Source organism: Excalfactoria chinensis, chromosome 4 (genome assembly GCF_039878825.1).
Source record: "Excalfactoria chinensis isolate bCotChi1 chromosome 4, bCotChi1.hap2, whole genome shotgun sequence".
NCBI classification, from domain to species: domain Eukaryota; kingdom Metazoa; phylum Chordata; class Aves; order Galliformes; family Phasianidae; genus Excalfactoria; species Excalfactoria chinensis.
In genome coordinates, this window is record NC_092828.1 from 31,571,906 (window position 1) to 32,148,621 (window position 576,716).

General features: G+C 41.3%; 12 protein-coding genes and 1 long non-coding RNA gene across 28 annotated transcripts; 7 read left to right on the plus strand and 6 right to left on the minus strand.

Moving 5' to 3' along the window:
- Positions 1–509: 509 nt before the first annotated feature.
- Positions 510–113,704, minus strand: PDLIM5 (PDZ and LIM domain 5). Of its 6 annotated transcripts, none has more exons than XM_072336088.1 (14): positions 113,571–113,704; positions 111,189–111,324; positions 77,372–77,523; positions 52,631–52,673; positions 51,156–51,571; positions 47,153–47,170; positions 46,698–46,870; positions 45,130–45,166; positions 27,097–27,284; positions 15,414–15,594; positions 9,409–9,589; positions 8,273–8,393; positions 4,359–4,474; positions 510–3,722 (listed from the first exon to the last, which is right to left on the minus strand). In XM_072336088.1, exons 2-14 carry the CDS (start codon positions 111,282–111,284, stop codon positions 3,633–3,635), a joined length of 1,812 nt encoding a protein of 603 aa, XP_072192189.1. In that variant the 5' UTR covers positions 111,285–111,324; positions 113,571–113,704; the 3' UTR covers positions 510–3,632. The 6 variants fall into 6 exon arrangements, with proteins under 6 accessions (XP_072192189.1, XP_072192193.1, XP_072192190.1 ...); XM_072336090.1 differs by having other exon boundaries at positions 521–3,722; positions 51,156–51,271; XM_072336092.1 differs by lacking the exon at positions 47,153–47,170 and having other exon boundaries at positions 51,156–51,271.
- A 15,717-nt stretch (positions 113,705–129,421) lies between these two features.
- Positions 129,422–157,042, plus strand: MCUB (mitochondrial calcium uniporter dominant negative subunit beta). Of its 2 annotated transcripts, none has more exons than XM_072335787.1 (8): positions 129,422–129,613; positions 148,712–148,787; positions 149,370–149,540; positions 153,305–153,409; positions 153,645–153,805; positions 154,661–154,864; positions 156,092–156,208; positions 156,847–157,042. In XM_072335787.1, the coding sequence occupies exons 1-8, from the start codon at positions 129,488–129,490 to the stop codon at positions 156,922–156,924; spliced, it is 1,038 nt and encodes a 345-aa protein (XP_072191888.1). In that variant the 5' UTR covers positions 129,422–129,487; the 3' UTR covers positions 156,925–157,042. The 2 variants fall into 2 exon arrangements, with proteins under 2 accessions (XP_072191888.1, XP_072191889.1); XM_072335788.1 differs by lacking the exon at positions 129,422–129,613 and adding an exon at positions 142,580–142,591 and having other exon boundaries at positions 156,847–157,028.
- Positions 157,043–157,229: 187 nt separating this feature from the next.
- CASP6 (caspase 6) lies at positions 157,230–167,054 on the minus strand. Its single transcript, XM_072334133.1, has 8 exons — positions 166,796–167,054; positions 165,955–165,996; positions 164,656–164,698; positions 162,709–162,855; positions 162,184–162,260; positions 161,568–161,743; positions 159,771–159,927; positions 157,230–158,940 (listed from the first exon to the last, which is right to left on the minus strand). Exons 1-8 carry the CDS (start codon positions 166,947–166,949, stop codon positions 158,702–158,704), a joined length of 1,035 nt encoding a protein of 344 aa, XP_072190234.1. The 5' UTR covers positions 166,950–167,054; the 3' UTR covers positions 157,230–158,701.
- Positions 167,055–169,376: 2,322 nt separating this feature from the next.
- PLA2G12A (phospholipase A2 group XIIA) lies at positions 169,377–176,113 on the minus strand. The gene is made up of 4 exons (XM_072334139.1): positions 175,773–176,113; positions 174,516–174,592; positions 173,426–173,591; positions 169,377–172,151 (listed from the first exon to the last, which is right to left on the minus strand). The coding sequence occupies exons 1-4, from the start codon at positions 175,990–175,992 to the stop codon at positions 172,033–172,035; spliced, it is 582 nt and encodes a 193-aa protein (XP_072190240.1). The 5' UTR covers positions 175,993–176,113; the 3' UTR covers positions 169,377–172,032.
- Positions 176,107–190,116, plus strand: LOC140250978 (uncharacterized). Its single transcript, XR_011903343.1, has 3 exons — positions 176,107–176,242; positions 179,669–179,786; positions 188,459–190,116. It is a non-coding gene; the product is annotated as an uncharacterized lncRNA (long non-coding RNA).
- Positions 176,968–190,637, minus strand: CFI (complement factor I). 2 transcript variants are annotated; one of them, XM_072334131.1, is made up of 12 exons: positions 190,110–190,609; positions 187,898–188,237; positions 187,353–187,494; positions 185,981–186,147; positions 185,171–185,281; positions 184,395–184,511; positions 183,017–183,076; positions 182,429–182,532; positions 181,698–181,813; positions 180,797–181,071; positions 179,265–179,366; positions 176,968–177,423 (listed from the first exon to the last, which is right to left on the minus strand). In XM_072334131.1, the coding sequence occupies exons 1-12, from the start codon at positions 190,167–190,169 to the stop codon at positions 177,206–177,208; spliced, it is 1,812 nt and encodes a 603-aa protein (XP_072190232.1). In that variant the 5' UTR covers positions 190,170–190,609; the 3' UTR covers positions 176,968–177,205. The 2 variants fall into 2 exon arrangements, with proteins under 2 accessions (XP_072190232.1, XP_072190233.1); XM_072334132.1 differs by lacking the exons at positions 185,981–186,147; positions 187,353–187,494 and having other exon boundaries at positions 190,110–190,637.
- Positions 190,638–190,678: 41 nt separating this feature from the next.
- On the plus strand, positions 190,679–195,460 carry GAR1 (GAR1 ribonucleoprotein). Of its 3 annotated transcripts, none has more exons than XM_072334136.1 (7): positions 190,679–190,743; positions 191,322–191,530; positions 191,611–191,765; positions 192,726–192,785; positions 193,186–193,318; positions 194,094–194,213; positions 194,774–195,459. In XM_072334136.1, exons 2-7 carry the CDS (start codon positions 191,335–191,337, stop codon positions 194,785–194,787), a joined length of 678 nt encoding a protein of 225 aa, XP_072190237.1. In that variant the 5' UTR covers positions 190,679–190,743; positions 191,322–191,334; the 3' UTR covers positions 194,788–195,459. The 3 variants fall into 3 exon arrangements, with proteins under 3 accessions (XP_072190237.1, XP_072190239.1, XP_072190238.1); XM_072334138.1 differs by having other exon boundaries at positions 194,175–194,213; positions 194,774–194,937; XM_072334137.1 differs by having other exon boundaries at positions 190,733–190,980; positions 194,774–195,460.
- Positions 195,461–199,335: 3,875 nt separating this feature from the next.
- Positions 199,336–212,312, plus strand: RRH (retinal pigment epithelium-derived rhodopsin homolog). 2 transcript variants are annotated; one of them, XM_072334135.1, is made up of 7 exons: positions 199,336–199,521; positions 204,407–204,597; positions 206,158–206,257; positions 206,959–207,112; positions 207,469–207,637; positions 209,998–210,176; positions 211,058–211,295. In XM_072334135.1, the coding sequence occupies exons 1-7, from the start codon at positions 199,416–199,418 to the stop codon at positions 211,161–211,163; spliced, it is 1,005 nt and encodes a 334-aa protein (XP_072190236.1). In that variant the 5' UTR covers positions 199,336–199,415; the 3' UTR covers positions 211,164–211,295. The 2 variants fall into 2 exon arrangements, with proteins under 2 accessions (XP_072190236.1, XP_072190235.1); XM_072334134.1 differs by lacking the exon at positions 199,336–199,521 and adding an exon at positions 203,673–204,225 and having other exon boundaries at positions 211,058–212,312.
- A 282-nt stretch (positions 212,313–212,594) lies between these two features.
- Positions 212,595–223,382, plus strand: LRIT3 (leucine rich repeat, Ig-like and transmembrane domains 3). The gene is given in 5 exon segments (XM_072336508.1): positions 212,595–212,658; positions 212,661–212,802; positions 213,986–214,464; positions 221,306–221,611; positions 222,277–223,382. Coding segments are annotated over 5 exon segments (2,097 nt in total).
- A 14,158-nt stretch (positions 223,383–237,540) lies between these two features.
- Positions 237,541–292,632, plus strand: EGF (epidermal growth factor). Of its 2 annotated transcripts, XM_072336225.1 has the most exons (25): positions 237,541–238,164; positions 245,883–246,014; positions 248,539–248,738; positions 249,699–249,880; positions 252,622–252,852; positions 253,831–254,033; positions 257,243–257,368; positions 258,322–258,444; positions 260,135–260,257; positions 261,429–261,554; positions 262,378–262,514; positions 263,683–263,831; positions 266,018–266,122; positions 267,698–267,921; positions 270,941–271,108; positions 271,810–271,959; positions 272,732–272,881; positions 273,203–273,319; positions 274,084–274,209; positions 275,683–275,802; positions 277,598–277,748; positions 279,209–279,367; positions 282,159–282,261; positions 285,542–285,644; positions 290,103–292,632. In XM_072336225.1, the coding sequence occupies exons 1-25, from the start codon at positions 238,038–238,040 to the stop codon at positions 290,303–290,305; spliced, it is 3,738 nt and encodes a 1,245-aa protein (XP_072192326.1). In that variant the 5' UTR covers positions 237,541–238,037; the 3' UTR covers positions 290,306–292,632. The 2 variants fall into 2 exon arrangements, with proteins under 2 accessions (XP_072192326.1, XP_072192327.1); XM_072336226.1 differs by lacking the exons at positions 237,541–238,164; positions 245,883–246,014; positions 248,539–248,738 and having other exon boundaries at positions 249,765–249,894.
- Positions 292,633–319,923: 27,291 nt separating this feature from the next.
- On the minus strand, positions 319,924–384,701 carry ELOVL6 (ELOVL fatty acid elongase 6). Of its 2 annotated transcripts, none has more exons than XM_072335437.1 (4): positions 384,405–384,701; positions 342,321–342,452; positions 325,085–325,236; positions 319,924–322,334 (listed from the first exon to the last, which is right to left on the minus strand). In XM_072335437.1, the coding sequence occupies exons 1-4, from the start codon at positions 384,491–384,493 to the stop codon at positions 321,910–321,912; spliced, it is 798 nt and encodes a 265-aa protein (XP_072191538.1). In that variant the 5' UTR covers positions 384,494–384,701; the 3' UTR covers positions 319,924–321,909. The 2 variants fall into 2 exon arrangements, with proteins under 2 accessions (XP_072191538.1, XP_072191539.1); XM_072335438.1 differs by lacking the exon at positions 384,405–384,701 and adding an exon at positions 345,735–345,827.
- Positions 384,702–450,236: 65,535 nt separating this feature from the next.
- Positions 450,237–482,602, plus strand: ENPEP (glutamyl aminopeptidase). 2 transcript variants are annotated; one of them, XM_072335951.1, is made up of 20 exons: positions 450,237–450,853; positions 455,250–455,391; positions 457,843–457,974; positions 461,276–461,396; positions 463,431–463,585; positions 464,220–464,333; positions 465,432–465,566; positions 468,847–468,912; positions 470,754–470,819; positions 471,956–472,107; positions 475,694–475,773; positions 476,109–476,236; positions 476,382–476,437; positions 477,256–477,406; positions 478,185–478,258; positions 478,361–478,462; positions 478,564–478,734; positions 480,519–480,659; positions 482,053–482,131; positions 482,371–482,602. In XM_072335951.1, the coding sequence occupies exons 1-20, from the start codon at positions 450,237–450,239 to the stop codon at positions 482,518–482,520; spliced, it is 2,832 nt and encodes a 943-aa protein (XP_072192052.1). In that variant the 3' UTR covers positions 482,521–482,602. The 2 variants fall into 2 exon arrangements, with proteins under 2 accessions (XP_072192052.1, XP_072192053.1); XM_072335952.1 differs by lacking the exons at positions 477,256–477,406; positions 478,185–478,258 and having other exon boundaries at positions 450,246–450,853.
- Positions 482,603–509,460: 26,858 nt separating this feature from the next.
- Positions 509,461–523,420, minus strand: PITX2 (paired like homeodomain 2). 3 transcript variants are annotated; one of them, XM_072335533.1, is made up of 4 exons: positions 523,353–523,420; positions 518,395–518,450; positions 512,095–512,300; positions 509,461–510,736 (listed from the first exon to the last, which is right to left on the minus strand). In XM_072335533.1, the coding sequence occupies exons 2-4, from the start codon at positions 518,438–518,440 to the stop codon at positions 510,173–510,175; spliced, it is 816 nt and encodes a 271-aa protein (XP_072191634.1). In that variant the 5' UTR covers positions 518,441–518,450; positions 523,353–523,420; the 3' UTR covers positions 509,461–510,172. The 3 variants fall into 3 exon arrangements, with proteins under 3 accessions (XP_072191634.1, XP_072191633.1, XP_072191636.1); XM_072335532.1 differs by lacking the exon at positions 523,353–523,420 and adding an exon at positions 520,480–520,583; XM_072335535.1 differs by lacking the exons at positions 518,395–518,450; positions 523,353–523,420 and adding an exon at positions 513,318–513,667.
- Between the last annotated feature and the right edge of the window lie 53,296 nt (positions 523,421–576,716).

The following is a 576,716-nucleotide window of genomic DNA, read 5'->3' on the forward strand; positions in this document are numbered from 1 at the left end:
CACAAGGACACTGCACTGGCTTCATGGTCAACTTGCTGTCCACCAGAAACACTAAGCTCTTTTTTGTGCAAAGAGAAACTTCAATCTTACTTGAAGAATAAGCATCTCAAACGATATTTATTCAAGTGTACAGTCGTGACTTTCTTTTACTGACTGAATTGGAAAAATAAAAGCCCAGCAACTGCAAAAAACAGCCACAGCCAGATAGCAAGTTCTGGTTTTTATGCTTTTTGTTTGTTTGTGGCTTTTAAAAAATGTATTATTAAATTTTCAAATGTGAATAGCCAAAAAAGTGATGCTCAAACCTTTCAAAGACAAACAAGCAAATTGCCAGGAAACAACAGCAGATTGTTCACAGTAAAACAATTAAAAAAATAATAATAATAGAAAGGAAATGCAAGAAATTAATCTGTGAATGGATGTATTTCCCCTTCGTACTCATTTGCAAGTCGCTCCATAAGGAGACAGGTGTGCAGCTGAACAGACACACACATAATGAGCCATTACTTAACTTTTGTTTATAAGTTTATTGCATTGTTATATTACGCATTTATTATATTTACACATAACTCTGAATTATTTAGCTACAATTTACCGAAACACTCGTCATGATTCAATTATTTAGTTATAAAGACCTTGTAACTTCAAACAGAATTAAATCCAATTCTCTTGACACAGTTTTGGAAGAAAATGGAATTACTGGCTGAAAATGCATGCCAAAGCCTACAGTAGTTAGGTTATTAACAGGAGTTTCCTGACTTTCTAACTTTTCCTCAAAACATGAATGCTGAAGATCTATTTTATGAAGCTGGGAATCTTAAAAGCAAGCAAGCAAAATCAAATGATAATGAAACTGCTCTGATTTTTGCTATGTCAAGTCTTCAATCAAATATACGTACTCTTACGTGCACTAATATGTATGTCTCAGTGTACACACATGTGCATACCTAGGTAAGTATACATAAATACACGCACATCGACACGCCAAAAGATTCCAGAGGTAAATATGCAGGCTGACAAATAAAACAACCAGTACGAAATAGTCCTAAATAACAAAAAAGTAATAAATATTCAGTGAGATATACGCCATTATAATAAAGTGCTCTACTACGATCTCACTTATTAAAATAACAATAAACAATATGTTCCTTTTTGTCTTAGTTGATTTAGATAATTTGAGAGAGCCATTAAATATTCATTATATATCAGTGATTCTATGCTTCCTTTTTAAATTTTAAACAAATAAACATAGCAGAAACTAAAACACAAAGCAGCTAAGTGAAGCAATCCTACTGGAGCCTTTCAGGCGCTTGTCCTCAAATTCACTAACAACTGTGAAAGTTCAAACCCTAGAGCATATGGATTAAGAAATACAAATCCAATACAAATTATAAACCTAAAATAGTTATAAAGTACAATAAAAAAGGGGAAAAAAAATCAAAATTGACTTTAAGGACGTTGACAAACTTTGTGCCCATTGAAGAGCTTCTATCATACTTCGAAATATCAAGGTTTTAACTGCAGAAAATACCACCTTACCCTGTGTATTCCTATCCTCTTCCCTCAAACATGTGCAATTTATCTCTACGGACACCTACCTCTTAGGTCTCATTTCCCCACATTCCACTTATTTCAAATGTAAGCTGGCTCACATTGCTGCTATCTCATCCATTCTGCTTCCATCCTTTTGATTTTCAGACACTCACAGAAGGGTACATCTATAATAGTATAAACATCTTAAACAGCCTTGTGACATTTCTTCCATACCACCAGAAGTTAAAAAAGAAACTACAGTATTGAAGAAAAACAACCTCAGGAAATAAAGTGAAATAGCCCATCGTGTGAATTCGTTTAACTGAATTAAAAAGAAATACCTTTCCATCTCTCAGTATGGCAATTTTGGTGCATTTTTCCCCCTCCCTTGTTGACATTTCTTCTTACCCAACCACAGTAATTTTTTTGTATTTTTTTCCCCATATCTTTATGTCTAAACATCTCCTTTTTTTTCATTTAAAACAAACAAACAACAACAACAATCCAAATGAAAAAAGAAATCAGAAGAAAACAAACAAAAAAGAACTGCCCAGTAAATGGTCAAACGGTCATTTTGAAAGTGTATTGGAAAGAGCATTGAAGCCTAACACAATTCAGCTCTAAAATCCCAGCTGAATTTAATAGCACATAAATGCATTTTGCATCAGGAATCTAATCTAGCCCCAAGAGGGCCTCCTCTGTTGTGAAACACTGCTGAAGTAAATTCACCCAGTGCAGAGGGTCATCACCCTTCCCCTGTGAGCTTACTATTACTCCATACCACTTGAGCCCTTATTTGAAGACAAGTGGGACTTAGCTGGTGCACAGGTCTCATGCTGACTCTCTTTTTGGAAGTGAAATTCATACAAATTCATACAAAGCCATAGGACTGGCAAAATCACCTTGCTTGCAATAAATGCATAATGGCAGTATTGTCTCCTTTCCCCTGCAAGAACCGAGAAATACTGAACTGCCTAAATCAATGTTACATTATTTAACAATATATTCCTTGCATCTGCTGGAAAAGAAAGAAAATAGCAAAACTAATAAAAATCATTAACAGCTGAGCAAGAAAATAAGTTTTCAGTACACTACCTGGCACGCCACCAATATACATATTTATGAGCTACATCATAAAGAATGTACTGAGAGAAAAACAATGTCCTCAGTTGCACTTCAGATGTTTCCCTCATTAAACACGAAAGCATCACATTCAAGTTATAAACACTGTTATATGTAGATTCAATGTGATTTCCTTTCCGAGGCACTGAAAACTTCCTAAAAATTCAGGTGTGAACAGAAGAGTATAACTCCCACTTTGCTATACTGAAGATCTGATCTGACATTTCTGTCTTGTCAAATGAACCTCAACTAGCACTTTCTTTTGGCCAGTGTTCTGATAGTACATGCCATGACGTAAGGAATGCTTTCTTTCACGTGGCATCTTCTAAGCCACTTCTGTTTGCTAGTGTAGCCACCTATGCTTAATTGCTTTGTAAAAACCTCTGTACTCTGCAGAGATTTCACTGCTAAAGACACAGATATGTATAACTGTGCAGGAGGATTCATAAATCAGAGCATCAGATGAAATTAACAGCTGCTGAACTGCATACCATGTAAGCCTATTTCTGCTTTGAGTTCCTTTTTAATGGACTTTAGCTTCAGTATTTCTAGATACACTTTTAAGGACCATCAACACAATAAAGTGATCTGGATCACTGAAGCTGATCTCCTCTTATTTGTTGAACAGCAGCAAAACCAACACATTAGTATCAGGTATTTGTTTTTATAGAAGTTTCCCTTCTCATATGTAAGTATATACAAATGTGGTCATAAAATTATGAACTCAATTATATGTCAAGTACAGATGTAAAGGCACTCTAATAGTTTGACTTGGGTGCGATTTCCAATTCCCATCTTTTTAGGAAGCCCCTAACTGATAAACACTCTAAAAATAGCATACAAACCCCTAAACTTTCCACAATTCTCTTCCATTTTTAACATAGCATCTATAAATAATTTTAACCAATTGTTGAACGTGGACATTTTGACCTTTCCTTCTGCTCAGTACATTTGCTAAACAAGATGAGGTCCAAGAATCAGATGTTGATAGAATGAGCATGTTTCTTGCAGAGTGGCTTGTCCTTCTTGGAGAAGAAAGTCTGACCCTCCAAACTGTCATTACATACCTGAAATGGGATCAGAAAGAAAAACACCCAGTTCAGATGGATGACTTGCACCACACATTAGTCAGAATGCCTACTCATGGCACTGTACTGTGCAAAAGTATATTCAAAGCCTAACAATTATTACCTTTTTTCACAGTGCTATTCTTTTTGATGCAAAGTTAACAGTCAATGCAAGCATGCCCTTCCTCTTTCAGTCAGTAGGTTCTTAACTTGGAGCAGCATTCACAAAAATGTATCCCACCAACAGGATTTGGGTGTGTGTGTGTGTGTGTGTGCGCGCACATGTGTATGCCACAGAATATTAGAAGGTCATACTTTTGCTACAGTGTCTTTATGTCACAACCACTCTTAATACCTGAGAAATGCAGCCTGCTCCTTTATGGCCTTCAACATTTGTCTTAGGGAAGCAAATGTCAAGGGTTAAATGCTAGGACACAGGGCTGCAACTCAGGCCAAAGCATCTGGACTTGTGCCAATAGCTCACAATAGCAACATACCTTCCAAATAACTGTGAAAGTGCTTTTTGTTTGGGTTCTGAGGACTGAAAGGCATTTTAGCTGTAACTCCCATATCAGTCAGGTTAGCACAAGTACTGCCGCCATGGGTTTGTTTAAAAAGTAGAACAGCTTCACTTACCGAACATACAAAGCAAGTGTCATGCCAAGTGTGGCCCAGGGCTTCAAGGAACCTGTCCCCAGCTTCAATGGGGAATTCACAGCCATGGCACATAGTACCAAAGAGGGCATAGTAATCTGCATCAAACACAAATTATAAAGATGAAGTATGCACAGAAAAGCAAGACTGACCCTTTGAAATCTTTGTGTTTTTCTTCCAGTGGCAGTGGGTTTGCACGTGTTGAGTTTTGTAATATTAGGTACACTGAATAAAGAAGACCTAGACTGAAAGAAAGGGACATCCTCCTTTCCTTGGTAATTCAGTTCTCTTCCCCTTCTTATTCTTTCAACTGAGCAAACTGAGCACTGCTTCCACCTCCTTGGTGTACCATTTCCTTGAGAACAATGGTGTGCTCAGCAGGAGGGGGAATGCACTCCCTGCAGGGCACCAGTGCAGACCCTGCCTGCTACTTATGTTCTCTCTGACTGTGCTTTGAAAGCGTGCCCTGGTTTCACGCTGCCTGCTTACACAACAAACCTCCTTGGTTGCGTTCTGGCAAACATTTGTCTTTGATTGTTTTACACAAAATAATACAATATTTAGTCCGCTATCCTAAACAAAATCTAGCAATTTAGATCAAGTCAGAGGAGTCTTCTAGTCACTAGATCTTACTTCATGGGTCTTTAAAACACAACCCAGAGTCTTTAGAGAGTGTATTTATTTCATTTAACCACTATGTACCACATAGTACCACTATGGCATCAGGATGGTTATTAGCAACTGGTGTTGTTGGAAAGTATTCATTCCATTATTTTTAAGGCAGTGGAGAGCCTGAAAAGGAGAGAGCAGGGCAAGAAATATGTAGGAAGTTTGGTGGGAGGCACATATAACCTTCCCCATCCCCACACTCCCTCTGAGTGGGAAAGTTGCTTCTCTGTGCACAGACCCATACCACGGGACATGAGACACTGCAGCCCTCCACTGCCCACCCGTGCAGACCTAAATTTCACTCCAAGTTGTCTGGTCTTTCCTGTTTATGTCTACTTTCAATGTTTTTTCCTGCACAGAACATAATAGCACTATGGCTCTAACATGAAAAAAATTGGGATCAGTAAGATGCCATGCCAAATGTATAATATCACATAATACTACTTCTTCATAAAATGGATTATAAAGTGATGTATATATTTATATACATATATATATTTCACCTATGAACACAACCCTAATGAAGCTTTTGACTGCATCTGTTATAGTAACACTCCAGCCCTGCCAGGGAAATCAGATATTGAGGCCCTTCATCAGGAAGCCTAAAAAGGAGCAGCAAGGAGGCTAGAAGGAGATTCTGTTCCTTTGCTAGATTATTGAGAGATATATGCCATAGTGTTAATTGCTGCAGAGGCTTATCATGTGTGCCCAGCACAGGGACAGTCCTTTTTCAGTTCAGTAAAACAGTGTTTTCTATGGTGACCTCAAAGAGCAACATCACATAAGCCATTTATGCAGGACAGGGAACACAAGTGCTCTGGGCAAGAAAAGCTACCAGCAGCAAGAAACACCCTTCCCAATCTCCTTTCTTAATCCATGCAGCTGGAATGATTTTGGAAATGTCTAAGAAGAAGACTGACAGTGAAAATATCAAGTGGTAGAACACCTCCATCCTAAACCTCTGAAGGGCAAGGTCTCATGACCATGCTGTCTCAGCTCTTTACATTCACGTTCACATAATCTTCTACTGATATTTTCCTGGTGCCAGCCATTACAACATTTTGTAACACGCACTACATTTTGTGTTGATAACTTTACTGGCTTTTCTTCTGAAGAAAGAGCCATAAGATAAGGCAGAATGAAGGGCATCAGCTTTCTTTGGCTTTCACATGCTTAAACTGCGGTACCACAGAAGTCTTCCAACACACGCTTCTCATATATACAGTGCTTCCTTCATGCAGCATTTTCAAAACTAGGCTACTAACTGCACTGGGATATTTTAAAGTTGTAGACATCTGCAGATTTAATTTCATTTTAGCACTCAAATTTAAACAAATAAAAATAAAAACTTGAACATTTTGCAGATTAAAGCTCTCTCATGCTAATAACTGTCAGTGTGACAATTTCAAATACAAACTTAAAATTAGAACCCTTCATTGCATCAGGAAGAAGGAAATTTGGCAATGACATTTACTCCCTATTCCTTTAAAATTAGTTACAGGCCCTTAACTCCAGCTGGACTGGAAGTCTTTGAAGAATGAATACATCTCAAATTAACATCTAGTTAAGAGAGCCAGAGCCATCACAGCACATCACTGTCAACAGCATCTCACAGAATGTGTCTGCCTTAACTTGCACTAGGACCTTTTATCACAGAAATAAAATTCACAAAAAAATAGAATATTCTTGACCTTTTATCCACATTTCCTGCTCGGAGCATAGAAAAGCATGTATTTTGTGCAAGGAAGCTGTAACAGTAGCGCAAATCAATGCACTGCACAACACATGGGTCACTTGATGGCAGGAACAAGAATTCAGTGTTAGCAGAACAAACCCAGTCGTGAGCTTTCCACCCAAAGGGGTGTAATCGATCCCTCCAGTACTATTTTTGAATCATCAAATAGCTCCAAGATCAGGGGTTTCAGACAGCTTCAGGATGAAATTTCACCATGCTGTCACACTGGAGGATGAGGCTTGTATATCCATTTCCTCTGCCGCTCCACAAATCCAATAGGAGCAACATGTTACCCTACTTGTGTAACTGAATTAGCAGTAACCTACTTTGTCCTTTCACATCCGCCAACACCTCATCAAACCTGCTCCAATAGAAAATATGGATAAATTTTGCCTCCCTTCTTCAGCCATTTAGTGTCAACTGTTCTTCATAGCACCCACTCTGAACAGCTGTGGGATCAACTCGAAAGGAAATCTCAGCTTCAAATAAATGACTGGGATTTCAAACTAGGTCTCTTCCCAATCAAACTACTACTACCACTTCCTAAAAATACAGCGCTCCTTACAGTAAAGGAAAAGCATGGAAAAAGTTAGTCCAATGATTCTGACACAGATGTAAATAATACACAGTGCAAAAATAGACATTTTTAATATATTCTTTTTCTTCTACATGGAATTGTTTTACAAATGATATCTACTCCTCTCCTAGCACAAAATAGCACAAGGCAAGTTTTAAGAAAACTAAGAAATTGATATAAATTTTAAAAAAAAGAAAAAATACATAAAAGTTCATGTTGATCGTATAAAAAGATACAATTAGCTGGAAGTGCTAACAATAAATAAATAAATAAATAAATAAATAAATTTTCCTGAATTTCTTCACCACATTTTTTCATACATTACTGCCCAACAGGCTTTCATATGTTATACCCTTATCACTGTATTATTTTTTGCCCAGTGTCCTTATTTATTTGTTTATTTTTATCCTAAGCTTATGTTTGACAGATGTTATCCCTGAATCTGCAAATGCTTCCTGGACAGACTGCTTGCTCTTTGAGGTAGCCTCCCCTCTGTGAATAAGGCTATTCAAAGAAAAGCACATTGCTCTACTGATATTTGCTCATTTAGTAAATAAGCAGATCAACATAAACTATTATAAAACCAACCAGAAAATCAACTTAATGTGCTTTGCTGTATCACTGATACCGACAGCTGAGAGCTTAACAGAAATTACGAGTAAAACCAGTGGCAAGAAGCCTGCTCCTACTGAAACCAATGAATATTCTCTGCAAAAGAAACCCACTGCAAACTTCAAGTGTCTCCTACATTTATTGTTAGCTTGAAGTGAAATTTCAAAGTTATAGGAATTTGCTGGGACACTTATATACCAATGTGAAGCTTGAGAAAAAAGGAATTAATATTATTGTTTTAAACCTTATTAAGCTCTGTTTCTCTGCACAGCTGTGCTAATCTCTGCTTGTGTTACTTCTTACCCGTCTCACAGTAGGGATCACCATCTTCTAAGTGGAAGACATTATTGCGGATGGGGTTATGACAGGCCACACACACGAAGCAGGAAACATGCCAAGTTTGTTTCAAAGCATTTATTACTTCCTGTGGGGATTAGAAAAAGAGTTATTAACACATTATTTTGATGTGACAACTAGATTGTGGTGACAGTGCTTCCACACTTGGTTCATTTCAAGAATACTTTGCTTCCTACTGCTGCTTTGAAAATGAGTTGTGCATACAGTTTCTGCTGATGTTAAACTCTATGTAATGATTTATTTATGGTACATTTCCTTATTTGTCAGAAACAATTCTATATGAACCTCCCCAAAAAAATGAGGAGACAGACATGATTTAACAACTCATTTGTTCCCCTTCTTCATTTTACTTAGGATCTTATCCACAGTAGTCCCCTGAAGTATGAAAAGCAGTGTCTTTGACATCTCCTGAAGTCTGCGAGTAGTTAATCATAAATTATCATGTTGAAAATTATTTCTGCTCTGTGTTGTTTTGGAAGATGATGTAATGCCAAATATGACTTGAGAACCGTTTTGCCAAAGCCCTGCATGACCCCAGTTGCATAAGAGTACAGACCTGCCATTTTCTGCAGTTAAGGAGCAAGCAATGAGCTGGCGGGCTCAAATTAGGAATATTAGTGCCGAGTAGGATAATACATCTTTCTATCGGCATTTCCATAGGGAATATTTCACTATTTCAAGTCTGGCCAACCAGTGGGTTTCCCAGTGTTCAGTTTGGTTAAGGAGGATTATTTATTTTCCTTTCTTTTTTTTCCTCCAATTCTGCAAAGAGCTGCCAATTAAAAGCATTTTGCTCAAGAAAACCTAGTAATAGCAAACAGATACAGAACAGATTAATGAAAACAGGAGTTTAACTTGAAAGATCAAATGGGACTACATCAACATCAGAATGTTAAGAGATTGAAAGGGCTCAATATTAGAATATATATATATATACATACATACTCCATATGTGATAGGAACATAAGAGGTATGCCAGGGTACATTTGGAGGAATGAGAACTAAGAATTTCATTACTGAGATACAGTGGACACAACAGTTAATACTCCCACTAAAGTCTGGATTAGCCTCTGATCACTTACTCCAAGGATCTTCCTCTGGCACTTGGAACACTCAGGTGCGAAGAACTTCTCATAGCAGACCTCACAATACAGAGCCCCTTTCTCTTCCACAAATCCAATGTAAGCCATGGAAGTTTTGCAGTGAGCACAGTTAAACTCCTCTGGGTGCCATGACTTCCCCAAGGCCACCAAGAAAGGTCCTCTGGTTAGGAAGAAAATATTAGTTAGCAAATGCCATTGAAGTGGTTCCTGCTGAAGTTTTTAATTTACCTCTGCAACACCATGGCTCTGTTCACAATATGGTATTGCTTCACGCCTCTTCCCTTGGATGGGACTGTAAGAAAGTGACAAGTGTCAACTAGTGCTATTCGCACGGAGCTACCTCCCAGAGACCTGTGAGCCCAGTAATGACTAATTCTTTTCACTTCCTGGCATTTCAAAAATCCTGTTTTAGTATTGCGTTGAATAAAATGCTGAAATGGCTACTAAGGAAAGGGAAAAAAAGAAAAGAAAAAATTAAAATGTTCCACATTCCCAACTATCTACTGCAAAGAGATTCAGTGATACCGTTAGCTCTCTTCCAGCATGTAATTGTATCAAGGCCACAAATGTCAAAGTACGGTTGACTCCACTGACGGCCAATTACAACATTTTCTTGTAAAACAAAAATTCTGCAGCTGTCTTTATCCAACAAGTTTGTTGCAAGATAGACCTTTCAGTTGTTTTTTGCACGTTTGCTTGTTTTCCCCAGAAGCTAATTAATAATGAACCATTTTCTCCAAGGACAGAAGCTCTTCCCCCTCGTCCCCCCAAGTCATTTGTCTGGTAAATGCAATATGGTTAATGCACAAAATGAAATCTGCCATTTCTATGCAAACAAACATCTTAGATTTTAAGTTGTAAATCTCTGGCATATACCACTGCATCAGCATTCAATTGAAAACATAATCAGCATGCTTAATTTCTTTAACAAATATATTTACCTTAATGAGGTACCTCCTGAGTCCCACCAACACTCAATCTTTAAGAATTTAGGTCTTAAGTGAACATTATGGCTCAAGCTCATTTCCCTCACCAAATTTCACACTTCTGTGTTACCACCAATAAAAACACCATTCTTACAGTAATGCACCAGGATTTTTTTCTGATCATACTTCACTGAAGAAGAAGTACAAAGTATTAGCTAGTGTCACCACCCTATTTGCTAAAGGATTTTGGAAACTGAATGAGAAACAAAGACGTTTTTGTATAACATTCTATGAGCAGAGAAATAACAACAGAAACAAAAACCTTGAAATTTGTTTCCAGAGTTATGCTGATTGTTAGATAAGAAAATAAACGAGGGTGATGTCCCTGAGAGGAACAGATAATTCTTTTTGTTTCTTTTCTATGTTTTCCCTGGAGTTGTTATATATTTTCAACAAGAGGAGAAGTCAAAGACAGAAAGACTAAAGCAGATTTAGGATTTGTGTGTACGCTGCAGTGAAGATGATACTGAAGCAGTTTCTTCCATTCACCTCTGATTATCATAAAGAAAGCAGTGAAACACAGCTCCTGGAGTAGCTCCCAGCCCTCAAGGAGTGAGACTGGGGATCCCAGTGGATGCCTGAGCAATGCAAACACTGACCTAACCTGATACCCTCCCGCTGCCATACAAGCACCTTTCTACATCAGTGCCCTTTCAGTTATGTACCGATCAAACAATACAAGTCCTTGTGTACAACAAAAGCACACTCCTGGTGCAGTGTCAGCACAGGCTAATTTAACAGATTCATTAAGACGGGACTGATACTGAAAAGGCTCTCTCTGCTACAGGCAGGATTGAGTTTCTGGCCATCTGCACTGCAATGATAGGCCTGGTTAGTTATGAAATGGAAAGAAAGCATGCTAGCAACCAAAGGGGAAGGAATTTTTATAACATCTGCAACATTTAGCACTCCACAGTTTACAATTCTGACATATTGAGGTTAGCCATTCAAGACAGTGGGTAGGACCCCAGATGGATGGGAAAGTGTGCAAGAGTGCATCTACAGAGTTTCATTCCCAGAAGTCCCCAGGAAGCCGTGGCTCTTCCCTGCACAATGTTTCCTAGGTGTTCCATTAGCAGGCTTGCTCCCTGTGCACATGTGTCCAGAGGAGCACTTTCTAAATGTGATTTCACTTTTAATCAGGCCGTAGTTTAAACATGTCAAGCTGACATTGCAGCTTAATGATGCCAGTGACTTAAAAGCTGCCCCAAAGCATGTGGGAAAAAGAAAAAATAAAAAGAAAAAAGAAAAAAAGAAAAAAAGGAAAGAAATAAACACCTGCCATGTAAAAAACTAAAACATGATATTCAGAACTTGGAGGTGTTCCTAGTCTCTACATACTTTCATGATCAAAACAATAATTTCCAGTTATCAAAGGTATTTATTTCCCTGCTTTCAATCAAAAAGGAGTTAGAATGCCTAATTTGGAGTAGGGGGGCCCACGGCCATGCATCCTGATGGGAAGTAGCCAGGGCAGGAAATGCTAGGAAGATAGCTAAAAAAGACTTCATCCTTTCAAGTACATTAATGAAACAACAACAACAACCCCTTTCTGTCAACTAATTTTTAGTAAACAAGTCAAATTTTAGAGGTGGAGCTCAAAAAACATCTTATTTCCAGCCAATGATAAGGAATGGTAACAACTACCAACAGTTGGCTATGAACCCACTTTCATTCCAAGATACCTTCAAATGCTAAGTCAACTGCTGACATTACCATCTAAGACTACATGAACCAAACCCACAGATGGAGGCAACTTTATTATTATTATTATTATTATTATTATTATTATTATTATTATTATTATTATTATTACTATTATTATTATTATTATTATTATTATTATTATTTAAGAGATTCCGGTGTATTTACATAAGTAGTTACATACCGTTACATCCCAAAGGATCACTAGGTACATATATTTAGTAGTCATGTGTAACATCTGGGCCCCATATGTAGCAACAAAACAGGGTCAAATTGGAATAAAAAGTAAGTAATGTATGAGGAATGTAAGGATAATTTCAGTATTTTTCCATTTGTAACTATATATAACTTTATCAATATGTTCATGATGTATTAGTATGGCAATAATCTAGCTTCTCATGTGTCTTTGATTATGATAGAAATCCAGAACTGAAATTTGGTGGTAGAAAGATCAAAAGGACTTCCACATCTGGTGAATAGGCCAATTGTTTTGTAGTTAACTAATCTTTTTCTCCTCATTTGAAAATGTCATGATATATAATGACTGTATGGGAGATGCTGAAGTGAAGCACCATTTGTACTTTTTCCCTCGTACCTTTAAGATAATTAAGATCCATGAAAAGATGACAAAAGCAAATCATCATTCAGAGGCAGACACACTAAAGAAATGTTCTCAGACGAGATACAGGGAAAACACATTTGGATTTAAAAGGCAGAGTGAACTCTGCACTGAAGCACTCAGTGAGACTGCCTGATAACTAGAAGTCCTCATCAGAAAATGTCAGAAGTTCATCAGACTGACAGAGCAAGCAGATGAAGAGGAATTTAGTTTGCCTCCAGCTTTGATATTACAGACACGGAAACAAAAGCTTACATATTGAAGCTGTGGAAAAACTTGAAATCTTCATACAAGCACTATATCAATAATTAAAGATATATTAAAAAGTTATTAGATGCCTTTGGTTTTGGCTTAACCAGACACGGTTATTCTATGCCTTAGTGTAAAGTAACCAACTCCACAACACATTCTGGCTTCAAAACAGATGCACAGTGCGATGTCACTTAATCCTCCTCCTACCTTTTCATAGGTAACGTGACCACTAAGGGCATGAACTATAATTATGATAAAACTTGAAACCTAAATGCCTTTGCAATCTTTCAAATCCACCTTAGACTGCGAACGTTTGGGATAATTGACATTGATTAAGATGAAAACTAATCCACAAATTAAACAATGCTTGCCTTTAATAATTGAGATGGCATTTAACATATGAAGAAGTATTAAGATTTAAACACTGACAACAATTTAGGGAAAGACATGAGTATCAGTTACTATTCATAAAGAGGTGTCACTTTCAGCAGGTGACAATGGTTTAAGTACTGTCAAGTAGGGCTCAGCCTTTCTCCATATGTGGTCACTAAGGAACAAAGGTAGCTCCTAGACCACTACACTCCCCTACTCACAGGGCTGAAGCTCATCCCCTTTTCAATGATGATTCAAGGAGGGAATAGCAGCCTGTGTTTTAAGGACTGAGAAGAGTACTCAGGAGAGATAGGTGGACTGTGCTGTGAGAGCCTAGGGCACAGAGCAAAAGCAAACCCTGCTAAACTACAGATCTGTAAAAGGCACTGAAGTTTCTGCATGAAAGATGCAGCATATTATATAAGTGCTGTGTTTCTATTACTTTTAAATGGAAATGATAATAACAAAAATGAAAGTATACATTTCCTTACCCTAACCCTTCATTACTAGATGAATTCAAAGCTCTTTATCACTCAGAGAATATAGAAGTCAGAATGCTAAAAGCAGATATGGTAATTATCAGATGAATCTCTTCCAAAAAGTGCAAAGGCCTTTTTGATACTGGTCTGTCATTTTGCAGTGAAACATCAGATCAGGATTAGAGATCACATACATTTACATTCAAAATTAATGCATTTGTTTTTTTTTTTCTATTACTTCAAAGAGATTGAAATCATATATTTTTATTACCTTGACATATAGAATTAAAATAAGAAAATCTTCTCCAGACTCCACAGGAGAGTTACCAAATAATCCCCTAAATTAACTTCATGTTAATGGAGCTAGTAGTGAACTATCAAAACAAACATCTAATGGAAGTCAACAAGTTGGACTTGATTCAGCCCTAGAAAGAAGTGATTGGTCAGATGAATTTTCTGATGCAGAGTTCAAGCAAAGGTTTAAGAAATCTTAAAAATCCATTGTAGAAAGCTTGATTTTCTATTATCCTGAGTGAAATCTATATGTCTTATTTTCTAATCAAACAAGTTTCTTTCTATAACCATGATGAAATATAGTGCATGCTCTCCTACATTATTCACTGAAAACATGAGACACAGGTGAATAAAAAGAAATACTACAGTACATTACTTTGCTCTTGCAGTTCAACAGCACAGATAACTGAATAACCAATAAGACAATATCTTAAGAGCACACTTTTCATCTAATAAGCCCTCCAAAATCCCAGTCAGACAAAAATCAAGGAGGATTTGCACACTGACATGAAAAGTAGTAAGACAATCAAGTCTAATTTTCAGATCTCACTGAATGAACAATGCAACCCAGAGTCATTTCTTCCTCCGTATGAAATTCTGACTAAATTTAGAATATCTTGTAGATTGTGTAAAATTTATTTTATCAATTAGCACACTTAGTTTTGTGTACTCAATTAATTCCATTGATATTATACAAGTCAAAGGCACTCACTACCCAAATGCCATAGAGAGTGCAAAGGACCGTGAAACTTAATGCAGTAGGAAATGATTACTAAACCAGTCCTAGCAATTGTTAAAGCAGTATCCCTTACTTATCTCATATAGGTGGAGCCTGCTACCCTTCCTCCTCTCATTTACAAATTCTGGTTAATAAATTGGCATTTGTGATGTTAGTCTGCAGTTGGTTTCCCTGTACTCTCATTTGTTTCCAGCTTGCTCATTTTCCAGTTCTACTGGCATGGGTGTGCAAGTGAGATTTAGCTACCTTACTCTTCTTTTGCTTTTATTTTTGCCTTACTCCACCCAGATTCCTAAACCCTGTAAAATGGGTGGCAAGGATGTGACTGTTGCAAAGTTTTCAGTGTTTTCCAACATCTGAAATATTGTCCCTTCACAGTTTTCTCCCATTCTCAGGTTTTCTAGATAAACCATAAATGAAACGTGTGCTCTATGTTACTGAAGTGGAGCCATACAACATTTGTAACTAAGAAATCAGAATCAGTGAAAGCAAAGTAAAGCTCTGATATCAGAGAGCCTGTAGGATGAGTAGATACGAACCTAATGACTTGATTGCACTGTGCACACATTGGAGTACGCTTTCCTGCTGGAATATGCTCTGCCCTCTGAACCAACGTGTCCTGCTCCGTTAGCTCAGAGGCTGTGGCAAACTTTTGACTTGGAGCAGTTGTTCCAGATGTTCCAGATTTAATACTGTTTGACGTCCATCCACTGGCAGGAGCTGTGAAAAGAGTGCCAAAAGTATTTAGAAACCATCTTTCAGTACCAAGTAAATGATTTTGAAATAAAAGCAACAGGTAGAACTTGACCAACATCTTTGTCCAGCTTGGTGTATGCCTGCCTACTTACAGCAACAAAATAAAGCTGGTATTTTTCCTTCCTCCTCCACCAGTAAGACTGTACTTACAAAACACCCATGAAATAACACAGCACGGTTTTAGATAACTTGTAAAAGCAGCAGACAAATTTCAACATGTGAAAGAATGTACAATCTGTGAAGGCATTATTTTGCTTTAAATACAAAAGCTGAGGCCAAGAATATCAGTGCATGAACAAAAACAAGAGAATAATACATAGCTACTCAAAACATTTTACATTAAGTTGAAAAGATCATCCATCATTGCCAAAAGAATAAATAAGAATATACATTCAATATAACATATATAGGAACTTAAAATACAGTACTGTATAAGGAAAACATATTTCTAAATCAAATTTAAACCCTAGGCTAGCTCACTAAACACTGCCAATCTGAAGCACTACGACAACCGTGTTCACATCACTTTAGAAAAGTCATGTCTCTGACATAAAATCCAGACATTTCCAGAAGTGTATGCATCCATAGACTTGAATTTGCATTCTGGTTTTTAAGGTCATAGACATAAGCTTTTATGGAGTTTGAAAAATGCATTTACAAAAATGAAATGCACAGACACCTGTTGCCAAGGGTGATGAAGAAACAAACACTTCTCTGCTTTACTTTCTCCTTCACAGATATGTCTACTTTGGTAATATACAGCAGAAGGTTTGGGAATAGTTACTTCTGTTAAGTGGATAATTCTTTTTTTTTTCAAAGCCAAAGAAAACCACCACCACCATTAGACGCTAAATAACCCCATGAACTCACAAGCATGCGGTCTTGAACAAGTCACTCAGCTACTGTAGTTCATTATAGATATATAGCTGCCAATCTGAAAACTTAGGAAGGTGTAAAAATGGAAAAGGTAGAAAAATGGCTCTGAAGATTAATCGCACTTTCCTATTTCACACATTGCCTTCTAATTTTCACAAGAAGACAAAAAATACTCATTAGAACAAAACCTGTTTGAAGATTGTTTTCTTCATAAATCAAATTGCAATGTAACTTCCAGCATATTGCTAACATGGATTTATCTGCCGAATCCCAAAACATCAGCTAGCTCTTGTTTGCACCATGTAGTTAATAACAGCAACAGCAGAATCATCATCATCAACAGCAGCTACCCTTCTGCTTGCTTAAAGGAAGAATAAGTATAACCACCACAATCGTTTCCTTTTCTTTGGTCTCATTACAGCTTCTATTAATGTTGTATTCATGAATGATGTTTCTTGGAATGCTGCCCAACTTTAAAATCTGATCAGGATTTATCTGTATAAACTCTCCTAAGAGTTGTTAGACAAATCACCTGTGATTCCTGAATTACTTAAAGCACTACTAGAGGAGATGACTATCCATCAGTTTGAGAGACAATGTTGGTTTACCAATGACCTTATGATAAAATAAAATTCTCTTTAGCATGAACCATGATATAAAATACTCAACTTAGTGCTGTGTTAGGTAAGAGCTGCGGCCTAAACAGTAACACACTGGGCACAGAGGACTAGTGAAGGAGGTAAGAGCTGCGGCCTAAACAGTAACACATTGGGCACAGAGGACTAGTGAAGGCAGGTGTACCCACTGTATTTTGATTGAAGTGGATGAACTCAAGTTCAATGCCCAAACCAGAAAATATACCAGTAAAGTATACTAATATCTATTTCAGAACATACATTATACTTGTTTCTTTGTAAAACTACTACAGTTGTTCTACAAGACTTTTTTTTTCCATCGTGTATCGTTCTCTCTTTCTCACTGTTTGATTTGCCTCAGTCTTTTATCTTCATGATTACCATCTGAACACCAGCCTGCGGACAGATTTTATTGACCACTTGCATCTTTCTGTAGGCCAGAAGCATGCCATTAACACTCCAGTAATTCTAGCAAAGGCACATTGCTCTCACTGCAACACAAGGAACACTTCTGGTTGGTAGCGGTGAGAGGGTTTTTTGTTGTTGTTGTTTGTTTATAACACTAATAGTTGCCTGCTTATAGCCTATACGAATTGTCAATGTTTTTTTTTTAAGCACTGTTCAACTAGGTGTTACAGAATTTCAAGTATTAGGCATATTTTCTCTTTCAGAGTGAGCACTGATTTTTTTCTGACTAGACCTCCTTGTTTAAAAGCTAGTCAATCCTTCTATCAGGAAACATATCATGGATTAAAGGGAGGAAGAGAACACTTAGAGTTCCTGCATTTTTTTCTCAGTTTCATTCCCTATTCCCTTTGAAACCTCTCAGGCTGAATTTTGTTTAAGCTTTGTTTTACTGTGGGAGAAGCTTAACTTGTTTATTTACTTAGTAACTTTTGGTTACTTTAACAGATCCTCTAGCTTTCAAACACAAAGGCATCATTTAAAGGAAAACATCAGCCCCTGAAAACTTCCACAGGTTTTCCCTTGCAAACAGAGCTTTTACTGCGGCACACAAGTAATAGCAAGGTGGGTACAAATTCTCACACTCAGCCTAAGCCTCTCACCCTTCTCATCTCTGGCCATCAGTCTGAGCCCTCCTGTGGTTTGTGCTTTATACTTTGCTTTTTACTTTCTCCCTTTGGTGTCAAAGCTTGGTGATGGGTTGCTGCTAAATGATGCTTTCCTTTGGAAATACTGTGGACTGCAGATTTGTTGTAGGGAAAAGAGGCTGCAGAAAGGAGGCAGTTATGCTTCCAAATCCCTTTGAAAATAAATAGATGGGTTCAACAATGAAAAGATGAAAAGACCAAGCACACATGAAAGGAGAAATACATGCTGTTGGATCTATCAGCAGCTCTGTTCTCACAAAGCTGGTACCCAAGTTCTGACTAAGTGCTTGCAGGCATGTGATTTCAAAAGATGACCTATAGGGAGGGGACTGGGAGCAACACCAGCTGCCCCACAGCATCTCACTGCAGATTTTCTGGCCCTTGTGCATGCAGTAGGATAGAGTGCAGCAACGTGCAGGGGGGCTCAAGTATTAGAGCTGTAAATAATAATAATAAAAAAATGCTATAATCAATAAATGACAATTCATAGGAATTACATATGCTGTCAGGACTAATTCCACCCTGAGTGTCAGAGAGGCTCACGTTCTCTTCAAGTCACGGAAAAGATCTCTGTGGCTAAATTCTGGAGTTCTGCAAGCCTGCACCTTCACTCTCTCTTTAGTTAAGCCTTTCAAAGCACCGTTGATTTCACTTGTGCATTGTCATAGCTGCCTTTTCTAAAAGACAAAACACTCTGTACCTGACTATTAACGTTCTACTTTATTAGGTTTAAGTTTAGCAAACCTTCAGTGTTTGCTTTTACTGAACTCCTCGGTATGGCCAGTTTAATATTTAACAAAGTTTTAGGCAAGGTAGAGAACTGGCTTTTTCTTTCTAAAAATCCTAGTGTGACTTTGCCCTTGTTTCACTAACAATAGGCTGTTCCATTGCTGAACACATGGATAACTACAAACACAAGCGAAAGATTTTTAAGACAAAGGGAGAAAGGCGGATACGCAGTGGTGCCAAAGTCACTTTGACAGAGGTTCTCCGGTGCATAGCAACAATACAACAGCCTGAACTGTTTAACGCTCACTTAAACATAACATCAGGCTTCATGTAATATCTATAAATAACAGTGCTACTTTAACTGGTGGGAGTGCCAGGACTTCATTTTAAAGTGTTCTAACTCGGTGATTTATACACTGCTATCAAACTACTGTATTATTAATGGAAAATATAAAGGTTCATATGTCCAATTTTCTGACTTCTCTTAATATATCTGTACAGCAAGAAATCTTCCAGCTCTTTCCTCCAACCCAAACAGATGGCCGGATGAAGCAACGCGTCTGAAAAGCTCGGCTGTCAGCTCGTTACATTAACCATATATAACACCCTATCCTTTGCAGGGCCCGCGTGAAATTGTACAAGTTAAATGGAGAAAACGACAGGACCAGTAAGAAGGAGAAAAAAGCAAAAAAAAAAAAAGGGGGGGGGGGGGGAAGGAATGCCATGTTCAGCAGTTCTCCCTTTGCTTGCTGCACGATCTTGGAAGCATAGACAAAGCTAAAAGCCCACCGCTGATTAAAGGCAGAACAGGAAGGATTAAACCATTATCATTTCTTTAAATGCTGGTGAAGGCTGGTATGTGCTCCGTGGAAAATCACAACAGGTGCGACTGCGGCCCAATTTCAACAACCTCTGCAGCTCCAGGGGCCAGTTCCTGTGTAAGCGACCAGCCTTTCAACTGCAAAGGTTCCGACTAAATTAGCTGTAAAGGATCTTTAATTAAAATGAGTATGGTGGTTTTGGCTTGCTCAGCGTGTCTCCTTGTGATTTGTTACATCACATACCGTCACAAATTTGGCACAACTGGCAGAGCTGTTACCGAAAACGTGTCTCAAGGAAAAGAAAATGAAGCCCTCCTCACTTCCCTGTACAATAGGTTTTTATTTCTCCACAGTGAGAGCTCAGAAATCTCTTCTGTAGCTTTCTGCAGATAACATTTTGCTTCTCTCATTCTGAGCTGCTGTTTTGACCTTGATAGCTTGACTGTGCCTGAGCAGAGCAGAACTGGCCGGTCTCACTGCACACACTTTATCTGACATTTTCATAGAGCTGATGTTTAAGCTTTCACAGAGATAAGACCGTATTTGGCAGAGAAATACTGACTTTTCATTTGTTGTACAAATACTAAGGATAACTTTCAGATGATCTACACTGATAGAGCTCACTGATAGAGTTGGCACCAGCAGTGGTACAGGCTGCAAATTAAGGAGAAGCTATCAGATGAATTGGTCTGTGACAACAGACCAGTTATTTTTAAGAAATCAAAGGCAATGAGTATCTAATCTTTAAGGCTGGTGAATGTTCTCACTCAACGGGTGTGAAATAATCAAGAGACAGATAGTCTCCCGACCTAAAGAAAAGAGCATGAATCTGTCTGATTTGCGCCTACAGTTATTTTAAGTGTACAAAACTTTGGTGCAATAGCACATGAAATTAGCAATGCTGGACCACAGAAAAACTTTAAACTATCAACTTGTTACACAAAGGTGAGTTTCTGTTCAGCAGATCCAGTATTGTGTGGTAGGCCATTCTGCCTCCAGTAAGCACAAAGTACACACTCCTATCGTTACGAAGACCCACTCCTTCTTAAATATCAACATTCGAGTTTTAAAAATATATTCTAGTTTTCACCATGTCTGCAGGAGTTACAATTTCACCTTGCCATCAAATTAAGGTTGACATGTATAAATTACTCTGGTTTCACAATGGGTTTTGCTTGGCTAAGTCCAAGTTCACATTACTTAGCTTGTAAGAATAAATTCCTGTACTTTGCTGTCATATGGCAATATAATCATTTAGATAAGATGAAAAATTAATAAGAAAAACAGTCCATACACCAGAATCAGGAAGCTTTTGTGTTTTGACCTGTCAATATATCGCTTTTGGGGACAAGGCTTTATTTTTTTATGAAAAGCAACTGCATAGCAGAGGGGCAAACTTTAAAAGTCTTTTTCAGTGAAAAATACTGGAACTGTCTATTATTTTTGGACTACTTATAGCTCAGCAACAATATAAGAATTTGCCTTAACTTGAAATATTATTCCAGTTTCTCCCCCAAATTCACGCCACTGTCCTCAATGGGCAAGTAGTTCTTTAAACCCCCAGTAATTAGTCCTATCTTTATTTTCCTGTTCAGCGAAGGAAACAAAGTGGGACAGGATGACAATACAGAAAGCACAGGACTTATGAACAAGGTGACATTGCCTTTGTCATGCAAAGGTGACAGGCCACAGATTTCACTCACCCTGCCAGGGTGGCCTGTAATACATGGGCACGGAGAGCTGAAGCACAGAAATACTGAAGCACAGAAAAATGAAGTTAAAGTGCCACAGTAAACTCCTTTATGGACCTTCAGTAAGTAATTACTGGAAGTACAAGCAGTTTGCTACAGCACAGTAAATCTCAGCACCCCCATCCCTCTTCTCCTCAGCTCAGTGCCATTTGATCCCGAGGCTGATACCATCTCAATTCTGACACGTTTACCTTAGCAGACTTTTGCAGACTAAGTCACAAAGAAAACACAAAGACCCAAACTGGTGGTACATGCAGGACAGAATGTCAAGTCACACCTAGGAGCAGGTTTGTATTTTATTCTGCTACGTTCCAGTATTATCAAGGGATTGGGAAGCCAGAAAAAATAAAATGCAGCAAGACAGCACACTAAGGATAACTCCAGAGATGGTAAAGGCAAGTCTACCACACTCATGAAAACAACTGCAAGGAAATAGCAGAATTTTTCAAACAAAGTTGCCTGGGGAGCAGTTTTTCTATGCTTCCAAGTGTGTTCCCCCTGCTGAAAGGAGCATGTGTTTAACACATGTGCTGGCTCAGGATTAGGCAACTGACAGTTGTGGGTATTGCAGAATATGCTGACATGTCTGACCAGCCCTACTGGAAGAGGATTACGTATCCCAGAGGTATTGGGCTGAGAGAAACCCTGAGAATAAGGAAGTTGGTAAAAACAGCTAACTGGTCACCTAACACTGCAAGCTTCAGATGCTTCTATCACAAACCCTTCCTACCCCATCCTCATGCTCAGGAGGAAGGTCAGTACTTATGGCAAACCCTTCTCTCTAGGAGGCTATTGCAGCTTGCTGACTTTTGTGGCATCCAGCTACACTGACTGCAGGCTGTGGTCCTGCTGGAGCCCACCAGCAAAGCAGGACTCTGCCCACACAGGTCAGCACCATGCCAGCAGCTTGACATCTGACAACAGCATCTGGAGATGCTGGGCAGAAGAAGGTGATCTTACATAAGAAATGTGGTCCTACGGTCCCAACTTCTGACCAAAGATCCTGCTGCCCATTCTGAGAGACAAATCTGTCGCCTGGCCAAATTCCAGTTTGTGTAACTTATTGAATAATTGTACTTTCTTAAATTGTCCCAACAGTTTCAATTTGACAGGGTGCTATTCACTTCCTTTCAAGATGCTGTGGGGTGTTACAGTGTACTAACAAGTGACTGCCATGTTTCACCAAAGAAGTGCCTGCATGGTGGGCAAAAGCAGTGCCTGTGCGTGCATCACATGCTTGCAAATGGTATCAAAACTGCAAATTCTTTGGGGTTCCTTGGGGGGGGGGGGGGGGGGTGCATAAGTTACAAAAGTTAGCTATGAAATAGTAAAATAATTCTCTATATCTAGGCTATGGGTGGGCTGTGATGGAGCTAGGCCACTGGAGAGCATTTTGTTGCTGTTGATTGAATATAATAATCTTGTCAAAAGCTTCTCTCTCTCTGGTGAGTGAACAGAACATCACAGTTTGAAAGGAACATCGTAACGTGAAAAAGACAAACTGAGGGCTGTTATAAATTCTAGCCAATAAACTTGACACAGTAGCCACCACAATTTGACTTATTCCTATAAATGAGACAATCAACAATATGGACACAAGAGGTCCATGACAAGAGTGTTCTTTTCAAACTGCTGTCCAGGTGGGTATCACCACTTCATCATGTACATGTCCCACTTGCTCTGGATGTTGAGCTCCTTATACATCCAGTACACCAAAGATCAGACTTGATTTGACAAGTCAGGCTTTTATCCAGCTTCTGTGAGCATACAAGGAAAAGCGGGGCAGCTATCCACCACTTCCTTTACCAATGCACTAAAGAATCCTGCAACATTAGGATTTAATTCCAGAAAGGGACATCATATTGTGTTACTTTCACACTGGGTAACTAGCATTGTGATTTGCTGGAAGTTGAAAAATAATAATAGCGGAACAATTATGCCTAAATGAACATCTTTTCCAGATGCTCTCCAAACAAACAAAAAAACACCATTAATCCATAATAACATCCCACAGAAAATTTTCTACAGGCAACAATACAGAGCTGGTTTTAACCTTAAAAAGTTATGCCATTCATTTCAGCAAGCTGGGAACGTACCATGAGATCTAGCCTCTTACCATTCTCAGTGTTCACTACCACTCATAGTGTTCCAAGTTGTTTCACAGAAAAAAAAAAAATAAAAAAGGAAAGTGAAATCTTGCTCTTTAAGGAGGTCACAGAAGATTTTAAGGAGGAAGCTTGAGAAGGGCACACTGATTCACAGACAACTGAAACAATTTTCATGCTACTGCCCAGGAGAATAAACCGAATGCTCCTCTGGGGAGGGCAGGAGTTTGCCATCAGGGAGCAGATGGTAGTCTCATGTTCAGCACGAGTGTTCACAGATACCCTGCAACCTCCCTCCTACAAGGACAATTAAGCTCTGTGGATGCTCTCACTGCAAGATCATACGGATCAAGATTGGCTTCTGTACTGAGAAATCCTATGTCTGGGGCATCTCCAAGCCCTCTATGTGAGCCACACATTTTAGACAGTTTTTGCACTTTCAAACCTCTCAGCATAATTTTAAAACAAAACAAAAAACTGAAGCCAAAACCAAATACAAGAAGCCCCACAACTACAACAAATACTAAGGGTATTCACTGATGGCCTATCCAAGAAACGGAGATGTCAGCTAAAGGCTTAAGGATGCCTTCTGACCAAATGACTAACGCATGTAGTTGGACACCTTGATTAATAAAATCACTGGTAATATTTATGCCATAAAACAGCAGACTACATCTTCCCCAGACACAAACAAAATCCTGTAACACGTCTGCTTAGCAATGGAAACAACTTACTGCTATGTGCAATATTCATTGGAAGAGCGACTACGACTAGAGCTACAAAACTGTACTCCAAAGAAATTTCTATTATTAATAGCATACTGATACACATTTGCATAAGACTATGCCTTCATTCCTATTTCCCACGCTAAACTACAACTATGAAATCAATTAGACTCAAAGGGAAAGGTTTCTATTTGTTTAAAATGTTGTCAGTTCCACAACCTGCAAGGCCAAATTTTGCTTGGCCTGTGAAGCGCTGGCAATTGTACTTGAAAAGAAACGTCAAGCTCACAGACTGCAAACAAACAGCAGAATTAGTGACTGAAATCCAAATATGCCCTGAAACAGTTCTAGTCTTCAACATTTGACTAATTTTACCAAAACACTCAGCTACTTGAAAGGTTTTATTTGTCAGACTGCTGGTTTCAGCCTTACTAAGCAAGCTTAGACACAGTGAAACTGTGGGAATTTTTGTTTTTATGAAATACATGCCTGAGAAAGACAGCAATCAATCTCTGCTGTAACACTGCTGTAACCACGCTTAGGTCTCTTCTCCCTGCTAGTTTTGCATTACTGACCTTGTGAAAAACTGGGGCAGAACATGGCAGAAAAAGCCAAGGGTGACCTTATGACAGGTCCATGGGCCCAGCTTGCAGTGAAACTTTTATAACCTCCAGGCAAGTTTCAGATGCCTGGGCAGCTGTCACAATTTCAGTGAAATCTTTTTCCTTTTCTTTTTTCTTTTCTTTTCTTTTAACCTAAGAAGCTTGGCTAGTGAGTGGCTAGGTACATCACTTCCTCACACATGTGCAGATGGATGTACCTCCAGATGGATGAAGTCAAACAATTTGGGGGGGGGGCAGAGGAAGAAGGAAGAAAAAATTTTGACATTTCAAAATTGTCCAATTTTTGTCCACATTTCAGAAAGAAGCTCCGCGAATAGGGAATGAGCACAGACTGGCTGTCCATTTTAGGAAGCATTAGGTTTTCGATCTCTCTCTCTACTACACGTTTTATTTCTGAAGCAGGTGATGACTTTGCTTCTTTGGCAATGAACTCGAGGCAAGCTTTTCTCAGGTTTTCTAGCACAAAACATACAGCAAGTCAACACAGTTCTCATACTCTCAGCACCACTTTTTCTATCATTGCACATCACGCTGAATAGGGATGCAAGGAATGCCGTATTTCTCTACCTCTGTTTGTCCAAAAAGGTATTTGTTACCCAATGCCATGTCTTGTCATCTTCTCCCCTTGTGTCTGCTGTTGTGGGGAACAGCACTGATCACAACTGGATCACATCTGGGGTTCAACTGACCTGGTTGCGTGTCCTAGTGTTGCAGGCTCATACTCATTTTGGACTTCCAGATCTTAACACAGACACCTTGCAAGATGTCTTATATAAACTGTGAACACTTAAATTAGACTCCTCATTCAGTATGTATACATGTAAAACCTGCAAATGCCTGAAAGTGATGAAAAAAAGAAGAGCAGGACACAAGTCCTAGTAACTAACTGTGGCAATGTGGACACACTTGATGTTGGACAGGGCTGTACAGAAATGACAGCATATTGCCATCTCGAGGCTCCATAGCAGTACTGCATGTTCAAAACGTCTTATTTGTTACCAGGCACAACAGTAATTTCAAGCCATATGTGCCAAAGGCTCCAATATAAACATACACCATTAACACCATATGTTTTATCTTTATTTTTATGCCATGGCCTCTGCAGTTCCCTTTCTGGGCTGGGTATGCTTCAAAGAAGGGAAATCCTTGAGTAAAACTCAAAAGAAAAAAAAAGCAATTTTAGCATTACAGCTTTTTTTTTTTTCATAAGGAGAATCGATAGTATTCATCTCATTATTACCAGAAAATCTGCAGTTTAAATGTAATTAGTAATACAGATTTCCTGGTTCCTTTGAAATTAATACTAAAGTTTAGCTCAGCACCAAAGACAGATTCAATTTAAGAGACAAGTTACATTAAGAGATTATCTAAAATAACTGCATGTAATACTATGAAAATATATATATATATACAGAATTACACATATTGTATTCTTTGATACATATATAGTAATAAGACAGGAACTTCCATAAAGAAAATAGCATGCTTTCCAGACATTTTAGTGCTGGTATAAACTGCATGCAAAGGCAACAGCCAAGTTAGTGATCATTATAAGAACCCAGCTGTAAATAAACCTTTATGTCATAAGTTGTATAACACTGGCATCCTCCATGTATAAAGTCTGCAAATGCCAAATACGAAGCTGCTTTCATGTTTTAGCCTTTTTTTTTTTTCCTTTTTTTTATTCTTTTAACATCGACTTCAAAGGAGATCACTTGGGAAACACGTGTCTCTGTTGATACGCTCCTTGAAATCACAGAGAATATGTTCTGCTGAATGTACAGTCATATGGGGAATACCAAGTTAAAATTGTATTTGTACATATGTGATTGTTATACGTGATTCTGACAGAAGGTCAGAGATATTGGATTTTGCTTGTTTGTGAAACCAATTACATCTATACGGCTACTTTCACAAAGCTACTCGTTCACCAGAGCTCTTGTGCTGTTTTTCTCCTCTTTGCTAAACAAACTTGCTTCTACTCAGAATACACTGGCAGTCTTTTGAAGGCTGCTGTTCTTACACCTCTGGTCAAGCACATCTTACTGAGGGTCTTTAACCAAACAAGAAATGCCTCACTGCAAGTTACCTGCTTGGCTTGGAGGCTGCCAGCCTGAGTACTTGGCACTGCTTGATGGTCCTGTTGGCTTGGGCACTGAAGGAGATATGGCATTATTGATGGAGGTAGGTTTAGGATCTGGACTTTCATGGCTGGCAGACACATTCCTCACTGAACTGGCCGTATAAGCAGCAGGAGGGGTAGGCTCCATGGAATCACTGTTCAGAAATGAGGGAGAAATAAATAAGATGTATGGCCAAGTAGTGCATTGACCAAACAACATGCAAGCACTCAGACACATTATGAGGCCAAAACATAAATTACCAACCTTGATTTTTGTCTCTAGATTTACAGGGTTAACAAGTTTCACAATTCAAAGAGTATATCTGACTGTTCAGATATACTCTGTGAGTAATAGCAACTGCAATTAAAGCCTTTTGCTAATAGAGGTAGCTGTCACTGATGCTCCAGTTGATTTGCTATATGCAGTGCTTACAAGTAGAGTGAAGCACAAAGTGCATTCTGTTACATTCAAACATTAAAAGATATTCAGACATCTGTACAGTGCAAATGGAAGCATTTAAAGGGTACATTAGACTCCTTAAAAGCTTAGTATACAAGTCTTTTTAACTACACATTCTGAGGCAGTAGAGATACTGAATAAAAACGCCTTTGCAGACTGAAAGAAAAAGAATAGGAAGACATTATCTGCCATTAAGCAGCATCTCAATGTTACTGACAAGGTAGTTTAGGACCAGCTTCCAGAAAAAACTGTAACTTCATTGTCACAAAAGTGTCATTCTATGTTGTTGAGTTCATTTGACACATAACTCATCAAATCAATGGACCACTTGCTGGATAAGAAGTTGGCTGGATAGTCGCTCTCAGAGAACTGTGGCCAGTGGCTCAGTGTGCAAGTGATGATGTCATTCCTCAGGGATTGCTGCTGGGACTGGGGCTTTTTAATGTCTTTGTAGGCAACATGGACGGTGGGATCAAGTGCAAACTCAGTAAATTCACAAATGACACTAAGCTGAGTAGTGGAGTTAACACGCTAGAGGGAAGGGATGCCATCCAGAGGGACCTGGACAGGCTCAAGAGGCAGACCCATGACAAACTCATGAAGTTCAGCAAGGCCATGTGCAAGTTCCTGCATCTGGGTTGGGGCAATCTCAAGCATCAATACAGACTGAGTTGAGAATGGCTTGAAAGCAGCACTTAGGAGAATTAGGGGGTGTCGGCAACATGTACTTGCAGCCCAGAAAACCAACTGCATCCTGGGTTGCATCAAGAGAAGAGTGACCAGCAGGGTGAGAGAGGTGATTCTGCCCCTCTGCTCTTGTGAAACTCCATCTGGAATACTGCATCCATTTCTGGAGCCCCCAAGACAAGGAGATTGAGCTGTTGGAGTGGGTCCAGAGGAGGGCAACGAAGATGATCAGAGGGCTGGAGAACCTCCCCTATGAGGACAGGCTGAGAGAGCTGGACCTCTACAGCCCAGGGAAGAGAAGATTCCAGGGGGATTTTATAGAAGCTTTCCAGTATTCTGAAAGAGTTCTACAGGAAAGCTGGGGAAGGACTTTTTACAAGGGCATGTAGCAACAGGACAAGGCGAAATGGTTTTAAACTGGAAAAGGGCATATTTAGACTAGATATTAGAAAGAAATTATTGACTCTGGGGGTGGTGAGACACTGGAACAGGTTGCCCAGTTAGGTTGTGGGTGCCCCTTCCATGGAAGCACTCAAGGCCAGGCTTGATGGGACTTTGAACAACCTGGGTCTAGTGGGAGGTGTCCCTGCCTGTAGCAGGGAGGTTGGAACTACATGATGTTTAAGGTCCCTTCTGTGATTCATGAAACCCACTTCAGGCTGGAACCCCATTACAACTTCAAGATTACCTCAAAACACTGTCGGTCTTTTTCTATTGAAGCATAAATAAGAAAGCTTGCTTCTGCATCCAAAAGATTCATTGCTACTGGTCAGATCACTTTTTGAGTCCAGCTTCTATTTTACTGCCTTTGTCCAAAAACATAAAAAAGAAAATCCTGCCAAGCACAGCTGCTTTTATGCAGAAGATGTTACTTAATGAGTAAGACATGCAAAACTCTCTCATAAGGTCAGTAATCTCCATCCACTAGATTTCATATCTATATAAGGCTGTTGTGGATCTGGCTCAAAAACAGGTCAGCTTTCCAAACACAGTCACCAAAGGCTGCAACTTCACCTTTGTGCAACACATTTCCTGAAGGACATCACATAGAAAACAACTGAGGTGTGCAGCTGGCAAAATGCTGCCTTCGAGGCTTCTCACATACAATAATTTTGGAGGAAAGAAAGGGAAAGTTCAAGATGGAAATTCTGCTTCATGTCTACATTTTCCAAACAGCAGTATTACAGGTGTAGGTGAGGGAGCAAACACTGACTAGTGCCCAGAAAGCTAGGTGAAATGCCAACTTCTACCTTCACCATCACTAGCTCCAAGGTTGAATTCTCAAGGCTGTGAATGACATGGCACCTAATTAATACATAAAGCAAGAAAAAAGTCCACACTGAAAGTTAATATATGTTATCACTGCAAATGTTATTCTAAATTTAGGGTAGAAGAACACTTGATCTCCCCAGAATACAAATGACACATGTCCCTAGAAGTAACCAGAAGAGTTATATTCATTATAAGAAAGATGGTACGAGGTAATGAGAGCTTAGTAGATGCAGTAGAGGGATGATGAGTAGGCAGAATGTGTGGAAGGAAGCAGGTCTAGCTCACACATGAAACGAGGATCAGTTTCTCAGAGATCGCTCCTGGATATCTACAGCCATGCTTCCTTTTATAAATCAGGTGCTGAGAACACTTCAGAAGTATTCTAGGAAATTAGCACTGGAAAATCCTCCTGCATATTCAGACATTTTGATACTCTCCCTTCTCTCCCTTCAAAAAGCAAAGAAAAGAAAAACAGATGGTAATGGGTTATAGATGCCTAAATCTCCATCCATCCTTAAATGGAAACTCTTGTACAGAGCTGTGTAGCAGAAATACATGCTTTAAAGAAAATAACGATGTCTCATGCTGTTATTAGCCAAAGGAAGAGCTGTGCTCCTAGCAGAAAATTACATACAGGTCATCATCATATAACTTTTAGCACTGCTGAAATGGTAACAAGAGACAGATCTCAGACTTTCCTGAGCAAACTTTTTCTAATGCAAGTCCAAGATAGCAGGGTATCCATCTGTAAACATCATCAACCAAGCCCCAGCATGTATTAGCAACTCAGTCTGGTACATCAGTATTTTCCAAATAGTTCTCTGGGTTACAAATGATATTTTCACTCCCACTTGTTGCCCAGAAAGACTGTGTGAATTGGGAACAAATCCCATGGGGTCTGAAGCAGCTTGCTGACAAGAAAGGTCACATAATATCTAAGAGTCTGTAAGAGCTTTCTTCATATGGCCAGGAATTCTGTGAGGTTATTTTCCCTTATGAACACTAAATCTTTTAAGACAAAAACAAGACAAAGAAAAAAAAAAGAAAGAAAGAAAAAAGATGCGAGCAAATCATTCTTGGTTTTTGGCACAAGCAAGTGGAATGTGATAGCCTTGATTCTGCTTTAAGGAGTCTATAATGATATATATATAACTGTATATATTTTATATATATATATATATATATATACAAAACTAGAAAAAGTTCCTTTGTATTAAACATTACTGCCTGTCATTCATCTGTTCGTCCCAAGCAGGCATAGAGTACATACTACAGGAACTTAAGTAACTCCTAAGATGTATGCACAGTGCTTGATACAGCTATAAAGCAGCCCCCAGTGGCGCAGTGGTTTAAGCTGCTGCCTGCGGCACTGGAGGGCCCGGGTTCGAATCCCCCCCCTGTGGCGCAGGGGTAGAAGTGCCGCTTCGCTACACAGGGGGCTCGAAACCCGGGAGTTGGACTCGATGATCTCTAAGGTCCCTTCCAACTCGCATGATACTATGATAAAGAAATGAGAAACTTTTAATATGGGATTTTTGAGGCATTTATAAACTTTGAAAAGTAGCAGTTAGGAAAGAATGAGTTCTCTGCCCTAGGGCCAAGTAAACTGCTGCACAGATGCCTCTCCAAAGAGTTACATACAGCAGGATATCAGCACAACTGACATAAAAATTGATCCTAAAATCTCCCCTTCTTGCTTTTGGTTACATTAAGTTGTACATAACTCGTGACATATCTTATACACATTACCTGCAGATACACGCAGAATATCAGATATCAGAAAAAAAGCCAGGCATCAGAATTGTAAAACCCCACAAACAAGGGCAGACAGTTGTCTTATGCTCTTGCATAGAAATACTAAGTGCTGAACTTGTTCCTACTGCTATTGCAAACCCACGCTCTCATTCAACTTCTAAGAAGGGCATTTACATTTTGTATTAGCCTAACAGAGCTCCAGTAACTTGCAAGAAAGGGAGAAAAAAAAAAAGGCAAAACAAAATAAAAAAGAGAGCAGAGGAAGCCATGTGGGCAGAAATATTTCCAAATCAACGTACAGTAAGGACATACGTTACCCTTCTGTATGCAGCGGTCTGCACGGAAAGAATACAAAACTTCATTCAGAATAAATATTCTCCCACAGGGTCAGACTATCCTCTTTTCAAGTAATTGTACACAGTATTGGGTCAGGTACCTAAAGCAAAAGCCACATCTGTATCTATTCTTACTAACATTTCCAAATACTTCAGGGTTGATTTTTTATTTTTATTTATTTATTTTTTTTTGCCACGTGGTTTAATTTCAGGGTAAACTTTCAGTTCTTGGAGAGTCGAGATATCAAAGATATCGGTTCCTTTACAACCATCTTGACTTTTTCCCTGAAGACAATGCAAACATTAGCTACCTCAGTAAAATAGATTCATTACCCTTTTGAGAAAAGTATTTAACATACAGCTAGAAAACGCAAAACTTGAAGTTGTTGAAGCTTATTTACCTTGGCTGTCTTGGTTGTGCCCATTGATTTTTGAATAAGTCAGTGTATTATATGATGCCTTACCCTCATCTCTTTATGGACATAAGATTTTAGCTCTACTCACACACCAGCTATTGCAGTGTGGCATTAAGTGAGTTGTTGTTCAAAATAACTTTTCAGCACTGTATTTGTGCAGACATTACAAAATGTCATTAGACTGATGGTAATGCAAAGGCATTTTAATATCCATCTTGCACATTTATTCATTTCTTCACAATCTGTGATGTTTTCCTTCTCCTGATGTAATTGTTTTTACTTGCTCTGTGTTGAACTTATGGGATAATACATACATACATTAAATTGTAAGCATAATTTGTCTTTTACCTCCACTTTTGCTACATGTATTTCAGTCTATACAGTGAGACTGCGCTCTTTCTCTAGTTATGATGAGGCATCACAGAGCCTCATTTCTATGGCTCCATCTAGTGGCAACCTCTTCTTCCTTAAGTGGCGCTGACAGCTCAAGATGACAAGGAAATCAGACATTGTTACCCGAGTAAGCTGTGCACAAGCTTTATATCAACACCGGTTATTTATGCACTTACATCTCCAAAAGTACATTTCCTAAATCAGGAGAGTTTCTACTTGTATTGTGAGCAAAAAGTGGATAAACAAAGCCAGGTTCACAGTCAACAACTCAAATGCTTACATTCTTCTAAGAAGCTAACTTGCAGTTTATGCCACAAACACAGAACATCAGTGAGCAAAGTAAAGTCAGAGAATTAATTTTTACCACCATTATTTGCTCTGCTAAATTATCAGCAAATAACACAGATGAAGAATAAAGTCTTGCTGGCAGCACATCTTGGACTTCATCTGTGTTGCGCAGACACCAGAATTGCTACAGAGAATTTTTCTTTGGGAGCTGGCAAGAAAGGAAAATTTTGATACAGCTTAACATTATCTTTGTGTGTCAAATATCACCACTTTCCTCCCAAAAGTCAGGGCTGCTTTAGCCTTTTTCAGTGACTCAAGTCACCCTGGAAGCTATGAAAGAAGCGAATGACTAATACATAATGCATTTCTTTTATATCAAGCTCTATCTTTAATTGGGCCTGAAGTTACTCCTGTGAAAACACAAGTAAGCACGTGAAAATCCACAGATTACGTCTCCCTCAGAACAGCTTAATACGTACTGTCCTTTAAAATATCCAACAAAAATTTTCCTCTCTGAGGCTGAAGTCGATTACAAAGCATCAGCTTTTCACAGGAGCTGGTGTTAACATAGCTGTGGTCAGGAAACAAGAACAAAATGTCCTGTGCACTGAACAGAATCAGAGTTGGAACAAAGAGCCTCGACAGCAAATAATTTTTAAAGGACTTATTTGCTGCACCACATGCCAGTTATTTGATTTCATACGTTAAAAACAAGCTTTGAAAAATAGCAGTGCTCCAGGAGCACTCTTAGCCTAACATACTGCTTGCTTGCCCAAGAAAACATTGCAAATAATTCATCTGGATAGGGCTTTCGAGCCAGTGTGCCATTTCTTTTCTAGTCAGCTATTTAGTGACAGTGCCTACCACCACAACACAAACAGCACCATGCCTTTCATAAGTGCACCAGATGCCCACCTGAACTTAGTATGGTAGATTTACACAAATAGCATTGGCAGGACCAGGGTGCAGATTAGTTCTGCAAACAGGTGAAACCAACAAGATTTGGGGTTGGGGACATTGTGCCAAAGACCACAACAGGCAGACTGCTGAAAACGTGCAGACAACAGAAACAGGCTTTGAGGGTGAAGCCAGGTCTTCACAAGTCCTCAGTGTCAACTATGTGCAACACCAGGACAATACCTCTTATTCTTTGTCAGCTCCAGAGCACTTGTTGACTTCCTGGAGGGCCTGCTGGCTTGCAGAGGAGGTTTAGCGACAGGGGTGATGAGCAGGGCATCCAAGAGCAAGCGGTAGGCACTAGGATCAGAGAGCCTAACAAGCATTTGAAAAGACCATGTAAAGAAATTAGTTGACTGAACAGCATTCAGGTTGGCTAGGATTAGCTGAAAAGCCAAGTAAACTTCTACAAGTTCTACAGAAGTATGGACAAACTGAACTGAGAAATGCTATTTAAATAGGTGGTCTCCAAAGTGGTGCGTACACACTCCAGTGTGCAAGAAAACACACCACAGTGTGAGAAATATATTTGTCTTTTATTTTTTATCTTTAATAAAATATCATGGATGTCCATGAAGATACGAGCATCGAGATTCAGAGCAGTAGTTTGGAGCTAAAATAAAAGGACACGGGCTGTGGAAATACTGACAACTTGCCTACCACAGTATTGTGAAAGAGCTTAGACATTCTTAAAGCAAACTATGAAAGATTCCCTTTAGAGCTGATCTCTACCTGGCATGGACAGCAATGGCAGCAGACACGGCAGCAGCAGCCATACTCTTAATTTTTGATCTCTGCTTGAAAGGAGAAAAATCAGAAACAGGAGCAGTTCCAAGCTTGGCTGGACTTCCTGAAGTACTTCCCAGAAATACTGTTCTAGCACACAAGCTTTGAACCAACAGAGAAAACAAAGAAAGCAGAAAAGATTGACAGAGAAACAGTACAATACTGTACAGCATTAACTACTGGGAAATGATGCTACCATAGGTTACCAGCTCTCAAAGATTTCAGGGCAACGTATTAGCAACTTGAACACTAACACAGAAAACAGCAATTCTGATCTTACCTACAAATGAGTTTCCACTCATCAAGACAGAGATCAGCACCTACCAGCCTTCCAGTTGTCCACCCTAGACTACACCTCACCCTCGGCTTGTTCCCACTGAACCCTCTGCCCATGACTGATTCTCTATGGTGTCAATGATAAAAGTCCTAAAAGTCAGTTAGTTCGCTCCATGTTTTTAGAATAAATAAACACTAAAAACGTTGATAGAACTGCAGCATGCTTCTCCCACCCCTTAGCATTTCCCCTAACTATTATCTCATTGGAAGGAGCATGAAGAGGCAAAAAATATGCTGATCCTGAATGGCGATACATAATTCAAGCTCTCTTTTGGCCATAGAATTTCTGTGTATTTTTTAAATCACTTCAAAAATTAACAAAGATTCCAAAAACCCAATTTATACAACCACATGTTACAGTGCTTCTTGGATTTACACGCAGAAATCTCTGCCTGAAAATAATGCATACACCCAAGGAGTCTGCCATAGCTATGCCTTGAAAGATTTACCTTGTGTGACTTATGGATGATTTAGACTGACAGCTTGAGATATTACCAAAAGCATTTGATTCAGAAGTAGGCACAGATGCATCATGCCTGCCCAAAAGCAGTAGGAGAAAAAACAAAATCATTAATCAGATACTTATTATACTTCTGGAGATGTTAGCTAAAGCTCAAGAGAAGCTCATTTAAGGATTTCTACAAGCACTCCTGAGCCAATAAAATACATGTATGATTTAATATCCTTGATTATCAAGTACTAGCGTGCTAATCTGTATGTTAGAAAGGTAGAACAAATTGTTCATTGAAATTGAATAAACCCACATACACATATCCCCCTTCCTAGGGCCCACTCCAATAAAGTCTTATTTTTTAATTCTACCCTCCCTCTTTTCAGAAGGAGTAGGGGTGAATGTGAGGGAAGCTATCTTTCACTATTGGTAATTAGTGTGAGTAATTAACACTCTGCCACTTCACAAGTCAGTGCTTGTACTTTGCTCCAGAACTTTCCGGTTACTGGACAATTCAGAAATGTACATTTTATAACACAGATAACAAAACTTTGAAAGGCAGGTGAATAATTTCATCAACTTCCTAAAACAGTCACCTTCCTATCAAATCTCCAATCTATAACTTTAATTTATCTTCCCCCATCTAAAGGTCACTCCAATTTCTGATTTACTTTTTCAGTTTTTGCTTAATAGCTATTCCAGTTGCTAGTTGCTGTATTCATTTACAGAGCAGCATGAAGGTCATGAGATGGCTGTGAACTGCTCCAGCTTGACAGCATTAATATAAAATGTAAAAATAATAATAATAAAAAGAATTTAAATATATATATATATATATTAAAATAGGGCTTTGACTGTGACTTTTAACAGTGGGTATCCTTGTACCTGGCAGGATGAGGAGGCACAACAGGGGTCGCTTCCACAGATGGGGCTGCAGAAGGTGGCTGCATGGCCGTAGTGGTTGGCAGAGGTGGCTCTGAGGTCTGTGTAGCCACACTGCATTTTGCAGGGAGAGGAGTCTCTGTGCCAGCTGTGCTTGGCAAAAGGACTGATGCATCGGGAGAGGGCAACTCCGCAGTTATTTCCCTAGTTGATGTCAATTTGATAAAAGGTAATTGTAATGAAAATATACGTGCATAATTTCTCATAAATTTTTTAAATACTAAACATCAACAGACAACTCCTTCTAGATGGTATTCCTGCATCCTCTGTTATAAGAATGAGCAAGTAGCTCTAGAGGGTTTCTTTTTCTTCCCCAGGAACAAAATATTAATCCTTTGGAAATTAGACTATGCTGAAATGCATTTTTTGGAGCATTTTTAATAGATGAAGTTTGAGACCTTAAGACTAGTCTTGCTTAACCATGGAGAGTTGAGCAGAGAGCATGCTGGTGAGGTTCTACAAGATCAAGCAGAGTCCTACACCTGGGGAGGAATAACCACATGCATCAGTACAGGTTAGCAGTTAAGCTGCTGGAAAGAAGCCCTGCAGAGGATAACGTAGTTGTCCTCATGACCAACAGGTTGGCTGTGAGCCAGCACTGTGCCTTTGTGGCCAAGAAAGCCAATGCTGTCCTGAGATGCATTAAAAGATGAGTGGCCTGAAGCAGTATTAGGGAGGCGATCCTCCCCCTCTGCTGTGCCCTGATGCGTTCATATCTGGAGTACCATGTGCAGTTCTGAGTTCCTCAGAAAGGGAACTTCTAGAGAGAGTCCAGCAGAGAATTGCAAAGATGGTGAGGGGCCTGGAATATTTCCCTTATGAGGAAAGGCTGAGAGAACTGGGACTCTTCAGCCTGGAGGAAGAAAAGACTGAGAGGAGGTCTGATCGGTGCTTATAAATATCTAAAGGGAAGGAGTGAGGGCAGGCTCTTTTCAGTGGTGCCCAGCAACATAGGGCAATAGGCACAGATTGGAACAAGGAAGTTCCATACAAATATGAGAAAAATCTTTACTTTGAGAGTGACAAAGTGGTGGAACAACTAGACCTGAAAGATTATGGAATCTCCTTCTCTGGAGATATTCAAAACCCACTTGGATGCTTTCCTGTGTATCCTACACAGGGTAACCTGCTTTAGCAGGGAGATTGGACTAGTTGATCTCCAGAAGTCCCTTCTGACCCCCATGATTCTGTGAAAACAAACTCTTAGGGTAGTTCTAAGTAATTACTCAAAAATATACTTGAACAAGAGCACAATCTGCATATTAGAAACTCTACCTAGTATAAGGAGGTGTCACTTTAGACACTGTGGCCACTTGTCTGCTGGTGTTTAAAACCTGATCAGTTGTAAGGGGATGAAATAAGGCCTCCAAAGGATTCTCAAACAAAAGTCTTCTGAAGTAAAATAAAGCAAAAGGACAAGTAGTGTTCACTGAAGGAAAGCAGCATTTTCCCCCATATTTTATGTCCTCCTGCTTGTAGTTTCACAAAATGACCATAAAAGATATGGCAGTTTTGGTTCCGGTAGCCTGGGACATTTCCTTACCCCCAGCCTGACACTCACTTCCCAACTAAATAAGCAGTTCCTGTCTTTGCAAGGTTCCTTTTTCACATGATGACTACAGATGGGGCAATTAGTTTAGGAAAATCAATGTAGAAATGTCAGACCTGACAAAAGGGTCATCTGTTGGACTTTAGGGAGGTACAGAAGCAGTTAAAACAATTCACAGCAAACACAGAGCACGCAGATTCTGGCCTTTTCAGTAATTGCCCTCAAGTACTGCATAACTTCATAAAACATCTTCATAGAGCTCTGTAAGTCATAAAAAGGAGCTTGAAATATGAAAGGAGAAGAGAAATGAATCACAACGGGTATACGTTCCAAAAGGAGAGCAGGCAGACTCCAAATCTTATGCAGACGTACATACTCATTGTATTTTCATTTCTCACTTGCTTTGGCAGCAGTTAGAAAAGGAGTAAGGAATGACTTCTGGAGTTTCCACAGAGAATATTCTTGGCTCTGCACTAATCAGAATACATACAACAAAAATCTGGATTAATACTTTCTACTTAATGCTAACTCTGACTATCAGGAATAATTTCATTAATGAAAGGATAAAGTAGGTGTGTAAGCCTATAAAAAGTATTTACATAATACAGTAATCTGAAGACTTGATGGCACTGCTTCTGCTTTATATTAGTTTTATTTCTCAGGAAGTGCCAGATTCTGTGGTTTACAGAGTCTGAAGTTGCCAGGATGACCATTTAAGGTGATTTTTTGAAACTTCCTGGAAAGGCTCCTAAATATTTCATTGCTGTTAAGCTTATAGGAGGATATTGCATATATGAAATTGAGTAATAATATGCTATAAATTATAGTAATTGGCTATATTGTCATATGTCTACTTTAAGCTTTCGTTAAAGACATAAAACTACAATTAAAAAAAGCATTATGCTTAATACAATGGAGTCTGCTTTATAAGCAGCGAACCTAGCTTTAATCCAGTAATCACATCCAGACCCTTCTTACATTTCACAGCAAGATCTTTCTCCTTCTTGGTGGTTAGGCCGTGGGTGGTACAAATCGCACAGCTTCAGCCAAGAAAAGACAGAGCCCATTAGGAAAATAAATATCTATGCTAGTCACTGAAAGTAAATGGAGGGCTTTCGAGGCAAAAACAAGTCTACTGACCTTTGGATAGACTGCATCTCCATTACTAAAAATCTGATAATGACACCTGGCAATTACTCCATATGGATTTCCGATAGCTGCTGCTTTAAAAAAATACAGGATTTCTGGAGATCAGTTTTGGGTGTATTCTCTATCCTAAACAGCACTGCAGTAGCAACACTGGCTCAGCAACAAAATGTAAACACCAAATAAAATTGCTATACAAATTATCTCAACTTGAGAAAAGAAACAAAACGGTATAGTTTTGTCAAGTAATTTACATTCTCCTTCCCACATTCAATTCTAATTCTTCTGTCTCCAGTAAATTCCAAGCAAGAAATACTAATCTAATTTTTTACTGCTTGCATAAGTGCTTCAGCTCTCACCCTCAACCATGTTTTCAGATTAAATACGGTTACAATAACTTTGCCTCAAATTAATATGCTAACCACTGCACCTGTTTATCAGTATATAAATTTCCCTCTTAAATGCTGCATGTGATATTTGAAATGAATTAATACTAGGAGGGAAGGAAGAGAAAAATCTATCTCAATATGTTGAAGTGTAGCTGCACACACTCTGGTGAGGAACAAGTTGCTTATTACCTAATGCATCAGTAGGCAGCTGCTAACAGGGGTTGCCAAACATTGCTGTAACTAAATTAAAGAACAAACAAACAAAATCTGAAATTTGAAACACTAGACTCTGTAGTAATTTCTGTAGCAAAGCAGCACTTACACAGTACACATTCGGAAATGTTAATTGTACTGCCTTGAACAGAGGTAATCTAAACTTCTGCTCTAAGGATAGCAAGGATCGGCACAAAATAGTGTGCCCCCGCAGTTGTAAGACCTCATCTCAGAATGCCTTCCAAAAAGGATTAACAGCCATTATGCATTTTGTAAAAAGCTGCCACCCTTGTTTCTCTCAAAAGACAGAAACAACTGTCTGAATGCGTATCCCATCATCTCCTCCAAGTGATTTCTTTCTCCCAAAGCACAGTAACTGAGTACAAATGTTGACAAGAATCCGTTCAAAGTGTTAAGGAGGGAGACAAAACAGAAGGAAAAGAAAGACATTGACAATTTGCTTAGAACTGCAATACACAATCCATCAGAAAATACTATGGACCTCCAATAGTAGCATTAAAAAACTCCAATTACTGTCACAAGACTTACACCCAAAGATGATCTCTGAAATATCAAGAATAGTGTCAATGAAGCTACCCAAGACCAAGGACAGAAAAACTGCCAATCTGAGGTGCTAAGCAATTCAGGGAACAAAAGCAGCCCCACTGACAGTACATCTATATGCAATAAGCGTTTTTCCATATTTTAACAAATATCCACAAAATTGTTCACGAATCTGCTTAACATTTTTTCATTTCTCTTCTCCATTCCTCTCCTACCATTTCCAGGAATGTCACTAATGAACGACAGATTAAAAAGACAAGTTTAAGTGAATGACAGACAGCTCTCCATCCCACAAGATAATGAAATCTGAAAGATTTACCTCCCAGGAACTGTTGCATCAGTGTGTTCAGTGAGTCTGGGAGATGGGGCACTGCCAGGGGAGGACTCTGCTATCGGCAGAAAAGCGGCTGCAGACTCTGGCCTAGCACCATTTTGACTCCATTCACAGTAACAAAACATACAAAGATTTTTAATCCATACTGAAATAGTGTGCCGGACAGGATATGCAGTGCTTAGAAACATTAGTGAATTGTAAAAAGAAAAGAAGTTCATAGTGAAATAGAAATGGGAGATAAAATGAAGCACAATACTCCTAAGAGGTGTCACGCTTTTAGTGAAGGGTGAGAAGCATCCTGCTGCTTATCAACTCAGAAAGCTAAGCAATATTTTCCATTAATAAACATGGAACACACATGTTTATTAATGGAAAAAAGTTTTTAGGAAATACTGGAAAAGAAACAGCTAAAAGTGCTGGTGGTACTCACTCCCTGAGTTCTATTTACTATTTGATGCGACTTCTTAGGATGTTAGTTTTGTGAAGATTACAGTGTTCATTTCTTCCTACACCTTATCCCCTCTCCCCCCCCTTTTTTTTCAGACAAGAACAAATAGAGTTTGTTTTATTTATTTGAATTAGCATGAAGAAATAAGAATCTTATTAATGCAGGGACCCATACTAAGTGCTGAAAATTAAATAGGTAACGTAGGGATGACCAAGTAGCAGACCTCATTGGAATTAAAGATGTAGATGGTTCAGGTGGTATCTCTAAATCCTGGGTGGCCATGGAGTTTTTACACAGATTAGTAGAGGTATCCTGGGCTTCTGCTCTGTTATGCAGATCGGCAGGTATTCTTTACAGGTATTTGTGACAAGGAGAGAAATAAAAGAATCACACGATTTATTTCGTTACTGATAAACTGAGGGACAAATATTTTCCAGCAGCTACACATTAGCTAAACTATAAATCTGTAAAAATCCAGACATGTCTTCACTCTGGACAGTGAATTGATTCTACATTTCTACATTTAAGGGAAAGAAAAAAGAAAAATCTGGATCCAGTGGTTGAAAATTATATAGTTAAAAGTCAACACTGCATACTGAGAAATAGAATACAGTGGAGTTAGAACTGAGCAGTTCCTAATATGTGTAAATCAACTAGATTTTCCCTTTCTAAATTTCAAGTAACTGTCTTAAGAGCTGCGATCTACACATTTTACTGATGACTCTCTATTTCAATTTCCTATATATATATATATATATCTGTTTTATCCACATACATATCCCTAGGAGCTGCAGTTTAGCGAGAGAATATTACTAACAGCTCACATGGCATTTGTCTTGGACAGCATCCACAAAGTTGTAATATTAAGTTGTGACATTTGTCAGTAGATAGTACTGATGGAAGACAAGTTTCTATGCCATTGCTTGTCATATTCTCTCTTTTAGGTGATGATTTAGACTTAAGCCTATTCATTTATATCAAAAACAACTTCAGAACATTTTTCTGATGCATACTGGGAGTCCAACATGATCTAAGGCATGTCATCCACATCCAAATGGAAAAGCTATCAATTATTTTGGAAACAGTAACAAAGCCCAAAATCTAACGTCAAGGAGTGTTGTGTAATGGGGATACTAGGAGAAGAGATGGCAACTTCATAGTAGTAAATGAAATATGTTTTACATGTTCGTATAACGTTTTTGGGAACTAGTTTTTTGTTAATATGAATTCACAAAAATACAAAACTTTAGGTAGCCTTACTCAAACTATACTCATACTCAAAACAGACAGACTGTGACTGCCTATGTTTAGTTTTAATTTAAACAGGGAGTTCTATGCTTTAGATTATCTAGAGAGGCTTTTTCTCTCGTGTCTCTCTAAAGTAACTCTTCAAAAGAAGGAAAGCTCATTAAATCTCATTCAGGAACATCTTCCAAACATAGAAATACTCAAAGGCCAAAACCATTCTATGCTTGTAAAGAATATTTCACAGAGAAACTAAGATATAATCTCTCACGGTTTTCATTGTACTGATAGCCCCAGAAACTCCTGTCTTCCTTTCCATTCATAAGACATTTTTTAAACCAAGCATAACAATTTTCACACCCAGTTTCACATTCCTAATTCAATACACAAAATTCTGTCAACTGATTACACTGCAGCATATGTGCTCTTCAGTAACTTAGTTTTAGTAATATAGTACTTGGACAACTGAGTTGTGTGGTAGAGAAAAAACAAGCTGATTGGCACTTCTCATCAAAACAGCCTTCAGTGAAATTATTGAAGTACTTTCCCCAATTCCCCTTAAGGAGTTAAAACAAAAGGTGTGTAATAAGTGAGATGCCTTAGTCCGTCATCACTGGTGCAAATTTAATACTCTATGCTGTGCAGTGTTATCCATCCATATCAGTGATTGTTAGAATTAGATAACTTGGCTTTTACCTGAGCTCTCCATTCTCTGTTATTTTTTTCCTAAAGATAAAGTGACAAATACAGTAAGGTAGTGTACTGCATATCGGTATAAAACATCTGGAAAGTAAATATAGGTGTAAAATGTCTTCATTAAAGGTGTCAATCCCTTTCAATTTTCCAACTTGTGCAATTAAAACAAAACCAAACAAGCAAAAAAAGTCCCCCAAATCCCCACCACCTATTTCTATATGAAATATAGAAACATCCATCAGTTTACAAGACCAATTTCATAAGAACAACTTTTAGAAACGCTTCAGAAACTACCAGCCAATTGCAACAATTCTCATGAAACATTTATAAGCAACTGGGCTTGTATATGTGTCTCACAGTTCCCAGATGAGGGTTGAAGATTCTGTGATTCAAAAAACGTAGATAGGTGATGGTGAATTTTACTTAATTGAATTCTTACTTCTGCTGTCACACTAAAGGTCAATCATTTTATCAGTTTCTGTAAGTCTTGTGGCAATTTTGAAAACACAAAAAAATATAATGCATTTTGAACATGATTATAAGCTCTGTTGTTTTGATAATTTCATACAGTTCAGAGAGTTTCTAACATGCAGCATGAATCTGATCATTCCTCTTGCTACAGTCTGTGAAGGTGTAATGAATTTACAGCTCTTTGCATGAGTTGACTACTCAAGGAGTCCAAGAGACTCAAAAGAAAAGAGACATCACTACGTTAAAAGCAACTTTTATTAAAATACTCTTCAAGCTTCAAGAAAGCATAAATTAATGAAAGTGTAGCTACTATAATACATTATTTTACAGGAGAACCACAGAGCCATGAAGCTTTTATAAACACTAGAAATCCTAAGAGCTTCACTCTGAAATAAATAAATACTACCATCTTGTCTTGCTCTTGTTAGAAGCTACGTGTTGAAGCTCTTACAGGTAAGGTACACAGCAACATTCTGCTTGTTTTCTTCTAGCTTTTCTATAATATGAACAGTTCACTATAAGCTGCAGAATCTTTATATTTAGCTTGCACTTGGAGCAGTAACTGGCAATTGTTTGTTATTATTACTACTTTCATTCGATTAAAAGCAGTTTGTCTTCTTGTTCTACTTTGTAAAACATTTACAACCACTCTAAATTTGACTTGCTGAAAATCTAGTGAAATCCAAGACAATTATCATGGTAAGTACCACAGTCTGAAGTAAATGCATTCAGCCCTCTTCATCCTCTTCCCCTACCCCTAAATCAAAGTAACACCATTTCTTATTCTCTCATTCGCTGTTTTTTGCTTTCTAACAACCTACAGTAACTCAAACTTAGCAATGCAAATGACTCTTTTAAGGCAAAAAGAACTGCAATAGCCATCTTCCCCCCCTTATTGGGACACCCAAGTTGTTCTGTGATAAGTACGTGGTTTCTTTTGTTAACTAGTGACTAGCACAAAAACATTTTCATCTCAGTTTTTATACATCAGTAGGAAAGTGTTAGAAAAGTATAGAAAAGGCTAGAATTTCTCTCTCAGTGAGGCTAATGAAATACATTTTCTATTTCATTTTATTTTTGCAAAGCTGATGGAAAAGAAGAAAGGAAGTGTTTGTATTTTGCTTTTGCAACTTGGGTAAAATCACTGGACATTAAGAACACGTGCTGAGACTTCGTGGTGCCAGTCACGTAATTTTGTATATTTGGGGCTAAAGACGTGGATGGGGAGCTTTTCCCTGTGGAAAGAAGTGACAGAAGAAAAATAAGAAAAAGAAAGAAAGAACAAAAGAAATTTTGTCTCAAGCCGTTGCACAAGTGGGCATGCAATCTCCATGCACTACTTATATCCATACATCTCCTTCCTGTCTTGCAAACTGTTGGCTCCAGTGTTAGATAATGTCAATAGGAAGAGTTCCAACTACACAAACAGTAAGATTTAGTCACTACATTGTCCTCATACCAAACAGCACTTATCCCAAAGCAAGGAGACAGATGACCCTCATTCAGTCTAGAACAGTAATATTTTCCAGCTACATCTTGAAATCTGATACACACTTGCAAATCAAAAATGCCTGGTTAGATTTAGAAAAAGAAAACATGTTGACAAGCTGACCTTGCACAGAAAAGCAAAACAGTCCAATTTTTGGGAAAAGCTCAAACTCCTGCACGAACATTAACACTGGGCTGTTCAAACAGGGATTTTAAAAGGTTGGTCTACACAGAAAGATCTTGATTTTTACATGCTGAATTACATGGCAAAAGAAGCAACCTTTTAAAAACACTCAAACTTCACACATATGCAAAAGTAACACTATCAGTTATGAAGACATGCATATATTTAAAGTAATAATGTAAAACTTGGACTCACTTAGACTTCTTTGCACCTTCATGTTCCGGTTCTTTCACTGCAAGAAAACAGAAAATTTTGACTTCGTAATGCACAAAAACAGAACTGCCAAACACTGAGATTCTTCCCTGTGCCAAAGTATTTACCCCAGCAGGAAATTACAAGCAGTCGTGTTTGGATTGCTTGATTCTAAATATGCCCCATGGGAAACAAGATACGTCTATAAACTTGAAGAGCCTCTTTGCCCACGCAATCGCTGTAAGGTGGTTCTGCTGGTCTCTGTCACATATCTTGGCCCTCTATCCATGAGAAAGTAGAGAGAAAGGGAGTTGAAAAGGAGTGGAATTTTGGAGGCACTTGTTTTGGACAAAAACAGGGTTTGAGTGGGGTGATAATTCAAGCACCTGCCTGTATGGCTATGACTTATCAAGGTGCTAGAGGACCACAGGCAGAATAACATAAAATCTCAGCCTGGTTTTAATTTTGGTGAATATAGTTGCAATCACACTTTTGTCGTATTTATCAAAATTAGATTAGAATACAGATGTATTGTTTGATATCAAGGTCTCTTTCTCACAGGGAGAGAATTCAAAGAAAGATAATGATGCGATACTAGACTAGTACAACACAAGACTACCAAGCAAAATATTAACTGTCTGAATTCAGAATGATGGATCACACAAAGACACTAATCCTCACTCAGTGAGATATTATCACTGGTAACTAGAGTAATTCTACCAGAGAACTGATAGTTGACTTAATCAAATCTGCCCCCAGGGAGGGAGTCCACTTTACTCACTGCCTTTATTATATTATTATTAAAATATTCACTTATCATAGCACTAGCTGTAAAAAGCAGAAAAAAAACCAAAAGTGTCTGAACATAACAGACATCAAACACTCTGATGCTATTTCTGGTAACTTCTATATAGTTTTACAGATAATAACCAATAAATCACAACCGAGAGCATAAAGTGAAATTCAAGATCCACCATAAAATTATATGACTGGAAAAGATCTTTTCTGCATTTTCAGTTTCAATCTATGGTAAATGCAGACATTATATCATAAGCAGAGGATGGAAACATGCCCTGGGAATAAACTGGGGAGCTATGAAATTGTGCTTCTGATACACTAAATCATTACAGATTGCATTCCTTTATATAATCATCAAAAATTTTCTACATGCCTGAAAAAAGCTTTAGTTTTTCCTTCTGAAGTACTGCAGTTGAACAGAAGCATTGCTATTCTGGTCATGCAGAAGGGGAAAGAATAGCAAATACGTATTTGTCGACTATTTTAGGAGCAGAAATGATAACTTTAGAATCTATCTAGAATGTACAGATTCTCAGATCAATAAGAAATAATGTCTACTAATGCACATATCTTAAGTTTGAGGAATTTGAAGAGTTCTGTAAATAATCACCCCTCTATAGTCTTCTGAAACTGTCTTCTGCCTCCTTGGCATATTATCCAAGAGGAGAAAAGTGATAAATGTGACTGAATCACTTTATTATTTTCCCCCAACAGCTTTAAAAAACACCTATCTCCCCACAGCCTTTATCTTATTTCCTTACAAAGCTACTCACTATGATCAGTTCCAGTGATCTGGGCAAGGATGCGAAAAGAGCGTGACTGGGTGGTGCCTGTCCGGGGATGCCAGTCTTCAGTGTCTTCAATCAGCCGCTTCTTGCTGGCATCGCTGTGAGTAGGGGTGTGGTAGAACTCCGTATAGGTATCCACAATGTGCTTTCGTGGGGGGCTGTGTTGAAGAGAGAAGAGAACAGTGAGCTAAAACCTTCTTCACAGACCATCTAGGTTAGGGTAATTACAAAGACATGGGCAAGAACTGTGGCTTTTCACAGCATTTAAAGTTAGCTTCTGAGTTTGAATATAGCATCTGAACAGAGACTCAGTTCTCTGAACAAAAATACAATTTGATAATAACTCTATTCCAAATAAAACATTTTCCTTTGTTTCATTACTGGAACATTTGAAACTGTAAATGACAGTATTATCAGGATGTACATATTTAAACATTTACCGTTTGGGTGGGATTTTCCTTGGAGATGACAGAATAACACAGCAAGAAAAAGTTTTCCCAGTGTAAACAGGAAGAAGAGAGAAAAGAAAACAAGAAATAAAGTAAGAAGTTTGAAACAAACAAAAAAAATGCAGCTAATCATTCTACTGAATTAGTTTTGGGGGGAAAGTGTATTGAAAGGTGTTGAAATAACAGGTGAATATGCTTGTTGTAAAGAAGTACAGTAGTCTATTCACTTATGATCAAGTATTCTGGACAAACTCTTCCCATCATTCACAGGAGGCAAAAAACTAACTGCGCACAAGGCCACCCAGTACGCACAAAGTCTTTTGCAATTGGTATGACCTGGATCATAGCTGGATAAAAGTATAGGTAGCCACGCTTTAATGCACAATGGGAAACTACTGAGTCTTGATACCCTCTCCAAAAGTTGAAAAAAAAAAAAAAAAAGAAAGAAAAAAAGAAAGAAAACCAACAAAAAATGGGGTAATGATTTTTATCTGAAATGTTTCTCCTCCAGAACTTATGTATTATTATATTACCGACCCCTGAACTGTGGACCTAGGAGAACGCAGGATTCTGAAGTCTTACTTTAAGTAACTGACCTAAAGAAAACGTAATGATTCTGATTAGTTTAAGAGTAGGTAACAGAAGATTCCTACTGCGTATATAATTCCTAAATTAAAGAATTATAATTCTTTAAAGAATTAATCTCTCATAAGCTACACCTGCATATTTTTTAATTATTCTTTTTTTTCCAAAATTTACAGGAGATGACCTGTGCCAAACTATCACTTAAGAAATTATAATTCTATTAAAAATATATATATATATAAAATAAAAAGAACCCAACTCCTTAAAAGCTACTTTTATTTTTTGCTATTACTTACTGCATTTTTAATGTCCGAAGTGTTTTTTTGGTAAAGATTGAAAATGTGAATGAGAATGTTGTACATTATTACTTGCCATCAGGAAAGAATTAGATCCATTCAGTGGAATGCATTAACAAATACTTAAGCTTAAAAGAATGGTCAGAATTTGAATGATAGGAAATCTATCATTCAAAATTACAGCAGAAGATTGAATTTACCAACACACAGCATTAGTGAAGTAAATGTATCTTGCCAGGTTACTACAGAGGGAGGGGTATAGGAACAAGGACAGTGGCATTTACAGGATGGAGTAAAATATATCCAAAGAAAGTGAAGTAAAGCAATAAAACAGTTAATAGTGAGAATCAAGTCTGAAAACTAAAGCAGTAATTAAAGGTATAGTGTTAAATGGAATGTAATTATTTACATGCTGTAATAGCATTACAATTATATCATTGACTGCATTATAGCAACTATCACAGTGAATTAACCCTCTCACATTCTATGACAGTGGTATAATAAAATATCCTGCTGATTTCTCTCCTTTTTCTTTCTTCCTTATGGCTTAATGGTAATGAGCCACTGAGACACGAGGTGGTGCCAGAGACGAAGGAATATTCAATGAAATGAACTCAGCCTTGACTCATTCTTGAGGCAAGAGCAGAAAAGGCAAGCCAATAAAATCACAATAAGTCATAATTATCATCCCATGTCACTCTTAATTTTGTGGTACGAATTCAACATCTGGCCTTTCATTCCATACTCCTCAGATTATTTTCCCTTTTACACTGTATTTCATCATTCACCGGTGGCATTACTGACACCAATTAGCTATAGGTGCATCAAGAATCTATCAATGCACACAAACACTGCACAAATGCTTTGTGGAATAATATTTTTTTAAAAATACTACAAAGTTTGACACAGTGAAAGGCAATATCACATTATGTCCAATGCAGACAAATCATTTACTACACTAAGTAGTTATAAGGAAGCTGAAGCTGTTTTGCCAAAATCTTAAATATAAAACTCTTGCAGAGTTTTATATAATATTGTTTTGTATGCAAAACAATAATACATGCTGGTTATTCCAATAACAGCAAAAAAACAACGACCATAATTCAACTCCAGTGCTGTTGATACTAACTTTGTCATTGTTGTTATCTGCAAGGGAAAAAAGGTATTTGACTTGTTAATACATTCTCTGCTTCATGAAATATTACAGGATCTTCCAAATCCAAGTTCTGGTAGTATACAGAGCCAAAACTTAAACCATCAAGAGAACCTATAAAGGAAAAAATTAGCCCACCTGAACTTAAATTGAGTGAAGTCTATGAACATCTTACCTTTTTTAAAGCAGCAGGCACATTTTCATGTGAGAGTTGGCAAGAAAGTCACAACAAAATTTAATTGCATGCATCCTAGTAAGGACAAATGCTCTCCTTTTACGCCAGGAGTAAACAATAAAAAACAAAACTTCCTGGCCCATCCTGAAGTGAAGGCAAATAGTTTATATACCAAACATTATTTGAGGGAAGTGAGGAGGAAGAAAAGAAAAACAAAAAATTCTGAGTATTAAGCTACGTCTGAAGAATTCTATTTGCTCAGCAGTGCTATCTATGAGCAAGATTCAACTATGCAAGAAGTAAAACGGAATTTATTTCAGACTGATCAATAATTTAAAGCCTTCACTGTTATAAGTGTCAGATTCCACTTTAAATGGGGTTGTGGTTTTACATAGCGAACTTAACATTTCTACAGTGATGCTTAACTAAACAAAACTAAGTCAGTCATGTAGCTGCAGATGACCATAATCACTTTAGGGTTTCTTTGTTTACTTGTTTTCTACTTTAGGATTGTAAGACTAGTATTTAATTCTTATTTAAATCGAGTTGCAGCCCTAAAACACTCTTGTAGGGAAGATATAATACAGTTTAGCTGATTTTTTGTTTGCTTGTTCCTTTTCCGCTGCAAATGTTTTCAAGATTACCCAAACTAGATAAACAAGGCTGGCAGCAAGACAGGAATTTCCCAGCCTACCAGCCATGAAACTCCTCAGTCAGTATTATTCACTCATCTCCAAACATAAGGCAAGGGAGGTACCAGTGTGCACTCATTCACTCCATCTTGATTGTTAAGTGCTTACAACTCCAGCACTTCCTTCCAGAAAACTTAATTTTGTTGCTATTGTTCATCTTTTTCAGTACTAATTGCTACTTTTGAATGCTCCTTACACACCATTTACTAAAGCAACATTCCTGGAAAGACAAAGACTGTTTGGCAATGTGTATTCAAAAAGCAAGACCTTGGGATCTCCTGCTCTCATCCCATCACTAAGCACTATGGATTCTTTCCATCATCTGTTAAAGATTGGCCTTGAAGTCACCATGACAACAGAGTCATATAAAATCCATATGGGCAGCATTATATAAATATGCATATGGAAAATATTTGTACTGCAATTTTAGGGGAATAGGTGCCTAATTTTTTCTTTCCAGGAGATGATTACTTGAAACTGTGATCTTTTATTTTAGTTGATGTGAATGTCTACTTTTCTGTAGATTTCCTCATTTACTCAGGCTGAGAGGAGATCAGATGAGATGGGCACTAGGCCTTGCCCCGTTCCTTTGAGGAATGGGAAATACTAATCATAAATTTTAGGTTTCAAGTTCTTGAGATTGAAGATAAGTCAAGAAAACTCAAAAAACAAGATGGTCATCTTGATCAACTCTGAAGGTCACCAATCCTTCTTGCCAGGCGGCTCTACACCTCCAAGTGCCTGCTGCTTTCAACCTCTGCATTGGGACCCAACGTAAACAGTGAAACACAGGCATCCAAATGAATGCTGGGCTTGTTGCATTGTCTGAAAACACATCATGATACAACCCATTTTGGTGTGGTCCGCTGCAATTTAGGTGCTACACTACAAACTGGCATATTTTCAGTATTAATTAAATCGTCACAGACTCAACCCTTCAAAGCACCCCTTTCTTAAGGCACCGTGATTCCTCAGAGATTTGCTTCAGGTAATTGGACAGCACACCAGAGATGTGTTTTACTTGGCACTTGAACAAGCCCAGCTTTTTTCCTGCGAGGAAGAGACCCTCACAGCAAAAAAAAATCCCACCTACCCATTTTGCTGTTTATTGTCACCCTGGTTCTCTCTGAATCCTCGTCGCAGCCCCTCCGCTAGCTCCTGGGTGCCGTCGCCGACATGGCCGCCTGGGGCGGCATTGTGCGTGCCAGGCTGCCGTGGGACATTAACGGCAGGTTTAGCAGTGCTTGGCGTTGGCAGCCGCCCATCAGCATTAGGCTTGGCGTTAACATGCAGTCCTGGTGCAGCAAATGGGGCCGGGGTGGGGAGCATGGGTGCCGCCTGGGCTGGGGTGAAGGCAGAGGACGGTGATGGGATGGAGGTGACTTTTGTGGAGGCCACAGCTCCGAATGGCCTCGGGGTCTTATTGTAAGCCACACTGGCCATGGCAGTGACTTTGGGTGCAGCAGCAGAGGCAACGGGCACAGGCTTAACTACTTCTTTAGGTTCTCCCTATGCAAGATAAAAAAAAAAAAAAAAAGAAACACACAAAACCACACCAACCACATGCACATTCCTCAGCAGGTATTTTCAGTGCTGCTGAGGGAGATAATCTGCCTAACATGAGGCAAAGAAGAGGTATGAGCATCACAGAAGCAAGTGAGAGTGCAGTCAAGGAATCTGTGGAAAAAGTAAGCCATGCATTTATGAAAGGGAATGATCTGAGCGTGCATAGTCAAAAATCAAAGACCACAATGCTAACTTTTCCTACTGCATCCAAAACAGACACTACACAAATCAAATTCAAGACAAACTTAAGCACTCCACTGCAAAACCCAATGGATAATTCATGTGGAAAATATTAGTGTTTTTAGAAATCCACATTCCACCTCCAAACCCAGTTTGAGATACGCACATTCCTCATAAGCATGTGCGTGCATATGAACACACGATATACATTGATCTGTTGATAGGGGCCTGAAGGGAGGAACCAGGACCCTGGATCTCATCGATCAGAGGCCAGTGCTTCAGGACCACACTGGCTTTTCCAATTGCATTCCACTGACTACAAGGACAAAAGTTTCTCATGCCAAACTTCAGATCCACTCCTGTCCTTACTTAAGACCCTGGGACCAGGTGCCACTTGGGTGGCTGGGTCACAAACACATAACCCAAGATCAAGATAGGTTATAGCTTCCAGATGGGAAAAGTATAAGACTGATACCATCTGACATACTAAGCCATGTGGGAAAAGAAAACTGTGGTTATCCCAGGGTCAGGGATGCAAGAGAGCAAGTTTGCTCTTTTTTTCCCACTCTTTGGACCATTGCTGTTAAGAGTAATGGGAGATGAAAACAAGAGTTTCTCTCTTCAGGATATAGACAAAAATTCAGCTTTATCTTTCAAAAAGTTCTAAAAGGTGGAAGGTAACATTTATTTATTTATTTATTTCCCCTCTTCTGTGGATGCTCATTTGCCAGATTTCTCAATTCTTTTTGGATTTTGGATCTTTTACTTAACCGACAGGTTAGTGCTACATGCTGCATTTCTTGGTTGTGATGATGAACATACCTTTGGTACATGAATAAGATCAGGTTTTGTTGCAGAAGCCACTCTGGAAAAGGAAAAAAGATACATACAATTACAAAAGCAAAGGCCTCAGTGTTGAAATATTTTCCTTTCCCCACTCACCACATCTGCCCACAGATTTATAAATTGAACCATTTTATTTCTTTTAAGGGAAAGAAGAGGTATTCAAGTTGTATATCTGCTAAATACAGGGCAGAAGAAAAAACAAACTGGATGAACTAATTCAGATGCAAAATTAGGAACTCCAGTGTGCATCACCAAGTACTATTTCGCTTGGAAATTCATAACATCGTATCACCAGAAAGGACACATTGGCTGAAATTTGCTTGTTCTTTTCCTTCCTTTCATTAGAAAATACATCATGTAACTCAAAACTTCTGGTCAGAAAAATTGCATTGTCAAGTGCATAACCCTTATCTAGGCTTAAAACAGAAAGCTTCCTTTTAAAACAACAACAATCCTTCTGAATGACATAAATTAAAAAAAAAAAAAAATAGAGGGTGCCACCTTTGGCACAGTATTTGGTCTTCAAAGGTAAGGTTAATGTCACTTGAACTCCACAGCAGATAGCAAAAAATAAATGCCTTCCAAACAATTAGTGCACTGAAACTACCACTGGGTGGTAGGAAGCAAAGGAAATATTGTAACGGAAAGGATGAAGATAAAGAAATGACAAGTTCTGAACTGGCAACATAGGACAGTAAAAGAATCTCATTTGATTTTTTTTTATTATTGTTATATTTTTATTTTTTTTTAGATTTGCAAGTACTTGTGTGCAAAATCACACAAATACTCTACAATTTCACAAAGGCAATCAAATCAAGAAAGAGTTCAACCCACTGACATTTTGTCTGGCAACATTACTGCTGATGTACTTCAGCTTTCTGTTGATGTTTTGGTAGAAAAGTGGCTTCCTGACACATTTCAGAACATTTCTGGCCATATTTGGTAGTTACTCAAAAAAGCTGACACCTTGAATGACTGAAGAAGAGTCATCATATCCTGCGTACAAATCACACAACTTTGACTTCCTAAGAACTTTCTAAGCAGGTGTTTGCAGAACTGAAGCTGGATTAACATTTCTGAAAGATACTTTGCGGCTGAGGCAAAAAAAAAGGTTTGTTTATTTGGAGATCAGCAGAGAATGCATTATCATTAAACACCTCTATAGCATAAGGTGGGTTTGAAGTAAGCACACCCATGCTGCTTAACTGAAGGCTTCTCAACTCTTAACAAATGTCTTTTTTCTTCTTTCTTAATAATTGTTTAAAATGTTTACTCCTTCCCTCTAAGCCATTTAGTCCTCAGAACTCATCCAATTTCAACAACAGCCTTCCGGCCATTCAGATTCAGGAACTCAATTATTACAAAAAGGAGATGCATATAAACCACATCCTACATTGGCAAACAAACTGAAAAAGCAATAAAACAATAACAAGCAGGGGGGGAAAAAAAGCACAACTACAGAGCGCAAGAAGATCATCTTCTGCACTTTGCCTTCATCATTTGTGCATCACAGCTGATAAACACCATGTCCACATCAACAATAATCCTCAGAGAGAGGGATTTCCCCACTCTGAAAGAAGGGGTCTGTTCTCCAGTTTCCCACAGTGTTTCCAGCCTATGAGAATACTGACCTCCAGCCCTCCAAAGCATCAGGGTGCATCATTAATCACTCTTAATTGCAGAGTTGTCAATTTGCAGCAACAAAAGCAGCATGGAAAAAAAAAAAAAAAAAGAAAAAAAAAGGAAGAAAAAAAAAAGCCAACACATTTGGAAGCCTTTTCTTTTTAAAGACTATATTTAGAAGGAAAAATGCATCTTGTTCTATGTTTTAGGTATGCGTTTGTTAATAAAACTTGGAACTTTTAAAATACAGATTAAACTAATCTAACAGTTAGGAGTAGTAAGATATTCACTACTCAGATCAACTCCCATACTTCAGAGTTGAGAAGAAAAGCTTCCCCTTGCTAATGCTCAATCTTGCAGTTCTGATCTATAAGAGAAATGCATCTTTTCTTTGTGTTACAAAATAATAAATTCCAGTTTGCAGCACAAGTTTGCTCTGAATTCATCACAGCACTTAGCAACATTTCAATCCCTCCTCCTATTCCTCAAAATCCATTCACCAAAATGAAAAAAAAAAAAAAAGCATTAAAAAAAAGAAAGTCATGATAACACTGTTCCCAATGTTCTTTTACTATCAAAGTTGGACAGCAGACAGCACAACACTACTTTATTTCCCCCAAACATACTTGAAACAAGGACATAAATCCATGTCCCAGACATACTTCAAACAGTTTAACTTGGCCATGTCAGATTCAGACCGCAGTCAGCCTAAAATCTTTGATTTATCCAGTACCACATAAAGAAAATGCTCATCCAGCAAACCGAGCCACCAGGCTCTGAATGTGAAAAATGTGTAGTGGTAAGACAAGACAGCACACGAGGAAATGCAGAGTTCAAACTGAACAGCAAAACACGTCCAACACATTTAAGAAACTACCTGCTTTGGGGCTTACGTCTCAAATGCTGTCCTTGCAAATAAAGATAGATATTAAGAAATCTGTAGAGTAAGATGAAATATTTTCACTGCGGATTCTTGATCATTTTCTTAGCTGTTAACACCTGGCTTTCCACCTAGCAATTGAAGATTTAGTGCTATTTTGATTAAACAGAGTGCTTTAATACCTGACGATGCCATTCTTGACTTGTTATACTCATTAGAAAAGTAGAACAGCAGGGTGTTTTCTGAATGACTTAAAGCTGGCAATTCAGCACATTAGTTTATGTAAAATTCTGGTTATGTACAAACAAAACAGACATAAAAGCTCAGTAATAAATGCTTATTATAAACAGTGCACACAAAAGACCATCACTAATGGCTGTTGGATTGAGTTCCAGGCTGCATTTTTAAGCTTCTTACAAATTATTTTGGACAATGGAAATACAGGCAACATTCATCCATTAGTGACAGCTGGGATACTGAAAATGAAAGTGCACATTTTTGCATGCACTTCTCCATCAAAGTTGTTTGTCCTTTCAATAAAAGGGCTATACTTGGTCTGCATAAACAGTTCATTTCAACCAGAAAAACATGTTCAAATTTACTTTCCCAACATCCCACAAGCTGTTCCTCTCCGATGAATACTTTTGTGACATTTAATGTGATTCCAACATTCCAACTTCCAGCACAGCCTTATTAGGAAAATGAACTAGTCTGCTCATCACTGTAAGTAGCGTGCCCAGCAAAAAAACATTCATTCTTTAAATTCTCCTTTTATTAATTCACTCTTCCAAGTATTTCACCCATTGAGAAGACATAATACAACCAAATCCTTTCAAAATTACTAATACCCGGAAACCTTCAAGTGAAGGTACAGCTTGTACGAGCTGTACAAGTTGGAATAACATCTCTAAAAATCAGTTATCAACATAAACACTGTAATCTCACTGATGGGTGTTAAAGAATTAAATTCAAGACAAAACAGAATTCTTCAGAGGCCCCAAAACCCAGTTGGTAAAACTGGTAAACCAAGACACATTTCAGAGTCTTCCCCCTCAATCCCACTAAGATCCATCCACTCCTTTAAAGTAAACCTCAAGGAGGTAACTGCACACAATACCTGCATTCATACAGGTATTGCATTTTGGGCCTTTTTTTTTTTCAATCTCTGAAATTTAAGAGATTGCTTGTAAACTCCAGTCTCAGATACAGCAACAAGAAGTTGCAAAACTTTAATTAGTAAAATATAGTCAAGGCTGGAAGACTTTCTGCAAAATTGGATTTGTTGGTCTAAACTGAAGAATTCTAATAGGAAGAAGGAAGAAAGGATAGATCTTTTTCCCCTCTCATTTTGAAAATGAACTCCTTTTCCCTAGCTGTACAATCAGGATATGGTTTCTGGCAGCAGATACAATATCCCTGAGAAGTCACTGCTCAGGTCTTCTTGCTGAAAACTTCAGCTTTTAATGGTTTTGCCATTGTAGTCTGCAGTTCTGTTTTGTAGATGTTTTTTGATTCATATATTTGTAGATAGCAGTTGACAGAGCAAAAAGCTAAATGCAATTGCTTTTCATAAATTAGCTGGCCTGCATGAAAACAAGAAAATGACAAGCAGAAAATACTAAGCATCATAAATAATAAGTAATGACTTTTACTAGGGGTTATCTGAACAAAAACAAATGCAAATGTAATTTAAAGCACAGAAAAAGAACCATCCAAATATATTTTTTCCCTTAGTGCAAAGCCCTTTCCCTATTGCAGGCAATTCAGTGCTTACCATCTCTGCATTGCAAGAACAGAAGAGCATTGTCAAGCTTGCTTCGTGTTGCAGTATATTCAGAATATATAAGAAATAGTTTCCTTAAGTTAATAACTTGAGTCATCTGCCAGGAAGTAAAATAACATGCAATTGCACTGTGCCAGGTAACACAAGCTGGAGTGCTGGCATTTCAGAGACCTTGCTGGGACAAATACTTGCAGCCCAGGAACTGCAACCCTGTGCACATCCCCATACGTGGGGAAGAAGAGGCAGCAAAATTATCATTACGCAGAGCTAGATAAGAACTGGAAAGCACTGCAGTGACTGTGAAAATGAGATGACGTTTTTACTCCTCTTCAAGAAACACTGCAATGTTTTCAAACCTATACTTTGGGCATAGTGCCTGGTAGCACACCAACAGGCTGCTGTGATGGCTATCATTTTCTCTCTCCCCTAAGCCATTCTTTTTTTCTAGTTCAGTATGTTGGTTTTCATTTAGTTGAACATGTCAAATTACAACAGTTACAGAAGGATGAAGATTGGATGCCCATCTGCTTTTTACAAAAATAGTGACAATTCAGATACCATATATAGTAAGTCTTAGTGCTAACGTCTCATTCTGACATTACAAGCTAATTCTTACATTAAAAATGTGTATTTCTTCTCTTGCCCTATAAAATCATCCAGTAAATCTTGTTTTCAGGATCTTTCAAACTTAAATGTTTAAACACAAACTCCAGTGTGTTTCTACTGAAAAGAGTTTCTGTGGATTCTCAGTTTGCATCTGAAATGCCAGAAAAGGAGCTGTTTAGTCAGATGGGTGATTTTGTTTTTCTTAAAAACAGCTAGCATCTTTAAACCCAACTTTGAAAGAGTTATCATTTAGAGCTTAAGGCATTCACACTCCTTGCTGAGGTATATTCAGTGGAATATGTTGAGAAGACTGGCATTTATGTCTTCAGGTTAGCGTGTCAAGATAATATTTGTCATCTCTGAAACAGTACTTTCTTACACGTAGCCTAGGAACATTAGCTTATAAGTCATTCAAGACATATTCCGTTTTCATTAAGTTTAAAGGGGGAGATTTAATATAATGTGCACGTCAGCATTTTGTATCTGGCATATACTATGTAATACCTTTATATTCACACACTGTGTGCCCTCCCAGCACTTCAGATGAAGATAAAATGAAGTCAGGTAAAAGAAAGAAAAAATATGTCCTTGCTTTACTGCTAATTTGATAGTTGGCCAAGTCAAATGTAGGTCCTTGAAATTTAAATAAGGTTTGGGATTTCATTATTATGTGTTAAAATAAACAGTGTTGACATTTTAGGAGAGGAAGAAATTGCCGTTTGCTTTGGTATTCCTGCCCACAAAGGATTAGTTGTTTTCAAGACCTCCCAAAGGCAACCACTGCTCATAGTCTCATTCCTGTGGTCTGTGGCAACCCTACTGAATACATTTGTAAAGAAAATTTAAGTGCAGTCAGATAATATTTTATTTTATTAAGACAAAGCCAAAACCAAACTAAAAGCCATGGAAGAAATGCTGTGAAATACATCTCACTTGCCTTCTGACTGACAAAGACTTACAAATTCTTTTTAGAAATAGAAGTTTATAAACCTGCAGATACCATGCATACAACCAGGACTGGACCAGGAGGAGTATATCTGTCCGTACCTACTTATAATTCCATGGCCAGAACTGAGACAGGAAAAGTTTCTCTAGTACTGACTACGGCCTTTGTGTTACATCTGCATACAACTCAGGGTGTCCAAGGCCTTCCAGGTGGCCAGGACTTGTCCTTCAGGTGGCAAGAATCCCTCACGCCACTGCTTTGCTACTCACAAGCAATAGGAAAAATAATATCTTTTCTATAAGACTTGCTTGTGCATTCCCTTCAGCAATGGTGATTATTTCTACCCATTACATCTTGTTGTAACTAATTTTATTATTTAGCATTTCTAAAGATGTCTGGTCAAGTAACATTATCCACGTGACAAGTAAGTACAAATATCAAGATGGAATAAAAAGCCTTCAAGCAACTGGACCTCAACTTCTAGTTTTCTTAAGAAGAACTTAATAGGTATTAATTCTAACACATCAAGCTACCTCTCAAAAATAGCCAGCTTAATGAAAAGCATAGGTCCAGACAACTCACAGATCTTGCTTTTCCTCCAAAGCCCACAAAAATAATAACAAAAAAAAGCTGCTCAACTTCATGCTGACTTCAGTCTGTCATCAAATCTAGCTTATAATTTCGGATATTTGACACCACAAAATAATTTCTTCTTTTTTTCCAGTGCCTTCTACACTTTGGTGACTAATGTTTGAATTACCTCCTTTGTACAAAATGCAGTTTAAATAAGCTTGAAAGAGGCTTTTTGTTTTTTAAACTAGAAAAAATCATGACAAACAGCTGTTCAATCCCCAATATGACATTATTTGGGTGTGTTTTTTTCCATCTTTTTTTTCACTATAAGTGTATGTTTGGGAAGGAACTTTTATTTCAAGTTTGATCTCTTAACCGAAGAATCTGGCAACTTAGAGAGCCATTAGACAATTTTGTCCTACAAAAGTTAAATGCTACTCTAAAAAGCAGGTCACCCATTAGATTTGCACCAAACTTGGGAGTGAAATGTTATGGAAGCACAGTTAATAGGATGAAAACTCAGTGTCTGAGATGTCAGGCAACTGTAACAAAGAAGAGCCATGTCCTCTACCGTGTCACCAGCACAGGAAGTGGTATCACTCACACAGTCCCCAGCAATTTCTCCCAGATGTCTTCAACCTACACTCCTGTCTCCTGTTTCTTATTGACTCAGTGATCATGCTGGAATGCTTCCAGAAACCTGACAGCTTCTGAATTTGAGTCAGTTTAGCTCTGCACTAAAATCTCTATTTTACCATCAGCGATAGCGTGGTGTTTGGAACTGCGTATCATCTCAATCATGTGGATATACAAAGAGCTTTCTGCAACTGTATGTTTGGCAGCATGCTACTGAGCCTGGGGTTGGTCCAGAAAAGACAGATACAGCAGAAATCACCCATAAACACACACAAGACATCCAGACTGTCCCCAAAAGGAGCACTACCCAGCTTCCCCTCTCCTGTGTCTCCACACCACACACCTGGAGTGAGTGGGAGGTGTCAGCTGCAGAGAAAGCAGAACCAAAGCCCTACAAACTACCCTGTAGATTTATTGCAGGAGCAGTTTAATGAGCGTGCAGTTGTCAGAAGTTGATTTCTCCACCTTACATCTACCCTCCATCTTTGCTTTTCTTGGCTTTTATCACTTCCATGTATTGTTCATTTATTAAATATATTTACCATCACTGGTTATGTAGGTTTAACGTGTTGAGAAAAGCTGTGTCCCACTCTGACTAACATGGCTTCAGATTACTGAAAGGTTTAATGTAAAAGAAGTCCTATAAGAAAACCTTTAAGTATCATGTCTACATGCTATAGTATGGAAGGCCTCAGCTTGGCCTTGGCCCATCATTCAAACCACACCTATCTCCAAGGAAAAGTGAAGCCAAAGAGAATCAGCGAGAGCAAGGTCTGCAGCTAGAAACTGTCTACTGTAAAAGCTAAGCAAAAACGATCAACTATTTGAGATGGATGACTACTGCTCTTTAAGTCCCATGGTCAACACACCAAGGAACTAATTATAATGGAAACTCTCCTGCTGTTTAAGTAAAGGTGCATAAAGCACATGGTTATAACTCTTCTGTCAATTGCAGCAACTGGGAAAGAAAAGAAAAATGAACAATCCCAGCTGACTCAGGCTCAGGAAAGAGTTCTCCCTTCTCACAGCCTAGCTTTAGAAAAATAGCTCTCGCTGCTCAAAATACTTAGGGGATACCATTCAAAGCACTTATGCAACATATGAGGCAATTAATTGTTTTGTGAGCAACTAATCACTGCTGCAAACATTGACAGTAACAAAACTTGCAGAGATTTTTTCACAGTGCTGAAATCATGAATTATGTTCTAAGGCAAGACAGAATTAAGCAACTCGTGACAGGCACAATAAATGTTCTTATTACCTCGTGGGGTTTTGTGGTTCTCGAGGGGGGTGGGGGGGGGGGGGGGTGGGCAGGTGGGAAGCCACCTGAGGAGTTTGGCTGCACTGGAAAAAAAATATTTTCTTTTATTATTATTTTGCCCCCCCTTGCAGGTGAATAACAGACTAAAGCAAATGAACTGAAAATAGATCTGGAAATCTTCCTTGTTTCCTTATGTCCTACAGTTCTGCATCACTGCAACTGCCTGTCCTCCCTATTAAAATCTTGTATCTTGACTGCAGCGACCACTTATCTTTCTGTTAAATGGTTCAAGTGATGCCTCTCTAGTAAAACTTTCAGTGGTTGCTCAACAACATGCATTTATCACCATTTCAGAGCCTTAGAAAAGCACATATACCTGAAAACCCACCAGCTGTTCCCAGCATTACCACATTATCTTTCTTATGCTGTTGTACTTGCGAGATATTACCAGTATCTTTCAAACAAACATCCAATCCTAATTTGTTCTCATTACACTACCAGAATGAAGTACAAAGCCCTGTTGATGAGTCAGGGCACTACAATTTTGATTCTCAACAGCTGAGAGATGATCTTGCATGGCACAGGACTGGTTTTATTTAAACAGTGTCTCATTTTTTCCTGTGGACAGATGCTTAGGAACTGCCATCAATCAGTTCACATATTTACCCTCCTTTTCTCCCCCTAGCTTTTACACCATACATTCAAAAAAACACAAAAGCTACTATCTTAAATTAAGAAACAAAGCATTTACTTGTTATAACTAATTGTTAGCACTATCTCTCTCTTTCAGCCAACTTGTACTATTTTCAGCATATAGAGGGCAGAGCCCATTTTTAAACCATTAAAGCTCCTTTTAATCCATTTAGAGACAACTGTCCCTTGACAGATCATCACATAGCCTTTTATAATTAAAGAATGCCTGCAAATTAGCATCATAAACTTTGCAGGTAGGAGAAATGTGCTTTTCAGTGATAAATAACAGCCATTGGACAAATGCTTTATTTGAGAAACAAAAGTGCAATAGAAACAAGCAACATCATTTATGACACCTAAACAATGAGCTAATTCTTGTTTACCAAAGAAAAAGTGATGAGAAGATCAAGGTAGGTTAGATTTGGGCATCCTTGGGTCAGACAAGCTGCCTGTACAAAACCAGATTCTGAGCTGCAAGGCACCCATAATGGAGAGAACACAAGGAAATTATTTTTCTCCTGCTCTTAATATTCAGATAACAGGAACAAGATGAAGTTGATTTTCAAAAGAAGTGAAATAAAAGCCATTAAGTATATCACACAATCAAGATATTGTACGAAGTACAAATCTTCACATTTTCTCAGACAAGATGACAAAGTTCCACTCCCAAATGTACTCGTATACTATTCAAACTCACAGGTGAAAAGGATCGCATTCTAAGAAATGTTTCCATTTTCCAAAATGTAAGCTTTTCCATTTCTCTAGCCTTGGCCAGGAACACAGGAAGCACCACTGTTCACGCATGGCTGCCAAATGACTGCCAAATCCCAAGGCTACTTCAGGTTCTGGGAAGGAAACCAACAGTGCTTCAAAACTTTTTGATCAGAAAACTTTTGGACTTGGGTCAAGCAGCCATTATTTAAACCTGCTGTCTTTCTGGCAGTCTCATGAAGCTGTTGAATTCAATGGGCGTTTGAGTAACACCAGCACTGGAGAATCAAAAGTAGCAGCAACAAGAAAGCTTTGCCTAACATTTGCATAAAGCTGTTGCTTCCTTGACTTTCTGATGTGTTGTTATTAACACACGGAATTACTAGGGAGGGAGAGGGAGAAATATTGCTCAATGTCCCAAAGCAGTACAGGTAGTATATTCATGTTAGTCTTGAGATGCTTGTGATCAGGTTGCTTGCAAATCGGTTACATAGGCAAAATGAGATCTGCACTACTGTGTTCACGTAGAGCACATACAATTTCCAAAGTGAAATTTCTCAGAGGCGCAGCCTTCCCCTGTATCTCTTGGTTAAAGGCACTGATATTTTTGCTATTGTCCTTCTTTCTGTGAATAAAAAATTGGCAGTTGAACCGAGGGCTATTAAAGCTTTCCTCCAAGAACAACTCCAATGTAAAATATGGCAAAGACAAACATGATCATGATCAATTTTTGTGGAGACAGTATTATGTGTAAGAGCTGTCTCCCCTCAAACCCAGATTCAGTTACTGTGAAGAGATCTTTGAGTGCTTCATAGCCTCACACCATGCAAAATCCAGTCCAGTTGCTGGGTTAAGTTGCTGGTATGTACAGCTTAAAGGGTTTTGCTTTTTCAGTTCATTGAATACGGTGACTCTCTCCACAGAGATCAGACTTGCTTTAACTCAATAGCCATGTTTGGCATAAACACAGGGAGGAGCAATTTGCAAAACGAACACAACAATTCTTCCATATCTTTCTAATACTTTGCAGAGCTCAGATTATCAGTTCCACAGAAAAGGGCACACATGGACACAAACAGCTTATCTTGACAGATCCAAGTTTCTTGTCTTTCAATATTTTTACTTACTCCCATGCAAACTGGCTCAAGATTTGGTCTGGCACTTTTTGGGCTTCTGACTAACAAGGCAGAACATACAAACACCACCGATGAAGGTGAAATAGAAGAACGCATGTATCTTTAGCCATACTGTGCATTTTGCAGATATAGGAGGAGGTTGTGCTGCAGCATACTGGACAACACTCACATAACCACTGGATAATTTCACTACAGTGACGCTTATTTCCAGACACCAAAGTAAAGATCTCCAGGGCAAGATGCTATTTATTTGCTGTAGGAGAAGGGCTTTGGATTACTTTTTCAGTCTCTGTGAGTCTCCTTATGCCTAACACTCCCTTAAAATATAACCAAGGACTGATTTCCTCAAACGAACGCATCCCAAGTAATTCTCCGCATCCTGAAGAAAAGCATACCAATACACCCATGAGTGATCTTTGGACCAGACAAATACATGTATTCTGGGGCGTGGAGGAGTTTTAACAGCTGCATTGTTCTAATGCAGCTGTTACCAATTACTGGCATACGTTGTGAGGCCAGCCTGATTACAGCTTGTTTCATCTATATATAAACGGAGTATTTTGCTCCTCAAAAGTTTGGCATTCAGATGGTAACTGCAAGGCTTCAAAACTGAAGTCTATCTGTGATGTCCCAGCTGGCTATTTTAAAGTGTGCCAACAGAATTAAAATGTCACTAAAGATCATGCCACTCTCTGAGGTATCTGTGTTATTTTAAGACTTGAAGATAAACTGTGGCCAACTTCACATTGTTTCCTTAAATTTTTCACTCAATAGCTAAGAATGAAGCTTAAAATAAATCAATGATACCATAATGTGCATGCTAACTGACAAGTCTCTGACATTCAAAAAGGAACCGGATGGGTTGCACAGGTCAAATTAGGAGTGGAAAGAAGGGTTTCATCCATAACTGCAAGCGACAAATCACACTGCAGACCAGTTATATAGATAATCCTACGTCCTTTTTCAACAGCACTAGCAAGAAAATCTGATGAGAATGGTGTTAAGGAAACATTTACATTCTTTACTTGAAGTACAGGAGTTCTGGAAGCATTGGACCAGATTAAACAAAATGTTCCTTAAAAAAAAGTTTCATGCCAATTTGATTCTGCAAATTATTACATACTCTTTCGTAGTAAAAAATACTGATTTGGTGAGCCACCAGAACTGCTTTACTTGGGTCTACTGTTATGTGCAAGAGAAGACATGGTATGTCACACCTATGGAGAGCTCCCACGAGGGCTGGTCCTTAGGGCTAAAGCCCTTCTTAAGGGTTTTCTGCAACTCTAGAACTGACCAATTACTGTAAGCACCTGGGTTCCCTTACTCCCACAATGAAACACTTCCACATCTACTACTTCAGATGAGGAAGTGAAGGAATACCACAAACTTGGGCCATGGAGCCTTTTTCTTCTTTTTCCTTTTGCTTCCTTGTATGATCATAAGCAAACCACAGTAACCTATAGCAGGGACTGGACCACTACTAGCATATACTGTATCTTCTGTTCCACATTTCCACCTAAATGGGTAGCAGTCAAGTCTAATAGATCTCATTCAAGAAGGCCAATAATAAGCAAAAAAACAAAAGCAATCACAGATAGGCAGGCATATAGATTTAAAAGAAAAAAAAAAAAAAAAAAAAAAAGGAAAAAAGCCCCAAAAATTCCAAAAAAGCAACAATGATTTGGTGACTCATGATGAAATAAGTTGTCTGTGGTACTTAAGAAAAAAACACAGAAGCTTAAAGTGGTGACTTAGTGTGTCATAGGAAGAACCAGACAAATTCTCAGCATTTTTTAAGAATAGAGTCATTTGGGTGAATTACCCCATGAGCAGGGCAGGGAAGAGTAAATACGTAATGTTTGCAATTGCCGAATTGCTGCAGCTCAGCCCCATACTTCCTTTAGGCCTCACACGCAATGAGCAGCTACTCATGGTATCACATTCTAACAAGAAGACATTCACTAATGGTAAAGTATTATGGGGGGAGAGGAAAAAAAACACAACTAAGCCAAGAAAAATATTCGTGATCAAAATTAAAGGTATAGGCTTAAAGTAAAAATCTTTGAAATTCTATCTTCAGGCAAAGTCTTACAGACAACTATGACCTTCTCCATCTCTCTATCAAAAAGACAAGAAAAAAAACAACAAACAAAATCTTCACAGTGTCCTTTACTCATATCTTGATCAAAGATGGCCTGAGTCAGCCAAATACTGGCTTATATGGCAGAAACAGTTCGGGTGCAGCCCTATAAGGTATTATGTTTCTCCAGGAAGTCTGCTATGTGCCTCAGGCTCCATTATCTTTAACATCAAATGAAGTCCTCTTCATTAAACAAGGAGCTTTTTTCCACCTCAGGAGAAATTCAAAACTTAATAACTGTATTTTATTTCAAAGTGCTTTTGTTATTTCAAGTATGAAAATAAACATAGCTAAGATAGGAAACCATCCTCCCTACTAAGATAAATCCATCAGCTTAGTACCCACTTAGGAGTACATTAAATGCATTTCTGATTTCTCCAAGTTCTTTTTTTAAATGACCAACAACAGCACTGAGTTGATATAATACTGGTTTTACCACTGATATTCCACCTCCTCTCACTTGTGTGGTTGCATAACAATCTATTTTGTTTGTTTGTTTCTGCTCCAAAAAAGCTCTTTTAAATCTCTTCAAGAAAAGTAATTGGTATGAAAATACTACAAACATACTCTCTGTGTATAGTTACATTATACACTTTGCTCATTTTTTAATACCAGGAGAAGGTATGATAAAAATCACACTTCTCCTGGCATTCATTTCACTGTCACCTTAATGAGGTGGTACTTTATGGATTAACAAGCCTTAATGGAAAACAAATAACTTTCTGAGCTCTTACCTTCCATTCAAAACATGGAAAGGAGATAGCTGGTAACACTTTTGGCCACGGGACTTTAAGAACAGTATCAACAGCAGGAACATTTCCGAATTTCAATAATTGAAAGGCTTTGAATGGAAAGTATTACGTGTACTTAGCACAGTACATGTATTTAGTGGCTCCATGTGCCACTGAAACTTAGCCTGCTCTTGTGGAATAGCTTTGTATGTAAAGGAAAAATAATCTGTTAGTAATTGAGAAGCATTAGCTATCTCTGAAGTCACTGTGTTCATTAAAACTCTCTAAACTCTATAATACATTTCAAGAATGCATTCTATGTTCTGTTTTTCACATCAAGTTTTAGTAGTTATAATTGATACTATGTAGACAATAAACTGCTTTGGACTGTTTTTCCACCAAAAGTGAGCATTTAAAGTTCCCTTTCCTGAAGCTCACACATCTTCCACAGTTTCTTCCTTTCAGCTGAAGTGTTCTTTATACAGCAGTGGTCATAGCTTAAGCACAGGTAACAGATGAGTCAGAAAAAGCAAGTCCCTCAAAAAAACAAAAAAAAAACAAAAAAAACTGCTTTTCAGGTAACCCATTTAATTGCCAACTTAATTATCCAGAAATTAACATCAAAGATAGGCTTGGAAACTGTCACCTGCTGACAAATTCTCTCTGAACTCTGTGAAATTCTCTCATCTCAAGGCAACGGCTTCTAAAGTCATTAGTTTTATTTTGGAGGGCTTTCTGCTCAGATATATCCACACAACACTAGCTCCTCAAGCCTTTATTTTTTCCCAGCCCAGTGGTATTTTAATAGTATATTGGTAAAAATTAACTAAGTAAAGTTATCAAAGCTTGCCAAAGTAGTGGGAGAAAAATACTAAGCTGCCATTATAAGCTAAGAAGTTAGTTTCAGGACATCAAGATGAACATTTAAGATCCAAAATATGGAAGTATATAAATCTATTGTGAATTTAAATGTGACAGATTGAAATCATTTGCAAATTGAGTTTTAAGGACAAAGTATACTCAGTTTACACAAGAATGCTGGTAAAAAGCTCAGACCTAAACATGTGCCAATGTTTTCTAAAGCACGCACCAAACAACTTGTTCACATCAAGCTCAGTTGAACTTATCTGAAAAAATAAACAATAATTATTTATTCACTTTATAATAGAAGCAGATGTCACCAAATCAAAATAAAAGAAAATCCAATTTCCATTCAGGTTCATGGGGGCACAACTCCACCACCACAGATAGATGGTTGGTAGTGCTGTTTTCAGCATCTAAAGCAAGTGAAAATATTTGGCCCATCTTTTTCAGTTGGCAAATTACTACCTTCTTCCTCATCACAATAAGAAAGAAACACTTTTCTTTCCAAGCACTTTCCAAGCAGGGTTCTGTTCCACTCAGGAAGAAAAGTTCAAAAGTAGGGGGTTGCTGCATCTACATAAGTGATAATGTGCTAAGTTAAATCAAAGATACACTGTGCACGAGCTAGAGGAAAAAACAATTAAAGAAGAAAAAAAAATGTGAGCACATACTTTCCATTTTCACACAGCACAAATACCTTGATGCTGTCAGCCTGCCCAGGGTGAGAGTAACGTTGATAGATATAGGAACCAACATCCACAGGATCCCAATTTAATTGCTAGTTACAAGCATGTATGATAATCAAACCCCAATCTCTTGTGCAAGCAGCTAGATTTTCACCACACAGGGGTTACACAAAGCTGTTCTCAGCATGGCTTACTTTCACCTCCCTTTTCCACTGAATCATCAGGTATCAAGCTAGGATGAGTCTGGCCACCAGACTAACAGGTTCGTAGATTCAATGTGCTCCCCTTTCAGAGGAAACCATCTCTGCCATTTTCACATTCTATTATTGTTCAAGCTTAGCATTCATACCAGAACATGTCCACCAAAACAAATCTACTCAACAGTGTCAGGCCAAAACATGCCTTATTGGAAAATGTGAGGTAGTGGGGGATGCAAAACCAATGTATAGCTATGTCATTCAAGCCACCGGCAAAGCTCAGTTTTACTTCTAATACTGAAGTAGCAGCAGCCTTAACAGATACAACTCATAGGACTATTTTACAGGGCAATTAAACTTTGTACGGTATTTTGCACCAGATCTTCCAAGAGCACAGCTTTTTCCTCATCGTACTTTCTCATAGGAAACTTCTCTTTGGGAAGTGAAATATGTGCACCAAATACTATTTATCAGTTCAAAGTAGAATTATGTTATTATTGAATTGTACAAATAAACATAATAAACAGTATTTCCCTTGGGAGTTCTTGACAACAAGAGGGAGAACAAGCACTTAAATTAGTCAAAAATGACTGGTAATGCCCATCCTTAATTGAATGGTCATCAAGGTAACTTATCTAGTATCATCCACTGAAGTCCTTGAAGCCTCAGTAGTTACCAAGCAAGGTCAGATTTTACAGTGTGAACAGTAGGAAGACTTTACTTGCATAAGAAGAAGAAACTTCTATAGTTTAAGAAAATAAAATGCTAAACATTCTAAAAAAAAAAAAAGTTGTAAATAGTTGTGAAGTTGTAATTGGGTGCTTTGCACAGCAGATAATATTACTAAAGAAACAAAAATGTTGCAGTTCTTATGCAGCATGTGTCACTACCGCTCTGCAAGCTGTAGAAGTTTATTACAAGATGCAGAAATTATTAATTTATTAATGCAGTTACAGTCCATAACTAATTAATAAACAAACCCCTCATAGATTTCACACAGAGGATTAATTCTAAGTGGGAGGAAACATACATCACCCCAAAACACAGATGTGAATCTTCTCTGCATACAAACGAAAAAGCAGGACCAAACAGGAAGCTACATCATGTTGTTGCATATTTGCAGACAAAACCAGAAGCATTCTATGACTTGATTTCTGCATTTATCCTAAAACGCATATATCCAATGATTGAAAAGACATGCAGTTTACCAATTAGAAGCACCCATGCTATAAAAGACTGCTTGAAAAGTGAAGTTGCACTGCATTAAATTGATCTGAACATCTTCAAACTAAGGATGTTCAAACATCAATTGCAAGATCTGGTTCCACATTTCCATAGCAATGAGAAGGCTCTTCAGCACCGGGAATATAAATCAATTTAACAGACAAGCAAAACTGTCTCGAGGAATTTGCAATCTGGAAATTTTTATTAGGCAGTAGTCAGACTCCCAGTAATGACAGTTACCACTGCAACCTTCCTAGACACATTTGAGTATTAAATTTCAGCTTGCAAACATTAGTTCTTGCTGTACACACTAAAACATTAGTTTAACCATGTGGAGTACATTAGAGAATTCCCTGCTGCCCACAGAAATAATTCCTCAATTTTGCTTCTTCAGATTCTGGAAGAACGCACACACTGGCATCAAGAGATTTGCTCTAATTTTCAGGTATTTCAAACTAATTACATTGTTTTGGGTAAAATATGTTTGAATAAAATATCACTGTTCGTTCATGTCTTCAGAGATGTAAATTAATCATCATGTTTCAGCTAAAGTGCTGTTGAAAGAAACATCTAAGGTGCTCATTAAATTACAATCTACCCATAGTACCTGGCATTGTCCTCTATATATTCATTATGGAATTTATGATCCTTTCTTACCAAAATACATTTGCATATTTTCATCCTTGCAGCTCTACAGATCCCCAACAAGGCCCTGTGGCAGACAACATGTGGAAGGCTACTCCTTTGTTAGCCCTCACTCCCGCCCACCTGGCAGATGTGTAGGTATGACCCCAACAAAAATAAAATGGATCACTGAACACTATTTCTACCCTGAAACCTTGCATTTTCACCCCAGCAACTTCCTTTTGAACTTCAAGGCAAGTCTTTAGTCTGTTCAGTTTGTTTATCTGCAGCATATTTTGTGGTTCATCTAATTGCTAGTTGACATGCAGCAAAATGCTGTGCACAACAAAAGGTTTTGAATTCCAGCTGGAAGCAAGAGCTGTACCCTTTCCATTTATTTAGTTTGCAGGCAGACTTCCCAAATGCATGGCTTAGCCAGCAAAACCTGTTCAGCTGCTACATGAGGAGCAAAAACTTTCTATCCTGGCTCCAATTGAAAAGAAAATATCGCAGACACCAAGAACACAAGAGCACTTCTGCATGAGAAGGAGGAACCAGAGTATCTCCATTAACTTTGAATTCTGTGGACAACCTCCTGCCCAGCACTGTTGAATTTCAAAATGAGTCACAAGGGTCACTCAGTTGCTTGCACTGCAATATGCTTTGTTTCTTCTGCAGGTCAAGCTACTGCCAAACCCAAAGGGCACGCTGACCAAAGTACTAGGTGATTTTCCTGCCAGGAATCACACAGCCTTGGATCACCTTTTCCTCATACCAAATATCTGCACTGATGCGGGAGGTCAGGTGAGTCCCAGCTTGGCACTGCCATTTCTCCTCAGCCCTGCTGAGCAACACAATGTCATGAAGCAAACATGAAGGTCTAACAGACTAACCCTCCATTACAGCACTGTTGGCACACTTCTTCTCCCACTTCATCAAAGCTTCAGATTTACAAAAATACAGAATAAAGTAGCTCTTGGAGTATATTGGGTTGAACCATCTGGTGACTGTCATATTTTGCTTTGCATTACTGCTTTTCTTGTCTGATCATGCAGGCATTCAGTGTAGACATCCTTGAAAGAAGAGCTATACAAGTATTAATGTTACAGAAAAAAAGAACTCAAGAAAAAAAATATACGAAGCTTAGAAAAACGTGACTCAAGTTGAGATCCTTTAAACCAATTTAGTCCCTACATTCAACCAGCAAAGGAAACAAAGCCATCTTTTATATGCTAAAAAAGCAAATCACTGAAGAAAAAAATCTAAAACAAAAATGCCTATGTAAGGGAAACAATGATGACTAGTAAACCAAAGTGGGAGAAAAATAAGACTTCCTAATGCATTCCTGCCATAGCTTTCTTAAAAGTTTATCCTTATATGGTTTATGGAAACAAAATATCCACCCCAAGCAATCCATGACTCATAAACCATGAAGTACAAGTCTTAACTATTACCCAAAGTGAAACTCGTATTATTAATAGTCTGAAATCCTTTCTGCTCTTGTAGTTCTTCTAGTGGTTCCTTTCTTTAATGATTATTTTTATTATATCACTACTTCTGTCATTTTATTTAACAGTTATACCATTTTCTCCCTTCTCTCTGGAAGCTATTTGAACTTTTAACCTTTAGGAATTCCATTTTCTGTACTGATGACTAAGGCCAGATCTTGGGATCCACAGTACTATTTCCAGTACCTGTGATATTTATTTTTTTTAATCAAAATCGTTTACAGACAGTCTATACTTAAGAAGCAAAGCAAGAAAAAAGAAGCCTCTTATAAGCTCACTTCCCAAATCCAGAAGAGAAACAAGATCATATCCTTTGCCAACACAGTTTGTCAGAATACGCATACCTTACAGCAAAAAGCTCTTCCTCCTGTGCCCTTGCAGATAAGCGTTCTTTATACAATAAATGATAACAACATTTAGTTATTTTTAGTTATTTTGTATTAAAAATAATATTGGGAACAGTAAAAATAGTGAATAAAATGCATACTGATCTACTCTTACTGCAGACAACCCTTTCTGAAATGGATAAGTTGAAAAATTACCTTACAAAATAGAGATCAAATGATCCATAACATTTTTCCTTATTACCCCACCTCAAATCATGAGAATTTCAGCTGTTCTTAAGCTGGAAGTCTAGACTTTGTATTTCCTGAAGAAAAATCTGAGATGAGGAAGAATGCTGTAATAAAGATTTCATACTCAGGAAAGCAGATAAAGTAAGTGTCACTGGTGTTGATGCTTGGTTTACTAACTGCAGAACCCAGTCTTAAGGCTTTTCTGAATTTTGCTTCCAAATCTCCCCTGCTAATATGGACATCAAAACTGCCCAGCTGGTTCTAGCCTCACCTCAAACTTCTGGATAGCCCTGTGGTTGTAAAAGTTCAGAAAAACAAAACCAAAGATCCCATAGGCATCTCTGAAATCCATTGACTGCGTTGCAATTCCTACATTCATTTGTAAAAGTCTGTGAACTCAACTACTGCAGAAATGGAAGCAGCATTAGAGAAACCACTATATGCTGACATACAGCACCCAAAAGATTTCTGAAGCACTGCTGTAAGGTGATAGAGAAGTAAATAAAATCAAACAACCTCAAAAGTGTTTCCCAAATGAAGTGGCCCCGTAAACTTCTGCTCCTGTTCTCAGGAAGAGATGAAAAAAAAACTTCTTCAAAAGTAGCACAGTTTTCTCACCATAAAGATCTGTTTTATGAATTAGAGGGGTAAATAAGTTCCATATTATAAAAGTCAAAAAAAACAACCAGTGCCTTCCAGGATTTTTTCTACTGCTTCTTCTCAATCCTTGTGTTGCTCATTGCCACTTTTTCCAGAAGTTTCATGGGAATCATGGTATCATGTAACAGTAGAAATACATGATCTTTATCTTTCTCAACTCCAAAGAATAATTAAGGTATGAGTCTGGAGAAATAGTCCCCAAAAACAATATTTAAAATAGGAGGTGACTCTTAGCTGTTCAGTAACTTACAGATTTATTTATGGAAGCCTATGCTAAGTTACTAAAGTCGATATCCAAAAAGCAAGCATCTGGTTTCCATCTGTCCTCATGGGAACCATGAAAGGGCTTCAACAGAAAAATAAAATATTGGGGTGCAAAAGAGCAAGGTCTCTTGGAGGAAGAGATAAATATCATAACAAAATAATTCCTAACTATAAAATGCATTTAATGCTTCTTAAAAAAAGAATACGAAGAAAGCGAACATTAAAGGGAAGATAAAATTGTGTTATAAAAGGAGAAGAAAATAAAAAAGTTCCCAGTTTTTTTTAGACATATCTAATAGAAAAAAAAAAAAAAAAAAAAAAAAAGATCCACAAGTTGTATTTTAGAAATTGTGAGATTAAATAGCTTTCATACTAACAAACAAAACTTGTGTCCAGAGCTAATCAGTTTTAAAGACATCACCTGAACACGCTTCCCAGCACATGGAAAAGCTGGGAACGTCCTGCTGTGCACAGCTGGCAACCACAGTTTTATCTCTTTGTATTTAAGCAATCTCCAAACAAAGCGGACATTTAATTATGGCAGCTATAATACCAGTTCCTTCAGTAACAGAGGAGTGAATATTTTAAAAACAGCATGTGACATAGTCTTATACATGAAGAAAGGAAGGATTTATTCTCCCCTCTTCAAATATTACACTAACATTCATTTACAAAACAGCTGAATTTGTTTTCCAATCAAGATAAGCGCAAACTTCCTCCATAAACATACTCCTTTAAGATGTAAAGTTTCAGAAGGCATTGCATTAAATATGCCTTCCAGGCTAGCTACTTCTTTTGCCTTAATTTCCTTCTCTTCCTTTTATTTTTTCCGCTTTGCACAAAAAAATAGGGAGAGTCAAATAAAAACCTCACAGAGTTGAACCAAATTAAAATATCTATGATAAGGAAGTTGATCATAAAGGCTTCTCTCTTGCCTTTGATGTGGTACTCTCACAAAGTTATATACGTAGATATAAAAGCTGTAGCTATGTAAGTTTTACTTTCAAATAACAATTGCTCTGATCATTTTATTTAGTCTCTCACAAGCAAACTACATAGAAAACTCCATTGTGAGGCTGATAGTGTACCCAGTATTTTATTCCCACTGTATTAACATCTCACTAAAGTCTCCATGACCATGTTTACTTCCACATATTCAAAATTACATTAAACTGTATCAAATTCTAGCCAATCAAGGGTAGAGCAGGCATCCATAGATGAAAGTACAGTACTTCCTACCACTTCTCACAAACAAAGGTTTTTAAGTATTACCACAAAAAAAAAAAAGTACCAAACAGAAATATACTCAGGTTCCTATGACTGTCTTCACCCAACGTGGACACTGCAAAAGCCATTAGCTCAAGTTGTAACACTCTCTCCTTTTGCCTGGCCCTCACTGATTGATCATCGTTACCCTTTAAAATGTCAGAAAACGGAGGCATTATCTAGATATTTATGTACGCTTTTAGGACTAACTTCAGCGTTCCCACACTGCAGCTATCAGTGAGTGGAAGTATAAAAAAAAAAAAAATTTCAAGTGTTTAAGTTTTCCTATCCTATCTGTGGTATTAATGCATAATTTAAAGACCAATGCTGTTTCACATCGACAGCTTCTCTTTAATCTTGGAGGGGAGCAATAATGCCTCAGAATATTTATTTAGTTTTGAGAGAAGAGGTAGGAACAAAAGAATGCAATTATGGAAATCCCTCAGTATTAAAATCGCTCATCTCACCACCCCATTTATAGCCTCAAGCCATTCTTCCCATGGGCAAGCAGCATCTGCAGCTAGCATGAGTCCATCCAACTTTGCAAAGCACTTTTTTCCAGACTAAAAAGAATAAACAAACCAACAAAGCAAATCCCTCACAGGCAGGAGAGCTGGGAGTGCACTGCCCATGGCTTTGGTTTCATGAGATCCAGGCAGAATTAGAAACAGCTGAGCCCGTGGGACTGTAGAGAAGCACCACATCAAGATAGGACATCTGTCCCACTCCCACATGCTGTGGCTGTGGCTATTTCTTTGATCTCTGATTGTCTGATCCCAACCCAGCCTTCAGCTGTCAGGTACCAGACAAACCCATGAGTCAGTTCCTGGGCAAGGTAGGAAGGGTGAGAACAGGAGAGGACTGGGTTAACTCATGATTAATTCAATTTTCAAACCACACGGCAGTCATCTCTATGCCCAACCAGGCAAGTTACTGCCTGAATGGGACACACCTGCTGTTCCTTTCTGATATCTGATATTAAACCTGCCAATTGATTTAAAATGACAGGCAAAAGTGGGTCAAAGCCCTACTCAAGGTTGTCTGCCAGGGTGACTCAGTGGACTCCTGGAAAGCGAGGCATTTCCAAATGACCCGCTTGCCTTGTTAAAACCCAAAAAGTGAACGACACATTAAGTACAGTGTATGATTCCACTGGTGGGTTGTTTCACCAAGAAACTCTTACTGCCAGCTTTACAAGTTTCACTGGAGAAAATGCCCCAGGCATGAGCCACACCACAAGATAATCCTTCCTTCAGAGGCTGAGCAAATGGAATCGCTTATTAAGAACAGTTAAAGACCAAAGCACAGCAGGACAACAGACAAAACAAGAATCAGCAAGCAGGACTGAAACTGTACCCTCTCAGAAAAGAGAGCATTCACACAAGAATTCAACTACATGTCATGTAACATTGAATAATGTCACCACCACCCTAGAGAGCGTGACGTTTCTCAGACCTACTGCCATGTCCTTTTTATTTTTGCACTCTTCAACAGGGATGTTCCTTTCCTTATTGAAAGGAAGGATAATTGTTTAGAAAGATAGCAGTAACTGGTGAGGCTATATTGATATGGGGCTCAACCAACACTCACTAAAGAACTGCACTGCTGAAGGAGGGCACAACAGTAATCAGCACGGTACAATGGTGGTTATTTTCTTTGATAACAAAAAAAGATAGTTCCCATTATGCATTGGCTTCAGTGACCAGTTTTTCTGCAAGATACTCACTCATATAATTAAATAAAAATAGCAGTCTTCTAAGAAAGGTCAATTTTAAGCCTTGGGAGACTTTCGAGAGTCTGCAGGAATTTCTTGCTTAGTGCTGCCACTCTTCCTGCTTCAGTTCCAACAATGAGCATGTGAGCATTCATTCTGCTCCCTTTTTCCAGCCTCTTCCAGAAAGTAGCCCCATGCTAAGAGCAGTATGCTGAAATTGAAGAAATTTTAGGGACAGAAAGATTGGCCCAATCTGCAACTTCTATAGTGGAAACTGCAGCTCCCAAAGGGAAGCTGCAGTTTTGTACAACAGCAGTACCACTTTGGGAACCACCTCTCTCTGACACCAAGCTACAGTATTTTCAGCCATGTAACTCAACATCATTCAGCAGTAGAGAGATTTTGCTGCAGGTAATGGGAAATAACTAAAATAGCCATGTGCCAAAGTCAACTATTTACCAAACTGACAGAATTCCAGGAACAAGACAGCATTGTATTTCACTTTAATCTGCAGTAAAGCCAAACAACCTTCCCCTCAACCAAAATCCAAGACACAGTTCAGCTTTATGGAATAGTAGGTATTTTACCTTGCTCTATTTTACCGCTTCTTATACCTTAACTTTGCTCATTTTCTAACAATTTACTCACAGCATCAATTTATTAACCAAAAACAGGTTCAGATCTTCTACTAATATATGCCTCCTAAGATTCCCCCAAGTAGGTTCTAAACTTAGGTTCTAAAATACTTTAAAAAAGGAAACAAACAAACAAACAAAAAAAGAGTTCTTTTAAATAAGTGCTAGCAGATAGTTGCCCTTGGAAGTAATGCAGTCTCATTGCAGTTTTTTCAAGCAACTTTCATCACAATACACTTCAACCTGGCCTCTGAAAGGCCTGTTCTGCCAAGTTAGCTGCTACTGACTCCTTCCACAGTGTCATTCATCTTATTTTCTGAACTTCCAGCAATATGTAATGGAATAAGGGGAGGTTTAGAAATTAAAATAACATAGGACCTAGCACAAAAAGAGTTGCCCTCACTCAACCAGAAGAGAGAGAAAAAAGGCTGGTCCAATCTGTTTTTAATTAAAAACTGTTAACAAAACCAAAGTTCAAGGAGGAACTAGACTTCATACAATGCGGAAGAGGTGACAGAAGGTCAACAAAGATCTCTGCCTACTCAAGTAATTAACAACTAACATATTTTCTGAAATGCAATAAATCAAGACATTTCAGGTTATAGTAGTATATCTTCAAATGAAGGCCGCTTAACTCCAAGCACTTTGCCAAACTACTTACATGGTTTTAGTCTCCAAACAACTGCTATGATAATGATTAATTCTTCTTTAAAAAAAAAAAAAAAGAAAAAGAAAAAAAGAAAAGAAAAAAAAAAAAGAAAAAAAAAAAAAGCTTCCTTACCTTTGCAAAGTCATGTTCAGATTGCCTGTACACGCCTTGATCTTGTTTTGTGCTTCTAGATGAGTCATCCCGTCTGTACTTATCCCATCAATGGTGAGAACCACGTCACCAATCCCCACCTGTGCTCGGGCTGCCTTTCCACCGTCGTTAAGCTGAAATGCCACAAAAAAGAGCAATTGAGAGACTCAAATACCTTATGCTTATATTCTCTGAACAAAGAAAAACAATAACTTGTACAATGCTTTCCTCACAGAAATGGAAAAAGGTTGAGTTTCTTCTTTATGAGCATGTTTTTGTGGATGTTGCAGTGTATCTACCATCTTTCCGTTGAAGCATTATTTACAAATTCTTGTTTTTATTTCATATTAATGACAGGAAAACCATTGCAAGGCATTATCTATTTTTCAAAACCAGACTCCTCATTGACTGGCTGACAGCTGTGCACATTCACCAAGAGATGCAAGCAGGGATAGGCACATAAAATTTCCTGGATGCAAGTTTCAGTCTCTTATCTCTCCACATCTTTCACAGGTGAAAGAAAGGCTAAAAGTCATGTTTTTCCAATTCTAGATTTTCAATCTAATCCATCTCCTTGGTGTTTATGTATTTGTCAATAGTTGGTTATCGGTATGGAAGTCTTTATTAACAGTGAAGCTACCTATTCCCCCAGCTGCAACCATGAGAAAGTCAAAAGTTCAACATTACAGACAGGCCAGTTACAGAATTTTGTTTTGTCTCGCTCTTAGATTATAGCTCCAGTGACCCGCACTATACTCAGAATGGAATAAGAAAGGCTTCTCAAAAAGTCTGACTCTATGATCAAGGTCACTGCTGAAGTTCAGCTCAGCTGCCTTTGGTCCACTTTAATGAAGCACTCTAACAACAAAAACTTTTGTAAAGATCACGTTATTGACTCTGACTGAACAATAAATTAATCTTTTCATCTGATGCCACCAGCTTTATTTCCAGGGACGGACACAGACACGAACACACACAACACAAAAAGCCATCCATGCTAAGATTTACATACTGATTTATGCTCATGGTCCTCAGTCTGTTGAGCACTTCATAGCTAGCTATTGAGAACAGTCCTATATGGTGCAAAGTCCCTCTTTGTATTCAAATATATTTCCTCTCTTATGGCAGACAAGCTGTTACTGCTTGGCTGTGTATGTAAAACCCCACATCTATTTTGCATGCAAGCATGGTTTCTTGAAGAAATCACTACTTTTAGGGAGGTACTGCAAGCAACACAATTACATTGTCTTCATTTCCAAAAGGAGAACTCTAATTGCTGGCAGTCAAGGGATAGTAGAATGAAGGCCTTCATCTGAGTTGCCTGCAGCCTCTCCTTTACTGCATCCAGCAGCTTCCGGGAAGTTACCCCTTTCAACAATGAGAAATCACTAATCTATCCCTCATTTACTTTTGCAAGGCTAGCTCTAAAAAGCAGTCTATGGCAAGGGGTTACAAACACACTGAATATGAGAGACTCGCTTTTTGTATTTGTAAAGGAACAGTGACATAAGGAAGAATGTCATCTCTCAGTAAACCTGTGGGAAGTACCCTATCAGCCTATCAGATGTGGTTATGGCTTTCCTGAAATCTCAGGGATGATGGACCACAACTCGGATGTTTACCTGACAGCATCTGAAGACAAACACTTTCGCATAACACTACAAGGCAAAGACACACGTAACACCCCAAAACCATTTAATTCAACAACATTTACTGAGAGCAGAAGCTTTTACACTTGGCTGGGTCACAGCTCACACTTTCCCACATCAGTCTCTATCACACAGACATGTGAAATAGCAATCATCAGCAACTCAAAAGATTAGCCAAAAACTCAAATAAAACCTGATAAATCTTCCAGTTCAGTGTTAACTGCATTTTATGAAATATGTTATCTTCGTGAAAGGTGAAGCAGGAGAAGGAGGAAGACTCTTAAGGTTCAAAAGAGTAGTTAGTCCCTCACCATGACAGGTCAACATGATTATTTTACCCAGAGATCAAACTGAAGGGTGCTAACAAGTGGAAGGCAGCAGAGCAAGTTTCATGCAAACAAGACAAGGAAAAAAAACAGGAAAAAGATGATGCTTTAAGTTTTGAAAGATTCTGGACTTGCTTAATTCATCAGAATTACAATATTTCCACAAAAGACTTCAACAACAAAGTCAGAATTTCTCAAAAAAAACTGGTGCTCAGACCCAGCTTTCAGTGAAGAAACCCAATTATGATAAACCCAATTCAGGAACCCTATTAGCATGCAGAAAGCTATGACCAGCTTAGCTATTTATAGAGAAGATCCTTAAATCTTGGCTGGGGGAAAACCACAGTAAACAGTTCTCTAAATCGCTACATTACAGCAGGCTGACATTTGTCAGCAATGTCTGTGAAAGGGAATGGAACGTCAGGGCATTAAAAGCTAAAGGTCAGAAGGATCACCATGCCTTGTAGCTGGACTGCTGAAGTTAATAAAATCCAGCTTTCTCAGAATATACGCAAATGGGCACAATCCACATATGATGTAATTGGTGACAAAAAAAAGCAACCTAAAAACACTTAAGCAGCGAGACATCAAAAAGCAGGCTACAAAATGAATATTTTCATTGGGGAGAGGTGCTTATGTTCTGGAGAAGTGTAAAATAAAACAAAAAGAACACTTTGTTTGTTTGTTTGTTTAATTACAGTGCCAACACACAACAAACCAGAGTCAGAGTGACATTTGAAGAGGTCGCTCTTAAATATTTGCCTTCTGGTATCAAAGCTCTCTGTATGCATTAATGAAAGGGAGCTGCAAAATTATTTTTCAGCAAGAGAGCCCTGGAAAAATTAATTAAGAATATGATTGGGAAGTGCATCTTGGGTAGAAAGCCACATGTCCTATAAAGCAAGGTGAGCTTCTGTCTGTGTCCACAAGACCTGCTGTGAAGGCGAGGAGTCAAATCTGCCTTAGAGATGAAGGGATCACAGACACAGCTGAATTAACAAATTACTGGACTGTTAATGGCCGAACCGTGCATGCAGAGGGATGCAAGTGCACTAATCTCCTTATCTAGATAGAGCGGATAAAACTTCTGAGTAGCACCTACTGAGTTGGAATCAGAGATCTGACTAACGAGAGAGGTTGGTACTTCTAGGAAATCTCAGCTCAGCATGACTGCCCTGGCAGGGTCTGCCAGCATCCCTGGTTCATCAAGCATCTGTTCATCTCATACTGAAGCTACAGAGTGAGCTTTGCCACAGATACTGAAAAGAGCAATATATTCAGAGCGTACAGAGCATCAACAGATACACAAATAAAAATAAACATCTACACTGAATACACCAGTAGGAATCCAAACATTGAAAGTATTATTGACTGCAGATGTATTTTTACTTCCAGGAACCTCCATTTTAACATCTTTTTGTTTCTCTAACAGCATATTATCATTACAAATGAGTTCAAATACCTATCGAACATTGTGCACACATTAATGTGTAAGTATTTGAACCAAAAATAAATCAGAGATCCCCAACATATTCCTCACCACTAACTCCAATTATTTCTGTTTTTAAGCTCAGAACTTGAAAAAACAAAAAACAAAAACCAACCCATACTGAAGTTCTACAAAAAATAAAAGAGAAACATAGGTTCCAATGTGTAAGAAAACCTGTAGCATTATTCATAAATCATATCTACTTTTATACAGCATTCGTCTTGTATGAGTGGTTTGGTCCTATACTACACATTTAACTTTAGATATTTAGTTAGTAAGATGAGCCTGCATCAGTCAGAGCTGAACTACAGTGCTACATATGCTTAAAGACCAAAATACCAATAGACTGATGGGCAACAAGCCAAAAACTAACACAGAAATCCTAGTATGGGGAAAGGGTATCATTACAATTACTTGTTTAAATGTGCCTAAACAACAAATGGAAGCAATGCAACAAGGTGTATGTACAGAAGAGTATAGCATTAAAATTATAAGGCATGCTATCTGTAAGTCAAACTAATTTCTAAGCAGCACAATCATTCTTGCAATCCTTTATGGATCTGTTTTTAATTCAGCATTTACAACGTGAGTTTTTAAAACTTTTAAAATCAAGTATGAACTAGGGATAAAAAGAAACTTTGGTTTTGTTTTTGATGTGACATAGAAGACTTCTAAAACCATGAAACTGCCAATATTTGCTCCTACTGAGCTCCACCTCCATATTCTTTGGAAAGCTCATTTTGAGGTAGGCAGGCAAGCAGGAGAGACATTTCATGACCAGGCACCTGCCAAGGCCAATCATTCCCACAGCCCCTGCAGCAAACCTCCTCTCGGCTGCTCACAGCAGCCCCCAGCTCTGTGGCTGAAAGCCAAAACCCAGTCTACCCCATCCACACTCAGGACACTTTCTAATAAACACTTATAAAATCATCTATCTAATATTAGACTTCAGCTTTGTTTGACCTCCAAGTTCTTTTTGTTGCTGTTGTTTTTAAACAGCAGAATTTCCAAGCTGCTAACATTGTTCTAAGCTACGTTCCAAGCTAAGATAAAACAAAAGTAAACTAGTTTTTGATCCAGGATGAACTTCAAAGGCAATGTAAAGTAATCCCAGCACAGTTCCAACCCTCCAGTTTCTAAAAGCAAACAGACCAAATCACACTGCAATAAAAGCACTTTGTTAAGTTTTAACTCATCTTTTATCATTTGTTTTTTAATAAGCAGCTTAAAAAATAATAATAATAAAAAAGAGGGAAAAAATAAAAGTACCTTTTTTACTTTCCAGAGGAATTTTAAGATATTTGTCCATGGAAATTGTACATGCACATATACATGCACACCTATCACCAAATCAATGCAATTTGTAGCTTAACTCATTCCTAACTAGCTTATAACCATTTCTTTTCCCTCACATGACTACAAAGAAAACTTGACAAACATCTCTTGTTTGGGCCATGCTGGCCATACTGTTACATAGCTTTTATGCAGTAGCAAGTGAAATATTTTGACTGCAGTTACCCATAAGACAAAGGACTATCTACAGAGATGGATGCTGCCTTTTGTCTTTGCTACACTGCTTGCCCTGAATCAAGGGTAGCTACCAGCAGTTTGCCTGGTGCTGCATCACAACCATTTTGCCGGTGACTATTTTGTAGTCCAATAGCAAATAATGCTTTCCCCCATGACGCAAAAACTTCCCCTCTCCTAGAACAGAATCGCTTACTCTGAATTTAAAACTGTACGAGTTCTCCAAAATCCCTCCAGTTTGATTTTTACCCTTCCAGTACTTCTGATGCACTTTTGCCTCTAGCAATTCAAGTGAAAGAAATGCATAAACAGAAGTCAACTAGACAACGACCTTTAATCATCACCGTTCCTGCTTCCCTTTCAGCCTACACCCTTACTTATGTTAGGATATTGAAACAAAAACACATACATACAAAACAAGAAGCCTACACACTTGCAGAAATAATGTTACAGGAGAACTTTGACCATTTGATTTGTTTGTGGCTTTGCAATCTTTCCATCAAATACCATCCTGCTTTTGCACGTAGCAGCCACAGGAGCTCTCTCTCTGCTGTAACACACATAAATGATACCATTTACACTGCGACCTGCTATTCTGTTGTTGATTGCTGACCTTGCTTCACCTGAGCAAAGCACGATGTTGCAGAAGCATTGTAACAGCATGCTCTCACATGCACACAGAGCTCCAAGCATGCTCCGAAGCAACCCTTTGGTGGTTTACTGCAAGCTCGGGGAATAAACCCCTGCCCCACACAAAGAGACCCAAAGACAGCAGCGCATCGCCCTGGGGTCTGACCCACAAACCTTTGAGCACAAACAGCTCAATGCCATGCTCCAGCCAGCCCTACCTAGTGCAGCAGCTCGCCCAAGCTGTTTCTCCCCTGAAAATCAAAAGCAAAAAGCCCACCTAAACTCAGGCCCTTCAACTAGAAGGCTTTAGAATCTACATTACCACTTCTTCATGAAAAAAAACAGTTTCTGAAAGAGTTGTGGGAGCACCTGCTCTTTGTGGCAAATGAGCTTCTTCGACTCTCACTGGATACTGAGAGCTGGATCGTATTCCTCGCAGCCTTTACTACTGCAGTATTATTCACATAGCCAACAGATTAGCCAGACAGCCTTCGTACTTGCTTCCAAATCAAGAACGTACATGCCGGTTTTAAAGTCCAGATCAAATTTATACAGCTGAGGAATAAGAGCTCTAATACAGGGTTTGCAGTGGAAACCGCTGACACGACTGACTATAAAAGGGGTTATGAGGTAGCCCTAGAACTATGCTGAAGACTTTCCCCAAACCAACTAGAGAGCTTAGGTTAAAAAGAAAAAAAAAAAACAAATAACTTCAATTCCCAGAGCATTTTGCTGCATCCCATTACTTGCATTACCAGGAAGCCCTGCCCTCACCTTTCCCTCTGCCCTGTGCTCTCAGCATTTGTGTTCTTCTCCCTGCAGCCCCAAGAGTGCTCCCAGACTAATGCTGCAGTCTGAGGTGAACACATCATGCCAACCATCACTGAAGACAATACATAAGCATAAAGCAAAGTGTCAACTGTACTTCTCAGCCTCATTTTGCACCCCTCCATCAGCTACCACCCCAGCAAGAGGACTACTCTGCATCCCAGCCTGTTCTCACAGGGCACCCTGCTCTTCTTCAGCCCTTTTCCTTGGCTGCAGCACAGTAGCAGTTTGGCTGAAGTTTACCCAAGTCAGCCCTTCAACTCATTGCATCCCACAAAGAGAGGATGGAGGGAACCCACAGGCATTCAAGCATTTTGCTTGGGAGCAACCCACAAAACCACTCCTTGCATTTTATTCTCAGTTCCGCCATTTATCTTCAGAAGAACACAAGGAGATGGCTGCTGAAAAAAAAGAAGAGGCACCACACAGCATAAATTACTTTTACACAAATTGGGTTGATGCCAAATAGGTAAATATATATATATATTAATTTAATTAAGAGTTTAGGGAATAGAATGTCTGCACAATGTATACGTCTTTTGGATAGGCTGTATTCTGTTTTTTATCATCTGATACTAAACAGATCCACTTGAATGCCAGGGGATGAAACAGAAGAACAAGCCCAGAGCTTCCTTTGCTTGCTCCAGAACAGGTTGCTAATAAGCAGGCATGGTTTCCACGTGCTGCTGCCAGAAGGGTTATTAGCTGGTGCCATTCCTCATTTGTCATGGCTTGGCTGATGGTGGTTTCCTTACAGCCCTGCTCTTCCACAAGTAGGCTCTATCCATGCAACCTCTCTCTCTTATGACAGCCCAACTGCTGCAGCATGGCAGCTTCCAAGACAATGCCTTCAGCTTTAACTTCTCCAGGAAAAAGGAAGTAATTAACCAAACAAACAGCAATAAATTCTAATGTAAATAACGTGTTTATTTATGTAGCCTAAAGATGTTATTCAGGTGCTGAAATATAAGCTAAAATCTAGAAATATCCACTGGAATTCAAAGAATTACCAGCATGAGTCAAAACTTCCACCTTCCACGCACTTCACAAAAGGAATACTGAAACTTCTATGGATGTTTATCTCTACTGGCAAGACTAAACATCTGTTGTTGCTTTTCTGAGCCACCAAGAGCACTGAAGAAAGCAAATTGGTCATCACTGAAATGGGACAGGCAATATACCTGTAGGCTTCCTGAATAACAGGATCCAAATAATGTTCTGATTTGGGGAAGAAAAAAGGATTCAGTGTCAAAAATCAAGTTGTCAAAAGGGTAAAGGCAAAATAATTCAGATACTGCAGCTACAGCTGGATTTGAAAGAAGGTGGGCAATTCCTCCAAATACTTCAGTGACAGAAAATGATTTACAGCTAAGTGCTAGAATGTCTGCAGATATTTTGGAGTATAAATTAGGAGATTTTGCAAAGCTGTCTCAAAAGGCTCTGTTCCCATACTGTCAGTGTGCCCGAGAGCCCTTTTTATTTTAACTGGCTGGCTACTCTCTGAAGATTATTCTTCTGCTTATAGAGTTTACAGAACTAATCCAGGCTTCTCCCTAAGAGAATATATGCCAGTGGGTAAAATTATTGCCTACTTAATTTCTCAGAGAGACAGAAAGAGGAAACGGAATGAAAACATAGTTAGCAATGCTATGTAAACTTTATATGACTGCTGTAGCTCTTGCAAGCTTTATGTCAATGGAAACTCTCTTCCAAAGATTTGTGTATGCCCAACACAAATTAATTTACAACTGAAGCACACAATTGCTTGGGACTGTTGAAGAGACATCACCTGAGGAGCCACGTGGTTTACATCAAAACAGAAGTTCCCAGCACCACTTTTTACAGCAGTGAGAAGCGCTGCTGATTCCGACATCCTCCCAGAAGCAGCAGGCCTTGCCCATTAAGGAGAGCAGACAGCATCCATTCCCACAGTACAAAGGCCATATACATGAAGATCCCTGCACTGTATCCAGCAATGTAACTCATCCTTTCCCAAACAGTTATTATTATTCATTTACAGATGATGAAATTAATTCAATTGATTGAACATCATCTTGATTCTATATGGTTTTCAGGCCTATTATTAAGTCCTAAACAATGAGACATGCCTTTCATACATCAAATGTAACATCGTTGTCCTGCATCTTCCAGGATGTCCTCCTCTACAGGAAAGCAAACAGATTAACATTTTATTCTGTGATTCCTTCCTGTGGGAAGCTGACCTGAGCGATGCAGAGGAGTCTTGCATGCTGCAGCAGTATGGAGGAAATGCTATTCATGAAACAATCCCACATGCGAAAGCAAAAGCAAACAGAAAAAGTAAGTGGGGAAGCACGAACTGAAACCTGACCTGAAAGAAACTAATAGCCCTTCACCAGTGGCAAGAAAACACTACTACAAACTGAATGTCTCATGATAGCCCATCTGCTGCTTCACTTTCACAGACATGCACAAACACATAAACTCTTGCTTCAAAGACCATATAATTTTGATAATGATAAGCTGTACCACATAAGAAGAAAATGGAGACAAGTTCAAGCATTGTCAGTCTATTTTATGAGTAAAATCTGCACAGGGAGCACAGCTCACCTGAACATTATTATCCCAAACCAAAATTCTGCTGGAGTTTCTACAGAAATCCACATTCATAACCTATATACAGTAATGGAAGTCATCACATCAGCCTCACAAAATGAAACATTTTGGAGTCACATACATGGGGGGAAAAAAAAATGCTGAATTTATTCACAGTTAGTGACATAAGTCCTGACCAGGAGTGGCACAGTAGATGTGAGAGATAAAAATGGGAGTGGAAGATCAATACAATTTTATTAAAAGATGGAAAGATCACTTTAGAATCTGAAGGGAAAGGGTGAATCAATTCAACAGACAATGAAGGAAGTCTTGTGGCAACCATATGAGACAGGACTTGGGGAACAGCCAGGATCAAAAAGGAGGAAGTTGTGTTAGCAAGAAAAAACAAGGAAGGGACTGGCCAGCAGGTTTTGCGTCAGGTCAGAGAATCCAAGTCCAGTCCTGCAAACATCGCAAATGAAAAGGCAGCAACTTCTCAACACAGCTTGAAAGATCATATACTGCATCACCACCACACAGCTGATTTTTTATTTTATTATTATTCCCTACCCCAGATCAACAAAAAGATTCCTATGCAAATGTGCTTTCACTTAAAGCAATGGACAGAGAACTTCCAGGATTTGTCAAACAAAACTTCTAGCACAAAGAAATAAAAGAGAAATAGGAGACATTAGGAAATCCTAGTGGATATCTAGCTTTTTAATATGTCATGGGAATATTAGGGCAGACATTTACTTTAAGGCAGAGACTTATTGACTGAAAACCCAAAGTACAAAATATTGCAGAAAGAAGTCCAATAAAATCCTAGGAAAACAAGAACCACATTTTAAAAGAGTTGTGTATTGTTTAATACAATTCATACCAGCTGTTTAAAGCTAAGACACAAAAGTCCTTATCACAAGCTAAAAAGCTCATGAGGACATACAACAATTTCATATTTAACTTTGCATTTGTAGATAGCACACCTATACACACAAACAACATGGTCCCAGTTCACTTGATCTTAAACATGACTTTTATACAACTTCAGTTTACACAGATCCAGGTGCACAGAGTTGTTTTTAAAACACTGGATATATTACTATATATAAGTGTTACACACACACACACACACCCCTTTTCTTTGTTTGTTTCATTGTATTTTTATTGCTGTTATTTTGTTTTTATAAACATAGCCACGTGTGTAAATTTAAGGGCATTCTTCCTCTCCACTGGGGACCTGTATGAAATGGCCACATGAAGACGATCAGCTCTTCTTTTTAGGCACTGCTTGACAAAAAGCACTTCTCCGAAGAAACTGGAAGCTATTCAGGACAAATACTCTGACAGCAAAATGAAACCCTCATTCTGGGTATAATTTCCTTATATTTTCCTTTACATGCCACGATCTTTGGACTCTATCCCACAAGTCAAGACACTTGAAATTCAGTTCTGGAAAAAAAATATCCTCCCCTAAATTTTCATTGTAAAGTCTACATTGTGATAACATCTCTGGAGGATAACTATTTAAGTATTTCTACTCTTGAATTTTGGGACTAAAGACCACTTTAGCATTCTGAATAAATAAATAGATAAATCACTACAGGTTATAGACAAAGACAGGCAACAAGTCCAGCAACAACACATCAAAACCCAATATTGACTCATGTCTCCAACCTGATCCAAGAAAGATGATACAGAATCTTTGCAGGTTTTAGCATTTTTCCCCCCTCTTTCTTTTCCTATTAAATGCAAATGACTAAAAAATTGTAATGATTTGCATAGGAGTCACTGAGCAAGACTGCTCATATGAAGGCAGAAATAAGAATTTATTCACTGCACTCTCAAACAAGTGAAAAACAGATGTTTTCAAATGAATCTGGTATTTAGAATAAATGTTCAAGAAAATCTAGGTAACAGCCTCTCAAAAGAGAAGTCCAATAAACACCTTGGAAAGCAGAGGAAGAATGCCGCCCTAGCAGAGCTTTGCCAGCTTCATGCTCATTCCCATCTAGAGGCTTACCCAAGCTGGACCTGCTACCCAGTTCAGCAGGAGATACAGATGCCCACTACCTGAAGTTGGAAAAGATGGCCACTCCCATATACTGTGGTGAGATGGGAAATAGAATTTCCAAAATTGCTGAGGTTCCACTGTCAGTTTGAGAATGAAGTAAAATACAAAGTAGAAATATTTCAGTCCTTCCCCTTCTTCCCCTGTCAAACTGCCACTAGCCAGGATATGATGCACTGCTCAAAGGCTACCAAGGAGTGGTCACCAAAAGAGCATGATAGATCTAACGGCTCCCCACTTAAGACCATCATAAAACAGCAATGGCATGCCTGCTCTTGTGGGCGGAAGGCAAGAATAAGCACATGTACGGGGGCAGAAAGTGAGATAGAACACGCAGCCAATGACCTTTGGCAAGCTATGTCTAACTGCCACGTGAGCTGGTGATATCAAGGATCACACCATTCCGATCCTAAATTGCATTGTTTGCATACTTGCAAATCGGTTTAACAAACCAATTTTAGGAGCAGGCTTTTTTTCCTCATCTATGTGACATTCTTATGCAGTCACTTTCTAAATGGGTTCAGCAGGGCAATTAAAAAAAAATTAAAAATGATACAGCATGTTGTGATCTCTTCACACAGCCATTCATCATGTCTTCCTCAAAATTAACAGCTTCATACATTCCTCTCCGGCCACCTATTAGAAGGCATCAGATAACTTCTAATTACGCAAGCCACCTGCCTGGCCACCGCAGAGGTTGAGCGGTCTGGAAGTGTTTAATACCTCTCCCAGTGTTCAGTTACAACCTGCACATCAAGCCCATGGGCGGGCTGGCTTTCCCAGGCAGCTCAGAAATGGCTTCTCTGTCTCCTGAGCTGCTAGATTTAAATGGCAGCATAGCACAGTTACAGCATACCTAAACATAGTTTCGATGCTGACAACATAAGATTTTCCATGCATTAACAGGAACATGTTGTGATAAGATTTTTGAAGAAATAGAATCATATGGTACATAACTACGTAAATACATAAGCACTGAAATGGCTACCAAAATATTAATTCCTTACTGAAATTGTTTTTAATATGTATAAGTTTTGTCTCAACAAGAAAATAATTCAAGCTAACCTGGAACAACTACACGTAATCTAAGCTCATACAAATATCAGCATAAGACTTGCGACTGGTTACAACTAGCTGTGAATCCTGAACAAGAGCAGCAGTAATACCGACAGAAGTGCTTTTCTGCCATCGTCCAGCTTTAGGGGCAATAACACTACCCCTAAATCACTCTGGGCAGTAACTGGAGAAGAACGCAATGCTCCTTTATACTTATGTTCTCATCTCTGGGAACAGTGCTACAAGCCACCAATGGACAGCCACATGGCCACAGGAAATGAAGGGAATGAGCATCTCAACTAGAAACGAAGAACATGCTACTAAAATAACTATTTAGTTCAACACAGTTGAGATGTCACAGTAGATAAAATACAATTCATGTCTCAGAAGAAGCTCACTATCCCATCTCCCTTGCAAACTACTCTGCCTTCTGAGTGCAGAGATGAACAGAAGCAAACTGCACAGAGAACAAGCAAAACTGATGTGAGATGAAGACAGAAAACAAATAAAGCTGGACACCTTGCAAATAAAACATCTCTGAAGCATCCCTTCATTCCCACTCATAGACAAGGTGAGATAATACTAGGCTTGTGTGGTTTCAGACAAGTTTCTTTTTTTTCCTCCTTCAGATAGAAGGATCTTGTGACTCAGCAGAGTAATTTAGCTGAATTAATACACTGATCAATCATCCATCTTGCAATGTGCAGATTACTTGGAGTGTGAATAGAGATGGAATTTACAACTAACCTGGAGTCCAATCCCTTACTACAAGAAAACTTATGTAACTGTTGGTACCTGTTACAGGGCCTGGACAGAAAGCTTGGTCACTGAAGTGACAAAAATCCTCATAGATCTGGTATCGACTGATTAACTTCACACTTATCCACCCAGTCCAATAACCCCTAGACCCCTCCCTACCTAAACCACAGTCTTGCGACTACACACAAAAATAAGAGAAAGCCTTCCTACAGGACTGGTCCCTGTTCATCCTGGGCAGCAAAGAGCTGAATTGCTCCTGTTGCTTTCAGGCACTTTACTGCCCTTGAGAACACAGAGAGCTTCAGCCTCCCATTTATAGGAATTTCTTACTACCATGAAGTTTATTAAGTGTTTAATTACCCCCTGAAGGACCTCTCTCGTTAACTAAACATGCCAAGGAAAAGAACAGTACTGGCAGCATAGTATTCTGTTGCTGCGTCTAACGTTAATGAGCATGAGACCTCTATGCTAACATAGCAGAGGCACTTACATCACAAGCTCTTCAGATGCATAAGCAAACCAAGTACACCTCTTTAACCTGCAGTACTTAATTGCAGCAATGAAGCCCAAGCTTTGAGAACTGAGAGCAGATAAAGTGCAGATATAATGACAGGAGCACAAGAGGTGTACCAAGGGAGCATGTTTCCTCTACATTCCAATTAAATTGAGAGGAAGGAGAATATCTTCTCTGAATAAACAAAGCTTAAAGCAGAACATGATCTTTTCTTTTTTCTTCCAGAGTAGACAAAGCTACTAATGCAATCAAAATAAAAGAAGTAGCAAGCAGACACATGAAAATTCTGGTGCAAGTGAAAGCTTGAATACATGCATCAGAAGGCACGGTGGTTAACCTGTCCAAGGCTTCACCAGACTTCCCTCAGCTCGGTTCCTGTCACCAGCACTTACTGAACATGGGGTACAGCACTCACTGAACATAAAATGTCTGTCACTCCTCTCACTGTAGCAAAAAATCCAGGTAGGCTGGTGTTCATCAGCCTGAAGTCAGGACTGACACAGAACCTCAGCAGCCTGAGTTGCAGTTGGGGCAGCACTGACAAGTACAACCTGTTGGAAAGCAAAGCAGCTCAACACATCCATAGGAGCCTGGGAGAAGACAGAGACGTATGTGTGGGTGACCCAGACCACTGCATGCATAGAGGTGTACAGGAAAATTAAGAACACTTTCATAGGAAATAAATATTTGTTAATGAAGCATCACAAAGCTGCACTGCAGAGCATCTCCCTTTAAAACTCTGAAGCTAACCCAAGCCAGGAAGAAGGGAAAGCTGATTTCCCAGCAGAGGTGCAGAAATTCACATCCCTGGGATTAGATTAGGCAAACATCATCAAAACAAAACAATGTGCTAACATCCAGTTTACAAAATTAACATTGAGATTTTAATAGCAAAAAGCCCTGCAGTTACAAATTATTCACCCAGAAGCCTAATTCTGTGGGTACTAGTAGTAAAGCTGTCAGTCTCACACAGCTGTAGCAAAGTATGGCTTTCTGCAGTTTTAGCACATCACGCAAACAGATGAGCAGGGGCATATGGGCTGGGAAGAACACAGGGTCAGGGCATGGCAGGGCTGTGGCAGTACAGACAGACTGCAGACCGCCCTCCTACACAGGGTTATTATTAGAGATGTGTTGTAGAGCTCTCTAAACCATACAGGCCCACTAATGATACTTGCAACCACAGAGGAAGCTCCCCACCCCCTAAACTGGAAGAAAGTTTGGGGTAACACTGAGAAAAATGCAAACACCAATCCCTACAAAAGCATTCCTAGGCAAGCTCTGAGTTTCTGAGAGACACAGTTAGAAGAAACTAGTATTAGCCTTACAGCCAAACAGATCTGTTCCCTGAAGGAAAATACTACTAGGTATTTTTCCATTCATTTAACGTCCTTTTTGGTTGGTGGAATGAAACTTTACTAGCATAAGCATCCTCTGACTTAAACTCTGCACAATTATATATTTTTAAGTACTGTTTTCTAATTTGAGGACTTTTTAGTATGGCCACCTAAAAAAATTGACTTCAGTCAAATGCTGTTTTACTTACATGGAACATCTGCAAATAAAAATAAACAGCCTCTATCCTAATGTAGAGATATCCTGGGGGTAAAGCAACAAGAACATCACTTATCTGCAGGCACATACAGCATAGAAAATGCACTCTCCTCTAGAGGTGTCACTCTGCTTCAGTTCTAAAAACCAACAAAAGGTCTAACCCAAAAAAACATGGGAAAGCAGTAGGAAACCAGACCTAGCAGGGAGCCCCCGGGACAGACATGCGTGCCCCTGGAGCTACGTGTTGGACAGTGAGCTCCAACTTTGGTATGGGCTGCTCAGCAAGGGGCTAAACTTTCCTCGCATACTCTGGGGAGATGAATGCAAGTTATTTAAAACCCCAGCACATCGAGCTGGCACGTCATTTCAATACACTGCCTGGGGATTACGTTACAGTTCTGCTTCACATTGAACCTTTAGGTCTGTTTCCAGCCCTCTGGTGAAACAGAGCAGGCTGCCAGGCACCATTTCTGAGAATGACAGCTTTTAGTTTACTCTTCTGCCAAATATGAATGCGCAGATCCAGATACATCCCAAAGAAGTGGAAAATTCGAGAGGTGTTTGTTAAGAGTCTTGGGTTCAACACAACGTTTACAATGGAGAAATGAAATTCAGTTGCGAACTCACTATATTTATACAGTGTTCCACATTGTTCCTCATTTTAGATCTGTCTATAAACATCTTGTAAAATGTGCCCCTTCCTCTCCCAGTTTACACACACAGACTCATAGCTTGGGCCTTCACAGCTTTCCAGCACTCAGCAAAACCTTGTTTTAAGCAGAATTAAGGAAAGCGTCGATTGCTTCAGCAGTACAGGAAAGTGTGGGTGGGAGGCAGGGAGTGCCAACATGGATGCCAGAAGCATGCACATCACATGCTGTGCATAAGGCTGGGTGAGGCAGGACAGCAGGACACATTCAAGGCAATAGACAGCCTGTCCCATAACAGTGGAATCACCAGTGACACTATAGGCAGATGTGGGAAAAGCAAAATATTGAAGCATTTCAAATCACTGTTGCTTCACACGTTAAGAAAACACTGTCATTTCACATAAAAAAAAAATATTTAAAAAGCCATAAGCAAAAATAACTCATATGAAACAAACCAGTATCCTGCACAATATCGCTGGTCAATAGTTCCTCTTAAAGACTACTCAGATATTGCAAAGAACTTGGCAGCAGGAGGGAAAAGAAAAAGATCAAGTATACCAAAAACACTGTTATATTTTAAAAGAATATAGAAATTAAAAAAGAGAGAGAAAAGAGACCTTTGTCATTCATTTTTCAGTGGCATTTAGTTTGGCTCATCACTGTTCCTTTGAGTGCACAGTAAGGAAAAAATAAAAACAAGGAAGTGTATTGAAAACAAACAAACTAACAAAAAAACAGTTTGGCAACTGTTAAATAAGCTGGTTTTCACAGGAAATTTGAGCATAATTAAACCACCATTTTTGGCCATGCTGTCATGTGGAAGGTTGAGGCCATAGTAAACTGCTTTTGCATGAATGAAGTTGCCCTGTGGGATGCAGGCTGAGCCACATTCTCCCACTTCCCATGGGATTGCCAAAGAATATATTTCTTTTTCTCATGAGCAAGTTTTTGGTCTTGGACCAAGGGTTGCAGTGGGTGCTTTCCAAGATAGAATCTGCCTTGCGATAACTTAAAAATTGATTAAGAACTCCCAGATATTCTTACAAAAGAAAATAATGGCCTAAACAAAATCTCAGAATTCATTCACAGCTCAGAACATTTAAGGAGAAGCAAAGTAAACTGTTCAGTAAACCGTCTCTCAGAAGACATAACATCTCATCCTCCCTCAAGGGTGTGGTCATCACTGTTATTTTTAGCCTAACTCAACTAACGTAAGATTTTCTTTTTTCCGTGTGAAATATTTGAGGTCTGAGGATAGGTCCAAGCCTTAGAAGAATTGGAGAACAGACAAGACAACACAGCTCCAGCAGTGTTTAAGGCCAGCAGTGAAATGAAATGGCAAGGCATGCTTGCAAGACTAAAACCATCTTCCTATTTCAGCTTGCTGCAAAGCAAAAGCGCAACAAAGGAAAGAGGAGAGTTCAGAAAGAAAAAGCATCTTTAGTAGATAAACATTTACTGACTAAAAAGCCAAAGAAATTGGAGTTCTGGGCTTAGCATAACATCTTTTTAATAAATAAACCACTTCAGCAGTTTAGCCAAGGAAAGCTGTTAGACAGGACCCTCAAACTGCTCTCAGGAAAGTTGTGCATGGTTTTCCTCCAGGCATTATCATCACTATGGCATTTCTACGCCAAAGGTGGAACCTCTGAGCTGCCTTTCATTACTTCTCACTGCTCCAGCCCAAAAAAGCCCTCTGTCCTATAGCAAGGCTGTGTGCCTAGAATTTGTGTCTGCAGAGTTAGTATTTAAGAGCACAAGCAGAGAAAAAAGAAGGTAAAACCATTTTGGTGATTACTTACAGGAAAATATCCCTCCAGACCGTGCATATGGATCCCAATACTCGGGTGTCCAAGGGCTCAAAGTTCACCATCTGCTTGGGTGTTAAAGCACTACAGCAGAGCTGGCTAGAATCAGATATTTGCCCACAAACAAGATTCTTCACATAGTCCATAGAAACATAAAATATTCATTCAACTGCCAAATTAGTTCTATGCCATGATCCTCACTACTCTGCTGGTTTCTGAAGCCAAAATACTTAAACAGTAAGCGAGTATAATTTTGCTGAAAACAAAAGTCCTATTCATCTCAAAAAATATTCACTTACTAGCATCAAAATACATTTTAACATGGAAAACTTGGAGCTGTCTCAACTCTTCTTTTTTGGGAAAGTAGCCAGTGAAATCACAAGAGCGACAACTTTTCTATTAAAGTCTTTCTAGGCTGAACTGCAGTTCGACCAAAAAATTCCTGAAACTTTCAGCAGATTTGTTTGCAAATACATGTGGGAAACATCATCAACAGCACTGCAACAAATACAGAAAGTGAAGCGAAGTTCCCAGTTTCACATATTTATTTTATTTATTTTGGATGATGGATAACTTCCATTGCAGAAGTCTTCCAGAGCACTGTCCCACTCAGCCATACGGTGCAAATGTGAGACTGCCCTACCCCAACACTAGGGTAGAAGCCCGGTAATGCTGCAGCATCTCGGTGCAGCTCTGCATTGCAACAAGGACAGAAAGCTCCACACCAACAGACAACATGCAGGAAATGCTATAGCAAATTACTGTCTGGGTGAGCCGAAGGAGGAAAGTTCAGTCGATAATAACATTTTTCCATCTGATAAAAAACAGACTACAAAAGGTATGAGAAACAGATTTGTCACTTTATAGCTTTCCACGTCCATCCAGCTGCCAGAAATGTTAAACTGCATGCTTCAAAAGGGGGGCATAATGCCAACTGTCATATTCCTCTATATAGAATAGTGCACCAAATGAAGAAAGGAAAAGATATTAAGGGTAGTGTTGCTCTTTAAGGGAATGTATTAATCCAATTTTTCCTACAATCAGTTGGTGTTAAAAATATTCAAGAGAACTTAAACTGTACAATATAAACCCCCCTCTGACACTGAAGTTCAGTTTTCAAAATAAATGCATAGCATGTAACAGCCAAAATTATGTCTGAGTGATAACCGTGGTGTGCTAGGCTCACCTACTTGTTACACTCTACTATTAGTCACCTCATTTTAAACAAAAGCATATAGAGACATAAGGTACATACCATAAATATCTCTCTTTCTTCTCTGAAGACATTGAAATTGTTAATTTTCTTGCACTGAAATCTTGTATAGTTTATAGTGACTGGGCCCAGACACAAACTGAATTCAGGTATTACCTTTTAAAGCATTACAAATTTGATTGAGTAATGTATTTCCCAGATAACTCAAACAAGAATAACCTAAACTTCTCTTTGTGTATCTACTTCTCCCAACATTTGTTCAGCATATTGCCTGCAACACTCCTTATTCCAAGGATTTCCCACTCATGGACGCATGCTTGTGAAAAAACAGCAAACAAGCAAGTAAATTTTCCAGGATCAATACTTGTTTTCTCTGGATAAAGACTTGTCCTTACCAGATCAGAGAAACAAGTGAAGGTGGCCCAGGAACTCCTGCAAGTCTTAGGGCTTATACTACCTGCGCACACAGCACCTTGGTTTCATCCTGAGTTTTTCCACACACAACCACACTTGTGATGAGCAAATTAGAGAAGTAAGCATATGCTCACTTTTATTTGCCTTATATATGCTGCTGCCACAGGCAGGAGTCACCATACTGAGCAGACACTGCCCTACTTATTTTCCTAACAGGTTCAAATTCTACTGCACATGCTGTAGTCTGTTTATTTCTGAATAACTCCACCAAGCCAGCTGCTGTGCAGTTCACTTCAATGCACACTGAACCACAACCTGATAAAGCAATTTTCAGACAACCAGCAACATTTCATTCACTATGTAATTGATTTAAATACCTAGATTTGATACACCGTTCTCAGAAATAGATATTATGTTCTGCTTGTTTAATTACACACAATCAGGTTATGAACGAGCTGCTGTAATTTGTTTTGGGAATTAGGAAGAAAATAAAATGAACACTAGAAAAATATTTGGCAAAGATCTATGCCCAAAAGTCCTGAAACATTTATAATGCTACACAACCACAGGAGCTAGCATTGCCACCCTCATGCATTCAGAAACCATGAGTCAGGCCCTAGAAATAAGAAGTGTTTTCTAATCTCACGATTTTCATGCCAAGATACACTCTGAGGTTTCCTTGGGTTTTTAAGCTTCATTTTCTTGAATTCTCCATGTAACACTAAGGGATTATTTAGACGATGTAAATTGCATCCAGAGTTTGATACAAGCATGGCAACGCAAAGCACTTTGGGCTTAGCAGCCTCCTCTGCTCGCCTCCCAGAATTTCACTGTGAAATCAAAGGAAGGCACCAGTAAGAGCAACTCTGGGTTTCTCTACTGTCTGGACCTAGAGCAGTCTTCTCCCCTTGCAAGGGCTGCTGTTAGAGCATCATTCAAGTATACAGGAAGACAGCAAGAGTGCTCAAAAACGGCTGGGGTGGTGAGCAATGTCTACCTGGGGTTACTGATGAGGAGCTCCCCACCCTTCCTCCTCCTTACTGCCCTATTCACAGCCACAGCACTACCAATTGGTGAAACAAACTTGGCTCTGTTACACTGCCACATAAAAAGGGATGGCCATAAAGATATCTTTTGGGAGATTTCAACCAACGCTTCACTTCTGGACTGCATAAATTGGTTCCTGAAAGAGCAGTTTGTTTCTCTTTGCTGAAGCATTTAACGCAACTATACTAGTTGCAAACCTGTCTGCTTTTTTGGCTAGCAAAAACCCAGGGCTGGGCACAGTAAAGCCAGGATGGGCCACAACACAGGGCAGCCTGGCAAGGGGAGGGAAAACTGGAAGGAAAAGGGTGGATACAGTCTCAGAACGCAGAATGTATAAAACTCAAAACAGAAGCAAGAACTTCTAAAAGATCCATCCCTGTAAATACTTATGGCATCTAGTACACACGGCTCAAAGCTTTTCCCATTTGTTATTCAGAACTTTCTGACAAATATCCTGTGTATATTTTAACAGGGTTTTAGTTTGTTTTGGTTTTGTTTGATTGTTTTAAATACCTAGCTCTTATTAATCCCTTAATTCCAATCCCATCATATGCTTTTCTGAACCCTAAACCCTGCTAAGCACCACAATTAATACCAGCTTCTGAATGGAAATTCTCTTAAAGACAAACTAAGAGTAAAAACATCTGACAGACTTGTTTCAAGAGTAAAACAAGCACCCACAGGCTAAGAAAGGCAAAGGCGAAAACAAAACAAAAAAACACCACAAAATAAACTGAAGGTGATATAGATTGTATTCTTAAAAAACTACCTGCCACTTCAATCAACTTGCAATCAAAAGAAGCAGGTGACAAGTTGGAAGAATCTAATCTGTTTGGCAGAATGTCAAAAAATAAGCCACTAGAAATAGGTTTGAAAGAGTTTGAGCAGTTTGTGATTTTAAATGCCATGAGGAGTACTTCCTAGCTTGTAGTACCCATTGTTGTGCATTGCATTTCCCAGAACTGTTGCTAATATTACGTAACAGTCATTGCACTTTTATCTGAATTATTTGCATGCCACTCTTCTCAAGCCTATGCTATCCCTGAAATGCAGAAGTTACTAATACCACAAAGCTTGTCTTTATCCCCTTATTCCAGGAATTTTTCCCCATGAAAAGATCACCTCTTGTAAGTCTCAGTTCTCCCTTCTAAACTCTCGGCCCCTCAGATTATCCAAGAGTTTCTTCCAAGGGAACAGATCTGTGCTGTAGGATAAAGGGGGGCTTGTATTGGAATTTTGACCTGCTGACTACCCAAAACCTCATTTGACAGGCTGGGGATAGCAGAGTGCCAGCACAGACCAGTTTGCCTAAATCCTTGCTTTGACTGTTGTAATCAGAGCTTCCTGTGAGCAATTTCCAGTTATTTATTCCCACGCCATCCAGGGCAGAGCCATAAGCTGATCTGGGCTGTCTACTGCAACAGCAGTAGTTTTCATCAGGTCACATATCCAAACAAATTAATACCATATAAATTTCCAATAATCATCAGTTCCCACTTTTTAAAGTTCAAATATAGATGTGCCAATGAAAGAAGTACCCTCAACATAGAAGTTACTTGGACAACCAGAGAGTATGAAATGCCTTCTAATATAAGGGGGCCAGTGAGGCTTGTCTCTGCAACAATACGGTCAGAACTCCAGCCTAGAGGATTTAAGCACACATCCCAAGGGAAATATCACTAGTTTTTCACATTGAAAGTAGACTGTATTTCTATACACACACAAAAAGTATTCTTTCAACCAAAAAATGCTATTCATCTGTACACTGTTCTTAAGCTCAGTCATTGTAGTGAATAGTTCAGAAAAGGCAGCTTTACAAAATTACCCAAAAAGGACCGGCTTGAAGGTTATAATTTCTCACTTGACAAGGTGCTAAAGCATCTGTACAGGGATTCCAGCATGTAAGATACCACCATCACATCTGGTTTGTGAAAGCTTCTCCCCAGATGCTCTAGTACCCCTTCATTTAGCATTATAGTTTCAGTGATGGAGACTGACTGGCTCAAAGGTGTGTCTGTAATTAGCTCTCCAGACATCATACCAATCTCTCCGCTAGCCAGTTCTCTTGTAGCTAACACACATCAACTAATATGGATTTGAGAGAAAGCAGAAAGTTGGCTGGGAAGAGTTAATTTTCTCCTCCAAGCTAGCCACTGACTCCTTCCGGTAATAGCAAACTGAAGAGCCAGTATAGCAGGGTGCTGAGCAGCCCCTAACACCAGGATCAGCTGAGTTTTATAGTAAAAAAAAAAAGTCACCTCACGAAAACAACCTACACATCTAAAATCATACTGATGCTCAAATGTTATTGTGGCACCAAGGCCTGGGCTCTTGGCATTTACAGGTTTATGCTCAAGAGCAAAAAAACTTTTATAAATTGAATATATTCTCAAAAGGGATTCACAAAAGCCTCTGCTACAATGAGTTTTGCTTATACCCAGTTGCCAAAGTATGACAGCTGGAAAGTAGAGAGTTGACTGCATCTGTAACTGACAAAAGCTGTAATTTAATAAGCACTTGGGGGCAGTTTTCACAGCTTAGTACACCAACAGACATGTCCTAGCAAGCCTGGCCTCGGCACTTTCAGACTGCTCTGTCCCCAGACACCTGCCCTGGTTGGGATAATAATATCCCAGTGCCACCTATTACACCTGCTTAAGGCGCTGATGGAAATGCAGGCACAGGTCCTCTTCTATCAGCTCTCTCCAGCTAACTACCACTGGCATAGAGGTGGGGGGCAGTTCACATGTAGGTGATGTGTTTGGTATTACATGAGCTCTGAAGCAAGCCGCTGATGTCCAGGAGCTGGACTCAATCATCCTTATGGGTTCCTTCTAACTCAAGATATTCATTGATTCTCTTTGTTTTGTTCCTCCCCCCCCCCCCCCCCCCCCTTCCTCCTATCTGTGCAAAGAGAATTTATTCAACTTTGACACAAATTTAAAAGAACTTGGCTGCCAAATAAGAAACAATGTTGACTGCTCCCCAGCCACTACTGCTCCTTTTGTCTAATTGCTGGTATCCCTAGACCAGTGTCTGTGTTACCATTAATCTGCTTAAGTCCCTCAGAAAGGACAAGAGCCCTGACAACTGAGGGTTGAATATACTCTGCTTGCCAAAACATGTATTTTTTGAGAAGTATTTTCATTTCTGAAATAATTGCTACTCAGCCACATTAAGCATCGTGTAGAGAATCCTATTAAGAAGTACAGATGCAGAACGTTTGAGATTGGATGAGGAGCTACAGAGCACCAAAAGGAAGCAGTATTATTTACTCTACCAACATATATGTTATGTATAAAGGTTTACAAGCCTTCAATTTCCCTTTCCTTAAAATAGATGCAAGTCCAGCTCAACTCCATAAACACTCTGATTTGCAGAGCTTCACTGGTGGTCTTTCTAAAATAAATACATAAAAAGGCATTGAGTAAAAATGTAGAGCACTACAGGAAAAACTGCCTAGATGCATCAACAAGTTGCAGAAACAAACATTACGCCCTCATAAATAAATAAATTGGATGGTGGCCTCCTGCTTTACAAGACAGAAAAAAAAGAAAGCTTAACTTACTAGTTGCACTGGACACTGAACTACACCTGACTTGTCACACGTAAGTTGTACATTAGGAAAAAGAATTACTAGTAACAGACGTATTAAAGGTCTCGTTTGTAGGTTCCAGCCATGCTGTCTGGCAAAGAGATTGCTCACCCAGAAATGCTGTTTCTTCTTTCTAACGTTTCTCAATGTAAACGTTTTACAGCTGGAGTTTCCAGCAAAGTACAGCCATTTTTTTAATAACAAAAATGCATTTGTAATTATGTCTGCAGCCTTCACATTAAGCATTTTGTCTTTATCCTACCATACTCTCTTTAAAAATCCCAAATGCTATTGCTATCAGTACAATAGCACACTTAACAGAGGCACTTGGATCATTTCCTGCTCAGATTCAATAAATGTCAGGGATACATACAGGTGATTCCATTAGTTAAATGCAGAAACTTGGCAGGGAATTTTACTCTCCTGAAACTGATACAGCCAACACTAACCCAGGCTTTGCACCTCAATCACTATTCAAGAGCCTTCAAAATAACCGTGAAATAACACAAAATAAATTTCTATTGTCTTCCCGTTCTAAGTACTTGACATTGTTCAACTACTTGCTAAAGAACTAAATGTCACATTAGGTCATCCCTTAATATAGACCAGGATAAGCCAAACTTCTTTCATGTCCAGTTAACAGACAAATCTTTTGACCTTTCCAACAGGACTACTGAAGACCTGGCAAGATGTGCCTTTTAGTCTGTGGCACTTCACACAAGGTATTGCATTTCATTTCATTTCAGAGCTTTGTTACAGGCAGAGCTGACAGCAGTCCCTACAGCTCCCACTTTTTAATACTTTCAGCTATGAGATATTGTTTAGTCTTGATTTTACTTCTGCTAAAGTGTTTGAGTAGAACATCCTAAGGTACAAGTTTAATTCTGAATGAGATGGAAACTGTAATAATAATATTCTACTGTGAAAAAATATGGATTATTCTACTCGGAAATTTCTGGCTTACTTTAAAGGAAAAACAAAAACCACTCTCTGAAAGGAATGCATACTACCTGCCTATTTTGAGTGGGAAAACAGTGTTGAATTAAAAAGCTTGACAGGGAAGAAAGGTAGGCAGAACAGTCATCCAAGTGTCACATATAATCATCAGCTTCACTCCAACTTTTCTGGATTATAAAACTCCGAAGGCTATCATTTTCATTATTTAGTAAAAACGGGGCACTAACAGCAAAAGTTTCTGCACTCTCTGTCTGCTGGCCTTACTTTACACCAAAACTACTGAGTGTATTGCCTTGGTGCAGCACTTTCTCATCTGCTTTGAAGATAACTGAAGAGACGTGTCAAGATACGGTCTTCAGTTTATAACATGCTATTTTTCCCTTCACACTACCTTCCTGCTTACATTAACATGCATAAGAGACTATGTGGTGGGACTGCACTGGTGTCTCTGAGTGTCAGATGACAAAAAGCTACTTTGTGAAGGATCCCATCCCACTTATCTGACAGCACTGAAAGGTGAGTGACTGATGAAGCAGAAACATGGAAAAACAGAGTGAGAATATCCCTTGTGTAGAGTTCAGCAAATCATTTAAATTAGATTTGTGACATTAAAGAGTGGTCATTGCTACTCAACTAGAAACCATAATGTCTGTGCAGCATGCAGCTGGCTGATGCCTACCCTCCCCACTCATACCTGGACCAAACCTAAAGGCAGCAGTGCTTGTTCTCTCTCTTTATCTGAGCTTCATTCCCACATGTATCTAGTTTTAAGTACATTGCTGGAAAGACCAGTGTCTGTGTTTATACTGAACAATCACATTCCAACTGAAGAGGAGTGGACAATTTCCAAAGCATGGCATTACCAGCATGACCACACTGCTGAAGGAAATAACTTCAGCAAGGGCACCTTGAAATGAATGCAATTGCAAATCTGATTTATTAGGTTATCTTAACCAAGAAGACCATTGTAATCCTAATCTAGACCAGTATATTTTACAGCCATCTACTTACATATCCATTGTCATAGCTTCTCAGCTTTTAAACCAGACTAGCAGAGTTTGTGATACCAAATCTTCTACCTAGCAGTTCCACCTTCAGTATCACACAAGGGAATACCTGGATTATTAAGTCTTCTACACAAGCAAGGCTTTAAGGCCAGATGGTAGCAGAAGCTACTGACACAGAGTCCTTTGCTGAGCTGCAGGTGTTCACAGCCTTTATCTTTTACCCATTCCAGCTTGTGTAAGAACACACAGTAACTCACCCCACAAATTCAGCTTGTGGATCCCTTACAGTAAGGCACCCTAAGCAAATATTTTAGTGACATTTTCTCTACTTTTACTTCCCTGGAGCATTATGTCATTCACAGACTCAGACAATGCCAGCCCCAGGAGTTGTTTCCCTTTCCAATGCCTCTATTCTTAGAACAGTCACCTATACTTCCATTTCTCATATTAATTCAGATAATTTCCAATCCCATTTCCAACCCTTTCTTGAACACTGCCAGGAAGAATATTAACCTACTTATATTTTGCACTGTTTCAAGCACAGAATAGACAGTTTTCTCTCACACTTTCCCTTAGATTGATAACATATGAGGTCTATTCTTAAAATGTCAAAACAAATGCAAAAAAACAACAATGTTATCTGCTGGCTCCATACCAAAACCAAACAAACAAATCTTTCACCACCATGTCTCTTCTCACAATGCCTTCTGATAGCCATCGGCCAATGAATAATGAGAAAAACAGTCACACTAAAAATAGCAGCTCAAAATGGTGGGGAAGTCGACAGAAGTTGTCAAGCCTCCCGGGTCAGATACTCACAAAGAAAATACTCCTTTTTTTTTTCTTCTCTTTTTAATTTATTTTTCCCTCCAGTTTCTATTTAACGAGTGACCTTACTCTTTAGCCTCCAGACAGCCTGCCAATTTTGTATCTACTTTGGGCATCTACTTAAGAGTTTATTTTTTCCACTACATCTGTCTTTCAGAAGCGGACGCTGTAAACAAACTTCAGTTTTTCCATCATAAAACATTCCGCTTGTAATCCTTGTACTGTAACTACAACAATCACTTACAAATTATAAAAAGTTACCAGCATCCTTAAATGAAAAAAAAAAAAAAAAACATGTTGAACATGGAGTCAGATATCCATTAGCCACAAACTGGTAGGCTCCTTTTCTTCCCTGATACAACAGTTACATTCACTTGGAATGATAACAGTACAGAAACTATTTAGATTAAGTTTTCTACCTACTAGATCTGAGGAGGCTGCCAACTAAGACCAAGGATAGATGAGATGCAGACAGGTTCCTCCTGTTTCTTACCACACAGCCTCACTTCTGCCTTCCCTTCTCCTTTCAGGGATGCTCTTGCTTTAAACTGCACAGCAAGGGAAGGAGAATAAATGGCTTGGGAAAACACAAACCTTTTCCCAACTTTCAACACAAAGTTTGAACAGTGCTGAAAAGGGAGGCAACCAGTAAATTACAGCAGTACGAAGTGCTCTCTCCTCCAGTCTTCAAGGAGAAATTATTTCAAGGATGACACTGCTTGCAGGCAGTTCTGCAAACCCTGAAGCACTACACTGTGCTCTTAGGACCTTCAGAAAACTTGCTAATTTTATGAGGGCTGCTCTAAAAGTAATGCCTCCTATTTTATTATGTGCTCTTTGTATCTGTTGTAGCTTCTATGGAAATAAGAGACTTTACTTTTGGAGTGACCTACATACATCACTTGTGAAGCAAGGAACATTATTATTGTCCATATTCCACATAGTTACAAAAGGAAACCCCCTACCCCCACCCCAGTTCCTTCAGGACTCTGCACAGAGAGGATGCAAACCGTGTCACTCATAGCTCGTTTGTTAGTAAGCTACACCTAAACAAAATTAAATACAACCAAGTAATGCTTCTTGCTTTATTGGTTGCTGAATGTTATCCATTCTATAAAATCCCATAAAACAAAGCATTCGACCCAGGAGAAGGAAGAGCAGGTAACTACTGTGACCTCCACAGATTTCCCCTCAACCTCTACCATGTGCCAGGAAATATCCCTGCTGGTAACCACAGCCTACATTTAGTCAAATCCAGATCTCATTTCTGAGGAGAGAAGAAATTGAACAGGATAATTTTTAGGAAGTTCACTTAAAATAAAAAAATTAAAAAAATTAAAAAAAGACAAGTGAAGATTAAATACAACTTTATATAGACTATGAAAAGAAGAAAGACTCCTGATGTTAGCATTCATCTTTCTTGAATCTTGAAGGAAGATTGTATAAGTAGATATTTTTGGTTCCTAGCAAGTTTTCAGTTTTATAACCTTCCTAATCTGGTGCTACGCTAAAAAGGCTGAAAGCCTCAATACTAACAGTTTTCTTTCAAGTCTAATCTCTGGAAGTCATGCTATTATCCCTATTTCCAAAGTGATTGGTACAATCCAGTATTCATTGTTGCTAAGAAATTTTAGACCATAAAATTAGGAGAAAGAAGACAAAGAGACTTGAAACAAGATGAAGAGATTCTTCCCTCCCCCCCCCCCCCCCCCCCCCAATCTCATTTTGTAAATAACATCAAAAATACTTTTGGACCTATCATACTTCAGTATTTTCTTTTTAATAATTTCCCCAATAAAACTGGAGTTTAAAAAGAAGTTGACAGAAGTCCCATTTCATTACCAGACGCTGACACTACCCATTACTACTCATGAACTTATCTTACAGTTCCCAAAAAGTATCTTTGATGATCAGATATCCTCCAGGAATTTTAAGATACAGACTGACTACTTACACCTTTTCACCTACTTCGTGGCTTGAGATGCTTTCCAGAGATGAGCAACACTTTTTCTACAGCTCACGGTTTCACAGGACACATTTAAGAAATTTCACATTTCAAAATGACACATTGTATAAAGTCTACCAGAAAACCAGAGCAATGCAAGTTACAGAAATGGAAAACATCTGAAGCCATGTTTTGTGGAAACCATCACCACTCAGGAGCAACTCCCAGCAGCACAGCAATGCCAGCAGCTGCCAGTTAGGGCTTAGTTAGTAGCTTGCAGGAGCTTCCAGGATAGAGCATAAAGTTACCGACACAATTATCACTGGCCAGGCTGGCAGTTGTTCTAGTGATTCTCTCCTATTTCACATGCCTGCTTGAAAGACCATTTCCCTAGTTCCCCACTGTAATAGTTTATTTTATACCAACAAAATAAATAAGTAAATAAGTAAAAAACAACTTTATTTTACTGGAAAAAACACACAGAGTTTAAAATAATAATAATAATAATAATAATAAAAATTTTTCACAGATGTTAATGATAACCAAATAGTTTGCTTCCTAACATTAGGAAGACCAAAGGCCAAGCTTCTGCATAAACAAATATTATACAAACACCATACACGTGCTCCATCCCCATGGATAACATTCTAGATAACCATATGGATACCTGGGTAGGAAGGATGGAAAAAATCAGAATGCAGAGGAGGTAGTTCCTCTGATGATGATCATCTGACACCAGCATGAAGAATTTCAGCATGCTCCCATGGGACGCAGATTGAGCAGCTGATGTGCTGCATGGGTGTTCATTAGCCACTTCATCCCAAGGTGAGCTGCTTCTCTACTCCTTCTCTAGGCGTGCTGCATGCTGACAAATTCATTATCATGAGCCTTTCACCAGCTATGAGCTTGCCACAGAAACACAAGGAAAAACGCACTTGAAATGCGAATAAATGCAAAAATACAGGGCTGAGGGGATTTCTGATGGGGGAGGGTGGGTTCTATTTTTTTCCTACATGTAGCAATTCAGTTCCACACCTTTGCTTCAAGTGTACTTCCATGTCAGAGGTCATTTTTTCAGACTGCCCCTCAGCTGCTGTCTTTCACACAGCAACAATACATAGGAGAATATATTTCAGTGTCTTGGTGGAAAGATTCAGCCTCTACCGCCATACCACCAACATCCACCTCGGACATTGTGGGTCAACATAATAAAGTAGGAGGCATTGCTTTCCATGCAGCTCTCATAGACTTCTATAGATCCACTTGTATTTCCTTGTTTCTGGCAGCAATTATTGTCATAAAACTGAGATAAGAATTGTTTACAGACTTCGCTACAAGACTTGTGTCCCTATTTTGGTATGTTACAAATGCTTCAAGAATGCATTTCTAACAAATACCTAAACCTGTCAGGTCATTACAACATTAATGAATAATCCTTCAGTACCAAGGGCTATTCATTTCATTCTGCAGAAGGCGGCAGTTTTGGCAATTATAATCCTACAGTTACATTTATGAAGTTCATTCTAGTTATGTTTACTGAGCACTGAGTACTAACTAAGTTTTTCTCAAAGTAATACAGATATAATATTAATGCAAAGTCTAAAGAAATTAGTATGTCCAACTGGACATATCAGAAGCACCATTGGGATTTATCCAGGATCTCAGACGTGCATAGATATAAGCCATGGCAATTCATTCAGTGTTGGCAAACTAAAAATGAAATAACACCATTTCAAATATTTTGACCAACTTCTTTTGGCCCAGCTGGTGTTTAGCAGTGTGGAAATAAATTTTACATGGAAATAGGTAAGAGATAATTAGGGTCTTAGAGATGCAATTCTTACAACGTAGGTCAATACCAAAGCATGTCTTAGATGCAATTCTAACAATGTAGGTCAGTACCAAAGAATGAAGACACTTCCTCATGTCCTAAGTGCCTACTAGTAACTGGTAACTGAAGCTTGAGATGGAGGTGCCAAATAAGCAGCTGCCTGTTAAGTGGCCTGCACTGATTCAGATGTGATCGATTCATTTACAGGAAGACAAGTTGCATGATGGCAAATGTCATTTCACTTGACTGCATGTATTAGAAAGATGGATAAGTATTAAGCTTTTACTTCCATAGGGAAAGTCAGACATTTCCTACAATAGCTAGAAATAAAATTTGCATCCCAAACTAATTAGTTATTCCTTGCTGAGGGGTTTCCATTTTCTGGTCTTCTACATTCACTGGTCTTCTACAAATGTTTTTCTTGCTCCTTCAATTAATGTAAAACACCAAAAGGAACAAGTGAGGACAGCATCTCAGTAATGTTAGTTTGCACATGTCAGCTCCTGCAATTTCTACTTTCTTCAGCATGAGTTAACTGGCCACAGCTTGCAATCTCCCATTATACAAGTGCCACTTCAGAATTAAATACCTGGAAGCATCACAGTACAGCGGCATGTGGTGGCTTGAGCCACTTGAATGGTTTATTGTTAGTAGAAGATGGAGGTCTACAACCTCAGCCCGCCCTTCACTCCTGCTCCAAGGGCAAAGATCAAATTTATTTTTATTTCTTTAAACTCATAGAGCAATTTCCTCTCCAGTGAAGACTCTCTTGTGAGAGCAACACCTCTGTTCTCACACTGCTACACAAACCTACTCAAACCTATTCCAACCACTCCCAACACACCACCTCCTGCTACAGGTCTATATCTGACCCATGTAATGGTACTGGATAGAGCTTCTTTCCAAGGAACAACCTAGTTAAGTCCATTCATATACAGCTCCAAGCATCGCACACATTGATTTATGCTATTACTGCTATTACCCACAAGGACATGTCCAACACAGGGGGGAAGGGAGGGGGGGGGGTGGCAAGAAATATAAAAAAGAGCACAACAAAGATTGGCTTTACCAGGTAAAGGCAACTACTACTCCCACTGAAATGGCATACCACTGCTAGCCAAATGACTTACTGAAAACTCTCTCCAGGAAGCCTATAATATGTTGATTTGTTCCCATTATCAGTAATAAGACATTAGCTTTTTGGATAAACAGCATTCAAAAACAAAGTATTTTCCATGCTTCATAAACTGTACTTTATTTGAACTTAACTTCAAGTAGCCAAAACTAAACTAAAGCAGGAAATTAGCCCTCAGTGAAACAGCCAGATTCATCCTCAGCCCTAAGAGGACAAATATATGGGGAAAAAAAATAAAAATAAAAAGGTCCTCCTTGCCAAAAACCGTAATTCTGCTGCCTTACTACTGCTTTGCTATAATAATTTAATTAGCAGTCTTCAGATGCAGGAAGGCGTTTATGCTTTGTCAGGAAAAGAAGGGGTGGGGGTGAATGGTACAAGCTGTTCCAGCATACCAGGAACAAAGCACCTAATTCTTCCAGCTATCAGACCAAAGTTGGACTGACATACCAGGACTAAGTGCTTTTTTTGATTGAAAAGTGTTGTTATTGTTATTGCACTAGGGCAGTGTAAAATCTAGATGGTCTTAATTCCAAATAAAAAGAAATGACTCAGTCAGAGAGCAGAGCTGAGGTCCAACATGTGAATGGGGTATTGCACTTCCCCTCTCCATGCACGTTTAAAACCTTAAAACCACCTCAGAACCCATCTTTCACTATGGTCTGCTGACATGGGCACTGACACTTGTCATTAGAGAATCCCATAACTCAGGCTTTTAAACACAGCTGTTTATGCTGATTCCTTCCTGCTACTCCATGCAAACAGCACACTCAATTCATGTGATAAAATACTCATCTAGACTAATTTCAGCACATTTGTTTCCTCTACAGACATTTTCAGATGGAAGACATGCTTACTAGCCATGTCACACTCTGGCTCTCCAGAAAGGCAGAGCCCCTTACAAAAAAAACAAGTGTTACTGTCACTACAATTGGCTGTTCATTGTGTCTTCCTGCCTACAGCCCTGGGCTGCTCATCAGTACTGCCTGCAAATAACCCCACATGGCAACAGCCTATACTTCTATACTCTCCTTGCCACAGTAGTCCTTTGGCCATCTCACTGGAAGAACATCCCCAGTTCAAACATCTTATCGCTGCAGGAGTAACCAGATGCTGAACAACAGAGAGAGTTACAGCTTAGCTTGAAAATTCCCAGAATTTGGAAATAAACTGTAGTTCAGCCCCTTTTGGTTCAGATATAATCTGTATGCAGGTATTTTCACAGCTCTCCATTTTACCCCAGCCATAAAAATAATAATAATTTATCCTTCATAATCCACAGGTGACTAAGATTAGCCAAGTCTAAATGAACTGGCAGGCTGCGAATCTCTAGTTGAGATTAGCTAAAAATATTGCCATGATGCATAAACCCAAATAGAAACCTGCTCCCTCTCCCAGGAATTCTGCAGTCCCAACAGGTGTAAAAAATAATTCATCTTTGTCACTAAACTGCCTAAATACACAGGAGGGGGAGGCAGGCTGCTGGCAGAGAAGGTGTCATTTATACATGAATGCTTCCATGGTGCAAAGCACAGTTTAAAGGTGCTGGAGTCCAGAGCCACAACTGTTCACCCAGAGAGTCCTCACATAAATTCAATAGTACAAATTTAGTCCTCATGTGATGTAAATGAAGTGTTTTAGGTGTCTGAGGAAGGATTTGAAACTCAGCCCACACAGAAAGAAAATTCATCACTAAAAATAAGTAAATAAATGAAAGCAATTTCAAAAGCAGGGAACTGGTAGATAGCGCCTGGGTACAAAGATCACATTTGTTTTGACTTAGTTCCTCAAATCCTTTCAGTATCAGTTAAGAGCACACACTCTATAAAACACTCCTGTGAACATCAGTTAAGAGCACTTGCTGAAAACAAAACAAAACAAAAACAACTGAGAAAGCAGCATTTTCACCAAGGCACATATCCCCAAATTGCTGTTTATAACTCCCAGCTTTTAAGCGCATCTTATTACAAATAGTGGGATTTGAAAGAACAGGCACCAAAAGATCCTCCAACTGTTAAGAGCTGCTGAATAAACAATGGGAACATGAGTGATTCTCCTCTGCAGCCTCCCATGTGAACTGCACAGGCAGAAAATTGCCCATTTCCTGCCAGCCTCCTTCCTCATGTCACAACTTTCTGAGGGTGAGCAGGGAGGGGAATTCAAGGGTGCTTTCTGCCTGATTTGCTGCACAGATAAAACAGCGATTTTAGATGAAGATTTATGTTTCATTGGCACCTTCAGACAACAAAGATGTATTCTCCTAGCCCCCCAAGCCATGGGGGCAAGTCGAGCCCATCACCCACACCTCAAGGCTTTGTAGTCTGATGAAGGCAGCAGGCTGACTGCAGCACGATGGATACCCACATGCAAGCAGAGGGAAAAACACACTCACCCGTGAGATGGACAGGGGCATGTTGAAATCCTTGCCACCTTGAAGCCTGAAACCCCAAGGAGCCGGGCCGACCAAAGACACACTGTAGTTGCTCATGGTGTTCAGTATTCAAGGATCCAAGCCAAGGACTTGATGCCTGCAGAAGAAGAGGATTACACTTTTAAATTAAAGAAGTCTAAAAAACAAAAAAAAAGAAAGAAAACACTGCCCACCACTTCCCCGTAGTATAAGGACAGCCAAAAATCTACACGATGTCTGTCGTTACTTATACTTTCGTTCCCCATGCTTTGCTGTGCTAGATTGATTAGGAAGAAACATAGGGAGCTGGTAACATGCTCTTATTACTTGCAAGATTTCTGGTGTTGAGACATTTGCATCTCAAGAGAAGCACACGGTAAGAAGTACTTGTCAAACTTCTGACAGGATACTGTGGGGAAAAAAAGAAAACAACAAACAAACCTCAATGCTGAGACAAGCATGAATTGATAGCATCCCTTAAATCCAAGTATGGAAGAAGTTAGCGCCACTGGCACATTTGTCTCTGATAAAATGAGTATCACATGCTGCCATGTCATCAGCTCAGAACTTGTTTCTCAACACATTATGGTTTGACAGTTTCAGAACAACGTCAAAATGTCACAACTTTGAAGTTAACCAGAAGAAAATAGAAACCCTATGGCTTTTAGTTTTACAGCCTAACATCACATTGACAGAACAATGCTACAGACAAGACAGATCTTAACACCAAGCCTCAAATGAAAGCTGCAAATTAAATTAAAATACCGACAGCCACATCGTAACACTGAGGAGAAAGAAGAAGAAGGAAAAAAAAAAAAAAGCAGAGTAAAACTCCAGCATCTCCCTCCCCTTCACACCAATGCAAGCAACAAATTACCTTTAAAAGGCAACCTCCGCACTTAATTGCTGCCCAAAGCCAGAGATAAGGGCTTCAGTTTCACCTCAGATAAGTAACATTACAATGACATCTTAGGTAGTGGATCCCGACTATTTTGGTATGGTTGAAGTAAGGCAAAGAAGACAGCAGAGCAGGGTGTAAGCCTACACCGCGGCACGGCCGGATTCCAGCTCCTGTGCTGACATTTAAGGTGGCACCACTGGCACACTGCAGCGAGTGGGCTGCACGCCACCGTACACTGCAAGGGGATTTTAGGTTTCGAGGCAGGAAGGTTTGCAAAGGCACCCATTCCAGTGGGCCGCCCGAGGTGTGGAAACCAGAGCGACCTTGGCAGCTCCCAGGGCAGTTCTAGCCCCAGCACTGGCTCAACGGGCCCCAAAATCTTCAGCATGGTAAATGCCACCGCCCTCCCCCTCCACCCCCATCCTTCCTGCTACTGGAGAGGATGAGAAGAAGAAAAACCTCTAAGCAAGTTTGAGCTCTCAGGGGTCTTGCTCACCACTGAAGCGAGAAGTACAACTTCGCTAATTCCTTCTGAAAGGGGATTTTAATTAGTCACAGATTTCCTCCCTTATGAAAGGGAGAATTCTTCTCATTCCCACTAAATGAAAGGCACCACAGCAACAGGTCACCATACCCTGGGGACGTCAGGAAAGCACACCGTGTACAGCGAGCAACACACGTGCGGTTCACGGGCACCGGCAGGCGGCTTTACCTCTGAGAAGGACTCAAGGGTCTCACAACCAAGTTTAGAGGAACAAAAAAGTAACAACTAGTTGCAACAACAGCTTCAGGAAAAGATGAAATTACGTTCAAAAAGCATGGTTTTCCCCGCCCCGTTTGAAGCAGCTACAAACGGGGAGAAAGAAGCTGCTTGGTGAAATGCCTCCCGTGGCTCCCAGCACAGCTCCTCTCTCCTTTCTAACCCCAGCGACTCTGCACCTCCAGCCTCCCGGACGGAGCAGGAAGGAGGCGATCAATCGGAAACTCACTGCACTTCTCGAAGTGCGAGTGCAGCACCTAAGCCTCACAAGCCCACTTGGTGCAGGGGGCACTGAGCAACCACGGAGGAATTGCGCAATTGCCATCGGTTTTCACCAAACGTTCGCTGGGTCGCTTTCTGGAAGGGGGAATTTCAAAACCTTGGCAGAAACGCCCATCGCCACGCGTGGGGACGCGGAACAGCGGGGATCCGCGGAGGAGGCAGTCCTCGGGGCAGTGACAGCACCGAACCACCAGCCCCACCGCACCACCCCGGAGGAGCACGGATCGAAGATCCAGCCCCAAGGCAGCGACCTGAGTCCGGCACCCTGCGGGGAGCTCCCCAGGCAGCCCAGCGGCACCCCGACACGGAGTTAAATAACAACAAAATCAACTTACAGGTTACGAGAAGCAGCACGAAGTTCGAGCCCCACCCCAACCTTCCGGCTTCCCCGCTCCCTCCCCGCCTAACCCCGCTCACTCACCCAGCCCGGCGCTGCGGGGCGCGGAGCGACGAAGACACCCGCGGCGCGTCTGCCAGGCAGCAGCTCCGTCCCTCGCTCTTGTTTTCACTTCCGTCTCCCGCCGCTCCTCCCCCGGCACGGCCCGGCCCGGCACCGCGCGGTGGGGACGGGGCAAGGGCGGAGCGCGATGCCCGCTGTCCGGCTGCTGGAAACGCTCTAACGCACCGCTCTGGGGAGGACCTGAATTCTATAGTTATTTTTCAGTCCCGATTCGCTATTTTTTAACAGGGAAATGCATTTCTTTTTCTTTTTTGTACTTTACCCTGCTAAAGGTGCACCTGTGAAACGCAAAGGAGAGTGACGAGGGAGAGGAAGCTGAGTGTCTACACGTCTCCCCTCTATCCTCAGCCTGAAGAAAGGAGCTGCTATGCAAACTGGTGCAAAGGGGCAGCCTATGCTTACAGCGCAGCCCATGTAGGCTGCCATAGCTATCCTACAGGTAACTTCTATACAAAGAATAAAACTTTGCTTTATTTACCACGGAGCACCAGGAGGAGTGATGAGGATATGATTACCTCCCCAAACACATCAATGTGGTCAACAGCAGCAAGGCAGAAGAGATGTTTAAGCTACAAAACAATGCACAAGAACAAATGGGTATAAGGTGACTGTGAATAAATGTAACTTAAAAATCAGCCATTAAGGGAGGTTTGTGCAGTAGCAGGTCCAGAGGCAGGACTGCTGACTGGGTAGTGTGCTGCCATGCTCTGCTGACCTGTGGCACAACTGGGGCCTGGCAGCTGAGAAAAGTGTGGAGAGCAGCGGCACTGCCTTGGAGGTTTTAGCTGTGTCACAGCTGGGAGAGGCCTGGGTTTCCCTTCTATTCTTTGTGTTCATTAGAAGTGATCTCAAGTAAAAGTGGTTGTGAAAGAGACACACCTCATTAGCAGAGCATGTGGCACTGCAATCATGGTAATTTCAGTTTGGTCTTCAAGCACGGATTTGCTACGGAAAAAGAGTGCAAAAGAAAGCTATAAATCCTTTGCTAAATCCGCAGCAAATACAACACAGTCCTTTATCATCATCCTGCCTAGCCCTTCTGTCCTTGCTTGGAAGCAGGGTAGCACTGTCCCTTGTCTTCCCAGTCCTAGCTGTGTGAGCTTTAATGGAGCTATTTAATGTCACCCCACTGAGCTGGCCATTTTCTTGGCTGTGCTGACCGAACCGAGTGAATCTCGCATCACATCTCAGCAACAAAAGCATCCAAGACCCTGCCAGTTTAGTTCCACTCTTCTGGAAATCTGTCTTCCTTACCCTGCTCTTTTCCTATTAAGTGTCTCTAATCAGGCAAAACTGAAAAAAACCAAACCCATTACACACATAGACTCTCACATGGTTTTAATTTGCAGATGTAAAAATTTCCCATCCCAGGAATTCTTCACAGTGTCACAAGGGCCTTTGGTCATTCTCACAGTGTTACACTTAATCAGAGAAGAAAGAACCCCAGGACCCCACAGCACAGCAGAGCCCATGTGACACCCCTAAGGCCAATGTGGTCCTGTGCCATCTGGCTGAGCTGCAGCCAGTCACCACTCACTGAGCCTGGGCTATCTAGGTGCATTCAAGAAAAACATCTCTTTCCACTTCTCCAAAAGCCACTAGTTTTTCTTTACAGATGAATTGTTTGCCCAGTCAGCCGAACATGTAATCACAGAACTAATCCCCCAGGACTGAAGGGGACAGGCTAGTAGGCATCACCAGTGCCATTGTGCACAGCCAGGCCACGGCTAGGCCTATGCTGCTCCCAGCTGTCAGCCTGTCATCCCAGCTTGGTGACAAATGAGTCCCAAGAGATGAGAGCTTGCCATCCCTGGTGACTTTTCAAATTCTCCTTCTTGAGAAAGCCTTTCATTAGGGCTGAATGGTGAAAAGAGAGATAGTGAGCAGAGGACAAACCTTGGCAGCAAGCAGAACTATGGCCAGCCTGTTCTTCCCACCGCTGCTGGATTTCAGACAGAACTTGCATTTTTCCCTTTGAACGAGGAAAGAAGAAGTCTGGAAGTTAATTAAATGCAGTAGACAGTGAACCACGCAAATGCAGCCCTATCTCAAAATTACTCAGGCACTTAAGCCTCGTTTAAATGTTAATGAAACGCCCCAGGTGTCAGTAATAAGGAACTTGATGGAGAATATCACCTGCGGACCTGAAGTACAAAAAGGCACTCACAACAGCAAAGAGTCATAAATTATGAACAGATTAACAGTGCATGGTGAATAATTTCTCAATTAAACAGTAGTTAATCTAACATTCTCTTTCTGTGTGCTGAGACACAGACCTGAAAGCTGTGCTTGCATCACTACTTTTGCTTTTACTTTTCTTCCAGAGGTGGCATTACTGCAAGTATATACAGTTAGTGCACAGCTGGAATTCAGGCTGAAGTAACCTTCTCTTCAGGGGTTAATTCACATTAACTGTCTATGTGATTTAATTCACTCTTAACATAAATGAAGAGGTTAAGGTGAATATCATCCATAGCCTAACAGCTTATTACAAACACCAAAGTAACTCTCTGCCCAGGAGTGAAATAAAATAGATATATTCTAAGTGTTTCGATGCTGTCAGCTTTAGGACAGGACAAGCTTTTATGCTTGAGTCATAGTGAATCCTAAACTACCTTCAACTTGTATCACAGAAGCACTTCTATATTTCCTTTTATTTTTTGTTTTCTTTCTTTTCTTTATTTATTTTTCCCCATTCCTCGTTTGAAAAGATACCCGGCACTGAATTATATCCTATCACACGCATCCTATCAAGCACTGTATCTCCAGCTAGCTTGAAGCCTTCCTCGGGTGGGAAAAAGCACTACACAGCTGTGCGTATGAAATTTGCTTTGAGTCAGCTTTGTTAGTAAAATAAATAAACAAACATAGTCAAGTCTATTAGCTCTCCTCACATTTCTCACATATTTTATTTGCTCTTCTCAGAACCCTGCTCTTCCTACAGGTGTGCTATCCGCTCCCGCTTCTTGTCAACCTGTTTTTCCACTGGACACATATTCCTGTAGTACAACTTGAATCTGTATAGCTGTTTCACTCACAGTGGTGCTGGGTAGTCCAGCTTTTAAGCCTGAGGTTTTCATTAGATTAAAACATTAACATAACAGAGCATAAACAGCTTTATAAGTGGATTTCTGGTCTTTTTGCATCCTGATTTTTTCTTTATTTTAGCTTATCAATATTTTGATTATTTCTTTTATAGCATTTTTAACGTGATTGTTACTAATAAAATAAGTATTTTTTATTATGTCCCCCTGAAGTTATGTAAACCATGTAAATAAAGGAAATAAGTGCTTGTTATTACTGGACTCCTTTGCAGTAAGTGAGCAGACACAGTTGAATCTTGATCATTCATCCTGAAACTATGAGCTACTTCAATCTTCTTCATTGCCTCTATCGGATAAAGGAAGGACCACCTATGTGCAGGCCACAGCCAGCACTGCAAGCTCAACATTTCTTCCACGCCAGCCTGAATCAATGCAACACCAACCCAAAGTTTTCACTTGAGGGAACATGAGGGGCCTTTTGAGGAAATCTAGGTTACCTCCTTATCATCTTTGTCGTGGATTGTTTTAGTGGCTGAAATCTATTTGAAGCTTCCCAGCACTTTGCAGTCTGGACAGCTTCATGCTCAGCCCCGCTGTGAAGCATTAGCTGCCGTTTGCAGCTGGTGACCAGAGGTAATAAACATTTATACGTGCTAGGAATCAGATGTCAGACAAAGAATTGAAACCAGTTTTTCCAAATTCCTGCACAGCTCCTGACTACTGTATTACCCTACCCTGGGCTGACATATCACTTAAACCACACTGATGAATGGAAAAACCTCGTAGTTCATATTTCCCATTCTTAACAGAGCCCAGCTTGTTACAGGAGTAGCTGCTTCAATCATTCACCCTATTTACTCTTTAGATCTATTTTTCCTCAACAACAGGGAAGTGTTTGCACAGGAATCTCTGGCTTGGCGTGGTCTAATTGCCATCCATCAGCTGTGCAGGAAGAGCTTGCTGAGTGAAGCCTTAAAGCTGGGTTTGACATCCACCGCCATCACCAATTATGTAGGGCTTGGCATGTAAACATCCAAACCTTCAGAGTGATCCTTACAGTTATTTATATTAATTAATGCCATGGGAGAAGAGGTGCAGCTCAGTCTATAATCTCTTGTAAAGTATTGCAAGGGAGGGGACGGGTACAAGCCAGAGCATGATGAGCACTTTACCTGGCAGATGAGGATCAGCCCAGCATAGCTCCACCATGGCACCACTCCCGCATTCTTCCCACCATTACCTCTAATTCAGTCACACAGCTCCACACAGCCTTTTCTCAAGAGCCATTTGCAGTTCAAGCAGAGGCATTCAGGTGATGCCCTCTGGGGCTTGGCCACTGCGTTCCTGTGTCACCTTCAGTAAGTCAGTCCCCTGCACCCAACCCTGTGAAGTTTTTGCATGCTGATACAAAAATCAAGGTAGTGTAAACTGGTGAAATTGCATCAATAGGCATAGCAATGCACTTACAAATATCTGGAAATAAAAGAAAAAGCAAAACAAAACAAAACATAGTTTGCCTATTTCGCCGACGGAACTGCTAAATCCATACAAAGAAATAGCATTTAGAGAAGCCTCTCTAGGCCTTTGCAACAGCCTTTAAACTTCTATTTCTCTGAGAGGGGGGGGGGAAGAAAGGGAAAAAAAGAGAAAGAAAAAAAGATTAATCTATGAGAGCAGCAAGACCTGGGAACATGTCAAGGAGACCTTATTTTAGCTGCTGCCTCCCCACCCCCCCACCCCCCCCCCACATACACATATAAAAGTATTAAAGCAACTAATAGCTATTCCCACAGTAAATAAAAGTCATCTAATCTTTACTGACAAGGGGGATGGAGAGAAAAAGAAACAGTAAAGTTAATATTTATACATTTTAAGAATTTGTACCAAACTTACACACACCAGCACATATTTATATATCAGTACAAAAATGATTTATAGCCCTGTTGCAGCTTGTGAAAACTCTGGCTACTTGTTGGTTTTGTGAGCTTAGCTGCCACACAGATCTGAGGGTCAGAGGCAGAAAAATGCAACCTGCACTGTGACAATTTTACTGAAACACAACATAGAAATCAGGAATAACATAAGTGACCAAATGACGGTGAACACCTCAGAGTACCCTGCATCTCCAGCTGCCCATCAGAGGCTGTCACCTCCCTGTACACAACCTGGGTGGACACGGGAATCAGTGCATCACTGAGCCTCTATCTCCCCTTCCTGAGGTGCTACAGAGTTTCTTCCCAACTGAATTTACATTTTAAGTGTTGTTTTGTTGCTTTTTTTTTCTTTCCCCTCGGTTGTCCCCATCAGAAGGCCGCCCTTACCTCTGTTTGTCTCAATGGCCCATAACCTGCATCTTATTTCCAGACTATGTTTAGTCACAGACAAATTTAAATAGCTCTTCTCCCTCTCTGCAGTTTCACTCCGGTGTATTTTTAGATGGAAATTGTATCCCCTGTCAACCTCCCATTTTCCTAGGCTAAGCAGTGGCGTTTGCCTCGCCTCTGTTTGCAAGGAAAGATTGTGGCACTCCTGGCCATCTCAGTCGCCTTTCTTTCCACCTGTTCAGATTTGTATTCTCCCTGAACATGAGACATGGCACCCTGGGGACACCTTAATGATGTTGCCTTCTGTAATGGAATTAGTGTCTCAACTGGAAACATTTTGTTCAATGTATCCAGGGATGATATTTCCCCATTCTCCTGAAGAAAAACATACCAGCGCTTCACCAGTACCATGGAGTCACCTGATTTATTTTATTCCTACTTTTCTCCCATTTTCAGTTTTACGCATATGGGTTGATGAAATTAATTCCATTTAATTTCTTTTCTTACCATATGATTGATTCTTGCCATACTTGTGTCTCAAAGTCTTCTTATGAAATATATAACACACATAAGTACTACATGTGTAAAGGAAATGTAAAGAAAGTGCATGAAATTGTTAAGTGTTCAATGATGAGTTATTTCAGTCTCAAGTTGACAACTAAAGCAGCCTTGTGCTGTTAGGAGTTGTTGTGCTGTGCTTTACTAGGAGAGTGGTTAGGTCCTGGAACAGGCTGCCCAGGGAGGTTGTGGATGCCCCGTCCTTGGAGGTGTTCAAGACCAGGTTGGACAGGGCTCTGGGCAACCTGATCTAGTAAAGGCGATGTTTGGTGGCCCTGCTAGGCAGGGGGGTTGGAACTACATGATCCTTGAGGTCCCTTCCAACCCGGGTCATTCTGTGATTCTGTGATTCTGTTAGTCTTTTTTTTCACCGTAACACAACTTCTCACTCTATTTCATTATTTTAGGTGATTTTTTAAAGACAGATTTACCTGACATACCTGCTGCATCTTTCTGAAACCTTGTTCTTGCCAATGTTAATTAACGGTGGGTTTTCAATTAGATTTAGCCCAGATTTTAAAATATGGTTTTCAAATTAGGATGGTTTGGTATCAGGATTTTCATTTATGTATTTATTTATTGATTTATTTAGAGGCATATTAGAAATAATTCACAAAACATGGCCACTCATACATAGTAGTAGGCATATATATATACATAGATATAGGCTGTTTGTCATATGATGTGATTGTTTCTTGCCTGCAAAACTGCAATAGCCTTTCGATGTTGTGAATAGTTATGGATGTAGCATTACAGACCAGAAAGCATGTTGCAAGGCTGCTCTGTCTTAGCAAGAGACCTTCCGCAAATGAAACACAGCAATGAAAAGGCGCAGGTAGGCTTAATCAAACCTGAAAAGAAGCCTCCATTCAAGGCCAAATTGCCTCACTCCAGAAGTATACTGGGATACAACAGGCAGACATCACAGTACTCCCCTTTATCCTCTTTATTTTCCAACAGCCCAGTATATATCAATCATTAAAAGACAGGTTGCTGAACGTATCTCTATCCAAGGAAGAGCAGATGTTTAGAAAGAACGGCCGAGTGCTGAGTGAGCAAATGTTAGGATTTGGGTACCTTTACATTCTAACAGGCATTCTCTCACTGAGCATGAGTCAAAGTTCGCCTAGAGGGCGAGCGAGGAACGCTGGTGGGCAAAGGCAAAGGCCGAGGCTGGGCTGTCATGGTGCTAAAAGGACGCCAGGCGGCAGAAGAGACCAGGGAATAAAAGAGTGGAATAACTCCTTGAGATAGGCGTGTGAATGTTAACCACCTGGCAGGAAAGTGAATATGTACGGCCCGTGGAAATCTAATAGGATTCCGAATCACGTCATCTTACGGTGGAAATACCCCCAGCGCTTCCCAGCACCGCTAATAAAGAATGCCTGACTTAACAGCAAAGCTACGCTACCGTTAAGTTTCTCAGCTTCATTTCTTCAGCTCAGTAAAACGTGACTAAAATGGTGGTTGGCGGCCCACGTCAGCTGCTTCGGAACCCCCGGCCACAACCGCACTAACAGACGCTGAGCTACAGGGCGGCCCCAGGAACTTCCTTTTGCTGGGGGAACACCGATAATACGAAGGGGCCCGGCTGTTCTCGCGAGAGTGGCTGACGTGACGTGAGCGTTGCCAGGGCAACGGAACAGCAACTACGCGGGCCTGCCCAAGAATGTGGCTGTTGAGGTCTCCGGCTGCAGGGATTGCCTGAATCTTCTGCTGCCTGAAGAGGGCGGCAGGAACTCCAGCTGTGTGAGGTGTGAGCAGCTGGAAGATCTGCTCAGCCTGGTGGAAGAGCTTAAAGAGGAGGTGAAGAGGTTAAGGGCCATCACGGAGTGGAAGCAAGAGACTGACTGGTGGAGTAACTCCCTGGTATACTAGAGAGAAAGGTGCAAAGGAGATAGCCCCCAAAAAGTGATGGACCTCCTGCTCTGTTGCTGTCAGTCAGAGGGTGCAGACCTGAGAGTTGGAAGACATTCCTGGCTTGGTGTTGTAGGCAAACCCCTTCCCTACTTACCTTGCTTCCCCACGTGTCCCTAAGTAATAGGTTTGAGGCACTGGGTATTGAAAGGCAGGTGAGTGAGGAGGGTAGGGAAGATTTGCCTAAGATGTTGCCAAGGGCAAGGTGGTCAGCTCTGTATGTGGAGACTGCTCCTGCCAGGAAATACAGGAGGGTTACTATTGTAAGCTATTCCCTTCTCAGGGGAATGGAGGGCACCCCATAGGCACACTGGACCTGACCTATAGGGAAGTGTGCATCCTCCCTGGGGCCTGGGTCGAGGAGGTAACCAGAAAACTCCAAAATCTGGTTCACTCCTCTGATTACTACTCATTACTGGTAGTTCAGGCAGGCAGTGATGAAGTCATTCAGAAAAGTTCATGAACTACTAGAAAAGATTTCAGGATTTTAAGGCGGTTGGCTGAGAGAGCAGGAGTACAAGTGATATTTTCTTGTATCCCCTATGTGTGGTGAGGGATACAAAGTGAGCTAGGAAAACCCAGGTAATGAATAAGTGGCTGAGAGGCTGATGCTGCCACAATAACTTGGGGATTTTCAACCACGCCTAGGCTGCTATGACCATGTCTAGGTGTTTTAGTTTGTGATGTTGAGGAATGTGGGCCTGGCAAAGATTGGGGTCAGGACCCTGAACTTTGGGAAAGTGAACTTTACACTGTTTAAGGATTGTTGGATGAGATCTCCTGGGAAGCTATCCTTAGAGACAAAGGAGTGGAGGAAAGCTGGCTACTCATTAAGGATGCCTTTCTGAGAGTACAAGAGCTCTCTGTCTCTCTGAATAAGAAAGCAGGCGGAGGAAGCAGAAAACCTGAATGGCTTGGTAAGGACCTGCTGGTTAGACTGAGGGAAAAGAAGAGATTGTACCAGCTGTGAAAACAAGTATGCATCTCCTGGGGGAAAACACAGGGATGCTGTCTGGACTTGCAGGAGGGGGATTAGGAAAGCCAAGGCACAGATGAAACTGAACTTGACAAGGGATGTTAAAAACAACAAGAAGGGATTCTATAGATACATTGGCCAAAAGAGGTAGGCCAAAGAGTGCATATCTCCTTTGGTACATGAGAAAGGAGAACTGGCTACAACAGATATGGAGAAGGCTGAGGTACTTAATGAGTTTTTTGCCTTGGTCTTCACAGGAAGCCAGGGTTCTTGTAGTTCTCACTTCCTTGAAGCTTGCATCCCTGAGCCTTTAGGCGGGAACTGTGTGAGTAAAGCATCCTCTGCTGTAAGGGGCAGAGCGTATATGAGACTGCTTCATGAGACTGAATGTATACAGGTCTATGGGGCCAGATGACGTGCATCCTAGGGTTCTAAAGGAGCTGGCTGATGTGGTTGCTGAGCCACTCTCCATTGTATTTGAGAAGTTGTGGCTGTCAGGCAAAGTCCTGGGGACAGGAAAAAAGGAAACATCACTCCCATTTACAAGAAGGAGAGGAAGGAAGACCCAGGGAACTACAGGACGGTGAGCCTCACCTTTCTGCCTGGGAAGATCGTGGAACTGATCCTCCTAGAAGACATGTTAAAGCACATGAGTGATGAGCAGGAGACCCAAGACAGCCAGTGTGGCTTTACCAAGGGAATGTCCAGAGGGACCTCAACAAACTCAAAAGGTGGGCCCATGTGAACCTAATGAGGTTTTACATAGGAAAGTTTGGTGGCCCTGCCAGGCAAAGGGGTTGGAACTTCATGATCCTTGAGGTCCCTTCCAACCCAGGTCACTCTGTGATTCTGTGAAAGTGTAGGGTTTTGCACTCAGGTTGGAGCAATCCTGGATGTGTATACAGACTGAGAGAAGAACTCTTTGAGAGTAGCCCTGTGGAGAAAGCAGTGTGCAGCTCATGAAAGCCAATGTTATCCTGGTCTCCATCAGAAGAGGGTTTGCCGGAAGGGATGGGGGTGATTTTGTCCCTCTCTACTCTGCCCTCATGAGGCCCCATCTGGAGTTCTGTGTCCAGGTCTGGGGCCTCCAATTTAGGGAAGATGCAGGGCCATTGGAGGGGGTCCAGAGGAGAGCCACGAAGATGATCAGAGGGCTGGAGCACCTATCCTGCCAAGAAAGGCTGAGTGAACTGGCTTTGTCCAGCTTGGAGAAGAGAAGACTGTGAGGAGACCTCGTTACAGCCTTCCAGTATTTAAATTGGGATTATAAATGAGGGGAATCAACTTTTTACTAGGGTAAACAGTGATAGAACAAGGGGGAATAGTTTTAAGCTTAAGGATGGAAGGTTTAGATTGGATACTGGGGAAGTTCTTGACAGAGAGAGTGATGAGGTTGTGGTTTCCCTGTCCCTGGAGGTATTCAAGTCCAGGTTGTGCAGGGCCCTGGGCAACCTGCTCTAGTACCAGACCTGGAGATTGGTGGTCCTGCCTGTGGCAAGGGAATTGGAACTTGATGATCCTTGGAGTCCCTTCGAACCAAAGCCATTCTATGAAAATGAAATACTTAAGTACCAAAAGGTAAATGATAATTGGAATGATTACATTCTACTTTAAAGTAGTCATTAAAATATTAACATGTTGCATAACAACAATATCCCCTGAAAACTGAACTTGAATAGTCAAGACTATTCAAATGTACTAGTTACACATAATGGAAATGCTGTCATGGCTTGAAAAAGTGATTGGGTGCCTGGTAGGAAGTCAGGGGCAACCCAGGGGAGCTCAGGTGCGTTTCATGAACAGAAGAGATGGAGCTAGGATCCACTCCTTTCCAGACCGCTTTTAAGGGTTGGTAGTGGAGGCAAAGGCATCTCTCTGAAGATCCCTACATACCTAAGGCCTTCCAAAGGTAAACTGTTTTGTTTATTTCTGTGCCTTCTGCTATTATATCTTAGCAGACCCTCCCTCTCTGTTGTTTAAGACCTTACTACCCTGCAATTTTGTTACACTTGCCATTGTGTTTAAACAATGGCTTGCAAACACTTTAAAAGCTACCCTAGTTAAATTGTTCAAGTGTTATTCTGTAGGTTAGCACCAAGTCAATGGGGGAAACATAATTTGTGTTGTCTTTAACTAAATGTGTTGCCCAAAGGTTACAAGAGAAAACTATTCAATTTAGTAAACTATCATGTAATAAATGTGTGAGGCAATGCTGAATGTTGTTTTGAAATCAGGATTTCAGTACTTATGTGCTTGTTCATAGACGACTTTGCAGTAACGAAGGCAGAGCATCTCAAAAATATTGTAATTGCAAAGATGACAAGAGTATATTTCAATTTAAATGCACCATGATATCTGCTTCTGATTTGTGTATGTAATCACTTCTGTGGAATCACAAAGGTACATTTCCAACTGGAAGAGGGTAATATAAAGACTATTGGACCCATGTGAGACTGTGACATATGTGTTTAGGTACAGTTGTATTGAGAATTGTAAATGTATGAAGGGAGGGAGGCTACAATGATTTACTGATACATCTTTACCTGCCTTTTTCCTAGAAGAAAAAACAGCAGCCTTTAAATAAGTTGAAGTTTTAGTTAAACTGATGTTACGTTTATAATGAAATGCAGGAGTCTGGGAGGTTACTATGACTACTATAAGTAACCGGAATTAGAAGTCTCTTAATAGTATCTTCTGTTTGCTTGCAAGCTTCTGTTGATTTGTTTTCACAAAAGTCCAAAGGTTGGGTGTAACAAGTGAATTCTTACATGATTAGTACTGCACACAAGAGATTATTACAGAGCAGTGAAAATACAAATAACGCCATTGTGAGATTCTTCAGTTTTTGCTCTGCTCCTCTACTTTAGATGATTATTGATGTTCACTTGCAGGGTCTTTGTTGTCCTTCCTTTACAACTTTGATAACTAGAAAATTAAATACTTATTTTTTTCCTGATTTTCCTTTTGAAGGTTTTAGCAAAAGTGATACCTTTCTTTGCAGGTGCCTAATTAGAAATATCAATCATGCACAAGGAGCTGCATGTTTCTACAGAAGAGGAGATGGCAGAACAACTGGGAACATTACAGAACTTGAAACAATCATTTGGAAAAGTTAATTAAGTTATGAATACTATTTTTCTTGCACTAGTTTACCTTCATGATTTGTTCTTTTTCCTCTTAAAGATACATATGTGGTTTGTAGCATCGAGTATTTAATCTTTCAGATGTTAAAAGACCGCTACCTCAGAGACACCAGCAAGTACAGATTTCAAATTCCACCCTTAATCATGTTACCATTAAAAGAAAGTGACAATTATGTAAAAGAAAAAGAAAAGTTGACAGTTCTTCCTGTTGGAAAGGAATAGGTTCTTTGTTTTAGCTCTGCAGCATGAGTAGAAAGTCTCCGCTTGAGAGATGCTCAGACTTCATAAGATTCCTGAACGAAGGGTTTACTGACAAAAATCCTCAAGCACAAGGAAGAGTTGGTGGTTATTTACCATCTCAGTAATCTGCTAACCATAGAAAATGTTATTCTTTATCATCATTATTTGTAAAGATCCTTAAAAGAAAAGCTTGCATTTATGTATTAGAAAATATTGAGGTGTGTGTGTGTGGGGAATTTACTGTGTTTTAATCATCTTCTGCAAAGCATTTTTCTCTGCACTTATTTGCGTCTGAATGTGCTGCCGCTGTTGTCCAAATTGCCATTCCCAATTACCAAGTATGTTTTTTTTGTTTGTTTGTTTGTTTTTTTAATGCAACAGGGTAATTCATTCTTAGAAAGCAAGCATTAAATTTTTCAGCCTCCAAAATACGTATTTTGAAAGCTCTAGAAAGGAGTGGAAAATGGCTCTGCAAACATGACTGACATCCCAAGCAGCCTGGATGGATTAGTTCTGGTTCTGCAAAAAGAATGTGACTGTTGAGAAGAGCAGCGATAGAGGGGTCCATCAGCCACTTAAGTGTTGAACAGCACCTCGACCATTTAGTGGCAGTAGAGATCAACCTGCACCAGGATCTTGTCCTGTCTGAGAGTGACAGGTATCAAATGGTCTGGTGTGCAATGTGAGAAACTTGTAATGTGCAGGTTAACCTGACCTGACTTTCCTCTGTATCTTGCATGTTTAGAGATTAGCTTAAACCTTGACAAATGAAACACCCTGTCAGCATTTTTGCTAATTAGTTTAACAGCATTGTTGACCTTAGATTTAATCATTTCTTGTAATGAACAGTTTTGCAACCTAATTACTTGTGAGCAAATTATAGTAAACTCTTTTATTTCTGAAAAGTTGTGTATGTTCTGTAGCTTCCTTGAATGTGCTGTCAGCTGGGGTGAGCAGGAGGAGCTCTCTGTCTTAGCTGTGCTGGTAACTTGCTTTCTCTGGCTTTCACTTTCTCCGTTTAAATTTTTGATGGCGTTCATCTGTCTTCTTGCAGTACTAAGACAGTAGTTGAAATAGGGTGCCTGGTACTATGCAATGCATTTCAGCCTGTGGCGCATGAAGTGACTTACACCAGTCTTTCCCCTGTTCTGTTATTTTTCATCTTGTTACAGTCAATTTTACTGGTGCTTTCACTAAATCGCTAAATGTATGTTATAAAAAATCAAGTTTTGTTACATTGCTTCTGGGAGAAGCCAGAATGTACTGAGAGCCTTGAGCATTGCATGGGGCCTTTGCCAAGGCTGCCTGCATACAAGGATGGTGGTGTGGTATGGTCCCAACAAATGCCAATTTCAGTCCCACTCTGACATTACATGTACTTTGCCTCACATTTTAAGCCATAAGGCATTCAGAGGACTAGAGCAGGTTATTACTACTGTCAAAGTGAGGAAAACTGTATGTTAATAAAGATTTTTCTAAGCTTGTGTTAATAGTGCAGTCAAGGAGCTGAAGTGCTTGAGACTGGCTGAGGCTCTTGGTGCAGGTGCTGCAGCAAGGGCACAGCTAAACTCTTCCATTGTCACACTGATGGCTGGTTCCTGCTGCAGCTGGGCCTCAAATGGCCCTGGAACTATGACGATACAAGCTTCTTTACAATCGTAATTCAAGTATCTGCTAACTTAAGAAATACTCCAGTGCAATCTAGGCAGCTTGGCAACTGTACTAAAGAGTGCAATTTATGATCCTCCCTCCATCCAATCTAGGCATTTCCCATTCCTTGAGTCAGAATTTATTTCTATAATCAAAGTCTGGGTCTTTTCCCATGTGGTGCTGTGTCTTCTAGCAGTCTGGTTAGGAAATCTTACTTGAATGATCCACTGCTCCATAGAAAATGCAGAGCTCTTGTCTGTCCTGTGTAAGTCGGGAATGGTTCTCATCTTACTCTTTGCACACACACACCCAACCCCCCTTCAGCAGGAGGATTAGCAAGCTAATATTTACTACTCCTGCATTCTGAAGACAGATCTTTGTTTTCTGTCCATGGAGGGAACATAGTTCTCTCTAGTGGAAAAAGTTGGTCTGTCTTTACAGCAAATAGCCTTGGTATTGTTACCCCATCTGAAAGAATCAGAAGAATTTTATTTACTACCATCTTTGTGGAAATGTAGGAGTCTGGGTTTCATCTGTGTGACTGTTTGGAAAGCTCTGGCTATTTATTAATGACTTAGGGATGAGTAGTGAGACTTGCCTGAAATGAGGGTTCAGCTTTCTAGGTTGGTTTTGGGATTCATTGGTGCTCTGCTTAGATGACAGCCTGACACCTGTGGGACACCATTTCTTGTCCTTATGGGATGTCAGAACTATCCACTGGGACTTGGGAGCACCTGGGCTTCTATGTCAGTGCCCTTCATTCATTCTGGTTGTTGCTTGAACTGGGAGTTCAGATGGGGTCCCTGTGAGCAGGGGCAAGAGTTTTCTCAGTTTTACTAACATTCCTATTCATTCCCTAGTAAACCTTTGTATTGCTAAATGTTTAAACAGATTCTCTTTGTCAAGTGTTAGTTATGTATGGTGCTAGTTTAGAACTGTTTTGCAGATAGCTTTGAGGTATGAGATTAAAAAATTACAGCAAACAGTTAAGAAATGAGAAGGCAGAGCTACCTTATGATGTAATCTGAGAGGTGTGAAATATAAACGTAGGGCAGGTTTTTCAAAGAGGTAAGGTCATTGTTTTAATGTGTCAGTGAAGTAAATGTGCTGTTTTAACATAGCTGCAATGCAAGGCCTAGTGGGTAAAATGTCCTGCCTGTTCTCTTGGCCTGTAGAAACAACAAACCACTTTGATTCCCAGTTTTTGGACAGGGATGCCTGCGTCCCCCTTCCCCAGCTGGAAGCTGAGGGAGTGTGGGGTCTTAGTCCCCTGGAGCCATCTAGGTTCAAGGCATGGTGGAGTTCTGCCATGACAGCAATGCTCTTCCAGATCTGCAGTTTTGAAGCGCTTTCCATCACTACGGGGTACAGCTGTGTCTTGTAGTATGCAGTGCTGCTGTGGATGAACATTACAAACAGCAGAGAAAACCATGAATCTTCTCTATTTCCTTGCTGTAACACCATGGGTCCCATTTGCTCCATTGCTCTGCACTGAGCACAAAACCTGTTTGTGGTCGTGAAGGTTTGGTGGGATATGCTAATGTGCAGTAGATGGCAATTGCGGTTTGCTCTGCAAATTATTCCACTGCTGTGAACTGACTGCTCTTGAAAATACTGAACTTCGGGATGGTTGTCTTTTGTGTTCAGCTCTTTTGTTTCTGTGCTATCACGGTGTTTATTCTGCTGAAGCACAGGTTGATAATGATCGGGTTCCTTCACGCCGGGCAATTTGGCTAGTAAATCACCTAGTGCGAGACAAAGGGTTATGATTTATCAGCTGTATAAGCAGCAGGCGTTCAGGTATGAGAAAACCAGGATTTTTCTTCACTCTGTTTATTAAAGGCAGCTATTGAAATCCGTTTTCAGTGCCGAGCAGCCGGCGGACGGCGCCCCGAGGATCGCACCGCCAGGCGGACGGCGGGCGGGAAAGAACAGCCCCGCACACACTGCCGGAGGAAACGCCCTCCGTTCTGGCTCGCCCACGCCCGCCCCGAGCCGAGCCCGGAGGAGGAGGAGGTCTGGGGCGATGCTGGCGGGACTGGGGCGGGCGGTGCGGAGTCTGTCGCCGGGCGACGGGCGGCTCCGGCTGCTGGTGGGCGGCCGGGCGGAGCGGGGCAGACGGGATGGTCGCCCGCCCCTCTTGGAGCCTCAGGTGAGTGCGGCGGGGCGCCTCTCGGGGAAGTTCAGCCGCCGGCGGAGGACGGCGGGGCGGCAGCCCCGGGAAGGACCGAGCGAGCCGCTGGTGGGGCCTCCCGGGAGCGCCCGCGTCGGTGTCAGGCAGCGGCTGCTCCGCCACGACCGCCGCGGCTGTCGCCTTCGCCCGCTGGCCCAGCAGCGGGTTCTTCAGGCACGGGGCGTGGTAGGGGAGTGACGGCACTCTGATAGGAAACAGAAGTGGAAGCAAAAAAGAAAACAACTGAAACTTTTCCTCAAGTATCGCTGCGGAACTTCGTTGTATGCAGCGTTTGGGGCTTGCGTTGTGCTTGGCCCGTGCTGCAGCTGGAGCTGCAGCTTGAGGGATGCTCCCAGGTCGCCGGGCAGGGCACTAGCAGGCCCTGTGGTTGCCTACTGGGAAAGGGCGCGCCGCAGTCCCTGATGACCATTTTTTAACAGCAGAAATGCCATGTGCTCTTGGTAGTGTTTCTGTGATGCTGTCCTCTGCCCGAAGGAATACCTGGGCTGGGAGGTGACAGGCAGAAGGAAGCGCTGAGCAGAGCTGTGTGGCCTGCATGGGTGTCATGGCCACTCAGAGACACCCAGCACCACCATGTGTGTGACTTGACAAGGATTGCTGCACACAGTGCGCTCAGAGAGCCACCTGCAGAATCTGCTAGTATTAGTTTGGCCCTACTCTGTTAATCTGAGAAGCTTTCTCAGCTTTGTCACGGCTGTGTTAGAAGGACACAAGAAGGGAATTAAAATAAATATTGGCTTAGCCACCTTCATCTCTTAAGGTTTAAATGTGGAGTGCTAAGAATACGTTGCCTCTTGCAGTGAGCATTTACACTGCCATTCAGCACGCTCTAATGCTGCGTGTTCAGTTTATCACTTCTGACTTCTGCAGGGTGCAGCTTTGCAGGCAAGCTTTGAGCTTTTTTATGGGTCTGAAATGAGACTGAAAACTGATGAAGGTTCTGGAAGATGCTGCAAAAAGAAGAGGAGGAGGAGAAGAAGAAATGAGCAGGAGAACGATCTGCTCTGTCACCCAGTGGGAAGGAAAATGACGGTGACAAATTTCAGGAGTGAAATTCTTACACTTTCTAGTTTAAGAAGAGGGATTCTTTTGAGGACAAAGTGGAAGTGTTTGGAGTAAGTTAACGGGAAGAGCTTTTTATATGTGCAGTTAAGAGTTCTAACTTTTTTACAGAGCCATTAGCATGACAACATGAGGCTTGCTTTCTGATTTTCCTCTTCCAGCGTTCATCTTTGGACACCTTTCAGATTTGTAAATGTGCCTCTGTGAGCAGCTCAGGCAGTTAACATGTTTGTTATTGTAAAAGTGAAGTTAATGGCCTGTCGGTGTAATTTCAAGTAGTGAAACATATTACTGTAGCTGTTCAGCTCTTTAGATTTCAGAGTTGAGCAAAGCATCAGATTATGTTCATCTCACAAGTTAAATACTGGCATGGCTCTCTGATGGTGTTTCCCCCTTTATTTGAAGGTTTTGGGTAGTTCTGTTTGCTGCTGTGTGCTGCTGGCTACTCTGTTGTGGTCACAGGCATGGAAGGAGTTTTGTTGCAGCTAAGGAAAGGAAGGATGGAGTGCTCATGGGCAGTTCATTAGGGCAGAGCTCATCACTGATCACACTTACCCTTGTTGAGTACTGGTGCCGCGTTCTCCAGCTTGCTTTCATGCTGCAAGCTGTGATAGAGATCAGCGTGCCCCACACGCCTTCTGTGGCACTGACCGTGGGCTTCCACTGGCAAAGCTGGAGGTGATGTTTTGGCTGCTACGTCGGGTTGTCACATACTATGGAGGTGCCTGGGCACTGTGTGTGTGAGGAGATGTGTAAGCACAGCATCTATTCATATGCTGTGCTTTCTACCAATAAATAAACTAACCCAAAGTAAAACAGCCACCTTGGAATGCGTAGTTTTTGATGGAATTTTTCTGTGAAAGCAGCGATTGCAGCAATGAATGGCAGGATCCTCAACTGTCAGCTTTTCAGCTCAGTTGTTAGACAAACTCCTCACCTTCTTTGATGGCTCTGATTAAGGCCACTCTGCTTTCAGCATAATGTTTATAGAAATCATTTATTAGCTTGGCTTTTTAGTTATAGGAGTTGATTGATATAACATGACTTCTTTGTTCTGAGAAGTGTTCAGCATTTACTTAAACACACAGTTTTCAGGCGAAATGAAGCATGTTGTGTTTTTTTGGGCAGGCCTTACTATTGCTGCCCAGAATTTTATTCCCAGAAGGATATGGTTCACTTTGCTGGAGTCCCAGATTTGTAATGCCACAGCTATTTGGTTTGTGCTGAAACTTCAGGGCTGCCAGCTATTTCATTTCCTCTTGCCTTGTACGTCTTAACTCTGTGCTCAGAGAAATGTTCTGCTTCTGCTGCTCTTTGTGAGGAAGAGTTCCTCTTCCTGTATTGTGATGGACAACAGATGTGTTAACAAACAATTGAGCTGAAAACTGCCGTTTTTTTCCTTGGCTGTTCAGAAACAGTCTGAGTTAGAAAACACTTATAGGGTTGATTTATTTATATATATATATCTATGTATTTTAGTCTGGTTAAATACCAGGTTTGGCACTGCGTAGAAACTGAAATGGATTTGCTTTTTACAGCCATTCATATACATGAGATTCCCAGTTTAGTTTGTGCAGCGGAGATCTGCAAGAGGCTGCCTGCAGCACTAGAGATTGCAGCTGCTGTTGGAATCAAACCCTGAGTTACGCTGTTTCTTGTAGCTCTTTAAAACCAGGTTCCCTTGCAGTTGCACAGTCCCCTTTAGCAAAACTAACTGTGTGCTGTGTGGAGTTGCTGGTGTGATGACAGTGTCTCCTGCAAGGGGTCTGGCTTGTATTGAGAGAGTAAAGAAGGAACTGAAAGGGAAAACTGTTTTTTACAAAGCATTAGTTCTGTTCAACATCATTAATTCAGACAGTGTCCCACTTCTATTTGTGGGATTCTCTTAAATTGAGTATCTACACAATAAAGGTTGTGTGTAAGCTGCAAGATGGGTTTGCAAATATGCCTGGCAAAGTGTTTTTGTTTTCTTTCCGTTTCAGGAAATGATGTATGCTTGTTGCTGAGGAAAGGAATTTTCCTGGTTGCAAATTGCAGCCAGTTGGGGAACCGCTGGGTTTGGTTACCAGCAGAAAGCAGGGCAGTGAGTATTTTTGGTTTTGTCCTTCCCCATGTCATCCATATCTGTCAAAAATGTTTCTTTTAATGCTCTCAGCTGACAAGCTGATGGCTACACCATGCTTCAGGCTGCCCCTAACTTTTTGTCCTTGTTAATGACGTCTAGTTACTCTTGTTTTCTTCCAGAGTTCCGTACTGCTTTTACTTATTTCCAGTTTATCCTTTGGTTTTAGACATTCTAGGGATTATCAAGCTAGATGTGTCCGGATAGCCACAGGATCATTTAAAATGTTGTTTTTTTCCCTGTTATGTTTTAACTTTTGCCCCCTTCCAAGATACTCTACCAAAGTAGCAACTGCAGGACATCACAGCAGCTACAGAAGTGGGTTATCACTGAGTGTCTTGGGCTGCTGAGTATTCCACTTAAACATGCTTTGTCCCTGCTCTGTATTTGCAGCCTACGTGGGTCCTTTGAGGTATAATTGAAGTTGAGAGCTGGAAATAATTTGTGAATGCTGGGTGAGCTTCCCCCTCTTCTTCTGTTTCTTACAACAGGAGTTTGCTTAATGATCCAAACCTTGTTTTCTAATTCAGAAAACTTGTATTTTTACTGGAGGATGTCAGCAACACCATGCATACCCCTGTGGAAGTGCTATTCACTCTTAAGTATATTAACTTACAAATGTCTTCAGCAGGTCATTGAAAACATTCTTGTCATCTACTGCAGGAAGTATGCCTATTTCAGCAAGTTCATTTCATTGCCTTTGGATACTGCATCTATAGCAGACAAACAGAATGGTACTGGGGATGGCTGCTGGATGCTTTCTGCTCTTATTCTTTGCATGTCTAGCAGCTGGGAGATAGCTACATTTGCTCTGATAAATGTGATTTTTGGAGAGAAATGTGGGATATAGATATATAGGAGGTATGTACTGGAGATAGGTGTCTGTATCATGGAAATTCATCATCCTTAGCACTTCTATGCATGCTCTAGCTGTTCAGTATTTTACCATGAGTTGTGAAGCATGTCCTCACATGATAGCAAAGTAATAGGATGTGCTTCTGAAAAGGGAAGTTCATATGTAGGTACTTAACTGTTGGTAACCCTTCTGACAGTGTTTGTTATTATGTTTTGGGTGGGTTGTTATTTTAAGTTTAAAATGGGGATAGGAGGAGTCATGCCATGAGGTGGTACCTGTACGAGGCTTGCTGTCATTACAGGAGGTAACAGGAAAAGATGCTGCAATTTCATTTTGAGTGTTGCTGTGATAATCCAACAGTGCTGTAAGTGTGAGTACATTCTTATGCCTCATGGGATGAGGAACATCCCAGTCAGGCTCTGTGCCTTCCAATGCTCTGAACCTGTAAAAAGAATGATTAATACTAAACCTCTAGAGAATGTCTGAGAAAATTGCTCTGCAAATGCCTCGGATGCTCTGAAGATTTACCACAAATCACTGCTTGAGCACTAATACTTAGTACTATTTACAAACGTAGTGTGTGTTAGTCTCTTCTAATAATGCTTATTTTTCTTCTTTTGGTGTTCTTTTTATGTGTTATAATCTTGTTTTGAAGCTTAAAGGTAAAACATTTAAACCCATAATAACTTATGTCTGAAGAGGCGGGAGAAGAATGCAAAGGATTGATGTTTCTTTTGTTTGGTTGTTTTGGTTTATGTTTTTGTGGTAAAGATTTCACCTGCTGAAGTCCTTCCTGTAAGACTTTTGGCACTGGAGAGAAAGCAAGCAGTATGCCTGTTCTCATCATCTAATTAAACATTAAAATCCTGATTTATTTTTTCTTACCACCACCTTCCTCCTCATGAAGGGGAATGAGCTAAAGGAAAATTAATGGATTTGCAAGAGTCGGAGTTGATTTCTCCAGGGTCTTTTCCACCCTGGAAGCAGGCTTGCAAGTTGGCAGCAAAGATGAATTTCTCATTGGCGTTGCTGGTTGGCAGCGCAGTTACTGCAGCCAGGTGAGAAGACAGTAAGTTCTTCTGAGCTCGGAGGTGTTCTGCAGCCACTTCTGGGCCTTGCTGCAATTCAGTGTTGACTATGAGGTGCTTCTGTTACAGATGCATCTAACACCAGCTGTCATGTTAGGTGACATCTGGGCTGATGTTTCCTTTTTCTTTTTCTGAAAGATGAAATGAAGAGACAGGCTCTCTCCCAAGCTCAGTGTCCTAAGCTAAAGCGATGAGCCCAGCAAACAATTAAGCCGTTTGTTCTCTGAACTGGAACAGGGAGGCTGAGCAGAGGGCAGCTCCCAGGCCTGCCAGTTACTTGTTATGACTTTTTCCATCCTTGTCTGACTCACGCGCCCTGGATCATCTTGACGCTGCACCTGAAGGTGCAGGTATTTTGCATGTCATCCACATAGTGTTTTGTGTCTGCCAGAATGGCTGCTCCTTAACTCCTGCAGTGTGGGGGAATCGACTTGCTCTTTAAATGTGCTAATGTGTGCCATTTGTGGCTGATTGAGTAGATGAGGAAGCTGTGGTCTGCTCACTGTGAGGATAGCTGGCTCACAGGGAATGCATGACATGATGTCCACGATCCTCAAGAGTTGGGGAAGTGTGGATTTAGACTCTGAAGGTCGAGTTCATCACTTGTAAAGTAAATCTCTTATATTAGAGTGGCTTTATCTGCTATAACACAGTAGCTGAAAAAGAGAATAGAAATAAAAAATGAACATCGATTGACCACTTGCCTGTTAATATTGTATCTTTTCTTTTTGGTCCGTAAACCAATTCTTCATCCACGCCTGGCTGACTGGGAGTGATTTCATGCTATGCACAGCCATGTCAGGTGTCAGCAGGCAGCATGTGGGTAAACAGTGAGCTTTGTGCTGGTGTGGTGGTGCACAACCTCCCGCTGCTGGGGAGGGAATGTATAGTGCTCCCTCAGATGAAAAAAGAAATGTTCATTGCGAAAGCAGGAAACTTGCACTTTAGAAGCTGCACTTATCACAGTGAGCAGACGGTGCATCTTCAAAAGGACGGAAAAATTGAATACATTATACACAGACAAGTTTTTAACTTCCTTTTTTTTCTCAGTTTCGGGTAAGCAGTTTTGAAGCAATTATCTTGTCACGTGCGCTCTGGTCGTTTTAGATCAAAATTACTTCAGCCTTCACATTCTAGTTGGATGGAGAGGAGGTATTATGTCTTGTATGAAATGTTTCATTGCTCTGCAATGCAGGTAACAGTTTCATCTTCCTGCTTTCTCTCTGTTATTGCTTAACTGTAGAGAAAGAGACTATGAGGTTGATTTAGAGATCACAAAAGCGTTTTTAAGTGTCTAATGTATTTGCCTGAGCAGAGGAGAGATTACATTGCTCTTCTTTGCAAATCAAATATAATACATCATGAGGAAATCGGTTTGGGCAGCGCTCTGCTTTGCAAAAGACAAATGTTCTCCATGGAGGGTGCAGTCACCTGTTGGGCTGACATCCTTATGCTGTAGCATTCACAGGACAATGTTGTTGTGGCTTTGTTCAAGTTTTCTATATTAGTTTTTTTTTCCTAGGGGCTGTCTCATTCTCCTACCTTCTCTTGCAGACTATCTCTTGATGGTTCTTTACTTGCTTTTTAAACCAGCCCCTCAGCAGAGCAATGCCATATTCCATAGTGCAATCTGTGGAAAGACAGACTTCTGTTTACTTCTTTATTTAGTAAAACCTTCCCCTCGCCTTTACCAATAGGTTTAAATAGCCCCTGAGCACCTCCTAGGGCCCTCTGTGGCCCCCATGCTCCACATTCTGCCTCTCCCACAGTTGGGATAAACCTGTCCTTGCAGCAGGGGTGTCTCTGAGGGCTGCAGTGTCTCTGAGGGCTGCAGCTATGGGGCAGAGGGGGAGTTGGTTGTGTCCTTTTGTTGCAGGGGTGGGCCACAGGCTGCATGCTGAAGTGATTCTTTGGGAGTAAGGCAGAGGTTTGGGCTAGCCTGCACTGTGCAGGTGAATAGCAAACAGACAAGTCTTAAATTAATCACAGTATAAGAAGATGCATTAGAGTATCTAAAAATGTTTGAGAAGATGGCAAACGTGATTTTAACTATGGGGTAGCTCATTTTCCTTTTCTGCAGGTCCTATCTCTGCCATGCCTTTGAGAACAAAAGAAGTTGAAAGAGGAGTTTGCAGACAGTAAAATGAAAGCAATTAGAAAAATAGAAGCCTGGTGGAAGAAACACACCTGTCATAAAAAATGCAATGTCAATAATAGTGGGTTCTTAGAGCAACGTTGTGCTAATATTGGTAATGAAAAGCAGGAAATCATCTGGGTCTGAGTTGGGAGGGGATTGAGGCACAGCAACTTGTGATCTTGAGCCATCTGTTTTCTTCTGATACCAGAGGGGAGGGTGAAGAGCCTCTCTTCTGGCTGCCGCTGGTTTCACTTCACTACGTGTTCAAACAGGAAAAACAGTAAAGAATAGGAGCTCTTTTGTGAGGAAATTCATGTGCGGTAACCAAACCCTGTTAAATCCTACATGGAACCTGTGCTTTATAGGAGTTTTGTTTTAGTTCACACATTCTTGTTTAACTGTGTATGCTGCCGGCTGTATCCTGGATTCTTCTTCATGCTTTCTCAAAGGCTGCTTTCAAAATGACTTGCAAACTATTCAGCTGTCACGATGCTTATGCTCGTGGCATACATTTTGGCAGTGTAATTCTTGTTGATTTGGAAAACTCTTGGAAGCTGTAGTGTTCTCACTTCAGTATCTCAAAGCATAAAGCTCACTAAACGTGCAGCACAAGGAACTGGAGAGGTTCAGAATGGCTGGATCCTGGGGGGCTTTGATTTGGGAGATGTGGTACTCAGGGATATGATTTAGCAGAGGGTTTTTAGAGATAGGGTACTGGTTAGGCTGCGGTTGGATTTGATGATCTTCAGGGTCTTTTCCAACCTGGGTAATTCTATGATTCTATGATTCTATGGCCTGCTGCAGAATGATTCACAGCTTCACTTATACTTCTCAAAACCAAGAGCAGTCTAATAAGAATCTCAAAGGATTCCTGCCAGGCATTGGTACCACGGCAGCATCTTTTTCTTGCAGTCAATCCAGCTGGTACAGTTTCTTAGCTAGCTGCAATGGCCTTCAAGCAAAAGCAGTTTATTGTGAAGCAGGTGTTGTCTTTTTCTTCCTTTTCCTCCAAAGCTGGAGCTAGCCTCACTTTAATATGCAGACACTTAAGATTTTTGCAATGAGATTCGCATCACTTTTTTCTCATTGTAATCTCTTAGTTGTGAGAGTATGCTCTGATGTTCTTTATTGTCATGTAAAACAAGAGCAGTCTGTATCTGAAGCCATAAAGTCTGACATGCTGTAAGATATGAAAGTGTATTTCATATTTAGGTCTGCAATCTTTAGCCAGAAGCCAAGGGCACATGCTCAGCATTTGTAATCAGTCTTTCTGGTGTAATAAAACTGGGTGTGTTTGAAGCACTGTGGCCCAGGACTCTGCAGTTTCAGGTTCAGTCTTGTAGTGCCGTAAGCGACTGTAGAAAGGTAAGTGACTGACCTGGATCAATTAAAAGAGCCTGGGCCTCGTGAAAGTGAATTGCAGCTGTTGTGCCATGTGTGCTCTTGAGAGTACTGACCCCAAGCTACCCTTATGACAGAGAAAGCATAAAGCGAGAATAATCTGTTATAGACCACATTCTGATAGGACTTTGGTCTGGGCAAGCCATTACAGTAGTGCCATTCTTCAGCACTTCTTAAAGCTCCCTTGTGTGGCGGTTGCCTTGCCTTCTGCAATGGCAGTCACTCCTCTGGTGAGCAGGGATGCAACTGTCTTCAGGGACTCCCTGCACCAGCTGGTGAAAAATGTGGTTTTGTTGCCTTTCAAATACAAATACATTTGGGGCTTGTTGGAGGGCTGATCTTACAAGCCTGCACTTCACCACAAACCATTACAGAACGTCTGGTCTCCCTTGGCATTAGCCATCAGTAGTTCGTAGCTCTCTTTATGTGTTAAAAAAGCTTTTGTGCAAGTTATGAATATTCCTAACTGTAATGCTGCAGGTAGCTGCATGCAATAACATAATAAGATAGATGCTATCAGAAGTTATGAACAATCTTGAATAAAAAGACTGACGTTGATCATTCATGTGCTAATAATTTTGGATGCTGTGCAGCATTTGGAATTCATGCCCTTAGGTACTGATGTTGGCCTTTGTGGTTTTCCTAGTAGTTCCTGGGTTTTGGAGGAAGCTCTGTGGTGGTGAGGGGGACCTCTGTGTCATCCCTTGACTCAAGGACTTGAGCTTTAAGGGAAATACAGAGCACCTTTTCCAGTCTTCAGAGGGTCAGGGTCAGCTGTCAGAACAGCACACTGTTCCAGGGGAAGCCAGTAGGAAAATCTCATGTGTGAGTTCTAGAAACTATGGTTGAGCCTCAGCAGCACGTGTGCAGAGAAAGGGAAATGTTGAACAGAGGTGCTTATTCAAAGGAAATGGTGGAAACAGAGCTGCTGGACTTTGGTGTTTATCTCAAACTATCAATATTTAGTGAGTAGTTTGTGTTGTTACTGGCTCGGTGCACTTTGCTCAATGTGACATGTACTCTGTGGCCTTTTTATCTCCTTACAAATGCAGAGATGTTCAGGATATCCCATTTAGATTAAATAATTGTTTTGTAGCATTAATTAATGCCTCCGCTTAAATATGAGCATTTGGCAGATTGATTCAGAGACTTCAGATGCAACATGTAGATGTGGGAGAAGGCAGATTCTTAACTGAACTTAAATAGTGTTATTTTCATTTCATGCAGAATACAGACATGGAGAAAACAAGCACAGAGACTGGTGGATCTCTTTGTGCCTTTCATGCCCACAGAGCAAGTAAGCAAAGAGATTTTCAGTGCATTCATTAACTCATATCAGATCCTCCCTTGTGGAACTGGCAGACAGCAAAAACACATTGCAGCAAAATATGCTGGTGTCAGAGTCTGCAAATGTTCTTTCCCCTGTATTTTCTTCCAGAATGACACTTTGCAAACATGACTCTTTTGTTGCTAATTAGAAACATTTTTGCTCGTTTGCTAGACTGTTGGTAAGCCATCCTTGAAAAAGTCAGATGATCTTTTGCACTCCAGGAAAGCTCTCCTGAGTTATAAAAGTATTAACAAGAATTCTCATGCTACGAGTTTGTGAGGAAGGTTGTTCCCCTCTAGTGCTGGTCTTCATCACAGCAGGGCAGCAGGTGGTGTGAGTCGGTCCCAGTTGCTCCGTTCCTGTAAGAAGTGTGGCATGTTGCTGGTGACCTGCATTTCCTATGGCAGCGATTTTCCAGTCAAAGCCCTAGAGTTGGTGAAGTCCAAGCAGCTGGTATTAGTACTGCTTTTGAGCTTTGAAGGAAAAAGAAATGGAGCATCACCTGCTGCCACATGCAACGCAATGGCCTGTTTTGCTACCAGTGCTGGAGTAAATTTATTCATGCTAATAAGGTGCCTGGAGAGTGAATCTCATGCCATCCAAGGAATACAGTGCTTGAACAGCTGTTGCAGTGAGGAGATCCGCAGCTTGCTGTGAACCTGGAGGTGTCTGCTGTGGGGCCATCCTGGCATTGCTCTGATGAAATAGCAGATTGTGAAATTCTCATTTAAAAAACAAAACCAAAGCAATTATTCTGATAGAAGCAGTGTAACTATGGGGTCTTGCTGCACATTAGCAACAGGGGAGAGAAGGCCACTCTCTGGAGCAAGCAGCACCAGGGTTGGGAGGTACCAGTATTCAGGGCTGCCTTCTGCTGACCTTTGCCCATAGCCACAGGGACCTGATTTGGCCAACAGCTTGTCTATAACCAACCAGAGAACACTTAATCCATAGCTGGAAATGGACCCCTTTTGTCTTCTCCAAATAGTTTTAAAGAATGTAGTCTGCTAGTAGGAGCTGTTTGCTTCCAGCCTGCACTAGTGGGTATGTTGTGCTACCAAATTCAGACATCAAAGTGTTGTGCTGAAGCATAGGAGAGGAGAAGCAAGCTGGGAATTAAGTTGGCATTGTTCTGATAGTTAATTATTTACCCACAGCAGGCTGTGTCTCATTTTTCTTCACCCCTCAGTATCCTGAGGTAATAAACCATGTAGGGATCGTGTTTCTCTGGGATATGGCTGCAAAGGGACCTGCTTCTTGAGCAGAGACAGTTAGGGTCCAGTTCCTGGTACAGAACACTCTGAACATTTGGTGAGAGCTACTGGAAAAGCAGGTTACTGGTGTTTGAGCTGCGGTGTTAGTGTAGTGTAGTGAGAGAAGTGATGTGTTTGTCTTCAGGCTTCCTATTACTTCAAATTGAAGTACTGATTATTGAAGAGAACTCACAAGCAGGATCAGTGGTTAAAAGCAGTAGAGATTAATTTATTAGGGAAAAAATGTAAGGGTTAAATACACGTAACTGGGCCTAGGCAGTAACGACAGAGGTTCATAAATCAACAACCGTGAGAAGTAAGAGCATAAAAGGAACTGTGCATGTGGTTGGGGTAAGGGGGAAGTGAGGAGACTTTGGATATCCCATGTGTGACTCCTCGATAGTAAAATGCTCTTGGCTATTAAACACTTTTCCCAAGGAGAGGGTGGGATTTCATTACTGGGTGGACATGGAGCTATGCTAGACAGCAATCCAATAAATATTTAGAATGAAAAGTCCTTTTAGGGTGACCACATCAATGTATTGAGTCTGGCTTCATCTTGTGACATTAGTCACAGTCAGCGTTATTCAAATCTGTTGTGAAAGACTTGCAGCACGCAGTGCTGGGTGCCTGAAGGCAAATGTGCATTTACAAGCCTGGCAATATCCCCACCCTCTGCTCACCTTGATGGCAGTGTCACAGTCAGCTTGGTTCTAGAGTTTACTGGACAGCCTGCTCTTTTAGCTGTACTTCATCAACTCACTGGGAAGGAAAACCCAGTGTCAGGCAAAGGAATGGGCCTCGTCTGTGCAGCCACAGGAGGGGAGCTGGGTGCTGAGCTAACTCCCTGTGCTCTGCTCATCACTTCCTCTTGCTGCAGCTCTTTTCTGCCTTTTATAAATTAACTGAAGGCTGTGAAAGTGGATCTTCGAAAGATAAATTGCTGAGTATCTTTGGTACATATGATTATTGCAGTGACAGTTGTGAGACAAAACAGAACTACTGCGTGACAAAGACATCAAGCTGCCAGACTTTGCAAAGCCCACATTAAATGTCCTGGCGTAGTGTGTATTCAAAGATACAAAGAATGATGAAGAGCTATTTCTAGCAGAGGAGAACTGTCATTTGACTTCTGTGCAATAACGTATGGCAGTATTTCACCTTACTGCAAAAGCTGAGAGATTTGCAGTGGGATATGTACACTGTGCACCCTCTGTCAGAAAGGTGCTGCTCCAAGGAGCTGTCTTGAGCCCAAGCATGTGATTCTGGGCCATTTGAGAAGGCTTCACACTGGTTGCTGGTGGCCTGGGAAGGGAGGAAGAGCTGTGTTCCTATGCATATGCACCTCACTGGCTCCCTGCTGGCTGGGCAGAGGCAACGCTGAGCATTTAAATCCATCTGCTCCTGCCTTCCTTCTGGTGGCTGTTTACAGGGAGGGAAACTTTTGTTGTTTAATTTATGAAATAAGGAAAGCCTTATTAGCCATTATTCCTGTTTTTTAATCTCATAGACAGCAAGAAAGACTGTCTATTTTACTCATTGCAACAGCATGCTGGAGAAACAGAGCAGATGGCAAGCAGAAATCTTTGTGATTCTGCGCTGAGCTCATTTTCTTCTGCTTGCCAGATTGTTTGTTACTGGCTGACCACGCTGGCCAGGTGGGCTTGGGTGGGCACTGGGATACATGGTAGGTCTCTCCCCCAATGTGAATGTCTTCTTGTCTGGTATGAATGAACATTTTTGTTTTTGGGTATCTCATGTTATCTCTTAATAGTGCTTATTATGATTCTCAACTAATAAACTCCTGTGTAAAGCTACTGGAAATCTAGCAGGAAGGAGCAAGGAGTAACACTGGGGCTTCCTACTGGGATTCAGCCTCTGCCTGACTGGCATAGACTGGCAGCTCCATAGCTTCAGCTTGGCACCTGAGGCAACACAAAGTCCTCTTCTTGCTGTGGGTTGCTGGAATGCATCCTGGGGCTGATTGCAAGGCTGACAAATGAACAGTGTTAGTAAAACAGAAGTAGATTAACCCAAAATGATGTTCCTGTTCCTAACCAGAAGAAAGTTTTGCAGTGAATTAGGAATTGGACAGTGTTAGGAGCACAGTCTACAGTTGGGTAGAGTTAGGAGCACACTCCACATAGCTTTCAGGGCTGTCTAGTTTAGGCCAAGGGAAGGTAAGGCATTTGATGTTGCCTGTCTTTCCATGGAAGAAATAGACTCTGAGTCCTTGAAAGGCAGCAAATGGTTTTCTTGGAAACTTCTGACTCCACTTTGCCTACACATGAGTGTTACATGTATGGCAGTATGAATGCCCTAATTACAAAACAAAAAGCAAGCAATGTTTTTAAAATGCTGCTTACTGATTGCCTGGAATCTGCCTGCAGCTGACAGCTTAGGATTTCAAAACAGAAAGGAAAGAAATTCAGCCATCACCATTTGACAAAGGCTGGAGTCTGCCTGGTAGGCAGTTTTGTGAGGAAGCAGGTAATCATGCACAATAAAATGAAGGTAGGAAATGACAGGGTAGCTTGACCAAGAGGAGAAGAAAATAGGCAGTTTCTTCTGATCATGGATTATGCCTGTGCTGTATGAAACCTTTTGCTATTATCTCTACTGCATTTCATCTGTGATTTATCTTCTTGGAGCAAATTCTTCTTGTAAAACTCACTTGAAAATTTGTCTTCTTTTTAAAAAGGAGTCCATGCAAAAGACAGCATAGTCCATTTTAAATCTTAATGATTCACAAACCCAGGAGAGGAGTCAGTTAGGGCCTAATGGAGCTACCATTATAATGGTTAGTAATACTTACTAAATTATACGTGTCTTATTCATAAATAAGATGTCAGAGAAGTGATGGTACAAAATTAACTGTGAATTCAGTGATGCCATGTGATGTAGGAGGCTGTGTAAGATACTCCTACCCACTGTTGTTTGAGCATCATAAGCCTGTAGAGCAAAATACAATTACTGGTAAAATGTAGAGGTGTAATCTCTACATCTCAGGAATATGGTAGTGTCACTTGAATATGTTCAAAAATCGTAATTATTATAGGTCAAGAAAAACAAGGTGATCCATCTGGGAGCAAAGGATGCAAATGTCCTGTGAGGCACAGGGAGCATGGAAATATGTGGTGGCCACATCTAAATCCTATTTAAAGAAGCTGCAAGGACTCTTGAGAGAATGAAAAAAAATATTCACAGAATCCGATCACCTCCCTTGACTTGCTGGCCACACTTCTTTTGATGCAGTCCAGAATATGATTGGTTTTCTGGGCTGTGAGAGCACATTGCTGGCTCATGTCCAGCTCACTGCCTACCATTACCCCCAGGTCTTTATCAGAAGGGTGGTGCCCAATCCTTTCATCCCCCAGCTTGTATTGGTAGTGAGGGTTGCCTTGACCCAAGAGCAAGATCTTGCATTTGGATTTGTTGAACCTCATGAAGTTCACCTGGGCGCACTGCTCAAGCCTCTCTAGATCCCTCTGGAAGGCATCCCATCCCTCTGGTGTGTTGACTGCACCCCACGGCTTGGTATCATCACCAGACTTGCTGAGGGTGCACTCAACCCCACTGTCAGTGTCACTGATGAAGATTTCCATGAGTGTCAGCCCCAGCACTGATTGCTTTCCTAAAGATTAGCTTCCTTATTTTATTCTCCTATCTCCTATCTCTCCAAAGTGTAAACAAACTCAACCTACTGGAGGAAGCCTTCTCCTCACCTGAGCCAAATGCAGAAGCCATGCTCCATGGCATTGCTTTCTTGCCCCCTTATTTTAGGATTCTTTTCAGTAATATTTCCATAGTTCCAGTAGTTCCAGTCACTGTTAGAGCATTTGACGATAATCTTCTGCCAGAGAAGCTGTATCTGTTCTGTAGCAGTACTTCCGTGGGCCCAAGGAGACAGATGTGGACATCAGGTAAAGTACCTACTCTGTAGGCAGGAACTGGTTGTGTCACAGTGGAGATGAGATGAACACTTGCTGGAGAGGTGGTGAAGCAGGAACAGTGATGCTGTTTAGCTGTCAGCTTTCCTTTCTTTCTCAGCAGCTATTTCTCTCCCATGGCATGCTTGGCAGAGCTGATTGGCAGTGCATTACCTGCAAGCAAACTTCATGAAAATCAGGTGTGAGCCATTCCTGGGAGCTCCTCTGTTGCTGGTGGTTCTCACTGACCTTCTTACCTCTGCCAGGTACTAATTTTAAGCCTGGCGTCAATCTGATTTCCCAAGACCTTTACTCTTGCTCAGCCAAGCTTCAACTGCCTTAAGGCATCATTAAAATAAAGAAAAACCTCAGAAAACAATACTCATACACGTTGTGAAGTGCCTCTTTTAGGTTTATTAAGATACCCCTGCTTTTTATGGTCTGGGACATGGGTCTGGCTAGTCATATTCTAAGTAGAGGAGTGTGTTTTAAATGGAAGTGCTGACGAGCAGTTCTGTTTTCTGCATAATGCCTTTCTTTCCCACAAGCTGCAACCTGCCCAATGCTTTCAATCTGAGAAGTGCTTTAAGAAGAAAACAGGACTTGGCTAAAACTGTGGTAAAGCTGCAAGTGTATTAATCTGACTTTGCATCCCCCCGTTATTTATCTTCTGTTATCTCTGCACTATAAACAAGATTTTTCCTGACTGGCAATTTGAAGAATTACTATTTCCCCTGGAGATGAATAGAAACATGTTTTTGAGAGATATGAAAGCAGCTGTACGCATTAAGATGTGCACTTTCTTGGACCTTTGTAGGAAAAGATTCAGCTAGTCCATTTTCTTATCTAATGGGATGTATTATAAGTGTATTTTTTTAAAACAAAATCTCTCTTGTTATCCTTAAAGTTAAATACTGCAGCATTTCCTGGGCTGGGATTTCTATCAAGAAAAATGCAGGACAAGAACAAGATGTGTTTAGTTGGAGAACTGAAAAGTCCCGTCTGTGCTGACAGACCGTTCTTTTCACTGCGTGTTGTTAGGGAGCAGATGGCACTGCTCTCAGGGTAGGCTTGCTTTTGCTTTTGATAAAACACAAGCACATTCTCCATGCTATAATCCCTCTATCCAAATCTTAGCTTTCTTGGGTTTGCAAGCTTACTTCTAGGTGTTGTATCCTTTCTTCCATTCCGAAGAGGGGGTAGATTGGGAAGGACAGCGCCGTTTGAACTGCTAGACTTGACTGAACCTGGATGAAGATGGAAGATTTCTGATACCTTGGATGCAAAAAGACTTCTAGATCTTCTTCCTTGGTAGAAAGGGAAGAAGATTTGCTAAAATAATAAGAGGAAACACTGGGTGTTTCTTTGTTTCCCTTAGTTTTCAGCCTTTCTGAAATGTCTGGGGATAGTTGACTCTCACACTGCAGCTCATTATTCTGTAATTAGTTGATTGCTGGGTTTGCTTTTCTTAGAGAATCAGACTGAAGTGGACATCATCCACATGCAGAGGACTGGCTGTGTTTATTGCAGATTCAAGGCAAAAAAAACAATGCAAAACAACACAAAACCCAAGCAAACAAACAAAAACAACCAAAAATCATACTAGTTTAAAAATGGTACACGTCAGTGGTTTTCTGCAGTATGCCTGTTGGAAAGCTTGCTGCAAGATGCCTTTTAGTTACCATGTTTTACTGTGGCGTATTTAAAATAAGGGCAAAAAGCTGATGCTTAGTGGCATATTGCATTACAGTGTGTTTTTCTATTTCAGTTTGTTACTGTTACAAGGAAATGAGGATATGGGAGACTGCAGCATTGTACTATTTTGTAAAGGCCACTCCTGAGTTTATCTTTACTGACGTTGTGTGACACTAGAAGGACAGATGAGCTTTGCTGAGGTGCTGCTGGGACCACAAGGGCACAGCAAGCCCTGCACCGGGGAGTGCAGCTGAGTGGGCAGCTGTGGGAGCAGCATGCTATCTTTGCTGTTAAACAAAAAGATGGTGCCGGCTTTCGTATCAAACTGATCGCACGTAAATTTGAGCTTCAGTTTGCAGCAGCAATCAGACAACACCCTAAAAGATTGCTTGTCAGAACAGATGCTGCTAGAAAATGCTATGTAGGTAGGTGGTGTGTTTTTGTTTTCCTTAGAGTTTATTTATTTATCTTAAAACATGAAGCTGATATTGCTATTCTGGTCTTTCCATGCCCTGCTCAAGCCTTCCTTTCCAGCTGTGGTGGTAGCTGCCTTCATTTCTGTGCCAGTGGCAGGGCAGCAGCAGTGCCAGACTGCTTGAGAAGGGGTGGTTTTGCTCTAGGGGACAAAGTCAGGGCTTAATGGCTTCACTGAAACATGAGGTTCAAACCTGGACATGCGCAGGGATGGATCAGTCAGATCCTCACACTTCCCAGTTATTCTTGCATAGGAAGAGCTTGTTACTGGGAACTCACTTATACTATATTGCACTGTGTTTTTTTAAAATACCTATTAGAACAAACAAGTAACAAGTATTTACAGTTGTAAGGGAGACTGTTAAGATCACTCATGGGCAGTTCTGTGTGTTTCAGGACATTCATCACATTTTGAATGTTGTTTCCTCCAGCATGTTTCTAAGTGTGTGTGTGTGTGTGTGTGTGTGTGTGTGTGTGTAATTGCCTCCTGTAGGTGGGGTCTGGTAGGTGTGTACAAATGTGCTCTGTTACAGGGAAAGCCTTTTGCTCAGGTGAGGTCATGAGCAAGTCACAGTGTGTGCTGTTGGCTTTTTGTCTTTCTGGGAGTGCTCCCACTTGTGTATTTAATCATGCTGTCATGTTTAGGTGTTCTGCTGTTTGTGTAGGTTTCTGACTGCCTCTGGTGCCTGAAGTTTATGATGTACAAATTTCTCAGTGTTGGATGTTCCCAGTTTGATTTATTTTTATCTTTAAATCCTGAGCACTGCTTGTTTCAGGCAGAAGCCCAGGGAGGAGTCGGTGCCTTTGAATCACACAGTACATACATACAATAGATTTATTTCTTACAGATAAATTCTGTGTTCATCTTGAGATATTCCTGTTGAAATAGTAGAGCCTGAGATTCTTTACAAACTAATAAATCCCATGAGGATGATGGGCAGGTGAGGGTGGAGGCCTCCTTCCTTTGCACCTTGCCTTCCCTGCTTTCTCACAGTGCTTTGGCTTGCAGGTTCCAAAATGCTTTGGCCTTCAGGATGCTGTGCTGTGTTACATCCAAACCTTTTCTGGAAAACAACCAGTCCTGGTCACCTCTCCCCGGTGTGCTGGCAGCTGTTGGAGAGGGGATGCTTTGTGTCTGGCAAGCTTTGCCAAGCTGCCTTGTTAGTGTTGTTTTTTAATGCCCTGAATGCCAGTGCTTAATCTGTGGTTAGCAGCATGTGATGAAGCAAAGAGTGCCATCAGGCTGCACTGGCTCTTGTTTTATTTGGTACAACTGAGTATGTTCTGTTTGTGATTCAGCAGTGAGACTGCAGTGAAGCAATGCATGTACTTTTGGGGCTCGTTTCAAGCTGTGTGTTGCAGAGCTCCTGTGCCTTCAGGCACCACAATGTGGAGAGAGATTTGCATGAAGCACTTCAGGAACTCTGCTTTATTTTTTCCCCTTTCTTTCCTTCCCTTTTTTCTCTGAGTTATTTAAACCTGCTGTACAAAAAGTTTAATTATAGGTCCCTTATACCGTTGACAGCATTTATGCTTTCCAGAAAGATGGTTCTGCCTTTTAGATAAGAGCTGGTAAGGAAGGTGCTTTTTCAGAAGCATCTCTTGCCTGTCATATGGTACAGAAATAGATCCCCATAGCTGGTGCTGACTATGACAGTCTGTCTTGTATCCTCACCTTGCTGAAATGATCTCCCATGTCTGTGCTGCAGGTACAGCTCTGGAGGCACAATGGGACCTGGGCACGCCGGGAAGGAGCCTCCTACAGCACGCTGGTGCCCTCTGACGGTAAGGCTGCCTGCTGTTGTCTCTGTGAGCAGGAGGCATGTTGCTGTCAGCTGAGAGCAGGCTGGCCAGCACCTAACTCAGCTGAGTGATGCAGCTTCTGCTGCGAGATCAAGTTCGTTTGTGTGTCACATGCATAGAATCAAAAGCATGAAATACCCTGAGTTGGAAGAGACCCACAGAGATTGTTGAGTCCAGTTCTGGCTCCACACCTAGCCACCCAAAAGTCAAACCCTTTGACTGGGAGCATTGTCCAAATGCTTCTTGAACTCTTGGCAGCCTGGTGCCATGACCACTGTACTAGGCAGCCCTTACCTTCCCCTGACAAAGCTCCATGCTGTTCCCTCGGGCCCTGTCATTGTCACCAGAGAGCAGAGCTCAGCACTGCCCCTCCACTCCTTGTGAGGAGCTTTAGGCTGCCATTAGGCAGCGTGTCCCAGAAGATATAGCGCTGTATTCATTAAAGATATGTACCATGAGTTGATCTTTATTTATCCTGTGCTTTAAAAAACACCTTTAATTTAAGCTGCAACTTACACTACGGCTTTTCAACTCTCAATTTTTTTGTTGTTGTTCTTTTTCCAGAAGTAACTATTAATTACAAACATGGTCTTCCCGTAATAACTCTGACATTGCCTACAAGAAGAGAACGCTGCCAGTTTGCTGTTAAGCCAGTGGTAGCCACAGTGGGAGCGTTTCTGCAAGATGTACAGAGAGAAGATAAAGGAATTATGAGAGCAGAAGTCTTTGCAACAGGTATCTTACATTTCTGTCTGTCTTCAGAATGAATTAATTCCTGTTCAGACCGTCTGTAATTTCCCTCTGAAGCATGATTTAAAATCTGCATTAGATTTTGCTTTGTTCCTGTTGAGATTAATGCTTCTGAGGTTTATTGGTGTTTCTCGTTCAGTATCTGTGTCCTTTTGAGCTGATGTAAAGCGCAGATTTGGACATACTGTTGTAACTTTTCCAGTAGATTCCTCTGTTATCTCTTTCAAATAGCTTCTCTTTGTAATGCTGTTTTTGAATAAATATCTCTCTTCTGGTTTTCTTCATCTCTTTGCATCCTTGTCCTCTCTGAGCATTCTGAGAAGCAACCAGTCTGGTTCTGGAATGTGATGTCTGCCAGTTGTTCTGTGTTCTCTGAAGCTGGAAGAATGCTTGCCTTAATGCAAATATGAATTCATGTGGAAAACATATTGGGAGCTAAGCAGATAGAAAAAGCATGCAGTGATAAAGGGCAGCTTTCTGAAATTCTGGAGAGGTTTCATTAATCAGCTTTGGGTTGAAAGGAAAATGTATTAGCACTGATGTGGTCTTTTTCCTTGTAGTGTGTTGGTTATCCCACTGTCCTGATCATTCAGGTGATTTTAAGACAGTCTGGTTTGTATTTTGTCAAAGCTTTGTAGCTTCTTAAACAGCAGTTCTGAAAAGTCTTGTGAGCCCTGCCCTGCTACAACAAGAACTTGATCACAAACATAGAATTGGGTTGTAGCACCCTTGTCTGAAATGGGCAAAATGGATACTTGAATGAGGGTTTCCGTCATTCTTGGTGAATGCAAATGGTTCTTCTGTTGTAGGTGTGCAATCCTTTAACTTAAAAGCATCTGTTTCCTCACACCCGCTCCCAACATGACACTTAAACAAAAAACCCAAACATAGAAGATATATTCCTATAAAAAGATCTATTTTTGTTCAAGTAACGCATAGAAGAACATATGAAGTTTGGTAATGTTGGTCCAAAGGTTTATAACTAAATGCATTCATTATGTTCCCTCTCTTCATGGATGATACTAAGGGGAGCTGCAGGAACTTTTAAAGAATCTAGAAACAGATTAATGCTTCTAGAAGGCTGGGAAGCCAGAGTTCCTGGCGAAACTGCCTTGGTTGTCTATGAGAATGCATGTAGCACAACAGGGAACCATCATGTGAAGCAGTGTATTTATGTTCTCTAGAGTGATGAAGACATGATCTTTGTGGGTCACAATATGCATGAGCTTCCTGTATGCAAGAAATTGTGTGAGTTGATTTTCCTGGATGGTTGGTCTTGTGCTATTCTTTTTGAATACTGTGCCTACTGGACAGCGAAAGTAGAAGCATCTCTAGAAAAGACAATTTTGTAGGATTCTCCTATATTTTCAGATAGCACTGTGGCAAATGATCATTGCTAGTAGCTTTCCTTTAACATGGAAGTTCACAGTAAGAATGGTTCCTTCATGGGATTGATAAGGCTAATCAAGAACGTTCTCAGTATTGCCATCTCTGCAAAAGCACTCATGAATTAAGTATCTGTGAGTGACTGCTGAGCCCCATTCTTCCATGTTAGGTCTGCAAAAGCTTTAAGTACTCATTCTGCTTCAGGGCAAACTTTTGTAGACTTTTGTGAAGCACAAGATGATTACTGTGAGAAACCTAGAATCTAGCATTTTCAGTGTAGGTGAACACCAGGTTTCGAGCTGTAAAGAAATCTGGGCTCTTTTCACCTAGTGTCATCTCTTTAAAATGCCAACTTTGGAATTAAAATGTTGTCTGTTCGGATTAAAATCATCTCAGTTCTCTACTCTGCATTCTCAAGTGCCTGGCAATTGTAAGGATAGAGAACAGCTTAGATGATTAATTTATTAGGAAACTGATACTGTAAAAAGAAACTTTTGGTCATGTATTGTGAGTTGAATTTAAGCATGTATTATTAATGAAAAATGATGAAGGTTTCATTTAATGCGGATACTTTTCAGTGTCATTTAGCCATTAAATGAAACACAGCCTTAATTGAAAGTGTTAGTGCTCTATTTGATGACTCACTTTCATTTTCAGTAGATTTAGTCTGTCAAAATGCCTATAGACAAAAAGCGGTCCTTTGTTCACCTTTGAGTATCTGTGCTTAAGCATAGGAGGAAAAGTAAACCTTTTCTGAAAGCCTGCATGGAATTTTCTAAAACAAAACAACTTTCCAACTTTTCAGCTAATGAAAGGTTTGAACAGGTCAATAAATCTGCAGTGCATCAGATCCAGAACAAAGAACCCATCTGGCACTTCTTTTTGAAGCACTTTTTGCTTAAATGTCATTTTATGAATGTCACCTCGATTGACATGCAAATAACGCTTGATGTTCTATTACACTACTTTATACAAAGAGAAAAGGGAAGAAACTGGTGGATGGGCACGTTAACATTTCAAATTCTGAATTGAAATCCTTTCAGCTTTACTTGCCTACCTACGTGAGGTGAGTAGTCCGATCAGTTCTGCTCAAGAATGAAGCTTCTGTTTCCTGCTACTGCGCATCCCTTTGCAGAGGCAGGCAAAGACACCCTCTGTATGTGCAGGGAATGAAGCCCAGATCAAACAGCTATTGTGGAGTGGCTTCTTGCTGGCTCTTGGACCCTTCATGTCCCTGCAGTGTTTCCTCTTGGCACGCAGGAAGGGACCTCTGCAACAGAAAATGGTAGAGAGGGAATGAAGGGAAGAAGTATAAAAGCAAGAAGAAAACTTTGCAACAGCTTTCTTTATAGGAGATTTCAGTTGTTTCCTTGTCTGCAGTTTTAAGTCACTGCAAATAGGTGTGAACAATATATTTTTTCTTGGCTTGTTCTCTTTGGTGCTGGTAGGGTCATGTTCCTGCTATTATGGCCTTTTTAATGCAGGACTTTTTTCTTCTACCCTCCACTTACAATTGGTCAACTCTAGTCACAGTCATAACAAGAAAATGCAAGCCTGCTTGTAGTGGAGACAATATCATTATACTTCTAACTGATTTTGTATTCACAGGCCTGATTTTATATCCACAGAAACTCTTAAAAATAAGCCCCCAAGCCTGGTTTTCTGAAGGCTTACTCAGATACACCTTCCTTTTGATTCATAGGAACATTCTCATGAGCAGGGATTTAGGAAGTCTCTTTTGAGAAATGCCTGCAATCTCTTTCTTTATGATCAACTGTATGAACTTTAATTATTGTCAGAGTGAGAGATGCTTGGGGGAATAAAATACTTCCAAATTCACGTGCACGCTCTAAGGCCGTGATTGTGTGTGTGAATTGTTAAGATTTTCAGTCATATTGTCCTTTATCCAAGTAATGCAAATGGAGATGCTGATACTGAAGAGCATGGTGAAATTAAGTTTGAGAAATGTATGCAACACAGAGGGGCAGTCTGCTAAGCTTGTATAGAGCCAGATCCTGTGCGGCTGAGCTCTTTTAATGCTATTTCTCCCTTGAAATGCAAGTCTGTCCAAAGCAGGCCAATTTCCAAGTTAAGCTAATCATTGGAGAAAAGCACTGGAGACTACATAGTGAAATAGTAGTAAAAGTAATAGTAAAGCCTAATGAAACTGAAAGGATTACCCAAATGATGCTGATAGAGAAAGCATTCAAGTGTACACTCTGCACTGATTTTAATGTTTAGCATCAGGATTTACTAAAAGTACACTTCCAAAGTTCTCTTCTAAACATTAATAAAGATCAGCTAATGTTTAAGATTCTTTATGATTAGAATGACCTGTCTAGATGTTAAATCTTGTTCTGCAGATGGTAGCAAGGTCTCTGATGCAACCTTGATGGAGATCTTACTGATGAACGACTTTAAACTTGTTATCAACGACACAACATACAGTGTGTCAACCCCTGTAAAAGGTAAGAGCCGTGCTTTAATAGCTCTGAGTGTCTGGCTTAATCTAGTGAAAGGCATGAGAAGTCTCAGGTGATTGGAACCTCTCTGAAGAAAAAAATCTCTCTTATTTAATTAACTATTTCTCCAATAATTTTGTACTATTGGGTGGTCTTGCTTTCTGGGGTTGTAGGTCAGGGGAGAGGAGGATGAGGGGTAGAGTCTTGAAATGCTTTATAATGATAAACACTTTATCTTCAGATAGGCTGACTAGTGAGCACGCTACTGAAATGGAAGACATCAAATCCTTGGTTCACAGACTGTTTGTGGCTCTGCATTTAGAAGATCACCAGATCAAGAAAGAGAGAGAATTGCTACAGAAACTGGACCACCTGAAAGAACAGCTGATGCCTCTTGAACAGGTTGGAAGGGAGGAAGGTTTTTTTGTTGTTGTTTGTCTTTCAGTGCAAAAGTATTTCCTCATATCAGGATTAAGTCCTATGATAGAAAAAGATCAGCGTGGATTCATAGAGTGTCTGCTTTGTCATGCAAAGAAAGTAAATTCAAATACAGTTCAGATAACTTTTAGTTCAATTCTTCTTCTCTCCTGCGGTGCACGTTTCCTGGTTAGAAGCCACAACATCTGGAGAAGGCTGTCAGGAACAAGCTTTAGCATGGCTGGTATTGGGGCTGAGCACCCACTTAATCACCTGTTGCTGTATGAGTTCTGAATACCTATTACAGGGAAAAGAAATAAAAAAAGAAAGAAAACTACTGTGTGCTTAAAAATCATGTGTGGCTTAGGCTACAGTTTCCTGTGTCACCAAGTCAACAAGGCAGATTGTATGGACAAAAGGTTGCAGTAGTCTAAGAAAGGAAGTTAGAAATGTTGACCTGGGGCAGGTTAAGGTAACTCAGCCTGAAGGAAGGAATCAAGAGTCTGATGGGGTGAGTGAACTTCTTGGCTTTAGATCTGCTATGTGTGAGGAGCAGCCTCAGTATTAACAATACCTGCCATTAATGATTAATAGAAATCCATCGGATGTAAATCTCAAGCAGTGATAAGGGAAAATTAACAGTGGCATCTGTTGGTGCTCGGTAGCCAGGAGGTCTGGTTGCCCTTGGATTTCAGTCCTTTTCTTTCTTCACAAGGTAAGTGTGTAAGAGAAGAGCGTTGAGAAAGGATCCAGCCCAGCAGGTGTGAACACAGTGCAACTGATGAGCTCCTCAACTAATGTTTGTTTGAACAAGTTCCTCTGTTTATTTCTTTGCTCTAGATGAAAGCCAGAATTATGGACAGTGCTGATGCAAAGACCTCCAGGCTTCTATGGGTTGGTTTAGCTTTGATGTCAACACAAGGTGGAGCATTGGCATGGCTCACATGGTGGGTCTATTCGTGGGACATCATGGAACCGGTCACGTACTTCATCACCTATGGGAGTGCCATGGCTTTCTATGCCTACTTTGTTCTTACTAAACAGGTGATTTCCCCCTCTTGTAAGTGTCTGGAGTATTGTAAAGGAGGAGTACAGAAACCGAAAATCCTAGTGCTTGAACTCTGATTAAAATGTAATTTGTTAAGTATCCTTGCCATCAGATCGAGGGAGTTGAGACTGATTTCTGATGGGATTAGATAAAAATGCCTTACGTTATCAGGCCAGGTATTGTTACACCTGCACTACAGACCAGCTTCTAAGCAGAACTACTACCTGTAAAACTCCATCAGCCAGGATATTAGAAGTGATGAATGAAATCTGTCACAGTATTTACATTCTTGTAGGTCATCTTGAATAGTAAATTGCACTTGGCTCATTGCTGTCAATGGAGAGCAACTAGTAGTTCTGTAGCAGTTCATGAGCACTGCCTTACAGGTGGCCAGGAAGCAAATCACTGAACAATAACGTTAAAAAATAAGTGCAATTAAAAAATGCAGCCAGATGCTAAGTGAGCTGCACAATACTGACTAGTCCTGAAATCCTATGAGGTTTTGAAGAATGCTGCTTTGTTGTATGTTAGTTCTGTACTTTACTCCCGAAGGCCTGGACTCTCAAGGTCCAGCTTTTCTAGTGAAAACCTCTTTGTTTACTGAGCAGTTACATGGAAGAGGAGTGGCCACTGCTCCCTTCCATAATACAGGTGGATCCATAGACCTCATGAGATATCAGGTTCTATTTGCGAAGAGGGCAGACAGTTCTGTTTTTATGAGCGATTGGCTCTGAATGTGAATTTATTCCTTCCTGCTGATTCTTAAGAAATGCTGACGTATTCCTACTGTATGTTACCAGATACACGTAAATCTCTTTATACAGATCACTGCTTGTCTTTTCAGAGCAGCTGTGTTGCCCTGAGTGCTTGAGACCTTCAAGTAACTCTTTGAATAAACAGTAATTGAGCTTTCTCTGACTCCTTGGGAAGTCATGTCCATTTACTCAGGTGGCTTCGGTCATGAGGCTCAAGCTGTGTCTTTATTATTATAGAAAATCACTTTAGACACATGCTAGAAATCATTTTTATAGTGTCTAAAAGGACCCTTATGACAGGTAAGAACATGCTTGTGTGTGTAGACTCTTAACAGCATGTGTATGTGTTTGTGCTCGTGTGTGTGTGTGTGCCTGTGGGACTAAATAATTGTGAAACAGGCTGAATTTCTCTGACTTGGACTCTTTTTTCTTACTAACCTCAAATATGCGCCTTTCTTTCTTCACTAGGACTACATTTACCCTGATGCTAAAGACAGGCAGCTCCTCCACTACTTCTACCAGAAATCCAAAGCCCAGCATTTTAATGTGGAACAATATAACAAGCTAAAAGAAGAACTCGCAGAGGTACTTAAACACAGTCCTGAAATAAGGTGGTCTCCTCTGGGTTGACTTGTTCAATAAACTCTCAGCTATTGGAAAACTGACCTCAGGGTTTGGTACTTAGTTTCAGAATGGCATATTGCTTGTTAACCTGAAATAACCATGCGGCGTTTGCCTTTAACGTGTAGACTACTTCAGTAGTTAATCACAAAAGGAGACCTTTGTGAGTCAAATTTCAAACACATAAGTTAGGTTTTGAGCCCTACAGTGCTTACCCCCACACACATAGCACTGCACCCTCCCCGTGTCCTGGTTTCAGCCCATACAGCGCTGATAGCACACACTGAGGTTGTTGGTGCTTAGTGATGGGTGCATAACTCTGGGGCTGGGCTGGGCAGAGCATGGTAATTTCAAGGAAGTAATGCTTTGGATTGTGTGTTGGGGAGGGTGTGGGAAAGTGGTGTAGTAGCATGAGATACACACACTGCTCTCTGGAAACTGAATAGCCTGAGTAGGCCTGTAAAGTTGAGCATCCTCTATTTGGTGAGTCTGGTTTCTTGAATACGACCAATGTCTTCTGAGAAAGGAGGAATACTGTATGTGTGAAAGAGGGGGAAAATGGAGGGCTGCAGGAGATGAACTCTCTCTCTCTCTCACTGCAGGCTGAAGAATCTCTGAAGCGTTTGCGCCAGGCTCTGCACCTCAAACTTCCAATCCAGGAAGTTACTAACAAGGACTGACTTTGTTTTGGTGTGTGTTAGAATTGCCTTTTCCAAGTTGATAGGAACGTTTAATTACTCTACAGAAACTGGATATTTTTTGACCACTATGATCTCCAAAGTTACAATAAATATTTATAAAAATGACTTCGATTACTTGATGGCTTCACGTTTGTTTTTTGCTTTCGTAAAAGCAAAGTTCTTCAGATATCTGTCAAGTCACGGTAGTAAAAATGGAGGCACGTTCTCCAAAGTGAGGGCTGTTGTTTTCAGTTAGCAAGGAATTTAGTCAACGTTGCTGGAAAAATAACACATCAAACTCATTTACTGTAAAATTATTTGTTTTAATGTTGCATTTTACTGAAAGAACTTACAAAACATTCACATATACATGATTTACTCAAAGCTTCAAAGTAGCCATACTAAGACTTAATAGCTGTGACTCAGAACACAGTATAGAAAAGAAGTTAACTAAAGTAGAGCCAGTAAGTCAATTTCTTTTACCCAGAAAAGTGAATTAACTTCCCTTAGCGTGAGTTCTCCATTGTTCACCAAAGTTAAGCATTATGTACCAATAATGTAAAAACTCTTTTTTTTTTCCGATTGCTTCTATTAAGCATTGCAATTACTAATGCTGCATTAGTAGCAACCTGAAACATCCTATGATCACAGAATCACCAAGGTTGGAAAAGACCTAAAAGATCACCCAGCCAACCATTCACCTAATTACCAATAGCTCCCACTAAACCATGTCCCTCAACACCACATCTAATTGCTCCTTGACCAGGGTTGGTGACTCCAGCACCTCCCTGGGCAGTCCATTCCAGTGCCTGACCACCCTTTCTGAGAAGTAATATTTCCTAATGTCCAGCCTGAATCTCTCCTGCTGCAGCTTGAAACCATTCCCTCTGGTCCACGATGACATGTGTACTGTCAGTTCTGTATACAAAATGACAACGTACAGCTCATCTCCTGCAGCCCAGAGGAGGCACAGTCTGGTCCAACACCAAGATGTGAAGTACTAAGGTTTGCTTATGTTATATATTGCAGGGCTGCCTAAAGATAAGTAAAAGAGTGGCAAGTGAGCCTAAACCATATAAATCGTTTTAGTGTACCAGATGAGCTTACCCCTGCCAAGGAGTGTGTTTGTACCCCAAATCATGCTATTCCAAAGCAAGTTATCTGCTGCCTTATTTCACTACTGCTTTCTTTCCCCCTGAGGATGCAAAGCACCAAGGAGCTTTAATTGCGCCACCAATGAAACTTATGTGCCAAGAGAAGAAGCCCTTTATGTGCATTAGAACTACAAATGCACTCAAGGAATGAAGTACGTTTTCAGTGTTGAGAGGAAAAAAGAAAATCCACCTTAATAAATGCATAAAAATAAGACGGTGGATGCTGCTGTACACAGATAGATACACTTGTAAGGCATCTTTTTGTTTTTCCTATAAGCGGCACTCTTGGAGCAAGAGAAGCTAACCTAAGTGTTTAAAAAGATTTGGAAACAGTAAAAAATGTGCCATAATTAAACAGATAAACTGAGCAAAAATCTTTCTTTGTCCTTAAAAGTTAATTTCACTAAAATCTGAGCACCTCTTATTAATCCAGCACCAGTAAACTTTGTCCAGATTCCCTGAGATGAACAGAGCTGCACTATTCGCTTTAAATTTGCCTTTTGGAACCTGTTGCATATACAAACTGGATGGTTTGATCCCAGTGTTTCTGCCATCTCCTGATCTAAGATGGTAGTTTTCTCACTTCTGCGGCGAGCATTAAAGAATGCCATGTAAGTAGCAACCTACTTCGATTTTAGATGAAAATACAGTTTTTTCGTCAACATCGAAGCGAAACAAGGAATCTGTTTCTTCCCTATGGCGTTTATATCTCTGCACATATCCACTCTGCGATGAGAAACTTTTCTGTTGACGACGGTAAGAAGTTCTGTGAACTCCAAGGACGAGCCGTGCTTCCTGAGAGCTTCACACAAGTCTTGAATGTACCAGGAGCCATTTATGGTTTCACGGTGAGAAAAGTAACCTATTGCAGAACAGGAAAATATGATTATATTTAGTTGTAAGTAGCCACTGCCACTGAAAAACATTCACGAGGGTTGCTCCTTGCTAGCTTCACCTAACGGAATTACTACTGGATGTATCATCATAGTATCATAGTATCATAGTATTGTGCGAGTTGGAAGGGACCTTAGAGATCATCAAGTCCAACCCCCGGGATTCGAGCCCTCTGTGTAGCAGAGCGGCACTTCTACCCCTTGTGCCACAGGGGGGATTCGAACCCGGGCCCTCTGGTGTTGCAAGCGGCAATTCTATCGCTGTGCCACCGAGGCACACCGGTGTAAATCTTACCATGTCAAGTTATGCAGTTTCACTAGAAACAGCAGAAGGAAACGGTTTTGATATCACTTACTTTGTCTAGCCAAGAGGAATACAGTTTAGGAACTGGTAGCTTACTGTCCACAGGGCTGTGTCTGCAATTTGCATGGCAGCAGATGGGACTGAGGACAAGACAGATGATGGACTGGGAAGTACAGCCGCGCAGTATGGGGGAACAGATAAGCCTCTCGAATACCACAGAGAGGCTTGGAGAAAAGGGGAATGACTGCTGTCAGCAGACAGCTCAGCAACAAGATTATGAAGAGAATGATTCTGTTTGGCAAATTAACTGCAATTTTGAACGTTTGTTTTTACTTTTTCCCTAACATATGGGGCTCCTTCCCAGATGTCACTTAACAGGGAGCAAAACAGATGACATAGAACTGTACTCATTATTTTGACTGCAAAATGGGGAAGCGTTCAAGCTTGTTCTAATGAAATATCAGACAGACAGACAGACATAAAATAGAACTCTACCTTGTGCCACAGAATAGCACATAATGAAGTCTGCACCAGCTGGCAGGGTATAGACGCCAGCTGCATCCACTTCAGTCTGGTTAACAGTGGTTTCATCTTTGCCGTCTACTGAATCCTGAACTAGAACTGGATCATCATGTTTATCACCTCGACATGCCTGTTGGGGAGAGAAGGATGGTTATACATTCACCTCTGTGAAGCTGATCTGCGTTACCACAATGCTTTTAAACAAAGAGGACTCCTGTTACGTTCTACATTAACTATACGTGTAGAATTATAAAAGACCCATCTCTATCAATTAAAATACTGGTAATGAAATCCAATAAAAACTCAGGGTCAGCTAAAACAGGTTGTTCAGGACTATGTCCAGTTGGCTTCTGACTGTCTTCAAGGTTGCATGATAACTTTCAGTGTTTGCTCACCTACCCAATAAAAAAGTGTTCTCTTGTGTTGAGATGTTCTGTGTGTTTAGTTTGTGCCCACTGTGCACGACTGAAGAGATCCTGGCTTCCTCTTCATTCCCACTCCTGCTATCAGGTATTCATGTATATTGATAAGATTCCCCTTAAGCCTTCTCTTCTTTAGGTTGAGCAATCCTAGTTTCTCCTGATATGAAAGATGCTCCAGTTCCTTAATCATTTTCACAGCCCCGCACTAAACTCATTTCAGTAAGTCTGTATCTTGTGTACTGGGGAGCTCAGAACTGGACACAAGACTCTGAATGCAGTCTCACCAGCTGGGGAAAGAGAAAGGATCACCTCCCTAAACCTGACAATGCATCAAGGAATAAATGCTCTGAAGCACAGCCATTGCAATATGCTGTGTTATATTATGTTGCTGATTTATTTATTTAACGAGAAGCCATTAAATAAGCCAAGGATTGCCTGTGTTGCAGAAAGAGTGTACATGGAGAGAAAGAAAGAGTATACTTAAAGGGTACAAAGCAGGCAACAGGCGTTACTTAAGAGCTATCATGAAAGAGAAATAGGAGTTTCCTTTCTTTTGGCATGATGAAGTTCTGTCCTTGCTGTTCACTCTGTGATTTCCAAAGGTAAGTGTTATACTGATTGTTCTCTCTGCTGTAAAAGATCTCCGTGAACTGAACTAATGCCATTTGCTTCTTTGATAAGTATCATAAATATTTCCACATATACCTTGTATTTAACAGTATGCTGAAGTTTGTAGCAGCCTTGTGCCTAAGTCACCTTTCACTGGAAAAAAGGTAGTTCTTAGAATTACCCTATAACTACTAGAATCACAGTCTACTAAAGGTCAAGTTCTTGTCTGAGTTTACTAATTCTAACATTAAAAATTGGGATTGCCCCCGTATCCAACTGCTTTGAACAAGAAGCTGGACCACAGACCTCCGGAATCCTTTCTAGCTTGCATTATGCTTCGAACCAAGGAGTAATATAGGAAGTTATTGTATGGGTTTTGTTTGACCGCTTAGCACCAGCAGTAGTTTTGTGACAATAAAGCCTTCATAAGTTACTTCAGTTTTTCTAGAGAAGTGAATTACAACAGATGGATCTTAAAGGTCTTTTCCAACCATAACAATTCTATGATGAGTATCAGTCATGGAAATAAATAAAAACAACAAATAATCTTCAATGATCAAGTGAAGGAACTTACCAGGGGGAAAGCACTGAATGTAAGGAAGTTAGATAACGTTTTTCAGCCTAACCTATGGACGAGAGGTGTCAACGGGAGGAACTGAGCTGAGGCCGTACACAGCTTTCTCCAAACACTGATGCTACTTTCTTCTCTGCCATTAAATGTACACTGACAGCATCTCACCTGAATTATAAATATCTTCGGCTTTCCTACCAGACTCTGGCACTTGTCTCCTCTGAACATGTTTGTGATCGTCTCAATTTTGATTTGGGCATCATATGCGTAGACGTGATCGTTCTCACCGTGACTCAAGAACACGCAAACAAAGCAGTCAGCGTTGCTGTAGTCATCCCGAGAGGCTGAAATATCAAGTGTGCTTTAGTTAACTAAGCAGCGATTTTCACTTTCAAAAAAACAGGGCACATTTGGATTATATAATTTCATCTCGAATCAGACATTTCTCAAGTGAACCGTATTTTCAGATAGCATAAGACTGCGGAGATCTGCAGGTACAGTGATGAAGCATGGCTCAAGATAAGGCCATTGAAAATACAAAAGAATGTTGTTAACTTCTCCCAGCTGAAAGCTAACATCTTTCAGCAGCTTCATTAGCTCTCAGCAGAGATTTGCTTACACTGCAATAAAAAAACCCCTGAAGTTTAACCCTTAAACCCTTTTAATGTTAAATACCATGCACGAAAATGAAAGATTTTAAGTCAAATGAGCACGGAGAACAGAAAATGCATGTCTAGAAATTCTGCTATCAATAGTTAGACATAACTAATATACGGTCTCCTACCTTCATACACTTTCTGCAGCACATCTTCTGCTTTCAGATCGTCAAAAATTCTGACTTCGAATCCAAGGTCTGTCAAACTATTGTTAAAGCACATACGTGTTAGTAAAAACATTTTCTCATATTATAGATCGATTCCTACCAACTCAACTGCTTTCACTATGAGACAGTGAATATTCATGTTTACGCATTAATTGTGAAAACAACAACTGAAAATTATTTTGGACTCAAACTGCTGTCCAGTGCATATCTAGTATCTACTTCAAGTTACTCTGAAGACTTTGGCCTACGAGAGTTCTGGACTCGCTGCAGTCATGTGACTTGTGCCAGCAGTTTCTGTGACGTACAGGAATGTCCCCTGAAGTCGTCTTAATTATGTCTTTCTTTGTCAAGATTGCACAGACTCTCATGTTTGCAAAATATTTTCTTCTGCACTTAAATGTAAGATCTGGGGAGCTGCTTATTTCATCTCAAGTTCTGAAGTTCACGTTTCTTTTAAGCTTTGGGGGAGAAACCCGAGTTTCTTACCTGCGTTGCAGATTGTTTCTATCTGCCAAAGTCCCACGTCTGTCTGGCAGCCTTAAATGCCAAAAAAAGTGCTCGTGATTGAAGATTAACGCAACTCCTCTTCTCTGATGGTTCATTTTGTATTGCTCCGCAGGGTCAAATGTTTGTCTGTTGCCAGAGACAGAAAACTTTCTTGATGAGTTAGTTAGCTGCTAATTGACTTCCTTTCCTGTATTCCTGCTAGCTGAGACTGTCTACAGTTAAACTGACTACAGACATTGAGAATCCAATTTCAGAAGACAAGACTTTAAAACGTGTGATATTTCAGAAAGAACCTAAATCATTAAGTGTTGCTGAAAAGCTTGGGCATGTTAAACAGGTCAGTAAAAACACGATTAGGCTGGGGACAAGGATCTGTCAGGTAGAGTTGAACTGAGCCAAGTGTTACATCCTAAACAGCAGCCTATGTACTGTATACTGATTGACGAGGTAGCATAAATACTGTTTGTGAAAAGTGAACAAGTTTGTATTATTTACAGATCCAAATGAAAGCTATGATGGTACAACTGTTGACTGGTGTTTAGCAACCAACCAACAGAGCCCTACAACTGAGGGACTATTGGCAAGAGCTCAAATGACCAACCCGGCTTATAAGTAGAGAAATTTTAATTATCAAGGCAACAAATGTGTTGTACTTGCACGTTTGGAGTAGCATTCTGTTTCTTTTATTGTGTTATGAGCAAACACAACACAGAGGTCTGCATTAACTTGCTATGATCTTTAAACTTGAACCCAAAGGGTCCTTTCTAGGCTTTGGCATGGTTGTATTTAGAGCAACAAATCGTGCTGCTTCTGTTGATAAAGGCAGCAATGCAGGCAAGAGAGGGTAAAATACTTCTGACGACAGCTCCTCACAACAGAAAAGGCACGTGCTGTAGGTGTGCAGAATGACAGTCCAGGTCATGCTGCCCTAGAGCTGTTGTATTTGGCATGTTACTGTTTTGGTTCTTTTTTTTTTCCTGCTGCAGAATGTTCAGTCTTGGTGCAATCCCTACAAAAAGTTCTGAATATTCACCTGGAGAAGTTACTTAAAGATTACACTTTACTCCAAAATGCCTTCATTTCACTACGAAGCAACTAAAATGTTTCATTAAGTATTTCTGCTTCTCCACTTTACTATGAGCAGCTCCTTAAAACATCTGCTCATAATGCCTGCAGAAGAATTCAAACAAGGAGCAGGAATTCTGGATAACTGCTCCCCAACTGGGGATTTCTAAAGCGTTAGTTGGAAAACTGGTCAGAAAAATAAGTGGGATGCTTTATCACGCTCTCCCTGATTAGAGCACTTAACGTGATAAAATGTTCAACTTTAGCTCTGTAATTATGATATTTCACTTGTGCCAGTGCCAGAGCTTGTTCAGATCCTGGTAATTTTTGTTCCTTAGGATTTAGCAAGATACGTGGCTTATGGACTGTTATGTCCTCGGATCCATCAAAGAACCATTAGAAAATAGTTCCCTGTGAAACTCTTCCTCTGCTCAGCTGTATTCATTGTGTGAGCAAGGCAAAGGAAGCTACCAGACAGGTAGTTTACCTTTTCCAGAGCTAGACAGCGTTGCATGATGGAGCAGGAAAAAATCATGGATCCACTACCTCACTGTTTCTACACACTCTCTATAGAGGACTGTATTCTTGTGTTACACACTATTGCTTCACCCAGTTGTCCATAGACTGTGATGGCCACTGTCTCTGCACATTGCTTAACATAAGAATCCACTCCTAAGAATCCCTTCTGCATGCCTTCATCATAAGAAGGGTAGTTGTACAGCTGATGCTGCTAAAACTAACAACATGTTGTGTAAATGGGTGAGGTTGTGTGAGTAATCCAGCTGCATTCCTAATGAAAGCCAGGAAAACTTCAACTGACCTCAGTAGGCCATCTCTCCATCACTGCCGTCAGAACTGTACCTTATATCAAATGCATCCACTTCTGTGATGTTCTGATTTCCATCTGTTAGAAAGAAAAAAGTGATTTAGCCACCAAATCTTTAAAGGAAAAGGTTTGAACTTGTGCATCCAGCCGTAAAGTTTAGCTATTAAGTGTGAAAGATGAACCAAAAGCTCATTCACATATCAGCTACGTAGGCAAGCAGTTTAACGGCTTCATTAGCATTTGTACCCCAAACTTTTGGGGGATGTTGTTAAAATTTGACTCTAATATACGAATTTTAGGTGGTCATGATGTACACATTTTTTATTTAGCCAGCTATCTGTATCCACTTAAATACATAAGTCATGACCTCGGAATACATAAGTGGTTAGAAGTCTATATTTAAACACTCTCTTTGGCTCAATAATTAGGAGTTTACATTATCTAAAAATACACTTTTTTTTTAACTTCAGTAGTGCCCCTATTGCAAAACTAAGCATTCTCTGAGGTTGGGAGCAGCTTATGAATCACAGAATCACCAAGGTTGGAAAAGATCTCCAAGATCATCCAGTCCAACTGTCCACTTGCTGCCAATATTTCCCTACTAAACCATGTCCCCTTAGTACCACATCTACATGTTTCTTGGACACCTCCAGGGACAGTGATTCAATGACTTCCCTGGGCAGCCTGTTCCAGCATCTGAACGCTCTTTTGGAGAAGAAAGTTTTCCTAATATCCAACCTGAACCTCCCCTGGTGTAACTTGAGGCCATTCCCTCTTGTCCCAGTTATGCAGGAGAAGAAGCTGACCCCTGCCTCATCACAATATCTTTTCAGTTTTAGAGAGTGATGTGGTCTCCCCTGAGCTTCCTCTTCTCCACACTGAGCAATCCCAGTTCTCCCAGCTGCTCCCCAAAAGACTTGTGCTCTCACTGCTTCACTGCCCTTCTCTGGACACACTTCACAACCTCAATGTCCTTCTTGTAGGGAGGAGCCCAATAGTGAATGTAATACTCAAGGTGCAGCCTCAGCATTGCTGAGAAGGTAGTATAACCATATGTGTTAGCAACAACAATTGAGAACATGCAAGATTTATACCTTTTCTTCTGCTAAATTAAGTATCTCCAGTAACAGAATGCATATGAAGGTAACATTGTGGAAATAACTGGGAATCTGCATACCTTGGAAGGGTGCAAAACTGAAGGCTAGGCAGATGGCCAGGCCAAAATACTTCAATATTTGTTCTTTAACATCTCATTAGGCTCTTCTTATCATAGTTTCAACTACTGTCACTAGAGACTAACAACCACATTATGAAAACTGTATGCTGTATTGTACCTGTGTTGGTTGGTGTAGGTTTGCTGTCCAACTGCACACGGCCTGCAATCAAAGCAGAAGGCATGGTCACATAGACCTGTATTTTAAAAACTATTCTGTACACATCATTTTCCTCGTTTTGGTCCCTGTTTTTCACATCTGACTGAAGCCTTCAGCGAAAACAACTGACATACAAACATACTGACTGAGATGTTCATAAAGGCACTAGACTAAGCTTGGAGCTAATGACAGAAGTGTTGAAAATGAGTGCAGACAGAATGTAGCAGCATCGCTTGTGCCTGTGATTTTGTTTATAATACAAGTCAGAGATCTGTATTTTTAAATTTACACTTTCTTTGCTTGAGCACCTGAAATCTGATACTTTTGCCTCAACTTAAAGGAGAGGGGAAGGAAGGAAACACTTCCAAAACCCTCAACAGGCTTTTAAAAGGTTAAAGTCAAACTTTAGGACAGAACACGCTGTCACGTAGATACAAAGACTATGGAATGCCTACCAGCTTTACAGTAAGAACATCGATCACAGCGGTGCAGCCCTATAGCCACGTCTCCCGCTCTCCCTCCCGCCCCCACACTGATACAGCGCACTTATCTCCAGCAGTAACCTGACTTCCAGTACTTTCGTTCCGGGTCCCCATGCAAATCGTTGTTTCCGCTTCGTCCTCCTCCCTCCCCGCTTTGTTTCACAGACGGAAAAGGCCGAGCTCCCCCCACTCAGAACACAGCAGCAGCCCCGCAGCTCCGCTCCCCGGGTCCGACCCGGGGCTCCGTCTCTCCGTTTCCTTCATCCCGCAGGTCCCCGCGGAGCAGAGAGCGCTCCGGCCGCTAACATCCTCCCGCCTACCTGCCGCCCGCCGCCGCTCCGCGCCCGACATGTCGAGAGCCCGACTCCGCGCCCGCCGTCTGCCGGCCCGGCCCGCCTCCTCCGCGCTGCCTCCGGAGGAAACGGGGCGGGAGCAAGGCAGGCCGCGAGCCGTCCCTCGGCGCCCCGAGGGCATTCGGAGAATCGCTTTCGCTTGGCCGAGCGCCTTCTGGGAAGGGGAGCGCCTTGTGAGGCGCTGTGGTGCTGCTGGGCCGAGGCTCCTCAGGGCTCTGCCAGAGGGCACAGGTATGCACGGTTTGCTGTAAGGCTTCTGATAGCCACATTCGCGTGTATGGAGCCCTGAAGGATTGGGAAGCTGGCAGATTTGCAGCCTCGGTCTGTTACTGCAGAGTACCCTTTGGTGAGCCTGACTGTGGTGAGATCTCAGGTGCTGGGGAGAGCACCTGGCGAATGGCCCTGTGCATGGGAAGCCTCTATCATTTCATGGTCAACTAGGGAGGTCCCAGAGGACTGGAGGCTTGCCAGCATGATTCCTAGCTACAGGAAGGAGATCTGGGGAATGACAGGCCTGCCAGCCTGACTGGGAGCAAGTGTCAATCTGCCTGTGGGTAAGAAGGCCCTACAGAGTCTGGATAGCTGGGCTGATGCCAGTGGGATGAAGTTTAACAAGACCAAGTGTCAGGTCCTGCACTTCAGTTGCAGCAGCTCCAGGCAATGCTACAGGTGTGAGGCAGAGTGGCTGGAAAGCTGTGGAAGAAATGCACTTGGGGGTGTTGATCAGTGCTCAACACAGCATGAGCCAGTAGTGTGCCCAGGTGACCAAGAAGGCCAGTGGCATCCTGGCTTGTATTAGAAATAGTGTTGCCAGTAGGAGCATGGATGCAATCATCCTTCTCCATTCAGCACCAGTGAGGCTGCACCTCCAGGACTGCATTCAGTTTTGGACCCCTCAATATAAGATATTGAGGTCACGGAGGGTATCCAGAGAAGGGCAATGAAGCTGTGGGGTCTGGAGCACAAGTCTTATGAGAAGCAGCTGAAGGAACTGGGGTTGTTCATTCTGGAGGAGGCTCAGGGGAGACCTTATCACGTTCTACAGCTATCTGAAAAGAGATTGCAGTGAAGAGGGGATCAGCCTCTTCTTCTGTGTAACTAGGAATAGGATGGGAGGGAATGCACTCAAGTTGTGCCAGGGAAGATTCAGGTTGAATGTTAAGAAAAATTTCTTTCATGAAGAAGTGGTTAGGTGCTGGAATGGACTGCCAAGGGAGGTGGTTGAATCACTGTCCCTGGAGGCGTTCATGAACCATGTAGATGTGGTACTGAGGGACACGGTTCAGAAGGGAAGTATTGGTGGTAGGTGGATGGTTGGACTGGATGATCTTGGAGGTCTTTTCCAACCTTGGGGATTCTGTGATTCTATAATTATGGAGCTAGTGCCCAAACCCTTCCTTCTCTACCTGGGATCTGTAGGTTTGTAATGAGGACAGGTCTGAATTGTGTATCTGGCAGCTCTCAGTGAGCAGCACTGCTACATGCACAAGAGGAGGTGGCTCTGGATGGGGATTTTAGGTGTTTGATCCAGCCTGACTTGTTTTACATGTTTGTTGTACAAATAAGGAACTTTGGACAAGGTGGCTTCCTTGTGGTTGAGGGAGCAACGGGTATTTCTCTCTGCCTTCACTTGTTTTTACCATGTTTTGACTTGCTATCCTCAACCAACTAGCAGTCAGTGAGATCAAGATGAAATTGATTAAATTCCTTTTGTTTATTCAGTCAAAACAGGATACTATTATCAGACTTCTGCCCCTTTCTTATGCTGTAAAACAGATTCTTAATACACAGATATATATATTTGTCCCCAAACTGCATATCCCAGTTCTTTCAGCTCCTACCTGAGCTGCCCCTTACTGCAGTAATTCTGTATGAAGGAGCAACTGCAGAGCCCAGCCTGGGGCTCTGTAGCAGCAATCTGTTCTGTAGCCCTAAGCTGGTCTCATTGTGTTAAATGACACTGCTAATCCAGAGTGCAATAGCCATGATTCATTTTAGGATCATAGCTTAGGATTTAGCATTGTAAGATGCATTTGGTATAATCTGCAGGGAGCTATAAGGAAGAATTCCTGCTACAGGCAAAACTTAGGCAAAGGCTCTCTGAAAGAAGATAAATGGTTCCTGTGATTTACTAGCATAACTATTGAAGTGTCATTTGTTATATAGCAGCATTAAGGCTAGTTTTAGTATAAAAAATGGTTTGAGGGAAACTGAAATGCTTTCATGGTACATTTACAGGTAAATACATTAAGGAACAAAACCCAGTGCTTTCCAACAGTGAACATTTTTCTTCTATGTCCATTTAAGCCTATAGTTAAAGCTCACTTTTATTCCATTTACCTACCTGAATTATGACATTGCGTTGGACTCACTGCATCAATGTTTTAACGTTAAACAATCAGGGTAATACAGAATCGCTTCATTTCTGTGACAAAATAAATCTCCCCGAGCACTACAAGTTCTACACACACAGCTTTGTAAAACTTGGCAGCAGCGGCTCCTGCCGTGTTATTTCATACCCACAAATAGGAAAATAAAAGCAGAAAGTGTGGCTAAGGAACTTTGGCAGGACTTTTATTTTATGTGACACTTGTATTGTGTCACTGTAAGCTTCAGTGAAAAACAAAACAAAAATACCACCAAAAAAAGTAGTAAAGCAAAAACATATAAAAAAATACTTCCAGAAAAGAAATCACATCGCAATCCGTGAGTTAAGTGAACTTTAGACTTTCTGCATAGTTTGTTCTCCCTGTTCATGGATGTTGTATTTTGATTTTCAATCACATTTCTGTGGATTTCTAAGGCAAATCAGGACAGCAGGATGGGACTAAATGCAAAAGTTAACTGAGGTCTGACAACCGGAGATCAGCAACACAAGATCAGTACAGAGGGCAAACCCCAAATAATTCAGACATCATGATGATTTCAGCTACGGCAGTCATGGAAGAGATGACAGAAATAGAGGCTCAGATATCTGTCAGCCTCACAGAGGTCATGGGGAAAGGTGACAGAAATAAAGGCTCAAATTTCTGTCAGCATCACAGTGGGCATTTTAAATAAGGTTTGTTGGGCGTGCTGACCCAACCTGTGCAATCTTTCAGTTTTCAATCAGAACGGACTACATGAAAGCAGTGATGAAGACAGTAGCTAAGTGGTGCCATGAGACAAATATAAATCAACCTCTGTGAACAATATATCCTTTCTACACATATAATACACAATGCAATGTTTTATTTGAAAAATAAACACTTGAATCCTTTCTAAACTTATGTAACATTACAACCACGTTCCAGCATTTTGTCAAATCAAAAGTATACCCTTAGGTCACCAACTGTTCACTTTAGGAGTCAGTCCTTAAAAGGATCAACGTACTGATCTGAAGAGTGCCAAGGAAGTAAGGTCCTTACTGGATCAGGTAGAAATATGTAGTGCAGATATACACCTTCCTTAGGGCGCTTTTCTTTGTTTTAAAACAAACCCACACAGGACAGAGTACATCAGAGAGATCTAAAGGTATCTAATTCAAAGTGAAGGCCTATTCAAGGTGCCACTTTAACTCCATAGAACTCTCCTTCCTATTGTTATCTATCAGATACATCAGCTGCTTGCAAACCTAACACTTGGCCTATATTAAAAGTAAACTGAGATTCAACTCTTCTGCACCTCTGACTTCCCACTATGCTGTTTCCTTTATTTTAATTGAAAATAGCATTTGTGTTTTACAACAGCATACCCCAAATGTACATACACCAAAGGAGTCTAGTATCAGTTTCCAAACTTGTAGTATAAAGAAGGAAGACTTAACACTTTATTTTTTAAACACGAGGCAGAATAGCGTAGTGACTTTCAAACCAATACATTCATCTTAGTGTTTAATATAAGTCATTAAGGTTGGAAAAGACATCCAAGATCGTCTGGTCCAACCATCACCACCTTGCCCACAAAGCCATGTCCCTAAGTGTCGCATTTACACATATCCTGAAAACCTCCAGACCCCCAACTGCCACTGCAGGGATGGTACTCATGTGATGGTGTGCTCCCTCCACCCCTTCTTTCTTTCTCTTAACTTCCTCCTTCAGCCTAGAGGCCTTGCATAGGAAGACAATGAGGAACGGTACTGGTAACACTCTCTAAGACAGCTTAACAATCACAAATTTGTTTCAAAATGGGAGGCTGAAAATGGATAGGAGACACCTGGTTTAAGAAGACACCTGGTTCAAAAGCTGAATGCCAATTGTGCATGAGCCTAAAAACAAAGTATGAGTCATTAATCTTACCCCATAACTGGTGAGCAGCACAAACAGCTTCTCAAGCTCTCCCACATGGCACTGGGATGCAGGGACATGACCTCCCGTCAAGCAGGGGCACCTCTCAAGGTTATGCTGTGAAGGCTGGTGCACTTGAGGCAATGATGCTGCTGGTATATGACATCTTGTTCTTGGTACTTGCCAGCTGCTTCTTCACACTCCTGCTTCCTCTACAGGAAGATGCTGGAGCCTCTCAGAGCAGCCAAAGCTGAAGGTGGCCTCATATACCCCAGGCAGCTAGACGGCCCCAGAGCCAGATCTGACATCAGTGCTAGCTGCCTCAGCTCTCACCTGGAGCCCAGCACTATGCTACCACAGCAGCAAGAACCCCATCTGGATCCCACTTCCAGCAATGAGATGTGTCACCTCCTCAATGCCACCTTCCTCTTTCTATTCACAGAGCTTAGGGACATGGCCCTAGTCAGGAACTTGGTGATGAATAAGATTAGGGCAGAGTTTGAGAAACTGCTCCAGACCAAGTTGACAGGAAAGGTGCTGGAGTAGCTCAGCTTCAGGGACATCTATCTGAGCAATATCCTGCCCATCTTCAAAGCCATCAGACTCATCTGGCCAGTGGTCTGCAACGAGGACAGCTGTCCCAAAGAGCTGAGCTTCGAGGTGGACCTGGAATACAGTGGCAACTTCCATCTGGCTGTTGACTCTGATCTGGTCTTTGGTAAGCCAGCCTACTCCTTAATCAAGATCTCCTGGGTGATGGGGCTGAACGTGGTCGTCACGTGCCTACCCTTCATGCATTGGTTCATCTCCTTTATGGATGACTCCGTGATAGTCTCTTTTAAAAAACAACAACCATTTGTGTCAGGCATGAGAAGTGTAAAATATTTGCTTCATTCCAGTTGTTTTACTTCATTCCAAACTGCAGGACATCCATGCCTTTCAGAGATCTGTCTTATCCTCATAGCGACACATACATGAAGCTCTCTGGCTGTCAAGGTACGGCTTACATCCTAAGTGTATAACTGCATCAAACAAGAGCTGAACAATTGATTCACAAGCTGCAAGCAAAGAGGCATTCAGTTAGAAGTACTCTTTAGATAGAATAAAAAACTAATAGGAATGTCTGGGGCAAACTGAGAAGGATTTTAAAAAGCAATCTTCTCTGAGCATAGCAAACAGACTGTCAAAGAAAGACTGATACAGAATCAGCTAAATTGTGATTAAGGATTTTTCACATACCAACCAAAACACACAAGGTGATTCACTGGCTATGGAATGTTATCAGTGTTAAAAACATCACTCAGTCTTGCAAAGACAAAAGAACTGTTCCACCTTTTGCTTTCCCAATTTATCACAGATTGCCTGTGTTGAAAAGGACCACAATGATCACCTAGTTCCAACCCCCCTGCTACGTGCAGAGTTGCCAACCAGTAGAGCAGGCTGCCCAGAGCCACATCCAGCCTGGCCTTGAATGCCTCCAGGGATGTGGCATCTACAACCTCCTTGGGCAATCTGTTCCAGTGTGTTACCACGCTCTGTGTATAAAACTTCCTCCTGATATCTAACCTAAACCTCCCGTGTCTCAGTTTAAGACCATTCCCCCTTGTCCTTTCACTATCTACCGTTGTAAACAGCTGTATTTATGCAAAGGTTGCTACCTTTAATAGCAGCTCAACAGAAATGAGTAAACATTCGCCAGTTCTGACAAAGCAGGAACATGATGACCTCTTTGCAGTTACAGGAATTTGAGAAGTTCAAACACAGGCTTGTTCTAAAAACTGATTGTTTTCAGTGGGTTCTGGAAAAGAACCATTGTCTAAATTAAGTGTGGTTATGTCATGCTCCGATCAGATGTGGGCCAACAATCAGAAGGAATCCAATCACAAGATTATAGGCTGCTTGGGAAAAACCTAAAATGTATGCACTAAGGGATAGTATTAACTTCTACTATAATAACGTGTTATTCTACTACCTTATTTCACAAAAGGAAGCAATTCAGTATTTTCCTACTGCTTAAATGTAGTAGACATTTAGAAATCAGTCAGCAAAACAGTGAATATTGAGCAAACGTGACAATTAAAGTGTGTTTTGATAATCCTAGAAGGGAAGCTTTGTGTTTTCAGCTCAAGGTTAGTTTTAACTCTGAACATTTTCCTACGCTGTGTAATTGCTCAGCTGCATGAGAGTCATACAGAAGGACAGAACAAGGCATCTTTCAGCAACAGCATCAGTTTATGGGAATGTAGCATTACTGTGCCTCAAAATGATTGTTTGCCAGACAAGCTCAGTAAAACTGGGGGGCAAAATAAAAACAGGCATTTATCACACTTACCCTGGACGTTTTCTGATATTCCAAGTGTTTTCTGCACATCTCTGCAAATTTTGGAGAGGCAGGTCTGAAATTGCTCATCGCAGTCATTTTTTTTATTGCCACAAGTGTCATAACATCTATCGTGGTGATTGCAGCACTTTGTCATCAGAGGGATACCGATGTCAAACTGTAGGGAAAACCCCACATGCGCCATTAGTAATGTATGAGACAGAAAAGAAAGAGTCTATGAACATGAGAAGAGTATAAAAGTTACAAAACAAAACTAATGCAAGCAGCAGCTGTCATTCATTTATCATTGTAGTTTGCTGTTCACCTCCAGTAAGCTGTGCTGGTTTGACCCCAGCTAGCAGCCAAATACCCGCACAGTTGCCTGCTTAACCCCTGTCCCCTCACAGGTCAGGGGAAACTACAGGCAGGTCAGAAACAAGAAAATGCATAGTTCTAGATAGAAGTTTAATAAGTGAGCAGAAAAGGGAAAAACCACTCAAAATAAGCTACACAAAAGCAGTCACTCAGGAACCCCTCGGAGAAGCCTCGTGCCCAGCCTGTCCCTCAGAAACCAGCCCCTCTCTATCCAGTTCAATTGTACTGCCAAGCATGATGTTACACAGGTAGGGAACATCCCTTTGGCTTCTCTGAGTCAGCTGTCCCAGCTGTGTCCCCTCCCAGCTCCTTGCCCAGCCTCAGCCTACTCGATGGGCACAATGACAAAACAAGAGCAAGTCTTAGTGCTGTGCTAAGCACTGCTCAGCAGCAGACATGAGCGATGTGTTATCAGTGCTGGTTTAGCCCCAAATCACAAGCATGGTGCGGGCTGCTAGGAAGCCAGTTAACTCCATCAATATCAGACCCAGTACAGCAGTTAGTTGCTATAAATGTAGACAGTGAAAATGTTTATGCTGTGTTTACCTCTAATACTAACATTTTCCATGTGTTGTTGCCAAAGCATGTGCTGGAGCTAATAAAAGCAGGGACATAGCACACAGGTGCTGTCTCATCCTTAGAAAGTGGGAGGAGAAACATCACCCACCTCAAGGAAAGTTGGCATATGAAAAAGCACACACCCACAGAAACCCCGGAGTGGACTTACATGAACTCCAAATAGAGGTGATCCACAACCACTTGGTGGCGAAGGTTTATATCCATAGCGAGGAAAGGGCTTGGATCCTAAAAAAGATCATTTCTAGTGCTTTAAAAAGGTTTTTTTCCAGATTTTTCCACACTGTCAAAACTCAGCCCAGGAGTTCTGCTGGGCCTCAGACAGCACCAGCTGCACACCTGATGTAAGCACCTGAATTAATTCCTACCAAACCATGAGAACTCAGCACTTCATAAATAATAACGAAGTACTAAAAGAAGGCACCTGAGCAAATATTCACTTCAGGTCTCACACTTAAAAAAGAAAACAAAAAAGCCTCGTGTGACTAAAACTGATACATCCCACAGAGGATTACATTAATAAAACCCAGAGGTTCTTTGGAGAATTCACGAACTTACTCTAAGGTACTTCATATGCATTCAAGAACATTCCTGGGCTCCATCAGGAGAGGGGTGGTCAGCAGGGATAGGGAGGTGATTGTCCCTCTCTACTCTGCTCTTGTGAGGCCCCATCTGGAGTACTGTGTCCAGGTGTGGAGCCCTCAGTACAAAAAAGATATGGTGATTTTGGAAAGGGTCCAGAGGAGGGCCACGAAGCTGATCAGGGGGCTGGAGCACCTCCCCTATGAGGACAGGCTGAGGGAGTTGGGTTTGTTCAGCCCGGAGAAGAGAAGGTTGTGGGGTGACCTCATTGCAGCCTTTCAATACCTGAAGGGAACTTACTCCCAGGAGGGGAGCAAACTCTTCGAAAGGGCTGATAATAGCAGGACTAGGGGAAATGGTTTTAAGTTAAAAGAGGGAAGATTTAGGTTGGATGTTAGGGGGAAGTTCTTTACTAGGAGAGTGGTTAGGTCCTGGAACAGGCTGCCCAGGGAGGTTGTGGATGCCCCGTCCTTGGAGGTGTTCAAGACCAGGTTGGACAGGGCTCTGGGCAACCTGATCTAGTAAAGGCGATGTTTGGTGGCCCTGCTAGGCAGGGGGGTTGGAACTACATGATCCTTGAGGTCCCTTCCAACCCGGGTCATTCTGTAATTTCTGTAAGAACGCTACTCCGATGTTTTCAGCTTAAACTTTACAACCCTCTGGCAGGAAGAACAGCGCTGCCCGAGCTCAGCCTGCCGGCCCACAGGGTCACCGCTGGAGGCGAGTAAGGCCGCCGCTCCCGGAGCGGGGCAGGACGGCACACTGAAGCCCGTTCCTGGAGCTACAGACGGCTACCCGAAGGGTCCCGCACACCCGCCCGCCTCACCGTCGCTGCATTTGTACTGGCAGAGGCCGTCCTCGCCGCCCAGGAGGTCGAGCGCCGCGTTGAGGTACACGTCGATCTTGTGCACGCCGTTCCGGATGGTTTTCAGCGTCATTCTCCAATCTGGGGTCTGTGGCGCCTCCTGGCTCCGGGCCGCCGGCTGCCGCGGGCCCACCCAGGCACCCGCCATCAGCAGCGGCAGGAGCAGCAGGGTGCGGGCCATGCCCGCCGCGCCGCGCCCCGCCAGGCGCTCGCTAAGCCCCCGCCGTGCGGCCGCAGCGCTCCGCACGCACGGCCCGGCCCGCCGCCATCGGCCCCGCTGACACCGCCCCGACGGCTGGGCGGGACTGCGGACAGGGCGCGGCCTACCGGGGAGCTCAGCTGGCGGCTGCTCGTGGCCCGGCGTTGCTGTGTGAGGGGCTGGGAGAGGAGTTGCTCTGAGGCCTTTCCACGTGCGAGCGATTCGCTTTCAGGTAACGGCACTAAGTGTGTGCCGTGCGGCCGGTGTGGGAGGACCTCTGTTCAGCACGACGTTGGGGGTGCTGAGAGTGGCACACCGTGAGCCCTTTGCTCTAACACCGCCTTCTTGCGCTTCTTAGGTGAGGCAGGGTGGAACCACACGGGAATCGTTTTAATATCTGCTACGAAAGCCTTGTTTTGTGACGTGTGGAAATCCTCAAAATACAGCCATGGTGGAATTGTAGGGCGCAGGTAACTGCAGAGGACGGGAAATACAAAGAGCACGGAAAGGCTTCTGGATCTACAGGAGGGCGCAAAAGTAGCTGGTAAATGCTGCTGCGTGTTTGGGCTTCTGTTTGTTTTTCCTCTTCAGTCTTTTACGTTCGTTATTATTAACTGGAGACATAGGAAAAACTGTTAGCAGATGTTGTCAGACAGAAGAGGGAGCTCTTGCCGCACCTATACTGGAAAGTGCCCGTCCCTGTGGTTGCTGTACCGAAGCCCTCCTTCGGCGGAGCAGTTCCAAAGGAGGGGTGTGAGCATACGCTTTCCTGAACGAGAAGTCTTGGTAGGGGCGGGTAAGGAAAGCAGTCTGTACTCTTACTTTACTTGGAGGTGACCGACAGGGCCTTACTTGCCAAATTCAAGCTGATGCGGCTCTTCTTATTTTTACAAGTCAGTGGAGGATGAAGTCAGTGAAAAGAGAGAAAAAGAACTAACAACAAAAGGACAGATACTTGAATTTCCCTGCAGTAAATGTGGTTTTATTAGGTAATTTTGCTCTGGACTTATATGAATGTAAAACTCTTTTGTACAGACTTCTGTAAAACTGTAGTAATTGTAGAGAACTGAACGTTTTCAAGCTACATTATTTCAAGATTTGTACAAATAGTTGCTTAGGTACATGGCTGCTATTGTTTAAAAGGACTGGTGTTCAATTCTGTGTGGATAATAACACGTGTTTAGTTTCCTGAGCTTTAGATATTATACCGTGAAATGAGACTTCTCGTCACATGGTGGCTAATCCAGTCGTAATAGCTGGCTACTTGTGTGTAGACACCAGGGTGACCGGCCTCCCCGCAGTTTTCACCCCAACTCACAACTCCCCAGACATACGCCACATTTTCTGCATCAAAGCAGACCAAGGGACCTCCCGAATCACCTTTGCAACTGTCAATGGAGCCATCATAAGTACCTGCAGCAAAAGGGATGGGGGAGGAAGGGGGGAAACATCAGCAACTCCAAAGTAAGTCAATGTGCAAACTAGCACACAAAGTAGAGCTCAGGAGGCTTTTTAGATCCATGTCACTTCCTGACACATGTGCCTAACAGTCACTACTACTGGAAGTTCCCAACCTCTTTGGTCTGCTACTTTTTAATTATTTTGAAGTGCGGGCCACCTCATGATAATTTTGGCTGGCCCCAAATCTTGCGTGTGAGGAATGTGATTCTTGTTGTACTCTCTGTAACAGAGAAGAATTCAGAGGTATATTATATCATTAGAAGTAGCTTATAAAAAGGGGACAGAAAGTAGAAGAAAAGGGTAAGAAGGTTATTAGACCGATCCCTCTGGAAATTAAGCTATCATAATATGCATGTTCCTCTACATCTGCTATTGATGTCCTCTCTACCCAGTAATACATTGGCCAATTTCATCTGAGCTATGCAGAAGCTGAAACCTTAAAATTAATTTCTCTACAAGCTCTATGGCAAAAGGTGGGCAGGTCCAAGGATAGTACATGAAAGATGGGATACAAGAGAGTGCATCTGTCTTTAACTGAGCCCTTGCAGATACAGCACTTGAAGTGTGGACCCTCTGGAGTACCAGGTGACAGCTCTGAGACACAACATACTCACTACAAGTGGTGCTCTCTACAAGTTTCTGGGGTTTTGAAGCTACTTGTTTCCAATATAGCAAATGTAGTGGTTGTGAAAATAAATAAATAAAAATAAATGAAGAGGAAAGAATAGGATATTGGCAAAAACTTGCTAGAGAGTTGGAATACAATTTATGCTTTGTCCCATAGATTCAGTAGAAGTGTGTAGAGACGTCTTTAGCTCCTTTTTTCTACTTGGTTGATTGGCCTAGTATGAAGGAACCCATACAAAGCAAGACTCCCCATGTTTTTAAACTTGTAACCTCTTTTTTGAGTCTCTACATCACTGAGAAAGAGTTTTGTGAATGTTTCAGGATTGGAAAGACTAATCCCATGTAGCTAGACTTTGTTGTCCTTACTTAGTTGAATTAATGTTACCTTGTATCAGCAACTCCAGCAGATACCAGTCCTTAATTCCAGAATTTGCACCTGCATTCTTATTGTACTCACAATTGTATTCACAAATGGTTAAGCTTTTATATCCAGTTTTGATTTGCCTTGTTATTTATGTAGTTTGTTTAAATACTGCCTTTACTTCAGAGTTAAAGAATGGTTGAAACTATCTGTCCTGTAAGTTGAAAACTCATTGCTCTTTAAGACGTGTGTTTGGCAATACCTTTTGTTACTTGAAAAGCAAAAATGTGTACTCAAAATGCTTATTTTAGTATTAGGAATGACAACCAGTTTCCTGGTCAGACTAATCTTTGTTTGAAAAGTTTATAGTATTTTTCCTGGGGTGTGGTTTAGTGGTAGAAAATATCTCAGCAGATGAATAGTCACATGCTAGTCAATAGCACTGTGAATGTGCTCCAAAAAAGGCATTTGCTTTAATATGTTCCTGAACCAGAATAAAATAGAGGTAGGAGGAAGTTCAGTGGGCTGTAAAGTGCTTGTGTGTTTAGAAAACATGACTCCAACTGTGTGCTGAAATTTGCCCATAATCACTGAAACTTGGCTTACTGTCACCATAACTGTTTATAATTAGATAGATAGCAACAGGTTACTGTAGGCTCCAGTGGCTAGTGCTTCGCTAATGACGGTGTCCTTGCATTTGGTTTATTGCATTTTCCAAGTCTAAAAGATTCTCGGCCATTATGTCAGACCTTAAAAGCTGTGTGCACAATGGTAAAGAATTTATAGTAAGAAAATTCATACTTGCCTGCACATGCCATTTTTTGTAAAAACCGTCCTGGATACAATTCAGAACAATTCTGAAATAAATTGACGTTTCCCCATTTGAGCACATATTGTTTGGTATAACCTAGAAAAGAAAATAATACACCTTATAAAGCTGATAAATGTGTATGAAATACTTTTAATATCATAAATTGAAAGTTATAGGTTTGCTTATCTATTGAATGTAATCTTAAATATTATGAACCAGGTACCTTAAACCGCTGCTAACATTCACCCTACATCCATTGCCACCCATTGCCTGTATATTTCAAAATAAAAGCAGAGTGTTTAAATTGCAGTATTAAATGCAGTAGTTTCTTTTTGGTGATTTTTTTACTCCTTCCCTTTGTTATTTTCTAAATTTTTTTCCCATGTTTTTCATACCAGGGTTTCCAGACGCTGGGAGATCAGTATATTGCTCTCTGTGAAATGGGGAAATGCCTTTGATCATCCTTGTTACCTCTCTTTCTCAGAAAGATGTGAGGACTGGGACTTGCAGATACAGGTGAGCTATGTAGTACAAGGTTAAGGAGAGGCCCTGTTTTGTTCGCTGTTTGCTGGTAATTCATCATATCATAGTATCATAGTATCGTGCGAGTTGGAAGGGACCTTAGAGATCATCGAGTCCAACTCCCAGGTTTCGAGCCCCCTGTGTAGCGAAGCAGCACTTCTACCCCCTGCGCCACAGGGGGGATTCGAACCCGGGCCCTCCAGTGCCGCAAGCAGCTTATACCACTGCGCCACTGGGGGCACACTTCTTAACACATTCTTAACTTTGCATTCGGTTTATGGACTGCTAGTGCTTTTATGCAGTAATTCTGATACAAAACAAGTGCTTCCCAAGGCTTTGAAAGCGTGACTGCATTGGGCCTGTCCTTCTCTGGGTTGAACCCATTCGTGGCTGAAATGTGCTGAGCTTTGTAACTGCTGGTTGCATCTCAGATCCATTTGGGCAGCGCACAGATGTCTGGCTGTGACCATGAGCCATGTGTTAAATACTGGTACCAGGTTTGCACAGCTAAGATAAATATGAGACTGGTAATTACAGCTACTTCTTCTGGATGTCTCAGAGGTACTAAACGGCTCTGGTCCCCTTTGAGAAGCATGTACAGGAGCAGTATAACAAATAACTTTCTTGCTTATGCACGTGTTGTTTGAATGCAGCTGTCTCACTCTTGTCATCTCCTTCCTGCTCCCTTGCTGCACTGTGCTGACACAAGTGTGCTGCAGTGGAGTCAGGCTGCAGATAAAGCTGCAAACCAACGTTGCCTTTTATCAGGTTAGTTCTCAAACAGAGGTGTCCTTCGAACTAACTTATTGGAACAAAAGAGGAAGCAAGCAGTATAAAAAAGAGAATTGACAGCCAAATGCCAACAGCCTGTGTTTGCTGTGCTCAGCCTCTTGCAAGTGCTTTGCGTGCACCACTCTTCAGCCTTTTCAGTATGGGAGCTGATCACTGTTTGAAACACACAGATAAAAATTATACATTCTGGTAGTAAGCACTGAATCAAATACCTTTCTCTAGTCCCCATCCAGAAACCTTGCATTTATCGCCAGCCTTGAACATATGCTCTGACCAGGGGATGCAGGCAGGTATGCTGTATTTCAGGGAGCACTCTCCTTTTCCATGACCTTTCAGCTCCAGCAGAGCGATGTCATTTTCATACGTTGCAGCATTGTATTTCTCATGGATTATCAGTTGATTTAGTCTGTAAGTGTCTGTCTCTGTGTCATACTGTATTGTATCCAACAGCCCAATCCAGACACGGTATAGATGAACCCGAGTTGCGCTGGAAAAAAAAACAATGGAATAAAATATGTTTTGGTACCTCATGCAAGCACTGTATGTTTCAATTAATCATAGTATTTTGTTTTTGTAGAATAAAAATTCATATTACATACATATAGTTTCTTTCTGGACTTGTATGTCCAGGTTGTTCTGAAGCAAGTAGAAGGCTGGTGACACTTAGTGCTGAGTCCTGAAGTTAATAGAGAAAGACAGTACTAAAGACCAGTGTGTTTAGTGCCCTCACAAAGAGAAAGCAAGGCTTATGCCTCTGATATCAGGTGAAAGAGAAGAATGAACGAATTCACATGTAATGCTGGGCTCAGCAGGTCTTTCCTGCCCACTCCTGCTGACTGTGGGGAATAAGTGGCACAAGGGATATTCTTGGGGAGCAGGTGCTGGGCCTCCCCAGTGCTGAGAGGAGGTAACTCAGAATTACTTTTTTGCTCACTGACAAAATACTTTGTCTCTGAATCCCTCTCATTGTTAATGTGAGCAAGTCAGTGATTTTAATTGTTTTATTGAATGGGCAAGGAGGAATTAGCAATCAAGTAGCTGAGAAGAGCAATAATACACAGATTCATCTTTTCTGCTTTACAAAGAAATACTTTCTCAGGTTGTTGCTTTTACCTGACGCAGTGTGCAGCAGTCAGAACCCAACAGCCACCAATGTAAACCCCTCCACAGTACACTGTTGTACCTTCAGTACCACTGTCTTTAATTGCCACTTGCCAAGGGAATTCACCCTATTAAAATAACAGAAACCCAAATAATATGAAATCATCATTGTGCAATTTTTTTGTGCATAAAGGGAAACACCATATCACTTCATCTTCTTGACTAAATCTGCTATTAAGAAATTGTCTGTAATTTGGGCTCTGATATAAAGGCTCTGTATTCTAAACTACAGTAACTTTGTTGTCTCCTGACATTATGACATTTTGCAGTGTCTCCCTCCTCCCCAACTTTCTGTCAAGAAGCTCCTGAAAAAAAACACAGATGGAGGATTTGACCTGGTATAATCAAGCATTACGTTTATGATTGTAATTATACATAGCTATAGTATTAAGTATTTTGCTGAATCATTTTCAATGCGTACTTGCACGGTAATGCTGTATTTTGTAGCTTGGTGTTTTATCTTATGAGCTGTGCTTCTATTTATATTCTTCCAGTGTGTTGCCGCTACTAATGTAAAACATGAAATTAATGATGCAACATCTTTTGTTATTTCTGTACATTTTAACAGAAAGACAATAACAACCATTTAAATTGTTACTGAATGAACACATGAGCCTATATTTGTAAGGTTTGGTTGTGTGGGGAGGTGGGGGGGGGAAGGGAAGGCTATTATTACTTTTTACCTTTCTTGCAGTTTGTCCACCTATGATTCTTTTCCGTCGGGTTAATGTGTGATTTACAACACCGCAGTTTATTTGGGGAAGGAACGTCTTTGCCAGTTTTCTTTCTTTAACAAAAAGGAAGAATGTGTCTCAGAATTCAAGCATTCATTCACTCTACTTGGAGACAGTCTTATCTTTACCTTGAAATCATGAGTGCTGTGAGTATGCAAGTAGCTGAAGTTGCAGGAAGGCAGAAGACCCAGAATGTTACATCTGTTTTTGCTTTGAAAGTTACCTTAGCATCACGTTATTTTTCTTTATTTTCCATTGCTGACAGCATTCAGGTAAATAATCTCAAAGCAGTTGCCATAGACTTGCTTAGAGTTTATCTCTATCCATTGCTAATATGTACAGATGCGGATCCTGAGGCAGGATGAATTATTATTGTTGTTGAGATTAGTGGAAAGCTAGTCAAATAGTTAAGCCCCAGATTGTTTACTACTAAGCCACAAAGTCCATGTATCTGAGTGTTGCATGTCTGTCCAACTGGCTGGTAGCTAGAAGCCACTAAAAAGAGGGTATGCAGTGGTTTGTTGGGAGGTTACTTACCTGCATCCATACTGTGATTTTCATCATTTTTTTTCATGATTTTCATCAGTTTTGATTTGCCTGTAGAGAAATAATAGAATACTAAGAACAGTTACTAACATTTATATTGTTCTGTTACTTGAATGTTTGGTTGTGTACCAGAATCATGGTACGTTTTTAGCTGGATAGGTGCATACCATTTCACATGGACAGAAATACTCTGTAAGCATGGTGCCTGCTGTTTCCTTTCTTCTCTACTTTTCTACTCTGCTGCCACAGCTTACAAATTACCTGCATCCAGCAAACACTCATTTATAACTACATGATATCTAGTCTTCTTTACTTGTCCAGAGGACCATTCTGCAAAGAAACCCTGTGAATTGGCCTCCTTTTATTTTATTTTATTTTATTTTATTTTTTATTTTATTTTATTTTATTTTATTTTATTTTATTTTATTTTATTTTATTTTATTTTATTTTATTTTATTTTATTTTATTTTATTTTATTTTATTTTATTTTAATTATTTCTAATGCAATAGACTGCTCTCCTCTACCAGGAAACACCAGAAATTCTTCCTCCTGCCCCATCAATCTTTTGGAGCTTTCTAAAGCCCGGAGGAGCATTAGGTAAAAAGGTAAAAGGATATATATTTTTAAATTTCCAATTTAGATGCTGCTGCTCTGTACTCTGTGCCTCCGTTAACAGGGTAAGGGATGGTGTTCAACACAAGAGGTAAACTAAATGCTTCCTGAATCTGGTTTGTCAGCTTTTATTCAAACAAAATACCCATTGAATTCACTTCCTAAATGGAGGCTGAGGATTGGCTCTGTTCTCATATTACTGACAGTAATGTTTACTTTTAGGGTTCAGTTTACCTTTACCAATTACCATGTACCGAAAATGTTTACTTTTTGGCTTTAGACTTTGTCTCTTATCTAAAATATTCTAAGTTCAAAACAAAACAAGGTATTTTCAATGGTAAGGAGAAGAGTACAGATGAACTATTATATTAACAAACTAGTTAAATTAATTCCTTATACACAAGGAAGATATTCTTGCTTGCTCCATCTACATCTTCTTCCCCAAAACAGGATACCAGTTTGATAGATGTCCATGTATGCAAAAGTCATAATCTGCTTTAAGCCTCCTAAAACATAATCTGCTTCTTCTGTCCTTTAGTTTTCTTGCCATTTATTTCTAGTAGGAAGGGAAGGAAAAGCACGTAACCTTTTCTTAGTTTCCTAGTATGTGTAACATAACATCAGAAAGACTAATTCTTGCGTGCATTTTGGTTTTGCTAATCTGATAAATGACTTAATAACACACATTCTGTAGTCTGCAGGTTTAATTCAGTACAACAAAAGGAAAAGAAAGAAAAACACATCTTAAAAGGAAACCTGAACAGAGAGCTTGAGCTTCATCCTCTCCTGTTAGGCAGTCAACTTCTTTGTTACACACATCCTTATTTGGAATACAGATATTTGATCGACAGTGGAAGCTGTTGTTTCTGCATTCTGTAATATAGAAGAACTAAAATGGTAAAGCACAGGACTGTATGATTCAGTGACCTCACATAATTAGAGAGCTTCTTAAAATACAAACCCGATCAAATATCCATGTTATGGGGGACTTTGCTATTTATAAATAGATCCTGAAAGTAGGGTCTGTAAGTGTAAAATGAAGTGAATACTTGACTCCGCTCATTTTACTGTCTTGGTGTTATAAAATGTATGAGTTTAAGAAAGATCTTATTTTAGTTTAAGATAGTTCATTGGAAAAAAACAAACAACCAGCAACATGGTTTTGTTTGATTACAGTCAGTTTTGCCCTATTGAAAATGCATTTAATTCTGTCTAATACAGTTAGGTTTTGTTTCTTTGTTTTTGTTTGTATCAACAGCCTCCTAAATCTCATTATTTTTTTATTATCAGAAAGAATCCAGATCCTCAGAGATCAGTTGCTTGCTTTGGAAAATTGAATTATTCATATTATTATAATTATCTAACTATAGAATCATAGAATTTTTTTGTACTTTCCCATACAGAAACTATGGTTTTCTTACCTTGACATAGTGATGCAATAGAGATTTTAATGTTACAGCACTGTAAGAATTAATTCTTTGGGGATGGTTTTTTGCTGAAATATTTGTTAAACAACTGAGAAAACAAATTACCTTTGCAGCAGAGTTCATCACTTAAGTCTCCACAGTCATTTATACCATCACAGGCTTTAGTCACAGAAATGCACTTGTCATTTGCACAATGGAACTCACCAGCTGAACATTCTGTGCAGAGATGAAAATGAAGTTAGTATAGAAATGACTATAGGTTCACAACTGCCCGAGGTAATATTCAGCATACACGTTTTATTCATTCAACAGTTTGGCCTGTCAAAAGTAGGTGTCTCAAAACCTAGTTAAGTAAATAGGATTTATTTTTTTTTAATTGATTTTATTGCCTCCTCTTCAGACTTTCAATGTGAGTATGTATTGTCTTCCTCCAACTTTCAGTAACCTGGCAAAAGGGAACTTTGTTTCTTCCACACGTAGAATAAAGCAGAAGTGTTAGCTTCAGTTGATCTCCCAAAGCAAGAACAAAGGAAGAAGGATGAGGTTGTCACCTGTGTCCTCGTCCTCATCAGCTAACCTAGGACAGACAAGAGTTGTGGGATATAATATGCTTTGGAAGGGATGCGGGAACAGCCAGAACCATGCGTGAAATTTGTCCACGTTTGGGTAGTATCTGTCATGATCTTCTAGGAGCAATGGTGCATTATTTTCCAAGGTCATAAATTCAAGATTGCCTCGGTTGTCTTGAATGTTTGCAAAAGGATTCTTTAGAAAAAAAGATAAAAATTAAAAGATTTCATTGCAGATTTGCGATGGATGAGATTTGAGCAGAATAGATCTTCAATACATATATTTCAGATGAACTTAACGTGAAAAGCTTTAAGTAGATTTAAAGCAAAATAAAACCCTGCTAACCTCGGAGAGCTTTCTGGCATTGGAGGCTAACAAATCCCTCATTACTAGCTCTTAATTTCTTCTCTATGTAACATTCAGCAAGACTTGTCTCTAGGCCTCTGCAAGTTATTTGGAAGCAGTGTGATGGTTCTGTGATGTTGTAGACAGTGTGGTAATATTCAGCACCTCTGTAAAGATAAAAATGATAATAACAAATTCAGTACTTTTGAAATGGATTGTCCTCTGCTTTTATTGTTCAGAATTTCTATGATTTTCCCCAGTGTTAAAGAACTTTGGTCATGGCTAAGGTAATGAACAAAAACAGATTTCCCATGGAGTGCTATAAGGGTAAGGAGGAAAGTAGGAGATATTTACTTTGGAAGAAAACATAAAACAAAGTGCCAGTTTTTGCCAATTGCATCATAGAACTGGCTCTGAATCTGTGACACACTCGTCTCAGTTACTGTGTATGGTGATAGATATAAATCATCTTGCATGAGGCTGAGTACCAGTGGTGTCATCAAAACCAATGCATATTGAGGAAGCTCAGGGCACTGCAAGGTTGGCATTCATTAATCACCTGAATGTGATCCTCTAACAGTGTATCTCTTTTTCTCTTAAGAAAATAAGGAATGAGTAAATAAATAACTGGAGTGACTTGCAGTGGGAGTCAAGGGCTGGATGCTGTGTCCAGAACCTCTCTCTATGCTATCTGAAGAGGTATGAATCAGGACTGGGAAATATTTAATTCTCATCTACAGGGGACAAATTTAGGCACTGTGATAGCATTCTTAGTCTCTAGGGTTGGAGAGGCAGTCCTATGTGGCTCAGTTACACTATTGTTTTTAATGATTATGTACAGGATAGATAGATCATGATGACCTCAGCGTGTCACCCATTTCATTGGTGTGGTCTCAGGAAGAAAAAGTGTGGCCTCAGCTATTTCTGGTGGGCAAAGCAAGCAATAGTGGCAGGTCAAAGGATGAAGAAAAAAACCTGTGTTCTGGTTCTTGTTAGTCTGGCTGCTGCAAGTAGCAAAACACAGCTGTACCATTTGGCCAGCCAGTTTAAGAAACTTTTCTCTATACGCAGTTCATTGATCAGAGCCATCTGATCGTCCATCTATGCACTTTCCCTTACACAGACCTGAGAGAAAACTCATCTATCAGATTTAAACCTTATTTTAAAAATAAAATACTAATCCTTTGAACAGTTGTTATTTGTAAGAAAATGAAGAAATCTATTTTGGCATTTGCTTTCAAGAGGCTTTACTGTAGCCGATATATTGTTCATGAAAATTTTCCCTTAATAGTTGGCTGACTGACTGACCCTTATATAAGCATCACTATTCGTTCACATCCATTGCAGTCACAGAGAAATTCCCCAAACTTACAATGGAAAGCCAAGGTGTCTGCAGGCCACATTTGCTTCATTCATAGTCCACGTACTGTCACATACAAAAAGGTCCTCATTGTTCACAGGTTTTACTTGAAGCAAATGCGAATCCTTGTAGCCCAAGGAGATTTTAAATGTTTCTAAAAAAATAAAATAAAATAAAATAAAATAAAAATTTTTAAAAAAATCCCCTATAAAATTGTATTCTATGGATGTATCAAGTGGAAAGACAGCGCAGGAAGAAACCAGACCTAGAGTATGTTGTTGGTATCCAGAGCTCATATGGAATGAACAGTAGGTTGGGAATCAGAAGCCTGAAGTTATTACTGCAGATTTTTCTGAGGGCTGATGTTATGAGTCTGTTGCTTTTTCAACATCTACCAGCTTCAGAACAAATGAAGATAACAGTTCCTGTTCTGTAAGCATACTTGGAGGTCTTCTGAGGAAAGGATGCGTTTCAGTGTAAGACTTCTGATAGAGGACTTTCAGTGATCGAACAAATGACTGATACATTTTGAAAGAAAAAAAAAGAGATATGAATACCTGTGGACGTGCATTTCCCCTTGTTCAGAAACTTTGCTTCAGGACGTTGACACTCATAGCTCTTGAGGTGGCAGTAAGTATGGAAGTGCCTTCCAGTGGTCGAACAAACTGAAGTGCCGTTCCTTGGACACTGGTAGGGAAGCTTACAGAGGCATTTTCCCTCCACGCATCGTTCCCATGGGTGACAAAAAACTTTCTTACAGGACTTGTGTGTGTATTTGTTGCTTAAACATTCTTCTATGAGGTAAGTGTCTTGCTCAGCTGGCTGACTGTCTGGCTCAACTGGCTGAGCAGGCTCAATGTATGAAAAATGTTCTTCTGTATCGTTAGATGCTGCATTCTGTAAGGCACAAATTAAAAAATAAACCAAAACCAAATAGAGAACAGGACTAGAGGTTGCACCAGCAGCTCTGCAGATCCCTTGCATACCTCAGCAAAGTGACTGCGAGCCTTTTCCCTATCTTGTAAGAATGGAAGTGCTAAATATCATCTGTAATGTATATCCCTTTGTCTTTGAGATACTCACCTTTCTGTTTTCCTGGATTTTTTGTTCTTTTTCAGATCATTCTCCTGGTTTGCTTTTCACTGTCACTGATCACCCACAAACTATACTCTCAAAAAATCAGCTGAAGTATGCAACAGAAGATGATAAACATTTCAAGCTTGTGGTTTATAGCAGGCCACAACAATGGAACCGTAAGCAAATTAAATACAAGGGGACTTCATAGAATCACACAGAATGTCCTGGGTTGAAAAGGGACTCATGAATCTCCAACCACCTCTCCCTCCCGCCCAGCTGGCAGAGCCACCAACCTCCACATTTAATACTAGACCAAGCTGCCCAGAGCCCCATCCAACCTGGCCTTATACACCCCCAGGGATGGGGCATCCACAGCCTCTCTGGGCAGCCTGTTCCAGCACCTCACCACTCGTAATAACAAACTTCCCCCTGACATCCAACCTAAATCTTCCATCCTTTAACTTAAAACCATTTCCCCTTGTCCTGCTATTATCTACCCTTTCAAAGAATTGACTTCCCTAAGTTGGCTTAAACACCAGAAAAATAAAATAAGAGTAGCAACTTGATTTTTTTCAAGACCTTTTTATTGTCCCCATTGACTTAGCTAATAACTGTAACTTAGTTAACTATACCAATAACTACGTAGAAACAAATCTAAAATTAACGATTTGTTTAATTGCTACTAACAAGTATCTTCAACAAATGTGAAAATTAAATGCCCCTCCCAGTCCGTTTTGTTCCCATATCTTGAATGGCAGTGGGTTTGCAGTGTGGTTTCTGGTTGTTATGGGCTGCAAGGAGTGTTCCTGATCTCTCCACCTGAGTGTCTGTCTCTAGGTGAGTGATAACACCTATCCTTGCAGCTCTCTGGTTATGCCACTACTGGCTGAGTCCTTTTGCTCACTAAGAGCTCTGGGTAGGGGGAATGTCGAAATGTGAAAAATATGTAACTAGACTTTGCATAGAGATGAATAAGAAATGTCAGTTGTCAGATGGGATTTATCGGATTTGAGTGCATCCACTGAATCAACAGACCCAAAGTTTAAAGTTCTCATGAAGAAATCCTGGCCTAAGTAAAGGCAGTGGGAATGTTGCTGAGGCAGAATTTAATCCGAGCCCCTCCCACCCTTTTAAGGGCTGTATAATCTTAATAAATTCTTCCTGTTCTTCTCAGGTCACTAGAATCCTATGCATTATCTTTAAATTTACATACCAAACTCTGAGCCAGGCCCGGCTTGGCATAACTCCCATATTGCACTAGATGTTTCTCCTTAGTTCTGACTGAATAGCAACAGAAGGTGCTGATCTTTATCTAGGGGCTTTTCTGGAAAGCTCAGGCTATGCTGAACATGGAGCCCATCAGGATTTCCTGAGAGGCTTTTGCCAGAAGAGATTTCACAACAGAAGCTTTCTGAGCTGAGCCACACTTGCAAGTCAGGTTTAGCGTAGGATCCTGATTGAAAGATATTCCAGAAGCCTGTTAATGTAAACCTCAGGCTGAACCAATACATGAAAGAGATTCACATTTTCAAACTGGACTAAAACAAATGGACGAAATACAAATACTACTGCAGGAAATTAAATATATGTATATATATATAATCTTTTTATAATAATCAACTTTTCTGTTGGCTGGGTTCTTGTTGGTTTATTTCTAAAATAGGAGGGTTCCACAAGAAAAGAAGTTCTTACCTGTGCTCGACAGAAAGAAAAGAGAGAGAAGGAAACCAAGAAAACCGCAACCACTCTCATGATGAACTTTTATCTCTTTGTAGAGAAATTCCCCTGGCCGGGATTTGTCCCGATCGCCAGTTATTGGGTTTGTGTTTAATTTTTAACCATTGGTAAAACAGTTTGAAGTGGACTCACAAACGACTACGGCAGCCTTAGATGTTAAGGGATGAGTGGGACCCCATCCCATTTAAGCTGTTTTGCTGTGAATAGAGAACCAAAGGAAAGCCATTGAAGTCAGCGATTACAGGGGAGCGCTCAGCGGGCTCTCTCGCTCCCCGCCCGTGGCAGCGTGCTGTCATGGGAGATGCTTTCTTAGCTGAGATACGCATATGTCTCCGTGCAGGCAGGCAGACGGAAGGGAACAACGCTACTGTCTCCGTGCGAACGTGTAACCAGCTGAGCTTTGCTCAGACAGCCATTGCGGCAGCGGCCAATCCCGCTGCATGCCTCCTAAGGGCGCTTTCCGGGAGAACCGCGGCCTCTTTTGCGACAGTGCCGCTGAGCACCTGTTTCTCCTTTACGGCAGGCCGGCGCCTTTCCGGCGCGTGATGATGACATCGCCAGGCGGCGACGGCGCTCGCATGGTAGCTGGGTAGGCACGTGTGAGGGGTTGGGGCTGGTGGTGCGGATTGGGGTGCGTGTAGACTGTCGTTAGGGCCATTGGAGCTGTTGGTCTCCTTCAGGGCCCGGCGCCGCATCCAGGGAGGCCGCCTCGTGGGAAGCTGGCCGCCCGGCGCCGCTCCGCGGGGCTGGGGCTGTGGAGCGTGATGCTCAACCCTGATATGGCCGGTCCCTCCTGATGGATGGGCATTGCCGCAGAATCGCTAAGGTTAGAAGAGCGTTCTGAGATCATCTGGTCCCACCGTGCCCGTAGCCATGTCCCTCAGTACCGCCTCCACGCGGTTCTTCAACACTGCCGGGTCTTGTTGGCTTCTTCAATGGGTGCTTCCTGGGCGGCCCGTGCCACTGCCCGACCGCTCTGACGGAGAATAAACTGCCTAATATAGGTGGTGTTTAATGGGGAAACTTGATTCTGGCTTGCCTGCACGTTTTCAGTCACAGCTGAGGTGGGTGACCATTAAACAGGACCATCAGGAGACGTTGGTTTGGACAGCGTGTTAAACAACAAATAAGTACTCCCTAAATAACTGATTTTTGTCTCCGCTGTAGGAGGCAGTAGAGAATGTCGTTCCGTGGAAGAGGAGGTGGTGGAGGGCGAGGAGGTGGCGGAAGAGGTGGAGGCGGCTTTAATCGTGGAGGAAGCGGCGGTGACAGAGGTGGCTTTAATCGTGGTGGACGAGGTGGCTTTGGACGGGGAGGTGGACGAGGAGGCTTCAACAGAGGCGGATTTGACCAGGGCCCTCCAGAGAGGGTAGTTTGTAAGTTATATGCGGAGGCTGCATTTATTTAACTTGCAGTGAGTGTTGAAGATCTTCAGCTTGTTTGCTCTTTATTTCAGTACTGGGAGAGTTCATGCATCCCTGTGAAGACGATCTTGTTTGTAAATGTAAAACAGAAGAAAACAAAGTGCCTTATTTCAATGCACCGGTGTACTTGGATAATAAGGAACAGATTGGCAAAGTGGATGAAATTTTTGGGCAGCTACGAGACTTTGTATCCTTCACAAATCTTATTGGCTTCTTCAATGGGTTTGCTCCAAAATTAGAAAAGAATTTCCTTCTCCTACTTTATTTGCTTAAAACAGGTTCAGAACGCCCTTCTGATCTGAATGTATTAATTTGCAGATTTGCTTTTTGTACCAGAATTACTTGAAGTTCAGAAACTTTTTTTCTTATAATAACATACCAAAAAGTGTACAGGGAGCTCAGCTGTAGTTTGCAGTTCCTTAGCTCCCCGTTTAATCTTGAATGCTATTGAACAGCAGCTAACAAACAACCATTCTTGCACATTTGAGAACCACAGGATCCATAGTAGTTTGTCTGTGGAGTTACAGAGAGCATCCACCATGTCACTATAGGATGAAACAGAGGTTGTGGTTGGGCTGAGCAGCCCCTGCCAGCTCATCTCTTTCCTCATCCAGGCAGCTGTACAAGCCAGGACAGTCATAGCAAAGCCACTGCAGCATCCTCGTTGTTCTGGATAGGTCTGAGAGACAGACACTAAACAAACAAGTTTGTTTCTTTATGCTTACATTTTTGTGTATTCTTTTCTGCTGGTATGTTCCTTATACCTTCATCCACGGGAAGGAGAAAGTAATGCTTCTACAAAAGGCTGTCTGTGTAACTGTGATTACACAGTTACAATTCCTATATGATTATATTACAATTCCTATATGATTATATTACAATTCCTATATGATTATATTCCTATATGATTATATTATTATATTATATACAATTCCTATATGATTATATTAGGAATCATAATTCCTAATGATTAGGAACAGTTATTCCTAATCATTAAGTTGTAATTTTGATGTAGCGATGCTGTTTAGCTTCATTTATAACATATGAATTTAGAAAGTGTCTGAAGCATCTCAATTCTGCTATGCAGTAATCAAAAGTGCTACTTCTAACCTTTTATTCCTGGTGTGTTCCTTAAAGAAGCTAACAGTACTTTTCAGTGAAGCTGTCTGAGAACATGAGAGCCTCTTCATTCAAAAAAATGCAAAAGGTAAATTGATCTCAGTAACAGAATTCTGTTGTGTGACGTCAGGTAGATACATCATCAAATAGATAAAAGCTTTAGTAAGAGATTTGATTGACTTTAAAAGCTAGCTGACCTTTGAAAATGTGTTTGCTTACTCATCCTTTTCACTTTTACATCTGCCATGCTCTTCCCTCTCCTAAAGAACAAAAAAAGGAAGTGAGGTGTAATGAATGAAACAATAAATACGCATATCACCTGTAATTTAATAACTTCATAACACTGATTTGTTTTGCATATTATTTGTTTACCTGTTTTTTTTTTCATAAAAGGCAGTTTGACATGATGAGTTAAGACCAAATAGTGACTCTTTGTGAAGGATTTAACCTGTGTTTTCTCAAAGCCTAATGGAACTCTCTTCCTGCAGTTTTACATTGATCCAGCAAAGCTGCTGCCCCTTCAGAGATTTTTACCAAGGCCTCCTGGAGAAAAAGGTGCTCCTCGAGGAGGTGGTAGAGGAGGACGTGGTGGAGGACGTGGAGGAAGAGGTGGTGGTAGAGGTAAGATCCCAAGAATGAAAGCTGCAGAAAGGTTATTTCATTCGTGTGTGTTTGGTGAACTTACCATTATGTAATTGAATAAACTCTTCTATTACAAAGAAAAATGATAGGCACTTTCCAGTTTGATAGCTCAGTGGAAGAGACAGTGACCTCTTTCCAAGACAAGAACTAGTTTCTGTAAGGCAGAAAAGGGAGTACACTGATGTATAACCAAGACAGAAAGCATAACTATTAACCAACTTGTGGTAAAAGGTAAGGGATAATACCCATTCAAAACAAGGAAAGCTGTATTTATATTATGTTCTAAAATGTAGCTTGGACAAAATACTTGAAATGCAATGTTTGAGAGATGGAGTAAATGATCTGGTCGATCTCATCCTTTACTTTTTAAGCACAGTTTATGATGTATCCAGTTAAAGTTGAGTTCTCACCACTCTGCCACCTTGTGTGCGATGAAGCACAAGTATTTCAAAGGTTTTTGCTTTAACATTTTGTAGATTTCATATATAATAACTGTAGTTAATTTTTTTCATGACAGCTAAAAATTATCTTGGAGCTTTATTAATGCATTAGCGTCTTAGACATTGGATACTGGATATTCAGCAACACCTAAAATGCTGCAGGTGGTCCCCAGAAGAGGGAAGGTACTAGGATGAAGCAGTTGGCCATTTCTGATTTGCTTTGGTTTCTCTTTTGGAAACTGTCAATGAAAGTTGTCATTATGTATAACAAAATCTACATGCTCCAGAAAGTCTAACTTCTTTCCTACATTCAGGAGGATTCGGAGGAGGAAGAGGTGGAGGAAGAGGAGGAGGAGGAGGATTTAGAGGAGGCGGAGGAAGAGGCGGGGGAGGAGGAGGATTCAGAGGAGGAAGAGGTGGTGGAGGTTTTAGAGGTGAGTGTGCAGTTGTTATATTTCCATTTTTGTGTGCCTCTGGTGGCGCAGTGGTATAAGTTGCTGCTTGCAGCACCAGAGGCCCAGGGTTTGAATCCCCCCTGTGGCATAAGTGGCAGAAATGCTGCTCTGCTACACAGAGGGCTCGAATCCCAGGAGTTGGACTTGATCTCTAAAGTCCCTTCCAACTCGCACGATACTGTGATACTGTGATACTGTGATAATAAGAATGTCTCTCAGATTCTAAACTTTTAAGTATTAAACAGAATGCTGTATTTTCTTTTCCTCTTGTATGGCTGTTCATAGTTTTGTGTAAAAACTTGACATGCTTCTCAGTAACTTGTTTAAACCAAAGGTCAGTTACTCTCTGGTTTTTTATGCTTTGTAAAGATGGTGCTGGTTTCTACATGAAAAGGGACTACAAGAACAGATAACAATGATAAATTATTTTATCAATTCATGCAGTTTTATATATAAAATTTATTTACTTTAACAGCTTGTAAGATCATCTGAATTAAGTATCTATGATAATGAATTGTCTTTTTTCCCCCTTAAAATAGGGAGAGGACATTAAAAATGGAGCAGTGAGAATCTTCCTGCTGATTTAACCACGTTATCTGCAGAAGTGAAGAGCAAGGAAAAAAAATATATAAAAGACCACGAAAAAGTTGTCTGTAAAGAACTGGAAGCTACGAAATGACAGCTAATGGCTGCTTGTCAACACATGAACAGAGTTCTTGGCAAAGAATGGAAGTCTGCTCAGGACATGCTTGAAGTTTTTGTTAACTAAGACAAGGTTCGGTGTTGTTCATAAATTGTTTCTTAGTCAGTGCTTGACTTCATGTTGGAGTCTGGGTTCACTGCATGCACGTTTGTCGGTATGAACTTGCTACCCATGTGTGACTTGGGTAAGATCCCTTGTTCTCGTTGTTTTATATGGAATCTTTTGGGTCACCCTAAAAAGGACATGCTGTTTAAATAACCTTTACAGACCATTTTTTACAAACTAAACTTCAGATTTTTTTTTGTCGTTAGAACTTTTTTTAATGCATAATAATAAATATGAGGAAAGGAAGATCGCAAAGTTTATTTTGTAGATTCTTTTCTCTGAATCTTAATGAAAGCCAAAGGCATTAAGACACATTCTTAGAAGATATTATCTGATGAGGAATACAGAGTTAATTCTGTTGTTTAGGTCACCTCACTGTATCTAATTTCACTGATAATAAAATTGCTAAGAATTTTTAACTGCTCTCCTCTTCCTCTTATCCAGTTTCTCTTGAGGTTTTGATGTCCTGGCACATCACCTCTGATGTACTCTGAGCTTGTGGAGGGTTAAAATGAAATAGCCCATTGTAGTGGAAATGCTAAGTCACAGCTTGAACCGGTGATTGAGCACATGGTGGGAAGGCAGGGCCAACCCAGTGGAGCTCAGGTGCATGCAGTGTGTCTGGGTGACCAGAAGGAATGGAGCCAAGATACTCCCCAGACCTCATTTAAGGGTTGGCAGGGGAGGTGTGGGTATCTTGCTGGAGATGCCTGCCTACCTGAGGCCTTCCAAAGGTAAGCGGCTTTCTAACTTAGTTTTTTTGTCCATGGCTGCTGCATTTGGGCTTGTCCTCATTTTCTGTAGCTAACAACTTTGCCACCCTGTTATTATTGCTGTACTTTCCATCACATTATAGCATTACACCCATCATAAGGCTCCCCTGCATGTGGAGTTCTCAGTTTAGTGTTGTTTTAATTCTGCATGAATACATTCCCAGTCTCTTAAATCAGATTTGTTATGAGGAGTGTTGAAAAGCTAGTATGTGTCCCTTAAAGCATAGAATAGCACCTTGTCATCTATGTTTGACTTCAGAAATTGAGTAAGAATTGGAAAGAATTTGGCTCCTTGGATTTTGTCAGGAACAAGGAGTCTATTGTCAGATCTCATACCAAGCATTTCTGAAAAGAGATCTGTAGATTAATTGACAAGAAAACATTCTGAACATCATGTTTGATGTGGGTAGAAGTGTGTTTCAGAACTGATCAAGCTGTTGTACTTTCTAATTAATGAACATAATTTACTGGATCCATTAGCCTGCTTACCAAAGGGGGTTATTCGTCAGGGCTACAACTGCTGGTCACTAACAAACACAACTCTTAGTTCTGAATTATTTCTGAAACAAAGCTTGAAATAAGCTAGCAAGAAAGCTTCAGGAATTCAGTTGCCTGGTCTGAATACCTGATTTGTGTAGGTTAACTGAAATGTTTAGAAGGAACATTCAGTTTTCTATTTGATCTGCTTTTATGAGAAGAAAACAGGTCTATTTGACCACAACACCATCAGAAATTATGGAATAGCAATTATTTTGTCAGTGTTACTACCCACTTAACTATAATTAGGTCAGTTACATGCAGAACTTTAAAAGCTTTTGGTCTTTTGTTACTGTGTGTTACTGGGTTTATGGAGCTAGGGCTCTGACTTGAGGCACTGTAGAGTTGTAGGTATGGTAAGCCATCTCTGTCATACCACACTGCAACTTTACGATACCACTGCTTCAAAGCTGGAACTGTCATGTTTGTAAATGCATTCTCTGCAATAGTTGTATTCTTCATCAATGCATCTGTGCCTAGTTGTGAATAGCTGACTTAAATCTTTCCTTGTTCTTCTGGTCTTGGAAGACTGGGATAACGCAGTCCTCACTCTTACACCCAAATCCATGCTGCTGTTCTTGCTGCATGCTCTAGAGATGTGCTTTCTCCTAGAGTATCAAAAGGCTGTGTTGACATCAACTTTCAGTTGCACAGCCGGGGCAGTTGACAAAGTATCATCTTGCAGCCTGGAACAAGAAGTGAATCATTTGAATCTTACAGCAGGTGGAGCCGTGAGTCATACTTAAGTCTGAAGCCACTGTAGGGCAAAAGTCTTGCACTTTTATACTGGTGCAGTTACTTTCAGTTTGGCAAAGCTGTATCTTGGCAATAAATGGTGTCAAGGTTAGTATGCAAAACAGGGCAAGTAAGGATTCAGAGGCCCCTTATCAGGGCATCTTGTTGGTCACCTGAAAGTCTCTTTACAGAATCAAGCTTTTTTAAATAACAGTTTAAATCTAGAGACTGTGTGTGTGGGGAATTAATAACTCATTCATTTGTCTGCCTTTGGTTTTGAACCGTTTGAATGTTTGTGGAGTTAAGACTAAAGGGAGGTGCTGCCTTATGCAGCCCTCTGGTGTTGATGCACTTTAATGAACGTGGGAGGGTTTATTTATTTTTTTAAATGCAATTCTACTTCTGCCTTGTGTGGATTGAAATATTTTACATACAAATCATACAAATATAATGTTTACAATCTTGCATTGCCCCATATCTGTATAGGTACCTACAAACTGAAGAGTTGACTCAAATATAAGCTATGCTATTTTTGTACTGATTGGAGCCAAGTCGAAAGGAAAAGCTTCATAATTCAAGGTCATTTGTTATATCTTAGTAGTGAATTAATTGCTTCATATTTGGGCTTTGTTTTATAAACTGTGGTGTTTCATGGGGGGAGTGGGGGGTGGTACTTATTTTGGAGATGTGCCTAGATTACCTAGGTTGTAGGAGCTGGGGGTGTTAAGCTTGCAGAAGAAAGAGCTCTGGGGACACCTCATTGTGTCCTTCCTGAACTTGAAGGGAGCTTAAAAGCAAGAGGGGAAGCAATTTTTCGTGGTCTGATAATGACAGGACAAGGGGGAATGACTTTAAACTAAAAGTGGGGAGATTTAAGTTAAATGTTAGGAAGAAATCCTTTACTCAGAGGGCAGTGAGGTGCTGGCACAGCTGCCCAGAGAAGCTGTGGGTGCCTCATTCCTGGAAGTATTCAGGACTGGATTGGGTCGGGCCCTGGGCAACCTGAGCCAGTGGGGGGCAACCTTAATCAAGGCAGTAAGCATTGCAAGCTCTGACTTTTGTGGAAGCTGCGTGTTCGGAGGTGCTTTTGAAAATATTGCCAAGGTCTCAGGGGAGGGAAGTGAAGATATCAAGTTATTATTATGCTCTTATCTTTCAAGATGGAACGATTAAATACTAGGGAAGTAGATTCATTGCTGAACAGATCATTTTCCCTTTCAAATACCTCCCACCCTATTTCTGCTTAATCCTCCTCTGACAGGGAAAATACCTCATTAATACAAGTGCCCTGTGAGCTAAGAGTGAGTGTAGTTCTATGCCATTAAAATGTTTGCTGGTAGTATTGTGGCACGTGATCTGTAGCAGTGATGACTAATTGTCATGATTGTGTAAGCTTCTTACCAAATTTTGCTCACTATAAGTTGAAATGGACGAAAAGTAGAGGAGGATGTCTGTTTTGAAAAGCTGAGGTTGGATGGGGAAAGCTCTGTGTTTCATGGGTTGGAGAAGAGAGTAGCTCTTCAGGTATATGATCTTCCTATGAATGGCTTTGTTCCTCAGCACTGCCTGGGGTAGTATATCCTTCCTGCTGCTCGCACACGTGGGCTGAGCTGCCTGTAAACTGCATACAACTGAAGAGTTTTTGTTATCACTTTAATACATAGTATGGACACAAATTGTTTGAAGGGGAACCAATGGTAAAGGCCCTTGATTGCTTGGATTGATGCTGCGTGTAAACTCTTCTCAATAACCCCTTGCCCAGCTCATATTTACAGAGGATTTTGTAAAAGGCCTTTGTGATCTCCTTCTAGTGTGCTGCTACCTCGTAATTGAAGAGTCAAAAGCTGTGTCACCTTTGGATTGACGTTTGTGTTCATCCTGTGGTTGCGTTCTCTGCGATGGCTGGGAGTAATTCCAAACCAGGCTGAAGGCCAACTAACCAGAGTCAACTTTCTCCTGAGGTTTCTCAAGCATTGCACAAGAGATTTGAAGTAAAAAAGTTTGGAGGCATGTGACTGTTAATCTCTTTAGCAGGAAGAATAAAGTCTAAGCATCCTGTTGGAAATGTACTTGGTTCTGTGTTGCTCTTTGTTTCAATTAACAAGCTTTTCTCCTGCGTAGATTGGGAGCATAAACTCCTTTGTGCTCTGTCCAATTAGATCATGCTTGGAAGCTGTCAGTGCTGATGGTGAGGCAACCCTCCCCTGCCTTTTTTTCCTGTTGTTCAGTCTGTTGGATAATGAAAGAATTTGCCTGACGGGGTTTGGTAGCATTTTATCCTCTAGATGAATTACTGCAAGGTATAGACAACAGTCTTGTGCGTCCAAAATGCATTGGAATGATTCAACCAACTCCTCAGAAAGTGATGCTGAAGCTCATTCTGCCTTTACACAGACTGAGCACAACATAGTTGCAGCTTACTTAATAACAGCAGGTATGGGCATTGACCAGTTGTTGCATAACTTTTTAGAACAGACCTGTAGGTTTGAATGCTTATTTTGTATAGTAAGAGCAATGTGTTTCATTCTGACTTACAAGTGACCAATGGCTTTTCTCTGTAGCTTACCGACAAGTCAACTGTCAGACTGAAGTGTGCAGAAATCTACACGTTCTCTGCTCTATATTTGAAGGCAGTGTTATGTGTTTAAAAAGATACCTTTTGTTGATATGTAATTATAGAAGAGAGTAAGAATTAATTTCCGCCAGCTTGCAAAAGAGATAAAAATAGGGCATAGCTGTCACATCTTGCATTTTTCTGTGATGTGCTTGAAGCTATCTTGAGATTTCTCTTGGGCCACATGTTCATAGTAATATATGTGTAGTCTGAGCATGTGAGCCGGTGTCTGATAGGGGGATGTAAGGGGAAGGGTTGGAATGTGATCGAGGGGGAGGGAGCTGGTCATTTATCAGAGAAGAGCAGACTCCACTTGCAGATGTATTTTTCACTGGTGACACATGTTAGAAAAAGCATTCTGCAAGGCTTTGACATCATGTGTTTTCTGTGACTGCCATGGCCTTCTGCTTAACTTGAATTATTGCGGGTTTTGCTGGGTTTTATTTTATTTCTCATTATTATAACTACAAGCATTGCGGAAGTGTTTTTCTGAAGCATTGACTGCTGTAGCAATGAAATAACATCTTGGCCAAATACTGTGTTTAGAAACATGCCTTCTGTATTTTTGGTATGGAAAATAAGATCAATTTATAAATACGTTATTCCTAGACTATGCCATACACTTTCTATGTTATAATTAGCTTTTCAAATACTTTAAGATGTTTACTTAGAGATATGGAATAGTCGTTTTATTTAGCATGCATGTTTGAAGTAGGAAGTATCACACAGGATATTTTGCATCAGTGTGAATGCAAGGCAGTAGTTAATTTCAGATTTTTACAGAAATCCTTAGAATAGCCACGCAAATGCATGGGCTTGCTGGGCAGCTGTAGGGCTGGATGATGGTGAAGTACTGGTAGACCAAATAAACTCTGCAGTACCACCATATTGCAGGTAACTGCCCCTATTAGATGCAGAAGATGTGTACAGTGCTTTAGCATATTTAATTGATGGTTTATACTGTGTGTAGCTGGTTGGTATTTTCAGATAGTTTGAGCACCTGATGTTAAGGATAAAAGCTATCGTGTGTTATCCACAATCAATTTGGCTTCTTCCCTGAATGGGTGAATCTAGTAAATCTGTCAGCTGCATGTTGGACTTTGCTTTCTTCATTAGCAAAGTTTTTGACAGTGAGGTCTATAATATGGTTCAAACTATGGTTGTTTACTGCAGCAAACCTCACATATAGAAAATTTACTTTATGTTAATAAGCAGGTATCTAGGAAATGAAATGGAAGTGAGATATAGTGTTCAACATTCTGTTCCTTTTTAGAAGGATTGAATGCTTTCTTCTTTCATAAGTAATTGCTTTGTTTTCTGAGGAAGGAAGGCACTGTTAACTATTGCAGTCTACAGTGGTTCAACGTATTGATTTCGGTGATGATGATGGGGACACTCAGACTACAGGAAGAAGCCTTATGGTTGTCCTTCACCTGTAATGGTGAGGTGCTCTGGGATAATTTTGAATTGCTGACTGGAAAAGTAAATTCCATGTAATACATGGACCTAACCTTCACTATTTTTGATGCCACTACTTGTGTGTCCTGATTTTTTGTGTTAGGGCTTGTTTGCATTCCTTCAAACTTCAGTTCTTACTGTTTCAGTGGGAAAAGGAAAGATAATATTTCTGTTCATGACCACGTCATATAAGAGGCTTTTATTCTCATATTGGCAAAATCACAAGATGTAATGAGAAATACATGGGAATAGTTGTCGAACTCTGAGCTATTTCACACGCCAAGTGGCGGCATCCATCTGCTTTTTCTGAATCAGATGAGCTTGTCCTAGCTGATATTATGAGGTTACTGAAGTCTTTAGCCCAGTCTGCACTCTCTACCCTCTAAGAAATGTGCTCTGATTAACTTCTTCCTGGAGAAACTTTGCATTTCTGTTTGACTTATTCTCAGAAAGAGAGAATTTATTGCGTTTGTGTATTTTGTCCTTCTTTGTTCACAATGCAATCCATCTTTTCTTGTCTCTATTACTGTTCTATTCTAGTACTTCTGAAATCTTTGGTATAGGCTTGGCATGCTCAGTGATTTCTTCTTTTTTTCTTGTTAAGTTTGGGCACTAAACGTGTGTCTAGCAGGATCCTTCCTTTACCCTGAAGGTAGGAATTTGCTGTTCTTCTGTGTTTCTGATTTCATTCTTGGTAGCTGTAAAATCATAGAATCACCAAGGTTGGGAAAGATCTCTAAGATCATCCAGTCCAACCATCCACCTATGATCAATACTGCTCCTGCTAAACCGTGTCCCTCAATACAACATCTAAGTGTTTCTTGAACACCTCCAGGGACAGTGACTGCATCACCTCCCTGGGCAGCCTGTTCCAGCACCTCACCACTGTCTCAGAGGATAAATTTTTCCTTATGTCCTTATGAAACCTTAGTAGGCTGGCATGGAGGATGCTTCTTGTTGTTCTCTTCATGTCTGATCCCCAGCTTCCTGCTTTTGTTTATTTTTAGGGACTCATGGCATCACAGTGTTGTTCCTAAAATGTGTGAAATATCATAGATGAGTGACTGTACACTTCTAACATCACACTTAATTTTATTCTTATGTACCATGCTCTACCTAAGAAAAGACATGCTTGGTCTTCAAAAAAGAGAATATCAAAGAGAAATAGCTGAGAATTAATGAGGTCTTTTCTGCAGACCTTATTTCACTCCTGAGGGCAAAAGTTGGATTTCACTATGCTGGATTGCTTGCTGCTCGATTTCCATTGAGCCTAATTGTCTGTACTCTTTGTGTCTGCTGGGCTCTGTGGCCATGGTAATAAGGATATGAAGTTTATATCCTTTGTAGAGCCAGATGCTATTATTTCAGACGTGCCCTGTTTTCAGCACAACACCTATTCACTAAGGCTACTCATATAATTATCCCTACAGGACTGTAATGATGCAAAGTACAGTGTTCTGGTTCATAGGTGAAGTGTTTTAGCAGAAAAAAAACCTGAAGATTTCCTAAGAGGAATGCATTTCCATGGATATTGTACCGTTTGTCTTTTACCAACATAATGTCCTGCTATGTGCTTGTAATCTGAGGTGCCAAAGTTATACTGATGTCTGTAAGTTTAGCATTTGGTTCAGTGGTACTGTAACAGCTGTTTGAGACAAGGGAATTCATGAGCAGCTTGCTAATTCCTGTTACTACTTACAGGGTTGGTTTATACTTATTATTATTATTGTTATTTTTGTTTTTAATGGCTGTGTTTTCCTAAACATGTTGCAATTCTCCATGTTGCTGATAAAGGGCTGTGAGCCTTTCTCAGGTGAGGTTCAAACTGGTATTTTAAAATTCATTAGCTCTTACACCTGTAATTAATAGTGGGGTAGTAGAAATCTAGATGATGGTAGTTTGCTCTGAGTATTTCTGAGTCTGAAGAGAATAAAATCAGAAGAATAAAAAACCCTATTTTCTGGGCTTGCTAAGTAAATTCATTCTAAGAGCCATGCAGTAGGGTTTGGCTCAGAGGGAGGAAGAGCAAGAGAAATGAAGGATGTAAAGGTTTTAATATAGGTACCAGGGTTGGACAAAGCTTGCTGATGCAGGGGATCTTAAGGAGCAGTGTCCTGTACTACTTGGAGAGCATTGTAAGGCCATGTGACAGGAGACTGCATGCTAGCTTTAGTATTAAGTCTACTTTTTTCCTCTACTACAGCTCTGTCTACTTGTCACTTCTTATGTTGCCTCATAGTCTTCAGGCAGACTATGAAAATCTTTGGTACCACCTCTGTTGTATATTTCTGAAGAATTTAAATGTAAAAGCACTTGCCACGTTGGGGATTTGGGGATGCCTGTGTTTAAGTTTGTGGGGCACAAGGAGGTTGGGCTCTGGATTCCTATTACTGCAAAGAAAGCAGACAAAATTCCTGTGCCAGAAGGAAAGAAACAGGGTAGAAGACGTGCCCTGGGTCCACAATTACTCAGATTTGTGAGGTAGGAGCAAAATCAGTACACAGCTGGACTTCTTCTTTGATTATGGTACTGACTGGAACTTGTCAGATGAAGAAAACAGCTTTGGTGCTGGCCCAGCATGCCATCATGACCTGTAAGGATCATCCAGGCTGCTGCTTCTCCAGGCTTAAAAAATAAATGGTTTGCAGCAGTGTGAGCCAACAACAATGCCTGTGAAGAATTCAGGCCTTGTGAATAGAGAAGAGATTTGCATCTGGCTGGTGCGGAGGTAGCAAAGACAAAGCCTAGTGATTCATTTTCTATACTCTTTTTCCTGGGAAAAATTTTACTTCAATATACAGTGGAAGCTTCCTTTGAAGAAATGAAGAACTCAGGTGGTGGTAGAGACTTTCTGCTACATCAAGTGAATAATTGTAAAAGCCCTGCTTTTTTGCCAGTCATCAGCCTGCATTCTTTTTGGCTGTGGAAGACAGTGCAGTACTTTGTGGCTGAAGTGTCTAAATTGCAATCTTCTGTGCTTTTGGATGTCTGTTCTACCTATTGTCATTGTACAGGAAATCCCAGGTTTGACAAAAAAAACCCACTTTTGGTCCTTACTGAATCCAGGTAAGATGAATCTAATCACAAAAGCTATTTTTTTTCTTTTTTCAGGTGTTTACAAAATCATGCTCGACTGAAAATAGTTCTTGTTTAGGATGTAAATATTACAATAGACTGTTTTCTTTTGCGTGCGTGTTACTATCTCATCTACTACTATTTGTCAAGTTTTTCTTTTCTGTTTTCACAGGAGTGATAAGCATTTTCAGTAACATTGTTGTGTTAGGCATCTTTGTGAAGTACAAAGAGCTTCGGACAGCAACCAATGCAATTATTATCAACCTGGCTTTCACTGACATTGGCGTTAGTGGCATTGGCTACCCCATGTCTGCTGCTTCAGATTTGCATGGAAGCTGGAAGTTTGGATACACAGGATGCCAGGTATTGCAATTTAGGCAGGGAGAATGTTCTTAGCACCTAAATGCAAGATAAGCAATAAGTAGTAGCTCTAATTGATATTGGTTCTCCTAAGAGAAAAGATGGAAATGCAAGATTTGACTACAGACTTGGAGCTGATGTTCTGTAAAGGCCCCAATTTCTGCATGTAGATTCTGTTTGGAATCCTGTTCCAAACTTTAAATCATAAGTTAGAATTCATTGAAATATGACCTTACATTTACCAGCCAGAAGTGTTATATTAGCTTTAAGAAGCAAAGCCTTAGGAAAAGAAATCTCCAAATGAAGAAAGTTACAGCAGTAGCATATGCTTTTTTGATGGCTCATTTGGTGGTAAACAGACTTTGGATATGACTGCTGTTTTGATGATAAACTTGACAAACCTTAATGAGTTTTGCTTAATGAATACATCTTCCTTGGGATGGAACAGTGAATACCCAAAGGGAAGGTGTGTGAGCCTATTCAAGGGCACTATAAAAAAATTTTGGCTTAGTTTTAATAACTGCCTATTCTTTAAATTTAAGAGAGCCTGACAGATTACACTTCTGTAGCACAGACAAGGCGCCCTTTACTCATTATATTCTATGATTTTAAGTTTACTTTTAAACAGATTGTTAGGCTTAGTGCTCAGGAAAATGAACAGTAATGTGAAAGTGTGTGCCAGAAATGTGACTCAAGAAAAATGTTAGCAACACTATATACTTTAGGCCTGAGTATCATGAGTATTTGTAATCTGAGTGCACTTATTGTAGATTGAATTTGATGTGTAATCTTACTACCAGTGGTTTGGGAGTTCCTGAGATCGTTTCAAATACAACTCACGTCGACTCAAATCAAATAAATCCTGTCAGCTGAGACAGCTGAGTGTCATGTGCCTCTGTGGTAGCTGTGGTCAAGTGGCCTGGCATGGGGCTCTGAGTTTTGGGGGTGCCAATGATAGCACAACCCTCCTAGTCATCCTTCCCAGTCAGGCTGCCCATGGGATAACAGTGCAGGTGCTTTTGGAGTGTGCTGGCCCTGCATCACGTGTACGAGTGCGATCACTATGTATTGTCAGACCCTATACCAAGTAAAAATGGGGACTGATGGGAAAAATCGGTGTACCATATCAGTGAAAAAATACATAGCAGAAGGAGGAGTGATGATTCAGAACATCAGATTTGCTGAAGCCTTACATGATTCTAACATTTAATGATGGATCAAATGTTCTTTGGGACTCTTTAATGTATACTGAAAATATGAAATGAAAAACGCCTCCCAGTCTTTGCCTCTGAATCTCAGATTTACCTGTTGACATGAGTTGTGTTAGACTGTCATCCTTAGGAATTTTGGTGTGCAATTTGGCAGACTGTTTTTGAATTGTTTGTTTCAAATGAACCACCAGCAAATTACCAGCACTGAATTAGTTCATGCAGCACCTTCCTTCTGGAAGAAAACACTGATTATAAGGTATCAATAGTGCCTTAGATTAATCATGCAATTTTTTCCTTGTGCAATTAAATGATTTTTCAGAAAAGCCACGTTATCTGTTCTTTATAATTTCAGATCTATGCTGCCTTAAATATATTTTTTGGGATGGCAAGTATCGGTTTGCTCACTGTTGTTGCAGTTGACCGTTACCTGACAATCTGCAGGCCTGACATAGGTACTGTCTGTTTAGTCAAACATCCTCTGCTGTTAGGCTTCTATGAACTAAGTGTCCAATTGTATTGTGTTTGGTTTTTCTGTGTGTGTGTGAATGACTCCATAATTAAAGAGCTGGGTGTAGTTAAAACATAGTGTGATACTGCAGTACGTGATGAGCAATACAGTTTGAGTGGTTGGTACTGCTTGTTAACATGAGAATTACAGAGGTAGGCTGTTACTTGCTTTATAAGTTGTATTTTCCTGGCAGTTTCCAGTCATTAGAGGGCCGTATCCGTACTCTGAAGCACACAAAAAGCCTCAGCTGTGAGAGGTTTTGACCTCCGTCTAGTCTCCATTTGGTTCTAGCATTGAGTCAGTTCTGTATTGAATATTTTTCACTCTTCTTTATTGCAGCTATATTGGAGTAGTCAGTTCCTCTTTGTTCTTTCTGTGTTGCATAGTAGGCCTTTTGGCATGACATTAGAGCCAGTTATTGCCTGTATGCTGTGAGTTGGAGTGGATCATGGAATTAAATAGCTTTTGAGCCTGGAAAGCTTAGATGTATTTCAGTGATAGGAAGCAGCATTTGGGAGTGTAGTTCTCTGAGAGGATCATTAACACCATGCAGGTTTGCTCTCACCTACTTGTGGTTCAAATTCAACACTGGGAGGAAGAAGAAGATGATGACAACAACTTGTGAATATATGTGTTTTGTCACAGGAAGAAGAATGACTACCCGTAACTATGCCGCTCTAATCCTGGCTGCGTGGATCAATGCAGTCTTTTGGGCATCCATGCCTACTGTAGGCTGGGCTAGCTATGCTCCAGATCCAACTGGAGCAACCTGTACAGTCAATTGGAGGAGAAATGATGTGTAAGATTTCACCTCACTTTTTCTTTTAAATTTGTTTTCTCAGTGAAGGTTTAAACTACTTAATTTACCACTGTCTGACAATAGATTCTTGGTGAAGTATGAAGCCTAATTTATAATTTATTTTAAAAATATATAGAGAGCAAGCCTAAAAAATAGGTAGAAAATGAGCAGTGCTTGAAAGCTGTTCATAAAAGAATGTGCCGCTGTTAATAAAAACTGAAGACTAAAGAATTTTTTTTTAATTCTCTAAAATTTTATTTCAAATTTCATAGTCAAATCACAGTATCAGATTCTTCAGTAAGTTTTCATGGATGGATGTTTGTAAGTTACTGTGTTTTGTTTTTCTGTCTTATCAGGTCCTTTGTTTCCTACACAATGAGTGTAATTGCTGTTAATTTTGTTGTACCTTTAACAGTCATGTTTTACTGTTATTACAATGTTTCCCGGACAATGAAACAATACACCAGCAGTAACTGCTTAGAAAGCATCAACATGGATTGGTCTGACCAAGTAGATGTAACAAAGGTATGGTAAATGAGGGTATGTTTCATTTTAAGCATGTTCTTTTGTGTTAGTGTTGGGAACGGAGGAGCGATGCAGCATTTTCAGTATTTCTATTTCCTGAATTCCCCTTTTTTCTTCTCTTTTACTAAATATTAACTGAAACTTAGCCTAAATGAAATCTCTGGGCTTGACTAACATCACTAGGTTCTTTATTCTTTCCAGATTAACAGCTGTTTTGAAGTCTGGGAATCACATGAATTCTCCTTGTCTCTGCAATCTGTCATTTTTGGGGGTTGGGGGGTCAGTGTATTGAGCTTATCTTTTTCTTAGGTAAACAATAGCGAATGTGAATTATGGCATAGAATGATACATCCTGCTTGAAAAGTTAACATTCTTTTAACATACGAGAGTCCTTGAGACAGCTTTAAGTGCACTGGCTCGTTTGATTGTTTTAGGTGAAGATATGGTTTATGGTTGGGCACCAGAAGAAAACGTACATAAATGCATATTTGAATTAGTTATCAATGCAAACTTAACATTCCTTGGAAAATGTTCTCCTTGCTAAATTATGAAAAAACAACCCAACCCTTAATTATGAGATTTATGTTTCAGAATGACTCAGAATGCTTGAAACTGAGGATTCAGTTATAGATTTAGACTTAGATTTGTTAAGATATCTTTTTCATAGTTGACTATAAGTTGTATTAAATAAATAAAGATGAAGCCTTGTGGTTGGGCATCATCCTTCTCTAAAAATTGATTGGTTTATTGATTTTATTTTTTTCCATAATTTGGCATCTCTTAATCTTTCCCTGCACTGACAGCTTCTAAATAGAACCATTCTTTTATGTAAGAATTGGTGTTCTGAAGTTATTGTGTATAGATGTTGTATTACTATTGAAATAGAAACCTTCTTGACAGGGTACAGCTTGTTGGTTGTGCTCTGAAGCAGCTCACACGTCTGTTGATTATTTCCAGGGAGAGCCAAAATGAGAAACAGAAGGACAGAATATATGGGCATGGGTGAACAACACTAGAGAACCTTATGCTAGAAAGCCCTGTGGTTATGTTTAGTTTTGGGGTGATTTGTTTTGCCTTTCTGATTAATTTGAAGCTTCCATTGTGATTTCCATTATGGATTCACATCCCTGACAAAAGCCAGAAAAGACAGTCCTACTTGATTCCGCTCCTGCCCTCCACTACTCTCAGATTGCTGCTGTTCTGGCCTGCTGGTGGCTTAATGTGTCCTGGTGTCTGAGCCCTAGTAGCCCTGAATGCTATCTGTGAGAGGCAGGCAGGGAAGAAAATCTGAGCAGTTAACTGTCGCCTGTATGATGCTTGAATGTGGCTATCATGCTTCACTGAATGAAGACAGTGCTTCTAGGTTACTTAAGTATAAGGACAGAGCCTGTGGAACATTTACCTTATTTAACCAGACCTTAGTTAAGCCTTATGAGGTATGTTTATTGGGTTGCTGTTTGCCTTAGATATTTAATCTATTTTTTTATTATGCAAAATGTTTTCTTCTTGGGTGTGAATAAAAAACATCTATTTCTAGAAAAAAAATTAAGCTGCAACATATTAAGTTTCCTTGTTACTTCTGTTCATATTTATTGTTTATAATAGCATTGCAAGGTGACCTGTTTTCGCTGGATTCCTTCCACCCACTTTGGAATAGCAAAAAGAAATTGCATTCTGAGCTCTTTTTCTTATGTGTATCTCAAGCCTCTTTTGAAAGGAAGCTTGCCATTCTGACAGAGCATTTTTTCCCAGTTTGTCATATTTTCTCTAGCAGGGTTAGGAAGTAGATTCCAGGTTGTTTACACTGGTGCATAGATCAGAAGTAGGTAGGAAGTGTTTTAAATATTGTGATTTACCCAAAAGTTGGTATTTTCTGTGATGCAAATGATGTTGACTACCTGATCATTTTTAAATATTGCATTTTATTTTCATATAGCCATCCTTTGCTGGATGCTGGAGATAATAAAGACAATAATACAGATGCTAAATGTGCATCTTTGAGAAGAAGATTTGCTGATACACAGCGCATTTTTTTTTAGCACAGAAGTGGTGGCCATAATTCACTTGTGAATTCATCTCTGGCCCTTTAAAGTTTTGATGATTGAATTTAAAATAATGGTTAGTGCTAGTCATAATGGAAAATGGTAACAAAACAACAGAATGTCAAAATATAGTATGATGCATTGTTAAATCCTGAAAGTGAGATTATGCTATAAGATATTGAGAATTATCAGATGTTTTCATTTACGTGTCATTATTTAGTTCTGGACGACTCTTATTATCACACAGATGTATGTGCTATTGGAGTTAGGTTGTGAGGTATTAATCTTCAGGTTGTGTGTGTTCCCCTTGTTTTACAGATGTCTGTTGTGATGATTGTAATGTTCCTGGTGGCATGGTCTCCCTATTCCATTGTGTGTTTATGGTCTTCCTTTGGAGACCCGAAGAAAATTTCTCCTGTGATGGCCATCATAGCTCCTTTATTTGCAAAATCCTCCACGTTCTATAACCCCTGCATTTACGTCATTGCAAACAAAAAGTAAGGGTTCTTTATTTGGTACTAGTCTACATAAAGATCATCTGTAGCATAGGAGAAACTGATTGTTGAAGAGATTAGAAGGTGAACTGCTCTGGATTTACCGAAGATAATGTTTTGGACAGCAAAATCTAAAAGAAATTGCTTTGATCAACATCAGAATATATTAAATTGATAAAGACTTTTGAAAGCACGTTAGTGAAGATTGTGTAAATTCATTTTGAGAATCCTTTTGTGGTTTCTCAGGGGACTTGTTGTGGATTCTGATTTCAGCAGCAGTAGACTAGTTATTTTAATGACTGTGGCCAAAATGTCTTGCACATCATCTTAGTGAAGTGTAACTTCAGAATTCCTTGCTTGGCTGGAGATGTGTCATATTGTGGTTGATTAGGAGGGACTTAACTTACTTTAATAGAAAATGTAAGCCTTATTCTTCTATATTGAGGAAGCATATAATATGCTCTAACCAAGCCATCACCTCTGTATGGGAATTGGATTTTGCAAACAGGAATACTTCCTGGCATTACTACCAAGCTACAAAGAGGCTGCGATCTCTGTCTGGCTTGTCTGATCTGATCCTGTTGAGTCTGTGAAAGTCCATCACCTTTTCACCCCATTCTCCAAACTTTGCTTTTCTCATTTTTACACCCAGTCTTCAATTACCAAAAGCTGTGGATACCCTTGTTGCTGGAGAAATACTTGATTGAGTTATTTCCTATACATGGAAACGTAAAGGATTCAAATCCTTTTGAATTCCACATATACAAATTTTTAGTAAGCAATTATTATGAGGTTGAAAGCAGTTATAATACTTAAAAGAGTATACTCTGTGTTTGTATTTGGTCCTCCAGCTAATGATCTTTCTGCTTTTGCTTTCTTTGCAGGTTTCGGAGAGCAATCCTAGCAATGGTGCGATGTCAAACAAGACAAGAAATAACTATAAGCAATGCCTTGCCTATGAGTGTTTCTCAGAGTGCACTGACGTCATAAAGCTCATTTGATTTTTCTTCATAGATTTTTGTGGGAAGGAGTTAAATCTGGCTTACAGTTTACTTTTTGGAATAACAATCTGCCTCTTCCAGTCAACTGCTTTCTGTCAATCACTGGTCAATCTTTTAGGTTAAAAAGGAGAAAAAAAGAAAAAAGAAAAAAGAAAAAAAAAAAAAAAAAGAAACAACCCAAAACACCGCAACTTTAATTTTCAAGAATGAGGCTTATTGGATTGATATTTCTGACACAAACAAAAAAGGCCTTTGAAGTGTTCCATGTAACTTTCAGGGTTGGACAAGGTGACATCAGGGCAGAGAGAGTCTGAAGTAGGAAGTACTTAGATTCATTAATAGATAGAGCACATTTAACTCCTCTTGCAAATGACTTTCTCCCAACTTCACATGAAAGTTTCCAGGTCTGGAATCTCCCTGTATGTATTTATCTCTATATCATGTGTCTGTACTGATGCATGTTGCACAGTTTTTCTTCTGTGAATATGGTAAGGTTATCAGAATATCTAGCCAAACCCCATAGAACTTGCTATCAGCTTCTAGGATTTTGAAAGACTTTCATGATATTTCCTGTATTTTTGAAGTTTTGTCTCCCAGAATCAAATGGATGTTTTAGTAATGGTACATTTCTAGTGCTCGTCCCTGCACATCAAATCCTGACTGTGGGACAAAACGCTCTCTGAAGGCTGACAGTCAGGTGGCACATAAAACAGTAAAGATGATCTCTCATTATTTCTATGTCAATCTCATGGACATCTGTTGTGTAATTTTTGTAAACTTTGACAATGTCAGCAATTAATTGACTTGAGTTGGAGGGGGTGGCTGCGGATAGAGCTATTGGTGGATGGTAGTACACATACATTCGTATGATACATACATAGAAAGTATGTTTTAGGTCTGACCATGTGAGATTTAATTTAACAGGATTTTGGGTACAATTTGCACCAACAGATGGTTCATTACTACCACTTTGGTTTGATATTATTATGTATGCGTACATCCGAAGTGTGGCTTTGCAGTGTGGAGCTGTTGTTTAAAATTTGTGTTATTGGTAAAACCTGTCTTTATGGGGGCTTTTGAAAGTCCTAGAGGCTTCCTATTAATTTGTACTTTTCAGTAATAAAGTAAATGCCATACAATGTCTTCTTGCTGTACTCTTTCTTCCTAGAACCTTGGAACACTGCACGGACAGTAACTCGTGCCTCAGAAGGAGCAAATACATGTTTTTACTATATATTACCCATGCAACAAGTGCGTATTAAAATAGCCTGGAAACATATGTTGTGTAGAACTTGACACAGTGTGGTGTTGTGACATGAGAAAGAACAAGCTGGCTGAACAGATCCCTTTCAGGATACATTTGAAGGTTAAGCAACTAAAGATCTCAGCTAATCTGATGTAATCTGCTGTTACTAAATGGATGCCTGCATTCACATTCGTAGCATGTTGCACACGCATGTGAATGAATAAAGTCTTGGGTTTTTTTGGTGTCATTTGTGCTGGGAGGAAGCCATGTCTTTGCTTTTTTACTTATACCTCATAATGAGCATTTCTGAAGAAGTGTGTGGTTTTTGTCCTTCTCAATGTACTTGTGTTTACCATGGCAGAAGTGATGGTACTGGAGCAAGGTATGCATTTCATTATTTCTTATACTAGTTGGTTTATAGGTAAAAGGACAGAAGAAACTGGAAATAACTCATGTTCTCACATTTGTTGCAAATTAGTTTATAATGGTTACTTTGAAATAATGGCATAATTTATGTTAGTGGCTATCAGTGTTCCTGAATTAAAGCAGATGGCCATTATGTTTTGTTTTAATGGCTTTGTGCTTAAAAATTGCTACTCTAAATCTTCATTTTCACTGTAGAAGGTAATTTCTAACCCTTGTTTTTCCTGTTACTGTAATGATCTTTCCATTTCCTCAAACTATATATCTACTGTAAAGTGATTCTGGTTTAAATAAATACAGTAGTTTCTCCTTTCCTTTATTCACAAGGAAGTAATAATTTTTTGTAATAAAAATTAGGTTAATTGGAGATTATTCTGTCAATTTTGGGAGATACTGTTTCATCTACTTATTATCAAGGCATATTTAGTATAAAATGACAGCAGGAAAAAGCAAAACTGAAGAATATAAAGGAAAAACTTGAGTAAATTAAAGAGCTTCTAGAGAGAAGAGGACTCTTTTAAACTAATGCATCCAAATTGTATATCTAAAGGAAAGGGAAGACTCCTGAGAATGCAGAGGAATCTCATTTCACTGAAATCAGTAGGAATGGGAAGTTCTATAGAATCCCTAAAAAGTAGATTGTTCCTGCTTGCACACCAGAAAAAGGGCCAGCAGTCTTTCCTTTTGAGAAATATGCTGGCATTTTCATTTTTCAGTCTATTCTGAGAAGTGAAGAAAGATCTACAAAGGCTTTGAATCTTCATCGTGACAAAAAAAAACAGAAATTAGTATCCAGAATTCTTCATTATAATAAAATACATCATGCAGCTCCCATTCGAGGTACAGAAATGTGTAATTCACTATACAATGACTTTTCTTTTTCAAGTGACAATAAAACATTAGATAGAAGGAAATGCTTGCATGCTTTGGAATAAAGAAAATCTAAATTTCATACAGGAATTTGCTATTTAGATTCATTTTCTCTTTAGGAAATTCACATTTGTCTTTTTAAATTGTATTTTTGATTTATTATTATTTTTTTTTATTCTGATGTTAATGTTGTAGAAGTTAATAGCGTTCAAATCTGGAATACAACTTTCTGATAAAGAAGTGCAGATCTCCCTCTTTCTTTCTGTTGCTAGGTCTGTGCTCTGTAATGACCCCGACATGTTTGAGATCCCTGTGAATGTTCCTGTGGATACTGTAAAACTTCGTATAGAAAAAACTGTCATACGAAGGATTCCCACTGAAGCCTTTTACTATCTAGTAGACCTCAAATATCTGTGGGTAACTTACAACTGTGTAGCCAACATTGATATCAGCAGCTTCTACAACCTGAAACAACTGCACGAGCTCAGGCTGGATGGTAATCTGATCTCAACTTTCCCTTGGGAGTCACTGGCAGAAATGCCCAACTTGAGGACTCTCGATTTACATAACAATAAGGTGACCAGCATTCCAGCTGAGGCTGGCAAGTACCTGAGGAACCTCACCTACCTGGACATCTCTAGCAACAAGCTCACCACCTTGCCCTCAGACCTGATGGACATTTGGCCACCCTTCTCAGAAGTCATCCCTCCCAAGAGCACGGACATTCTGGCAACTCAGAGAGTCATTTTGGGTATGTTAAGAAGCTTCTCTCATTCCTTATTAAAATGTACTTAAATGTTAAGTTTGAAAGGAGAGCAGGGTGAGTCAGGCCTTGGGTTCAGGAGGGTTCTAGTACAAGTCATTCTTCTGGCTTGCTCTGCAAGACTGTCTATCTGTTATCTAACTGTCCATCTATTTTCTGCTGTTGATAGAAAAAATATACAGGAAAGATAGTGATCTTCACATATATTGTTATCTCAGGGTTATAAAAGTGTGTGAAATGTTCTAGATTCCTGTTTCCTTATGAAATATTCAATATCCAGATAAACAAATGCAGGGATTCCAAAAATTGTGCTTCTGAGGACGTTTCCCTCATCGGTGAATGTGGCTGCAAATACAAGTGTTCACTTGCAGCTGTTCTTAGCAGTGACTTGCAGAACAGATGAGCAGCTAGAGTAGATGCCTTATAGAAACCCTGTTCTGAAATACAGTAGCTTCCCTGTGACTCCTGTTGACCCTGCACTGTTCTAAAGCTGACATTTCTGCCAATTCACTTTGTGAATACAAGAGGAAGAATAAGAATCCCTGATACATACAGTGTCACAGTGCTTTTCATGTTATTTAAAGTGAACGTTTAAGAATAGCTTGGCTGGGCTCTCGTTCATAGTTCTATTCTCTCTCTCCAATTTCTTTTAGGCCATGATGTCAGTGTTCTGTGGATTTTTTGTTTTTGTTTTTTGTTTGTTTTTGTGACCTTGTGCTGTGTCAGGCTTTTTGTTCCCTTTGTAGCCTTGTAGGTAACCATTTACTATTTGCAGCTTCAGAATACAGCTGGATGTTCATTGGCAGCTTTCTTGTCTGTCACTGTATAAGTGCGTGTTCTGGTGTTTTTGTAATGCAGTGCAGTAGTTGAAGGGAGGAAAACCAGCACCAGGTGAATAGCTGGCTTCCCATAATCTAGCTGCAGGAGCTTGGTACCCACTGGTAAAGACCCTCTGTGCACTGTGCTGCCCAGTAATTCCACCTTCTTGATCTGAAGCCATTATTAAGCATTCATTTATTCAGCTGCTTTCTTTTACAACAGAAAGTTTGGACTGAAGCTCTTATTTAGATGAGACTGTAAATAACTTCATAGATGAAAGTAGACTGAATGATTGCATGTGTGGTAACTGTAAGTTTGCAGCATTAAAAGGACTTTGGTTAATTTGGGATTTTTAAAATAAAACAAAACAAAAACACAAAGAAATGTGTAAAATTAAGTCAGCTTAGTACCCCATACTGAAAGCAGTAACATGGGAGCTGACTGACTAGATCTAATCCTCCTGATGATGTCCTCATGTGGGAATCCCAGAGGTTATTCAGTTGCTTTTGCTTACACAGCCCTCATTACTACCACTTAATAAACAAGTAAATAACAATAAAAAAAGCAAACCCACACACTCTTCTCCCCTTTCCCCCTTCCCTTTCTCCTGTTCCCTCCATCTGTACTGTTCATTGGTGCACACACTTGGCCTGCCTCCTTTCAGTCCTGGTAAACCCTGGGACCAACACTGTGTTTTCTAGCAATGTAGGATGTGACCTTTGGATCATTTTCATTTACGAACTACAAGTGGGCACAGATTTGCAGAGAGGGACATGCACTGGATTCAGAGCCTTGCTTCTCCGTTTTTAACACCGCGTGTTGAGGGAGGCTCCTGTGCAGTCATTTCAATGTGAGAATGTAGATCTGTGGGTGGTACTTTCTATGTTGTGCTAATTTACCTTAGATAAGCTGCAGGTAATGTACTGAATATTCATTTGTTGACAGCATAACCTTCTTATGACTGTTTCATTGTAGGCAAACAATGCTTGTTGTATAAGAAACTCTATAGTGAATCAGAAAATGCTCTTTTTTCATCGGAGATAAGAGATTGGAGTGCTTTTTGTGTAACCAGTCATCTTAACAAGCTTTGTTTCCACTTGTTTGCTTTATTATCTGTATTACTGCTGCTAGAAAACTCACAGTTTAGGCCACCCATACCCATTGCCAGAGGCTCATCCTTTGGTTGCTGTTGGACCATTGTGAAGCAGTCAGTTTTTAGGAATAAATGGTTAAAAGAAACAAGAAAGATGCCCTAGGAGTTGAGGTGCCCCTATATTGTTTCAGTCATAGGAGATGCTGGCTCGGAACAATGGGAATATGTGGTGCTCTGTGACATTATTTCCTTTCTGATACTTATTTTGCTGGAGCCTGGAGGAAGAGAATCATATCCCATTGATGCCCTTCCTCTCCTCTGAGGCAGAATAAGTATCGCAGTAGAAAGTGTCCAGAAAGGATTTCATAAAGGCCTCTAGCCTGCTGGAATTCAGATCTAGGTGAACTGAATCCTGCCTACCCTTTAGCTATGAGGTGGGCCACACCAGAGCCTTCCCTGTCAACCTCTTCCAGTACTTATCTTTTGAAACAGTGAGAAAGTTTCTCTTAATACCTAACCTCAATCTCCCTTACTGCAAACTAAGCTGTTTAAACTGATTAAGTATTGTCCTACATGGGATGAACATGCAGAAAAGCTAATTGCCTTCTCTTACAATAACCTTTCATATATATTTTTTCCTTCCCTGATGGCCTTTTGCTTTCTTAGCAGGTTGCACTATTTCTTTCATCTGTTTCTTGTAGATTGTGAGTTTTTTCATTTCCTACCATATTTACTGGTTCTCTTTGAACACTTCTTTTATTGGTATTGGGGGTTGGGGAGGGGGGAGAGTGGGAGGAAGTGAATAGGCAAGTAAGGGAGGAAAGAGTTTCTCTTTAAATGTGAGGCCCGTGGTTGCACACAGTACTCATTTTGATGCTCAAGAGTGGTGCTCTGCAGGAGCATTCAGTCTGGCCCATGTACCTACATGGAATGGGTCCTGCAGCCAGAGCACCACTAGAAGCTGGAAACTGAAGCAAATAAACGCTGTTTTTGTCTAGTCAGGAAAATAGCAGTCAGATTCTACTTAGTGTAAGTACTTATGGCTTAAACTTGTTCATTTTCTACTTCTGGCAAAACAAGATTGTCGCTTGTATTTAATTAACAACATCAACACCAGAAAGCCCTGAATTCATTTGTGCAAATGTATTTCTTTTTTTTTTTTTTTAACATCGGGAGGAAATTTTGTCTGGAATATCTTGACTGAACATCACGAGAGTTGCATGCAAGAGAAAGTTCAGGTTTCCCATGTTTGCTTTGAGGCCTCTTGGAGAAGCCAAAGCGACTGGCAGATTAGTATATCTCTTTATGCCAATTCTGTCCTGCAGGGTGGTTTCATTGCTCCCAACTGCATGATGATCTTCAGTGTGCACACTATGTAATGTGAAGGGGAATAAGGGGATGATTTCTGGCTCTGTGGCTGAGTGGCTCTCTGTGTCTCACATCCTCAGAGTGCAAAGCTAGCTCTCTTGTTTTAAACCTGGTTGGCTGTTCAATGTTTTGCAAGACTTGACCACTGGTTTTCTGTAGCTCTGATGGAATGTTCCAGTGTCTCTAAAATGTGAGTAGGTGGGGGTGACTTTTTCTCAGCTCAAGCTGTCTGAATTAAACAAAGAATGCAAACATCGTGCTTTTATACTATGAAACAGTATGTATGTTGTATGCCTGATGGGCTGGCAGGTACTGAAGGATGGTTTTGAAGGTGCATAGCCTGCTGTACATATGCTGGGAGAATGAACAAAACAAGAGGGAACCATCCTTGATGGGATCTTGGAATGAAGTTGCATCAGGAAGAGGTCCCTGGAGGGTGCACAGCTCCTGGCTTTGTCTTGGAGTATACACTTTGGAACAGTTCAAAACAAAGCTGTGGAATGAACTGACAATTAAACAGTGGAAACAGTAAAGCAACCAGTGTGTGTGAGATCAGCTGGCCCTATCTTGATTAGCATTGGAGCTTTAACCTAATACTTCGATCCAAATCACAGCTAAGTTTCAGCATTGGCTGTTGTACAGAGATTGATATTTCTGGCATGAATGATGGTAGCAGCATTTTCCATATGGAAAATTACATCTAGCAAGTCACTGAGAGGAGTCCAGGATTTGACAGAGTGGCAGTAAAATGAAATCTTGCCTCTGTTGCTTGTAGAGATGCCAAAAAATTTGAAACGCAGCAGGTCCATTGGATTCCCACTGATTTTGCTGGGCTATGGGGTAGATGATGCTCTTCTTGAAACTTCTCACTTGCTATTAGTGTGTAGGAAGCACTGGGACACAGTGAGGGAAGTAGAATTCACTGTTTAGATCCATAGGTTGAAATTTTGTAGCTTCAGTCAAAAGAGAGTATTTAGGTAGGTTGGTTGTTCTGATGAATATTTCCATCAACCCCAAATGTGAATATTTCATGTACTATCGTTTTGTAGCAATTGGAACTTATGGTCTAAGACCAGCTACTGATTTATAGAGGGAATTTTACTCATAGCTATTTGAAATGCTAAAAGTCCATATCAACATGGTGAGAGCAAATCCTGTTTACTGAGAAAGACTGCAAAAATATGCATGCATGGATCCACATATGCATGTACTTGCCATTATACAAACAAACATGTATAAGTGTGTGAAAGTAAACTTCAAGTATGCTAAATCTGGAATAAAGAAAGTTGGGGGTTTTTTTGTGTGCTTTTTTGAGTACTTTACAATCCTTATTTAATTTTAACATAAATTGCATTGGTATATTGCAATGCAAAAATATTTATCAATGTTACATTTGCTTTGATAAGTATTTCTGTCTTAAGTCAATAAGCTGCCTTAATATTTCTTCAAAAGAGGCCTGGACTGTATGACCACCCAGTCTAATGGCTTTGCTTCACCATTCCTTCTATTTTGCCTTTTTCATTCAGCCTGTTTAGGTTGTAATATCTTTGGTTCTTCTCTTCAACACTGGGAGAATGTGAAAGCCATGTACTTATATATTTGAAAGACCTTTTGCAGTAGTATTAGAAACAATAATAAATCCATCCTTTCCTGTACTGAAGCTTGCAGGAAACAGAAGGTAGCATAAGGTATGTGTTTAGTATCATTTTATGTAGATACTGTCCTGGAGAGTTTATATGCATTTCAGCATTATTTGGTACAGAGGAACTGTTGGTGGAGGGCTTGTTTTGGGGGGGTGGGGAATATTAACCCCTTATTAACCCTTTACAAGCAAATGAAAATAAAAAAATACAGGAATATTATTCTTAACTACGAACTAAGGTTACCTAAATTAAAAGGTAAGTGCAAGTAGGTAGGTGCACATTCTTAATTGGGTAGAGCTTTTATGAGGAAATAATTATGTGCTTAGACATATGGCAAAGAATCCAATGATATTGCTTTTGCTTGTAAATACATACTTGAGTTTCAATGAAAATTAGTTTTATATTTTGGAGATTCTTTTTTTTTCTTAAAGCAGAGCTGTTGCTGATAAGTTTTCCTTGATTTCTCCATTCCTGAGAGCAGTAGGTGGTGAATAGATACAAAATCTCTTGTGTCTGCAAGGGGTGAAATTGGATTGTGATGTCAAAGTCAGGGAATCTCTTCAGGTCAAGTCTTGTTTTAAAAACAGGGATTAATCAGGGTTTATCACTATTTTAGCCAATCACCGCTATGGTGCTTAAAATAACCTAATCTTGGTCAGGTGATGAGAGGAACCTAGTAGTTAATTATTCATATGCTCTTTCATCAAAAGGTTTCTTCCAGTATGGAAGGCAGATTTTTTTCCCATTTGCTGATGTGATAATTCCTAAAAAGAAACCCTGAGAAATGCCGGCAGGTGTTTTAATTGTGAATTAGTTTATGTGACTTGTCTGTTGTGCTAGTTAGTAAATTTGGTAGTGAGCAGCTCTTGCACACCATCCTTCATTTCAGTCTGGGGGCTCTGCTTATTGCTACAGCTAGAAGAAAAGGGGAAAGTTATGCCCAAAAAGTACAAATCAGGGGAGAAAATACTTGAACCCATGGGTGATACACTGTGCGTTTGTTTGTTTTTTTACCTGGTAAAGTGACTGTTGCTGTGTTGAGCTCAACATAGTATGGGTACCACCTGATGATTTAAACACATTTCTCAGAAGTGGCTACTCTGTTTTGTCCTAATAACATCACCAAGTGGGGAAGCCTTCCATTCAAAGACCTTAGAACCAAGAAGCAAATGTTACAGCCTATAACAAAAGAAGAGACAGTGTACTACTATGCCATCATAAAAATCATTATAACTGTCAGCTTTTTCCAGGTTCCTTCCCATTTTCCTCTATTCTTTTATATTTGAAAATGTTTCTAAAACTGTCATAAATTAAAGCCAGATTTCTAAGAGTATTGGTATGGTTCAGAGCCAGATAAGAATATTGTTGGCCTAGAGCTTTTTCTCCTTAGCCTATATCCCTTTTTTTTCTGTAGGCAGAGATGTTGATGTAAGCTCTAACCCCCCACCATCTCTGCAAGCATAGGACAAGGGTCTGAGAAGATCAAACTGTAAGAGCCCAAAGAAGTACTAGAAGCAGAGGAGGGTGACAGGATGCAATAACTCTGAGAAGCTCCCTCCAGTAGCCACAGACAAGTGAAAATGTGTCATCAATCTTAAGATATCTTTTCAAAGGGCTTTCCTAGATATATAGATAAGTTAAGCAAAGGTAACATCAATTTATTACTGTACTCCTGTAAATTTATATGAGGAAAAGACTTAGTAAGCATTTTTAGTCTTTTCTCCTCTGCAATAAAAATTCCCTCCTAGTCAGCTAGCAAAAGAGAACAGTAGAAAAATATTAACTCAGAATAGGCCCGTGGTTCTTCTTGACTGTACTTGAAGGTAGTCATATGTCATACTGAAATCACAACATTTGAATACTGCCTGACAATGCTTTTTTGTTTGTTTTCCTACTCTTTCTTCAGGTTTGCAGGACAACCCATGGTTTTGTGACTGTCGCATTTCAAAGTTAATTGAATTTTCCAAAATTGTGGACAACTCGATTGTACTTCTTGACCCACTGGTTACATGTAGTGGACCGGAGAGCTTGGCAGGGATCTTGTTCCAGAAAGCTGAGTTAGAACAGTGTCTTAAGCCATCTGTGATGACATCAGCAACCAAAATCACTTCCCCTCTGGGAAGCAATGTTCTACTACGCTGTGATGCAACTGGATACCCAACACCGCAGCTTACTTGGACTAGGTCAGACAATATACCAGTGAACTATACAGGTATAATAGCTCTTTTTATAGAAATAACCTTTTTATAGGACATGAGAGAGCCGGAAATTACTGGGTTTTCTGTGCTTTGAGATCTTTCTTATTAGTAATGGTGGACTAGGTATTGCACTGTACTTGCACCCATGGAACAGATGTTAAGAAATTCTTTCTCTAGGTCTCTGTTTCTGGTCTGTAGTAGAAGTGTGTGTGCATGTATGAAAATGAATGGAGTAAAGAAAGAATGAAAAACAGAGGTTAGAATAGTTGGGTATTAATTTAGAAGCTGAGAAGCAGAAAGGAGAATTCATTACTGAAAACTATTTAATCTTAAATCTTTGTGATAGCTTTGCTGTTTGAATGCTTTGTTTGGCTTTAAGGCATTTTGATTTCCTTGTTCTAATGCTACTTAATAAAACTAAAAAAAACCACTATCTGGTAATTCCTCCTGAAATTCCATTTTGACCCAAGCTGAGTACTTCTTTTACTGGAAGTTCCATTAGTTAGCTTGCATGTGTGTTAGTTTTTTTTTTTTTGTTTTGTTTTGTTTTTTTTCATTTTTAATACATATGCTTCATTCTGATAGAAACAATTTCAGAGGGGGGAAAAAAAAGTAATCTAATGATTACTTTTTCTTTAGCTCCTTTTCATAATATTTTATTCTTTACGTTTTCTCGTAGTAATTCAAGAAACACCTGGAGAAGGAGTCCGATGGTCCATATTAAGCTTGACAGGGATTTCGTACAAGGATGCAGGCGAATACAGATGTAAAGCAAAGAATTTGGCAGGAATGTCAGAAGCTGCTGTTACTGTCACAGTGGTTGGTGTTGTTACTACAACTGTGTTGCCACAGAAGTATGGAAGGAAGCAGGAGGCTGAGAGACAGAATACCACACTGGAGGAATCCAGGAGGGCACCTGAGAGAACAACCACACCTCTTTTCACCACATCAACCACCACAATACAGGTTACCACTGAAAGATCAACAAATGCCAGGGTTACTGACAAGAAACAATCCAGGTCCATGGCTGATGGAAAGAAAAATTCAAAGACAGTGACAAATGGAAGCAAAAAGCAGACTGAGGATGCAAGGAAGAAAGGTGAAGAGGCAAAGCAGACTGAGGAGATGAGCAAGAAAGGTGAGGAGACTTCACTTAAGGCAGCAGCAGCTACAGCTGAGCAAAATGTTACTGTGATGGACCTAAGGGTGATCACTGAAACAGATGAAAGAGTGACCTTGACTTGGAAAATTCTCAATGCCTCAAGCAGCACTGCAGTGACTGTGTTATACTCAAAGTACGGAGATGAAGAGATGTTGCCTCTGAGCACGGATTCTAGCAAAAACAAAGTTACAATTGATGGTTTGCAACCTAGTACTCAGTACATGGCATGTGTATCACCCAAAGGAGTGCCACCTACAAAAGAGCAATGCGTTATTTTCACTACTGACATGTTAAATGATGAAAGCAGCTCTCAGTTTTCTATTCTGATAATGGGCAGCAGTGCAGCATGTGTAGTTGTTTTACCTTTGATAATTTTCTTACTCTACAAAGTTTTAAAACTTCATGTGAAACCCAAAGCTCCTAAGGAAGCTGACCTTGCAAAAGAGACTTATGTGAAATTTGAAACACTCTCTCTCAAGCCTCGAACAGTGAACACAGGAGGAGAACTCTGGGCAAGAAGGTATACAGATGAGTCAGAAAGACTTCTCCTTTGTTCTAGGTCAAGTATGGATTCTCAAATGACCTTCAAAAGTGAAGGCTCTAGGTCTGAGTACCTCTGTTGAACATGGGTGTGGATGGAGGAGATGGAATACACAATGGGTAATGTTATCCATAGTGATGATACCGCACTGGGAAGCGGGTTAGTGTCAGGTGGTGGTCAGAATATATAGTCTGATGTCATGGACCCTACCAGATGGGTGCAGTGATGGATAGGAGAGGGAACTGAAGATAAATATATATATATGTACATTTATGACTTTGGATATGAGGAAATGGCATTCTTTGAGAGATAAATATAGCATGAAATGGTTATTTGCTTAAAGGTCTTCTGCTTTAATTAAAACATCATTTTCTCTCATTTAACTGTATGATGTGCTCATTGTGTGAATCAAACATTATTACAACATTCATAAAAATATGTATTTAAAGATGATAGGAAAAAAAAAAAGCTTAAACCACGTTTATTGAAGTTGAAGCTTTGAAAATTTGTCATACAGCTCTGTTTGTTAACTATATAGAACTGGAGGTGATCCTAAGTAGCTGCAATTTATGGACTTCTGAGAGCTACAATATACATCACATTGTCATTTTGAAGATGCTATGGTGAAGGAGCTTCTTTAGTGTTCTGAAACTTGGGTAAGATGTCATTGTGATTAACTCTGGGAATGATGCTGTATATTGATACTGTAAATTTACAGCAAAAGATTATTACAAAATCCCAGCCTTAGGATTTACTTGCATTTGTGTGGCTATATACCTCAATTTCAGAAATCTCTGTAGGGAGAATTTTATGGCATTTTGTAATACAAAACACCATGTCACACAGCAGTATATTGCATAGATATTACACAGTATTATATACTGGAGTACTATTGTATACTTTGAGATACAGTAGGAGGAAGTCTTGTCCTCAGGCCGTGTTGGATGTCTAATGAAGTTTAATGAGCATAATCAAAGTTAATTGTGACAATGTTCTTTAGAAAATACAGTGTAAGTAATAACAATGAATGTAGAATTACCTGTTACTAATAATAATGAACTTTCTATTCTGAAGCTGCTTTTTCAATACCTGCAGTAAATAACAGCTGCATCGTTTAAGATTGAGGTTAGAATAACGTGTGAATTAGGAATCACATTTTTTCCTAAAACTGGAAACGGTACTGTTTTCTTGGACCTTTTTATACCTGAAAGAACTGTTTACCTTGCTTGGAAACTGGGAATCTTCTCTTTCCAAAGCAAGAAACATTGCCTAGCAGCTACAAACCAAAGTTTAGTTAATTACATTCAAAATAGTGGCATTTTTTTTATTGTCTTTTAGTATAGCATTAAATTTTAACCACTGGAGTGTTGGAGAGCTTGCCTTGTTTAAAGCATATAGGCTGATGAGGATAACTGTTTGTCATAAAAGCAACTTAAGAAAGATTGTGGCAGAAAATAAACCCACTCAAAAATTTCCATACCATCTATGTGTCAGGACTCCATAGTCAGGGATAACAGGATCTGTGTCTGAAACCGAGGAAGCGAGTGAGATGTTCAAAAGCGCAAAGTTACTTTACCCACATAAGCTTTTAGAATTGACCTTGTTGTTCCTTCTGTTACTAGTATGTGTGGTTAAAAAGTGATTTGTCTTCTTCCATGGGAAATTTTTGGTTTCAGTGAAAATATTTTTAGTTTTCTGAGTGGAATATTTTGACTTTGGATGTGTGTTTTTTATTTGGCATTTTTTTAAGGGAAGTAGTTTGTTGTGTCAAAAACATAGTTTGTCTGAAAAGATATTTGAGATAAAGTTTAAAGAGATCTGATGTGTTAACTTGAAGTGTTACACTATTTGCCTTCTATTCTCCACACAGATAGTAGAATCAGCAGCTGTCACTGAAGGTTTTTCCCAATGAAAAACACTGTTTTTCATTAATGAGTGATTATTTTAACCTGTACTTTTTAATTCCTGGAGGACATTTGATTTTAGGTTTCAAAGCTCTGTGAGAAACCCGAATCTAATTCTAGAGTGATTTTTATTTATTTATTTATTTTATATGCTGTGTCAATGTACCAGATGGTGGTAGTGCAAAGCTTATTTGAGAGAGCTCATTTGCAAATGTGAAACCTGTTGGTTTGACTAACCTTTGATGAATTAATATGTTGTAAAGTCAGGAATGAGTTAAGTCATATATATACCTCATGTCAGAACTTCTGATGAAGAATTTAGATAGAAATTGAGTGCACAGTAAAGATGTGCACACTGCATCACCCAGGATTGGTGTAATTGAGGAGCTGAAGAAGTACTTCCTGGAACAGATGAAAGTTTTTATACAGTAAATTTGTAAGATCCCTAATGGAATCATTATAAGATAGATTTTTGTTACCCATGATCTATTTGTCTAGTGTCTTTCGAAATGCAATGCTGAGTGAATCGTCATGATGAACAGCAAATGACTGCAACCTATGGTTGGCCAGGAGGATTCTTTGGAGAAGATTTTACCAAAGTTTATGCGCAGCCTTTCATATGTTTTTGCACTTTGTTGGCTCAATTCATCCCATGTTTCACCAGAAAGGTTAGAAACCTTTTTATACATTACCTGCAACGAAATAACTGAACTGCATTCCAAGAAGATCCAATTTTTACTTGAAAATTAAAAGATTCTCAGCACTTGTTACAGTTAAACGCAACCTTATCTTCGATGTGCACTTACTAAGCCAAATTTTAAAGTCATGTTTTAGTCCTTGCTGTTACCCACACTAGATTTTATATTCTTTGCACTACTGTCTCGTGTTTGTCCCAGGTGGGGGATTAAGAAAGAGAACTCTTTCATGTGTACTGTGAAAACATCTGTAGTAGCAAGGCCATATATATTTGGGCTTAGTTGATAGACTCAGGAAAGGATGTTTTAAACTCATTACCTTTTCAAAGAAGTAATTACAGTAGTAGTTGTTTTGATGTGAAAATAAAACACTGTTTTCATATGCGACCATGTACTTGCCTGACCCTTCCTTCTTCAATTATAGCTTTGGGCTGTATGTGGTGAATGGGAATAGGAGGAAATCTGAGAAATCAGAGGAAAAAAAAAGGAGGCTGAGAGCTTGGAGGGATAATATCCTCAAGAGTGACTGGACTATGTGCTGCAAAGTCATTTGTTTGCAGTTCTTCTTATGCACACAACAAGGATACTCGGGTATCTGCAGACAGGCGGACATAAAAAGGATGATGAAGATTCTGCCTGCACAGTACAAGTAGAGCCCCATGTATGTATATACATCCTTCTGACAAACTGGGGACAGCTATAAAATAGGAGTATGGAACAAGGGCACTAGGGGAATTTAAAAATATGCTTAAAACTGTAATTAGAGCCTACTTGGGTACATCAGAAGCAGAAGAACCATCCAAAAGGACAATTACTGGTAGAGTTGGTGCAGCTATTATGTAAACTCAATGGCTTGCTTATTCAGTAAATAAAACAAGTGCTTTGTTGGTGTATTTTTAGTTTTTCCGCTCACCTACTCATACAGTTGTTTGAGCACTCTGAAGGACTCATACAGCCGGTTTTTTACTCTAATCTTTCGAAGAATAGAATTCCAAACCAGATCTCAAAATCATGTTATTGCTTAACTCTCTAGCATTTATTCATCCAGTTTAACATTGTTTGATAAAAAGGAACAGAATAATGTGAATAGTCTGCTTTGTAAAATTTTCCAGTCTCTAAAACAACTGTACTTTTGTTGAAGAAAAGGGATATTAAGTCCAATACTTGTAAGTATTTTTTTTTAAATTTTTTTTTTTTTTTTTTTTTTCCGTGAGAACCTGATTTAATTAATGATGCTGAAATCTAAAGCCTTGGGCTGATCGGATCGGCTTCTGAGTCATGTGTCCTGAATGTTATGCTGCTAAGATTTGGCCAAACATCGGGACCTCCAAAAATAACCATGACCATATATTTATTTTTATTTCATAGCCTAGTCTCCTGTGTTTAAGAAATGACAGAGGGAGAAAGAGGGCAGGTAAATAGCCAGGTATGGGGCATGGAAAATTAAATACATTAAATTTGTTAAACTTAAATTTTATCCTGCTTTTTTGATGGAACATTCTTTTATGTTAGACTAATCCTGCAGCATACCATGAGCTTCAGATTACACATGAATGACGTTATCCATGGGTGTTTTCATAGAGCAAACTCTTAGATCTTGAGAAACCTCTTTTGGTTTCTCAGTGAATAGTTTAAAAATAAAAAATACTTTTATACTTCTTGTCCTTTAGTGCAAATGTGATGTGGTGGCATGGTTTCCTTCCTTCTGCAGCAGGAGAGTGAAATCAGAAATTGTAACACTCCTGCCTGTTCTGGAACTCAGACTCTTAGATAAGGATCATTTCCACCTTGCAGTTGCAATGTTTGCTGTCACATATGCATTACATCAATATATCCTGAGCACTCAGTTCCTGGAGATCTCTTCCAATCAGTCTGATTTCAGCCTCAAATAAATAAAATTTATTTTAGTAGATTGTCTCTAAATATTTCTTTACATTAGGAAGGAATGTTCCTAGAGGGATACAGGCTCATTTTGTGACAAAAAATGTTCTTTGTTATTTATTTCACTTGAGCGTTCTTTATTCTTTGACAGAGGAGCAGACATTCCCTTTGGATATGGTAATCAGCAGCAGAAACAATGTAAGCCACGTTTTTCACAAGCCAGACAAATAACGTTCTTTGTTTTGGACAGGCAAGATTGAATAGACGTTGTCCAGTATTCATATATGGAGTATTTCTTTGTGACATGAGAATGTACGAGGAGAGGTTCGGAGAGAGAATTAATGCAGTTCCTTGTTTACTGATAAAGAAAAGAGGCATTTTCTTGAGTTTTCAGTGATGATTTAGCTCTACAGATTGTCTGAAACACTTAATGTTCAGGCAGAAGTTTAACTTGTCACAAGTTGATTAAACTTTTCAGTGTCTCACTGCTGAAGATTTGTGTAGAAGTGAAGCATGGATCAAATAATCTGAGAGAAGAAAAGGTGATTCTCAAAACTTATTGACTTTTATAAAGAAATGAGAACTCCTTCAAGGATTGATCAGCCCTGTGATGCCAAACAAAACCCCACCTAGAGTAATGCATGACTGCATATATATATATATTTTTAAATATATATGATTTATATGCAATGTATATATGAAAGACTGGGATGAGAAACAAGAATTTTTAGTATAGCTGCTCATGTTTGAGTCTGCCCTGGAAGAGAGCAACAAGTTGTCATCTTGATCAAACACAGATTCTGAAAATCAAACAAGCTGTGCTGAATGAGGGTGCACAAGTGGCAAAGAAAAAAGTCCTCCAGGAAACACAGGAGTAAGATTAAAGCACATTTATTTTCTACTTACTGAAGAGCACTCAGTTCTCTAAGTGGGAGATACTTAATTCACCAGTTTTGGGGCTTACATAATCACCAGTAAGAACTGCAAGGAGGATGAATAGTGAGAATGAGTCTCTTCCAGTAGAGGATCCAGGATCCAGTCTTCACTGGGATAGAGGGAAATCTGACCTGAGACATAAACAACAGTATTTTTTTATGTGATTTGTGCATTTCATTTAATATTAATTCAAATGTGAACTACCTTGTAACAAGACTTGTGTGCAGGGAACCCTAGACTTGAGCTGAAGGAAACAAGAAAGAAATTGCCTTCTTGAATTTGATGAAGTTACATAGCTGTGGAGTGTGTGACTGACATCTTTGCTGTCAAAGGAGCCTCACGGGACTGACAAATGAGGTGGACCACCTGCTGAATCGTACAGTTCAGGTAACTTGTGATTCATCAAAAGGGCAGGGGGACAGGCCTGGAGGAAACTGAAGTCAAATATCCCACCTAAGAATATATTTGAAATGAGGTTTCTTCCTCTGATGAATATTTGGAGTAAATTCGCAAGAGGTCATGTTCTTCTTGAACAGTGTGATGCTAAACTTGTGTGGTCTGGGGATAAAAATTAGGAAAGGGTTCTGAAAAGATACTCTAAATAACTTACTGACCACATCCTGGAAACTGGCATTCAATGGTCTTTCTAATCCCACAGCAGTTTCAGCAGATGCTAGCAGTTTGAGAATGTGAAGCAGCACTCCAGTTACAGTGAGATTAATTCTGTTGCACATTATTTCAAGCAACTTTCAGACACCAAGAATAAGTATGTTCAAATAAGGAGAGTGTCTGCAGAGAGGCTGGGCCAAGGGAGAGACTGAGAAGATGCTTCCACATCTCAATAATTTCAGCCTCATGACAAGCAGGCAACAAGCCTCTTGCTGCACTGATAGTAACTGTTAGAAAAAGCACTCTTTACTGTTGAGTTTCAAAACTATCTCAAGAAATGATGATACAAGGAAATTCTCCAAGGATAACTGACAGCCTATTAGGGAGACCATAGGTAATCAAGATCTTCCACATGGTAAGGGAGCCTGTGCAAATGCTACTACGCGTTCTCTTTACATCATTGTACAAAGCTGATGTAAGTAATCACTGTTAATCACAGACTAATGAATATTACTCATGATTTTTTGGGCCGATCTACATACTTATCAGGAATCTGTGTAGTACCTGGCACTTGTGCAAGAGCAGGGAGTTGAGTCTGGCAGTTTCATAGCAGTTCCAGCATCCTTAGAGGTCAGCAGTTTGTGAGAAACAGCTGTGCTGGCTGCTATAAAGTTACCATTCACAGAATTTAATGTACCTGTTGCCTCAGTAACGGGGCTGCAGAAAGGTAAAGTGACTGCCACTTAGCCACCATTTCCTTCTTTGACATTGGCAGACTATCTTTTCTAGTTTTGTGGAAATTCTGCTCCCCGGTAACTCTTCAGGGAGCAACAGAATAGCAGTTTGTTTGGGTTCAACAGTCAAATCTGAAGAGTATTTCTTCAAACCCTAAGCACTTTATCTGAGTGTTGATTGCCAAGATATTTACTGCTTCAAAGATAATAATAATAATAATAATCTAGTAAATAGTGAGCACATTACTTCTAGGAGTAGGCCAGCTTGTTAGGAGAAATCATGACAACTTTAGTGTTTTCATCATAAATTGACTTACATTAACACATCAAGTTGGGGTATGATGGTTTTCCCTGTTTGTACAGCTGTCTGAATTTGACCACGTGTTTCATCTGGCAGGCCTTGGGAGAACCAGTGTGATATGAAATACGGACGTTACCATTTATCCCTCTTGGATGCAGCTGTAGGAAGAGTTCTCAGCAGCCATGCAGCAGCCCAGGCAAACCTTTCCACTTAAGCACTTGTAATTCTTTTCTCTCTTGAATCTTTTTGCACTTATTAGTTTATTCTTCTTCACCTTCTGGAAAAAGCATTAATAATAGTGGAATACTTGATCCACACGGTGCTATGACTTGGAAGGCTTTCAGAAACTCGTTTCTGGTGATTTAATTGCTTTGCTGTGTGGCAGCGAGCAGTAAACACTGTGTTTGGGACAGGTGTAATATTACAGTCTGAAAAACATATCTTGAAACCTTACTCAAATGTTACTTTTGGTTTTATTTTTAATTTCACCACTCTTTAGAAAAAATATTAACCTATTAATATTAGTATTTCTATTATTTCTGATTACTGGATTTGAAGTACATTATACAGGTTTAAATGTGGCCCCTGGAGATTATACCATTAAGATATTCTCTTATCAAGATGTTGATCTGTTCTGGTTTCTGTGGGAGAAAAAGGAAATATGCTTGTTTCCCCATATGGGGGTGGGCAAGAATCTATCTCTTTCACAGGAGATGCCAAATAAAGTGGGATTTGATTGCAGTCATTGGAAATTTGCTATTAATTTCAGTTAGTTCAAGATAAGCTTCTCTTTAGTGTCTGAATGCGAAGAGCTGTCACTCTGAGTATTTAATCCTGGAATGTGAAGATGAGCCTGTGATTCAAGAACACTTGAGGAGAGTCCCTGCCCTTGGCCTGCATGTTTTGCAGTGATGAGCATCTAGGGGGGAATGAGAATTTATGCAGGAATTGCTGTCTTTTACCTCTATACCAGCATCTGTAGGCTAGGTCCTTCTCTAAGTCTGCTTAGATGTATGCAGATGATGTTACAGTTTTACTAGTTGGCCCAGGTGTTTTAAGTATTTAGATTCCTTCTGATGATGCATGCTGCCTTGCCAATCAGCCCAGTTCTAAATAAAACAGCCAAATGAAAAGGCGCAAAGGGAGAGGTTTCTTTAGCACTGCGTAATGGATGCACATACTCAGAATAGAATTCCTCTCCCCTTACCAGAGTCTTGTTTCATTTTGGGAAACCGGGCACCTATGGCTGATTTTCAAAGCACTGCCCAGGGGATATATCCAGCCCTCTCCTGTTGGTGTTACTGGGAAGGATTTGGGTGCGTGCTTCCTTTTATGATTTTGTCTTAATGCCCAATTGACCTTAACTAAGGAAAAATTTTATTATTAGGCAGAGTGGCCCTAAAGTACTCAAACTGTTAATACAGATGCTGTAACAAGGTGAGGTAGGTGTTACAAATTGTGACATTATATTACTGTGTTTGTTGTAATTGTGTTTTAGTTTGTTAACTAGTGAAATGACTTGAGTGAAACGTTTTTTCATGTAGCATGCAAGGCAGTGTGTCTCAGAAATACTCACATTACTTTATGCAAAATGGTATGCTCCTACTGAAGCAAAGTGCTAGTTCTGGTAAAACCACAGAGGACTTCTCTGTATCCAGCTCTGTACCAATAAAAGCTGGCAGATACGAATGAGGTAGTCAGATCTTTCAGGAGTCTGCTTGCTCACTCTCTATCTAGGCAGACGTTGCTGGTTGCCATGCAGCTGACTAGACATTTTGTAAGAATGCGTGTCACTGTTAGTGAGCATTTTGCTTGCAGCCTGGTTTGCTGGTTCTGCAGTCACTGCATGCTGGTTTTCCCTGCTCCTTAATGCTTAACCTAGTGCTCAGAGGTCTCGGGCCAAGGTTGTGTTATTATCTTCAAGAACACAGGAACACTGCCTCCAAGTCCTATAGACAATCTCAGTGGATATCTATAATAGTAGTGTTTTGCAAGATACCAGAAGCAAAGAAACTGATGCTAAGAGTTGTCTCTGCTTCTCTGAAATTGCCTGCTAGTCAAATGTGATCCAGAGTCTCCATGTTCACACTCACACTGGCAGTGCAGAATCTGTCTGAAGTTTTTGGGTATAGAGAACCACACTCTGAATGTTAAATATAACACGGGCTATTGCTTGCGGAGTGCCCCTGCCTTTTTTTCCCACACTGCTCTTCAATTCGTGTCTCTGTCTAGGTGGAGAATTGACAGCTGTGGCCCCAGGCAGGGCGTGTTTAGTAGCTGCAGGATTTGGATGACAAGTTCTGGGGTATCATTCTCTTAGTGGCATTTGGGTCATTGAGAGGCTCTGGCACTGCACTCCCTGCAGCTGCGGGGCTCGCTCTGAGGTGGTGTCAGGTCAGGCTGCCTCCTTTGCAGGCAGCCCCGTGCAGATCGCTTGCCTCTTTCTCTGCCAACTTCTTCCTGATATGGGATAGGAAATCCACACGTGGGGCTCTTATGGCCACTGTGGGTAGGGTCTGATGTATGTATGTTCTTTTTCCTTAGTTCTGCAGTGTGCCTTTGAAATTATTTCATTCACTAAATGCCATCACATCACAAACTTGCTCTTTCAGTGCAAACTAACTTTCAGCAGGTTCTGGATAAATTCATTGTAAGATTCTGCTGCTCAGCTATTTATTAATTAGGACACATTTGATTCTGGAGATCTCCTATGTCCTATGAGCAGCAGGGCACTGAACATTCCCAACAGCTAGCAATGTTTGGTCACACCTGTTCTTGGTTGCCCACCCATTCATTGACCGGCTCATCTGGCAGCAGCTGTGCAGCCATTCACAGGAAAGTGTTGCATTTCTGCAGAGAGAATGAGGCTTGGATGTGCTCAGCCTATCTCCAATATAGGAGGAAGAGCTTCCAAGTCTGGCAGCAACAGGGAGCATCCTGTAATCCATCCATGGGATTGTCTGGTAATTCTGCTCTTGAGTTCATTTCAGGTGCTTTGCTCTGGAAAGCTGGCTGTAGCAGTGGCTGTTCCTTCTGTTTGTTAACCACCTTTTTGGGTCCTGTGTCACTAACAACCACGAACATCAGTGATGCACAGACAGCCTCATGCAGAAAAGTGTACAAGGAGATCGAATCAGCTGAAAAGGTCTGTAATGGGAATACCAAAGTTTACTGGAACAATCATTTCAAATATTTATCTTTCTAGCTTGGAACTTGGGGTAAAACAAAGAGGTAAAAGTAACAATATTTCTGATAGATGGACTTCAGGATAAGCACCTACAGCCTATGTGAAATCCTGCTCTCTAACTGGTATATGTAGAAACCTTTGAGTGTTCAGCAGCTCTGAAGATTAGTGCCAGATTTCAGTGAGTGCCTTTCTTTGGAGAGATGTGCTGGAAGGCCTAATGCATACATGAGAAATCATTTTGCTATGAGCGTGCTATCTCTGGATCGAAAGTATCTGTGGAGCAAAGAATATGGGGAGGATACATTTTTTGACCCCGATAGTGAAGTAATGCCTTACATACCTGTTACTAAGAATGTCTCCCAAATGTTCTCACATAACAAGCTGCATAGACCTCATCCATGGTAACTAATGACTTGCTTTATCTTCAGTTTTATCTCCACTGCAGTGAGCCAAATGACTCTTTCAACGTGCTATTTTAGCTACTCCTTTATGTTTGCTAACATAATGTAGGCATCTAATGTTGATAAATGTCATAAGTCAGCAATGTGCTATGTGGCTTCCCCAGAATGTTTTGCTGCTGTTCTGCCTGTCCGGGTGCAAGGGAGAGCATGTTGAACTTTCCTTCTGGATTCTTCTGTGGATGCCAGTGGCGGCATCTGTTTATCATATATGGGCTTTAAAAATACAGTATTGGTTATAGTTAAGAGTAAAGTTTCAGGATGATTGGGTGGGTGGTGTTTTTTTTTCCTGTCTTTTTCTTTTCCTTAAGATCAGATTGAAGCAGGAATTACAGATTGAAGCAGGAACTACAAACAGCCAAAAAACTCCCGTGGGTATTTGTTGTAATTGCTACCATAGAAGAAAACGAGAAAACTGGAAAGATATTGCCTACAGCAGCACTTGGTTTCCATAATGCTTTTGTGACTAAAGCCCTGTTCTTCTATTAATTTTACATGTAAATTAAATTAAAACATCCTGCCAGCCAAGTATCATCTCCAAATAGGTTGAGTAGAACAATGAGTGGCATGCCTGAGGACAAAAACAGAATGACTGTCATACCCTGGGAGAAGACTTCAGACATTCCTGGCCATTGGAGATCACTAAAATATGTTACTCTCACTTGTAGATTGGTTTTTACTTCATTTTTGCTTTCCTGGAGGCTATCAAAAATCCCTAGTGTCATTAAAATTACTTGTGTTCATCAGCTCCTGCCTCATTGCCAATACACCTTCTGTCCCATGGGCACTCTGACCCAGGGCTGGCAGGTTCCCTGGGGCCATTGGGATGGATCTAAGAGGCTTTTTTGTGGGATTCTGAGTGCTCCTTGCTGCTCTGAGCTCTTCTTACTAGAAATAGCCACCACACATTTTTTACGCGGTTTCAGTGAACTCTCGCATATAATCATTAACCTTTACTGGCAGTAATTAGTATGATGACTATAAAACATAATTTTAACCAGAACAGAATAAGGCTGAGGCCAGGATCAAACTTCCAGAGACTGACAGGAAGAGAATTCGAAGTGATGACAAGCTAGCATAATGTGTAGTAAGCAAGAATAAAAGCCAATATATTATTTGAACAATGTGCAAATTAATACAATATTGATACTGAAAGCCCTGGGAAATGGAGGGAGGGCTCTCCTTCCTTCACAGCTCAGAAAAAGCCAGAACATATTGTCCTTGAATCAGACAACAGCCACTCTTTGCCAAGGTAGGGGACAAGGCGCTCTCCAGTTGTATGACTAGTTGATCTTTACCAGCTTTGGCAAAGCAAGACCTCCAAAGCTCAATTAGGTAGTGGGAAGTGCAAAAGAAAGGGAGAAATGAATGTTTGTTTGTTATTATCAATCATTGAGTCAGGAGATTAGATTAAACTAAATCAACTCTATTCATTTGATGTACAGGAACAGATGAATTTGAGATCACTTGGGCTGACTGTGTAATGAGTGCCACAAATGAGGCGACTGTATTAATTTATCTGATTTATTGTGTGAATAATAGGCTGAAATATATCGCTGCACTTCATACTTCTAGATGGGAACAATAATTTGCTTTGTGATAGCATATCTGAAATGACTTAAATGCTGAATGATTCTATGATTCTACGATTTCAGGTGGGAAGGGATCACTGTGAATGGCATGCTAAACTACATGGTGAAAAGTGGTCTGTGTGAGAAGTTTAGCTGTGTGGTACAAACGGATGGATTTCATCCTTTGTTGAGAATTTCTTGGTCTGGTCTAGGGGGATGTGGTCAGTTCTATCCACTTTCAATCGTGTACATCCTCAGGCCTCGATCATTTCACATAGTCAGGCTGGGGCTTACTTTTGGAGTGATGTACCTTTGGCCTGTGAGAACCGCAAACTTATTTCTATTTCCAAGTGTTTATTCATCCTGTTTTTAAGCCATCCCTGTATTTCTAGGATAATGTGAGAGTAACACAAAAATTACTTCTGTGTTTTAATATGAAAGGGAGAGTTTATTGGTTTTTGTCTCCTAGGGATTTGCCTGAGTCTCTGCTGGAAGAGGTCGGAGTGGTGCCAGGACCGCCACTGTCGCGATCCAGCAAACTCACAAAGAAGTGCCACATTCCTTCCCAGCTGCTCTGGCTGTGTGTTCACAGTGTGAACAGCAAAGAAAATAATGTGAGGAGGAACCCGTGGTAGCAGAATTAGTAGAATAGACCCATGTAGCATGTACCATGGATCCTGGGCAAAATCCTGTAATCCTCGATGGAATGGCATTGCTCCACTTTCATGCTGGTTGCCCTTTTGTATTCCAGGGGACTATTTGGAGAAGCAGATACTGTTTAGCTTGAGTCTGCCCCTGCATAATTTGCATTACTATTATTGGATTTTATAGCACGCAGAATAGAGACTCAGTTCTGAGCAGAGTTCGTGAAAACGTGGCTCCTATTTGTCAGCCCAGACTTAATTAGTTGCATTAGCTGTAGCAGTGAAGATCAAGTAAGCTGAATGTGGCTACAGACCCAAAACATCAAAAAACATTTGCTTATAGTGGACAGCAGACCAGTTGATAATCAAGTTTTATGCTTCTTACTTTCTGTCAGTGCAAGTCTGTCAGTCAGGACTCCTACTGATTCACAACAGTATGGGGGGGTATTTCCCAGGGAGGAGCTTGCACAACTGCAGGTTGCTGTCAGTTGCTACTGCTGTTCCCAGCTGTTGCCTTGTTAGCATTTATTCCAGTGTGATACTGAGGACATGGAGTAAAAAAGAAAAAGAGAACAGCAACAGAACCAAAATGCCTCAGAGCAGTTAGCACAGCACAGCAAGGCTCAGATAGCCACTGAAACACCTGCTTAGCTGTCGGCACATGAAAAATTCAGCACTTCATCCACATTTGTGCTCCAGTGCTCTGCTGGTCTGTGTGACTGCACCTGGAATTTCTCTAGTGCATCTACTTCAGGCAAGCACGTGTAAAAGTGCACCGCACCCAACAGCAGCCCCTTACAGCACTGATGTGTGCTCAGAAATGTGTTCGTCTCTGATGGTGGAAGGGCAGCATTCTGGCTTGAGAGAGACAGATGAACATTTTTGAAGCCAGAATGACACTTATACCCTAAATCTGAATCTGACCTTAAGACAGTTTGCATTTCCAATTTGTACTTTCAATAAGGAGTAGTCTTAGCATGGAGCATTTTGGTTACAGGATTTGTTTGTGGCAGTAAAATGCAAGAAAGTATTAAAATGACTGCAGCTAATCACAACTGAACAGACAAGGTTTAAATCAGGCTGCAGTCTGTGAGAAAAACGTGACCGTCACAACATAGGTACTTCTCAGACACAAGGGGCTGCCTTTCTAAATAGGCCACTCATTATGGGCAGCTGTATATCTGCATTCTGGCTGCTCCCTGGAGTAAGGAACTGACCACGTTACTATTTGCAAACACAGAGTTCACTCGAGTGGTACTAAAAAGAGAAGAGGTGGGGCAAGTGGAGCCTTAAAAAGGAAAGAGGCGACCGTCCAAGTCTGTGTGTGAAAAGCATTTCTCAGGACAGTACCTGGAGATCTCACTCCCTTTACTCCACTGAAGGCAGCGGTGAAGTTTTCTGGAATCTTTGTTTTAAGACTCAAATGGCAGCTTTTCACATTGCGAGGAAGTTTGCAGTGATCCTTGTGAATGTTGCTTTTAAGCTGTGTTAAATTTGTGGCGAGAGTGTCAGGCATTTCATACTTGGCTTCCAAAAAAGAAAAAAAGGAAGAAACGAGAGAGAGAGAGAGAGAAAAGAGAGAGAACACGACGTGTGTGGGGAAGAAATCTCCCAGGAATTTCTTCAAGGTTGTAGTCAGACACGCTGGAGTGACAAGAAAAGCAAGGCAAAGATAAAGCTTCGTGCTGTGATAAGATGTCTGAGGGTAAAGCAGGAGATCACAGAGACCTTTTGGGATTACCTATGTTCATCTCACCCTGGATATGACTGCAGACAAGCTAGCTCTTCTCGAGTGACAGTTTAAAAAACTCAGGACTATGTTTCTCTTCCCTGTTGCTTTCTTGCCAGTGTTTTTTACCACTGGCTTTGCCAGCCCTTCAGCTCTGCAGCACTGGAACTGTCCTAATGGATACAGATTAAAGAGTGAAAGATCTGCCTGCATAGGTAAGTGGTGGACCATTCACAAAATAAGAAAGAAGCATTTGTATCCTTTTAACTGAGCTTTATAATTGTCATGAGTTTTCTATACAGATTGCTTATGTTTGTAGCAGCACAATTGATAAAGCAGCTTCTCTATATCTTTTCATTTCCACAATGAACATTTTGTTTTGTTTCTTATTCAGAAATTGGCTCCTTGTCTGCCAGTGCAGCTATCACAAAGCAGGTTGAAAGTTTATGTGGTCAATAAAAGATCAGACTACTCACTAATCATAAGAATTCCTTTGCATAGCTGTAGCGTCCCTGTATTTCAACACGCTCATGTGCAGATTGCTGCTTCTATCTATATATAAATTTGTACATATATTTTTGCACTTCTATATACATATAGAAAGGGAAATTTAATGATTGTGTATGAGGACAAGTAAATACTTAGATATGGGCTGAATAACTTTAAAAACTTCTCTTTCTATGATAGTACCATTATCTACAGATCTGTGTGCAAATATACAATGAAAGAGTCATGCATACTTGAAAAAAAAGATGTATTTGGAACTGTACTGATGAAGATTGAGGGAGATGTATTACATTAATGATATATGACATATATATATTATATTAATGATATATATTATGATAACCATCAGTGATCTGTACATGTAAAATGCAGGTTTTTATTATTCACAAAGTGTAGGACAAATCATGACAGAAACCTTCTTCCCACTCGGCTGCCTTGAAGGACTATGTTTTTTCTCATAAGGAGATAAGGAAACGTCCTGGAGGCCTTGCATCCAGACCTAATACTTGGAGTTCATGCTTTTGCCTTAGTTACTTGGACTTCAGAGGCTCTGAGTCAGTTCTTGACATGATTCCAGTGACTTCATAACAGGTGCCTTCTCTGCACGTCCTGCCAAGAAATACCAACTTGGAAGCAGAAAATAGAAGTACACGTGCTAAATGTCCTCGTATTGAGAGAAGAGGAGCTAGACATTTCTTATGTATAACTGACCTGACCAAAGGCTTACCAAAGCACCAAACACACCTGGGGTACCTTTACATTGGTTCTTGAATTCAAAGGAGGAACACATTTCTGAAACTAACCTCCACGCTGTTGTCTCTTACCATTCTTGTGTTCACATTGTGTGTGAACCCTACCTTTTTTTAATCTGGATGTCAGATCCCCACCAAATGTTGCACCCTACAGAGCCTCACCTATAGGTCCACACTATTTACTAATATGAACCTAGCTTCTATGAGTTAATTAGGATGTGCATTAGTTATGAATTCTGCATTTTAGGGATGCCTAGGTAATACCTCGAGTATAACAGGACAATTCTGAATTGAGGTGAATTGATGGCACTTTGCTTTGGGTCAAAATGTACTTCACATTTGAAAGGTGACAAGATAGATTTATATATATGTATTTCAGGTGTCCTATTTTGCACATTAATACGCATTATTCTTTCATTAGTGGAGACACAATACTGTTTCTTTTCTGTTGAAAATCAGATATCCAATTGCTCTATTGACCTTGAGGAGAGTCTGGGTAAAACACCAAAACAGGATGGTTGCTAGTTTAGCAGGCAGTGCAAGAAGAACTGACAAAAGTAGTCTTCTGCATGAGAGCTGATGTTACTGTGAGCAATTCTGTGTAACAGATAATAAACAAACAAACAAACAAAAAAAAGAGAGCTATGCTAAGGTATCTTTTTAATTAGAGATGACTGATTCACAGGGGATTAAGCAAAGATAAAATTTTGATGTGAAATATTAGACTGAAGGATGCTTTGATGGAATGGATTTCCTGTGTTCTTCTGTGAACTGGATACGCAAATTCTGCTCTGACCAGAAGAGCGGATGTGTGATATTCTAGTTCATTAACTATGTGAGATAGAGGGTGCAGTGGCAGCGAGTGGTAGGAAGCTGGGGGCAGACTTTGAAGGTAATAGTGGGGATGCAAGTGGTGAGTGGGAGACATGACTCATGCTACTGAGCTGTGAACAATGACAGCAGGCTGTGAACTGTGGCTTGGCAACCATTCTTGGTGTGCTGTAATAAATATACCAATTGTAAAATGTTCTGTATCATCTGTGACCGTGGTGGCATCCTGCCAGCTTTAAGGACTACAGTGAATTGAGAAGCTGTCCCTTACAAACAGTACTCACTGGAAAGTGTTTTCCAACTTTTCTGGAGTAGTTTTCCATACAACCACTACTGATGAAGGCCTAGGCTTTGCTCTTACATTGTTAAATAACTCACTTCTTAATTAGTTCCCTTTACTTCTAGGGATATTCAGAGATCAAAGTCATCTCATCCTGTTGAAGGATAGTGAAATCTAATGCTAAATGTTTCACATAATTTTATACAGTTATTTTAAGAGACATTATTTGAATCCTGACTTGGCATGCCAAGAAAGGAAAAGCCTTTAAGCTGGGGAGGGCATGTATATTAGAAGGGCACAGTTTACAAGAGACAAAGTATGGAGGAACAGAGCATAAGATCAAAATAAGTCTGGCCTGTTGCAAGAATGTATATATTTATAAGAAATTGTTATCTTGACATTGTTTTCTTGGCTTAATTTATGATGATGTAAAGAGTGGGGACTCAGTTACCATTAAATAACTTATCTTCCTTAGACCCGTGTGAAAACAAAACCTTCTTACTCTAAAATAAAAATATTCTTTGTCACACAATGGTTTTTCCTCCAAGGTAAAAATCTGATCATATGGAGAGCTTTGATTTCTCATGTTGTTAACCATTTAAGCATTCATAGTACACCAGGAGATTGTTATGCCTGTTGAAATCAAATTATTATCCCATCCTGAAGTATTGATTTAACAACCCCAGTTTTTATAGTTTCAAGGGACATAGATACTTTCCCCAATTGAAACCAAGAAAGTTTCTCATATGGAGAAGCATATGAATTTTTCTATGGAATTTTTCTATGGAGAAAGTTTCTCAGAAGGACACTTGTGCCTGTTTGTCTTGGGCTACCAGAAGTATTATGTTATGAGTACTGCAAGATTTGACATCTATCTTGCCTTCAGGCCTGACTTTGAGAACTCATTCTGTCAACTTTAAAGGATAAGAAATATAGCTATTAAAACTATATATTTTACAATATTGTTAATATAAATAAAAAGGGAAAACACAACTCCATGTAATTAGAGTTGTACCTACCCACAGAACCTTACTCTACTGTCTCTTCTAACTTCTGACATTAACTGATCAGCTCTTTTCACTTCTTCAGCATGCTGCACGTTCCTACAGAGCTAAAGCCAGCAATTGAAGGTGACAACTGCAGCTATCTAGGTCAACACTTTCAGTCAGATTCTTCTTTCTGCGTCTCAGAATTTCCTCCTTTCTTTTTTTGCAGTTCATCCTTCTCCCATCATAGAATGCTGGAGACACGGAATATTAAAGTATTCCTCTTTGTTTTATATCTTTAAATCCACCTTAGCTAGCTACACACTGGCTTTTATTTGCTCCATGCAGCTTCTCACCCTTTTAAGAATTCTTATGTTGCTTTCTGAGACATTTGAGATGCCAAAGGCTGGCAAATTCGCTGACTCTGTAAACACTGCATAAGGAATGGTAAGGGCCAGTGAAATGAAGAACAGTGTGGTCTTCTCCTGTCATGACAGCATAAGGGGTAATCCTGTTCGGATCCCACTGTATCCCTATTTTTCCACAGGAGCTGAAGTAGAGGTATGTTTATTTGCCTCTTTTCAGCAGCTAGCTTCCAGCTATCTCACTTCATATTACACCACCATGGGGAAGTTGATTGAAGATACTGTTACCAAATAATAAGAGACATGACTTTGAACCTAAGGGCCAGCACATAAGAAGATTTCCTCTGAATTCCATGAAAATTGGATACAGCTGAATATGGGCAAATACTGTCCTTACCTATAAAATCTTGGATCAGAACAGAAAGGAGGGAAATGTGTCACAAGAGATGACAGAATTGACATCATACTACACATGAAGTTTAATGCTGAAAAGTGCTAAGGAGCAGATTCCAGGGCCAGTGACTGTTGCCACAAGACTCATCAATATTCAATATTTTTTTCCATGGAAAATAACAGATGTTAATCTGACATTCTGTTTTAAACAAAAATTATGACTTTGTAGAATGTCATTTGAAATTTGTTTTTAAAGGGAGCTGGAAGACAATATTTGCTGATGTGTTTCAAGGAGGGATAGGTAATGGAATTATGACATTTGAACATCAAAGAATCATAGAATAGCCTGGGTTGAAAAGGACCACAATGATCATCAACCGCCCTGCTATGTACACAGTTGCCAACCACCAGACCAGGCTGCCCAAAGCCACATCCAGCCTGGCCTCGAATGCCTCCAGGGATGGGGCATCCACAGCCTCCTTGGGCAACCTGTTCCAGTGCATCACCACCCTCTGTGTGAAGAACTACCTCCTAATATCTAACACAAGCCTCCTCTGTCTCAGTTTAAAACCATTCCCCTCTGTCCTATCATTATCCATCATGAAAAGCAATCCATTAACATTATGTTGAAAATTGAACTCTGTGATCTCGGAAACAGGGGTCTGATGAAACTAGAAAAGTACCTTGGATATAGAATCATAGAATTACTCAGGTTGGAAAAGACCTTGAAGATCATCAAGTCCAACCACAGCCTAACCAGTAGCCTATCTCTAAAAAGTACCTAACCACCCTTTCTGTAAAGTTCTTTCTAATATCCAACCTAAACTTGCCCTGGCGCAACTTGAGGCCGTTTCCCCTCAGCCTAAATGGTCCTATATGATTTTATAATTACTAATTTATGCATGACATTTATTTATTTTTCCATTTTTGTGGCTTACCTCTTGAGATCTGAGTCCAGTAAGGTATAATACTAAAGATAATTGTCCCTTGGGATCTTTTGCCAATTTTCTTCAAGATTTCTACATATAGTTTCTAAATTTGAATTTGATTTTACTTTATGGTGCTAGCATTCTACTTTATTGCTCTGTCTTTCATGTATCTGTGATATGATTACCCCTGTAGCCCTTTCTTAGCACAGTACAGAAGCACTCCGTAGCCTCTACACTCTTAAAAACTGTGAACACACATTGTGTTGTACTTAAAATCTCATTTAAAAGTTTGGGAGCAGGAATACTGAGTGTGCTGCTTCAATCTTACTGTGACCCACTGGTAGCTGAAGCCTCTTCTCTGGCTGTCTTCTGTTCTTTGAGTTGCATGTTTGTAATAAAATAGTAAAAAAGGATGGGTTGCTTTCTTAAGTGTAAATTTCAACCTTTTGAAAAGGTTATGCTGGTGGCTAGATAAAGTGAACTGAATTCATCCCTGAGGTCCACATTAACCAAATTTTGAGTGAGTGAGCCCATCTGCATGTGTATATTTTACATCTATAGTCTGTGTGCTTGGGGCCATAATGAAAGCTGACTTCTGGCTCACTGTAGTTTCTCTGTCCCTGCCAGGCATACTAATGCTTCACCTTCTGCAACTAGAGCATTTCTCAGGACTCTCAACAAAGTGGCATATTTATATGCAAAGTCATTGAGGGCTGCCAATGTCGTGATGAAATGATTCATCGTTTTTGTTGCTTCTCAAGGAATTTTCTGCATAAAGAAGCCTTTGAGAACAGAGCAGAACCTCATTCGTCCTTTCAGAGCTGGCTGTCAGGGCACTGCAGACAGCTTTTGTGCTCCCTAAGCCGATTTCTTTCACAGGACAAAGTTCCCACTGGGGGAAGTGGTTGCCAGGAGATGTGAAACAGCTACAGCAGGATGCTGTATGACTGTGTGCATGGCTTTGGCACAAGGAGCTCAGGTGAAGGCATAGCAAGTTTCACCTTATGGTTGTTGTTGTGGTCAAATTCTCCCAAACTTTAAGAAATATTTGTTTGTTTCCTGCCTCCCCCTCACCCCCATCCCCACCCCCAAGGCTTTACAAAAAGAAAGGAGTATGTTAATAACAGGACCCTCTTCCATTGTTGTCAGAATAAGAGTTGAGTGTTAACAATATGTTTAATAACAGCTCAGTGTTTCTCATTGCTTTCTTTCTGCCTCTGGAAGGCCCACTCCTTGATGCCTGAGTATTCTGTCTCTGCATCCCTCTGCTTTCATTGGCAATTAATCTTCAGCTGAAGTTATTGTTCACTGTTCAGTATGTGTGAAATTTCTTTATTGTGTGGACTTTGCTAGTCGGACACACTGATTAACCTTAAAATCCTCAATACAGCTATCTAGACAAGCAGCATAAATTCTTTTAGACCAAATGATCAGTGTGATCTTTCTTGGACAGTCTGTTCTGTATTCATATTCCTATGAATATGAATATACACTGATTCATATTGCTTAATAAAGGAGGAGACCACCCTGTAAACCTCAGGCCATTGTCCAGTTACCTTGGTGTATAGCTCAGCTTCCTGTGCTTGGTAAAAGCATGTCTCCCCATTCTGGTCTTGCCTTGAGGACATCTACTAGTGGTTTTCATGGTGTCAGTTTTTTGTGGTAGCTTACCAGTTCCCTTACTGAGTCAGATTTTTCTGTTAACTGAATGGAATTTCCCTCATTTCAGTTCTAAGCCATGAACTTTTAAAATTATTTCCTGTAGGAGGTTAAAATATCCCTTAGAAAAGCTGGTCATTTGTGAAGATATTTGTATACTGTGGTCAAATTTTCTCCCAGGTTTCTTTCTGATAAGTTAAACAGACAGAGCTCTCGAGTGTCTCACTGACAAGCACTTTTCTTACACTCAAATCATACTTTTATCCTTATTCTGTACACTTTTTAACTTTTTTAATCTTGGCTGGGGGAAAAGCTGCTCCTCAGAGCATCCTTCACTGTGCTTACCCAAGAAATACAAAAGGGTATGATGCCAGTGACTTCAGGAAGTTGCTAACAGTTGCATTTAATTTCAGTAGGAACTGAAGATTCTCTGAACTTTTGGGGACCATCATCCACAGTGCTGAGTGCTGCCAAATAGGGTCATTTCTTCCTCTCTTATTATCAAATGGGATTCTCAGTGGTGTACTTTTCTGAAAAATGAGGTCCTTAATTTCCTATATTTACTACTATTTACACCCTACCAGTTAAAAGTCAGGTTTCCAATTTGTTTGTTGCCTTGATTTAGGCTTGCTGATCTCAGAATACATACATACATACATACATACATATATATATATATATATATCAGAATGCATATATATATATATATATAATTTTTCAGTGTTTTGTGTGTATTTTTGAAACTCAAACAAAAATGGTTTCAACAAAAATGAGCTCACTGCCATGGCAGACTGCTGCTTTGCTGTTTTGTGAAATTTGGTGTTTTATTTTCAGAAGTGTTATTGTGGATAGAGGGATAATGATAGCGGGAAGCAGCTGCAGACAGCGTTTGCATAGCAGATGATTATGTAAAATGCAGAAATGGAGTGTGAGACAAGCCTGTTCCCTCTGTTTGAACAATTGGAGACCATTTGTGCAGACTGCCCAGACACTTTGTAGAGTGGAAATTTCCCTGGATAGTCTTTTAAGAAAATAAAAATTGCTGTGCATGTGATGACAAGGAAAAGAAATATACCTGAAAGCAATGCATAGTGCAATACAGTCACCCTCCTTTCCTCTCTTAGTGTGATATTTTGTACCTAGATTTCTCTGTGAAGTTTTTTTCTTTCTGTTTGCCTTGTACTGCTGTTTCTTGTTGAATTGCCCTGATCTGTTCAAAACCACATTTCAGATATTGATGAATGCCTTGAAGGTGGTCTGGGAATCTGTGGCCAAACCTGTACAAATGTGCCAGGGTCCTACTTCTGCTCCTGCTTGCCTGGTTACACCTTGGATATAGACAAACGATCTTGCTATGTGAATGGTAAGTTTTTTTGTTTGTTTGTTTCTTTCTTTTCTACAACTTAAAAAGTACTATAGGGTTCAGTTAGCAGCTAGCATTATATTTAGAAGTGAACCATAACTCACTGAACCCTACTCATGATGCTGACTTAGATACTGCATAGCAGCTTTGGTTTGGTGACTGAATTAATTGCCTCTTCCGTGTGGTGAGGGGAAAATGAATGTGAAGTGATGTGAAGAATGGAGTGTACAGTAGAGGAAAACATGAAAACACACAAAAACAAATGAAAACAAACCACGATTTTCTTTTTAGCAGCGCTACTCTTCCTCTGTGATCAGAACTGTGATCACTTTATTACCGTGTCCTTACTTCTACCAGAAGACAGCAGCATGTGAGATTTTGCTACCTTCATCTCTTTTAATCTGTTGGCATTGATGTCTGCCCAGTGTATTTAGGGTAGAGGCAGAGCTGTGAAATGGTAGGCAGGTAGTACGTATTTTTGGTTTGATCCATAGGCATTTTCATAATAAACATGAGTGCTAATGTGAAATCTTTCTCTCCTGCTCTCTTAAGGGTTTCAATTGTTTTTTGATCATGTAAGAAGTAATGACATTTAAAGAGAGTTTAACCCTTCTGAGAAGAAAATATCCATTGTTACACCTTCTAAATAACCTTAGTTTTGTAATCATCTGGTGCTATTCATGGGGAAAAAATCTGGTTGGATTTTACAAATTGTTTAACCTTTCATCTAGTATATGGTGTGGGAGTGCTCTAAATTTCACCTCTCACCTCTCCCTGTTGGTTTCCTGAATGTCTGGCTTTGGTTCCTGTCTTGGACTTGCTACAACTCCCTCCTGGTCCAGGAGCTCAGGTTTTCTTTCACTGACTAATGTTCACCTGGGACTCTCCCTAAGGTGGAGATGGGATGTGGCAGAGCTTGTTTCCAAATGAAGACTTTGGAGGTGTCCTTCAGTCCCTCTGGATGCTGTTAGTCTTCACAATAATCAATTCAGTGCAATAATTGAAAGTATTCCATACAGCTCCCAAACTGTCACCAACACAAGGAGCCAGGCTAGATTTCTTTAAGTACTACTTAAGAATGTCTAGACCTTTAAGTAGATTTTGTTTCATTTTATTTGACTGCTTTGTAAGCCATTCACCTTTGAGCTGAAGATACCTGAAAACAAACCTGTTAACTTGCAGTGATATTTGTGCTCAGTCATCTCTTAAATAACAGCCTTGCTTTATTAGGTTGTTGAAGGTCTCCAACTTCTTTAAAGGTTATTACTGACATTTATAGTACTAGTAATGATAGTTGAGAGGTGATAAAATTTAATCCCAAATCTGACTGGGTTCTCTGTGGTCAGAATCAGATTTGTTCAGCCCCAATTCCATTTACAGTCCTCATTGACAGGCTCCAGTAGGGAAATTCAGAGAGTGGAAAGGACAAAAAACAAAGTATAAAAATGTTTCTTGGTCATCTAGTCGACAAAAATGCTGGCAGTACAGCTGTCACATTCCTGAGATAAATCAACCTTGCTACACATCACTGTTCATTTACCACTTACTTAAAGCAAGTATTCATAGTTTAAGCGCTCTTGCATGGGGATGCTCAGTGCAAACAGTAGCAGAGCAGAAAAAGGGAGACACTAACATCCCAAAAGCAATTTTTATAACTAGGTAATACCTTCAAAACTCCAAATATGCACCACTGTAATAGTCTAGAAATCAGAGTGCTGATCATCTTCTTTGTGAGCAGCAGTTAATTACTTCCTTGGAGCTTGAGAAATGGGTGCAATGGAGAAATTAAACTTGGGCTCTTTCCTCTGCAGTGAAGAGGGTTGAAATCATGGAAACATAAATTCATCAAGTGATTAGATAGGTTTTAAAGCTGCCATTCTGTTGGATCTGTATCAGTGCTTGTATTTCAAAGTCACTAGACAAGAGTATTTCTTGTATGTTGTGATCTTTTGTTTCAGGCAACCATTTTATAAATCCCCATGGTAACAACCATCATGAAACTTTCTCCTTTGAATGTGCTTTAATGCTACACTAAAGACTGGTCTCTGTCTCCAAATATTCTAATATTCTAATTGCTCAGATTTTTGACCTAGCTAATTTTTAGCAATGAATGTGAATTGACCATTATATTTATATCACATTGATCACTGATTCTCTGTGATATACCTAGCAAGTTACCATTAAATATGAATGAGAAAGTTAAATCTCCTACTTTGTCTAGGATAATACAGATGAGAATTTAGAATCATAGAATCATTAAGGCTGGAGAAGATGTTTAAGGTCATTTAGTCTAACCATCTACCTACCCAGGAATATTACCCACTAACTCATGGCCCTCAGTGCTACATCTATACAGTTCTTGAAAACCTCCAGGGATGGTGACTCCAACACCTCTCCAGGCAGCCTTTTCAGTGCCCATCCACTCTTTTGGAGAATAAATTTTTCCTAATGCAGCAAGAATTCAATGGTTATCTATTAATTGATGTCCTTCACTCCCCCTCTCTTTTTTATTTCCCCACACCAGACCCTGCACCATTCCTACTTTTTCACCATGGAAGTGCCATCTACAGAATTGACACTGAAGGGACCAATCATGAAAGATTGGTGGATGATGCTGGTCCATCAGGACTTATGGATTTTCATTATACAGAAGAGAAAGTGTACTGGGTAGACTCAGAAAAGCGACTTCTGCAAAGAATTCACCTGAATGGCACAAAAAGAGAGGTAAAGTCATCATTTCTCTCAAAGTCTTTGATTTATTGGGCATTAAACTCAATGCAAAAACAACTGCTCTTAGGTGCAATTCTGCAGCTCCTTTTTATTTATGTATATATCAGGCTTATTAAACAGTTTTTGCTGCCATAATGATTTTGTTTCTGAGTCTAGGCTGTCTTACTGACATTCATAGTACGTGTAGTATTTTCTACAGGCCAGCCAAAAGGGAGGAAATGTACACAAGCCAAACCTTTGAAGACAATAATGTCTCTATCAGTTTTAAATTAATCCTTGGCATTATGAAAGTTTGTCTTCCAGATTATTGTAACTCAAACCACAGCAAATGGTATGAGAAGAATGTGCTTGAATTCCTGCTCTTTTTTTTTTTTTTTTTTTTTTTTCCCCTCAAACTTTTTATCTGGTTTCTATGGTTGCATAAATGCTTCTTTTAGAACTGCATCCTTTGTTCAGAAAAAAACTGTGCAGTTCATTGCTTCTGGCTCATTAAAGGGGAGACAGGCTGGTATGGCTGTACTTCAGTGCTGTGAGAACCTTTTGTTGGAGAGACTGCTGGTTTTGCTGTACCCATATGGAATCTTATCTTACATATTCTAAGCTGTTTGTTAAGCATCAAACTCCAGCAACAGTGTGTTAGGTTGTCTTCCATCTGGGTGCCTCATAATGTTTGAATGCAGGCAGTAATTGTAGCTAGAAGATCAGTCCAGTGTATCACTTACAAAGAATATTTTCCTTTTTACCTGTGGTTCACTCATTCAGAAGGAGTGTATGTAAGAGCCAAGGGAAAGTGAAAACGATTAAAAAATAAGAAAGAGCAGCAATACAGGTCTGAGAGAAAATTCCAGGCCAGTGGAATGAGATGACCTTAGTCTGGCATGGTAGTCAATGTACTGAATGTCGAGCTTATGGCAGCGATGATGCTTCTAGTTTACAATTTTCTGTTGTTTACAGAGATTATGCTATATAGACAAAGGCATTTCAGGATTTGCTATTGACTGGATAAATCAGGACATTCTCTGGGCCAATAGACAGAAAGCAACCATAGAAGCAACAGACATGAATGGGAAGAAACGCCGAGTTCTTCTAAGAGATATTGGCCGTCCCACAAAGATTGTCATTGATGCTGAGCAAAGGTAATTTTAACTAGGTTAGTAATTTCATTAAAATGAACTCTAATATACTAAGTACTGTGACTGTGGTTTATCATCTGTGGAAATACTGGGCATGGTGTTTTGTCTTTAGTAAAATACCTACTTGAATGTTGACAAAATCATAGAATCATGGAACTATAGAATTACTTAAGTTGGAAGGGACCTTAAAGCTCATCCAGTTCTGAACCCTGCTGCGGGCTGATTGCCCCCGACCAGATCTGGCTGCTCAAGGTCCCATCCAGCCTGGTCCTGACCACCTGGAGGGATGGGGCATCCACACCTTTTCTGGGCAGCTGATGCCAGTGCCTCAAAGTGAATTTTTTTTGCCAAATGTCTAATCTGAATCTCCTTTCTTTAGGTGTAATGGAATAAAAGATTAATAAACATGTAAGAGAGAACCAGAGAAGCATGTAAGAAGTGTCTACTGAAGTCTTATGCAGAATCTATACCTATTGGTCATCAGATAAAATTTCATTAGTGAGGAGGTCTGAGGATCTGCTGGTCCTTTCTCAAAGAAAGCATAATTTCAGGGCAGCAGGAAGAGCTGGAGCTGCAAAGGCTACAATGCCTGCAAACGTTGGGAGTCCCTTTTACTCCCAAGGCACACTTAGACTATAAATAAGTGTATTTTCATTTACAATTTTTCTTCTGTTTTAGTTTAATGTAGTATTTACCCATTTGGGAAATATTCTGGAGTCCTTAAATCCATGGTCAAATGCCCTAGACAGATATGTTACAAAATGACATTATAGAAACGTAATTTCTGAACTCAGTCAGAAGTATGTGCAGACTTAAGTTTGTATATTCACCTAGATGGGATTCACCATGCACTGAAACCGTACATATATGCTTACAGAAAGACCAGTAAGCCTGTTATAAACTGTAAAGAAAATAGAATAGACTTTAAGAAGTCTGATGTTACAATTCTGTTCTGGTATGTTTTGCTTGTATGGAAATCCTTAAGGCTCTATTTTTAATGTGAATTTAAAAACAAACAAACAAACAAACAACAACAACAACAAAACCAACAATAGGTTTATGCACGCAGGTATAAACATTGTCTAAGTCTGATGTTAACAGTGTCTTTCCTAAAAACTATGCAACTCTTAAGTAATGGAAATCAATGTGAAATCCTAGTAATAAAGTTTTTCTCAATGAATGTGCCTAGATGTTAGTGCTGATGAGATTGTTTTACAGCTAATGATGTAACCTGTAATAATGTGTATTTAGAAATAATGAAAAATCAGTCTTAAAAATAAAAGGAGGAGAAGGAAAATAAAGTAAATGCTGGTAATTACTCAAGCTGGCTTGTAAACCTTGTTCTTCACTGTTCCTGTTTGTTCAGATCATAAACTGATTTGCAAAATATCTGCACAGAGACAATAATTACTGCTGTTTCTTAGTTTCCTAATTGATAAAAAGTGAATGCTAGCATTTATTCAAACTTTCAGAGCACTGAAATTTCTTAAATAGCTAAGGGTGGCACAGAAATATATGCAGGTGTTAATGAACTGTTCAAAAATGGCAGTTGAAAACTGGACTGTCCTTCCTGAAACATGTTTTTGCATCTCTTTTAATAATCTATGATGACTGGAGACCATGTAACAGGGAGAAAAAGCCATGGGGCAAGGATTGATTCTTCCTACTTGTTTAGTAAAATCTCTTGTCAGTGAGATCTAATCCTTTTCAGGGTCTTTAACAATAGATTAACACAGTAAAGCTGGCTTTATGCTGTTTCATACTGTAAATCTTGCAATTTTGTGAAGATGAGGCAAAATTATAAAGTGTCTTGGAATTATTTTTTTTTTTTTTGTGCTTAAGTGTAAGAATCGAAAGCAAAGAATCTAAACCCAAGTCTTAAGAAATAAAACAATCAAATGAGGGTTAACTCGCCCTATTAGAAGAACTGTTGCTAACCTTAGTCACATCACTAAATCTGAGTTCTGATCCATGAATAACCTGAGATGTAAGTAAATTCAGTGCCTAACTGATTTGGGTATTGGATCTTTATTTTGAATGGGCCTTGTTTTAGTGATGTCATAGGCCAGCTGCTTTAACCAGAAGGAAGGCGGTAGAAGGAAATGATTTGGTATTTTTAAGTAAAGTACCACTGTCCATTGTGTTGGTCTGGAATTTTTTGAGGTGACTTCCTCCCCAAAGGCAAAGGACCAAACACCTGCCTCTAATGCTTTTTCCTTAGTTTGCAGCATTCCCCTGTACATTTCAGAGGTTGATCTCGTTTCCCTCTCTGACTGCATGACAGAACAAAGCAGAGAGACAACTGTGCCTCATTGTTAAGCTGGGCTGATTCCTGCTTGACCTACATGAGATAATTTTCTAGTATCGCATTGCTTCCTGAACAGTCATGAAGTTGCTGATAGAAATACATTTATTGAAACAGGAAAACAACTGTAACAAAAAATTAGTGGTAATATTGATTCCATTAAGCAGAGAACACACTTTTGGCAAAAGTGATTTCCATTCTAAGTAGAGCTATGTTTTGAAGGGCATATGTAGTTTGTTTGTTTGTTTTTTTCTGTGGAAAAGGTCAATGAGTATTGAGGAAGCCCGTTGGTTTATTATTAGTTTTGGTTCTGGATGCACTTTGGTAAGATTGAAAAAACGTTTGTACACAGGAGCAAGGAATACATGCCAGTGATGTAACCTTGTAAGCATGTAAATACTTTATTTTTTTTTTCCCAAAACATGCCTCTTTCCTGCAGGATACTGTTTTGGTCATCAGATGGTACAATTTCCAGCATATACCGCATGTCCCTCAATGGAAGTGATGTGAGAAATATTTTAAGAACCACAGAAAAAATAAAGGCCATCTCACTGGATTTTGTTGACTTAAGGCTCTACTGGATCCAGCATGACCATGGGAAAGAGATTTCCCATATTGGATCAAGTGACTATGAAGGGAGTGCTGTTCATTTGCTCCAAAGTTCTGGTCGGTGAGTTTTTCTGGGCTGTCACATATAAAACTTTCTTTTCCTGGGCATGCAGCTGGAGAGAGCATAAGGAGTCTTTTATTTTGTTGCTTCATAACACCATAAAGGGTATAAATGGTTTGTAACTGTAGTTCTACAAATGTGAAAACAGAAAAAGCTAACTGTTGAATTCACTGCAGATAATACCACCACTTAGTACTCTCCATCTTCTAAGCTTTTAGCAAATGATAACCACTTAATCCTCAGAAATCCTCTCGGAGTGTTTATTAGTGGCCTTTTTCTGCAGATAGAGAAGTCGAAAGCAGAGAGCTTAAATGATTTGTCCAAGGTCACTGTAGGTTAGCTCAGGTGTCTGAGCTATGCTCAAGAGCCTGAGCTCTATCAAGTCTTCTCTGTCCTCCTCTAAGCTTGTTGTCCTCCCCAGCTGCTGCTCAGGGATTCATGGATGGTGCCCTGTGCTCAGACTCTCCAGAGAAAGTCAGAAGATTTTCAGTTACTCTCATCTCCCCAGTGCCTGGCTGAGCACAGCAGCAAGACAGAGTTAAGGAAAACACTATTCCCATCCCTCCATCTCCACCCTAACTTCCTGGGACAGTCAGAACATTCAGGGAAGGCACTTTCCAGTGCCACATTGAAAAATATGGGGGAGTTTTCTGGCCTAAATCCTTTGATAAAACACGTTCCCATTTTAATTGCTGGGTTCAATAGAATCTGCCTCCATCAGTTGAATCAGTCTTAAAGAGCATCTCATATATTCTATGAGAATTTATCTCAGTTTTTGTAGCTGTTTCTTGTAAATAATCTGAAGGATTCTGAGTACTGGGAATGTCTCTGGCATCTCATCTGACTCTCACAAATACCCTACAAGAAAATAAAGGCTATTTACAGTGAACTCAACTGAACTCAATGCTGAGAAAATGTATGAGTTAGTATATACTGAAATTGGGTGATGTGCCATTTCATACTAATTTCTTGTTGTAGATATCAGTTGCTTGGTATGTCTCTCTTTGCTGACCACCTGTACTATTCGGAGTTGAAGTCTGGTACAATATGGACAGCCAACAAGTATACTGGAAACGTTGTAGTCACTATTAACCTGAAACCATCACTTTTTCCACCTGTGGAGATAAAAGTAGTGCATCCATTTAAACAGCCTGGTGCAAGAACAGATCTTCAGGAGTTTGGTAAGTAAAATGTAATGTATTTGTGAAAATAATAGTGGTGAACGCACCGACCCTTCGCAGTAATAACTTTCTCCTGCAAAATTCCAGGCCCCAGTAAAGTCAATGACCAAGTTTTCTTCAACTGAAGCAACCCATAGGTCTACTAGAGTATCAGACAGGAAGCTGCTGAGCATTAATTGCTCATTTCATTAATCTGAATATATATGAAGATAATCTGATCATCTCCAGAGGTCTCTTTTTAGTCCCTATGATTCTAAATGTGATTTTCTTTATGTCATTTCTTTTCCCCACTATTCCAGTTTTCTTCCCTACCCTTCCACTTTTCTTTTCCTTCTTTTTCTTTTTCTAAGAAATATCTTTTTATACTTTACTTCTAAATGTAAAGAACATGCAGCTTTTTTTATATTATTTGTGTGTGTGTGTTGATTATACTCATCAAATGCCAGTTCTCTTCTGTAAGTTTTAATGTAATGCACGTCTGAATACCTCTGACTGATTACTATGACACTGAAGGATTTTAAGAAGAATATAGTATGACCTGCAAGTGATAGTGTGGATGTCTCAGCTTCACTGGATTAAGAGTCATCTTGTTTAAGACAGTTCTGAAGCTGCCATAGTAACTATTAAATGAAAGCCCTAGGTGTCTTTAATTGGTTGCAGCCTTCGGTATGAAATAGCCATGCCACTGCATCTCACTGTGGGATTAGATGATGAAAGTTGACTGTGAATAGCCTTACTTCATGATTCCTGCTGAGGCAGTAGGAAGTGGAGGGTGCCCAAGAGGTATAGGTGGTATAAAAACATTAGGAAAAAATGGTGTGTGCTTTTATGAGCAAACATGAAACTGTCTATCTCTTTTTGGCTTTGAAATATCCACTGTATAATAGGCTTTGTTTTTCTTCATGCCATCCAAAAACTTTATGTGGTATCATGCTGTATCTCTTTCCCAAACCCACCTCTCTGTAATAAATTACATACTAGTGCTATTAAATGCTTTGTATCATTTGCTCCTATATTTCCAACATGTCTTATGAAATGATGACAGTGTTTTCAGCAGTAGTTCTGTTTGATTCTAAATACCTTGCAAAAATTTCTGGGAATTGATGCAGTAGAAAGAAGCTTAATGGGCTGAATCCAGATGAACCTTTTGGACTTTGCATGTACGTTGCTTCGCTTATCCAGTGTGAGAACTGAGATGAAAGAAGGGCTAATGAGCCTGGAGTACAAATGAGATTTATAGCTGATCTTACAACAGAGAAACCTGGAGATAAAAGCATACCTAGACTAATTGGATGCTCTGTACAAGCTAAGAAAGTGTATGTTATACTGTAGTGTCAGCTGTAAATTATCAGGCCTTCTTTAAAACAGATAGCAAGTGGGTCGTTCAGATGCAAAGGGAACTGACAAGAAGTGCTCAACTGATATGATCAGATTTTTGACAGGATTTTGACAGGATTATTTATTTTACTACTTACATTTCTCATGGTAATACTTACATTTTGGCATGGTAATATCTGGAAGATGGCCTTTAGTTTAACTGAAGTCTCTCTGAGAACTATACCCTAGATTTGATGTCAGTTTGTGCATTCACAAATGCCTGCTGGAGTGTTCTTTCCACTTTTATTAATGGCTCATAAAATGCTTTAATTATCTTAAAATCTCAAAGGCTCCCTTTGGAATTTAAAAAAAAATAAAATAAAAAAAATCTTCTCTGACAGGCTAATAAATCAAGAGGCAGTACTATCCAGAACTCTCAGGATATATATATATACATATATAACATATATATAACATATACATATATAACATATATACACATATACATATATTTTATATATATATATATATATATATATATATTGGAGTAATTACTTTCTGTTTCTTTCCAATGTGAGATACTGATGGCAAGTAATCATCCAAGAATAAAATGTGATAGGGTAGGGGTCAGTGAGAAAGTATGGTTCACAGTGACTACTTCTACAGAAAAGATTATCTTAAAAATGTTGTGATTCATACTTAGTGACTATTCACCTTCAGTTTTGAGATGCAGCCTTGAGTATCATCTGGTTGCTCATTTGTATCATTTTGAGATTGAATATATTTGCATTACTGTCATTGTGATTTGTTCTGTATTTGGAAGTTAGACACCTCACCATAATATGTGCCTGATTCAGCCGCAGGAGGGACAATGAGTTAAGGACTAGTTCATAAACTCAAAACTAGTTCTACAAAAAGATAGGCTCAGCTAAGAATACATAAGATTAAATTTTTTGATAAGCTCGCATAATAACACATGTAATATCCACCTAGTCATCCATCACTGTGTTTCATTCCTTGATGTGATTTTTGTTAGAGAAAAATTAATCTGTCTGATGCAAATATACCCATCGCTGTTGCTTTCAGTCAAGATGAAATGTCTGTCTAGGAAAGTAGTTCACTCTTTTATAGTTGTGATCTGTCATTGCAACTGATGGCCAGCTTTTCTTCCTCTGGGGCCAGCAGAAGACTAAGTGCTGAAATTTAATATTATGCTGGTGTTCCATCTCTTGGAATTTAAATGTTGAATTGGAGGTGGTATAAGTAATTCCTTCACATCCAGTGTCTTCCCTGCCTGTATGAGCCCATGATTTCCTTTATTACACGTACAGCAGAGGGCAAGCACAGGGTTGTGTGTGGGTGGCTACATACCCATATCCAGTGGCAGCAGTTCAGCTATTCTTAGCTTGGAAAAGGGGCAAGCAACCCTAGAAGAAGATTAGGAAGATTAAAACAAAAATAATAGTTTGTGAGACAGAAATAAGAGCACGAGTGCCGTGTATCTGCAGAAGCACCAGATGTGGAAGGTAACTGAGCTGACACGAGGCTCTGACGATCCTTCCTGTGGAATGAGATTCTTCAGTATCTGTTTGCCTTGTTCTATGAAGTAAGGGTAGCAGTAAGGGTTCTGCTGAGGGCTCGTTTCTTCTCGCTCTGAAGAAACTTGCCCTTTGTCTTTGAAAAGTGTACTCTTTGTCCTACAAATGCTTTAATTTGATAGTGAATTTTTGGCTCAATTTTACCAATAGAAAGTTATAGAAGTTATTATAAAACAAGTTACTCAGGTTGAACAAGTAACAGTCGAGAAGGAGAGGTATGTCACTGAGCACCTTTGCTCAAAACAGTTCCTCCTTGGACAGAAAGTTACATTTACATTATGTTTGCTCTTCCAGAAAAAGGAATCTGTGATTTGAACAAAGAAAAGTGCAGAAGAAGAATCTGCAGGCCAGACTCAAGGACTCATCGGTGTAAATGTTCTACTGGCTTTATTTTAAGTCGAAATAAACAGTTTTGTGAAGGTAATACATGGATCTACTCTCAGCTTTATTTCAAGAGATAAAAAGATTCCTCTGCTCTTTTACTGTAATCCAATTTGAAGATGAAGAAACACTTCAAGTTGACATGTCAGTTTAGTGTCCTTTGCTGTGCTAATACAGTCCGAAAGGAGATGTATGAAAATACCACAAATGCTGTCCTTGTGAGAAATGTTGGTCTTAGCCTAAGAAGTTGTCATTCTTATGGATCCCGATAAAACTTAGAATGGATTGTATCATCGAAGGTGAAATGTTGAAAAATATTGCAACACGATGGCTGTTTTAAACCTCACCTTTAAAAACTGCATTAATTCCTAACAGTTATAAATGTTTGAGTCTGGATTGCTTTAATCAAAATCTAATATTAATTACTGTTAACATATGACTTCTAGAAGTATCTTTTTTACCACAGGACCAAATTTGGATAAACGTAAAGGCATCAAAATTATAAGCTTAAAACATCTACAGCAGCCATGCGATTCTCAGGAAATTAGCCAGAATTGTTTTCCAAAATGAAACTTCTAAATAACTTCCCCATTTTGAGAATTCTTCTCAAGTCCTGTTGGAGCTACTTTGAAAAAAAAGAGTTTTTTTTTAGTCAGAAGGAAATATCTGATGAGAATTTTTAGGTTGCACACAGGGTTCTGGAACTGGAATCTCTATGGGAAGACATACCTTGCCTCTGGACACATATGCTGTGCACGTACACATACAGCCTGAATATGTTGCTTGGAGGTTTTTGAAGCTTATTTGAATTAGGTCTGAAGACTTGCTTTTTAAAAAATTGTTGAGTAGGACCACCATCTTTTGTAAAATGAATGGGAAACAGATTTTTTTCAAGTCTGTTAGGCTTTGTTAATTCTTTTAGGCTTTGTTAACTCAGTTCCATGACATTGGCTGATGACCATATTCTGACACAGTGAGTCTTCTTTTGGCAGATATCAATGAATGTGGCTTCTGGAATCATGGTTGTACTCTGGGCTGTGTGAACATCCCCGGTTCCTATTATTGCACTTGCCCAAGAGGTTTTGTTCTGCTGCCTGATAGGAAAACATGTCATGGTAAGTAGCACTAATTTAAGGATGTCTACAGTATGGTTGGATATAAGGAAGAAATGTTTAATGATGAGGGTGGTGAGGCAGTGGCACAGGTTGCCCAGAGGGATGGAGGTTTCCCCATCCCTGGAAACACCCAAGGTCAGGCTGGAGGGGCTCTGAGCCGTAGGTGTCCCTGTCCATTGCAGGGCAATTGGGCCAGGTGGCCTTTAAGGGTCCCTTCCAATTCAAACTACTCTGTGATTTTATAATATTGGAGACAGTCCTTGAGTAGCTCTGAAACCTCTGAAAGCTTTGCTTGTTGCATTGCTTCTCTCCTTTACTATCCAAGTAGGACCAGCTTAAACTGTGTGAACCAAAGACAGATGACATTTTTAAGGAAGTACGACACACGTGAGTAATCACGAGTGAGACTCCTGGAGAGCAAAGAGGATTCAGGTTTTGTGCATCTGTGTATCTGCATCTAGATGCCTGCATGCAGCACTCATCTTGAGTTATGGTCCTAAGTTTTACAGTGTTTGCTGAGTTGCTTGCTAGCTGGCAACATCTTTTCTTCTGCAACGAAGTGCCAGTGCACAGCAGTGATTTCTGTATGGATTGTGGCAGGACATAAGGTGTATTAAATATCAAGACTAATGTCTATATATATAGCTGTACAATCTATTGGTTTTTAAAACTCCAAGAGGCACTTCTTCCTTAGTTAAATGAAAGCCAGGTACAGGACTCAGGGATCTAAGCATGGGTGTCTGGGCTGTGGGAGATGGCTGCATGAGGCAGTCAGATGTGACTGAAAATCTCCAACCAGCAGCAGTAGGGTGGTGTGATGTCCCTGTGCGTCCAAGATGACACATTTCTACTCTAGATGACTAACTTAAACTCTGTGCCTACAGTTTGAGTGACTCAAATTAGATAGAAAATGCAGTTTTTCTATCATACGTTAAGGATGTGGCATGGGTAGTATGACTCCATAACCACTACAACATAAGGCAGGTATGTCCCTATCTATGCAACTTGAGATTGTCCAGTATGCAGCTGTTTGTCCAAAGCCACATACTCTGGTAGGAAATAAACATGAGATTGGTTTCTTCACCCTGCCTAAAGGGTTAGAGCAAACCAGTTCAGAGCACAGCTGACTGGGAGGAGTATTTGCAACAGCTACACCTCATTTAAGCTGGTATATACAGTTGATTCAAAGAAGCAGCTGTGTGAAACCTGTGTTAGTTCTAGGGGGTGCTGCTATGTGGTGCTGGAGTGGGGTCGTAAAGAGATGCAGTACTGCAGAGCAGAGGTGAAAGGAGAGGATCCCATGGAACTGTATAAAGGAGGAAGTCATTGTTTTTTCCTTATTGTCTTCATATTTTTCACATTAAGTCTGACTTCCTTATATGTTGGAAACTCGATCCACCTTATCTAAAGTATAGAAGTGATCATTTTCTTACCTGATTCTACTTTGATCTCATTCCTTCATAAAAATTTGTAAATTTTAGGCTGGTGATGGTAAAGGCTTCATTACTCAGAAGTAAGTTTGAGTTTTTCCTTTGCTGTAATCAAGAGAGTGTGAAAAAAAATGGAAGGAGAAAAAAGCCCAAACAATTGAATGACAACTAAGAAAATGTTAGCACACCTTTGGAAGGAGATTCAGTAAAAAATTCTTGTATCATTTATGATTATTTTTTTCCTCTTTAAATTACTGTAGAGCTGATTTCCTGTTTAAATAACGACACTGAATGCAGCCATGGTTGCCTTCAGACATCTAAAGGGCCTGTTTGCTTTTGTCCTGAAGGATCTGTACTCAAAGAGGATGGCAAAGCATGCACGGGTAAGTGTTTAATGGTTTTCTAGTGGAAATGCCTGCCAAACTCTATTTGTTCTTGGCACAGAGAACCAGAAATAAATGATGGCACTTACAGTCATTTTGCACAGCTGTAAATAATTGTACAAGGTAGGGGGCAGTGGAAAGTCTGGCACTTTGAGTGCTGAGATGTGCAATATTCATCTTCATTTGTAATAGATGCTTACTGGCATCTGTCAGCACAGAACAAGGCATCTCCCAGGTGCTGGTCGCAGGTGACATCTACAGTTTACATTTGAGAGGAATCATAGGACAGACAATACAGAGTCAGGGCTTGGGTGAAATCTGAAGATGACTTTATCAACACTGCATAGCCCGGGTTCTGAGTCACTTTAACTTGCAACAGTTTCATATAGGTAACTGCAAATGGCTTTTTTGCAGTTAGAGTATTTGGAGAAGCTCCATTTACTCATGTCATTCCACGTTCTAGCGGCTCTCCAGATTCAGGAGGCTGTACTTTTCAGCTGTATTTTTGTAAGCCTAGGGATCAAGACAGCACTTTTAATGCCAATCTCATACCTTGACAAATTCCCCTTATACAATTGCAACTTACTTTGCACTGTATCATATTCATGTAGCAGTGTTGCTGTTTTGCTGGGGTTGCTCCACTAAGTAAGCTCAGGCTGGAATTGTACAGCCCCAAGAAGAATGAACGGTTTCCTTCCATCTTGCCTAAAATCTTGCCTTATTCTATTAGAAAGTCACTGTATTTCACCAGTTCACCATCCTAGATTAATTAACTTGGAGAATAATGTTGATTAGCTGCTGCTTTGCAGCAGATGGAGTGCCATCTCTGATAGAATTTGTTACTGTTTTATTTTGGATGAGATTTCCGTGGTTGAAAAAGTTCTCAGAACCAATCAACACATGGAAGCCAGGTTATAAGTCCCAATCCCGTGCACTCCCACTTTGTGTCCTGAATTTTCAGGAAGGGCTCTAGGAGAAGCTGAACCTAATTATATTTCATTTCACTTGACTTGCTCCAATGTGAGGCTTTTTAGAATTCTGTCCATCATGGAGAGACTTTATACTGTAGAAATCCTAACCAGAGTGAATTGCTTGCTTACTTATACTTACGATTTTGTTGTATTTTTTCCTTAGGATGGCAAAGTTAAAATTTTCCAATGCTCTGTTTAAGGTTGCACGTCTCCAGATAATGGTGGCTGTAGCCAGATATGTTCTTCCTTAAGCCCATTCTCCTGGGAGTGTGCTTGCTTTCCTGGATATAAGCTTCAACGAGACAGAAAGCACTGCACTGCTATAGGTCAGTATCTTGATAAGCCTGCTTATTTCTGCCAATGAGAGCAAAAATGTTTCAGAGGCTTTTAAAATGATTAGCATAACTGGAGTACGACTTTGCACTAGTTCTATATTACCGTGTACAACACTTAGAAAAAATAATCTATTCTGGAAATGTGCTGGTTCTAGCACAATTAATCTTAACTTTGCTTTTAGCTCAGTAATAAAAGTGGTGATAACGTTCTCTCGGGAGATAGTTTTAGACTGCCAAATTAACTTAAAAGATGCATGAAGTTGCCTCAGATGTGTGTGAGATTTAAATCCAGGCTTTAGAGATAAGAGGCTAATAAAACAAAATACTACCAAATTCCTTCTGTCCTTCTCTGCTATATGGTTGTGGTATTTACCCAGCAGTGGAGGTGGAAGTATATCTTAATTTTTAAATGTTATATTCAAGTTTTTGTCTCTTTTTTTCTTGTTCTTTGTTACTTACACTTTCACCCTTTCACTCCTTCCAGAGACAAAACTTTCATTGCTCACTTGGGGTTGGCCTCAGGTAATTAATATAGTTAAGTGAAAATAAAATAATTTGACCTGAAAAGATGTACATAGTTATACAGATTTGAAAGAAAAACATGAAATATGACAAGAAACAAACAACAGAAGCAGTGCCCAGAGTAAAGTAGTTAAGGTATTGGTGATTATATTATTAAAGTGTCAAAAAGAACAGAGAAACAGAGGATGTGCAGGAGCTGTTGTTCCCAAATACAGCATCCTATGTAGTGATGTAGTCTAGAGATGATTTTGAAGCTGGTAGAATTAACATATGTGCAATTCCTCTTCACCAGGCCCTCGGCCATTTCTGTTGTTTGCAAACAGCCAAGATATCCGCCGGATCAGTTTTGATGGAACAGATTATGCAAGTTTACTTGATGGGCAGATGGGAGTAGTCTTAGCGTTGGATTCTGACCCAGTGGAAAATAAGGTAAGGTATTAAAAATGAGAGGATTTTGAAGTGTTGCAAGGACAAATGGATTGGGCTCTCATGTGCCTTAACCTTTCTGCTGTCAGTGATCCAGATTACACGTTGCACTGCGTGATGCTCCGTTGCCTGCCCCAGGAGCGCCACTGGCACAAGATGCCACACACAAGTTGAAGGCTGTCACTCTTTCCTTACTGCCTTAATGTGTATGTTGACAGAGCCAGTTCACAGGGAATTTGGATTAGTTTATTTTTTTTTTAGAAGAGCTACATGCCACAGTCCCTTCTAAACCTAGGAGTAACGGTAATTACTGAACAAAACTGCTGAATGCTTGCTGGATTTATTTTCTCATTATAAGATATTCCTGTTGGAAAGAGTATCATCTTCATAGAGAGCAGTTTGTATGTGTGGCCACATCCCAGTGCCCTGCATTTTGCCTGCAGAGTTTGGAAGAGAAGTTCAGCTATACTTTGCTGAATCTCCCATGGAAGATAGTCATTTATTATTTTTTTTTTCAGATGGTGAGATTTATTTACACCGTTAGAGTGACACAAAAGGGTACTGGATGGTACAGTGAAAGCCAGTGAGGAGCTCAGTTATGTTGCTGGAAACATTTCAGGGACCAGGTGGACAGAACTAAACAAATGGGAATGTTACCAGAGACTCATTACAGGGTGGTCATTTCAGGTGCTGCTGGAACATGGCTTCCTGCCCTGAAACAGGGCCCTATGGTGGAGCTCACAGTTGTTCTGCATTGTACTCAGTGTAAATCACCCACTCTGGAGGCATCAGCCCCCTTTTCCAAATGAGCAGGGAATTACATGATAACATGCTTCCTTTCTCTTGCTCCTGCTTTTGCTTTCTCAGCTGTGCTGCATGTGATGCAGCTACTTACTGCAACAACCCATAGAGTATTGAGGTGACTGTATGTAGGGTAATTAGGATTTACTGCTAAGCACAAGCAGCCTCCAGCAGTCATCCTGGTTGAAGGACATGTGCCTTTCACTTGGTCAGGAATCACAGGTGGCCTGTACAGACTTCTGAGAGTAAGCATTCAGGGAACTTCTGACAAGATAAAGTTCACTCAAAAGAGGAGCTGTGAGATAAGGGAAATAATAAGCAGAAAGTTGCAATGGGAACTAAATACACCTCATGTGTTATTTCTTCACAGATTTACTTTGCCCACACTGCCTTGAAGTGGATAGAACGAGCTAATCTGGATGGCTCAAATCGTGAAAAAGTTATTCATGGAGCTATAGATATACCCGAAGGCCTTGCTGTGGACTGGATTAACCGTAGATTGTATTGGACAGACCGAGGGTACATGCTCCACAGTGCATTTATGTCGAAGCATGCCATGAGATATTTGGAATAAATGACTGCTGATACAGGAATAGCTGAGATATCACTCTAAATTCAGTAACGCTTCACATTCTGCATGGATAGTTGTAATCTTTGGTATCTATGGTTGGAAGGACCTTTAGAACTGTAATGAGGGAAGTTCATGTTCAGTCTACTATTGTATTTTTATCTTTGTCTGTCAAAGGAGCAAGGTTTTGGATTCAGTTGCAAAAAATCTAAAGCATGCACCACATATATATGTATATATGTGTGCACATGTGAATATATGTATGTGTATATAGTCATAGATATATGTGTATATATATATATATTCACAATGCATATTTATAAGTATATATGGGAGTATTACTGTGCTGAGTACATCTCAGGATGGGCTCAGTATTGCTGTCAGCTAAATTTATGCCCCTCAGAGCTAATGGGCAATTATTTTAAGATAATTTTTTTGGTCAGTTCTCTGCTCTTAAAGAGAACTGACCGCTGGCAATCAGTATGACTTCATGCCTCAGCTGGTACCCAAACTTACATGCACAGAAAGAGAATTCACCTTGGGTCAGAACAGAATGTGCAATGATGACTCCTTGAAGAGCAGTCATGATGCTCCAGCATAATCCATATTTTATTAATATAAAAAACATGATTTTAAAAGTACCAATTAAAGCCACTGTCCCTGCTAGATACACTGCTAGTCTACTTCCTTGATATTAGGTACAAACGTGTCTATGCAATCATACTCCCATATAAATATGCCAGAATTTCTTATGAAATGGGAAATTGTGGTGCTGCATAAGACAAAATCCAAGGATGTAGCCATGAATTTGTATTTGCTACTTCCTTCTCACTTACTGGGTTTACCTGTTTTTATTACACATACGCAGATATGTAGGTTGCTCTAAAAGTAATGGTTCATATTTATTTCTATAGAAGCTAAGACAGATACAAAATGCACAATAGTGTTACTTCATAGAGCAAATTCTCAGCTACAGACCACTATTTTTCAACATAGTTACCACCATTAGCTATGCATTCTTGCCAACAATGGACAAGAGCCTGCATGGTATGACCATAAAAATCTGCACCAGCAGATGTTTTGCAACTGCTACAAGAATGATTGCATCATTGTTGAGAAAATGTTGCCTTTGCTGTCAATCTTTCATCAATCCACACAGATGGAAGTCAGAAGGTGCCAAATCTGGACTGGGTGGTGGGTGTGGCGGAGCAGTTCAGCCAAGATGGGCTATGTGCTCAATGATCTTCAAACTGGAACGAGTCCTGATATTATCATTTTGCAAGAGAAAGGTTGTCTTCTTTTCTTCTGTGACACAGTTTTGCTTCATGCACATTTCCATGTTAGATACCATTTTTGTCAGACTGTCCTGCTGCCATCTGTCACATGGCAACAACATGGAATGAGATACTGGTGGGAAGGTTCAACCCCTTACTGCCATATCGCCAACATCCACTTCTGATATCATGGGCCAACACAATAAAATAGGAGGCATTACTTTTGGAGCAGCCTTCACATGTATATTTCTCCTTCCAGCATTGTGTGGTATTTCTTTGTGAACTGAGGAAGGCATTGAAGGTGATAGGCTTGTTTTTGTGTAGAGGCTGACATTTGTTCAGCAACGTGCAGTTTCTAGCAATGAACATCTGCAGTTCCTAGATCATAGGAGTGATCAAAAGGCCTTTTACTTCTGTCCCCATAAAATAGATGCAGCATGTAAATTGCCTGCAGTTTATGGATGGAAAATACTACAAAATGTGCTGTTTAAAAAAATTCTTTACACATTTGATGATGTCATTCAATTAGGACCTGTTTTTTCTCCTGATTCCTTTTAAAGTTAACATTAATCTGATAGCAGTCATACTTCTAACTCATTATTTTCCCAAAAAAGGAGAGCTTCAAGTCATCTACACAGCAGCAGGTATTTTTTCATCATGTCCTGGACAAGATAATAGGGTTGTAATGTGAATTACTTGTAGATAAAAGAACTGGACACCCCATAGCAGCAGGATTACAGATGTCTTTGCAGAGTGATTTCTTTCAGTTTGTGCTAAAGTAATGAAAAAACTTAGTACATTCTGCCTGGAAAGGCAATTAGAAAGATAGCAGGGAGGACCTAACGGTGTCTTATGTGTTGCAGGAAGGCATGCATTGAAAGGAGCAATTTGAATGGAATGCAAAGAAAAATGATCATCTGGGAGGATATCTCCCAGCCCCGAGGGATTGCTGTTCACCCATTTGTGAGGTAAGGAGTGATAAACATGGTTAATTGTGCAGCAGTTGGTGAGGCTTTTTAAAAGCAAGCACCTTAGCCTTGCCCTTCTGGCAGAGAAAAACTACATTAAGCCTTATGTTAGGACAGTAATTGCCTAGTGGAGTGATATGAGCTACAGTGATTTATTGCTGGGTTTTTGTTGTGAGTTGGGGGGTGTTAATTTCTCATTTAGATTAAAGAAATTATAACCATTAAAGATACTGCATGTAGTTGAAACAAAAGAAAAGTATAAGCTACTAAAATAATCCAAACTGATAACTGCTTTGTTTTTCTGTATGTATTGCTGTGAAGAAAGTATAGACACTTATAGCATATGTTGCTTACAAAGGATTTTTTTATGGCCATGTTTCAGTTTCCTCAGAAATCTACTGTTGTGGAGGGGCATTGATTTAAGTACACCTTATATTTTCGTTGGTTGTGCTGAGATGATCACAGAAACCCTGAACTTTCAGGATTCTTGATGAAATTCTGACCATTTTAATCAGTGGTGAAGTCTCATGGATTTGAGCCCATATACCTGTAGTAAGGTGGTTTTAAAGGGATTCAGAATCCTGCTGAGTTTCTTTGTGTTAATATCCTGCTGTTTTTAAGTACTGATGCATGAAACCGAATCAGGGAGGCTGTTTTGTTAGCTTTACTGTGGGCATAGATCTGAGGAAATTTTTCTGTAGAGGTGGAAGACAGCAGTGGCATTTTGTACAGGGCAGGTCTGTTCAGGAAGAATGCTTTTCCAAAGTACAAGTAGAGGCATAAAGCTTGCATGGCTTGGAACAATAGCTACCAGGGGAAAGGGAGAAGGAAACATCAGTAAACCCCAGGTTGTTAGAGGGATAGTGGTGAGAGTAGTGACAGTGTCTGTAACTGTAAAGCCATTGTTGAAGAGGAATCTGAGATAGAAGAAAGACTATCTAGAATACTGATCCCTGCATTGGCTACAGCAAAACTATTTGTGTAGATAAAGCTAAGTGGATCCAAGGGTATCTCTGTAAACCTGAAAAAGGCAGCTAATGCTTTGCAGGATTGAGTCCAAACTTTGAAAGTAATTTCTGGGTTTAGCTGTCTCTGTTTTGAGCTGTCTTGCCTTGAAAAACACTCAGCATTCACTGTGTAACACTTAAGACTCCAGAGGGAGACCCCGACAATCACAAAGTTATTAAAAGACCAGGCAGGATCTGTCACTGGTTTGGTTTTTAAAGACTTTTGCTTGCTCTCCATGAGTGGTGGGCAACTTCGTATGAGTACATTGTTACACCATTGTTCAGCCAACTGGCTGGGTAATGTGTCAGCTCTATTGCCTGACTTTGCTATGCCGCTATCAGCACTTGTGGAAAGTGCAAAAAGCAGGTAGCATAAATAGGAGCTGTTTTGGAAGCTGACAAACATAGCAGGGATTCTGCATAAGTCCCAGTGTAATTTGGAATCTTACGGCAAGTTATAAAAGATCAGTAGCCTTTTGTCTGAATATATGTCTTCTTGAAAGAGCTCCACAGAGTGAATAATAATCACTTTCTTACTGACTTTCTGTTTGTGTTTTGTTTTCTAAAGGAGGTTATTCTGGACTGAAATGGGCACCCATCCCCAGATTGCCAGCTCTTCATTAGAAGGCATCAATCGTCGGGTTATAGCCAACATAGGTCTAGTACATCCCAGTGGAGTAGCTCTTGACTACTTAACCAACAAGTTGTACTGGTGCGATGCTAAGCAGTCAGTGATTGAGAGTGCAAATCTGGATGGTTCTGGTCGTCGAATTCTTGCACAGAATGATGTAGGTGAGGCTTTGGGGTTGATAATTATCTACTGCTTCTTGTCAGCATGCGTGTCTGTGCGTATGTGACTATGTATGGGAGCTGCTGGTTGCTGGCTGTGCTATGTATCTCATGCAACTCTGTTAAGTTAATGGCATTACTTAATTCTATGATCTGTCATCCAAATGACATTTATTGACCCATTTTAAGAAAAGAACACCTTTCTGACAATCTCTGCTTTTACACGTCAGCCATTTTGCATTATATAGAGACTTTTTCTGCCTTCCCCACAAAAAATGAAAAAGAAAAAGTTGTGTTTTTCTTGTTCCATACATGGCTGCTTAGTTTAGTTCAAGTCTTGCTGTATTTATTATGCCAGTGAGTTACATTGTTGTAAGCTGGAAGACAATCTTGGCCGTTAAAGTCTATGAGCAAAGAACCTGCATCTGTACAGTGGTGAACACTGGAAAAATTCTAATCACACAATAGACATTGAATGGAAGAATGATTTGTGCTGTATGCTGGTAGTTGTTATTGCTGAGATTGCTATTGTTTGACGTGTAATTGATTTTGTTTCTGGTGCAAGAAAACAAAAGTATTAGCAATGAGGAACTGATGTAGTACCACATTTAAAGTAAACCATGTGTTTGAAAAACTCATACATGGCAAATTAATTTTTGGAGAGGACAGTTCCCTTTTGTGCTTGACAGCTCTCTGGGGACTAGATCTTTTTCGTAGGTTTACATACAAAACATGGGCAGAATGAGGACTCTCGGCTCATGACTGGCATGTTAAGCTGCTGCTGTTCTGGGCTTTGCTCTGTGAAGACTTGTGTTAATTCCAGCCCAACTGCCCTCCCACTTGTTTGGAGGTGTGCAGGGTGAGATCTAGGAGGAAGCATCATTCTGCAGTCTATAGGATATTAGAAACCCTGAGCAGAGTGACCCGCTAGCATTTCTCTCTTGCCCTGCTGTATGTTCTGTTGTAACCTCCTCCTTACAGCTGACTTGAGAAGAAAGGCCTTAAATTCTATTGAATGTCTCACTTTATTTTTCCACAAGGATCAGGGCAATGTGTCTTTTGGAAAGAAAGAGAGCTAAGAGCACAGTAGAAACACAGGGTCTGATAAATAAAGTACAGTGTGTACAATGATATGGATGACTGGAAATGGGAGAAAAGGACATCAATGCCTATATGGGATGAAATAACCTGCAGGGGTGTGAATTTAAAGAGGCAGAGAGATGTGATGTCTTGGTGTTTTGCTGATTAGTTGAGACCAGCATTCAGCTTTTGTTCTTGGACAGCTTTACCCTGAAGGAAGGAGAGGCAGCACCTGTGACACAGTACTGAACCTGTTGCTTACCAATGCAACAGATTGGTGCCATCAGGATTGGAGGCTGCCTGAATGTAGGAAAATGGGTAAGGAAGGCAAGAGACTGGCATGGCTGAAACAGGACCTGCTGATCAAACTGGAGAGCAAGAATAATATGCAAAGACAGTGGAAGCAGAGACGGGTAACCTGGGATGAGACTAGGGATGCTGCTAGTCTGTGTAGAGATGGAGTCAGGAAAGAGGAGATTTTGACTGGATATCAGAAAGAAGTATTTTACAGTAAGGGTGGTAATGCACTGGAACAGGTTGCCCAGGGAGGTGGTGGTGCCCCGTCCCTGGTGACATCCCCGGTCGGGCTGGAGGGGCTCTGAGCATCTAATGGAGCTGTAGGTATCCCTGTTCATTGCAGAGGAGTTGGAGTAGGTGACCGTTTAGGGTCCCTTCCAACTCAAATGAACCTATGATTCTGTGATACCCGCAGTGCTGCAGTAGGAATTTTTATTACAGCAGCTCCCTCTAGTGCCCCTGTACTGAGAATTCATTTAGTCTAGTTGCACGTGAAATAGGTAAGATTTGTTTTGCTCTTCTCCTAGCTCCATTTTCAGCTTTAAGTAAAACAGCTTGTTAGGACTTGGCCAAGGCAGTAAATATCACAACCATTTATTTTCTTTATGCAGTAGTTTGAGTTTGCACTGTTTTGAAAAGGCTTATATGTAACTGTTAAGTTTCCTCTTCCTGCTATCTCCATTAATGATATTATATCTCTATTTTTAGTCCCTAATATACTTACAAATGAAGAGATTAAAAAATTTCTGGCCAAAGGGGGCATTGCTTTTGATGGTATAGACTGTATATCTCCAAATTTTGAATAAATGTTTAAATGGAGACAACATGTAGATAGATCTTGTGCTAGTTGCTCAAACTGCATGGAAAGAAGAGCTAAGAACAATGTCCAGTGATTTTTACAGTTCAGTGGAGGTGGTGAAGTACTAGGAGAATAAAAATATACTTTTTAATTTAACATTTAAAAACATTTATGAAATTTCTCAGAAATTTTCTTACGTAGGATTGCGTTTTGTTTTGTTTATCCCAGTTTATTTGGGGTGTGTATTTAAGATGTATCAGCATATTCTACTTCTCCAAGGATTTAATTTATGTAGTTCACTTGTTTTGTTTGGCTCTGATTTTTTGCTAGAACTATTACTTCTATGGGTCTCACATTAGTTATTGAAGCTAAACATCTTCTAGTTGAGGCTTACATCCAAACATAAAAACAAAGACCATAACATCTTGTGTCTAAAATATATGCCTCTCAGAGAGGCTTAGCAGTGATACAAAGCGAGGTATATATTCCGAGTGTGGGTGAGAACCAGGAGGAAACAAATCTGATTCAGAAAGGAAGAATGTCCCTCCAAGGTCAGTTAGACGTCCATAGAAGACCAAGATGTGTTCTTACTTTCCATTGCAAAAAATGTGTCTTTGGGCCATACTGAAATCAGGAGATTTCTCAGTGAATAGAAAGAATGCTGCTGTTCTGCTGAGAATATGAGTAACAAGTGCCTGTGCTTTGTCATTCATGGATACTTAGTGCTTCTCATGAGGCATCGAAGTGGAGAAGTCGTTATGTAGTTATGCAGATACTGATCTTATATACTTGGTTTCTTGTGTATAATCTACAGATGTGGTAATGAGGAATCTTATTTCTTTGTAGGCCACCCCTTTGCTGTAGCAGTGTTTGAGGATCACCTTTGGTTTTCTGACTGGTCTAGGCCATCACTAATGAGGGTGGACAAGAAGACCGGCCAAAACAGGGTACGTCTTCGAGGCAGCATGCTGAGACCCTCATCAATGGTTGTAGTTCATCCTTTGGCGAAACCAGGTACACTGCAAAAATTGAGCAGTCACTCCCTTCCAGCCTCCTCTTGATGTTCACTGATGTCAATATAAGAGATGTTCCCATGTCCTTGGGGAGAGGATTATCTTCTCAAGAACAGGTTCTTTACAGGCCTCTTGCAGTTCAACTGGCATTCATTGAAAGCATCATCTGGGCGTGTGTTCAGGAATACTAACTGATTTTTTATATTTATGATCGTGCCCAAGAATACATGCTCATCAACTGCCACAAAGCTACCACAGACTTGTAATTCCTATTTATCTTAGTTTCCTAGCACCCCACTCACAAGCAAATAATGAAAAATAATGCAGAGAAAGGTTTTGTATTTTATGTGAGTTTTTGATCAAATAATTTGGTTTTCTGCTTGGAACAATCTCCCTGTAAGCAGAAAAACTATCTAGTAAATCAATAGACCCTGACTGAGAGAAGATGATCACAGGTTCCTCATACCCTTGTAATGTCCTTTTGGGTGATGTTAGATCTCTTAAAAATTAAAGAAGAGATAATAAGGAAATAATGATAATATAATAATAAAAGATCACACATTTAAAAGCCAAACAACACTCATTAGAAACCTACTAGTTTTTCAGTCCTTACTGTGTTTCTTACTGCTCTTACTCTGCATGGCTAAGAGGAGATGTTGACTGAAGAAGCAGCTTGTTAAGTTACCTGGTTTTCTTCATTAGGGGCAAATCCTTGCCTTCATATGAATGGAGGCTGTGATCAGATCTGTGAAAACAATTTTGGAGTTGCCCATTGCATGTGCCATACAGGATATGGGAAAACCCAGGATGGACAAACCTGTCAGCCTCTGAATGCTTCTAATGTGACAGCAGGTACAATCCTCTAAATCCAAAAGAAAGCCCCTTAAAAGAATCTTCCAAATAACATTGAAAAACTTTCACCTTTTGTTACATAATGAGTGACAGCTTCTCTGAAGAATGCACATTTTCCAATATATTTAATATAGCTTCACACTGTTTCTCACCTTTTCTCTCTCTCTCTTTTTTTTTTTTTTTTTTTTTTTTTTTTTTTTGTTCTAAGGAGGAACAAAATCACTCAAGATTTGTAATGTAATTTTTCATGCATGGATTTATGGCACTTCTGTATCTTTGTTTAGGGTGTTGTGGTTAGAGCTGTCAATGAACTTCAGAAGGTCCACTAGTAAAACTGGCAGCTAACTGAAATTATATGGCTCAGGTGAACAGCTTGAGTATAGATACTGCAGGAAGATGATTAGAACATTTACACAGTACCAAAGCTTACGTGCATGTGGAAACTTCTTTACTGTATCTCTTGAAATGTGTCAGAATGAACTCTGCTTTCCAGCCCTCTGATTGCGTTGACTCCCAACTGAACTCCTTCTGAGGGAGGAATGCATCTAAGATACTTTTTTTCATGAAAGCTTTAGTTTGTTTGCAAAACACAAATAGAACAAATGTCCTTTCAGAAGCACAGGGATATTGTCCTAGGACAGTAGGCTGTAGTCTGACCATTGCAAGTTTCTCTAGATATTATCTGTGAGAGAGAAAATATGTGGTGCTGACATAGTTGCATTCCTTGTTCTTTGTATTTGATAAAAGTGTCACTTTTATCTTCCCTTTTCAGAAACTTCCTCTGTGCAAAAGGAGGCAGGGTCAATACCAACACCAAAGACCTCACTCCAGAGCACACGGAGTAATGCAATTTTTAAGGGTACAGAAAATGGAGAAAAGAAGAAAACAGAAGTTTTTTTGATGGCTGAAATCATGATATCAGGTAGAGTCTGAAAATTGCCATCCTTCAACAAGAAATCATATCCTAAAGGAAGAGAGACTCAGCCAAGACTGATGGTGTTCTTAACACTCTTATGACAAGATTGGTCTATGCAATTATGCCATGTAGAACTGCTTTTTTATCTGTCCTTGTGATGCTTTGCTATGTCAACAAAACTTGATGATATTATCCAGGCCTAAATAAAGTTCAGTGACAATCACTGTGCTTCGAACTAGGACCCCATGTTTTGTTTTTCTAACTGATTTAATTTTAGTACAATGCCTTCTTTGATCCATACAATCACATATATATTTTGTGCTATAGATGAAGATGACTGCGCTGTGCTAGAATGTGGTGCCAACACACAGTGTGTTTTGCTGGAAGATGGTGCTGTGTGCCAGTGTTTGAAAGGATTTACCAGGAAGGGCAAATCATGCTATGGTAATGAAAAACACTTAAGACAACCTTCAGAAAAAAAGTAGATGTGGGCAAAGGAAGAAAGCCTGTTTTTGTTTTTTTTTTTCCCCATTGGCAGCTCTGCTGCATGACCCATCACAGAGAGGTCAATGAGATCACTTGTTTTGAAATGGTTGATGAACAGAGAGCAAGTGAGATGAAATGGCTGATTATCACACAGCTTATTTTCCCCTGAACATGAGTATTAATCCTATTAATATTAACAAGCAATAATAGAGATAATAGGAATAAAAGTCTAAAGTATTTATTGGTAAAAACTGTCCAATTATAAAAACTCAGTCCATAGACATGAGAATTAACGTATAATTTAGAAGTACATGCTAAGAAACCTCTTAAAAGTTTGGGTGGTTTGGGTATAAATTCTATTTTCAATGACCTGTGGTACTTATTTTTTACACTCCGATTCTCCTTCAACATGAAATTTGTCTTTAGTAGATGTTAAGATGATAAGAATATAAGACTAATTTTGAATGGGGTATTTCCATCCAAATAGAATTCTTTCTGAAGTAAATGTTTTTCTGTGGAACATCTGGGTCTGCAGCTGAAAGCAGCAGTTCAATTTTTTCAGGCTCTTTAGAGCATCCTTGTCAAATTTTATACTGAAGAAGGAACACAAAATCCCTCTCCTTCTCTTAACTTCATATGTACAAATGACAGGTAACAGAATCATCTGAGAGAGATGATGGTTTCATGACCCACGTGTCTCTTCTCCCTGTTTCATCTCACAGATGTTGATGAGTGTGCTGCAAATATGGACCACTGTAATCGAAACCTGTCGGGCTGTATCAACACTGAAGGGAGCTATGTCTGTAAATGCCTGGAGGGCTACACGGGAGATGGGCTCCATTGTGAAGGTATGGGAGTGCATGAGGACTGTGTTCCTTCTGGTAGGCTGGAGCAGAAGGAATGAGCAAGAGACACTTCTAGGCTGCTGAGCTGTCTCGTGTCCATGATGATTGGTTCTAGTTCTTTTTGAAGAATCTATTAAGGGTGTGGATACTAACAGTCACTCCCCCAGACAGTTGATGTTAATCATTTCTTGCTTTTTGATCCTGTCTGGATTGTGGCAGCTTCAACAGCTGATCGTTATGTAAGGCCTGTAGTTGTCAGTGCAGTGTTCTTCTCTGTTTGCACTCTTTTTAGTAGCTACAGCAGGAGAGAAAGGATGAGTGAAGTGGAGGAGGGAAATGGAGGCGAGTCAGTAGAGCTTTATTGGAAATCATTGTCATGAATACAAATGGAAGCAGGTATTGAGTGTGTCATAATACTCATCAAATAATTACAAGTTGGCTTGATAGGCATGAGGTTCAAGGTGTTGACTCTTAGAATCTGAATACACTCAGAGTCTTGTTAATAATAAGACTCGCAGATTCTCCCATCCAACTCTAATGCCAGATCTTCAATTCATTACCTACATTTCTTAAATCCATTTTACATCAAATATGAAGGAACAGGAAACTGTTCTTCCTCTCCAGTTTTTGAATAGTACATCTTGGTCAGAGCTTTGTAAGAGTCATTGTTTCTCTTTTGTCCTTTTCCTTTTTCCTTTATAGCCTAATTCAAAGTCCATTAATTTTGACCCAAATCTTATATGGTCTTTATTGGACTTTAGTTCTCCAGCACAGGTAAGGGCCACTGAAAATTAAGATATTATTGTCAGAAGGATGCAAAAAAGTGTTGGAGACAGGAGGTTGGTGAAATCTTTCTGTCCCAATGGTCAGAAATGTGTTTTTGGGAATGTTTGTAAGTGCAGACAGAAGCGATGACCTCCCCTGGCTGTCCCTCACCACCTACCAGGCAGTCTGCAGGCAGCTGTGGGTACTCACTATCTGTGACGTAGGTGCTCATCTAGAATCATTGTGGTATATGTCACTGTTATTAAAAATAGTCCATTATCTTCAAGTTATCTTCACAATGTTGGCAGATATGTTTCCATAACATCTTATAAATGCTGAGATTCTGTCTTGACGTGGATAAGACTGAAACAGTTTTTATGTTTGATGAGTTGAATTGTACTGTAAAAAACAGAAACTGATGTCTAAGTAATATTGTACTTCAGCTTTAGATGCCTAGCTGTATGCACAGTGTCTAGAAACCTATAAATACATTCAGAGAGGTACAAGGTGAACCTTTATCATGTTTCTTGGAATACAAGTATTCTGCAACAGAGCTGGTTGCTCTTTTGCCCCAGTATCTACCAAGGAAAATGCATGGAGGGAAGGCCTCTGGCATTTTTCCCCACTGCCAGGAGACTGCAGTGCTGCTGCCCCTTTAACTGATGCTCTGAGGCATTTCATTCTTCTAACCGCAGACTGTTTGGCTGATAGATATTGATGAGTGCAAGATGGGGACCCACACCTGTGGAGAGAACAGAACCTGCACAAATACAGAAGGAAACTTCACTTGCTCCTGTCCTGATGATGCTTCTGGAACCACCATGGGTTGTGGTGAGTATTTGGAGTGAGAATTAAAATCAAATGGCCCGTAACTAGTATCTGTGGCCTCAGCCAAGTTATTATACTGGGAAATTAAGGAATGACCATGTAGTGGTGTACTGGGCAGCTTGTGAAACCATTCAGCATTGCTTTAGGAGAATGGATCTGAGTTTAGTTTGGAAATATCTACATTTACATTAGTATTTGATGCTAAATTATACTGCCTAAATGAAATGACACACCTATCTAATGGCCTCTGAAATCAAGAGCAGAAGCTCCTCGGAGATTATACTTTTGGAGTTGATTTTGGGCTGTGCTGTTCTTCAAACCTCTGCAGGACTCCAGCACAAGAACTGCTTGTAATTGAAGTCCCATTTCATTCTTCAGAATAAGTCAGTTTTTCAGATCCTAATTTTTCAAGCAGCTCTGAAACTCTTTGGAAAATCTGGTTACCAGATTAATGAAAAGAGCATTTTATAGTATCTGATGCTCATTTCAGTTCCTCAGTGTGACAGCTGCGTTTTCTGACAGTGTGGAGCAAAGCGATACATTGCCTTCCTCTGAGTCAGCCTTCTTCATCAGGGTGAATTTTGCCACAGATCAAGTGACTGTTTGGTGACAGAAGGGCACTGTGAGATTGTCATAGATATTTTTTTTCTGCAGAAAAACAGAAGGAAGTTACAGCTTTTTAAAGTAGAACATCAATCTGGATCCTCACCTGCTTTTCAGCCATTTAAGCTTTCAGTAGTTTCAAGTGTCGCTCAGGAAATGATGATTTTAAATGATATATGACTTGGAAGTAATGCCTTATGGGTCCCTCAGCTGTAAATATGATCTCCTGTCTTCATGTGTGTTAACACGCTGTTTTAAGTCTTTGCCTAGTAAGCTCTTTTAGCAGGCAGGAATTTTCTTTGCAGAATGCAGAGCACATGGGATTCACCGCTATCACTTATTCCTTTCCAGTCCGGGCTCTTTGCCCTGATGGTTCTCCTGCAAATGAAATTTTAAGAAAACAAATGCCATTAAAGGTCATGTTGCAATAAAAATGGTGTGAGTCATAAAACTGATCCCATAAATGTGTGGGATTAGGTATATTGCTGCTAAACCACACTGCTGTGTAGATGTTCGGTTCTGACTTACAGATTCAGTGCAGCACTGAAGTAGGCAAAAATGTGCTCCTGTTCTATAAAAGCAACTCTGCAATATAGGTCATATACAGAGAAATCAGAGCTCCCTGCTAAGCTAGCCAGTTGGGGCACTTATGGAGGTGACTGTGCAGTTCTGAGCAGGCTACAGAAATCTTTGAAGAATTGGGTCAGAGGAGTTCTATGCTTCCAGTGAAACTGTTAGCAAGACTTGAGATAGCTTGCACAGATGCTATCAAATGGATAGCTGCAAAGTAGAAATAGTTTGTGCAAGAATGTATGTTTGACTGTGAAAGCTTTTCAGGTTGAGTTTCATATGCACAAAGTGCATTCACCTTTCACCTGTATATTTGATTCTGCATAGTGGAGATTGTCTGTACCCTCAAGCTGGGTAAGAAATCATTTAATTGTAAATAGTTAGGCAGCCAGGAGTTATTGTTGTCTTTTTTTTAACCAGAATTGTATTCACACATCTAAACTGACAGAACACAGCTGACCTCTGTGTGCCTAAATTTCATACGCAAAACAAGCAAATAGATTAAAAACAAGTATTTGGTTGTAATTGGAGATTCTTACCTACTATCCTATCTTGACGTTCTGGAACTCTTTCATGCCAGCATAGTCAACAGCTTGATATGTCTTTGTGAAATCCTGCCTTTCAGAATCTACTTTGTCTCCTACTGTTGTCAGCAATGAATACTCTACACACCCTGGGCCAGGTGACTCCGTAGGATGCCCCCCTTCCTATGATTCATACTGCCTCCATGGGGGAGTGTGCAATTATGTTTCTGACCTACAAGACTATGCCTGCAAGTAAGTACAGAGCTGTATATCATCTGTGCTGATTAATGGTATCCTTGGGGCACAGTTGAGTGCAGATTATGAAGTGCTTGCCCATAGATCGTCCATTCATGGCCTATGATGGTGATTATCTTTAGATTCTGGTCTTTTCTGCAAATGTTCACTTTGTTAATATCTGTCACAATTAATGGTAGGATTGGGTTTGTTCCCTGAGTTTGTTCTTAAAGTGTGAGGTAAATTGTTAAATTACTTGGTGCTCACAGCCTTATGCAAAGGCAGTGCTTGCTCTCCCTCTGGTGTTGGCTTGCACTTGCCTGTTGACCTTGCTGTCCATTTACCACTGCCACTTGACTTCTATACCCTCAGGATAACTGGGGAATGTATCTCCCTACGTGTATGTATGGGAATGAAGTAGATGCTTTGTGCTGTGGGTCTGCTAAGGTGATCACAGCTGTTATAGGAGTTGGTATGACTTATGCTCATCTCTGGTGTTTGCTACAATCTTATTTTATTATTATTATTATTATTTTAGAATAAACCACAGACTCATTCAAAGCTCTATTTTTTCTCCTCGTTCAGTTCCTCATACTGAAACTGAAGAGTCTACAAGCGCAGAACATTTAAATGGGAACTTGTCTTAATTATTTTAACTGTTAGTGTGTAGGAACCCACAATTCCACATTCTTCAGTACTGGAATTGGAAGACGTTAAATAAATTGTGGGCTAGCCCTGCTTAGCTCTGTTCTGCAGGAGAGCGGAGTTGCACTGAACTGATTCTACACGGTGGGCACTAGATGGCAGCATTCATTCATGTAGGCTGTCAAGTAGCAGAAGGAAGTCATGGAAAAATGTTCTCCAGCAGAATATTCTCAAATTACTAAATCTATTCATTAATTAATTATATTAAAATTTTTTATGTGTTTCTTCGCTTTTTAGTCATTTTGATATATACGTTCCATTCCTCTATAAGCTATTTCAAAGTTGGTCTTTTTCAGAGGTAAAAATGCTTGAACTAGTAAACAAAAAGAGCCTATAGAAGAAGCTTGTAATAAAAGTAAATTATGAAGACATTTCTAACCATCATGTCTTTTTCAGACACTTTTGTTTCTGTTAGCAGTTATTCAGATTGAAAGTTTATTTCCTCAACAAAATAACTCTCCAAGAGATAACAACTTTTTGCTCAGAGATATGATTTAGCAGAGGGTTGATAGAGTTAGGGTACTGTGGTTAGGCTGTGGTTGGACTTGATGATCTTTGAGGTCTTTTCCAACCTGGGTAATTCTATGATTCTATGATGCCAAGTTCAAAAAAAGGGAACCTTGCTTCTGAAAAGGGTTAAATAGAAAACCCTGCTGAATTCAACAAGATATTTCCATAAGGGTTGCCAATAATAAATCAACATGCAAGGTGACTGAGGTGATGATTTGGGTGTTTGCTGACACTCACAAAGTGCTCTTGCTTCCTTTTGGCAGCTGTGTGACAGGCTACGTTGGGGAGCGGTGCCAGTTCAGCGACCTGGAGTGGTGGGAGCAGCAGCACGCCGAGCGGGTGAAGGTGCGGAACATCACCATTGGTGTGTGTATAGCAGTGCTGCTACTGCTGCTGGGGTCATTGGCCGCCTACTGCTCCAGGTACTGCTTCCATACTCGTGTTGTGAGTACATGGCAGAGGGGCTGAGGTGCCTGTGGCCTTCACAGGTGGCTTGTGGAGAAGAATTTGTGCTGTTCCTCAGCTGTTGGAAATCCCATAAAGTTCTTGCTCTGCTCTTGCATTTCAGTAATTGGTTCTATGAATAATTCATAAAATTCTGGCATGTCCCTTTGCTGCAGTACTCACATTGATGTTAAATAGTGACATGTGTCTGGAGAGAGAAAGAGTAAGCCTGTTTAGGTTCAAAGAAGAGCCATAATTTGTATTGATGAGAGAGTTTCAGAGCACCTCATTTACTTCTTCCTCAGTTTCCCTTAAGAGCTGTAGATGTCTGCAGGTGCCGTGGTAGAGCTTTGCTCTTCTCTGCTAACTGTATCAGTTTTACTTCCCTTTCAGGGTAGGACTGTACCTTAATATTTCCTTGCCAGTGAGAAAAGTGCTATGTTTCCCTTTCAGTAGCCCATTTCTACAGTGAAACCTGCAGCACTGAATGTGAAAGCAGTTTTCCTGGTAGTAGATGTGGGTCTAAGGCACATCTGTTGTAAAAGTACTCCCTGGCATTTTCCATGGCCGTAGTAAATTGTGCAGGTTTGGGATTCTTCTTGTGGCAAAAAGAATCCCTATAGTCACCATTTAAGAACCTACTCTGTTGTGAAATCAACGTCATTGATGTCCCTTACACTGGAAAGTATTCAGCATTAAGTAAGTTAGTCTTTTGGCCATGACCTTGTCAGAGAACAGTTCTCAGAGGCTCTTGTTTAAATGTACATTTTTTATTTAACAAGTATTTTACAGAGTAAGCACATAAATAGCCAGACAGCAGCCAAATCAGCAGCCCCCACTGCATGCCTACCCGCCTTTCTTATGCAGGGTTGGTGTGGGTTGTTTTTTTTTGTAGTTTGTTTGTTTTTTGTGTGTGTGGTTTAGACTAATTTTAAAATTAGAACCTCCTAGGCATAAAAAGTTAAGCTGCAAGAGAAGCTAGCTATAAAAGCTAATATTTTCTGTTCCTATTTAACGGTTCTCAGCATATTTAGTCCATAAAAGTAGATAAGCTGTCACATTTCTGTGTGATGGGAGCTGATGATAGAGATCCAGATTTAAAGCTAAGTGAAGGCTGATTTGTTCTCATGACCTGAGATTCAGAAGCTAATCAGTGGAATGATACAAGCAGAAGAGACAAATCATTAGATTCCTGTATTTCCCATGCACGTCTTTTAAACTGTCATGGAAAAAAGCTACAATATGGCCTGTTTTAAGTTATAAAGATAATGAATATCTGTTCCTCTCTCTCTCTTGTCATTTCTCCCTGATTTACTTTTCTTTCTCGCCAAATGCTTTTGATCAATATAACTATTTATCTCAACAACAAGTTTTCAATTACATGCTTGACTGCATTTGTACTGCAGCTATTACTAGCCTAACTAGATAAAAATGAAACTGCTGATCTGAAATCCCTGTTTAACTGGAGTCTGGAAACCAATATTTGTCTTGAAATCACTATACTGTTTTTTCCTATAATCTACAGTATTTTGAAATGTACCGATTAAGTCTACAGCAGTCCAATTCCTTCTGCAGTATGATGCAGACATCTCTTTCTAATTGGAGGAAACAAAGATCTCCATTTTCCAATTTGATGACTGTACTAACTGGAGGCAGAGAGTGCCGAAGTACTGTGTTGGTTTGTTCAGTGGCTGTAGCCTGCTGTAGGTAACAGTTTTGCTCTTCACTTATGGTTTAGGTAGTCTGGATGTATAGGATTCCAGGTTTCCTGTCTACTTTGGGAAGCAGGGAAACGATTTCTCTTCCAACCGAGAGTCACAAATTTAACACCCATGACTTGGCTGAGGTCACTCAAAGATTGGCAGAAGGCCTGGGATTAGGATTGAGAAATCCTTGGCCTGTTGACTATGCTCAGTCAATTTGATTCCAGCTTCTGCTAGTGTTCACAGAGACTGCTGTGCCTACTGAGTCTGTCTGGCATCTGTCATTCTGCAAGCTGCAAAGCGAGCCACAACATTAGAGTGATTCTTTTGAGCAGGGCATCCTCCTGAGAGCTGTGCCCCTGATGCAGTGTGCTCTGCTCTGGTTTGCTCACAGAGCAATGGACTCAACTTCTGTTAGCACAATGATGTGCAGTGCTGAGCAGATACATCCAGATGAGGTTTAAAACACATAAAGCAAACTTGCTGTGGTGCCAGAAAGGTAAAATACCTTGAAACTTTTGGAATTCAAAAGAGTGAAACGTGACTTTCAATCTGATGATGAGGAGAAAGAAGAAAAAATGAATATATTATGTCAAAAAGGATGTGCTGATTTGAACCTCCAGTAGTGTAAATGAGCTGTTTTTCTTCTGACTGTGTCTTCTGCTTTGGAATCTGTACTGGCTTTTAGTCCTGCCTTACAAGTGATTAGTGTCACTTTGGAGCTATTTGTAACCTTTCCTCAACTCAGGATTTTACTTATAGAAAATTATAAGAAAATAAATGGGGTGTTTAAAATTATAAGGTCTACTTTTATTTTTTTCTAATGAATGAGCCTTCGCAGGTGGCACGCTAGAATAAGTGTTCATTTGCTTCTTACTTTTATTTCTGTTAAGCAGTTTGTTTTAACCTCCGTGCTGTAGTTAACACTAATGCTCCTTTTCAGAGGAATGAAAGAGAACAAAATTTATGTCCCTTCTGTAAATACTTACAGAGTAAAGTGTGAAACGAAGCAGCATCTGTTCCTCCCAAAGTGAAATAATTTGTTTCAGCTTTTGCTCTGTTGCAGGAGTCAAAACTTTTATAAGAAGAACCGCTTTGCAGAAGGGATAAGAGATGCCAGTAGCCGCACAGACAGTGAGAGCGTGACACCTACTTGCAACAAGTCACGGGTAACTATATTAATATGGAGTGAAGAGGGAAGTAGGAAGGATCAAAGAGTGTTAGGGATCCACTTGAGCTTATCCATCAAATAATTCACATCTTAAATACATTAAATAACTGCTAGAGTCATCAAGTGCTTTGCTGTGAACCCTAGTTCATCTTACCTCATTGTTATCCCTCAAAGTTCACAGCTGCCTGGATGTATTGCAACCATTAGCGGGTGTTATTGTTAGCTTTGAACACAACAGTTGGGGAACTGTGTTCTAAATTAAGGAAATGGCAATGTGATGACATGGCATATCAGAGTTATTTTCACAGGAATGTATGCCCTCCATATAAAAGGCTTCTTGGAAGACAAGTGTTGTGTGTGCTACCTGAGATGGTGAACTTTATTTGGGGGGCTGATGCAATTAAATGTTGTGGTATTAGGAGCTGCTTCCGTGTAAAGAGAATCCCCCAGGTTGTTAATTTGCAGTTTGAGAGGGAATATAAAATACTAATTCAGCATGGCCATAAGTAGAAGTGCCATGCTTGCACTGACCTCTTTCTCTTCTCACTGGTAACAGGTGACAGGACAATAGGAAATGGCCTCACGTTGTGCCAGGGGAGGTTTAGTTTGGCTATCGGGACAAACTTCTTTACTGAAAGGGTTGTTAAGCACCGGAATAGGGTCACCAGGGAGTCTATGATTGAGTCACCATCCCCGGATGTGTTTAAAAACTGTTTGGATGTGGTGCTCAGGGACATGATTTAGCAGTGGGTTGTTAGAGTTAGGGTAGTATGGTTAGGTTGTGGTTGGACTCGATGATCTTGAAGGTCTATTCCAACCTGAGCAATTCTATGATTCTGTTGTCAATTTTGAAGTTGCACCAGTGAATTTGAGCCCAAGAGATCTGATCTAGGGACCTGATTTTCCCTGGAGTTAAAAAGACAGTACGTGGAAGTTTGGTGGCCCTGCCAGGCAGGGGAGTTGGAGCTCCATGATCCTTGAGGTCTCTTCCAACCCGGGTCATTCTGTAATTCTGTGTGTGATTCTGTGACATTATGTTGGAACCAAAAGGCCAAAAGGACATAACTGGCATCTGTGGCTACTTCTGTGCCCAGACAGAAACTCCTCTGTCAGAACAGCATGACTTTCCCTGAGGTCTTGTCTGCACACAACCATTGTCCTACACTGTATAAGCTGCTGTAATGCAGGTAGCAGTTGCCTTTAGGCAGCGTTGTGCCAATGGAAAAGACTACTGAAAGAGTTTGCTTGTGCAGGCTTGGAGATAAATTCTAGCGATGCACCTACATTTTACGGGGATACTGCACACATTTGTTTCTGGTATAGATATTACTGAAGGGATTGAAAGCCTTTCACATCAAGCCACAGTTGGAAGGTACAAAAACCATGCAGAGTAAACAAGATCATGGGTAAATTCAGCTTTATACATTTACTTTAATAATAATGGAAACTTCAGCTTTAAATCTAGACTTTATTTGCCTGATCCTGAAGTTTTGATTTTGCTCCTGGTATTTCAATCCAGAAAGAGCTGAGCTTGCTTTCCTCAGGGGCGTGTTTGAAGGACTGAGTATCTCAAACTGTCTGTACTGCACAGCTGAGCATTTTCAATCAACATGAAAAAAGCCTCGCATGTTGTTTATTCTAAGAGTCAGACAGGATTTGTGAGTAACCACTGAAATACACTGTTGAGCGTGTCCAAAGAGTACCTCCCCTACTTATGACTAGAAAGAGCTCCTTAGCTGGTCAGCCTGAGAGTTTCATAGGCCTTTTGTTTCTAGCTGCTGACCTGGCCAGCACTCCATTCCTCCAGATACCAGACAACAAAAGTTCTGAATCTTTGTGATGCCATCGTTTGTTCACAGCAGAGACAAAAAATAAACATGGTTTGCAAAATATCTGGAGCTGGAAAAAATCAGAAACATTTGCTGGGACTGAGAACAGCTTGGTGCCTGGGAGCCCTGCTCTAGGAGGCCTGAGATGCATTAATTCTGTCCCTGCCTGCTGTTGTTCTTGCAGTTAATGCTAGTGGTTGGTGACACTTTTGCTGGATATGGGCTAATTAGACAGCTAAGCAATAAACTGAATCAACAAAAACAAATCCTACCTATTCATCTACTTGTGTTGAATTTCACCACACATTCTTCTTGTGGGAGACAACAAATGCATTAATAATAAAGTAATCCATTGTAAATGGCTTCTTGGAGACTGGAAGGGGAAATCACTGACCCCTTGCTACTTATTGCATTTTCACAGTAATGGATTCCTGTGGTTTCATGCATGTGATTTTCTCTGTGGTGATGTAACCGTAAGTGTTAAGTTCACTGGGGCTCCATGTGTGCACAAACACAGGTTAGAAAATGAAGAGCTGCCAGAAAGCAGCAGGAAGTTGTCCACTTCTGCTGTTCACTTAAAGTGGTTTGTTGGGCAGATTTATGTTTCAAACAACAACACAAAAAAGAGTAGTTCTAATAAAGGACTGATGAAGTTCTCTCCATTTGTAGCCTGCAGTGCTCCTGATAATTTGTGACTCTGGGGAAGGGATGGAGTGCAAAGACATTCCTGGTGTTGCTCACTCAAGCTACAGTATTGGATGAGTTTTTAACCTGTCATGCTTGCCACATGCTAGATATCATGATATTGAAACAATGCATACAATTCTCCCAAGGGTCATTCACTTCTCTATTTTTTTTGATAAATAAGGCTACATTTGAGTGAGGGTATGCCTTAGGTATTTATTTTTCACATTTGTACTAGAAATCCATAAGGCAAGATAGCTTTGTACCTGGAATATGGAAGCCTTGGTAAACTTCAGCACAGTCTCACTTGTCTTCCACTGTCACTGGGATAATGGAATTGCACTCCCAGGTGCTGCCAAGATCTGGGAAAGGGAGGCTTGCTTCCTTCCCTGTGTCTGACAGGGTCTCCTGTTGTCTGGTTACAGGCCACCTTAATACTTCAAATGTGGTTCTAAATACTGTGGAGAGAGTCAGTTTTCATGTACTTTTGTTCTTGCATTTGGAAAGGTTGATTTGCAGAGCAAGAGAGTGGGCAATTCTTTACTGGATTGGGACTCATGCTTTCCAAAGAAAGACCAGGGCTGTCATCAACTCCAATGTTTAATTATCTGCAGGGGAAGGGTCATCCCAGAAGCCAGGATGACCTTTTTCCCCCTACTGTGGTTGGAGTGTGTGGCCTTTCTTGTCTGCCTCTTGGGTTTCAGAAAACTGGTTCATTTCATATTAATTTGGGCTATCTTTTGTGCGTATTGTATGTATTTGCAGTTTGTGGTTGTCAAGGAGTGTAGCAGTTCTCTGGAGACTAAAGCGGTTGATCTAATTGAGTGTGAGACAGCAGACCCTCATCCTGCCTGTCCTTCGCAGTATGGTAAGTAGGATTTCCTTCTTTCACACAGAATCACAGAATTATAGGGGTTGGAAGGGACCTCTAGAGATCATCGAGTCCAACCCCCCTGCCAAAGCAGGCTCCCTACACCACGTCGCACAGGTAGGCGTCCAGGCGGGTCTTGAATATCTCCAGAGAAGGAGACTCCACCACCTCCCTGGGCAGCCTGTTCCAGTGCTCCGTCACCCTCACCGTAAAGAAGTTCTTGCGCACATTCGTGCGGAACTTCCTATGCTGGAGTTTCAGCCCATTGCCCCTAGTCCTGTCCCCACGCACTACTGAAAAGAGACCAGCCTCGCCACTATAGCTCCCACACCTCAGGTATTTATAAACCTGGATCAAGTCCCCTCTCAGCCTTCTTTTCTCAAGGCTAAACAGACACAGTTCCCTAAGTCTCTCCTCGTAGGGGAGATGGTCCAGGCCCTTCACCATCTTTGTGGCCCTCCGCTGGACTCTTTCCAAGAGATCCCTGTCTTTTTTGTACTGGGGAGCCCAGAACTGGACACAGTATTCCAGATGAGGCCTCACCAGGGCAGAGTAGAGGGGGAGGATCACCTCCCTTGACCTGCTGGCTACGCTCTTTTTAATGCACCCCAGAATGCCATTGGCCTTTTTGGCTACAAGGGCACACTGCTGGCTCATGGCCAACCTGTCGTCCACCAGGACGCCCAGGTCCCTCTCAGCAGAGCTCCTCTCCAGCAGGTCTTCCCCCAACCTGTACTGGTGTATGCAATTATTTCTACCAAGATGCAAGACTCTACACTTGCTTATGTTAAACCTCATCCGGTTTCTTACTGCCCAGCTCTCCAGCCTGTCCAGGTCTCTCTGAATGGCCGCACAGCCTTCAGGCGTGTCAGCCAATCCTCCCAGCTTCGTGTCATCAGCAAACTTGCTGAGGGTGGCCACTATCCCCTCATCAAGGTCGTTGATGAAGATGTTGAACAAGACTGGACCCAGCACAGACCCCTGGGGGACACCACTAGTCACAGGCCTCCAGCCAGACACCGCACCGCCAACGACAACCCTCTGCACTCTGCCAGTCAGCCAATTCTCGATCCACTTCACCGTCCACTCATCTATCCCATACTTCCTCAGCTTTGTTATAAGGATGTCATGGGGGACCGTATCAAAAGCCTTACTGAAATCAAGGTAGACTACATCTACCGCTCTCCCCCCGTCCACCCAGCTAGTGACATCTTCATAAAAGGCCACCAGGTTGGTCGAGCACGACCTCCCCTTGGTGAACCCATGCTGAGTACTCCTGATAACCTCCTTTTCTCCCAGTTGTCTGGAGATGGCATCCAGCACAAGCTGTTCCATCACCTTCCCTGGGACAGAGGTGAGGCTGACTGGCCTATAATTACCCGGGTCATCCTTCTTGCCCTTTTTGAAGACTGGGGTGACATTGGCCATCCTCCAGTCTTCAGGCACCTCCCCAGTTCTCCAAGACCTTTGAAAAATTACAGAGAGCGGCTTAGCAATAACCTCCGCCAGCTCTCTCAGCACCCGCGGGTGCACCCCATCAGGTCCCATGGATTTATGGACATTAATGTTTCCTAAGCACTCACGGACCACCTCTTCCCTGACTAAAGGGAAATCTCCCATTCCCCAGATTCTCTCATCAACCACCGGGGACTGGGATTCCTGGGGGAGAGCCCTTTCACTAAAGACAGAGGCAAAGAAGGCGTTCAGTATTTCCGCCTTCTCAGCATCCCCCGTCACCAGAACACCCCCCTCACTTAGTATGGGGCCCACATTCTCCCTAGCCTTCCTTTTGCTGTTAATGTACTTAAAAAACCCTTTTTTATTATCCTTTATCTCCTTAGCTAGATTCAGCTCCAGGTGGGCTTTAGCCTTCCTGGTCGCATCTCGGCAGTCCCTGACTACATTCTTATATTGTTCCCAAGTGGCCAGACCCTTTTTCCACATATCGTGTACTTTCTTCTTTCTGCGGAGCTTGCACATGAGTTCCTTACTCATCCACGCAGGTCTCCTGGCACCTTTTCCTGACTTCTTAGTTGCAGGGACGCACTGATCCTGAGCCTGGAAGAGGAGCCGTTTGAATGCTAGCCAGCTCTCACAGGCCCCCTTGCCTTCTAGCACCCTGGCCCACGGGATGGCCCCAAGTAAGTCCCGGAGGAGATCAAAGTTGGCTCTCCTGAAGTCCAGGGTAGCAATCCTACTTTTTGTTTTGCTTCCTCCGCTCAGGATCTCGAACTCCACCATCTCATGGTCGCTACAACCCAAGTTACCCCCGACTTTTACTTCCTTAACGAGTCCTTCCTTGTTGGTAAGAATAAGGTCCAGCAGCACCCCGCCCCGCGTCGGTACCTCGACCATCTGCATTAGAAAGTTATCTTCAATACACTGCAAGAATTGTCTGGACCGCGCATGCTTGGCCATATTGGTCGTCCAGCAAATATCTGGATAATTGAAATCCCCCAAAAGTACCAACGCCCGGGAGCGTGATGCTACTTCCAGTTGGCTACGGAAGGCCTCATCAACCTCCTCTTCCTGATCAGGAGGCCTGTAGTACACACCCACTACAGTGTCCCCCTTACCAGCCTGGCCCTTGATTCTCACCCACAAGCTCTCGACTGCTACATCACTCTCCCCCAGGTGGAGTTCAATACATTCTAGCTGCTCTCTCACATAAAGAGCAACTCCACCACCCCGCCTTGCTAGCCGATCTTTCCTAAAAAGGACATAGCCCTCCATGACAACATTCCAGTCATGCGAGCTGTCCCACCACGTCTCTGTGATCGCAATGAGATCATAGCCATGCGATCGCACACAAAACTCCAATTCTTCCTGTTTATTCCCCATGCTTCGCGCATTAGTATACAGGCACTTGAGAGAAGGAGCATCTCCCCACCTCTCTCCATGCCTTTGAACCCCTTTGTCAGCACCCAACACGCTCTGCTTTAAGCCTTGAACTGCCGCCTCAGACCCAGCGGCCCTCATTTTGTCCCCTTCCCCCTTCGTACCTAGTTTTGTCCCCTTTATTTATTACATCGCTCCTCACCTTTTGTACCAGCAAGAGCAGTGGTTGGTCAAGGAGACAGAGAAATCATATGATGCCACTGCTTTGCTCAGAGCCGTCTGTGCAAAGCAGAAAAGATGTTTTGCATTGTTGTAAAATCATTTGGTCCTCTGCTTTGCAGATTATACGTCAGGAATTATACTGTAACTGTTCTTTTAGACTCATAAGAAGCCAGATGCTTCTCGTGATAGTATTAACATCATATTTTTGCATTTACAAAATATTTCATGGGTTAGCTTCATAGCAATGAGTTATCCAAATCACATTGATGGGGAACGCATATCCTTGGAAAGATATGCTTTGACAGTCCTTGCTCATTCCAGCAGGATAACTGATGGGGTGTGAAGAGTCCAGATCTCCCTAGAAACCTTTTGTCCTGGAGCAGCAACTGCAGTTTTGCTTTTTTGTATTAAACAAGATGCTTGACTACCCGAGGAATGCTTGGTGCTTAAAAAGAGATGAGATGAATGGAGGAGATATTCTTCCCATCACTGATGCAAAAGTGGCAGGTGGCACAGGAACACACAACAGTCTGTCTTGGCCCACAGGTTACCAACTGGATTGCTCTGAGTTTAAAAAAACTTTGCACTGTAGAGTCAACTGGTTCTCTTAATTGCTCATGTGGTGAAAACTGATGGGGAAGGATGGATGTCCTTAAGTCCTGTCCATAGAAGTTACCAGACAACCTGGCTTTCATCAGCCATTTTAGAAACATGCAAACACAAATATTGAGGATACTGAAATGGGCAAGCATCCTGTAAGATCTTCATAACTGTGCAGCCTGTCCTTAGATATATTTTAGGAAGTCAATTTATTAATCAGGAGAAAATATGCCTCACATTTCCTTGGTTGAACCAGTATTGTGAACATGTGTAGAACCGTGTTGTCTAGTGAAGGAAGCCTGATGTTTCCCATTAGAATACTCTGTTCTCACTCACAGTTTCATCAGATGCAGCTTTTGGAACAGAAATTTCAGGTATCTGAGAATATTAAGAAAAGTGATTCAACCACTTCAGAGAGTGATAAATAATCTGATGCCTTTTCTTTAAGACATTAAAGAAAGTTCTTCCCTATATCACTGAATAATTCTAAGACCTTTAGATTTTGGAGTGGGGTGGTCTTCCTGTCATAGGCATGTCTTTTCCTGATCTTACATGTTAGAATAGAAAAATATGATATTTGTCTAGGGCACATCACTTACTAAAACCTCAGTCAAGTCATTGACTTTTTCTCTTTTTTGTTCTTTTTTTGTATCAGTTGTTTTTCTATATATATATATATATTTTTTTTTTTTTTTTTTTTGTAAATTTATTCTGATTTACCATTAGTTGTCTTTTAGCCTAGGTGTTGTGAAGCGTCCTAAAGGGCTTCCAGTAACATATATCCATTTTGTTCAGTGGAACAGCCTACAGCATATGATAAAGAAGCAGAGACTTTGGTGGAAGAGAAGAAAGAGCAAGACTGCCCAGAAGATGTTCCCAGCACAGAAAAATTTCTTGAATCCACGGTAGCAGAGAAGAGTCTTTCCCAGGCTGCCTGGAGAGCCCATCTCAAGCCCTGCCAGCCTGCCCCAGCCAGCCTGCTAATGCAGCCGGACTAGAAGAAGTCTGAGTTGAGTGGAAAAGAGAGGAACTATTGGAAAATGGGAACTTAGGAAACACTGGAACAGCCTTCATTGGTTTTGGTTTTATTTTTGGTGTTATTTTTTTTCTGTGCACTAGAAAACCAACCAAGCAACCAACCAACAACAATGCAAATAAAAATGGAACAGAGAAGTTGTTACCAGTCCTTCCCTGTTGTCTCCACTTGGAAGAATTACAGTGAGCAATTCATTTGCAATGAATACTCTACAAGTATCACTTTTAGGATCAACACTGCAAATTTCATTAAATTGGCAGCTAAAAGGACACTGGGAGAAAACAGCTTAGTGGGTGGGTTCTTAGAGATGAATATTTTGTAATGGAGCTTTGTGCAAAGAGTCTTTACGTGCACAGAGAGCCCAGAGAATTGCCTATGTAGTGGGCCACACGGACAATGGTAGAGAAACTGGGATTGAAGGTGATGCAGTAATATGAGATAAAATGAATCTTTTTTGTTAAAATTTTGTTCATGGACACTGTAGCTTTCCCCCCAGAACTACTCTCAGACCAGGGTAACCTCTGGGACTTCACTGGAGTTGTTGCTGTAATAACTGATACCAAATGTGGTTCCATGTTTCTCAGATTTGGTGGGTTGGAGGAGTGCTTGTGTGTGTATGGTGTTAGTGATGGCCTCGTCTCTAAAGTGAGATGAAACATTTGAGGAGTAAGCGATTCCTCTGTTAATTTTTTCTGTGGCTGGCAGCAAAATCTGTACTGTTATACAGGACTTAATGTTGGGAAACAAGTCCAGCCAGTTTCTGCACCGAAAGAATATGAGAAGTGAGAGAAACATACAAAATGCCCCTTCAGTTTGGACCGACATCCGCATAAGTGATTTGTGCTGCCTCAAAAAGTCCATGTGATTGATTGGAAAACAACACCTGTTTTTCCTGTAGTTGACTTTCTAACAGCTACAGCTCTCTTCCAGTTATCTGCTAACAAGAGCTAACTTGCTTTTAATGCTCTGTCATATACGAAGTTGTAGCTTAGTTGTTTATCATCTCATATGAGTTTCAATGTTAATCTTGAATTCCTAAGGCTTTTTTCAGAATGTTTGGGAAGATAACTGGAAATTAGTTATGTTACTAGTGACTTTCTCATTACAGGGGATCTTTCAGACCTCTGTGTTTTAAATCTGCTGCTATGAATACTGAACACCTCCTGTAAGGTGTTGTCATTTGGTTACCAACTCTGTAGATCAGTGATGGAAAAGAGTATTGAAAGGCTCTTATCTCTTGTCCAAAATCGTTGCACTCTTAAGTGACTTTGTGAAGTTACTTCTGATTTATGCTCATGTTAACAGTAAGAACACTGAGCCCAAAGTATCTGAACTACAGAAATTGTAGGGTTCTGTTTTGTAGACAGTTGTCATTTTAGTGGTTTATCCTTCCCATGTGATTTTTTTGGTGGATAGTTTTGAATTACTGATTCAGCGAGTACAAAATATAAACTTGTAAAACAGATCTTTCCAAAGCATTGTTAGGATTAGCAGCAGTGAAGGCACATTCTCTTGTATTAATGGAGATAGAATGGAAAATGTAGCTAAGGAGGGTTTGCCTACAAAATTGTATGACGGTGAAGGGAACCACTTGGCTGAACCACTAGTATACAATAAACTGGATTTTAATTTAAATATAGTTTAATTTATTAACGTTGTAGAAAGCATCTAGGTTAGGTTCTCCGGTATTTCACAATTTGTTAGCAATCTTATGTATGTTGTTAGGGAGAGTCCAGCTATAAAGGCAAAGTGGTTTATTTTCATGAGATCTACACAGTAAAATGACTTTTATCCTTGCACTTTGTTTATCTCTGGTGAAATATGTTTCTGTGCTTAAAATCCAAGTGCTATGTTGAATGACAGTCAACATTTAGTTGGATGTTTCCCTGATCAAAGGAAATAAAGACTTGTAACTTCGAATCTTGTCTAAACAAAGATATTTCAGACTCCTTACAAATTAGTTTCCTATTCTATTCCATGTTTTGTTTACTTTGCTTTCCTTCAGTCTAAGCATCTAATTTCAAATTTGATAGCATTCTTTAGAGAATGAGATAGGAAAGTCAAAACGATATGTTTTTATATTTAGTGTGTTGCAAGTTCTAAATGTTTCCTACACTTGGCAGGAAGCTCAAAATAATCCTTAACAATAAAACCTTGGGATGTTGTTTCAACATAAATATAATATATTTGGATTATTTGTATGTTTACAAAGCCATTGATTTATAAAAAGAATAATAAAGATGTTTGGTGACTCTCTTGTTCTGAAAAAATGTGAGCAAAACTTACAATTTAAACTATGTTGTGTTTGTTGATACCTCTACTGGTTTCATGCAACTGCAGAGTAGCATGCTGGCATGCTACATGCAGGGATCATGAGCTTTTCTTTCACCACTTAGAGGATTTGTAAAAATGAAGATTATCATCTGAAGCTCACAATTAGATCCCAGCTAGATTATGGTAAGTTTTCATTTGTGATTTTAATTACATAATTTTCATAAACAAGTAGAAGGTAAATATTTTTGTGCCCATTTAAATGGTTGTCTTATGAATGTTGCTACTTCTTTGTCTAGAAAAATTACTAATGATTTCAAAATATGTTTTCAGTCTTGTCTCCAATATGTTATATGTATGTTATTCTCAGGCTTTGCATGCAAATCAGCTGAAGTCAAATGGTAGAATGCTGGAGGTTTTATTATTATTATTATAGTTTTTGCAAATTTATTTATTTATGTCTCAACCTCAGATACTTTTAAAATTATTAAACATTCTGGGTGTGTTACTAACAGTATTAATCTCAAATCCTACTGGAATACCCTGACTTTTAAAAATAAAATGAATGGGTATTGTATTAAGCTGCAAAAGAAGGATTTTAAAACACTGAGAAAAATCTTGACAAGCTCAAAGTGAGAAAACTATTAGGCAATTTTGGAGAGCAAGGTGGAAAATGAGTTTGTTTAGTTTAGTAAATCCTGATTTTATTGGGCTTGACATTTCAATTCTCCATAGCCAGATTTTCATCATAAATGAATGAGGAATATTTCATGCTCATTCATAACAGACATAGGCAACACAACGGTTCCCAGTCATGGGAACCCATGACACGTCTCATATTTAAGTCCTCATTTTCAGTCACTTGCAATTTTGCAGACTTTTATCTGCTTGGGTAATTTTATTTTATTTTTTTCAATCTGGGAGTCTATGTCAGAATGGAAATATTTCAGAAAAAAAAAAATGTGAAAAAGTAAAAACAGTTCAGAGTAGGATTAGGAGAAGCATTTGCCTTGCTAATATATATTGTGGTTTAGTCTTACGGGGAGTAATTTTATCTCATGTTATTTCAAGATGATGCTTACACTGTTCAGTTAGTCTTCAGGACACACTTGGTGTTATTGCTTCACACCCTGATAACTTGCCATCTTTATCTCTCTGCTTGTGAAAAGGAAAGATGTTAGTGGCATTAGAAGCCTCCCTCAGAGCCACAGGAATGCATCCAAAACACAGTCTGCAAAGATGATAGCCTAAGTTAGCTCATGTTCCTCTGATCTTTTATTGATACCACTGCTTAATGCCAGTTTTGAGGTGGACAAGGAACAGTCAACTTTGCGAAGACCATTCATCACAGGATTAACTTTCAGGCACTCCTCTTTACTGGGATGGACTAGATTCAGACCAGTGAAAAGCTCTAGTCTCTCCTAGCCAGCTTTAGTGGGCCCTCAACATCCTGTAATTACAGAGCATTGGATCATGAATTTTGTTGCAACTGATGCAGTGATCATACTAAAAGATGCAAAAACCCTTTTTGTATTGGAACTCTGGCCACTACCGCTTCTTCTTCTCCAAGTCTCAATGTTACAACCAATGTGTCCTCTTCTGCCTACTCTATTCTTGGAAGAGATACTTAAGATTGTTCCATTTAGCAGGAGCTAAAACAAAGCCTAGGAAAAGCTTTTGCACTCTGCAGATCAGGACCTCGAAGGCTGGTATCCTTTTATCTTCCAGGTGAGAAGTTGGACTATGTCTCTGAGGTGAATACCCAATTCCCAGATCCTTGTTTTCGTTTGCACCATCTGCCTCATGCTACTGTTACCTCTCCAAACATCTAGCCTTAAACTATGTCCTTCATGAGCTTTGGTTCATAGGGAGGTCTTGTTCACCTCAGATCTACTCTGACCCTTAGTTTGACCCATTCCTCCTATGGCGTTCTGTGTACCAGCCATTTTTCAGTTCATGTAGCAATACTGGCCTTACCCACATGGTCTTTATTCAAACCAGTTTGGAATGGTTCTATAAAGGAGTCAAAGACACCATGCAAAAGAATTTCTCATTCTGATGTGATCTACTATTGGAATCAAAGCAGCTGGAGTCCTGGCACACTAACAAGTCCCCTAGGTATTAAAATGATGCAAACAATGAAATGAGTATTTAATAATTTATAAAAGAATTAGCAACTCGTGCCCAACAAGAGAATAGACTTATTAAAAAACAAAACAAAACAAAAATACAACAAAGAACAAAAAACCCACAGGTTTATAGCTTTGTAGTTTCATGACTCAGCAGTTTTTGTGCACCTCTGGGCTTTTTATTGATTGAAGTCTACAAGTTTGATGTGCTGCATTCGGCCTAGAGAACACTGTGCACATTTTAATGGACATGATCTTTGTTAACATTGATTACACAAAATAGTATATCTGAGCATGTTGTAATAAAGGGTTAGAATGCACTGTTGATATTTCACTGGTCTATCAACAGTAGTTGAAATGTAAGAGTTTTGAATGTTTGTTATATACAAATTTACATTTTTCATCACCCAGGAAAGAAATTGTTAATAAATTATTATTGTTCTGATCATCTGTAGGTGATTGTAGGTGGTAATCAGGGATACTGCCTAAAGAATGTAAGCTCACATAATCTTGTCGCAGTGCACCTTGATTAGCATTATTAAGACTAAGATTTTGACCAACATTTTGGTGTTTGTTTCTTGTTTGATAAAGAGAATATTGGGCCCGTTTCTAAGCAGACTTTGTGCACTTTGTGTGGCTGTAAATAATAAGAGTTAAGCAGAAGTGTGTATTTTAAATGGCTCTTGAAATGTAAGCATTTAAAAAAGAGATCAATAAACTAAATACAGGCAGATGCTGAACATCTCTCTGGAGATTGAAAACGCTAATAATTATGGGAGATTTCAAGGATCCCTACAGTATTTGTATGAAATAATAATGGAGTTCAGATTTATTTCCGCTGACCTTAGTGTTGCTCATTAAAGGTTTTAGCAGAGACATAGCAACAGTCGCATTCAATTGAGTGAGGTGTTTGGAATTAAAATACAGATAAAAGGAAAAAGGTTAATCCAGGTCAAGGGAACAGACCAAAACTGGGATTGCGTAAGATTACAGTATCTTTCCTCATTTCTCCAATGGTCAACATCAGTCAGCTTTAAGTGACAGTCTTCCCTGCAAAATCTGCTAAATGAGAGCCGAAACATACTGTTCTTATAGTCCATAGAAGAATATAGTCCATTCTTTGGATCTGGAAATATCCTTAATCTCTATACAGTGATTTTTGGCCTCTAAGAGAATTTTACTTGCCTAAACCCAGAAATGTGCTGAATACCAACTCCAGGGGACTTATGTAATAGTAGCCCCTACTGCTTGTTCTATGCTTTAATCCTAACAGTTCTTTTCTCCTTTGTCAAACTTAATAATGTTTATCAACCAAAAGAAGCAAGTATATTAAAGCATATTTTCATAACAGCAAGTGATCTGTGACCCCAGAACTGAACAGTATCAAGCTGCTTCAGGCAGTTCAAACTGGATGCAATCTGCCTTGTGGCTGAATGTAATAATAAACCAGAACTAGAGACTTCGTCCAGCCAGTGGCTCATAACATTCCCACAAAATGCAGACTCAGAGCTCTGTGGCTGAGGATGCCACTGAGTTAAAGAGTGACAGTGAGTATCCAGGAGCGCTTTGTTCAGTTACTCATTCCACTGCTCGTTGGGTGGCATCAGGCAAAATACTCAGTGGGTCTTTGCACACTCCTCCACTTGAAGAAGAAAAAAGAGACTGAAGGAGAGATGGAGAGAAAGACATAAGAATGCTTACTTATGTTCTGTTAACTCTTACTGTGTTTTATCATCTCTAGAAGAGATTCCCAGAGAACTATTTTTACAAATAAAACTAGCACTGAGTCAGTGGATTTGGAATCAAGCTGACTGAGAATTGTATTTCTTGCTTCTTGAGATAGATTAGATCCTAGTCCAAGTGAACACTGCTTTAGCACAGTTAGCTTTGACTCAGCTTTGACTCTAAACCCTCTCTCACTTTATTATATGTGAAGGGTGATTGTTGTGCACCTTGGCTCACTCACTACTTTGATGGCAATTAATCTTTCTTGGTAGAAACAGACCTTTGTCTTGAGCCTGTTCCCCATAATTTCTGATTCAAGTCCTAATGCAGTGAAACTGCTAACCTTTTGTGTAGAGGTGAATTCACCCTCTGTTTATATGTGTAATGCTAAGCAGACCTGTATTTAAGATTTTAGAAATGCTCTACATAACAGAGGTACTGAAGCTCTACATCAGGATTCTTCAACAAGGCAAAACACAGGTATGTTTGCCTTGGTGTGTATTTTAGGATGAAGGAAGCATTAGAAGCATTCAAATGTATCAGTGTAAGATCTTCTGATCTACAATAACACAAAGCATGCAGTGTGAAGTGTGGTTTAATAGTCTTTTCAGTTTCAAGTTTCAAGCAAACCTGTACTATGTGAGAGGGTTACGCCATTACTCTGTATGCCACCCAGCTTGCTATGAGTAAAGGAGGTAAGGGTGGATGGGTTTTTTAAACACTAAGACCTAACAAATGACACATTTTGAAGTCTTAGGGAGGAATGTGTGCTAGAGCACACTAATACTGGCAAACAACAGAAGAGAAATGGATACAGCCATGAGTTGGCAGATCTTCCCTTGGAATGTATAGGGGAAAGAAAAGAAAAGAATCTGGGGATAAAAAGCTAGATGTTATTCTTTCCACATGTGTTTATAGAAAAGGGATAGATTTCATGTTTCACCTTTTTCCAGTTTAACATGCTTTTTTCTTTCTTCTGGATTGTTTTTTGCTACTTCTTTCACCATCCATTGTTCTATTACAGGTCATTCATCCTTATATTTACACGGCTTTGTAACCTAGCAGTATGCCTCTACTTCCCATCTGCAAAATCAAAGGGTCATATTTAGTCCACAACTAAGTATTCACATTTATCCTGCATGCTATGCACAGATAACAAGCATCTACAGTCTGCTTCTTCAAAAAAAAGAAAAAGAAAGCCAAACATATTCCAAGAAGGATAAGAAGCATCTTGAATGAGGAGTGAATCTCCTCATCATAAAACCACAAGAATGAAATAGGGAGTTTACTTATAATGCAAATGGTCTAGAAGAGGGAAAGAACTAGGCTGAAGGTAATGATTCATCAGAACTAGGCTTCTTGACCACAAATCCAAATCATCTCTCAAATTCTTTATAGAATGATCTTTCTATCATTTCCATATGGGAAACTTCCCCTTCTGTTGCCGACCCGTGTTGTTGTTATGCCTGTGTTTTGGTGTGTTTCTGTCTAAATTTGCATGCAGTTGATTTAAGGATTTAACAGAAGGGATGGTGTTGTTGTACCAATGGCCAATAGATAAATCAGAGAAATACAAAAAATGTAATCCACTATTTGGAGAACTACGTTCTCTTCAAAGATGCAGAGTCTTACTCTTGCCCTAGCCTGTGGATAAACAAACGTGTCCTACACTACATATTTGTGGGTCCAATCCGGTAACTGGGCAGGGCCCTGATGGAGCCACTGCAGCTTAAATGCACACTGGATTGTACTTTACACATGTGGTCACTGCTGCATGCAAGCTAATGGATTATGTAGATTGAATATTGATACTCTTCCATAGGTTACCTATCTTAATGGTACTTTCTTACTATATACCATCTTACTGAGTAACCATATAGCACCACTGAACCACAGGTCTACGTACGAAGGCCATTTGCTTTCACCACCAAGGCTAAGAAGTAATATCAATTGGCAGTTTCTCAGACAGGATCTTTAGGTATTCCCATATATATGAAACTTTTACCCTTTGCAGCACTGAATTGCTGCAGCATTTCAGATGTTAAGACAAAAGTGGTACTCTAACCACATTTTTCCTTAAAAGATAAATACAGTTGTGGGTGCTGGATAGAGAAGTGAGCAGAAGTTTGCAGCAGCATCTCTGTCTTTTGCTAGACATACAAAAATCTGCACTGCAAAAATGGAGAAGGCTGGGAGATGCACATAAGGCTTCCAGTCACAGTGTCAGTTCAGTTCTGCAGGGTATTAGGCTATTAGTTCCTCCTGCCCCTCCACAGACTTTCTGTGAACATTTTTCTTGCAGAATCAGGGAGTTTGGCTAAGCTTCAGAAAGTCATGGGAATGTACGGTATTTTAGCTGCAAGGAGACTCTTAGGTTTCCCTTGAACTATCTGGTGAATGCCACTGGAGCCCATCGTTTTGCAGAACTCCTGAGTTGTTTCTGGTCTTTAATAGTTTCTGGTCTTTAATAGATTCTTCAAAAATTTCTCCCTGTACTTTCAAACTCTATGTGGTTTGTTTGTTTGAAGTAAAATTTCTATCTGAGGGCATGCCTCAGCAGGAGGGGCAGAACAAAAAATCAAACAACAACAGAACACAGATTGAAATGAATGATCAAATGTCAGGTTTACAGTAGAACCCTCACAAAATCCCCACAAAGAAAATCCATTTATTTACTATCAAAAAGGATCTCCTGAAAATTACCAAATGGGACATTTGAAACTGTCTGTTCAACAGGAATTGAAACCCCACTTTTATATGAATTATGTTCTTTTATTTTCTTTTAAACAGATTTACACTAGAAAATGATTTTGGTGCACAATCCTGACTGTATTCTACCAACAAAATCTCTATTGCGCTGTTAAAGGAAGGAACTGTAAATTCATTTAAAATGGAACCTCCAAAAAATTGAAACTTATTTTCAGATAGAACTTGGATTTTAAAGTCAAGGTCCTGTCTAGCAAATGTGTTTTACAGCACTGACACCATACTGTGGGCTATTAGCAATGACTTGTGTCGTTGTTTAGCCTTATTACCACTGTTCAAGTTGCTCAAGCAGTAAGCCTCAAAAAAGAGGATTGATCCCAGTGTGTCTCCTAACTCTAAACTTGTACATCTGTTGTCCCCAGCTTTCAGTTTAGGGCTGTGATGTTTTGTCTTCACAAAGGCTACAGAGTCTGATCATGTGTGAGTTGCAGAATATAAGTGTGATGGGTTTAGGAAAGGATGGAGTTCCAGCTTGAACTGTGAATTTCCTGACTTCTGATCAAAACCAGATGCTTGGTACTGTTATAACACGGAGTTTCATGGGTGAATATTGCAATACTTTATTTCATAATCTAATGGGAATTGTAAAGTAGTACCTGACAGTATCAATATTTAAATGTCCCAGTGTTAGCATATTAAAACAATAGCAATTCTCTGTTCATGACACAGCTGAGGTGCAAATCCATATGCTGATGCCCCCAGAAAAATGTGTCAGATGTAAGAGAGAAACACAGTCTCTCAGGACAATATTTCAGGCCAAATGCAGTCTCATATGGGATGTCTTTGCAGATTGATTTCTTAGAGCTATGAAAAAGAGATGTAAACATCCTTGCAAAAGGCTGCCTGCATGAATGGCTGTGCATTATGTATTGTTTCTGTCCATTTATGGCAAAAAGAAATGGTATGGTGTGTCACATAGGTGTTTCTATGTTACATGCTAGTTGTTGCCTCAGTGTATCAATGAGATTTCAAGGAAAATCTTGTCCAACTCAGCTGTCCAGCCAGTGCCAGTGCCAGGCCCAGTGGCTCATACAGCAAACACGAAGCTCTGGTTGCCCACAAGTCAGAGGAGCTTGGTGCCTTGCATTTTCTCCCTATTTAGCAGCGACAAAGCATCCTCATGTGAATGTGCATACGCTAATGAAACTTGCCTTTATTTGTGGCTGGCAGGGAGGCACAGTGCAAACTTGTGTTTTTCTACCCATCTCTTCTTTTGCTCTTTTGCAGGAGCTGCTCCATCTGCTTTCATTGATGCGTTCCCAAAGCTGCTATGAACACATGCATGCTTTCACACCCATAAGCTAGATGCCATGTAGGCAGCAGATTTAATACTTATGGTGTTTACTAGTGTGGACTCTCAGGTGCCTCGTAACAGGGCTGACCACAGGCTGCAACCTTCCACATAAGGCAGGTCTGGTTTGGCTCCCTCACTCCTCTCCCCAGCTGCTTATTTTGAAGGGGGAAAAAAAGATAAAGATAGTGCATTTGAACTCTCAATCTCTTGTCTCAGCTACTTAAAACTGTCTCACAGGTACAAAAATATGGGAATGAGAGAGCCGGCTCAAAGCATCAAACACTGCTTTTCATTGGGGATTGGCCTCAGAACAAACCACCACTATGAAGCATCTTCACTTCAGAGTTAAGGTGGTCAAAACTGTGCAAGTTTTGGCTTGTAAAGCTCAATTCCTAAATTGGGCATTATGCTTTTGTTCCACTTTACAGCTGTTATGTGTGAGGTGGAAGGTGCTGGGGCAGATTATATTGCCTATAACCTGTCTCCTGATTTCTGTGCCAGGAGATCCATATTTCCATAGGGAGTGCAGATGAAGGCATTATATGGATGAAAGTCTGGATCATCCTGGGCAAGGTCCATCACTGTAACCTTTTGATCTACAGAGAAAAAAAAAAAGTGGGGGGGTGGGGGAGGGGGAGGGAAAGTTTTCTTGCATTAGATCTATTTGGTGTTTGTGGAGACATATGGAGTGAGAATACTGGAAACCACATGCCCACATTTATCTGCAGGTTGGGGATTACCTTCCTGACGGGTGAGAAAAAAGTTGTCTCAAATCTCATTCAAATGTTTCCTTTGTTTCGGTAAATCTTGGAAGAGACACAAATTATAGCAAATATGCAATTTTGACATGATAAACAGTCCAAAAGGGCCTGAAATGAAACCACAAATTCCCTTAAGTTAGGAATGGAGATTAAGTGTGGCTCTCTTACAAATAATATGCTCTTGCCTGTTGAAATTCCAAAGATTGGTCAATCGTTCTCTTTTTTTAATTGGAAAAAAGAAATAACACCCTTCCCCCCATAGCCCTGTCAGCCTCCAAAGGGGTATTGAATCTCTCCTCCAAGTGGGATATAGTAACAATTAAAAATCATTTCAAGTGTACACTGATGTCAGCTTGTTAAGGGTCTTGTTGCCAGCTATAAGGCTGCAGGTGAAAGTAAGAGCAGGACCTCAAAGAGGGCATCCCCACGAGATATCAGACTCTGATATTCACTGTAACAGAGAAGGTATGACTTCTTGCAGCAATGTAGTCCAGCAGCTTTCTCTTCTGATCCCAGCTATGCTGTGTAACTGCTCTTTGAGGCTGGATAATGCAGTAAATGTCCTAGCTGTTCCACACATGGTAATAAGAAAAATATAACCAAATGGCAGAACACTGGGAACTGGAAGAGACCTCTGGAGATTACTGAGTCCAACTCCCCTGCTAAAGCGGGCTCCAAATATATGATATTGGTGCAGGATGCAGCACTATTGATTAGTTAGAAAGTTGCATACTTGTTTTTTGTTCACTCCAGTGATGCTGACAGACACGTCCTCTGTGGGGAAAAATATGTATCACTGAAATAGCTACAAAAATTATCCACCTAAATGATCATTTGTATCAGCTCATAAGTCCTGTTGTATATTCCACTATTAATATGTGTGTGTGTCAGCTGTCCATATATTTTTTACTGTTCTCAACATTACAGGGTGACAGCAGACTGAGGAACATAGAAAGTTGCTGTTATTTCACTGTCCTTTCCTTCTCCAGTGAAGATCAGGTCCCTTTGTGTTGTGTCATCCAAATTAGAGAGCAAAATTTTCTCTTCTGTCTTGCTGTGGATTTATTTAAGTCAGATGTTGATGTTAAAGGTATCAGTAATGGGCTTTCTACTCACAACAGCGAAAGCAGAGCAACTCAGTGTTGTTACTTGTGTTTTCAACTTCTCTGGCATTGCCCCTTATGAGGTGCTGGGGAAAAGTAAAAGGAAACCAACTCTTAAGTCTCTGTGTAAGCAAAATAGGATGTTAGGTTAAACAGTCTACTAAGACTGAATGACAGCTCTGTGTTATCAGATGTGTTGCTTGTCAAATGGGTTGGAAATGGTGTGAGGAGGAGTTTGCAAAAAGCATCAGTAGCTCTGTGAGCTCTGTGCAGGCCTCAGGAGGGAGGGAGGGAGCCTCTCCTCTTTTATTATCTGAGGAGCATCAGTCCCTTTGGTCAGACTGCTAGGCGCCTCCTGGAGCTTAACCTCAGATTAACATCTGCTTCATTTCAGTGTCTGATAGCGGTATCAATAAACATCATCATCTTACAGTAAAAACTGACAATTAAATCTGTGACTGCTGACTCGTTATCTTTTGTGCCCAAGGGAATAGTTGCAGATAGTAAAGATTTAATAGATAGGAATATTTTATAATTCACTGAATAATGAGTATGAAGTAAGCATGATCATGGATTAGGCACCTATATGAGCCTATAGACCACTGATGTGCAGAGTGAGGCATGCTGAGTGTCCTGGTGTTGGTCTGGGCCTGCTGTCAGTGGGTTCACCTTGTTGGCTCAGACAGACTGAGATCTGTGGCACTGGAATGGAATGCTGCACTAATTTCTGTCTTTGTGAGGTTTTGTGGCTACTGAAAAAGGGTGGTTTGTAGGGAAAACATGTCAGTAAGAAGTCACCTTCCGTATGTGCTTGCACTAAGAGCTCTCGCACAGTTTTGTAGGTAAGCCTAGTGTCAAGCTTTGGTTGAACAGAACCACAATCAAACTATAAAAATCCATTATTAGTGACTCCCTCCAAACTGCCCAGTAGTGTCTGGTGGTAAGCAGACTCTCAAGCTGATGGGCATACAGCTCCACTTGTGATGAGAAGCAAGAAAACTCCCAGATCAAAGCACTAGGCACAAAACACCTTAGGGCACTTTCTAGTGTTACATGGGAAACCTGCTAGCAACTACATCTTCCTCAGCCAGCAGCTCACCTTCAATCTGGAAGAAAAGACAGTCCTGGCCTCTGCAAGGTACCACCCCAGTGCTGTGCTGAAGTCAAAGCTTCTGTTGACTGCTGTTTCCTGCTCACACCTGCTCCAGTGGTTCACACAACATGAGTGTAGAGGACCACAACCTTGGGAAGGTTTATGTTAGTATTTAACTTAATGCACCACCATCATTTTCTTGTATGGTGCTACAGGCTTGAGTGGAGGGCTATGAGTTGAGAAGACAGAATGAGGAGAAGAGACAAAGATGCTGTAGTTAACTTTTGCTTTTTAGGCAGTCAGCCTATGCATTTGTACCTTCAGAAAAAGTTGCTGTGAGGAAATGTAAATTAAGTTCTGCACTACCACCAGCTCCCATGAGATCAAAGCAGATATAGGTGCAATGTAGCAGTGATTTGATACTCCATAAAAGATGGATCTAAGGACTCATATTTAATGAATATTTAGAGATCTGAGACAAGTCTTTCCTACTTTAGCTAATCTCCATCATTAAAACATGGGAGTATATCATGGATTAATATATATTACATCATGAAGGCCTGATCCCATTAAAATCAGAGGTAACTGGGCTCTTGATCTTAATGGGTTATCATCTCAGTCATTTAAATAATTTCTATCTTTAAAAAAGACTTATTTGTAGCTCTGTGGGAGTATTCAATGCAGAGAGTCAACCAGAGATCTACAGCATATATCGAGAGTTTGGGTAATGCTTCAGAATGAGGCCCAGCTGGAAGCGAAATGGAGTGTGAGGAAAGATAATAAGGCACATTAGTCAAAGTCTTCACTGACAGAACAAACCTCATTTGCCAAGGCTTAGGCTAAAAGTTTTTGCTTCACTTTTCCCATATGGGCAGTCCCAGTGGTCAAGCCACTTGCATTAACCCACTTAGCCTCCCAAACGTGTGTTTGTAGAGAAAAGGGAGAAAGCCTTGCTCTTTCCTCTTGCCCCAGAGGAGAAGAGGTGACACTTGAGCTTTGTTTGGCTTAACCTGTTTATAACTGCATTTTGTTTGGCTTAACCTGTTTATAACCGTATTTTGCATAGGGAGAAGAAACTTTGTTTTTAAAGAGAACAGCCCTGTCAAAAAAGCCACAGGGGTACTGAGCAATGGCAGCTGGCCATGAGGCAGCAATGTGTGCTTGTAGCCCTGGAAGTCAACAGTGTACTGGGCTGAATCAACAGAAGTGTGGCCAGCAGGGCAAGGGAGGTGATCCTACTTCTCTGCTGTGGGCTGGCAAGGCCTCACCTGCAGCCTTGTATCTAAACGGGGAGTTCGCAATATGGGAGAGATGTGGACATATTGGAGCACGTCCAGAGGAAGACCACAAAAATGAAGCAAGGGATGGAACACCTCTTCTATGAGAACAAGCTGAGAGAACTGGGGCTGCTCAGCCTGGAGACGGCTCTGAGGAGGCCTTTCAGTATCTAAAGGGGAGGTATAAGAAAGAAGGTGACAGACTCTTCAGCAGAGTATGCTGTGACAGAGGCAGTGGTTTCAAACTAAAGCAGGAGAGATTTAGCTTGGGCATGAGGAAGAAGTTTTTTATAATGAGGGTGGTGATGCACTGGAACAGGTTGTCCAGAGAGTCTGTGGATGCCCCATCCCTGGAGACATCCAGGGTCAGGCTGGAGTGGCTCTGAGCACCTGATGGAGCTGTAGGTGTCCCTGTTCACTTCAAGGGATTCGGACCAGATGACTTTTAAGGGTCTCTTCCAACTCAAAAGAATCTATGATTCTGTAAGTAAGAGTGGCAAAGTCTTTGTGAGACTATGCATGGTCTCATAACTCTTGATTCTGAAGCATGTTTTGCTGCTGATCCAGTGGTCTCAAACCTGTAGGGACATTCTAAACTTCTTGGAAGCAACAAGGGACTTGTCCACTGTTTTTTTGCGGTTGAAGGGGCTCTTTGGGCACTCAGAGACTTTGTTGCCTATAATGGGATAAGTGGCTGGGGACAATTCTGCATGAATCACAACCTCATTCCACCCTATTTGTTGGGACTGAGGGCTTGGACAAGGCTTTGTCCTTCCTCTCAGGGTACATCTCATGTGCTTGTACTGCTGCTCAAATACCTTGCTTCTGCAGATTTCATAGTGCATGTTCCTTGTTCTCAATGGTTTCTGGTTGAGTTTCAGCCTCCACAGATTTAGTGAACCCCAACTCAGGTGTATACAGGCCTCCCTTTCTTCCATGTGCATTAGCATAGCTTTCAGGAGGATCCCAGGCACAAAGGTAACACTAACAGGTTGATAGTTCCCTGGGTCATCCTTTCTACACTTCTTAAAAATGGGTGTGATGCTGCTTTTTTTTCCCAGTCACTGAAGACTTCACCTGATCACCATGACTCTTCAAATATCATCAAGATTGGCTTAGCAACTACATCAGCCAATTCCCACAGGACTCAGGGTTGCATCTCATTGAGACCCATAGACTTATGGATGTTAGGCTTATGGACTCGCAAGCTTATGGAATTACTGCTCCAATTTTTGCACGTGGAGTACAACTTGACTTGCATTCCAAGATTGCTTGGAGGCAGCAGATGGTGACCTCCCAGGTGAATTTCCTGTTGACTTTATGCTACAGACTGTTTTCTCTCTTTCGTTTTTCCCAAGTGATAAATATTGTTGTTATTGACACCCAGAAAATCGAAATGTACAAATTCACATTGCAAAAGCTGGATGTGAACTTCTGTGAAGCTGTAAAATACAGCACTATTTAAAACCCCAGCCTGTACTGCTGCCAGACAGCGCCATTAAACAAAGAGCTGTGAACTAATTAATCTAACTTAAAAACAGTGTTTCTCTCAAAGCTCTTATTAAACATTTTGGAAAGTGCTAGGAGAATCTGGCAATTTGATGTATCTTTGACAACATTCACAGCAACAGCCTTGACATGCTGTTTGTGCAGAATTTATCCTTTTTTGGGGGGAAGGTGGAGGGAGAAGAGAGGGCAGGAGGTACCTATGGAAATTTTTTGGTGTTGCTTTCAAGCAGAATTCCCCACGTGCCACTGGATCTTGGAAGGGTGTGAAGACTAAGTGAGGATCTGCACAGGTTCTTCATCATCTCCAGTAGTAGCTGTATTCCCTGGACTATCAACTGCAAAGGAATTTCATCAAATGCACACAAGAGGAGTAGAAATTAAAGCCATTGTTTTATGGTGACAGGTATGAAGGTGAAGAGAAAAAGAGCTGATTTGATTTCCATACTATGATGTGTGACTTGAAAAAAAATTAAATGAGGATCTGGGAGGCTCAGTTCAAAAATAAGTTGTTCTTACAGCAAGATCTGATGATTCTTATTCAACAAATTCAAAAGGTGTTTGCTACATACTGTTCTGAACCTTATAGACAGGTAGAAAATCAATTGTGTAAAGTGAAAACAAATAATACACATTATATAAAATGGACCAGGCACAAGCTACACAAACCTGTCTTTGAGAACCTTGTCAAGAAACATCAGGAGGTACTGAAAGCGTCCATAAACCACAAGAGGCAACTGCAGAAAACTGCCCTGAGCAATGGCCAAGGGCTCTGAGCCACAGCCTGGATCCTGTGCCCATGGGCAGTTGGGAGAGAACCACAGCTCTGATAAAGCTGTCTAACACTGTTTAGTTTGCCAGGGCATTCGATGTCTCTAAAGATTTCACTGTGCTTATCTTGTTGAGAAACCAGGTCACAGGACACAAAACTCTGTAGGAGGAATGTTAGGTGGATTTTATTTGTAGGAGAATTGGGTGCTATTGTTTGGTTTGGGACATTAATCTTCAGTGCTAACATGTCCTTTCCAATTGCTGATTAAACTCTTTAAAAGTGAGACTTCAGATAGGTATACATCAGCTGTTGTTCAGTCTTCAGTTCAAAAGCAAGTAGTATTTAAGTGTAGGAGAGCAATGAGCATATGACATGGGGGAGCATCGCCTCAGCAGATTGTGAATGCAAGTCCTACAGAGTGCTAGCACAAGTAGCTGGTTTCTTCACGTGTTAGTTTTGCCTTGTATTAGGTATAACCAGAAGTTCAGAAGATGTTCAGCCAGAGCCTGTACATCAAAAGATATAACAAATTCTAATGCTAATAGGTGCCTGGGACTGACTTTTTACATGGTCTGATAGTGACAGGACAAGGGAGAATGACTTTAAACTAAAAGAAGGGAGATTTAGGTTAGATGTTAGGAGGAAATTCTCTACTCCGAGAGCAGTGAGGGCCTGGCACTGACTTTCCAGAGAGGTTGTGGATGCCCCATTATTGGAGGTATCCAAGGCCAGGTTGGATGGGGCTCTGGGCAGCCTGACCTGGTGGAGAGCACCCAGCCCACAGCAGGGGATTGGAACTGATCTTTTGAGGTCCCTTCCAACCTAAGCCATTATACGCTTCTATGAAATGATATATGCCCTAATATACAGGGAAACAGTGGCTCCAATCAGCATGTTACAGCAAACCCCGATCTGTTTATTTGCCATACTCTAAAAATATATATATTCAGTAGTAACATATGACTGGACAGCTGGGTTAATCTCTTTGCTTGGATTTATGAACTTGTTAACAAGCCTTCCTATCATCTCTGAAGCAGGCTGGTAAAGATGCTGTTATCAAATCATATGGATTTTGACCTTAGCACTGTCAATGAGAGGCTTTGTTGCTGGCTGAGAGCACAGAGCTGTGCACTTGAAAACGGGTATTGTAAAAATGTGTATGCTCTGGATTAACAGTTGAATGAATTTTGGAAGCTATTTCTGTGTTTGATTTTGCTTGTTCTCTGGTAATGAACTTTATAGGGACAAATATTTGAGAAGAGTTAAATTCAGACTCTGATGCAGAAGTATTCAGTGAAACAGAGACATACATTCAATGCGCAACAATTTTTGTTCTCCCAGCCAGGGGCTGGAACTGGTCCCAACCACAACCCTCCACAGCCAGGCAACAATCAGTTTGGGAACAAAGTATTTGTTTACAAGCCTACTCGGTAGATAATTATACACCTACTTATTAAAATAATTGGTAAACAGTTGTTGTAGCTGTTTGTAGAATGTTTGCGACTACAATTTAGAGAACAAAATAATTATTTCTGGAGTCAAGAAATACTTTTGAGGAAAGTGCAATTGGTCTCCAGTGTCCTGCAAATGAAAAGAGAGTGAGTGCATCCATCTCTGGTTGAAGTTTGTTGAGAATGGGTTGTTTCAGCTCCAGCTGTGGATGAAAGACTGAATCTAAAGTGGCCAAAAATTACATACAACTGTATCTGCAAGTTTTAAAATTCAAGTAGGAGAAAGCTCAGAAAAATAAGAAAAGCCATTTCCACATGGCTGAATTGAGATAACGACCCAGGACAAGATCCCTTTGACACAGCCTCCATCTGAGCAAGTAATTGCTCGGAGGGAATGAAAGAGCTGAATTTGCAGGGCGCATAGGAAGAAGGAGAAAACAAAAGGAAAAAGCTGGCAGTAGTTTTGAGCAAATGCTATGGAGGTCAAGGAGCTGAGATGTGGTGGAAACTTCAGGCAAATCCCCTGCTGCCTGATTTTTCATTACATTCTGATTTCCAAGGATGTGAAGAATGAAGTCAGAAAAGGGTGCGATAGATGACATTGCTGACCAAGGCTTGTGAAGATTTATTTTGTCAAACTTAGTGAGTTTTAAAAGCGCAATTTAAGGAAGGTTCTCCTGTCCTGTTTGCTTTCCACCTGGATCCTGAGGTAAGACTGGTAGGGTGTGATGCCTTCTGCAATTGAAAAGCAGGAAGGAATATCTGTTCTTGCCCATGTGGAACATGCATTCTAGAATATAAGCCAGTTCACAGCAGTGCACTTATTTATGTGTTTGTCAAAGGAAAAGTGCTCATCACTTTCAGGAAAAGGGAAGTTTGCCAAGTGGCTGTTCACCGCCGGTAGTTAGAACAGCTGTACAGGTTGCACCTCCTCTTACAGAAACTTTCCTTTTGGATGTGAGTTCTTCCTTCAGCTCTTTCTGAGTCTCCAATTTCCATGAAACTGCCACCTCTTCTACCCTGATTCCCCTTTTCTACAGCTTGGTGCCTCCCTGCCATTTTTATACATATTGAAAATGTTGGCTAAATTCCTTTCTCTACTAATGAGTCCATTTGCAAAACTAATTATAGCTGTAAGCCTTTCCCTCAGTATCTTTGCCTTGCATTCTTTTCAGTTAAGCCTCCACAAAATTACAGAGCTCCTTCCTTTCCAGTTATGTGTTTCAGCTGCCTTTTATTCTCACCCTTCAAAAAGTTTGGGATCCTCTCCTTTCCGTCTCATTCCTTTGCTCTCTGGGGACGTTTCCCTTTCTGTCTTAGTGAGGTGCTGTCACACCACCCCAGCGAGCCATATTTAGGAGAGATTTATTTATTGCCACATAACTACATCCTCTGTGTTTTTTTGTGGTTTTTGGGGGGTTGCTGTTGTGTTTAGTCTCCATCGAGTCAGAGTGAACGGCTGCATTACTGTCTCTCACATATATGCTTGTGTAGAACACAGTTTTCAGTACAGTAAAAAACACAGCATGGTGGAGATAACCCATGTGGTTACTGTTGAAACAAGAGGCCTCGTATTTTTGGACCACGGCTAAGTGCCTGTCAGCAAAACACACCAAAAATGCAGCAGGTGGTTTGCTGACAAATCAGGTGCTCTGACAGCACGAGGGAAGGCCTTCTGCTCACCTGCCCCTTGAGACAGCCCTGCCGGGTTCGGCTCAGCTGCGGCAGCGGGTGGAGGACGGCTCGCTGCTCGGAGGCTGCAGATGGATGCCGTGTTGCCTACCAGCAGAGGGGGCTTTGGCACAAGAGAGGCGACACAGCGGCGGCTCCCGACGTCAAGGAGCGAGGCTGCCCGAGATCCGCTTCAAGCACTTGGTAAGTAAACGCGGTGACGGGTTCCTTGCATTCAGTGTATGATGAGGGAGGCATCTGGCGTTTCTCGAGGCAGCTGACGCAGAGTTGTTACGTCTGAAAACAAAGCCTTCCCTCTTTGCCTCTCCACTTTCCTAATACTAGGATGTTTCTGTATGTGCTATTAAGGCACTGTCTCGGTGGAAGTAATAACTTAAAGCCTCAAAAGGTGTTTGGATTGAATTTGCATGACACCTGGTTCTGACCCTCTGTAACACAGAATAAGCTTCAGTTATCACTCTGAAATGCCTTGTTTGATTCTCTGAGTTAGTGGTCTATGTATGGAGAACTAAAGCTCTCAAATGGAATTTGGTCATTTGTGCAAGCTGATTCATCTGTGCAGTGATGAAGAGCAGCTTACAGCTGTGCTTTGCATGCTCACACCCTGATCCTTGCAGCTGGTCCCACTTGTGCAGGCATGTTGTCCCCTCAGGTTTCACTTATATGCCCCCAGAATATGTGCAAGATTTGCAAATGCTAAAGCCCTGGCTCTAGAGCAGTTCTGCCTGCCCCTCTGCTCACGCAGCCTCCATGCAGAGCCAGGGGCAGGCTCCCCCCTACTGAGTCTGTGCTGTAGTCCATGGGTAAGTACATTAAAAACCAAGGTGTTCTGTTGCATGCAGAGTTACAACAAAAAATATCTGTCTTCAGATATTCCCAGCATGATCCAAGCTTAGGTGCAGTATGAGAAATGAAAGCTCAGTTAAGATTCAAGTGGTTTCAAGTTGCTCCAAGGGAAGTTCAGGCTGGATATTAATAAAGTTCTCTGAAATAGCGGGCAGGCAGTGGCACAGGCTGCACAGGGAGGTGGTGGGGTCATCAGTCCTGGAAGTGTTCCAGAAATGTGGAGATGTGACAATAAGGGACATAGCTGGGAAATACTGATGGTAGGTGGATGGTTGGACTAGATGATCTGAGAGGTCTTTTCCAGCCTTAATGATTCTGTGGTTCTATGAATTTATACTTAGGACTGACTACATTGACACTCTCTATTGAAACTTCAAAGAAATTCTGTTGCCATCAGGGGCTCAAAGTGACTCTTGGAAAAACAGTAGTCGCTCCTCGGATATACTGCTTTTCTATCATAACTTCACATTTAATTCATACATAGACTGATTATGCTTTTAAAACTGTTCTGCAAGTAGATGCTTGAGGGTTTCTTTCAGTCATTTTCCATGAGTTAAGTATACTTACCAGGCCATATCTGATCCACTGCAATAAAACCTGCTCAGACATTTGCAGAAAATGAAACGTACTGTTATTGCCAAGCATACAGCTCGGTAATCATGAGCTTTATATTTCTTAGAAAATGCTTTATCTGGCTCTAGTCTGCTAAGAAAACCCATTAAGGATTGTAATAATAATCATAGGAAGGAGCACAGGACTGAGAAGCAATCCAATAACCTCGTTCTTTTAGCTCTGGGATAAAGGCCAACTATCTTCAAAACAATACCATGTTCTCCTATAATACTGTATCTTCCTGATATGTTCTTTGGTGCATCCAGTGATGGAAATGCCGCACCACAGCCTTGCCATACAGTCCACTGCAGCACTCTTCTCCTCCTACCACTACCATTTGCTTACTCATGTGCTATAAATCCTCCACGGATGCTTTGAAGTACAGCAAATGAGCCTGAGAAGGTCAAACCAGCAGTCTGCTTCAGAACAAGTCTCCCTGAATGGCCTTCTTTGGAATGGCAGTTTTACAAAAAGCTTACATGCTGACGTTTTTCTGGCTTCCTATTTTCAGTACGATAAAGATCAAGAGACATGATTTTCTTTTAGCAGATGAGAAAGAGGCTGCGGGTAGTAAAGAATTCCTCCCCCCAAAAAGGCTTTGTGCATTCCATGGAGTGAAGAATAATGTTGCAGCTTGCACACTTACAGTGTGTGCAAAACAGAATTAGTTTCCTATTCGTCTCCAGAGTTGGAGCTGCTCTGTGGTTGGCATGATTCAGGAGGAGCTCTGCGTGAGATATTTCATCAAGTTTTGAAATGACTCAGCAACAGAGGTTGAGATGTCCCATGGCATTACAGCATTCTGACTGAAAGCCACTGTAAAATATTTGTATAAAAAACTGTGCCTGTGCAAAATTTCCACCTATCTGTAAGATGTGTTTGTAAGGAATTAAATTAAACCCCTACTTAGGCAGAGGAAGGAGACAGGATTAGGAAAAAACTTCCAGCCTCAGCTGATACATAAATAGGCAGTGACTGAACTGCTGTCTGTAACATAGGAACAGCAGCAGATCACTGACTTTTGTTTGTCCTTTATCACACTGAATGGCTCCTACTTGCTTGGATGAATGGGAGCAATTTTTGCCATGACTTTCTGTTAACAGCTCTTGCGGTTTGGAAGTCTAAGTGTAAAAGTAACAGTGCAGTGAATCAACAGAACTTGGCCTGTGTTGTGGCTTGCCACAATGCTGGGGTAAAACAAATGCTTTCTAAGCATACCTGCTGTAGACCACAGATACAGATACTGTGGTCAATGCAATGATTTTAATTCTAGTGATGCTCTCTGATCTTCCTCTATTTACAAGTTACTTCACAGTAACTGAGTGATGTCTTCTTCCTTCATTTTGTATTTCTGTCATTTTAAACTACTATTTGAATGAACTATACAGCTTTTTTGAAGTATTTTCTGCCGAAATTCCATGTGGTTGTCAAGCTAATAGCAGAGACAGATTTGCCTCAGTCTATTTTATGTCAGATCCTAGGAAAATAAATAACTGCATCATACAAAAGAAGAATAGTGTTTTCTATTCCCAAGGAAGACTGTCTTGTTTCAAGCTTCCACTTCTCTTTGAGTGTATATGTTCATTCTCTCTTTGATAACTTCATTAAAGATGGAGAAATCATTTATCAGCAGTCCCTTGTCCCAGCCTTAGCAACTCCGCAGGCTGTGCCATAAGAATTCTTAGAAAGGAGGAAAAACAGAAAGAGAAGGAAAGGATGCTGAGAAGTCTCCTGCTTCATTAGGAGTTGAAGCAAGGAAATTTGATTTTGGCAGCTTTTCTGATGGGAAAACAGACCTTTAGAAGCATCACAGGAGCATGGTTTCTTGGCACCAAGCATCCTAATAGCACAGCACGCCACCTGTGATTTTCATTCCTAGAGGTGTGGGAAATGCTGCTGCCTTTGATTGATATCAGGCTCAGTAAAACAGGAGTTACTCATTGATCTAATGATCTTCTCTGCTAGCAGCTGAAGAGAGAGAGCAGAAGAGGCTTCCTTTGCCATTTCTGTATCTACAGTCTTTCCTTTTAGATGCCCAATATACCTGAGGCAGCAAGAGATTGAACTATGGCCATCAACGCCATAGGACAGATCCAGCTGGCCACTGAGGGATTTGCTCTGTTGCAAACTCTCTGTGTTTTCACATTAGGATTTTAACCATCCAACAGGAAGCAACCAATTAAATAAAAAATAACAATAAAAATCAAAACAGAGAAGTGCTGGGGGAAGCAACAGGGCAGGCAGCTAGAGAAGCCACAGAGACCTTCACTTTCTTCTCATGATGACACTTGTGTTGGGATGCATACCCCTTATTTGCCATTTGCTGTCTGCAGATCGCAGAGTGCCATGCAGCGTGGTGGAAGCACGCTCTAAATTACACTGCAAGCTGCAAGCTGCAACAAAGAGAGGCAGAGAGCCGCACAGGCACCGTGCATCCATGATCATTTTGTGCTGCAGAGCAGAGACTGGTGGCACCATCACCAGCTGTCACCACCCAGCAGCAGGTCCTCGACGGGTGACCTCTGCACAGGTGTGGACAGCTGGCAGTGAACAGCAGGATCTGTGGGAGGAGAGGAATCGTGCTTAGAGGATGAGATCATGCAAACCCTGTAATTATGTACTGCCCTCTAATTATGACATTGAGATTTTCAGTTTGAGTCTTTGAAAACAAGTTTAAGAAGTGTCAATGCTGTAGTAACTCTAAAGCTTAGGACGTGTTAGGAAGTCCTGCTGGTGAAATAGTTTTTTGGTTTTTGTTGTTTTTTTGTTTTGTTTTGTTGTTTTATGGAAGAGATTTGTTCCCTTCTTACCATTTGTGTGACCAATGTTGAAATCAGCTCTAGCTAAAATCCCAAAGTATTTTCTTTTGAGTCTTTCTAAATATTGACTTTTGAAATGCTCCTTGTTGGTGATAATTATAGCAATGCTTGGCTCCAGCTGCAACAGAGGAAGGAAGATGCTTAAAGATGAGTCGCTCTCTAATGAATGCTACTTCTTCAAGTCTTATGGTTCATCTTGACCTCATTATTTTAATTATTCTTCTCTTTGCAGAGTTATAATCACTATGAGGTATACATTACTTGACAGTATAAACAGCTTGTATGAACTGAGGGTAGTCTGCCTGTACTACTCTTGTGCAATGCATGACAGCTGCCACACGCATGAACAGATATAGGCAAGTGTGACAGGGAATAGTTCAGGACTGCAAGTTTCACACTTGGAGCCCTTGCAAAGAATTATGGAAGTCGATAGATAATACTACTTTACATATTTGCATAAGTGAAAGTTTGTTTTGTCAGTACAGTCATATTTAAAAATGCGTACCTTGCACATATTTTTCTACTTCCCCACATGGTCTGTTGTGCCCTGACAAGGCTTGCTGCTTTAGTGGAGGTCATGGTGGGAGTGCTCTAAGGCCCTTAGCTGAAAGCAAGAACTTAACTTTGCGTCTTCATAGTTGTTCAGTTTTCTTTTGACCGCTCAGTCAGTCAGCCTCTGTAGATGTTTCTGGTAAGGCAGCTGCCTTCATTTTAAACAAGCCCTGTTAACAATCTGACCATCTGTACTACCCTCAGTGTGCTGCTGGTATAAACTGTGTGGGGTGAGCCAGGAGCAGAAATCCCACCAAGAACATCCCTCAGATAGTACCTTGTGGTCACCCCCTTTCCCAAAGCAGTCTCCAGGCCCCCTAGCTATTCCCTGCCACCCTCTGGGATGCAGTCACAGAGCCAGGGACCATCAGGATGAGGATTCCTCACACCCATGCTGTGCTAAACCAGAACATCTCCTCCTCTTCAACTCTTGCCTATGTCCCCAGTCCCGTGCTTGTATTGTGCCAATTACCAGATGTGAGGGATTGTTTACCTGGGGTTTGATATATTACATCCTTTCAGCTTGAATCTCAGTGGGCGAGAGCAGCTGCAGGTTATAGTCAGAAATGACATGGTGTTATGTTCATTCCTGTTAGAGATAGCAGGCCTGTAATGCTTTTATCTCCCTAAACCTGGCCTTGCTTGCACAAAAGTGTTCCTGACTAAACAGCGCTCCCCTCAAAAGCTGAGGCCTCAGGTATCTTGCAGACATGCCCTGAATTTCCATCAGCCAACATGTGTGCTGCTTATCTTATGTAGATAAAGCCATGTTGAAAGCTAAAGAGGTGAACAGCAAAGCCCTTGTTAGCTGGGTTCCGCTGTCTGCCTGATGAATGCATGGGGAAAAGGCTTTCAGTGCTCAAGGCAGTTCCTGTGCCACCATTGGGCTGTAAATGTCACTCTGTGTCTCCCCAGCCAGCCCAAATATGGGTCTGACCAGTCCTAGCACCAATCCTGGTACTTTTAGGAAAATTCTGAAGGGAAAAGATACCGATCTCCCCTCCAAAATCCTTTACCTGTGACATGTAAAGCTTTTATAAACAGAAATAAATTATTCTGTATAGCTCATTTCAAAACCACGATGCTCAGGGAATAAAAGGGACACGTGAGGGTTCAGGTTTTGTTTCACCCCAGAGATGCAGAGATCAGGACCGCCAAAGGGCAAATGTGAATAAAGAGGACATGTGAGCATCAACTGCACTGCACTCAAGTCATACTGATGCACGTGCGCACACACAAAGTAAATGCATATAGTGCTTCTACGTGGCACACGGAAATAGGAACATAGCAGAGATTTGCTGGGAGGCAAAAGGCAGAGCTGTAGCCTAAAGGCCAGTGAACTGTTGTTCTTTCTCAGCAGTTGGGCTTGATGGCACTAAAGAGAACTAACTGGGCACTACAGGTTAATAAAACACGGAGCCACGTTTTTATTTTGAACCAAAAGTTAAAATTTTATTTGGAATATCAATATACCAAATAAAATAAAATAAAATAAAAACTTCCTTTTATGTAGTGAAATAGCCATTTGAAAATGGTAAAATAAAGACATTTCTCATACTATTCTCTCGTAGCTATTGTACATGTATTATTTTCTATTGTTTTTTTGGTTTTTTTTTTTCTTTTTTTTTTCTGAATAGAAATCTAACTCGAGCTTTAAGGCTCCTCAAAGCCCAGAGCATGTAGTGGCTCTTTAGAGAAAGCAGATAAGTCAATCAGAGCTGTGTTTTTCCAGCAGACAGCCCTGTCTGAAGCTGTCCAGGGTTGGACAGACGTGAGACTTCTCAGGAAGGTCATTGTTTCAGGGGAGTATCATTTCAAATCCATTGGGAAATACCCTCCAACCCCACTTCATGCAGCATTTTATTGAGCTTTATGATGCACTGAGAGGTCCCCGGTCTCCCTTCAGTGTAGGGCTCTTGTGCAGATCTCACTTCATTTGTGTTGAAGAAATCAAATTAATTCTACCCTGTGTGTGCTTGTTGCTCTACTAGAAAATAAGTCTGTACAAGGCACTGATCCTGTCCTTGGCCCTGTAAGCAAAGGGTTTCTGTGCCCATGTACACTGACCACAGTGGAGCATTTGTAATAGCAGGATCAGGGACTCACCTTTTAGCTTGTTTTTAATAAAATAAATGGGATGGCCATCCATACTCTACTGTATTTCACCTACTTTATCAGGGGGGTTGGACTTAATGGTCTCTAGAGATCCCTCCTACCCCCTGCCATACTGTGGGATTCCATGAAAATGTGTTGAAATAAAAGATTAGAAACACAGTGACAGTGCTGAGCTGTGTTTCTTCTCTTTACGAAGGCTCGTTGAGGCGGGTCTGGGAAGCAGGACTGAGGACTAACAGCAGGGCCTGGGTGGATCGTGTCACTGCTCTCTGAACCAACCAGACTGCAATAGACTGAAGCAAAGCTCCAGGCACCTGAGTAGCAATCTCGTTTTCTGCAGGTATTCAGCTAAGTGTTGAGCTTATACGGCACAGTCTGTGCTCTGCTGAGCTTTCTTCCTCAACCAAAGCCACTTTTGTTACTTAAAAGTGGTTCTGCATTTATAACTTGTGTATCAATAGTTCTGTTTCTGGTTCTGAAGAACAGAGACAGAATGCAAATACTGGAGACATTATGGCACGTGCTTACAAAGGCTGCTGTGTCATGGCCACAGTAATTGGCGCCTTACACCGGCTGTTACCTGAAAACCTGATATTGATCCCCTAGGTGTCGTTGCTCTCAGTTAATTCATTCTCCTGCATTTTTCTTTTTAGGAGAGAAAAACGACAGGCCCAGCAGTTGGCCAGCTGTTAAAGCACAGACCAGCAGACTGCAGGAGGCCTTTGGCTGCAGCCTCCTTCCATCACAGCCCACCCTGGGCTTGGCCCAGCCTCATGACAAGCAAGCAGGCCACTGGGCACGAGTCAGTCCAGCGAGCAGCTCAGCCTTGTCCTCAAAGCTTCCTACCTACCCAGGCACCAACTGGTCTCCACTGCCACCTTGCCTGAAGTTCATGCTCCCCTACAAAACAGGCTTTATCTACCCCGGCTGTTCAGCTGGACTTCTTCGAGTGATTCCCTTCGCATGCTTAAACCCTTATGGTAAGACAATGCTTTTATTAGTTTCCTCTGAAACTGTGGTGAAAGATGTCTTTGGGAAGCAGACACTTATGTGTTATCAGTGAGCTGAGGTGCACATCATTTGTGACTGACTTACAGGAGGCTTGTTAGCTTGAGGGCTTGCTTTCTCACAGGCACAGCTTGAAGGACCTTTACAATTACCCAGCTGCTTAGTGTTTCCCTACCAAATCCTGCTCACAATTGCCTACAGGTAAACCTGCAAACCCTACTGTTTTTATTTCAGTACACTGGATGAATGTGTCAGACTCAAAGCACAGGCCTCAGCCCTGTCAGACTGACCTTATCATGAGTGTAACTTGCCTGACTTCAGCAGTGAATCCTCTGACACCACTGTGGTCACTGTCACAGTCCCATAATGTTTGGTGCACTGTGCAAGCTGGAGTTCCCCAGAGAATGTGTGAATATAGCAGAACTGCAGCTTTAAGTAAAGTTACTGACAAAAAAAAAAGGGTTCTGATAGTGACAGAACAGTGTGCAAGTGTGGCCCCAAGCCTTAAACCAGGGGAAATAAGTGGGACCCAATTAGCTGCGTTTGGGTTGAAACAGCTGAGATATTAAAGGTGTCATTAACTTAGGGATGACTGTTTAAGTATATGGGTTAAAAGTGATGTCTAAATATCAAGTATGCACTTTTTAGAGGGGAAAAAAAACCAAAACAACTAAAAATGAAAACCTATGTTGACTTTGGACTTATCCTCAACTTCTTTAATGTTAGTTGCCACGCTTGCCTCCAGTGTAAAATCTCAGAGGAGAAGCCCTACAGCCATATGACCTGAAGAAATGCCTCTGTGGACATGCCAGTTCCAGCTTCTGATGGCAGAGGTATCATTTTTTCCTTACATGTTTGATCTTGCTGTCCCTTCCTTACACAAATACTCGCCGGCAAACCTATCCTCCCTCTGGACTCGCCCTCCCCACTGGTTTCCCGGCACATCTGGGGCACACCAGTACTGCATCTGGATGAGGCCTGTAGGCCAGCCCCTGCTCTGGAGCTGCTAATGAGGCAGCAGAGGAAGGACCTGGCCCTTGGGATGGCTGGGGACACCTCCAGGTTTAACCTGAATGCTCACAGGGATGTGGGCAGGTTGGGAGCCAACAGCACCTGTGAGGGCTTTCAGGGAATGGGTGTAAAATGCCTGCTCTGCTCAACTCAGTGTCGGCAGTGCCAGCATTTCCATCTGGCATACACAGAATGCTTTTTTTTCCCCTTCCTTTTCTTTTTTTTTTTTTTTCCCCTCATGCAATTAAAGAACACAGTGTATAAAACACAGTGGGCTGTTTGCACACTTGTTAGCAACCCACCGTGTTTTCTGTCTGTGTAAAACTTGGGCCACAGGACTTCACCTAGCTGTGGCATCACTTCTTACTTGTAAAACTTCTTGGGCTTTTAAGCCTCTACCTGCAATCCTCCAGCTACCAGGGGTTGTGTGCAGCTCCTTGCGTGGCACGATGGGGCTTCTACCAACACTTCCCATTTAGGGGGTAGGAAACTTGAAATTTGGGTTTTCCACATTACGTAGTCTTCATAACCTGGTTCTTAACCAGGGCAAAATTAAGCGTGAGGATAAAGGCTTACTCAGCATTACAGTTATCTACTCCCAAGCTGTAGAACAAAATGGTTTACACATTTAATTGGTTTTGCCTATTGTTTCCATGTATACAGTAGTCCTATTAATGAATGTCGTAGCTTCATTACTGGATATCACATTTTGCTGCTTGTTGTGTACCATAAAATAACGTCAGCACATCAATAACTTAAATAACACAAATGTAAACATCTTTTCTGCTTGTTATAATTATGATTTTGGCCTACAGAGGCTTTTTGATTTGTAAGACCATTCACATAACATGGAATGTAACTTTATTTGTTTTTCGTTTGTATATAATGAGACACCGAAAGCCCTTGTCATCTCTTAACAAGATACTAAAGCAGCTCTGTTTCATGAATGACAGCACAATTAAAGCTAAAAATCATAACTGAAAAAACAAAACCAAACCCTTTGCACTATACAATCTCAAATTAAAACAAGAAAGATAATGACAATCTTTTGCGTTAGCCAGGAAATGTGATTCTCTGCCGCGGGGCTTTTTTCTTGCTGACAATTCACAGAACGTGTATATGGGTGTAGTTATAGGTGTGTGTATTCTACGCAGAACAGCAGTCCCTATTTTGTTGATCTAGTTCTTCTAATTGTTTAGTTAAGCTACCTAACTGATACAATTTAGAGTACTACATTAACACATTTAACATCAAGTTTACATATTTGCGTCTTTGAAATACTAGGAACTTTTACACATTTTATTTGGCTTTGTAAGGACTGGAATATCACAGATAATGCAATCTATTCGTCTTTGAGAGAATATGGCTGTTATCAACTAGCTCTCTAAGGTTCAGAGTGAAATACGTTTCTCCTTATTTCTGTAGCTGACTGCAGAGAAGAGTTTCTTCTTTAGTGGTCAGTTTGATGTTACAGTACAGACTCTGCAGAGAGAGAGATACATGTTTAATGAAGAACAATTCTCTCTGGACATTAGAGCTAAGCTGTTGCAGCAAAATCGCTCCGCTCAAACTAATTTCCTATACCAATCCCAAGAAAATCTTATTCCGGGCATGTTTTGCAGTAGTATCTCCATGTGACCAGAGGAGGGCTCTTGGCACATCTTTGCCCAGCCTGGCAGGTGCGTGCAGAGGCACAGAGCCACCCAGGGCTGCCCGGTCCCGTGCTTCTTCCCCTCGCCTTGCCTCCCGGGTCCACCCGATGCACGGCTTGGGAATCAATGGGAAGAGGCGTCGCTCGCTGGCTAGAGTGGCTTCTCATTTCCCCTCATTCCATTCCGTGTTGCTGTGGGTTAATTTGAGATTGATGGATAATTCTTAAAAATCATGTTTCAGGAGTTGCCTCCCTCTCCTTCCTGAACATTCATCTGCTATTAGCCCCTGGTAATTTAGCAAATATCAGTTGATTTAACCCTCTATGTCTTATCCTGCTGCAGAAACTCCTTGCCTTTAGCTGAAAAATGCACTTGGAAAATGCACTTGCTGAGATATGTATTGCAACAGCGCATCTTTTCACATTAGGCTCTTGTACAAGTCCTGCTCCCTCCTGCACCCCAGAGAGGTGCCTGCCTCCCAGCTCTACTCCCTTGGCACGGGGCAGAGCAGAGCACTCAATCTCTTCTCACTGCCATTCATGACCATTGAATGAAGTTCAACCGCTTTCCACGTAGGTGTACGTGACATGATCTTGGGTTTCATTTTGGCTAAAGGTATAAACCTTTTACAGAAAAGATTTTTATTTCACAATCCTAGCACTAATGTAAATGTTTTGTTCAAGTTAAATGCTGAAAAACTATCAGAAAGAATTTAGAAACTTTTTTTTTTTTTCCCACAATAAAATTATTTTCCATCCCAGGGAAACACAGTTTATTTAATGTACTTTTTTTCCCCCTCAATATTATTCCTTTCTGCTTTTCTTCTCTTCTCACTTTTTTCTGTTTCTCCTTTTCTCATTTCTTTTCTGGAGCAGGCAGGTACAAGAAGGAAGGAGTCTTTCGTCAGCAGTCCTTTGAGTTAGAGTAGATTTCAGTGAGTCCTCACCATGATAGGATCATAAACTTACTGGGTTAAACCAAGCTAACTTTCCCTAAGCTGCCAAGTTTTAGCTGCACCATACATATATGTGTTTCCTTGTGCCATTTTCTTTTCTTGTAATTTTGTTTTTCTTGATGACCCTGAGCTATGGCTTCTGTCTCATTCTCACCACTAGTCAACCTTCCTTGCTTTTGTGGTTTTGCCAATATAGGCCTCAAAGAAAAAATGGCAGAAGAGCACAAAGTAGCTGAGGTACATGAGAGAAGACCAGATGATGTTCTGCACGTGGGAATGGCACTGGCCATGCTGCATCCAGGAGAAGACCAGGTAGTTGATTACACAGCCGACCAACATCTGGGTGATCTGGGACAAGGTGATGAACATGGCAAACTTGCGTGAGACTCTGAAGCCAGCAGCCCGCAAGGCATAGTAAGAGTACATAACAGCGTGCACTCCATAGTTCATGGTCATAAACCAGCCACCGCCAGCCACCATGTCCTTGTAGGAATACCAAGAATAAAGTAACACAGTAATGTGATGGTACCAGTGTAAGAAGATGAGCTTCTGTTTCCTAAGAATAATGAATATTGTATCTCCTGCAACAAAAAGAAAAAACGGAAAAGAAAAAGAAGGGAGGAAATGAGAAACACATCAAACACAGTAACTGAATTCTGCAGTGTTCTCTTCCCGTTGCTCTTGCTAGAGCATACACTTTTGGAGCATGAAAGAGCACCTCAGCAACTGAACTCAAAGCTTGTCAGATCTGAGCACCGGGTTGGGTCTGATATCTTGGTGTTTTCTGGAAAACCTAAGAATCCCCTTTTTGCTGCCTGGACAGCCCCTATTCGAAAACTCCATAGGTCTTTATTGTGAACATAATCTGTGCAATCCTCAAGTAAGGCAGGTGGACATACATGCATCACCTCCGACTGTCAGACTGTCTGTCCATGCACTGTGACTACAAGAGAAAACCAGAGAGCAGAAAATCTACAGAGGAAGCAGCACTGCGGTTTGAGTGCCTACCTGCAACTGGCTCTAATTAAATATCATTATGCAAAAAGCTATTGCGTATGTAACCTACATTACCGAACGCATGTAACTGCCAGAAAAAAAAATGCTTTTAGAAAGAAATTTGGTTTATGTTGAAATGAACATTCTCTCTGCAAATTCTTGTTACTGATGTAGAAAAGCACATTTTATTCCTTGTTCTTGCCTTTTTCTTTCTTCTGCTTCTTGTGATTGTTCTGAGCATCCCAATTAGATCTAACCTATACATAATTAGATATAATGAATATATATGTATGCTACTTATGTGCTATTGTTATAGACAGTGTTCCCAAACAGGTACCTTGAGATTTGAACCAGGGCCCTTATTTCAACATATATATCCTTGAAAATCCAAAAAAGAGTATCAGTGAGGGCTGGAACTGAAACTGCACCATCTGCACTAGGTCTCCAAAAGGCCATAATACTTCTGTTTATCTCATTAGCTACAAGATGTTGACTCGCATTTCAATAAGCAATCATATGACCAATTTATTGTTGATACGTAGTTCGAGCTGACGTCCTCCAGTTTTAACCAAATGAGATTTCAGTGGTTTTGCAGTAATTTAAGCAGCAGGAAACCAAAGGATTCTGACGCAGCAAAACAATTGGTGTCTGTCCCTTCCAGTGTTTATGCTGATGAATTGCTATCCTGTAATTTGCTGAATCAAATTCTCTGCTGAAAGGTAGACTTATTTTGCTGCACACCTGAACACAGTGAATTCTGCAGCCCTTTGAGGTTTGGCAAAGGCATTTTCCAAAAGGAAAGCTGGAGGGCTGCTGAATCACTGTCTCCTTCCCATTAAAACAATCCTCTCTTATACTAATAAGCTGTGGGATCAGAACACACACAGATGGGATGTTAAGTTGGCTTTGGCATGCATATCATAAGTATCATTTACAAATAAATCACTGGAGTGACAGCCGTTTATAAAAAGCCTCATCACACTGGATTTGGGATTTAAAAAGCCACGGATGTTGTGGGAAACTGGCTTCAATCTAAAGATAGCTTTCAGCATTCAGGGAGGAAGCACGTTACTGTTCATAATTGGTAAGCCCGCACATATATTTAAGGATGAATGCTGCAGAATGGAAGTAGCTTCTTGCCGACACAACAGCTCTAGCTCAGCCTCATACCAATATCCACAGAGTGGGTGGCTGCCAATGATACTGCTCAGATTTGTCTGCAATCACTGGCTACTTCAGAAGTGATTGGCCAGGCCTAGTAACACCGAAGGGAATTTTGTCCTCACAAAAGTTTCATGGGGAGCAGAAGAGATGTGATATTTTCTCAACATCCACATTGTGATCATGAAGTATACTGGTCTCTTGGGGCTGAACCTGGACCTACAGATCTACTGCATGAACTTGCAAAGCATGAGACCCCAGCTAAGAGCAATAGTGGACTTGTATCTCCAGCTGCTGGAAGACATGGGGTAACAGACACAAAAATACAAAGCACATGAAGCATCCTTGACTGGCAAGTTTGGATATTAGAAGGATGGCAGTGTGTTTCTGGCAAACTGTTGCAGACTTGAAAAAAAAACATCTCTGGAACTCCAGCTCTAACTGATGTTTCCTGATGGAGATTTCTTACTAGCTTTTCCTGGTTTTCATTCTACCTACAGCTCTTACTGTGTCGGGATGCCAGATATCCTTGAGTAGTGGCCACTTGCAGATGAAGACAATATGTGTAACAGCAGGAGCTCTAAAGAGGAACAGGAAAATCTTTTGCCACTTCCTTACAGAATGCCTCACAACTGTGAATCTGTGGCTGATGTCCAGCTGTTGTTAGATAGCAAAAATCCATGGCTGGCAGATAGGCTACATGAATTAACATGTATAATTAACAGGTTGGTGATGAGGCAGACTCCAGTCCTTTAAATACACTGGAGCTTAGTTGAGGACTTGGACCTACCTGTTCTGTTACCTGAAACCAGTGTTATCGTAGGTGTGCTGACAAAGGCTAGGAGAAAGCTCAGAAAGCTGAGCTGCCATTTCAGCTTTGAAGATGCGTCTAAATGAGGCACACTTTGGAGACCTCCATCTGGACAGCCTGAGGTGTATATACATACATGAGACTGTCTTGTACAACTAGAGCAACCAATCTAAGGGCTTTACACTCTGCCACATTACTTGCAAAAAAAGCAGTTTTGAAACAACGACAAAGGCCCAGCTGTTTTTCAGAAAGACTGGCAGAGAGGCAGAGGATAAAGCACTGAACTTGATGGCATTTAGAGAGAATGCTCTCTTCGTTCTGCTCAAATAGGCATAGCGAGAAAAAGGGAGACAGGGTACTCACCTAGTTCAGGTGCTTTGCTTAGCACAAATGCATATGCCCAGAATTTGCTGACAGGTCCAATGTAAAAACTCTGGTCACACACTGACTGCTTCAGGCCTTTGGTCATCAAAATGTACAGCATGTAAGGAGCAGTTCGAACAGCACCGAATATACTTTAAAACAAAAAGAGAAAATGAAGAAAGTTGAGTAGATACTTGGCATCTACATGTGGTCACTTCAATTCATTACGAGAAAAAAAAGCCATAGATGTGCTGAAAAAAATGAGCTCGAGACAGCCTTAAAGTTGAAGTAACTCTTCTGGCTCCTAGGAAGGTATTCTGAACACATAGTTGCAAAGTGGGCTGCAGTATTCCCTGGTGAAAGTCTGGAAAGGTAACATCAATGGTTTTTATTTCGTTACTACGAAAGGAAGGAGCCTTCTGTTTTCAGGAACAGTTGGAGACCCCTAATTCCACTGAAAACAACATGCAGAGTTTTGAGGCAGGTGGCTAGATTATTACAAGACACGAGTTAATACAGAGCTGCCATCAACACAACCAGGAGCAACTCCCTCTTCTGATTTCCTGAGTTTTCTCTTCTCTCTCCCTGTACGTGTTACATCCACAGGAGTTATGAGCAGTGAAGAAAACAGGCAGGGTACACAGATTGTAGCAGGATGTTGTGGTCAGGGCTGGTGGTTTGGTGCACGTGCTGACTTCGTCTCTTAACAGGTCACTGCTAACAGAAGAACTGACTGGTTGAACTGTTGTAAACAGCATAGATTCACCCTCATGTCACCAGTGAGGTGCAAGGTAACAGTGTTCTGTAAATGAGAAACATCATGAGATTTGAAATTATACTAATTAGTGCAATTACAGAGGAGATAGGTTCAGATAACAGAAGACACCCAGCTGATGGAAGGAGATTCTGTCTCAGCAGTGAGGCACTTGGCAGAAATAATTGCCTTACAAGAACACACTTACTCATTGTTTAACACATCATCGCTTGGTGGGCCTTCAAAAGCCACAACGAATATGGAGTGAAACAAGCACCTTTCAGAAAACTGGAGCAAAGGCCCAAATCCCTCTGGGGTTGAGTACATCTTACTTCATATCACACATCCCTGTGCTTCTACTCAGGTACATCTTATCTCCCTCTAGCTTCTCTGTGGCCCTGCTCTACCTGTCTTACTTGGTCAGAATGGATGGTTCAAGTAAGCCTGTAGAGCTCTTGATAAACATTTTTATATTATTTGCATAAAGATTTCCAAACCTTCAGCATTAATGTAACCGGTCCAACTTGCCTGCTGTTAGCAGCAATACTGCCCTTTGCCCACCCTTGCCCACTGCACGTTATGCTCCTGTGCTTTTCCATTTTGTTGCGTGAGTTTTGGCTGTGCTGTCAGAAAATTCAGACAATGGTCAACACTGCTCTGTTCTCCTTAGAAGCTACTATTATTAGCTGCTATTTGAATGGTGGTATTTGCTCATGGCTTCTACTGCCAGACTAGTCCTCCTGTTCTACACACAAACAAAAAACCCATCCTGCTGCGGTACAGGTTTACAGAAGGTATTTAGGTAAGCCTAGGTTTCCCAACAGAGCCACCCAAAGTTTTGCATACATTCCCATGACTAGGCAGGACAGCAGTGGTAGTCCCTCACATACAGATTTTGGACTCATCCATCCCTTCACAGTGAAGGGAAAGTGCAGCACTCCGGGCGTCTCTGAAGCCTGCAATGTAGTTCCTTCTCAGAGAGATTTTCCCTCCCAGAAGTGCTGTCTGTGCACATTTTTCTCACGTCTTTCTGGCATCGGTCTCTTCCACCTGGCACAGAGTGCCCAAGCCTGCTGAAGGGGTTTTGAAACTGGGCGCAACTTGCTCCATGCCTTCTCTTCAATGTTTCACATATGCTCTGTTTTCCTAGGAGCTGCATTTCTTGTTCTCAAGAAGACAGGAGATCTTCACTGCAACGTGATCAAATCACTTCCTGAGGCACTGAACTCCTCAACTTAGCCAGGGCAGGCTACTGCTTGCCTCCTGTGTTTCGAGTGGTGGCAAAACCAGGTGGAGGAAGATGGAGCAGAAGAGCTAACAATACACAGCCAGTTACCTACTTCTCCAATTAGCAAATACTTCAAAGCTGACATTAAAATGGCAAAAAAAAAAAAATAAAAATCACAAAATCTTGAGTTAGGAAATCAAACAGCTGCAACTATGGGTCTTTGTTCGCAAAGAAATTGTACTGCTCTTCTAAAATATCATATATTACTGAAGTTTTAAAGCTAAGAACTCATGAGCACATACTCAGCTAAGAGGAGCACTGACTCAAGCAAGAGACAGATATTGATTTAACTGCAGATGACTCAGAACAGATGCCCATTGACTTCATCTGGACCAATATGAAAGCAGAAGAGTATCTGCCTTGTGAGGATGGCACAGTCACACTTTGCTGTCCTGAATGGATATGACTCTTCCTGTCTTCCTGTTAAGCAACAACCGCAGAGATCTCCTTGGAGCAGGCACACTTGGGCACACACTCATTCTTAATTGCAGCAGGAGTAATTTCGTGGTATGGCGGCTTCCCTAAAAAGAAGTTCATGACTCCAGAAGAAGTGGCAATAGCTTAATGTGGTGTGTCAGACTGACCTGAAATCATTATCAGTGAAGAACAAACTAGATTTTAGGATACTTCACAAAGGAAGGTTTTATAAATAAGAGGAAAACTGGAAGTAACTGATCTGGCTGATCCTAATGCTTGCCATGGACAGGTAGCTATTTGTGCCAAAACACTTACCAACAAGCACAGACCACTGGAGACAGAAAAAGATCTAATGCATGCCTGCAAATACGCCTTGGATCCAGAGAGCTTGTTGTGCTTCTGCCACTTAATCTTGTTTGTACTGTGAGGTAAGATCAACCAACACATTTCTATCTTGCAAAGACATGATGTGCAGCAAAGTGATGAGACTGCTTGCTCAGTAAATCACTTCTGTTTCATTTTGCCCTCGCCCTGCTCTGTGCTGTAGCTTTTGTGAAGTATTGAAGAGAACTGCTTACCAAAGCAGTCTGTCTAGCGCGAATCATCCGCAGGGATTTCAGAAATAAGGTAGCAGTGAATTACTGTACAATTACAGTCTTTTGCAACAAGAGAGACTGATCAGAAACAAACTGCACCAGCTAATGCAGCTTTCTCATCTATTCAGACTCAAAATGTCCTACATTCTCCTCCCTCCAGGCAGTGGCTGCTCTGCTAGCCTAACAAATGCCCAGCTGATATTTTGCTGGCTATAACATGAGCAAAACGCATCCATGAGTAAAATAAAATCTAAAACTTTTCCCTCATAAACTTGATTTCAAATGTAGGCCTTAAAAGCCATCACATGCATGGGTCAGAGCAGCGTTTTTGAAGGAAAACTGAGGGCCAGGAGGTCCCTGATGTGACAGAAGACAAAAACAGGCATCAATGGCCAAAGGCTGCTCACTGCTCCATGTTTCCTCCACCCTGCTGTCAGAAGCATGGTTCCCAAAAAGCTAGAGAGGGCAGCAGACAGCTGTGGCCTCAGCTGTCACTGTGGCAGACCCAGCTCCTCCTGCTGCAGCTACTTCCCTGCAACTGGCACTGCTCAGACCACATCCCAGCCCAGGAGCAATACTGCAGGACTGAGCAGGAAACATGGCTGCTGCTTTAAAAAATACATTGAAAAAGCTAAAGAAATCCAGGCTTACATTTATCCCACAACAATGGCATTATTGCATTTTGTAACGTTCTACTCAGACATTACTCATTCTGATAATATTTTCCTATCTAGACACAAGCCCACACCCCAACTTTTCAGCACACAGTTCAGCTCACAATGCAGCAGCACTGAGATTCACAGAGAAGAAATCCTTTACTTTAGGTTTGTGCCCTAAAAATACCAAACAAGCTGATCCAACACCCTGTGCCCACCAGCTGGATCTCTGCAGAGACAGTGACTAGAATGAGTGTAAAATACATTAGCCAGAGGTGTCAGAAGTGAAGCGCTTCTATTTTCTAAAGCACGCCCCCATGCACTGTAATCTGCAGATGTGGCACCAGCAAGGAGCAGCAGCAGGGAGCAAGACTGCTGTGCTGCCCAGTACTGGAGAATTACCACAGGGACTTTGCCAGGCTGGTCTAGCAACCCCAGTGCCCCACAGGCTGGTTGGGGGAAAACAAAACTCAAATCTGCCCAGGAAGCAAGTCACAGAATCTCTGCAAATGTGATTCCCCCAAAGTGTGGTCCTGGGACACCAAACTGAGGATAATCAGGGCCCAGGAGAGCAGACTTTCCTCACCAACTCCAGCATCCACACGGCCTCACAGTCCTTCCTTGTCACACCATAACGGTGAGAACAAAGGAGGCAGCTTTTCATTTTAGCATGCAAAATATTTACAGAGGAAGGACACAGAGTTAGAAAGAGATGTTCAAAGGTCAGCCTCACTGACGAATGTGGTGCTTTCTAAACCTCCTTTGTGATAAATCAGGCTGCATTCAGCTTTCAGGCCTATTCAGCAAGTGTTTTGCTCATCAGATCAAGTTTCCTTTCTCCTTTTTGCTTGGTCTCTTAACAAAATCAAACAGCCTTTCTGTGCCCTACTGCCTGAGACCTGCCATCCTAATGTGGGAGCAAGAGGCTGTGGAGTGGGTGGTGTGTGGGGCGATCACAGGGTGCATAGGCACCCCTTGGACTGGCAGCATAGGGTAGCCTGGAACCACATAAAATATAAGCAGATACTGGGAAAACATACTGAGAAAGCATTTGTATGAGAAGTAACTGCCTGGATTAAGTTTCTTGAACAGAAATGCAGCTGAAACCACCTCCTGTAGAAAAGCTCTTAGCTCCCCACTTAGCTACCCTTGAATTTGACATAGCCAAGAAACTCAGAAACTCCTGAAATAAAAAGCAGTAAACTAAGACCAGTGTGGGCAGGCAAAGCAGTCAAAACACAGCGTACTTGCTGCCCTGCTATGGCAGGGGTGATGATACTACTAACCAGTGGGAAAGGAGTAATTTTATGGAGCTATTTGCCTCTTCCAAACCTAAAATCAATCACAGAATCACAGATTGGCTTCAGTTCCCTGAAGTGACCCCTCTCTGCCATAAGCTGGTTTCCCCCATGATGTCAGGATGCCCAGAACCCCATCCAAACTGGCCTTGAATGCCTCCAGGGATGGAGCATCTGCAGGTTCTCTGGGCAGCACTGCCAGGACTTCACCATCTTCTGAGTAAAGAATTTCTTCCTAACAAACACCTAATCTAAATCTCCCCAGTTCCCCTTGCCCTGTCTGTGTTTACACTCCCTGGTGGCCTCAGGCCCTGCAGGAATTGTTAGCAAGGAAAAGACCCTCATAGAAAATTTTAGTAGTTACCACAGGAGATATGGCAGGCCACCTTCATTCTCTGAACCAAAATATGAAATCACATTTCTTTCAGTTCCACCAGGATCTGGCTGCAGTGAGGGTAATGACCGAGTTGAAATCAAAGGGAATGTCCAGGTTAAAGCAGTTCCCTGGGTGGTGCAAAATGAGGAAAGAATATTATGGCTGTGGCTGAGCCTACTGGTCTTTATAGGTGCCTGGGCGCCCATTTGAAGCCTATTGTTCCCAAACCCTTTGGAGCAGACATGCACTACAGTTTCAAGGCTGGGGAAGAATTAAAGACATAACAATAACTTTTCAAGAGTCTGCAGAGATGACATTTGTTCCCCTGCAGGGAGGGGACTGGCAAGACGTGCCTTGTGAAATACCAGCTTCCTGACACAAGGATGCATAGGCTGAGCGAGAAATACATTTCCTGACTAATTGCTCTTAAATTTAATTGATGAATGCAGGAATGTATATGGTGTAGAAACTATAAGGTTGCTTTAGGCTTATCTATCTGTGATTGCAAAATCATGGTATCCTTGCAGCACAGTGAGCAACCATAAACTAAGAAACCGATCATTAACTACAGATGAAACAAGGGAAATAACTGGCTGTCATTCAGTGGCCTACATGGAATTGATGGATCCTATCTGGATCTAAAGCGGCCCAGTCATGCAATAGGACATGTTCTTTAATCTCACAGAAAAGCAGCCTAGAAAAGGATCTGGAATCCAACATCCTAAATGGTCGACGTGGTGCAAAGAGAGCATGCATGAATTTTTTTTCTAATTTATTTTAATATATTAGTAACTGACTAGAAGAGCCATTTCACATGTCTGCAGCTGGAGATTAAAAATATTTTGCTCAGTTTGTTGAACTGAGGGTTACATTTTTCAACTAAATGCATCAGCCTCTTGAGTAGTGAAGGATGTATGGTGACAGTGTTTTCACTAAATTATAAAAAACTTTGGAATAAAATAATACTAACTAGATATTTGGCCACTCTTGACTCTAAACGTAACATTTATGAAGCATTTTACAAGCATTTAAAAGAGGAGACTTAATAGTGAGTTACTTTGAAATCCTAGAGACACACTTGTTCAAATTACGGCAGATAAACTGAGCCCAACTGTTATTTTTATAATGGCAGAGAAGGTTAACATAAATAGGCTGTTGTTTTACCATCTTTCAGCATTTCTGAGGTGCTTTTGAGCAACATCAGGGTTAGATATGGAAAGAGAGAGACCCAGCCCTGCAGAGAGACTGTTCTCAGCAAGCACACACAAACCACCTTGTTTTCCCTCCCAGAACTGGCCTGAGTACCTCACAGAAAAGCCCCATCCCCTCATCAAATCTGCTTGTGATGAAAAGAACATCTCCATTCCTTCCACAGAGCAGACCTTCCTTGTTGCTGTACCAAAATTCTGGTCTTATCTGCTTCCCAACAGCCAAGTGATCTACCACTTCCAGCTTGGGTTGTCCCACAGATACCAGTGCCTCAGCAATATCCAGGCCAGCAATTGCTTTAGCTCAGATGTCTATGTATCAAGATCTGCCAAGGACAAAGCTGTTCTTCAGCTGGATTACATTCAGGTTTAGACCTAACTTCCTTCAGGCATCTCTTTGTGTTGGCATCACCAAGGCTTTTAGCATTGTATTTGTGAATACTTAAGTTCTTAATGGCATTTACTCTTGTGACAGCCTTGTAAAGTGGCAAAGCATTGATCCATTTCAAAGACTGGGAGGTAAGGCAAACTGAAATTTAAGTGTCCTGTGAAAAAAATTCTGTGCCTGAGCCAGGACAAGCAATGTTGTGCAACATCATGAATTGCATGTGGCTCACTGCCTTGTCCATGAGATCTGTTTGACTTAAGCAGGACCTCACTCTATTACTGAAAACAGTATTAAAGAATCCACATTAAATGCTCTGGCTTGGGGCATTTTCAGAGAGAAGACCCTCGTATAAAGCATTTTCTGACCTACCACAATTTTTTTCCCTCTCTTTTTAATACTATTCCCTAAACTTCCAAGTCACAAATTCTCTGTCTTAATCATACCTGCATTTTTAATTAGTTTGTAGACATATGCTTCTTTACATCACCTTTTCATCATGGGCACCTCTGACATGTTGGCAGCATACTCTCAGGACATGAAATACAGAGTAATGTGCAGAGAGACACAATGAAAGTTCATAAAGCCCTGATATCCAAGAAACACAAACAGCTGAAAACTTACTTATCTAGAAGACCAGATAAAAGCAATGCATGCCTGCCCCACACTTTGTTGCACTCCTATTTTCCCTTGACATATCAGACTAATACAAGCGTGGATTTGATCTGACACAGCTGGACACATGCCACAAACAAGAGCCTATATAAGGAGTTTTAAGAGAACCCTTGCTTCTATTTCACTTTGTCTTGCTCTCCAGATTTGTGTCGGACCAGATCCCAGCATCCTGTTCTATGGTAGGAGAAAATATTGGAACTTTTTTTCCACATAGATTTTTTGCTGCTGTTCTGATTATCAAGGATGCTTTGTATGAATGCTCCTTGCTGATCCCTTTACTCACACCAGTAAACTCCAGATGAAAACCAGTCGTTTAAAACCACCCTCCTGCAGTGGATCCCAATCCATGCCCAACTCCTTGGGATAGGTGCAGACACAAAACACAGTGGTTCCACACTGAGGTGGAAAATTCTGTGTCAGTGTTCTTAAAAACTCACTATTTCCTTTGCTAATGACCTAAGTTGATAAAATGGCAGAAAATGTGACCATTTAATGCCATTCAACAGCAAGCGATTCCATTGGAAGTTCATTTCAACAGGCTTCCATCCAAGTCTAGGAAGAAGAGTGAAGACATAACCAAGCCAGCTCAGCCATAAGTGCAGCAACCTACATGGACAAAAACAGGGCCCTGAATTCTCACAGTAAAAAGATCTCAATATTTCAAAGTCTCTGTTTCACTGAAGAAAAAATTACGCTAGCTAGAATTTCCCCATATTTTAACTAACAAACGTTGGGCACAGGTATGAAAACATTCACAACTCTTTGTTGGTGCTGCTGCTGAATCACGACAATGGTTTATATACTCATTTTGTCTACATCACTTTTAGCGTAAAACTGAACTTTAGTGTAAAACTGTACTATTCAAGAAGGAGGTTTGCGCTACAATACTTTGCCCTTTTGCAAGAGTTTAGACATCCTTGTGCTCAGTTTCCAACAGACAATTTAAAACCCACTAAATGATGCACCTGTGTTCTCCAAGGTCTAGCTGGTTGCTAAAATTATTTGGGAGCATTAATCATTCTCTTGCAATTGGCAGGAACAAGAAAAAAGTATGGAGAAAACAACCTGGTTCCGTGATGTCCCTTTTGCCTATGAAATCTGAACACCTTTAGAAAGCACATTTTCAAAGGTTATGAAACCAGTTTTGAAGAGCACTTACACTAATCTCATACTTTAGAAAGAACACAGAACTTATTTTTTTCAGTTCATGCATCTGAAAGGCAATAAGGTACCTATAGTCTTCATTGTAATTACAACCATTGTAATTAAGAGCACAATTTTCACGCATGATTTGGGGGTAATAAGTGTCTTTAGCTTCCTGAACTCCCTGTAAGCTTGAAATGATGCTTTTGTTCCAAATTGTAATTTCACTTCTGCAGCTGAGGGGGACACATCATTCGGTAACATTTGTTTTCTTCCAGGTGTTTCTGCTAACTAGAGATGGACTGCCTATGTTATGGTGCCTCCAAAACACATGGACACAAATAGTTACCTGCTCTGCAAGGGTGCAAGAACACAAAGAAATAGGCAGTCCCCTGCAGAGAAACCTTCCTTCTAAAGCCCTACTGCTCCATTGCTCCTCAGCCTGTCCCCTCTCCCATCCCCTGACAAGACAGAACAGATGGAGTTCATGGCTTTCCTGCTTTGAAGGTGATGGAGTCCTATTCAGGGTGGAATCAAAGCCCCAGCATTGTTCAAAAAGAAAAGAAAAGGAGGAGTTGAGAAATAACATATGCTTGTCTCAGTGCGATACTCACCCTAAAACCCATCAGTCAGCAGTACTGAACGTGCATTATGATGGGGTGCTCTAGCTCTGAGTACCATGTGTGCAAGCAAAAATTCTGCTGATCTTTGCAGTTTTTATCCCTGGTTTAGCCCAAAGAATTTTCTTTACATAAGTTCCCACACACTTTGAGGTCTGGGCTCAGTCCTATCAAAACCCCAAAGTAAAATTTAGAGAATTCTGCTTCCATCTCTACCCCTCCAACATATAAACCTTGCATTTCAGACCTGTTTGCTGTACCTGACCCAGACGTTTCTCCAGCAAGCTTTTCAATGCAAATCATTTGAGTTTTCAGTGGGGACCAAACCTGAAGTCAGGCCAGCTCAGAGTGATTTAAAAATTGTGCAAATATTTTACATGGCTCTAAGAAATAATATATCATTTGTGCAGGTTTATATACCCATAAGTATATGCATTCATGCCTGGGTGGTAATGACTTTCCCATGTGATGAATTATTGGGAAGGAATGGATGAATTGGAGGTTATGTTAAAGTGACAGCTCACTCTGTGGCTTCAAGAGAGAGCAGATACTGTGCTCCTTGCATCAATTTATTTCTCTCCTCTGCAATAAATACTTCTATGTGGGGCTACTCCCTTCTGCCCTTCTTTCATCATATGATTTCCCAGTCACAATTCACCTGGTTCCTAAAGCCATTTCTTTGTCCTTTTTATTGACAAAAATAGAGGAAAGCTAAACAAAACAACAACAAAACAAGCTTATTTCCTTTCCTCTCCAGGGACCTCACTGGGCATTCCAAACAGCGACATCTCTGCAGGTCTCTCATCTCTCCAGATCAATGGATGCTGTCATTGAGCAATTTTAATCATGTTAACATCACAGCAGAGTAAAATACATCTGATTCTCTCTTGCTAAAGAGCAAGCTCAACACCTCTACCAATTGCTGCAACTGCTACTTGGAAAAGCTTATTTATCTATGGATAAAAATCAATCTGCAACAGCTACTGTCTTCTGTTCCCTTCTAACCAAACCTGAATTCACCCTCCAGGAAATGCAGCTTGATCCCACACCTGCCTTCTTTACAACTGAGATTAGCTATACTTGGGCAATCCTGAGGGGCAGAGTTCAAAAATAATGCAGCCTCACGTTGTGGGCTGGTGGAGGAGCCTGTGCTGCTTACAAAGAGCCACAGAAAAAACAAATGCCAGCATCAGATTCTTGTGAGTAGTTTTTATAGCAGTTGTGCTTGGTCATCACACAGAAACATGAGAGAACAGCAGAATTTGCTTACAAAGACACCATACGATGCTGAAAAACATTTCATTGCATTCTTGCAAAGAATGAAAAACAGTTTTCCAGCTCTACCCACACATCCCTCTATTTCATCTGACTTCCAAAGACTCAGTTACAACCCAATCAATAGTAATTACCCATCATCTATTCTTTGCCCCTCAGCGTGTTGTCACCTTACAGTGGTCCCCAACCACCTGGAACACTGGACTTGCAGGAACAATATTTCTTGATGAAAGCTGTCATTTCTCTACTAATAACTCACTCTTCTATCCCTAAATAGAAATGGATTCTGGTTGCACCTTGAGAAGGCTGTAAATAGGATGAGGCAGTTTTCTGTTGAGAACTATTTCTTAGTTCTTAGGTATTTATTTCAGCAAGTTTAGACTGTGTCTAAAGTGCTAAAATAATGATAATCAATTTTCTGCTTAAGCCCTGTATTTGGTGCAAAATCTCCTAAGAATTAAGGAATTCATCTAAGGATTTCTAAAGCAGCCCATGAGGACTCATAAGCATAGTATACCTTTTAAGCGATCCTTAATGAATGCTTTAGGAGCATTTGCACTTGTTCCTGTGTCATCGCTGAAATTATTCTCAGCATCCAATGTTATCTCAAGAAAATGTTAGAATATTCCAGTGATTTAAATGATAATCCAAAAGAAAAGCCACACGTCTATTTCTGCAGGATAATTTAAAGATACTTACAGGATCAAATGTATCAAGCTGGCAAAGTAACTGCCATGAATAGCATTGAAATGTATGTATTCAGGGGTTTGAAATTATCCTGGACAAATAAAGCCAAAATATAATATAGTAAAAGATTTAGCATAGAATCAAGCCACCCAATGGAACCAGAAATCACTAAAGCTGTAAAACAGGCAAGTAACAACTCAAGTAACTTAGATTTTACAGATAAAGACTAGCATTTGACTGAATAAAGAAAGCTTAAAGAAGCCAAAAGTTATAATACAGCTGTAATGAGATGCTCAGAGCCATAAATTAAATGAGAACTACAGGTCTGGAGTCACTAAGAGTCTCCCCTTTCAGCTCAGTGCTCCCACAGGTGGCTCAGTCCAGGGGGCTGCCTGCAGCTGGTGAATAGCAAATCTGCCAGGGATGGAGCAGCAATCTTGGGAAGGTGAGAAGTGACACAGGCGTGAGGAAGCTCATCTGCCTAGAAGAGCACCTTAGAAAGAACGTTTTACACTTGTCACATGGTGGTGGCTTTGCTCAACTGCGGCTCACTGCCCATGTTCTGCTTACACAGGCTCAGTTCTTTACTCCCCTGATACACTGCTCAGTCTGCTCACCACTCAGTGTTGAGAGAAATCAGCTCCCATGGGCTGGGGCAGGGCAACTGCATGAGAAAGGTGTAATTTGGAGTTACATAGGGTCACCTCTCTCACCGATCTTGAGTGGGGACAGCAGGGCCAAATGGGTGCCACAAGTGGTTTCCAAATAATGTACTGCATTCACTCTCCATTTGGTTTTCCTGTCACTAACAAATAGAAAAAAAATCACCACTTTTTAAAGATAGGAAGCCCACTTATGTGCTAAATTTAGTGGCTGCTAATGGAAGTGTTCAAGAAACATTCAGATGTTGTACTGAGGGACATGGTTTAGTGGGAAATACTGGCAATAGGTGGATGGTTGAACAGGATGATCTTAGAGGTTTTCTCAAACCTTGGTGATTCTGTGATTCTAAAGAAAAAACAGGAATTGTTTAGACAATGCTATCTGCATCTGCATTAGCCAGATCTCATGTGGCATCAAACACAGTTCTGGGAATAAAGATGCTTGTCATGAGATGCTCTTCTTTTTTAGAATAAATAACATACATATTGGGTATGTCTTCCTGATACAACTTCATTGCTCCTAGTCCGTATATTTCTACCACCTCCACACTGTTATTTTAATTCCAGATAGCATTTGTTTTGCAATTTATAAATTCACCCTGCATAGCACTGTTTGCATTTCCCTCTTGGGATTACAACTATTACGTCTCATCCAAGGGATTGTCTTCTTTCCAACCATCCTGAACTCCTGCTTTTCACCCTGCTTTCAGCTTTGGTTCCAAAATGGTAACTAAAAGATGTTCCCAATATCTGTTAAATAAGAAAATCAGTTAAGTTTATATAGAGGTGCATGGCTCAATTGAAATAAATCGTTAAGTAGATATTTGGGTTTTGAACAGTCTCATGTTGAGAATATCAACGATTTTCAAATATAATTCCCTTGCTTTCAGGTTTAAAAGAGAAAAGATAATTAATTCACCTTAAATGCTACTTATTAATACTATATGGCAAATACTGTTCTTTTCATTAATTTATATTGAATGCATTTTCAGAATCTATATAAAATTTCAGAGTATTTTAAGATTTTAATGGGCTGTTGAGCAACATATGAAAAATAAAGTTGTGTATTAATCTCTGTGGTGAATGGCAGACCTTGAGACTGGATGGAAGTTTCAGTGAGTTTTCATCAACTGTCTTACACAGACGCATGACAACTAGAAGGTACTTCAGAGTCCCAAATCCAAGCAATTGGAATCCTGATTTTAAAGTTACGTTCAGTCCTTTCTGTTCAGCTCACCTCAGGACTGAGCTGTTGATACAATGATTTATTTTGGGTTATCTCATTGGGAGCAATCTGCAGAACAAGTGCATACCTTTCTACAAAATGCTGCTGTGCTTGTGGAAATAAATCCATTACAGCAGTCTCATAAAAGAAAAGTGAGTAACCTTCTTCCAGTGAGACACTTTGGCTGCGTATTTCAAATACAAAATATTTCATTTCTGAAGTTTTGTGGAAGGCAGCTAGTGGCCATTCACACCATTTCAACAACTTCAAGAGAAAGTGTTTCCCAGGAAGAATGACAAATGGATCCCCTATACTGACATCAGCCTCCGCTACAAAGCACAGCTAAAGCTGTATTAGGAGATGTATCATCATCTGCATGACCTCAGATGATGATAGCAATTTCAGGAATGTGTGGTTTTGCCACATGAAGGCAAATCATGCCTCTCATAGCACCAGCCACAATCAGATTTATCTTCTTTCTTTCTCCCTGCACTGCAATGAATGCGTTAGGTTCCTCCTCTCTTCTATTGATATGATAGTGTTCCTTTGGGAAAACAACATTTTGCTATTATAAGTTAGCGTCCTGACACTGATTCTTCTGCTGGCAGCCCTTTAAGGATGAAGAGTGACTGAAAACAGTGCCATGACGCTGACTTTTGTGAAGGCTAGGTAATCAAACTCTTGTGTGAGCTCCTTGATGGCAGTGCTACCCACACACAGACTCTACGGTCCATAAAAAGAACAACAAAAATCCTGCTGTGATGTAATGAAAACATGAATTAATGACTGCGGGTCCTCCTGTGAGACTCTTGGTCTCAGCTCTGCTGATTTCTAGGGTGCCAGCATGGCATTTTTGATGTACACTAACTAAAAAATACTTTGTTGTCAATGAATGACCCTAACTTCATGTTCAAAGGAGCAAAAACATAGGACTGGCAACTCAAACTTGTGTTTTTACAGGTTTTTCACTCTTGGAAATTTTCTTAAATACATGGCAGACAGTCATTTGGACATGGAGGTGAATCAGCAACAGTTTTTTTGGGGTCTTACAAGTCAGAAAAACAAACTGCGGGCAAGAAACAGACAAGAAACAGCACAGAGCTGCTCCCAGAGGATCTCAGTGCACAAGCAACTGGCTGCAAATGAAATGCATAAAATGGAAGGGAAAAAAAAGACCGAAACCATGTCATGTCACACAACAATATCTTCAGTGCTTGAAATGGATCAACAAATCTGCTAGTAGGAAAAAGGAAAACAACCCAAGAAAAACATCCCAAACTAATTTATCAGCAAAAGACTTCAGAAGATCATGTTTTCACAGTGGTTTCAAAGTGAAAAGCAAGATTTATTGTCACTGCCTTTACAGAGGTATTCACAGAAAAGCAGTAACTTTATCCCAGAGACAAAATGTACAAAACTAGTTGATGCTTCCAAGGGGAAATAAAGCTGCTTTTCTGTCTCACAGATCCTGCTGGCTGCCAGTGTTGACACAAAACTCACTCTTGACCGAACTCCCTGAATGCTCAGCAAGCTCAGTAGGGTGTTGTAGTTGTTTTGTTTATTTATAAGCGTGGCAAGTTTCCTACAGTAGCTGCTACCACATTTAAATGATCTTGGCAAGAGCAAAGCGTGCAGGATACATTGTGAAGGAGGGCCATGTCACTGCCTGGCAAGCAATTTCCTTTTCTTTTTTTTTTTTTTTAAAACAATTTTTCCAGCCTCTAAGTGTTACTATTTCTGAGGGTATTTGAAGTCAGTAAAATGGTAGGAGTGCCTGCAAAGAGATAAACGAGGACTCTGAATAAAAGCCTTGCTCTGACCTTGAGGCTGAGGACAATACTGAAGGCTCTCTAGGCAGGCTTTTCTTCCTCACTACAACTGCTCACAACAGATGTACATTACCTAGCTTTTCCAAAAGGTATCATAAAAGTCATCGCATTTCAACAGCCCATAAAACTAATGAGAAAGACTTTTTAAAACTGAAGAGTATTTTCCTGGATCTACAGTAAGTCTACAAGTAAAACAGCATCTAAATCTATCCAAGTTCACCCTCAGAGGAAGCAGAAATACCTTTCAGACCAAGTATGTGCAAATGAAACACCTCGTCATACACGGAGCCAGAAAAAAAGTCCCTTGGAAAGTAAAACTCAAGTTCCTTGCAAAGTTTATGGCAGTTGATGTCTAGTACAGCTGGCAACAGAGTCAATAAAGTTGGGAGTGACTCTGGAGTGTTCATTCCGGCAACATGATGCTTCACAAAGTTCACAAAGCCTCATTTTAAATTTCACACAGACTTCCCCAGGAGCTACTATAGGCTGTGTGTTAGCTATTTCATATGATTATGATAGGAAACTCCGGCTATCAAGTAAAGAATATGTTGATTTTGAAGTCTGAATGTTCTCAGTTCACCTACACAGACCTTTCACACCATAGCACACACTGCTGCTATTTGCTGGTTACCATATTGCTTTGTCTTTGAGAAGTAACTGATCAGTGAAATTGCTTGCAAGCCCCACACTGTACATGCAAGCCCCACACTGTACATGTCAGCCACAGAGCCATCTCAAAGCAATGTAATTTTAGAAATCATGCTAGTGACCCCCTTTGAAGCACAGTTACAAAGTTGTGTGTCCTGCCTGCAGGTCATGTACTGCTCTGCATACATCAGCTTCTTTCTACTGGCTATGCTCAATAGCAAAGCGTAATCAGAATATACACTTAGGGATCCAGCTGGCTAACAAACTGATTCACAAATGACGTGTCACCTCAGAAGCAATTCAGCACTAGCTGAACTTTAGCAAGAGATGACAACTGTGTACGGGACAGCAACAACAAAATGACGTTGCACACATAGCCAGAGGCACAGCACCATAAAACAAAAACAATACATTTTCAGTGTTAGAAATTGCTCTCAAAGATATCCCAGAATGCTCAAAGTTTTTATCTTATTATTTTAGGAACCTTTGGATGATTAAAATCAAGCAAACATAGTTTAATGTTCTACAGGTAGCATGTTCCAGCTCAATGAGATAAGTGAAAAATGTAACTTATTTTTCCTTGCCAGAGTTTTAGGAAATGCCAGTGTGAAAGAACAATTCTGAGAAGAAAGAAAATAAACATAAGAAAGCCAAATAATCAGATTTCCTCATTTTTGCTTTGATTTACTCTTTAGAAACTCTCAGCCTAAAACACTCCCATCCTGTGAAAAAAAATTCAGTCACAGCTGCTTAGTACACAGACATGCTTTCTGTACTTGTGAACTAACAAAATCAGTAATGACTATGCTGATATTAGAAAAAGATACAGGTATCAGTGTTAACATTTGTTTCTAAATCTCTTCTATACAGTTGAGTGAACTATCAAGAACATGAGCGTGATTTCCCCATACTCAGCGATATTGGAGCAACATAGAACTAGAGCAGCCCACCACGAAAACAGAGCCTTTTTGCTGTGCAGCCACCCATCTGTTGTATTTGTAAGCTCTTTGCTTCTGATCGAATAACCAGAAGCCAAATTCTGATCTCAGTCACAGTGGGCCAGGTTTATCTCACTGTAATAGAGGTCAGAACCTCAATTAAATATTCTGTATATGCAGCCATATAAATGTAATACCAACTAGCAAATCAGAACAAGACTAGAGTCTTAATTGGTTTATTTCCATTTGTAGTTTGCATGGTAAATTTATTGCAATTATTCATGCTTTTTTTCCTGTCCTCACTTTCTTTTTCACCTTTGCTCTCCAAGAGTATTACTGATTTCTCCCCTCTTTGAATGCTGCATAATCTGGCAAATCAGCGGGGACCATTTCAATGGTGAGGACTGGATCAGGACATAACCTTGAGTAGCAGCACTAAAGGAAGGCCACTTCTGGACAAGCTTTTTGCCACACTAGCACTGCTGTTAAACCTTATGAAATGAAAACCCTTTTCAGAGACTACTGTCAAAAGCAGTTGATGAGAAGGAATGCCTACCTGAATACAGCAAGGCTCAGGGACCAGAGCACTAGTGGTTTCCTCAGTTCAAATTTTGCTCGTTTATTCATTAGGTGCCGACCACCAAATATGAAGGCAGCGTACAGTGCTGAAAATAGAAAAGATTTCTTCCTGCAAAACAAAAAACAAAAAAACAGCTGTCAAGAACAAAATTAGTATCAGATAGATAGCAGAGTCACAGCTGGACATAACTGCCAAGTACTTGTGTGTTTCCTTGAAAGGAAACTGCAGAAGACATTCCTGCTGCCCAGTGGAGACTCCTGCTCCTGTACGAATCTACATGCCAGCATACAGGTCCAGGTATTACTGCAAGCAAAACTGACCCTGGGGTAGTTCTCCCCCAGAGGACGGCCACATTTGGAGCTCTGCATTCCTCAGTTTACAAAGACTCATCTGTGAAGATGAGAATAGACACTAGAGTGCTCACATGGTTCTCCGTCTTCTATAAGCACGATGAGATGAACGCTTCATGAGGTTTTGTGCCTTGTTTGTTATTTTCATATCTATTTCCTGGTACCTGGCAATTTTGTTTCCCACTGTTTCTTACCAAGGGACACTTAAAGATCTTGAACATTTCCAGGCAGTATGGGTCTCCCACCAGGGCCAGATGCAAGAGGTCAATAGCCCTGTTAAGCTGCAATGATGCTGTGTCATGCCCTGCTTACAATTGCCACTGTGGGAACTCCAGTGAATGTGCTGAAGGGTCATGCAGGGCTCTTTTGAAGAACTCCAATGATACTGGTAAAATTGCAAGCCTTATTTTTTAAAAATGCCTGACAGTAGCCCAGCTCAGCAATAATCAGCAAGCATTTGAACTCTGGTACTGTAATTCATTGCAAATCAACCATTGAATGTCAGAAATAGACTCAGTCTGGGATTTTTTCCTACACATCACTGCATTATTCTGAGTAAAATACCATTAATGTACAGCTCTAATGGTGGCCTGACTGGGTGAATATATTTAAGAGCAGATTTTTCTCTACAAAAGCTAAAATTATATTCAATAATATCAATGGAATATGGCTTTGCACCAGGAGATGTTGGTTCTTTTTGAATCCCAGAAGGGAAGACACACACTTTCTTGAAAGCCAACTATCTTATCAGTATCCCAGGAAAGGTGACAGCAAATAAAAAGGTCTCATGCCCCTTCTAACATGGGAAGGAGGAACACTGTGTAACTGCACTGGAGTCCTTTCTTCCTCAGCAAGATACACCATAATAATTCACACTGGGTGATATTTCATTTTAGTCCTTGTTACTGACATTATTTCTTGTGAGTTCAATCAGCTGAATTAGGTCAACAGCCATATTACACTAATTAGAACAGATAAATTTTAGGTCACTTTTACCAGCTTCATAATGAGTTCAGCATTGTCTGCAGCAATGGCAAACAGCATTCCCATTGCACACAGCTTTGTGCTAGCAGCGCTAGATGTGAGGTGTGACTGTTTGCATGATGTGATGCTGAGAGCAGCTGGAAGCTGTTTCAGATAAGGAACAAGGCAACACCTATCTCCTACAGAAAAAAGAACAATACTGAATGAGGATTAGTCTGACTTTGAATGCATTTTATTTTTGATGACTCCTGATGACTTTTAAAAACTTCTACTTTTGCCAGCCAAAGGTCTTCAAATTTTCTACAGTTTGCAGTGTAATAGTGGATAAAGGACTGAGTAGTCCAGGTGATACAGTTATAAAGGAACTGTATATAAAGGAAAGTATGTACTCTTATTTATCTGTTCAACAGCTTTAGGTTGGTATTATCCAGTCCCCTTGCAATAATTTTGTGATAGACATTCGTAAGAGGTTCACAACTACAGACTGGTTCCTGGACTGGAGATACAAAGCAACAGCATTCTCACAGCACTCATTTATATCTGACACGCTTTAAGCCAAAAAGGCTCATACCAAACAAGGATTTTAAAGACAGAGTTTTGGGGTCACTCTACAGCACTGCAACTTTCCGTTGCTGCTATCTGTAGAGACACTAAGCAGAGCAGAACAACCTTGAAGCTTAGAAAAAATCCCCCCCCAAATAACTCTGTGGCAGACTCACATCCAGTCGCTTCAATGCTAACACATTCATGTGTTTGCCATCAACAATGTTCTTCAGGGTAACACAGTAGACATAAAGACAAGGCTGCCAAATCCTCCACATTTTTCTGATATTTCCGTTTCTCACAGTTGTCTCCCACCTTCCCACATTTTCAGACTTCAGGGACTAAGTACTATCTACACTGAATACAACTCCATACCCTGCTGTAGAAAGTTGCCAGCTTGTCCCCCTAGAAGGGGAGGAATTTTCTAGAGGAGCTGTAAGATGCTCTGCTTGGTCTGAAGGTTCCTGTGAAAAGGGAAAGGCTGAAAATGCTGGTGGCATCCCTCACCTAGACACATACTAATAGACTCAGGCTGCCAATGCTGCACAAAGAGCTTTGGTCACTGTCTCATAAAAATCCTAAAGCAGGGACAGGCTTTCACCTGGAACACAGCCCACACTATTTGACTGACCCTCTGCATTGTGTAAATCAAAAAGAGATTTGGTTTTTCATAGAAGAGTAGATTATATGATTTCCAGAGGCTCACACCCGTCACTAGATTTGCCTCCTTTTAGAGCAACAGAGACAGGAAAGAAGGAAAAAAGTACAGTCAAGAAGAGAGGCAGAAATCAGTGATTTATAAAACACTGAAGAAATGACACAGCATTCAAAAATAACAGCCCAGGGCCTCATGATGAGTCTCACATACAGCAGCATGAGCCATTCTGGCATCTCTGATGTGAAGTGAGATTACCCTAAGCGCGGCAGCGCCTCTGACAAGGTGTTTGCAGCCCAGATGCACTGTTGTCATTTACTGTGATTCTGAAAATAGCAGCCTAAGCCATTGTTGCAGAGCTTTCTAATGTTAATGAGTAAACTGAGATAGATAGATAAAATATAATACCGCCAAAGGATTTTCTTTAATAGTTAAGAAATACTCAAAAGACAACCTCTGTTGATCTTGTAACTACTCCCTATAATGTAGCACAGGATTAGCCCCATAACAGCACTCAGCAGGGTTATCTGCTTGTTTGCCTTCTATAGGTTTTTAGACATACTTTTTATAAAGATGTATTTACTTCCTGCATGCAGAGCTGATTCTTAAATTCATTACCACTTCTGCAGAAGCTGTTAAAGGGAGCACAAGTCAAAAAAAAAAACCCAGCAACAAAAACCAACATCCCAATTGCCAGAGCAGAGTGCTTCAGGCAAGGAAACAGGCAGTTTCAGGGTCCTGATGTTTTTCTTGTGGCATTCTTCATCAACATTTTGTTTATCTTATAAAACATAAATATTTCACTTTAAAAAGCCCCCAAACAACTTGGTAAGATTAAAGACATGACACTTTTCTTACCTGCTTCTCCCAGCTTTCAATAAGAAAAACAATTGTGTTTATTACTGATGGAAAGTACAGTGATAATAATGGGATTGCAAAACCTTTAGCCACAGCAAATGAGGACAAACATAAATGCAGCAAGCCCTTAAATGAGGCCTAGGAAAGGGTGGATCCTGGCTCCACCCCTTCTGGTCACACAGGTACATTGCATGCACCTGAGCTACCCTGGATTGGCCCTGCCTTCCCACCAGGTGCTCAATCACTGCTTCAGGCTGTGACTTAACATTTCCGCTCCAGCAGCATAAATCATACAGCATCTCCATGGCTACGGTCCACTAGCAGTGGCTAACAGCCTTGGCAAAGGAACTTTCTCTCGGAGGCTTATTTAAGTGTCACACATTCTGCATGTATAAAAAAATGTTGTGAAAATGCTTCACAGTCTCTCAGGGTGTCTACTTTAGAAATGCTGTCAAAGCAGCCCTTTTTTTCCCTCTTCTCAGATTCAGCACTGACAGAGCCAGCACAAAGAGATGCGATGTGTCAGATGCGTGCGTAGAAAAAGTCTGAGAGCTGGCACTTCTGCCTTTGTTTCCCATTGACCACACCAGCACTGGAGAAAAAGCAAAACGCAGAACACAAAGACTAGCCTGAAATGCACATGACAACGCAGGCCAATTTACTCCTACAGCCTAACCATCTTTTGACATTTATATTTAGAGCAGCAGTCAGACATGCGGGTAGGTGACTCACCAGTGACACTCTTTGACGTCACAGGCTACTGGAGTGTAAACAAGGATACATCTCAGAACAATTCTCTGATTTCCAAAACTTGCCTCTCAAGGAATGCACAGACCTCCAACACTCTTGTAAAAGGCACTGCTGGATATGTGAGTGTAGTCCTTCCCAGCAGTGGGAAGGGAAGAGGAGTCAGAGAATAAGTCCCAGGCAGGGTCCACTTTCCCCACAGCTGCATTTCATCACATTTATGGCATTAGCAACGTACAGAAGCTGCACCCTCAATCCATGGGCTCAAATCCATGGAAAAGCAGCTTGGTTTAAAGGGAACTGACTTTTTTTAGTTTGTTTGCTTGTTTGTGTGTGTGTGACTTGCCATAAAATCACATGCATCTGTGATCCAGCTAGGTGCCTGCCTACAAATAGTCCCCATTCCCCATCACGTGTGGGCATTGCCCCTAGGGAGATAAGGTCAGGTAGTGAGGGGCCACACCCTCATCATTTGCCATAAACTAAAGTGAATGCAGCTAGGGAAGAAAACAACAATAGGAAACCCTATAATTTGCTTTCCTTTTGTAGGGGAAATGTTAGAGAGGTGTAAAGGTGCTAAAATGAAGTTAAAATTCATGGACAAATGTTTAAGATGGAAGAGTCAAACTCAGCTGTGAAGAATATGAAAGCCCTTTGTCTTTTATAATCTTATAAGCTTAATGATACAAGCTACAAACCCTTAAAACATGTAAGCTACAATCCCAAATATCTGCAATGTCATGAGAGAAAAATTACTCCTCATGTGGAAAGCACTGCAGAAAACAAAATCCCCAGAACTGAAACCAGCTGACAAAAGTTTATTATCTCTGAAGGCAAATCAGCTTTATCCTGGGCTCTGTTCTAGGTTTCCTCCTGTGAAAAGAGACCCTTCTAACACAGATAGTAGGTGACAAGTGTGCTTGCAGTGGTGGCAGTCTTCTGGATGTCTTTACCTAGCACAGCAATGGAAATCCCAGCCTGGCAGGCTGGATGTCCTCACATTCTGCTGGCATCACTGTTGACAGCACGCAGCCTCTGCTAGAGCCTGTATGCCCATCTCTGGCATCTTCATTCTTCCTTAGGGACAGGCCAGAATCTGACCTCACTGCTGACGCTCAGCGTAAATAACTACTACAACGGCCCAAGACTTACAGCATCAGAACTACAGGTTGACTCATAGGAACATACTGGCAAAACAGCGACCATCCCTGGCCCTGTTAAGAGTCTTCATGGCTGCTGATGTAGTCAGAAAAACTTCCTCTCCAATGGGAACCTTGACTAAACTCATTGGTATCCCTTTGATACGTATGTACTTAATGCTAAGAATTACAATGGCTATAAGAGGTGATGGAAGTAGTGCCTCCCTGGGCCCACCAGGCTTTGGTAGGCCTTTTAGGCAGCTGCTGGAGAGAGGCAGAGAACAGAGAAGCCAATGTAGGTCAGAACACTGTAGCTCTGATGAAAAGCTACAGTACTTTCACTCTTAATTTCATCAATGCAAATTTAAACCTCTGGCCTCTACAATAAAAACCTGGAGCTAGTAAACAAGCTCAACAGCAAGTGAACTTGGAAACTACTGACCTACATCTCTCCCAGTTAAAGCTGCTCTATTTGTACTGAGGTGTCACCTGGAAGTGATTAATGATGATACAAGCGGAGTTGTGTTATACAGACACAGCTTGAAAATAACTAGATCTCCTATTGCCCCACTCCTTTGATCTGCTTCATCTGATCAAAACAATCAATGATTACGACATTTAATGAGTTTATATTTAAGTATTACATCAACGTAAGACCAACAGATCCAGCAAGACCCCTCGAAGCAATTTCTGAATGTTATTTATATAGACAAGTGCTGCTTCAGTCAGTGCTTTGGGGACAGATATTCATTTATTTGACAGGACATGATGCAACACTGGAAATAACAAATCAGCCAGACTTTGCTAACATTATGTATATCCCTACATCTGCAGGTACACCTATGCAGGTCAGCTATCTCTAGTATTGCATATGCAGCTTGTAAGTACCCTTGGAAATAGTGACTGTTGGACCCCCAAAAATATTAGGAATAAAAATAACAATTTAAAAAGCACTTGTTAAAAATGAAAAACAAAACAACAAACCAAAACATGAAAAAAGCAAGTAGCATGCTGTTTTTCAGTCTGTCCTAAAAGACATTCCAGAAGATGTTACTCCCTTTCAGCCTCCTGCAATACTACCCCAAAATGATGTTGCCACAACTGCTACTGGATTGCAAAACACAAACAAACAAAAAATCTTTCTGAGCAGGTTCCCAGCCAAAAGAGACATACAGGATTCTCCTCTGGAGCAGAGCGTAACCTTAGAAACAGGGCAGCCATGAGCCGTGTACAAATAAGCCCTTATATGTCAGGCTTGGGGACCACGTTATGGACAGGATCGCTTTGTAACTCTTTCAGCGCCGGCAAAAATTAAATTGTCCTTGAGGAAACCAAACTGATGGGATGCCTGAAAAGCACAACAAATTAGAATGACCTCAGTACTCTTCTACTCCTCATCTAAAGGCCGACACCTAGAGAGATGGACCTGAGCAAGCCAGCAATGCCATTTTGTGGCTTAGGTCTGATTAAAAGGGGACACTGGTGCCAGTGACATCTCTGTAACAGAGCAGCAGTGTAAAACAACTTGCTTTCAAAGCCTATAAATTCTCATTGCTCTGTGGAGGAGGAGGGGGAAAACAGTGCTCACAAAAAAGGATATTTGAGCCAAGAAGGAAATGAAGGAATCTGTTCCATCATCCATCAGTGAAGCAAAATCAGGCCACCTGGAGAACAACTACCAGCTCTGACCGGTCCTGCAGTATGTTTTGATGCATGATGGCAAAGATTGCCTGAAGTATCTAATATAATCTCAGGATATCTGACCTTTGTCTACTGCTGTATGATCAAGTGACAAAGGAAGCCAACGGAAAAGCTGCAGCGAACCTGGACCTAATCCTTAACTGAAGGAAACCAACAGAATCCACAAAAAAAAAAATGGTGCAATCTTGCATCTTTTCAACTGCATCTCAAAAACAAAGAGCCCTTCCAAACAGCCACTCCCTCTTTTACCAACTGGGTAGCAGGCTGGAAAAATGTTTTCCAGCAGCTGGAAGAAGCTCAGAGCTGCCACAAGTCAGGCTTCCAGGTTGCTGCCTCCTTATGACACGATGCTCTGCTTTTTGTCCAACATGTCCCTTAGCAGGGAATGTGTTAGCTGGCTAAGTAATAATTACCAAGTGACATTTTCAGGAACTAAACTTCACTAAATATGTAAGAATGTTACACTTTTATTCCTAGTAGAGGCTTCCATCATCAGACTAATACGTTAATTCATTTCTGAGTACTTTCTATCTGTTGCAATTCCCTTGTCATCAGCCATGACCTATAGCCTTCACCTTAAAATCCAGATCTGTTCTACCTGAAATCAGTACCTTTAAAACAGAACATTACAAAGATAAACAAAGAGCCTGAATCCAGCTAAACTTATCTGAGAAGAAAACGTACGGCACCCCGAGAAATACTGCCAATGGTAAACCAGTGGAAGTAATCTTCTCTTTATGGTCACACTTCTCAGTAGCCAGCTCAGACAGTAACAGGCTGGATGACACTAAAGCCTAAAGCCTGCAGTGGAAATGAAGACTGGGCAGGAACATAGTAAATGTCTGTGATCCCCAGCACCCCTTCCCCAATTACTCCCACAGCCAGGCTGTTTTTTAGGCGTTTTTGGTAAACATCCTGTTTCCAGTCCTGAACCAGCCTGCAGCAATAGGCATAAACCAGCAGGAGTGGCACAAGGCAGTACAAAGTACACGGCATTAATGTGGCTTATCTATATCCTGTCAGCAATAAGTTGATGACAGCTCATTTGGGCTTTTCACCCCCTGCCTAAACCTTTGTGCCCGAGGCAGACACCCACATTTCCCATAAGAGGTGATGGGACACGCCATCTTGGCCCATCTGAAAAGCTGGGGTCTTTCTTTTTGCTTCCAACCATGAGAGCATGGCTGTTCCCTGCCCTTAGTTGCCACCTCACCTAATTAGATGGGAACCTAAACTGCTTAGCAGTATTTCACTTTCCATGGCAGTACAAAGAGCCCAGGTTACTAGAGGATTAGTGAGCAGAACATTAAAGTGTTGTGTACACATGGAGAGGTTCAAATCCTGGTTTCTGCCAAATCATGGTCACAGAGGACCTGCAGGGAGATAGGAAGTGCCAAAAGGAAAGGAATCCGGACCAAGGTGGAAGTGGCTGCACACGTGACACTGCACAAAGGAAAACCAGCATGACCAGGAGGGAACAGTGACTGGCACACAGCTCCAAAGGAAGGAAATAAAAATGCTTTTAAGCAATTCAAATACCACCTTCAGAATTTAATGACCTTGGTGACTAAGGAGTGTAAGCAAGAAATTACTGTAAACAAACAAGAAAGCCTGCTGGCATGTCAGTGATACCACTTCAGATGTTTGAAAATAGAAAGCAGTCTCCCACAAAAGAAGGGAAATAAGTAAGTGATCCAGCCTTTGCTTTTTTTCCCAAAGGTCACATAACCAGAATCTGTTTTACATCTCCATAGATATTCCTTTTGCTATCACTTTTCCTCACTGAATTGTCCACCACCAATTTCCTCTGTAATTGTTGGGTTTCTCTCCAAGGCAGGTTTACTAACATAGGGCTTATACAGAGGCCAAGAAAAGTCTGGTTTAGTAAAGAGCCAGGATGCTCCTCAATAAATGTTTATATCACATAGAGGGTGCAATGCACCCATTTATTCTCATCATCCATCCTTACCACCTTCTTCCAGATAACTTTTACAAGACACCAGTAAACCCATCCCTCCTGCACCTGCCCACTGCTCCTGTTAAGCTATGAGCAGCTGTGGTAACTATACACAAACCCATTTTCATTAACACCTCAGGCAAGGATGCTCTGATGCTCCCTTGGCAGCTGTGTGTAGGATCTGGGGGGCAACACAACCTTCCCTTGCCTAAAGCAATGCCATCCCAGCGCCTTCCAGCCTGCACCAACCGGGTGCTCCAGTTTCTGCACACACATTAACAATAGCATGCTTTTACAAGTTTCTCTCCCTGGGAAAGGCAAATGCTATCTCTTTGAGGCTGGTAATGATCAACGCAACTACATGTTTGCTGTGGAGCTAACACAAGCATCCAGAGAAAAATGTGTAACAATGTGCATTCAACAAGTTTTTCCACTTTCCTGATACCCTAGAGCAAATCACAGTTTGCTAACATTTACTGCTTTCCTTTCTTTTTTTCCCCTCAGCTATAGCCTTCTTTGAGTTTATTAAGACTAAGAGCAGTATAAATGCAGATCAGGGAGTTTCACAACTACCTTGTTCAGACCACGCTTTCACTACTGTCTCAAGTTTGAAACATCAAGGGGAAAGAATTTACTCCTTCTTTAAGAATCCATGCGATTCTCTTCCCTCCCCATCTCAGTTTTTTCATCTTATTTTCACTTACAAACATACACGTGTCCCTACATCTTACCCCTTCCATGTTCAAAAGCAAGAAGTAATTGGCTGCTGACATAGTCCTGCAGCTACACATGGACATCAGAAGCCTTTTCCAGCTAGTGACTTGGTGTGCAGAGGGGTCTAGCAATGCACCTGAGTGTATAGAAGAAGGCGCGGAAGATAAAAGGCCTTGCAATGAAGGCCATGTTCCTATGGCTGAGCTTCTCACCCACATTTCTAAAGAGTATTCGATCCAGGCTGCAACCTGCGCTCCACCCATCCTGCCCCACCCCGGGAGCTTTTGCCCTACATAAAACAAGAGAGTTACAGGGCCACCAGCCAGGCAACGGACATAACGCAACTTCAGTCACAGCCCTAATATAATGTCCTGCTTAAATCTGCAGATATTCCTTTCTTCTGATTTGCATTCAAAGACTGTGCAAGTATACACCCAACACCCCAAAGCATCTCCTCAGATGCTTCCCTTTGCTTGGACGGCAGGAAGAATGAGTCCCACTTCTTCCCACTCACTCCCATTAAGCAGTGTCAAGCATATCCATTATAACCAAATAACACTGTTAATAATACTACAGGAACATGCTAAATGTTAAATATTAATTAAAGACAATGGTTTCATAAACCAAATAGGTCAGCGTGCAAGAATTCAGTCTTACATCATAGAGATTTAACCAAAAGCACTAACAAGTTTGCACTCAAAGGGAGACTGTAAACTTCTGTTTTTGTTGTTTTGTTTTTCAGTAGAATGATATTCAAATGATTTGGCTAAACTTGGAGATCACATTGTAGGTTCAGCTCACACATTTCTGAAAAGTCTCAAGAAAATGAATTGGTTCTGTCAGCCCTTCTAAACTCTGCAGGTGACAAGAGGTAATGGGAGAGCTTGGGAGCTCCTGGGGACCAAGGAATTTCTACTGTAATTAATAATAAAAAAGAGCCAGCAATGATGGGCCTATCTGAATTTAGTGTCTGCAATCATCCAACAGAGCAATGAAGGAAATGATCTCAAGCTTCTCTTACCCACCGTGGTGTACAGAGGTATTTTAAATCATTTTACAGGTAGTATAAGTCCTGTAGCCAGAAAGAAAATGTCCCAGCAGGAATCTCAATCATCCTGCAGCTAATATAACTGAAAGGTGCCAGAATACAGCCCAAGAGATGCTGGCATGACTTCTCCTACTATGCTGAATAACAGGAACTCTCCTGGGAAACTCCCTATATCCCCAGCTCCTCAAATCCAAGGAGACCAGAATGCTGCAGTGGAAACAGCCCAGGAGAACACAGGCACCAGAGCCCATCAACCAGTGAGGCTATTCTGTATTTTCCCCAGCAAAATTTATCAAATCATTCCTCTCCAGGCACAACTTGAGAGCAAACCTGCAACTCTTCCCCCAAGCACATTAAAGCCCAGCATCAAAACTGTTCAGCCCTTCAAGTCTCCTGCAAGGACAGACCATGCAACAAATACTTGAAAACAATCTCTGCTTCTTCACAGAGAAATATCTGTCAAAGACAGAAAATAGGCTAGGGAAAGACTTGCCTCTGAAGGGGTTGGGGTAAAGGAGAAATGAAAGCCAAGGCAGCCCCTTGCCAGAGAGGGGACACGAGTTGCTTCATGAGAAGCATTACCTTCGACAAGGCAATGCCTGACACCTAGTTTCAAAGCTGTCTTCTCCATGGTGTGCCTGGGGGCACAAGGCAGGGCTTTGTTGTCCCTTCTGAAGCTGCTAGGGCTGGTCTGAGGAAAAAAACAAAACAAAAATCAAAACAAAACAAAACAAACAGACAAAAACAGAGGAAAAATGTGGAAAGAAATCTGAAGGAAATCAAATTCAGCCTGTGGCTGTGAGTCAGGTCAGCCAGCCACAGAGTAAAGGCAGGGCCTTTTCTTCTCTTTCTTTCTCTCCTTCAATGCCAGACTTGTTTAACAAGGCTCTCCTTGACTGATTTTCTTTTGTAATTAACAAATGAAAAGGAAACATGCCTCCCTGCATTAAAAAAAAAATAATACCATGGCTGCCTTACGCAAGCCATTTCAATTTCTAGGGATGGGAAAAAAGTCTTGCTGCCTCTGCTTAAGAACTGTGCTACTTTTCAGCCTCGGTTAACTTGGTAGGGAGGGGGAGAACGAGCAAGTGAAAAGATTGAGGATTTTTGTATTCATATTCAATGATAAACTACCAAAAAAAGCAGTGAGACAGTCTCTAGCACACAGGCTGGGACAAAGCTATCACAACAAACACAGCGGGTGGCTCAGCTCACAAGCTCTGAAAGACTATCTTGATGCTCACCGCGTGCTAACCACAGATGCTTTAAATAAAAAATAAATAAATAAAAAGATCTCTTGATGCCTTACACAGGCTCTCAGAGCACTTCTCTGCTAGGTGTCTGTTCAAACAGCTTGGCAGGTTGCTCTTGCTCTCACGCAAGGGGGAAGGTGAGGAGGTGTATGCATGTTTCCTGGCAGAGAGCAAAGCCACAGACACCAGCCTTAACTGCATGTAAACTGAAAGACAATTCCCAGCCATCGTGACACCCAAGTTCCACAAGATTCTGCTTTCTACATGCAGAAGCATTTGTCAGCATCAAAGATAGGGACTGGCAAGCTTGTGAGAAAGATTATGGGCCGGCTGAGGGGCTGCATGACCTTTCAGTATCTTACAGTATAAGTTGTGAGGCACTGACACAGACTGCCCAGAGAGGTGGTGGACACCCCATCCCTAAAGACACCCAAGGCCAGGCTGGAGGGACTCTGAGCACCTGATGGAGCTGCAAGTGTCCCTGTTCATTGCAGGGGTGTGGGACCAGATGGCCTTCCATGCCAATGATTCTATGATTAACTTATCACCTGAGAGAAGAGACCAGTGCCCTCCTTGCTGCAGCCCCCTGTCCAGCAGCTGTAGGTAGCAATGGGGCCAAATGCACACTGAAATTTTACCAAGACTAGTGTGCCTTACCACAACATAGCAACAGAGATGTACAGATATCTATCTTCCTGCCAGCCACATCCCAAGGAGGGCTGCAGTTAACAGGCAGGAAGAGAACAGGGCCACTCAAGGGCTGCCAGCAGGCTCAGTGACTGTGTCCCTTTTGCACACTTGCTGGTGGGGCTCTGTCCCTATGGCCTCTCAGGGCCCTGGAACAACAGGGTCGAGCCCCAAGACCTCTACAACAGCCTCAGACCCTGAAAGGGGCTGGAGTGACTGCCACTGGTGTAGCAAGGTAGCAAGCCTACCACTGACACAAGGGCCTGCATGGATAAAGACTGGCAGCACAGCAAAACAGATAAAATTAAAACTGGGGTTGACTCACAAAAGCAGTGTATTCTTTACAGAGACTGTGCCTCCCATCCCAGTTGGTTCACATCCCTTTGTGGGGCCAAAGCACTGGTGTTTGTCTGAGAGCAGCCTCCCTGCACTGTCCCACATGGCTTTGCTCTAACACAGCTCAAAGGGTCCCACTTTGGATGAAAACTTTGGATGAAAACATGGAGCACAGTGTTGTAACACCTCTCTGGGGAAAAACCTGCCTGAGCTGTGCCTGTGCTTGGATTCCTCATCATTTCATTTCTTTTGCTGAAATGCTTTGCTACATCACTGCACTGGTTTGGCTGGCAACAGTGTGTTTCTGATGATGAAACAGTGAAGTATTTGCTAGCCCATTGCAAGCAAATATGACATAACAAGAGCAGGGACATGTTCGCTTGGTGAGGCCCTGGTTTTGCACTGTCATGGAGCAAGATCAGGGTTAAGAGTTCAAGGTTTGGTCCACAGCATGTGTGTGGAGAGGCATGAGAAAGGGAGCCTGGCTACTGCATTACAGACACTGGCACCTATCTGGAAAGCACTGGCACCTCCAAGTTCTCACCAGCAGTTTTTGGTGGTCTTTTCCACTAAGGGACCTACTGCAGCTGCCCCGATGGCATGTGGCCCTCTCCACAGCAGCCACCAAGAGGAGAAAGGTGGAATGAACAGCAACACTGTCACTCCAGGTCAGGTCAGCTCAGGTCAGAGCTGAGGTGATGCAGAGAAATGTGCATTGCTCAGCCTGTGCAAGAGGAGCCAACAGGCTGCCAAGCCATTGTTAGCTTCCAGCCATAAATTCACACGTAGGTAAAATACACTCTATGCTTTTCCATATAGCTCTCTTTCCCTGGCCATAAATACATCAAGATGAAATAGAAGTAGCATAGGCTGCTGTATCTTATTGGGTGGGGAAGCAGGGAACAACCGTCACTTAGGGCATAAGCATCTATTTCCACAGCTGAGAAATACAGCTCAGCAACTCCAAGCCAAACTCAAATGCTGCACGCAAGGCAACTCTGCTGCCTATCAAATAACAAACTGTCTTTATTATCTGTCTTCTAATCTGCATTGGACCAGTGAGAAATAATACAGCAAGGAGGCCAAACACAGCCAAAACACATGGTGGAATTGCAGCAACTCCCAGAGACATGCTGATGTCTGATCCACAGCTCCAGAGCACTAGTGGAAATTTTCCTTCCAGTACAGAGTACTTCGGGAAAGCTGCATGTTAGTTGGTGAATGTTGTTTACAGCATTTGCTACCATAACTCTGACAGACAAACTTGACAGTTTTAACAAGGTTACTTTACTTCTTATTCCCTCCAGTCCCTCTTCCAATACCTGTCCTTAAACAACCTTTCTAAGGGGACAGATAAACATGCAGTGTTCTCTCCTTCTGTGTGACCCCTTCATAGGCAGCCATCAGGAAAATGGGTCTGTTCCCTTCCCTGAGGCTCCTTGAGATAATTCTGATCTGTTCAACACTGTTCTTTGCTGACCTGATTGGCAAAGCTGCCCCTCCCTGAGTGGGTGTGTTGGTTTTATACTGCTTACTAAGGGAAAAAGAAACATTTGAAAAAGCTATCTCTCATCTAAAAACCCCACGTGGCCCCTTTCTGCAAGGGCCAATTAGACAAATGTATCTGAAGAGGGGAACTATACATCTGACCACATTAGTGTTTCGGTCAACCAAAGAAGTTAGTTTAAGTCCTCTGCAAACTACGGAAGCTTATGACAGCCATTTGCAGGGAGGGAGAAGGAGTTATCACTGCAGCCTGGCCTTCCTCCCCTCTGGAAATCATGCTGTGCAGTTCCCACTGCCCACATGCAGTGCGCCCCTGGTCCTGCTACAGCTCGAGAGAGAGCTGCAAGGATCCAAGGCTGCTAAGAAACACTGCAAGTGAAGCAAGAGCAAAGTGCTTTCTACCAAAGGAAAAACAAAAACAAAACAGCAACAAAAAACAAACAAACAAAAAATGATGTCTCTTTCTATTTGTTTTCTGCCTGCCCACTATAGCTAGAGTTGTTACGGTTCATTTCACTGGCAACAGCACAAAACTGTGTTTGCGCTGATGTCAGGTTGCTGGTGCTGTGAGTGTGCATTGGTCAATTCCTTTGTTACAGTTACACTAGCACAGGTTTCTCTTGCAACTGACTCTAAAGCCGGCATGTCCAATCCATGGCTGGCATATGGCCTGGCCCAGCACATCTTTTGCACAGTTGAGACTTCAATTTCAGTTGACACGAATGCATGATCTACCAATTTTCAAATGGAAGGTACAGAATTGCAATCAGACACTCAACTCAAAAATCTGATGTCTGCTTACCAGAGAAAATACCCCTCACTTCATCATCACACTTATTCATGTTGCTGTCTGAAAAGCAGTTTGTTTAGAATTAGCCATCAACAACACTATCCCTTTTGGCAGTACATGCATTTGTAAACAACTGTTTTCAAGGAGGTAGCACGGGAAGAGTAAAACTTCATCAAAAGTCTGTGACAAACATCCTGAGAGCTCACCAAGAACTGCAGTCACTTCCATCAAACCAGACTGATGTGTTAGTTTCACAAAAGCACGGTCAAATATCCCACTTGTTTTATGGTTTTGTTTATCTCCTTTTTAATGTTTCAATAAATAACAAATTATATATATACTAACCATATTATGTATTTTATATGTGGCTCAAGATTATCCCTCTTCACTCAGTCCAGGCAAGCCAAAACGTTGGACATACACACACTAGAGGATGAATATCTGAAGAAGAACTTACGAGGAGCAAGAGGGACCAAGTTTCATCTTACTTTCCAACAACAGCTTATTGGATACACCATGTGCGTTACATACGCATTTACCGCGTCATCAACTTCACTGTAGGTATCTCAGTTCAATTGCAGAGATATTAAACAAATCCATAATATTTTCAATGTCTGTCTTGTCTTAAACTTTGGAGACACTTCCTCCTGCAACGTGTCTGAAACACAGATGTGTTTGCTAGAACCTGTTAACGACACAAAAATAGTAGGGGCAATCTAATTTTTCCCTAACCATACCTGAGCAAAATGCCACAGCATTATAAAACACAGGAAGACATTTAAATACAGACATATTTATAGTCATAACTAGTTTCTCTTCTATATACTCACATGCCACATATTGTACACTTATATGGAGTACTTTTGCTAGCCAGTAGTTGATAAACACAACCAACTTTACGCCATAATTACTTTATATACTGGCTCATCTGCCTTAAATACCCTCATAACCCTCATAACTTTGGTACTGCTCACATTCATTAATGTTCTTTTCAGTCTGCAGAAACGCAGGAAAGGCGGTGCAATTTTAGCGACAGGAGACCATGGTGCAGAAGTAGAGCTGGCCACATTCACATCTTTGTTTTTGAGGCCCTTCTGTGGGTGAACATTGTTCAATGATAGAAATCAGCAGAAAATGTCTTACAGCTATTCCATCCTCTTCTCTCTCTAATCTTTCACCTGCTCATCTCAGGAAACAGACAAATGTGTCTGACTTAGCCTATAAAGCAAAGTTTTGCATAGGATACACTCAGATAATCTTTTTTTTTTAGGAGTAAATCCAGCCTGTGACTGCAAGCAACAGCTACATGGCTTAGAACCCTCGAGAACTGTCTAGCGGAAGCTAAAAGTTATACCACTTACTCCTGGGCCTCACATGGAACTGCTTCTCCAATTACTGGCATGCACACGTGGAGAGACAGGCCATCTCATCAGCTACACTGAACACTTCTTGGTCCAAAACTGACCACACAATGCAGATGGCATTGCAGCAGGTACCTCCAAGCACATACCTCCAGTGGCATTGGTAGAGTGCATGCAAGTTCAGGAAGACATGGGAAAGTAGGGAGACCTTGCAGCAAAGTCAAACAGCAGTCCTGCTGGTGAGTGACTCTGGGAACAGTCCTAAACTGATACATTGTACTGGGTATGGAAGTGATGTGGGGGACATATTCTTGCACTCAGCAAACTGGAGTCATTGCATCGTTGGGCTGCTTGGGAAACTTGAGTTGCTCCATCATAAGCTTCCTGTAATCAAAGAAATCTAACTACATCCTCAGACATAATCATGTGCCAAAAACCCATAGAAATCACTTGAATAAATACCATTTGGGCTCTGCACAGATCTCCTCAGTATACGCATGTCTCATTTCTATATATCCGAATTAATCTTGATCCTGGGTTGAGTCTGATTTTATCCAAGTCAGTTACAACCCTCCTGCCCCACAACCTTTTTTATCTTGATGACTTTTTAGCATCTGAGGTAAGAAATAAGGTACAAAATATTACCCAAGACCTTCTTCCCCTACTCAAACACACTTCTAATTATTCATTTCATTAATTGATTGCATTAGGGAACTGCAGCATCAAGCATATCACATTTAGGACACATCTGCATTCTCCCTTTTAATACCTCTTCATGATTTGCAATGCATTTCTCTCATTTAGAGGCAGAATAAAATTTCCTAATGCAGACTGAATTTATTCAGAAGCACAGAAGTCAGTTGCCTTTACTACTGACAGATGCACTTCAGTGTAATTAGTTTCATGACTATTAATGAAATAACTCATTTGAACTTTTGCCACTAAAATGTTAATGAGTAAGACCGGATCGTGGTTTTGTAATGGGATACAGATCCTTTTACCTTCACAGTTTGTTAGTTCAGATCTGGCCCATGTCCACCATGACCAAAGGTCATTTACTACCTGAAGACTACTTGATAATCTGTATGCGATGAGTTGGTTGCATTAAGCCTGTTCTTAGCAAGGAACAGCCTAACAATTTGCTTTCAGCAGAAAAGCAAAATGGAGAAAGGTCACCGTAGCATGCTACTTTTATATAGCTGTGGTCAGAAAAATTCAGTCCTTAGGACTGTTTACCCTGAACCTTTCACCAGCAATGAATTCAATGAAAGCAGAAAAGAAATAATTTGAGCTGAAAAAGCTTGTGGATTTTTTGTGCAAGACACAATTAGCCTCTCTGACTCACAGCCGCAGATAGTTGGCTTTTACCTCCTAGCGTGCTTCTAAAGAAAACTGGAAAATAAATAAATAGTAAAACCCACAAGAGATCAGACCCACTCATTAGTTCAGACAAAACATTTCAGGGGCGAACAGCGTTATTTCTGGTACACTGTTAGCTGTTATGAGAACAAAACCTAAAGTATACACAGGATACCCAATAGTGGCCAACAGATACTGCACCCACAAGATTCAAGAAACGATGCTTTTCTGTTTGGGTAGTGATATAATTCAGCCCATAGTTAAGTGCATCCCCAAATGAACAAACTGACCCTGATGACAGAATGGTGCAAGCCTTAAGAATTGCCACTACAGACATGCTACAAAATCATGTGTTCAAGGACATACAGAACTGGGCCTTTAGGTAGGGTAGGTACAACAGATCAACTCAAGCAGAATTTCCAGGACTGCACTCAAGCTGTACTAGAGCTCAATCCAGGTTCTACACCTCACTATCAGGATGATACCTCCAGTACCATATTCCATTGCATTGTCAGCTCACTGTTGCCTCTGTACTGACTCAAAGCATGGCCTTATAATGAAGCAACTTGGCAATATTGTCGTTTTGCTAATTGTAAACTAAACACAGTTTCTTAGCTTTCTTTTCCCTTGGTTTCCCCCCTTCTGTCTTTAGGCTCCTAAAAATGTACTTCTACCTGGATAGAATATCTCCTGAAAGAGATCTGTGAGAGACCATACAAATACTCACCACTCACCTTGGCTACAGAAAATGAAATGAAAACTGCCTCAAGCCTGTGTGGACTGGATACTATGACAGGAGCGCTCTTTCAAATGTGGTTATGGGCTACCGTCTTTGAATGTCCATGTGTGCAGATGGAGGAAAAATGAAATGGTTGTAGAGAGCTGTTATTCCAAGAAATGTTTAACATAATGATCAAGACTTAGGCTTCAGTTTTGCACTTTTTTTTTTCCTTTTTTTTCTTTTTTTTTTTTTTTTTTTGAAAGTCATAGGATCATTGAATTGCCAAGGTTGGAAAAGACCTCCAAGATCATCCAGTCCAACCATCCACCTACCACCACATTTCCCCACTAAACCATGTCCCATTGTCCCACATCTACACATTTCTTGAACACCTTTGGGAACAGTACACCTCATATTAAGGCAGGTCATTCTTTTCTTGGAAGGGAACAATCAGTCACAGAACTACTAGCCAGGCAGACGTCATATATTTACATACGCATACGTATATGTATGTGATTAGGCTTTCCTTAGCAATATACAACATATCAAAGTCCAAGAAGAATTTATTCAGAGCACTGCCTTAGATTTCACAGGGGGCAGGGACTGTACATGCTTGAAGTTTTCAGATGCCAGCATCCCTGCAAGTCTGCTTCCAGGTACCTTTTGCAAACCAGATTTTTATAAGGTGTTTATTAGTAGGAACCCACTGGGGAGGCATCATAACCACTAGTCATCTTCGAAACCTCAGACAGCAGTAGGGTTAGTGTCTCACTCCATGCTCCTTTCAAAGGCAGACATTCACACTACATCCTGCAGCCTTAACTCCAACTTCTTCTCCATTCATAAGCAGTCTTTTTCTTCTATTCCCAGCTTTTCTACAAATGAGTCCAACGGAGCACGAGTCTTTCAAAGAAGACCCAGAGAAACAACTTATTCATTCATTACGAATCCTCCAAACCCCACATCAGCACAAAGAACTGTGGATTTCCCTGTTATACTCCTGATCCACTGACTGAAGGGTAGCTTGGCACCGGCCCAACGCTTTCACCAGACCACAGCGGCTGCATCCTCACATGTTACCCTGCCACCAAGTGCTGTATCATATCAGCTGGCTGGTACTTTTAGCCAGGAAGCCACGCTGCCAGCCAGTGCTGTCATTTTAAGCACAAACATGTTTACACAGCTTGTTTATCAACTCTAATACTTAATCCAAACAGATTGCATACATATTGACATTAGCAGGCAAGGGTGACAGAAGGATTACCTCAATGGAGCAAAACTCTACTTGTCTTCATGCAGACAGTCAAGAGGAAAAAGTGCTCTTTTAATAGCACTGCTGGAACACTATGCTTTGATTCTCTAGAAATGGGGCGTTTTGTTCTGTATTCATATTTTCCTGTAACAACAAGCTATGGCACTATCTTCCTATTGACAGATCTTGTTGCTGTTTGCAGGTTTCTTTATTTTTAGTATTTGGGCTTCTTCTAAAGTGGGATCTTCTGCACTTCACAGTAACGTTCCTGAAATAACTTTGAAGAAGAAATAATGAGCCTCCCATTACTTTACAGGTTCTCTAATACAACATAAGCAGCTTTACAAGGCTTAGCTAGTCTCTGCTGACCTAACTGCACATTTCACTCCTACAATAAACTAAAATAAACAGCCTGCTTCCAAAACAATTGACCAATTAACAGAGATTTGGTGATTTTCTTACTACAAAATAAATCCCAGTCTTTCAAAAAGTCAAAATCAGGCTTATCAAACAACAGTGGATTAGATTACTATAAAGCTCTCACGTTGAAAGTGACAGACTTCATGTTAAGAAGCAAACCAGTGTTGTGCTAAGATTATTATGTGTTAGGGGTTTGTTCTTTTGTTTTGTTTCTATGTGTTTTTTAATTCCCAACATTTTCAGGTCATTTTTTGCCCTTGGCCTCTGATTCACTATATCAAGAGCAGTCCCCGTGTTCAAATCCCCCTTGGCTGCAGCGTCTGACTGCTCCCCGATCAGCCTGCTGGTGCTTTTACAGGATGTATCTGCCACTGAGTCCCCGTGTCCCCGCAGAGAGCAGGAGGTCACTGGCTGCTGCTCAGAGAACCTGGAGAGCTGGCCCTGAACTCAGCCTGGCCCTGGCAATGGCTGGCACATGAAAGGCAGACTCCAGTCGCTGACCTGCCATAAACTTCTCTGGTTCTGCTCCAGGAGAGTCAATAACTGGCTTTTTATTAACAGATGTATTTAGTAGATAGAAGCTCATGGAATTTACTGTCTGGACCATCAGCATCTATTGCACTGTGCAAAAGGAAAAGAGGCAAGGATTTTACGCCTCCACACTGAGTATGTACTGATACTGGGAAGTACCGAGAGGAGAGGGTGTATAATTGGAAAAGAAAAACAATTTTCTCAAACTCAGCTCACTGCTCCTGTGATGGCAGATGCCTTTGAATCGTTACCATCAATGTTCTGGACCAGTGCTTTGTTGGGAAAATAAATAAATAAAAACAAAACGATAGCTAGGCAACACTCAGCTCAATCTATCAGGCAGAAAATTGCATATTGATAAAACTTACTTCACAAGGGTTTCATGCTCTTCTTTTCAAAGCTCTAGCTCTACTTTAGCTAAGCATTTGGTTTGTGAAACCCCAGTGGCAGTTCTGTAGAGCATTATAAACATAGTATCATTTAGCTTTATGAAAAAAAATATAGTTTGCTATCCACAACCCAAGCACAACGCCTGTGGTATTTTTCAGTTTCTCATTTTTGGATCTTTATCTCCTGGCTGATTCATTTAGGCAAAGGTATAGGTGAACGAGCACAATGATCCAATGGGAAATGCAAGGCAAAGGTACCCGCGGGCATTGCTATATGTACCGTGTGTAACAAAAATATGTAGGTAAGAGATTAAGCAAACACTTGAGCTGATCTCAAGAACCAGTGACTAAGAGCAAAGGAAGAGACACTGCTCATTCCAAGCAGCTATTTATGTGCTGACGAGCCTTATCTCCCCGACTGCCACCATCAGCACTGATAGCACATGAAAAACTGTGCATGGGATTAATAGATATTTTTTACCTAACTTCACAAAAAAAAAATAATACAAATTAAAAAATCCAGAAACTGACTGTGATAGGAACTGACAGGAAGTGCAGCTGAAAAGGGCAAAGCAATCCAAAGTGCCAAAATGTTTTCCACTGCTGTGTGCCGCTCCACATGTTTACTAAACCATGTGATGTTCTGACCACCTTAGTATAAACACAGACAGGACCACCATGAACTCATTATGCACAAGCAGGGACCACAAATGCAGGCTGAACCTTCCCATTTTCTCTGCCAGGCACATATTGATTAAAAACATGAAGAAAAGCTGGGCTTTCTTCCTTCTTGGCTATAAAGACCAAAGAGCTCAGAGGCTAAGTGACTCAAGACAAATCACAAAACAGCCGACTACCCAACATATGTGACTGGTGGACAGCCTCAGCCCTTGGGAAAAAATATCAGGAAAAAAAAAGGAAACCTTCTGATGGCTACAACAAAAAGGCCTTAACTACGGTCCCAGTGGAAGGAACCAAAGGTTCAGGCAACCTGTAACCCAGAACTTATGTCCCACGTCTTCCATGTATCCTTCTGAGGATAAGATACCTGACAAGACAAACCAAAGGAAATGCTGTACAAACAACTCACTATGCAATTCTGAGGTGAAATTTTAATTGCACAGAAATAAAGGCCTTCAGCTTTATCATTATAAAAGCAGTTTTACCTTCCTCCTCTTGCACGCTTGAATTTCTTTTGATTGTGCAAGTGAATACATCACTTGATTGAGCAAGTTCTGGCATGGTGACATTTATTCAGCAAATATATATAAGGGACTAAATTTCTAAAGTAACATGCATGAATGCAGTTATATGCTTTCCTGTAATTATTCCAGGTTGTCACTTCAATACCATCCCTCCAATGCAACTGTGTACAAAAGATGAACTCCCCAGTGAGCACACAGATTTGAAAGGCACCCTTTTCTATAGCTGGATATATCACATATCTCATTTCATATTTCAACTGGATGTTCATAAAAACCTCTTTGATGAAAACGTATGGAGCAGTAGCAAAAGGGCATTTCACACAGGAACATCTAAGCCCTACCACTGAATCTTCACAGAATCACAGAGATCATCAAGTCCAACCACCCTGTTGCTAAAGCATGTACCTTATAATAGGTCACACAAATAGACATCCAGACAGGTCTTGAATATCTTCACAACCTCTTTGGGCCTCATCCATTTGCCTCCCACCTCCCTTGAGATATTTATAAGCATTAATCAGTCTGTCTTCTTTTCCCCAGGCTGAACAGACTCAGCCTTTCCTCATATGGGACATGCTCCAGGCCCTTTATCATCTCTGTGGCATGCATGTACCTCAATAATATCAAGAACCGTCCTGCAGATGAGTGAATGCATCACTAGTCAAAGAAAAAGGAGAAAAAAATATATAGAGAGATGCTAAGTTATAATATGATATTTTTCATCCCTTCCCTTTCAGTGGCTTACAGAGCACTCTGGTAGCAATTCCCTTACTGTATTATTTCTTTCTCCATGTAAGTTGTCATTCAGAAGTCATTAAGCAGAGAAAGCACTAATTGTCATTCATTTATCATCACAGCTATGTATGCTGGATAATCCAGATTGATTCATCCAGGAAGTATTATGAAAACCCATAGCTTTTAGATGCTGATATACCAAGAGACTTGGAGAACCATTGCCTGCATCTTGCTCTATGTCAACACTACATGCTTCTGGGAAGCTCCTAGTCCTTTGGGGCAATTCTGGAGGTTTTCTGGCTTGTGCGTATGCAGTATTCTCCTCTCAGATGGCTCAGATCTAGTGTACATCTCAGGCCAAATTAAAGCACGATACAATTCTGAGATCTTCACTAGCAACAAAATTTACCACTGGCATCTCTAGAATTGTTTCTCAGTGCTTAAGCCTGCCTTTCCAGTAAACAGAAAGGGCATACCCAGCAGTTGCCAGAAGAAAGTTGAGACTGATGCTTGGCTGCTGCTCTGCTTTGGTTACTGTTATTAATTATGCCCAAATTCCTTCAATTTTCAAGGCTTTATGGATGTCTTGATTCCCTAGTTTTACTCTGCCGCCTCTTCTTAACGTTTCAAAGACTTGCCTGCCTCAGGTGGTCTTTTCTTCTGTTTTGAGCTACCCTGTTACTAATGCAACACCTACAGTCCCTGTGGATCCGGCTCCAGGGATGTCTGTAAGGAGGACAGAGCCAAGCCCATAGCATCCCACAGGAGCAATCTTTCTGAAACTGTTCTTGCGTAATGTAGGTCTGAATTCAGCCCTTGGTATTTTTAGATAGCAAAATGAGCTGAAACACCTTTCATTACAGTACGTGCATTGCCTGAACCAGTTCCAACCAGGTGTGTGTGGGGGCATCACGTTAAGTCGATCAACACCGCTCATACAACCAAGGGTACAATTAAGGGGAAAATCCACAAAGGGCTCAGCCTACAGATTTGCACAGGAAATGCAATGGAAGTACAGCAACACGTTTCTTCTCTAATTATTTCCTGTTTACACAAAACCCAGCACTGAAGGGATCCTATCACAATAACCACTATAGTAGCAAAGCTCTGCACAGGTTAATTAAATTTTGCAAAGAGAGGTTCACCATGCCTCAAAGGCTGCCCTCTTTCAAATTCCCCCTTTCCTTGGCTGGAAGGAAGAGGTTCCAATATGCAATCCCCCTCACTACTCATCATTAAGTACACTTAGGTTTAGCAGTATTTACACTTGAGAAGACTTACAAAGAGAGAGCTAAAAAGATGACCCAGAACACTGCAGATTCCTCCTGGTCATGCAGAAAATGGCCATCTCATGTCCCTTGCCACGGAGCTCATTTTCCAAACCTTTCAGATGCTGACCAGAAGGGTTGGTGTTCTCCCACCACCACCTCCTCAGACTCATCCTCCGGACATCCCACTTATTTCCCAGCTACTTATATTGCTTAAACAACACTGGCTTGAACTAATTCTAATAAACAAATATGCAGTAGTTCTAGCAACAACTAAAACATACACAGCTAGTTGATCCATTCATTTTTATAAAACAGCTTCCTAATTTGGCTCTTATGAAGAAGGCAACTGGCTCTAAATACATCACAAAGCTGTGTTTTTTTCTGCAGGCAGTGAAGTGCTGCAAAGAACACATTGAACCCTCTGCAGTTCTGCAGGTGTAGGACTAGGGGAAAGGATGACCAGTGCCTATATGATTTACATCAAGAGTTGTCCACCATTCTACTGAGAGCAAAGAACAGTGTTATTGTAATCCTGTACTGGGCACTCTAATCTGTGCCTGATCACCTGTTATTGCTGAAGGATAGCTTGTGTAAATTTGGAGGTATGATTTTATCACCTGCTAAAAGGTTTCCATTTAAATCCACAGCTACATCCACTTCTACACCTGAATATCATGCAAAATCCCATGCAATACATCCAGATTTCCACACACCATGTGTGTGTTTCTAAGCTCTCAGGGACCTTCTGTCTGCAGGAAAACCTTTGCACTGAGAAAGACCATTGCATCTTTATCTGCTTTGCTACGCTATATACAGTAAAGGCAGATATTATGGTTGCATCTATGGAGAGCAAAAAGAAGGGGAAGTACTAAATAAAGACAAAAAGCTTTAGTGTCTAAAGTAAAATGATGATTTCATAACTGAAGAGTAATTGTATCAGAGATTAGCTGTTAGTAGAGACAGCATGACCGTACGCACGGAATAGCCTAAAGACAATTGTGATTTTGGAGAGCACTTTTCCACAAGGTGAGAACATTTCACACAACATTAAAAGCTGAAATGGTCTTGTGCTTTTTGCATCTGGAAGTCTGTACTTCATGCTTCACTTCCTACCTACCTGGCTTAGAACCTGGCCCTGATTCATCAGTCCTCTCTCCACAAAGCACTAGACACATTACAGAAGTGTTTATCAGCTTGATTTAAAAATGAATCATCGGAAGACTTTTTAAGCTGAACAAATCAAAAACCTGAAAAAGGCAAAGAGCAAGCAATGAATGTCACAGAGATGCAACAGGGACAATGGGAATCAAATACTTCAGGTTCAGACAGATGAATTTCGCCATACACATCTTAGCTGCAGAATGTAAGCAGTGAAAATACTGTAGCCTAACGTGAACTAATAAACCACCAGGAGGAATCTGGAAGCATACTGAATTATTTTTGACTAGCAGAGAAATAAAATGGTGTTAATACCTGCAGAAGAAAACTCCGCAGATCTGACAGAAAGTATCCCAAGTGGTGCTTCCACTTGGTGCAAAAGTATTTGTCATGTCCAGGGAAGAACCCATGGAGAAAATCTGTCAGATGCAAGTAACTGCAAAATGACTACAATACAGCAGCACCTCTGTGAACTCAAGCAAAGATTTCAGCAAAGACTGAAAGATATTTACTCGTAAATCTATTAAATATATAAATCCCAGGATTTGTACACATTACCTCCAGTTATTAGACAACAAAAGCTGATCCAAGGAAGGTTAGCAGGCATTTAATGTGGAACTAGAGACAGAAAAGCCTGACAAAATATACAGAAAAATCATAGGAGGATTACATCCATAAGAGAATCAAATCTAGATATGCATTTGAATCCCTTTTGTAGAATTAGCACTTTATTATATGGCTCACGGTATAGAAGAAAACTTGTCCTACGGCATTAGGGGAAGCTCTGCCTCAGCCAAGTGTGGCAGGGCTGGGTTTGCCAGCTCCAACACTATATCAGAAACATAGCAACCACAGGTGCAGACATAAAAGCTCCTTTTGTAGACGTTTCTGATACCAATCATAACAGGCATTCCTTGTAAGAGATGAACTGTCAACTGGAAGATGCTCTCTGATAGCTTAGCTACAGTGATACAGCAGCAGTTCTCAAGAAGCCAGGAAATCATGAATAATTTTAACTTTAAAGCTGATATGCTGACTCTGTTTTTTAAATAAAGCAGGTGTATATGTAATGTGCATTTACTTTAAAACCTGACTTACAAGATCAAAATGTCCGTAGCCTGGAGTACCACTAAATCCAAGCTAGATTCATTTTTAATCACTGCAAACCAGGATAGAAACTGTCAGCTACTAGAGGGCAGATTAAACTTTAATATAGTTCAGAAACTCTGGAACTTACAATTGAATTGCTGGAGAAGCACTCTTATGCCAAAAGAAGTTCAAATGAAACAGAAAAAAGCAGTGGCTGATACTTATTTTTGTGCTGTAACCGGCAGGGTGTTTCTCTCTGGGAACCTGAAGTGGGCTGGAAACATCAGAGCTGAGTATCATCTCGGTGAACAAGGCTTTATGATCTGTTGGACAGCTTCTTACACCTCCTTGGCTAGCACACTGTTTTATACCTCATTTCAATCAGTCCAAATCTGTTCCCCTCTCTCTAAACCTATGCTGGGCAGATGCAGGCACTCTTTCCAAAGTTAGCTGCTGATGCTTCTACAACCATGTCAGTCTATCTTGTGAAGGTGGTTTTAAGTTTTAGACCAAATACAGTGCTGAAGTCTACATTGGTTAGCAGAAAGAAATACATTCAAGGATATGGGAAAAACAAGCTTCAGTGAGCTACCAAGTCTGAAGCTTTAAAAGGAATCAACATACCACATAGGCCAGTAAAGAGTAGTGGACTAAACACGAACGCTAAAGGTCTATTAAAGTCATTAAAACTTGTTAGCCTTAATAACAACTGCATTAAGATGTCTCAACATGCTTGTAAAATAAACAGCTGGAAAATCTGGTCTAAGAGAGAAGTAATATATGGATGTTTCTCTGTCTCTGCCCACAGCCCCAACCACCTTCAGGAGGTACCAATCATCTCCTTGTATCTTAAATGAAAAGCTGGATGGCCTGACTTGGGCAAGGGAGTGGATACGGAGTCATGGTTCCCATTTTCACTCCTGAGATCTTCACTGAAGAAGCCATTCATCCCCAAAACTCGCTGTGTGGCTGAACAAGGGAACATCAAAACATCACTAGAAGCATTGCTGCTGCCTGGGGTGGAGGAGAGACCCTCTGCTGCAGTGCCATTGCTCACCCTGTCCTGGGATACAGCACCACGCTGAAGGCAAAGCCCACTCATAGCATGCAATACCACCGACTGATAAAGATGTGGCACCTTTTCTAAAGCTCTCACATTATTGTCTGTTCGAGGGCTGGTTTCTGTTTGGTTGGGCAAAACAAATATAAATTTATCATTTACATATAGGAGACAGCAGATTTTCTTTGCCAGCAAATACAACACAAAAACAGAGGAAGCCGAAGTAGAGAAGGACTAATCTAATGGAGGATGTGCTCTGGTCATCATTTAGTCCTCACTGAATGGGTCCACAGTGCCAGGCACTGCTTTTGAGACTCAGTAAAAGTAAGTGCAAAAAGTACACACACCCTCCCTGTACTGTTTGCAAACATATTTGGTACAGCGCATGTTCAGAATCAATGACAAAAATGTAAATCCAGAACCGAGCAAACTTGGTCCCAGGTTCTTAGTATTGTCACTGAAATGCCTAGAGGGCTTTCAGTGCTCAGTTTGAGAAGCCCACAGTCATTGTTGCTACAGAGAAACATTCAACAGAAGAAAACACCAGAGAAGCAGTGCATTTTCTGCCCTCTAGCACTTGCAGAAATCCCAAATCAAAACTGCCAAGACTTTCAAGTCTTGTATTTCTGTTTGCAAATGCCAGATGTCCCTAGTGTAACTAAACCTGCAAAACCCACACCTGCAATAAACAGTACCATAAATACAGGTTAGCATAATAAAAAAGAACTGGTGTGTAGAGTTCATCACTTCAACACAGACAGGATTTCAAAGGCATCTTCAGTGCTGAATTACACTCGGTGATGCTGGGGAATGCTGGCTGCCCAGTCCTGCTGTGACACAAACTGATAAGCAGGAAAAGGCGAATGGGAAAAGCGTGCTTCATTTACAGTGCTTCATTTACAGGTTATCCTGTGTGCTACAAGCTCCTGGGAACAGGTATGTAACGCTCTTTGATCCACGAGGGAAGAACCCATCTGCTAATTAGCTTCCCAGTAACTGACCATGCAATGTCCTTCCTTGCACGAGGATTGCTGGTAAAACACTGTACACCATCTGACCAAAAGAAAAAAGAGAAAAGAGCATTATGCGAGGGTAACTTCAAGATAGGCTTCGAATCAGCCTTAGCCAAGCAGGCCCTAAAATCTACAGGTGGATAAGAAAAATGAACGGTGAGTTGATTAGAAGAGATTGAGAAGACAAGACAGACACAACCAGCTGGGATACCCACAGATATGATTCAGGAGCCTTGTCTGACAAGTGAAAACAATAGTCTTTGCATACCAACCAAGATCCTCAAAGATTTTGGGGAGTGTTGCTTAATACTGGTACTGATGGTATTTGGGCAGATAAGCAGCTGTACTTCCAGATTCACCTAAGCATTGTACATCAAGATCAGTCACCCTTTCAAATGGCAAGAGACCCCGTCACTCAAGGGCTCTGAGTGGAAGATCAAAGTGGTAAAACAAGTAGTGCTGAAAAGGCTCAGATCACCAAGGAAGAGGAGCTGAGTCAGCCTTATCTGGGAGCATCCTGCCAGTCTTTGATTCCCTATGCAGAGATGGCAGAAGCAGACCAGCAGGGCTCCAGCAGCCCTAAAGCTCCTTCACACTCCTAAACCATGCCCACAGCCAGCTCCAGAGCTGCACAGCTTGGAAGAGCTTTCACATGGGGACAGCACTGCAGCAAGAGATAGAAGCACAGCAGTCTCTCCCATGGAGGTCCTTCATCCCCTTTATTTGATTGCTGTTGCTCACTTGTACATGAGTAATGTTAACATTTGCCCTGAAACGTAGACATCTCCCACCACAATCACAGGCAAACACATGCACTCTGATCATAGAGCGTCCAAGGCACAGCCCTGGGAGCAGAGATAAAAATCAACACAGCAGGAAACAAGGGAAAAAGGCAGCACGAGCATGAGTCAGCAAATGTGGGCAGCCTTGCTGGAAGCACTGCAGGCAAAGTCAGATGGGAAGCAGTATCAACCCAGTGATACACTATCCCTGTACAAGAGGCCCCATTTGTGAGGAGGGCAATGCATTTTCATGTAGCTTTGGGTAAGGTTTTCCTGTAGATTTCTTCCATTTCTCCCCCTTTGTAGGAAAAAGAAATCTATACCGTATTTAGAGAATGAAGGGTGATGGTAGAGATCTAGTCACTTGTCACTGCAAAGACCTCCTGGTCTCAGAATTAGCCTATTGGCACTGTAGGCCAGAAAACGCACCACTGAACATGCTTACAAATTAGCCTGTGTCCTGGCTCGTCCTCCCACAAGCTCTGCAAACCAAGTCACTGACCTTCTGCCTTTGGCCAAGGAATCACACACGGCTGTACCGCACTTGCTGGCTGCGGTTACAGAAAGTGGTGAGTAGGATGAGGCAGCAAGAGACAGGGCCAGGAAGTCTTGTGAAACTCACTGGGTTTCAAGCTACCAGCAAACCTATTGCCAGTTACCTGTTTTTCTGATATGGCACACAAAAGCCATCACTAGCCAGCACCTCTGGGAAACAGGCCCTTGATCCACCACATAACCCCATTTACCACATATGTACATTCCTCATGTGTTGTCCTTCCTCTCCATGGCAGTCCTGCAGGAAGCCCAAGGAATGGCAGCTGAGCTCAATTCAGCAGCATTCACATCACCATCTGAACAAAGCTGTTACCACCACCATACATAATCCCACAGACTGGAATGAATCCCAAACATCAGTTTTCAGAATGAGGGTCTTTGAAAGGCCACAGTTCTCCAAAAGGGTGCCTTACCCTTCTTAGGGCAAGACATACAAAGAGCAACTGACATTCCCAGGTCTGCTCTGCCCAGAGCAGAGAAGGCTGAGGGGAAGCCTCATGGTAGCTACAGCTCCTCACAGGGAGCTGTGCTCTCTAGGGACAGTGACAGAACCCAAGGGAATGGCACAGAGCTGTGTCAGGGGAGGGGCAGGCAGGGGTTAGGGGAAGGTTCTGCACCAGAGGGCAGTGGGCATGGCCCTGAGCTGCCAGAGTTCAAGGAGCCTTTGGACAATGAAATCAGACATAGGGTTTGGATTTTGAGTGGGCCTACGTGGAGCCAGAGATTGGAGTCATTCACAACTTACAGCTTTTGTGCCCACTCAGGCAGCCAGAAGAAGACTGCACAGAGTGTGCAAGCCACAAGCCACACGTGCACTTCCATGGGCATTAAGTACCAACAGACATGTCATCTACCTCTCCTATGAGGAAAGGTTGAGGGAATTAGAATTGTATAGCTTGGAGAAGAGAGGGCTCCAGGGAAACCTCATTGTGGCCTTCCAGTACTTGAAGGGAGAGTACAAACAGAAGGGAGAACATCTGTTTACAAGGGAAGATGATGACAGGACAAGGGGGAATGATCTTAAATTGAGACAGGGGAGGTTTAGGTTAGATATTAGGAGGAAGTCTTTCACACAGGGTGGTGACGTACTGGAACAGGTTGCCCAAGAAGGTTGTGGATGCCCCATCCCTGGAGGCATTCAAGGCTGGGCTGCATGTGACTCTGGGCAGCCTGGTCTGGTGGCTGGCGACCCTGCACATGGCAAAGAAGTTGAAACTACATGATCGCTGTTGTCCTTTTCAACCCAGACCATTCTATGATTCTATGATCTCCATCTCCTATAGGCTTGCTTTTGGGAAAGTCACACAGCCTCCAGGAAAGGCAACTAGAGCAGCCAGTTTACTGCCTTTCTGAGTCTCCACAGGAGGTCATGGCCCCAGGCAAAGCCATGTCAGGTGGCCTTGGCCATCTGATTGCAGCTGTGGTTGCATGCTCCAGATCCAGCAAACACTGGCAGGCCAACCCACTTTGACATCACCCCCATGAACAAGGAGCAACAGAGAGGTGCCACGCTGCCCCACAAGCTGGCTGACATTCAAGGGGTAGCGCCAAGAAAAACACATGTTGGTACAAAGCTTACACCTGATGTGTGGGAGGCTTTCAAAATTGCTGGAAATCAAAATCTTACTTTCTTTTAATGTCATATTGGACTTCAGAGCTGAGAAGAGACCTCCAGTGAAAGTCAGTGAAGTGGCCAAGCTAGCGTGGTGAGATTTTCAGCCACAGCAGCTTTAAGTAGCTCTCAGAGCAAAACCAGTAGCAGTGCAGAACCACTACTTACAAGGCATACCTACTACCATTAGAGATGTTACCTAGCTTTCTGTCATTAAGCATATAACTCACCTAGCACGACTGTAAATATTCTGTCTAGACCTTAGTGAAGGGCAAAAGGATACTAGAAAACGGTACCTCTGCACAGTAATACAATGAACACAAGTGCCTCTATTATAACAGCACATAAGCTTCTTGAAATTCCACCGCAACTCATTCTTGAAAATTCAAGCAAGGAAAATTGACTAAAGATGTCTAAAGCCCAATTCATGTCCCCTTTAAGCAGATGCAACGTGATCTAGTTTAACAGAACTGGATCTACTCTTCTCCAGCAGTAAATTTGGACTGTAACTAATAAGGTCATCAGGAGATGGCCTCTCAAGTCAAAAGCCCGCAGAAAATTGTAAAAGGAAAGCGTAGCAAAATACTTGTATGTGATCAGGGGAGCCTCTTGACAGACACCATTTAAAATGATGTAGCTCAAAACTGCTCACCTTACTCATAAAAGTTCAGAGATCCAATGACCACCCTCAGGATCTTACTTACCCTTCGGGTCTACCCTGGAACCATCAGCCTCCCACCAGGGAATATGCTTTATGACGTCAAAGCTGCTGAAGTCATGGCGACTGCTGAGGCAAGAGGAGAATTTGGAAGACCTGAGGTTGAAATCTGTGCTCTCAGCTTTAATGTGGATACACAATAGATGTTTTCTCAATCTAGTCCATTTTTCTTTTTTAATCAGGGCATATTACCAGAAGAAAAACAGGGGGAAGAGCACTGCTCGCTCACCAGTTAGCTCTTATAATTACTGTTTCTGCCTGGACTGCCCATTTTATCAGCCTGGTGTGCGTTTTTCCTACATGTAGACACAATCTTCTTTCTCTTCATATTCTTCTTGCGTCCTTTCCAATTATTCCATTCACAGTAATGACCATTTCAAACTATGCACGTCATCACAAACATTTTACATACCAGATGCTACATTACATTCATCTAACACATACAAGTTTAGAAACTTTCTCTCTCACATTGAAGTCAGCAGAAAATTTACTATAGATTTTATCCAGGATTTTCCCAGCTAGTTGCTGCAATGTGCTTTTTAGAAGAGAGGCACCTTTCATAATGAGATATGACACAGGCTGGGCAAAGCTACAAACCAGCAGCCTTCTTTTGTTATTGCTCTATTCCAGAAATCAACAACCCTGCAACTACATCAGATGGCATCATACATGGGCAGTGCCTTAAACAAGGCATCTCTTGTGGTATCGGACCCACAGAAACAGGGTGGCATGAAGGCAGTATGATTGGCATGAATCACCAATGCAAGTAAGATTTAAAAATAACGGATTTAACTCCAAAGTATTGACAGAGTTCTGAAACAACAAATAATGATGCAAAAAAACCCAACCTGGTGCTCTGTGTACACAGAGCCATTGCGAAACAGAAGGTCACTATCGGACTGTTCTGGTGTGAGAGGTACCAAAAATAGTACTTTCTTCATCAGGCATAAGATCAAAAAACGGTATTTAAGCACACAGGAGTGATTAAGTGAGGTGAAAAGTTGAACAAGGTCAGTCAGTATCTTGTTTCAGGTAGCAGCCAACAGCAGAGTCTTACGCAAAAAGGTAACGGGGCACTGCCTTCACAAAATAAGGAAAACATTCTCCATCTCAAAACGCTTTTGTCTCTTGAATAACTTGCTTCATCACGGGTCCTCAATCAGTGTTGTGTACCCAGTCAGCTTTCACTTAACGCAACTCTGTGATTTCAGCTTCTACCTAGGAAACACAATGAAATCACCAGCTGCCAACCAAGGATAACGAAGAAACAACAAGCAAGCAGGGAATCTAAACCTAAGCTGTCCAAAAAGTTCTTTGTTATGAACAAACGCTTCCCTTAATTGTGATCTACAAAGACATGAAAAAGGAGTTGGAAAACCAGCCTCTCCTGGGAGCACAAGAAAGGAAGAAAACTCAAGGCTTTCAGCTGCCTGGGTATGTTGTGTATCTGAAACCACAAAACTACCGTTAATGTTTACAGAAGTCCTGCATTCAGCAGATGCACAGGAGAACTGGGACAATTCCCTATTAAAGCTAAAATAAGAGCAAAAGCCAGACTTTGTAAAGATCTCACAAGAAAACCACTATTTGAATGGGACAGTGCAACAACTTTGGCATCCTGCTTTTGTTTATACTTACAGGAATTTACTACCATCTTAAGTACCTCTTAATAGCTCTAAATGTAAAAGAAAAAAGAAAACCAAACAACTTTATTAGTCAGAGGATCAGACTCCTCATTAATACCATGTTGGTGCTCTTATTGAGATGAACTTGGTCCACTGTTTCTTCCTCTTAAAATGTTAACTGGCAATCCCTGGGATTGCTCTTTCTAGGTATGTTTATATGACTGATGGCTCAAGACGTACAGGGTAGATATTCATCCTTAATAATATTCTGGACTGCCCATAAATTTCATGTCCAGAAGTAAATTCAACAGATGCCAGAATCAATGCATTCCAATCAAGAAGCTCATGGTTGTGGATGATGATCAACTTATTTTTCACTCCATTTCCAAGTTTCATATGCTGGAACTAATTACCAGTAAGCTTTAAAATTTCTACTTAGAAGTTATCATCAGAAGATGTCTGAAGCTTTATTAGGCTATTTGAAGGACAATTCCTTCCATAAATTTGCAATTACGAATGGTCCAGGCTTCTGCAGTTTAATCCCACGATAACAACAATGAACTGCCTCCTCTCCGGTATTAGAGCAGCTTCTTATTCTTCAGTTACCAAAGTCAAGGAGACAGATTTTGCCCCGCATCCTTGCCACGAATGAAGTTTTCTTCAGTGCTACACAAACATAAAGTTGCATGGTATTAGCATAAAAGCTACACTGTCTGAATTCTTGTAACACAACTACTCATACAGGTCTTACCATCTCAGAATAACCTCTGTGACATGGTTAAAACACACGAACAAACAAACAGTAATACCGCAGAAAGAAATTGCTTCATATTTCCCAGCTAAGAAACTGACACACAAGGAGCAATTTTCAGGGATGACATAAGGCCCCAACTTTCATTGAAACCATGGGATTGAGCACCTCCTGAAGTACTACTCCTGGATGATGGATGTGGGTTTGTACTATGGGCTATGTGGGTCTGGGCTATGGCTGTGTTCAATTTGAAGCCAGGTTTCCGTACGCACAGGGATGGATGTACTGATCATCACTCCCCTGCATGCTGCACATTTGTGCAACTACTGCGTGCCCTCTGCAAAGCCCCAGGATCTCTGGCACAAGGTAAAACTCCTTCATCACTCCAAATAGCCACTCTCCCCACACAAGGTCAAAGATTGCTTGGCAGATACAAGATCTGCCCATCATTTCATCACTGTATGGTATGTCTCATCAGCAACATCCTGGCCACTTACCCTGGTAGATCAGGTCATGTTACTTTTGGAGCATTTCCACCTGCTCCTGAGTCCATAATTAACACAAGTAAGCCTCGTGGCAATCAAAGGTAAGACTGTTGCCCCCACAAGAGTCAATAAGGCTTGCAGCTGAAGATCTGTAATGGAGCACAGTACAAAGGGCACAAGTGCAATTGCGGCTTTGGATGGGAAAGCAATACACATTGCCACTTTGGCTTTGCCCCTTAGGATGAGAAGTAATAAGTTCCACCAGAGGAGGTTCAGGAAAATTTTATCTCAGAAAGAGTGGTCAGGCACTGTCACAGGCTGCCCAGGGAGGTGGTGGAGTATCCATACCTGGAGGCATTCAAGAAACACATAGATGCGGCACTGAGGGATGTGATTAGTGGGCATGGTAGGGGTGGGTTGGGGTCAGACTAGATGATTTTAAAGGTCTTTTCCAATCTTAATGAAGTGATAGAGCTTCTTGCTTGAGTTAGCCCAAGTGCAAGCACAGCCATGTTGCTACCCACATCTCTGCTGGCCAGGATGCCACTGACCTGAGTGTCCCTGCAGAGCACCATGCTGGACTGCAATTGTATCGCACAGAAAGCTCAGGGAATGCTACACTGTAACACACATATATGGAAGCAAGAATGGCAGGGCTCAGAATGCCAGCAATGCTGGGGGCTTCACTCAGGGATGAAGCATCGCTTTGCAAGGCACTCTGTCAGCACAAAGTAAAGGCAAATTTTTTTCTGCCTCAGCCCAGGGCAGGATTCAAGGATTCAAGTGGGCTGACAAAAGAGTTTACAATAAAAAAGTATTGTATAGCAATACACAAGTAACATGATTGTACTAATAGCTCATGTCAATACAGTCTGAGTCAGTAAAAAGTTTCTTTTACATTTCAGCCAATGCCAACTTACATTTAAAAACAATACTTTAACCTCTGACCATTTCCATTAGGGAAAAAAAATCTCTCTTGATTAAGCTTTCAAAGGAGTGTTTTTTGTCATCTTTCTTCATGCATTCCCAGTGGACCCTGTACTACAAAATCACTCTCCCAGCTACAGAAAGCTCCATAAGCACTCAAAGTTTACCCTTAAAGCAAAAAGGGAAAGCCCTGCTCTATATTCCCCTGCATATCTACAAACTCTGAAGCAGAGCGGAGTCTCTGTGCTCACACATCGTGCCTGTCCCCATCACCTGCACTCCCAAGGCACTCAGGGAACCAGTCCAGTGCTAACACTGTTAGGAAAACAGCAACATTACAGCCTTTCCCTTACAAGATGTCACCCCTTTTAATCTCTACATTTATCAATAAGAGTCCTCACATGAAAGTCAGCTGAGAAGGGCTTGGGCTAGGCTCTTGAGCAAGGGGCAGACTGTGTAAAGAGTTAAGGTACTACGGTACCAGAGTTAAGGGACTAAGGTACTACTAAGAATTAGGGTACTATGGTTAGGTTAGAGTTGGACTTGATCTTTGAGGTCTTTTCCAACCTGAGTAATTCTATGATTCTATGAACAGAAGAAATAAGTACAAACATCCCATTATTTACAGTGCCACTATAGGCAGCTGTGGAGAAGACATCAGTTCCAAACACAAAGCAAAACTCTGAGGGCTGGATAACTGGCCAGATCTTTTTCTGCTGAAGCCAACATTAATGGGACTTGGCTTTACTCCTTAGGGAGAAATAGATACTCTGGTCACAAAGACTGACTGCATTTTCAATGGTCTGGGAGGCCAGTTACACTAATGGAGTGATCGAAAGTCCTAACCATGCTAGTTGCATTCTGCTCTCATGACATGAACCAGCTGAAGATGTTAGCTGTTTTCTTCAAAAGTGCCAAAGTAGTTCTATAGCTCTTCCTAAGTGAAAACTGTCCTCAGTATTCAAATGTGCATTTGAAAATAATGGCAGTCTCCTAAATGAGTTCATGTCGGCCATTCTTACCAGGTGGCTGGTCCCACGAGCACACAGTGTTTCACATACAAAGCAGAAGAGATGTCTTCACTCCCGGAGGCTTAAAAATTCATGGAGTTGCACAAGAGATGTGCTCAAACTCCAGGAATAGGGTGAGGGAAAGGCCAGCGACTGTTTCAGAAGCAGGCTGAATCTAGAAGTCACCAACACATTTATCCTTAGGATGATACTTTTGTGCCACCATCTTTTCTGTTCTGTTGTTTTCCTCAAGCACACACAGAGACAGAAAATACCTTATCACCTGAACTCTGAAACGACAAGTGCTGCTGCTCCCCACTGGCTCCATCCTTACACTTTCAGAGAGGCAGAGTTCTGTGATGCTGCAGTACATCAGCCTTTTGCTCCGGAAAGGATGGAGGAAATGCAAAGGAGTTGCTATTTGCTAAATTCTGCGGCACCAACCTCACTCTGTACCTTCAGTCTTTCAGCTTTCTGGCCAGTTTGCACCAGAGAACAGCAGAAGGGTTTTCTGGGCACTAAAATAAACATAAAGGTAACCTACATTCTCTAAATTTGGTCAAATAAAACAGCCCCCATGCTGAAGAGCAGCTCCAGTGCTGCACTTCGTGTCCTTGCCATGGCACTCAGCAGAAGGACAGGGTGACTGCAGCATCCCTCTTCATGTTCTCCTGGCATTTTGCAAGCACTCAGTTTATAAAAAGAAATAAAGAAGTAGTTTGCATCAATCTTAGGCTGCAATACACATATGCCTGGAGTGATAGGCACAGCCTCTCATTCTTGATTTTTGCATGAGGTAAGAGTACTTAAGTGGATTAGAGAAGTTTGTTCTGCATTTAGGAAACAAACCTGTCCTGAACGACAGCGTCTGCATGAATTATTAAAAGAGAAGCACATCTCGAAACCCAAATTGGCTCACCTTCTGCCTTTCAACATCTATTTTCAATTTGGACTGGAAAGAAAATTAAAGCGGGGTATAAATGCCCCAGATTTAGGGGCACTCTCAGTCCCCTGCCACAAATGAATTTATATCAAAAGGTTAAAATCAACTTCTTGAATACAAAAGCATTTATACTAATCTAAGGCGCACGGAGTTAATTTCACAGTCATGTCTGAGTTGCCAGGCTTTCCACAGGGCTTCACTCTGTCCTACAGGTTCATTAACAAAAATGGCCACTTACTACAGCGCAGCCCCACAGCATCCTCGGGGAGCAACTAGCTCTGCTTTCATCCTCCTGCTGCCACCTGAGAGCTGACAAGGGTTAAAGGAAACAGTGAGACATGGAAAGGGACGGGGGGGAGCAGAACTCTGCAGCGCAGAGCTGCCAGGGCACACCAATGGCTCAGGATGGGATCCCAGGGCTCTGCTGCCACGGCGGAGCAGCACAGGAAAAGTTTCTGTGATTTTCGGCAAGCCCTCGCGTGACGTCACCCCAGGCAGATAATCTCAGCGCAGTCAGCACAGGCCTCCTGCCTCCCCATTGGCGAGCCCCTCGTCAGCAGACATCTGAAGATAATTATTATTGGCCAGACAATTATAACAGGAACAACTGTCACTCGGTGCCGATGCCCCAACCTGGCGCTCTGCGGCACGGCGGCACCCGGCTGCCAGCACTCTCACCACTCATCTCTGCCACTTCAGCTCCGGCCGCTTTCTGCCGCTGCAGTGCCTGCAGGCAGGATGGCAGCACTGCTGGCCCCTTTGCTGCACGCCTACCTGAGCCCACAGTCCACTGTAAAATCCACAACTTACTGATTCCAAGAAATGAAGGGCTAGAGCAGCACCCACCCTCATGGAGTAGCTTGATTAAAAATAATATTCAGCAGATTATTTGCTTCAATCTCTTTTCAAGGAAGTTTGGGAGGAGGTGGTTGGACAGCTTGACCTCAGTATTAATTTTAAGCAACTGTTTTAACAAACTCCTGCCTTAATTCTTATCTTGCTGAAATCAGAACTCCCACAACACACGCACGATAAGATCAGTGGGGCACTGCATCTTGCATGAAAATTTGGCTATCTGATGGCAGATGGTGGTAAACAACAGCCTTCCCACAACACAAGTGCAAGTTGCTTCGTGGGCCCTAATGAACCTAGCAGCTCTTCAGCCTGTTACTGGTGTAGGGTAGGGAACTAGCTCTTTGCCCCTGACATTGGTGGCCTCACACCCACCCTGCTGCCCTGCAGTAGGAGAGCACATCAGGAAGGCATGAAGTCCATGAGCTTGGAGGTTCTGGGAACAGCCCATTCATTTTTCCTCTGCATCCCAACAACATTCTCTGTACAGCATAGCTAACATAGGCCCATGGTCCATCTCACTGTGGGATGAGGGTCTCCATAAACTGAAAGAGGAAGACCTGGGATGAGGTAAGGAGGCCCTTACTCATTGCTGTTAGAGCTCTCAGCTGTCAGGAAGGCTCCACCCACATCAGCCTTGCAGGGAACACTTCCAGAGGCAGACATAGGAGTGAGGAGAACAACCCCAGTGTGCTGAAGCAAGCATGGGTATTTGCAATGGGTGATGTGCCAAGTCCTCTGTGATGTTCCTTTGCCCCAAAGAGCAGCTTGAGCAGGAGTGTGGAGGCAAAAGAGGCTCAGCCCTGGCGAAAGAGATGCAGCCATGTTGTCCCTTGCACCATAGTACATACAGACCAACCACACTGGTACCCAGGGGCACGCCACTACCCCAGGACTTTGCGTTCAAGCTTTTCCAGCTTGGCTGGAAAAGTTATTATTAAAAGGGCTTGTTAACATTTAAACAGCCCAGAACCCAGAGGGTATGTAAAGGGATTCATATGTTGCCTAAATCTGGTCTGTCCTCATATGCAATCAAGTCAGACTCCACAGATGTTCCACCAAACCCAAAAGAAATGCTCAACACTTAGAGCCACTTCTTTGCCTCTTACATGCTACAGATCTTCTTATTTTTTGTCCTTGTAAGGCATTGAGAACTACTTCTGAGATGGAAGTAAAGTAACAAATGCCACACCTCCAGGACTTGTTTACCAACACATAATTACTAGTAATAGCATAAATTCTTGCCACAGACTTCTGGGAAGCCAGATCCCATAGTTCATCCTCCCATTAAGGAGGAAACAACAGTGTTTATCCCTACTTAATAACTTCATCTCATAGACATGATGTGTGCATCCAAGTTCTGCCTGAGCTGGGAAGGCAAGCACTGCCATCAGCGCCAGCGCAGGCAAACATACAGAGTAAACTGGTGGGAAGTGGAGAAACCTTGTACAGCCCTTAGCTGCTGTGTTTTATTTGTTAGTCTTCCATCAAGTCTTACACATTCGTCTCATGCTGTAAAAGGAGCTGTTTCGTTAAGTGAGTAAACTTCCATCAGACAAAGATGCATAAGTTAACCTGAATACTGGGAGAAGCTCCACCACTATTTTCAAGAGAAGCTTGCTAGGAGAGCAGACCACAGCAGGCACGGCTCCATCTCGTTCCCTGAAACGTCCGTGGGCCACAGACTGCTCTTCTCCTTTACTTCCATAAGAACCAAATTTATGAATGGACTGGCTCTTTTATAGAGGACAAAACTACACTGAGGCTCCATGCACATGGAGCATCCCATCTCTCAGGCCGCACAGCAGAGCACGGAGTCAATGTCCTCCTCTGTTGGGCTCCGGAAGCAGGGCCTCATGCTACTGAGTCCCAGCTAGCTAACTGCAGCAAGAACACAGCCAGGGAGACTTCAGTAACACTGCTTTGCATTTACACAGTGCTTGACTTTCCCAAGGCCCTCAGCAAACAGCATCTCAGATACCAAAGCACCCCAAGAGGGTAATTCAGCATTATTACCCCGGGGTCTCTGCTGGCTGGGGAAACTGAGGCCCAGGAGAGGTTATGTAATTGTCTCAAGGTCACATAATGAAGAGCAGGAGAACGACGAGGACGATGCAGGAGTCCTGGTTCCCAGTCATGTTCTTTAATCGGAACTGCATCTCCTGTGGCTCATCCAGCTAATGCACATCTCAGACATCACCCCCTCCAACCTCTTCTTACCAGTCTGTCCTATTCTGATAGCAGTGTTCTTCCAGAATGTGAACAAAATGGGAAGCATCCATCCCTCTCAGACCAAGAGCACCTATATGCTCTCATTACTCCAGAGGCACAAGCAGCACGGGGTACCAACACAAGTTACCCACATGAGCCATGAGACAGAGTGCCCACGCGAGTAGTGAGTGATACAGGGTACCCACACAGCTCATCTGCAGGACGACAGGGATAAGCAAACCCCCAGCTGGTCATTTTGCTTATCCTGCCCGTAAGAAAAGCCCAGTTGAGACACGGGAGGATGCCGCACCAGTCCGAGCCCTACCAGATACCCGGCACTTTCCCGCCTCCACGGGCAGGGGCAGCGCTGCCTGCCGTCCCTCCGCAGCTCCCCGGGCTGAGGGTACCGAGGGGCCGCGCAGGACGAGCCTGGGCCCTGGGCGACGGAGGGCGGCAGCGCGGCGTGGGCGAGGCGCGCCCGGTGAGGCCCAGGCGGGCTGCGCGCCACCGGGGCGCGGAGGGCGGCGTGGGCGAGCAGCCGTGACGGGGAGGGGGGACCCCGGCCCCCGGCCCCAGAGCTCCCCGCGCAGCCCGCAAAGTTGATAGCGGCGCGGCTGGAAATGAAGTTTGATGGGGCGCCGGGGCGAGGGGCGCGGGGCCGCGGAGCGGCGGGGCCGGGCAGGTAGCGGCGGAGCTCTGCGCCCGCGCACGGCGCCGCGGGGCCGCGCAGCCGGCCGGGCTCAGCGCCGGCACTCACCAGTTCTCCTGCATCCACTGGATGGCCTCATGCTCGTTGAACTGCTTCTCGAATTCGTATTCCTGCAAAGTCAACACGGACATGTTCATTGGCCCGGTGGCTGCGGAGCCGCTCCCCGCGCCGAAATGCCGCCTGACGCCTTAGGAGCCGGAGAGCTCCCGCCTCCGGCCTGGCCGCCCCGCCTCAGCGGTACCCCAGGTTTAGCATAGCTCCGCTCCCCTCCGCGCCTCTCCTCCCGGGCCCGCCGGTCTCCTCCTCTTCTGCAGCCGCCGCGCCGCACAGCGCCCGGGGGCGGTGCGGTCTTAGTGCCCGCCCGCCGCCGCCGCCGCCGCCACCCGGGACACCCGCCCCCCACCGCCCCCCGGCCGGCCGAGGAAGGGGGAACCCCCGGCCGTGCCGGCAGCCCCCAGGTAAAGAAGCACAGGGTGAGGCTTAGGCAGCAGCGTGCACCCCAAAACGCCTCACGGCCCCCCAGCCTTTCTGCATCTCCTTTCACCGTGCACCTGCTGAGGTTGCGGGCCCCGCAGCTGCGCGGTCCCCGCGTCTCACGGCCCGGCCCGGCCCGCTGCAGAAGCGCTGGCCTGCGGGAGGGTAGCCCCGCTTTGGGTCCGGTGCGCCCGTGGGGCCGCTGGAGCGTGGACCCTCACCCACACCTAGGGCGGAGACCCGACACGGGGCTATCAACCTGTTGGGGTGTATTGATGTATCCTTCATTTCATCTGCCCCGTGCTGTTGTCACCAGCTGAGTTCCTCCGGTTCCAGCAGGGCCAGCACCTTGGCCATGCTTCTCCCAACGACTCGGGCTGAAGTCAGGGCACAGCCCTGCTGGCTTTGTGGTCTGAAGGCAGCGGGGTTCCCACTTTCATGGATGCCAGCCATAAGCAAAGCAGAGCCAGTGCAGGTCAGCATGCTCTTGGCTCTTGTGGATTTCAGTTCTCCTTGACATGGAATTGTTTAACATTGTCCAAGCACAGGGGAAAAAAAGCCACAACTTGGAGCCCTCAGGTTGTGGGATACCGACAGCTAACCTGTTTGGCATTCCCATCTGCATTTTGACCACCATGCTCTTCAGCATCATGTGTTTCAGCTGCTCACACTGAAATTGCAAGGCAGCGCTGAATTATTGTTTACTCTCGTTGTACCAGAGGCCCTCAGCAGATCCAGGTCCAGCACCCCTTCCTTGAAGAGACTGCTGTCTGCATAGACACAATGCAGTAGCTTAGGAACACTCCTCTCCCTGCTTTCCACACAGAGAAGGGCAGCTCAGAGCTTTTCAGAACTGCTTTCTGCAGCCACCAGACTGCAGGTGGGGCAGGGCTCGTGCACAGTGGACTTCCTTCACCTTTCTGCTCCAAGTGACTGCCCATGAAGATACTCAGGGTCTGAGCAATGGGAAGGCTCCCTGCCATCATTCTAGGAGCAATGTTGCTCCACAGCTGTTCTCTGCCTGCGTGACCTGCTCCTGTGCCAGCCTGGCTTCCTGTAGGTTAGCCCCAGCTTTGCTACTCCAGCTGAAACATCACCTGGCAGTGCCCTTGTGTCAGTGTGTGCCTGAGCTTGCTCCAAGGGTGGGGTCTACTCATGTATCATATAGTATCTTTAGTACAGTGATGTGGAGAAATCCATTCATAACTCAACAAACACTGCTGTACATTAGCTTGCTTTTGTGAGCATGACTCTTGAACGAGTAAATCTGGACCCAAGCTTTGAGAGTTCTGTACCTATATTTAGGTGAAGCAATTTGCAGCCAGTCCTTCCTCTGCTGTCCTGGTCCCACGTAGGCTACCTGAGTATTCCTCCCACCACATGGCTTTCTGGATGGTAACACCTCCACTTGCAGCACTTAGGAAAAACCTGCATGGACACTGGAAGAGCGTATAACACCTCCACAGCCTTGCTTTTAGGTGCTTATATAAGTTGCATTTGAGAGCAGTAAACAAAAATACATAGCCTCTTTTAGAGGAGAGCAATGGTTATATAACCATTTAAAAAGTAATTTGTTTAATTCTTACATGAAAGCAGTGAAAGTTGTAAATAACTTTTCATGAGGAGGGGTGGGGTGAGAATGATAAGGTTTCAAAATAACATCTCCAAAAGGTGGGGATCACAACCTTAGCAAATCTTTCTGCCTGCATTCATACACATACCTTTATATTTCTCTGATGGGCTCCTTGTCTCATTCAGTGGCTAGATATCAAACATTAATGTTTATTCCCCTTATTCAGGATGCCTTCTAAGGCTGTACAGAATGTGTAGCAGCAGCTAAACACTGCGTTTATTACCAGATAGACAGCAATGCCATTTACATTTTACCCAAGAACCTTTGGTTGAATGAAGTGAGCAGGTTCATTCAGGGTTTACAAAGAACTGTCTTATCAGGTTGAGCACCTCACCATCATCATTCCCGCTACTAAGCAAATACTTTTTCCTCCCTTGTCACAGTGTTTAATTACTACAAAAACCATTAGGCTTCATTGCTGCGAGGAGTGATTTTGAATGGTTTGGCATCCCAGTGTATAGCTGGATGTTGACTAAACTCTTAGCCAGCTGCTGGGAAATGAGACACTATATTGCTGACAAGTCAACGTGAGGTATGGTAAGTGGACAAGATGACGTCGTGATTTAAACATAGCATCAATTACTAAAACAAATAAAAACTTGAAGGACTGTGTGCTGAAAGCTTTTTTTCCATCTGTATCTATTGAGGTATTAAAGAATTTAATTTCTCTCTACAATTTTCCTAGTTTGAAAACGAAACAACAGACAAATAATGCAAGCCAGAAAAAAAAATGAGGCATCCTATATACTCCATAATCTGGAAACAAGTCAGTGTGGTACCCCTGAATGGCAGAATGTAGTAGGTAAGCATCTCTGGGACTACTAGCTGGTCCTGACCCATCCTTCCAAAGAGAACGTTTTCACATTGGGTACCAGGAAATAAACAATAATGTGGCCAAGGACTATTTGTTATCAGTTCAAGCCTGTCTACCAGTGAAGGCCTACAACCGGGTTGGTCAATGCCACTGGGCTGCTCTGGGGTTCAACCACAGCCTGAGCAAATCCCACTAACAAACTGCTGGGCTGAGGAAGCCAGTTGATAACAAATCTTTCATCAGCACTAATCAGAATGAAAATGTTATAAAGGAATTTAAAGCTGAATTACTGTGTCATCTCGCAGATCTGTAAAATAAGCCACGTCTCAACATAATCCTATTCCGTTGCACTACAGTAGCCAAAGACTTCAAGTTGATCACATGCTTAAAAACCAACAGAGTGCTCTGAAACCACCTATCTCTAAGATCACTTGCATTATTCCTAGTGAGGCTCACGCCAGATAAAAGGGAAATGACAATGGGCAGGAGTGAAATGCAGTGTAACAGTACAGCTCCTGTGGGCAGCTCAGACAGAAACCTGCCCCTCCTTGTCACTGGGCTATAGCTTAGATGGATTAGATAACAGCTTGGTGTGTTTACAAGCGGGGTGATGAGAGCATTACCTTCACATGTTTCAATTCCTCACTCGCTACCCTCAGTATCTTCTACACAGCCATAAGCAACAGAAGCATTTCTCAATTCATGCTTAAGCTTGATGCCATGGTTCTGTGGCAAGAAGTGGAAAATCTTTTGTGGTTTTCAAGTACACGAAGTCCTGTGTATAAAGTTCAATCCATCTGCAAAACTTGCCACATTATAGCCATTTACATATAAAAATCTGTATTTCCCATTTTTCTATGCTCTAGTAGCAGTTCGAAGAGTGCCCCAGACGGGCAAGCTCAAACACAGGCACAAGAGCTGGATATCTACACTGGCCACTCAAGCCTACATACTGAGATCACAACACAGGCCTATGGCAGAAGTTGGAAGATGAGACAGGCTTTGTGGTACTTGGTGCTGGATGTTAATGCATATATTTGTTTGACAGTCCTATGTACTACTTTGTAAATGTATTGGGCTAAGAACAGGAAGTGTGGTTGAAATAATGGGGTCTGTGCAACCGCGTGCTAAATATTTCCTCTTATGCTGCAGCATGAAAGAATCACAGGAGCAGAAGGTGCTGCTTCAAGTGATCATTGATGTTATTTCAGGTGTGCATTTGTGGGTGGGTATGTATGTATTTTGGGTGATGCATGTGGAGAGATAAGGCAGTAAAGAACATGTTTACCTCGGCCTTAACTCTCCACACTTTTTCATGCTTCTTGAAAGCCTTTTTCTGTGTACTTCAGGATCCTTGAAAGAGAGCAAAAGCCTGACTGTTGCTTTGATGAAATGGCTGCATATGAAAATACTGGGCATCCTGAGAATCTTGTGGTTGGATTTTTGTCTTCGTGGTTTCAGCCTCTAGGATAGAGCTTATCTGCCAGCAGTGGTTAGGAAAGTGTAATTAAGCAGGCTTAGGCTTTTCACCTGCTTTTGCTCTGTGCAGGTTTATCTGCTTCCCGAGCCAGTAGAACTGATATCACTATCTCTCCTGAACAAACGAGTTTGCTACTGTCTCTTGCTTAAAACCTTAATACGTAACAGTGGTATTGCCAAACTGCTCACAGGATCCATCCCAGCCCTAACAGCTTACAGCACCTACAGATCTTCAGTTTGCTATGGGTTTTTGAGGGGCCAGCTTGCAAGGACTCTGGAAAGTCCTGCTCAATTCATCCGGGATGAGCTGTGTTGCAGTGCTTGCTGTCCTGAGGCAACAGAAGCAACAATATCATTTGGAAGCCATAGTCAGCCCACTCAGTGCCCATTAGAAGATAAGAGCCATCGCTTGAAATCCCACAGCAGGAAAGCAATAACAGGATTCATTCCTGTTAATTACTATTTATCTGTTATGATTAATATCACTATTACTTGTCACTGCTATTAAATAAAGTATACATGTGCTACACAAATCCCACACAGGGGCTGTTATAATGAAAGATAGGTATCAATCATCAATCATGCTGCATGATCTCCCTGATAGTGCCAATGAGACCATACAGGTATGCATACAGGCATGCAGCAGCCCACTGATTTAAAAGGTGGAAAAGAACACCTTGCCTTGCTATGTAAGAACGCCCTGTTTAACTTTATAAATATTGATTATATTCCATATCAGAGATGTAGAAAAAAAAAAAGAAAGGAAGAAAGGAAGAGATGTCTATCTTCAAAACTAAAAATGGGAAGTGATTGCTGGGATTTTCTCCTCTTCTACTGCTTCATTGGCTGGACTAATCCTGCAGTCAGTGATGAAGGGGGTACAAAAGCTGAGTATGTCTTTATAGTCACCTCCTCTGAAATCTTTAGCTTTTCATAGCAAAGTCACTTGCTCCGTGCCATCTGGAATCTGTGCAAAAATAGTCTATAGAAGAACTTAACTTTGCAATTTAGAGTGATGTGCTCTTTAGAGTTCAGGAAAGAAAAGTCATGCAATGAAGTGGTTGTACAGAAAAGTAGTTGCAGAGCCTTTTTAAAAGGCTGCCTTTAATTTTTGAATATATTTGTTTAACATTTTCTGGACTGTGCAGGTATTTTTTGGCCTCAGAAATCCTTCCTGTTGGTGTTTAAATAAAAAGCTGTGTTAGCACTAGATTGAAAGAAGACATGAAGAAATAAGAGGATGACAAGGTGACAATACAACTGCCAGGGGTTTTGTAGGAAATCAGTAGGGTCAAGAGGAAGCATTTGTACCCAGCTGTACATTTAGTATGTTGTTACTGTATCAGAGAGAAGTCTGTGTGTAGGCACTGACATTGCCCTAGTCTTATACTACCTGATCTCCCAGGCAGTTTTATCAGTGTAGATGGAGCTGTGTTGTGTCAGAGCTGACTCTGACGTTATTCACTTTGGGTTCAAGGCATTTGCAAGGATGTTTCATGGTGCTTTCTGAGCTGCCTCCAGCAGCTGCTTTTCTTATCCTGTGTCCTATCTGCCAGTGCCTATCTGTGCTGGGTGCCCTAGTACACTTACCATTGGAAGCAGACATATACATGTGAGTACATGAACAGTGCCCATGTGCCAAGTTTATTCTCATTCCACCGAAGAGGCAATAGAAATGACTCCACTGGAGGCTGCTGATCATGTGAAGGATAAATGCTGTTTGGGAAGCATTCCCAAATGACAGGTCATTCTGGTCTCTGCTTCAATGGATTGCCATGCTGGCAGGGGAAGACTGCCTGAGTGGAAGGGTTGAGCCAACCCCATTGCCACAGAAGGGGAGTTTCCGCTGCCTGCTCTCCTGTTGGTCCCCACCTCCGACACTGCCCTAACCCCTTTGTGAGCTGATTCAGTCCATTAAAGGGGATAAGTCACCTACCAAAAAAAAACTCAAGTAAATAGCTTGTGGAGTGATTAGCATCAGCCAGGTGCTGACCAAGGATGTTGCTGTAGTGCAAACTTAGAGAAGAAACAACTTCCCACTGGTAAGAGTGGAATGCTAATACAGATTAGCCGTGGGTCGGCTCTTCTAGCCAAAAGAAGGAGTTATAAAGTTGGCTTGGCTGACTTGAACTAGATGTGGGACAGACCCCAGCTTCAAGTCACGCTGATTTGGAAATTAAGGTTTTCAGAGTTCCGTAATGCAGTCTGAGCACTGAGTTGACACATGGGCATAAGGTGAGATGTGAACACAGCTGTTTAATTATTAATGAATATGAAGAGCAAAAAGATGATAATGTATGCAAGAGCTGTCCTTTTTCTTCACCATTTTTAAAGGTGCAGATACTGGGAAAAATCTTTCCAGAGATAAGAACTACCTTCCTACAGAAATATACCACTGTCTTTAATCAGATACTCATTTCCCCATCCATTTCCTTCACCCCTTTCCAGGACAATCCAAAGATGACAGAAGAGTTTACCAGCGTGATCATAATTAGCAGTATATCACTCTGATAATCATCATGACTTGTATATGCAGAGGGCAGACACTGATCAAAGGAAGCATTCCAATTTCTGCCCAGGGCTTTTCCCTAGCTCCCATAGGAAAGGATGGTGAATTCATGCATTTCTTATCTGAGTGCCTCACTTGTTTAAAACAATACCCTATAGAAAAGAAAGACTGCTTTATCATTTGGCTCTTACAATCATACATTTTGTCACCAGAAGCTCAAGGTCTGAGTTCCAAAGGTAAAATGATTAATTACTGAAATCAACAGAATATTTGTTGGACTTCAGTCAGACTTGAAGCAAATACAAACACAGTTTACGCTTATACCACAAATCTGAGAACCTGAAGATTTTCGTTCATTGACCCTAAGCAAGTTAATGCTAAAATATCTGAAACACTTCTTCACTTCAACGTTTCTGAAAACAAACAGCTCTCCCATTGCGACAGATACAGCGAGACTAAACTCATTGAATTTCATAAGTTCGGAAAGCCTTGAACGGAAAGTGTCATGTTCTATACAAAGCATAATTATTATGTTGCTTATCTGCTACATACGTTGTCCATAAAATTAAATTGTGTCATACTCATACTGTTAATAGCATAAATGCTTCTCTGTGATTCTGGTCATCAGTTAAGAAAGATCTGGATACCAACATGCTGTATCTAGGTATCAATTACTACCATGTTATAAAATGCCAGTGTTGCACTTATGATGATGATCTACTGAGACACACAGAGACAACTCAAATAGCTGTTAATTATGCCACAGAGGCAGAGCTCTGACTGGGGAGAACACAGAGCTAAAGTGCACATTGGGAGGCACTGCGGGAAGGATGGCACCCTAAGCAGTCTCCTGATTTGTACCTCCCCAAAGGCTGCATATAATATCAGTTTCCCTGCACAAGCTGGCTCAGAAAGAGGGATCCCTTTCCTCTGCTTGGAGTTTCAAGCCAATGGATGGAGGAGAAGGGCCCAAGCAGGCCACGTGCCCTGCTGGATGAAAAGTACCAAGGGAGATCCCCAAGGAAAATTTTGCCCTACAAAAATCTATCTATCTATCTATCTATCTATCTATCTATCTATCTATCTATCTATCTATCTATCTATCTATCTATCGTTGAGGCAGATTGGTCACCAGGCTGCCCCAGCATTATGGGAAATTGTTTATAAATAAAGAGCAAGGATCACACAAAATGCTGTGCCTCCCTTGAAAGTGGCAGGGACTTGCACAGCCATCAGGGAGGCGATCGTTCTAGGATTCAGCCTCGGGACACCTGCTCCCACAGTACCCTGCTGCTTGCTGCATGCTGGGAGCAGCCCAATTGTGTTGGCTGGCTGTGCCCTCTGCTGGAACCTGCCGTGTGGGTGCTTCAGGGTGAGCCAGGCCCAGAAGTGGTCCTGGACCAACAGACTGGGTGGTACTGAGGTCCCAGTTGGTCACACAGCTCCACTCCTGAGTCTGGCCCTGGGAAACAGCCAGGCAGTAGGACATGAGCAGACAAAAGTACTTTGTAAGGCCAGGTTGCCCGTGGCAGACAGGCTTGGACTCCAGCTTCCCCTCCACTGCAAACATGCCAAATCATGTTTTCCTTAGAGGGTTTTGCAGCGACCTCCCAGGAACCAAAACTAATGATAAAATATGTGTTACTGGCTTATTCTGTGTTGCTAGTATTGACACTCATAACGTGCAACATGCATGGTGGGAACAGTTTCTGTTCTCACAAGGAGTGTGGATCACTTTGAATTTACCTTAAAATAGTTTAACATTTTCAAGAGGATATTTCTCATTAGGGAAAATCCATTCCATGCATACTCAGAATTAATACAATCCATGCGCAGAGAGGAGGGGCATTTTGATCCAATTGCAGATTGATACTGGAACATCCTCCTGTATTTGTTGCACTATTAGCACTCTAGCACAAGTGAAAGCTTCCAGACTGACTTAGCACAGACAAGGCTGTGCTATCTCTACCATGCTGCCTAGGCAAACAGATCTGTAGCTTATCAGACCTTCTGCAGGTCATAATTTCTAAGATTCACTCAGATAAATAGGAAACACAGAAATATATTTTCCTTATATGTACCCTTGTCCTCAGACGGTAACAATTTCCAGGATCTTTTTTTCTCTCTAGACATTTCAGCTTCATTTCACTCCCGTTCCATTCAGATTAGTTGAGGTGACAGGTGTCACCTCTCCATTTGCTTCAAATCAGCAAACCTCAAAATTGGAGCAGTTAGTAAATGCGGACAACAAATAGAATCATGCTATACACAATGAGTTATTACTCCCAAACATTAAAAAAAAACACCACACAAATACCAAACAGAGCAGAAAGAAATCAGATCTTTCTACACATCTGAGCACACATGCCCCAGAACCTTTCAGCTATGCCTGGCATTTTGTATTTCTCCGCCACAAATTTTTGTGAGCACATTGGCCTCCTTGATGTAACTCCAGTGACATCAACACCCCAGCTTTCACATGGGCTACATTTAACTTCAAAGGCCTAACACACATTTTGAGATCAACGATGCTAGGAACAAATCCTCTTCATTCTCAATTTCAGGCAAAGCTGTTTAACTGGCTGTGAGGCTGCACTTTTGTATTGCTTGGGTGAACCTTTGGAAATGTCCTGTGAAACACTGTACCTGACTGCATATAGAATGAAGTCTCTTGACTTTGTCTTTTGGTTCTCATTCTCATGTAGTGGTCGCCCAGGTGATTCAAGCAACTATTCAAGCAACTATATTCATCTAGATTTGTCAGCACTGTTTTTGTGTATAGAAATAGTTGATGGAAGAAATCCAATTCATTTCTACTCATGTAAACAAACAAGCATCTTAGTCCACCATCCACTTTTCTAAAGGTAAACAACATTTAATATAATGTACCTCCTGTGTGTTTTGTTAAATACAGCCTAGCGTGCAATTAAATAGTATTTTGCATATTGTGTCCTATTTGTAGCACCAAGATGAAGGAGCATCAGAGATTAATTCAGTGCTGTATTTACATATAAATACATATCATGATTTACCATAGATGTGCCTTTCATTTTTGGCAGCTAAACTTAGGACAGCTTTTCTACTGAGTCTCAAAAAGCATTTACCTGCATTTTCAGCCTGGAAGGTCACCACTCGTTTTTCTAGCAGGACAAACCCTCTTTACAAAGTGCTGTGCAGTAGCTCAAGCTGCAGGGAAGAGCAAGCCAGAGTACATTATGATGACGGAAATGTAGGTTTCTGACTTTCCTTGCGTATCTTTAGCCTCTGTCCTCCTGCTGGCCATTGAAATCATCACTCTGCTCAAGCATCTTTTACTTCATTCTCTACATTTTCAGAGCCTGGCTGACAAATGGTGACTTCAGTCACATGTTAGGGAACTGAAGCCATCGTCTGTTGGTTGATAACTCATTTATTCAGGTACTTCACAAATCAAAATGGAATACAGACCTTAGCTGCAGAAGACACTTCAAGGTCAACTCCTGCTTCATAGGGTCTATGCACACTGTTTCTCCTTACACAGAGTATTCCAATGATTCTGCTACCAGGTGATCCTAATTATGCAGGTCTGGGTGAACTTTTTGTTAGTAAATGCAGCTAAATGTAGTAGTGCATCCTGTCTAAAATAATCCAAGCCACATGAGGCCAGCTGAACCCAGTTATGAGGCTGGATATCATGCTGCCTGCCCTGGGCTTCCCGTGCTGCTGCCAGCACGGCTCTCTGCCTTTCCCAGCACTTACACACATCTGTTGTCCCCACCAATACCTTCATGCTTTAACCTGCACTGCCAGTACAATGGGAAGCATTGCTTATGCTGTAGGCAGACTTCCTGGCTTACCTGCTCCCTCTTATGAAAACAAGCCCTTTTATTCATTCTCTCCATGTCAAAGTGCTGGGAATAAGTACTGGCAGAGACAACGCCGAAATGTTTCAGCTCCTCTGTACACACCTAATTATACCCATGTGCAGGTACAGCTGTAATTTGTGAGGGGTGCACTGGAGCACATCAACGATCATCTGGGCCTCTTCCCTGACAAGCTGAGTAATGCAGTGATCTCACACAGACAAGTTCCTCAGCTCTGCCTGCAGAACAGCAGCCTGGATTTCAGCCAGCAGGGTTTTGCTGCTGGAGGTGCCGGGCCTACAGGTAAAACAGTGTTGTCCTCCATTGAATGTAGAAGCTTAGCAAGGAATTACTTTAATGGGTACCTAAATTCCATTACACGCCAAGATAAGCAAACATACCCTCCATTTCCTTCTCAGATGGACCCTGTTAGAATTGGTCAGTATTCCCTTAGTGGGAACTGTCCTAAGTCATCCCTAAGTACCCTGCACTGATTATAGTGAGTGGCTTTGAAAGTGACAGTCCACGTGTCTCTGTAATGCCCATTTTGTTTACAAATTCATTAGGGCATCCTGGGAAACTGTCCAATCCATTTCTGTATCTATTATCTTGGCAATCCTAGGTAACAGCTGCAACATCACTAAAGGAAGGTCAACCATTTGATATCAGTTTCTTTTATCATACATGCACATATTTTTCTAGCCTCCTCCTGAGTGCAAAACAGTAACAATGACCAGCCTTAGTGGGAATTACAATACAAAATACCTCCTGCCCCACCTTCTGCTTGGTGCAGAGCAGAAGGTTCTCACACCAATTTTGCTATTATTATGCATGTAATCACATTATTACATACCATTTTTAGCAACAGCAACAAACCAAAGAAACCAAAGTGTATGGTAACTGTTGAGTCATGGCCTGAATCACTGATTGATCATCTGAGGAAAGGATCTGGTCAGCCCTGGGAGCGCAGGTGAAGGCAATTCATCTGCATGACTGGAACAGGTGGAGACTGGCTGCACCTCTCTGAGACCTCATTTAGGAGCTGACTGCCAGTAGGGAAGGATTTCTGGTTGAAAATCTCTCCCTTATGGAGTCCTTCCTGTGAGCCTACATCTTTGAAGGCTGCTGAGTACCTTTACTTTTCCTGTGAAATACCATCCTAAGCTGGTCCCTTTTCTGTTACATTTCTGTGTTACCCTTCCACCACATTAACCTTTCTGATTATAACACAAAGTAACATATTGTATGAATACAGTATCAATGTAACTTGAAATAAAATGTTAAAACCCAGCATGTAACCATCATATTAACTGTGACTGATACAAAACAGGTGATCTAAACTGCCTCAAAGGTACAGGGCATTCTTCTGAGGGGAGCATTTGTATTTTTTAATATAGTCAACTCTCAGCATTTTAGTGCCTCCTACATCTACCTGACTGTGCAAGCAAGAAATCGGGCCTGTGCTCCTACGTGGAGACAGGACTTTGTTTCTTCCTGAATTCAGCCCGTTTTGGGTGTAGAAGTAAACATCTGAATGGAAATAATTGGCAAAGGAGGATGTCAGCCAAGAAAGCACCGAGGACAACAGCACTGTTAAGCTTGTAAGAAGCCCATGCTTTTGTTTCAGCATCATTGAATTTCGCACAGCCATCACTTACGTCTTTAATTATTACACATACAGAGCAAGCTGTCATGACGCTCTGTGTTGCTCCAGGAGCACAGGTAGCTGCAATCACGCAGACATAATTTATGCACTTATGCATTTACAAAAGCCTTCCAGTGGTTCTGACAGGAGACAGGCGCTTGGATTCCTTAATGAAGCGGCAGTCAAAGACTATTTGTTTTTTTCCTTTTGGTATCTTGTCTGCTTTAATTGGCTCATTGGGAGCACGCTTGGAAAGCAGCTGCAGAACAGCAGCACAACATCACAGTATGGGAGGCTCTCTGAATCGTGGGTGGATGCCACTAGGAAACATCTGCCTTTTAAACTCAGGTGACAGAGGGGGCAAATTTGGAGAGAATTGGTAGGGAGAGGACAGCAGCGTTTGTATTCATTTCCATTTTTTGAATGATAGTAAAGCTCAAATAAAAAGACTTAAAACCACTCTGCCCCAGCTCCATATTGTATTGACTTCCCCCAGCGTGACACCTTTCCATCAAAGCCTGGGGACAGCCCAAAATGGGATGAAGGTAATTTAGATATGGCTCCTGGCTCCATCAGTGACCTTGCTCAATGCATCATCCTCAATAATAACCTCCATTCCCTTCCTCTGCCCTTTGCTTTGGGAGCTGAACTTTTTTTCTTCTTTTTTTTGAGGTAGGGACCGAGGCATTTTTCTATAACCAGCCATAGTGGGACTGCCATCCAGAGTTAGGAGTTAATCAGAATACTAAGAAGAATAAAACAAGACTGCCCTGGAAAGAAAAAAACCTGACCTCCCACAAACCCAAGTTCTCATGCAATAAATACAGTTCCCTCCTCCCGAACTGAATTTGGCCTATTTCAAAAGATACTGAAACAGGAAAATAACCTAATTTCTTGGGGTAAGAGCATCCCAGTGGGAAAGTTTGCAGTTATTACCTTTAAAAAATTAGGCTATGAATTTTTCTTTGACATTTTCTAATGAAAGTTCATAACCAGTAAATGTAGCTGTTTTCTGATAAGATTAAAGCCAACGTGGGGAAGAAAGAACAGGGAAAACCTTTTTTCCCCCCCACTACACAGTTCTGAATTAACTGAACCTGAAATGCTCTGCAAATATGCACCTCTGCCAGTGAAATTTAGAAAGAAGAAAGTGAGAGCTCTCAGGCAGGTTTCCTACCTGTCCCACTTCTAGTTGCTTGGCAGCTCTCTTCCCTGGGGAAAAGGTGTCAAGGAAAGCAGTCTGCCTGGCCAGCCGATCCCTGGCAGGCAGAAGTTTTGGGGACTTCCAGGGCTGAGGGCTATGGCAGAGCTTGCTGTTAGTCAAGGGTAAGGATGTTTTCTGCACTGACAGAAAGCACTCAGAATGCTTTAGTTTTCCTTGGGAGTTAGAGTAAAAATAAACTGTGAAATCTCCATTGCATTTATCTGCATATATTTATACCTTTGGATATTAATGGTACCCAGGACGGCAATTGGAAATATTCTCCAATGGTAAAAGCTTGGCTTTCAGCATGAAAGGCTCCCCAGCTTGTCAGCAGACTCCTATGGTAGCATATTGCATATCAAAGTGCAGTTCTTGTATTGAACTGATTTTCCCACCGTTAAAGGTTTAATCAATCACAGGAAAACAGAATTTCACCTCCATAACAATGGTGACAAATCATTTATTTTCCCTTGTTATTTTCTTTCAATGGCAAAGCTGCTGGCACTCCCTGGACAATAAACTACAAAGATTTATTAACCTAATACTAATAAAATCTAACAGTTACAGGAAAATAGCTCAGTGAGTAGCAAGAACATGCAAATATTACTGTTAATGGAATACTTCAGCTGCTACAGAATTGCAGGGGGGTAAAAAAGAGGTATGATTGCTTTTTACTGCCTCTGGGCAAATGCTAATTGCATCCCGTAGTTCCAAGCACATTTCCTTCACTAGTCTAGAGGGTAGGTATGCAATGCTAGTGAGCTGTAATAGTAATTCTGTACAAATACGCCACAGCTTTTTATCTCAAAGATACTTGTGACTTGCAGATGACCTGCTGTGTCAGCTCACTGCTACTGGTCTGACACCAGCATGGAAGTATCTGTCTGCTTCAGCAGCAGCACACAACCTAGAAGCAATACCCAGGCTGAGCAGCTATGAGTTTTGCTGTGCTAAAGCTGAATCTGTGAATAACAGAAACCATAACTGTTTGTGGCAGATTTGAAAACTGATGAAATGGTGATTGATGATGTGATAGAAGTTACTGTGATGGAGGGAGCAGTATTTTGGTGTTATAGACCCATGACAAGTTTGTGGCCTTGTCAGCATGTTGGACAAAGCAGCTGTTGTAATCACAAATGATGGCTTGGGGTGCCTGGGCTCCCAAGGCTTCAGGGAAGACCAGAGATTCGCAGGCTGGTCTAGTTCTCCTCTGGCAGGAAGGAGGAGGCCATGCACCAGTGCTCACCTTGGCTGTGGTGGGAAACATCAATCGTGCAGCCTCAAGTGGTGAGGAAACCCTTGTGAATCACAACTAGCCACAGTGAATGTGTACCAAGTGATACATCAGCAATGTTCTAACAGGCAAGGAAGAGCCCGGGCTGTGTCCTGTGCTGCTGGGGCCACATCTGTCCCAAGTCAGTGTTGGGAAGCAGTCTGCAGCCTCCCATAAACACAATGGAAGAAATGATTCCTATGCAAGTACCTTCAGCCTTGTATCACCTGTTTTCTTGTTTTTCCTTCTTTTATTTTTTTCTTCCATTCTTTTTTACGCACCATATAATATTTTTAAACTATTACACATTGTGAATAGATTGAAAATATCTACTTAGTTTCTTTCTCAAACAAAGCACCTGCTGCATTTCCTGACATATATTGGACAGGCATTAGGTGGCAGTATGGACTGGAGATGTCAGTATGGGGCAACAGGAAAGACTCATATTTCTAATTTCAGAGTTATGCTGGGAAGATTCACTACATTTTCTGCTTCTGTCCAAAAAATGGAGGTGTAAGGAATGATCTACTGATGTTCTGTGAAGATTAATTAGCTAATGTGTTGACAGATCTCTGTGCTTGAAAAATGTACTCTGTGAGCAGAGCAATAGTCAAGCAGCAAATTCTTCTTTCACATCAGTTTTAATGTCACACTTTTTGTCCTTGGTTCCTGCAGTGACACATTCAATCCATAACTCAGACCATAGCTTCTCAACTAGTCTATTTTTAGATTTCAGAGACTCAGACAGGAATTTATAGCTAAATCTAACTTCCCAAACTGCAGTCTGACAGGACTGATCAGAGCTAAGTACACAGTGCTTAGTGAGGGGCTGACAAAGTGCTTCCATAAAGTCATCACAAGTTAAAGACAAAAAAGACCTAGTAGGCCATCTAACCCATCTCCCTGCACCTGGAAGGTTTTCTTTTGTTGCACAGTTTACCAGTGCTTTATCAAGGCTGGTGCAAATGTTGTCTGAAGTTTTCTAGGGGAATCCCATGGCTGGCAGCCAAACAACACTCAGATTTCCAGATCACTTTAGGGCACGTTTTCCCCCAGTTTCAGCCTAGAACTTCAATCAGTTTATCTCAGTCAAATCCTCATCAATTTTCATACGATAAGCTCAAAGAGGAGTTTGGACAAAGCCAGGGAAGTATCAGAACACCCCAGTTAAATTCTAATCTGAATATACTTTCAGCTACATCTGGGTGCTGCTGAGGCCCATTTCAGTCACACCAAGTTTACCTTGAATTATTGCTATTTCCACTCACAGAAGAATATCTACACCCAGGAAGGCAGAACAGAAAAAAAGATGCTGTGCCTGGGAATAGGCAGGAGGCATTCTAAGCAGCAGAGCCTGGTCTCCCTGCTTATGTTTCTACATCTGAAATCCAGAGCTAGCACCAGCTGTAACTCCACTGCATCACACTGCAGGCTCACTTCACTTGCTCTGTGCTCCCATCTTTGCACATTTATCTTTCAGCCTAGGTGCTCCATATGATTCTCCTTTCCTCCACTTTATTTCCATCTATCCCTCTGTCTCGCGGACATAATTCAAATATTTTCAATGTTAATCTTACACTGTTATTCTATGCCCATGTTTTACCCTCTATGGACTTATTGTCTCTTCTATTTCCTCCAGGGCAGTTACTTATACATTCATATCATCTGCAGTTTCCCTTGTTCTCTCATTAGTGAGGGCACCTGCATTAAAACAAGATCAACACAAATCCCTTCCTCAACCATTTTCCTACAGGATTAATTTCTTCCTCATATACTTTGAAAAACCTCACTCTCAGAACTCTTAGAACAATTTGGGTAGCAGGAAGTTACTCAGCCTCTCTGCTGCTCTAGATGCTCCAAGTCCTACCCATGCTGCCTGCCTCACCAACCCTCCCCTCTTCCTTCTTCATTTTATTCTCAGACAGTGGAACATTCTCTTATCTTACAAGACAGTGTGCTGGAAAGGTGCTTATTTTCTACACACTTGTGAGAAGCGTAGGACAATTTTCTCAACATTAAACCAATTCTTTACATTGCTTTGAAGTAAGACTCTGACCCCATGTCCATCTTCATCTGTGTACGAATGATCATGCAGCTTTGACTCACATATTGTTTGGGATACCATCAGCAGTTTCCACAAAGGTCAGCAGGTCTTGAGCAGCACTCTCCCATATTAGCTCTCATTCAAGCACAGCTAACAGAAAAACAAAATAAAATCTAAAAATCTTCATTTTATGATTTGCTATTCCACAAACTTTAATGAGAGCCTTGACTCACTGTTAAATTCAATGTCTAACTTCTAGTCTGATTTTTTCTGGCTTCAAGATTGCAGAGAACCATTACCAAAGCATAAGAGGCTCTTGTAAACTGCAAATAACTTACCCTCTTCCATTTGATAAAGCAGATGTTGCTCCTGCATCCCAGATTTTTTGCCCAGAATAGATATTTTCCAGCTTCCCGGTTTTCCTCATAACTTCTCTCTGAACGTGTTTTATATTGCCATTGCCCTTCTCAAATTGTGGATGGGAGAACTGGACACAGTTTTCCATGAACTCTGTCTCCAGTGGCAGACAAAAAAATAACATCCTCACACCTCTGCTGGCTGGGCTGCATTATATCCAAGGGCTGCACTATGGACTGCCTGGCCAGGAGAACTCAGCACTGCCTCCAATCCATTACAAAGATGCTGCTGCCTGGGAAGCAGGAAGATTTCTTCCCTCATCTATTGTTGTTGTTTTTGTTTTTCTAAATTGTACGCAGAATATATATCCATGTAATAAACTTCAACTTAAGATCTATATTGTTTAACTTAATCCTATTTTATCCAGAAAACCACACCATACTGTGGGCTTTAAGTCCAACATTGCTGTCATTGTAACTGTTATCGTTGCAGTATTTCTGGGCCGCTGATGGTTAGCACCTGTGTACATGGCTAAGAAGCAGTCACCACTGGCCACTCCAGGGACACAGGCCCTTGCTCACAGTTACCCAGTTTCATGGCCCCAGTTAAAGAGCTGCCAGCTATCTCACTTTTAGCACAAACTATGCTAATTTTATAGCATTCTTATTATTTGCAATACTGTGTAAAACGTAGCAAAATCCTTACCAGATGTCTAAATATAATTTATTATCAGTGCTATCCAAGAGGATACAGTATCTAGCAATCTATTACAAATGTGAAAGCACCCACTGAAACTGTTTAATAAATAGTAATAAGTAATAATTATAAACCCATTAATTCCCCCCCTCCATTTGTTTTATTATATCCCATTTAAAATGTTTTACCCAGAATTAATGTCAGAATGAGAAATAGCACTTGAAAGCATCTGGGGCATGCCATCTTCTGTTTGTAAGTACTGGCACAGCTCCAGAGATTCCCCTTTGTCTAAAGAGTTATTTAAAATCCATCTTTGAAATACCAAGCTCCCCAGCCAGCTCGTTTAAAACTCCTGGGTCTTGAGAGAGCCAAACAGTTTATTTCTCTCACTTTAAGAGAAATCTTAAACAAAGCTTTTCTCTAAAACATCTCTAGGATGTCTGGGAACACAGTGGTGCTCTAATGTGTCATAGGTTACCCTAAAATCTACTGGCACCCATGACAGGGGTATAGACGGCCTGCAGGGCCGCTATCCCAAAAGGAAAAGAAAACAGAGAAAGAAAAAATAAATACAGCGGCAACGATCTAAGGAGGCACACTATTTTACTAAATACTATATCTGAATACAGAATAACACAATATAATGCAATATAATTGGAATTAAGGCTAACGAATCAAGTAAAACAAGAGAGAGTAAGTCCCAAAACTGAGAGGCCTACTGTAACTCTAGGCAGAACGGCTGGAACGCTCCCACACGGCTCTCCCCCTGGCTGGCAAGGTCCAAGAGAGCGAGTCCAGCACTGAAGTGAGATTATATAGTCCTGGTCATATGACTGACCATGGTGTTCCCTGGGACATTCAGTCTTCTTTTGTGAGCAGCAGATTCGTCAAAATTATCTATGCTTAACATGATGTTATGATGTGGAATACTGATAGCAAAATTACAACATTGCAAAACCATGACATAATGGAAGCACCTGTGATTTTGTACACTTTGTGGAGGTGCCCTCAAGATCGTTCTGCCTCCAGCAGTAGTGCTACCCCCGTGCTATCTGTAATACTGGTACTAACCACAGAGCAACTAAACCAGTGGTTCTGCTCGTTGTACTGGCAAGTCCTGCTCAAACAAGCATGCTCCAGGGGGACACTCCAGGCATCTGCCAAAATCCCCTTCAGTTCAGACCTTTTCATGCAGCTGAAGAAGATGGGCAGCTCCTCAGAGTTGCTTGCTTTGGTTTGGTAAGGTAGGACTTGGTTCTAAGAGAAGCTCCTGCTTGGAGCATCCCAGATAAATTCCCATCAGCCTGGCTTTTAAATGTAGTGAAGGCTTCCAGCTGTGCTCTATAAGGCACCTGCCTCAGCAATGGGGCCAAGACAAAGAGTCTGCTCCCTCTGCTCTCTTTCTTGAACAGTGGTTTCAGACAGAGAATAAAAGGCCCAGATCCCATTTCACATACAACCTGGCCTGTGGTTTTTATCTGAAGCTTCTGTGTCAAGAGGACATTCAGTGGGAAGGGGAAGCAGAGAAAAAGTTGAGAAGAGCTGATTTGCCCTATAGAAAGAATGGGTGAGAATAAATTATACACAAAATAGATAAAAATAATCCACCAAAAGAATAAGTAGAAAAATGATGTTAATCCTATTTAGACCTGATAATACTCAAGATATACTTATTTATAGGACCATAATCCCAGAGCAGCAAATGGTGCTTTTTTTTCCATGTTCCCATGAAGATAACAGGATAGAAAGAGAGGTCTGTAGTATGTAAAAGAAAAGAAAAAACCCACTGAAGGAAGAAAATGATCACGTAATTAAAATAGATTTGTTTGAAAACAATCTTACACAATGGAGATTCACAAGGGCTTGCTTTCACAAAACATACAGCACACTGAAGATGAGGAAACAATTGCTCCAACTTGTTATATTGAAGCCATCAGACAGTGCACAAGTAGCCTTTGTCAACTGTAAAACCAGGCAGTGGCAGCTGAGACTTGTTAGCAGGAGCAACTTCAGCCACTGTAACCAAGAACGAGCTTCTGTGTGCCTGTGAGAACATGAGCTGCACAGACTCCTCCATTCTTCCTTCCACACCAGTTCCTGAGGCGTGCTCTGCACAGCAGTTCCTCTGGGGTTTCTCTCTGGTTCACTGCCCTTTATTCACCAGTTGAAAATTGGCTCAGAAAGGGAGGAGAAATGAGGGAAAAGTGTGCATAGATCAGAAACCAAAGGTGATATTTCCTGCCTGGTCATATATATGAATAAGGAATGTCCTCTTGTAGTGTCTGAGAGCTGGGCCTTGCTTTTGGGTGACAATGCTGCTTTTGTGCCAAAACACAGCTCTAGGTTGAGCTGAAAAAAACCACAAATACCTATTAAGCTTTTGACATGTTGATTAGTAAAAAGCAACACTTAATTAAAGATCCTATTTTTTATTCACGCAAAACCTGACTGCACTTCATGAGGCAACGTTCAGAGATGGCCCAGAATAAAGCAGATTTGACCCCTGACTTTAGCCTTTACCAAAACTCCTGTCGAGGCACCCTGCTTTTATTCATGTAATAGTCATGATTTGGATTTGAATTCTCAACCTGTGCAGCAAAGAACATTGCAAAAAACCTCCTGTGGAGATACACCACAAACAAGCCTTTCCTTTGCTGTGATGGTGGTACCCTGGGTGTGAGATGCTCAGATTTCCCACTCTCTTCCAGGTTCTGCAGGGAGCCATCAGTTGCTCACACATAGCTCTTTGTCCCCACATTCTTTGGGGGACATATTCAATGAGGTCAGCACCTACAATTGCCTTGGGAGAGTATGACTTGTAGCTTCCTGCTTGCAGGCAAATGCCAATGTTCAATGGCATAAAGTCTGATGCTTTAACCTATGTCTGTAGCTGGGAAGCTGAAACTCTTCCCCAGAGGGATCGGGGAATGATGTAGGTGAGCTGAATTTTATTCCTGCTTCTACCATTTGGGAGGCAACAACAGCACAGTGCAGGCATTGCTCAGATAGAAATTGTCTAGGTGAGCTCCTGTTGAGGCAGTCGTGCTGCTGCAGCAGCATGAATCTTGTCTTGAAGTCCCTGCTCTCTGACTCATTCAGCTTCTGCAGCCTGCTTTACTGCATGCTGTGGGTAGGTGCTCTGCTCTGTCACGAAGACCACCTGAGCTGGCTGGAGACATTGCTGCCTACTAGGAGGGAATTCAGAACCCCTGTGGGTAACAATTTGTGTCTATTCTGCCTCTGTACAGCAGGGATGCTGAGAATGGCTACTTACCTTTGTAGTGCTTTGAGGATAATCACGTAAGCAATTTTCTACTCATCAATTACATTATGCCTTAGGAAGTCAGCTGGTGCACAGAGAATCTGATTATGCAGGTCTGGAATCAGTGCTTACCTACAAATTGGACAGAAAACTTTTGACCTTATCTCCTTGCTCCTGTGAGGGCCGTCCAGTGGTCAGCTGTGCACTGGCTGTGTGTGGGGCAATGAGCACACGCTAGGGAGGCAGTCTGGAAGGGCACAGCTCTGCCAGCCCCAGCACCAGGGCTTTTGAATGAACAGCAGCAGCAGAACTTCATGCAGCACTTGGGTGGACACTGGCACTGTTTACAAACGGGTAGCATCTGTGCTGTGCTCCTGTATGCGTACGTGGGAACCTCTGCTGGCCGTCTGCCAGAATGATCTGTTTCATCGCTTTCTTGATCTGTACATCAGAGGGGGCCAAAATGACGCCTGCAGTCACTACGAGCAGGTCTGTGAGCAGAAAAGGAAGTGACAAGATCTGCTCCTAGGCTGGCTTTGGCCTACTTGGTGCTTGGTGAAGAGAGGGAGATTTCCAAATTAAAAGAGGAAATCTCTTAAAAAATAATAATAAAATAATTTTTTTAAAAAATCCCATTTGTTTGGCTTCCACACAATTCTAGTTTCCATGCAATTTTTTTTCCTATTGCAAATAGCTATTCACATGCAGCATAACAATCTGCAGACAGCACTGACCTATCTGATTAATGACAAGGGTATTCCTCTCCTGAGTAACTTATGCAGATATTGGCCAGCAGGTGCAGAGAGGTGATCATCCCCCTGTACTCAGCTCTGATGAGGCCGCACCTCAAGTATTATATTCAGTTTTGAGCTCCTCACCACAAGACACTGAGGTCCTGGAATGCATCCAGAGAAGGGCAACGAAACTGGTGAGGGGTCTGGAGCACAAGTCTTATGAGGAGTGGCTCAGGGAGCTGGGATTGTTTAGCCTGGAGAAGAAGAGGCTCAGGGGAGACCTCACTGTACTCTACAACTTCCTGAAAGGAGGTTGTGATGAGGAGGGGCTTGGCTTCTTCTCCCAGGCAACAAACAGGACTCGAGGAAATGGTTGCAAGTTGTACCAGAAGAGGTTTAGACTGGACATAAGAAGGAGCTTTTTCTCTCAGAGAGTGGCCAGGCACTGGAATGGCTGCCCAGGGAGGTGATGGAGTCGTCATCCCTGGCAATGTTTAAGAGGCATCTGAATGAGGAACTACGAGATATGGTTTAGTGGTTTGCTGTAGCTATGGTAATTGGAGGATGGTTGGACTAGATGATCTTGTAGGTCCCTTCCAACCCTGTGATTCTGTGATTCTTTGATATTAGGCTGTAACTTCCAGCCTGGAAAAAAAGAGACACTACACCAGGAGAATTTGGATTGGAACATTCTGGCTACTTTTGGACTAGTGCATATTTCACCATAGAACTGCTTTGCAGCTGTAAATGGGATGCCTAGCTAAGAATTAATTCCTGAAAGACTGCTCTATCTCATACAACTGCATTGCAATCTACTGTTCTTTCTGATAAGACCTTTCCCATTCTTCAGGATGGGCTGTTGCACCTTGCTGGAAGCCTGCACATAAAACAGACATTACAGCTCCTTTTGCTGATAACAGGGTGGCTCACAGAAATGTCAGTGAGTGACTGCTTTTGCTTTTTGAGTGCTAGTAAGACTCCAGCTGGTCTCTTCATTTCCTGGTTAATGGCAACTGAAAGCAGCTACCATCTGCTTGCATGGTGTTTATCTCTGAAGACTTGGTATCACCAGTCAGTCATACATTCCTTTGTCTGTACAGACTACTTTCAGCAAGAAGCTTAAACAGCCCAAGAGGATGCAGACCCCTGAATTACAGTTTTCAGACAAGTAATGATTTTTCCTTGGCTGTGGCTGTATGGGAAAAACATGGTGCCAGTCATGCAGCATAATGCTGAAGTGGCCCATCCTTTTTATGCCTGAGTGGGAAGTAGAGAGCAATGTGGCCAGGACAGAAGCTTGCATAAACCTCCAAGGTGAATTTATCTTTGGAGCTGTTAAGGCACAGTGAGAATAATACTCGGTATCTACTAAGGACTCTTTTCACCTGCTGTTGAGACACAGTTGTACAAGGGCACATCATTAACTATTTAGAAATCTGTATGCCCTGAAATTCACTCTTCTATTTAAAGCACCTTCTTCATCAGAAAGCTGCATCTTGCTGTTATTAGCCCACCTCCACTCCCACGTTTAGCAAAGAACACCAAATGAATATCACAGGATTGATATGCTGCTCCAACTCGAAAACGAGTTTTTCACACTCAAAGCCCACAACTGATTTTAACAAAATCAGAACAGTGTCCAGAAATGAATTAGCTGCTCTTTCAGGACAGTGCTTGTAGCTGAGACCAAGAGCACTAGTGCTGGTCATACCTGGGTGCTCCCAAATAAATGATGGCTGGCACTCAAAATTGCTGCTAATTGCAGAGAGGCATTTTAGAGCTGATCCCAATAGTTGTTCATGTGCATTTAAGACGTAACAGGATAGCAACTAAAGAAAAAATATACAAAAAGGTCAAGTAATGAAAGGGAGATTACATTGCTGGAATTGTCCACTTCTCCCCAAAAATTGCATGGTGAAATTAAAATAATCCCAATATACAGTAGGATTCTGTATACAGCTGAAGGATTCTATATATACCGGACACATTTAAATGCCATTTTACTCTAATGCCACCAACAATGTTTTAGGTAGAATGAAATTAACTATTAGCTAAATGGTTTTAGTCAAAATTATACTTTGTTTCTTTTCCTGGAGTGGACGTGCTTTGCAGGACAAAAATGTAACCTGCTTTGCTTTAGGTCAGTTGGATATTTCCACATTGCAAAAGAGCCATTTTGCTGCCCAGACTCCTATTCTGTTGTCCTGACAGAATCAGGTCCTGACTCTTATTATATAGTCCTGGTGGGAAAGGTAGCTTTCACCCATGTGTCAATTAAGGAATAACTTAGTTATACCTTGGGAATGATAGTATCTCCTACTTCCATTACAGAACTTGGCATCAAGGCTTGTCTGACTCAGCAAGCTTTTTCCATTTAAAAGGTGACTATCAATCTTTTTCTTGAAGAAAAAAAAAACAACCAAAAAACAAAACACCGAAGAATTAAAAAGCAAGAGATGATTATCTGAACATTTTACTCAGAACCAGTTAGAAAGAGCATTTATTGTCCCCAGAGCATGAAGATGTTTGTGGCTAAGCAACTTCCGGGTCTTACTGAAAAAGGAAAGAAAGAAGGGAAAAAAGAGGAAGGGAAGGGAAGGGAAGGGAAGGGAAGGGAAGGGAAGGGAAGGGAAGGGAAGGGAAGGGAAGGGAAGGGAAGGGAAGGGAAGGGAAGGGAAGGGAAGGGAAGGGAAGGGAAGGGAAGGGAAGGGAAGGGAAGGGAAGGGAAGGGAAGGGAAGGGAAGGGAAGGGAAGGGAAGGGAAGGGAAGGGAAGGGAAGGAAAGGAAAGGAAAGGAAAGGAAAGGAAAGGAAAGGAAAGGAAAGGAAAGGAAAGGAAAGGAAAGGAAAGGAAAGGAAAGGAAAGGAAAGGAAAGGAAAGGAAAGGAAAGGAAAGGAAAGGAAAAAGGATAACAGGAAAAAAGAAGAAGAAAGAAAAGAAAACCAGGAAGTCTAAAAGTATGATAGAAATTTGAACCAGGGTTAATTCCTTTCACAGTTCCACTGGTGTGAGTGATGGGATCCTGTGAGGTCTGCAGCCACAAATTGCTGCAAGCCCCTCACATTTCTGCCTTTGTATGATTGCTTATTTCAAAAGCTTATCTTGGGGGGGGGGGGGGAGGAGGGGGGAGGGGGAAACACAAAAAAAATAAAATTAAAAAAAAATTCTGCAATGGCAGAAATTAATGAGATTAAAAATAAAATCAAACTATTTTTTATTTATTTATTTATTTTCGTTCAAAGCTCTTTGACCAGCAGTCTGGGAGTGTTACTGGAAAAGCACAAACTTCCTCCCACACATTCCCATAAATATGCCTCAATACTTGACAACTGTGTAAGTAAGTGGTGGATTAGTGACCTTGAATATCTCAGCATTAAATCAGTGCCTAGCAGTACTACCAAACTGGTTTTATATAATCAGATAACAATAGGTGGCAAATTTTATTTACTATCAGGAACTAAGTGCAAAATGTATGAAGAGTTACATCTGGTCTGCTGCTTCCTTGAACCGGTTTATAGCACTGCTAAACACATGGGCGATTCCAGCATTTATACTGCATCAAATCTAGGAGACCTATTAAAAAAGCAATGAGAAGGAGTGTGGTAAAAATTTGGCTTTGTTTCTTTCCAATTTGCTTGGGTCTCTGCTGCCCTCCCTTGCGACTGGAGCTGTGCTGCTGTCTGGATGGAAGCACAACCTACATTGAAAGATTGTTTTCTGATCAAAACTGCAAGGCTGTGTTTTGAATATTTAAATTGTGGGGATTCCATTGCTTCCCAACAGCATCTCACGACTACTAAGTAACCTGCTCACAGTTCTTTCAGGTGGCTGACTCTTCTTTTGGGATAACCTCCCATTCAGAAACCCCATTCTGAACAGAACAGTACTGATGGAATGGGCATGGATGTGTAGCAAAGATCTGGTGCCATGACTGGAGCTGACCAAAGCCTACATATTGAATTCAGTGCACCAGAAAGTCGATGCTAAGGGTCTGTAGTCATGTTGGATGTTTCAAAATCATATAAACTACTACATTTCTTCTGCTGTACTTGCCTTCTCTTGTTGCCTTTCTGCTATCTCAACAGAAGTATGAATATGGCATTTATGACCAGAACTGCCTACCTGCAGCTCTGCACTCCAACACAAAGGCAAAAGATGGTATTACCTAAAATAAACCATTTTCTTCAGTAAAGCATCTTAATCAAAAAGAGTCTAGTAATATGCTGTCTCTACTCCTGTTTTCACCTGTATTTCTTGAGATTTTATTTTCCAGCCTGTCTATAAACCTTGCCAGAATATCTGGACTCCCTTTTTTTTGGCAGCAGATAAGGCAGAGAGACCTGCAGATTAAATATAGCTTAGAGATAAGAGATGATAATGCATCTAAATGAAAGTGCTATATATCTGAAGTTTGCTTACTTGTCCTGACTCCCTCCAAAACTCCAGATGCCTGCATTTAGAAGTACCACAGTGAGGGCTCTAGCGGTCTCATGGTATGGGACAGCAGATGGACATGGTAGGGGACAGCAACTGTCCCAAAGCAGGAAGGGCAGGGGATGGGAGGGCAAAGGAGCTCACTGGCTTGGGTGGAAGCAGAAGCCATGTTTGTTTTCACAGAGCCCACAAAGAACGCCGGTGTGTGTTTGATTCAAGGCACTTTCCTTGAATCTTTGATGCTAACACTTGAGATGTAGATGTAAGTCTGCTAAAAAAGGAATGCTTTGACAGTACTGAAATTCAAACTATACTCTGAACATTAACGTTTACTATTACTTTGTAAATAAGGTTATCAAAGACATTGATAAAGAAGAAAGCTCTGACAGCGTCAAAGCTGATCACATATTGCAGCAGCTTTTTGAAAACTTTGAAAGTTTGGTATCCAAAAATAATGTTGCAGGAGATGAAAAAGTAGGTGTTTCCTGGAATGACCTATTTTCACTGTAAGCTTCAATAAAAAAAGTAATATAAATCTGCATGAACCTGGTGAAACTTTGGAGAAAGTCAGACTGCAGCTGGGGAAAGGGAAGCTGCTCAGCCCAGATACCCCCTGCTCAGCCTGCAAGGCAGGGAGTGAACACCAACTGCTTTTCTTCTTTATTAAATCAATGAATTGTTTGAGTTGGAAGGGACCCTTAAAAGCTATCTAATCCAACTCTTCTGCAATGAACTGGGACACCTACAACACCTCCTATAGGTTGTTCAGATCTTGGTCCAGCCTGACCTTGAGTGTCTCCATGGATAGGGCATCCACCACCTCACTGGGCAACCTTCTCCAGTGCTTTTTCCCTCCTGTCTTTAAGTGTTGCTGGTGATGCCAATGTGAGGCAGCTTTCCACAGCTCAAATGTGGCTGTCTGAAGTGCTGAACTGATTAGGGCCTCCTTCTCCCTGCCTCCATCTTGCTGCTGCCTAACTCACTTCTCTCTCTTTTCTCCTCTCTGCATTCTCCTTTAGTTTTCTGCTCCCGTGTCACTTCTCTTTACCTTGCTGAGTCCTCCTGATAATAAAATGACTATTTAGATAGCTGTAAATTGCAAGGATGCTCCAGAATATTATGCATCTTTACCAGATGTGTTCATAATTTAATGTTGTGTATTACGGTTACCAATTTTTTCTCAGCTTTATTTAATTAAAGTTGAATTCCAATTAGTTGTAAAAATAATAGTCTTCTTACTCAGCTCGGGTTCTTAGACCTGTTTTCAGGTAGAGTGTTATTCCATTTTCAGAAATCCAACATCTTTCTGTGTTAGACCAGAAGAATCCACTTGGTGTGCAATTCAAGTTCCTTCTGCAAATGTGCACTATGCTATCATATTTTAAGAGAAAGGGAACTATTCTTTATGGACAAAAGCACAGTCAATATCCCTGAGGTACTTTAATGAGATCTAGTCTCAGCGGGATAAATTAAGTCTCAAGTGTGAGTGGAATGGATATACACATATTATTTTAAGTTCTCGAATGAAGATATGCTTGGAAAATTAGAAACTTTGAAAAATGGATTTTAAATGACCAAAAAGTTAAAATAATCATTCTCTACCTACAATCATGTTTAAAAATAAATAAATAAATAAATCAGCAATCTAGGCCTTTCACATCCAGTGGTGCCAAAAAAAAGGGGTGGCAAAACTCAAGGACATTGTAGGAAAGAGTCAACAGCTGAATAAGCACAATAACTATGGCAGAAGTCAGAAATGTAGTCACACTTCTGATCACTAATAAAACAAACCTTGAGGTTTAATAGTTTCAGTTTTTAATTTATAACAGAGGAAAATGGTTCCTGTGGATTCAGCTACAGATTCAAGGCCACCAGGAAGATTTTTTTTCCAAGAGCTCAGTGAGCTCTTTCTGGGCATGAGTAGGAGGAGCTGATTCAGCAATGAAGCACTCAAGGATGGGCATCTCCTGTTCTGAACAGTGACAGCATAGGATCAGTGCTCCTAGGAGCTTCCTGAAGCTCTAGAAGCGCTTACAGCTGGTTGCCATTGGGATAGTGTGCTTGCCTCTATTAAGAGGCACTGCTAGAACTTATTGCACTGCAGCCAGAAGAGTGATCACACTACTCTGATACTACAGAAAAAGAATATATAGTACACACAGCTTTAGTTGCAACAGATTGGGAAATTCTGATTCTCAGGTTTGCATTGAGCCCCCACAAAATCAAAGAGAAGCTCATGCAAAAAAGAAAAAAAAAAAAAAAAAAAAAAAAGGAGCTAGCTATGGACAAATGCAGTTGATCACTGTGTATTAGCCATTTCCACCAACACAGTTATCTACAGCTAAATGAAGCAGTTTGAAATCTTGCCCCAATCCTGGACATACTAAATGTATCAGTCATGCGTTGCCACATGTCAGTCACATCAGCCTATTATTGAAAGTTTCCTGCTTTATTTATAAACTAAGAAAAGGACGAAAAATTCTGAAAAGCTTGCAAGAGAACTCTGTGCTGCTCTTTTCTGCTTCTCAAATTGTAATAAATCTAACCAAGTGCAGAACTTCACAAAGAAAAAGAAAATATATGAGTAGTGCCTTCAGAATAGACATTTGCAATCAGGGTAGTTCGCATGGATCCAGACAATATATCTTTACCATCCTTCAATAAATTGACTGCTAACATCAGAATACAGATAGTCTTCATCTGTTAGAGTCTATTCAGAGACTTCAGGTTTAGACTGTGAGCACTTCACCAGTTTTCAGGAGACTCATTTTTTATACAAGCTCTGGGGCAGTCCTCCTTAAAAGTTTTGCAAGCACATCTCCTTTTAGGCTGTCTTCCTTTCTAAGAGTTTAAGCAAACCAGGAGAATAGCTACATTTAACTTCTGGTAAGACATCAGGCCCAGCAATATGGGTACTAGAGTCAGCACAAACCTGTCTACAAATGCAAAGATCCTGCATACTACTCTGTACTCGAGGTGAAATGGCCTCAAGTTGCACCAAAGCAAGTTTAATTTGCACATTGGGAAACACTTCTTTACAGAAAGGGTAGTTAAACACTGGAATAGGCTTCCCAGGGAGGTGGTTGAGTCACCATCCCTGGATGTGTTTAAGAGATGTTTGGATGTGGTGCTCAGAGATATGATTTAGCAGAGGGTTGTTAGGGTTAGGGTACCATGGTTAGGCTGCGGTTGGACTTGATGATCTTTGAGGTCTTTTCCAACCTGAGTAATTCTATGATTCTATGATTCTGTGATCTTGGTGATTCCAAATTACTGTTTGAGACATGTATGTCTGGAGTATAAGGAACAAGATGGTTATTCATAAATCTGCTCTTTCCTCCTGCCATTCAATCAACAACATCAGCCACATTGACTTGTACAAGATAGACATAAAGAAAACATAAATCACAGCTACACCCATCCAGAAAGACAAATATTTCTGGGAGAGCTATGGGCAAACCTGAACTCACAGGCTGTTCTGCTATTTTAAGAGTTCCATGGGACTTTGTGGCACCTCATCAGCAGTTGGTAATGATCTTCAATAGCAACAGCATCCCTGGCATGGTCCTGCTCAGCAGGACAAGAGCAGGGCAGCCCTATGACCCAGTAAAGGAGTGTTGGAGAAAACAGCCCAACCCCTGCAGGAAATTGCACAAGGGAACAAATCCCCATGCTGGTATCAAATTCTGATTTCACCATTTTAGTACGACCTCAGTAACTCAGATGACTTCTGTGGAACCTTGAAATGCCTTCGCAAGTCTCTTTTAGTTTCTTAATCACATTTTAGTCATTTATATTACGAGACTTGCTGAGGTATGTTCCATGTAAATTCAGACTTGGCCTTCTGTACAGATTCATAATTGGAGATGAGCAGTCAGGAGTGATATAAATAGCTATCACAGACTAATTGAGGACAGCCTCAGCATAAAGAACCAACAGATAAGAATGAGACTACACAGAGAACCTTAAACTTCTGATTTCAGAACTAATTAATACCATTTATTTTGAAAGAAAGAAGAGAGTGATAAGACAGGAAAATCTCCTCCAAAACAATTTCAAGGATTGCAGCTAGGAGAAGCCTGTCACCCAGACAAAACAAATGGGGTTTTACAGTCAGGAAAGGAATTCAGTAAACATGAAGAGGGTGTCACTTGGCCAATTAGACCAGCCCAAACTGTAAAACTACAAAGGTCACGCCAATTATAATGACAGTGCTAGGAGAATGAATTAAAAGCTTGGGAAATGATTTCCTCAAAGAAACAAAAAGTGAAGAAATGACAAAAAGAAATTAACATCAGCAGACAAAGTTTTAGGGAAGAGAAAAAAAGAGTACACACTAAACTTGTTAGAAATGAAGGAAAACCTGAAGTTATGAAAATGCACATTGGTTTTGCAAGAGATATTCCTGACTTACTGCACTGATAGCAAAGCTCTATCTCTCTTGAAGATGACACACCTGAGAAGTTAATCTTAAGAATAGATGAAATCTAGTTACTTTAATGGTCAGAATATAGTCGATGAGAATTCCACATCAGTTCCTTATAAGCAAATTTCAGACTCTGAAAGGGAGAAGTTTTTCACTTCCATTAAGGATCACACAATTGGTGACTGCTGTTGTTGCTGTTGATGTGGAAAGTGATAAGAGGCTACAGTGAAATGCTGCAGTACAGAAGCATGAGACTGATAGATTTGCTCCAACTGATTTGCAAATGGTTCTTTTTTCTGTAGAACATCATCTTAAAATGAAAAACTGTGTTGGTTAATTCTCAGTATTTTTAATGATTTTCTTTAAAAGGTTTACAATTCTAAGCTATTTGTACTTCTGAGGAAGAAGAAAAGATCAATTGTGATTTTTAGTGCGCTATAACAGTCACTAATTCTATCAGCGGACATTAGTTAGGTAAAGTTCATCAAGGTCTTTGGGTGCTTAATTCTGGCAACGACCAGTGGATGAACTGGATATCTATGTCACTGCTTACTGTTCAAGAATCTGACAAGGAGATTTTTAGATACTCAAAAGTTATTCTTGTGACAATCAAGACAGCTTCAGAAAGAACTCAAGTGCTTTGGAGAGCTCTGAGGTTATGGGATAGATTAATCCCTGGGAAGCCTAGCAGAAGCCAGCACTTTTATTGTCAGCAGAGAATCCTGTCTAAGTCCTAGAAGGTGAGACTGAGAAAGTTAGGCATGAGGAGGAGGAGACATAAAACCAGAGCAGCCCAAAGGCAGCTGTGCTACGTCTGCTATGTGTCAATGAAGAATGATCCATTTTCAGTAGACTGTAATCAAAAGCTACTGGAAGAAGTGCTCCAGGAGAGAGTTTGCAATGAGAAAGAGGAGGCACTGAGTATGGGTACAAAAGAAAATGCTATTGTTATTTAGTACAGCAATTACATATTGTGTAATCCCCTATAATTTCCAATTCAAAATAAATCATATATTGCCTATCTAGGTAAGCAAGATGGATAACTTCAATACAAGGCTATTTGTGAAGTGAAACAAAGAACTGAGCACAATCACAGTTCTGGGGTAATTTCAGACTATTAATTGCAATAACTCAACTGAGTTTATACAGTTGTAATGGGTTTAGAAAGGAAACATCTACCCGAAAAATAAGATAAAGGTTGAAAATAAAGTTTCTTTCAGGGCAAAAAGGCAAAGTGTCCCTAGTCAGACAGAAGTACAAGAGAACGTCTCATCTTATTCATCTATACCTGACCTACATACCACGTTACATCTTTTTAACATTAAGTAACAAACATTAATACTTCAGAGCTCTTCTTTCAGAGGGAATATTCCCAGCAAAGAATTAGCAAAGGCATCCCACTGGTATCACTGGGAGGTGGACTTTTCTAGTATGTTCTAAAACTTACCAGATATCCTTGCATTTGGACTAGGTGATCTTTGACAGATCCTCCCAGCAGAACTATTCTATTCTTGCTCTAGTGAGGCATGAGCCTGAGTTCCACTGTCTACTTATGTGTCAACTGAAAATAGAAAAAAAACACATCCATTTCTTGTAGAGAAAAAAAAAGCCACCAAGTCTTAAAGGACACTACCAAGGGCAGTGAGTTGTCATTTCAGAAATGGAGTGAATCTGTTGATTCACGAAGTGTGAATCTGTTGACTGGAGATGCAGAAAACTAAGAGTTTGCATTGGTTTTCAATGAAAATGTCAACTGTGGATTCTTTTTTCAATGACAGGACTTATTTCTAGACCTTTTTTTCTTTCCTAATAAACGTTATAGAGAAAGGAAAGCTTTGGAGGGCTGATGTAGAAGAGACTACTGCAGCAGCGTAAAAGGAACACTGAAAAAAGGCCGTGCTAGCAACCTCCGAGTATGTATGTGCTCTTCATCTGCTCTCAGCTCCACAGCAGCTGCATGAAACACACTGGGATTACACTGATTTAGGAGGATCGACTAGATAACCTCTGAACTCTCAGCCCTATTATTTTCTGTGAATCAGCAGAAAGAGAAACTCCCTTCTTGTGCAAATCTCAGTTCTTGCAGCTCCAAACTCCCATTTTTCTTTTCAGGTGTCTAAATAACACAAACAGAGGAATCTTATCATTAGACACAAACCAGACCCAATGTAATTACAACACAGATCAGTTATCAGCGGATTCTTGTTCCTGCCCCTACCGAGTTTCCTAGAAGTGCAGGCATATAAAATGCATACAACAAACCTTGTCACACAAAAATAATAGGAATAATTACTCTGGTGATTCTGCTTATTGGATTTGATAGTATGTAATTTTGCCAGTTTTTGTCATCAAGGGAAGTTCAGGTTTTTCACATATTATCAATGTGAGCTAGGAAGCCTTCCAGGAATTTAACAGTTACTATAGACTCAGTGTGTTTAAAAGACCATTTACTTTGCGCCCGACTTCATCTTAATTCATCACACAGTACCCTGTAATTACACACACTAAGAGATTTTAATAAACAGATTTTTACTGCCACTGTCATCTTCACCCTATAAAAGATGCCTAGTCAGGCTGGCAAGCTCCCCTTTCCTGAGAACCGCTTTTACTAAGTATTAAAGCCAAGACTGTAGAATAGCAAAATCACATGAAACAGAGCACAGAGCAAACATAAAATTTTCCACCGTCTTTCCTGACATTGGCAGGTTTTCTTGCATGACATCATGTGGTCACTCATGAGAGTCACTTTGTGATTATTTGTGGTAGCTCCAAATCAGTCTGAGCTGATTTGTCTTGAAAGACAACCTACTAGTTCTTTGGGAAAGCAAAACAATGGCACCATAAACTATAAGCTGTCCAGACTAAGAGTAAGCCGTGTATATGTTTTTTGCTTATGACTTATCTGACAAGTTAAAGAGATCCTTCACTTCCATTATTTGTAACTGCCTGGAAATGAGAATAAACTGTCCATATGGGAAGCCTGACAAGGCTGTCAATAATGCCTGTTTCACTCTCAATCTATTCCAAAGAACCTTCTGCTCATGCCAAATTCGACAATGATTTTAATGCTTCTTTTCCCTTTTCTTCTATGTATATTAGAAATAAAGAAATGAGTCTAAAATTATGCAAAAAAATAAGTCCAGAATGCACACATAAAGGAAGTACGGACACAGAACTAAGCTAGCAATCAAAACACGGTATCCTTTACTGAGCCTCTGGGCACATACGTGACAGAAGGTACTTCTGGCAGCTTGCACATTTTGCACACAATTTATAATTGAATCTTGTACCCCTAGTTTTAGAGTTCAGGAGAATAAGGTTGACATCTGTTTTTCAATAATATATATGAAGCAGTGTAATAATTTATACTCCTATAGTACCACTATGGGCGCAGAGTAATGCAAGTCTAAACCATTACAGTGCACAAGTTTGCATCTCGGACATTTAATTCATTTATTGCACAGCTGTGATGATCATTTCTGAAGCAAAACCCAGCCTCAGTAAAAATCAATAGGAATTTACCACTTGCTTTAGAATGGCCTGGATTTGAGTCTTATGATGTGTGCTTGCACAGCAAAGGGAAAGAAAAAGAAAGAAAGAAAGAAAGAAAGAAAGAAAGAAAGAAAGAAAGAAAGAAAGAAAGAAAGAAAGAAAGAAAGAAAGAAAGAAAGAAAGAAAGAAAGAAAGAAAGAAAGAAAGAAAGAAAGAAAGAAAGAAAGAAAGAAAGAAAGAAAGAAAGAAAGAGAGAGAGAGAGAAAGAAAGAAAGAAAGAAAGAAAGAAAGAAAGAAAGAAAGAAAGAAAGAAAGAAAGAAAGAAAGAAAGAAAGAAAGAAAGAAAGAAAGAAAGAAAGAAAGAAAGAAAGAAAGAAAGAAAGAAAGAAAGAAAGAAAGAAAGAAAGGAAAGAAAGAAAGACGAGATTATTTTAGTTTCATATTGTTGACTGAAATGGGTGAGAGTTTGGAGAGGGAGATCTTTTCTAAGCATCTCTATTAATTTGGTCTTCTCACCACACCCAGCTAGAGGAAAAGGTGTGGAAATACTCCTCATGCAGTTACAACTCTTCAGACATAACACTCTCCACAAAAGCTGTCCTGAAGGCTAAGAAATTGTCAGGTTTTTTCCAGAACTGGGTGCTTCACCAGGGATGTCTTGCATGCACTGAGTACTGTAGAACATATGTAGCTGTGCTAACCAGACTGCTGTAAGCTGAAGACATTGTGATTTATGCAGCAGTAGGGGTGGGCACATTCTGCTTGGCTTTTAGAGCTGTGTTGCTCTGTAGGTACCTCTCAAGTCTAAAATTTGACTGTTAACTGTAATGGAAAATGCTGGAGATGGCCCTCACATAGCACCAATGATAACGTCTCCAGCATGTCTTCAAGGGAAGAAGCATGTGTTACTTTGAAGAAAGAGCTACCCTCTTTTGAAATACATCCCACTGAATTCAGCAGTAATACAGCAATGCAAGCAGGGGCTGTGCCTGTTTAGGAGCACAGACAGGATCCTCTGTGTTTGTTTATGTTGTCACTCGCAGTGTGGGGGAGTGATGGCTCTGAGTTCATGAGAAGAAAGCAAAAGACAGAGAAAAATACGTCAGCACACGCAAACCTGACAGCAGGTACGTGCATACAGTATGATGGACTGGAATCTGTTTCATCTATTCCTGGCTATAAAAACTGCCCAAACAGCAAACATCTTCCCCCCCTTTTTTTTAATTGTCCTTCCACAGTCTGTATGTCAGAACACACAGCTTTTCAAAGGCAGGAGATTCAGGAAGCTCAAAAGCCTTTAAAGCAGGCTTTTCCACTTCCCATGTTAAACACTGCACTTCATTTCTACCCCCAAAAACTTGTTAGCACAGCTGAGAAAAAAAAATGCTTGATAGAAAGGCATAAGCCATCAGCTCTAAAGATGGGATCAGCACAAAACATATGGAACTGAATTAAGAAAAAAGAGCTTCCAAAAATATTTAAGGGAGACAGTGTCTTTCTCTTTTTCACTATTCTATAAACGCCAGTCACGAGCCTTTCTTTTCTTATTTATTTTGTTAGCACGTCTTTCATTAATTACATCTTTCCATCATTTAAATGACTGCTATGTTCCACATTGAGCACCTTTTCCTCTTTTCATCCACCTAATTTTTCTTATTTCATTTCCACAGGGTCCTTGCACTTTCAGATGTCCTTAAGATTCCTTAGGACTGCTCACACCCTGAAATGTGCCTGCCAGCCTCCTGCCCTGGGGGAAGGGAGAGGGGATGGATTTTCTTCTCTCCTCCCAGCCTCCCCACAGATGCAGATAGTGGTGGGTGAATCCTTCCTCATTTTCTTCTTCCCATTCTATGATCATTGCTCACATGCCATTTACAACTGTCTGGTAAATGCACCCTCTCTTTGGCACTGAGGGTATGGACACTTCTGCTCACAGATGGTGAGAGAAAAAGGCCAAGTCACAGAGGGATTAGAACTACTGTTTCTTACATAATTATTTTGAGATTTGAGCAGTTGGTGCAGCAAGAAATCAGCCATATGACCCCTTGCCTGTTGCTTTCAGAAGGGGCTTCTGGCTGGGTGCTGAGCACAGCAGCCTTATCTTCAAGCAGAAGCCTGGATTGTCAGGTTTCAGTGGGAAAAAAATATTTTAAATATCTACCTTCTGTGTCCTTGACTGTCAGATAACAGTGTTTTGCAGCACTAGGTGCAGAAACAAGCAGCCACTGAGTGGTTCTGTTTGTGGGACAGCAGACAGCTCTTCCAGACTCTCAGCCCCTCTCACCACATGCAGAAATACCTGTAGGCTAGCATCACTCTTGGTGACATACAGCAAATGCCTTTACACAGCGAGTGTTGAACAGTGTGTTATGCATTGTGACATCACACACATGCCTGGTAGAAGGGGTCAGAGCAAAAATCACCCTGCAGCTGGGGCTTGTTTCAGCTGAAGTGGCAGAGCAATGTGATTGGCAGTGCTCCTGGATGTGGCTGTGCAGGGACTGCTTGTCATCCCTGCGGCTGGTGGGATGAACTTCTACAGCACCTCCCACTGAGGGATAGGCTCTATACCTCAAGTGACATACAGCTCTCCCCCTGATCAGATATCATTATCATATTATGTAGATATGTGTGTATCAGACTGGACCAGGCTCTGAGCAACCTGATCTAGCTGCGAGGGAGGGAGTTGGACTAGATGACCTTCAACTGTCCCTTCCTAATCAAACAGGGTTGGTTGATTCTCAGCTAAACATGAGCCAGTAGAGTGCCCAGGTGGCTAAGAAGGCCAATGGCATCCGAGCTTGTATCAGGAATAGTGCAGTCAGCAGGATGAGGCAGATGGTCGTCCTTCTGTGCTCAGCACTAGTGAGGCCACACCTTGAGTAATGCTTTCCGTTTTGGGCCCTTCACTACAAGAAAGACATTGAGGACCTGGAGCATGTTCAAAGAAGGGCAACAAAACTGGTGAGGGGTCTGGAGCACAGGTCTCATGGGGAACAGCTGAGGGAACTGGGATTGTTCAGCCTGGAGGAGGCTCAGGGGGAACCTTATCACTCTCTACAATGACCTGAAGAGAGGTGGTAGCGAGGTGGGTTCATCATCTCCCAGGTAGCAGTGACAGGACAAGAGGGAACAGTCTCAAGTTGTGCCAGGGAAGGTTCAGCTTGGATTTTTCTCAGAAAGAGTGGTGAGGTATTGGAACAGGCTGTCCACAGATGTATTAAAGTCAGCAAGTGATGGTGTTTAAGGGAAGATTTAGTACTTAGAGACATGGTTTAGCAGGCAATATTGATGGTAGGTGGACAGTTGGACTAGAGGATCTCAGAGGCCTCTTTCACCTGTAATGATTCTGTGATTCTCACTCATCTTTCCTTCAGCTTAATTTTCTCACTGGTATCACTTGGGGACTTCTTCCTCACAGGGGCATTATATCCCAGATCTGGAAAAAGTCTTAAAACACTGTTATGTTCAAGATGAGGGCACTGGAGAGGTGGGGTTGAAGTGAAAGTAGTCAGCCCAGAAGTCCTACACACTGTCTTAAGCCACACTTTCCTGTTAGTAGGAAACAGCACTGTATATTATTGTGACAGTAAAAGGACAGGAAAACTTCAGAGTGGAAGAAAAGCTCAGGAAACAGGCCAGCAAACAGATTCTTCTTTTAAAGTGATTCCCAGTTGCATATACTGAGCTATATCATATTTGGTATAGTACCATGCAATGGGGTGTGCGCTGAACTCCTTCCAGGCTGTGCTAGCACTCCATTACTAGCAGGTTACATGCTGATAAAGACAAATAAACCCCACAGTGATGACCTCTTGAACTAGGCAGTGTTCAGCATGGAGGACTGCAGTGCTAGTTTTGCAGAAGGCACAAGGCAATTTTCTAAATGTCTTCTCTGTCCTCAGCTGTCTAATTGCACTCAGAGAACTGACAAAAAGGACAACCCAAGACTTGTCTCTCATCAGCTGCTTTCTACCTAGCACAACGTAGGCCTTCTCTCACTTGATAATTCTTGGTATGCCTGGAGAAAATTAAAGAAGAAATATTTATAATTCTACAAATCTCACCACTTCAGAGTTGTCTTTGCTGTGCTAGGACACTAAAGCACTAGGCTTTGGGCGAATGCTGCACAGGAGTGGAACTGTCAATATGCCAAGTGAAGAATGCGTTTTATACCATCTCCAAAATTGAGAATCATAAAACCAGCAGGAGATGAAGACTCAGAGTGTTAAAATTAGGGCATTTACAAATGCTTTGAAGTTCAGAAGTGCGTTTAAAAAGCTTAAGAACCTCTAAGCTCATCATTTCCCTCTTCATCCATAATTCCTATTATTTATGGAATATTGTATTTTATTTTTTGAAATCTCTCTACTTTGCAAACACATAAATCCGAAGTAACCCCATAGAAACTCCATTAGCATCCATCCCCTTTTGAATCTCAGAAATTTCCAGTTGTACCACTTCATCTTTGTCTCTACAACTCATTCAAAACCTGTCTTTATTTTCCTGAAAGTCAGGCTGATTTTCTTTCTCCTGTGAGTTAAATACCAACAACCATATTTGAGAGAAAGACTGAATTGTGGTCAGAAGCCGCCTGGGACTCTGGAAATCTGTATTTCTATTCCACTCTATTAAAGGTGAGCTTTGTGATGTTGGGCAAATCATCTACTATTTCTCTGACCCATTTTCCTTCTCAAAACAGATGAAAATAATATTTCCATGCTTCACAGAAGAGTTATGAGCATAAATTAATTCATATTTATGAGGTATTAAAGGAATTCTGATGAGTACCACAAAAACACCGACTTACAAATAAAGCCCTCTCTGTGTTCTTGCTGTCCACTGATACAGTTGTTTTTCTCCACTTCTTAAAGTAAGGAGTTCTTTTCCCAGAGTAATATTTTTCACTCGTGACACTTCTTGATTTTACCTCAGAACAATGAGTACTTGTACACTGCAGTTGCAGCGATTATTTTTATGCATGATGTGCTATATATGAAGCTTTCAGTGTCCTTTATAGCCAAACGGAACAGAAGAGTTTCTTTTAAGATTTATTTTTAAAGCCTGTGAAAAAGCACCAGACTTGCAGCTGACAAGGGTGAAGCATGGCACCTTAATACAAAGAAGCAGAGGGAGAATGGGAAACAGAAGAGCACTGCTTATGATTGCCATTCAGTCCTAGGGAGATTCCTACGATACGGGATGTATAAACTGCCCTTCCTTACTCTATCTGGAAGACAGGTCTTTTAGGGGGCTTCTGTAGCCCATTTCCAACTTTATTGGTGACAACCAACAAATAAACAAGCCAGACTGAGGAAACAGAGGAAAGCAGTCTTGAATTCTTGCCCTTTCATTGATGAACTTGAACCCTGTTGGTGGCACACAAGGTAGGAAATCTTTAGCAGGATCTACTGTGAATATATTTATTTCTTCCAGTATTCTGGGCAGTCCTACCTGAAGAAGGGTTGTTCCTATGGGGAATGAGCAGTCATGCTGTCACAGCCTCCTCCAGCTCGCCAAACCTGTGCAGTGCTTGGATCAATCCCATTTTCCATGCCTTGCCACAAGGCAGAGAGCAATGCCTGCTTATTGCCATGGAATCTGACTAATGCCTATTGCTGTCATGTTGAGTCAGCAGAAAGTCTTGGGAAGGTTACAGTAATGCAAAAAGTTTATTTTTCTCTCTCAAACAAAACAAAACAAAACAAAACAAAACAATAACAATGAGACAGTTTTAACATCAGCTTCCCAAAGGATATCCCATATGCAAATTAAGATTGTTTCATTGTCTGAATGCACTTACTTCACAATATATATTTATGTTGCCACTCAAGTACTGTACAGGAGTTAGCTACACTGTGCTATTTTGAAGTCTGCATAGGTGAAGGAAAGTAAATATATGCAGGGAAGGAAGTCTGATCGCTATGCAAAGCAGCTTTAAAATGTCTTGAGAAAAGAAAGTGATTGAAAATCTTTCTGTATGCTTGAGCAGCATTAGGAATAACAGGAAGCTGTGTGGCACCATTCAGAAAAGAAAACTGTTGTGTAAGTAAGACCCTAGTAGCAGGATTCGGGCAGCCTTCTGATTATCCTTGCCTTTGAATGCCCTCAAGCTGGACGAGAGGAAGAAGACAGCTTTTTCAGCCATATACTGCCACTTGCAGGTCAAACTAAGCCTCACGTCAGGGCACTTCTTGCACTCAGTGCACACCCCTGCTGACACAGGAAAGCTCTGCACTGCTCCAAGCAGCTACTCTCCTGAAAGAAGCAGCTGTGAGGCCATCTGTGCCGAGGGCTTGGCCAGAGGAGAAGCAGCAGTTCAGGCTGTAGGCATCATCCAGGCACTGTCTGTGTAGCAAGCACAGGATGGTGATAAGTCAGAGGGGAAGGAGGGCAGCAGACCTGTCACTCCCGGAGTATTATGCTGCTAGGAGACTTAGAATCTGGCAGAAGGACCAGCAGGGGATAGAGCAAGGGTGACACTGGTTCAGTATGTCCCAGATGGCACAGACCCCAGGCTGAGGTTCACCTCGGGTAACACTGGACAGCCACCATCTGAGTTTGAAGGATGGAGGGCTGGTACTCTCCAAGGCCTAAGAAACAAATCACAGCAATGCTTGCCTCAAAGTCTTCATGGCAATGTGTATTTGAAGAGAATTCAAAGACATATTGCCCAGGAGGAGTTGGACCTAAGTGATCTTTGTGGTCCCTTCCAAACCAAGCCATGCTAAGATTCTCAGGTTTTAGAGGGAGTCACAAGAAAATTAGGTTTAATGCAGCAACATATGTAAGAGGTGGCCCCCGTCTCGCAGTAGGGGTGTATTCCTGTTGATATTTTAAATTTGTAATTCATCAGCAGAGCCCAAATCACCCTGTAAAGATCATATTACTGCACAGCCATATTATGCCCACATGGCTTCATCTCAATAACATTTCAGTCATAATTTGGGCCACTGTAAAAAGTAAAAGTAAGAAGTGTGAGATTACGAAAACATTAATTGCTTTTCAGGCAGCAGAGCGACCAAGCTCTCACTCCTGACAATATGGGATCTGTTCTCTTGTTAATGCGCTGCTGTACTCTTACATGCTCCAACAGTTGGGAAAGAATTCTGTTAACCTGTGAAAGGGTGACTGAACCTGCTCATCTTTGGGTTTGGAGTACACAGCCAGTTTATACTGGGAAGAAATAGATATGTCTGCTATACCCATTAAGCAGTTTGAATAGCTGAAAAGCAAGGAAGCTTAAATAACTGCACTCAGCAAATTGAGCAGCAGTGAGAAAGCTGCTCTGGAATTAATTGGTAGTGGTAACTGAACATGCTCCTTGATGTAAAACTTAATTGCTCCACTTTTAGTAGATTATACGCATTTCGCTCATTGTCAAAAACACAATTATTGGACTTAAGCTCAAAGTCATTACTCACTACTTTCAGACCATTTTATTCTTGCATTTGGGTAATTAGAAGTTTTGCCTTAAGCATCTTAAAGTAGTTAAAACTTTAGTTAAAACTTGTTTACATTTGTATGGCTGCTCCCTGACAAGTTCTAGTAAAAAGTTTTGCTGATTTGTACCACGGGTTAGAAAAAAAAACCAACAAAGAAAAAAACCGATCTGCGAAAATATATGTATCAAAGTGTGTTATATGCATACAAAGACGTAGGTCACTCTGAAATTAATGCCTCTTATTTATTTCCATAGAAATTACAACAGATATAAGGAGCACAATAGCCCTATTTGATAGAGCAAATTCTCAGCTACAAGCCACTGTGTTTTCAGTCTCCACTATTGGCTATGTATTTTTACCAGCAATGAACAAGAGCCTGCATGTCACACCTGTAAAAATCTTCACCAGCAGAAGTGATGCACTGGAGCTGTGATCACTGCTGAAACACACCCTCATCACCGCACTGTACTCACACCCACTGTTTGATCTCCAACAGCGTTCAGCAAGCACTGATGAATGTCAGTGGGCACCATTTTGTCAGCGTGGAGGAATTCAGTGGCATGCCTTTGCTTCACACACACTTCCACAGCAGACATTAACCAGCCAGACTGCCCCCCTGCTGCCATCTGTCACACAGTAACAAAATGTAATGCAACATTGTGGGGAAGGTTCAGTTCCTGCTGTGGGACCAACTATATCCACCTCTGACGCTGTGGGCCATCTTTAATAAAATAAGAGGCATTACTTTCCCAGTAGCTCTCATACATTTTAGTCATTTAATGTGATTGTAGTTCAGTATTTATATTTCGAAGTATTTTCACAAATTTACATTCGCAGAAGTACAATAGCATCAAAACCTAAATAGCAGCATTAGTAACCTAAACTTGTTCTTTGTTTTCTACATTTAGTTCTAGAAAAATAATAATAATAATAAAAATCATTGGAATCCCGCTTGGACAAAAGTATTAAGTTGTTTTAAAAAATAAACAAAAAACCCACAACATTTTAAAAGCACAGGAAAAGGATATTTGAATTTAAAAGCTTATGTATTTTCAACCTAGACTTTATATCTATCTATTCCTCCATGTTGGTCAACCTCTCATATGTTGAAACATCTGTAATTCAAACAACTAGTGGAAAGACCAGAGCATTCTCACTGTAACTCACAAATAGTGCTGTATGAAACATGGCTAATTGTATCTGTGATTAAGAGGGACACAATATAACCATAGTTGCTCTGTGCACCACAAGGCTCCATTAGTGAGCTTTGGTTGCTTTCAAACACCTCAGATCATGTCTGGTTTGATGTTGAAGGTTTCCATGACCAAAGGAAAATTACAACAGGGTTAATTAAAGCAAATCTTGCTCTGTAATCTGAAGATAAGTTTTCTTCCTGGTGCATGACTGAGCAATTTATTTCTCTAGAACTGGAATTTTCTGAAACTACTTTTTACTTTTTTTTCCTCTTAAAATGTACTTCTTCTTAGAGTCCAACACTGGATGGCATTAATATTGGCGCTGCAAATGAAGCAAAAGAAAAAAAAAAATACTAAAAAAATCAAGGATTTTGAATCCTACAGTGATATGCTATTAGGGAAGGTTTAGGATCATATGAGGAGCCCTGAACACCTGGAAATCTTCTTTAATGTCCTTCGGTTGTTTATACAAATCAGACACAACCAAATCAGAAGAGGTTTATTTCTAAAGTTCCAGTAGAACAGACACATGTTTTTGAAAGATATATTGTGTGTACCTCAGTCTGTTACCTGCCACATTTCATCCGTCTTCAGGTCCTGTTCAGCTCTTCACCCTAAACACAAAGTCAACTGTTGACCTTCAAGGACACGTCAAGGTTTGCTATAAAAAAAAACATCATTACATGCTTCTCTTTTTGTGCCATTTGTTCTCTCATCTCTAGCTTCAGACACTGCACAGAAATACTCTACCTCAGTAGCCCCATAACCTTTGAGCCAGAGAAACAGTTTATTTCTGTGAAGTTAAATTTCACAGGATTTTTGTGTCATGGGGGGAGAGGCTGCCGCTGACTAGAGAATCTGAAGTACACACATTCAGAACAAAATTCCTTGTGAAACAGCTTTTGATAAAGACTTTCCCTCAAAAAACAAAGAACACCCAGAGATATGTTCCCATTTGCTACATAGATAAGTGAAATAAAACACTTGTTTTATAAAGTGGAAGAAATGCAGAGATTAAACATCAGAGTTCCCATTTGAACTACAGAGGCCACAAACCAAAACACTGGATCCACCTTCAAAGATTTCTTAAATTCAGACCAAGATTATAAATGTTAGGTCAGTGTAACTTGAGCACACACTCAAATTGCATTAATAAAGGCTAGTGCCAAATAAAGATGCAAATAGGACATGCATTAAGAAAAAAGTCTTCTGAAGGAAGACTTTAGCATTTCAATAAAATAGGCTACTTGGGTGAATATGGCTACAGAGGAGAAATGCCTTTAACCTTGGGGAAATATTTCAGAGGCAGTTCTTATGAATGATACATAATTTAATGGGCACTGTTTAAAAATAATAATAATTAAAAATAAAACCAAAACAGTGGTGTATCATGCCAATGACATGAGAACTTAAAACCCTGGTTACCCAAGGCATGAAGAAACTAATTTTGTAACTCTCCATAGGTAGGTTAAGACAAATATAATTCATTCCTGTACAGAAAAGATCTAATGATTCCCTCTAGTTTTCAATGGCTATAATAAGGTAGCTGCATTTGCTGAAGGGAAGAGCCACAGAAGGAAGAAACATGTTTGTGTCAAGCAACAGCTTCATCCTTCTCTGCTCAATACAAACACATTCTTTGCAGTTTGGTTATTCATTTCTTGGATATCTTAAGTTAGTTGTTTTACATCTATATCTACAAACCAGTGTTTGGAACAATCTAAAGAATTATGTTTTTCACAAGCAGCTCAATGGCAAAGACACAGCCATAGCTGATATCTATCACACCTCCTGTGTTAGCAGGGCAAGGCTTTTTGATAAATATCTTCGATTTTCCAGTAAAAAATCCCCTTGTGTAGACAAACAGTAGAAACAGGATTCCAGGGCTGAACAGGGTCCTCAGTTGGACTGGATGCAGTGCAGGTCTTATTTCAATGCTCACAAATGTGCTAGTGTCTCAGCTCCTGCTAACAGGAATGTAAAGTTCAGTTGTTTTTCTTATTCAACAGACATGTCTAGAACTTCATGTGCATACAGAAGTGTCTAAGGATGAAGAGAACATATCTTAAAATTCTACACTTTTTAGTGCAGGTTGGAACCTGACCCCTGATATTTGAACTTTTTATACTTCTGGATAATTCATGTAATTCATTTTCCTTGTCAGATTCTTTTGCGGTGTCCAGAGGGCTTCAGTTTTCTCCTTCACCCTGCCGATCAAGGAGGCTGAGTTCAGGCAACACTGACTTGGACTAGTGGGGAGGCAACTAATCTGGATACTTCTCTGTTCAGTGAACATAAGCACAGAGCAAAGACAAAGACACATAATCACTGCACAAAACCACACTGAACCCAGCTGGATTTGTGTTGACTTCTGAAGAGCCCATTAGGTACAACTCCATCACATCATGCTGGGTTTGAGGTTATGGTCTTTCAAAGCCAGCATTAGACCAGAGTCACTTCATTCAGTAGCTGATAAGCCTAGATGAAACTGAGATGCTTCACACAGAGTCTGCTTGCAGGTTTGCAGCTAGTTTAATTATCCAGGGTTTACTAGCTACAGTGGTGAGCTGTGTTCTAGTATGGAATCCTATCCGGTACTCATCACCTCCTCACTGGCCTTTTATATCCAGTGTTAATGCTGTATTTGTTGATTGGCCAGCCAAATGAAGCTGTGAATATTATAAGTCAACAGCTCCAAAGCTTGGGGTTTAATACTTCCTATAAATTCTGGTGCGACTTAATTCCATAGATTCATAGAAAGTCTTTCAAGGGGACCTTAAAGATCATATAGTTCCAACCCCCTGCCATGGATGGGGTTGTCAGCCACTAGATGAGGTTGCCCATGATCCCATCCAACCTGGCCTTGAACACCACCAGTCACAACCCCTCTAGGCAGCCTTTTCCAGCACCTTGCTACCCTCTGTGTAAAAATTAATTCCAAACATCCAACCTTAACCTCTCCTCTTTTAGTTTAAACCCATTTTTCCTTGTCCTATCTCTATCAGATCATGTAAAAAGTCACTCTCCCTACTGCTTGTAAGCTCCCTTCGAGTACTAGAACACAGCAATGAGGTCTAATTGGAGTCTTCTCTAAGCCAAACAAGCACAGCTCTTTCAGCTTTTCTTCACAGGAGAAGTGCTCTAGCCCTTTTATTACCTTTGTGGCCTCCTCTGGACCAGCTCCAACAGCTCCGCATCCTTCCTGTGCTGGGGGCCCCAGGCTTGGACGCATTACTCCAGATGGGGTCTGAGAAGAGTAGACTAGAGGGGGACAATCACCTTCTTCTCCCTGCTGCCACTCCTCTTTTGATGCAGCCCAGGATACTGTTGGTCTTCCAGGAAACGTTTCCTCAATAATATGTTCTCATAGTTGACTGAAATTCCAGGGGGGAAAAGGAGTATATCCATATATTAATGACATATAAGAAATGCCAACTCTGCCTCTGACAGAATTCCTTTAGCCAGATGTATAATTTTTCTCATTAGCATACTGAGAAGGTATGTTTTTTCTGTTACAAATGCAAATGTAACATTTGTGTGGATCAGTAAATACTTTTCCACTGCAATGTACACAGACTTGACAGTTTGAATCTGACAGGAATTGCAGTGATAATTATGCAAATGCCATACAATACCAAAGGAAAACAGTTTCTTAAATATCCATGTTGCAATTATTATAGCAAGATACATAAGATTAGAAGTGTACTGACCATAAAATGTCTCTGACCAACCTATTCTTCATAAGTGGTAAGGAAAAACTCAGCACCTTCCTTTGTAATTGTGGCCACAATATTAATTACAAATCATTCTTATTAATCTGCCTCCAGATACACTGCTGCGGAGTCCATCCACAAGAACTCCCATGGCTCTGTACTGCCCTGCAGACCTCAGATTGCCAGGATACATCATTCTGCAACTATCACTGTACACCACACAGGGTTACTTGAGGCCATTCTTGCTGTCAGTCTGAAGTAAAACATGTTATCTATAACAAGAGCATTGTGGTGTTTCTGTGCCATTTAAAGCGCTCAGAAAAAAAAAATTTCATTGCATTTGTGTGGCTGCAGATTAAAAAGGCTGTCTTCAAGTGAATTTCCTATCTAACAGTCAATCCACCATAGACTGTAATGAACTCCACACCCTGAGCTTTAGAAATGTAACAGTCCTATTGTTGCAATAATAGACCCTTTAGAAACTGATCTCATGCGTGGTTGTCAGCTGCAGCTTGGTGCTGAGCACGGCATTCACTACCGTTTCCTCAGTTCCATTAGAAACTCAGTTTTTGGCTGCTCCTCAATGTTTAGAAGATCTGGCAAGTCACAACAGTGTTTGTTTCAACAGCGCCCTCTGGGAGTTCTTTATGTCTGGGATATCTACTGAAGATGTGGAAACTGAGAAACAGTTAATAATCCTTTTGAAGGTAAAGTGAACATTTTTTACTGAGGACTCTAGAAACACAAACAAGAATGTTTACTCATGATTTGTCCTCTGACCCTATCATGCCACTGTAATTGGGTTTCCAGCATTTTAGATCACTACTGACTGTAAGAGTTGTCACAGTGCCAGTCTATCGCTTCATGGAAAGCATCATACACTACACCATAAGTGGTGTGAAAGATGTATATTTGAGCTCTGCTTTAAGCTGTAAAAATCAGAGATAAGGATGAAAGCGGATTGACAAAGAAACTGACCCATGCCTCAATACTTCATGTAATCTTCCTGTTATCAAAACTGGCCTTCACCAAGGAAAACTGGATAAAGGTTGTCATGACAGAGCAATAATAAAATAAATAAATAAATAAATAATGTAGATGTGTCACGGGTTAACTGAAAATCGACCTGCACCCGTGACAGGAAGGCAGCTGGCCCACAGGGCCGCTGGCCCAAAAAGGAAAGGGAAAAAAGGGAAAGGAAAAAGAAAACAGCAGCAGCAATCTAAGGAGGCACACTCATTTACTAAATACTATATCAAAATACAGGATAACACAATATAATACAATATAATTGAAATTAAGACTAATGAATCAAGCAAAATAGGAGAGAGAGTGAGTCCCAAAACCGAGAGGCCTACTGTAAGCTCTAGGTGAAAACCGCTAGATTGCTCCCCCACGCTTTGAGGATTCAAGAGAGCGATTCCAGTCTGGGAGTGAGATTATATAGTGTCCTTGTCCCGTGAGTTATCCCTGACCGTGATGTCCTCTGGGATATGTAGTCTTCTTCTGTGAGCTGCACATTCGGTAAAATTATCCATACTTTACATGATGTTATGATGTGGAATACTGATAGCAAAATTACAAAACCATGACAAGATGGTATAATGTTCACTGCATTAATTCTGTTAATGATTATCTCCCTGCCAGTCGATGTCAGCAGCAAGTTACAGAACATGCACAGATTTCTCATCTTTATTCTGTTCTCATCTATTATTCTATTTATATTTCTTGGTCACTTCCTAAACCATCTTACAAGCAAGACTTTATGGTTATCTTTAAGTTTTGTAAGACTAACCTGCACTGGCAATAAAACTGATCTTTAATACAAAAGTATCTATGAGGGAGCAGAACATACTCTAAATCAGTAACTTCATAGCCTCATTTAAATCTATACTACATTTCTTTGAAGTATGAGACAATATGATAGAACTTTCTGGTAAAAGTTTGTACAAAATGAATATTTCCTGGGTTAGACACTACAGAAAAACTGATTCAACAATTAAGTTCATCTTACTTTGCATCATGCAGGAAATATCTTCTGGCAAGTTCAAAGTGAAAGTTTTCTTTCACCTTTTACAAAGAAGTGTGCTAGTCCACAGCAGTACTATTAATCAGCAATTTCCAGAAGGGAGTCTACAGCCTGTGTACCATCCTGGCATTCACTTCTACTCAGTTGGTTTCCTCCCCTTTGGACAGTAATCCCCTACAGCAAAGAGTCTGCCGTAGTCCCATGGGCAAACGGCACCCAGTGCTCATCACCTGTCCCAATCGCAAGTTTCCCATGCTGCAGCTGGAAATTATCATCCCATCATTGTTATATCCCACTCCAGCCAGAGAAAAGCTGAATGGAGAGGGACAATATCTGCCAGTTCTCTTTGCAAGACCAGACATAATATGGTGCTTCAAAAGTGAGGAAAGGAAGGTGCTGCAGCTACATGATCAACTGAAAAAATAATATAAAGAAAAAAAAATGTGAAAATAGGTATTGTAAATACCCAGGTATCTACTTGGGTACTTCCCATCTCAAAATCCAATACAGTGCAGTAACCTCACTTATTTGCTATCAAAAGGAGTATAGAATCATAGAATCACCAAGGTTTGCAAAAGACCTAGGTGATCATCCAGTCCAACCATCCACTGATCACCACTAGTTCTCACTAAAACACGTCCCTCAAAACAATGCCTAAATGTTCCCTGAACACCTCCAGGGTCAGTGACTCCACTATATCCCTGGGCAGCCCATTCCAGCATCTGACCACTCTTTCAGAAAAGTAGTATTTTCTAACAACCAGCCTCAGTCTCCCCAGGTGCAACTTGAGGCTATTGCCTCTAGACCTATAACTAGTTACAAGAGAGAAGAGGCCAAAGATACAATATCAAGTGATAGCCTGCCATATTGGCCTAATTACTGCTATTTAAGGAACTCATACAATAAAGAAAAAGATCACATTACTTGTATTAATAAAGGGAGGTACCTGCACAGTCTTTCAATGTGTGTTAGTCTGACAGACTTCTACGTAAACATTACATGTTGCTGAAATCCTGAAAAGCTGATGCTCTCTGCAATTTTTCAAACTCAAATGAGATCTGCAACTGAGCAGCTCATAACTGAGGCATTTTTCTGAGTTCACCTCTCCCTTTAGCCTCAAGACTGGATAATGCTTTCCCATCTGATTTTCCCAGTCACTTGTACTTTTCACAAGTTCAACAGTAAAGGAAATCAGTCAAATGTTAAGGTGTGTAGCATCAGTAGTCTAAACCTCGAGGTCACGAAGGTATTGTCATTCATTGGATAGAGATAGAACAATACTGTTTGAATACAGGTGTGCCCAATGGAGAGGTACCATAACAAATTTGTCACTGCAGTATCAAAGCAAAATAGCAGTCATGAAATTTATATGATTATGTAACTACTTTTCAGAAAACCTTAACTGATAACGTGCTCCCAGGCACCTTGGAGCAAACTTCAGCAATATTAGCATACCGGAACTGTTGCCTCTGGACAGCAAACAACAAATAAACATTTCTATTGCTTTTAACAACTTGTAGACTGGTGAAGGTCCCATTGATTCATAACATTAAATCATACCAGTTTCAGTGAAGAACCTACATCTCTTCTTTTGAATAGAAGTATTGGTTCTAACTTTTTCTCTCCTTGACAGTACTGCACTTCAACAGGAACTTCATGTTTATTGTTCTATGTTCTTGGCGTCCCAAATGATGCAACTTGTGACAGCTTCTGACCTGTTTTTATTGCAGTCACAAGATAAAAAATGCTCTTTGAAGACATCTTCAGGTGCCTTTTGCTCAGAGGTAATCTGCATTGTTAGATTTTATGGTATATGATGATTTTTGCAGTGCTGCTGTATCTTAGAAGAGTGGGAATTACTGTTAGGGATGATCATTTAAATAAAATAATTAAGTGAAAGTAAACATATGAAAGGTCAGAACAAAATATAGCAGGTAGAAGATGAGATCTTCTGCATACACTGTAAGGAAAGTAAAGTAGTTTGTCACCAGAAATAGAAGGCAGGATTCTCCTGATGCCAGCACTTTCAGAACATAAAATCCTACTCTTGCTGATATGTCAGAACCCCACTGTTCAAATTTATTTGCTCAGAAGATCTGGAACCAAGCCATAGCATCAGCACTTTACTTCCAATGCATCTCTGCCCATTCAGTAGGGATGGCACAGATGCTGAAGCATTTGCAAACTGAGCAAAACTAGGCTTGAATATTCCAGCTCATGAAATAATTCTGACAAGCAAGCAAAAACAAACAAACAAACAAACAAAAAAAGCAGGAAATAGGTGAGAATGAAAACCAGTAACTTTGATAGAAGGGGCTGCTACTATTAAGTAGTAGGTACATAATAAAGGCCAGGCTCACCTGCCATGTGAGCAAGCAAGTGAGGATGCGGAGGACAAGTCTTCTCTCCCTTGCTGCTTCTATCCCATTCAAGTAGCCCAGCACCGAACTCTAGGAAGAGACAGCCCTACAGATAAGATGGATATGAAGCAAGCACCTAATTAACATCTTTAAATCCACATTAAAAAAAGAAAAGAGAACTGTGGCCCCATTTCCTTTCCAGGAAAGATAGCTTCTTCCTTCACATCAAGAGCAAGCTACACCTGAATCCAAAATGAAAGCAAATGAAATAACTAGGGTTTGAAGAAAGAGCTATTTGGGAGTAACTATTTTGTAACTATTTTCTGGCCATGCACAATTTTGTAAGCCTTCTATTAGAGATGAAATAGGGAAGGAGAATTTCAATCTTAAATCTAGGATGTCTCCAAGCTGAAAAAATGTTTTCAGCAATGATTGCCTGAAATCAAACTCCAAGGCTATGCTCTTATAATTCATTTTATTGTACAATAAAACATTTTACTATTCTAATTCAGTCAGCAGAATCCTGGTGAACTGCAGGCCACCAGCAATAGGTGCTACATCTCATGAAGCTGCTGCAAATATTGTGGAAAGAAGTATTTGAAAGTCACATCTTTGTACCAATTTTACAAGTGCCTCAAAGAATGCTGACTCCTCCATTTTATGCTGTTAATGGGAGTGAGCTCTGGTTTGCTTCTTTGCCACACAAAGTGAAGGGGTTGGACAGAAATTAAATACTAATCCAGAAACTTTCTGGCCATGGAAATTGAAGTCTTGTATCATATCTTGAACCCAAATATGGTAATGACAGAAGAATATTATGGAAGCACTGGATTTGATTTTTAAGAGGTTACTGTATTCAGGTCTCTGGAATTTTTGATATTTGTTTAATAACAATCAGCATTCTCGCAGTAAGCTGATTATTTCTCTTTGCACTGAAGACTCCAGAATATGTGAAAAGTTGTATTAATGAAATGTGAAACTTCTATTAATCATCAGCATAATGGTAGAACAAATGATACATCTAGCAGCTTCACTAGTTCTTTAAATCAGTCTATGCCACGAGGTTTAATGTTGCTCCTAAATGAATCTTTCTTCATTCAATGATCTATTGCCTCCTTGAAAAAATATGCAGGCATTTCATCCCGTTTCTTCACTAAAGAACACAATCCTTTTCATTTTATGGTATGCTACACTGGAAATGCTAATAAAGTTAGTACTTCAACCATGGTCAGGGAGAAATGCTTCCAAACATCTCTCCTGTAAAAATTGTACCCTCCCATAGCTCTTAGAAGAAATATTACCATTGCATACTAGAAAACACCAAGAAAGACAAAACTAAAGCCTCAACCAGAAGCACTACAAAGGTATATTGTTGACCAGGTTTCAAAGACAGTCATAATGTGATGGAGTTGAGGAGGATGACTTCAGATCAGATGAGAGACTAATTGATTCAAGTGTAACTCCCGCAGATCTGGAAAAGTGGCTGCAACAAGAACAGTACCAGAGAAGTATGAACTGAAACATCAGTTATTTTAGAAAGCCCAGCACTGCTTTTGGATGGCACCAGAACTGATCTGGAAGATCAGTATAACTAAGCAACTAAGCATGCATATTGTCTTGCAAATGAATGCTGTGTATGTCAGCATTTTCACTTAAATTACACTAGTTCCTTTTCAGTTCCAGAGAAATAACTTAGATCTATTATGTACTAGCAAGGACATAGTTAAAGTTCTTCTGTAACAAAGTGTTAGGATCTGGTTTTAAGAACAACTATGTAGCAAAAAAAATAATAAAGTTCAGTGCATGAATGGACATTTCAGAGTGACTATGTGCCCCGGAAGTTTTAGCGATACTACTAATCTAACTTCAGAATGAGATGGCAGGGAAACATCATTCTGCTGTTTGTACAAGTAGAGGAAAATCCTACAGATGCTGTAAGTGCTGCCCTTTTAGCCTTATGGCTTCTTTTTAAGAAAAGTGATCAGCAAAGAACACACCCAAAGCACAGATTTTAACAGTCATGTTCTTGGTAATCTCCCAAGAAAGCTAGTGTTTTTAAACTTAAGAGTCTTGTTCATACAATTGTGCAGTTTTTCCCCTCAGCTCAAATTCACTTTTTAAAATCAGCCTCCAGTAATAAACAATCATACCAGTATTTTATGCTGGTAGTAAAGTCCGCCAACATGTAACAAGTCAGAACAATTTCTACATCATTTAAAAATGAACTGATGAGTTCTGAGCAAACAGCTAACCTCTTACTACCACAGCACAGGAAGAACCAGTTTCCATTTAGGCAACAGCCACAGCTACCTGTACTCTTGTGTCTAAAAATAAAGAAGCTGGACAGTGCCCTGACACCATCCTGTGATCAGGTATATTCACTCAGGTTCCCTCACTGCCACCTTCACACAGATGCAACAAAAACCCCATCTGTTTTGTACTTCTGAGAACTGGGGAGAACAGGAGTATTGAATCCAGATGTTCTTAGGGCAGTACGGGAGGAGCATGCCTACTCCAGGTCTTTCACTCCAGCCTGAGTGGCTGGGCAGCAGGGAAATGGATTATTCTCACATAGACGCTAGTGAGAGGGAAGTGAAACAACATTAAATCAGGAGGAAATAATTTCACTCTCCACACCTGTTCTTCATTTTTGTGAGTGAAATATCTGTTCCTGTTTATGAATGAGCAATGAAATTGCCACAGAGTGAGACAATGGAAGCCTGTAGTCCTGAGAACAGCAAACTTTTCTGAGATGGGTAGCGCAGGAAAGCTGAATGGGTTTCCACTTGCTGGAACTGCAAAGTAAATCAAAATCTGATTTAAAAATTAAAAAAAAAAAAAAAAAAAAAAAAAAAAAAAAAAAAACAAACCAAAACAAAAACAAAACAAAACAAAACAAAAAAAAAACCTCAAACCCCTATTTCCATTGCTTGTAGGTCGTTTAGATTAAGTTTGTTGAAATTCAATTACCAAAAGTATAGAAATAACCACAGAGCTTTGAGAGCCAGCATAAACACAGGCCTAGTCCTGCCTGCTCTTAGGCAGTGGGAGATGGACAGGATGTACTGTGCATGTAATGCAAGCATTGGTGACAGAAACCTGAAGTGTTACACATCTGTCATTGAGTTATAAGATAATGGAGATAATGAACAAGCCTCAATGACTATCTGTCCAGGGTAGATTTCTCCATACATGTATCAATCCCTGACAGCAGCTATACAGAAATCTCACTGGATCATGAGGCTGCATCTCAGAAAGCAGGCTTCTTTCATCACCACCTCCTTTGGCCACTTTCTTGCAGCCTGCTTTAATGCAGAGCGCTTAAGGCAGTTTCCTCTGCTTCCTGGTCATTGCCTGGCTTCACCCCTCACTTTCTGGGTGAGGCCAGTAAATCCCAGCAGATCAGGGGATTTGGAGTTGTATTTAAGAGACCAGTTTATCGTGTCCCCAGAGAGAAGGCAGCTTTAGTGATTTGCTGCATAAAAGCATTTTGATTCCCCTGTGACAGTAATTTCTGACACACCTAAAATTGCAAACATGTCTGGAATTCATCCAAGTAACTGATTTTTAGAATTTTCCCCTGGAAAAGGCATTGATGGGTAAGGGTCTTTACCAAGCACAGGAGAAGAACTCAAAAGTTTTGAGGAGATGTATTTTGCACTCAGAAACAGAAATGAATTGGATACAGAAGAAGCGATGGTCCACCCGAACAAGGCTAACTCATGGCTGGCTGTTGGGACGCTGTCCCACTTGACTACTCAAAGAGGCTGTGATTCAGAGCTGGACTCAGGACATTCACTGCACAGGAGAATCATTCTGATCCCCATTACCTGGAGGTCTGCCCTGGGCTAGGCTACAGAATGAGCACCACACTTATAGTCAGATATAAAGCGCCAGCAGGCCATAGAAAGAATTTACTGGGACATTAGTGCTTGTCACGTGCATTACCTGAAGCAACATAAAAGTTTTCCTTTCTGCAGTACTTCTCCAGTGTATTGCAGGAGACAAAGTCTTGACTGCTGCTGCACTTCAGGGAAGGGCTGACATGATGTGAGCACAGACACCCAGCTCAGTGTGGAAATAGCAATAATCCTAGTGATCAGACAAGAATAACCAGAACTCATCTCTTTATTAAGATGAGGCTGTATTTCTCTCTGCAAGTACAGATATAGAACAGATAAATTATAACTCTTTAGTAGTCTCCAGGAGCCCAGAGGTGTAGCACATACCACATATAAGCCTTCAGTAAAACCTTGCAAAGCAGGTACTGAAAATGTACTACTTAATTTTTAAAAATCCTGGTTTTCTTCACAAAATTATTAAGTCTAAATGTTTAGCTTTTTTTCCCCCAAAGACTCAGAGCTAAATTAAGTGCTTAAGTTCACAAGCAAGCGCTCAAAAAACTGGGCCACTTGCTGAAATGCTCCACATGAGTCCGAGAGTCTCAGCTGAGTGTATGCCAAAACATTGCCACAGAACAATAGGGAACAGCCTGTGCAGCATGTTAAACTGTAGCAAGTCTGCCGGAAAGCAAGACTATGAACACCACATTCTCTCCAGCACTAAATGTACAGTTATTCCTTGAAGGAAAACAATCCTCCATCTCAGTAAAGCAGAAAAAGCTACTTCTATTGCTGTATCAAGAATATTTTGGTTTTCACTTGGTATTGTTAAAACAACACTATTGAAATGTTCCACATAGCAATCTAGACAAAAGAAGCCCAGAATATCAGCAGTTTGGGTTATTGGTCCTGGTCCAGAATTGTGGCCAACTAGAATAAGCAGGAAGGTCTGGTGGATAGAAATAGGTTTTGACATCTTTGTGTTGACAAGCAGCTACAGTGACAATACTGAATTGAGACTCTCTGATTTGTGATCATCTTTTACACCTTCTTCATTTTCTTCCTCTCCTGCTGGCCATATCTGAATACTTGAACATCTGTGTCAATAACAGATACATTACAGACCTAATTAGATAGAAGGAGGCTGCATAGCTTTCGGAAAATACGTACTGAAGCTCCAACTGTAGTGAGGTGACTCAGACTTCAGAACTTGTGCAGAGATGCCCTTCTATCATAGTTAATTTGATATATAATTTTTATATAAACTTAAAAGAAGGGAATTAAACAGATTGAACGTTATGTTATTGCTTTATTCATATATTTAATACACAATTGTTTTCTTGAAAAAATTAGGTATGATCACTGTAAAACTATGCCAAGCAACTTGTCCTTTGATTTTTTTGATCTTGAGTCTGGCTCAGCAGAACTAAAGAATGCTTTTGATTGCACCATAGATATGAGTTCTGATAATTCAACTGGATATTGCTCTGAGAGTTCAGTAAGTGCTCTTCTCAGATAAGCAGATATTTCAATAGAATTATTTTAACTTCTTTAAAAGCTTCATTTGAAGGCTTCTGTCATCATGAGATGCTCACCAACGCAATAGGAGACTGCCATGAAATAAAGAATCACATACTACATGAACTAATAAACAAACAACCGAGAAAAATAGTACATATCTACCTGCCTATACAGCTATGCTGGCATAACTGTTCTATCACATCAAAGCATTCTCCCTTCTCATTTGTTAGTGCCCTACTTTTTTGTCATGTCTAATACCAACAAATGTTCTCTCTGGGTAAGGAGTTAATTTCTACCCTAAAACCATTAGGCTGCTTTTGAATGCAAGCATATAAATAGACAAATATTCTGTAGGAAGAAATGTCAATCATCTTGTGTCTAAATCTTCCCCTCAGACTTGGCAATAAACAGAAGCCTGAAATTCCTTGCTTCACTTCTTGGTCCCTCTGAAAATGATGGAAACATTATTGACTTCAGAATTAAGCTGAAAACAGTGCATATGAATATTACTACTATGTGTTCCTAAAAGACATAGTTTCTAAAGGACATAGGCTGAGAAGTTGTCTTTAATTTCCATTTTCTTCTATCATATTTGTTGATATTTTTGTGGCTTCTGCTGTCAGAATTTCTAGGAAAGGAAAATTCCTTCTAGAGGTAAAACAAACAAACAAACAAACAAAAAACCACAAAATCCACACCCTGAAGTTTGAGGGGAAGAGTGAATTAAAATGAGAAAGGAAAGAAAGGCTGTGCAGGAAATACTTGGCTGTACAACAATAGGCCATCCTATAAAACACCAATACTTCAACTCCTCCAGGAAAAGTGGAGACAGCAATCTTATAAATTTAAAATTGAATGGGTACATAAACCCTAAACTCCCCCAAGCTCTGATTATCAGCTCTGATTATCAGTGGAGAAGATTCTGGACAACAGATTAAAATCTTGAACTGGATTCAAATAGAAAAAGACACTATTTGGTTATTTCCACATCTAAGCCTCTATATTCAACACCAAACAGAGCCAAAAAGTATGCCGATCCTTAACTGGTTTTAGAAGACAGAGTATTTTGATTATCTGTGAGATACGGGATTCCAGGATTTCATTGCTTTTGCTATTTTTTTTTTTTCTGTGCAATCTTTACCAAGTACTTAATTTTTGCCTGCCTGTTATTTTATGCTCTTGGCAAGCTATACTGCTGCATGCAAGCCCAAATGTTATATGTCTGAAGAATAAAGCTGTCTTTATCCTTGTGTAGAAACTAATACTACTTTGGATGCTGTTGCTTATAGTAAAAGGATCAATTCAGATGTGAGGAATTAATTGTTGGACAATGAAATTGTACTCCCAGGTTAGCCCGGGTTTGATAAAATAGAACTATTTTAGAACGTTTCTGTGTGAAAAAGTCTGGCTAGTCATTGCTGTGAAGGCCACAACTCTCAAATAATACAAAGATAAAAATAAGTATTACTCATGTCTAATCCCTCCTCCTAACACGACACCCCCTTTCAGGCAAGCTTTATAACTAGCCCTTTAGTGCATGTACTTCATCATCCCTCACCAGTTTGTGAAGCTGAGTAATTTTGGAACTTCTTTGGGAATCAGTCAGTCTGCTCTAATACTAGTTTTGAAGCCATCTGCTATTCTAAGATTGGGCTGAGGAATTAATGCCCACAGCTTCAGGTTCTCAGCCTCTGGAATGTTTTGACTTCAGAGAAGGATGGAATTACAAAGTTTTAGAGATCAAAATACTACATAATGATATGACTAGGTATGTCATATATGTCATATGTATGTCATATACCCACATAAACCTTTTACTTTAATATATCTTCTTACTCTGGTACAATGTCTTTGGGCTCTTCTGAGCCAACCTTTTTTTTTTTTTTTTGGAATTCCCACCTCTGCTTTGTAACATCCATTTCCTCTAAAGATCCCACCTTTGCTCCTTGACCTGTAATTTACAAACAGAGTTTGCAGCTTCCAGAAAGTCAAGCACTTCACAAGCTCACAAGGAGCTTAATTTTCACAACCCCCAGAAGACAAATATATATTGATGTTGGTGATTCTGTTATTTCACTGCATGTACAGATTGTATGCATCCCATCTATACAAGTGACAGCAACGAGTGACAATCTTTATGATGGACTCTACATAGTTCTGCATGCCATGATCATCCAGAATAAAATGAGGTGGATGATCAGGTAGAAGTCTAATTTAATACAGAGAAACTCATTTAACTGAAGAGATTTAAGTCTTTTAGAGAAAAAGGTTTCCTACATAAATATTCTCTACCTGCTCTTATATTTACTTCAAACAAACTTCAGTGATTAACACCTTGCTTTTTACCATTGCACTCTTCTCCCCATCATTTTAGGGTGCTCCCAGTATTCCGCCCATGTGACATTAGGGGTGGATCTCTATCTCATGCTCTACTCAACCTCGATAGTAGCAGGGAGGCGAGGACTGATGAAAATTAAGCTAGTTCTTGAGAGAAAGATTCTATGCAGAGCAAAATAGATTGAGTAAACGTGAATGAAACTCCAAAGATACAGCTTTTTCTATTTCCATTTTTCAGACAAATAGATATATTTCAAGGGGAGGAAGGGAAGATAAATATATATTTAATTTTTGACTTTCTTTCATCTTCTAATCTCAATTCTTTTTCTAATACCTTAATATAACTACAATCCTGTTTACAAAGGAGAAAAAGGATTATTATTTTTTAATATGATAGCCAAAAGAAAGTTCATGCCATTGCAATTGTTTTCTTTTATCAGTTTCATTGCCCCAGCCAAGAAAATGCAACCAAGGACAAATGCAGATGTAACAGGCTTGCAAGTAACTGAAGTACACACAGAGAGAGAGAATTCCTCTGACATTATATCTCCAACTGATTAAAAATTTTAACAGTTCCTTTCTCTACCATGAATTTGATTCCTTTTACAACATTCCTTTTGTAACAGAAATCAAACCAGCAATTTTTCTATGACATGGAATAATTTCTGATGCTCTTCAGCTGCAAAGGACCACATGAATCTATGTAGCAGAAGAGATCGGACCTTATCAGTTCACTGTTATGTGTAAAATGGCTTGCATGAGAGCCTTCCGGAACAGCAGGTGTGACCCCTCACTATGAATGCCACAGGTGTGATGCAAAATTACTAGGAAAGATTTTCTTCTAATCTACATCAAACCCACTGCCTTTGAAAGTTGTGTAAGTCTCCCACATGCTATGGAATAGTCAAATTATCTTAATCTAAGCCATCTACTATTTTTACAGTTATCGTATCCTATTGTTCTTTTAGCAGACTTTCAAGCACTTTCATACTGACTTTGAGATAATTGTTCCCAGTGCACCACCAAACTATTAAGAGCACGATTCTGTGTTTTAATCTCTTCTAGTGATTAGAAGAATAGTACATCCTTCTACTCTGTCATGCCAGTTAGCTAAATGCTTTTTTTAAGATCCCCTCCAAACTAAGACATCCTATGATTTCTTTCATTTCCATGTGTGTGTTTTTTGTTTGTTTTTTTTTTTTCAGTAAACTGAGAAACCATTAATTTCCTGTATGCTAAAACACATCACCAGCTGATAATACATTTACCACAGTAGATTCCATCACATGCTCAGTGAAGCTAGCCTATTACTTGGGTTTAGAACTATCATTGCATGCTGAACAGACATCCTTACAGATCTGGTTAAAACTTTTCTACTTATTTGGCCTCCAAACTCCCACTGCTTCTAGAAGAGGGAGCCATACAAAGGAGCCTGTCCTAATGGTTAACAGTTACAAGCTGTGGCCAGTCAAGGTAGGAAGGGAATTTATATTTCTGCTCCATTAAAAGTCCTTTTCTACTTATGCTCTGCTATCTAGACATACAAACAGATCGATATAGCTGTGCTAGATGACACAGCAATGTTCAAGGGCAGAGGTGGCATCTCAGGGAACTGCAACTCCTACGATATAGATTACAAGTATTGCCCTGATCTGCACGTGGAGGGAGAAAGTCTAAGGTATCACCTTCACTCACTCACAAAGAAAGGAAAGGAAGTAAGTTCCTAATGCTAGGTGGATAAAATGACTGCACAAGTTCATCTGGGAATTTCCTACTGAAATTTTCACATTTTCATGTGGGCCTACCAGTCTCCCAACATATTCTACCAGCTACAGAAACACTGAAACTGCCTGTTTCTTTTCTCTCTCTCTCTCTCTCTCTCTCTCTCTCTTTTTTTTTTTTTTTAATTAGGAATTTGTTAAACAGGATGTATTAAATGGCAGGAAAATGCTCTATTGAGACAGGTTGAGAAAAAGGTCCATATAGGCTTATTTGTATTTTATTGGTACAGTAGAACTCACCACAAGGTCCATTTTTAAAAGGGGAACTTCACACTGGAAGCTAGCCTTTCAAGTGCAAAGCCATAATCTGTAACTCATTTAATAGCCAGTGCCGATAAGAAATACAGTTGTAAAAGGTAACTGTAATAAAACGCAATGGAACAAATAAGGAGTATTCACATTTATCAGAATCCCATGTTATGTTGTGGCTTTGTATTAGAGATTAATGATTTGAATGAAAGAACCCAAGCAAGCTCACCTTGGCAGCAAGGCAGTAGATGATAAAATAATACTTCAGAGCAAAGCAAATTAAGAGTCTCAGCTGCTCTCTGAACACAAAGAGTATAGGATGATGTTCATGGTTCAGGACACAGAAAACAAATCCAGGAATCTGAAACAGAAAAGAGGGGAGGAAAAAATGTAACTCACAGTACTTCCTTGTGAAAGGGCATCCAGATAAATCCTTTCAGCCTTGATACAAGTGAGAAGTAACACATCCATCACCAGCCTGCTAGGGGAAGCCAGCAGAAGGGATGGTGAGACTGAAAGCGTTATATGCAGAGCTTGTCAGACTGCAGCAGGGGGTAACACTGTCCTTCTGAGGCTCCACAGCTGTCAATATGGCACAACCAAGTCCAGCTGTCAAAGATTTTACCGGGGGAAACAGCTGTAACTAAAGAAAACCCAAATGTACCTCTCAAACCAGCTTGAAACATTTGTATTTCCACACAACACAAACCCGAGAGTTAAGAACTGTCAACAGAAAGACTGAGTGAAGCAAGGATCATTCTGAGCCAGAAGTCGCTAAGACCAGAGTACTTTCTGGGGGATTCATAATTGCTAGATGATATTCAGAGCTGAATATGGAGACAAGATCAATCATTACAGGCATAGGAAAATATAGCACAAGGGAATTACTTCTGGTACAATTCACTTGTGACCTGATGGAACATCGCAGTTTCACATTTCTCATGTTTAAAATGTTTCTGGGGGTAGAAAGCCACAGGGGAGAAGTTTACAAGTGCAGTTCTGCCAGAAAGCAGTCACTGAAGGAGATTGCTTCGTGCTTTCTTTTTTTCTGCAACCATGGATTTAATGAAGAGTGTTGGTTTAATGTAAAGAGAGCCAAATTGCTCCTGATGGAGGCAGAGGGGCTCCATTTATTACAGCAACCCATAATTTCATAGCTGGGGTAGCTCAGGGACAGGCAGGAAACCAGAGGTCCTTTGATTCTGCTGCCCTCGTATTGTCTTAATGTCTCTGGATGCAGGGAGCCAAGACATCCTTGGCATGGTCCCAATAAGTACTTTGTGTAATTCCAAGGATGGATTTGGCTTGGGAGAGTTTCATTTGTTGTGATTTGTTGTAGAATTTGATTTTTATTATTATTTTAAATATACTTTGTTTATTTCCATGTCTTTGACACGTTCCAGAGCAGCTCTTTGCTCATTGTTGGTTTCAGTCAAGGATTTCCTGGGTCTATGTCATTTCTCCCTGAAAGCTTTCAGAAGGCCCATGCTAGTGCTGCTCTTGGCTGTCACCTGCAGAAATCTTATTCCATTTTCTAGTCTTACAATTGGAAATGCTCTTGGAAAAGAGAAGCTTACCATTTGGGGGATAAAATTTAGGATGCAATTACATTCTTGGCAGTTGTCTGAAAAGATGTTTGGATGTTGCTCCTATAGGCATGTACATGTCCCCACCAGCAATGTCAAGACAGAGTAGGGTGACCTTATAATCCTCTTTTTCGGGTAGCCAAAGGGGCTGGGATAAACTTGTGCAGTAATTCCAGTTCAGATGGAGAACTAAATCCTAACTCAAGGTGAAATTGCTTCAATTAAAAATCACAGGATCACAAATAAATAAATAAATAAATAAAAATAAAAAATCAACATGAAATAAATAATACTAGGCATTAGTATCTAGGTGACTGATAACATTGTTTTAAAGCCTTTCTAGTTGTCTAGAAATTAAACTAAACCAATTTGTAGACCCCAGCCTTAACCAGCACTTGCTAGTTTTGAAATAGACATGCTAGTGGTTTATGCAGAAGTGGCTTGGGGTGATCTTTCTTGTCACTTTCCGTATTTATCATCTTAGATAAGTAAAAATATCTTAAGCTTTTTGATGAGGGGCCATGGTGCTCGTCTGCATGATATACTCTCTGGAGAGGCTCCTTGTCCCCATCTAGATAGGGTAAGCCAAGCCTGGAGCACTGGCACTTCCTTTGGGCACTCTGTCCTTTATTGCTGCTGTGGAACTGACACTGGCACTTCCTTTGGGCACTCTGTCCCTTATTGCTGCTGTGGAACTGACAGTTCAAGCCTCATTCATCCTTGGAAATGTGTATTGGGTTATTGCTACCTGGATTTCTTGGCATCTACACAGCTTCTTAGCACAGCTGCTTGCTGTTTCTTCTCTCACTCTGCACCTTACTGTCAGCTAAGAACAAAGCATATTTCCAACCCAGGAGGGATCAGCCCACACTTAAACTACCACTATCAGAAATGCATTACGCTTGGTTTTGGCTGCAACCAGGTTTGAATCTCAGTTTTTATAAAGAGATCAATACTGAGTGTGCGTATAACTGCTATTGCTCTCAGTTGGCAAAAGACACCAATAATCTCTGCTACTTGTTGAGCCAATACATTTGTCACTCCTCATTAGCTTGTAATAGCTTTTACTGCTACTGGGTTTTTTTAAGGCTTAGGATGGAAAATACATATATTTTTGCTACTTAGGAACAACTCATCCAGATATGTTTCCCAGCGCTTCCCTGAGGGATGTAATTTTTAACAGAGAAGAAAACTGCAAGACTCTTCATAATTAAAATAAATAACTTGTTCTGCAACCCGTAGGCTTAGACAGCGTTTTTAATCTTCAGATTAAAAATGTAACAGAAAATCTCTTGACTATGGAGGAGGAAAATCAGACTGATGTAAAAAGTATGCTTGAAATCAAGACACATTTAATATCTCATCATTTACGGTCTGTTTTGGCTTAAGATGTCTTATTTAAAATCTATTCTCGTTCTGTTTCCATGTCATCTTCAATCAGAACAAAACAAAGGCAGAAATTGTTTTAAATGTTAAGATCATGATCTTCAGTGCTGGATTTGTTGCAAGAAGTTAAATTCTTACCCAATCCATTAAAGGGCATTGGTTTCCCTTGTCATATCTAGTTTTGATCATGAGAAAGAAATGGGAAACAATAAAACCAGACATAATAAGAAACAGATTTTCAGCTTTCCACTTTTTTATTTTATTTTATTTTTATTTTCATTTTCTTTTATTGGTTTTTCACTTTTGAAAATATCTGAGTAAGAGTTAACTTGCTGGTCGAGATAAATAAGCAAATAATTAATTAATTAAATAAATAAAATAAAGAGCTTTTCTCAATTCCTGATGGAAAACTTTGCCTTTAAAACAAGAAGCTATATAAATAGTAGTGTGCTATAAGAGTGCTGATGTGGATTGGGTGGCTAAAGTTCCTGGTGGTGGCTGGCAATATTTCAAAGGGAGACTTACAAAGCTTGAGAGTAGATTCATTTCTAAAAAAACTATAGACTTTCTAGCCTGGAAAAGCTCCTTTCCTGAGCTAGTTTGTCTCACTGGGAATGTGTGTTGTGCATTCACTGAGTCTGGGTCCTGAATCTCCCTGTGTAGGTGAAAACTTATCCATCTAGGAAGGATGGAGGCAAGGAAGGACAGAAGGAAAGAAGGAGGGAAGGAGGGAGAGAAGGAAGGAAGAAGGAAAGGAGGGAAGGAAGGAAGGAAGCAGGGAAGGAGGGAAGGAAAAGAAAGAGAAACAAAAAAGACTCTAAGAAGTCAGAGAATTGTAACTGATATGAAGAGCAATGTTATCTGTCCCTTTACAAACTAGAACAGGAGGCATGAAGCCAAACAGATGCGCCTGGTTTAAAATCTTCTGAAATGGGTTCTGTAAGTGGAGAAAAGGGTTAAGAAGACTGAAGTTTCTGTTCTCCTTTGTTCTCCTCCGGTCCAGTGTCAAACAAGGTCAAGAGTATTGCCTACACAATTTGGTGTTGCATTAGCAACACCTTGCTTGCAGGCTTAGCAAGGCATTCCTTATAACGTGGTTTTTCAGGCAGAACTGGGCTCTATCCAATTAGTTTGTTTCAACAAAGCACTATGATATGAAGGCATGCAGTAAATGCTGAATTAGATCTTCAGTGAATAAATCACACAACTACAAATTTAAAGGTGTCCCACTCAGCAAGGGACAGGCAGCACCACAATTGCACTGACCAGCCACGTTCCAGGCTGCCTGAGTACGTGCATAGCTATGAGCAGTCTGGAAAAGTGGACACATGAGACAAGGAGAAGAATTGCATATATTTTAAACTTTAAAGTTGGTGATCAAGATTTACCATCCCACTGTGCATTCTTCTGCCCACGACTGCCTCAAATTACTCAGCAAAGATAAATGAGCCTAGAAAGAGGGGAAATGGTTGGAACTACCTTGAAAGACATATGTGATTTTGCTGGATTTTTGAGAACTTGAAGATGTCATTTCACAAACTATTAGGGGGAAGTTCAAGGAAATCTTTGCTAGTAAAGGAAAAAGGAAGAAAAAGGACCTAATCTCAAAACCCAAACAAGACACTGTTCAGAGAAAAAAAAAAAAAAAAAAAAAAAAAAGAGGTAGTGGCAAAGGTTGAGACTTTGGAGCAGTTACACCTCTATCTGTGAACTCCTTAGGAAAGCTGCTGACAGAGCTTTGGCATCTGATCATCTCCTAACTGCTGATTAACATAGCACTGTTTTATATTTAACTCAGGCCAGAGCAGGAGGGGCTGGGGGTGGGGTTGAGTTGCTTAAAAGGGGAGCGCAGCAGGAACAATGTTCTTCTGTGTTGGTTCCCTCGGTCTCTCTGCCCAGCTGCACGCCTTTTGATGATTCATGTTTCCTCTAAATGCATGTTATCTTTAATTAATTGAGTGCCTTGTGTAAAGCAAGGTGGGAGAGACAGAGAACAGCTACAGCTACACAATTAATGTGCAAATCAAGTCTGCTGAGTTTACTGAAAGTTAGTGCTGAAGTGACTTATAAGCTTTACATGGTTCATGTTTTGCTCTGAGAACAGACCTAGGAGCTGAGATGGAAGACATGGATTTTGAGGATAAGAAGTCCAAGAAGTACTGCATCAAGACAAAGCATGTGGCTATCATCTGTGGCGTTGTTGCTGTTGTAGGTCTTGCTGTGGGTCTTGGTGTGGGACTGAGTAAACCCCAGCCATCTCCAGAGTCCGCAGACCAGCCGGATCAGCCAACAACTTCTCCTCCCACAGTGGATGCAGGTCCCTGTCCTGCTAAAAGTGATGACTCTGGAGACTGGAGAAATTTCAGGCTACCCACCTATGTGAAGCCTATCCACTATGACCTGGAAGTGAAGCCTGAGATGGAGACAGATATTTACACTGGGACAGTCAATATTTCTATTGCCTTGGGACAATCTACCAGCCACCTGTGGCTCCATCTGAGGGAGACCAAGATTACAGAAATGCCTACGCTCAGGAAATCCTCAGGACAGCAAATTGCTCTGACTGACTGTTTTGAGTATGAGGCACAAGAGTACATAGTGATGAAGGCAGAAGCAGAACTTACTGTCACCGATGAAAGTGATCCATATATACTCACCCTGAAGTTTCAAGGCTGGCTGAATGGTTCCCTGGTTGGCTTTTATAGGACCACCTACACTGAGAACGGAGAGACTAAGTAAAACAGATTTTATTTTATTTATTAAACTTTATTCTCTATTCCTGCTTTCTAAGATCTGTTCTTTTCCTGTGTCAGCTTTGCAAACTTGTCTCTCACCAACTTGCTGACATTTCTGAGCTGTTCTTTCTCATTCCCCTAAGGAAGATGTTGTATTTAAAACCTTTTGGCTGTTGACAAGAGTGGGCAAGAATGCTGAGGGCTTTATTTATTATTTTGAAAATCTTTTTCAAACTCTACTAGTCCCAGGTTGTGCTTGAGCTTTGCAGAAGGCTCCTTCAGAGATACAGAGACACTGAGGCCTGTTTTTTTATCTCTGTAGTCCAATAAAGAGAATATGGCTCTCACCACTCTCTCCTGTCACTCCCCAACGTAATAGTTTTGGTGTGAAACACACTTATGATAATTTTCCTGATATTGTGCTTCCTTGATGTTGCAAGCCTGAGGAATGCATGAATTCTGTCACTCCTGCAGCTGGTTTAAATTATGAGTAAGGGAGATCCAAACTATGAAGATTATCCTTGACTTGGAGTTTCTGTGCTCCTTTTTTTTGTTTGTTTGTTTTGTTTTGTTTTAACATATCAATAGTTACTGAACAGTTAGGCTCATTTAACCTCATTTCACTTCCCAGATTTGTACTGCTTCAGAGGGAGCCTGAAAAAGCCATTGTACATGCTGAGGCAGTCCTTCTCAGTTAGTATACAGAGAGGATACAATGCCATCCATTTTACAATATTTGCATTTCTGATGTGATTTATTCCAGCCTTTACATTTAGAAGATAAACTTGGCTGGAGTCTCCTAGTGCCCTGTAGCAAGCCAAACCTTGGTCTGTTTTCCAGACACTTGTTTGCCCTCCTGGGACAATGGTGTCATGTGTGAGAGTTGCATCAGTTCCATACAGCCTCTGGCAGGCAATGCTGGAAGCAGCAGCAGTGATAGGCACCAGCAGCAGCAAATCCAAGGGGCAGAGGAAAAAGCAAGCACCCATTTTTCATATGTAAACATGGTTATCAGATCTGGGAAGTAACCACGTGGAGAACAGCATGAAACCCTACCAATTTTTCTCTTTCTCCTCCAACTAATACCTCAGTGTTGTTCTGATTCAAAGGTGTCTTGATTTTATACAGTGAGTAACTAACACCTTCACAGCAGTTTTAGAGTGTAACCTATTAGAATTTTTATAAATTAGGGTATGCTTCTTCCATCTTGTTGGTGAAGGAAACCTCGATACTAGGTGAATTATCCCATGTTTGTCACAACAACAGAACAGCAGGACCAGAACACAGGTCTCCTGAATCACAGTGCAGGAGAAGCAATTGCCATTCCTCAGACAGTGTAGAAAGACAAGGACCAAGCATCTAAGGATAGGAAGAAAGGAGAATTTAATAGTCTAAAAAAATCTTACAGTGTGAGTGTACTTCATTGAGTTCCTAGTCCTTGACCTTAGCAAGCAGTCTGAAAGTACTCAAGACAAAGTGAAGGTGAGTTTGTTTCTTAGGCTTGAGAAGGGCTCTAATAAGAATGAGTGAATGATGATTTCTGAGATGCTTTCAACATGGTTTAGGTAGACTGTCTGTGGGGCAGAAGAGACAATGTACATCATAGTGGTAATACAGCACTGAAATGAAAGCAACCACCAGCTGTATTTCAAGCTTCTGCTATTTGGCACGAGGGTTAGACTTGAAGATCTTAGAAGTGTCCTCCTGTCTAAATGATTCTATGATTCCGTGACAGTTTAAGGAAGGTCGGTGAGGAAAATGTTTTCTCACATATTAAAAATGTGTTTTGCCTTGACTTTCTACTCAAAACCAGTGCTGGTTTTAGCATTAAATTTTTCTTGACATTTGCCTGAGGCAGATATTACCCTTGCAAAATTTCAACCCAAATGGGGACAGATCAGATCAGGTAATAGCAAATGTCAAGGAAGTCTACTAATATTGGATGCAAGAGAGAAGGTAGCTGAGGTAAAAATGAGAGCCCATTTGTACTTGACCTATGCCCCCAGCCCTTCTGGGTAGTATTAGAAGCAGTGGGACCTTTTGAGAAAATTAATGGCCCCGGAAGTCAGCTTCCAGGATAGAGCTATCTATTTGTAAGGGCAAAGGTTTCCCAAAGAATTGCTGTAATGCCTTTTGTTTACAAAGTGGGCAGAAGTCCAGATTCTTCTGTTGCTTAGGTTCAAATCTCCCACCATGTTTCGTGAAAAACATGTAGATCTGTGATGATACCTGCAAGTCCAGGAACCTTGGGAGGCTTAGAGAGAAGAGCACCTTGTTCACCAATTCTGTGTAGAGACATTGTACTGCCCCCATTAGGACAGGGATATTTTTGGATATACTCAGAAGTGGATTTGCAGATACCTTGGGAACACAGCTGCTTAAATTGATGTGGAAAAGCAGGTAGGTAACAGGAAAGCAGAAACCTTGAGAATGAAGGTTTTAGGCATAGACCTGCCTAGATTCTCCTGAGGGTACCTGAATCCAGCTGTAAGCACTGAAGTCTTCTCCTAAAGCTACTCCTCTGTCTCTGGGCACTTCATTCCCCATTGATGAAAGGGGAATAACAGTCTTGCCCGATTATAAATAATGCAGTGAGTATGAATATATCACAGTTGTGTTGTTTTCAGATACTGGGGAAAGGCATAATAGTTTTTGCTTAGTATTATTGATTCTTTTAACTCATCAGCTCCCAGCAATGAATGTGCTAAAATCTTCCATTATTTTTGTGTATATAACATAATAAAAACATGTCAAGACATCTGATTATAATTTTACATTGCTATTTGTGGGAATTTATGGTTTCCCTTTTATAGGAATTCTATCCGTCCTCCTTAAGAGTGGAACAAGAGGTTTGTAAATGAATACTCAGTTGGGCACATCTCTAACATGTGAGAAGATCAGCATTTAGAACTTTATTGATTAGAGAAAGGCAATATTTTGTTGTTGTTGTAAGGAAGTTACACTCCTGTCTGTAGCTCAGGAGCAATATTTTCTTGAAAGAAGCAATGAATATGAATTTAAGGAATGGCTGGTAGAAAAAAAAACACACCTCATTTAGCTTAAGGGGAGAGCTTTTTATGCTAGAACTTTGTGTTTTGGAAGAAAAAAAAAAAATGAAAAGGATATTAATCATAGTTCTAAATGCAGTACTGCTCTATTTTGGGAACAACAGCTGGATGCAGTCTCAGCCAGATCTTCACTCCTTATTACTATGGTATTTACAACTGCTACCTCTAGTTCATATTTAAAGTTCTGAATATCAAAAGCAAGTAGAAAGGTGGAAGCCACCAGGCAGTGAAGAAAATCTTATCTAAAATCTACATAACACAGCTTGAAAGGAAATTACATCTGTCATGGGTTAACCATGACAACATCTTATGTTTCTAGTGCTACTTCTGTGCAGGGCGTATCCTGGATTTCTTGTATAGAAATGGCAGTGCTGAGATTTTGCACTGCTGATATCTGTTTGCCTCTATGAACATATGAGGATAGATAATCACCTTCTAGATCAAAATAGCTATCGTAGTGATATCAGTCTTTAGGAACAAGATATAAATGTGTCAAAATATATAGCCCAGTTTTTAATCAATTGATGTGAAGTGTCGCCCTGAGGACTTGGCAGTTAACTCAAATGTAACCAAAAGTTAAGAGTGAGATCAAACAGTTTACCAAGCAAATGAAATTCTATTGAGCCTGAAGTTAAGGTGATATTCATTATGCTTTCTGACCATTAATTTTAGAGTTAGTACTCCAGTGAGCATAAATGGTGAAAATGCAGACATCTTATCTCCAAGGGGCATGTAAATGAACCTTGTTGCTCTAAGTTCCTAATGACCAATTTAGTATTTAGGCAACACAAAGAAAAGCCAACAGCAACAGAAACATTGAAAACTTGGTTGTCAAATGAGCTTGTAGGCTTACTGCAGACCTGTAATTTATGATGTACACTTTTAATTACTTTTTGGAAAGAAAAACTACCTTAGCATATTCAGAGCAGCTGTAGAAGTGCTGTCAGAAAATACCCAACATTCCAGATTAATTGAAGAAGCATCTGCACTCTCTTTCACCATTAATCACTGGAGAACACATTCTGCCACTGAACAGTTCATTAATGGGGGAGTCTAATGCCACTGTGAGAAGCAAACATACAACATGAGCTTTCACAACCTTCACCTTATTTTTTTCCAGATTTTGTGGTGGTACACATATTCCACGAGCCTATATAATGTTAACTTGTGCACTTCTGATATCACCTATTTTTATGAATGGAGAAGTACTCAAAAATATTTGTACTTGATTTTAGTTCATGAAGTTGCTAAATACTTATGCAGTGCAGATAAGATTCAAAAAGTATTCAAAGGCTTAGATCAATCTGCCAATCTGTTGTTTGTTTAAGGAGCATTGCAGCTACTGATCATGAGCCAACAGATGCACGGAAATCATTTCCTTGCTTTGACGAACCCAACAAAAAAGCAACTTACAATATATCAATCATCCATCAAGACACATATGGAGCACTTTCAAATATGCCAGTACAGGTAAGTATTTCCCAACTCTACTGCCTACAGGGAATCGTTCTGTAAAGCCAGTGCATCATAAAGTCCTTGTATACTTACAGACTCTTCCACTTAGACACTGTAAAACTAACAGTTAATAAATATTCCACAAAATACAACTGGTTGTTTGGTTAGAAATCCCACTGGCCAGTCAGTGCACAACATAACAGTACAGAGCCAAATTCAAAGTAGATATGACATATATCTTGTCATTAGCTATCTGGCCCTTTCCTCAGATAGTCTAGATGAGTATCCCCTACTAAGCAAATGCAGGTAGTGGCAGGTTCTTCAGTCAAACCAGGTGGACTCTGAGAAGAAATACTCTGGAATACAACTGCTTCCTCAGTGGGGAGTCTCATAATAATCACTAAATATGTAATGTTACAAAGCAAGAACTTGCTGATCACAATCTAATTGCAAAGGAAACTGCTAGCAGGAAAGTCTAGCACTATTACATGTAGTACCACAGAATCTAAAGATCCCTCTGTCAGCTCAGGTCTATGGACACTTGTCAGTCCACACCAACCCTAATTTTCTAAAAAACCTATTTCTGGAACTGCTGCATCCAATTCCAAGTTTGGAATGAAATTCAACTGCATCAGTTATCTATCCCTGTGCATTCTGGAAGAAGACAGAATGGCTTACAGCAGAGACAGCTTCAGAAGAATAGCTTAACTAAATGTGTAGTCCAGTGTCTAATTTCTAATGAGTGTGTTCTGAAGTGGGAGATAAAGTGCCGAGTACAAAAAAAAATCAAAAACTTCCAGCCTTAGAGCTGCATCTTCCCAAGCACTCCCCATCCAAAAACAAAGGTCTGATTTGCTGTGTACTGTTTTACTTAAGGAGCTACCCAAACTAACTGTGTAACTTGCAGTGTAGCTGCAATCTGACACAGCAGACTCACAGATCTCTGGCAAGTTTAAATCTCCAACCTATTGTTATTTAAAAATATTTTTAAGATACCTAAAAGAGAAGTAGGTGCTTTGGTAAACAGCACATGGGAGAGAAGAGCATGTGCAGCAGCTTTCCTTAAAGACCTCAGATAAGTGAGGGTACCAGCATAGGAGGTGAGGAGGTAAAACCAGATGTTTTCAAGATTTAGTAGCTTTTGAGATTCACTTTAAATCTTAAAGTATGGATCTTTCCTCCAGTACAAACATTAAGCTTTCAAAGGGCTAGGCACCGCTTGCTAATTAATTTGCTAAAATCCAAATATAGGCAGGGAAACATGATACTGGGTTCATCCTAGGGTTTGACTAGGAGACAACAGCAGGACCATTTTTCATTTGGTGAGATTACAAGGTCAGTTCTTTGCAGTGAAGGATCTCTGGGGAATCAGTTCAATGGATGTAGCAGTAGTTTGTAAATGCAGGACACATTATGTGTTGCATATTCCATAGCAGCTTTGGTGGTGTAGAACTTTATAATCCACATGGCAAGAATCAATTCAGCAGTGTCAGAACCACGTACAATTCATTTTCATTTTTCACTGGAGTAAATTTTGTTTAACTTTTTTCAGTGAGATTCCAACTTTGTTGAAGGCACAAAATACAGTAAATTAGAGTCAAATAGTGGAAAAGTAGATTGTAAATATATCTGTGAAAAAAATTTTATCCATGCAATCATATTAGTGGTAACATCCACTATGTATGCTTTATTTACATTGCATTTATGGAAAAAAAAAAAAAAAAAAAAAAAAGAACCTCATAAAGTACTGAATCTCTAGTAGAAGATTAGTGTCTTTATACACTGTTTGTCTTTCTCCTATTTTACTCATCCAGGCAGAAGCTCAAAAAATTATCAGACTGTTAATTGTGGTTAATGGATAGCAGAAATTAGTATTCGAAGGATGAATCGCATAAAAAATACTTTCGAATTTCTTCATGTAGATCAGCTGAGAAAAGCTAGAGTGCTTTTAAATTAATATGCAAAATAAAAGCTACAGTCAACTCCATTTCTTAAACAACCCATCAATTATCAGTACTAACAAGTTCAAGATAGAATTATTAGTGCAGTCCTTAGCCTAACATCTTTGCACTCCCTGACACCTATGTGTTGCACAGACTTAAAAGAGGACAGAATCCAGCATTTCCTCTGACCTGTCCACAGGGATATTATTTTATGCAACCATTTCAAGAACAAAATATATTGAAATACAGTGGAAAACTCCTGCTGGCAAAATTCTTATGCATGTGAATGATTTCAAATCCTTGTTGCAAAATTAGAACCAGGTAAACTTATTTAATGGAGAAAAACAAAGTCTCCTCTTGTTTATTTTGTCTGTTCTCTTGCCATCAGCAACGGGATGCCAAAAGAGGTAAATCTGGAGAGGTGATTTATCCTATCTATGTAGTCTTACCCCTCATAAAAATAATATACTCTCTTTTGCATATATTTGCAATTTCAAAATCAATTCTTCCTTCATTTCTGCAGGAAACTGTATCACTGGGTAATGGCTGGAATCGGACAACTTTTCAGAAGTCAGTTCCCATGAGCACTTACTTGGTATGCTTTGCAGTGCACCAGTTTGAGTGGGTAGAGAGAACATCTGCTAGAGGAATACCTGTAAGTTTTATTACAGACCAAGCACAATTTGGATGACAGATACACTCTAATTTGCACTTTTATTTTTAATCAATCAGCTCTTTTTATAACATAAGCAGGATTCTTCTTCCCTTTTCTGCATTTTACATGGCAGATCAAACTAAGTGTTCACAGTGATCCCTCCAGTCTTCTCTACACTCAGTATTTTTCAGTCTTTCTCCCATCTCAGTGAGGTCCCAGCTAGTACCTCTCATACAGGCACACAGGGGAGGAAGGAACACTAGTGCTCCAATCTCATCCTTGACTTGAAGCCCAGAGGCAGAGGGAATGTAGTAACCCAAGGATACAAGAGATACACAGAGATGCAAACACTGTAGTTTTTAGAAGCTTAGGATGTATGAATACACACTAAATGTGATATCTACACTATTTACAGTGATGGTGGCATAGAACTACCATGCTATGTGCAATTGCATGTTGGCTACAATTTTCTCTGTTTTGCAACATTAGCTAAAGGTAGCTGCCACAGTGCAAGTACAAAAACATACAGAAGTGACCCACCTAGGTATTCAGCAGGTACCCTAATGATGTGTGTTTGAATCTGAATCCATAAAACCTAAGTACCTTGATTTAGATGCAAAAGACACAATTGTTTCAATCCAGTTCTAGCTTGGATTTAGTAACAGTCTTCTGAAGGTGCAGCTGATCAGGTATAAGCAGATAGGTTTGAATCTCAATATGACAGCACAGAAAGAATTTGCTCCTCAACTTAAGCTCCTTATTTAGCCTAAAACTAGTCTGGGATGCTCAGCCCACTGCTGGTTATTTATAGGTTTTTTGTTTTTCCTCATGAGACAGAGGGTAATGCTTGAGCTGCATGCCCTAAATGCTTTCCCTCCTTTCCCCTCAACAGTGTGACATATGCTCCTGTAGTTCAGTTGGTAGCTCTTCCCTTTTCTGGAGGATACTAATGGATGTGAAAGCTAGAGCATAGAGCCCCAGCCCATGTCACTCCTCCCTTAGCAAACATCCAAAAAGGACGGCAAATTCAGGTTGTCCACTGATATGAAAATTTACCTTGTACAAAGTACCAGACTGCTGAGCCAGCTCTCAGTAAAGACTTCCTGGCATAGCACTGTGCTGAGGTCTCCATCCTCAACACTTCTGCTAACATCATGCTGTAAACTTATTTTAATTCTTGACAAATGAACTGAAGCCAAATTATACTTAACCAAAGAAATGGAGTCTGCCTTGAGATAGTGATGCAATATTCTTAGATACCTGCTATTTGGTTTAGTTTGCAAACTAAGAGAAAGTTTTAAGATGTTAAGCAGCATGGTTTTGTTAACAAGATGCTTTTTGTCTTGGCTGCTCCAGTCATTGTCAGGAAAAGGACTTTGATTCTTTGGCTTCAATAGACATCCTCTAGAGTTTAGCTATTTCAAAAACAAGATTTTGTGCAGCTGTAGAGTCATAGCATTATTTGGACTGGAAAAAGACCCTTGAGATCACCAAGTCCAACCATCAACCTGACCTACCAAGTCCCATCACTAAACCATTCCCCTATAGATCCTAAATACCTCCAAGGATGAGGCCTCTACCTCTTCCCTGGGCAGCCCATCCCAATGCTTGACCACACTATCCCTGAAGAAATTCTTCCTAATGCCCAATCTAAACCACCCCTGGTGCAACTTGAGACCACCTCCTTATGTCCTATCCTTTGTCACCTGGAAGTAAACTGAAAGAACTTTTGTAGAAATGCTGTAGGAAAGAACAAAACACCGTGTAAAAAAGAAGCGTTGAAGACACGAATGTTGAAGAAGGCAGAAAATATTGCTTTCTAGTTATAGAAATTCACTTAATAACTACTAATCCGTGCCACATTCTAGATTATGGATTTGCTTAGCTGAGCAATGAGATATTGAGAATTGTTGATTGTTGAGAACAACATTCCATAGTTTGCTATATAAATTGTTAGCAATAAATTATCCAGTGGAAGGTATCCACATGATCCATAAATTTCTGCAACAACTGCATGCAACTAACTCACAATACATTATTTAAAACCTCTGACATCAGCCCTGAAAATCATTACCCTAGCAAAGACCTTAACAGAATCCATGGTGGAAAGCATGCCCACAGCTGGAACAACTCTCCTGATCTAATTATCAGTCAGGTACCAAATGTCTGCTTTGGAAAATCACAGAAGAGATTACAAGAAGAGATTTGAAACTCTAAGTCAGTTCTAGTGCACACTGAAGGTTTTGGAGCCCATTAATATGGATCAGCTAGTGGACTGAAGACTGCTAAATTGGGTAAAGAGCTTACTGAAGTAGAAATTACAGATTGTAATTGCAAACCGACCCTGAGGGAAATCCCTTGGCTGGGATGGATTCCCAATTGAATTTCATAAGCTTTTTTTGGTTTCTTCTTCTTTTTTTTTTTTTTTATTCCTTTCTTGTTTCTGATCACTTTCCCATCCTCCCCTTTTGCTGGAGGAAGTGTAATTTCATGGTATTGAAACCAATGTCTTGTCAGGCTTGAAGAATGCTCCTAGTGTAGGGCAGCTCCTTTGCTCAGTTTGGATCCTAAATGCCAAGCTGTAAAACAGGACTGAGGAGTAAACAAGCCACACCAACACAGCCGGAAAAATGTGGCCCATTCATAAGAGACACAAAGCCTACAAAAAGATGGACCAGCTATCCCAAAGCCAGAAAATTCACTCAGCGCCACAGACATTCAGGAACAGGGAAGAGATCCTGCAAGCACAGTGCAGGTTATGTACCTAGAAGTACTGGGACAAAGAGATTGAAAGGGGGAAAAAAAAAAAAAAAAAAAAAGAAGTCTCTTCTTGAGTTCTGAAGGGAAACTTTGCCTTTACAATGTGGAGATAACGTCTCAAAAGGCCTTTTCACACTGTAGGACTATTAATTGTGGTTATGAATATCACAAGGACTCCTGGGCTCAAGGTTTCCTATTATTTGACGGTAACAGTCAAAACAGTCCCAGACACCAAACCCAAGGGTAGAAAAACCAGCACTCAAGACACCATTTTTTGCCTTCATCAAAAAATGCAAGTTCAGATGTGCAAAAGAAGCATGGAAATGATCACCCATTGTACACTGAGCTAAAAGGTGTGTCTCCTGAAAGAGATGAGATCTGTCAGGGAACAGAATTCAGCACTCAGGACACTCTCTTAAAATAAATAAATAAATAAAATTGCAGTGTTGTAGATGTGCATGTTAAATTATTTTTCAGTGCTTGCAACCTGCTGGTTCCTCTTAATTGAAGACTACTCTAATTGTCTCTCTCTATTTTACAGCTGAGAGTCTACGCCCAGCCACAGCAACTACACACAGCAGAATACGCGGCAAATATAACACAAAAGGTGTTTGACTACTTTGAAGACTACTTTAATATGAGTTACTCTCTTCCAAAACTAGGTGATTACTAGAACTTACATTTTTCATTTTGTTAGTTTACTATCGTTATATTTCTCCTACTGTTCCCTGTGCTTTGGTGGAAAAAAGAGCATGTAAGTGTTTGGTTGCTACCTACTAATATTCGTTCAGGATGTAAAAATCATACCCATGTAGTTCTTCAATGTCATGGTGAGAGAGTTGGTCTCAGTAACTGGTCAGCTAGCAGTTTCCACATGAACTGATCCTGTAACAGTTATTTTAGAATGACACAGAAAATCAGAGGAATCATTGGTGAAATCAGACGAGGAACATGATGAGCTAAAATAGAGCCAGATTAAGTTTGAGAAAATCATGTATCACTTCCATAAGGACTTCTGGAAAAAAGTCAGCCATGTGATAAGTAAAAATATAAACTGCCAGGGAGAATGTCATACTATTTACTACTCTCTTTGCAAACTTGGTATGTAATCACATCTTAAAAAGATGATTGTAGTTCAGCATATAATTCTACAGCAGTTGCTACTGGTAGACTGACAAAAGACAGAGCAAAACAAGAACAGGTAGAGTATCAGATGATGCCCATGATGACAAAATAAGCCAAAAAAATGAAGTACCATTGGGCACCCTTTAACTTGGGCTATCTGGACTGTGGATCTGATTTATGCAGTTTGAAGTAATGAAGCCAGGAATGCAATCTGAGTTGTGAAAATGCATTGGAAACATCCATTCCTAAAACCTCCAAAGAGGTAATTCAATCATGTTAATAAACATTTTATCCCCTAGCCTCTTAACTACAAATAAACACATCTCACAGTCTAACTTACATTACTTCAATGATAGATACTTACCTCCTTTCAAAATATTGGAGGAGTTTACTGGAAATATCCATTTGCATTTCAACAAAAAGTGAATTAGGAAAGCTAGTACAATATGCTGTCATTTTACACACCAGTCCCTATTAATAGGTAGGACTATATATATCTCTCTTATGCTGCATATCCAAGCTTTCACTTTCATAAATGTCTGATGATTTTGCACATCAGCACATGATTAGATATCTGTCTGCATTCCAAGGCCGGAAACACCAGGTCAGCAGTATCAGAGGGTAAATGCTCTGGTAATTTTTATATTATTTTTCTCAGAATATCTTATTTGTTCTATCACAGTTTTCAACTTACTACATTGTTCCCTCAGTATTACAAGTCATCTGGATCAAACCTGATGAACCAAATTTGTTTCTGCAAAATGTTTGAGATATTTCCCCCCTGAGTTATGGCTTCTGGAATTGCTATTCTCATTACAATGCTCATTTTGACACTCTGTGGACCCACTGCCAGACTACTGCCCTTGATTCTATAATCAAGTTGTTTAAATTAAAATTACTAATTCCTGTGTTCTATTAGGGTGGAGAGATGGCTGTTTGTTCTATTCAGTTTTAAATCCAACTATACTTTTTCACTCACTTGAATAGGAGTTGTAGTCATTATTTGCAGAAGAAAATGCCAGTGCAATTTAATTCACAATTCTCATTTAAACCTGTATTGATTACTGACCATGAAGAAGTGACCCTCACAAATTGCCAGGAGTAGAAGCAGATGTTGTTCACTGCATGCAGGATTTATTTCAGTTAACACATCAATAAATATTTTTAATACAACAGAGTGACAAACAATGACACGCCTCATTATGCTACAGATAGTTTCAGGTGGTTTACTGCCTACAGCACATCCCCAGATAATACTATTAATTTCTGGAGCCAAAATTAAGTAACGTATAATATGCATGCTCTCAGGAGGTGGAACAGCATCCTGTCTCAGGACAGATCCTCAGCTAGTGCAACGGATTGTAGCTCTGTTAACCACAGCAGAACTTAGGCACCTGTTGTCAGTTTCTATAGGCCAATCCTGTGCTTCTTGAGCAAAGGTTGTGGACTGCAGTCCACAACGGTAAGCCAGAACCACACATGGCAGGCAAAATGGGCTATGAAAAAGCAGAGCATAATTCAGCTGGCTTAAAAGACAGAGTAGTAATCACATTCTCTTTCTTTCCATACAGACAAAATAGCTATTCCAGATTTTGGAACAGGTGCTATGGAGAACTGGGGGCTGATCACATACAGAGAAACAAACTTACTTTTTGATCCCAATGAGTCTGCCAGCTCCAACAAACAGAGAGTGGCAGCTGTGATAGCCCATGAGCTCGTTCATCAGGTATGTTTTGGGACACAGTTCACTTTTTAAAGTGCTTTAAATATGTAGTAGCAATTTTTTAATTGGGAAAACTGCATTAATTGGTCGCATGTCAGGATACTCTGTGTGTGCTCACACTTTGATCGCAAACATCACATTAAAACCACTCCGTGATAGAACTTCACGTTGCCTGAACTACTATAATGCCTTTGAATTTTTCTCAGGAAATTAGATGCTTGGGTCCATACGGTGAGCCAGCTTATGAAAATCTGTTGGAAATGTCTTAAGTGAACTAATTTGCATGTGCAGATGTCTCTTTTGGGCAAGCAAATAGGAACAACTATACACTCTGGAGGCTGTCTGAAAACATATCTGTACAAGCACAAATCATCAAATCAAGAGGAAGAAACTAAAAATATTTTCAGTGGCATATGAATCATTAGTGATCTCCCCAGCAATATGTAATTTTATATTAAAAAGTAAAATTTTTAACATCAGGCAAGAACTGAATTCCAATTTAAACCCCAGAATTAGGATAATTTTCATCTGGCAACAGCAAGAAATGTAAACAAATATGCTATGTGAAGACGTGAAATACAGAAATGTACATTTACTACTCAGCTAAAACTACTTCTTTCGATGTTTATAATTACAGTGGTTTGGAAATATTGTGACAATGGACTGGTGGGATGACTTGTGGTTAAATGAAGGATTTGCCAGCTACTTTGAGTACTTGGGAGTAAATGCTGCAGAACCAGATTGGCAGATGGTAATTATTTCTGTCTTGTAGGGGGTTAGCAAGGGTGGGGGAGCATTTTGGAAGGGTGAACATAATGCTATAATGCAATAGAAAGCACAGCAAAGATAACAGAACAGCAAAGTCCTAGTCTACAGCAAGTGAAGATGTGCTCAAATGCAGCAGACGTGGAAACAGAAACAAAGGAAAGAATCTGCTTACCCCTAGAAGGCCCCTGGTAGGCAAGGACACCCATCCCTCCACTGCCAACCCTTAAATGAGATCTGGGAAGAGGTGGATCCTGGCTCCACCCATTCTGGTCATTCAGGTGCACTGCTTGCACCTGAGCTCCCATGGGTTGGCCCTGCCTTCCCACCAGGTGCTCAGTCACTGGTTCAAGCCATGACTTAGCATTTCCACTACAGCATAAAAATTAGGCAATAATGATGAGGACTTAAAATACATTGATTGAAACAAAAACACAACAACAATGCAATGTTGTTGCAATATAAATAACAAGTTGGATACAACTTTTCTACCTTCCCACATTATAGTCTGAAACTAATTATAGTCTGAAACCATTTTCATTACTGAGCCTAGAATTCAAAAGCCCTTTTCATATGCAGATGTCATGCTCATTTAAGACTGAGCACCATTTCAACATTTTCATCCTACTGAGCACTGGAAGAGGAAAACCAATTTGAAATTTAGTCTTGTACCAATATCAGTTAAGAAGTAAGGGGATTTTGCTTACACGTTACTTTATCTTTTATGAAATGATCATCACTAGTACAATGGAGAAGCTTGCTTCCCTCCCAGTTCCGTTTTTGCAAGAGGAACCCCTAATCTGTAACAGAGACTTTTTATGCCTACTGGGGGCTTTACTGTTGTATGATTCACATGGGAAATAGGATTTGCAAAAGGTGATTTATCATAGTTAAGGAAAAATATATATATATATAGCCCTGCCACATCAGGGGTAAAGCATGAATTTGCAAGTCCTCTTTGAAGGATGTGACATTTCATTCCATTTCCAAATGTCTCCCCCTAGAGAAGCTGCAGCTCAAGCTACTTTTGTTTTGAAGTATACAGTCCTGCTTTGTTCATTTCCTAACATTTTCTCTTTTTCAGCTTGAACAGGTTTTAATTGATGATGTGCTTCCTGTAATGAAGGATGACTCTTTGCTTTCTTCCCACCCAATTGTGGTTGATGTATCAACCCCAGCTGAAATTACCTCTGTGTTTGATGGGATATCCTACAGTAAGGTAAGACATCCTCCTGCAGTGACTTCAGCTGCAAAGGAAGTGGAGGCTTAGGAGGGGAGATAAAAGTCCGAGGAGTTCATGCCACAGTTCCTAAGCCAGCGGGGGTTGTGTTTGCTCATAACTTTTCTGTGGGATATTTCCTGTTGTCACTGATGATTTAATCAAAAGTGATGGTGAGAGTAGCCACTGATACTAGCAGTATCTGCTACTAGTAATAATTATATTAAGCCAGTCACTAAGCAGCTCCTTCTCCCATCACCTTGTGTGTTGACGCAGCCCAGTTAAGATACAGTATAATACCAGGGCAGATGTCCACGTGTCCTCTATCTTACCTAGGGCAACTTTGGGACACCATAACTTCTATTTTTAGGAAGCAAGGAAGGGAATCAAGCAGTGAAAACAGGAAAGCAATTTTTTGTCTTGTGATGCTCAAAGGATCCCAGGCACCCTAGAAGTCTAAACAAATATGGGTTATCCCCAGACTCTACAAGCACTGTCCCTAAACTGGAAGATGTTAAATTCACAGTCCATTAAGTGTTGTGGAGCTCAGCCAGCCATCTCCCATACCGTGTTGCATATGATGCTGATAAACATGGTTGTACTAACAGCTTCCTTATGATTGTCTGTGGTTTCTATCTGATGTTTTCACTGAAAATGCAAAATCCACCCCTATTAAGTCCTACTTGTTCCTCTGTAAGTGCTCATTACTAACTAGAGAAAAAGTATGTATTTAATTGATCTTAGCTTACTTGTGCTTCAGCTGAAATCTATAGCTGTAGGTATTACTTTTATTAGCTAGACTTGATCCATCCATTTCCATCAGTTTTCTGTTTTCAACTGTTAAATCCTCTATCCAACAATACAATCAGTATTTATTGCATCATAAATTCTTCACACTCAAATCATAAACCATATGAAAACCTGTGTTGTGCAACACTGACGTTCTTAAATCAAGCTAACGAAAGTCAAGAAAACATCCAGAGTTAAATCAAATACACTGGACCAAAATGTATTTTATTGCCTAAGCAAGAGACACATTTCTATGCAGTCTGAAAAATAAATAAATAAATAAATAAATGGAGAAAAAAAAATCATAGCTTTAATTCATCTCTTTGTGCCTGGATAATTGCTACATGAAATTTTATTTTTTTATTTTTTTAAAGCAAAAACACTTGAGGACTCATGCATTGTTTGGGAACAGTCTGCTTAGGATATAATTTGGCTTGGAATATAATTTGGCTTGAATGAGAAAGTCTTCACTTAGATTTAGCTCAAATTACTGTTGGTATTTATATATAAATGCATGGCAAAATTAACTTGCTTCTTTTTGGTCTTATTTTGGCTTCTATTTAGCATTTTTCTCAGAAAAACAATCTCCTTGTGATAATATCCATCAATAAACAAATAAAACATAACTTGGAATGTTCTCTGGGTTTTACCAGAGCAATTACAAGGCTTATATGATCCTAGAAGTCTAATGAAATGCCTCAGGGTCTTTGGAGCCATTGCAGTGTGTTCTGTAAATGAACTTCTAGCTGCTGCATGATCAGGACAGCATTATGCACTAGGAAAACCATACTTGAAAAGAGCTGGGTGAATGCTGAATACAAATAATTGCATTCCAGTTTAATCATCACTCTTAATGCAGAAGATTGTGTTAAAATAATGATTAAAAAATAAAATAAATAAATTAAAAAAAACTTTGTAATTCAAGGATTGATTACCTTTCCAGAAAACAAATATTTAAGAGTTCTGTGAGAGCCCCACAGTTTTAGAACCTCCCAGCCAAAGAAACCTGGGATTAAGAGTTCCATGTTTCCACTATATGTAGTCCAACCATATATTTGGCAATCACTCTAACTCTATCAAAGAAGTAGAGACATCATCAGATGTCAGATATTCAAGTTAAGGTTGTTCTCCTGAATCTGCCTAAATATTTGAAATCCAGAGAAGTTCAGAAAACACCGGGGTTCCTATAACTAGTAATTTTGTTAGCATGGGTTTTTCCTCAGATGCACTCTGTTATTAACTTTAAATGATGGCCACGAGAAGAGACTGAAAAGTAACTGTATTAAGATACAGCAACTAACTACACATTACAGTTTAAAGGAAAATAAAACTCCACTGGCCCAAATGTTTGCACGAGTGCATAATTCCTCTGATTTTTAATCTAAATGGGCAGGGGATGAGAGGTTATATCACATAAGAAGTGGCTGATAAAGGTGAGATACCCTACTGCACACACAGCCTTTCAATCACTGTTACTCATCAGTAGCCTTACAATAGAACAGACATTCATTAGTGGCTAAGTTTTATTCAGCCATTTACTGAACACACCTTATGTCAAATAGATTAAGTTACTATATCAGACAGTGTCATACACTAACCACCCTGACTTCACAACAATAGCTGGAAAGCATTCTGAGGCATACCTCTTCAGTTACTCTCCTGAGATATTTGCAGCCAAGTTTTTATTCTCAGACACATAAATAAGGGAGACAGGATTGACCAAGAACTCATATAACATTTGTGTTTTCATGGAGCAACTGGATTTTTAAACCACTCAGAGTACTGAGCTTTCAGCTGCCCTTTGATTAAGTTGGGAAAATGAAAATACACTAATCCCCAAATCATATTTTGCATTTTAGATTTGTGTTGTGTTGCTTTTTGCTTTCCTAATTCTTTGCCTACACTGTTCTTCTACCCTCACTGTTCTCTGCTTCTCTTATCTGTATTCCCTTTGTTCCTTTCTTCTTTTGAGGTCCTAGTTATTTCTGTGACACCAAAGTCAGTTACTTTTCTGATCCCAGCTCTACACTGCTTCTGATTCTAAAGCTCTTACATCAGTGATCAGCAAAACTCATTCTGAACACAGAGCTGACACCCCCAATATGTGACACTCCCAGACTTGCAGTGTTCTAGTTCCCTACCTGCTAGGCACTGAGTAGAACTTCCCTCACTTCCTTACTCAAGCTGCTGGGCTGGATGGGACTGGCTCCTATTTGAAGTTCAACAGGGAGCCCCACCTGTATGAACTGGCAGAGTGGTGAGAGAGTCACCCTCAGCAGCAGGAATCTGATCACTACTAAAGATCAACTCTCACATGCAGAATCAGGTTTGTGCAGGCAGTGCTACAAAGGAATGAGATAAAACACTTCCTTTATCAGATGGATAGTTTCTGCTTCTGCTTTCTAAAATATTCATTCCTATGTTGCTTTTCAGATGAATAGAAATCCAATGTTAAAGCACTGTGAAATGACCTTCTTCCCTTTCCCTTCAGGGTGCATCGATTCTCAGGATGCTTCAAGATTGGATTACACCAGAACTCTTCCGGCAAGGGTGTCAGGTATGAGTGGCACCAAAACATGCCAGGAGGGCAGCCCTTCCTCATGGGGCAGGAGCAAAGCCATTATTCAAAAAGTGAATATGAAAAATTCTGCTATTAATAGGAGAAACATTCAGCTTATTTCAGTGCTGAGTGGACAATTTCAAGGAAAAGTTCCACTCTCCCACAAAATAGGAATGCAAACTGCAGGAAGATTTGATAGTCTGCCAATGAGGACCAAAATTTACAACTGATAGCAAAGAAGCCTCTTAGACTGTGGAGTTCATCCTGTTGTCAGCTAGAATTCCCTCATTCAGCTGTAAAGCATGTCTGCAGCTTTATGCGACCAGCTGAACCCAGCCAGGTTTGCAGGGAAATTCTTACAGATGTAAGCTGCTCCATGCCCTAAGATGACCTGATGCTGGAGCACCAGCATAAGGGAGCAGAGGTAACTGGGAGTAGAAAAGGGAGACATTGTCTAGTTCACAGTTTTCTCTCTTGGAGGAAAAAAAAAAAAATGTGATACTACTAAACTACAGAAGTGGAAAATAGCATAGAGGAGACCATCCAGAAATAAAGTTATCTGCTCTTTCCTTTGAATCAACATCTGATGTCTCTGGAAAGTTACAGTGAAGATTTACCAAATACACTTGGTTCTTCCTCTTCTAGAAAGCACATTTATGGGCAGCTACAGGAAAGTCATATTTTCCTCTCATATATTCAGTCAGGACAGTCCTACAATATAGGAAAACCACCTTGTCCACAAAAGATAAATGCTGCTTCTTTACTCAGAGGTTTCAAAACAACAAGATAGGTAGCTGTAGCTAACAATGAGACAAACAGCACCATCTACTGACTAAACCTCACCAGGTCCAGTTAACAGGGTAGGAAAGCACAATTAAACTGATAGAAAACGTGCAGGACAGGAGCAGTGTTTAAAGCAGGCAGACACACCATTATTTCTTATAACGCTATTTTTACAATTCCATTTTGATCACATCTTAGAGGTGACCAGGCTTCCCTGCTTCCACAGCCAGTGAAATCTCCTGAAATAACTTCCCTACTATAACAACCTCTTTCATTATACAGAAAACTGCAGCAGCGCTTGCTGCTGTCCATTCAAATGAAATACAAAGAACACACAAACCTGCTGACTTTCAGTGTTATGGGATACATCCAAAGGAAGTTTATCAGATGAATATGGATCCATTTAAGTGTCGTAATACAAGACAGATGTACCAGGGATCTTTATGCTCAGAAACATACTTTCAGTGAGCAACTTAATGCTATTTTTGACTTTGCTGGCTTTCTCCTTGAGATGGATACACTTAACACCATTGTTCATAAGATGTGAAGTTCTCATGTGGAAAATATATGTAGATATATGTGTAGGTGTGTGTATGTAGATAAATCAATCATAATGTATTATGAGTGATTTAAAGTATTTCAATACTTTCCCACCTACAACGTTATCACTCGAAAATGCTTCTTTTTTATTTAACAGACCTTTTCAGTATTTCTGAGGAACTTCTCCATATTTTCACCTTAGGCAAAGCTAGAAGCATTGCTTAGAGCAACCGCTTGCTTCCTGTACTCATGAAATTAAGGCAACAGATGTTGTTTTTTAGAACAGATTAAAACATTCCTGGGGCATTGTACAGGAATGCTGTTGTGGTGAATGCTGCCTGTAAAGATGGAGAAATAGACCAGTGTACAAATTGCTCAATGTCCCTCCAGGTTCAATAAAATGTCACCCACAGATGCTCCACACAACTGATCCTACTTGAATACATGTACTGTTTTCATAGGCAGCAATGAAAAAGAAAAATGATCATATTTTTACAGTCTTCTACCTTTTCTAGGCATATTTGAGGAACCACCATTTCCAGAATGCCAAGACACAACATTTTTGGGAAGCTCTGGAAATGGTACGTACCCAAGCTCTCACACAAGTTTCAGGTCTCACTCATCTGATTTCAATTTCCCAAATATTTTATATCCTATAGCTCTTCTGTCAATGAGAGATCATAAGCTAGGCAGTCTCCCAGCATATTACAACATCACTTGTTTCTAGAAACTTCGTATTATTGGAATAAGAAAAAGTGGAATAAGAAAAAAGAAAGGAGGCCTTGTTAACAAATAACCTGCTTCTGAAACAACCCTTCTGCCCTCCAAACTCACTTGATGGGTGAAAACACTCCTCATTCGCCACACACACACCACACTCTCAGTCATCTCTAACCAGATTCATGTGTTTGAAAGCTCTCAATATTATAAAGCTCTATTTCCCAATAGAAAAATGGCTTGTTCTGTGCCACACCACTTTCTGATCTTTCCCTTTCTTTATGGCAGACCTGTTTCTTCCTATCTCATTATCCTCTAGAAGCCTACATACATATGACCAGGTTCTTCCCTAATGCTATTAATTCCCCTTCCTTCCCTTCCCTCAGGGTGCACACTCATCCAACCCAAGTTGCACCCTTGTGTCCCCTTTATAGTTCCCTTTTTCTCCTTGATCTCATGCTTCTTCCTCCTCAGATATGCGCTCTCTCTGGTTCTCTGCATCTTCACATCACCAACTTTATCTGAAAAAGCATGCAGAGCATAACCCTTCCCTCACACTCAGCAGTCTGAGGAAGCAGAAGCAACTTTCTGCAGCTTCCACCTTTGGAACAGAAATTCCTGCTCCACAGAACAGACCAATTTTACATTAGTTTAGTTGCTGGTGATAACAGCGGCTCCCCATTCACACTTGAAACAAAGCATGCTGCAATGCAACTTCCAGCTTTGAGAAATCTTTTTACATCCTTCCTGTCCTGTTCTATCACTTTCTTTAAATAAAAACAGAGTGCTAGCTTGCAGCTTGCAAGGTGCCTCCCTCAAAGAACCCTCAGTATTCCTTGCCCATGTTACCAGCCATTCTCCTTCCCACAAAATCCTTATTTCCTCTGTCTGAGTTCAAGTTTCTAGATAATTCTTTCTATTAGAAATTATTTTGTTGCTGTAGTTTTTCTCTTTGTCCTGAGTTTGCTTTTGCCCTGCAACCTTCTCCCATCATTCACAGGCAAGTAATAAACCTGTAAGAGAAGTCATGGACACATGGACAAGGCAGATGGGCTACCCTGTTTTGGAGATGGGAAATAATTCAGTATTCACACAGAAACGTTTTCTCTTGGATCCCAATGCAGATATTTCTTATCCTCCTTCTGATCTCGGGTAAGACCCTACTGTAAATATCTGCCCAAACCAGGTAGAAATCCTGTACAGATACCCTCTCTTACTGACATACAAATAGGCAGCATTATACTCCCTCTTGATAAACCTACTCTCAGTGCTTGTTTAAAATAAAATAAATAAATAAAGCAGGAATTTAGATGCAAATATTACAAATTTAGGACAGCCTCAGCCCTTTGTCTCAGGGCTTCATCATCAATCACCACAGAATGAAATTGGACAGGGTCTCCCATAAGACTTCGTTTCCATACACAGACAGCTCAGATGATTGCAAGACATCTGCTGACTAACTACAAATTACAGTCTATCAGAATAAAGAAAACTGCCACAAAAATTGTCTCTACCCAGAAATCAGATATCATGACCCAGATATTTTGTACTACATAAACTTATTCCTTTTCCTACATGATGTAGGATGTATAATGTAATACAATACAGGGTCTTCTCTACATCTCTTAAAAGCACAAATTACTGTGAAATAATTAGTCATTAATAAGTTATACTGAGTCTTCTCCAGAGCTGTTTTCTTCCTTCTTAGCTCAGGCTAAGTGTCAAACAGCCATCTGAAAGAAACAAGAGTAGCCTTCTCAGGCTCTTATGTAGCCAGACAACCAGCTGTAGACACTTATTATCTATTCAAAACAGGTGGAATACTATAGCGAAGCGTATTTGTTATCAGATTATTAACTTATGGGGAGATGAATTCTGCCTGGGGATTGGAGGGACAGCACTGAAAAGCGAATAACTCTATATTATTCTTAGTCCCAATTTTTAGGCAACACAATTTTTCTAGTAGTTAGCAAAAGGTATTGAAATTAACTTGTATTAGGAAGGTTTAATTTCTTCAGCTAGACTGATAGAACAAAATCAGTAAAACTTGCCTGTATTGACAGCAATTAAGTCTGTCCAAATACACTTTCCCACTACCTGCTGCTAGCTATTTTTACATAAAGAGCAGGAACAGGAAGAAAATGAAGAAATAGTCGTTTTTTGTTTTTTGTTTTTTTGTTTTTTGTTTTGTTTTTGTTTTTTTTTTTTTTATGAAAAAGAAAGTACGTGAACAATAGAAGTTCCCCAGTATTGGCAGTTCTGGACAGACATCAAAAGAGTTAGGATGAGATTATTACCCAAGTATTTGTGATGTTGTTCTTCTCCCAACATAAGCAAAAAAAATTGCAGTGTTTTGAAGCAGCTCTAGCTCTCTAGCTGCAGACTCCATTCTTGTGCCATATGAAGAGTGGTGTTACAGACTATGCAGGCAAACAATACTTCTTTGTGTTAAAATCTTGACTTACTGCACTAAGATCTGAGAGAGTAAACTCAGGAATCCTACTTTTGCCTGACTTCAAGACTTGGAGGGCTTTGTCGCTTATTGAGTAGCATCCCAGCACGCTTCCTGCCTTAACCTGTCAGGAAGCTGAACTTTGTACTGTACCTGCCATTCCTAAAGTGAGGATGGAATTTGGTTTTGACTGTGCAATGTTTATAAATAGCTTCAAAATAAACTGTAATAATATATATCATAATGCTGATATTATCTGTTCTGGGACAGGCTTAATCTCTAGCTTAAAAGCTGACCTATTGGAAGTCAGTACCTCCCACTTCCAGCCTCACAGATGAAGATGAGGAAGGTCCTGAAGAGATTCTACCCCAAAATTGGACAGGCCCACGTAATTGTCTGGGTGCAGGGTTTTGATTTAAGCAGTGAAAACTCTTAAGTCTTATATATGCTTTATCCTCTGAAAACTTTGTGTGCAGTACCCTGATCTGCCTGCTTGTTTCAAGCTTGCTTGGTTTGAAAGAGTCCTCCCCTGAATGCTGACACTCAAAAGAAAAAGAAGTTTGAAACCTTGTGCTCTTAAAGTAGTGCTACTGGGCAAATATATAGCTGCAGTATAGCACATCAGGAACGTGACCTCAACACGCACAGCTGGGAGAACACAGATATTGTATTTGACATTCAGAAAAAGAATTTCTGTGTGCAGTCCCAAGACCACATAATCAAAACCAAATAAAATCTCCCTCCCCCCCCCCCATTAAATGCATTTAAAAGCCACTTAAAAAATAATATTTTATGTGCTTTCTCTCAAGGAAACACAATACTGAGGCTTCTGGCCAAACAATAACCTCTCTAAATTTTATGGCAATAAGCTCCAGAAGAGGACTCATAAAAACAAGTCCCAATAAATATATATATTTTTTTAGAAGATACAAAGCAATAGCTGACGTTTCTTCCTGAAGACAAGACATACAATTACCTTCATTTTGGCATTTCCTGAAAATTAACAACCAATCATTTAATACAGAGTTGTAAACAACTTTTCCTATAACACTTGTCACCAAGGTGTTTATATAGAAAAGTCTCCCTGGGTTGGACTGTAATATGGTAACATGGAACAGCAGATGATTACTCAAAAGGGCTTAGTAATTTCACCAGCACTATGTAGGCTGTTGTGCAAGTATGCTCACAGCATGCTCTGCCATCCTGTCCCCCTGAATGGCCCTTCACAGTCTTGGTCAGGCTGTGCTGTGGCTCTCTTACAGCCCTATTGTCTAACCTTCAGACTGTTCTCAACACATTTGGTTATGGGGCACAGCCCAGACTGAGAAGCCTGCATCTAGACACTGTGGCTACTCGTGGATATAAGGAGTGAGAAGTAAGGTCACATTTGGTATTTCAGTTTTCTCATCTGTTAAAAAGGTTTAATAACACTTAACCACTTGTTAATAACACTTAGCCACTTGTTTCAAGTGAGCACTGTGAAGATTAACTGGTGTCTGCACAGAGCCCTGGACATATTAACACTGACATGAATCATCCACGTACAACCATCTTTTACTAAATTAATTGCTGTGCTCCTTGTTAGGTTATTATCTGACATGATATGAAGATGGTACTTAAAAGATCTGCACGTTCCAGTGTTATGGTAATAAGCTACACAGTATAACACACCAGAAATTCATCTGCACAGTCTCTGATTGTGGGTAATTACCCTCTCCAGCATAGTCACCAAGAGGGGGAGGCTTATTCAGAAGGATATGGCCCTAACACTTATACTGATTTTCTAAAAATAAAAAAAGAAATGATTCTCTGTAGACACATAATCAACAACATACCGTAGTAACTTAGACTAACACATCAACGTTGGATTCTGGACAAAACCTTACTCTACTCCCTTTCTTAGCTCACCAGACACATTTTGAGAACTTTCTATAAATACAAAGAGAAGCTATTTTTATTCTCCATCTCTAGAACATCAACACAGACATTTCATGCTTTTTATTTTGCTTTTTGGGGAATATAACTGCCCCAATCATACCACAGCAATGTCTGACATTTTGTCCTCTGAATAGAGTATCACAGTACAGAAATGTCTTTGTAACGTAGACAACAGCTATTGGTAAAAAGCTCGGGAGGGAGAGTTATGAAGGATATTTGTTAGATGAATATGTTGCTTCATAAGACATGATGCACACATTTAGCCCAATACAAGCATATGCTGGAGTTTTATTTTTAGCATTTGCTTTCAAATATAATTTGATTATCTTTCCCTTTAAATAATTTCAGTTACAAATGGAATATACCAGTGAAATGGGGACTGGGGAATTCAACAAATTACACGGTCTACAACACCTCTGATTCTGCAGGTAAACTTCCTTGATTCTTTTATGAGTAATAAATAAATAAAGATTTTCAGTATCATTTTTTTCAGCCTATTCACAGAGGTCTCCATTTTAAATTTAACAAACCAGCTGCCCCAGTGTAACTCATCATTTTAAAACAAGTGCCAGTATCCAGTCCATAATGCCCACACTAACTCATAAGGACTCAAAGCCATTTAAAAAAAGAAATAACTAAGTCAAGGCTTGGATCTTGTTTTGATACTTATTAAAACCAAATATTACTTTCGGAATCAAGGCATCTCCAGTGAGTTCTGTGTTATTTAAGATGCACCAACTAATCACTGTTTGTTTGTTTTCAGGAATTACAATAACATCACCTGCTAATTCCTTTCTGAACGTTAATCCACACCACATTGGATTCTATCGTGTGAAATACGATAGTCAAAATTGGGTCACATTAAGCACAATGCTGGTCAACAACCATGAAGTGAGTGTCACACTATTAACCTGTCTGGTTGGTCTCTAACAGAGGTTTATAAAGGCAGGCTGCTTTTTTTGGGGGGGTGGGGTGGGGGGGGAGTTCTGCAAATAATCCATGTATTTTTGATGACTTTCATCTACTTTCTGTACAGACGTTTTCAGCTGCTGACCGTGCAGGGATTTTGGATGATGCCTTTTCCTTAGCAAGGTAAACTAATTCCCCGCAGAGTCCAGCAGATGTTTCTCAGTTTCTCAGTTTCCATTTTCCATTAACTAGAATTAACTCGAGTGGCTAAAAGAAATTTTCTGAATTTGTCTTGTTTTTTACCTTATGTTTCCCTTTCAAAGGAGCAAATAAGAGTATGCATTAGTAGCTTGCAGCGTCAACATAGTCAAGACCAATGATCCCTCTCTACTCAGTGGAGGAAAAAGGATGTCTTTAATTGCAGAGGTTTCAGGAAGGGGTACTTATATCATGTAGGAAATGATTATAGAAGTACTTCAGAAGAAGCTATGCATCCAGAATATCAGAAGCATGCCTAGAACACATAGATTGGCATTAGGAACTTACCACCACCTTATCTATCTTCATTAGAAACATGGTTGGAAACTCCTAGCTCTTGTACCCAGCCTCACTGATTCAGATAAACTTTGGGTGAGCTCTGTTAACAACTACAAAGTCTGAAGCTCCCCAGCACTTCGGAATGTCTACAGAAGTAGCGATTTCTTCTGTATGGCTGGTGTTAATGTAGTCAGTTAAGGGCTACACACTTCTGGGGACTCTGGACCCATATAATATGGGCAACTTCCTCATTACAGCAAGAGCTTCTGCAATTAGGCATTCACCAACAGCGATTCTCAGTGGTGTCTTTGCAAAACACCTCTAGATTCAATTCCAGACTATTTTCCCCCTCCTAAAATTCATCATTTCAGACCTTGTAAAGTGAGTAGTGTTCTAGCATCTTTAAAGAAGCAAGTTCTCCAAGTCCATCTAAATAACAGAAGTTCTGTTTTTTCACTTCTCAGAGCTGGACTTGTGGATTACTCTGTTCCCCTGGAGCTCACAAGATACCTAATAAATGAAACACATTATTTACCTTGGCACAGAGCTATATCAGCTGTGACTTACATTGCAGACATGCTTGAAGACGATACAAATCTCTATCTCCGGTTTCAGGTGATGAAGCAAAAATACACTCCTTCATGGTATCAGTAGATCTGACAGTTGAGAATCTGCAAGGGCAATAATATTGAAGTTTGATTGATTTTCAGTGTTGCTGAGCTATCAGTAATTAGTTTTTGTTACTGTACTCTTAAACAAATGCTAAAAACTGCTTAGCACTGATTTCTGAATTACCTGAACTGCCAATTCAGGTCTTTGTATTTGGAGGATTTCCTCCAAATTATGCCTGCTTACTCTTATAATCAATCACCATAAGTCACAGTACAGAGATCTGTTTGTCAAGGCTGTCCTGCATACAACAAATAAGTATGTACAGGGCAGCAAGAGCTCTGACACCTGTCCTCAGCACGAAGGATGACTGTATCTCAATATGGCAGTCAGAAGATTTGACAGTTGACCTGAAGCTGAACATGATTTAATGGTCACTAAAATAACTATGTCCTTAAGTCAAGATTAACTTTGGGAAAAAGTTATGGCACTGTGCCCTTGCTATACCCTGGCTTCCATTCTGGGGCAAAGACGAAGCTGGAGAGAAGCAAGCTGACTTTTGTTCTACCAGCATATCAGTGTTACAAGAAAGAATGCATGAACACGTTCAGATTTGACGTGTCATGGTGAGCTAAAAAGATCATGTGTGTGTGTGTGTGTGTTTGTATCCCTTTTCGTTTAAGATATGGTAGATCTTGGAAAATGAAAGGGAATAAATTATAAATGTAAATATACCGCCATTTAATGAAATCTATATGAACAACCATCTCTTTTTCTATCCCAGGAATACTTCAGTTATCTGGTAAAACCCATTGTGAATAAACTGAGCTGGACTGATACTGGAAGTCATCTGGACAGGTTGGACAATCTTTTTACTTTTCTTTATCATATAACTGTTGGATTCAAGGAGTGCTAAGCAGAAGGGAAATATTTCCATCTCTCTTCCCCCCTCTTTTAAAGGCTTCTTCGTGCATCTGTTCTAGACTTTGCGTGCAGTATGAATGATGCAGAATCTCTTAAAAATGCTTCTCAACAATTTGAGCAATGGCTACAAGGACAAACGTGAGTTCTTATGGGTTCTGGCAAAGGACACTGCGTGTGACTTGGTCACAAATCTCCAGCAGGAAAAGTGGGAAAAATATTAAAACACTTTTTTTTCCTAGCATTGCTGTAAATCTCAGACTCCTGGTATACCGCTATGGGATGCGGAATTCAGGAAATGAGTCATCATGGAATTACATGTTTGAGAAATACCAGGAAACTCCGTTAGCACAAGAAAAAGAAAAACTTCTGTATGGCCTGGCATCAGTGAATAACATCACCCTTTTGGACAGGTGATTTCAATACACAAAGATTATTCTTTATCTAGAGCTGCTATTATTCACTGTTTACTCTTTCATTTCTCTTCTTTCCTGTGCAGACATCTTTGTCAGATTACAGCATGCAGAATGCAACACATTCTCAAGAACAGCTATTTAACACCCACCTCTGAGATTGCATTATAGGAGAAAAAAGCCTTGCTACTTTAGTGGACAGATAATGAACACATGGTAGTTTCTGCAAACAATCGTCAGCCTTCAGCTTTTCCAACAGTACCTTTACCCTGTGTAATTTTAGCTGCCTAATAGTGAGGCATCAGGAGAAAATTCCTATTCTACATTTCCTCTATAATCAGGAAAGAAAGACATGACTGTTCATCCCAGACCAGGTATGGGATCCCATCAGTGGGAAAAACTGCATTCAGCAGTGGGGAATCTGGATACTGTACTGTTCTGTGCAGCTGTCAGACCAAGTGAACATTTACCCAGGCTGCCACTCTGCTGGGATGCACCAACTCCTTTAAGTGTATCTCACACCTTGGCATGTAGCTGCACCATAGAGCAGAGCTGCTGGCAAATGTCCTCACTGAAGCCATTTACCACTTTGTTGGAGCCCTGTTTAAATATCGTGAAATGGAGTGGTCTGCTTGAAAGTTCAGACAAGATGGAATAAGGAAATATAGGAGATACAGGAACAGTTAATATATAAGATGATTAGAATAGTGGTAGGAGGTAACTCTATTCATAATTTTTGTAGCCATAATAGCCATAACCTAAAGGCAATTGATAACTAATCACTGTCATGATGAGGACATAAATTAATAATCTATATCAACCTAAATTTGCTGAAAATAAAGAACCGCTCCTAAATTAGGGAGAATGTATATATTAATTTACTATTAAAACAATAAAGGAGGGAAACAGAGCAAACAGGTTGATAAAGTTGTTCCTGTCACTAGCAAATAGGAAAGAATGAAAAAGCCTTAATCCAAGCACATAACAGCCTAAGGGTGGTCTTCTACAGCTGCTGCTGTGAAGCTAATACCATGGTCCTTATCACCCTGCACATGTGCATGGTAAGGGCCCCCTCCTCTGTCAGCCAGAATTATTTGTGCTGTGAGTGGGAGAATAACTGCAGCACATGCAGATGGGCTGTGCCCAAATTAATTCATTTGTGTAAATAAGGATTTCAGAAACAAAGCAACAGCCCAGATTTCAGCATGAGCACATGTCCTCATGGTCCAAAAAGATCTTTATAGCCTGGACTGCTACTTTTAGTTAGGTTACTATGGTTAGGCTGTGGTTGAACTTGATGATCTTTGAGGTCTTTTCTAACCTGGGTAATTCTATGATTCTATGGTTCCATTTTTGATGTTTGGATGGGCTGCTGACTGCTCCAACATTGTTTTCACTGCATGATTAAAATACTGAAATACTACTGGCTTTTAGGGATTTCAAAGAAACTTAAGATGTGTAAGTTCTGCTTCTTTCCTAAAGAAATGTCTAATTCTTCAGGTTTCTTTCAGTATACTATTATTTCATGATACAGTTCTCAACATATAGATAGTTACGTTTTAGATTAGTGTAGTTCACCTTTCAGATGCTCTAGTCTAAAATAGTATAACTACTTGTAAACAAGCTGTAGAATAAGGTGGCAAAAACTTGGCAGATGTAGATACTAACATTGCATTATTTTTCATTCTCCTCAGTTAAGACTTCATTGAAAGTGTTAAGTTACTATTTGCTTTCCCTAGGCATTCTCAAAAGGTTCACACTGATCTTTATGGGATTTCTCTTAGGTATCTGAAATATGTCTACAACTCCAGCCTTATCAAAAGCCAAGATGTGTTCACAGTTTTGAGATACATTTCCTATAACATGTATGGAAAAACAATGGCCTGGGACTGGATTCGTCTTAACTGGGAATACTTAGTTGGCAGGTATGTGAAGCAACTCATTTGGAATTTTAGATCTACATTCGCTTGTGCATCTTCTCATACACCAGGCCCTTTCTATTTTCATTTCTATTTTCAGCTATACAGCTATAATCACTGCCTTCTACTTTTTTTTTTTCTTTTTTTTTTTTTTTTTTTTTTTTTTCTGGAAAGGCAAAGTTTGACATTGTTCTTTAATTTCCATAAAAGCAAGTGCTTCTTATAGTCAGCTCATATTTATTATGGAAACCAAAAGCATATTCAGCCTGGAAAAGAGGAGGCTCAGGGGAGACCTCATTGCTCTCTATAACTTCCTGAAGTTGTAGTGAGCTGGGGGTCGGCCTCTTCTCTCGTGTCATTAATGATAGGACCAGAGGGAATGGTTTCAAGCTACAGCAGGGGAGATTCAGGCTGGACATTAGGAGGTATTACTTCTCAGAAAGGGTGGTCAGGCACTGGAATGGACTGCCCAGGAAGGTGGTGGAGTCACTGACCCTGGGGGTGTTCAAGGAAAGACTGGATATTTGTGTTGAGGGACATGGTTTAGTGGGAGCTATTAGTAATAGGTGAACAGTTGGCCTGGATGATCTTTTAGGCCTTTTCCAACCTTGGTGATTCTATGTTTCTATGATTCTATGATTCTATATGCAACACAATCGTAGCCACCTGCTATGAAAAAATATTTTGTTGCTAACTTAGAAACCATTCTTTCCCTAAATAACCACTATCAAGAAACAGTGATTAAAAAAGTATAAAAAGTTCTTCCAGTGTGTAGAAATCTTGCAATTGGACAGAAATACTCTGCAATAGTCATGTGTTCATGCTGATGTAGAGTTTTCTTTTTATAGATTTCATAACAAGAAGATGGTGTACAGAGAGGTAGTATTAGAATTCCTTCTGAGGGTGATAGCAAGCAGCATAGGTAAAGATGAGCAGCTGAATTAAGAGTACACCATTTAGTTTTGCTCTTCACTCTCCTTCCTTCCCCTTTTAAACAATGTGTGAAGGCAAACACACCTGCCAGCCTAGAGCTGTGAACCAGACTGCATTTCTGTTGCTCAGCAGTTTGGTTCCAAAACAGCAGGAAGTCCTGAGAGGAAAAAAAAAAAAAAGTCTTTAAACACACAATTTCCAATGTGAAACAATAAGGTAATGGCTGTAAAATTAAAAAGCAAAACAAAATAAAACAAACAGAAAAGATCATTCCATTAGTTGACATATTTTAGAACAGGTATTCTGTAGGAGCACTATTTTTCAAGTATTTCCAAAAATACCAAAGTTTGGGTGCATGTTTTGTTATATTGCATTTAGAAGTTTAAGATTCAGATAACTGACTGTGCCCTTTATCTTGAACAGTTTTGCATCAAATGTTGTTTGATGTTTTGTTTTGTTTTCCTAGATTCACTATCAATGATAGAAACCTTGGCCGCATAGTAACTATCAGCCAAAACTTCAACACTGACCTCCAGCTTTGGCAGGTACGGTGCCAGCATTTCTCTTGGTTTTATGAAGGCATGTTTTGGAACCTACTAGTTGGAAAGCTTAATTTTTTATCCACTAAGTGTGTACAGCAGTATGAATTATATCCAGTATTACAAGCCTGAACTTCAATATTTCACTTAGCCAAAATTGCACTTATCTGGTTCCCATAAAAACCTACTTGCCCAGAAGTAGTGTGATTTTCTTCATGTCAGTTCTTTTTCTCTCTCTTTTCCAGATGGAAAATTTCTTTGAGAAATATCCTAATGCTGGGGCAGGAGAATTGCCCAGGAGTCAGTCAATCGAGCAGGTCAAGAACAATATTCAGTGGCTGAAAGAAAACAAGGAGGAGATACAAATGTGGCTAGAGGCATGGACAGGCCCTTGAAGTCTTTGTTAAAAACATCAGGCACTCATTCTGGGCATGCAGATCCTCAGATATTTAGCAATGTGGATTTCTCAACTAGGCAACTTAGAGGACCAAGGTCTATTATTTTTCCTACAGACACTCAGGAGACCACTGCCAGAGCAGTGTTTGTATAGCTGCTGATCCTGGATCCTGCCAGTGCTTGTGCGCATGAATAGCTTTATATTTTGAGATATCAATTTCCCTGAACAAATAGGACAAATATTTCGAGTTATTCAAGGCAGAAGTGATGGCAGCAAGGGGTCCTTGCTGATCAAGCTGGTCTCAGATCTTCCATGAACCACTCTGAAAATCTACTTCTTGGTTCATACAGAAGTATATCTACTACACTCAGGGATTCCTTTCCAAGTGCACCTTGTGGGACCTTTGGATATTAAGCAGCAATATTAACTTTGCCTGAAAATCATCCCCTATATTTATATCCATACAAATTTTACATTTGGAATTCAGCTCTGACTCCTTATACTTCAAAAAGGCCAGTTAAGCTTCCTCCTCCACTGATTTTGGAAGTTTAACTACAGGTACACAAATGATCAATATTATCGGCTTCTTTTTCAATGTTATTAGTTGAAATTCTGTAGCTTAGGGAAGCGGGTGTCTTGGTTATTTTTGTCTTATTTCTAAGTCTTGTCAAAAGAACTTATGGCAGCCATTACTGCAAACAAGATAGATGGTACTTTGTCTTTTTTCTTAAGGAAAAATAAAATTTAAAAATCTATCTGGAATTTCACCTTTTTCTAATAATAGGAAAAGCATGCAGAAAAGCAGTTACTTCATAGTCCAGCTATATGGTACATACAGCTGTAGTGACTTTAAAGGGGGAAAAATGTATTATCGTCTCTGAAGAACTGTAAATATGGCAAAATGAGGTAGGGGGAACAATTCAGTCCACTGCAGAAGCAGAGGAAGCAAACAAATGACTCTCCATTTCCAGTCCCTCTGTCACTGCTAGTCTAGAGAAGGCACAGGGGCATCTCTGCCTGCCTGCCCTGGGTTGTGTACTGACATGGCACAGGTAGCACACATCAGCATCAGCACCATCTTCATGGCCTTCTTCCCTGCTCTTCTTAGTGGAAAGAAGCAGCAGGAGTGAGCCAGCTTGAGCTGGCCCCTGTCTGAGTGCCCTGGGAGCAGGACTGTAAGCATCTTCCTTTTTGTAGACCTGAAAGAGGTGAGGCACAGCTGTCTGGAAACTACAGGGGGATGGGATGATAGAAGCATGGAATAACACTTGTCTTTCCTTCATCCATTCCAAGGGATAGCACTGAAGAGATGGCTCTAATGTACATAAATTCTGGGGTGCAAGAGAAGCATAAATAGGCCCAGATGGAAAGACCATACCCCACTCCTCCAGGAGATTTCAGGCTGGTATAGATTTGGGCCTCTCCCAAGATACCCAAACAGCTGTGGCAAGTCCAGACAGACCTGGTGACCAAGCCAGTCATTCTGTGAAAGGAAAATGTCAGTAGCCATTTACCTAATGTAAACAAAATACAATAGGGTGTTGACTAAGAGCAGTTACAACATAATGTATACGCCAGCTTCTCTTCAAGGCAAAGTGTCGGCAAAGGGCCAAGCAATTTCTTCCAGCTTTTGTAACAGCTCACTCTGACACGCAGAGAACTGTGAGAGTGAAGCAGCTACCTAGATGCAAGCTACCAGCAGGTCAGGATGTAGGGAGAGGGCCAGCCCTGTTCAGCTACCTGCTCCAGAAGAGATATGGCAATTGTTATGCATTGTTTTCTTCTTCCAGGGAGTGAATTGAAACAACAGAAGGCACCTCTCTTGGTTTCAAGGTCACGAACTGGTTTGGTTGCCCCACGCTGTAATGCTATTGGCATGTTGTAAGGTTGTGGCTCTACAGCAGCGTGTATGGTCAGCTAACACTGTGCTACCAGTGCTGTATGCTTTGACTGCAGGTTTTTAACTCCAGCCAAGCATGACATGTAATAATATAGAACTGAGATGAAGATGCTAGAGCATGTAAATCAGTGGTTTGCCCTTTAAAGAAAGACAATGAAATTTAGCAGAAATGACTGACCCTACAGCCTTCCCTATGCTTCTGCCACAATTCCCTATAGGAAGAAATGTATGAGATACTATGGAAATTAGGTAAGATTAAATAGTTACTTCCAAAGATTTGTGTCCTTTGTTATATGTAGATCCTACTACCATGGAGTAGGATCAAGCTTGCCAACCTCGTTAGCTACAGTAGGAAGCTGTCATCAGGGAAAGCAGTCAAGAAGATTTACTACAGTGCTGGAAAGCTCTAGCAAAAGCAGCCTTCAAGCAAATCCCACAGACATACCACTGGGCACATATTGGCAGTATTATGTATCACTGTTGTAGGAAACAAACTAAAAAAAAAAAAGAAAGAACAACAACAAAAAAAAAAACTTCAATTGGAAAGACAGAAAAATACCACCAAGGCAAATTGGGAGCAGGGAGCTGAGGACAAGCCTGAGCCAGTACTGGGCATGTGACCTTGCTGTGTTGAAAGGGAGAAGGGGATTTAAAGTAGCGGACTAAGCAATGGCCTCCCATCTTTAGAGCCCTGCTCTACTCAAGAAAACAAGAGGACTATGTGCAGTGTTTGTGTCTGAGTGGTGCTGGATCAGAGAGATGTTAGGCGAGTACTTGTCTGCTTTTGATGTTACAGAAAGGTTTGTTGGATGTCTGCATTGATCTTAAGTGGGTATGTGAATGTGGAAGCAAATCCAAAAGCCCCAGAAGAAGGCTGCTTTTACAGCAGGATAAAGATCCTGTCAATTTTAAATAATGTTCTCTAGATTATGCGGTGCTCTTGCTACCTCTAAATGGCTCATGGAGAATGTTCTGTATGGCATGTGTCTCTTTCAGACTGTTTGTCCTAGATGGATAACAAATCTGGTACATGCTAAATCTTTCGGTCAGGAACTAGTGCATTTACAAATGGTCTGTGATAAGCTTAAGAATGCCAATTTGAAACTGAATCCAAAGAAATGTGAACTGTTTTAAAAAGAGATAATTTTCCCTTGGTCATTCGATCAGCAAGGAAGGAATTTCCACTGATAAAGTCAAGTGAGGGAATGCAGAACTGGCTGGCCCCTTAGACCCACACAGCTTTTGGAGGCTCTGCTGCTCCTATTGTACCAGAGTGAAAACTATTGCGCACAGAGAAGTAGAGAAATGCTTTGAGTAACCTAAGTGTGATGTGGAGTTTAAGAGGGGCCACTGTTGTGACTGTTCCAGTGTTGCCTTACCCCGTCCTTGCCAATCTTTTTCCTATCAGCTACAGCTGCGTGTCCTATAAAACCTGTGGCCTCAAGAGACCATAAACATGATAGGCACAGGAAAATGCTCTATCTTGATGATTCAGGTAAAGAAATAACTGAAACCCCACATAATTATATTACCTCACAGAAGAAAACATAAAATGAATAGCAACAATGAAAATTCCATGAGGTCTACAACTCCTCAGCTGAGCCATTTCTAAGACAGCAGTTAAGATCTCTACAGTGTATTCAGACAGAAAGAAATACCGTATACCTATGTCTCACTGTTGAAATAGGACATTAGGAAATATCCCTGCAGTTATCCTACAGCAATCAGAACTATTTCCTACCTAATACCATTTTGGGTGATGGCATCTTCCAGCAGCTTTGAGGATTTAAGGTGAAAACCAGTTTGTGGTGGGCAAAGGAGAGAGCAGCCCAGCAGTCAGAAGGACAAGGCCTCATGCCATTGCTATTAGCAGCAATACTATACTTCCAAGCTAAGACTTCATCTTATGCTACTTGTGTCCACTATGAAAGTTTGTCAAACAAGGCTGTGCTCGCTTGCCCTAATACTTAGCCAGAAGCCAGCTGACATGGAGGTATCCCAATTTCATACCCACATTTACAGCAGCTGGATGTACACTTGTGTGTAGAAAAGTGGCTCAGGGAAATAGATCTAGATCAGACTAAGGAAATGTTCTCCATCTCAGCCACTCCAAATGTGGCTGCCCAAATGTCTGAACTTTTCTGAGATGTGCTCTGGAAAAAAATAAATAAATACAAATCTGTTTACAAGAACACTTGAAATGCATTTGGTTCAGATAAAACAGAGAGGTTTTGGATTCCTGGAATATATTCCAAGTTGTGAGTGAGAAACAAATCCTGAAAAACTCAGTTGTGATGTACTATCCGAGAGTTCCTACTCCTAAGTAGTTGCTTTAGTAATCACTCACACACAGAAAACCTCTCCATATCAACTCTCTTCTTCACAATTGATGTCCAGGGATTGCTGTCAGCTGGCACCTGCCTACAGATGATATAATAATGCTGAAGCAATGTGTACAGGTCATCTAAAGAAGCAGGCAGGCAGGGAAAGAAAGAGATCTAGACATGAGAGAAGACTGGAGCCTAAGTTAGTGACTGAAGGCTAAGGGTACAGGATTTTACTTCTTAGTAAGAATTAAACCTCAATTTGAAATAGATGCTGCAGTTGTATATGTGATACAACTTTCACTCGAACTTAACCATCCATGCTAGCTTTGCTTTGAAGATGGATGAAATGGCCTCTAAATATCCTTTCCAGCACTTTGGGGTTTTTTAAACAGTTTGAAGTGAGTAGGAAATTGATTGCTGATATATTTTCTTCCAAGGAGTGCAAGGCCAAGTGCATATGCAGTCCTGTCACTACAACGTTCCCATTCTGTACTTCCTGCTGTGAGGTGAACTCACAAACCGCATTTTGGTGAAGAAGTCAATACAACCAGGATATACCCCAGAGCTAAAGATCTCATATCTGCAGCAGGTCTGCACCTTGAGCCGGGTGCTCTCCAGAAAGTAGTCAGTGTAGCCATCACCAAGAGCAAAAGTTTCACAACATCATTATAAGAACTTGTTATGCCACTGGTCAAGTTCACGTGAGCTGAAATAGTTGTTGTGGTAATCTAGGAAGCAAATTTTGCAGGTGTCTGGTGGGTAGCCAAAAGCAGATTTGATTCATTTATTTTAGCAAATAGTCTCTTTCATCAAACTGAAATTAAGGCCCACCCACATTTGTTAAGCAACTTCAGACGGAGAAAACACTGTGTGCTTAAAAGTACAAAATCACAGATGAAAAGTAGTCAGCTGCCTTTGGACTGGAGCATTTACAACAAAAGCAAACAGATCAAGGCTCACTTCTGTCTCCTCCACAGAAATGCACATGAACTCTTCCACATGACAGTATACTGAACCTGGTCTTTCAAATTCCCAGATGGTGCTTAAATAATAGTCAGGATAAAAAGCAAATGAATAGCTTTCTAGTTTGGTCTGTCACTGAGCATCTGAAAACACAGGAGCACCAGACTCTTATATTTTATTATTATTTTAAGTAAAGATGGATGTCTTTAACAGAGGTGCTAATAAGCTCAGATCTGCATCAGTACGCCCTAAGCAATTACAAATGTTGAGCACAATAGGACAATTCTATAGTACAGTGGTTTGAGCAATAGCCTGAAGGGGAAGGCATGTGGTTAAAAACTCTCTCCAGCAGAAACAATAATTCATGACCTCCCACTCAAGGTCTCCAACCGCTGCACGTAACGGGTGTTCCTCTGCTCTGGCACTCTAGTAAATGCGGCCCTTTTTTTACCTCACCACTTCACGAACCTCAAGCCAAAAGACTTGGTCTTGTGGAAGGAAACATTTCTGTGTCAGGCTAGACAAGATTTCAGCTTTTCATTTCCTCAGCACAAAACAAAGCTTCATTCAAGCTGCACAGACTCACCCCCCTCCTCCTTAGTTCAGGAGAAAAACAAACAAACAAAAATGTGCTCCCCCAGCATGTGCCCTGAAATAACAGGACCCATGGCTTTGCACACAGGCTGCTGAGCTCTCCAGCCAGACTGTGAGAGAGGAAAGACAAGCTCCAGGCAGGAAACTGAACCAGTGCAAACTAGGAGGTGAACCAGAGCAAACTGCACCCTCAGGTATTGCCCTAGCCACAAAACAGAAGCACGCCATTGCACAATTTGAGAGAGGCTGATGCAAGTAGGGACTGGTTCTAATGAACCCTGAATCAGTCACTCCATTATTACAAATACAGAACAGCCAGCAGAGCCAACAACACACGATTAGAATTGAAACAACACAACCGATGAAAAGGTCAGCCATGGCAAAGATCAGATTGCAGGAGAGGGAAATCAAGTATGTGGCCAAATAGCATGTCATAGTTGGCACCAGAGCAGCTTGGACAGAAAAGTCAGGGCTAGGATCAAGAACGTTGTTCACATGAGCATGCTGCTCTGCTGACATGATACAGCTTCCAGAACAGAGCATCCTGGATCGACCACTCCTCACAAACACTTCTTTAGAGGCATGGCTAAAAGAGAACAGAGCAGAGAACAGATGTTCGGTCCTCGGTGTGTTTTGAAAGCCTGGAGAACACCTCCTTAGCCCAAAACAATCTGCTCATTCTGATCTAATGGATAAGTAGTTTCACTCAGGAAAACAAACAAACAACCCTTCTGGAGTACCAAATGAACATGGAAGCAATGTGCAAGACAGAGTACCAGAAAAGCATGAGTTGCCAAAGTAATTTGATATACATGTCCTGATGACATACATATCCTATCCTGGGTATTGCCTATTTTAGATGTTAATAGATCCACACAAGTGATTTTAGAGCTCTCAACAAAATACTGATATATTTTTCAAATTATTTCAGTTGCGACTCCTTATGCAGGAGATGAATGCAATCTAAGATGGGGAAGATTAAGGGTAGAAAACAGCAAGCATCAGAAAACATTAGAAAGATAATAGCATCCAGTTTGTATTACAGGAAAGATATTGCTACCCTCAGAATATATAAAAACGTAAATTAGCTACTATAATTTTAATTTTATAAATTATTTTTAATTGATTATAAATTTAATTTTATAGATTAGCTACTATTGCTCAAATACTTCTCAGTATGGAGCTTAAAAAATACTATGAAAAAAACCCAAATATTGTTGATACGGGATATGTGGTTTATCCATGTCTTACCTAATCTCACCAGAATGTAATATCTAGAAGGATTTTATGGTTAAGAGGATGGAAATAAATAGGATAATTATGCAGAAGCATCATGGAAATAGAAATGAACTTTTTGCTTCCTCGTGAAAGATAGAAAAATCAGTCTCCTGTATGGGAGCGGAGACAAGGGAACATGCAAGGAAAAGGTTTCCTATTTTTGTTTCTCCACAATGTATTAAGAGCGGCCTCTAGTGACAGTTAGCAGTCGTTGCATTATATTTTCGGGGCTTTAACACAGCGTCCTTAATATTTAGAAGTACATCTAAGAAAATAAATTTGTCTTAAGATCGTAGGAATAACAGCAGTTATTGGACATATGGGCACTGATAAGGAACACTGAATAAGACTACTTAACCTAAAATTAACAGTTATCATTAAGCTAAAATACACAAAAATACACAAAAACAAAGCCATAAGGTCCTCTGTCACTTTGAAAATTTCATTTAGCCATATGAGTTCTTAGGAACTGCTAAAAATGAAAGCTATGTTTCAAAAAATGCTAAGCACTGCTATACAGGATCAGGAAGTAAAACATTCCAAACAGTGTTTTACTGTTTTACAGTGAGACAGCAATAAATGCACACCTGTACTCAGCAGGTGCACCAAGCTCTGGAGTGATAGTTGTTTTACCTCAAGGAACTGTCTGTAGCCAAAGAAAGGTTTTGTTTGTTTGTTTATGTTTGTTTTTGGGTTTTTTTTTCCAAAAACAGTCATATGTCATTTGCAGCAATCAGAAATGCACATGAACTCACACAATTCTACAACATATATTTGTAAGCTCTTTCCACTTATGTACTTGATTCCTTAAAAAGACATTACTTCTACTTGCAAACTTGACTTTTTTATAAACATTCACACAAACATGTTTCAAAGAGCTGTGGAAACAAGCAGTTGCCCTTGAGCTTGCCAGATAACCGCACTGAAATTGGCAAAACATGATGGAGTTGCAGCAAGAGCCATGCAACAATCAAAGTAGTCTGTGGAATGGCAGAGCCCAGGTTGAGGAGCCACGTCCTGCCCAAAAGGACATCTCTGTGCAGGATCATCCTGCCCAGCTGACAACAGCCTGCAACAAAGCACTTTCAGTCTGAGCTCAGTATTTCCAAAACAGGTTTGTGTTTGTCTTGTTTAATCCATTGCTTTTAAGATTGATATGTTCTTTCATTCCTTAATGAAAAGAGGTTAAGAAATATTTATTTAAGAAAACTTACCACCCGCCTTTCAGTCATTATGGCATTTACAGAGGAACAGATCAACCATCTCAGTCTGTGGATGTTGTCCTCCCACAAGCACGCACCTGCTTTGACCTCAAAGAGTTATACAGGTGAGCTAAGTTCTGCTCTCAGGATGTGGACTCAGGCTCAACACCACATCTACAGGCCCCAGTGACTCCATGAGACCTTTGTAGTGTTCAAAGGGGAAGACTGAGGAGCACAAGGGAGGCTGGGAGTCTGTAGCCCATGAGGGAGAGCATCCAGCCATCAGTCACCCATCCCAGCGGCACTAGGTTGGGCAGTGGGGCCTTGTCACAATGCCGCAGGGCCCTGAGAAGAAGGTTCTGTCCCTCTGTGAGGTGGCAGGGAGGGGTTTTGAGAATTATTTGTGCTGAATGACTCATCTTTGCAGAGGGGGGTGAGTTTGCCCTGACAGGAATGCAAATGTGAAGCACAAGTCTGCCACAAGTCACAACTCCTGGGCCTACTTCTGTGAGGCAGTCATTTCCTAGTACGGTCAGGAGTGGCTGCAGCTTCTTCCAAATTCTTGTCTGATTCCATCTATACCACACAAAAAACATTTTTTCTCTTTTAAAGAAAATGCCCTCTTTTGGAAGCACGACCAGGGTTTGACCCTGCTGCCTGTGACAGCCCCAGCAGCGTTGTAACAACCTGTCTGTGCCAAGGCCAGCTGCGGCCTCCCTGACACTTGACATCTTGAGAAGCGCTCTCTGCCAGGGGCTACCCAGCACAGCGAACTCAGCATCCCCACAGCAGAACAGTGAAGCCCCCTGCCAGGCCTGGGGCCACTCAGGAGATACTAGCAGCATCAAGCTGCCAGAGCAGCTCCAATACATCAAAAAGAGAAAGGGCACCCACATGCTTATGAGATCCATATTCAGTGTACTCGTGTGGCTCTCTATAAGTCTGCTAATTAACCAGTCTGCTGTTTAAGGGAAGGCTTTAACAATGTACAAGGCATAACCCGTTTAAAATAATATTATCTAAAACGCTGAAGGCCTTATCAAGCTCTCCTTGCCCAGGAAAGGCTCCCTGGGAGCTAGTCTGGAGCCAGCGCCAAAGCAACCACGGGCCATGGGCTTTGTGGAGCCTTGCAGAGCCTCCCCATCCACCAGCATCAGTGCTGCAGCAGGCTCACTAGAGGGAGCAATTTATTTTGAAATATTAGTCAATATTAGTTCAGCGCTTAGCTGGGCCACCAGTGGGTCAGAATTAAGAAAGCTGTTCTGAAGCAAATAGGCATTTTAACATAAGACAAAGCAGAGGAATGGAGAAAAGACAGGGCTGATTAAAAATCCTGGCTTATGAAACCATAAGTTTTGAATGAGGAAAGGAATCCGTATAGCACATGGGGATGATTTCTTTTATGCTGCTTTTTGTGCTAGAACATCTACAGTAGTTTCTGTCCCCATTTCTAGTAGAGGGCTCTATTTTGAAGGGATTGTAGATCACTTTTGTTGCCGCTTAATGTGAAATTTTTCTTTTACTTTAAAACATGCTTAGAGTTATTCTCTTATATATATGTATGTATATATATATATATACACCATAGTCTGAAAAAGGAAATAAATTTCCATGTGCATCAAGATTCTTAGATGTATTGCTAGCACTCAGGCTCTCTCAACATAAATCATTATTTAATGTTGTGTCATAAACACTCTTCTGTAATCATTTATTTAGTTCCTGTCAAGGTCTCCCCTCCAAAGGGAGTAAGTGAGGGGTGTTACTGCTCAAAAAAAAAGGAGGGGGGTTACTTGAAATATTTTTAACAATATATCTTAATGATGTGTTCTAAGTCTGTCACAGTTCTATGTTGCCCATGTTCAAAATCTGTAGCTGGGTGAATTTGCTCTGGACTTGTACAGTGCCTAGCACAGTACGGTTCTCAGAGACCCGAGGCACTGTGGTGTAAGCAAACAATACAGATTTAATACTGACTGTGTTTATGCAGCCTGACCCCAAGTACCTGTTAGCTTCTGGGTCTTGCTGATGGCCTCAACAATGTCTTGCCTCTGTGCTTCAATGAAGTGTGGGGACGCAGTCTCTCTGCATCTCCAAAATGATTAGCTTTGTGCATCTGTGGGAGTGCAGAAGAAAGCTCTTCATTTCATGTCCCAAGCAAAGAGTTACTGGATGCAAAATTACTTAATCTGTTTGTTTCTGTGGGTCTTGGATACAGCTTTTAAAAGCCCTAAACCTACCATCTGGTCCACAAAAGAGGAATTTTTTGTATATGGGGCAGCAGCTCTGCGATAAGATGTACAGAACTGGAGCTGAAAAGGTCTACATATGAGGGCACATTAACATCACTATCCCTATGAAATGTACAATACAGCGCTAGATCAAAGTTATAATTGTTAGCAGAAATTATCAACATCACAGTTAAGTTTGGTGATGATGTTGGCTCTCTGTGTTATCCAAGCAGCAATCAAGTTTTACTTCTCAAATTTGATTTATGTAGACAACTGACTTACGCTTACAACTACAGCTTTGCTGCATTTCAAGAGACTGCACGCAGGCTGGATGGAGGTATGCACTCCACTGTAGACAGTGGAAGTGTACTGGTACAGAGAGCACGATGTTATGCTTAAGGAAACTGCACTTGTGATACTGAGGGATCCTGGACCTAAGCACCATTTATCATAGCCTAAGGAGCTGAAACAGAGTTTGAGGAAGAGAAGAGGAAAAGAGGGATGGTGCAATATTTATCTCCATCACATCCTGAAAAAAAAAACAAAACAATCTTCCTTTTGCAGTCACAGGCATTTTACTGTTAAGAAAATAAAATCTGTTTTCACTGAAAACTTTTTATAGGAATTACAAGCACAAACAAATTCAGACTTAGGGCTTCCCTTAAATATGAATTAATATTGGGAGAAAATAACTTTCTGTAGTTTTAATCTCTATTAATCCACAGTATTTTTTCATTTTGATACCAGACTTGAGATTTTCTGGTAATACTTCACACAAAACAATCCAATCCATTTTTTTTTTTCCCCTAGTTGCTTTAATCTACAGGTGAATGGAGATTTAGTAGATATGGCATCAGGCAAGGAGGAAGCAAAATCTGACAGACTGACAGAGCATGACTAATAATCAGTTTGTTCATGCATAAACCCTTTTTGTTAGCACTGATGTAACTCCTTTGCTGAGTGAGCAGTAGAAAATCTATTTGGCTCTTTCAGCAAGATACTGAAGTACGAGCTTAATTTTAACTACATGAACAATGTCACCGAGTTGATACTCACAGTATTAGAAACTAACAAAATGTTAGCATCTTCAGTTAATTACTCAGAGATCTCCCACTGCTGTGAGAAAAATCCCACAAAGAAAATTCCTGATTCCCATATGTGTTACCTCTCCAGCTTCCCATCACATCTAGTATCACCAATCTTGTTATATATATCGTTCTGTTGTCTTAGAATTGTTGCAGTTCCTATCTTCATTGTATGTGGTCAACTAATCCTGATGCAAATGAATGGTTGTTTGTACCTAGAGAGCACATCATGCTTAAAAATGGCTTTTGCAGCATAGCTGGGCTGAAGCAACAGCAACAGCCTATGTTCTGAATTGCTTAATTTCTGTTAGTAAAAATCCAGAGTGCCTAAAGACACAAGTTCTGTATGCAGAGTGAAAGTGATCCTTTAATATTTAATAATTCCCTTAAGTTTACTTGTCTGTCTCACAAGAACTTCCTTGTGGACCAAGGATCAGTAGCTGTGTCAACAGGGTAAAGTTAGCCCTTATCATATTTATGATTTTTTTTGTTTCTCATTCAAATGTCCTGCCACTTTGGTGGGAATTGAGTTTCTTAGTGTGACGGACATCTCAGGAATACTTTAGAAAGATCTGTGTATCTGTTCATTTAAATTGTAGGATATTATATGTAAAAACAAAAATATGACCTATTAAAAAAGGAAGCTTACTGTATTATTTGCAATCCTGAACTTAAATTCCTGCTTTCTCTGCACACTGTTGGAGGAAGGGAGGTTAAGCTTTCACAGTCACCAAGCTATGTGTAATTCACACAGCCAGAGTGCCATACAAAACCCACAAAGGTATCAAGTAATCAGTTATTTGGAGGCAAGTGGGTTCATCTATTTCTACTATAAGAAGAAGCAGTGCTTTGCAGAAAGCCCTTTGCCCTTTGCCATGTGAATTAGCAGTGCGCTGCTGGTAATCTGTGTGGATTAAAAAGGAGTAAAGACTCCTAGTCCATGAAAGCCTGCTCTACAGGTAGATTTTGTACAAGTGTAACTGTGTCGGTTGCGTGGGAGACTTTACGGGGAAGCACGAGGGGGGTCTTTTAACTGCGTCTACAGCTTCTGGTATCAATTCACTTACAGTGTCAGGAAGGTGCTTGCAATTCATTCCTTTTCCTGACGAGGAATAATAATACCAGTATGGGGTCTTTATGCTGGTATAATGGCAGCCGCGATGGGGGGGAAGAGAGGAAAGCTTGCGCCGGTACCGGCTCTTATGCCCAAGCAGTCAGCACAGCACAGCTTCTGTGTGCAGACAGGGCCGAAACAGTGAATTTCCCAAGAAAGACAAGAGACACTTTCTGCAGCTATAAAGCACTGGGCTTAAGAGTTTTGCTGGTGAGCATATCTGGGAGCTTGGCATGCTGACTAGATAAATGTTTAAAAATAAGTCTAGTGCCCAAGTTGACAAGCTTGTGCCTTCTTGAATATATTTATTTGAAGAAGAAAATGGATTTATCTGGAAGCCTGCTTCATTTGATTCAGGCTCTCATCAGGGATGTAATGCTGACTTGCCTTTTTCCTTACTCACCTGAATATTTTTGGTATCTGGAGGCAAAGAAGATAAAGAGGGTTGTACTCTATTAATCACCCTTCTCTTTGTTCTTAAGCTACCTTTCTTCCTTCTATCCCTCCTCCAAACACACCTCCCTTGCCAAGTCTTTAGGAAAAAAAAGTAATCACTGCTATATTCTTTCAGGGACTCTAGCACTTACTGGTACAACATGTAACACTTGTGTCTGATTAGCTTTGTTGGTATCTGAATGGGAGCCAGTAAAGAAAAAGGATAAAAAAGAAAAAAAAGAAAAAGAAAAAAAAAACACATAAAAATGGAATTTTATAAATAACAGATGTGAGCTTTTTTATGAAAAAAAAAATGTTTTGTTTTTAAAATGTTCAGAGTTTTAAAGGAAAAAAAAAAAAATCTAATTCTGTTTGCTTATTTTGTTTTTCCTTTTTTCTTTTGTTCCTGTCTTTATTTTCCTGAGGGTAGAGGGCAAATACAATTTTCCAGGGGAAAGAAAGGAAAAGTATTGTCTTTGTTTTCAGCATGGTAAAATGAGCACAGAAAGGCTGGAGTCCAGAAGATTGCACAAAACTAGGATACCTCAGAGCTGACACTGTTCTTTGGGTACTCTCCACTACACGGTACAAATTCTGCTGGCATTACTTAGCAGTGACACGTCTAGCAGTTAGTGGGGTTTGAAGAAGTAATTTTGATGCAGCAAAGTAGTTAAATGTTGGTGTTCCCTTAGAACCAATACTTCTGATAGCCCCCTGCTCTGTCACTTGAAGATCTGGGTAGCATGAAAATAGAGCCGAGACAAAAGCTACTAAAACAGCTTTCCACATCTTTCTCTCTAGCCATCATAATGAGTAAAAATGACTGTGTGTGAGTATAAAGCTCCTTATGTGCAGACATAAGCTACTTAAGGCCAACACTCACTTAGAACACAGTCACATCTTTCTTGGGCCTAATGCAGCTCTGAGCCAAAAGTGGAGCATTTTGAACATCAGGGCCCTGTCCTGATGTGGTCTGAGGACATCACTGGGACACACACTTGCGCTGTGAATATCTAAAGCACTCCTGGTCCTGAGGATGTAGGCTTTGAGGCTCCTCAGCTTAGTAGTTAACCAGTTGGGCGTAGCTGCTTTCCACTGTGCAGATAAAGATCTCTTCTAACCACAAGCCATGATGTCACCTCCTCCATCCATGCTGCTTGCCCACTGCTAGCACTTGCAAACTCTGGGAAAGACATAATCCATTGCAGTTCTTTGCAGTGCCATGGTGCCTTTGTCAGTGCTGACCTCCATCTGGGCATAACCATCCAAGCTCTCTTACCATCTCTGTGGAGAAAGTTCTCAGCCCTGTGTTTGTAACACCTCAGTGCATGTTTCATAGAGAAACTGAAGACTGATGAGTGTTGGCTGCCCAGCTCTAACAAGTCTCTCCAGATTACAGACAAACTAGAATATCACATTTTGGCTGATATTATGTAGGAAAACAAAGGGCATGTTTCTGACATCAGAGTTACCTTGTCAGCATATTCACATACCTGCTCCTGAGCACACACAAATCAGTGCTTTGCAGTCGGACAGCGATGTTAATTCTCCCTTTGGAAAATGAGCCAACTATCAGATTAATTTCATTACCCCTGCAAATAATGGCTGAGCCATTTCTGCTGAATCTTTAACCAAAAGATAAATAAATTGTCAACCAAAGATAGACGTCCTTCAGGAATTTTTTTAGCACGAAGGGAAGAATGGAAAAATTTTGACTGCCTAAAATAGCCTTTTACAAAAGGAAACTCCACATTCTTATGGATGAGATGTAGTGCTATATTTCCCAGTAACCGCCTTTACTATTACAGGCATCTGTGCCACACCTTTTGTCAAAGCACTTCTTCAAGGAAAAGGAAGCATGTTTCACAAGTAGCGAGTTAAAAATAATCTGGTTCTTCTTAACCCATTAGCAGTTAGTATGCTTGGGGGTGGGATCTGCCCCCAGCTGCTCAGATCCCGTTACCCAAAGGACCTTCTGCCTGTCTTCTCCACCCTTACAGAGACAAATTAAGCTGTCCTTGTTCCTTTCTCATCCTTGCCTTCTCTTCGCTATGGTGAGGGAATTTTACTGTCCAGAAGCCAAACGAACTGCAGGCAAAAGTATCACTGCATGCTCTGGTGTTTGGAGGTGTCTGAAAGAAGACCTCTGACCAAAGGCTTCACCATAGACCAGCATCCTCCTGAAGCAGCAGAGGTTAGCAGCCTCCTAGGAATGTTGTTCCTATGCAAATCTTTGTCAGGACATCTGATCCACACTGAATAATGTGATCCCTTCAAATTCACTGAGCTCACTGGGGATTACCTGGATTCATCGAGAAAAAGCTTCTCCCAAAATTTGCACAAGCAAATCTCTTTCTTCTGAATACTGGAGATTCAAGGAATGGGGACACTGGCAAAAGAAGAATTGCTGTGTGAAGTAGAAGTCATCATTCCCTTTTGCACACAAATGCACTGAGGTGGGGAGGTTAAGTGAATTACTCAATGTTACAGAGCAACAAACTGGTAGGGGAGAAAAAGTAATCTGGCACCCTGACTCCCATTTGTCTCTCGTTCCTATTCTTTCCTTCCCTGATGCTTTCAAATCTGTAGTTAACATTGCTATAACGAGTTTAGATATGAATGAAAAATAAATATTTTTTTTTCTTGTGGGGAATAAAGATGAGTTGATTTTGCATAGTTGTAAAATTTAGTTATGCATAAAGGATTCTTTATAATAGCTATTAGAGTGTTTGCAGGATTTTCTTGGGGTGGAAACATCAGAAGAAGCATTGCTTTGAGCTAATCATTTAGCAAAGGACAAAGATGCCTTAGATTGCTGGCTCGTCCTATAGTTAATGGTTCTCTCAGGCTTTTCTCTGTCGAATGTGGCAACTATGACATCAAACGTTATCTCTGTAAACACATGCCAGCTTAAAATAGCACATGGGTGTGGGGGGGAAGAGTGCCTTATCCTATATTTTAGCCATGATTATGGTCACCAGCATGTTCCTCTCCCCGCGAAATAAAATAAACTTCAAAAGATTCAAAATTAACTTTCCGAAAGTTAGTTAAAAAATAAATAAATAAATGACCTATCCAACAAGCCATTATGCTTTAAAGTTAGACACCTTATGGGGGTCACGAACTGAGTGCATAAAATATGGAGCGCTGATTTCTGAGATGCCAGAACTGGTGTTGTGATATATTTTTTATGCGGCCTTTCTATGGACATGAGGACAACAGCAGCTATTAGAGCCCTTTTTTTTTTCCCCAAGGATTTGGCAGGACAGCAGACTGGCAGGTCAGAGAGCCAGACAGTTTTGTTGATTTGCGTCTGCTCTGCCATGTGACCTTCAGCAAGTCTTTTCACTTTTCTCTCACTCTGCTTCTCCTCCTGCAGTGTGCCTTATCTATTTAAATGGCAGCCCTGATGAGCAGAGAATTTCTCACCTAGCAGTCCTTAGCTGAATGCGAGCACGTCTTCCTTGGGATTATTGCACTGCAAAACCAGTGAATTTCACTACCAATTTGAAACACTAGTATAAAATTCCAATTGACTGTTGTTCGTTTGTTTTTCTTTTCTGGAAGTTCCCTGTGCTCCAGCTCTGCTGCTCTTCCCATCAAGGAACTGTGATGTGGCATCACCAGCACTTTCCAGAGAGATTTTTGGAGGCGGCACAGAGCAGGTCTGGCCACACTGAGGCTGCTGATCTGCGCTGCTTTTAGGCGCAAGTCAGATCCTCTCTCATGCTGGGGTTTATCGATGAGGATGAGGTGTTCCTAATCCTGGTTGTGAGTGAAAGTGTGCCCAGGGCTCTTGTGAAATGCCTAATGAATTAGAACCTGTATGGGTAACTCAGATTTGCCATGCATGCCCTCTAGACAATGGGGCATCACTCCTGAGTCAATGCACAATAGCCTCAAATATCCATTTAGTGGAGGATTTGCATATTTGGCACTTGCTTTTTTATGTTAGGAATAGTATGAAGTGAAAATCACCCCAAGGACAGGCTTTTCTTCGTTCTTCGTGGCATGCTGTTTGCAGACATCACTGTGCAGGCAATCTGTGCTGTCTGTAGGTCTGTATCCTAAGATAGGGACTATATCTGATGAGCAGTGCTGCAGGAAAACTCTGTATTCCCCACAGATCTATGGGATTAAGTGCAGGTTGGAATGGGGTAATTTTTTTTTGGATGTTAAACCATGAATTTTGGATGGAAATGATGTTTTGTTCAGGGATAATAAAATGTGCTGCCTCTTATGTTGACTTTGGCCTAACTAGATGTTTGTAAATATGCCCAGAAATATCTAATACATTGTGCTAGCCAGGCACAAGCTGTCACCCTGTAGTACATCCACAGTAGGACAGTTTCCTCAGCGTCCTTCCTCTAAATGAGTCAAATGCCCAGATTTCAAGAGTTTTCTACCCAGACCAGGATTTCTTGCTGCAGGTCTCAGTAGAGATGTGCCCACCTACCCCATCAGTACAGCATGGGGGCTGCAGCATCCTTTCCCCAGCCAAGCACTCACCTCCCTGCTCCATCTGCAGCCTGGAGGGATCTGGGTAGAGGAGCGTGTCTGTGCCTTCCTCTGGCAAATGCTAGAGCTTTCTTCCTGCAGTTCTCCCAAGCCAGCCAACAGCTGGAGTTCTATCCCAGTCAGGAAGCAGCTCTTGGAGGAATATCTGGCTCCAGCGTCTATCTTGTCTGCTGCTCCTTTGCACATCTACTTCCTTGCAAAGAGATTGATGTAGGGAGCAGGAGAGGAAAACAACTCCAGGTTCTTTTGGATGCTTAGAGAGAACCATTCCTCTGCACTGCCAGGCAACACTAGTGCATTTCCTATAAAAGTACAGCACTTAAATAAGGGAGATAGTGAGATGTGGTTGCGTGGTCTTCTGCCATTTATTTTCAACGCCTCTGGCATTTTGGGAAGCATACATGGAAGGATACTGTGTGCGGCACAGAGGAGGGCTCCTGTGGTGCAGAGGGCAGGCTGTGCAGCTAGGCAGGAGGAAACCTTGCATTGCTTCTGGAGCTGTATCAAACACTAAGGAGGGATGCCGGTCTGCCCAGCCTTGCAGACGGAACCCCTATCATGCAATCTGTCCCAGAAGAAGCTGATGGCTATCTTCTGAGAGACTCGTATTGCCTGGTGTGAATAACAGTGGCTGTGTCCTCTCCAACAATTTCCAAATAAGTGGAAGCCGAATGAGAGCGGAAGAACAAAGAGCGCTGCTGTGGGGCATTAGGTTTGAGAGGGGAAAAAAATAAAAGTGATTTTGTGGTCAGTCAAATATGGAATGCGCTGATGGGTCCTTAAGATTTTTTAATGGAAAAAATCATAAGCTGCAAATAGTTAAATCAGAGTCTCTATTTCTCAGCAAACATCTTAAATTACACATAAAAATCTCTTAAACACCTCAGCTTAAGGGAGGCCCTGGCTAGCTTGAGATCCTTCGCCTTTTGGGGATTTCACAGCAGACCACCCACTGGGAACATGAGGAGCTGGCATCATCGCCACGGTGGCACTTTTGCTGGAGACGAGTCTCTGAAATGCTGCACTCTTTTCCTTGGGGAGATGAAATGCAAGTGTCTGACATGGTCTGTGTGATTTGACAGAGCAGGGAGGCATAAATCACCTCGGGCACTGCTTTCTTTAAGCTATTAGGTATTCTATTTACATGTGTTTGGACCAAATGTCCTGCTCTGCCCTGCTTCTTACATGTAATGTAATCAGCCCACACTTGTGCAAATAAGTCTAAAATTTCACGCAGAGACATGCAGTATGCTGTAAATGCCTTGTCTCAGATAATGAGCGAGCTGTATTAATTATTATAAACTTGTCCCAGCCTATTAAAGTCTTTTCTTAATGATGCTGTGGTGAGGTGGCTGCTTCCCTGTGAGTCAGCAGCTCCTTCACCTCTTGGATGGAGCCCTTTGGTGTGCTGGGTGCAGGCGGGCGATGTCAGGCAGACAGGCCTACATGCCACTTTGCCCAGAGAGCCTTTCATGAAGATTATGCTCTTAGCTGGATGAAAGGCCTGTAGCTGGAAGTGCTAGTCTTACCTATGCCAATAAAGCAACATTAACTAAAAAGAATGGGTGCATTATGCCCCATAAGTGCCCTTTGCTAGGTGGAAATTATGGATGTGCTGTCCATATACTGAAGTATTATTCCCCACCAAGTCAGCTGAGCATTTCACAAGAACCAACACGCTTTTATCTTCGCACCACTAGGAAGACAATTGTTATTCCAGTTCAGGTAAGAGCAGGCAAAGGTAGCATACAGCAGACTACACACAAGCCAAGCCCACACACCATACAAATCATGCTTAGAAATACCACTCCTAAAGCACTACAGACCCTTTAAACATCTCTCACTGACCTGACCTTGTCCTGATGTCTGAAATGGGCACCAGCTCCAGCACCTTGAGTTTAGCTGGCTCTGTGGCTGCACAGCCACTCTGGCACCATTTGGGGTGAGCCTTAGGGCTGCCTCGTTGTTAGACAGGTGGTAGCACCACTACTACCCTGCATGGCAATGTGATAACCAAAAGACCACCTAGCCAGAACAGCACACCCAACACCATGTCCCCAAAAATTCAAGCATCAAACCAGCATGATGTTCAATAAGTGTCAGATACAGTCCTGAATTCCTCTCCTGGGTATTAATAACTGCTTTGGGCGATTTTATGATTTTCACTCACTTGACTGCAGCCCCAACATGGATATCTCCCAATGGACAGAACAAGGTTTTTCTTTGTTCCACTGGGAACAGCTCCCTGGGCTGGGATCCTCCAGAGGGAAATGCCCACATGTCCCTCTAATGCAAATTGTGGCAGTGTTGACCACGCTGTTTTCCTCTTAGGTTCTCTTCTAGGCTATGCCGTGCTCCTCATAATGGTCTTGGGTTTGTAATAATCAAGATATTCGTGGTGGGCCTTCTGCCCACATCTCCACACACTCTACTTTCATGTAGGTATGAACTTAATTTTGCTGTGAAATTACTCAGGTGCCATAAGAAGAAACGATGAATAAACGATGGGAACCATTGTCACCATTACAGAAACTGCATCAAGGTCACAAGCTCAGCTGTCCCATTTTCCCTCCACAAGTTTATTTCAACCAGGTATTTATTAAGAAAGAAAAAATCTGCCATTAAAATAATAATAAATAAAATGCAGCTGATTGGATGCCAAAGAACAAGACTCATCACTCCTATAACACGCCCCACAAAGCTACTCCATTCGGGGCATTGCCTTATTTATACGACCTCACTTTGGCTTCAGTGGCATTGCATTCAGCAAAGGCTGCTGCTCATGACAGCTTCCACAGTGGAAATCCCCCAAGAGCCAGAACTGGTTCTGCTTTTCAAGCTGCTTCATCTTTTCTTCCTCCTCCTCCTTTGGCCTCATTTATCTTACCAGAAGAGAAAAGCATCAGAAGTGCTCTGTGATTTGCAATGCAGCCAGTTTCTAGCACGGGGCTGTGGTGTGCTCTGCTCATGCTGTTCTTCCACAACCCACAGACAGGTCCAGCAGTGGAGCTTGTTCCTGATGCGGCGCAGCTCCTGCTGACTTCCAGTACATTACCTGAACATGGAAGCTAATGGGATGTAACACAGACATACACACCCCATTGGGTTAAGGAGCACCTTGCTACCTCTTCTTTCTCCAGAGCAAGGGGAGAGCAACACGCTGAGCACGGCAGACCGGTGATACTGATGTGTGAGCAGTGCTAGCTGAGGGCCTGCAACTGCATTATTTATGTCCATGGCATTTCCAGCTCTGCCCAAGGGGATCTGAGCCGTCTCCAGCGACAGTGTTTGTCCGCCGCCAGAACGAAGTCTGCTATTGTCACAGGGAGAGCTGTCAGAGCTGCGCTCCAGCTTCTGAAGTCTTTTTGTTATGAGGACAGAAAAATGCAGCGTTCCCTATGCCACAGACAATTAAAAGGAAACACCCATCAAGACGCTGAGAGCCTGCGACTGTCACTAAGCCGCCGTGAGGCAGCTCCTCGGGGTAATGAATGGCCCTTTTTGTCCAAAGAACACCAGCAGTGCCGGCAGGAGCCTTTTTTTTCTGCACTATATGGGGCCGGGGCGTTGGGTGGCAGCTCAGGTATGTGGGCCAAGACCTTGGGAAGGGACCTGCGCTCCAAAACATCCCGTGCTCCCATGGCTTTGGCTCTTGGGTATGACAGTCACCCACAACTCACTCAGGATGCCACCAGCCACCCTCCTTTGGCAACCCCTAAATCTCAGTCTCCCAGATCAGCCCCCAGCTACACTCACATCAAGTGGGCAACAGTGTCCCGTGACACCCAAATAAGCCAGGGGACAGCGGTGGACCAAGCGCTGGCATTCACAAAACATGGGATGCTTTTCTATCTCTGGAAAGCTATTTCCTAACTGTAACATGACTTGATACCACTTTCAAGCCTTCATTTGAGGCTACTCGTATTCATATATTTGTACGTCTTGTTTTCATTTGCCAAACAAGTTTATTAAAAAATGTTCTCAGAGTAATAGTCCTCATGGTAGGAATTTCTGTTTGGGGGGAAGAATACCAGAGTTGGAGGTTTTGCCAGCAGGATGTGAAAGCTGAAGGAAATAACAATGACTGGGGCTGGAGATTTGTCACAGCAAGTTAAAATGCAAAAATTTACAGTCTGGCCATGAGACAGACCAGGCTAAAGCTATGAATTTATAGAAAGCGTTGCCAAAAGCTGGATAGTATTATTTTAATCAAACTCTGTTTTACTTTGCACTGAAAAAAAAAGAAAAAAAATGCAAATTGCTGGAGATTTTGTCTCTGCGAATAGAGGATAAAGGGCAGAAGAGCCACCTCTGCCTTCACGGCCCTTCCCATCCCGGCTGAGGAGTGGGAAGCACGCATGACCTTCCCTAGAGAAATGATGGGAATCCGCCCCATCCTCGCGGGAGGAGCTGCTGCTGCCTGGGAACTGCTCTCTTCCCCGAGCTGCCGGAGCAGCCCCGAGTACTTCAGAGGGCACCAAAAAGGCCGTCCCCGCTCACCCGATGTGCACGAGGTGCTCCGCAGCTCCACGCACAGCTCGGGGGGTTGAGAGCAGCAGCCCAGGTGTGGGGCTGCAGAGCACTGCGCAGTGCTCTGCAACGACTTGTGCTCGTGTTGTCCCGATGACCTTAATTGTTGTCTTGGGTTTTTGTTTAATCGAACGAAAGGCGAGGCAAGGCAAGAGTTCTCTCGGCTTTTATCTCAACGGTACGAGGTCGAGATCTGCTGGAAAATCACTTGCCAGACCTCTGGATCTCTGTTTGCACAGAAGTAGCCACTTATATTTATTGCTTTACATATGGCCACAATCCAGCAAATCACTCAAGCATGCGAATAACTTTAAGCATAGAAGTAGTCCCTACGAGCCCGAGCACCGCAGTCACACTGAATACACACACGGAGCGGTGGGCCCGGCCCCACTCTCGCCTTTCCCGTTCCCCCACACACCGCACAGGACGGGGCTTTGCACAGTGGGTTCTTCTCTCTCCTCCTCCCCTCCCACCCTTCTTCCCCGCACAAACCTCAGCTGCAGAGGTATCGATCCTTGTGTGCTCATCGATTCCCTCCCATGGGGCTGCGCAGCACCGCAGCGCATTGGGATTTAATAGATATATATATCTTTTTATTTTCTTTTTAATCCAGAGAAAAACACGTAACAACTGGGCACAGCGGGGCCAGGCCGAGGTATATAAGGGTCTCGCTGTTCTATGGGTCAGCTCCCGTAAGCCACGTGCAGGCACCCAGGGGTGTGCGGGGTCGGGGTTAGGGCCGCGGGCGGTATTTGGGGGCAGGGTGGGAGGGAGCAGGGTGGCAGATAGGTACTCCATCTCACCGGCAAGGCGCAAAGCAGAGAGCGCTGAGTGAATACGAGGATTTATAGGAAGCCTTTACGGGACGTTTTGCTAGAATCCGCGGGATGATTCGTTTTGCTCCCCGGCGTGTGAGGACGGTTAATGTTCAACTCGGCCGGGCTGCCAGCCGGGCCAGCTCCTCGCGCATCGCCCGGCGGCCAGGGAAAGGGCCAAACCCCGCCGGAGCGCAGAGGGGCGGTGCTGGGAGTCCGCCCCCGCCGCTGTTATCGGGCACTTTGTGGCGCACCCGCGGGAGCATCCCCGGGCCCGGACCGGTCGCGCACGGAGCTCCGTGCTCACGCAGCCCCAAGCACCGCTCGGACGGGGGCTGAGGCCGAAGGGCTGCGGCTCTTCCTCAGAGCCACCGTGGCCCCTGGAGTTGCGGTTTTTTCTTCTTATTAAATTTACCTTTTGTTATGTCTTCCTGATATTATTTTCCTTTTATTATTTACCCTTTTATTACTATTTTCCCTCCATTATTATTTTTTTCCTCCCCTCCATTATTATTATTTTCCCTTTTATGATTCGTTCCTTTCGGTGTTTTTCCTTCCTATTACTTCCCCTCGCATTATTTTCCCCCAGTTTCGGGTCGGCGCTGAGATGCGTCCATCCTCCGCCGGCGGTTCGGGTCGGGCGAGCCGGGGCAGCGGGCCGGGGATCACCTCCAGCTCCCTCCGCATCCCATATTGAAGCCCCGCTCGCACGGTGCCACCCACACGGACCCGGCTCCGAACCTCAGCCCCCCACCTTGCGGAGGCCGGGAGGTGGTCTGGGACCGCAAGGGAGAAGGCGAGCAAAGCCCCCCCCCGGCAGCAGGGGCCGAGCACGGGGCTGTCGTACCCTCTTTGCTCCCTGCAGGCGTGGAGTTGCCCGGAGCCTCTGCCTCGGACAAGCGAGAGCCGAGCTCACGAAACACGGCCTCCAACACCTTGAAAATAAAAAGAATAATAAAATAAAATAAAATAAAATAAAATAAAATAATAATAATAATAATAATTATAATAATTAAAAAAAAAAAAAAGTAAAGCTTTTGCCACTTTTGATTTAAGAGCGAGAGGTTCTTTTTCTTTTCCCCTCGTTTTTTCCTCTCCCGAGGAGCAGACACGAGTGTCTGCGGCAATTAATCCCGCAGCGGGTTTCATTTACAAACCCAGGATGCAGCGATCCATTAACCCGGAGCCACGCGGAGCTCCGGAGGTGCAAACCCGTTGCAGCTCGGGGTTAGGGACCGTTCGGTCCTCTGGGCGCACAGTGCCCACGCCGACACCGCTACAACGCGGGTACCTGCAGGGGGAAACCCACACCCTGACTGCACCGAGCCTCAGGGTGACCCCCGCCATCTCCTCACCAGCGCATCTTGCGCACATACTGCGCGGAGTGCGCGCTGGGGGGAACCCCAGCTCGGCTTACAGCGCTGCGGAGTGTCTTTCCGAAAACTCTGCCGGGCTCGAATGTCAGCTGTTTTCCCAAGGAAGTTCCTTCCCTCCCAAAATGCCGATGAGACTCGCAGGGGAATGAAAAGGTTCTTTAATTTCGGAGGTGTAGAAACGGACAGGTATGGGAGATCTGCGCGTCCGGGAAAATAAGGGGCCGAATGAGTGCGTGTGAGCGAAAATAACGCGGGGAGACAAGAGAGGGACGATGGCCTTGCGCGGAGCCACGCGCTGACCCAGACGAGCCGCCCCGCCGCTCATCTCGTTGCGGCCCGGCCCGGAGCGGGCCCTGCGCACGCCGCCGACGTTCAAAGTACATGGAAGAGGCGGCCGAAAACAAAAGAGCGAGGCGGCACCGCGTTGCCCCAGCGGCGGAGGGGCTGAGAGTTCGGCGGGGGCTGCTCTGGGGTTGCGCGGGGTTTGCGCGGGCCGCCGGATCTGTGGATTGAGATGTGGATTGGGAGCAGACGGCGCTGCCCGCTCGCACGCCCGGCGCGGGGGCCGCACAGCAGGAGCCGGGAGCGGCCGAGCCGAGGGGCGGGGGGGGGGGGGGATGGGGGTGGGCGCCCCGTGGTTCACCCCCCCGCAGCCGCCGCCCGCCAGAGGTCTGTTGCAAATTCCTCTTTTCGTTGTGGTTCTTTTTCGCCCCCCTCTCCTCGGCACGGCCTCCATTGTTCCAGGTTCGCGCTGCCACCGCTGATAAGAATGAAAAGCCCCCGAAAAAAAAAGAAAAGAAAAGAAAAAAAAAAAAAAAAAAAAAAAAAGAAAAAGAAAGAAAAAAAAAGAAAGAAAAGCACAGCCCAAGATTTTGATTTACGACCTAATCAAAACATTATATCTTTGGTCAAGTGGCGCAGAAAAATGATGACCCTCCAGGCTTCAGCTAGGGGGAGAGAGAAATTCAGATCACACTCGGAGTGATTTATGTCCGCTCCGAGCGGTCACGTTGATTTTTCATCGTTTGAGCCATTACACAGTAGAGTGGAAAACTCTGATCCAATATTTCTGTGCTCCGGAAACGGTCCATATATTACCCTCAACGTATATATACATATATTAGGTACGTATATTCTTTCTCCGCACACACGTCCTCTAAATACACATGCAGACATTCTACAGGGAGGGAGAGCGGTATAAATAACCGCGCGCCGAGAAGGACCGAGAGTCGAAAGCGGCGCCCGCCGCCACTGCGCTGTCCCCGAGAGGGGACTCCTTGGGTCGCCCCCGGCCCCACCGAGAGGAGGGAGGGGGGGAGGAGTGGGATCGGGGCCCCGTGGCGCGTCGCTGACACTCACCCGGCCGAAGCGTTGACACGGCGCAGGAAAACCGACGGCAGCGGCACTGGGCCGGGAGGGCAGCACAGCCGGGCACTGGGGGGCCGCCACCTCCCCCCGACCCGAGAGAGTGTCGGGGGAGGGGAGTAGGTTGAAGAAATAGAAAGAAATAAACAGTAATAGAAGGAAAAACGAAAAGAGAGGAGGCTGCCGGCAGCAGAGCGCCGGAACCCCGGCGTCGGGCGGGGGGAGCTTACCCCGTTGGCTCGATCTCTCCCCAGGCCCCGGTCCCCCTCTCCCTTTCCACCCTCCCGCCGCTCATTCCCCCCATCCCGCCGGGAGGTGCCCCTTCCCCGCCCCCGTACGCCCCGACAGTTCCACTCCGGGGGGCGCCCGCCCGGGGGTCTCGGCCCGGCCGCCGCGAGCCCTCCCCGCTGCCGAGCGCGCTCCGTTCTCTGGGGGGACCCTCCTCTCCCGCCGCCGCCCCTCCCGGCCGCCCGGGTGGGAACCGCCGGGAGAGCCGAGCGGCAATTCATCTTGATTTGCCTCATTGTCCGGAGCTCGCGAGCTATAATCCCGTATAATTTCAGGAACAAGCAGGTTTAGAATTAATGGGTCACTCGTATTTAAAACAAAACACGCGAGAGCACGACCTTTCCCTCGGAGCGCGCGGCGCGGCGCGGCGCGGCAGGAAGCGGGGGCTCACCTCTCACCCCGCGCCGCGCTGCGCCCGCTCTTTGTTTCCGTACCGTCCGCGCGGGGCTTCGGAAATAGCGACGCAGCGCTGCGCGAAGGAGCTCCCGCTCCGCGAAGAAGGTGAGCTCGGGGGGCGGCTGCCGCACGGGAACGGGTTGTTGCTCGGACGGGCTTTGCTTCTTCTTCTCTCTTTTTGTTTTGTTTTCCTTTTTTCTCCCCTTCCCTCTTCTTTAAGGCGATAAAAGCTCTCTCCGCGGCGCCGCGGCAGCCAACTCCCGAGCGCACCGCTACCACCGCTCTCTCGGGCTGCGCGGGGGGACAGACAGACAGAGGGATCCCCTCCGCTCCGTGCCGCGCACCTCCAGCGGGAAAACGGGTTTTCTATATATACGTATTTTTCCGCATGAAAAATGCGGCGAGGATTCGTACCGCGCTCAAAAGCGCAGCTTCAAAAGGGGAGCGCAGCGAAAGACATGCGCGGCCGCGGGGCGGCTGCCGCTGCGCGCCCCGCTCAGAAATAAAGCGCCGGACAGAAGAAGTGAATGCTGCATCTTTTACTCCCATGAAATAAAACACATTATTTTTCATGTCGGCTGAAAAGTAAAACGAGGATATTGTACGAAATGTTATACACAGGGCATGTTTTACATTGCAATATCAGAAACATCTTTGCATCCACCAGAGGTACTATTCTAAAACCGATATTCACACAATGTTTGGGTTTTCTTTTTTAATAATTATATGTTAGAAACATACAGTGTCGCATTTAGTATATACATTCCCTTGCTCGCAAGCGAAAAACTCCTAATCGCTTCTGTGTAACATGCTTTATTTTAAAGCCTACCCTTTTAAAAACACTGTTGTGATATTACTAACAACTGCTTTTATAAAATTAATTTGACATTTCGATATATATACATCCTTTCCGTCATTTTTTATGTTAACAACGCTAAACTTAAAAAATAACAAGCTTATAGGAACATTAAAATGTCATATCATATCCAGTCAACCATTTGTCCGTATATATATATATATATATATATGTCCTTGTAACTGCTGAAATACTCTTAGCGAAGATCTCCCGATCCGTAGGAGGTCCTTTGAAAACAAAGGAACTATCTCATTTCAGTGGTTTCCTTTACTCCCATCACTCCTCTTTCCCCTCTCTCTCTGTTTTCCCCCCTCTCCTCCTCCACGGTGCCCACCGCTCTCCAGCGCAGCTCAGTCCGTGGCAGCGGGGTTGGGTTGGGTTCACACGGGCCTGTCCACGGCGTACTGGCAGGCGCTCAGGTTGGACGCGGGGTTCTGCACGCTGGCGTAACCAAAGCTGGAGTGCTGCTTGGCTTTGAGTCTCAGGCTGGCCAAGCTCGAGTTACACGTGTCCCTATAAACGTATGGAGGCGTCGGAGGGGCGTACGGACAGGCTGGCGTGGGCACCGCCGAGTTGAGGGAGGGGTTGCTCAGGTTGTTCAAGTTGTTCAGGCTGTTGAGGCCGGAGCCGGGCACGCCGGTGACCGCCGAGGGCACCATGCTGGAGGACATGCTCATGGAGGAGATGGAGTTGGGAGGGGAGAACATGCTCTGGGAGGACAGCGGGTTGACATTCATGGAGTTGAAGAAGGGGAAGCTCTTGGTGGACAGGGAGGCAGAGGTGAGGCCCTTGGCCGCCCAGTTGTTGTACGAGTACCCGGGGTACATGTCGTCGTAGGGCTGCATCAGGCCATTGAACTGCGGCCCGAAGCCGTTCTTGCACAGCTCGGCCTGCTGGTTCCTCTCTCTCTTCCTCCATTTGGCTCTGCGGTTCTTGAACCAAACCTTTAGAAATGGGGGAGGGGGAGAGGTGGAGAAGCGTGTTAGTGGGGGCTGCCCTGAGCGTGCCATCCCCAGATAGGTACACAGAGCTTCTCCTGTGCACAGCTACTCTCTCATTCCCACCACGGGGAAGAATGCTGCCTTTTAAAAATTTATTATTATTATTTTTCCCCCCTTCTTTATTTTTCTTTCCTTCTCCCTCCCCCCCCCCCCCCCCTTTCTTTTTTCTCCCCGATTCTTTCTCTTTCTTTTATTCACCTCCCCCCAACCCCCCCCCCCCTCCCTCTCCTTCTTGGCTCAATCCAAAGCGCCGCCATCCAGGGGAAATACAAGAGTGCAAAAACCGAGGGCAGAGAGCCTGGAAAGCGGCGGAACTTTAAGGCAATGTTTCCTATTACGGGGAAGGAGAGGGAAGCCAGCAACTCATAAATCGTTGCTTCACTTGGTTAAAGCTCCGAGTTCCCCCTGAGAGAGAGCTTCCAGAGTCGAGAACCACTTCTAAACAAACTCGTTCGACCACTCTTTGGTAAAAAGAGAAAAAAAAAAAAAAAAAAAAAAAAAAAAAAAAAAAAAAAAAGGGAGCGGGGAGAAGAAAATCGCTTCTTAACAACGTGCTAAATGAGGTCTGAGGGAGCCTCCCCGCAGACAAAGGGCAGCGCGCCCTCTCCAATCCACAAGCGGGTGTCTGAGAGCCGGGCGGCGGCGATGCCGCGGGGTCGGTGTGGATTGCAGCCCCGGGGGGTGCAGAGCCGGCGGCGGCAGAGCGGGGCCGGGAGCGGGGAGCAGAGCCGGGCACAGCGACACACGACTCTCAGCACCGCTCCGCCTGCTCGGCTTCTGCCTTCTCCAAGAGGAAGGAAGGTTTAGGTGGTTTTTTTGTTTGTTTTCCCGAAAATCTGGGAGGTTCGGCTCAGCTTATTATATCTATTTTAATTATTACTATTATTATTTTCCCAGCGTTAGCACGCACGCAGGATGTGGCCTCGGGATGTCCGCAGCTCGCCGATGGCTCCCATAAATCTCAGAGAGGGGAAAGGGCGGAGAGGTGCTCGGCGAATTGAGAAGCGAAAGAAAATGCGCGGAAGGGCACGTCGGGAGCGAGGCAACGGCCCGCGTGTGTTGTACATCTTTTTCTCGTTAGAGGCCGCGCAGGTCGCAGCCTGTTCCCGGCCAATGGTTTCCGTAGGTTCCCGTCGGAAGGAGCGGCACCGTGAGGGCGGAACGCTTCGAGGGTGCCGCGCTCCGCGGTGAGCAGAGCCGGGGCCGCCCGCCAGGGCAGAAGAACCGAGCGCCTCTCTCCGCGCCGACCCGAAATCGAAAGCGGCTGCCGATCTCTCTCCCCGCTCCTCCCCCGGACTCACCCGAACCCGGGCCTCGGTGAGGTTGGTCCAGACGGCGATCTCTTCGCGGGTGGACATGTCGGGGTAGCGGTTCCGCTGGAAAGTGGCCTCCAGTTCCTGCAGCTGCTGGCTGGTGAAGTGCGTCCGCTGCCGCCGCTGCCGCTTCTTCTTGGAGGGGTCCTCGGGCCCCGCATCCTCGCTCTTGCCTTGCTGGCTCTTCTCTTTCTCTGCGAGGGGGGAAGAGAAAACAGCGGGGCGGAAAACAGGGGCACCTCAGCCTCCCAAGCCTCGCCCCGCTCCCCGCGGACTGCCCCCGCGCCGCTAATCATTAACCCGCGCCCGGCCCCCGCCGTCTCCGCGCTCCTCCGAGGGTTTTCCGCCTCCCGCCAAGGGAGTTTGCGTTCTCCCGGCCGTGTGCGCTCCCGACGCCGACGGTACTCCGCTCTCTCGAGCGTTACGCGTTGCCGGTTGGGGAACGGCCGAAGTGCGGCCCATCCTCACCAGCGCTGACTGCCCGTCTCTACCCGCAGCGCTCGCCCGTTGCTGTCCGTTACCGCTCACCCCCTGTCCGTATCACTCCTCTGTTTCTACCCGTGTTACTCGCCCTCCTGCCTCCATATGATTCGCGTTCCGTATTTGTGTTATCCGCCACTCTGCATCCATATTATTTATGTATCCTATATCCTTTTATCCGTACAGTTCGCCCGTCTGCCCGTATTATTTGCCTATACGCATCCATGTTACTCGCCTATCTGTATCCACGCTGCTCATCACACGATCGCCTATTTGTATCCACATTATCTCCTTTTGACTTGCGGATTCACTATTCACTTTCTGTACCCACATTACTTGCCCACTGTGTCCATGTCATTCGTCTTCCGTATCCATTGAACTCACCCAACTGTACCCACATTATTCGATATGTATTTGTACGTCTCTATCCATTTTACCTGCCCTCTGTACCCGTACCATTCTGCCATCCGTATCCACTTTAAAGGCCATGTATTCGCCCATCTGTATCCACATTACTCCCCCTTCCCTATCAATATAATCCACCTTCCGCTTCCCAACACTCTCCCATCTGTACTCACATCACCCTCCGCGTTATTAGTCCATCCACTCCCCCATCACTCGCCCTCTACACCAGATCGCTCGCCCGCTCCTCTCTCAGCCGTCACCACCCGCCCCGAACCAGGACCGAGGCGCAGCGGGCCGGGGGCTCCACGCCGCTCGTCGCCTCTTACCTGCGGCTTCGGGGCTGGAGGTGTCGGAGATAGTGTGCACCTCCAATCGGTGTTTGGCGGCCTCCAGGGAGGAGCGAGCCTGCCCCGGCGCCAGCGCCGTCGCCATGGCCAGCGCGGGCTGCTGGTGATGGCAGGAGGACGAGGAGGAGGAGGAGGAAGGTGAGGAGGAGCACAGCTTATTATTCCCGGCTCCCAGGCGCTCCAGGCTTAACGGGTCCTTCATGCAACTCATCGGCGAGAGGACGCCGAAGCCGACGGACGCGCCCGGGGGGGCTGACGGGAGAAGGAGCGCGTGTGCCCGGGGAGGCGGCCCGGACCGTCGCGGCGCCCCCTCCCTGGGCGGCCTCCCGGGGCTCGGTTAGCGGCTTGGCGGGCGGGCGCTCCCCGGAGCCCCCGTCGCCGGGGGGGGCGCGGTGGCGGCAGGCGAGCGAGCGGCTCCGGTCCCGCAAGAACCGTCACGGCCACCCCGCAGCTCCCCGTCCGGCGGCCCCCGGCCCGCCGCGGGGCTCGGCGGCGCTCCGCGGGGCGCTCCGCTCCGCCGCCCGCGCATGGACCCGCGCCGCGCCGCGGCCAGCCCCGCACCGCATCAGCTCAGCAGCTTCCCTCTTGGCCTGACATCTTAAACCGGCGGCGGCCTTCCCCGCGCCGGCACGTCACCCGCGCCCGCCCCGCTCCGCCCCCGCGCCGCCTCCCGCCGCCCGCCGCTCCCGCCCCCGCCGCGCCCCGCCCCGCCCGCCCGGGCCTCCCCCGGGCCTCCCGCACGGCGGCACCGGGCGGCCGGAGCGGAGCGGGGCGGCCCCGGGAGAAGAGGCCGGGCTCCGGCCCCGGATGGGCAATAAGAGCGAGGGCCGTGCTGCGGGCGGGACGGGCTCGGGGCAGCTGACAGCGGCGCCGGCGGCCGCCAACGGCCGTAACGACAGCGGAGGCGACGGAGCGACGACGGCCGCGAGCAACTCTACGGCGCGGGTCGGGAAGACCTCACTTCGCAGCCACCGACGCGGGGAGGGCTGCGCGAATCGCGGCCCCGAGCACGAGTAGCCTCCGCACCTCCGCCCGGACCCGCTGGAGGAACCTCCCGCTACGGCCTCGCGCCCTCCCCGCATCACCGCCCGCTCCGTCCCCCCGCCCCGCTGCTCAGGTGCTGCTGGCCCGTGGGACGGCCTCACCCCCCCCGCAACTCTCCTCTTTCCCCCGCCGGGCTCCCTCCGCCCGCTGATGTTTGCACCGTCGCTCGCAATGGCGCTTATTGTCGAACGGCACATATTCCTTTCGCGGGCCGTTAGTAAAGAAGGTTAAATTAATTTACATTCTGCTCATTATCTGCCGTTTAAATGACGCGTTTTTATCCCCGAGATTTGGCAGCGAATCTCTTTCCTCAGACCCCACAGCGTTTCGGCGGAGACAACGCTCTTACATTTGTAGTGGATTTTAATCTGATAAGACTCTAATTTGCTTAAGTCTCTTAAATAGGGGGTTTAAAATGATTCTAGCCGTTTTCTTATTGAATTTCCTCTAATTCCCCCAAGATCATAAAGTATATGTGTAAAGTAAATATTTCCTCCCTCCGCACCGGCAGCCGATGACCTATAACTGAGTCAATACGAAGCCGGCTCCACTCCGCACAATTTGTTTACCGACCCTCTCCTCGCTCCCTCCCCACCCCTCGCTCTCACAGTCGGACCCCCCCCCGGTACGGTCCCGGCCCCGCATCCTCCGCTCCCACCTGGGGGGGGGGATCCCTATAAGCGAGGGGGTACAGGCTCTTCCCCCCGCCTACAGCCCCGCACCCGGCCGGGAGGGGATCGGGCAAGAGGCGTTAGTTGTCATGGCGACCATAAATCACCTAAATCCAAAAATACCCACCTAGAAGCTGAGATGAAGCTTTTATTTCCCAAGCGAAATAATATTTTAGAAGCTGTCAGCCAACCGAAAAACAAGCTCATTGTCGGCACCCAAGCCATATATTAGCGCTAAAGGTTCCAATTAAAACGTCAAAAAGTCTTTCTATTTAAACTTTTCCTTTCCCTTTGGCAGCTCCCATTCCCTCTCGGGCCCGCGCTGCTCGCCCCAAAGCCCAGCCCTGGGCGCCGGGCACAGCCCCTAAATATAGGGACCGGGGGGGGGTGGGGGGGGATGACTCTCCCTTCTCCTTTTGCAATTCCTTGATTTTATTCGGTTTATTTTTATCTTATTCCGAGTGTTATTTTGCCCCCTCCCCGCCCCTGCCCACCCTCTCACCTCCCGCAGGTCTTTATTTTCCCACTTTTCCTTTATCTACCTACAGGATCGTTGTGCAACCATCTCCCCGACGGACACCTCGGGGTTGCGCAGCCCCGCTCGCTTTGCCGGCTGCTCCCCTCCCTTGTTGTCTCCCGCCTATCTCGGATTACCGCGTATTCTCCTCGATGAAGAGCCATTAATTACCCATTCAGTCAATATTAGGAAGACTACAGAGCTTTTTACATAGGATTAAGAAGACATCAGATTGTTCCATTAGTATATTCCTCCTCACGAATAAGCTTTCCTTATACATTTCGTTTTCCCTGGAGTGAGGCTAACAACTGCTGCATATATTATTCTCACACACCGGAGGGGAAAGAAAACAAAACACAATTGATGCGACAGCCCAAGCGCTGTAGCAAACTTTGGGTGCGGGGTCTGTCCCAGTCGGGCAGCGGGGAGAGGCGGGGCTACGGCACACACCGGGCACCTTCCGCAGGGCTGGGCGTAAGGCGGGATCACTACTCTATTTTTCACTTTATTTCTTATTATTATTTATTATTATTATTGAGCGATATGAAGTTAATGAGTGTTCAGCCCAAAGAACGTTTTCTTCTTCTTTTCTGTTCTTTTTTATTCATCCTCTTCACCCCCCTTCCCCCCCCCCCGCCCTCTTCCTCTTTCGAGGGGTTGAAACAATCGATTCGCGCTGGTGCCGCTGATACGGGGCGGACTGTAATCCCAGTGCTTTATACTGGGTGGCGGCTGCTGCTTCAGCGACACCCAAGTTAGCGATTCCAGCAGCACAATTCGGGCTAAACGAATTCTATAGGTTATATTCGTTCAATTAAAAACGCGCAGGTAGAATCTAAGCATCCCTCCGCCCTTCATAAAAATTAGTCGAATAAGTCCCCCAGCCCGCCTGCTGGATGCTTTTCCAACCACATGCACCCAGCAGCGATTATTCCTCCTCTCCTGGTAAACACGGCGCCCGCCTTTGCCATTTTCGGTTGCAGCGCTATTTTCGCACTTGGTTATTTCCACTTCCCCGAGCGCAACGGACCCGCTCCCAATCCGGAGCCGCAGAGCCCGCATCGTTTGAGACATCTCCGCCCGAATTTCGTTCCCTCCTCCCGCAGAAGCGCTGCAGTGACCCGACGCTCGCGTTCGCGCTGCTGTTAGAGGCGGCGGTTCCTCGCCGTGCGCCCACCTATAGTTCCCAACGCGCCCAATCGCCGCGTCTCGCTGCCCGTTCCCAAACAAGCGTTCCTGCAGAAGCGGTCCCGGACGACCCCCCGCACTATTTCGCTGCCCGACGTCTGACACACAGGACGAGAAATTTTTCTCGACGTAAACCACGTAAAATGTGAAGTTTTGGTGCTCAGTCACAGCCCGCAACGGACGAACACCGCGGGATTCAAAGAGCAACGAAACGAAGGGGGCAAGAAAAAACCTCAATCAAACCTCTGCACAAACCTCTACGGAATTCGAAGGCAAATCGCAACTATTCGGGCTCTGACCCGCACGTCGGGGCGCTCCGAGAGCTGCAGCCCGCGCACACCTGCCCTGTAACAACAGGCGGTAGTGCAGCCCAGCGCTGCTCCAGGGTTCTTATTCAATTAATGGCATTCAAGGGGTTTAGGTAAAGATTTCCCCCTCAACCCGACAGGTAGGACTCAGAGCAGATGACAGGGGAACGAGGCAGAGCATTGTGCGTGCACGACAATAACCCGCGTTCCTAATTGACGGTTAAGAAAATACCCATTTGTTTCTGGGCGGGGGAAGTAAAAGCGAGCACGTCCAGGAGCGCATGGTGGCATTACTTTTATAAGTATTTTGCCGAATAAATCTGGCAGGGAAGGGCTCGTAAATTTCTCGTATCGGAAAGGTCTCCACTTCCCCATTAGCTGATTAAGACCACCTGTTGGAAGGGAGGGAGGCAGGCCCTCCTTATTTCCCAGCCATACGTAAAGCGATGTCACCCTTCCTTTCCACGTTATTTAACACTTATTACCGGCCGAAGCAAAAAGGGCCAGCACCCGGCAAAAGCGATTTGGGCACAATTCAACATGGCGTATGTTTCCGGGATTAAAACTTAATGGCTCTTAACGCCTGCGAGACCGGGATCGCTCCGCATTTCGCTCGCTGCCGCCCCCGATCCTCACCGTAGTGCCTGGCTGGGTGCGATGTCCGGTGGCCTCACGGTGGTCCGAGCCCGAGGCTGCTCCAGGAGCAGCGCTGAGCCGCGGGGGTTAACGCGGCGTTCCTACAGGGGAGTGTTTAACTACGACACCAGCAAGGCGTGCATTATTAATTCCGTCTAGTTTCTCGTATTATTAATTCAGGTTAATATATTTTATTTAAACAAAATCGCGTTTATCTTGGATTAAACAGCCTCTTGGAATATAGAGCTCTTGTTTTCTACTTTGTAATATGTTTGCCTGGGTGTTTTTCTTTATCACCCCTTGGGCTCGCCCACCCTCGGGCCCCTTGCAGAGGGCGTGAAGGCTGTGTGAAAGCCCTCAGCTCTCGCGGGGGTGGGTGGTTATGAGGGGCTAAAAACGGAAACAATTAAGAATAAAAAATCTCCAAAGCAGCAGAGAGACTTCGTTCGCAGCTTAGAGCTGCGGTGCGAGCGCTGCTGGAGGCGGGCGGCGGGGGTTGGGGGGGGGGTGCGCACCTGAAGGCGCTGCTCGGACGGCGGCCGGCCGGCAGGGGGCGCCACAGTGCCGCGCAGACGGGCGGCCGGGCGCGGAGCGGCGAGGCCCGCGGAGGAGCTGCGGGCGGCGGGTCCCCGAGTCCCCCCGGCGCCTCCCGGTTCCCCCAACGGAGGCCGCGGGGCGGTGGGTTCTCTTACCTAGCTGCACGCAGGCTGAGACAAGTTTACGGCAGTTGGACTCCATTACCCGTTATCTGCAAAAAGACGAAGAGTGTTGGGTTGTTAAAGCAACGAATCCAGGACTACAGCTACATATATAATAAATATAATAATCACAGCAATTATCGTAGCAATTATAATAACAACAAGAGCCAAGGAGCCCCGTCGCAGCGATGCCGACTTGACCTACCCCCTCCGCCCCCACCTTCCCCCGGAGAGGGGTCGCACCCGGGGAAAATAGAGCGCAGCCCCCGACGCGGCTCCCATCCAGGTCCCCTCCTGCCACCACCTTTTGGGGACGCGGAGGAGGGTCCCCAGCCCCCCCAGCCCGAGTGGCTGGGCAGTAAAATCATGGGATTAGTGCCTGATTGAGATGTCTGTTCGGGAGATATTACAAAATTCATTATCACAGCTCTCTACTAACTCGATATGAAGTAACACAGATGGGATTTTATTAGTCCAGGCTTTCAGTGTTTACTTATGATAATTTCGGGGGCAATTTGCATGTCACCGCCGTTTCGGTGCGCTTCGCCGCTGCCCCTTTTGTAACGCCCGAGCCGGTCCGGGTCTCGGCAATGCCGCAGATGGGAACGGTACCGGCGGGCAGCGCTCAGTCCTCCCCGGCTGCTGGGAGAAGGGGAACGGGAAAACCCAAAGCAAAGTATCGAGAGGCACGGTGCGAGCCTGGCCATCCCGGGCCGCCGTGACACAGCGCTTCTGCCCGAGGCCGAGACGGCTCGGAAGGGACGCTGGGCCTAGCGCCGGGCACGGCCTATTCGGAACGCGGCCCGCAGCACTCGTTCTTTGCTGGCGGCCCGAAAGCGGGACGGCACTGCCGGGTTGAGTCCTGCACAGCCAGCGGCCGCCTGACCGCCTCGGGTCCTCAACTGACCCACGGACGGGACAGCGGCCGCACAGAGAGGAAGTTTGTTCTCCGTATTCACCCGCCTCGATGGAGAAAAGTGCTTTTGCAGGGCGGATTTCTGTTCCTTGCCCGTATTGCTTCTCCCCTTTCTCACCCTCTTTATTTTGTTTGTTTGTTTCTCTCTCTCTCTTTTTTAATCGTATTTTTCGATAAACCACATCTCAGAGCAGGTCCAAGAGAAACGAGAAGCATTCCCCTATTGTCTGCAGCGCGGTGCCTCAATTGCAGGCGGCTCTGCCCTTCGCCTAATAGTGCCGTTGCCGTATCTCTCTGCGCGCTCCTCATTCGCAATTAAACATTTTTGCAGGCTCACACTCGAGGCCCAGAGAGCTGCCTTCCCTTCCTTTCCTTCCCCTTCCTCTCCCTGCCCTTCCAGGGCCGGCTCCACTAGGGAACAACCTGCTAGCAGCATTACCACTATGAAACCTGCAAGACGCGAACAACGAAGCGGTGTCACACATTGTATTTATGTATTTTTCTCTCTCCTTCCCCCTACCCTATCCTCCCCCCCGTCACTTTTTATTTTATTTATTTATTTATTTTTGGTACCTATTGCTATTCTTTAAGGGACAGGAAAAGAAAGAATCAGAGTCCCGCGGCACGCATCTCAATAACTCCCGAAGCGCGGAGGGCTGTGAGAGCGGCTTTACGCCCGGGATTTCGGCCCACGGCCGCCGCCTCCGCAACGAAAGCGGCTCGGAGCGGGGCCGTCCACCGGCCGGGGATGGCCGGGACCGCCGCCCCGGGGATACCCCGACCGCACGGCTCGGGTTTCTCGGGCTCCTCGGCCTCAGCCACCCCGCGCCAAGGCGCGACCGGCTCTGCTGTGCCCGCCGCAACGGGAGAACCCGGGACGCAGCGGCAGCAGCCGCTCCCGACGAACTCCGGCGCCCGACGGGCCAAGAGAAGCCGTTTAGAAATTAGGGTCGAGGGGGCCGACCGCGCCTAATTGTCTCTCTCAGGAGCAGGGCCCGGTCCGCAGGTAACCGCGGGCCTGCTCCTGCAAAGAAGAAGCGCTCGGCCACCCCGTAGTCGGCCGCTCGCTACCCCCCGAGCCCGGGCAGCCTCCGGGGACGGGCGGCTCCAGCCTCAGCCCCGTCCCGCCCCGCCGTACCCCGCTCTCTCCGTGCACCACTCACCGGGGCCGGCCGTTGTTCGCCCCGCCGCTCTGCTGCTGCCGCTGCCGCTGCTGCCGGGGGCGGCGGGGCCGCGGAGGGCTCCTGCGCTGGCTGCGGGAGCCGCCACCGCCTCCCTCCGGCCCCGGCCCCCGCCCCCGGGCCTGACGTCACGGAGCCTCCTCCGAGCGCCCCGGGGCCGGGTCGGGCGGCGGCTCCGCGGCGCTGCGCTGCGCGGGGCCGGGCGCGGGCGCAAGGGGCAGGCGGCGGAGCGGCGGCGGCGGCAGGAGGGCTGGGCGGCCGCAGAAGAGCCGAGGTGAGAGAGAGAGGGCGGCCGAGGCCCCTCCGCGCCCGCGTAGAGCGCGCCCCGCCTGCCCGGGAGGCGCGAGTTGGTGTGGGAGAAGTTTCCCAGGCCGGGCCGACCCTGCTCAGGTGCAGAGACGCAGCGCCGGGCTTGCGGCGAGAGGTCTCTGCTTCCAGCCGCCTCCTGTGTCCTTTCTTCTTTCTTTCTTCCTTTCTTCCTTCTTTCTTTCTTTCTTTTTTCTTTTTCTTTTTCCTTTTCTTTCTCTTTTTTTTTCTTTTTCTTTTTTTCCTTTTCCTTTCCCCCTTTGTTTTCTTTCTTTTTCTTTCTTTTTCACCTTTTTCTCTTTCTTTTTCCCCCCTTTTTCTCTTTTCTCTTTTTTTCTTTTTCCCATTTTTTCTTTCTTTTTTTCCCTTTCCCTCTTTTTGCTTTCTTTTCCTTTTCCTCCCTCTTTCTCCCCCTTTCTCCCCTTTCCTTCTTCTCCCTTTCCTTCCTCCCTCCCCCCCCTTAATTTTATTTTCCTTTCCATTTTGCCTTTCTTTTCCATTTTTTTTCTCCAAATTCCGCCTTGTTATTGTTTCCATCCGACCACAAGAGCAGAACCGAGTCAGCCAAAACTCCCCTCTGTCCCGTGCTGCTCGTTCGGGCCGGGATCAACTCCTGGCCCCGTTTGCCTCGAACGGCCCCCAACCCGGCGGCGAAGGGGAGAGGTTTTCGATTTGAAGCCGTTTTCGGGCGTTTGAGAAACAACCGAAGTGGGATGTATTTCCAGAGAGCAAACCAAACCGAACGCTTTTATTATATTCTTTTTTATCTCAGCGTTTCCACAGTTTTATTTCTGGAGGGACCACGTGAAAAACAAAACAAACAAACAAACAAAAAGCCGGAAAAAAAAAAAAAGGAAGAAAAAAAAAAAGAAATGACACTTTTTATTATTATTATTATTATTTTTAACACATTTTCTCAATTCGAGGGCAGCACCCGGTGACTGTTTTGCAAAGATTTGAGCCGCGGTGCTTTGGAGCTCCCTGCTTCCCGGCCCCGCGCAGCGCTGCGCAGCGCAGAGGGGTGGCGGCTGCGGTTGCCGTGTGCCCCTCGTCGGAGCGTGGGGTTCTATGGGAGAAACAAACGGACGGAGCGCGCCCTCGGGTACCCGCTTCTGCCCTCGGGACCGCTGAGCCGGGTGAAAACCATTTTTCCCGGCATATCCGAGGAAGGAGAGGGTGCACTCCCGGCTCCCAGCCGGCGTTTCCCAGGGTATAAAGGGGAGTTGCGCGGGTGCGCAGCCCCACGGGGCTCAGCCCGGCCCCGCTCTCACCCGCATTACCCCTCTGCAGCCCAAGTGAGCAGCTGGTGGGAAATGCAAATGGCTCCTGGAAGAACAGAGGAGAGCGGGTGATTTTCATTCCCTCCTCGAGTGTGTGGAAGGAGCTGGACATACGTTTCACGCTCCTAATCCTTCTTTTACATTTTTAGTCATACTCCTATTAAACAACTAATTAATGCCCGGAGTCACCGGGGAATACATTAGACATGCTGCTGTGGAAGAGGGGTTCCAGGGTGGCTGGAAACCGCGGAGCCGCCTGAATGCCCGGATTCCAATTTCTCTCTCCCCTTCTGTCAAAGCGAGAAACGGAAAGACACAAACAGGGGCGGCAAAGGCAGCTCAAAGAGCCCCCACCGCGGTGACAGTCCGAAGGCGGCGGACGGGAAGGGTTTGGCCGGGGGTTCTCCTCCGAAGAAATGAAATTAAGGAACCCCCCCCCCCCCCCCGCCCCAGCCGGCACCGTGCGGGCACGGAGCGTCCCTCGGTGTCTTCCATCGGCCTCCGCGGAGGGGCCGGAGGAGAGCGGAGTTCTGCTGCGCAGCGCCGAGCGCTGATTTCCTTCGCTGGTTAACTGTGCTCGCAGCGCTCCGTCCCTCTGCCCTTAGTCCCCCGTCACCCCCCCCCGCCTCTCCGCTCTCCTTATCTGGCAGCGGACTCGTATGGAGGTACCCAGGGCCGCTCTGTTAACACGCTCAGATGCTATCGATCTGTTGGGCTGCTCGAATATTTTCTTCCCTTTCAGAGCTGGTTTCAAAACTGCTCATTCGGACGGCTGATCCCGGCGCTACAACGCAATGATTGTTCCAAAATTAAGCGTTTCGAACGGACGCAGCGATTTGCATATAAATTACAGGCACCCTGTCTCGCGTTTTCCGGCCGTTTTATCATCGGTTCGAAATAAGTGCTTATCCACTCGAGCTAAAAGAATGCCTAATGAATTGCCCAATTAAGGCGCCCCGCGGAGCCCGCTCGTTAGGTACATCGGGGCACGCTGGGGTGAGGACGGCAGTGCGAATGGGGCGCAGCGGTCTCCGTTAGCACAAAGTATCCTCAAGTTCCGTATTTGTTTTTCTTTCCTTTGATCCCTTAGCCCTCTCCTATTAATTCTTTATTATTATTATTGTTTTTTTTTTTTCTTTTTTCTTTTCTTTTTTTTTCCTGAAGGAGAGGGAAGAGGAGACACCGCTCGGGCCCTCCAACTCTGCGATGTCGCGGGGCAGAGGGCGGCAGCAGCCCGTGTCGCGATAGTGTTGAGAGCTGAGAGCTTACCTTCGTCATGAGCATTGGCATAAAGGCGGCTCCGCTGCGAGAGGCAGCGCCCAGCGCGAGAAGTTCAGAAAAAGAGAGCGGCGGTGCGCAAATCTGTAGCCTCGGGGGTTAGCCGGCAGCCCCTTTCATTTCAAGCTCTTATTGATTTGCTGTTGTCATCTTTGGCGACGCAGAAGGACACTTGAAAGAATTTCTGATGGGGCTCTGATCTGAGAAACGAGATGACCTGACCGGGCTCTCACCAAATTCTTAATTACCACATCAACTGCCTTAAAAATAAAAAGGGAGAGAGTAGGAGGGAGAGGGAAAAAAAAAAAAAAAGAAAAAGAAAAAAGAAGGGGGTGGTGGTGGTGGTGGTGGTGGGGAATCTCTGACAGTAGCTGAGTTTGCTTATCGAGAACTTTTTTAACCATTCCGAAACTCTCCTTCCCACCTCCGTGGCCTCAGCCTTATCCTCGCCCCCACACCGCTACCCGAGTCGAGGGTGCCGAGGCAGAGCGTAGCCCCCCCCGCCCCAGGCCAGCTCCGCAGCCCCGTCGCCCGGCAGCGCCAGGGCAGGGCGAGGAGCTGCCCTAGGGCTGGGGAGGCAGTGAGGACGGGGCAGATGCAGCGGGCTGGTGTGGAGAAGTGGAGAGAGGTCAGCACGAGGGGGGAGGGGGGTGAATGCGTGTATGTATATGTGTGTGTGTTGCACTCCACCAGGCATGCAAGTCTGCAACTTGTCTGCAGTCAGATGACGGAATATCATCAAAAGTGGATGCATGTATCTTTCCAAAAGGAAAATTCATATGAGATGAACACCAGAAACCTGTTATCAAAGGCACCAAGAAGTGTGTCGTGCGTGGTGTTGCTTGTATGCAGGCATATGAGGCTGAGAGATGACAGCAGGGCTTTTCAGTAGGACTGGAGGGAAAGGAGATGCCTTTGTCCCACATGGTGCACACACACAGGCACATTCCTTCTTCTTCCTGCTCTGGCTGCTGTTTCTCCAGGACAAAGCAAGCAGTTGCTTACAGGCATCTTCCCCTCCCTCATTTTTTTCTCCTTTCCCCTCACCCCCCTCCTGTTTCGTACGTGTTCACTCCTTATTTCAGAGTCAGAAAGCTGAGGGTGAGCACCTATATTGGCCTCTCCGATTCTGTCTACCACATAGCAGCATCCCGACCCAGGCTGTGAATGCTCAGAGGGCTCCTGCTCAGTGTGTGGTTGCTCTTACGGGCTTTGCAGGATTGCTGCCTTTTCTCAGCACATGAGGGTCTGACCAGCTCATGTCTCACCTCTGAGCAGGGTTGATGATGTCCCTGTCGTCAGTGTGTGCCACCCATCACTCATGAGCCAGCTGCTGAGCTGCAGCAACCAGGATTGTCTGGTTAGACCTAAGCCTTACACTCCCCGTCGAGCCTCATCTCCTCACGGTCTGGTTTGCGCAGTGGCAACACTTATCAATAAGGATTAGACAGCCTAGCACTGGTTTTCAAGCCTCATTGTATGGCTTCAGTCGTTTGTGACAGGACTTTTCAGCCCATAGCTTGCTCATATCCCATGTCCAGCTCAGTGTACTTAACATGTCTTTCTTCTCCCTATGTGTCTGACTCTGCAGTACTGTCACTGGACTTCTTTCTCAATAGTGTCATGTTGTAGTTCAGCAACTGAATGAAACCACCCCTTGTTTTCTTACAGGAGCTGGATTCAAATTTGGGGGATTTGAGAGCTTAGCAGAGAAACCCTAGAAGGGGTGCCACTTGGAGGCTTTTTTTTTTTACATAGCTTTCTACATTGCTTTGTGCATCTTGTCCAAAGCTTATGGAAATCCAAGATCTCTGTGTAGTTGCTTAATTCATTTTCATCCATGCTTGGTGAAATTAGACCTTCTGCTAAGCGCTGCAGGTGTAGGCTGAAGGGGATGTCACATTTTTCAGAAAACAGGTATAGCCCAACAGTACTGCTACTGTTGGGGTGTCCCAGCTCACCGCCTTCCTATTGCTCTCATCCGGAAACCACACAGGTGTCACACCTTCTGACGGTTGTGGTGCGCCAGATCTCATTGCTCATGCTGTGAGTGTTTGCTCTATTTGTGCTCACTCACTCTCCTCTCCGTGCTTGTCACATAGCTGCTTCTGCTAGACTTTGTGTTTTCTTTTGGTGCTATGCCATCCCTCAAGCTGTAAAATGTCCAGCCTGAAGCGTTTGTGTGTGGTGCTCGACTCTGGTCTGAATGCTTCTGAATGAGAAGAGCCAGAATGACTCCCAAAATGTCTGAATATCATGGTTTTGTTACAAAAGAGTGTTATCCTTTTCTTTTATTTGTTGGTTATGAACTAATTGTGAAGAAGCTTATTGAAGATGAGGTAAATGTGTATCATTGTCACGGAGTTATCTAGATCAATCTATGTCTGTGATGGGGGGCAGTAGGCCCGTGGGCCACCTGGCCTCCAAAAATGGGAAGGGAGAAGGGGGAGGAGTAGGGAGATGAGAGCTGGGCTCGAGGAAACAAACAGAGCAGCATCAACGATCTAAGGAGGAAAACTTATTTTACTAACTATGATATCAGAACTCAAGATAACACAACATAATACAATCTAATTGAAATTGAGGCTAATGAATCAAGGAAAAAGAAGAGAGTGACAATCACTTAGGCTTTCTCCTCTTGCACAGTTTTTGGGACATCTGATGTGATGATTTGTTTCCAGCCTGTCCATGGCGTTCTAGGTGGAGTATCCAGGGTATTCAGTAAGTATCCAACACATATCATGTCATTCCTCACAAGAAATCACTTTCTATTCTTTCTGCTTTCCAAGGTCTTCAAGTTGTCACTGGTTTACCTCCTCTTTTTTTTTCTTTATTTATCTATTTATTTTTTTCTTCTTTGTGTATAAGTGTGTACGTAAACCATCTTAAACCTGAAGAATATGTCAGAAGTCTTCCACAGGTCTCTTTCCCCCGTTACAGCTTCTCACTGCGGGAGCAGACAAAAAATCATAATAAAATTATCACAAAAAAGTCATTTGATTTTTTCCTTCTTCCTAAGATAATTATAATTCGCTCTACAAAGCTGGGACTGCAGTGGTCATTATGATCATTGCAGTAGTGCTCCAACTGCAGCTTAAATCCTGTGCTATAAAATACTCGAGCTTTTCTCTGTTTGTGGTGGTGTTCCCTTCCCTTGCTTCACTTTCTGCCAGCCATGAAGAGAGTACATTTCAGGCTGTCTGTTGAGGCTGTCCCCACCCTGATGTGGGTCACCACAGGCCCCCGGGATGTCTCTGGCTGATGTGTGCCATCCATGAGCCCTCAGAGCATTCCTACCCTGATGTGGTTAACATTGGCCCTTAGCAGTCCATTGTGGCAGTGGTCCTTCAGGGTGGCTGCTCCCATTCTCCATGGAGGCCCTGTAGTATGTCTCTCACCCTATGTCTGTCACGTTTTTCTTGGTAAAATTGTTTGGGAAAGGGTATGGTGTGTATTTGTGCAATTTTGAAATTTCAAGGCAGAAGACCTTGAGGCAGAACAGTCAGGTTTTGTTGTGCAGAGAGGCTGTTCCACTCTGTGGCCTTCAGAGCCAACTAGAAGCAGGCTAGCTCAAGGATGCCTCAGGCAGCTCTGCCACCACCATGGCTGCCATAACCCTGCTGCCATCGCCATTGCTGTGCCTCTCCACAGGGAAATGGGTAGAGACATGCCACTGTCTGACCCCAGGCTGCTCACTAGTCATGATGGAACCTGACCTAGCATTCCTGCCCTCCCCACAGCACCCAGAAGAGGTTAACGTATTAAGCAGAGACCGGGGAAACCACTCGTGTGGGAGCAATGTGGTGGCACCCAGTGAGCTGCTCTCTGCCTGGGAGCGTAGCCAAGCTGCTTACTTGCTGTAACGCACCGTGTCAAAGAGCTGGCTCCTTATTAGACAGCTCTTTTAAAAAGTGTTTCACTTGGAAACATAATGGCAAATTTTCTTCACCAGTTCAGCTTTGCTTCATTTTCTTTCTTTTTTTTTAAAATTTTTTTTCTTGTACTTTTATATGAAGCTTTTCTGGCATCCCCCGTCAGAGAAAATGTTAAATGCTTTTAGAAAAATATTTGTTCTGATGGAATTTATGATGTGATCTGTTATTCAAATTTATAGTTAGCTTAACATGGTAGGCTAGATGAAATGGCTCCTGATGGCATCGCGGCAATCACATAAAGCCATACCTAGGCATGTTTGGACAGCTTATCAAGAAGTGTTTGGAAACAGAGCATAGGTATAATAAAATGCAAAGAGTTGGAAAGATCTCTGGGTAAAAAAAAGACACACACCAAAGCCTTAAACTATAAGACAAGTTTATATACAGCCTATAGGAGTGTCTGTGCTTCCCCCAGGCGGAAAGACACTGACTTTGAAGTTGGGCTTGGAGAAGACAGGTAAAAGGTTCTTATTGCTTCTTTTTGGCAATAGTGGAAAAAAGGAATCCTAATGTGTTTGTTGTGTCCAAACCACTCCAGTAGACAAAGAAGGAGAAGAGATCTGTGGGCGGGTTTCTCTCCTTTCAGGAGCCTGGCTTCCCAGCTGCAAGATGCCCACAGGTGCTGCGCAGCTGAATGTGAGCAGGGCCTACAGAGTGGGTCTTACACAACATGGAGCCTGCTCCTGTCCCACAGCCTTCCCTGGCAGTGGTTGTACTGCCTCACAAGGATCAACACTGCTCTGCTCAGAGAGGCCATTCCCTATCTGTCAGCTGTAGCTAACTCTGCTCTGTGGATTATTGAGGAATGCATGTTTATGGATTTGCTCACAGTAACTACAGTCATCGATCTCGCGACTGAGCTCTTTCCATGGGAGCATATTGTGCTTTTTCTGTCTGTGTCTACTGGCCTTATTTTGCAGGCTTATTCTGGGCTGGGCTTATTCACACCACCATTCCTGGGGATGAGAGCCACGCTGCCTTCCTGTGCTCCTTAAATGAACAAAATCCCTATGCACCCTTCAGAGACAAAATCAAAAGGCCCTTTAAATTTGGTAGGCAAAAGTTACCGGGGTCATAAGGAGATCTTTCTGCAGTTCATTTCCCCATCTCTGCCTGCTGCTGGGCAGTTATTGCTGATTCTGGTTATTGTTTCCCCTCCTGATTTCTGAGCCCCAAACATTTTCACACAGCCCATTTGACTTCAATTTATTTTCTTTTTTCTTTTTTTGCCTTGGAGCTCTGTGAATGCTGGGGCTGTGAATGCTTTGTGGCAGCAACCTCACAGTGAAGTGACGGCCCATGTCAAAGCAGGGAGGCTCAGAAAACACTGGGTAACGAGAACAGCCAGGAAGTTATTTCTGTCCTCTTGGATTTTAAAAGCTACTGAACATACCTGTGATTATAAGTGAGCTGTAGGTCAATAAAAATGTCTGTTAGTGCTTTCATTATAATCTCAATTGTTGAGAGTTTACATAGCACAAACATTTGCTTTGTGGTAAAAGTACAGCATGTGAGCCTTTTGATCTACACTCAGTGAAAAAAAATAACTTTTTGCTTTGTTTTCATTCCCTCCAAACACGCTTTACAAACTGGATTACAGCAGGAGCAATCTGATGTTTGAGCTATAAAACATGGCATGAATATAGATGACATTGGCCACTCCTACTTTGCTTAGTTGGGGAGAAAAATCCTTTTAAAAGGCTTGATAAGATCTCTTCTGGCTACTCTCAGTAGCAGACTCTACTGTCTCTGCAAAGAGACCAGAAAGACTGAAATATAGGCATCCCCGCAAGTGTAGCTGGGTGATGAATAATAGGTGGAGGCACTCCCTCTGCTACTCTGAGACATGTGAGAGGGCAGGGAGAAGCTCAAAACGTGGTGAGGGTGAAAACATTGAGATTCTTTAGTTCACAGAGGGTGAGGACACAAAACAAACAAACAAAACCAACCAACCAACCAATCAAAACCAGCCTCAAGTTGCCTTTCTCTCTTTCTTTCCCTCTTTCAGTTTAAGACTCCTCCCTTGGAAACGGAAGGCAGCCCACTTGTGGCTTCTCCATGCCTTCCCAAAGAGCTCAGCTACAAAACACTGAACAGCTGAGCTCCTTCTTGGCACTCCACAGAGGAGGGAGGGAGTGAGTGAAAGAATTTCCAGACACTAAAGCTGGAGTCACAGCTGCAGGCACAGCAGAAGTTTTTCAGGAAATAGGCAGGTATGCAGCTGGGCAGGCTGAGCAAATAGAAGCGGGCAGGGAAAGGAGCCTGATAGGCAGCAGCATCACTGCATGCCAAACCCCAGCTCTTCCTGGTACCCAAAAAGGCCTGGCAACGTCAGTAGATTGTAGTAGAAGTAGTGCCTGCCCAGTCCATATTGAATGACAGCTTGTTTCTATGCAAACCTGTCTGCGGGTTTTCCCAATCTGCTGAATGAAACACAAAGCGTTCCATTTTGGGGCTGCTTATCACTCCTGCTGAGCTATGGTACAAACAAGCAAGTAATCCTTTATTTGCAGATGATAGGAAGATATAAAAGAAAAGCATATTTAGGTCACTCAGGCATTCCTTAAGGTTTTTTTTGTGCTTGACTTAGAAGGATGAGCTACAGAGCTGATTACGATCTTCCTGTCCCACAGCCCTGCCAGAGGGCTCACTTCTGGAGCTCTCCCACTCCAGAGCCCAGATCTCACACATCCACTCTAGCTTCCCTTTTGGGGGATGTTTATATACACATTCTGTGAGGACTGCAATTTAGCCTGATGCATTTTCCTATGGAAAACGTACCCAAAGCAGAACACCACCTGCCTTTAATGGCAGGTCTTACTTGGAAAGAGTAAGTATGCCAAAAGTTCTTAAGATTTGAGATTTTTTTTTTTTCTATGCATAATTTACTAATACAGGAAATATATTTTGCCTTTCTCTTTTTCTGATAATCATAGAATTGAGTTGAAAGTGACATTATCAAGTCCATCTCATCCAACTCCCTACAGTGAACAGAGACACCTACAGCTCCTCCAAGTGCTTAGAGCCCCTCCAGCCTGACCTTGGGTGCCTATGGAGAAGGGGAATCCCACCCCTCTGGGCAACCTGTGCCAATGCCTCACCATGCTTACTGAGAAAAAAAAATATTCCTTATATCCAATCTAAATCTCTTCTTGTTTGAGGCCATTTCTTCTTGTCCTGTCAAAACTTATCTATGCACTTAGCCAGTGTTTGCTTTTTGTTCCTTCCCCCCCCATTTATTTATATTAAAGAATGCACCTTTAACACACAAGTACCTCCCCAGTTAACATTTAGCATTATTATGGACGACCAAAAGCAATGATCTTACAACAGCAGTTCTTCAAGGGAACCCAGAGTACTGGAGAAATACACACCCAGAGACAATTAACAGCACAATTTCCATAACTACTAACACCTGCTGATCAGAGTCAGGTGTTGGCACTCTAAATACCAGCTCTAAGAGGGCTATTTCTGGGTGTGAGTACCATGAGGGAGCTAAGGATTTAAACAGATTTTGCTTTAATGTGTTTCTGAGAAAGCTTTGCTTTTAGTAGTCAATGATTTTGCTGTGTGGATGGGAATATTAGTTTAAGTCTTTTAATAGCTATGTTCTTCAAGCTAGAGGAGACCAAAGTGTCTTTACTTATGGGATTCCAGTTGTGTCTTCTAAGTAGTTAATGCATCAGACACAGGGTTTGGAAGAACAACCTGTGTGCTAATGGAATGGACTGCGTTAATCTGTAGAGAAGAAGATTTCACCTGTGGATGTTGTGGTAGGTAAAACCTATAGGCTGCTCTTAGCTAATCATATTTCTACTGTGCTTACAACTTCCATTTCTTGCTGATCTTAGGGGCCTTGCTTACTCCTGGGTTTGGTGATTTCTGTGTGCAGCTCAGACACCTAGTTTCCTGGTTTGTTAGGCTATCTTATTAGTTCTCTTACTAGCATAAAGTTTCAAAGGAAAGCAACATGTGGTGTTTTTAGGACACTCCTGCTTCTACTCTTTAGTATAGCAGCACTTTGTTTTTCCTAATATTTTTGTGTGAGAAGAAAAGCAAGTATACCTCCTGTGTACATCTATGCTTCTGCCTTTCTATTAGGATCTCTGAAACTGTACAGAGTTCCTGCAGATTGCTGCATTCCTAATCCAACAGCATTAATACTTCAAACAGATGATAAATGAATACACAAGGGAATTGTATGCTATCCTTATGACAAAACAAGTAACTGGACATAACTGATCTGCTTTATTCTTATATTTTATACCCTTATCTTCCATGTGTCAAGTTTGCTGCTCTCTCCCTAATGGCTAGGCAGTAGGAAGTCTTAGTTTTAGCAGTGGTGTGGGAGATGCTGTTTATTTTAGATTTTTGGGATAGGAGGCAAAGTAAATCTGAGTTTTAATGTATTAAAAAAAAATTAAGCTTATTTATCAGGCTAGCTTTTAATGATCTTTAGCAAAGCTTGCTGTTATAAATCATTAATCTGTTGTATTTATTAGGGATATTATGCAATACATTCTATTTAAAGAACTTTAAAAGTATCTTTTGGAGGCTAAAATATATTTGCATGTTCTTCCTGAACAAAAAGAAAAACAAACCAAAAAGCAAAACCCTGATTGTGCTAATTTAACACACTGTTCTTTGTGCAGGCTTGTCTACTAATTGTGCATTTGAAAGCTGCTGCATCTCTGCATGTTTCATTAAAAGCTCCTGGTAATACAGAGTGTACCCTTTGGTTCTGTATCCTGATTGAGCTGCTGGGAAGAACTAAAGTGCAGTAACAGGAGCACCTCTAGAAAAGTCCAAATAAGCAGTAAGGTGCTTAACTTAGAGCAGTGAGACTGCTGGTGCAATCTGTAGATTTGTTAAGTGCTTAACACTCAAACTGGTGACAATAAAATAAAGATGCGGCAGAGGGTGCAGTTAAAAAGTTTACTCTTTCAAATCAGCTTCTTTTACTTTGTGATCCCAGGTGATTTTACATGTGGAAGAAGTTAATGTTTTCTTCTGTCTGTAAAGTAGAACTGATTATTTTTATTTTTATTTTTATTTTTATTTTTATTTTCTGATACAGAGTTCAGTTACTTCTTATTTTTAATAGGAAGTTACTTGGAGGCAAGACCATAATTAGAGCGCTGATCTCCACCCACTGTCCTTATGCAGTCACTTTCTCTTTGTCCTGATCTATCTAACTGTATGGGAGATTGGTAATCACAGCCTGAACCTCTGATTAATCAGCTGAGGCAAGTGTGGGGTCAGCTGTGGGAGCACAGGTGAGAGTGATGTAGCTGTGCTCCCGGAAGGGGTGGAGCTCAACTCCATCCCCCTCTGAGACCTCATTTAAGGGCTGACTCCCACTGAGGCAGCATCTCTTGGAGATTGCTCACCAGTGAGGACTGCCCCAGCTTCTTCAGTCAAGGCACCACCACTGGTGAGTTTTCCTTTACTTATTCCTTCTGTACATTTGTTACCATCTGTATATTAACAACCAATACACTAACCAAGATGAGGAGGACTCAATGCAGAGTTCTGGGTTTCTGTTGATATTTGAGACCTGGAGAAACCAGTGTGTTCCCATTGCTGTTGTTTGAAGTCTGGTTGCTCCTGATGCACCAGGACTGAGCTCCTTTGGTTCATGTGCTGTCAGCTGTGCAGCAGAACCAGAGCACTCACAGCTCCTTAGCTGAAAGTTGCTATATACTTAAGAGTGTTCTTGTCTGCCTGAATACGTTCACAGCTGGTTAGCTGTGTGATTGCCTCAAGTAAAAATCAAGAGGCTTACCTCATTCTGTGGATGATGCTGTCTCTAGTGATCCAGCAGTGGGGGAGAATAGGATTCTGACACAAAGACCAAAATATTAATTAAAAGTCCCCAAGAAGGGGGGTGTGGGGCAGGGGGGCTTCTGTAAATAGTGATTAAAACCAGAAAAGGAGGACTTCCCCTTTCTGAAGTGGAACTCTCTTATTGATGTCAAATAGTAAGTATGGCTTGAAGAGAAACAGTAACTCGCTCCCTCCCACTTGTGCTTACATACTCGGATGTGATGCAACTCTAAAGGTAGTTTTCATTGTTCTGAAATCATTCTCTGCTGCTTATGAAAACCTGTGTATTTGTATTGGCTCAGAGGGTACCTAAAAAACTGGATTTACTTGGCTTTTCATGCAAATGTTATGAGTATTTATAGATGACAGAATTGTTTTAGTTGGAAGAGATGCTGAAAGGCCATCTAGTTCAACTCCCCTGCAATGGAATGGTGACACCTCCATCAGGTGCTCAAAGACCCTCCAGACTGATGCTGGATGTTTCCAAGGACAGGGCATCTGCTGCCTCTCTTGACAGCCTGTGCCACTGCCTCACCACATGTACTGTAAAAAAGATTTTTTCCGTATGTTCAATACGAATCTCCCCTCTTGCTGCTTTCTCTTTCATTTCGTGTGTACTTTTAAATTAAGTATCATCTTGGAGGAAATGATAGTTAATGGCTTCGTTCCTTGGCTGGGACAGAGGTTTATTTCCTTTTGTTATTAGTTTTGTGTCATCGTAGAAAGTAGGTCTTAGTAGTAAGTCTAATGTTATTTTGAGGTGTTTTTTGTCTTTACATATTGGGATGAATGGCTCAACGTAACAAATTATTATGTGCTTTAGTTTCCAGTTTTTTAAGATGTAGAATCCAAGTCCCTGCATCAGGGTTCAATTAAATGATAGTTTGATTTGACTGAAAAATTAATGGTCTGGAACAGAAACCCTGGAGTATTTTTTTCTTTTTTAAAGTTATTATTTTCAGTACTTCTGTTTTAAATAAAAATCTGGACTCAGCCCAGTAACATGAAGTGACATTTTCTCTCATCAACTAAACATACATAATGATTAAATTTAACAGTGATTGTTTGCTTATTGCTCTTTCTGGCTACATAGATATTTTTTTTTGCATTCATGAAACAAATTCCTTGGCTATAAGTGGCACTGCACTGAGTTGCTGTGAGAAGTTTGTTGCTACTGTCTGCTGCCCTTCTCAGGAAATAGTGATTTGCCAAGTGCAAATCATATTCTATAATTATGTCATCTTCAATGACAGCTTGAACATTCAACTTCTGTTTACGCTTGAATCAGACATATTGATTTTTCATTTTAATGATAAACAGATTGGCATGTAAAACATTTGATGATGCATCTGTTGAAAACGTGCTAAGATCTCTATAAGAAAAAAGCAATTGCAATGTGGACTATTGGAGGTGTTGAGGGTGTACATAAGATGAGGATGTATGCTACCCAGGGGTAATTCACACCAAGAGTGTGAGTCCTTTAATCTGGTATCAATGTGAGCACATTTATAGTTTGCTTTCAGGCTGTCATTTGGCCAAGAGGGTTGGGAGGATGTTAAAACATAATAATAATACTGTGGCTTTCCTTGAAAAATATTTTTGGTTTTGAATTTTGATTTGTTCTCATCATCAGAATTTATTGTGATTATAAATGGACTTTGGCCAAAGAGCAAAGCTTAACCTCTTGTTACCTGTGTGTTTCCTCCTGGAGGTTTTTTGACATTGTTTTATAGAGCTTTGTATATGCATCTTAAAGTTTTAGGGGAGTGTGTACTGTAATGGCTGTATTAATAACCTCTTCTACCAAAGTGCTGCTCTTAGATAAAGATGTACATTTCTTGGAATACTCTGATATGACTGCAGTAAGGGTTAAGCAAGCATAATTTAGGGTTTCTTGAGAGTATAAAAGACACCTTAAAACCAAATGGTTGACCATAAAATCTTGTGTACTTGCATGAGAAATTGAGAACTTGGCTTTATTATAAGCTATGTAAATGTTACCTAAAATCTGGCTTTCCTCCTCTGCTTAGGGTGGGCTGTGGTGGAAGCAGAATTCTGATTGGGTCACAGATATAGAACAGGAATATGCACACATGATGAGCATGTACAGAAACAAACAGGTTGTTCTGAACTGTTGGGAGAGAGTAGTTTTGACTAGAAAATGATTGACATCCTTTGGGTGGGGAGGGGAAGGCAGGAGGGGAAGAATGAAATAAAAAAACTCACCCAAATTTTGAAGGTAAAAATTAGTTTACATTGGAAAACATGATCAACTATTTAATATAAACACCTTACATGCTTTCTGCTTTGCAGTTTCCAAAATACCAAACTGAGTATTTCAGGTAATCTCAACTTGTACTGCTCTGTGTTTTGCGTCTCAGAACATCTTGAGGTCCTGCTCAATCAGTTAGTGGGATCAGCAGATATGCTCTGTGTCAAAGTATCTTTGTTTATGGTGATGTACTTATTTTAAAGCTATATCTTCCTCTGAAGTTCTTTTGAGGTCCCATCCAATCCCTGACATTCTGTCATTCCATGAAGTGACTCAAAGCTGCATACCACAGATGGATGTCTTATGTGTTTTTAATAGTCATGAACTGTATCAAAGCAGCTTGGAACAGTCACATATCACTCAAAGCAGAATGAGCCCTGAGTACTGGGCTTTTTTTGTGTGTTTGTGCATTTTATTCTTTATTTTTATATTTCCTATTCTGTTTCTGGTGATTAGCGGGCCCTTTGTAGGCTGACCCTGGTATGTGTAACTTAAGCTTGGACTTCAACAAAAAGATGATGCAGTGATTCCTTTGAGTTGTCCAAGGGTATCAGACTTCTTAGGTTAGTTTGCTGGTGTAATTATTTCAGGACCCTGTGCTCTTCTGTCTGCATCTTATTAGTCCCTTTCAGTTCTCCCTCTTTTCTCTGATCTCATTCTCTTTTATCCTTGTGTTGCTGCCTATAAGTATAGCTGTATTTGTACCTGTATCACACAGGAGTGATGTTTCTGGCCACATTCTGTGCTCTCCAAGCATGGCTCATTACAACCCTACCTATGAGGTGCACAGCAGCACACCTAGGGCATACACCCAGATCCTGTGAGTGAAGTTTCTAGGGATCAAGTAGCAAACAGCTGTACAAAATCAACCAGTTCTCCAGATGACCGTGCCCTTAAGTTAATTGCTGATGTTTGGCTGGGAAGTCAATAGCAGAAGCAGGTAGTTCTGACTAAGGAAAGCTTGTACTAAGCAGATTTCATTGCATGTGTGCACCAATGGGACTTCTTGTTGTGGTATGAAGGGAGCACAGCCCTGCTTGGAAGGCAATCCCTCATTGCCTTCTGTTAGTGTGCTTCTACATTCATGTTTTAATACAAGTCTATAGAACGTAACTCTGTCCTGTTTTTATGAAAGATGAGGGTCAGGATCCTTCTCTAACCTCTTGAAGATTACTAGAAAGCATTGTGCCATGCTTTGCATGCATGGAGCCCCACATGAGCCCATGCTCCAAATGATGGCTGGGTTGAATTAAATATTGTACTTGATACTGAGCATTTTCTATTTGTGTGTAAACTGATTAGGTCGGAAGGGTCATCAAATCCTTTCAGTATCAGTTTTGAATTGACCTGTAATGGATGTGAGCTTGCTGTTGCTCCCAAAATACAATGGAAGTGATATGTCATCTGTACTAAGGAAGCATGGCTTTTCTGCCATCTAGGAAGCTGACTTGGGGAGGAACAGAAAACAGGCAAGCCAATAGGTGTGTAAGCCTTTCTTCATGCTTGACCCATATACAATATACAGCTGCAACAGATCCTTTGGACACATGTGCCTGCTACAAGATGCTTTTATTCTGTAGTGATGTAGGTTTTTTCATGTAGATTAATGATTTCAAGTGTATTAAATATCAGAGATGTTATCTTCAATGTGAAATTAGTAAAATTCTTGCCAATTATCATAATTTTCTCATTAGTGAGGACACATGTTTCTAGAGCCAGTGTGACATTATTTATCTTAAATTATATTAAATGTAATTGTTTGGTAAAAGGTACATAGGAGATGTAGAGGGAAAGCAGAGCTTACATTGCTGCTTATGAGAAGGAGTAGAGTCCTGTCTACTTGTTGGGTTTAAAGTGGTTCTCAAGTCTAGGAGAAGCGCTTTGATTATATCCTTAAAAATAAGAAATATCTGATTTCTATGGTTTGGCCTTAGGCAGTTCAGCAGCTGTTTATACTTGGATTTGCATCTTGCCCTAAACTGCAGTGTTTAGAACTGAGGTTTAAAATAGCGATTCTTATTTTTTCCTGCTGTGAAAACACTCCAATTCCTGGGAAAGGCCAGGAGTTCCTCAGCTGGTGGGTGTCTGCCCAGTGATATGCAGCTCAGCAAGGTAGAAATCTGAGTGCTGCAAAAAGCCCATATGCTTTATTAAAATGCCTTTGCTTACGTGCAACTAAAGGGTTGGACAGAAGCAACCTGGCTGTGTCCCAGGTACTCCCAGGGCACAGAAGCCTCCTGGTAGAGACAGGGGAAGAATATGACCAATATATGCTTTTTGTTGTGAGGTGTGAGGTGTGGAAGCATGTGGGCATAGCTGGGGAAAGCTGCAGTTCAGAAGACAACCCTAGAAACAGTGAAAGAAGATAACTTGGCTTCTGACTTATTCAGTGCATAGCAGAGACCAGGAGTCTTCTTGGCAGACTCTTTTTACTCTTCAGCAGAACCCACAAAAATAACAGAAACAGGATGTTACTAGGAATGGAAGGATGTGTGTTTGTGAATGGTGCTAGTAACTAGCAGAAGCGGCAGCATCAAACCGTTGAGCTGAAACCTCCTTCTTTCTGGTCTCCTGCTGATTTTAATATAGTTCAGTTAGTTGAGTTGTTCCTATAGTCAGATTACATGTGGGTATTCATAATTATCCCTGCTTTTATGACTTTTTTTTTTTTTTTCCTCCCCACACTTTCACTTGTTGTTAAATTGTGAGCTCTGTATAGGGGCTAGTGAAAAGAGGATTAGATTATTAGCCGTCTCGTGGTGTCTTGGGGCTGATGCCTGGGAAGGAGCTCATGGTTGTGCTGAAAACATCCAAGCAGCGAGCAGAAATGAGGGCAGCTGTCTACAGGCACTTATATACCCCCCCCCAACCACAGCATCCCCTCTTCTCTCTGAGCAAATAGTGGCTCTAATCCTGGTCTCACTGGCACGCTCTTAAGGTGTCATACTGCAGAATAGTTGAATCCTTCCTCTGCTGCTTGTTTTAACTCATGGACAAGGCTGAGTGCCCTGAAAGTAGAGCTGCAATGAGCACTGTGACGCTGGATATGAGTGCTGCTGGACTGTGGTGTATTTGAAATCTGAACCCAAACGTTGCTGCTTATATTCTTTTCTACTTAAAAATGCCTGCCCATGTGCCTGTTTGCTCCCACTGCCCAGTTCAGCAGCTGTGGGCTGCAGGCAGACAGGAGCACACGTGCATGTGGCTAAAATAACCAGCCAGTCTGTCCCTTTGCTATTGCCGGAGTCTCATGTTGTTGAAGAGAGTTTTAGGATCAGATCTGGCTTCTCAATTTACCTTATTACTCTGACCCAAAACAGCAGGAAGGCTTCATCAGGTTGGCCAGCCCTCTTATTCTTTTCAGTATTGAGTTTAAAAAATAGTTCTGAGAACAGAAAATCATTTTGACACTGTATTTTTTGTAACCTTAAAACAATGTAAGCTAGGAAAATCCCTTTTGGGAAGACGCTTCAGGTTTTTTTTTCTTCCGTCAGTGCTCATTTTTAGTACTATGTTTAAAAATGTGATATTTACTTTGTGTACCCATCACTGTACAAAGCAAGGGCTTTTGTTTTTCATGTTCTTCACTTACCAAGTGCATTCTTATAGAGCAGGTTAGCTAGAAATGCAGCTTGTCTGCTGTTTTCTTCAAATTTGTCCAATTATATTTGAATGGTACAAATGTGTAACTTTGAATACAAAGAGCATCCTTTAAAGAGAGGCTGCTTCTGTGCCCGGGTGAAAATAAACTCACTTTATCTGTGGGTACTACTTAGAAGTACAACCCAAGCTGAGGGTTTATACACCAAGATTCATCCAAAATCAAATTTTCATGGTGAAACTGTAAGCCCCTGAAAAAATGGTTTTATAGGGGGAATGTCAAAAGACCCACAAGTTTAGGACCAGGCACAGCTATAATTTTACAGGCATTAAGCATCTGAAATAACTTTGTCAGAAGATTACACTGGGATTTGTCCCCCATTTTCTAGTAAATACTTAACATTGAACTGCATTTTATGCGTGCAAAGACTTTATTTCATAAGATAAAGAGCTCAGAGATTTACATTGCAATATTCAACACTTCTATTGCTGAGAAGTTTTTTCACTTGTATAAAGTTCTCATGGTCTATATATTTCTAACTTTCGAGCTAAATTCATGGAGGGAAAAAAGTGTGGAATCTTGATTCTATCTATTTAAGATGAAAAGTTTCCCACTAGTAATGTTTGTTTAAATAACCTCTGTTAACAGACTCATAATTTTGCTTATTATGTGATCAAATGCCTTAAAATACATTTTTATCTGGAAGTGCTTTATGTATGTGAGGAAAATTTGCTGGGGCTACCTCTTGCATGTGGAGAGGAAACGACTGGAGAGACCTTCATTTACCCCACAGGAGAAAATACGTGCAGAGTGCTTGTGTGCTGTGGAAGAAATTCTCCTGGCTAGCTGGAATGAAGGCAAGGTCTGTAAGGAGGTTGTGCTGCAGTGACAGGACGCGTGTCCAATTCCTGCAACAGCCAGCTGTTGGTGTGCACTCCCTTGACATAAGGAACAGCAATGCATCACTGTCAGAATGTCATGCTGGCTTTTGGGCGTTAGTTTATACTGCTTGAATGTCTTGTAGTGGCTAAAGTTCTCCTGTATAGGACAGTTTAAAATAAATAAATAAATTTAAATCCCATAACTTGTCTCCAAGCTGTGCTATTCCTGCTGATCTTGAGTAATAATCTGGTTCCTTGGTAATATAACACCTTTGACAGGGGAGATATTGAAATGTCCTCTTTACTATTCTGTAAGTGATGTAGAATGGAGAACAGATCATCTGCTACAGGATTCTGAGCACAAGTTGAGTACCGTGATTGAATCAGCTGAGTAACATCTCATGGGACTGCATCCTCAGCAGTGTGGGTGACAAAGACTACCCACTGAGTACTGCTGGCTGTGCTGGGACATTTGGAATTAATTTACAGACTACTATGGGCTTAATCAACAGGTGCCATTATGTGTGCCTCACTTTACTTTGAAAAGTTCATTTCAACAGTGCACACACACTGCGGAGAAGTGATCTGGGCAATCTCACCAGGATCTCTGTGCTAGTTCATCTTTTGCCTTGTTTTGCCTTGTTTTCAATTCTTTCATTGCTTTGTTTCAGCTGCAGCTTTGGAACTGCTATTAGTTGTTATACTGTAGTCTTACAAGAGGTTTGTTTTATTTATTTTTTTTATTAAAAAAACAAAACTACAAGAATTAGTTATTAAGATGATTGTGGTGTTTTAATATAGGTTTCATATTTCCTGTCACTCAGAGAGGCTTCTGCTACAGAAAGGAAATACCTGAAGGAAAGCTCTCATTAGTCAAATATTTAAGTGAAGCGTGAGCTGAACCACACATGAATTTACCAATGTAAAGTATTGTAACAATAACATAATCCACTGAAGAGGCAGGCATTGCCATCATTCTTGTTGGTGATTAATCATTTACCAAATTAGAGAGCAAATATATCCAGAGCGGTCAGATCATGGCTTTTAACCAGCAAAACAAGTGTTCAGTGGCTGAAGGAGTTACCTACCTATCTGTGGGAGGTAAGCTTAGGAGCAGGAGGAAGGGAGGAAACTGGTGACCCTGATTAAGTCGTGTAGCCGTTTCTTTACACGGGTTATAAACAAAATAGCTTCTGAGGACTCCCACAGTACTCTGCCTTTTCTCTCTCTTTTTTAATCAATAAAAATGTTACAGTTCTTGTGAGACTTGACTGATCATATTGTTTGCTCAGAAAACAAAATCCCCTTACTTAAAGGCTGAGTGCTGCATATTTTATTTATATTTTTACTTGCACATTTCAAAAGTTTGTTTGCTCAGTTCTAGAAAATAAGGAAACTTTCCAGCTTTCCAAGGAATGGTTGCTACCTCAATTCAAAGTCATTTGCTTGGGCTAGGCATGATAATATCTGCTTTCTTGAAATTCTTCCCTTTTATCCTTTATGTCAAACACCACTGAGGTCTCTGTTCTCATCCTAATAATAAAATGCCTTTTAAAAAGACTTCAGCTGGAATCTTGGTTCTTTTGGTGTCAGAATTGTCCTGACAAAGGACAGTTTCAGCCTATCCCATGGGAAGTGGTTTAAATGAATGAATTCCATCACCTTCTCATATTGACCTGCTAGAGTGTGTACAGAGGAGGACCACAGAACTGTTCCAAGGGACGCAGCACCTCCGTATGAGGACAGGCTGAAAGAGCTGTGTAGCCTGGAGAGGAGAAGCTCTGTGGAGACCTGAGAACACCCTTTCAGGATCTAAAGGGGGGCTGTAAGAAGGAAGGGGACAGAATCTTCAGAGGAGTCTGTTATGACAGAACAAGGGGAAATGGTTTCAAACTAGAATGGGGAGATTTAGGCTGGATATAAGGAAGCTTTTTCCATAATGAAGGTGGTCAGGCACTGGCACAGGCTGCCCAGAGTGGCAGTGGGTGTCCCATCCTTGGAGATGCCCAAGGTCAGCCTAGAGGGGCTCTGAGCACCCAATGGAGCTGTAGGTGTCTGTTCGTTGCAGGGGGTTTAGACTAAGTGGCCTTTCAGGCTTCCTTCTGGCTAGAACAGTTATATGATTTTTGCATGGCAGTATACTCAAGTTAATCTGAGGTATGAGATCGTTTATGTTTGTGTGGCCAGGCAGTGTTCTCTCATGGCTGGAAGACTGCTGTTTCACTGTGTAACTGTGCTGTGTCAAGTAGCATGGTCTCCTTGAACATGAGTCAGCTGAGCCTCAGAGCTGCTTCTGCATATCAGCAGTGTGCCACTTCATTAATTCTGAGCCCAGCATCATGTTGAGTTTCTAGGAATGTGAGCAACAGTGCATACTGAGTTTTGCTGCTCTGTCAGAGCTGTCTCCAGAGTCAGCTGAATTCATTGTTGCATTGCTTTGTGTAGGCAGGACCTAAATTCCTTGGTATCTGTCAAGTTTCCTAGAAGATGAGATGTAGAAGTAGCTTTATTATTGCATTTTTATGGATAATTGAGGTGACAGCCTAATTCAAGGCTGTGCTCAAAGTATCTAAGGCAGAATTATGAAGTTTCAGCATTCAAATCCTTGGAGTTCTTCATTCTCCTTCACAGTGACTTCCCAACCCAATAGGCTTTGGATGAAGATACATTATGTTGACTGTTTGAGTTGTTTCACAACTGCTTCCCTTTTCAAATCTGTAAATGTGACAGAGGTGAGACTGAGATGCAGTTAGAGATTCTTCTTGGAGAACCTATATGCAAGTAGTTACTTCAGTCAAATAATCTGTTTAGAGATGTGTATAAATCAGAGTGCAGAAGCAGATCATGAATAGTAAACGTATGTGCTGCATTTCACATAAATGTTATGGAGGCAAGTTAATCTGAAAATTTAAATGGTGAGGTGGCAACTCTAAGTTAATGTTCTTAAAAAAAAATCAGTGTGAATTCTACTTATAAAATGGTTCAAAACGAGATTTGGGTTGAACTGTGCAGACTTCTCAGTTCATTGTCTGTTATTTATCTACCGTAGTCTCAATGAGTAATAGCGGTGCTAGGAAACGGCTGTCCTGGAGGTGCTCAGGAGACTGCTTTATTCTAACTGCGAATTGTTTCATTTCCTGAACGATACAAACTGATGATTTCTTGTCACTTTTTTATACATGTCTAAATAAGTGCAGGAAATCATTCTGCAAGCTATAATGCTATGATATGCTTTCTATCAACAGCTGAAAATGTTTGAGTAAGCACAGGTCTCTGAAGTCTTAGAGGTTTTGAGGAATGCTGAAATTGATGCTAATCAAATTTACTACTGTAGATTTTTCAATGTACTATATATAGTTGAAGAAAATAACTTGGGTTGATGGGGGGTGGGGGTTAGAGAGAAAGATCTGCAAAACAGAGTTGAAGTAAGACTGTGAATGGTTTTCCCAGTGGGAATGGGGATTTTAATGGGAAGTTGCCTAATTGATGCTTAAAAACTATTTTTAAGTGTCTTTCTTTCTTTCTTTCTTTCTTTCTTTCTTTCTTTCTTTCTTTCTTTCTTTCGTTAGTAGTTAATAATGTAACTTGAATATGAAAATATGAATTTGTACCCCACGTTAACATGAACTAAAAATGGGAATCTGATATCTGATGGAGATGATCAGTAGATGTATTTTGTATCTTTATGAGTGACTTGATGTAGCTTTAAAAGGTATTGAATGTTTAGGAATTTTTATTTAAAAATTAAGGACCTTCCAGTAAATATTTCACGTGTATGTAAGTATTTACCAATTTATTCTAGTCTTACGTTGATAGGTATTAGTCCAACAGAAATGCATAGATAAGGATATTCTAGATCTTCCTTCTTTAATCCACTGAGAGTCTTGTTCTTCACTGTATTGAGCCACTTCAAATTTTTGAAAGTAGATATCAGTATGAGAGCAGTAACAGTCTCATTTGAATGGGAGTAGTGGGAATTCACTGTGGATTGCAAATAGCTTAAGTAGAGTTGCACTGGAGAGGAACGTATAGGCTGAAAGTTGTATTTTACGACACCTGAATGTCACTTACTGGACTGAAGGGTTTTATCTGCCATTTCAAATGTCCTGTGATTATGTTGTCAGTGTTATAGCAGATATATACAACCTGCGAGCCACATGTGGCCCAACACAGTTCCTACTGGGTGTGCCTCATGCCATCATGCCCTGGGTATGAACCTATCACTCAGCATCAACCGAACCTCAGTGTGTGCCATCAGCACTGTCTGGGCTGAAATCGGGGCATGGGGAAGGCAGAGAGAGTGCTGACTCAAGTGTTGCAAATAAACTTATGCATTGTGATACACTGGCTGAACACAGACCCACGAACAGTGAAAAATATGAAGCTGTGTTTCCATCATGATAAAGGAATCTGAAAATAGGTTTCAAGTGTGCCCCCCCCCCCAAAAAAATCAACTTTTTGGATACCTGTGACTTAATTTTCAGTTGATATAAATACCATACATGTCAATTTTCAAATGGAAGATATAGACTTGCGGTCAGGTGCTCAGCACAAACATTTGATCACAGTTCTCTACCCAATTTTTAGAAGACCTCTCTTACCAGAGAAAAAGACAGCCTTAGTCATGTTGTCCAAAAAGTGGATTCGTGACTGGGAGAAACTCTACTAACTTATTTCAGGATTGCACACCATTGGTAATTGGTAGTTACCCACAGATCAAGCACAGTATAAAATTATCCATGCAACTTTCAACACAACTGTTACATAACTAGTAATTTTCCAGTCTGTTTTCCTCACTATGATTGTCAGCAGTTTTCATACAATCATAAGGATTCATGGACCTTGGATTTTCTTGTCAAGTTGGCAATGTTTCCAAAATATCCCAATTTTTTCTTCATGACTTTCTGGCTCTGGAAAGTCCCTAGTTAAGAAAACTAAGTATTTATTCTCAATGGTAGCCCAGTTTGTTTAAAATTAGCCATCAACTACTCTATTGCTTTTTGATGGTAGGTAATTTTGTGAACAATTGCTGAAGGATGAAATACAGGAAGAGTAAAATTCGATCAAAAAATCAGATGAACACCTTGAACTCAAGGCCCCAAACAATTTCTTGTGTGTGGCCCACACAATCCAAAAGTTTGACATCCATGTGCTATAGTAAGCTTTGTTTAGAAGGTACAGTAGTTGCAGCTTGTAGAAATATGCCTTTATATTCTCTTCCTAAATTCAGAGAGAGGGAAGAATGAATTTAAAAGACAAGAAGTGCCAATAGTTCTCTCAGTATTAACTCTAACAGAAGTCTTCTTCCTTGCAACCCAACTGTTATCAATTCCAAGCCTAAAAGGCTTGCAGAATCTGCCAAATGCCTGAAATAAAGCCATTAAATCTCTGTGTAGCAGCAGGGATATAGGAACAATCTCAAAACCTCTTTCACCTGCCATATGTGTCCAGTGGCTACAGATCAGACAGTGGAAACTCACTGGATACCTATGGGAGGGCTAGGCACACTTGTGTTCCTTCTGCACATTATTACATCAGTGAAAACACATGTCAGTTACTAGATTTACATGGTGTTACTGACAAAGCATACTCTGTTTGTGTTGCTCATCACAGGCTTCTGTTTACTTTTTTCATAGATAGAGTCTTCTGCAAGACTGCAGAAAAGATGGGCTGGCAGGCCTGCAGCTTAGTTACCCTGTGTGAAGTAGATGTAATATTGGCTTAACCCATGGCTGGAAGACCCTTCTGTCGACAGAAGGTCACCAGAATAGCACTACTGCCTGAAAAGGCTTCTACTTTCCTGTTCAGTGTAAGCATTCTTTCCTAAGCAAAAGTGGTTAGGCTGTAACCTCTCAATGTGCTGGGAACTCCGGGCTGCCAGAACAGCTCTCTGGGTCCATATGAGGGTGAGTGTGAACTATTAAGCCTGAGATCGGCCCACAGATAAAGGAAAGTAAATGCGAATACAATAGAAAACTCCTGTGAGGAAGCACTGTGAATATGCAGTTTAGACTTAAGGGTGAGCTCTCTACAGCAGAGACCTCTCTGTATAATATGAGATGTGATGGAGGTGAGTGAGAGTAATATAAGAGTGACAGGGTAAAGGGAGGGTGTAGGATTTGGGGGATTTACATCAACTATCTTGTGTACTTCATTTGCACAAAGTAGCAGCTGCCTTCTGTCATTCTCCATTTTATTTTTTACTTCCTGATTGCAGACGTGCTGAGATCAGCACTGTGTATCAGTACCTGGAAGACCTCCATGCTGTTCTGAGGAGTATTTGTGCCTCACAGTAACACTGGCTTTAGATTTGAGGCTGCTTCATACTTCATGTGCTAGCAGTCCCTTTCCTGACAAGCTGCTTCTTCAGACATGTGGGTTTATAACTGTGGCTGCAACGCTGCTGTGTGAAACTTCAGGACATCATGTTTACTGAATGTAGATTTTGCTGCCCAATTGTCAGGAGAAAGCCAGGGAACTTAATGGAAATGAAAACCTCCAAAAGATATGGACTGTAAGGTGCAATATGTTTTGTGGTTATCTTAAGCCATGCTCATGTGTCTTTGGCAGTACTGATGATGAGACATTACCTTCAAATCTCGAGAGAAAATCTCCCTCACCTAGTGCTGTTGTAGTCACTCCTTTTGCACTGTCAAGTAGAAGGATGCAGAGATGTGGATGGACAAATTAGCCAGTGGATTTTTGAAGAAGGAGGAAAGTAGCATTAATGCAAAGGAAACAGTTATTCAAGGTGGTAGTTAATTTGTTCCCTCCCTCTTAAAGAATAAAGGATACAGCCCATCTTTCCCCTGTCATCAAAGGGAGTAATCTCACTAGCTTCATGCATTGCATATACAGATTTGGGATCTGATTTAATTTCAGAGATGAAAGAGATTTGTCCCAGGTGTTCTGTGTGTTTTTACCAGGAGTCCTAATATAGACAGACAGAGGGTCATGAACTCACAAGACCAGTAGTTCATACCTGAATAGAAATTCTGAACGACAAAAAACCAGCAGGCTCTTTGCAGAAGCTGCGGGCTGCACTGCAAGCTGCAGAGAGTTAAAATGAACATTGTTAACCTGACCAAAGCCAGAGCTTTGTAAATGTGTGGAGGCTGTGTGAGGATCTTGGAAGGATGTTTCAGATACTGAAACAGGACAGGCTGTGCCCATCCTGATAATTAGTCATTGAGTGTGTTTTCAATAGGCAAATAAGAGGGGGATGCCGGGTTTTTTTCCTGTAAATCTCCTGGGATTTTTCCTTGAAGATGCAGAGCTCTGGCAGAAGGTTGTTTGTGGGAATAATCAAGAAGAAAAATCTACAAAATTTAAGCAAAATATTCTGTGTGCACACAATGGATGAGCATCTTTGAACTCAGTTTAGTGATGTTTGTAATTAGGAAAAGCATCAAAATTTCACTATGAAAAAGCTCTATGAAATTAATTATTTTGAGCAGTGTAAAGAGTATGTCCCTTTGTACTGGGAATTGATGTCAATCTAGTATGCTTTACATGCATCTGTTAATGGATACAACGCTCTTGTATTATTGCACTGATTTCATTCTTGGATGATTTCCCCTTTGGCATACTAGTGACAGCTTTTCATTGGCTATTCATTTATATTATTGATTAACACCTACTGGACCAATTTATTAGTCCCTCTGAATCCATTCTAAGTATCAGGATTTTCTAATGGAGAAATATCTCTTACAGAATACTAACATCTCACTTGTAAAATTTTCACTGGCTTAATTTATCGAACAACATATAACATAAAACATCACTCTACAAATCGACATCATTCTGGGGCAAGCCTCTAGTGTATTGGCTTTTGCAGTATGGAACTGTTTCCTGGAGCACAAGCGTAAGTTGTATTTTCCTGTAAGACTTGTGAGGTTTTCCTTGCCCACCACTTAACAGATCCCAAGCCTTTCTCCAGTGAAAGAGCTCTTCCCCTTTTCTGGGTCTACCTGCATAAATGAGCATATGCTGTCTAACAAGATATGCTGTGTTGGGGAAAGGGTGGAGACTGGGACAAGCTGTATCCTCAGGAATCCCACACAGGTTGCTCCCTATTATATTTCTCAGGAAAATCTCTTTGCGCATCACCCAATATATTTTAAAAGCATGCAAGTTGTCAGATACCTCATGTGTGATTTGCACATGCCAAAATTACTGATTGAAGGCTCAAATCCTGAACGATAGTCCATTCAGGATTATGCCTATCTTTGTTCACTACATCTATTAGGTCCCTTGACCAACGTTTTCCAGTCACTGGCCATTTTCTTTATTTTCCCCATCAGCTGCTAAGTGTTCTTTCACGTAAAATTTTCCACCTTTGTTATGCCTGGTAGCTGACACAACATGGATGGCCGATGTATGTCTGTTTACAAGATGGTTGTATGATGCCTGGAGCAGATCTAGGTGTGCTGAGGGGGCTAGAAAAGCTGGGGTTCAAAGACACAAGTTGTGAAAACGGCCAGGCTTCTGAACTTCTGCTAGTTCCCTCTGGAGTGAGTACTGGACACTGGTTATTTTTCTTTTTTTCTTTCTTTTTTTTCTTTTTTTTTTTTTCTTTCCTTTTCCATGTTTCTCAGGCCTTTAATTGATTTATGTGATTTAAGTGCTTAAAAAAACCCCTGTCTTTATTTGTTAAAAATTAGCAGTAACCAGCAAAATAGCAATAATAATAATAATAAATATTGTTACATTTGCATACCATAGCTCTCCGGCAGACCCTAGCATTCCTCCCAGTAGGCCATGTAGGAACAGGGCTTGTACTTTTACCAGGGAAACATAACTAGGGAGAGTTCATAGCAAGGCAGTGATTTAAGATGCAAACAGATGTTGGCCAGTGATGTGTCAGCAGCAGATGAACAGGTGATGAATCAGGAGAGCTTTGCATGGCTCAAAGGGTAAATGTCAGCACAAGTTGTCCTGTTTCTTTTCTCTAAAGACACCTCATTTGGGATGTGCTCTTTTTACTAAATGAAACGTAATGACTTTTCTGACTTGGTAACTACTTTGAAACTGGATAAAGCATAGGCTGCAATTATAAATTAGAATTTACTGAAGCTGAGCATACACTTCATGGTGTTATATTTCTTTGAAGCCAGACACTTCATACTTAATGCATTTCATGAGATCAAAAATCAATATTTAACTAACTGCAAGTGTGCCAGAAAAGTTGCACGAACTTGAACTTAAAATTTATTTTTCAATGTCATCATCAGACAGTGCAATGGAGTCATGCAGTCCAGTGAGGTTTGCAAAAGCAGAAAAAACTTGTGTGAGGATGTTCCCTAACATTCCTTTTTAACCTCTTCAGAAACACAATTTCTTGCAACCTGTGGGGTCCAAATGTTGCTTAGAAAAATCCGAGGCCCTGAACGAGAGAGGAAATAGGCCAGATTAAAAAAAAAAGTCCATGAGCTGTGGAAAGAATTTGATGCTGACTAATGCTTTCCTCATAGGCTCCCTTCTGCAGTGAGAAGCAGCTGCATTTTACAGAGTATTGCAGAAAGCTCCAGCAGAGCAGCTCTGTGGAGTTTGCATGCTCTAGACCTCCTAAATGAGCAAGTTTTATGCTCCATGTGGAGCAGAGAGGCACCTTCCAGCAGTCTATGGGTTTTTTTCCTAAAGAAAAGACTGATGCAATTTGGTCATCTCTCCTAAATGTGCGCTTAGGTTATTTACTTTCTCTTCTGCCTTAGGCTGTTCCCCATTCTGTTGCTGCCATGGGCTGAATGTGGAAGAAGAAATGAAGTCAAGGTTGAATAGGTTTTTGCAGAAAACCCTAAGAAACTAAAAAGCTGGTCCCCGCTACAATGACTTATGCACTGCAAGCACAGACTTTTAATAAATTAATTTTTATGTAACTATATTGTTATTTTCATTTATCAACACTTAGAGCCTTGCACAAAGTAATCTTTCAACTGCTTCTTTTTCATGTTTTTCCTCTGAGCTCAGAATGAGTATACAGAGTGACTTTCATTTGTTTTTGTTCGCTCCGTGGTGAGGGACAGGGTATCCTTCAGAAGGCAGTAGATCGATTATGGAGTGGCTCTCCTCTTGGTTGGAGGAGGACTCAGCTTAAGGCATTTCTCTTTTAGAAATGACTTGTCCTTGTGTTATTGTTGTGCTATTTGTAGGTTCCTACCTAGATCTCTGAGGAAAGTTACCCTAACCTCTGAAGGGGCTGGTGATCACAGTCCTGTGAATGCGTTTACTGTTCTGGTTCATAAAACCAGCATCTCTTTAAAGGTTTGGTGTGAAGTAAAAACCTCATGTGCAGATGAATCAGTGCCAGGAAGGGGATAGGAACTTCCAGAGACCGGGTAGCTATGACTGCCCAGTACAAAAGCTGAGAAGCAAAGCTGCTTGCAGCCTGCTCTGCTGTAAGAAGGAGCAACTGGGAGCTGCAAACGTAGCCTGTGATTCAACAGTCCTCTCTGCCAGGCCAGGGCTCGTACTAATGAGGCTGGGATCAGCGCAGGCGCCTGGCTGTGCTGCTGTGAACCCAACATGGCACATAGTGTGCTGCCGCCAGCAGCTCGTGCCAGCTGTGGGAGTGGGGCTGATACCAAATCCGGCATCAAGTTCAGGGTGGTGCAGACAGATGACACCTGATCTTGCCTGCTCTGCTGGGACAGCTACTCCTTGAACACTTTGAACAGATCTGAAATGACAAAGTGAGTTTTCACTGTTCTGTAGCCTGCGTCATGGCCTCAGCATTCCTGATGTAGCAGTAAGCATCTTAGGGCAATATTATCCACATCACAAAGCTGTGCTGTCTCAACAAACACCTGCTTCTGTCATGGCGGGGGTTAGAGAATATGCCTCATAGGGAGGAGATTAAAAAACAGAAGGCAAATTCTAGTTGTGGAAATTTTTACTGCTTAGTTGACAGGTGGTTCTGTGCCAAATACCCGATCCTTTGAGTGCTTAAGAGTGAGCTCAGTTCTGGCTTCAGTGAGCACTTAAGTTATCAGGCTGACACTTGTTGGCTGCTGGTGTGATTCGGGTCTGAAGCCAAAGAAAGTTTTCTGTGTTAGTAGGGTAAACCTTACAGACACCAGTTAGTTTAGTTTAACTGGGATTCAGTTGGAGTCTGTAAGTAATAACCCCTTAAGGACTATCCACAGATTTCATTGTAAGTTGGACTGGGATCTAAAGCAGTAAGAGCATTTTTGGTATGTTACTATTGGTGTCCTTTTGTCATCTGTCACCTCCAGGAGAGTTTGACTGCCATGTTTAATAAACAGCAGCCTGTGTGTGTGCCTGTCTGGAAGCAGATTCTGGGACCTTTTTTAGGTGCAGTTTTGTGTTAATAACACAGAAGTGTGGCCTGTCTTCTCATAGCACTAAAGTGAGGTAATCCCTGTGTAAGAAATCAGTAAGTATGGTCTGCTTAATCTAGTCCCAGTGTGAAACTGTTGACATTTGTTCTTTTTTTCTATCATTATGTGACTGGGCCTGTTTTGTGCTGGATTAGGCACAAATCTCCTATGCAGCACATTTGGCATGTTACTAGTAGTTTAACTTCATTAATAATGTATGAAGGAAATGTAATCCATGACAAGGAAGGAGAGAAAAGTATTTTTACAGCTACCAAATCCTCTGGAATGGGTAATTATTCAAGATTTGATGTTTGATGTTATAGTTTACAATTGAGCTCCCTTCACAGAATTAGGGGGAAAAAAATGCACACACACTGAAAATAGTGACACTATAAGGGGGAAATACTCTATTCTTTGCTATTTATGCTTGTATGCACTGATTAAGAAGGCACCAAGTATAAAGAGTAATGTAGTTTGTAAAGAGAAATTTAGATTTTAAAGAAAAAATGCTTTACCTTAAATGTCATAAGCAGCAGTTTATTCATGTCTTAACAAAACCAAATGTGGCCAATATAGCAGTGTTTTTACTCTTCTTTGTGGATAAAAATGTAGGCACTGAATTTTGTTGACTTTCAGATACTAAAGGATGAATTCTATGTATATATCAGTTAAACAACTTAGCTAGGAGTTTACTCTGGTTGCTGTAAATTTAGTTATTATTCAGAAATGAATTAACATGCTTGGTGTTCCCTCTTCCCTGCAAGTCAGTACTAAACAGCCTTAGTATTTGTGGTGGCTGAAAAGTTGCAGTGTGGCCCAGAGAACCTGAACCAGACCCAAAGCAGCGGTCACTCGCAGCTACTTTGAGCTCTGTGCTCCCGTCGCATTTGTGCTATCAGAGCAACAGCTGGGGGGACTTTTTCAACAAAGATGAGTGTCAGATAATCCTGATGAGATTCCACATCCAACATCTTTTGTAATTATGTCACATTCAGCTGTAATGGAATAATTCAAGCTGAAAGGACAAGCTTTGATCCTTTCTTAAACCTTTCCCTGCGGACTGGCTATCTAAAAGATTTAAAGATATTTCTGTTACTAGATCTAGTGTTTCCTCAGAGAAGTAATATTTCTGAAACAGCAAGATCTGTAAGAGAGGTATTATTTGCCAAACATTTCTCAAAGCATATTTATTAAAGATGTCAATAAGAGGATGCCGTTTGATAATGAGTTAGTTGGAATTCATTTTAATGTCCTTTAACTCAAATGAGTTTATAGAAAATGGACTTTATTTGGTAACGAATCACAGTGCTGTAGTCTGTAAATGGTGGCATGTAGATATATTTGTGTTGAAGCAAATACAGATTTGTTTTGGTGAAGATCATATGTACTGGGAATATCTACTTAGTGAATTACATGCAACTGAATATCTATTTTTTGCAAATAATTAGTAGTTTACAAATAACTGGATTTTTGAAATAAGACTTAGTGGCTAGTTTTCCATTGAATTTCAATACAGCTTCAGTACCTTTATGCTCTGGGCTCTTTTGGAAAATTTAGTTAACACGAAAAGGTGCTTAGGTATGTAGGAGGGAAAAAAACACCACGTTGGTGGTGTTTAGAGGATTTTTCTTTTATTGTTTGAAATAACGATATTTTATATTTGTTAGTGTTACAGCTCATGGCACTGGCTATTTTTTATTTCCAAATGGAACGATGTGTCTACGTATTTGGAAACTAATGGAGAAACTCTTTGCCTGAGATACCGTTGGCCTCTGTTTGGAGGACAGATTTTGGATCCCTAATCTTTTCTGTGTGTCAGATTTATGCCAATGTAAATCCTTTGACTTCTGTGGGCGTTTTTCATTCATTTCCTGGCCTCCACTGGAAGGAGAACGATTTCTTAAGGTTTTCACACATGGACTACATTAAGGGGTCACATTCAGATGGTACTCTTCTGGCGTTTCCATCAGCCAGGGGTCAATAAAGTGCTATCTGTGTTAAGAACATAGGGTAGGGCATGTGTTTAGTCAGCTCCAAGTTTCCCATCTGTCAGACATGAGAAATTCAGTGTCTGTTTGTGCATGCCTGCCTGTTTAGGGTCCAAGAATCAGTGTGGCAGGGGTCATTTCGAAGGGCTGTGCTGGTGCAGTCCTCCGGCATGCCTCCCAAATAACCCCGTGCGTGCCTCGTTCCCATGTAGCGGTGTTTAATACTCACTGATGTTTATGGTCCTGATTTTGTGAGGCCTGTGATAGAAGGTGACCTCTTCAGAGGTGTGCATATGGGAGAGACCTGCTTTCACAGTGTTTTAGAGCCTTCCTTCTCTCCTCCAACTTTCTGCTAGATCTGTAAAAAGCTATTAATTTTGCCTTAGCTCAATTTTTTTTTTTTTTTAAATAAATAAAATTAATAACCAAGGTCCTGAGAGAATGTTTTTCTCTCTTTCCCAGGATCTATTTCAGTTTATCTGCAAGCTAATAAATGGTAGTGACTAATGATTGGTATGAGTAAACCTCAGGAGCATCAATTCAAAAAAAGCAACCTTGAATTTGGACATTTATCCGAGTTAACGGTGTCTCTTGAGTGATCAGTCCAGTCTGAAAACTTGAAGGATTTCTTCCTCCATTTTTTTCTGGTTGAGAGACACTGTTATGTCTGTGGTTCAGGAGGGTAAAATTCTGGATGTAATATGCAAAGTTTGTCTGTGTCTCTGAGGATGGATGCTGAGAACGCTGATGTTTTAACTGTTTCGTATCCATCAACACTGAATAGGTCAATTACATGCTGTAGGCAGTGAAGTTAATGTTTTATAACGCAGTTAATCACTCTGTAAAATGCAGATGAAAAAAAAAAAAGAAATTTCAAAAACAGTTGATGTTTCTGCATGAGCAGGAAAGTAAGACTTGGATTTCTTTTCACATCATCTGGCCTTGTCTTCAAAATGAAGTGATTTATTCTGTTATTTACTCTCTAAATTCGTTGAGGGTGGTTGAGGTACTAAAAAGCTCGGTAAAGGGGCAATGTATATTTAAAGAGGGCTGGCAAAAGAAAAGGAGCAGGGGATGTTGTAGACTAATCAAACTGATTTTACTCTCTTGCAACATTTTGGAACAAATTAATATACAGTTTGGAAGTATCTAGGAAATAATGGATGAAAAGGGGCCAAAAATGTTTCAAGAGAAAATCATGTTTAACTAATGTAACTGCCTTCCACGGCAGGGCAATGTATCTGTGGATAGAGGCAAAGCAATAAATCCTTCTGTATTCTGGCTTCAGAAAGGCTTTTAAAAGTCTTATAAAACACTTTCATAATGAATTCAAGACGTGAGGTAGGTGAGGCTATTGTAAGGTAGGTACAAAATCAGTTGGGCAATTGTACCATAGAATGGTTACTAGTGATTTGTGGCCACAGTGGAAGGCTCTATCACACAAACTTTCTCAGGGGTCAGTTTGGAGCCTGCTTCTGTTTGAAAATTTCCTTGATGACATGTCCATTTTTCTGTTTTGTTTTAAAGGGCAGTATGAACCAAAGATGGGGTGAGCCACAATTTTGAGGGTGGGATTGGAATTCAAAATGTTTTGGTAAATTAGAAATGATCTAAAAAGTACCAGGTAAATTCAATGGGTTTGAGTGATTATGTGGTGATGATAATTGCTTACGCGACAACGGACAAGAAAGCAATATGGTTAAGCATAAGTTCTGCAGAGAAAGATTCAGTGCCTACAGTGAGTTGCAAGAGATTTAACTGTGTAGTGCTTTTTCAAAAATTTGAATAGGACTGTAGAGAGAAGGACCTCAGCTTTTTCTCCTCTCACTGTAAGGCTTGATCCAGAATGCTGTAGTTCCAGCATTATATTTCAAGAAAGAATTAGACTGGTTGCTGGGAGGACAAAGGAAAGCACTGAGTCATTACATACTTAGGAAGATGATCCATGAAGAAAGACTGATTGGACTGGATTCTTTAAGGTGAGGAAAAGAACTCTAGAGGGTGACACAATAATTTACAAATCTACTTTAAAAATAAAATAATGGTCTCCTGTGGAGAGTATAACAATGAAAGGAAGATGGATTAGAAGCAGGTTTTTTGTGACTTGATCTGTAGGAAATAATATGAAATGCAGGAATATCTTTTTTAGGAGACTGTATGGTCTCTTTCCTTGGAGAACATAAAGAATATGTGAAGCATATACTTGTCAAGAATGATCTAAGTGTGGTTGTTCCTGTGCTGGAAACTGGGCATGGTAGATGATATCTTAATGTGCCTTATGGCTATACTTAAGCTGTAGTCCATTCTCCATAATGTTGCAGTTCTCTCAAAGTTTGGTTGTGGATTTAGAAAGATTTTTTTGCCCAAAGATTGCTAAACTGTTGCGTAAGACAAGATCATTGACCCAGTTATGCAAATGATCTCCTTCTTGGTCCTTCTATCCAACCCATGTATGTTAATATTTCATACTAATTGCTGTTTGCTATTGCTGCGGTGAAAGTAAAAGAAACATCATGACTTACTAGCAAAAGTATCTTTTGTAAAAATGTGGAAAGCTACTGTATCATATGATTTGGTTTTTCTTTGTTTATTGAAAGAATAGTTTAAAACTCATGGTTAAAGTGAGAACATCTGAAGACAAAACAGTTGCTTATTTGTTACCAGAGTTCTCTGTTTAGTGGAGATGGTTTTATCTTTTTAATGGATCTAGAACTCAGAGCATTTGAAAATCTACCCATTGGAGTTCATTAGTTTCTTCTTTTGCACATGTGGCTCTAATATTCATGCTCATGCCTGGTTATTTGAATGAATAAATAACCCAACATACTTTAATGTGAGGAATATTGTAGTTTTAAGGCCAGACTCTCACTATTAAATATAATGTTACATTTACTCTTCAGTGTGAGTTACAGGATTTCTTGTAAATGAAATGCATTTTAGTTTTACTGTATTTTAATTACTACTATGTGACTCAAGGTACTTGTGAAGGTCAACATATATAAAAGAAATGTAAGTCATGGCTTGAACCAGTGATTGAACACCTAGTGAGAAGGCAGGACCAACCCAGGGGAGCTTATGTGCATGCAATGTGCCTGAGTGACCGGAAGGGATGGAGCCAGGATCCACCCCTTCACAGACTCCATTTAAGTGTTGGCAGTGGAAGGAAGGGTATCTCTGTAAAGATCCCTACCTACCTGAGGCCTTCGAAGGGTAAACAGACTTTTTCCTTTGTTTCTGTGGCTGCTGCATTTGAGTATATTCTCACCTGCTGCAGCCTAGGACTCTGCTACCCTGCTATTACTGCTGTATTTTCCCCTCACATTATAGCATTATGACATGCTACCAGCACCTGTGCCTGTACTTGAAGGTAATAGAAAAACGTGATCTTGGAACATCTAATGTGGTACTGTTTGTATCCTTATATGCACATGAAATCTGTAATTATAAGAATATAAAATTTTGTAAAACCTTTTTAAAAAAATTACATAATTGTAGATATCTACTGTATGGGGAGTAAAGACTTGTAATGAACAACATAGTAAAACACAATGTGAAAGGTTTTGCTTTGCAAAACGGGAGAATCAGCCCAACACATGCAAAATACTTGTAGTGTTGATGTCAAATTGACACGCCGTGTTAAAAATAAGTTAGAGTTTATCAGGGAATTCCTCAAGAAATTAATGTCTATTGATATTTTTCTAGCTGCCTTATGAGTGGTATCGACAGAGAATCATTTTTGTCACCCATTTTATAAATAAATATTAATATGATTGTAAATCTTTTTTCTGAAATCGGAAAGTGAAGATATGGCAATCCTACTTTTTCATGAGCTTTAAATTATAGGTTCAAATTTTGGAGTGATGCAAACTGGATTTTTTTTTTGTTCCAATTTGTCAGATTCAGTAACTAGACCTAGAAGAACTTCACCATCTTTTAATGTGTCTTGTGTGCAAATTCTTAACAAAACATTTCAGTGTTTATGAGTCTGAACCCAAATGTGCTGCTCATCACAGAAAGACATGTGACTTTATTTAAATGTAGCTAAAAAGCTTTGGATACTACGAAGTATTGAGGTGTTCCAAATTTATGCTTGTTTTTGACCTGAGGAAATAGTCAGTATCATTTTTAGAGCACTATTTGCCTAAGGTGCCCTATTATTTCCTATCTCATCTAAGTCAGGAAAACAGCAGCTTATTTCTCTTTAAATCAGCTAAGGACTAGCAGTCATTTCAGAGGTTACAAATTTACATCATTGCTATAGTTGCTGTTCACTGATGTCAAGTCTTTATATACCTTTGTGTGGTTCCCAAATAAGCTGTATTTGCAGTGAAGCTTAGCTAACCACTGTGTGACCTTCTGTTCCTACTTATGTGTGCATAATAGAAGAAAGTTGGTCTCAAATTCTACATCTGCATAATTTCACATTTCTCAGTGAGAGCTCAGTCAGCTTAGTGGGTACAAAATCTCTTTCTACTTTCTTCAGTTGAAGTATTTAATGGGAATCAAAAGTAACAGTGTTAGCCATCAATTTCTTTCCTATGGGATCATCCTAGATCAAAAAATCTAAATTACATTTTAGGTTTGTAAAGACAATGTTATACAAAAGTTTTAGGTGATTACCACAGAATACGCACATAAAAGGTAGCCTTAAAGTAAGTGTCAGCTTATTGACTGGGAAAATCTTGATTTCTATTCCTTCCCCTCCCTGCCACATAAGCTAGTTCTCCTCATATGCTAGAAAGCTGAATGTTTTCTTCAAGAAATGGAATTAATCATATCCCTTCCAGCTTCACTGTATCTTCCTAAAGCCTATCTATCTTTGGTTTCTCCTGGCTCCTCTTCTCTCCTTCCCAGAGCTGAACACTTTCTGAAGTGCAGGAATTTCTTTTTAACTTGTCCAGAGTTTTTTCTTTCTTTCTTTTTTTTTTTTTTTTTTTTTTCAAGTGTGCTGAAGACAGCTGCATAATTGAATGTGATGAATGTGTTGTGGGGAAGAATAAATTAAAACATGAAAACATGTACAGAAACACTGGATATTTAGTTATATATCAAGCTAAACATGGCGTAAGTTTTCATGGGAAATCACAGAATGGCTTAGTTTGGAAGGAACCCTAAAGACCATCTGTTTTCAATCCCTGCTTTAGGCAAAGTTGCCAACCACCAGGTCAGGCTGCTCAGGGTTCCATCCAGCCTGGACTTGAGCACCTCCAGGGTTGGGGCATTCACATCCTTCTGGGCAGCCAGTGCCCTACCACCCTCAGAGTAAAAATTGTCTTCCTAGCATTGAACCTAAATTTCCCTTATTTTAGTTCAAAGTCATTCCACTTTGTCTATGGTTATCAGACTGTGTAAAAAACTGGTTGCCCTCCTGCTTGTAAGCTCCCTTCAAGTACTAGAAGGCTGCAATGATGTCTCCCTGGGACCTTCTCCAAGCTGAACAAGCCCATCTCCCTTAACTTTTCTTCATACGAGAGATGCTTCAGACCTCTGATCGTCTTGGTGTCCCTGCTCTGCACCTGCTTCACCAGCTCTGCGTCTTGTACAGGGGATCCAGACCTGGATGCAGTACTCCAGCTAGGGCCTCATGTAGGCAGAACAGAGGGTGCGATCCCCCTCCCTCTCTCTGCTGCCATCCCTCTGTTGATGCAGCCCAGGATGATGTTGGCCTGAGTTGCAAGTGCCCACTGCTGGTTCATGTCCAGGTTTTCCAGGTCAGGACTCACAGGACCTTTTCAACAGTGCTGCTCATAGTGAATTCTTCTCCTAGTCTGTGCTTGCATCTGGGATTGCCTCAACTCAAATGCAACACCTTGCACTTGGTCTTGTTAAATCTCATTAGATTCTCAAGTGTCCACTGTTAGAGGCTGTTCAGGTCCCTTTGGATAGCTTCCCTCCCTTCCCTCCCTCAGCTTGGTGCCATCTGCGAACTTGTTGAGGGTTCACTTCATTCCAGTGTTTATGTTCTTGTTAAATTTGAGGGTGTTTTCCCTAGTTCCTCATAGTGGCTAACAGCACAACATTTAGCCAGTAAATATAGGTAAGAGAAGAGACGTTCTTGAGGCTGAAATAAGTGAGGCAGTTTTCCATAACCTTAAATTATCTTCAAGTTTGTGTTTATTTTGCTAAATAACTCTAAATGTTATTGTTGAGTTTCAATGTCTTCATTAGCATCGGAGTTAACATCTACTGAAATGAATGTAGTTAATGTAGCGTGTTCTGCTTTCTCAGTCTCTCCAGACTTGAGGAAATATTCTGGCTTTAGCTTGTGGTGAGTTATTCATGTTGCTGCAGTCTCTGAGACAGATGAGGACTGAACTCTGAATATTACTCTAGAAAGGATCAAAGGGTAAGAGCCAGGAGGAGAGACAAGGTTTTTGTCTTGGCAACCATCAGAAAATAAGATACGTAGACAAACCAGTGTAAAATATTGTTGGTCACTGAATGTGTAGAAAGAAAAAAAAAAAAAAAAAAAAAAAAGAATGAGCCCTTAATGCAATCAAGTGAGAGAAAACAGTGTGTTTCAGTAATCCTTGTTTCATAGCTGTTAAGATGAAATTTGTATAAAGGTATTTCAAAGTTACTTCTCAACAGCAGATTGTAAGGTGCATTCTAAGAGGGTTAAGTATCATTTTCCTGCCTAGGCTGTGAAGTTATAAAGGAAGTGACCTTTCCAGAGCTCTTATTGCAGTCTTGTACTCTTGTGTCTGATTATAGGATATAGAAGATCTATGAAAGGTTTTTTTCTGTTTTGTTTGCTTCTTACTGATTGAATTACTAAGCATCTTTACAAATGTGTTTTCTTGCGTGACTTCCCGTATCCCACAGGCATCAAAAGCGAGTGAGGCTTTGTTTTGGGTGTTGAGTTGTACTGTTGAGCAAGTACATAAAATTTATTTTTCCTCTTGAAAAGTAGTGCCTTCCCAATGTTCCTTCTACCACTACTTTTCATAACCTAACACATTCTGGACAAAAAGGAGCTAGAAAACTTTCTTACTTTTTTTCTGTCCAAGACACTTCATGATCCTCATGTGCTTTCCTTTTAATCTCCACTAAATACAGGGGCAGGGATGACTTAAAATGGATAAGTTTAGAGGCTGTGCTTTTAGATAAGGTTTGTAAAATTAGTTAATCACTCCTGCTTTACTAAATACTGATTAGCAGATGACATGAATTTCACCTAGAGACTAGCTCCATCACTGACACTGTGGGTCTGCCATGACTGGGGTACTTAGTACTCAGTTTCTAAGAAAGCTGAACATAAAATCACAGATTTGTTTGGGTTGGAAGAAACCCTGACAGGCCATCTAGTCCAACCTGTTCCTGCAGTAAGTAGGAACATCTACAGCTCAGTCTGGTGCCCAGAGCCATGTCCTGACTGACGTTGGATATCTCAAGGAACAGGGCATCCATCACATCTCTAGGCAACCTGTTACAGTACCTCACCACACTTAATTTGAAGCTCTTCCTTATATCCAGTCTAAATCTCCCCCCTTTTAGTTTGAAACAATTATATTTTGCTGAATGTTTTAAGTTTGTTCTTTGTAGGGATTATATAAATATGATAGTTGTGTTGCCAGAAAGAGAACGAAACTGTTAGAAGTCATGGGGCTATTGCTGAGTTATGGCGAACAATAACAGTATTCTCCTGCTCTCTTTCTCTTGTGAGAGTTTCAACTACTTGTTACTTTGAATATTCCTTGTTCTCCCTTTCATTTGGTTCTAAGACATTGCAAAGAAATGGTGTTCAGAAGAAAAACATCTTGTTGTTCCTTTTCCCTGTTACTGAGCAGCAGAATGTTCACACTGAGCTAAAAAAATAAGCAGTGAACTCTGCCTTTCCCTAACCTGACTTTGTAGCCCATTGAAGATGCTTGTCTTCACAACAGTCTTTACTAAGGGGGGAGGGGCAAAAAAAAAAGGAAATCCTCCAAAGACAATTCCCAGTGGGCGGGTCGGTTGGGTAGACTGTGGCCTGGATATGTAATCTTTCATCTCTTTCTGAATTGAATGCTAATTTTTGCTGTTAGTGAGCGTGTCCATTTTTTCTCTTGTCCATACACAAATGTTTATTTGGTGCTTTGTTCCTGAATTGCATCTTGACTGCAGCATCAGATGGGCTGTTTAACTTTTTATCAAGCAGAAAAATCCTATGTAGTAATTGCCATATTGGATTGTGCTTGTGGTCTTTCAAATGTACTCCCAGTTCTCTGATGACCACACCAGATGCTTGAGACGAGGATGGTAGACCCCACAGGAATTAGAGGCTTCTATGAAAATTTCATCCTAATCCCTTCTAATGAGAAATTGAGCTAAAACTGAAGCAGGAGGTTTTATCCTTTTCAGCAGACCTCCTATGTTGGTGACTATTAAATACTGAGTCTAGATTTGATCTGCATTTGGATACTAGTGATTTTCTTATGCCAATGAATTTTGGACCCCATTGCATGAAGTGTGATAGATTTGGTGCAAATTCTTTTTCTAATTTTATTGTATGTCTGCTTTCCTCTTGCTGAAGTCCTTCAATAGTATTATAAGTAAGATGGCTTGACAGTTTAAAACAAAACAAACAAGCAAAAAAAATCCAAGGCAGGGAATGATTACAGTCTCTATCTTCTTGTGATGAAAGATTGTCTAATAGTTATGACCAGTGACTGTAAATAACTCATGGTGTGGCTGTCTGTGAGATGCATATGCAACTGCCTGGTGGCTTGGATCTTGCTGGAGCCTGACTCATCCCCTGGAACTGGAAGTGCTTCACTGTACCTGGTGAGGTTAGGTGCTGGCATATATCTCTGTAAGAACCATGTGGCTCCTTGATTGTGCACCAGCATCAGAAGCATGTGTATACTGGTTGGGAACTTAATGAGCAGAAGAGAGCAAGTTCATAGGATGGAAGGGAGTTCATTTGAGAGACTGCAAATCTCATCCAAATATCTTGTTTCTAAAGAAAGATCTGTATGTTTCTTAATTATGGTAATAAGCCCTCAAGTTCATCCTAAAGCTCTACACAAAGAGAACTTGACCATAGTTATTGAAAGCTGAAATATTGTTTGTCATCAACTACTTCCATTTTCTGGATTATGCTTTATTTATTTATTTATTTATTTTCTAAATCCAGGCTGTATATGTGCATAATTAAATAGCATTCTCTCTAGCCACTAATTATATGGCATACATTACAGTAAGTATGAAACTGGGCTGATTTTATTAATTTCAAGACCAGAACATCTTATTTGCCCTAGTAAACATGCTTTCCTCGTGGAACCATTTCCAAAGACAGCATTGAAATAGTACTTATGAAGCATCATTAATGCATGAGTTCATGTAGCCTTTCAAGCGTCTTGTGAAAGTATCTGACTGACTTCCACCCTAAGCCACTTGTATTTCTCCTGCTTTGGTATTCTTTGCAATTGGATTCAGCATCACTGAATAAATGTACTTTGCATCTCAGTGATAGTAAATTAGGAAGCCTAGATCACTGTTTCACAAGATTTCTCATGGGTATAAGGTGGGGAAAGATATTATAGGTATCAATGATTGCAATTAAAATATCTGACAAATGACAATAATAGATACACATGCAGAAAGTGTACTTCCATTGGCTTCAAAGCTGAGTTTTTTGGAGGCAACCATTGTGGAGAGGAGAGCTTTATGAAGGGACTCAAATGAGATAATATGGAACTTTTTGGAGGGCTGAGGGTAGCTTTTATTTAACAGGTTTTTCTGTGTCCCTAGTAACATCTCACAGTAATGCAGGTTTCCAGATCTGAGTGTCCTTTATTTATTCTGTTTTCAAATTGTGTTCTGAGAACAAATTAGGAAGAAATTAGATTCTGAATATTCAGTTCAGTTGTTGAAATAATTAAGTGATGGTCACTGAAAGAGTTTTGGAAAAAATACTATCATCTTTTGTTTTATATAATATGAGTGAGGAAATGCAAGGAAAATCCAAGCACTTGACAGGAACCTAACAGCTCTGGTATTTTTCATAAGACTTACAATAATATAGCATATGAAAGCATAAATGTTCTCCAGCAAGTAGCATTTAAACTATTCCAGAAATGTGGATATGTCTTCTCCAAACAAGAAAACTGCACTGATTAAATTCAAAACTCGCTTAGGAGCAGATTAGTTGAGACAGTCTAACTTTGGACATCCCATACATAAATTATCAGCAGCTAAATCTATTTGACTTGACTTGCTGTAAGAGAAGCGTGTTTTTGTACCAGAATGGTGTTTTGGCTCTACTTTTGGAAATGAAGTTGTTATGGCGTCTGAATAACAGGTGCTTTTCTATGAAACCTGATCCAGAAATGATTTGTGTGTGTTTTTGTTGATCACAACCTAATTTTTCCTAAGATTGTCTTAAGGAAAGATCTTGTCTTTGAATGAAATCTGTGCTTATATACAGCTTTAGCATTTGTAGCTTTCTTAATTAGAGACAAAAAAGAGCCATTCGCACAATTTCATCTGTGTTTTGTCCTGTAGTCTTCTATTTACTGAAAGACCAAAAAGAAGATTTGATTTCACATTCTGTCTTTTGATACTTCAAGGAATTTCTGCATTCACTAGGAGATTCAATTTACTGAAACATTGGTTCTCTCAAACTTTTTTTTTCTTTGGGTTGGATCTAGACTTCTGGGAAAGCTTTAGGAACCAACATACTTTTCTCAGCTTCTAAAATAATTATAAGATTAGAAACTGGAAGGAGCATATTTCCAGGAAAGTCTTTTCTAATGTTTTGGGTTTATTCTTTACTTTCTAGCAGCACTCTGGTTATTTTTGCAATCTGATTACCTGCTGAGGATCTATCAATGCAGACTAGAAAAGTCCCTTAAAGATGAACTCCCATATTCTCATTTAATGGCTGTGTAAATCTGGAGCTGTTGGATCTCTTAGGGAGTACAGAGTCTGGTAGCACCTAATGGAGAAATCTCCCCCAAAGTTGTGATATTCTCCTCCTCTGCTTGAGCTTGCTGTTTCCCTCTGCCTGCAAGACTCTATCACTTATGAGTGGATCTTTGTTACAGAAAGCAAACCTCAGGGCAGAGATAAACCTGAAGAGGCTAGAAACCACTTGTAACACACTGTGCATCACCTCTCTGCCACACCATTAATGGTGCAAAATTAAAACTCATTCCACACTCACAGAAACAAGAAAGTGGCTCCCTGCCTGCCAAAGGCAGCCTTGGATTTCCTGTTTTCATTCAAGCATGAAGAATACTACACAGAGTTATAGAAAGCATCTTTAATTATTATTATTATTATTTTTTCCAATTAATCAGCTGTGCTGTCTGTGGAATGCTATGAGCTGTATCATGTAGTTTTAGAAAACTGTAGGGTTCTATAAACGTTTCAAAATGCCAACAGCACTTGCAGTTCTGGGTCAGAAGCAATAGCTGAGCTGAACTCCTGACTTGCCTCTTTTTTTCTCGCTAGTGGGTTGCAGCAGATCTTGGTAGTAATGACATTCATATGCAATAACATTAAGTAATTATCAAAAATGATTTGCAGAAACTGTTTAAAGCTGTAAAGTTAAACCAACAAATGCATTTCCATAAAAAACACTTGTACGAAAGGAACTGTGTTTCACAGTGAACTAGAAGCTGACAATTCCAAAGAGTACAGAAAAATATCTTTAAAGAATGGCTGGCATCGGTTTTTGCAAAGAATAATGTGTGATGTGAAGGCTGGAGGTTTTTCTGCATGGGACTTCAGAGAGAATGTTCAAACACTTCTGATGGAGTCACTGGGACACCTGGCATGTTTTATTTATCTTTCTTTTTCTTGTGGGTGAGGGGCTTCACCCAAGAAATCAAATAAATGCCAGGAAAACCCAAACCCACCTTTCACTCACTCTAGATCCTTCACATAAAAGGAGCCCATAGTTTCTTCCATGCAAATGCTATGGGGATTGCCTCACCCAGGGCTGGAGAGCAGCCAGGATGCAGAGCGTGACAGCTACTCTGCAGTCCGCAGCAATGCTGTATATACCATGAAGATCTGAGAGCGGAGTGTTGGTTTTAAATCTGATACGCATTTGCAGCAAACATTGAGAAAGTATTTTATGTCTGTATCTTGAACAGGTCTCTAATGCGTGCTTTCATGAGCCTTTTGGTATGAAATTAAATCTTAATACCTTTTCATGCTCAAAATGTGGAGTTCTTAGAGCAGGAGAGATGTGGACCTGGTGGAGCATGTCCAGAGGGCAACAACAATGACCTAATGGTTGAAACACATCCCAACAAGGACAGGCTGAGAGCTGGTGCTGTGCAGCCTGGAGAAGAGAAGGCTCCAGGGAGAACTGAGCCTTTCATTATGTATAGGGGGCCTATGAGAAAGAAGGGGACAGATGTGTTAGTGGGATTTGTAGTTATTAGAGAAAGGGAAACGGTTTCATGCTAAAAGAGGGAAGATTTAGGTTGAATATGAAGAAGCGGTTTTTTGCAATGAGGATGGTGAGGCATAGGCATAGGTTGTTCAGAGTCCCATCTCCGGAGACACCCAAAGTCAGGTTGGCGGGGTTTTGAGTACTCAATGGAGCTGTAGGTGTCCCTCTTCATTGCAGGGGGATTGAGCTGGGTGACCTTTCAGGGTCCCTTCCAGTTCAAACAGTTCTTCGATCTTTATGTGGTCCTACAAACTGCACAGCCTGGTTAAGGGCAGAAGTGACCTTTGGATGTCATGTGCTCCAAATCTTCTGTTCAAGCATATTTCTTATAGCAGCTGCAGAATGATATACTACCCTTGCAACTGCTGTTAAAAAGTCATTTCAGCCCTTTTAATTGACACTAGATCAGATTCTGGTGAAACTGAAGTTTTTGTTGTTTTCTGGCTATCTTTCAATACCTCTACAACTTCTTAAACTTTTGGTCTGCAATGCATGATATCTCCGGTCACCACATTGAGGAAAATTTCTTAATTCTTCGAAGCGAAAGTCTTTGCAGGCATTTTAAAACCAGCTCTGCAACTCATTTTATTAGCCTTCAGAATAACTTCTTTTTAAAAATAAAAATTCCTCTGCTGAAAATTTTTTCTGTGGTTGTCCTCCCCCATTTTCCAGCTGGCTTGAGGTAAATGGTGGTCTGGCTTTCCAAGGAAAAGAAACTTGATTTCAAAAATGTCCGTGTTCTTTGTGTATTCTGGTGCAGGAACAATTAGATCTTCTCCACTGAAGTTCTTTTCAGTGAAAATTGCTGAGCAAATCTGGAATTAGCAGGTGGAATGGCCTCACCAATAGTTATATAAGAAAAAGTTGAGCGGAGCATATAAAGATAACTTGTGTGAAATGAAAACATTCAGTCTCTTCTGGAAGAAAAAAAAGATCTCTTTCACAGGGGTGGGAAAAATTGTTTGGTCATGTACTTTTTTCTGGACCTTGAAGATTGAGACCTTCAGTTTAGTTTTAAATCTGCATTTACAAATATCTTACTGTCCGTGCTGCAAAGAAATATTTGTGAATCTTTGGAGAACAACAGATAAGAATGAAAAATATCCTCCTAGACAAAGTGATGCAAAGCATCCTTTCTCAGGCTACTGAGAAATTGCAGGTGACTTGATTGTAATTTTTTTTTTTTCCTGTTGTTTTTTCCTTGCATGAGCTGTTTGTTCCTTGTCTTCTGAGTAACCAGACTGAATGACAGGCAAAGGAAAATGGAACTCCTCCTTTTGAGCTATTGTACCCATGCAGACTCTACCTATAGTAGGTGTTCATTTAGGAAGGATGCAAGAGGCAACTTGTTCTTAATGTTGCATAATCTTAATGTTGGATGTGAACTTCTCACAGCAAAGAGTTTCGCATATTGCCTTGGAAATGCAGAACAATTTCAGGTTTTTTAATCTCCTATCTCCTGTTTATCACTTCTAGAGGAATACTTTTTGATTTTTCCAGAACCACTTGTAAAAAGAAAAACAAAAACACACATTTTAAAATATAATTTTTCTCTATGATTAAAAACAAACAAAAAAAAAAAAGACACATGAAGTAATGCAAGATTGTATCTTTCGTCACATTTTGCATATCATTTTTGTTAAAGGAAAGGAAAAGGCACTGTAGCAAATGAGCATGCAGTTGTGGCCATGAGAACTTCACGGTGCTTACTTACAAAATTCGCAGAGTTGCAAGTAGAGGGCATCTGTTTTGCAAGGCTGCATAACTTTGTTGTGGAGCTTCTTGTTATGGGATTGTGCAAAGTACATTTTGAGATATATCTAATAATGGAAGATAGAGATGCTGTTAGCTGTGTTGTCTGGGATGAAAAGAATATGTACTTCTGGAAATGATGAGTGTAGTAAGATATGTAGGGGAAAGGATGCTTTCTTCAGCCTCTCCTATGTTAATAGCTTTTATCTGAGCCTGTGTTTCATTATTAGTGTCTAGACCTTTATTTGTTTGGGGTTGGCTGTTTTTATGTTCCCAGGTCTGCATTGGTACACCTGTACCAAAACAGCTTGAATAAAAGACCAGTGCTCTGTCCTGTCTTCAGATCCCCGAAGCTACAGGAATCAGACTTTTTGCTTTAGTTCTTTTTATAATAAGGGATGGCATGATGCATGATATTTGGGGACATCAGGTACAAGCAGTACACTAGAGAATTGTTCCCCAAAATAAGAAAAAAAGAACACAACTGCAACAAAATAGGATATAATTAAACATCTAAGTGCTCCTTAAATAGTTGTTCTGAGTACTAAATCACCTACATCTGGATAGATTTGGAACAACTATTCTGGATGTGCTTTTGAAAGATGAATATGATGCTGTTTTTCACTGATTCTGAAGTGGTATGAGCATGTAGACGGTTCCAGATGCTGATCAGTTACTCGTTTGATTACTGGTGTGTTGTTCTTTTTTTTTTGTTTGTTTTGTTTTGTTTTGTTTCTCCCCAAACCATGTTATTCACTGTTCCTTGCAGAGCAGTTTCCTTAGACTATCTAGATCTGTGAGGCTGAAAAAGGAGAAGCCATGTATGTGAGCTATTTGCCTTTATTTTTCTCTGGCAACCCAGAAGTCAGAGGCGCTTCTGTGCTGCCAACAAGGCAGTATTTATTTACTTTAAATGTTGGTTTGCTTGCTTAAATTGGTTTGCTTTCCTTAAGTCTAATAATACACCTGCCATCTACAGTTACGTAGTAGATAAATTGGCCTACAGAGGTATAGGTAATACAAGAGTATTGCACTCCAGACAGACTGTGCTAACTGATCACTGCTGACTGCAAACACTGTAGGACTTCACAGCTCAATGCTGTCAGCTTGTCTGTATCTTGTAGCTTTAGAGAGCTGGACAGGGTTCAGAGGGCCAATTGCAGTTATGGATTTGTATATTTTTAGCAGTCTGTGTCATCCTAATTGATGACCATAGATTGGCATTATACGTTGAGCTTGATTTCTGAGATACATTTGTCTTATTTAACAATGCTATTTTTAAAATCAGCACACTAATCCTAATTAGAGGTATGAGCAGTGTATCTTAGTGTCATTTAACTAGATGAATTGGGACTGCTGGCATAGGCTACTCTAGAGACTTTAGTTGATGTAATAGACTTTTCTGTCACTGTTGCTATTACCTTCATTCACTATCTGCATGTATCTGAACTTGCAACACGTGACTGCTTCAGACTGAAGTAGCTGTGGAGCATCTCATGTGCTGGGCTACAGTGCTTCAAAGAAACACAAATTCTGCTGCTGGTTAAGAAGGTAATTGCAGTTTGCAAAACATGGCACAAAGAGATGTGGACAACATAGAACAGAAACATTTCAGCGCAGCCTGTGCTGAATGTTGACAATAAAGCTCTTAAGTCATTAAGGCAAACTTGAGAAAAGGCTTTGTGGTCCAGATGAAAGATACACATGGATCCTTGTGATGTTTCTGACTATCTTGAGTGCAATTGAGTAGAATTTTAAGAAACAGTGTAAATATGAAAAAAAATATTTCCGTATAGTGTATGCTGCCTGCCTTTTCAACTAGTTTACCTTGAAATCATGCCATAGTTTCCTTTTTTGTTTGCTAGAAATTTCCCAGTAGTTTTACAGGTTAGCTTACGCTTTTACAGTTCAGCTGGTAGGTTGGGAAATGTTCGCAAGTGCTCCAGGGTCTTTCTTAGTAGTGATGAATGTAAATGTTGAAGTATGTATGTGTAGTAACTTTGCTATTTATTCTTTTCAAAAACAATTTACTAACTTTGTATGCATAACATTTTGTATAATGTCTTGTCAGACTCCCTAGTGAAAGCTGATTTCTTGTCCTCCACCCTGATTTTCTAAAAAATAGTCCATAGGAGGACCTTCTCTTTGATTCTTTAATAGCATAGCTTCTTCAAAGCACTGTGTGAAGAATGTTACCAAATGGGTAGAAATCTGCAATTTATCTGTGGATATGTGTGTAGAGGAGTCTATCATCAGGAAGTTGGTTCTTTTGATTTCTGTTCCTCTGCCTCTAAAGACTGCCTTTAGCCTAAATTCTGAAATTCTCATGGAAGGTCAATGGCAAATGACAGTGACTTCAGGATTTCTTCCTGGGAAATATGTTGTGTGAAGATATTCAGATCATGATGGAGCTCCCATCTGTCATGGGGGAGAAAAGAATAGGGGTTATGAAATATAGTTTTGTGGAGTTACTGATCCTTACTGAGAGTCTTTTTCTTTCTTTGTTCTGCAGAAAGGCAAATGAGAAATTGGAAATTCACAAAAATTTATAGGAAATTGAACAGAAATGAAGATGATTCATGCACAAGCTGTCACATCCCCAGAATAGAGAGGTACCAACTTTTTTCTAAAGAAAACACAGATGCACTCTGTGTGTGTTTGTACCTATTTAAGCTAGAATATTTGAATTGCTTATTTAGTGACCAGGTACAAAAGTAAGTTGTGGCAGTGGTGACGCTGAATGCTGCCACAGTGTTGATGAAAATGTAACTGAGCAACTTGTCTGGACAGCAGAAGTTGTGTTGGTATAATCTAATATATTTGTCAGTGCAAGCAAGAAGACATTTGGGAAATGAGTTTGAACGGAGTGGAAAAAAGATGTTCAAGGATTTCATAGAGTAAGTTGAAAAGAATCTCTGAAAATTGACTGTTCCAGTTCCACACTGAAGAAGGGCCAGCTGTGGCCCTTTTGGTGCTCCTCATAGTGGTACTTGCATTACCTTAACCTGTCACAAAAGAGGCCAAAAGTCTCTCAAAAGGAGGAAAAAAAATTGTGTAATTCCAGAATAGGAATTATATAGGCATAATAGAAAAGTTTTATATTATTGATATAATAGAGGAGTATTATTGATATACTAGAGGAGTATTATAGTTATAATAGAGGAGCTCTGCTGAGAGGAACCTGGGTGTCCTGGTGGACGACAGGTTGGCCATGAGCCAGCAGTGTGCCCTTGTAGCCCAAAAGGCCAATGGCATTTTGGGGTGCATTAAAAATAGCGTGGCCAGCCGGTCAAGGGAGGTGATCCTCCCCCTCTACTCTGCCCTGGTGAGGCCTCATCTGGAATACTGTGTCCAGTTCTGGGCTCCCCAGTACAAAAAGACAGGGATCTCTTAGAAAGAGTCCAGCGGAGGGCCACTAAGATGATAAAGGGCCTGGAGCATCTCCCCTATGAGGAGAGACTAAGTGAACTGGTCTGTTTAGCCTTGAGAAAAGAAGGCTGTGAGGGGATTTGATCCAGGTTTATAAATATCTGAGGTGTTCATAGTTATAGTGACGAGGCTGGTCTCTTTTCAGTAGTGCGTGGGGACAGAACTAGGGGAAATGGGCTGAAACTTCAGCATAGGAAGTTCCAAACAAATGTGCGCAAGAACTTCTTTACAGTGCGGGTGACGGAGCACTGGAACAGGCTGCCCAGGGAGGTGGTGGAGTCTTCTTCTCTGGAGATATTCAAGACCCGCCTGGACGCCTACCTGTGCGACGTGGTGTAGGGAGCCTGCTTTGGCAGGGGGGTTGGACTCAATGATCTCTAGAGGTCCCTTCCAACCCCTACAATTCTGTGATTCTGTAATAACTGGTAGAAATGAATCTAGTCAATGTAACAGTGATGCACTTGAGTAATGCCTAATTCTAATCTAAACTGACAGCTAATACTCTGGAATTCTTTGACATACCTTAAAAGAATGAAGTATAACTGAAATACTGTTCCATATCATTTTGCTATTTCAATGTAATCTACTTTTAGTATTGCATTTTTAATTTTTTGAAATGAAATGGCGTTTAAATGGCTTAATGAGATCAGAGCCAATGGAATGTTTTGAAAGGGAAGAATATGTTTTGGCAAGTATACTTGATCTATGTCAGAATATTTAGAGTCTGATTCAGGTTAGAATTGAAACCATATCCCCTTACTACCATGAAGTTATACATTTTGAAGGGCTGCTTCCAAGAACAAAATAGTTCTATCTGTTTTTATTCTCTTTGTCCTTTTTTGTCTAGTGTTCAAAAGAGCTGACTAGTGTTTGTGTGAAAAATAAGCTAGATTCTGTCCAAGCACAAGTCACAAATAATTACCCCAATAATTTTGCTTGATGTAATTTTTTGGGGAGCACACTAAAGGAGAGGATTGAAATGACTGTGCCATTAAAATGCTTGACTTCATCAGTAGTGGCTCAAAATGCTAATGACAGGCTATTAGATCTAATGTCACTTGAAGAAATTCAATATATTTGACCTTTCTGATTATCAAATGAAGAAATATAAATCCTACTTCTGGGAAGGTGTGTTTACATAATACGATTTCTAGGGTTCAACATCAAAATAAGCAGTCAGAATCTCTATCTGGAGCACATCACCTTGTCCTCAGATTTTTTTTTCCATTACAAAGGCTTTTGAAATAAGAAGTGGGACACTGCCATGTCTGTTGTTGTTGCCAAGTATTTACAGTGACCTGTTTCCATCATTTACTCAGAACACATTTTCAATCTGGCTGAGCAGAGTGCAGATGTGGAACAGTTGGATGTTCTTAGACGTGGTGGCTTTCTTCTTTTTCTGTCTCTCTTTTCTTTTTTTTTTTTTTTTTATTTTTTATTTTTTATTTTTTATTTTGAAGATCCTACTATCCTGCTGTTAAATTCATAGAGCCCCTGACACAGATGGTGAGGAACGGGATGTGCTGATGGTTGAAAGTGAGAGTCTGTAGCAGTGTGAGGAGGAGTCATGTTGATCGTGAGTCCCAACAGGCATTAGGGTAGCTCTTAAAAGTCCTGAACACAGCTGTGGAGAGAGAACTGAAAAGAAGTCTAGCTGAGGGGAAGATACTCAACAGAGAAAGCTAATACTTCTATGATTTTGTTATCAATAACTGTTTTAGTTCTAGATATTGTACTCATTTAACACAAAGATATCTTCTGCTTCCCGTCAGCTACTGCATGTAATGAAATAAAAGCCAGTTTTGGGAGAGGTAGGAAAGGGTTGTGTGGTGAAGTTGTTTTGTCAGAAAAGGTCTCTCTTTGTGTTATCTGCAGAGCTGTCCCTTTAACACATGCACAGTCACTGGAAACACTTTCTTCTGGAACTTATTAAGTCACTGTGGAACATCCCATTCCTGAAGCAATGCAAAGATTTTAAAAGGCTAGAGTTGTTTTGAAACACTTGTGCTTTAAAACAGGATGGGCACACTTTCTTTTGGTATGCTTGAGGAAGGATAGGACTGTCACAGTACACGCTCGCTTAAGCAAAGAACTTGAAAAGTGTTGGCATCTGTGTTCATGTTCCATGGGGCCAGGGACAACATGGTGAAGGATGTAAATTCAACATTTGCTGTGAGAAACCAAGTATAGATACAGCGGAGTGGGGAAATATCATCTGCAATCAAAAAGAGGCCCTCCAAAATGGAGTGATGTTCCCAAGGTCACACAGGAAGTCTCCGGCAGGGACAGAAATTGAATGCAGGTTTCCCGAATCCTGATCCAGTGCCTTAAGAGATCTAAAAATCAGATATTCATACCAATCGCATTGACTGAATTTTCCTAACCTAATAATGCTCCTTTCAGAAGTGCCTTAGGCTGTGTAACAAGAGGTTTCTTTCTTTTTGGGGTTGCACTGCATTAAAGACTCTGATCTTGAAAGTCATGGTTCACTTTTAATGGTATTGCATAAACAAAGGGTGCTACCTTTGTGTGGTGCAAGTAGTGGTTGTTCAGCTTCAAAATATCAACTCTCCTGTATTTTGGAGGCCTTTAGCCTCCAAACCCTAGGAAAGACCTATTGGGGCAGCAGATAACAACTGATGACTTCTAGATAGAGTTAGACTGGGAGAGTACTGCAATTTCCTATTTAGTTTTTTGTTATCTTCAAGGGGCTTTGCTAGCAAGCCCCTCACAAGTGTATTGTGAATTTTCTACTGACGGTGTCTATAACCTGAACTCTCCTTTTCCGGATTTCACAGCTTACTCCAAAACAGTCTCTTGAGTAAGAAATTCTCTTTTTAATAAAGTACCACCTTTCAAGCTGACGATGATTGGCATTAGGCCACATTTGTCTCTCTTGGGCATGTTTCAGTCTTCAGTATTTTGTTTTCACTGAGAATTACTGCTTTAACTTTTTTTCACTTTTAAGTTCTCCAATAACGTAAGCTCTCTTGTGATCCTGTCAACCTTCTACTTAAAACCAGGCTTGATTTTCCCAAAGACTTTTAAAAGTCTTTCTTCCATGGTCATATTTTGCATTTCATCCCTTTGAAGCATTTTCTCTTATAAGTCAGTTGCTTCAGGTAGGATGTTCAAAGAGCCCTGCCTAAGCATTGACTCATTGACTTCACTCAGAGCAGTCATCTTTTCTTTCTTTCTTTCTTTCTTTCTTTCTTTCTTTCTTTCTTTCTTTCTTTCTTTCTTTCTTTCTTTCTTTCTTTCTTTCTTTCTTTCTTTCTTTCTTTCTTTCTTTCTTTCTTTCTTTCTTTCTTTCTTTCTTTCTTTCTTTCTTTCTTTCTTTCTTTCTTTCTTTCTTTCTTTCTTTCTTTCTTTCTTTCTTTCTTTCTTTCTTTCTTTCTTTCTTTCTTTCTTTCTTTCTTTCTTTCTTTCTTTCTTTCTTTCTTTCTTTCTTTCTTTCTTTCTTTCTTTCTTTCTTTCTTTCTTTCTTTCTTTCTTTCTTTCTTTCTTTCTTTCTTTCTTTCTTTCTTTCTTTCTTTCTTTCTTTCTTTCTTTCTTTCTTTCTTTCTTTCTTTCTTTCTTTCTTTCTTTCTTTCTTTTCTTTCTTTCTTTCTTTCTTTCTTTCTTTCTTTCTTTCTTTCTTTCTTTCTTTCTTTCTTTCTTTCTTTCTTTCTTTCTCTTTCCTTCCTTCCTTCCTTCCTTCCTTCCTTCCTTCCTTCCTTCCTTCCTTCCTTCCTTCCTTCCTTCCTTCCTTCCTTCCTTCCTTCCTTCCTTCCTTCCTTCCTTCCTTCCTTCCTTCCTTCCTTCCTTCCTTCCTTCCTTCCTTCCTTCCTTCCTTCCTTCCTTCATCTTCCTTCCTTCCTTCCTTCCTTCCTTCCTTCCTTCCTTCCCTTCCTTCCTTCCTTCCTTCCTTCCTTCCTTCCTTCCTTCCTTCCTTCTTCCTTCCTTCCTTCCTTCCTTCCTTCCTTCCTCCTTCCTTTCTTTCTTTCTCTTCATTTAACAGGAAAAATCTGCAAATATTCTGTAGGAAGTAGTGAATGCAGTTTAGTCTGAAGATGCATGGAGTTTCTTAGTGACCTCCTTTAATTTCTACTTACGTGGATAGCGAGAATGATTATAATAACTAGAAAAATACTTATTTACATCTGTTTCAGTACAGTGAAATAAGTTGCAATTAATTAGGAAGTTTCTGGTGTGGTAAAAATCATCATATAGGAAGAATGCAAACACATGATTTCCAAAGAGAAATTTAATTCCATATGGGTTGCACCCTCTCCCAGTTAGGGATTAATTGTAACTTTAAAGAAGATGTGATTATGTCTGTTTAAAAATAAAAATCAGCAAGAAAAACCCAACCTCTGTGCATACCCATGTTTTCAATACTTGAAGAAATTTAAATGATTTTAATTTAAACTTTTCTTTCATTACTTTGCTCAAGTTGAGAGTGTGCTTTGATCAACATTCGAGTTATAATTTATTAGAGTAAAGGGAAGAGGATAACCTTCAGATGTCTTCTGTGGTAAAGCACTGATGCTGAAATGTTAAATGTTTTGCAGACTGAGAGCATGCTTGGCTGAGAAGACCAAAAAAAGAATAAACAAAATGTGACATGTTTTATTTTGTTATTTATCCCCTAGTAGAAATGCACAACAAAAGTAAATATAAATCATATCTTATTCAAAACACTGGCATGAGTTGTCTGGAATGCACCTCTTTGTGGTGGTGTCCTGTCACACCATATATGATGTCAAAACATATGCAGTTAGCTTTAAGGTTGTCAGTACAGCAATTTTTGCTAAATCCTTCTAGCTTCTTAATATATACATTGTAAATCCTGGAAGGACGCTTGTATATCCTTATTGACATATGTCATAGACTGTGCTGTTCTGCTGCAGCTCTGCAGATTAGAGGCTCTGGCTCTGCTTTTTGTAGCCTACTGCTTATTTCCTAAAGGTGTTTCATACAGTTTTCCTTCTTATAGCTGTGGTGTAAATCTGAGCACCTAAATCCATAATTCCTTGGCTGCTGGTGCTGACAGAGTAATTAGGAGCAAGAACATTCAGATTTGCATTTCTGATTTCTTGTGGGGGCACAGATTAAACCAGATGAAAACACTATGTGTAAACAATGTATTGGCTGACAGGACAAGGAAGTGAGAGAATAACACAGATACTGTGTGGCACAGTGGTATGGGTCTTGGGGAAAACTCAGGCTGCAAGAAGAACTGGAGAGATAGCTTCCCTCTGAGTGGCATGACTTTCTTCTGACATCTAATGAGCAAGCTGAGATGAAAATAGCTGTCCTTCTCCCAAGTGCTACTGAGCATCAGTCAGGGGGACAGAAATCTCTCATCCTGTGGAATACAACATTAGAACTTGGGTATTTTAGAAAGAAAAATTGCAACGCAAAGTGAGAAATGCTGAAGTCATTCAATGAATGGCATGTTTTGCTGCACAGTGTTTGGAATTCAGTGCTAGCCTATGCAAATATGCAGCCTTGGAAGGTGCAGGTGCAGTTGCACCTGAGATATTCTAATGCATGGTCCTGGTTGTTTCCTGAGTGGTGGCTGCTCAGGATCACAACAATCACTTAGTCAGCCATTGTCTGAAGGGACTGAAGCTGTTCAGATGGTGGGTGTCTCCACTATTTGTGTGTCAAACCTCTTCTTGTAGTTTGCTAATTTGAATGTTTGCTGAGGTGATTTAGTGCCAATCTGATCTTATGTTTCTGTGTACTGTAACTTCAAAAGCAGGACCTATGTTGCGTTCCTGAAAACATTCAATATTTCAGTTTGAATGTCACAAATGCAGAAGATGGGTAGAGTGCAGTTCAACTCACTGCTATTACCATCTTTATTGGTAGAGGGAGAAGACATAAAAAATGTGGTATCACTAATTTTGTAAAAAAGAGCTGCATACAAAGTAAAATAATATTTGGGCAGACA

Bases quoted from the DNA above. Each gene is read 5' to 3' on its own strand.
- CASP6 (XM_072334133.1), bottom strand. From the start codon at position 166,949: ATGCCCTCGGGGCGCCGAGGGACGGCTCGCGGCCTGCCTTGCTCCCGC. The intron at 164,699-165,954 runs GTACAATACAGC...TCTTTCTAACAG, and splicing joins ACCTACACCAACCAACACAG to ATGGAAATCAGAACATCACA. The intron at 161,744-162,183 runs GTAGGAGACCGT...TTGATATTTCAG, and splicing joins GCTGCAGAAAGTGTATGAAG to CCTCTCGGGATGACTACAGC.
- PITX2 (XM_072335535.1), bottom strand. From the start codon at position 513,549: ATGAGTTGCATGAAGGACCCGTTAAGCCTGGAGCGCCTGGGAGCCGGG. The intron at 512,301-513,317 runs GTAAGAGGCGAC...CCCCCCTCGCAG, and splicing joins CTCCAGCCCCGAAGCCGCAG to AGAAAGAGAAGAGCCAGCAA. The intron at 510,737-512,094 runs GTGAGTCCGGGG...CCATTTCTAAAG, and splicing joins TCACCGAGGCCCGGGTTCGG to GTTTGGTTCAAGAACCGCAG.
- GAR1 (XM_072334136.1), top strand. From the start codon at position 191,335: ATGTCGTTCCGTGGAAGAGGAGGTGGTGGAGGGCGAGGAGGTGGCGGA. The intron at 191,766-192,725 runs GTATCCTTCACA...AGAAGCTAACAG, and splicing joins TTGGGCAGCTACGAGACTTT to TACTTTTCAGTGAAGCTGTC. The intron at 193,319-194,093 runs GTAAGATCCCAA...TCCTACATTCAG, and splicing joins AGGAAGAGGTGGTGGTAGAG to GAGGATTCGGAGGAGGAAGA.
- ELOVL6 (XM_072335437.1), bottom strand. From the start codon at position 384,493: ATGAACATGTCCGTGTTGACTTTGCAGGAATACGAATTCGAGAAGCAG. The intron at 325,237-342,320 runs GTAGGCATTCCT...TTTGTTTTAAAG, and splicing joins CTGAGCCTTGCTGTATTCAG to TATATTCGGTGCTGTTCGAA. The intron at 322,335-325,084 runs GTGAGTACCCTG...TTTTTGTTGCAG, and splicing joins AAGCAAAGCACCTGAACTAG to GAGATACAATATTCATTATT.
- PLA2G12A (XM_072334139.1), bottom strand. From the start codon at position 175,992: ATGGCCCGCACCCTGCTGCTCCTGCCGCTGCTGATGGCGGGTGCCTGG. The intron at 173,592-174,515 runs GTAAGTCCACTC...TTTTCCCTACAG, and splicing joins CACCTCTATTTGGAGTTCAT to TTTGACATCGGTATCCCTCT. The intron at 172,152-173,425 runs GTAAGTGTGATA...CTTTGCTTGCAG, and splicing joins AATATCAGAAAACGTCCAGG to CTTGTGAATCAATTGTTCAG.
- MCUB (XM_072335787.1), top strand. From the start codon at position 129,488: ATGCTGGCGGGACTGGGGCGGGCGGTGCGGAGTCTGTCGCCGGGCGAC. The intron at 148,788-149,369 runs GTAAGGCTGCCT...TTCTTTTTCCAG, and splicing joins CACGCTGGTGCCCTCTGACG to AAGTAACTATTAATTACAAA. The intron at 149,541-153,304 runs GTATCTTACATT...CTTGTTCTGCAG, and splicing joins AGCAGAAGTCTTTGCAACAG to ATGGTAGCAAGGTCTCTGAT.
- EGF (XM_072336225.1), top strand. From the start codon at position 238,038: ATGTTTCTCTTCCCTGTTGCTTTCTTGCCAGTGTTTTTTACCACTGGC. The intron at 279,368-282,158 runs GTACTGCTTCCA...GCTCTGTTGCAG, and splicing joins TTGGCCGCCTACTGCTCCAG to GAGTCAAAACTTTTATAAGA. The intron at 282,262-285,541 runs GTAACTATATTA...ATGTATTTGCAG, and splicing joins CTACTTGCAACAAGTCACGG to TTTGTGGTTGTCAAGGAGTG.
- RRH (XM_072334135.1), top strand. From the start codon at position 199,416: ATGCATTGGAATGATTCAACCAACTCCTCAGAAAGTGATGCTGAAGCT. The intron at 199,522-204,406 runs GTATGGGCATTG...CTGTTTTCACAG, and splicing joins AGCTTACTTAATAACAGCAG to GAGTGATAAGCATTTTCAGT. The intron at 207,638-209,997 runs GTATGGTAAATG...CTTGTTTTACAG, and splicing joins ACCAAGTAGATGTAACAAAG to ATGTCTGTTGTGATGATTGT.
- ENPEP (XM_072335951.1), top strand. From the start codon at position 450,237: ATGGAAGACATGGATTTTGAGGATAAGAAGTCCAAGAAGTACTGCATC. The intron at 463,586-464,219 runs GTATGTTTTGGG...TTATAATTACAG, and splicing joins CCCATGAGCTCGTTCATCAG to TGGTTTGGAAATATTGTGAC. The intron at 468,913-470,753 runs GTATGAGTGGCA...TACCTTTTCTAG, and splicing joins TCTTCCGGCAAGGGTGTCAG to GCATATTTGAGGAACCACCA.
- CFI (XM_072334131.1), bottom strand. From the start codon at position 190,169: ATGAGAGTGGTTGCGGTTTTCTTGGTTTCCTTCTCTCTCTTTTCTTTC. The intron at 187,495-187,897 runs GTATTCATATCT...TTATTTTTTTAG, and splicing joins GGGGAAATGCACGTCCACAG to AAACATTTAAAATCTCCTTG. The intron at 186,148-187,352 runs GTAAGTTTGGGG...TTATCTTTACAG, and splicing joins AGACACCTTGGCTTTCCATT to AGGTGCTGAATATTACCACA.
- PDLIM5 (XM_072336088.1), bottom strand. From the start codon at position 111,284: ATGAGCAACTACAGTGTGTCTTTGGTCGGCCCGGCTCCTTGGGGTTTC. The intron at 77,524-111,188 runs GTGAGTGTGTTT...GTGGCATTTCAG, and splicing joins TGCCCCTGTCCATCTCACGG to CTTAACGACGGTGGAAAGGC. The intron at 3,723-4,358 runs GTAAGTGAAGCT...ATCCCATTTCAG, and splicing joins ACACTTGCTTTGTATGTTCG to GTATGTAATGACAGTTTGGA.